This window comes from Spodoptera frugiperda, chromosome 27 (genome assembly GCF_023101765.2).
Source record: "Spodoptera frugiperda isolate SF20-4 chromosome 27, AGI-APGP_CSIRO_Sfru_2.0, whole genome shotgun sequence".
Lineage (NCBI taxonomy): Eukaryota > Metazoa > Arthropoda > Insecta > Lepidoptera > Noctuidae > Spodoptera > Spodoptera frugiperda.
The window spans coordinates 1,312,923-1,889,638 of NC_064238.1; the positions used below are offsets into that span (position 1 = coordinate 1,312,923).

Consider the following 576,716-nt stretch of genomic DNA (forward strand, 5'->3'; position numbering starts at 1 on the left):
GATCATTTCATCAAACTATTGAAAGGATTTGATAGTTTATGATAGCAGGAATCGTAAACGCTTCACATTCAGTATTAGCGAGTCGATTTGCGAAAAATAAAGTAAACACACGAGTATATTATTATAAGAACAATTTTACCATAAAATCACTGCCACACAATTTTCCTCAATATTGTATTAGAAACTCGTGGTAAGGGATGCAAAGGAAGTCAGACAGTCTTTTAGGATATGTTGAAACGCGACATGAGAAGACTCTTTGATTTTATTGAGTGTGAGGGAAAAGATTGGAATCCGCCGTCTCGAACCGCTTCGGTTGGCATTTGACGTGTACTGACGTCACACGGAAGGAATATTCGCTGATATGCTTTTATGAAATTGTAATAGAGTTTCAATTTTACGATAAAGATATTAAAGTTAAAAATTCAAATTATAGATTAAAGTAGCTTATGTTGCTGGAATCTGTATGGTAGTTGCATTTAAATTTGAACTTAATTTAATATGTGGTAAAAGTGATAGTTGCTTGTTTACAATTTTGGTGACTGACTTTAGCAAGTCAGTGGCGACCGGACGGAGAGCGGTGGGGTATAAGACAAATTATTATGGAAGGCTTCCTGTTTGAAGCACCCGATAGTTCCAAGAATGGCAAAATGGCTGGGTTTGTCTTCCATCAAAATTTGTGCAAATACAATTTTATAACACGAAAGTTAGGTCACTTAGGATAATCGTATTGTATCGTCACACCATTTTATCCCCGAAGGAGTAGGCAGAGGCAGAGGTGCCCATTACGGCACGTAAAACCACTGTAATAAGTAACAACAGTCACGACAGTTACAAGTTACAGTAAAAATATATGCAACTTATATTTTAAAAAAGAATCCAAAGAATAAAATCAATTCATCTTCAAAGAACATGCTGTGACTGACAGGGGTTTAAAACGTCGGAAGGTGCACCGTGCGTGGCTCCCGGTCTATGCTGGGGTAGGGTTGAAGACTACGATTTATTGTTTCGAAAAAACAAAAAACGATAACTGCAGAATGCGTCCCAAAGAGATTTATCTCAGTATTTAGTGGTAGAATCTGTTTATAATACCGTACATAAAAACTTTTGATCAATCATTTCTGAATTGGTTACATATGTTATATATTAAAGGCCATTTAATTATTTTTAAATTGACATTATTTTGTTGTAAAACCGTTGTTTTTTGTACGGTTATAGAAGATGTTTTAAAATGACTAAAAAAAACGGTAGCGTCACGTAGCCACTAGCTTATTTTTTCTTTGCTCCCAACTGTATTTAATAAATTTCTCTTTCATTTTTAAACTTTACCTAATAATAATGCATTCGTATCAATAGAACAATGTACAAAAACGTAACATGAGTTGCACTTGCAGCCCTATTCTCTATATTTCACCGATTTTTCTATTCGCCCGTTCCTGCCATGTATTTCAACCGCGCGGCTCGGTTCTGTCCAAAGTGTTCTGCAGTAAATCTATCGGTGTAAAAAAGGTTCCGAAATCTAACCGTTCTGGACACAGTGGCGTGTACTGTGGAATCTCCGTGGTTTCAGTGATAGTGGTTTTAGTATTTTATTGCTTTAGGTTAATTTGGATACCTACGTGTGAATTTGAAATGTTGGAATAGTGAAAAAAATGTTGAAGTCGTGAAAAAAATTCATAGGGTTGTTAATAATGTTAGCAAGAACAGTAATTTAGCTGCGTAATGTAAATCTAGATCTTTATGTTACACATAATTTGTTCGCACTGCAAGAGGGAAAGTAAAATATTATGGAAATACAACAGTACTAGACTGTAGTCAATAATGAAACCTTTTTAATAGGGTAAATAATCCAATGACTCCTCCAGCGTTTTGTGAGGATCATCATTGTCACATCTCATATGCGTTGCAAGCAGTAGGCAAACCCAATATCACCCTTGCCACCTAAGGAGCGCACTTACGCCCTATAGGTACAAAACTGGTAGAATATAATTAAAACGCCTAAAAAAATTTCCCCAATCTACATTACCCAAGTCCACACGCTATTACACGCCGCTTAGTTTTCCCTATCGTCTTCCATATTACACGAACTGAACACAAACATGTAAATTGTAAACACTCTAATATTCATTTCCTTACCCGTCTAACAGCCACCATTCTTGTCTTAAGGGGCACGAGAGCGTAAACAATTTGAGATTGTGCCTTCTACCTAAACGGAAGCTTCTACTGAGTGGACTTTTCAATTTTGCCGAGTGCCAAGAATTTATGCTGGGAAACATCGTAGTGTTTTCTTTTCATTTCGAAAAGAGCATTCGTTGCCTTGCTCCTGTGTAGACTGGGTGCTGTAGAAGGAGCCTTTTGATACCGTTTGACTTGTGATGCTTGTTAAATTATTGGGACTGTTCTGATTCCAATTATACGCTATTGTGGGAATGGTGTTAATTGTTTCTTATTAATATTTTATTTTATGTTTCATCTATATGATGGTGTGGAATCATGTTGTCAGGTATAGCACTATATTACTAAAACTAGTATATCTGTTTTATCAGAAATTGACATGTAGGTACATACATGTCAATTTCAAATCTAGTTCTTGTTTTTTAAAGTTATTTTTGTAATGTCTTTTTTTGTGTTTTCTATGCTTTTTTCTGTTTGACTTTGTATTATGCTTAAAAACATTGATGTTTACACTGCAACTATGGGAAAATGATGGTATATAATAATGTGAAATTCACGAGAATGGCATTAGTGCTATTTTTGTTAAAAATCCTCTTGTATATGAAATAAAAATATTTATTTTTCATTTTAACTACATAATATAAAATAAATCATGAACCACAATTAATCAAGAACCACAATTAACTCATCTATTCCCGTATTTTTAAAAACAATATTCCATTACAGTATTATTACAAAATTGCCTTTTTATTTATTAACACGGGCTTGTCAACAAAGTACTTACATTTTGCGCTTGCAACCTTTCGATGGAAGTTCATTGTGGTTACATAACCGCAACATTTACTGCAAATGTCGTTCCCGCCTTGCGTCATGTCAACTGCACGTTCGCTGCTGATTTCAAAAAGACTTCCATGAAACATAAATGGTGCAAGAAAATCACTTTGTTTATCAACTTAAAATGTTCGTTTATAACAATAAACGGCCACCATAACAGTGGCTGACAGAAAATAATTTTTACTCATTTAGATCGACCAAGAGAAGATTTTAATAGGTGATCTTAAACCAAAATCTCATTGTTTTCTATAAAGTGTTTGATTTTCATTATTACAAAATTCGAATAATTTCAAACAGTGGTCACTGATCAACAGAGGTTTAGTAATTTTGCCGTTTTTTTATAATAATATCTTTATTTACTTACAATGTAATTACATAGGAATAGGATGGTAAATTACATTATGAAAGATCCATATACATTCGGCCTTGTTGGCATGCAAATATAAAGCTTACAATTAGGTTACTAAAATATTACAAGGTATTGTTTAGGAAATCCTGCACAGTGTAATAATGTGTATCTACTAGTAATTGTGTAAAATATTTTTGAGCCGTTGAGCATCGTAACCAAACAAACTTATTTGATTCGTTACAATTCAGTTTTCTATCATTTCCATCTTCTTAGTGGATGTACATAAAAAAGATGAACGCAAATATTGTCTCACTCCCTTTAAATGTTTGCAAAAATCGGTACAGTCGAGTTGTGCGTTCCATGCGCTGCATACTCCAAGATTGCCTACGATTATGCGAACGATGCAAGAAAGGCGACGTCTAAGTGGAGTGTACAATTTGAATGAGTGCGTCTTGGAATGTTTGAACAACGACGCAATGCACTAGGCACAGTATGCACACTCTATTTCGACTTGATATGAAAACGGTTCGTAGCTCATGAAAAGCGCTTTTCGAGAGATCTCCAAGCCTTCCTTTTTTACTTGAAAGCAACGGGATTGAATAACAAAAAGTACCTTTGATTGGCCTTCCAGAGGCCCGTTTATACTTTTTCCGTGAAACGTATGTTTATTCAAAGTAAATGATGCCAGTTCTTGGAATTAAAAATACGGAGTTCGTTTGAATTGAGTCCCATATGAAGTGGCTCGTGATTAGCGTAAATACGTAATTAAATAAAAAATAAACCTTTTTGTGTTCGATCGGTAAACCTTATTTAATGTGTGTTTTTTTTTTGTTTGTGTATTGAAAGTAAGGGAATTCTGTTTGAGAATGTGAGGTAATTTGCACGTATTGGTTGATTACTTGTGTAAATATTGAAACTGCCGACTTTTTACTAACGTCACGACTGCATATTGCGTATTTTTTTATGGTATAAGCCGGTACATCAGCAGACGGATCACCTGATGGTAAGTAATTGCCGCCGTCGATGGGCACCCGAAACACCAGAGACATTAATACTGCGTTGTCGGTGTTTTGGGGGTTAAGAATTTAGGGTTTTGGAGAATCGGAGATTGGGAAGGGCGTAATTTGACAATTCTCCGGGCGTCGGGGATCGCGTGACGATCTCCGGCCACCGTAAGTGCGGGTCTGCGGACGGCGAGCAAGGGTAGCTCGCCGCCCGACCAGAACCAGACCCGTGCGTACGGCGCGTCGCATTCCGCGCGCGCCTCAAAGTAGCCAGACCACCACAGATGGGGCATTAGTATGGGCTGATGCCTGATCCGGACCTGCGGACAACGTAAAAGGTTACCGGGGCTCCGGCTCAAAGCAGGAGAGGAACAGGGGTGGTTTTTAGTCAGTAAGAGTCTGACACTCCCTCCCGCCTCACCCAAGGCGAGAGAAGTCATTGGATGATTTTCCCCCATCAAAAAAAAAAAAGGGCAGATTGAAAATAACGTATCTTGGAAATATTTAATTCAAGATGCTAAATAGTTAACGAAAGATTAAGAAAGATCTTAGTAAATTGTAGATATGTTAAATTAGTTATATTCATATACAAGTTTTATAATTTTATTTTCACCAACAACAATCTCTTTACCAACACCATATCTACACAGCAAATATAACAAAAAAAAAGAAAACAATAATTATCTGCAAATCCGACGCAAAAAACCAGTTACATGAACGCAAACATTATTTTTATCCGGACCATTTTCAAGCCACCCCATTTTCAATCTGCTCCCGATATCCGTACAACGTGTGAGTATAATAAAATACAATTGGATCTGTTAACGAGGCACGACACCGTATATCCGTAAAGTACACATTCTACATCACCAAGTGGCCTAGTGCGAGTTTGTTTTACATTAACGCGATCGACCCGTTTATGACGTTCCGCACTCTGATTGGCCAGCTCCAATTAACCAACCAATCAAAGGGCTGAACGCGGAAACGTTGTAACGCAAAAATAAACGCACTAGGCCCTTTGTGGATCGAATAAACATTGTTGACATTGGAAGTCTGACGCGTTGGGATCTACCCTCCGGGCACTGAGCTTTAGTCTCCGTCCATGTGTGAAAATATGTTCGATACACTATATTGTGCTCCAAAAATAAATTGCTATATAAGTCAAAAGGCCCAATACGTGTAGTAGACTAGTAGTTAATATCGTGTCAGTTTTTCTATTGAAAGTTACATAGTAGTGTGTAGTTCATATGCCTGCTTTTTACCTGGTGTATTATTTCTACTTGACGTTGGGTAGGTTTCGAACCCGCACTCTCATGCATGAGAAGCGGGCATCTTAAATCTCTGGGCCCATACGACATCCCCTATCCTCAAAAATATCATCAAAAAGATTTCAAGTAAAAAATCACCATTTATTGCACTGACAACGATAACACGGTGAAAATAACATGGCAATGCTTAATTGGCACCAATTTTCAACTTAATTGAAGTATTGAATATCTGCTGCGGTTTTATGAAATTATAGACATGTCAAAAGTATTAAGCTGTGCTACATTTTATTCTGGCTTAAATGAATAATGGATTAAGCTGTTAACCGAACAATTATTTCCATTGTTTTTTTCTATAGTTTTAAGGGTTAAGAGTTGCTATGAGTATGAGATTTAACGATATTTTTTTAATAAAAAGTCAACCAGATGTGGATTTGTCATTTTGTTATTTTTTTTACGATTGCATTATTTTTTACGTTTTTTTTTTATTACACTTTATTTCACTGATCACATTTTCACTGCACCACTTAAAGGTTGATTCGTAAAAATACCTATGGTCTTTAGCCTACACCTGAATATTAAAGATGCAAAAAGGAAAATAAATAAATAATATAATTAACAAAGAAATAATATAATTAATTAATACCATTATTTTAATTATTTTCCAATTTGGAAAAGTAAAGATTCTGGTTCGAACGCATGCCTAACATTATTTTAATAGCACTTCTCCGAATTATGTATTATGTGTTACATGAATGGCGTCACTGATTAAATTTATGTAACTCTTTACGAGTTTCATTACTGTCTAAATCCCAGTCGCTAATTAGGAGCTTACTGCGTAAATTACTTGATGCACGAGACCTTTACATGAGATTGATTGGGATTCTGATAAGCTGTTCTTGGTATACGATATCTATTTTGCTAAATGAAACATAAAACAATGTCTATTTCAACATCAGCCTATTATAATCATTTTAATATGTCTTTGATATTTTTGTCTTTCAGTTTTTTTTTTTTGGTCTTATAATCCATCTGTATCCATTTATCATATCTGTCACAGATGTAAATAAAAATGGCGTATGAAATGAATATCATCTAAAAATAGACGACAACCCCCACAAAATTAATAACAACACAACAGCAGTGAAGCTGCTTTTATTAACTTAACCTACTCATATAAATCCGCGCGAATCTCCGTTGATAACTCCTTGAGATTTCGCCTCGCTGACGTCACATAATGATATTCAGCTGACAACGAACAATTCACACGTTATATCACGGGGGGTATTACAAAATTTACTGAACACATCCCATCTCAACACTCGAGAGAAGACGTTATAATAAATATTTCATACTTTATTGCTACGCTTATTTGACGACAGGGAGGCCTAATGACCAATTTAACGCTTATGAAGTGCAAATTCTCTGTCATACTGTGAAACGAGACATTATAATACCCAATTTCAGCTTCAGAAAGAATATAAATGGGTAACGCACCTGTGAGACGTTTTCTTCGTTTCCATTTTTTTTTTGTCCGATATTTTTTAATTTTATCTCCCCAATTGCTGTACCGAACTTGGCGAGAGTTTATTAAATTTAATAAAAAGTTGACAATGACTTCGGTTTTTCAATTTTTATATTAGAAAGTATTTTTGAATTGTAACTTTTGAAGCGCATCAGCTGGTTGGATTGGAGGATATTTTTATTGGTTCCGTGGGTGGCGATCGTCATTGAATAGGTATGTAAAATGGTAAGGAATCAATCAAATTTTCTCATCCACCAATTCCCCAAAGTAATTACTTTGGCCCTCAATAATTTACTTTCAAAATACTCACTAAGTGCTCGATGAATTTTTAAAATCTTCGATTGGACGAAGGGAATTATGAACGAGTATAGATCCGGAAGGCTGTGTTGTTAGCAGGAAGAGCAGGAATATTTATTTATGTCATTCATTGCTTGTTGTTTTGACATTCAGAACAAAGAAACAGAAAAGAAAGTATCGGTATGGATTTTATTTTAAGATCATCAAGACTGGATTCGAAAAACGAGACCAACATAATGGAGTAGTAACTGGCTAGTGTGTACCTCGTCATAGCTTCGATTCCCGCATAGTTTTTTTGTGTGATACACAAATTGTTGTTTCGTGTCTAGGAGTTATGTACATTGTACAGTTGTGCATGTGAAAATATGAGTTTGTAGCTGAACTGATTTTGATACGGTTTTCACTATAGTATTTTTCAGACTTCGTAGTGTTTTAGATAGATATCATATGACTTAAAAAAATAGATGCGGTAAAAGAAAATTGAATGCGGTTCCTTTAAACGCGTTTTAAGCCTACACAAAAAGTTTTATTACCTTTAAACGCGTCTCCAGGATAGTACCTACACATTAATGAGTTAGTGGAGTCTCACACATCACATTTTTATAATTTCTGAAGTCTGAAGTTTAAAAGAGGCAGTGACATCTGAATTTATTTATTTTTTCTTAATTTTTAGTGTCGATATGTATCCGGAATATCATATTTCTGAAACTCAGTATTAACACAAAAGGTGGATATTACAATTAAGTCATAATACTCGTATATTATTATGTCAATACCGACACACTGTTTTCAGATAATTGGTCAATTTGACACTAAGGTATGATAGATGTGACCCTCAGTCCACGTCAGCTGTTCCAAGGGACACGCTAGTTTGCTCCAGAAGCCAAAGCAATTATTCTTTTGATCGTTATCGTAAGCCAAGAGTAAAGACCCTTTGTTAGTTTAGGCTTCGTTATTTCAGATTTTTGCCCCCAAATCTCATTGTTTGAAAGAGGTTTGGACTTTTATTGTTATCAAGGTTAATAGATTTGTTATTTCTCTTTTTTTGTTTTATGAGATTAATATAAAATTTTGCTGTTTGAATATTATATTTTAAACGGAGTTTTTTTTTTCGTAATTTTTTTAAATTAGACGATCTGTTACCTGTAAATGTTATTTAACATGTTATACTTAGTTCAAGATGTTTTATACTTTTTTTATTTTAATCAGGTCTTTAATACTGGCTGTTGATGAAGTGAAACAGATGTAAGATTCGTAGCAATTAGCTATCCATCGGAGACTACTCCCATTGGAGACAGGCGTGAGACTATGAAACATATATGCCTTCTTTAATACAAAAACTAGCACTTAACACCACAAAAAGAACCCACTCAAAAAACTTTACCATTTTCAAATTATTCCATCTAGCGAACGAAAAAAAAAAACGGAAAACTTTTTATTTTTATAATTCAAGCTGGTAAAAAACGTTTATAAATTCAAGAGAATAAAGTGGGAACGTAACGTCATTTCCTCCGCCGGGTCGGACACGAGTCCTCGCCGACGGAAATGAGATCCCTCCACCCTTTTATCAGGGACTAATCGCGATAGAACATGGTCGTGTACCCCGAATAAGATTTCCTACTGAGCCGCAAAACGTTTGTACTAAAATCTGGGCTGAAGCGCTTTTTTCGCTGTTTTTATTAAGTAAGGATATGAATGAGACAGCTGTTTGCGGTTCTAATTAAATTAAAAAGCGCTTTTTTTCTGAATTTCTCTTTTGCTTTTTTATTTTGAGCGATGCTATTTTGAAGACTTCTTATAATTTGTTTTCTTGGCTTTAAAATCACGAATTGAAACAAGTTTTCTATAAAGATAAACAAGGCCGGCAATGCACCTGTTCTTCCTCCAGTGTTCCGAGTGTCCATGGATGGCGCTGGTCGCTTACCATCAGGTGATCCATCTGCTTGTATGCAAATTGCTCTATCGGTCAATCCATAAAATAAATAGACGAGCCCATTTTCTTCAATCCACTAATGAAAACCATTTTACAACATCAAAACCCAATTTTTCAACAAACAAAACCACAAAACCGCCCGACACTCGACAAGCCACAAAACATCCAACATCGAACATTGAACATCCAACTTAGTAATTTATTATTACCACTAGTTTTCCAATAGCTGTATCCGAAAGTTGGTAACACGCTACTATTTTTAGGTATTAGAACCGACCGGGATCGTAAAACTCGGTGTTTGGCGTATAAGCCGATTACCGCTTGTAATCTGGCTTAAGAGTGACACATGACCCCTCTCCCTGCCTTCAATTAGCTTTTCTGTGTCACTACACTACCTTGGCTACGTTACACTGGTTTTATTTCAAGCTTCATGTAATGGACTTAGCTTCTTAAAAGATACTGAAGTTAATGCTGGCACTGTGGCTGCAATTTATCAAGCGAGTGTTGGATAGATTTTTCTTGCAATGATAGGAAAATTTTAATCTTATTTAATTGTACTGTGTTCAAAGTAGTTTTTGAACTAAAAGAAAGCAATCAATTGACATTCAGTAAGATATCCATAAAGAATAACAACTAAACAGTACACTTAGTACGAGTTTGGTTTACGTTTAAAGAGCGCGTTCGGTGCTCTGATTGGTTGGTTTCTTCGAGCTAACCAATCAGATGGCTGAACGTTACTCTTGCTACGATTATTTTAAACGTAAAGCAAACTCATTCTATGCTTCCAGATAAAGAACTATATTCGTTTATTAGTCGAGTGTAAACTGTAAAAAAAATACTTTGAATTCCTATTATTGTACATTATTTTTCTATCTCGGGACCACATGGTCCCGGACCTTTGGCGTATGAGGAGCCGAAGCAAACTCGCAGAGGCCCGTTGAACAATTTTTATTATACATTAATACTGTCGTAATTTGTAAAAAACACAATATTATAATTATCAAGCTTATAAACTAAACCTCCTACAACGTTTTACTAATTCATGAATCGCTTCGGTCAAGAAAGTATAATATCGCTTCAGCTGTACAGAAATTAATATGATTAATGAAATATGATAATGGTAATTAATCGCGTGGGTGCTGTCAGTTTATCAATATTCATTTACTAATATTAAATGCCTTCTGCCTACGCTAGTTGCTTTTAATAGTGCGCACTATACAGTATTAGGGTATATTTTCACCAGAGATGTGCTAAACTACGTTTGCTATGGATGCGTTTGGCTTCCACCAATCATATTCATTGGTACACAAAACCTAACATTAGTGGAAACTGACTCAGCTAAGATATATTTTATGTGAAAAGATGCGTTCTATGGATGCGTGCTATAGATGTGTGCTATGGATGTATGCTATGGATATGTGCTATGAATGGTTTCCCTACTATCGATACATCGCATACTCGAGCTGCGCATCTTCCTCGTGAGGCGGCACATCTTCATTTAACATCTTACTCGCACAGCTGTATAGCTTAGTAACGGTGGAAACAGTCATATAGTTTCATAGCTAAGCTGTTACGCCATCGCAATATTTTGGACGTGAAATAGTAAAGTTAAATAGACATAGAAATAATGCCATACACACAGTATTGGTAAAATGCAACCAGAAATTTCAACCTAAAATAACCTAATTATTCAATTACCCATAAACTAACAAAATAAAGGCTAAAATGTTCCGACAAAATGTTAGCCTGGGCTTAAATATAGATCGAACTTTTATTAAAGCTGAACTTTAGCGTACTAAATCATAATTCAAGTGTGGGAGAGCCATGCTTCGGCACGAATGGGCTAGTTCGACCGGAGTGATACCACGGCCTCACAGAAAACCGACGTGAAACAACGCTTGCGTGAGGTTACCAGAGGCCTAATTACCGTTCCCAATTTTCCCAATCCCTGATTCCCCAACAACCTTTAAATTTCTAACCGGCAACGTACTTGTAACGCCTCTGGTATTTCGGGTGTCCACGGGCGGTGGAAATTGCTTACCATCAGGTGATCCGTACGCTAGTTTACCGGCTTACACTACAAAAAAGAAATCTGGGTGTAGTTATATCTATTTTATGATAATACGGACTCAATCGTGTTATTACTCAGTGAACTATTAATAGACACTCAGTATTAATGACCATCTCCTCACTTTAGTTGATATGGTCGCCAGGATATTATGGGATACAATAGGCTCTAATCTCTAAAGCAATTGCAAGCCAGTCAATTTGCTCCGGCCCTAATCAACGATGCTAATCAATATATCTGCACGTTTTCGACCATGATGATAATTATCAGTCTATTAATATTTATTATTATTATTATGTATGTTCCTTACATAATCACGGGACCACAGGGTCCCGGACCTTTGGAAGGCGTACGAGGGGCCGAAGCCAACTCGCAGAGGCCCGTTGAACAATTTTAATCTAAATGTATCGGGACATCAGCCGGCGATTATCCCTGTATGCACTATGGAAGTACACCAAAGGACAATCCCCGGTTGATGCAGGACTATTGCGAGATATGGTAAAAGGAAATGATAGGGATATGGGTGTGGGTGGCTGTGGAATAGTTAACCGGTTAACTATGGGGACTATGGCCCCTGCCCCTGACCAATATTGAAAAATACGGATAAACAGGCAGGGAGTGACTCGCAAACTCAATAATGGGCCCCGGAAACGGCCGCTAGCATGTAGCGACAAGGGAAGCAACATCCGTTGAGCTGCTTGAGGAAGGGGGGGCATCCCACGGCTATCAGAGCAATCCCGGAAGTACGGTCAAGACCCCTACCAGCATCTTACTGGGATACGTCCTTCCCCCAAGTGGAGCTGAAGGCAACTCCACTCTTGCGAATCTCCACTCAAACCAGCCGATTAAGGCAAGAGTGAGGTAGGAGAGGCCACTCCGGATAGTCACGAGTACCAACCGGAGTTAAAAAGTAGGGCCTCTCCCGGGAGTCAGGTCCGTGGGGTCGCCACTGCCCAACAGCTCGCCACAAGCTGCCTTGCGGACTTATTATTATTATTATTACGTATAGCAAGGATAAGGGGGAAATGGATTACTTGGTTCGTTTGTGGGTAGGACAATGATAAGCCTTAGTTGACACTGGTCGACTATCTAAACCGACGGCCTAACTTTTAATACTTTGAGGTTGTCAAAGTATTGGTTGGTTTTAATGTGACTAACATAAGTAGCGAAATAGATTGTAATCTGTTGTAAGTCTGATCTGATTGATCTCTCTCTGTTCTGATCTGATTGTAAGGTGTTGCATCAAAGCAACAGTCTCTAGATCAAGACCAGATCCAGTCAGTGTAGCAGTTATTGAACCAATTAAAGAGCAGAACCGACCAGAGCTAGTGTTATTTTTCCTATAGCCTGGAAATAATCACAGTTTATAAATCCTTTCCAAAACTTCCCAATATCTAAAATATTAACATACCGTTTTCATACAAAAACGCAGATTTCGACAATAATAAACAATAAACAATGTAATCGTAAAATTCGCATACGGAGATCACGTGAAACGTGCCAAATGTTCAGTGTGTACGTTTGTACGCAACAAACGAATTGTTTGCTTGTAATCTAAATCCGCACAGGTGTATCGCGCATTTGAATAAAACAACGTTTTTCTAGCCCCCATTTTAGGGTTAGCGGAATGTACAAAATTTTGTCGGAATCCGTCAATGTTTGTTTTTTTGGGATGTCTTTGTACCTATGTACCACCTATTGTTTTTACGTGCTCAGTCGCTAGTGAAACTACAGGTTGACGACAAATGGAATACGATTTGATTCGAATTTTCTGTTGAACAGTTGATTTTTATCGGTCTATTGTTTTGTAGTTTTGTGTTGTTAACTGACGGGTATTGCTATTTAAAATGACAATCCCTCATTGTTTAGTTAGATATGTCTATTTTATTGAATATTTATTTAATGTTTGTAAATTGCAATCAATACTGACATTTCTGTCATTGTTTTGGTGTTCGAAGAGTTTTAAGTGTAACTAATGGACCTGCTCCCAATATTAGTATTATTTTTGAATATTTCTTTCTATATCTTTAACATTAACCAATTGAAGTACTTCAGGGTTATTTTCGTTCTCAATGCTTGCCTTTTGTTTGTTCCTTGCCTCTCTCTTCTCTTTCATAATTTCATCTCAGCTTCTTAGTTGTCGATGTTTTTTCTATGGTGCCTGTAATAAATTAATCGGATAAAAAATATTTCTTTATTGTACACCACAAAAACACAAAGGACAAACATTTAGAAATAAATGTTACAATAGGCGATCTTATTACTAAAAAGCGACCGACCTCTTATAGACAACCTTTGGATGGAAGAACAGTATAGGAGAACATGGAAAAAATAAATGAATTCACTAAACAGTCGAATTCTAAGACGGTGTAATTACAAATACATAGATAACAAAACATAATTCAATATTTACAAGCGCCATCATTGCTATACCTATGCGGTTGCAGCTGCATTAGCCTCAAACTCGCCTGGAATGCTGCTCACCCCACCGTGCCTATACATCGCAATATAATTGCTTTAGCAGTTTGCTAGCTAACAGGCAACACCGCCTATTAAATTCGGTGTATGTGCTGTTTGTCTACGTAGTAGCTAATTGTGTTCAATAACAAGCATTGTAGTAACACTGAGTTGTCGATATAACAATTACACTCAAACATACATCGTGGGGAAACCTAGGTTCATTAGTTCTTATTATAAGTTTAAAATTGCCATACCAGATTGACAAAGTGCATTGAGTAAGGGTGGTGATAAATGCTCAGACATTCTCCGTGTCTGAAAAGGCATTTTCTCAGGCTGTTGGTGTGATATGAAGTGCATTTATTGTTATGCACTCTCTGAATTTTGGTTCTAAGCAACCAAATAGCTATTTAGAAGAATACAAAGAAGCCAAGTGATTTATAATCCACCATAATTTAAATAAGATTGCAACTGACTATTTCGTGACTAACAATTGGTGTTCCATTGTCTCTGCCTACCCCCTATGGGAGAAAAGCGTTAGATTATATATGTATGTATGACTGATCTCGAATCTAAACAACATTAAACTGGAACTCCAAATCCGAGACAAGTATCCAAGATCCATCCCCATAATTTGCCATAGAGGCAATTAATATTTCAACTACAATGGTCTTAAACCGCGCTCCTGGTACTCCAGAAACATCTACCCTGGTGACCGTTTCTCATTCTTTATTCATCATCAGAACGTGTTCAATTAATGTAACATCCCTCAACACTATGCTACCCTTGTCAATCAACGTCTATTTACGTCCTCACATTCCATTTTGAATCTATTTCTTTGTTCCTACCTCCTATAATTCTTTTCTAAACGTTTACAGCTTCCCTGCGGAGTCCTCAAATCAGTTTGGGACCTTAAAGTAATTTTGTTTTGTTAACATTACCAGGAAATGTGTGTTTTATTTACACAAGGAGAATGTTTGTTTATATTTAGTTTGGATATGATTCAGATAGTCATTGAAAGTTTTCAAACTAATCATATCAAGTTTATTTGAATAGATCTTAAAACAAAGACGAGCATAATTCATTAATACGTAAGCAGTTCCAATTCTACGAAGGTTAATTTTATTTTACCATGATTTAGTAGCTGAAAATACACACATACAAAACAGTAGATCACTCGACCAAATGACAATTTGACACAGCTAAAAGGACTTCAATAAAACGAATGTCGAACGAAAAAAGATTTATTATTTACGAATGCAAAATACAAATCAAAGGGTTTTTTATAGAGTGATTTCCTTATAGCATATTGTAGTGGCGACAAGTAAATAGATGGTATATAAGAAGTGGACTCTAAGGGGATGAATCTTCGCGTACAATACCGAAGGTCAGTTAGGGTCACATTTAATATACTCCCCAAAATGTTGTATTACCCTCAGAGGGATGCTACTTGGGCAGCGTCGCAGGTAACTAAACTATATACTTTTGTGTAGTGGAGGACAAAATTATGTTCCAAGACTTGAAATAAATTGAAGCTATAAATATTGCTACTAAAAAGGAAATGGACTATCGTTAAACGCTGGTCGACGTCGAACAAATGAATAAAAAAGTCAGTAGTGGGCTTCGTGCGAGTCGACAAAATTATCATCAGAGCCATGCTTCGGCATAAATGGCCTGGATCGACCGAAGTGATACCACGGCCTCACAGAAAACCGACATGAAACAACGCTTGCGTTGTGTTTCGTTGTGTGAGTGAAGTTACCGGAGGCGGAATTACCACCTTTCCCAATCTTTCCATTCCCTGATTTCCCAACAACCCTTAAATTCCTAAGCCTGTAACGCTTCTGGTGTTTCAGGTGTCCATGGGCAGCTTACGATCAGGTGATTCGTCTGCTCGTTTACCGGCTTATACCATAAAAATACTTATTATAGTTGTAGCTGGTTTATAATACACTACATGTGTCATGGTAATAACTAAAATTGAATAGGATTTTAAGAATAGTATATTAATACTATCCACGATTTGTAGGTAGGTTAGTATTATTGTAGTCATAGTGATGGCGTTCCAAGCTATGTTATTGCATTAAATCCTTGTGTCGGTTTCCGCTTGGAATTCTAATTAGCGATGTGCGCATACATAATAATCTGTTCTCACGATACGAATTTCCATACTAAGCGTTTGAATTACAACGTGCAAAATTCTGCAAAATATTGTCCATTCGACAATTCTGTGCACGTGCACTAAATTGAAGTTTTATTAGGTTTGTGTATAATTTTATAAGTAGTCACTTTTTTTTCTAATGATTATAAAATTGTTTCGTTGATGAAGTGTGAAAGTAGAGAAGGTTAAGAGTAAGGTTAACCAAACATTTACAGGTATGAAATATGATGGTGACAGTTGACACGCTGGGCAACCAGCTGCGATGCTTCGTGTAGCGGGTTCGATTTCCAAACGAAGCAACTCTTTGTGTGATCCACAAATTGTTGTTTTGAGTCTGGGTGCCATGTGTATGCGAACTTGAAAGTTCTAGTCCTAGAAATAAAAAAAAACTTAGAAAATACTGGTGTGGGGCACCGACAACCGTTGATTATATTATACCATTGATACTATATCTACATTAATAGTAAAAAACGAATGCACAAAAATGTAATCAATTATTCATCAACAATTCAAGATTTTACCACATAAAGCGTCCACACACAATGCTAAGTTCATTTCGCGAACAGAAATATTCAACACATTAAAAACAGTTCTCCGCGAAAAATTTCCATAACATTATTTTATGTGGCCTCAAGTGTAAAGAGATGGTGAAATGAATGTCGCCTTTGGGACCATAAATCCTTAAATATTAAAACTGGCGTGCCAGTGACCATAGCTAGGTCCTGGAATAATGAAGACATTCAACATGTTTGTCTCGTGAAAAGGGTGCACTTTGTTTCTGATTTTTTTATGAAAGTAAATCGTCCTTCTGTTGTTGTGTTTTTATTTTTTTATCGTTCCACTTTTTATTTTGCTTTGTACCCTCGGAGTTGAACGTATGAATTTATGAATATTTGTCGTACGTGTTTGTGATCATTTTTATTTGTGAAGTATACGACAAGTTACGATCGAGGAACATGGGAAATGTTTTCAAATGTTTGCTAGTGTTTTGCTACGATTGTTGATTTACATTTGCTAAGCAACAAAACATGGAAACGTAATTCTGTGTGAATTGTTTAGAAATGGTTTTCATGAAAATATACAAGACATAAAGTCACGCAGGGTATTCTCTGAAGGAGTAAAAATAGCTAAATAATACATAGGTAGTAGGCACCTACGTCTATATTTCCAAGGTTTTTAAATAATGTCAAGTTCCTTTTTTATCTTAGATTCCCTTTATTTTTAAATCGTGGCGTGGAAGCCTAACAATGACCTTCACCGTCTAGACACCAAACCCTTAATTTCGTTTAAAAATAATACAAAGTTGTTTACAAATAATTTCATTATTTTTAATATAACGTTTCACTGGTAAAAATATCATTAAATTTTCTTAATATTGCTATAGAAGGTGCTTAAAAACCCAGCCAAATAATGTAGCAAATTTAATATATCAAAGAATTGTCTTAATATTTCTTAAATTAGACAACAATAATATTCTTTCTTTATACAAATACTTACTTCCCAGATTTGGTCGGCACTTGAAAAATAATTTTGTCAGTCGGAAAGTTGAGAATCAAAGAGGGTGCTTAGTGAATTAATTTTATTGCCTCAAAAACTCAACGTAAATGACTTTTCCAGAAAAAAAAGATATAAGATTTCTCTTACTTTTTTTCGTTTGCAAATCCATCACCACGGTTGAAATTAGAAACGAAATTAAATTAGGAGATTTTTTCATTTAATTTCATTGCTTTGAGGTTTTGGTCAAGATTGGACAACATTGAGACCATAGTAGCTACTTTTGCAAAGACACTTAGAAATAATATAGTGGTTATTTTATTAAATTTTTATTTGTTTTGTTTTTCTTGTATACACTGATTTATCTCTTGGATTTTTTTTGCGGACTACCTGGTAAGCAATTGCCGCTGCCAATGGATATCCGAAACACCAGAGGCGTCACAAGTGCGTTGCCAGTCTGTTGGGAGTTAGGAATTTGTTGGGCCTCTGGGCCTCCAGTTATCATCACTCACACAACGCTAGCGTTGTTTCAAGACGGTTTTCTGGGAAGCCATGGCTCCACTCCGATCGAGCCGGTCCATTCATCCCACACTTTGGATTTGAATTCGGGATTATAGCTAGAGGTATAATATCCCACGAGAATAAAACTACAGCTCTTCTTAGAAAGTAAACTTAAAAGTACACCAACTTCAAAGAACAAATAACACAAAAACCCCACAATATTAATAAAACAGCAAAATTTTAAACCCGAAAACATGCTTGAGGCTCGCATCAATCAAATTAAATGTTTACTGTAAAACGCGCAGGTGAAATACTTTCGCGTCGAAATACTTTGTACACAATATTTTTACGTCAAGAGTTACTCCGTGTTGGTTAGAAGGGAACCAATAAGGTTATATTAAAGCTACGCATAATGGGTACGGCATCCGTCATTCTGTCATACAGAAAGTCGGATATTCTCAATCTGCTGACTCCGTTTGTACGTGAATGTGTCATTATTACGTTTTAATAAAGAGCTCTGCTCAAAAAGGCGTGTGACGTGGTGTTGGATTAGGATTTTATTTTATTTTTTTGTTTATTTGCAGTCCCAACAAATGATATACTTACATGCTTAAAATTAAATATGATATACTATACACATGGTGAAAATCTTGTGATCCTTGTTTTAAAAAATCACATCTTGTTAGCAAAATCTAGAACAATTGAATCAAAGTATGTATTGGTCATTTAAATATGCCTATCACACTAATATTATAAACGTAAATGTTTGTTTATCCGAAACTACTAAACGGATTTTGATGATATTTAGTATACAGACTGGGTTTGAGCTACTTTGCGTGATGACTTTTTGCCGACGGAAACATTGCCGAAGTCATTAGCAGAAGTGATAGATATTTTAATTACCATTTCTTTTTGTACCGTACCTGTTTTTGTCCTTGTCCTAATATTATGCATATATTTCTACTCACTAAATAAATAAAAAAATTTTTTCAGTAGGCCTCTTTGAAATATTCAAATACGAATAGGACAATGTAGATGCCTATATGAAACTTGTATACAAAGGGCCTATAAATAAATAAACAAACTATCAAACACAAATTATTACAGAGGCATTTCCTATAAAAATAAATTATTTTGGTAGCAGGTGTACGTACGTTGTAGAGTATTTATTTATTTATGTTGTGTAACAAGTTTCAGGGTGCTTTTCCACCAAGGATATGCTATGCTACGTCGGGATGCGTTTAACTTCCATCAATCTCATTCATTGGTACACATAGCTTAGCACTGGTGGAAACGGACTCATCTAAGCTATGTTTTTATATGGAAAGATGCGTGCTATGAATACGTGCTATGGATGGCTTCCCTACTATCGATACACCGCATACTTGAGCTGCGCATTTTCCTCGTTCAGCTACTTCGCGGTGGCCCATCTTCGTAGCATCAGTATTAACGGTCACAGCTTAGCTATTACATCTTCGCAGCAAAGCTACGTAGCACATGTCTGGTGGAAAAGCACCCTAAAGCTAAAGTACTCAATCAATCATTGTAACAGGTCCCTAAGGTTCTCTCAAGTTTTCCTAAAATTACTTAAATATTTGCTTTTTCTGACAGGAATTTGCCGTGTGTACGGTAGGTAACTACGCACAGATATTAATAGATTTTTGGATTTCAATATTTCGTGCATTTCTGTGTTTTTATTTAATTTCTTTGTATATTTATGTAAAAATGTTTCAAGATGTTTTGAAATTTATTTGTGTGGTGATAAGGTTGCTTTTTATTATGTCGTTGTGATTGTTGTTATTTGGTGCTGTACTGTTAAGTTTTATTGGCAACTGCGTGGTTTTTGAGTTTTAACTAATACTTACGTATCATAATTCTTTGTAATTATAAATGGAGTAATTTTGTACAATATAATTTATACAATACAATACAACCTATCAATTCCTAACCCCTAAAAGGCAACGCACTTGTAACGCCTCTGGTGATTCGGGTGTCCATGGGCGGCATGACTGAAAATTCACCAGTAATTCAGTCAAAACAAAAAAAAAAAAATCCTCATGTAGCTATCAAAAGAATAAAATATTCATTCTAATTTTAAACGTCAATGCAGAATAATCCTGCAGTATTTGGTTAACGACAGCATTCTATAAAGAAGTTTTCATTAGTTTAACCACAAAAAACTTTAAAAGTTGAACCAGTTTATTTCTTTAACTTGAAACGGTTAAGTAACACAAATACTGGCCGCTTATTTAAGTAACAGATAAACTTACTTAAAGTCGGGTGCAAGATACTTTGGCCTCTCTTAGAAGCTTGTATTTTGGGGTACATTTGCATTTTTAGCTTAATTTTAAGTGTAAATTGTCTGCAGTTCCTGCTACGGAATAACAAATTGAAACATTTTGTGAATAGTGTCATATATTTACCTTTTTCCTGGAGTAAAATTCCTGACTTCTTACTTATAGGAGGTATTTAAGGCAAAAAAATAGGAAAATTAATAAAAACTAACTTACAGCGTCGAAGAAATTGTCTTCATTGAAGTCGTGAGGTAAGGTGCCCAAAAGACATGCAGCATTGCCACGTTGAATGGTAATGACCTTTGACCAAGCAAGAAGCCAGCTTTTTGGTCACCTGAAGTGTCAACCTCTTTACAATATCTCTGTAAAGGAGATGTGCAGTAGGTATTTTAATTACAAGTGTGTTGCTGAAATGTTGGTACATATTTGAAATTATAATTCGTGGTTAGTATTAATTTGAGATTATTTTTAATATTTTTAACGTAGCTATATCACCAACTACCTCAATATGCGTCATCACAGAGTAACAAAAGCGTTATCATATCATACAATATTAAAAAGATCCTAAAAATTGGTACATTTTTCAATTTCAAAAGCCAGACAGGACAAAAAGGGTTCATCATCAAGGTACAAGAGTATTATTGTTACATAGTCCAATTTGTGTAAAATTAGGACCAACCCTAATCTAATTAAGGGGGACCTTGGAAAAATGTCTATCATAATTTGTATGACTACCTGTAACATACATTCAGGCTGAGATTTACTGTCGTCCTTAAATAAATGGGTTTTATTTGTCAAATAGGTACGGCCAGCCATTGTTAGCATGTCACGTTCGGGAACGCTGGCGTCGTACCGTCTAACAAAATTATAAGGGTCCTAGTACTTTTGGGCTAGCAACGCTCAATAAGTTATTTTGAGAGCTTTGATTCGGTACGAAGGATTAAAATTAATAATATGATGGTTTGACACGTATGTTCAAAAAATTGGTGTAGCCAAACATCGACAAATAAACTTTCACATTTAATATTAGTGTAATTCCATTACAACATCGGTTCAAAATTACCTAATTAAGGATTCATTGAAATAAATGCTTAGCTTTTGACTTTGAATTAGAACAGGAAAATATATATTGACAAACTCTAGACAGAATAGCAAGATCCGTGTTATTGACATTTGGAAATAAAAAGCAATGAATATGTATTATTTCAACTTGAAAATAATATATTAAATAAAAATAAAATTTTACAAATAAAACAATTTCAAACATGCACAAACCAAACACACCCCATTTCAACTAAAAGCAGAACCAATGAATACCATACCACGGTAAAACATGTTGAATATTATGAAAGAACATAATATTTCGACGTGCGATATTAATATTTGCTAACGTTTCATTTACTATTCCATTTAGTAGTTTGCTAGAGTTTTAATTAAGTTCGGTATTGAACTGAATGAAACTGGAGCTTGTCAACTCGAGCGAAATGAATGGAGCTTATGAGTCTGATGCAGTATTTGTGCGAATGTATAACAGTAGTCACTTGTCTCTTTAATACTGTGTTATTGCGTCTACTAGACTGTAAAGGTAAGTACTTAATGCGATTTATTATTGGATACGTGTAGGATTTATATGTGTGTGTCTAAAAGAACTGTTAGACTGTGCATGTATGCCCGGTGCTAGGCCTTCGTGTGATGCCTCTGGGTTAATTATATCGTTGAGTTTTGGGACATCCTGTCATGACGACCTCGCCTGGTTGGAGGATCCTTCTTTTCTGATCTTTGAGAACTTGACTTTCTGTTTCCTAACGTGTTGACAACAAATTCTATCACATGGTAGAGAATAACGAGTATGTTAAGTATCTGTCATTACCAGTCTTAGTTCACAGTTAGTGGCGCTAGTGTCGAATATGGTCACCTACAAACAGAATTGTTATCTTTATCTTTAGACAGTGATGTTACTGAGTAGATACTACTTAGTGTCCGTAGCAACAAGTGAATCATAAAAATGATAGATCTAATCTAGCTGATATTAGATAGTAAATAATATTCTTGTAAATTGATAGCCTCGTCTATCAACGTCAGTCTTTTAGTTCCTGTAATATGATGGATTAATACCTCAAGTTTTAGCAGAAAACCTGGGTTTACTGGAGCTCCGGAAAACAGGCCTAGGAACGAGGTATAGTCAGTCAGAGTCCGACACTTCCTCTCGCCTCGCCCAAGGTAAAAGAAGTTATTGGATGATATTCTCCTTAAAAAAAAAGTTTTAGCGTATTGGTCTATTTTTAATGTCATTGTGATAGATAGTATTTGATATTTATTGTAGTCATTTGCTTGGTGGCTACCTTATGGTTGATGAATATGATAAATGTGATGATTATATTCCTCGGTTTTATTATCGTTTATCAAAAGTCTTATTTAATGTCACAGGGAGCCGCTGGATGAACGTCAAATACAACCGGCCAATCTGGAAGTCATGGGGCATGACTATGTTTATGTCTGCGTCCAGCAGTTTACATCTTATGGGTGATATATTGCTGCTAGTGTGTGATTGGTATTGTAGGTTTTATTCATATTTCCAATAGTAAACTATATTTCGAATACAAAATATAACGAGTGTTCATATAAAAAATATAAAATTCCCTTGTAACCTAGTTGCCAGGAACAAACTCAGGTGTTTCAAAAGTTTTAATATTCGAAATATAGTGCGCATTCCACCATCCATCACTGCGCCGATATCGGAACGGTCAAATGCACTCACTACAAAACTGATTGATTATTTTCTAGAATATACCGTATAAAGAGAAATGGAAGCACTGACAGATTATTTCTTTGCATTCTTCTTGCAATAAATCATGGAATTCTATACGAGTACTTGGCAATACAGGTTTTGTATGAATAGCTTTATCATTTTTTCGCTTATTTCACCTGTCCTAGGGATAAACTTTGTGTTTGACATGAATTGCAACCATGAAGCAAGTACAAAAAGAAGATGCCATACTGTGATTGTGCACTGTGACACAAAAAAGCGGCCCTACCCAATGATATTATAAGTAAAAAGGTTTAGATTGGTTATAAGCGCTTAGGAAGTGCGACATTAAAATATGGATAATTGGCAATGTTTTTGTGGTATGGGACCGCTAGATGTCTCGCGTTCCCCGTCAATTGTCACACATTATGTTAAACGGAAATCTAGTTAAGAAATCTCTTCTTTGTAACTGCTTCATTATCACAAACACTAAGTATACTAATTAAATATAATTGTTACAGAATGTTGGAATATGTAACATTTACGAAAAGAAAATACAGTTTCTATGGACCACATATTTGTTTCATATAGTGCCGATTTTTTCCAATACAAATCCATACAATAGTTGAGAGCCTATAGCCTGGTTTGTTTATTAATATCTTCTAAGATATTAAACTAATATTTCAAGGTTAGTAATTATTACATTGAAATGTTAGTTAGCCAAAACTTCAGCTCCGTGTTCCAGTAATTAACCGTCTGCTAACTTTAGTTACAAAAATTAATCTGGATCAAATTTCTCTATCTCCTTAAATTGTTATAACTTAAAACTGCCGACGCTGGTAATCTAAAGATAATAGTACCAGATAGTAATTAAATATTTTAGTTTTAGGGTACTTTTCCACCTGGGATGTGCTATGCTACGTTGCTGTGGATGCGTTTGGCTTCCACGAATCAAAATCTTTTGTACACATATGCTCAGCTAGCACTGGTGGAAACGGACTCAGCTAAGCTATTTTTAGCATTTTTTTTGTATATGATGCGTACTATGGATATATGCTAATAAAGATGTGTGCTAAGGATAGTCTCTCTCGCTACTCTCAAGCTACGCATCTTCCTCACACAGCTACATAGCTTAGTATTAATGGAAACATCTTCGTAGTATAGCTACATAGCACATAATTGGTGGAAAAGCACCTTTTTTATTAGGATTAGATTGTTAATTAAAATAATTAATACTTTGTAATATCCTTCTTTATTTTGCTCCATAATAGAATTTTCAAATAATTGTATACTCTGTAATATCCTTGCTTGTTTTGCTCCATAATAATTGTAATTATATACCTTAGTTTTCTTTCTTTTGCCTATTACCACTATTTTCATTATTTATGTTTTTTTTTAATATTTGTTCATTTAATTATATAGTGACATGACAATATTTGTTTGGAAAAATATGAACTATAATCATTACTGTTCATATTATAAAATTTTCCGTAAGGATAAGGATTTCTTAGTTCTTCTTGGAAGTTTAGAGTAATTATCGATAATACTTAATCGATACCTACTACGTAATCGATAATTAGGGAAAGCGTCATGTAATTTTCAATTTAAAATTTCATAATAGTGCTATAGTACCTATACGATTTCAACATTGATTAAATTGATTAATTATTATTTATTAAAACCGTTCGTTATGATCTTGACTTGAATTATACTCTAAATAAAGTAGTAGTGGACACCACCATGTATAAATAAAAAAAAATATAGCCACAAACATGCCATGTGGGGTTACAAAAAGCCCACAAACAACGTTAATAAAGTTATGGCAACCGTCAATCAATTATAGACCTTCCCCACCCCAATTTTAGGGCTCAATTAATTTAGCACGCCATTAAACGAATGTTTTATAAAAAAAACTGTTTCACAAAGATGATTATATTGTTAATGGACGTAGAAGGAACCTTCTTTCACTTAAGAGATTATGGAGCCTTTGTCACTAACAATGGTACTGAAATTGGGGCACGATGGTGTGTTAACAACAAAAACGTGTTTCTTTTTCGTCCTACAAAATACATATGTGGAGATTAAAGCGAATGTTAGCGAGTGTTTTTGGAGGATATTATTATACTTTGGAAGGGGCTTTAGTTAGTTCTTTAGTTCAAATAAAATACATTATTATTATGATACACTAAAAATAAATAACTCACGTAAAATTATTATAAATACAGAGAGACTCGTCATTATGAGCAAAGTGCGATCCGGAAAATCGTCTGGTCCGATTTGAAAAAATCTTTTTGTATCGTATAGTCGATTTATCGAAGAAGTTAATATGGGGAAGAAGGAATAGGAATATAAAATAACACGCTACGATCGAAAGGAGCCGAGCAGAGCAGGTAAAAGCGCGGAAATAGCTAGTATATTTATAATGACTATCGTAAAACAAACTTAATTAGCTAAAAATAACGGTTTACACACGTAAATAACGGGTGTCCCAAAATTAACGCAAGATTTGAATTTGCCCCCATTTGTGCAGTGAAGTGTTGGCAACCCTCAATTTGACAGCTAACAGTATAGGGTTATTAAAAATGGAGCGTTACACAATAAAACAACGTGTCTTCATTATTAAAAAATATTTTAAAGACATTTCCAGGTCGTGTACTCTCTCGTTTCGGTGATCAAAATTGGCCTCATAGATCGTGTGATTTAACACCATTAGACCATTTTTTATGGGGTTATTTGAAATCACAAGTATGTCAACAAGCCCACAACCACCTGTGCATTAAAGGAGGAGATTCAACGCTGCATCAACGAAATTCACATTCACACAATACATTTATGCAGAATGGTCATGGCAAATTTCAACAAAGCCGTGAAGGCCATTTGTCCGATGTGTAATTCCATATATAACCCTATCCTATGTACTTTACGAGTCAATAAAAATATAACTATCAAAAGACTAAAAACGGCGTTTTCTATTTAATTCAAATCTTGCGTTAATTTTGGGACACCCTATATATTGAGAAAAGTTCTACTAGTTTCGATTCACAGAGGGACTCTTCGTGAGTATTATAAACAGCATACGAAACTAGTAGAGTTTTCTCAATATATTTACGTGAGTAAACCGTTATTCATAGTCATTTAGTCCAAAATTGTCTGTAAGCCTTAAAAATACAGGGAGCTAAATATTTTTAGAAACTTACGGAAAAAAATAACTAAACCTTCCGCTCAAAATAAAACAACGTCGTGCTGCTAAAAGCTAAGCATCTTCTATTTGCATCAAATTTTCAGTGACCCATTTCACATTTTCCTGCGGGAATATGGATAAATCTCGTCTCGATAGTTGCCTCTCGATGTTATCAAAGGAAAGGATTTTTTTACAGTTTTTATTACTGAATGTGGCTTTTGTTTTTACATGTTATTGATGTTTTGCTTCTTTAGAAGAAAATTAGTCAACAATTTGATGCAAATTATCTGAGAGTGACATAATAAAACAAATCACGTTATTAGCATTGTGTGCTTTTCGTTGCGATCAGTTTTAGTTGGCAAAGCAATGTCACCAATTTACGTAAACTAGGAATTAAAAATAATGACCTAGTACCAGAAGACTGAAGAATGAAGTGTTACAATACAATTAAATGATCAAAAATTTACAGAGCGGACATGAATGGGACCGTCGGTAGAGAGTGTTCTAGATGGACAAATTGTATCGACCAGATTGGCCATATATTAAATAAGGGCAAAATTAATGCAAATGGCGTTTCATAGTCTGCCTACTGTCTGAAACAGGCTTGAGGTTAGGTTTGTATGCATGACTAAAAATGTCTATATATTTCTACTTCCAACAACAATTCTACGAAGAATTTCCATTTCTGTAGCAACTGTATCTGTAATTAAATGTAAAACTAAACGACAAAACTCTCAGAAACAAGCCAAAAGTATAACAAAATCAAGTACTCCACCTTATAAATCTGTAATCATCCTCTAATCTAAAGGTATCCATAAGGATTTAGCTCATTGAAAGCCAAGTAGGTATCCATTCATAATGTTCCCGAAGTCAATTTATTTATACAAGTTAATTACTTAGACGGCTTGACGTAGTCTTATAAAAGAGCACCTCTTTACATAGCATGTTTAATTAATGGAGTACCGATCAGAGGCGCTGCTTTTTTATTAGATTTTATTAATGAAAATTGCAGCAAAGTTGGTAATAGAATATCGCTTAGTAAATTGATATATTTTATGTTATTTTATCTAGATTTTTTCCTTGATGCTGTTAGCTTTTGCTATTGACTGGCGATGGTAAGTTAATGTTTTTTTTTTCAGGGAAATGCTCGTTTGGTATTTTAGACTTAATAAAGGTAATAGTCGGTTATTCTCAGAATAGTGCATTGGCGTATTGAATGGTCGGATTTTTTAATGTAATTTTGTAGCTAAGCAAAAGATTATAGGTTACATTATAAATATAAGAATTATTAAAACTAGTTGGCATATACCGACAAGCACCGCTTAGGATGTCTATTATAGAGCTACTCTTAAGGTAGACAGACGACCTGAAAAGGGCCCAATAAGGGTTCTTATAATACCTTTATTAATTGAATAAGTCAAAATCATTTACTTCTTTATTTACTTTCACAGTCCAGCACCTAAAACATAGCCATCTACGATTCCAAAAACAAAAACACTGATACAAATCCGTGACGTCATTAACAGCGATACTAAAATCCAATAATTAAACTTCTCAGAGATAAGCCGAAGGGAACGGCTTTGAAGGAAGCATTACTTTAATTTCTAACCGTCTAATCTTATTCAAATAATGTATTATAACGTCATTCAGAATTCGGGTGTAAAGGTACGATAAGCTAAAGTCGATTGTTGGTTTTCGCATTTTGATGCAAAAGTGGGACACAATTATTGCGTCTGTAATGATAATAAGGTTGTTTTTACCATGGCGGTGTTGTTAGTAGTCGGGAATTTGGAAGCATTATAAGTTTTTAAACTGGCACGGTCACTAATACTATTAGAACTTAAGACAGGATATTTACCATGTTTATTTATGTCTATGAGTTTTCGATATTTCGGCACTGTTGCAAGCGTATGTAGGACCTATATCTACCTATGTATAAAGGTGTTAGATGCGCTACGCAATGTTGATTGTGAATGCGTAATAAATACAATGTGCCAGTTCGTTCCCAACAGCCGATTCTCACCTGTCTCATATAAATATACCCTATACAGAAAACCGACTTGAAACAACGCCTGCATTGTCTTTGTTGTGGAGGCAATTGCTTACCATCAGGTGAATCGTACGCTCGTATACCGGGTTATTCCATAAAAAAAATAAAGTAAGATTTATACTTTCCCAAATTATCGACAATATAATTAGACATGGAGTCAGTAGGTCATAATATGATATATGGCAATAGAACCATTACTTTGTAAAATAATTTGAAACTCAAGAAAAATCCAAGTAGGTACTAAATCTTTGTTCTTTTCTTTTAGCTAAAACCAAAAAATCCTGGCCATAAACACTATTTTTTACGAACAAAAGCTATCTTAATGGCAATAAATAACAGCCGAAGTTTCATTTTATACGCCGACACTATTTCAGTAAAGTAATATTAACTCAAGATCTTTACGATCTACTTAATAGGTACTTATGAAATTATGAATTTCATGATCTTATCTCGTACAAAGTAACTTGCTAATGAAGTAATTCCCGTAGCTTTGGAAATTTCCGAGAACGATGTATATTATAAGTGTATATTATATATATTGTTTTTTGTCGAAGAATTTCTGGACTCCTATTTGTGTTTCATACATGACATCATACTCATACCTAGATAATTGTAGTCGTTTTATGACTAGTATACATATATACGCATTCAATTGTAAGTTTTTCTTTTTAATATATAGCGCGCGATCACATACACACATGTAACTCTAACTTTTCCCTGATGGAGTTATTCTAAGCAAAATTCAGTAGCAACTGACAATTGGAAAAAAATCTGCAATTCTCGGTAATAGTGTACGCTTATCAGTTCAAATGTACAGATTTAACTGAATGCAATCAAGAACAGATAAAACTGTAAAGTTAAAAGTGCACAGTTAAATCGTAAAGTATGTAACGTGCATAAGTCTGTGACACACACGACTCGAAGTCTATTTTTAGATTCTATTACAAAAGTCACACTTATAAATGCCATCATCAAAACAAACATCTCAACAAAACTTCCAAACTCTATAATATTATATAACTAAGAATAATCTAATAACTATTATCCTCAAAACAAATTAACACTATCTCACCTAAATATTAGCATTGTTCATCTTTCTCATACAACTTCAGCACAAAGTTAGGCACTAGTTAGCGTAACCTGCGTACCTCAACATGATTTGTGAACTTTGTCTAGTTTGTGACAAGAGAATTTGAGGCTTATTTAGTAGCGTGTTATGTAGGGAACTTGTTTACATGCTAGGGGTATTCTTATTCAAGCCATCTTCAATTTCTTTTTTTGTTTTAATACTTTGTTACTTTCTCTATAAATTGGTGATAACTATCATGTGTATATGATATTTTTATAGTATAAGCCGGTATATGAGCAGACGTATCACCTGATGGTAAGCAATTGCCGTCACCCATGGACATCTGAAACACCAGAGAGCTAGGTAACAGGACCAACGTTAGGAATTTCACGGTTGTTGAGGGATCAGTGATTGTGAAGATTGGAAAGGGGGTAATTGGGCAGTTTTCTGTTAGGTAAGTAAAAATATTGTAATTATATGGAAGGTAGATAATAACACGTACTCAGATAGATCATGGAAGTTATTTAACCTTCCTATACTCGCGTGATTTTTTGTTACAGCTATACTCGCGCGCGGTCTCACAGACCGATAGTTTGAACTGCTGTCATTTATTTTTTTTCTATGAAAACCTATAAAGATTATATTTTGTTTTCAAAATAGAGGATATAATGAAACAATCATATCATGTTATAACTTGTTAATTATATATTTAACTTGACTATCAGTCTCATACAAAACAGCCTTCAAAATTGACATATTTTTCTTATGTACTAAGTAAACAGAACTAAAACATATTTCTTCAAAAAAAAAACTCAAATAAACTTTATTATTTTAAAAAACAATAACTATAAGATATGTAAATCACAGATTCACTTGGTTATCAGCTTCACAGTAACAATCTTATACTACTTTTATACTAACGATAAAAGTTACGCCTATACTCGCGTCGGTCTGACGGACCGATTGGCGTCAAACACACCAACATGTGCGTTTCGCACAAACGCACTGCGTGCATTAAAATGAAGTTGGCAACGAATCCGGCAGCTACTAAAAAAATGGAGTCGCTGGGGTTACCAAAAACAAAAAAAAATTGAAAAAATGTTTCGTCGGTCTCACAGACCAATGCGCGAGTATAGGAAGGTTAAGAGTAACAGCGAAAAGAAACAGCTAGTAGAAAATTAATTTATAATCTCAGTACCTATTAACAAAAATAAAAGTTTGTGAGATTTGTTTATTTTCAAATACAAACAGCACATTAATCTTGTAACTAGCCGCCAATTAATCCATTCACCTCCAGCCGCAAGTACAATAAGTTACATAATATTTTAACATAATACGCATGAAATAAATACACAAAAATGTTTGGTTCGCGTGACATTTTTAATCAGTATCTACATTTAATTACCTACGTCTACTATTGTTGTTGAATGTACCGTAATCAATCATGTTTTATGGGCGTGCCTCCTCATACAAATTGTTAAAAATGGTTTTATCATAATGTTGAGCCTTTCGGGAATTACATGGGGTATCGTGTTATGGGGTGAATTGGGAAAAGGGAAAAGGAACCCATTTGTTAGGGGTAAAATTAAGATGATTGGTCCATAATAAGATTAAAAGCTTGGGATGACCGATTGCCGTCTTTTTTATAATTTTTACCTTTTGTTAATCAAAAGGTTTAACGGAATTAGGAGCTGTTTTAATCTTTAAGTTAATTACCTGTCTTTAGATCACAGATTAATGTTTTGATGTTTTTAATAAAACTTTCGTGAGATAAACTAAATTAACTTTTGTTTTAGTAGCTACTAGTTTAGTTAGTAATTAGTTTCAAGCCATGCTAGAATAGCAATGCATTCTGCAACATACTATGCAGCGACAGTCGCGTTGCTATTAGTCGCTTTCCTCGTCAAATAACTACGTGTTTGAAGTCGAAAAAACAGAATAATTAAGTTTGATTTTTTATTAATTAATTGTAACATATATGAAGAAAGAAAAAAAAAGAAAGAAAAGTATATCTCAAAGGCTTTACTCTCTCTCTCTCTCTCTCTTTTGCAAATCGTTCTTTTCATACATAATTCCCATACATGACACGTACTGTACTTTAAATACATATCACACAAATAGACACATCTGTAGACAATACAATTAGATTTTTCAGTCAAACTTTCTAATAATACCGATTACATTAAAAATAACCTCTTACCCTGGTGCCGTACAGCTAACAACATAAAAATATGGTTAATATTTCCTCTTACCCAAGGTGTCCAAACAACACATCGACGGTACCCAAAATGCTTTGTGTTTCCCCCATCGCGAATCAGGGACCGTATTCTTGAAAAATGGGATTTTCTCTCCATTTTATCACGAGCACAATGATAAGGAAAAACAAAACAAACGTGGACAACCCCTTTCTTTTCTTTGCCGACCTTTCAATTATTTCGAAACGATTTAAAAGACATTTACAAAGTGTTCCATTCATAAATCATAGTTCTGTTGTTTTTGTAAATAGTCCTTAGTGGACGGTTTTGTTTTTATTTGTTTTTAATGAGTATTTTATTTTTACTGGAAAGAAGTTTACTATTTTTAATATTTTAGTTGAATAGTATTTTAATGTTTTGTAATGGTAACAAATGTTTTACAAAATCTATATTTGGGCTTTTGGAACATTTCTCAATAGTAGCACGGAGTCTGGAATTGTGCCCGTTATATGGCAATAAGGTCACTCCCTATTACATGGGACTTATAACACAAATAATGAAAAGTGGGTGTACATTGTACAGTGGTATTACGTGCCGTAATGTGCACCTTTGCCTACCCCATAAGGGAAAAGAGGAGTGACGTTGCATATTTTATATATTGAATAGAAACAAATTTTCAATAATACTTAGTTTCAATTCATTCTCCTCAGCAGGTAGGATAGGTAGATAGTCAGTGACTTTACCAAACTTACCCCACACTTACCTTGACCAGACATTAAGTCCATTATCAACAAAAACTTCGCAAAAGTCCACTAATCTAGCAGGTAAGTCCATAAATCTTCCTTAACGTAATTTAAATCCACTTATATCAGTAACATTACTTGCAATATAACTTCAGAAGTGCACGCCCATTCCGTGTCCGCGAACCTGTAACGACTCACAAACCTAACGTGACCCAATAAAACCACCAACACAAATTGATATCCTAACTATAACCAATTTTAAACTTTATCACTAACCCATAAGACATAAATTTTGTTAAACCTCACCATGCAATTTCAATCGTCAAATTTTATTATTGTGAATGTGTAAAGTACTTTATTATGAATGAAGGATTTAAATGTTGAAACTGAATATTTTATGGGTTAATAAAAATATGTCATTACTTTTAAATTACAAATTGTGGATTAATTGCAAAGTTTGTGTTTTCATTTTGTAATTAAAATAAATTCAAAATGATTTAATTTTGTTTCGCTTGATCATATTTTATTTCACAACAAAAATAGTTTCTATCAGAAAACATAAGGGTGATTTTTCACCAAAGATGTGCTATGCTACGTCGCTGTGGATGCGTTTGGCTTCCACCAATCATATTCATTGGTACACATAGCTTAGTAGTGGTGAAGCTTAGTACTGGTGGACTCAGCTTAGCTATTTTTTTTATACAGATAGATGCGTCCGGGCTTCCCTACTGTCGATACATGGCATACTCAAGCTTGGCATCTTCATCTCCCAGCTACTTTGCGGCAGTGTGTCTCTATAGCAGATCTTATTCGCACAGCTACTGTCACATAGTGTCACAGCTTAGCTATTATATCTTCGTAGCATAGCTATATATCTCCGGTGGAAAAGCACCGTAATAAGTATTTGATATTTTCTATGTCTGAAAGATCAATTAAAAAAAACTACAACCTTCTTACCTATGTGAAGATCGAAGTCGCAAGATCCTTAAAGAAGGATCCTTAAGAAGATTTAATGTTGAGTAAAATTGAAATACCCCCAATAACATTTTCATAGTAGCACAAGATAATCTGGACCCAATTATTATTTTAAATTTTCCATTATGCAAAGCCTCTTTTCAATTCGCATATTCTTCCAAATTCAAAAGGACTACAGATGATGATAATTTTCCCAACTTCATTGAAACACGTTGCGTTCAGTGATGAGTTTCAAAAACCTGACAACTTCATGTATTTTTTATTCAACAAAGCAAAAGTCTACTAAAAAGTTGAAAACTTAAACATCAACTTTTCTCGTTAAAAGTTCCTAAGTGAATAATAAAATAGACCTTTTTATTGGTGACGCGTCAAATTTTCGTTTGATTGAGGACTGAGAAGTAGTCGAGTTTTTTTCCATTTGAATTATTTTAGGTCGTTGTGTCCCGATGGCGTTCCGCAGTGGGAATCAATTTGCATAATTATCGAGTTTTAATTAGAGCCAGTGTAAATTTATATGTGCTAATAGTGAGTTTATTTAATTCTGTGAAAATCCTGGCTGGTATGGAGTGGGAATTGTAATGGTTTTATGTTCTTATAGCATCTTTGAAAGGCTGGATGGAAGGCCGTAGCGAAATGAGTTTGTGACTAATGTAAGTTATTTCTACGTGCAATAGTGTTCACTATTAAAGTCCAAGCATGTATTCCAATTGGATCATAAATAAGTAGTTATAAAATGTCAACAAATAAAGAGATAAATAAATTAGTCTGTCTGTCGTCAGTGAAGCTAAGTGCTCGTTCCAGTGTGTAGCTTCGAATTTAGGGGAACTAGTGAGAAACTACATTCGTTACTCATTACGTTCATTTTTGTGAAAATATTAACAAAAGAAAAATATATGAGTATCAAAATTATGAACATAGAATAGAATTCACAATTCCATCATTTTAATTAAATTTTCCACACCATTGCAATATATTACAAAAACAAACTGTATTTTCTATCCAATATGTTATAATTATAATGACGTAAAAAATTAATAACAATAACAGTTATAATAAAAACGGTTATAATCAAAAAATATCATAATATTATATTCTTTACTTGCTTAAAACAAAACTATTAGATACACCATCATCAAAAGAAAAAAAAACACCGATTCTTCCTAAAAGGGTGTATTGCATCGTCCGGAAGTTTTAGGGGGAATCGCGTGACACCGAGTTCTTTGACCGATTACGTGGATCGTGTGCTGTCATAGTTTGCGTAATGGCCGTACTTTTTGGGAACTCCGTTTATTGTGTCGGCTAAAAAGGATTATTGTGTTCGTGATGCGAATAATGCACGTTAATTTTTGTGCTATCACCGTTGTTTTTGTGTGTTTGGGTGGGGGGGATGTAGGATGCATTTACTCGTAATGGGTTTGAAAGAGGATATGGCGTTGTATGTTATTTGTAGAATCTATTGAAAATTTCAGTTGTAATCACTATGAAAGTATTGAGTGTTCTAAAATTATCTGCCACGGCTTTAATGGGAGGTAGTGTTATGTTTGAAGATTACAATAGTAAAAATATTATTGATTGATGGGTTTTTTTTTCAAATATAAAAATCTACGAATGAGTCTTTTCTCCTTTCATTATAGCCATGGCAGATACTTTTAAACTCCTTATATGTACGAGTATGTCAAAAAATTCAACTTCCTCGAAAAATATCTCACTGTAATTACAGCAGGCTTGTTTTTAGATTTTCAACCTTAATGCTCTGTAATTAAGTTAAAACATAATATAGAATCCGATTACCTTACCATATTATGCTGTATCTGTACTTGTACTTGGAGTATCTGTTATTATTATTATTAAGCTGGTAGCAATGAATCCCCGTGGGTGTCGTAGGCGAATTAATTAAATGATTTCCACAAGGAAAATTGTTCAATTGTAGCCATTTCTCTGTATCATTTATTATTACTGGTGTAATTATGTATAATATAAGATCTCTTTCGTGGTTTTATTGTTAAAAATAGAACAGTAAATCATTTGAAAAAAAAAGAAATAAAATGTAATAAATAATAATTATAATGTATATCATTTTAAATGAAGTAGCAAATATTACAATGGCCACGATAATATTTCACACAATTTCCTGGATCCAAGAAACAAATGTGAAGATTTAAAATTCGGTAACGACTAGGTACCTTATACGACGGGAAACGAGTCTATTACCCGCGCGCAATTACGGACATAAAACGGCAATCTCAGATAAAATATTCGCGAAATTTTATTGTTTTCTCGAAACACCAGCATTAGAATAAAAGTAGACGCTAGCCTAGATCTTATAGACGATATTATTCAAGCGAAAAATGTCGGAAATCTTGAAAGCTTCCGATCGCTACACGAAAGCCCTGAGAATGCCTCCAATCTGACTGAGTGCTCTGGCGGACTCATATTGCCTCCCAATGACTGGCTCTTTCTATATATAATTTTGAATGTGAATTTCTACGTGGATATTCAAGCCAATTTTACGGGGGGAAGTAAGTACGGAACCTTATTGACTTACGTCGTGTGCGGACGGATTGGCTTTATATTTTGTGATGCTCCTTCAACCGATGTTCTGTCGTAGATCAAAATCTTGTTACATATGTTTTGTCTATTTTTTGTAGAGGAAGGGTAAAGTGCTACAGTATTTAGGCGACCGTGTTATTGGTCGAACGATTGATTCGAAATCTCATGCTCGATAGTGTACAACTATGAAGGTTTAGATAGGCGAAGTTTTAATGAGTATTTTGGTAAATAATAAATTATTTTTATTTTTAAGTTACAAGTACACGTCAATAAATTGGAATTTTTAATTAAAGGAATCAAATCGAAATCTTCGATATCCTAGTTAAAACTACTTAAAAAACTACCTCAAGCAAAAATTCTGACAAGACATTAAAACACCTGCCACTCGTAAACACACAATTCTCCCTCTATTACAACAGAACTCAGAAGCCAGTCAACTGTCAGTTCCCCATACTATATTATATTCCATAATAAGTCATGATTTACCCAATAACAAGTATTCTTCCTACTCCCTACAATCCTTATAAGGAAGTTCTATTTCCTCCACATTCGCCTTTGATCGCCTCTATTGTAATCTTTTCTCATATCATACCGAAATTTGTTCAAAGTGTACGAGTTATTGTTGGAAAATATCTACTGGCTTTTACTTTTGGTCAAAGGATATGATATAATAAGTTGACAACACGCCTGTTATCTTCCAAAGGGGTGAGTGGAAATTGTTCTGTACTATCTCTTCGTCAAATGTGTTTTGTGCATCCTTTGCTGTAATGCGTATGTTTTTTCTTCACTTGTTTGCTATTGAGAAAGTTGAAATTGGGACACTTCATTGCGCTTAGTCTGACGTAAAAGTGAAGAAAAAAGAAATAAATAGCAGTGTGGCAATAAGACAGACGTTCGTTTACTTGTATGACGATAACAATAATTACTATCATCATTATCAGCAGGAAGACGTCCACTGTTGATCAAAGGCCTCACCCTTATTCCTCTACGTAGAATGACAAGCCGCCATCTACATCCTCTAGTTCCTCGTGATTCTGACGATGCCTTCAGTCCACTTAGTGGGCATACCATCAATTTTTTTATGGAACACGCCGGTAGACGGACAGACAAATCACGTAATGGTAAGCAATCGCCGCCGCCCATGGACACTTGAAACACCAGAGGCGTTACAAGTGCGTTGCCGGCCTTTTGAGGGTTAGGAATTTATGGGTTGTTGGGGAATCGGATATATAAGAAGATAAGATTCTTCTTAGAGTTGATTTAACTTATCCACGGCAAAAGGTGGATTTTAAGTAAGTCACTAAATATATAGGATGTTTTACATATAACATGTAAGACATTAACAATAATAATAACACATATAACGAAGGATAGTTGGACAATAGTCATATTTTGGGATTCAAATTAAATACCCCTCCAATATATCATGCCCTTCGGGCGGGATTTACGATTTCATTTTGTCGGCTTATTGACTGCGTTGGGTTATTAAATAAGGTCACTGGGCCTTAATCCGACTCTGAACTACTACGCGGGATATTTGCTAATAGAAGCTGAAAGACTTTTGTACCAGTTACTGGGATTCGTTTGTGGGAAATGAATTGGTTCGTGTGAAAGTCTGATAAGGTTTGTGATCAAAGAATTCTATGGTACTTATGTGTATTTAATTATTTCTTGGTATTACTGTTTCACGCCAAACTAGCATGAGATAATGTGGCATAAGGTTGTATTTGGTACTTCGCGGTACCAAGATTATCCTTTGGTCGTGAGTGTATTTACAAGCTGTTTTTTTCGGAACCAAACTGCGTCACATTCTGCAAGAACTTGAAACCAAGCTATTGTACCTGTAACTGTACAATTAATCTGTTATCTATTTTGATAATTAAATTTTGTAACAGAAACAGAGTCAAGATTCCTCTACCTCTTCATCATGTCGCGCAGCCTAAGTAGGCTGAACTTTTCTCCATGAATATACGTAAGTAAACCGTGGTTTTTAGTCAATTTAGTATGTCTCACAACAGTTATTATAGAAAAAGAAAATCCATGTAATTCAAAGTAAAAAAAAAAAACAGCGAAACGAGACAACAAGCTAATCTCACAAAACAATCAGAACACGTACACAATTACCAATCATTACCAAAGACGTTTGAAGGAGAAATCGTCAAATAAATACCTACTTGACAACGTTTATACAAGCGATATGAAAAAAATAAGCGGTTTCTAAAACCGATGCTTTTGGCCGCATGTTATTGAGAATATCTATCGTTAGTTTCGTCACGAACCCATTACTGATTCCGTTGAGGTCTCGACTTAAGTACCTCTGCGAAAGACTTTACTACTTGATCCCGCGTTTAAGTTTCACCATCCCGTGTCTTCGACTACTCTTTTATTATTAACCTTTCATACATTTAGAGATGTGTATAATTTTGAAGATTTTTTTAGTATTATTAAAGATATTTTTTGTGAATTAAGGATAAGCCAGATCAATGGGATGTAGGCAAAAAATCACCAATTTAGATAGAATTATCAACTGACTCCTCTAGTGTCCATTGGCGGCGCTGATCACTTACCATCAGGTGACCCGTCTGCTCGTTTGCTCTCTATTCCATAAAAAAACACAGCTATCGTGCGTGTCATATTGTTTTGGAATCCTCAATTTTTCGACTCACAAATAAATAAACACGGAAACCACAGCCATATAACGGGATAAACAAAACAAAATTTACATAGACTCATTTGTTTGTAACTCAAAACTCAAACTCCATTATTATGAAAAGAGGATCCTATCAAAATAATTTCCACCGCATTTCAAACATAACTCCTGATTCCGAACCCCCGAATTGCAACACCATACATATTTATAAACATATTTAGTCCAGTATTACGGAAACTTTTACAAACTTCGGCGTCGCAACGACTTAGCCGAAAATGCGGACGTTTGGCGGAGATAAAAAAAAACTTCTGCCCGTATTAAAATAATAAATACGGCAAGTAACAAAACTCGACAAAAGTTATAAGATTTATTCGCTCCATTAATTATTTGCTCGCCCGGAGACACGGCGTAATTATATTGTGAGCCAAAGTGAAATCCTACGCCCGAAGCAACTAGCCAGTTGTAAAACCTCACTGGCTTTTGTTTTTATCGGATCCGATATGATGGCAATAAAAATCTTTGTTGCTGATGTATCGAGAAACTATGTTGCAAAATACTACGCTCGAAGCTGTGATTGTACGTTTGAAATCGTCGCTTAAGTCTGAAATGGTGTATTTATGCTGGGATAATAACAGTTTTAATGTAGCTCGATGGAATAGCTGTATTGTTTTTCGTAAACAGTCTATAAACATGTTATTTACAGTGTATGAAAGCACAACCAGTAGATAAGAATACAAAGTACAGATTTACATAATATAATTCTTATATGGACGGTTTAAAAAAAACTGTAAGTACAAACAAACCCTTGCCAAACGCAACCAAAAATGTATTCAATCCACATAAAAATCCGAATGTAACTACATAAATCGAACAAATCAAATTCATCTGAATAGAATAACTCAACTGTTTTTGTTAGCATGTAACACGAAAAGCTAGGAACAGATGAATTGAATACAAAAACATCACAGCAAACAAGTTAGGCGAGCTTATGTAGCAAAACAGAGAGAATATGTGGTCCAAGTTTACCAATTTCACATGGACAATCCTGCAGGGGTTAACGAACCATACCCATAGGACAAAAACACAATGCAGTTTGTCAAAACAATATGATATATCGGTTAGTGCACCAACAGATTCGTAGAAACTCAAGCGTGGTATTCGTTTGGTAGAATTTTAAAATACAATTTTACGGTGAACGATTTTGTTTGAGTCTCGTATCGTACAATAGACTTATGAGTACCTAGTGTTAGATTGGGTGCTTCGGGTATTTTTATGCCAATATCAGATATGGTTACTTTTATTTGGTGTTCGAGGGAGATAGTTTGTTTATTGAGGTAAAGTTTTATTATTGTTGGTTTTAGAAATGAAAATGTTTCATTGAATGTAAAAGAAGTATATTAATTTCATGCATTTCTATGAAACGAATGTACTGCTAACACGGTGGGTTCTTAGCGTCATTGCTTACAGGAACATTTCCTAAAAAAGATTTCTTCTTAAAATGTTTATTTTGTACGAAAATACGAACCCATATATTTCAATGAGACACGGCATTAGTAAACTCGGGCCAATCAATCACTGCGAAAATGTTCGCCATCAATGACAACTTGTTAACATTCAGCCGCTTCAATGCGATCTTTTTGCCAAGCCCAAATCACGGGCCCGCGTCCAGGGAACCGCCATTTTAAGATTTACGACCGACACAGCGGCATCCATTTTGTTAAAACCTACTCACGTGCAACATGCAAAAGCACTCGACCCGAAAACTCTTGAATGTACCGAAACTACTCAACGCGACACACGAAACGCGGGCCGCTTGGGGCCTCAGTAATTAAACAATTTTCATTATATCACCACACGTTGCCCAGCCCTGTGTAATGGCGATGTGTTATAGAAATTTCGTGAAATATATTTTAATGGAACCCGGGATAATCCCTCGATTAATTAACCTCATTTGTTTTTAAAGTACGTAACGTCCGAAGTGTCGCTGTCATTCTGAATGTTTTATAATGACGTTTTATTTGAATTGCGGTTCATCTCGAGGGCTAAAGGCTCAATTTCGAGCGTCGAATTCGACAGTAAAGAGAATTCAATATTGTATTTTAATATTTGTGATATTTCAATACAATTTGGATGGCGATAATGAACCGTTTTAAATAACATTTTGTTGTGTTCTCCCAATGGGTCAAGCAGAATTGTTTATTGAACTTTCTTTGTTGCAAAAGGTGATTTTGATAAACTATAAATAACTAAGATAGTTTTGCTCAACTCCTAAAATGACCCTGTATTTTTGTTTACCCAAACAACATAAGGATTTCGTGCGGTCTAATTTTGAACAACATCAAATCTCCCGATGTCGCATCTAGCAATTTATTCCGATTGGGCACATTGGCCACACGAATAGACAGCTCCGTCCCAAGAGGATGCCCTGCAGTCAACACTTCGCAGTGGCACATCTAGTTTGTAACCAATGTAGATCTTCGTTGTTACTATGTTGGCAGCGTAGTAGGCTACTGATTCCAGGCAAACTATGCAATTACTGAAATGATCATAGTAATACTACCTATAGTAATCAATTTGCGTATTCAAGGAATAATAATACGAGTATTGTATACTTCTAATGCCATGCATCGTTAACGCATTTCCATAACCAACAATATGAATTTTATTAATTATAGCTTTTGCCCGCGACTTCGTTCGCGTGGAATAGTGTCTTCCGGCAAATTTTTGGTTTTAACCACATAGTTCCCGATCTCGCGGGATCTCTTCAAAAATGAGATGTGGAAGATATTCCAGGGAACTCTTCAAAAATCAACATAATGAGCTCTGTGTTTGAATTTAATAGATGTATACTCACTTAGGGCATTGAAAAAATAGTTTAAAAACGGACTTAAACTAACTTAAAACTAAAGAAAGCTACGAATTACGAATTTATAACAATTAAAAAAGAAACTATATTACAACCTATCCTCTATGCTATAATAACCAAGGTTAAACTAAATAATTTAAAAGAAACGACTTAAATCTAATCTAATTAATTTATAAATTAGACTTACAATTTTATTAAACAAACTAACTACAGTAACTACTAATAATCGATATCAAACTAAACCTACGTTAAATAGTTTAACCAAAAAACCAGGAAAACCCAACAAATAAACTTATTTATTGACAAATACAACGAAACCAATTTAGAATATACGAAACAGCAGGACCACTACAGACAAATAATCATACGACTGATAATACACTTTTTCTACGATAGTACCGAAGCGCTCGGCCGATACCCAACCAAATGAATGTAACGAAACCATAGCGCGATCTATTTCGATCCCAACGCCATCTATCGAGGATAAAGACAACTTGGATTATTTATTTATACTCCGTTCGGGCATCTTCTTTGTATTAAATGTTTTATTATATTGATATTATTTTTTTCATACCTTTTTACTATTTATTTACTTTTTTCGATGAATTAAAACAATAACATGAACCGAAGTCGTGTAACGATCGACATAGAATTATCTATACTCCGTTAGAGCATTTTCTTTGTACTAAATGTTTTATTATATTGATATTATTTTTTTCATACCTTTTTACTATTTATTTACTTTTTTCGATGAATTAAAACAATAACATGAACCGAAGTCGTGTAACGATCGACATAGAATTATTTATAAATAATTTATTTCTTATTTTTAATTTTTGAAATAAAAATATATCTAGAATTTAAAGAATGAATTCAATGGAAGACCGTGATTCTTTAATTTGACATAACTTTTTTATTTATGAATGAATGATGTTGAATATTTTAATTTGCCTACAAAAGAGTTGATTTTATTTTTCTGCTTATTTCACTTACGGTGCAATTTGTTTTCTTACAAGCGTACAAGCCTTTATTATTTTTATTTAGTTTAAAGTTTTTTCATTTACTAGGTATATTCTTGTGTTTGCATTTTGTAAAGAGGTATATTATATTTTATTTTTTTGTAAAATAGTTTAAAGTGTATTTTGTTTGTTATTTAAAGTGTGTATCATTTTATGATATTCATTTAGTGTGTAGTCAACCACATGGTATAAAATAATGGTATTAATATTCTGTCAAAGCACATACAATTTGCTTTTTATAAATCCATTACTTACATGTAAACAGACCTGCTTATAATAGACTTGAAACCAAACTGAAAATAATATCAAAAACAAAAAAAAATACACAAGAAAAACCGACAGAATTTACCGGGACCATCATACTGTTAACTTCATTAAAGAAAAGAGCAGTCCATAAACAAACAAAGCAAATAATTCCTTAAAAACTATAGCGAGAAATCCCCTTCAAGTCCGATGGACACATTAATTGCTTTTAGACAAGGAACGAAAAACGTAAAAACGTTCGTCTCTTTAACTTCAAAAAGCTCTTTGACGTGAAACCCTTTGACGTTCAGCTAAACAGCGCCAAGGCCCCAACTCCCGTACTAAAAGCAGATTACCATCAGTAATTAAAACGTGGTTTCGATCAGGGCTTGAAGAATTACCAGATTTTTCCACTAATATCATTGAACTTACAAACTATGCCGATAATGTTCGAATATTTCATTTTTATGACATTTTTTTCTGAAGATTGGGACGTGTAGCTCTTGTTACTTCTTTTGTTTTCGTAGTTTGGCTTTTAATGGCTTTGGTTTTTAATGTCTAGATGTGCTATAAGTATTACTTTCGAACAAGATTTTAAGTTCAATTCTTGAGTTATATGTAGCACGTGATTTTTTTAAATTCGTAATTTTATTTGTAATTCTCCTACGGCCTTTGAGACTATTCAAGATCACTATATGTTTCAAATTGGAGTACTTAGAAAATTTATGATTGAAAATACATGCTATTTGGTACCCTTTTCTAAAACATTTTCCGAAATGCCTTGTTCAGCTGTAGTTTACGAACTCTGTAGTTAGATTTCAATACGGCAGGACAACTTGAAATGGTAGTGGAGTTTGTGTTCAATATCACGTACGGCATGACTCATACCCGAGCATCTATTCTAAACAAACGCACTACATTTTGGAAGCAAAGCCTCTGGTGACGGTTTTAGTGGGAACGATAAAATTCGATATATTTTCGAACCGACTGAACTTTTTGTGTCTGCAGGCCGTTTGCTGAAGTTTCGTTTTATTTTATTCGAGGTACTGTTAGAAATTGCAGTTTTGCTTCGTTGACCGTGTTAGCTATTTGATAAAATCTTGATGGTAAGAAGTAAGTCTAGGGCTATTATGATAAATCAACCTATGTACTAAAACATGTCAATGTAAAACTACGTTCGTTGAAAAACTATAAAATTTCTTTAATGATGAATTGATGTCGGTTAAGAAATCTTTTCTTCTTTTGAGTTTTTCACAACTTCGTTTGGCTTAATATTGAGTTTTAACCAGATTTTTATGAAAGTCAGCGTTTTGTTGTGACTCAGCGTTTAACCTCTAGATTTTAGTTGAGACTTCTATGTTTTGGACATCAATCATAAACTAGCACTAACTACCCTAGTTTAAAATATTCCAGTCAATATAAACCAAAACTTCCTTGCTATCAACGTCACGTCTTTTAAATCCCCGAAAAGGTAGGCTGCACATTATGATACATAATGCACCCACATTTTCACAATTTATGTTGTAAGTCCCATGTAATAGGTGGTGAGTCTATTGCCACATACGGGGCAATTTCCGGACTCCGTTATACCACCGAAAAACGAAAAAAGCCCAGTAATACTTCGCCCGACCCGGAAATCGAACCCGAGACCCCATGTCCGGCAGTTGCAATTATAAACCACTCGGCCAACGAGGCACTGTTAATAATTATTTACTAAAAACACTACACACACTTTGTTTATGTTATTAATAAACTCCAGTATCATACACCTATTCCTCAAACACATCAACTTTTATACCTACATAGTTAGAGCTAATTAAATTAAAACTTTAACAGTTTGTATCATATTTCTGGTTGAGCTTGGTATTCGGTGGCCAAACTTCACGGAGCCAGTCTATCTTTTATAAGCTTAGTTGGAGAGGTAATGTTTCATAGTACGTAATAACAAAGTATTAACATAACAACTTTGAGCCTGTTTTGGCCTGAAGCGCTAGATGGTAATGTACAGAGCGTAGATGTATTATAAGTATACAGTTTTCGACAAATTATGCTATGAAAGTTGTTAAATTGGGAGTGAATTTATTGATGAGCTTCGAATATTATTCTTGATTTCATGTTTTTACGTGGTAAAATTTAAAGCAAAGTTCCAAAATTAAAGTCAAAGTATTTATTTCGATTAATCTTTAACTCGTCTACCATTGGGTACTTTTGACAGTGTCCTTAATAATACTATGTTACAGGTGCAATCTAAGTATGCACGCGAAACTTCTTCGAGCTCAATATACATCCAATCATAAAATTATCTAACTCATTGTTGTTTTTAGTGATCCTTCTTCAGGTGATTTGACTAATAATCATATCATCACATGAACAGCGTATAAAAGGGCCACTACTGACCAAAGGCCTCTTCTTACATGTAGAAGGTTTGAGCATTAATCAACACGTTTGCCCAATGGGGGTTGAAGATTTCAAACTTATAATTAATATAAAATTATAAGCCTAGGTTTCCTCACAATGTTTTACTTCACGTTCATTTGTCAGTTGTGTCTAAATAATCTTAGAAAGTAGATATAACCCGGAAAATCTCATACAGGGGCATTCCGTTGGTAGGTTTCGAACCTCATGCATTTAAAGCGAGCGTCTTAAACCTCCATGACACCCCATTTTAATTAACTAGCAAACCATACTTCCAAAGATTTTTTAATTTATTTAAATAGCACAGCGACTGAAATAGCCCAGTACAACACTTTGAAACTTAAGTTAGTTTCAAAGTTAAGATCAGGTGATCTTCAGATGACATTGAGCAGACCTGAATTATTTAACTACCCAAGAGGTAGTGACCTAAATACCTTTTGATTTTTCTTCTTACAATATTCACAGACAGAGATTAGCGTGACCACTGAGTCGAAAGGACCAGTTATATACCGATTATGGGCAGTCACCAGGGATCGAGTATTAGGAAAAAAGATTCCTTTTCGATCTCTGCCAAATGGGTATTAATTTAGGTAGTTTTTGTATGTCATCTGGTAAGGTTATGTATTTGATATATTTTAATACGCAATAACATTTTTCTGATTATTTGATTTTTAAAAGCTTTTTTTGGTAAATCATCAAATGACTCCTTCCACTAAGAAATGGAGTGCCAGATTCTTACTGATTGAAAACTATTCCGTCCTTACTCCTGATCTATGATAGATACCATGTCCATGGGTGGCGCTGATCGCTTACCATCAGGACACCCGAAACACCAGAGGCGTTACAAGTGCGTTGCCGACCTTTTGGGGGTAAGGAATTCAATTTAACACTATAAAACTTCCTATTCTACATTACAGTGATTGTAAGAGGTTGCATGTGAGTATTACTAAAGTATTATTATAAAATTGCGTTAACTTCAAAGTCTCGTGTAAGCAATTGTCTTGCACTTTACCAGATTGCTGTACAATCAACTAACAGCTATTGTTAGTAGTTTGTGTTTATTTAATCTCTATTTACTATTGTTATTTTTACACTTTGAGATGTAAAAAAGACAGTAGAAGATATTTTTTTCAAATTAGTGAGACATACTAAATTAACAGTGTCCTTAAAAAAAAAAAATACGGTTTATTATATTAATGGACAAAATCGTCATGAGCAGCGTGCACGATTTGTAGATTGACTGAAATGTCGTGAAAAGGGGATCAAAAAACTACCACAAACAAGGAAGCTTAATAAAACAACGACACGAAAAGTTTTAGAAGACAATATCACCCAAATTAAAATGATTCAAATCAAAATATTTACTCCTAAATGTATTTTGTCATGTATGTATATTTGTATAAGTCTTAATGACGATTCACAGTTTACTTCAATTCAAAGCCGCACTAATTCTAATGAGATCTTGAATTCTACACATAATTTAGTATGTAAAGTCAGCACTTAGAATGCGGAATGAATCTAGATTTTCCAAAAGACTTCAAATATCTCACCGTATACACACATCGAGTACACATCGACCTATACAAAACCAGTTTATCCTGGTCTCGCTTTGTTTAAACTTTCCGCTCAATTGACGGTCAGCTTATACTGGTTATTATAGCTTGATGTGCTCGTGTGTACGAAGCAGTCACAACAAATACTCCTTAGGTACTCGAGTTTAGAGCTCCCACATTAGTATCTTGGAATATTCTAGAAAATACTCGAAGAAAAGGTGGAAAGAAGATTAGCCTTAAATATGCAAATCTATAGCTTTTATCCACGAGTATTGGAGCGTCTTTTATTATATTATTTTTGTAGTATGGAAAACGAATTTCTTTGCATTTGTTTGTCTCATTTCGTTTTATTTTCACAGTGACATCTAGACCAGACCAGAACAACAAATCAAGATTCAAGAGTTGTAGAGTGAGGGAATGGTACCTGTGACACGTTGCACGATAGCCAGTTGCCCTAACCGTGCAGTCTTATTTGCTGTGTGATTATCAAGTATGGCGAATATTTTGAATTTGATTTGTTGATCCAAAATGTTTTGGGTCTTTAAATAGTTAATGTTTTTAAGTCGTTTTTTAAGTATTGGCGCGACAGAGAACATGCGAGATTTTTTCGATATATTCACATGGTTGCTCCTCCTTATTTAATACGCGAACTTTGAGCACTCCTGTGCTAGGTGCTTAAAGAATTAATGAGATTAACTGTGACTGTTATATTCCACTATCGCCACTTATGTCATGTCAACTTCGTATAACAAGATTTTACTGCAACATCTACACAGTAAAACGTACTTTATGTAACCAATAATAAAGTTTACAACAGTTTTACTCTTCCAAACAGTTGCACTGCTAATAAAAATAAAATAAATCAATAAAAGTTGATTCAATATCAATAAACATGGATTATGTCGTACAAAACCATTTCAGTAAAATTCAATTGAGTTTTTGAAATAAAATAAACTTTGCTATTTGAATTACTCAGTGCATTGTCGTTTTAATTTAATAACCGTATAAATTACACTGGTTTTGGAACAATATCATTACTAGCTGATGAAGTTATCAATTAGATTATATGGCACGTTGATTATATTGGGAACCACGTTAAAATTGCAATTAGAATTTGTAGTTTATGTTTTAATTTACACTTTGAAGCCTTTTTCAGTTTCGTTTTTTGATCTTTAAGGTTTTTATAAATCATATAGTATGTTTTGAATGTTTGTCCGTCAATCACATTAAATCTACTGAACGAATTTAAATGAAATTTCGTATACAGACAGGGTATGAGCTGACTTGAGTTATAAGAACCCACAGGAACGCGAGCGAAGATGCTGGCAGAGGCTGATATACAGATAAGAACAAAGGACTCGTTGAATTTTTGCAGTCATTGTCAGAGTGTAAAAATGTAGAAAGAAGAAGACAACATACATACTATCCCTACTTCAAATAACTGGAGGGAGGACCAGGAAGTAGGAAAGAACCGAACTTCATCAATCTGTGAAAGTTACGACTCGTCACATCTCTTAGTAAAACATAGGCATAAGTACAAATCCATTTTTACCAAACCTTTTGCCTATCCATTTTTCCAAGTACCATCAAACACATAAACAATTTCATAATTCACTAATCTTGCCAAAAAATGTCGAGTAAAATATCAAATCGGTATCGGACGTGTAAAGCGTGTAGGTACAATGTCCGGGTAATCTCGTTAGCGGGCGCGACGAGATACGGATTGAGAGCACCCACTGAATTATTGATGATCGACAACTGCGCTCCCTACCTCTGATATAGTAATGACTTTGGAATTTTTATGTTCACCTACACAGGTTATTTCATTTTCATCTAAGCTGTTTTCATTTATCTCTTTTGGGGGTGTGTCAAAGGTGTCTCGATATGTTTATAGCTTGGAATAAAAAAAATATAATTGAAAGGCGTAAGACTTCTTTCTTTTTGAGGTTAAGAACTTTGGTTAGGTAGAAAAAAATAACGAAAAACGTAAGTCAAAGCCAAAATCATTTATTTTAATTAGACGAGCATTTGCAATGCATTTTTGAACGTCAAAGCAAAGAAGGTAATAAGATCCACACTATAAAGAAGGTTTGTATTATTACTATTACTTCTTTATCTGATTAAATCTGAATTGTAACTCTGACAGTTTCTTTAACTCTATTAATAATCAGATAACTCCTGGCTTGGAATAAAGTAATTTTTATTCTGATATTAATAACATCATTTTGTTAAGCATTTTGTGTTAATTTTATGTTAAAGTGGATCTAGAGTAATAAATGTCGTATTTGAAATAATTTGGTGGCCCGCAGGTTTAAAGCTTCTCATAAGGTTGTATGAGTCCCAATCTTGTATGAGGGTGCGGGTTCGAAATCTACCAACGGCAAAGTACCAATGTGACTTTTTCCGGTTTATACGTACTTTCTAAGATTATTTAGACACCAATGACTAACAGAGAAGGATAACATCTTGAGGAAACCTGGGTTTATAATTTCTTATCCTTAAACAAAATAATAAAATGATACAGTGATCTGACCTCAGATGATAATGCTGACGCATCTAACCAGTAAATGTAAGAGAATAATGGTTTAAATGTGCGTCCACATTTAGTAAATACGTCAGGCTCGATAGATTTGGACGCACCTTAACATGGTATGTTATCTGAAACAAAATAAATTCTAATCCCCACAATCTGAAATACGATCAGGTTCCAAAATCCAAAACTTTATTTACGAGGACTAATTCAGTATTCCATCAGGAATGCGTACATTGAATGTGTTCGCGTATAAATCAGAGATCGGACGAGATCGCGGCCGGCTGTTTGAATTATTGATGCCAAATGTCCGACGAATTGTGACTGGCGCACCTTCATTCACTCGCTTAATTTTATTCATGGCTACATTTTTGGGGACATGTCGTAATTTGGCTGTGTTTTCATTTAAACTCTGAGTAGTATTCCATAGTTTCTAGTAATAGTATTTTTAAACAACGAATTTTTTTAATTATTATGTTATCGGCTTACTCACGTAACTGTTTGAGTAGTTTCAAGCCACACTAGAGGCTCATATTCATAAGCAGCATTCCGCGACACATGACGTGGCGATTGTCGCGCTGCTACGTCAAACAGTTACGTGAGTAAGCCGATAACATAATAATAATTAATTTAGTATGTCTCACGAAAGTTATAATATAGGTTTTTTTACTAACAATTTGTTTGTTTTACACATACTTCGAGATTTTACCCAAGCTATTAAAACAAGATCCCTCTCGATTTCCCGAAACAAAAACTTAAAACACCAAATCCAACTATTGGATCACGAAAAACCCTCGGAACGGATCCGTTGTAAAGGAAAATAGAATGTGGATTGTACGATACACTGATACAATAACAATCATGGAAACAGATACACCGAATGGAATGGGTCCGTCCGTACATGCAAAGGTATCAACCTTCCGAAAGCAGCCTATATTGAATTGTTCCAACGTTTGTTTTGTTAAAACTCAACAGAACGTGAAACGTTTTTTAAGTGTAGCTCGTCAACTTCATATTGAAGATTTTTTTACGTTCTTCAATCAAATGATAACAGGACTATATAAATGTGACGTGGAAAATTGATAATGAGTTTCCCGAATTGATTATTATACATCCCATATTTCATTTGTATTTTAAATTTAACGGATTTTATATAAAGTGCGATATTTTACGTGTTTAATAAATAATGTATTAATATAAATTCGTCCTTACGAATGTAAAACCGAAATGCCTCGATTTTATGACTTCGCTTTCATCCCAAAAATAATAAAGCGAGTTAAGCACTATAGCATAATCTCTTCTAACGGGTTAGTAAAAGTATATTTTCAGCAAGAACCTTTCAAATTTTATCACGACACTTCTCATACTAGTCACAAAAATTTAATATTTTTCCAAAACCGAAGATGAACAACGAAAACCCCTGACTATCAGAATCTCGAGCTTCTAGTGAGAAACTTGAAACTCTCAAATAAATCAAAATATTCCTTCAAAGCCCAAGGAATATGCAAAGCCCTATAATTACATAATCCAAGTACGTACCTTACATTAACCAAAATAGTTCGGTATGTAAGCAGTTTATCAATATTTATGTCCTCGTTGCGGTACACCACAACATAATTGCTGTACGTACATTACCCTAAGCTACGCACTAGTAATTTATTAGGTACACCGACGCACTTATGTTACAGTTACCGACTAAAATTATCGTATTGGAGTCAAGAATTTGTAAGGGAGTGATTAATATTGTTTATTTAATTTATAGTTCCTTTTGGTATTCGATTTTTGTTTGATTATTAGACTATTGTGAGTCGTTTAGGATTAAAATCAGAACAGTACATGGTAAAGTGAATGAAAATGCAAAAAAAGGTAATCAAAAATGCGTTCTTGCCTTGTATGATACTTATAATAAACTTACGGTGCTTTTCCACCAGACATGTGCTATGCTGCGATGCTGTGAATGCGTTTGACATTCACCAATCATTCATTGATACACATAGTGTAGCACTGGTGGAAACGGTATTTATATGGAAAGATGCGTGCTATAAATGACTTCCCTATTATCGATACATTGCTCACTCAAACTGCGCATCTTTTTCGCATAACTGCATACACATCTATGTGGTGGAAAAGCACTCCTAATCTAGAAAATAAAAGGAAAATATATAACACTCTATAGAGTTACTAAGTAGCGAAAATATCTGGCTAAATATATTTAAATTATAATAAGATTAGAGCATATCCACTTCATTATTGTTAAAAAGGATGAAAATGCAAGGAAATTGAATGCAGACACAAAAGCTAAAACAAGAACCGATAATGGGAACGAATGGGGAGTGAATGATCTGACGACGCTTAGGGAAGATCGAAATAGAAAAACGAATGCCAACATCGAACAACTTGAGGAAAAGAAAACATTTCCTATAAGGGAAGAGAAATTAGAGAAACAATTCCACATAACACGAATGCTTCCTTAAATAACACGGAGGATAATGAAGTTGATTAAAAAACAATTAATAAGGACCTTCTTGATCGAACGGAATTAAGAATCAAATGGAACGAGTAACAAATTGAACGGGATCTACGGGAAGTTAAGAGGCAATTAGGCAAACTTTCGCCTAATCGATCCGGAGTAGCGAGTCGAGGTTATTAATTAATTATTTTGGGAGCTCAACTCCGGTTATGACGACGTAATATTCCGATGTAGAATTATGGAGTCGATCTGATGAGATTATTTTCTTTCATGTTGAAGTTTTGGGAAGTTGGGAATTAATTTTAATGTTCAAATTTTTCGATGGGAATCAAAAGACCGTAGCGATGTAGTGTTTTAATCTACCAAATTTATTGTAAAAGTACTACGCGACGATGTTGCTGATATATTAAAGAATGGCAAAATTAAAAGTACCCTTAACCGACGTGTGTGCAAGAAAAGACTGATGACAGTTGATGAAGCGAATGAGGTATGTAATTTCTAGCAATTGGACTTCCAATGTCTTTGCCTACCACCATGGGAGACAGGCGTAAGGTTATGTATGTGTGTAATTGTACGTCTTTAATCTGTAATTGAGTTCTTCAAATACAATTGTTCATATAAAAACATTAACAAAGTATCACGTTTACACAGAACTTATAACATTCAAATTCTCGAAAAGGAATGTGACATCCGTATTTTCAATGTACCTAAAATCTACTTTTCACAGGATACTTTTCACAAAATAACTTGTAATAATTGACTGCCTCGGAAAGACAGCTATTCTTTTAAACACTCTTTACCCAGAAAAACTTCACTAAAATAAAACCTCACACATGCAACTCCTAGGTAAAATCGTAAAAATATCCAGCCACTCTATCTTCTTACGTGTGCCGGTGCTCACTCGACTAATTAAGTCCTTTAGCTCATTTGATACCCCTCAGTTTTAATTGAGAAGCTTAATCAGAGGCTTAAAATGATTAACAAGGTCTAAATTCTGATTTATTATCCTGTCTTCACTGTATTTTGTAAGGGAAGTCCACGGCCTGTCACCTTGGAAATCTTTGGTAGGTACTTCAAAGAGAGGGGCCAAAGAAGTGTTAATGATTGAGGAAAGATTTGTTCATCGATGTGTGTTCATTAGGATTTTTACAGTGATATCGTTATATTTTAATCCTATACTTGGGAGCAAAGAAACGGAGCTATTAACGTTTATTTTTTTTTTCATTTTTAACAACTCTCTATAACTTAAAAAATAAATATTAGTTTTTCAATAAAATACTTTCATTTTAAAGGTAATTGAATTGCCTTGTATACAACATACGTTACCAATTAATAAAATATTTATATGAAAAAATATTTGTCAAGATAGGAAAAAGAAAAAACGTTAGTGGATCCGTTTCTTTGCTCCCAAGTGTATACGAATGGTAATGCCCTAAGTTTTGTTGATAATTATCAGATTGGTCACTCTTGTATAATAAGAAGTTATATTTTTGTGGCGAAAAAAATAAACAATCTGGTGCTATTTTATAAGACCTTAAAACTATAATTTAAAGGAAATCATACTACACTCTAGCTAACCTCATTACTAAAAACATTTGTTTAAATCTTGATAATATCTCTACTCACTACGTTTCTGCATCTTCCCCAAACGAAGAAACACTCCAAGTTCCCATCTAAGCCAAATGGCGTACGCTTTTATCTTATTTACTCTAAATAAGTCATTTGGACATCTTTCGAGTCATAACAAGATCACGAAAATACGCTTCAACTTGTTCAGGGTTCTGTGAGTCAACATGAAAAACGGACTACGCGGAACCCGAGTCCCTTCAATTAAAGTTAATACTCTTGTGGTAGGGGGCGGGTTCATCAAATATATCAGCCAGTACAAGATGTACCACTGCCCCTATACAAGGAAAATTTGATACCAAGTTTTTGGGGAAACAGCTTTTTCATTGTGGTTTGGAGGTTTTTTTTTTGGAAAGATGAGGGATGTCATTTATATGACAGAATATTTAGAAAAAAAAGGAAGAATTGATGACGCTTTTTTCGGTTTTTGAAGATAAGAGACAAACTCTCTATAAAGACCGTTTATGATTTATTTTTATTTGAAATCCTATAAATAAACGGTATAAAGATATTTGCTGTTAAACAAAGATTTCCCTTAGTCTGATACGTTGAACCACAAAAATTTTAGCAACTTTTTTTAAGCAGGAAAAATTGTTCAAAATTTTACTTTTCAATTCCAAACTCTAGTTTGAGGTTACATTCAAAGAGATCAGTCAAAAAACCCTTACCATCGAATAGCAAAACCAAATCTAAAAACAAAAATTCATATCTAGTCAGAGAGAAAAAATGTATCTCGTTAAAAACGGAAAAATATCGATACCTACGGATAAAAACTCCACAAATTTCTATATGAGAATCGAATCGGTAAAAAATTCTGAACCACTGATCCATTAAGGTCGCCGAATCGATCAATCAGTATCAATCCGACGATTGTTACAAGGTTCGAGGGTGCATCCGACAATCATCGATGGATGACTGCAAATAATTTTAACAGGGGTTTTTAAACTGCCCTTTTGACAGCAGTATTGTTCAATTGACTCTTGAACTTGTTGTCATATTTTGGGCATTTTTCGGCAAAAAAGTGCCATGTTTTTCATTCTGCGAGCTTCCTAGCGGATTTACCGAGGCTGCGGCTTGAAAAGCAATAGTAGGCACGAAGTGATAATTATTTAGTCAGCAAGGTGGAAAAACTTATTGAATATTTTTCGCCATTAAAAAAAAGTACTTCTACCTAACATTTTCATTGAAAACTATAATAGAAAGATTGTATTTGTGGAACATAAAAATATGATTGATTTTTTTTTTATGTTAACTATAGGTTCACGGGTGTAGTATCAGCTCGCCCCCTTGATCTTGCCCCTTCCGATTAAAATGTTCCACTCGCCCCGTTTTTATTACACATGCAGTTTTATTTCAATTTTCACTATTAAATCCCAAGGCATTATAGAAGTTTTAAGAAAAAATATTCATTTAAATATTTTATAAACTTAGAGTGCTGACAGTACTTTTAACTAACCAACAATCGGGGGCGAGTTGGAGTATCTAATAATTTAAGGGGCGAGTTGATGCACTTAGGCAATCAGGGGCGAGATCCAAGGGGCGAGCTGAGCCTACACCGGTTCACGCTTGACCACTATCTCACCTGATGGGAAGCGACGATGCGGTCGACGATGGAGCGCGCTTACCTAGAAGTAACCTATTCACTCTCGACTTAAAGATTCCAGGGTTGTAGCCTTCAGGAAACACAGACTCCGGCAGGGAATTCCATTCCTTAGCTGTACGTATGATGAATGTATTCCCGAAACGTTTTGTGCGTGTAGATTGAAATTGTGAAGTATGGATTTAATGTACGCTCTTACACTTAATAACTTTTACTTACACCAAAAGTCATTTTCATATATATAGATACATAGTTCATAAAAGTTAAAAATAAAACTAAACTGAGCTGGTAAAAAATATGCTATTTTAAACCAATTACTATAAGAACATGTAAACATTAGTTTGAAAAATATTCTTCAGAACGTTATGACGTGAACCATTAGTCGTCCCCCAAATAGTAATTAGAAAATGTGTAGGAAGTCCATTTCGTATATTGATTGCTCAAATGCTCGTACTATCATGGTTAAGGCGGGGAACCCCACTAGCTTGATTATCTATTTTATGTTTTATCGTCTGTACTGTTTAAGTTGCTTTTTTCATGTTTCTTTTTTGGAAATTATTTACGTGTTATTGTATTATGTATCCACTACAACTTTATTCTCTATTGGGGAATTGAGGATTGGGAAGGGGGGTAATTGGGCCTCCGGCAACCTTACTCATACAAAGAAACACAACGCAAGTATTGTTTCACGCCGGTTTTCTGTGGTGCCGTGGTATTACTCCGTAGAGCCGACCCATTCGTGCTGAACCATGGGTTTCCCACACTTTTATATAACGTAATTTTTTTAATGCTGCAATTAGAATGACGTTTATGAGGGCCTATACTATTGTTTTTTTTCACTTGTTACTAAAAACAATGTCGTTAATACAGTAAAACGATATTACATACTTTTTGTCACTTGAGCCTAAATAAAGTATGTAGGAGTTTAGTATTGAGAGAAATTTATAAAAAACATTACACTTCTTTTGAAGGATTTGGATAAAAAGATTCTTTGATTTACTGTATACGAACCTTAATACTATCGATCTGGTAATAACTATTGGCCGTAACGACAAACTGGCTTAAACACCACATTTGTAATTTACTTAATTGAATTGAACAATTTTGTGTCGACAGACAAGGTGATGACAGACAGACGTACCTATTCAGTGCGTGCCTTCCAAATAACAGGTCTATGCCGAATATGTTAATCGGAACTAGATTACGTTTCTTAGTCCTCAAAACTAGGTCATGCTAGATTGCAAAGCTATATCCTAAGGCTCTTTATTTTTAAGTCTATGTATGTCAATATTCATATAGAAGCATTTTGAAAACGTTGATGTTGTGGTCAATCAACAGCCTATAAGTGGCTACTGCTGACCAAATACCTCTTACCCCGTGCACGGGGAATGTCCGAGTAATCACTCTTGCTCAATCCGCGTAGGTGATTTGAGACCCTCCTCCTCACGATGATTCCTTTTCTGTTTGTCAGTGGTGTCTAAATAATCTTAGAAAGTACTTACGTATAGCATATAGAAAAAGTTAGAAGTAGAATGGTAGAATTCCAGACTCCGTGCTACTATTGAGAAATTTTTCAAAAAACAAACAAATCCAGTAATACTTTGCCTGACCCGGGAATCGAAGCCGAGACCCCTTGTTCGGCAGTCGCACTTGCGATCACTCGACCAACAAGGCAGTATACGTATATCTAAGTATAGTTCTATGTATACAACGTGTAACAAAATACCCATATACATCAAGAAGCCCTGAAGAATACAGGTTGAATAGAGTCTCTAAACGAAGTTTCAGCTTAAAATAAGTTTAAAAAAAAAATTGTACCAAATTCTTGGTATCGCATGGTTCTTGATTTTAAATCATACAAACGTGTCACAACACTACAGGGATCACTCGCTAATATTACGAAACATTTATTCTGTCAATCTGATCGCCTAGTACCTGTCTACCTAATTTTGAACCACGCGGCGGCGCGATTTGAAAAATTCATAACTTGATACCATGAAAAAATTAGTTTAAAAAACCCTTACCTAGAAGACGTGTACTTGATATGTATACCCCCTTTTTGTTACACGTTGTATACTAGGTATAGATAATATTGACTTACCTGGCAAACAGAACCGACTATTCTTATAACCCTCAACATAATGGCTTCTTCGAACCGAAGCTCTAAGTCCTAAAATAACATTTTTACACTTCAGCAGACTTCGAATCCCAAGTTATACAGTACCATTTTTTTCAATATCTCTAGTTTTTTTTTAACTTTCAACTGCACAAATATCGAATGGTGGTAGATGTACACAGTGACACACAAAGCTATGCATAACCAGTATAAACTGACCGTCTGATGTGCGAAAAGTTGATACAAAGCGAGACCATGACAAATTGGTTTTGTAGAGCTCGTTGTGCAATCGTTTGTACTACCGCTTCACTAGTTCCGAGATTCCATTTCGGATTGTCTTTTTAGACTTTTTACATTTTAACCGCCATGTGCCGTGTCAAAAAACGATACTGAATGGTCAGGATCGCAAGTTGTAGGCAATATTTTTTGTGAACTTTCCATGCCTATTGAAACGGTGTAGTGACTCGTGTGATTCAGGAATGGTTTATTTAGTCTGACTAAACTTGTGTTGGAACGGCTTGCATAAAGAATTCAAATGTGATTTTTAAGTCTTTTGAACGAGTTCACTTTCATTTTTGTTCGGTTTTTGTCTAACATGTAAAATCAAAAACTTTTTAAAACAGAACAAATATCGTTCAACTGTGACAATACTTTTCATCACTTAGACGGCTTCTCCCGTCTTGGTTGAGGCAAGAGGGAGTGTCAGACTCTTACTGACTAAAAACCACTCCGTCCCTACTCCTGTTTTTCGAGCTGGAGCCCCGGTAAACCTGCTAGGTAGTTCGAGGCTCCAGATCAAGCATTAGCCCTACTGGGCCCCATCTGTGGTGGTCTGATGGCTCTTTGAGGCATGCGCAGAATGTGACCTGCCGTACGGGTTTGGTTCTGATTGGGCGACGACCAACCCTTGCTCGCTGTCCACAGACCCCCAATGGTAACCCACTTAGTGTACGCAGTAGTTAGCCATACAATATCATAAAAAAGACAGAAACATCTGGGTATCAACGAACAAAAAGAATGTAATGCCAAATTCTCTTTTAAAATGTTAACCAGCAGATAAGTTCAACAACCACATACAGTTTGCAGTTACGAGGCAAATGTAATAAAACTTCAATAAACTATAGTTGTTATTTTAACTGTTATAAATATTTTATTAATGTTACTGCTACATATTTTATGCTGCACTTTTATAACAGGGCCAATAATGAAAATGGTCCAATCACAACTCTATTACGGAGTCATAAAAGTAATTACACTTTTGATTGATATTGTTTATTTTTTAAAGTCTTTAAACTGCATGTGCAATATGCGCAAATACCAACCTAGTTTATGTTTTTATTTAACGAAACTTCGTTTTTATATCGGTTGTTAAAGTAACTACATAAAAAGGAACAATCACACGAATAGACGTAATATCATAAAAATAAAATTGAAAACAAAACAAATGCATATTTTGCTGTGGTAGGTAATAGTATGATTTTTTTTATATGGAGTTTCTTGCTCGTTCTTCTTCATTCGGAGCTACACTTTAGAACAAGCACCTAACTTCCCTGACAGACAGAGACTGACGGACAATTTAGTTTTACGTCTCAAAAGTGCCTAATAAAGTATTAATTGATATAAATGCTTTGACTTTGACTTTATGAGATAAGCCGGTAAACCTGCGGACGGATCACTTGGCAGCTTAGTACGGTAGCAGTTTGTTTTACGTTTAATGAGATCGAAACATTACCGCGTTCAGCGCTCTGATTGGCCGGGTCCAATGAACAAACCAATCAGTGCGCCAAACATGGTAACATTTCGATCTCGTTAAACATAAACGTCAAAGGTAAAACAAACTCGCACTAAACTCTCTGGTGGTAGGCGATCGGCACCGCCCATAGACACTCGAAACACTAGAGCCGTTACAAGTGCGTTGCCGACCCTATGGGTGAGTTAGGAGTTTGATGACTGCTAGGAATTTGGGGGGTGGCGGATATTGGGGAAGGGGGTAATTGAGCCTCCTTACTCACACGACGAAATCGCAAGCGTTGTTTCACGTCGATTTTTTTGTGAGGCCGTGAGTGATTATAAACATATTAATTTTATTATCACCATCATCAACTGCAGCATTCCTGAAAATATTTTCGCATGGAGAAAGATTATAAGCGTTAATTACCACGCTTGGTCAAAGCATTATCAAGGCCCAAAAAAACCAAAATCTAGTATTTGAATTTCTATATTGTATCCAGGCGTTGAAATATTATACTTCGTGCAATGTTTTTGACAAAACAAACATTGTAAATCAAAGTCAAAATTACAAACTAGTTTTGAAAGCTAGAATATCCATTTCGAGGGGTAACGAGACAAGCGACGTACGTGATGGGCATTGTTTACTGTGCGTACAATACAGACAACCTGTGTTTTGAAATATATCTAGGCTGGCTAAAGGATAAATATATAAATCTATGAAACTTTTATGTATGTACGTTAAGTTGTAAATTGAACTTTAAAATGCCTTCATGTCACAAGAACGCACGGGTAGCTAAATATATCATTATAATAGTAATAACGATTATATTCAAAACTAGCTTCCGCCCGCGACTCCGTCCGCGTGGATGTCGGTCTTCGCGTGGATGTTTTATTTCTCCATTTTGAGTAACTCTAACAATGACATCTTATAAATATCTATTGGAGCCAAATACGGCTAGGCCCATAATAATTAAGGATATCCCTCTACTGCTGTTAAGCTTGCGTTCTGTAGTATAAAAGTGAAAAATTAAGATTTTTTTTCTACATATTTTTCCAGGATAAAAAGTATCTTATTTTATGCCCAGGATAATAAGGTATAATTATACCAAGTTTCATCGAAATCGAACCATTTCACGTGATGCCTGAACATAGAGATAGACAGAAAGACAAAAAAATTAATCACATATTCTGGTTTAGCATCGATCTATAATTAATAAAGTCATTAGGTACCTACGCCTTTACCTACTTAATAGAAACTAAGCGTAATTCATGTATATATTTGGTGTTTCTGTACCGATTTCTATGATTTTTTTTTATTTTATGGGTAATTATGTTAACATTTTTTAATTAGGGATGAATGAGTGTCATAAACGTAAGAATAGGTAGACAAATATAATCAGAAAGCTTCGAACTGCTAAGCTATCGGGAGTTATACGTGTTATTGTGAGTCAACCATAAAAGATAGACATTTGCTCGTGGAATATTTTTTAAGCAATTTTAAGGAGAACATTTCGGTCATACATCATTTCTGTGTAGCTTTAACCATTAAGGCTGCACACGCGACGGAAGCTTCAAAAATGGAATAAGTTCTCCGGTTTTCCCAATATTTCCCTTCACTGCTCTGCTCCTATTGATCGTAGCGTGATGAAAAGTATACTATAACCTGCCCAGGAGTATGAAGAACAATTGTACCAAGTTTCGTTGAAATCTGTCGAGTAGTTTTTGTTTCTATAAAGAACATACAGACAGACAGACAGACAAAAATTTTTCTGATTGCATTTTTGGCGTCAGTATCGATTACTAATCACCCACTGATAGTTATTTTGGAAATATATTTCATGTACAGAATTGACCTCTCTACAGATTTATTATAAGTATAGATTAAATCACTTCAATAAGTTGTCGTCGAATCAACGAAAGGTCAGTATTTGAACATTAGATTTTCAGAGTTATTTTATCTCCGGAGCTGCCGTTTACTGGGGCTCCGACTCGAAAAGCAGGAGTAGGAACAGTGAGGTTTTTAGTCATTAAGAGTCTGACACTCCCTCTTGCCTTGTGATTGGTTGAATTTCTCCCATTAAAAAAGGGTTAATATTCTCAAAATACAAATCCCTAAGACCAAAGTTAATCACCAACCATAACATAGCTACCAAAAACATACTCTAACTAAATAAAGACAAGGGTGAATTTTCTTCAACGCACACCAAAGCTGCAAAACGTGCAGTAAATATAGCTACAGGGAGTCACGTCATGTTAGAGACCCAATATACTATAATAATTTTCCATTGCTCCGATTGATAGCACACCACAAGACAGAACAGTAGATATATAGCTATAACACGATTGTTCAGAGACATGTATTCTCCAATAATTGGGTTTCCGAAGATAATTGGAAGTTGCACCATGTAAAGTACCAAATACTCTATCGGTTTCTGCTAGGATCCATCCTATACATAATTGGCATCTAGAGTTACTCTGATGACAGTCACTATTGAATGCCTTGTGTCTTGAATTGATACATGTCGCTTACTCCATATCTATGGTCTCCAATTTCCTCGGTATAGCTTTCTCAATATGCCTATAGATACAAGAACAGAAGACCGATGTATTAAGATTGGTCGAACATTTGAGACAGGTGTATAAACAATTCATTCGAAAGTCGTGAATTGAATACCGAGCGGTGGCAAGATTCAATTGCCAAGTCTATTTATAATAAACATATTTAGATGTTGATTTAACCTTATTATTAATGGGAGAAAATCATGTAATGATTTCTCCCGTCTTAAGTGAGGCGAGACAGAGAGAGTCAGATATTTACCACTCCGTTCCTACTCCTGTTTTATAATAGGAGCCACAGTAACCCGCTAGGCCATACGCAGATTTATAATATCTGACATAATTTTATTACAATTAAGTTTAAATGCTTTATTCATACAATTAGGATTCAATTCTCAAAATAATGAAACCATTGCACACAAGATAGCAAAATGAATGCATTCACTTTAACTAAACAACAACGCATGTAAAACCAAAATGGTTCTATATAGGTTTGGTAAAACGTTTGGAGCGTTTTCATTAATCGTTCGCCCACATTCGGAAGCACTTGTACTACATAACGACCGCTTAAACTCAATGTAAATGAGCCGTAAAGAGGTTCCTATGTTTTGAATACCGAAGTTCTTTGATACTGGTCGGGAAGTAATGGCTGATCGAACGTACTTTATTGTTATTGCCAACTTTGATCTTTGTGATCGATTTTTAAAAGGGTCGAGGGTTTTTAATTGCATTGCATTTTGTGAATTGGCGGTTGAGTTTGAAGTGAAGTATGGCGTTTTGTTTGTTGTTGTAAAATGTTGGTTATTTAGTGGTAATTAGGTCAAATCATTGAATAAGGTAATTTTTCGAGTTAAAATAATAGTTGGAGCGATCTAGTTATTTTTTTACAGCGATAGATTATATTCCAAGTAAACTTATGATCTTTATGCCATTTATCATATACTGAAGTGTTATATTTTAAAGTATTTAAGTCGGGACTCGAGCAGACGGATCACCTGATGGTAAGCAGTCGCCACGGCCGATAGACACCCGAAACACTAAAGGTGTTAAAGTGTCTTCTGGGAGTAAAGAATTTTAGGGTGGTTGGTGTCTCTTTTTTTTTTTTATGGAACAAGCCGGCAATCGAGCAGACGTATTACCTGATGGTAAGCAATCGCCGCCGCCCATGGACACTTGAAACACCAGAGGCGTTACAAGTGCGTTGCCGGCTTTTTGGGAGTTAGGAATTTAAGGGTTGTTGTTCGGGAATCGGGGATGGGGAAGATTGGGAAGGGGGAATTGGGCCTCCGGTAACCTCACTCACACAACGAAACACAACGCAAGCGTTGTTTCACGTCGGTTTTCTGTGAGGCCGTGGTATCACTCCGGTCGAGCCGGCCCATTCGTGCCGAAGCATGGCTCTCCCACACAGGAAAAGTCTCTTCCAAACTTTGAGAACATCTAACAAAAAATCCAAGAAATATCACTTACTATATCAGGCCCCCCACATATCAACGAAATTAAGTTTGTTATAGTTTTCACAGTAATGTCAGGTGGGATCGTATCTCGCGGGGCGGTTCACCGAGGCTATACGAAGCTATATTAAACGATAAATCGTTCCCAAGACGACGGTAAGTTGAAAATTTTCGTCGGAGAAACACGTTGGTGTGTTAATAAATGGTTTGTGTATCTAAAATTTATAAGTTGTGAAATATTATTATTATTTGTAGAAGATATTTTTCTTGTAAAGCGTTGCGCATGTTGTATGATTGTGACAAGCGATTTTTTACTCTATTGACTGTTGGATTAAGCGTTATATACTGATCTATTTTTTCTACTTTTTACTGAATATGTATTTGGTTCAAAATTAAATGTTTTTTTTTTTCAAAAGTATATTATTAAGAACTATACCTATTTTTTTCGACGACTAAAATGTTTGTACAGTATAATTTCTACTAATCGAGTCCAAACCACGTGACATTAAATTATACTCAGAAATAAAATAAGTCGTATCACGTTTTGCCATATAACTTCTTCCTGGTAAACTTTATACAAATTGCCACGTTCATTTTACTCCCCGGAGACATGACACGTGCAAGCTTATACATTAAGTAACCACACTCATATAAATCCATTAGTAAATCAGCTATATGCAAATAATGCTGCTTTATTTTGTCTGGTAAGTTCGACTTAGAATGCAATGTAATAACTATCGTGAGACGTACTAAATTAACTAAAAATTTCGGTTTACATGAGAAAATTAATGAGAGAGGAGAGAGTCCCTCTGTGACTCAAAACTAGTAGAGCTTTTCTCCATTAATATACATGAGTAAACCGTGATTTTTAGTTAATTTGCAATGTAATATGTTGAAAGAAAAACCTTTTTTTTAAGATTTTATAACAACGAAATATACACACTATTTTATAATTCCTACAACCGACTAAATTGGAATGTACATTTTTCCATGAATACACAAAATCAAAATCTAGATTTCAACGCAATACAATACACAAAAAAGAAACAGATTGAAAACTGGTATGATAAAAATGAAACAAAAATCAATGTTCTATTTTTATAATAATATTTTGAAAATAATATAAGCAAAGTTTTGTTACTTTAACTGCATCATGATAGCTGTAATCACAAGCAATCATAGCTTGCTACTGCAAACTTTGAAAATCTAGGCTCACATTCGATTTCAACCTTTTAATTAAAATCGATTTTTGAAGTTATTCATATACTTAGTTTCAGTCAAAAATGCCTAAATGCCCAAAGTACCCTTTGTCCGAGTTTGCTTTACCTCAAACGAAAACGAAACGAGATCACATTCGGCGCCGTGATTGTCCGGCGCGAATGAACCAACCAATCAGATCGCCGAACGCGTTCTCGTTTCTATTTAAATTCGTTCTCGTTAAACGTAAAGCAAACTCATACTAAGACCTGTAATCAATCCAAACATTTTAAATTAAGATCAGTTATTGAAATTCACAGGAAAGCAGCAATCAACATCATTTTGCCACTACAAACTACATTAATCCAAGCCAACACCTAAACAATTGAACGTGTGAACAAGAAAACATAGTTTTTATAGTTAGCTCACACACTTACTTAGTACTTCTGCGACTAGACGACAGCTCGGCGTACATATTGTAGAAACTTGCGCTGCGAGTCCACACGAGTCATTTAATTACGTTCTGTGACATACAGTCGACATTGTCGAAGATTTAAATGAAATGGAAGCGTACGGAATGAGTTTAGGATTAATTGTATTACACTTTTATAATAATTTAAAAACATATATTTTACTAGCGACCCGCCCCAGCTTCGCATGGGTGCAATGGTGAAATATTATGCATGTAAACTTTCCTCTTGAAACACTCTGTCTATAAAAATAAAAAAACCGCATTAAAACTCGTTGCGTAGTTTTAAAGGTTTAAGCATACAAAAGGACATAGGGACAGAGAAAGCGACTTTGTTTTATGTTTACTATGTAGAAAAGATAATGAACTGATAAGATCTTCAAACCTTCATGATAAGAACGTATTCCTTTTTAAAACGCAACTGTTACTCGTCTGGTTTTGCGGGTGTCTGTTAATCGTATTTGCTGTATATTTTAAAAACCTTTTCTATATCAGAACTAAACAACAATCCTCAAAGATTAAATGAGTTTTCATTAGACGTAAAATAAAATAAAAAACTGCATCTCACATTTTCACTAGTTTAAACAAACTCTTCCAGTCCCCGTCTAATTCTGTTCGCGCAACAGTTAAGGGTCTTTGTTCATTGTGGACGCGGTGTCACCGGCAACTTTCAACCTCATTTGCACACTCATTTTCATAGCAAAATGTAGCACCAGGTGGAATGAATGTAATAAACCTTTCCCAATTTCATTTAAACCCGAAAGTTAGACGTAAATTTACACTAAACAAAAGCTTTTGCTGAGATTTTTTTTATTTCTACTATTTACTGCAGACAGTTTTGAATTTTAATGATAAACAATTTAGGTGATTAATAATAATAACACAGGTCTGCACCGGTTTTCCCCTTTTAATTTTGATGATTGATTTAGATAGATTTTAGGGCGCTGATTACAGGAAAAATATTCAAAAAATTCCATCACGTCAGAATTTTTAGTTATTTAACATTGTTTTTTTTTGTAAAAATTGCATAGGCCTTCCCAGTTATTAATTGATATTTTATTCCAATCGTTTCTTACTGACCAAAAAACACACTAAATGGTTGCAGTAGACAATAATGAATATGTTCTCACAAATAAAATTAGTTAAATATAACTTAATTAACTAAGTGGCATGCCCTTATTATCAAAAAATGGTCGATTTTTAACTCATTTGCTAATGACCTCATTTCTTGTACAATTAACGTTTGTTTTAATTGAAATTAACATAAATCGTTAGAAGAGAGTTAATGACGTTACATTAATATTTTTGTATAAATAGTATCATCATTGTTTTTATAAAATCAGTAGGTACTTCCGTGCAATTCGAAACGCTCTCTTGAAAAATGTCATCGCGAAAGTGTTTAAACTCTCCGGACACCTTTTGCTACATTTGTGGGCAGTTTATGCTGAAAAAACAGCAGCATAACATTAGCGAATTTATAAGTAACGTTTATAATATGTATTTCGGCCTACCAATCGCCAATCAAGATAAACAGTGGGTCCCGCATAAAGTTTGTACGACATGTGTTCGTGAACTTCGAAAGTGGTCAAAAGGGAAGAGTAATAGCTTTGATCTCCTATCGCCTGTGCTTTGGCGAGAACCTCAGAACCAAATTGTGAAGAAAATGATTGAGAATTTTGGTGGAATGTTCGATGAGCATTAAACTTCACTTCCTTAATTCGCATTGATAACTTGGGAGCTGTAAGTGAAGAGCAAGGCGAAAGATTTCACCAGGATTTGAAGGAGATAGAACGTCGCTATCAAGGGAAGTGGAATAAAAGAATGATGGCAGACTATTGTTGGCTATTAAAGCGAGATGATCCTAGTCGCAATTTTAAACGAAAATCTCACAATAGGAGCTTCACTGAAAAGAAAGCAAGATACCACAACAATATTTAATATTATTTATTGATTTATTGCTCTCCCTTAAGTGTATTTTTATATTTTGAAGTTATGTAAGTGTTTCCTTATTGTAATAAAAAAAAAATACTTGGTAAAGTCGTCTTTTTTTTGCGAATTCACATAAAGGGATTTTTCAAAAAAACTGAGGGTGATAGGAAAAATCTAAGTACATATTCGTAATCAGCGCACCTGATTACCCCAAGATCAGCAATCACACTAAGCTTAGCTTAATCCAAAGTGATCCATCCACGTGGCTGTCACCATATACGTATTTCTTCAGAATTCGTATCTCTCTCACAACATCAACATAGCCCAAAGAAACACATCACCATTCCCTAATGAAAACTGACAATTACTTCACCTCATTTAAGAAAATGGCATATTACATTACGCCACAATCATAGACGTTTCCGAATAGCATACCGCTCTTGTATGCACAGTCTATTAGCATTCCCCGCGTCAGGCGGCAATGTAATCAAAATCGTCGCGCGTCGCAATGTTGCATTATGGTAATTAGGCCCGCCAGCTAAATAGAGATGTGAAACGTTAGATGTGCTCATTCGAGCTCGAAATTTGGTGAATTTTTGGCGAACAGCTGTTTGCTGGGTCTTGAAATTGCAATGGAAAACCAATACATTGATTTCTTGAAGATGCGATTAGAGATGAAAGCGATGATTGCTATTTGATGAGACGAAGCGTTTTGTTTATTTTTACAGCATCCATATTTTTCTAGATCAATGCTTTTGAATCAAGACGGTCTGGTTCTCATGAAAGCTAAATATATTCTTTATAGATTTGCAAAACCACATATTATGTAACTCGAAGTGATAAGAAATGCTATTATTGCTTTTGTTATTTTGTTAACGTTGATAAGTCTGCGTTTGGCCACCAACCTGCTCACTGCCAGGACGGCGAAGCGAAGATGTGGCCGAAGATGGAGCTCACAGATTATATTCTCGCTCATTGCTGTAGAAACTACAGCTAAAGCTAAAAGTAAAGCCAAAATCAAAGCCAAAGCAAAAACAGTTAACACTATTTACAGAAAGCAAAGACGCCATCAAGAAGAACCGAAATGAAGAAACTTTAAATCAATCTACACAACAAAACACAAGGACAAAAATCGAAGGGAAGCAGCTGGATAAAACCAGATCAAACCAGTATATCATCCACATGAAATTAACATCGAAAACACGTGTTGCAGAAGGTCAAATCAGGCTGAACTAGACTCGTTAACGTCAGAACGGATAAAACTTTCATACGAGTATGTAACTTATGGTATCAGGATATGAATTAATCCCGTAAGAGCCGATATTGCGAAAGTTGGAGGAGGATTATTTACCCCCTCCTGCTATTGGTTTTTCATATGGCTTCGCTCGTATGATGAGTTCGTTGTATCTGGTGTTAAGATGTTTGTTTTTTCAATATTTTTTGTGAGATTTAGCTCGTTTTATATCATAGTAGCTACTTCCCGCGGTTTCACTCGTTCTACTTGGCTCCTATTGGTCATAGCGTAATATTTTACGTATAACCTTCCTTGACAAATGCACTATCCAACACAAAAATAATTATTCAATTTAGACCAGAAGTTCCAGAGTTGAAACAAACTCTTCAGCTTTATTGTATTCGTATAGATCTTGTTTGGTAAACACATCATCATCACATCGACAACCTATTAGTGGCTACTGCTGATTAAAGGATTCTTATCATACTGTTATGGTTTGAGCAGAAATCACCAGTCTTGTTAAATGCGGTTTGGAGATTTTAAAATGATCTAAACTTCACTTGTTGAGGGAATTGATCATGGAATCATAGTGTAGGGAGATTAACCGCAAATTCAACAAGTTGCATTCAAATGTGAAGCTAAATCGTCATTTTCACAATGATTAGATTATTGTCAGCATTAATGTTATTATAGCCACTATGAATTAATGCTGAATCTACTTCATTAGTTGTTTATTTGTATAGTTAGGTAGCACGATGTCTAGAATTGGATTTCCAAATCAGTCAGTTACTAGGAACTCACTGTATTATTAGTAGGGACTATTAAACTGATTCCCAGTGATTGATAATAAACAAGAAACAATCTTTCGAAAAAAAATTGCTGTTGTATGTTTGGTGGCAATGTATTTAATAAAAAAACAATTAATCATGATTTCTAATAAAAAAAAATATATATTGAAACTGAATCGGACTGCATAGTTGGTGCAGTTGTTGGGCAACCGGCTGCCGCGCAACGTGTAGCGGGTTCGATTTCTGCAAGGCGCAATTCTTTGTGTGATCTACAAATTCTTGTTTCTTGTCTGGCTGTGATGTGTATGTGAAATTGTATGGCTGTAAACGCACCCACGACACAGAAGAAAATCGTAGCATACACGAGTCTTATACTAACTCCAAATGCAACTAAAACATCACTATTTCACATAAGTCTTTAACAATTCACTAAAGGTGCTTCCACATTCTTGGTCGGACCCGTTGACACAATTTCGTACTACGAGTTTCGACTGTCGCAGATATTAGTACACACGGCAGCACACCGAGCTATTCAAACCAGTTTACCATAGTCTCGCTTTGTACGATCTTTCCGCACGTTCACCGGTCAGATTATACTGGTTTGTTTAGCTGTGTGAATGACAACAGCGCTTTACGTGCTCTTCGTGGAACCAAGGAGTCTTGGAATGTTAAGAATGGTCACCCACAGACCAGGATTGTAATTCCGGATCTACACTCCAGCGAAAACCCGTGAGGACGATGTTCATTGCTCTCTATATTCTGTGAGAACATGAAGTGTTCTGTTTATAAGCTCAATGTATAATAATGTTTGGGTAAAGTAATAAGCGAATTTGTGTGTTAAGTTTTTGTAATTAGGATTATTTTATTGTAAATTGTTTTTGTTTGCATTTCAGATATGATTCTTTCTGAATTATTAGTTTCGTTGAATATTTAATATTTTTTAAAAGCTGAAAACTGTAAAATTATGTTTTTCAATAAAATTTTTACAATAAAAATAGAACCGATATATACGTGTTAAAAAGTGACTTTTGAAACCACAAGACAAAAAAAAATACCATTAAAATCACCATTACTCTCAAGCAGACAAAATAATTCAACAAAAAGCAATATCGAAGCCCACTGCCACGTTCATTAGCAAATTAACATTTTGAATAATTCTCGTTACTCAATATCGCACCAACATGCAACTGGCGAACGTTAATTACAGAAAATTAACGTCGATATTTTTACCGTATAAAATCTGGATAATTGCACACGGAACAATGTAGAGAAATGTCCGTGCGAGGGACGCTGCGGGTACGGTAATGCAGTATTATGCTAATAGCGTCTGCCTAAATAAACCCGTGCGGGAAATATGAGAGCTGGCTTCCGGACAAATTACACAGAGTCTCGACTAATAAAGATGGTAATGTTGGGCCAAACAATTTGTAGTTACAGACCGTTGTTGCGTCGTGCGTTCATGCATAGTTATTCCACAGAAGAGCATTACACGGTAGGGAAGCCGGTGCGTCCCTCGTGGCCGTTGAAAGTTTTCTTGCGATATTGTATGCACCGTTGCATCTATATGCGGGGAATGTATGCATTTTGTAGTGAGATCAGTACTCGTATACAGTGGATTACATGTGTTTTTTACAGCAAATGGGACGTAGACTTAATGTATTGTGTTTTTAAATTGCTGTGCTGTATACTCTGTGTTGTTCTACATCTGGTTTATGATGTCCATTTCGTTTTTTGGTACACAATATTGTACCAAAAATTTCGTAACACACTGTAGTATTTTGTACAAACGTGAAGTGTACACACAACTAGGTTACAATGTTCAGAGTTTGGTTTAGTTATTTTTTTTTTATGTAAGGTAGTCCGATATTGTCATTCAATTAATCTCAAAATCGAAATAGACAGCACGACACAGAAAACTCAAAACTTTAACATTACAGAGAACGTGAGAATCGTAGATAACACGTGATAACGGAACTCCAAGCGAGCAAACACACAAGCAACATGTCGTATTATTATAAATATTCATGTAATTATGCTGTTCTCCGAGTAAAGTCCATGTTTATTTCATAATTTACAAGCTACTGTATGCTCGTGACAACTGTATTTGCATGAACGGTACAGAACGACCACTTTACGTGTTCCAGTAAACTCGAAGAGGTTTTGATGCGTAAACTGTTTCGTCCTTCCTTAGTAAATAGATGGTGGTAATTACAAGTTATTGTTGTTTTTGAGTATATTTTATTTTAAATGTTCATTTAGGTAATTACAGACAAGACTCGTTATAATATATGCTAAATATTTTAGCTTTTTCTTATGATTTAAGCCGGTAAACTGATGGTAAGCAATCGCCACCGTACATGGACATCCGAAATATCAGAGGTACAAGTTCGTTACCGACCTTTTGGGTGTTAAGAATTTAAAGGTTTGTTTAGGGAATCGGGGATTGGAAAGGGGATAATAAACCTCCAGTAACCTCACTCACACAACGAAAAACAAACCAAGCGTTGTTTCACATCTGTTTTCAACCGTGGTATCACTCCGGTTGAGCCCAGGCAATTACGATGTTAAGACATTTATCACATATTGAACTAAAGCAAAGTTCAAAACATCACATCGATGATTCTATAAATAGTTCCAAGTTCTAAAGACTTCATACTTGATTTTAATCTTTTAATCCGGCTTTGGGCTTAAAACTAGGTCCTCATTCCAAAGGTCGCATTAACCATTTTACACAAACAATGTAGGCTCTCGGATGCCGTTAATCAGATGAGAGATAGCATAGAGATAGCTAGCAGCACTAGGTCATAACATTGTTCTATAAAAAGGTCTGAATAGACAAGGTCAGTCAGTCAACTCGAATGACATAATCGTGGGCGCCGATGGATGAAGGCTGCCACAGATGTGCACTGGTGGAAATAATCGCAGACGAGCAATTTTTCTGTTTCACTTAATCGAACGTATGCGAAAATTTTCATCGAGTTTTCTGATGTGAAATGAGTTTGAAGAGGCATTGGTTTTTTTAAAGAAAAGTATAATTATGATAATATGTCTTTGGCTATATTTATTAGGTGATGAAATGTAACCAAACATACATTGGGGTCAATTTTTATAATAGTTTCTTGATAACGAATCAGAAATCTTAGTCCGTTTCTAACTAAATAAATGGAAAAACAATAAAAGTTTACTATAGATTTTTTTGAACGTTTCTGTAATACCATTAACACAGAAGAATACGCCTGTTCATCATTCTTAGTTTTTTCTTGGTAATATAGAAAAAAAATACTTGAAACCTCGAACAAAATAAAATACAAAGATAGAAGCAAGTCTATAGAAATTGTGCAATCCGATTGAGTTTGCTCTTCAATGCACCGCAGAATTTTTCACATGACATCACTAGACGTATGCGGTACAAAACTAGAAATAAACAAGCTTGAATAAAAATAAAATTGCCTCTCTGGCCGTGCTGGAGGTGATATGAAGTGGAAGTGTTACGAAATTTGCAGTTATTTATTTATTTAATGGATAACCAACAGCTATACATGGCAGATACGAGTATAAGTGTCAGAATAACGTCAGAAAGCCAATTATAGGTACGGGTAAAAATACAGTATTTCAAGAACTGGTGAACACACATTAAACTAAACATAGATCAACTCTAAAGAAAGAATACTCTATCTAATTCTTAATTAATTAAAATCCAATTTTTCTTTTTCCAATTAGCACATCCCGTGGACAGTACAGGATCATAGGAACAAATCCGGACACAGGGACTCGGTACAATTACTTCGTGCGACTTAGTAATTAGACAGATAATTGCTCGAACAGATGCTATCCCGGATTGCACATACTACGGTAGATGGGACTGTAATTACTGTTTTAGATTAAATTCTGACTCTAAAGGAATGTTTTGGTTTAAAATCTAAAGAATTTGTTCTCGTTTCGTGGCGGGAATTGATGCTGGATGTTTCCGACGTACTCGTTTGTTGTAATAGAATCATGATCGTGTTGGAAAATTCTCTCAGAGTTCCTTTCGATGTTTGCTTGGAGAATTAATAACTAGCTGCAGTGGCGAAACTCATATATTTTTATTTTTCAACAAAGTCTACAATTTACTACGAGCTATTTATATAAATTTATAAAGCTCTCTCGACGTTGACCCGTTCCAAAATCTTAAATAAAATGTTGGTGGAAACCTTGTATCGAAGTCCCATGTTGAAGTTAAAGGATACGATACAAAGTCGTAGGTAACAGTATTTATCATAAAGAAAGATCGAAAATCAAGGGAAAACTACACTAATTTCAACTGAAACTCACGGTCAACTGGTAAAAACTTTAGGGTCTCTACGAACTAAGATAATATCATTACGTTATATCAACTAGAGAATCATTAACTACCAACAAAGTCTTGGGGAAAGTAACACAAATAAAACATAGGTCTAAAGAGCGAATTTCATTAAGAAAGTTTCCGAAGGAGTCAATTGCGTCGCGATACTTATCTCTCTTTGTAACCGGTCCATTTCATTAACCACAAAATGATCTGTCAAAGAAGGGGGCGGCCGAAACCTATTGTGAACATAAATAAACCGACTCCACAAAAGTACGAAACGCAAATGTTTTCCAACCGTAAACTATTTGATTATCCTTTGAATTGAACCGAAGGTCTTTTGTCCCATTTCCACGTCAATACACATTGAGAAAAAAAAAGAAACTCACATGTTTGTAGAGGTCAGAAACTGAGTAAACTAAAATACTGTTCGCCAGTTCGAAAATGAGAATTCATACAATCAAAACTTTTGGTGGGTCAATGGTTTTTGATTGAAATCTATTGGAATTATTGAACGAACTAACTTTGGTTGTACTATTTCCTGAAATGTATCAAAGGTATAGTTTTACCTTTTTGATATTTATAAGAGCAGCAGTTTTCATCTGCTATCATTGCTATTTTTGAGACTTTTGTAGAAAATTGGCATGTAGAAGTGAGAGTTACTATCACACTAATATTATAAACGTGAAAGTTTGTTTCTTTGGATATTTATCCGTCAATCATGCTGAAACTACTGAACGGATTTTGATAAAATTTTGTATACAGACAGGGTATGAGTTCACTTAGGTGATATAATGATTTTTATTTCACGGAAACGCGGACGAAGCCGCTCGCAGAAACTAGTTATTCATATAATAAAATGATTTACTTTCTTTGATAGACATTAAAACAGCTCATTTCTATAGTCGATTCTTTCAATTATATGTATAACCAGGTTTAATTTCATAGTGAGATATAAATTCTAGACTCCATAATCAAAACACGACAATGAATTTTGAACCCAAAACGTCAGAATTACGACTCATATACCAACAAGACACACTATGTACTAACACACCCAACTTTAAAGACAAGTATTGTAACTATTTCATTGTTTATAATTCTAGAGCCGGGTTCGAAACCTTACAGCTTAGTTAATCTCAAAAGTTTGATACTAGAGCGCAGCTAGTAAGCTATTATCCTCTATTGGCGTCAAACCTCTTGCTAGATAGAACTTTACTCGTTCTCCCATCTATTAGTTACAAGCTCCTTGGAGTAATAACTTACTTAGGTATGTGGAAACTCTCGTATGGCCAGCAATATGTAGGTTTCGGAGTTAATAAATAGATACGTGTGTTGTGTTGCTGGGACATAATATTGTATAGGGTACGGGTTGATGACCTTTTTGTGCTTTAATCAATTATTTTTTTGGTTCATGTATACTCCTTATTTTTAATGGTTGTTAAAAGGACTGCCTACGTTAGTTAGTCAAGGGGTGGGTTTGATTTCCGGATCAGGAAAAGTGCCGGATTTTTCGTTTTTTTTTCAAAATTTCTCAGTAGTAGCACGGAGTCTGGAAATGTGCCTGGTATATGGCAATAGGCTCACCACCTATTACATGGGACTTACAACATAAATTGTGAAAAGTGGGTGTACATTGTACAGTGGTATTACGTGCCATAATGTGCACCTCTGCCTACCCCTTCGGGAATTAAAGGCGTGACGATATATATGTATGTATAAATAAAGAAATTCCGCTTACACAATCAAGTACCAAAGGTTTGTCTAGTCTAGATATTAATAAATGACCTTAAAATAACATCACCAGAATTATTGTAGTCACGACCTCTGGCACGGTGAAGGTATTTTTCGTCACCGTAGTATTTCAGGCATTGCGTTCTTAGCCGGTGTCACCTACCTTTAAACTACCACCAGTCAGGCAGCCAGGTCAAATAGTTTCCTAGATTTTGTAACTAGGTATTAAGCAATATTTTGTTACAAAATCTTGATTTTGTTTTATTATTGGACCAGTGAAATATCACTGAGTTAACTAAATAGATATAGTTATTGACAAGTTTTTCGTAATACTTCATAGTACTGTTTGTTGGTGTGACGTGGTAGCCCAGAGGTTAAAGACGCTCCCTATTCATGGGTACGGGTTCGAAATCTACCAGCGGCTAGTACCATGTACCGTGACGTTTTCCAAGTTATATGTACTTCCTAAAATTATTAAGACACCACTGACAAACGAAGAAGGAAAACGCCGTTAGAATTTATTTACACCATTACTACCAAGGAATTACCTACATTGATAAGTTACATTTCTTTACATAATTAAACTGTGGTCGCAAACTAAAAGGAAAACCACTTGTAAACCCTAGTACACGGTACACGCGTCTCTGAGCGAGTAATCAACAATGTGTCAGAGTTACCTAAGCTCATGTCAATTTTGATTGGCTGTTGTTGATAATACAATCAACCAATCAGTGTTGTTCACATGCGTCTGACAGTCCATTAACTATTTTTGCATTGAATAGTGACTCTGGGAATTTATTCATGTGGAAATTTGTATTTTAGTTTGTACGGACATGTTTGAAATTGTTACTATGGAAGAAATTTATGCATACTTAAGAACTATAAAAAAACGTGCCTGATCTTTATCAATTGCCTTGAAATTCCATTGCTGGACTTAACATAATCTCCACCTTTATATTGTTTGAATGAATATTGATGAAGAAGTTCTAATAATGTTAAAGTCAAAATTATTTATCTCAAATAGACCGGAAAGCACTTTTGTCAGTCCTCTAGTGAAGCTATTTGCTCTTTCTTATGGAGAAGAGCGAGAAATTATTTAACACGAACTTATTTGAGGTAAAATCAGACAAAATAACCAAGTAGAAAACCAATATTAAAACTTTTCGTTTAATACCCTTTCAAACAATATTAACAGACATAATACATCACAAATATGAAAAGTCAAATTACATTTTCATTCCCATCGATATACAAAAAGATAAAATCCGAAAGAACTTTTATATCTGGCTCACATAAAGTTATAATCTGTGCCGACTTTGAGCGGAGCTGGTCCCATTAATTCGTATATGAAGTAAAAGGATAATCTTTTAATACCAGAATTTCTGAACTTGGCCTCCATATTGTAGATAAAGTTTCGTAACATCACGTGGTTTATTTTCTGAGGAAGTACACAACAGTTTTATCAAATATTTAAAGCATACCTAATGTAAAGTTTCGTTGTATCAAGAGGTCGGTGCTGTAACAGTACCAATAAGAAGAGCGCGTTCGGCGCTCTGATTGGTTGGTTTATTCGAGCCGGCCAATCAGAGCGACAAACGCATGCTCGTTTCGCTGACTTTAAACGTAAAGCAAACGCGTAATTAGGTTACAATACCGTACAGTAGATTACATTTTTGTGAGCACTTCATCATGTAGTAAAATCCAACTAAGGAACTACATATAGGTATATGTCATAAAGATCAGAAGGCAGTGCTCTATGATAGACATGAATAGTTTTAACTGCGATATTCAACCACCTACTAATCATGAAGATTATGACAAACCTTCTATTTTGAGAAAACCTCTTGGATTATAGTAATTGTATAAACATAAATATTTTTAAGAGTAACTTATGGAGTTTTTTTTAATTTGAGAAGCAATTGAGCCTCACTTTGGTACGAGCACCTAGCTTCATTGACAGACTATTATTTTATTTCTTTGTTGATGTTTCAAAAGTACGGTACTATTTAAGTTAATTTAAGGTTTAATGACTTTGATTTTGGCGATGGACACACATCACTGTCACGGGCAATTGATAACGATGATGATGATTAAATAATCCAATAATACTTTACCCAATTCGCAGAGTGAACCACAGACCATGAAATTAGGTAATTATGAAATTGCGCTTAGATTACATACGATATATTAACGTATGTTCGTAATTATGTTAATTTGACTGAAATATTATTAAAATTAGCATTATAATCAGTATGGATCGCTTACCGTGTACGGGAATGTGTCCAATGTTTAAAAAAGGGGTGTTAATTGTAAGTGGTATTATTGTATCGACTTTGTACAAACTTCTTTGTTAAAAACATCAAAATACTAGAAAAAATACAACATTTATAGTTTAAATTTAATTTTTAGAAATTCATCTACCCCTAAATCCTGTTGCAATTATTTCGATTTCGATTTTAACGAAATGGAAATGCTATATTTTTCGATGTAATGAAAATCAAAATGATATAATGAAAATGCGAGATTTATTACAAAAAAATCAATTTTAAAAATCCTAGTAATGTTATTGCCAAAGTAATTGCCTATATTATTCTAAAATGCTACAGAAAATTAAAAGTTATTGTAACATTCATTTGATGCGATAAAAATATAATCCGAGATTAAACTACGTCAAAACAAGCACTCTAAAACAAGAAGGACCTGCCCTAATTAACAAGATCTATAAATACATTATTATTATTAAAACTGGATTTCAGACTTAATTCCCTAGTTAATTAAATTTAAAATCCCACGCACATCGTGTAATGATCTGGGCACACAAGAAAATGTCTCTTATTATGATAAAACTTATTTTTATCATTAACTACTAGTGGCTTCGCCCGCGTTTTCGTGGGATAAAACAAAAGATAAGTATAAAGTATCGCTCAAGTCAGCTCATACCCTGTCTGTATACCAAATTTCATGTCAATTTTAGTAGTTTCAGCGTGATTAACGGACAAACATCCAAACATACAAACTTTCACATTTTAAATATTTATTAGTGTGATTGGTAAAGAATATTTTCAGCGGTTCATTAAAATTTGTCGTAAATTAGTTTATTAATGAAAATGTATAAACCTGTGTATAAAAACAGCTTGGTTGTTCAATAGTCCCGTCATTTGGTTGAAAAAATGGGCGTTCAGCTAAAAATATATTGTATTGTATTTTTCTACACCTTAACTAGAAAATAGTGAGAATGTTAGTATTGTGATCATTTATATAAAATATTTTATCGTAACAGTTTAACAGAGTAGTCTAGAGATAACAAATTATTCGCGTAAAGAGCTGACGAGGGCGTTCAAGTCAACTTGGGGCAAGGTCGCAAACTTCAGCCAAAGTATTTGCAGTATTTCATTTCAACGAATCAAGTTTAGACACTAGTACTGATTCTTATACAAAATTAAATCGCGCCGAACTGTTTTTAAAGTTAAATTTTTCATCGAGTTTCTTTTTTTCATTCATTCTATGAAACAAAATTCTAATTAATTTTATGTGGAACACAAGTTTGTTGGATATTTTGATTGGATTTTTTCAAGGAATCGAACCTTGAAATCTGTTTTTTTTTTTAATAAATTAGTAGACTGCGTTCCTTAATTAAATTACTTTAGCCGACTAGAAGTTGCTCTCAATTTTGTTGCTAAGAATTTGAGAATTTCTTGTTGTACACATTTTTAGCTGGCACTTTTGTCTGGCATTTCGAACGTATCTCTCCTCCTTGGAATGTATTTCAGTACCTCTACCATGAGTTTGAAGCAATAGTATTTGTCGATAGTCGCTAGCGACAGCGTAAATTTTTTGTATGTCAAATTTTACAACGCCTCTACCGGTCACTTGTGGAACTAAAATTTGCCATACAAAAAAATTACATCGTCGTCGCGAGTGACTGACGTTAGATTTACTTTTAATTGGACGCTTGTACTAATTAGTTATTAATACAATCGTAGTCTAATTCATTACTTTATTGAGTGTCCCAGTATTTCTTACATGTACCTTATTCACAGAATTGGGACGAGCACATTGTTTCGGGTTTGGGTGTCATGTACCTATATGTGAGCCACGACACAGGAGCATAGGTTTAGGATCCTAATCTAATCCTACAACGTTTTCTTTTAAATATATTTCAGACAATAACATACATTAAAACGATCACTTTTTGCGGCTTACTTACGTGGTTGCCCGATTAATAACAAATAAATAGTTCAGTGCTTTCTGCAACACTATTATGGAGATAAAGTCTTACATATTTCCTGGTAAAGCACATATTTTATCAATTTGCAACATTACCCTGTATTATTAAATATTACATCAGAATACATAATAACATTGTTTTGCTCTTCAAGAAATACTAGATATTTTACTACCGAGAATAATGTAGACAAGGAGATGTAAAATATCTTCGATAGATATTCAACTTTATTACGAATCAATAAAGTGAGTATTCCTACTGTGCAGTGTTGTCATTAGTTGTCAATGTTTCCAAAAATTTACCTAAATGACGTCCTGTCACACACATCATAATTGAAACACTCTGTACACTTCATACATCGGTTCAGTCTATTTACACAGCGTCTCATCTTTGGATGTTCAATTCCGACGATTAATTGAAGTAACGAACACGCTCCGTACAAATACAGGGTGTCCGGTGGCAGAATTAGGATTTTAAAATTAAATAATTAAAAAACGGCAGAATATTTTTTTTTTATTTCAATGACTATAACAAAGAAGGGAATTGCGGATTTTATTTGTTAATTTTTTTTTTGTCTAAATGTTGACCATCACGTCGGACACACTCTTGGAATCTGGCTTCAGTATTCCGCGCCACCCGCTGGAGAAGGGCCGTCGGGATGTCATTAACCTCGCGAACGATATTTTCTTTTAATGCTGAGATGGTCGGTGGGGCGGTTTCATAAACTTTACTTTTGAGGTACCCCCACAGAAAAAAGTCCATGGGGGTAAGATCCGGCGACCTGGGTGGCCAGGGGATGTCAGCAAAACGACTTATTAATTTGTTAGGGAACAAATCACGAAGAAGCGCTATGGTCTCTCTAGCAGTGTGAGGCGTGGCGCCATCTTGATGGAACCATGTCTGTGAACTGTAGGCAGGATGTTCTCTTAATTTTGGCAGAAAAAAATCGGTAAGCATTCGCCGATAAGAAACGGCGGTCACAGTAATGACTTGTCCTTGACGATTTTCAAAAAAATAGGGACCGATTATTCCTCTGCTTGACAATGCACACCAAACCGTCACTTTGGGACTGTGAAGTGGCTGTTGATATTTCAATCGTGGGTTCTGTCCTATAGGTGACCAAAAATGACAGTTCCGTCTATTTACACTTCCATTTAAATGAAAATGGGCTTCATTACTTCATAAGATTGTGTTCACCGTACGAAATCGCTGCAACATTGTTTCGCAGAAACTTTTGCGCAAATTGTAATCATTAGGCTTAAGCGCTAGCACAATTTGAATTTTAAAGGGGTGAAGTTTTAAGGTCCTTTTTCAATATTTCGTGCACAATCGTTTTTGGGAGCCCTAGAGCAGCCGCTCTCTTACGCACGGACTGTCGCGGGTTATCACGAAAACTGTTTGCGACAAGTTCGATGTTGTCATCAGTCCTCGACCTTCGACTGGGTCTCGGCCGCGGATTATTTGCTGCTGAACTGGTTGCTCTGAACCTCCGCACCCACAATCGAATCAAATCTTCGCTTAACGCATCACGTAACCGTCGGATATTGTACCGCGAACAAAATCTTCGACGAGCAATAGCACAGAAATCGTTTGCTTTAAAATAAGCTTCGATTGTGAACGCACGTTCTTCACCCGTCCACTGCGACATCGTGGCTAAGGAATCCGCACGAATGACGAATCGAAAGAGACCACCCCGTCCGCCCCTCCGCTAACGGTTCTAAAATAGTTTGAAATTTAAATCCTAATTCTGCCACCGGACACCCTGTATTGTGTTTACTACCTTATACCAACCGTTTTCTATATCAAAAACTTAATAAAATAAATATAAACAAACGTATATACCATACTGTGTAATAATATATAAATTAAAATCCACATTTCTATGTAAAAAAATAGTTTTAAAGTTGTGCCTCTGATTCAGTGACTAACGAGTGCGTGCCAATGCAATTTAAAGTGAGTGAGTGATTTTAAGTCTTATTCAGTTGTGATTGGTGATAGTTTGGTTTGTCGTGACATGTTGTGAGTCATCATTGATGTTAAATTACTGGTTGTCAAAGGATATTCAGCGGGGCCAGAACTGTGAGTTATTTGAATCTATTTTATTGAATGATGTAATGTTTTTAACGCTAATTAAAATGATTTATTTGGATTTCGGTTTGATTAAGTAAAAATGTGTTTTAAATTGTATAAAGTTGGATCTAAATTTGGATGGCAAATAAATTAAAAGTGAACAAGTGCATATCTTCTATAATGTAATAAAAACTGGTCAAGTGAAGTAAAAATATCTCGACTTTTTGTAATTATTAAATTACATACTTATACCAAATTACAACTTTCTACTACTTATAGTCTCTATGTAACACAGCGGATAGACAGACAGACAGACATTGCGAAACTATAAGAATTCCTTCTTTATGACGGAACCCCAAAAAATAGTCACTCTAGAACAGCTTCGAGATTACGAACTATGATAATTATGAACGACTTCGAGAATCATTTTTTGTTTCATATATTTTATTGTTAGGACAAGGGTCTTATGTAAGAACAAATTACCTACAAAAATGTGTCGGAAAATTCCCATAGCGAAACAAAGTTCCCAGAATCCACTAGTAGGTAAATAGGTAGGTAGGTAGTCTTATGAGCCTCATGAAAATAGAATAAGCCAAAAAACTTACTGCTTTTTTGTCTACTTAAATAAATTATAATCTAAGAAGTAAATGAGAAAAGACTAATTACATATAAAGAAAACAGTTTAAAATTTAATTCCGAGGAACACAAGAAAAGTGATCACACTGCTGATTGTATCACAACAACTTTACCGTGATTACCTTTGCAGAGAATGTAGGGTAAACTTCTTAAGTGTTTGTAAAACTAACTTACTGTCCACTGAACGTCTAGAAAGATGTAGAATAGTGGTACAATAACGTTTTAATGGAGTCAGGGTTGAAATAATTATATTTATCTAATGACGAAAAAATTATTTTTGTGTAAGGAATTATTATTTAAGAGATATGAGTGTATTGCGAGTATGAGCTTTATAGCTGTAATAACTTTTAGTGAGAAAAAACAATGGATTTTGGCTTTCAGGTAGGAAACTTAGTGTAAACCAACTTATAAAACGAGTAAATGATGTTTGAAAGATGGTTGGATACGAAGAAAAAGATTTAAGAGGCCTCATAGAGAACGAAAACAAACTGGTGATGATTTGGCTCATAGCTTACTTGGAAAACGTAACTTGGAAAATCCTATGTTTCTTTTTTGGGTTCAGAATCTACCTTTAGCACGCTCAATAACGTCGTGCCAATGACGTAATAAGCACATACTTACCAATAAATTTAAAATTCAGCCGGCCTAAACAAACAAAATAACTAGGTTACTGGTCACAAAAGTTGTCAAGTCTAAAATTACCATCCGTAGTTTATTGGAACCCTAAAAGGACTTAGCCCTCATCACAGATTCCCATTAGCCACACAATATCTAATCGTGCGAAACTGTTAACTTCAGAAGGGCAGACAAAAGGGATATATGCAGCCCTCGAGGGCACTAAATACGAACCAATGACCTCTTCGACCCTTCTATTAATCTTTTTAACAGCCTTTTAAGAGATTGAGTCGGGAATGTGTGGCTCTTGTTGGTGCTAATTAAAATCGGGCCATTTTTGGCGAAACTACAATTCGGGTTAACTGTCTTATGTCCACCTATAACGTCATGGTAGATTTAATGGCAGATATAAGTCGATAGTAATATAATGTTCTGAGACCATGATTCTATTCGATTGATAACTTAACTGTGAAGAATAGGGTAGATGACTAATTTTAATTTATTTGAATGTCCGTCTTGTATTAGACAAGATTTTTTTACTTTCTTAATAACACAAATACTTTCGAAGACATATTGATTTCAAATATCGCGTGACGTCACTACTAGGTACATCTTATACGTAGTAATGACAAATTTGCTCCCAATCCTAAACTTTGATTCATTTTATCTTATATGACAAAGTTAAAAAATACGTGTCTAATATATTTCCTTACCTAACTGACGGACTAAATAGATTTTTAATTTGCATACCCCGTCATCATCCCTATTATGATCCGTGGGTACTATTCTGGCTAACCTCTTTGACCTTGAAAGTCAAAAATGTTGTCCTTTTTTAATCACTCAACTCACAAGACAGCTAAAAAGATTTCACCAGACAGATTATCAAGCTAGATATTTAAAATAGGCAGCCATTTAACAAGTTTTTAGACTTCTATTTTTCAGTGTATGCTAATTCAAGAAAATGAGCTGAAACAAAAAACGTTTTCTGTTTAGCATAAATTACTGTGAACATTAAAAAGTAAGGTAATAAATTGCCTCTTTAATGTATTAATGAGACTTGAGCTTTGTTTGTTGAAATTAACATACTTATCTGTATCGCGGTCTTCGTCAGTTCTGGCCGAATTTTCGAGAACATTATGCAAAGCTGGTGTGTAATTATTTAATTTGGATTTGAATACCGGACGGTACCTTTTGGGGATAATTTGAAATTACCACGTGGAGGAAATATGGAAGGATTTTTTCTGTGGTAACTAGCATTCTGCCTCTTTATTATTATTTTTCTTTAGCTACAAAGATCAAACTATAAAAATACTATATTACGCCGTAAAAGTAAATCAAATAGAATTTAATTTTAATTGTCTTTTTTTTGGAAATTAATTATTAATCATCATCAACAACACACTATAAGTAGCTACTACTGACAAAAGGCCTCTTCTCACACAGAGAAGGTTATAGCATTAATCACCACATTGGTATTTACCGTTAGTAGGTTTCGAGCCTGCCATAAACCTCCAGGCCAACGCGTAATTTTTTGGAAATAGTTATTTAAAATTCAAGGTGATTTTATTTTAAACTTTATCATTCTTATTCCCCAGCTAATACAAAAACTCTAACTTCTAAGAAATGCTATTTAATATAGTATAGATACGCGTTTCAAGAAATAAATGAGCTTTCCCTCAATACATAGGCTTTCCCGTCAAGTTGAGACAAAAATGAGACATAACATAAAGTAGACATAAACCCTAGGGACACATTACTAAGACTGATTACATTTGGCTGGTAAGAATAAATGGAATTTCGTGAGGTGAGGTTACATATATATACATGTGTACCTATTTCCGAATACTCTCCCTATATATCTTTTACTGTTAACGGGTTCTTTTTCCGTGTTACATGTACTTTTTAAGATTATTTAGACACCATTGACGTGTAGTAAAGGAAATACATCGTGAGGAAATCTAGGTTTATAATCGCCGTTTTGTAATACTACCTTCACATGTACATGACACCCAGACCCGAAACAACAATTAGTTGATCACACAAAGAGTTTCTCTGTGCGGGAATCGAATACCGGTTGTTCAGCCACCGTACCAACTATGCACTCAAAAATACTAACACATTTTTGTTCAATATCATCATCTCCGTAGCTTAACCTTTAGAGACAATACCATTATATAATATAAACACAATATACTATAATACAGACAACAAACACAATTTGATACCAACACGCAAATGTTCTACTATAAGTCAAAGTTACCGTAAGTGTCTTTTTATGTAACATTCACTCTTACCAGCTTGTAGGGAACAATGTCTCGAGTACCTATCTACTAACAAAACAAGTTGTATGTCTGCTTTGTTTTACTTTATTTGCCACACAATATCATTGAGTTTGACTTGAAAATAAATTAGCAGTTCGAATTCAATCTGTTGATATCTTATGTTTTTTTAACAAATTACCTGTATTGTATGGTTTTACTCATTCAATACTTTTCGTCGTGGTAACGCGACTAGTTTCAAGCCATGCCAAGAGCCCATAATTACGAGCAAGATGCAGGCTAACGTTGCGTTGAGGGCTGCTAGCTAGCAGTTATTGAAAAAGCTAAGTCACAAGGAAAAAATGACGATCAAGAGAGCCTAGGAACCAACGACTAAACAAAAAAATCATGATTTTTGTTAAACTATTATCTAAAAGATATTCATAGCTACAAGAATAACAAAGAAGTCAAGTTATTTTGATTAACCCTAAGGGTCAAATCGCTGAACTTAAAAGTTTTAATTAATTATGTACCAAAAGATACTCCCAAAAGTTATATTACAAAAAGTATATTTTAAAAGTCAATGCTCTGTGCCGTAGAAATACAAAATCTTTTGCATTATTGTAGGCGCAATATTACTTTTTAATTTTCCACTTACAACATGTCAGAAGTCAATATGTTGTTAGTTTAAATGATATGTATATAAAAATCCAAATATACATGTGGCTGGATGAAAATAATGACCATGTTTTAATGATCCACGTGCAAGCACTTATAGCTCAACAATTCGTTTTGTCCATAAATAAAACGAATATAATTTATAGTGGACAAATAAATAAAGTACCATATAGATGGTTGGCAGGCCACAACTGTGCGCTTCTCGCGCAACTTTCTGCCTCGCACAGCAAAACTGTGGAATGAGCTGTCGTCGGCGGTATTTCCGAACCGATACGACCTTCAAACCTTCAAGAAAAGAGCATACTCCTTTTTAAAAAAAAAGGCCGGCAACGCACCTGTGACTCCTCTGGTGTTGCGGGTGTCCATGGGCGGCGCTGATCGCTTACCATCAGGTGACTCGTTTGCTCGTTTGCCTCCTATTCCATAAAAAAAAAAAAAAAAAAAAAAAAGTTATCCCTCAGTTTAAACCACACGTGGGCGCAGCCGCGGGCGGAAAGCTGTATATAATAAATTTCTTTTTCGCAGATGTTCCTGTGGGCCGTTATTGGATCCCGTACAATATAATATGCGGGATTTTCACATATTGTCTGACTAATATTGGCATATGGTGGTGCTCCTTGGTAATGAGATGAACGTTACGTGCCCATTATTCTAGCATTATCACTCTTAATATATATTTAAAGATCTCATAGAAATATTTAACAATTTTCTTGCGAAATTTTTTATCGCTTACTTTCCTTCTTATCAGCCAGTAAATATAATTAAAACTGACTAAATAGCATCATAATCAGGGTAACTTCTCGTACATTAACTAATTTCGTAAACAAAGATTGTTGCTGAAACAACACTGAAAAAATCGCTGCCCTCTTGCTAAAATATTTATACAACTTTGTATATTTTAATTTTTTTGAAGGGAAAATCTTCAACCCTAATTATCAAATGTTCAGTTTTAAGGAGGCGTTGTATTGCAAACTTATTTGCATAATTAGAAATTAGTGATAATACGGAGAATCTTTTGTTGTACATATTGAACTTGAAAATTGCATTTAAATTATAAACAGTAAAAAGACTGCCTTGTTGGCCAAGTGTCCACATGTGCGACTGCCGGGCTCAAGTCTCCTAGTCGATTCCTGGGTCGAGCATAGTATAATTGGGCATTTTTTGAATATTTCTCAGTAGTAGCATGCAGTCTAGAAATTTGCCTGGTATATGGCAATAGTCTCACAGTATTACATGAAACTTACAACGTAAATTGTAAGAAAAAGAAAACATTGTACAGTGACATCACGTGCCATAATGTGCACCTCCTGTGGTGATAAAAAGCGCGAAGATATAAAAAATAAAATAAAAGAGGCATTATTTTTGACACGTTGCGCCTTGCATTTTTTAGTATAGGATCAAGTTAAAACAGTGTGTTATTGTTTTTTCAATAAAAAAACAGCATTTTTTTTAATATAGAAAAAATCACAGAAAATAAATTAACATTAACTTTATACATAGTTTTCGCAAATAAGCTCTATACTACCTAAAAGCAACAATTCAGAATTGTATTATGATTGGTTCCACTCTATTTTACTTTGTCATTTCTCGTTCAAAGACGAGCTTTATTTAGAATGCAACAATAACGTCGACAAAGAAATACTTTTGGTGCAATTTGTTTCACACTGTTCTCTCTAGTTGAAAATAAATGAAAGACACAAAAGTACTTGTTATAAATTATTATTGTCTTGTTTGTTGGAGAAAAGAGTGAAGAAGTCGGCCATGTTTTGATTTCTTTTTATTATGTATTATTTTTTTTAATAAAAAAGTTTTATTTAAATTGTACTTTATCTTTTTTAATGCAATCGTCATGCGCATTAAATTGTTTCGATATTATTGTCATTAAATTTCGAACATCACAGCAATATTAAAATTTCTGAAAATCTTCAAATTAGATTTAAGAATTTTGTTTTACTATAGCACAATTGTTTTCAGAATAGGGATGATTAGGGGTATAGAAAAGAAAAATCTATTTAGTCCGTCAGTTAGGCAATGAAACAATAATAAACACGTTTTTTTTTATTTTGTCATCTCAAAGTATTGATATTTTATGGAGTGGGAGCAAATACGTCATTTTTACATATAAAACTAATGCTTTTGGGGCTCAGTAGGCTTTACATACAGATTTTGACCACCAAAAATATATCTCAATTCTAACCTCTACTTACTCCTACGTTCTCATTCAAACATTCATTTTAAAAATGATCTCACTAAAACATAACCCACACAATCCCGAAGAAAACGTTTTACCCCGTTGCAGGTGCCTTGAATCTTCATAAAAGCCTCACAATAAATTCACGCCTCATTCCATAGATAACATTTGTAAAAGTTTTAAAATAAGACAATTTTAAATTGTTTTCTGTCCACATCCGAGCGTTGGAACGAAACAAAAGGGATTTTTGTTGTACAATGTTACCGTAATAGAGGTATTTTTCTTTGTTATGTAAAAGGAAACTTAAGTTTGTTGCGCTGAGGTGAGAAATGTGATTATGTTCTTTAAAGTCTCTGATAGGATTTGGTCAAATTGTGATTGAGACTGTTTTTAATCGGATTCGGATGGCATAGAAAATGATCCTTTTATTATTAATTATTAAAACACCATAATCATTATTAATATTATGTCAAACATTTTTGTGTCTTGCTTCAGTGGTTGAATGATCACTGTTGTATAAAGACTATTGGGTTAAATTTCAAGGTCGAAAAAAAAATTGTTGAACTGTAGTTTTTCAAAAGTTTCTAAAGATAAGCACGGCGCATATTTCATATAAATTTTATGACATATTTATGACTAAGTTAAGCATTTTATCTAATGATTCATCAACGTCAAACGACATAAGTTGTATTTTAATATACAGACCACGTCACATTAGATTTAAATACCAACATAGCTTGACCTCACTTTCGCTTACCTTTCTATGCTACGACAGATCAAATTATAGTGGTTTTTGATATGCTCTAGCCATTACATCGAGAAAACCTTTTACTACTGATATTAAAACTTCATGTTTCAAGCATTAGTCATAATACTTATGATCTACTTTAATGTACTTAGTTTTCCATCTGTTGGGATTCTAAAAATGCTCTTCAGTAGCGTTCATAGTGAGTAACTAACGGGCATGTCACTTGCAACTCATTTTGCATTTTCTCTGCCGCAGTTGCAATATGCAGAAGCAATGGCTTAGAATGTTCTAGAAGTGGCATTGTTTTGAGTTTGTGTGATTTTGTAATTGTGTTAGTTTCTGACTACAAACATTTTTTTTTTTTATAGTTTATTGCTTCGTTCATCGAAATGTTTTAGATGTGGATGACAAGCCTAAGATGCCCGGTTCAACGACCGGATTGAATGAGACATTGAATGAATCTGTTCAAATTTGATTTGGGACTGGTGAACCGACCGATGAATCCTTAATGTATCTTATACATATCTCTTTGCATCTAGTGCATAAACAGTATTACGATACTGCTGCAAACATACTAATACACCGCATACAACATACCAAAGACGTCTCATACTACTTAATACACACAGAGACAGTATTAATCCCACAGCATCAACTATTACTACACATGATCGATAATATTGACACCAAACTCGATATAATCGATCATATCCACATATCTATAAAGAAAAAAAACTTCCCTAATGTTATTCTCCATCCTTCTTATTGAAAGAAAACCGGATTCTCGAATTTTCCTTGTTCGTACCTTATACTCGTTCGATTTGTCAAAACAATGTCGAAAGTGAGGGTTGCAAGATATACGAGCCGAAATTGGAATGGAAAGACTACCTTCTTTCCTTTCGAGTGGCAGAATGATAGGATTATGAGATGCATTTTTTTTGGAGATGGAAAATAAACTGTCTCTTTGGTTCAATGGTCTGTGGAGGTAGGGTTTTGTAGGGCAAATATTATTTTATATGGTTTTAAAACATTAGTCTGCTTATAATATGCCAAAATTATAGAGTGTACGCAAGTCAGTAGCGAGTTGTCATTGGGCAGATAAAGGAATTAAAGGAGTCCTTTGTGCAGCAGTCTTTTAGCTGATCGTGATAATAATCTTGAATAACTCCTGATTCTTTCTACAAACCAATTCAAAATTCTTTTCATTTATTCCGCTATTCGTGTATTTTTCCCATCTATTAGTTACACATCTAGGTAATACAGCTACATCGCACATCTCGTTTCTAACTCTTTTCGAATGCAGCTCGCTACAGAACAGCTCTGAATGTGACGTTTGAGCGGAACGCTCGAACGACGATTAAAAGCCCGCTTAGCTATACACATGACGTTTTAGACGGACTTTATGTCGTCAGTGGAAATTGAATCGGATTGAAAAACACACAGGGACCCGTTAATTGCCGTGCGACGTGACATTTTGCTTCGTTTTTTTCTGGTCTTTTGAGCCGCGAAGATTTTTATTTGGTCCTTTGAGGACGGTTTTATCTTATGTGTCGTTTACCTGCTAAATGTTTCGTTACTTGTGTAATCTTGTATGCAAATATTGAAAGTAGTATATAGAGTTCGACTCTCTGTTTATTTTTGAGCATTCGACTATTTTTAGTAGTATATAATCGTAACTCTTAAATTAGCGAAAAGTAAATGTTGTGTATAATATAAGAAAACATCTCCAGATATAAAAGGTATATTGGAAAAGTTCGTTAATCCCTATTTAGTTTACTAATAATCCATTTTGTTTTTCTACAAATTCATATTACCTTTGATTAGTCTAAGTCGAAATTGACTTATAGGAGAAAATAAGACCTTTGTGATCCTTTGATTACTCATAAAATATAAATAGTAAGCTCAAAACGAAATTCCAATTCATAAAGGTAAGAAAGGTCTGTTTGTTAATGAAAAATAAAATGGGGAAAAGTTAATTGACGTGAAATTAAAACAGTCAGAGTTTAATCTAAAAGCCGTGTTTAACGCGAACAAAATCTCGTCTCTTCAACAAATTAGTTGGATTTACTTCTTAACTAACAAAAGTTGAATCTCATAAAGTATTTCTTATTAAATATAATGATGTTTTTCCAAACAACATTTTTCCTGTAATTTTCCAGCATGAAGATTTGTGGGACTGTAATCTCTTTGTGATTTATCTGGTTAAAATTATTCTATTGCGATACCTTTTTACCCGACTGCGCCAGAAGGAGGGTTATGTTTTTCGAGAGTATGTATGTATGTATGTATGTATGTATGTATGTATGTATAATTGTTTGGCACGCTCTGCAGCCTAAACGGCTTGATGGATTTTGGCTTGAGAGGTGTCGTTAGATTCGTATTTACTGTGAGAGTGACACTGGATATATCAAAATAATATAAAAAACAAAATGGCGAATTTTTGGCGCCAAATTCGAATATTGCTCACTCTCTAGTCTGAACGACTCGATGGATTTCAGCTTGATAGGGGTTGTTTGATTCGTATTTACTGTGAGAGTGACACTAGATACCTATAATTATCAAAATATAAAAATAATAAAACTAAAAGAAAATAAAATAAAATAAGGTAATTTAAAAAACTAAAAAACCCGACTGCGTTTCTTCATAATATGAAAATGAAAAATCCCTAAAACAAGAAAGTCATCGTAAAATTAAAGCAGTCGGGACCCATTCTAAATATGAAGACTTAGTGAGGGCACATACGGCTTGCTTTCTAGAATGGGTCCCGACTGCTTTAATTTTACGATGACTTTCTTGTTTTAGGGATTTTTCATTTTGGCAGTCGGGTTTTTTAGTTTTTTAATTGATAAAATGAAAAGTCTATCTATTTAATTAATATTATTGGGTGAATAAATAGTGTGGCTTGATTGTTCTATGTTAAAGTAAAAAGGTAGCTTTTGTGTTAGTTTTGAGCAATTATGCGTTTTGAGCAGGGGTAGTTGAAAAGGTGAAAAACATGGATATTCTAAAATATTAAATAAGTTAATCTTATTTATTTTACTATAATTTCTTTCTCAGCAGTAAATATTTTGTTAAAGTAAAATAGAATAACACTCCAATTCAAAGTACCAAACATTAATATTAACAAAACTGACAAAACTAAAACTACAGTAATCCACAATAAAAGAAACTACACTCAAAGATACACCACGAACATCCACTCAAAACAATCTCAAGATCTGACGTCCAAATATTGCGCCTCAGGGAAATACGAATGGCAACAACAGAATTTAAATACAAGCATTTACATGCCCTCAACATATTTGGCCTTAAAAGATGGCATAGAATGATACGCAAGAAGCAAGGATTCCGTATCGGTTGATTTCCATAAGCGGTGTTTACAGCGTAACTTAGGATCAAGGAGTTGAAATCTCTACCCGGATACCATATCTTAAAGGTCTCGACGTGATCGGATTTACATAATAGGACGCCCAGTCGGCTTTTTTTCTATATAAATGTTGAGTTTTTCGTACGTTCCCCAAACGGTATTAAGTGTAAAGGCTGCGAGATGATTGATACGAAACGGATGTGCCCACATGATTTATGTGTCTTGTGAACATGTGCATAAGCCTCATAATTCCTTGTTGAATGGTGCTTGATAGTTTACCACTGCGTCTGTGGACGTGGTCTTTTTGTACGATTGGTCCTTTTATACGGAATCGAATTGATATGTTAGGTTTTGTTTTCCATGGCAATTTCAGTCTCATAGTGTTGTAGTGCTGATAATATGTTGTATTTATTCAGCATACATAAATACGTAGCACTAAATAATTTCACACTAAAGACGAACTTCAATAAGAAATTAAAATTAAGTCAAAGTCGTAATGAATACCCTTTCATCAAAAGCAATCTACAGACATTAGAAGACTAATTAAATAACTCAATAGATATAAACATAAAATCAACAAATAATGCAAAATTCTAATGAAAATAGACGTCAATTAACTCCACTTCATTCTAAGAAGAGTGTTTATAATTTGTTTAATAGTTCGCCATAAAATAACAGTGAAACACGATCGCATCTCGTAATTATGATGAATTAGACCCCAAGAGACTCCCCTCCACTTACCCCCCAGTACCGATAACGTCAAGTAATTAATCAACTTCATTAAACTTCCATTTTACGTCGAGGTTAAGTTACACTTTATTTGTGGTATTAAAATACATTTATTTCTGATGTTTTGTAGTGTGCTAACCTATACTTAGAAATAAAACATGATAATTTTTCTACCCCTACATGGTATTTGTTTGCTAGGATTACAATGGAATTAGTTCAAAATTCAGTCCTATTCTACTAATTCTTCTTTCAAATAAAAATCAGCAGCCAATATTAGAGTAAGATTAAAAGTTATAAGAAATTTTGCCATCTCAGTTAAATTTTACTCGTTTAGTAATAAAACACTATCTACCTTACTCAAAGACATTTAATGATTTCTTAAACTACTCTTTAGTAACGATTTTATTCCGAAACAATTGCTGAGGACTGAGTTTAAGTAGCCTTTAAATTACTCTGAGTACGGCGGTAAGTTTGGTCATGGTATATATAAGTAAGTAAAATAATAAAAGTAATTAATTTCACCACCAAATAGATTCGTTTACATGGACTTGAACACAAGTCGTAACAAGAGAAAAAACACGTAACGCTCAAACAATTTAGGAGCATAATTTTTATAATTTCAGACGTGTTGTGACATGTCTGAACAACAATATCCCGCTTAGTCCGCGGATTTTATACTCAGCTAAATTTATGCCGCGTCACAGTATATACTCCTGAATATTCATATTATTCATATCATGCTGTTGTACTCACTGCGTAGGCGAGAATCATACCTATGTACGTGTACATAAACATAGGTATTTGTTTATGAAGTCGTGTACAAGTTAGACAAAGATTTAACGGATGGAAATGGAATCGAAACAAGGAGGCGAGTTTTAATCATTTAAATTACTTCGTTAATTCTTGTTTGAATGGAGTCGTGGATGATTTTGAGGTGTCGGGAATTAGAATGTCAATATTGCTAATATTACTCTGTGCAAATGCAATGTATACAATGCAATGTATACTAAGCATGATGTGACTTGAAAAAAGTGTTGTACCCTTTATAAAGTAGTTCATCATCCTTAAAAAAGTTATTAAATACACAAATTTAAACTATATAGCTACATGTGTTCATACCGCATTAATATATTCAATGTTACTTTTTCAAATAAAAGTGTACATACGATTGCATTGAAATATAAACATTTATGAACAATATGAATAGGAAGCTAAATTAACGCAGTTTTTTATATAAAACCAGTGACGAGTAATACAATATTGTGGTCACAAAAATATCTATCACATTTTTGTTCTATTTTTGATACGTTTCTATTTAGTCGCTACATATGTTCTACTTGTCAATACAAATGTGTTTCGTATTATTATAACACAAAGGCAAATGATATTTCATATTTTTTTTGGTATTGTTACATGAGTGATGATGTTGTTTATCTTTGATCCAATTAGTAACGAATATGTATTTTTATGGATGATATAAAACCTAACGGTTTAGTATTTTTATGGTTCCTTCAACAGTTTTAACTTTAACATTTATGTTATCGGCTTATTCACGTAACTGTTTGACGAGGAACTCGACTAGTTTCAAGCCATGCTAGAGGCTTATATTTATGAAGAGCATTCCACGATAGCATCACGACAATCGCCTATACAGGTCCTCGTCAAATAGTTACGTGTGTAAGCCGATAACATAATAATTAATTTAGTATGTGTCACGAAAGTTATAATAAATTTAGTTTTAACTTTTATTTAGCTTGCTTGGACCATGGCTAATCATATACATATAATGTAGGTAGAAGACTTAACATTGAAGATGAAAATGTCTTATGCATTTCCTTCTAATACGGAATCAAAGTGACTATGATTATGATTGTATTGAACGTCTGAGCAAGCTACTATAGATTCTGACTACCTAGACAAATTGTGTACACAACGCAGCCATATGAGTACTTTGATGTAATTTCACTAAGTATTGACAGACAGGTAAATTTTGAAGGTGTTTCAATTATTACGTTAAAAACATACACAATAGCCAATATATAAATCCAATCTAAAATATATATGAACTTTACATCATTCTCACAAAGTGTGGGAGAACTATGTTTTTGTTTATAAAATACTATATACGTCAGTAGATTTAATAACCAGAGATAGATGCCACATCATGTGTGGAATTTATGTCAAAATTCTATCTATTGAATATAATCTATAGACAGGTAGGTCAGACGAGCCGTCAGTCATTTGTTTGAGTGTATATCAGTTACCACAACCGTATCGATGCAAGCTATCTTCGCCACATTCCTATAAGTATAAAGACCATTTTTGAATGAAACTACGTGGCCATAGTAACAAATAAAAATACATAAAATAAATTTTCTGTTTATTACGTCATCAAAGTAGTTTATTGATTAAAATAATTAGGTCAGTATTGATGCCCTCATATAACTGGCCCTCATAAAATTAATAAATTATTAAATACAGTACCGATATTTTTAGGGTTTTTATGTATCATAAAGGAATATAAAATAGACAACATTATGTCACTCATAAGGTTGATAATAATTTTTAATTAATTACCATGTTGTATACAACAACAGGCTATGTTTACGTTCGTATGTCGTTGAAAAAAGGATTCAATCTACTTACAAGCAATTATTTCGACAAAATAAATGTAATCAAAGTTCATTTTCCAATCACAAAGGCAAAAGAAAAGACGCTCAAACATTAACCATACAAAAGAATCCCAGAATCAATATCTTGACTACAGCTGAGACGTTAAAAAGCAAAAATGGACTGTAAGCGCAGTGGTTTTTAATCAAAACTTAAACAATACAAAAAGTGGGCCTGGTCCAGTTCTAGCTGACACTTCGCGTAAGTAGGCCGTGTGGTGCACATGCTGCCAAATTAATATGCACAACAGCTCTTGTAAACTGGATATTAGTTTAAGAAAGGGAATGGAGACTAGTTTATCACCATGCCTTAACTTACATACATAGATAGGTATCGGTGTTTAGGGCTAACCTATCCTACTGAACAAATTTCCAAGCACACGTCACATTTTTAAGGGTGCCAAAAATAGCAGCCGCGCCCCTCTACTGTGCAAATCCTGAACAAATAACGTCCGTTTTTAACAGAAACGCCGAACCTATGCCTACAGAACCAAAAGCACGTATCCCATTGTCGGAATGGAAATAACATTATAATACATTCACAAAAGCTTTCAAAGCGTATCCTAGTACTGATTCAATGCGTAAACCGATATCTATATCATACGTTACTTTACTCGTACTATTGTTCTCTTCTTGGAATTTTCCTAGGGCCAATATTGACGGGTACAACATTTCTGACAGAAAGTGTACAAAGCCCAGTCCGTTGCATCGGACGCATTATGTACAATACAGAATAGCACGTCTCGCTACAAATGAAAAACAAAAGAAAATCCACTCGGCTTTGCTTTCATCGTGTATTGTGGCAATAGAATGCGATTAATATTGCTTTGAGCCGCATTCATTCGCTGGGGAATATTAGACGATTTGTTGAACAAAGTATTAGTGGATTAGATGAGTTTCTCATTTTGTGTTTCAGACATTGGCCAATTTAGGCAATAAGAATATAAAAAAGAAACAAACCAAAAACCGACGTGAAACAACGCTTGCGTTGTGTTTCGTTGTGTGAGTGGTTACCGGAGGCCCAATTACCACCCCTCCCAAACTTTCCAATCCCCAATTCCCCAACAACCCTTAAATTCCTAACCCCCAAAAGGCTGGTAACGCACTTATAACGCCTCTGGTGTTTCAAATGTCCATGGGCGGCGGTGATTGTTTACCATCAGGTGATACGTCTGCTCGTTTACCGGCGTGATCCATAAAAAAAACAAACATAATTTGAATTCGTATTAACATTGCATCCAATTAAGTTTTGAGAAAGTTCGCCCTTGTTAACACAAAATAAATGTTAATTAAAACATTTACTGACGACTCATAGTCGAAAAGTGAACAAGAGTAAATTTCCCAACAAATTCTTGTAGGGAGGTTGATTCGTGGCCCAATTAAATTACAAAAGTTGATACGCAAGTATGTTGTGTATATGTGTGTGTGTACCTATGTATGTATAAAGTTTACATACAGTTTGTGGTTCAACACTGAATCATGAACAGCCAAATAATCACAAAGGAGTGTTATGGTATTAGGACTCTGATGAGGATAATTTTTTCGACGCTTTAAGTTATATATTATTTCTTTTTAATATTTTAAGTTGTAAATATTTTAGTTACAGTATGTTTGTATAAGAAACAATGTTTTATCCATTACTCAATATGGTAATATATTTATGCTCACTTACAGATATCATCAAATCGATATCGATTTGATGCATATCCTTTTAAGAGGATAATGATATCATTATCCTCATAAAAATATGCATGGTATATGGTAATATACGCACTACACTAAAATGAGACTCTTACCATAATTGGTGATAGGTATTTGTGCAATTTTTCTGAGACGTCATCTATGAACAGTTGGGCACCTACAACTTTTTATATAATCTCACAGAGATTACAAAGTGTAATGCTATGTTTATTTATTATGTATAATTTACACGGTAAAATAAAAAAAATGTAACCAAATATTCGCGTATCGGCAGTCATTTTCTCAAGTGACTATTAAAGTAAAGATACACCGTTCATACGATGTACGTCAAAAATATTTATGAAATTACCCCCTGCCGTTAAAACGGTTGGGGTTAAAATTAGATAGGCGAGGAGGTAAAATATTTTTACGTGAAACGTGAATTTGCGTAATGTGTATGTAATATTACGCGCGTAATCGTATTCGATGTTTAATGTTTAATTTTGTTTTTGTTTAGAACAATATTTCGTTGATAGATATTGTAATGGGTGAAAAAATTATTGATATGGAGTTAATTATTGACTTCTTTGATGGACTTTTTTTAATCTTTTATTTTAGGGGCTTTTATATTTAGAACATGACAGCCCTTTGAGAGACTTGATATCATGTTTTATTTTTAAATGACTTTGTGGCTCCACCTAAACCAACCTATTGTAGAAAAGCACAGGTATGTACAATTGTAAAGTAATTTACAAATTTGACCACTTCCTTCTAGTTATGGACAAGTTTATTGCCATGTTATTATTAAACAAACCATACATTCTACGTCTGCTAAAAAAACTTAAATCTTTTTCAAAACAGACATCAAATCTAAAGCGCCTTACTTTTATATGCGCAAACTACGTGATATTAAAAAATACATATAGAAATCTGTCATAAAATATATGATGCAGTCGTCAAAACATATTATTTCATTTCTTAACATACTAGCTTCGAAGCACATAATATAAAAACGAGCAAAAAATACGAGTAGGTAATCAATGGTGAGAACTGGACATAACAAGGCGAATAACTAAGTCGTTCCGTGGACATCTGCTGATATTTGAGGTTATATTGCTTTTTGTTCGAATAAGAGCCTACAAAACCACGTTACTGCCTTTTTATTGGTACACTTCATAACATGGTATCTAACTGTTAGTAGAGTATTTTTTTGTATTAATATATTCTAAGTTATCGTTAAGTCGGATAAAGAAGTATATATAATTATTATGTAAGTTTAAATGGAATAACAACAATCTAAATGATAACGTATTGTAACTTATCGATTTTAATCCTACTTATCACTCAATAAGATTTGCACACAATTAAATTCACCAAAACTCAACTTTCAATAAATTCATTTAAACAGCAAAATCTATTTTTAGACCACAACAGAAACTACGCGATACATCCAATTCATTTTCACAGTTCATCTGTTTCATAGAGAAATGAAATCCCAGAGCGTCGAAAACTTCATTATTCGATTTTTCGTCACTGACCAGTGACCACTAACTAGACAGAAGTCGGGATGTCGACATCAGTCCCGAATGCCCCGTGCAATTACGTTTACAAATATCCGGCAAAACGTGGACACTCTATCCCAATTTGGGTTCCTCAAACACTATCTTTCAATAACCTTATACACACACACAGAATTCTGCGATTCACCTTTACGTCCAATATGCGAATGCAGATACCACGTTCGGTAGCACAGCACAAATGTTTATACGAAAACTTTTGATTACGAAGTCGGCTGTTATGAAAACGGACTGGACCGATATTTTGTCATCTAACACGCTGAGGCGAACCCTAATAATATATAGCGGACCCCTTTTTATTGGAAATCAAAAGTTTCTGCTTCGACGCATTTTGATGAGAAAAATTTTCGATGATTTTTTTTTTATATTCTAAAATCGTAAACGATATTTATTTGGTGTTACTGCTGTATGGGGTGTTGTTTTTATTATGGCTGTTGTTGTTTGTTTGTGTATTAAAATTCATGGTATTGTGTTTGGTTAATGGTTTAGAACGTACACATAATATAATGTATTTATAGGTATCAATGAAAGTAATTATTATAATTTCAGTTTAACTAAATAATCATTCCGCTATTATTCAGTAACCATTTAGCAGTTAGTAATATTATATAAATTAACATTCATATTTGTGTAAATAAACGTATAAAATAAACTAACTACACCATTTAATATGTGCTCGATTTAAATTTTTATATTATTTTTGAATAGACCTAAAATGTTAACATGAGTATTTAGGTGACACTGTAATAATTTTACAATCTCTTAACATTGCAAGAGCTTCCTCTCTCTCCCTTTTCTCCCTCTCTCTCTCTCTCTCTCTAAATCTCCTTTCACGACTTCACCCCGTTCTGAATTCTTTGGCAAAGGGACATAAGAAGAACAATTATTTAACCGAACAGTTTAACACCGTACGTAGAACATAGTTGTACGCAGTTGAGTTTGTGTTTAATGGATGGAAAATGGATATCGCGAGTAGCTCTGGCTTCATCACGCGACCTCAAAAGTATCGTTAAGCTTTTCTTCGAGTAGATATAAGGAATAGAGCGCATGTCTTAAGAAAATCTGTATTCACACCGTGTAAGATAACTTGGAAAAGGGACAAATATTTTCTTATGACATGGTTCCTTGTATAAAACTGTATTATTATTCAAAAACTATAATTATGCTTTTCTTGAAACATACTTATACGTATATTAAATGTTTGTTAGATGTTGTTGTTAGTGCAATATATTGCAATTAACACAATATAATGTTATTTGAGCTTGGTATGATCAAATGCAGATGCAAAATATTCATCTTATCAGAATAAAGATAAATTTTAATCGATCCCTTATTGTAATTAAAAAATATTGTTGCCTACTCTAAACTCAACTACTCATAGTCCTCTTACAGCGCTCTACAACTAACCAATACCCTCAGACCACGTAACTTCGCAGCGCAAAATGTTCGTTTACACCACATTCGTGATTCCACCACTCGGGGTAGGTAGCAAGTAGGCTGTAACCCATTTAAATTAAAATTACTAACTTCGCACACCCAACGAAGAGTCGTGTTTATCCAGAAAACTTTCGTCACAGATTTCGTTTCGCGCTATTACGAGCAAAGGCGAGAATTCAACGTTTAATCCTCATGATGTTTGTGGTGATGTTATTGTGTTACAGTGAAATGTAGTTTGGACTTTATTTTATTTGTTAGATGGTGTAAAATTGTTTGCAAGATTATTTTGGTTGGATAGAAGCAGAACGTTGCAGCTGAGCTATCGTAAAGTCTCGTTTGAATTGAGGTCGTATGTTAACCATCACAAGATTTAAAATGTGATCGATCTATTTCAAAATTTAGTAATATCAAAAATACCCGTCACAAATCCATCCTCCGACAGAATAGTAAAAACAACATAATACAATAGTTACTTTAAAATTTAACATCAAAATTCACAAATAAAATCATCAAATTCAATATACGAAAAAAAAAGCATAAAAATCTAAATCCATAAGCAAACCGCTCATCACGACGTAAAAACACAAAATTCATTTAGAAAAAGCGGATCCCTTTTCAAACATTATTAGAAATGTCTTCATATGCAGGCAATACGAGATTTCCGACGAAAAAGGGGTTTTATTTCAGACAGCTACCCACTGGGGAGCTCTTCGTCACGTAAGGGTGTCGTACGAAGCGCGTACGTGCCAAGAACGCTACCGCCCTTAATGCGTCTACTCGACCGAACATCCTAGTTACAGAATTTGACTGATAACGCATCACGTGTTGGGGGACTAAGAGAATGATTTATTGTCTACAACAGGCTTTTGTTTCGGGCTAAGTACTTGAATTTTGAGTAGTGTGGTAATTTTCTACCCAATATAATACTTATAGTCTTACTTTTGTATCTGTCTGGTTTTTTTAAACGTTGCCCCAAACTAGGATTTTCTCCTGTATAGTGGGTGTGTTTACAAACATACAATTTTACATGCATATGATATCATACCTGAAACAACAATATGTAGGTCACCCAAAGAATTTCTCCGTGCAGGAATCGAACCTGCTTTATGTTGCCAGTTGTTTCATTCATCTAGTATTTTATTATTTTTAAAAATATATATACATTTGCTGCTGATTAATGCTTCTTCCTTCTCCTTGAGAAGATGCCAGAACTAATCAGTGGACTCTTATAGACTGAAGATGAATATCCATTTAGTCTAGTAAGCAACCAGTGTATACCAGTTTATTCTCTATAAACCTCTCAGATTTGAAATATCAGTAAAATCAATTCCAAATAAGTTGTAGTAGAACACGGCTTTCAAGTGACACCACTGTCTTATAAAACGTAGATAGACGTTCAAAAAGTTTTGTTCAAAAATATACTTGAAAAATATTTCTAAATATTTTCCAAAGATAAAGTCATATTTCTATTTTTAAAAGCAAGATACAGCACTTGTTAACTATAAAAGTGTCAAGAGAAAAATAAAAATTTAACGTCGTCGTCTGTTTTTTATCAAAAAAATTGTACCGTACCTATATAAAAATATCTCTCTGTATTCCAAGTTAAAAGTAGGAATATAAACCGAGAAACGTATGTGGTATTCGCTGGCATCGGCTTGCAATAATTCACGCGGTGCCATTAAAGGCGATATCTTATTGCAATAGGTAGGATTCGATACCAAAATGGCCCGAGTTCGTAGTGTTTTAAATTCTATTTATTGGAAAATATTGGGATATACTGAATATCAATTACTTACTGGTGCATTTGGAAAATAAATGCAAAATGTTACTTGATCGATGGTAATGGTTATGCTAGTGTCACGGTAGTTTGTTGCGTAGTTTGAAATATACTCGTTATAATATGTTGGCATTGATTGATAACATAACTGACTTATAAATCTCTCGATTGATTTCGATCATGATGGTCAGTCAGTGTAACTAGACTAATCCATTACATAGGCCATAATGTGTATGTGTATGCACAAACGTAGGTGCACACTTTGTTCACTCAGTCTCTGATCCCAATGGGATGGCAGATCGACACGATCGCAGAAAGGTCATATTTCCTGTTCAGAGGTCTACATCTACTTTTACCGAATGATGAATTACTTATTTGACAAAACTGGGCAGCACTGTTTAAAAAGCAATTTTAAATTCGTCAGTCAAACGTAGATATTATACCTAACCTTCATAGAGACGACCTATATACTGGAATAGTGGATGGTCATGACCTTGAATTTAGTAACTTACCATTTTTTCGTTTTGAGAGGAGAAAATCATACGATGCCTTTCCCAGGTGGGTACCTTGGGCAAGGCGGGAGGTTAGAGTCAAACTCTTACCGACTAAAAACCATCCAAGCTGGAGCCTCAGTAACTCGGTAGTCTGCACTTACTTATTCTTTGCTCACAGTTAAAAGTCTGAAGGTTCAACAAAATCTCACGCTACCTGTACAAGTCTCCATAACTTGTGCCCAGCTAAAGTAAATAGGGTACTATTGTAAATTACCATAAAGGTTCATTTCCTTTGCTATAGTGTTGCGATCTTTAAACTGGAAATTTATGTTTTCTTTATATCGCTCCGCCTTAAGCTGCACTCGCGTGCATATTTGGCGAAGAGGCCACGACGGGAATGTACTCTCATAGAAAGGCGGAATGATTATTTAATAATTGTTGGTATTATTTTATCATTCAGTTTTGTTTATTGGTGAAATGAGCATGTAATTGGTCGGAAATCAATTTGTTATTTTTTGTGATTTTAGTATTTTGTCAAGCTTGATTTTAATTAACTCTTGATGATGATCCCAAAAGCTCAAGATCAATGATTTGGCTTTCGTATATAGTTCATTATAGTTCTAAATAATTTCTTGATGTCAACTTCTAACTCGAAATGTTCAAAAACATATTGGGTACTATTTTTATTCATTCCCCGATTTTAGGATTACTAAAAAACATATCTTACAAGAAACTACGACATCAAAATACTTGCAAACAGAAATAAATGCCAAAAAATGCTCATATCCTACCCAAAACAAAATTAAAGTTCCTAAATAAAACATTTGTATTAATAATGCGACATGAAAACACGTAATTTTTTAACGCCAATACACACCGGGCACCCCTTGTGTCACCATCAAAATTATCTTTTCAGTTGCGTCACGTAATTGTTTTTGGGTCATGACATGTGTCCACCTGCGTTTGAACACAATGTACAAGCGATAACAGAAGGTCAGTTTAATATAACAACAGCCGTTGTAAAGATTTTTAATGTAGCACCGTTTTAAGAAATGTATTAGGTAAAGTAGGTTTTTTTCCAAAACCAGATCATTTTGCTTCTTTTTCTTTTCATATTATCTGAATAGTTACTTTATTACAGTAATATATTAGGATAACCAAACACACCCCCTGTTACATGGGATTTTAACATAAATGGTGAAAAGTGGGTGTACATTGTATAGCGGCATTACGTGTCGTAATGAGCACCTCTGCCTACCCATTCGGGGATAAAAGGCGTGACGTTGCATGAACCAAACTCCACAAAACAATTCAATCACACTGTACTCAAACCTTCAACAATACATTAACACGATTAAACCACAAAGGAAAACATCACATACATGACTTTGGCTTTAAACAAAAAACTCAGCCTGATTCTTCTGCCCATTAATCTGTCACATGATAGTGACAAACTGGCAGTTCCAGTTACTTGCCTCTAGGGACTGGAATGGTCACGTGACGATCGCACACGACTGTTTACGATCCCTTCGTTCGGTTCCCATTCTATTTTTCGGTATTTTTGGTGTGTACGTTTATTTTAATTAAAAGTTTCGGTCGATATTTTTGTACTATTTTATTAGGAACTACAATTTTTAAGTATGATTTCCTTAAACGGTCGAGAGAGGTTATTGTTAACTTTAGGATAGCCTGTTTATTTAGAGTAATCGATTTGCCCTAAAAGCACAATGTTTAAAGTAACTGTATTCAGCTTTAGACAATCAAAATAATATATTTGACCTTCTTTTAAACTATGAGACTGAATTTATAAACAAAAATACTGTAAGAAAATTAATTAAACTATTACACAAAATCATCTCTAATTTGATTCAAAATTTGATGCAAAACTGTTTTTCAAGAATCAGACCAAAATGGTGCGAAATTTAAAAACACCACTTCTAAACATAGTTGGCAGTTGAGTAAAGAAACCATATTGCTAAGAAAACCTCGTAGTTACCTGTATCAAAAGCCTTTTCGTACTCTATGACTGTTTATGAGCAATGCAGTTACGTTCCAAGCGGCTTTTACAAGGCGGGGAAACATTTCGAAGGCTGTGTACTATTTCTTTTTGATGTTCACGTTGCCTGTCTACCAGTCTACGTCATCTTTCTACTGAACATTTTTGCTTCTTTGTGCCTTTTGTATCTACTATTTCTTTGTTGAGACTTTTTGATGTTTCGTAAATTAATTATTATTTTATAATTTATTTGGGAATTAATTTTTGGTTAGCGGTACAGTTTAGCCAACTTGATAAATGTCTTTACTTAGATGTTTTGATTTGCAACTATTTTAGTTAAACATCCAAACACTAAAATTTTTATTCTACGTATAGTTGTATCTCAAACGATAAACATCCATATTTGGGTATCCCAGCCAAAAATGGCGAAAAACTAATTTACAATTTCAATTGTGCATCATTTACATGCTGATGCAAAACTTGCAAGTTGAAAACAAAAACCGATCACAAAGTCACCGACACCATGTATCAAATAAAAACAAAGTAAAAAGAATACAAATAAAATAAAACGCAATAAATGCCATATCGATACAAAACGAACAGTTCGCGATCTTACGAGCGGTAACAGTTGCATTTTACAAGGAAAGTATTCCTTTGACCTCTTGCGTGGAGGGAAACTCGATTCAAACTTCACCTCAAGATATCTGATGAAGCAAAGCGTTGGATTTTCTTTCCTATCTGTTGCAATATTGTGGGTAACTTTTGATATCTTTGTTTTTGCTGCTTTCGCCTGCCTTTTTTAACTTTGTAAGCTGAGTCACGGTCATTTGAGAAGGATTCAGATTTGTTGAGTTTTCGAAAATGTATACAATGCTGTTTCAGTACGCTAGGTTAAGTATTATTTATTAATGATTTTGTTATGATAATCATGATATAGAACAGTTATATGATGATTATCATAACAAAATCATTATTTTTTTAAGGTCAATCAATATGGATCTGTGTAACTCCATATAGGTATTTTAGTCCCGAATGTCATAACACAACATAATACATTTGGTCTTCAAGAAATTAATTAACAGGTAAAATTAGAGTTACAGTATTTCTACCTTACATTTTTGCTTATCCTGTTGAACAGATGTTGATGATTTTTGTAAAAGCGATAGATTACTATATATACTGCTACCCATAGTTAGTTTTAACATGACTTTCTGTTGGCTTCATCTTATTTGACGCAGTAGTTTCTACGAGTAGAATAAAAGTGACCTTGACAAAGAAAAACCTTAATAACTCCAAGATGTCACCACAAACAAACCGTGACTTTTACATAACATCTATTAGCTTTATGCTCTACTCATGAGGGACTCTATAAATTAGAATTTACGGTAATGGACGAGCAAGGCCGTAAACTTCACTCGAATAAAACTAGACAGTTGAGTGCAACGAGATTAACTTTATTTTTGTTCCAAGTTTAGAGTACTTACTTATGTTCTGTGGAACCTTTTGGGGCTACTACATATAAATCACTAAGCTACTTAGGCTTGTGTAAACAGGGCTTGAATTAGCTTCTCCATATTTCTGCCGTTGCTACCTTCTTTATTTCGTTCCATTACTACAGCAGAGAGTGCTAAGTTTAAAAGCAAAAATGAATTGTAATTATGTTGACATACGTATCAGAATACAATAACCTAGGTAGGTAAGCCAATGTTTGTTAGTTATTGAGGTCCAAATGCCAAATATTCTCATTTTAATTTACCAAAAAATATTTAAAGTATTAAATATTTAAGAATCAGTTACATTTTTTACAGTACTTCAACTCAAAATATTTTAGTAACATTGATTGTATAAACTATGTGTTAGATGACGACTCGACTAATTTCGAGCCACACCGGGTCTCATAAAATTATGAACTGCATGCGCAGTGAATGACGCAATGTTGAGCTGATAACCCCTGCCTGCATAACTGCACCTATCCATTTAACTTCAGTCATAAAATACGCTCGGAGGAATAGTGCATAACCCTTAAAGAGCAGAGTGTGTGATTAAAGCTACGAACATACTTCGGGAAGGTAATCAAGTTTATAGTGAAATAGTGTTAAAATATGTACGTCTTTTCATTACTACAGTTTAATCGTTCCTTTAGCCAGGAGCAGTTTATTAAGTGAACTGAATTGTTAAACGGTTTTCATATTCAAGTACGTAGTATACTTTTTTTATATCGTCACGCCCTTTATCCCTGAAGGGGTAGGCAGAGATGTACATTATGGCACGTAATGCCACTGTACAACGTACACCCACTTTTCATAATTTATATTGTAAGTCCCATAGCTCCGTGTTACTACTGAAGTTTTTTAGAAAAACCCAGCAACCAGAAGGGCAAAAAGATAAAAGCCCAGCTACACTTTGCTCGACTCGGGAATCGAAACCGAGACCCATTGCTTGGCAGTCGCAAATACGTAGTATAATAAGTCTGATAAAATCTCTTCAAAGATGACCTTGCGACAAGTCTCATATAAATCCATTCATCCAGTCATTAAAACGACAACCCTCTAACTTTCATTATTAAAGCCAAAACCATTATACATTTGATAGTCAAACAAATAATATAAATAACATACACTTTAGAATATTAAACCATTAGAAACTAATACGAAACAATTTGGAATTATTCTCAGTTTTGTAGTCAGGTCAAATGTTTGTTCTCGTCGCTCGTAGGTCGACAGTACGTGTTGCCCTCAAGCCCTTGAACAAAAAAGTTGTAAACTGTAACTATTATAATACGTAGATGTATTCGTTCACTGCTTATTATTGTAGCTACCTACAATCCTACACATTATTTAGACTAACTTTTTTTATGAAAGCGGTCTTGTATTGAAATGTGACTTTTGATGGAATAATATGATCAGGTGTCGTGGTGTCTGAGCCACCGTGGTGGTTTAAGACACCCACTTTCCATGCACTAGGATGCTAGTTCAAAACCTTCAAACGGCTAATACCATATTGACTTTTTGCGAGATATATGTACTTTCTAAGACTATTTAGAGTGAGACGAACTGAGGATCAAGATGTAGATTACTTCAAGCATCGGATAAATACGAACTAATGGTGATTGCGGAACTGTGCAAGAGAACAATTCTTCAATTTTCAAATTGTGTTATGATATTTGTTTGACTTTAATTTCTTTTCCAAATCTTCTCTTTACACAAAATACCAAGAAATCACTCCTCTTACAACAACATACGAGTAGCAACATCAAACCAGCTGACGTACAACTGTTTTAATTACACGATTCTGCTTACGCTTCGAAACACGAACGTGATAATGTACATAAAATATATTTTGCGTATATCGGCATAAAATATTAAAAGGCTCATTAAATTTTACACACCGCAATTTTACGAACGAACCATTATTAAACGGAACAAACTTGAGAGTACAGTATGCCGACTACATTGAGCTCATATGAAATTAATAACGATACTTTCAGGTTAATGAACTGACCCGTCCACTATTGTAGTGGCTATATACATAATTATGTGTTTATTGAAAGAGAGAATTAAGAGAATTAAAGAATATTCAATAAGAGGATTTTATTAACCGATTTCAGAAAAAGAGATTCTCTTTTTGAGCTGTATGTATATTTGTGGTCGATTATCTCACGATTGGCCGAATCGATTTTGATGCGGTTTTCAGAAAAGTGTTTGTTACACTTAGGAGCATTGAAGGGGAAAAAGAGGAGGTTGAAGTCGGTTTTTTAAACGTAATTTACTGAAATGTAATTACTGAATTTAATATGATTTCTAGATTGTCATTGTTTTGTATGATGTGGTTATTATTATGTGATGATGTCTTACTCTAAACGTATTTTACGACACAGTAAAGCTATCTCATACTAAGGGTAGCTACAGAACACTAAGAAGGACATTATTGTTCGATTGGGGAAGAGAGATTGAGTTTTTGGAATCATTTCAAAAATAATGAATTACTTAATTACCTGAAAGTATCTACATACTGATAGACGAGGTGTATTAAATAAGAATGAAAGATGATTTAATTCAGCATTAAAATGCCTGATTGAAGTCTTTGTTAATAATATAAAGGTGCCCTCGATACGTGCTCTATGCATATGTTTTATACTCATGTATATATCAAGCTAGCTTCTATTATGCGTATCAATTATATTCATATTATTTTTCACAATAAAAACTTTCTATTCTATTAAAGTTATTCCAAAATATTTTTAATTATAGTCTAGCCGTATTGTTACAGAATTCTCGTAAATGGTGCCATCAACTTGAGTGGTTTCATACGTTTCAAACATTAAAATGATGTTCAGTGTTACTAGTTCGCTAATGTAAACTGCTATATTAAACTCTTAATTTTCTAGGGAGTCGTACCTTTTATTGTGAATAGGTTTGAGTAGAAATGAAACGAAATTAAATTGGTTACGGTAGGGTTACACAATGTGTTGTTCGATATTTTTTAACAAAAAGGTTTTTTACGTATGCTATGAAAAAATATTGTTGTTTCATAATTCAAAACTCACTTTTTAATATTATAAGTATAATAGGAAATAGGTATTAAAATTGTCGTAATAGGGCCCTATAACATGGGACTTATAAGTTGTGAAAAGTGGGTGTACCTACAATGACAATGACAATACGTGCCCTAATGTGCAACTCTGCCTAAACGGCTCGAAGATAAAAGGCGATATTTAATAACTATTATACATATTTAACCAAAGATACTTTGACTCTTGACACTCAGAGTTTAAGATGTTACTCATAGAGAGTTGAACAATACTTCTGAATAATATTCTTACAGCAGAAAATTTCTTCAGTAGTATGACTTGATTGTTTTCTTTATTTCATCAAACATTTTTAGAGCCTAAAATATCGATCAGTGTTGCTACACAACACCAAAAAATCCAACGGTTTTATTATGACAGTGACCCTTGTTCTAAATTTAAATGCCGCATACAATAATGGCTATCCACACTCAAAAGTCAACGTTGGTTAAAACATATTGTCATGATATATGACCTTAAATTAATATGGTGGAACGTACCTTTGTTCCTTTAACCATATATCGTCGTGAACAAATGTATAGCGTTTAGTACAACGAAATTAATATTGGTGGGGTTTATTTTTTTCTGTTTTTAGGGTTTCGTGTGTCAAAAATGTCGAGATAAACTTATGTACGTAACGTCACGCCTATCAACCTGCCAACAAAACATGGGCGTGGGCAGAAACTATAGGACGCCAATTGTTACGAAACTTAACTTGTAAAGGTGTGGATCGAAAGACGATGTATGTACGTAACAAGGATTGAAAAGGAATGTTACGATGGTTTGGATATTAAGAAAGGATAGATGATTAGCAGATTTATTAAATAAGTACAGAGAACGAATATGAATGGGACTGTCAGAATCAGAATCGGTCAGATTAGCGATTTATTAAAGAAGGACCAAATCAAAAGCATCGTTAACCGACGAGCATGCATAAAAAGACTGATGACTGTTGATGAAGCGAAAGAGGTATGTAAGATTCGTAGCAATTAGCATTCCATTGTCTCTGCCTACCCCCATGGGAGACAGGCGTGACATTATGTATTATTTGAACCACCGATGAGTATACCAACTCGCTCTTGTCCAATATTTTTACCCTGTTGTGTCTACTGCCTTGTTTGCTAGGAGCTGGTATAATTGATGAATGTTGGCGAACTTCAAATAGGTTTTTGATTTGATGCATACTGTTTACTCTTGTGATACGTGTTGGGACGTCCATGGGTGTAGTAAAAAATTACCGCTGTTGATTTAATTGATGGGTGTTTCCATTGCGTTCGATTACATGCATGTTTTGTTGAGTGAAATTTTGTTTTAGTGTTTACTATTGGTTATTTTAATCTCAGTCTGTTTTGAGTTATAAATTTTTTGTGTAACACAAGTATCATACGAAGCTTATAAATATACAACCTTATAGGTACCTCCCATGGAAGTAGGCAAAAACTATGAAACTCTAATTGCTATAAATTCGATTCTTACAAACATAAATACTTCTTTCACATCATCAACAGTCATGTGTCTTTTCTTGAATGCTCGTCGCATAAGGGTACTTTTAACTCGGCCCTTCTTTAATATATCGCCAATTTGTTCAATATTATGTCCGTCTAGGGCGCTTTCTACTGACGGTTTCGTTTATATCCGCTCTTTATACTTATAAATTTTGGTAAAAAGAAAAAACTCCTTGCTAATAAAACTAAATTAGCAAAAAGCATTCACAAGACCAATGCAATTCGTAATCACTTTACCTTCTAAATAAAGTACCTAAATTAATCTCATACTCTTTCTCAAACGTTGCATTCATTACAAAACCTTAAAATTCATGATTACACGACAGATTTCAAATCTAAAACGCTAGTCAAGTGGCGACACGTTAGCGTGTCGTCGCTGTCGTCTAAAATACGTATAATATTTTGCACTCCGCTCGCTACAGCTATCTGAACTATGAAATCAATCTGGTTTGCTGTTAAATGCGCACAGGAATGGAATATTCTAGAAACGGCACGTTTCTGTTCTAGGTTTGCTGGTTGAGTGTCTTTGTAAATTAATGCTTATATTGTACTATGCTTAGTAGTGGCAGGTATGAAGCCTTTTGATCCACGGAAGCGTGGACCCACATAGAATCTTCACTTGCCATGGATATCTGTAATATTGACGATTGACTTGTCGTCTATTACATAGAAATCGTCATATTTTACACACTTTTTTGAAAAATAATAGTTATAATCAACAAATATTTTACGTTCACAAACTTTAACGTTTCTGCAACATCACGCCTTTTATCCCCGAAGAGGTAGGCAGAGGTACACATTACGGCACATAATGGCGCTATACAATATATACCTTTCACCATTTGTATTATAAGTCCCATGTAATTGGGGGTGAGACGTTTAACGTTTCTGTGACAAAATAACCGATAAATTTCGTGCCCAACCCAGGTCTCTAAGCCCCATAACTCTGCACGCTCCCACTGAGCCAACAAAACAGTCGTTTGTACAATACATAAAACATCGACGTACTTTATTAAGCACTCATAATCTATTATCACCCATGAATACATTACCCAACTCATGTACGGAACAACAATTAACAGCTCCATTATTTAACATACCAATTTCGTGTTTGTTACGCAAGTAATATGGCGTATAATTGATTGCACACCACTCCCGTTATCAGAAGATTCGGTAACAAATGAAAATGAAGGAAATTGTTCGTTGTATGGTATTTAATTTGTATGGGGCGAGATGTGTGTCATTTGTATCTTTTCAATAGGGAATTTGTTCAATGAAAGGCTTCTTTAGTCGAAAGCTTATTTATTGTAAAGAAAAATTAAGAGTATCACAATCAATCAATCTCTTCAAGATTTTTTTTCGTTGCTATTTTTTTTTCGTTGCTGGATCCAAGGCAGTCATTCATGTTCCTGAGACGCGCCGGACTTCAGTAATGTGCCGGACTTGTATCTACTAAAGATCCTGGCTTACAAGAGTTGCAGCGGGTTTACGAAGGTTGTGGTGGGCTTGTCTATTACCTTAACAAACATTTTACAATCAGTATCAGTTTATGAAGAAAGAAAATTTATGTTATTTTATATAAGAAATTGAATAACAATTATCATATAAGGCGAGTATTTATCCTCCACATAAACGTCACTAAACCTATGCTAAAATTATACAACCAAAACTATCGACTCTTCAAAAATCTATCCTAAAAGGAAATCCATAACTACATACTTCCCTGCGTAAGCTGGTTTCAACGAAGGGATTCTTCGCAATACTTAATGTGGGTAAAAAGGGGTTTGGAATTTGTTTTCCACGGACATCGCTTGGGGTAAAGCTAGTCCAGTAATGGTGCTTCGTTGCAATTTGTAAGACCCTTTGAATCATTACATTTTCGACATGGTTTGGCTATATAGATAGAAACAGGTAATAAATAAGAACGTATTAGGAACACTTTGACTTTAGCTTCGTATGGTTGGCACGCACGCGAGATTTTTTCGTGTTTACTTATAATATTTTGGCTTCTTTTCGATATTCTCGGAATCTCTGATGTAAGTTCATATTATTATTATCTACTAGCTGACCCAGCAAACATTATATCGGCTTAATAACTATTTTTCTTATCTTTTAAACTATCCCTGGTCTTCCACAAATTATTCAGGACCAAAATTAGTCAAACCGAACCATTTTCGAGTTTTAGCAAGACTAGAGAACAGCAATTCATTTTTATTTATATAAGAAGAATAATATTTGATGAATTTACCAAGTCAAAGCATGTAATAGTGTTTATCGTAGTTTGAATAACAGACTGTCAATGTGTAATTGACATTAATTGATGTACTTTATAAAAGAAAAACATGAATTTGCCCTAAGAAAAAGAATCAATAGACTCCGAAAAAAATTCCAAAGCACTCATTTATAAAAACAAAGATTAAATGAATTAACTCCAAATCGCTACGTGACTGGCAGCCCTACGCACAAATATATTTTCACGTTAGCAGGTGAAACGGATTCGGTAGCAAAATGAAGTGAGGTTTTGTGTTTCTAGCATTTTATTACTCCAGTTTAGAGATGGAAACGAATTGCTATGGTTGTTCATATTAATTTCGTTTTCGAGGACGATAAATAGTTTTTGGTTCAGTAGAAGATAAAATAAGTTTTCATTTACTAAAAGGACTAGAACATCGTTTTATAGTAAATCGTATTTAATTTATCTTTTCTTAGAAGAAATATAAGCAGTTATTATTTTAGTAGAATAGGCGATATGTTATTTTGAGTTTGCTGTCATTGCAGCGGTAAGTCCCCTCTTTGTGGAATGGTTTGAGAGCCTACAGTGTCCTCACTTACTGCCTGACATACGTATTTACCGGTCATAGTAGGTTTCATTGGGCGGAAGAAATTATTGGATGATTTTCTCCCCTCAACAAATCGTAGATTACCTTAGCTTATCTCTTTCTTAGGTTAAGAAAGAAATTATGTAAATCTATAGAACTGTATACTGTTTGCTTCTTTACTTTACTTGGTCATTAATTATCAATGAATAATGAGATAACAAGATAAGTCCTCCGGCGTGGACCAACAAATCACCATCTATTAAAAAATACGAGTACACGTCCATAAAGTTTTAAGGGCGTTAACTTATTACGTCACGTCCGTACTTAAAACGAGCCATTACTCCAAGTGAGAAGTCTTTAAAATTTAATTTTCAAAATGTTTACTGTGAAATAATTTTATTACCACAGACGGCAGCTTTGGGTGATTATAATGACAAATGTTTTACAAAAGCGGCCTGCTTTTCTCCGAGTAACAATTTTTGAATGAATAACTCCTGAAATGCTTCGTTTGCACGACAAAATTATTTATATTCTCTTTAACAATGGCCGGACTATTTCTTAAAGCCTCTATTTAATTTTGTACCGATTTCTACAAACATTTTGTTGTTAATGTCATATTCAAGAACGCTGTGTCATGTGTCTTGTTTGAACTGTAATCTGCGCTAGCAATTGATATGAAGAAAGAGAATCAAAAATATTTCTATGGCAGTAAATGATTTGAAATTAACCACTTGTAATTACATTGCTGATATTAAATTATGTAACTAAACTAGTTAAAATTAACATAAGCAATATTTGTATTCATGGAAGTTTATTATGCACGTCTTGTTGTGAAAGAGCGGAGTCTCCTAACACAGGCATATCTTGTCCAAAAGGAGGTTCCAATCGCACATTTTAAAAGTACCATAATCTGTTTTTGCAAAAAAATACACCACAACCTAGATAGAACCTTACTAATGAGATAAGAGACCAATTTTATAAAATTGATCAAGTCTTAAACCAAATGCAGATATCGGTATGTTGGTGTTAGATAGATAGAGAGATAAATCCTTTATTGTACATAAAACAGAGCATTCATTAGAAAAATTAAAACATTTAAGCGAATGTTCAATGGGCGAACTTATCGCTCAGGTCGATCTCTTCCAGACAACCTTTGGGTGAATATAGTTACGGTATACTTTCAACTACTACATCAAACTAATCCCCACGCTGGCCTATCAGGGATAGTCTCTTATTTTTTCAATGAAACAATTTTCTTTTTAAAAGTAAACAATTTATTACTTAACAGTTGCTTTTCTATTTTGACTTTTTTGTTTGCGCAGGTTGCTACTTCGAGAGTTCTTTTTACTCGGCGCTTTGCTCTCTATAGCAAACTAAAAACTTTTTCTTCACTCCATGTGCCTTTTTTCTTTGGAACCGACCCGTTTGTTGTGACTTTCCGGACTATCTGAATCTCAAAATACGTCGTCGGTTGTTGGCCTTTCTTTTTCCTTTTTAGTGCGGTATTATTTTTGTTTGCTTTTTATTTTTTTCAATTGTTGTTTTAAAGAAATAGATAAGGATTTTAATTATTGTATTGCTATAATTATATTAAGACTATTCTCTGTAGGTACTGTGGAACACTTCCTTTTCATTCGAACTAGATCTAGTATACTCGTATCTTGTCAACCATTTAGTTCAATTACGACTACATCGACCATCATCACAGCCGCACCTATCAATACAATTCAAAAGCTGGTGCTGCAACATCAATGATTCTTAGATTTACACAGCAATAGAATCAGCATAACCATTGAAAAATCATCATCGTCATGTCAGCTACAAGAAGTCGACGGGTCAACATAGGCCTCGTCCTGTGACCTTAGGGATGTGCCGTAACAGGCGTTGCATCATGAAATCTCCGGAACAGATCTACAATAGGACTTGTGTCCCTTATAGTACTACTGAGCTTACTGAGTGTGGCTCCCAGGGTGCTTTTAGTGAGGTAAAAATCCCGCATTCCGTAGTCTTGCTCCCCAAAAAGCTTATATACCTTATAAAGGTTTCTCCCCGTCATCAAAAAAACTTTAAAACTTTTTCCAAGTGAAAAGCGAATTCATCAAATTATTTTAATCAGAATTATGCCACAATTCACCTCTACATGGACAAGCAAACAAACTTAACCTAATACATCTAATAATAACAAACTTGCGTGTCGCGTACTAAACATAAAGCCACGTTCACACGGATGGTTGTTCGTACAACTTAGGCCAAAGTTACAGTCTCACTACCTGTTGTACAGTGATCTTTAACTTTGTAATAGTATTTACAATTAGTTAAGCTTTGTCCGTTTGACGCCGACTTTAGGTTTATTCAGAGGCTGAAGCGGTAAACGTTGAACGTTCTAGTTTCTCTGAGTTTCTAAGTCCTGTTAGTGGTGCTTGTTCTAGTATTTTTGTTGTAAACATTTTGCAAATGATGTTCAATCACAATAATAATATATTTCTTTATTCTTTGATGTTGAGTGTATTGTACAGGCTATTTTATGCCATATGTTAGAGCTATATAATAAGAGTTAATATAGTCATTGACTGCGTGTCATTACTGACAATTCCAAACATTGAAAGCCCATTTATATTTCTCTTGGTTCGAGAATCAAACTGGTTGAATATTTGTATACTGTTGGTATGACGATTTCTGATTTAATGAAAATATACTAGTATAGATGAATGCAGGTCGCTTCCAACCGGCAATCTGGAAGTTATTGGGAAAGGCCTATGTTCAGCAGTGGACGTCTTGTCACTGATATGATGATGATGATGATACTATTCTAAGCAAAAATAAAGGCTAAAACAATAAGCAAAATTAACATGTCTAAATCTTATATACAACAAGAAACAGCGCTGACGGTTTCCAAGTAATCATTTACAGGTTCACCTATTTACATGATATTATGTGAACTATTTTATGTGTTTTTGGTATAAATGAATATTTTGTTTGTGACTAACAAATGTTTTAATGGGTATTAAAAACAAACGTGGCTTAATATTGTTTGACTGTTATGAATGATTTTATACCACGTAAAGTTCATTGTTTGATCGTTTACTGTTTAAATATACGCTTGATTATGTAGTAAATGCTGTAATGTTTAAAACTGGATATAATTATGAGCATATTTGCACACTGCCATTTTATAATTTTTGCCGGAAACTGCAGGTGAGATAACTATCAAACAATATAATTACAAAAGTTTCAAATAACGTTACTAGGCAGATTTATATTAAGAATAACAGTACTTGTATTAGTATGTTTTTTTATTAGTATTATAATAAATGTATTATAATCTTACCACCTATTACATATGACAAATAGTAAAAACTGGATGTAGTACATTGTGTAGCGGCCTTACGTGCCGTAATGTGCACCTCTACCTATTACCCTTCGGGGATAAAAAACGTGACGTTTTTGTTATAATAAATCGGTATGATAAATTATAACACTAATCATATTACACCCAGAGCATTACATTATTGGTTTATAACAGTAACTAATCAGAATATAAAGATCATTAATCGCAGCCATCAAAATTATAATTGAAGGAGATAAAAACGTAATAAATTTTACGACTGCCAATTATTACTTAATTCAAATTTCATATTGCAGCTGAAACTGCCGAAAGGAGGTTTGGCGAAATTGAACTCTATATTCTATAGATTGAATTGTATAATATCTTGGTTGTGTTTAATAAAGACCTACTAGGATTGTAGATAAAATTTTATGTTTTTACTTTTTCAACTACCTAGTTTATTTTATTTATTTATTGAAATAAATAGAACGGTACCAAAACCAATTCCACTACACAATAAGACATATGCATACACAATTAAATTAATATAAGTTACTATAATTCATCCATCTCTTTTGCAATCCTACAAGCATCGTGACAAAAATAAATTTCATTCACTCGAAAACACGTCACACTTTGGCTTTGAAAATGTGCGCGGTAATGAAGAGACAGTTGTAGCAATAAAAATCTGTGTTTCTTAATTTTGATTAAAATGGGCAATAATAATAATGCATGTAAGTTCCTGACTTGCTGTTAAAACTTAAAATTTTAAAACTATGTCACACAGACAGACGAGGATTACGCATTAATCTACTTTATTACCTTCACAAGAGGACTGACCGACAGATTGAAATTTTAATTATAACATTTGCTTTAACGTTCAGAAGTGCCTTACCGAAGTCTTCGAAATAAACAATTTGACCTTGAAGTTGACCTTGACTTGACTTTGTGAAGAAACACCAAAACAGGATCAGAAAAATATTGTAATGCACAATAAAACCTTATGCAAAGCCGCCGTCCATCCTTTTCATACAACACTTAGTCGTATTAAATGTGTCTACAAAATTCAATTTGGATGAATTTTACAGTCGTCTTAAATTCTGGGGGATGATAAAAGATCCCCTTACAATTATTTTTAAAGAGGCTTTTTGCCGTAATTACGGTCGTTCTCCTACTGTTTTCCGGCGAATATCTTTTTCGTGTTCTTAATCTTTTCTACCCCGTTTTATCTTTTCAAGTAATCTATCCCATTTATTTTTTTGTTAAAGATATAAACGTAGATATAGTTGGCTTAATGTTGATGTTGCTAATTAATCGCCGATGTGATCGTGTTTGCTTTGGAAATTATTGTTATTTTGGGATTTAGGTATCTGATAAAATGTCATAATTATCTGTGTTTATATTTTAACTTTCGTGAGACTTACTAAATTAATTATTATGTTTTTCGGCTTACTTACGTAATTATTTGACGAGGAACTCGACTGCTACTGTAAGTAGCAGCGTGACAGTCGCCACGTCGCGTCGCGTCTCGACACACGACGCGTTGTGTACCGCAGAATGCTGTTCATGAATATGAGCGTCTAGCATGGCTTGAAACTTGTTAAGTTTCTCGTCAAATAATTACGTTAGTAAGCCGAAAAACATAATGATTAATTTAGTATGTCTCACGAAAGATAAAATATAAAATTATCTCGTAAAATAAATAAGCATTTTAAACACCATACACCAGCCACAATTCGCTACTCCTCGCTTATAATGCCAGTTTTGGATCCGGAAACTCATAATAGCCACTTCGTACAATCCGGAGATCGATTTTGAAATCGGCAAACCCAATAATAACTTGAGTGATTTGCAGATAAACAGTACAGTTAAAGTAGTAAGAATATGGCCATAGAAGAGAGAGGAAAAAGTGATATTCGGTAATCATATCAAGTAATGGAATTTGGAATCGGATACCAGGCTTAATTTTTTTAAGGGGGAAAATCATCCAATGACTTCTCCTGTCTTGGGTGAGGCGAGAGGGAGTGTCAGACTCTTATTGACCTAAAACCACCGCGTTGCTACTTCTGCTTTTCGAACTAGAGCCCTGGTAAACCCAATAGGTAGTTCGCAGCTCCGGATCAGGCATCAGCCCTACTGAGCCCATCCAATCCCAGATTAGGATCGGGGTTTAAACTTTTAGTTATAGGCCTAGTGTGTGTATCACTCTTTAAACAACCAAAAAGTGAATTCCATCGCTTGATACATATATTTTCTGCACCATTTTTGCCAAAACCTTCGAAGAGAAAATGCTTATTCCATGATAGAATTATTTATTTAAAGAACAACTCAAAACATAGGAACAGCCGTACTAGGGCACGCAAATATTTGTACTGTTAGCTAAACAAGCGTTCGAGCTACCAGCCAATTACTCGACCGCGGAACCAAACTTTTACCGAAAATCGTTCAAATATTTCCCCTACAACCTTTACCTAACTCAGCTAATCACACTTTATTTATGAGATGCAAATAGCAGACGGATCATCTGATGGGTGTCTGTAGTGTTTTCTTTTTGAGGAGGAAACTTCATCCAATGTCCAATAACCTATCTAGGACCTAAAAACTATCCCGTTCCTAGTACTTTTCTTCGAGCCTAAGCTCCAGTAGCGTTTTAGGAGTAATCCGCAGTTTCAAAAAACGTACTTACGGTATTACAAAAAGAAAAAAATGCAAGAGATCGGCAAATAGTTCTAAGTTCATTGTCGACCTTTTGAGCGTAAGGATAGGCCGGCAAACGAGCAGACGGATCCCTTGATCCCTTGATGATAAAAGCAATCGGCCCTGCCCATGGGCACCCATAACACCAGAGGAGTTACAAGTGCATTGTCGGACTTTTGATGGTTTCACAATTAGGAGTTCGGGTTTTAAGTAATTGGGTAGAAACCCAATGAGTAAAGTATGCATACGGAGAAATAAAAAGAAAGCATTGTTTCATTTTTAAGTCAAAACAACCTACTCCATGACATTATTCATCTAAGTTACAAATAAGCAATCTTTTGTTTGGAACGCCAAAACGTAATTGCTTTAACTTGCTTGTAGATTAAAATAAGATAAGGCTGTCATGAAAAAAACAAGTTTATTTTCAATGTCAGAAAAAGGTTAGATATTTTCCCTTTTTAAATTTTTCGTTTATTTGTGGCTGAACGTAACGTGAAATCTTTGAGGTAATAATAATATGGTTAAGCGAATTAGATTGGCGTGGTTGTCGTTCGACGTAGAAAACTAAGAGGAGGCATTTCTTCAGCAATGGACGTCTTTCAACTGATAAATGTGATGATGATGGTTGGCGTGGTTAAAATGCTTTAGTTTTTTTATGGTATTAGCCGGTATGTGAGTCGTCGGATCACCTGATGGTAAGCAATCGCCGCCGCCCATGGATACCCGAAATACCAGAGGCGTTACAAGTGTGTTGCCGGCCTTTTGGGGTTAGGAATTTAAGGGTTGTCGGAGAATCAGGGTTTGGGATCATGGGTAAGAGGGGTAATTAGGTCTCCGGTAACCTTACTCACACTACGAAACGCAAGCGTTGTTTTATGTCGGTTTCTGTGAGGCCGTGGTATCACTCCGGTTAAGTTACCAAGGCATGGCCCTTCCACACTTAAAATCACTGATCGTCAACATACGAATAGAAATAGGAACATCATAAAGTTTCAAAAGCGTGTGTGGTAACAAAAGCTAAATCTGCTGCTAAATCTCATCACTATACTAAACAACATACAAAATTCGCATCTAATATGAAAACTTGGTCTTCAATCCGCGAAGATCTACTTTGCATCAAAACCACAGCGGTATTCTTAGAACGGAAACTAATAAAATGCTTGCGAGCAAGCTTCGAATAACTGACGGCATTATGCAAGAAGCATTCATTTCGTGCAGTGCAAATACATGCAGAGCATACAAGTTCTTGAAACTAGGACATTAAGAGACAATACTGCTATTACGTGAGTTTACGAAATACTTGGCGCGGTACCTCATAATGCCATTCATTGCATATTGCGATTTGAAACAATTGAAAATGACTGTGAGTTGCGGGAGTAATTTTGTAGTTAGTGCCGAAGGAATTTATAATGAAACTAATGCTTTTCTATTTAGGAAATCGATTTTGGTGCAGTTGATTTTTTTCCGCAAAAAATAGTAGTATTTGTTTTTAATACATTTAACATGTTGACTAGTGTCTTTTTGATTGATTTACGTTTATATAAATCATAATAACAACCATGTACTTAACATCTTAAATCATCCCGTCTACTCAGCTGTTTTTGGTCATAGCATAATGTTTTGTAACAAAAAGAACGATTGAAAACAGACCAGTAATTACGGAAATTAGCACGTTCAAACATACAAACAAACTTTTCAGCTTTGTATAATATTATATAGTACAGAGTATAAATAAAACATCCCACTTCAACACAACCGTTTATAATAGTATTACTAGTAGATATATCAAAGAGAAGATAATCCCTAACATTTTCTACAGTAACTTGAAAATAAAAACCAAAAAATAAAAAAGGTAATTTAAAAAACTAAAAAACCCGACTGCGTTACTTTATAACATGAAAATGAAAAAACCCTAAAACAAGAATACAAGAAAAATTTAAGCAGTCGGGACCCATTCTAGAAAGCCATAATTCATAATATTTAGAATGGGTCCCGACTGCTTAAATTTTTCTTGTATTCTTGTTTTAGGGTTTTTTCATTTTCATGTTATAAAGAAACGCAGTCGGGTTTTTTAGTTTTTTAAATTACCTTTTTTATTTTATTTTCTTTTAGTTTTATTATTGACAAAATATGAGAGTGATCTCACAGTAAATACGAATCAAACGACCCCTATCAACCTGAAATCCATCGAGTCGTTCAAGCTAGAGAGTGGGCAATATTCGAATTTGGCGCCAAAAATCCGCCATTTTGATGTTTTAAACATTTTGATATATCCAGTGTCACTCTCACAGTAAATACGAATCTAACGACACCTCTCAAGTCAAAATCCATCAAGCCGTTTAGGCTGCAGAGCGTGCCAAACAATTATACATACATACATACATACATACTCTCGAAAAACATAACCCTCCTTCTGGCGCAGTCGGGTAAAAAATATCCAAAACTATTTAATCAGCATACAAAACTTCCACAGCCAATATGATAATATTACAGTGCGGTTCTAATATTTCTCGAAGCTTTAAACATGCCCATATGCCGCGCTAATGGTAGCGAGGGGATCCTTTCTTTTAAGAATATTCCAGCATATGGTGAAGATACCATTTACGTGTAGTGAGGCCGTAATATATAAGCCAACCCTCCCGTTAGACTGGCTATGAAGTTTTTTATTGCAACATGCATTAGCTGATATTGGTTTTAGGATATATTGTCATTCGCTTCGTAGCATTTTTGGACGATTAATCCTTTGGTTGCCAAGAATTATGGATTTGTTTTGCGATCTCTGCTTCTTAATCAAATTTTTCTTACTACCTTTCGACTGTGACTAGAGTGGACGTTTTTTAGAGTGGAGGCCGAGACTAGGCGAACGTAAGGCGCCCTCCAGCTAGGGACTAGCACCACAGCTAGCACTAGCTAGCTACGGACTGTTCCGATGCTGCGGTAACTCCTTAGAGTTACCGAGGCTTGAAAAGTAAGAGTAGGAAAGTAGTGGTTTAACATTAAGTATCTGACACTCTCACTTCTCCCGAGGCGGGAGAAATTATGGGAGGGATTTTTCCCCTGAAAAAGCCGGCTGGCAGCGGTTGGATGAGAAGACCTGAAGATCGAGTTCAGTGGGGTGCTTTTGGAGAAGCAGTGGAGGAACATGGGCTGATGATTATGATAATGATAATCTTGAGACATAGTTAAAGAAAATATTACTATATCAACTAAGCCCAGAACTCTACAAAGAATTTCAAAATTCAATATATGTGAAACAAATTATTTGTTTCATCGTTTTATCAAATGTAGGCAAAGATTATATCTTGTCATGTAATGTCATGTTCATGTTTTTGTAAAGGGTGATTGAACTTTAGAACATCGACCTCTTCAGAACCGATCATACCCATCTGTGACATTTTGTTTAAGCCCTAAGGTAGGAAGATAAAGTATGATTGAGGAGTTGTACTTGATAATAGTTCAGTTACTTGTCCGCCTACAATAAACTTGATATAGAATTGTCTGCGTCAAATGTCAGTACCAAGTTAGATCAAATTTTTACATATCTAAATACTTATATGATAAAATAGACAAAAATGTAGTCAATTTATAAGTAAGTTAAAGGTCACCGAGTCTTAAATACGATTGAGAGGATATACTTTTTAATATTATTATTTTATCAGTCATCAGGTAATAATTGTCTGCTTCGTTGTTCTAGTGGTTTTAAGTGCGACTGCTGGGCTAGGGTTCGATTCCTGAATCGGGCAAAGTAAGTTTTTTTCGGGCTCGGGTCGGGAACGGGTAAAGTATATTATGGCAATAGGTTCAGGTCCCCATTATATGGGACTGTGGTGCAAAGTTGTAGATGACAAAAAAACCATCTCTAGAGGAAGACAGTAATACTTATATTAGAAAAAGAAAAAAGTTTGAAAACGACTAAACAATGGTGAAAAGTTTTCCCAATGAGTAAATTAATTTACATCAGTACATAAACATTGGTCTGCAGCATTGTAAACAAAACTATAAACATTAACTGTACCACGAGGGCAAACAGACCATATTTCATAACAATACGTGTCTAATTCCCTATATAGAAAGCTGACTACAAAGCTAAGTAACAGAAGGATCACAGTTCCATTAGAACAGTGTAGACTTCTCTTTATCTCGACATGAAGTTTCATTATATTGTTTATTGAATCATCATCATCATTTTAAGACTACTGCTCAAAATAAGCTTTCCACAATCCCGGAGTTGCGGACTGTTGCGGTTACGGGGGCTCCGGCTCGAAAAGCAGAAGAAGGATCGGGATGGTTTTTAGTCAGGAAGAATCTGACACTCCCTCTCGCCTCGCACATGGTAGGAAAAGACATTGGATGATTATCCCCATCAAAAAAACAATGGCCTCCCCAATAACTTACAGACAAGCCGGTTGGAAGCGACCTGCATCCAGCGGCTCATTGCAATCTTCATCAGGTCGTCTGTACACCTTGTATTGAAGTTATGTCATGAATTATAACGTTCAAGGTCAATATATCACTAAAATCGGTTCAGCCAAAGTCAAAGCTAGAAGAATCGCAAACTCCACCCTACTACCTGAGGTAATGATCAGACTGAAATATTGTGTTCAGACATTCAAGGTTTCCTACAACTATGCTAACGTGAGATGAATCAACCAACTATTATTTGTCTAGCAACTTTACTCAACTTATCTTCTAGAATCAGTTTCTAACTTTAACATGTTCAGTTAAACTTCTGTTCTACTAGAGTTAGTGTAAATAGTATCTCTCATAGTTGTTCAATGTATTTATAAGGTTGGTTTATTTTGCTGGCGTGGTAAACATTACGTGGTGTTTTCGTGGGTATATTAGAGGGTGCATGTCTTAACAACGGCTCATTGTTTAGCTCAGCAATTTAAGTGACTATGAATATATACTCAAAGTTCAAAATTGAGTACGTATACAAAACTGAGGTACTGGAATATAAGCCCAAAGAATTCGTTTCGCTTGCGTCAAAATTTTCTTAAGAGAATTACTAGCAAATATTCTTGAAGGCACTGGAATTGTTGTTGAACTCCGTTGAATATACTAGAAATGTTAGTAATAGCAAGGGCTTCAAGCTATTCTTACTAAGAATAGACAAGACAAATAGAAATACTGACGGGAATATAATAAAATTTTTGCTACACAATATTCCTTAAAAGAACACAAAGCCGAGATCAAAAACACAATCGAGGAATCTCGACTATGATTTCGAGGAAAACAAATAAAAAATATGTACAGTCAACTCTCGTCGATTCAAACCTTCGATAATTCGAACCTCTCGATAATTCAAAGTTATCACGAGATCCCTAGAAAATCTCTTTATATTTCGAACTAAATCAATACATTTTTATACACTTGGTAATTCGAATGAAAAAATCATTGATATGTAACAAAATTACTCGTTGATTCTAACATATTAGCGTCAAACTTTTGAGAATTGGAAGTTGAAAGAAAGAGAAGAAAATATTGCAGAACTTACTTGTATTTACATTAGAGGTTTGTTGACATTTCGGACCATTTGATATTTTGTACATACGCTAATTTAAAATATTTTAAGAGTCTCCTCAGTTTTAAATTAACGAGAGTTGGCTATACAAAAAAAGTAAGATACCGGACAACTTCACTTCCCAACCCTTTAACACAGGAAAACAGTACAAAAGAAACACCTTTTCACCTAAAAACCATAAAGATCCATCTTCATACTGCATTCACAAAACAGACAGAGTAATGATAATGAATTATACACGGAGTTTCTGGCACCCCCTAAAATAGCTTCATAAGACAAAACTAAACAACGTGCCACGTACTAGGGAATGAAGATAAATTAATTTAACGTCAGCCCTTATTTACATAACGGCACCAAGTAAGGGAAGGTTGGAGTGTAGTACACAGTTATATAAGAAAAGACGACTTTATTTTCATAAAGTAAAACTCGTGGCTAAGTTACTATGGACCGCTCTTAAGGTGAAGTTTATTTCTAGAGATGATGGAACGGTCTCAATGTCTTGTGTGTTGAGATCCCTTCGTGGCTTGAGGAGCACGTAAAGCCGTGAACATCTATAACTATTTGATGTTCCTTGTATGCTGTAGCTGAATTACTGCAGGTGTTCGGTACTATACAAACATGGAAATGTGTATATCAGTGTTCCAGCCGTCCCATACCAAAATATTATTTTTAGTATGGTAACGACTGTCCATACATTTTGCCTTATATTTTGTACTGTATAACTTTTAAGGAACAGAGAGAAAAAATCCTAAGAGGAGTTTAGTAGTAACGAGTTGATCGTGCTTGGCGGGCTTTCTGCCCAATTGTTGTTCGTTGGGATTTTCTTTCTATATTTATTTGCAGGTTAACCACATATGGTGCAATGTAGGATTTACGACGTCATCCGTTGATTTACTCATCGATTGTCTATGTGTGACTTTTATCGTCTGTCATATGTCATGTGTTGCCACCACCTCAAGGAAATATAAGTGTGTTTCTTACTAATAAAAACCTATGTAATTATATTTACTCTAATCATAATAATTTGTGGTTTAATGTTGTTTACAAAATAGACACGAAAGTCTATTTTTGTAAGACAGGTGTAACCCAGTCTTCCAAAGCACCTGTTGATGAATTAAAATGTCAACGAAATTGTAACATGATGATCAAATCAGGTAACTCCAAACAAATCAGGAAATCTATTGTCAACTCGGTGGTCGGACAAAATTCTCGAGTTGGCCCACCTCGACAATTAAGGTCAAATTAATTGATTCAAAATTTGTTAAGTGGTTTTGGTGGCGGAACGAACAGTCACGGGCAAAAATTTTTGTGCTAAAATGATTTTATTTGAAGCAAAATTTTCTGTAACAAATATTATAAGAATTCTATATTACAGCATTTAAAGTCTTATCGTGTAGTTTAGTTTCTACAGGGTGACAAGTAATTCGATGTACTGATCTTAAAATGTGATAAAACTACTAATTTCCGAAAAAAACTGCCCTAAAGGCCTTTAAGTTCGAAAGTGGCTAGTTATCTCTATAACTTGATATCAGTATTATTGGTTTTGGTACAAAAAATCCCAAATTAACGACAAAAAATTTTCAACTATTCAGTAAAAATAAAGCTAAACTGATTTTGTTTGATAATTATCATTATAATGAGACCCGGTGACCCAGTACTCGTACGTACTTGAATCATAAAGACCTCTTCTGGAAAATCAGTAGAAAAGTTACGAACAGTAATTCATTAAAGGAATTAATATTTTGATCCCGACTGTTCTTATTTGGGTAAATTAATTTAAATAATTACAAACTCTTCTTCGTGAGGGGTTTACCTTTTCTGGTTGTCGCTTCCGAATCGAGTTGAACTTTGTACGACACGTGTGAATACTTATATGAGCCATGTGGTCCCCATTAAATAACGATTACCAAAAATATTTGGAAATTCTTTCCATAACTGTAGGCTTTTGGGTTATTGATAGCTCTGATTTATTAGCTTTTATTTTAGAATAAAAAATTAAGAATGATTAAATCAATTACTGTGATATCGGCTTACTCACTTAACTGTTTGACGAGTAACTAGCAGCACGACAGTCAATCGCGAAATGCTGCTCATAAATATGAGTCTCTAGCATAGCTTGAAATTAGTCGAGCTTGCTCATAGACCTTTCACCTTTGACCTTTGACCTTTCACCTTTCACCTTTTTGGTGATACCGATAACATAATAATTTAGTATGTCTGACGGAAGTTATTAAAAAAATATGATTAAATTAAAAGTATTTGTTACAATTGATCGGAAGTGGTACTTGGAATGGTATATAGAAATAGGCTTAGCCCTTGTTACATAGAATTTATAAGAGAATTCGTGATTTTGGATATAATCTTCAGTAAATACAGCTACCCTTTTTCAGTCAGAATTAAATCAATGAATTCCGGGAACAAGTAAACATCCAAACAGTACGTTCAGTAATCATAATTAATTCATATATGTATCTTAATGAGAACATTAAATATTTAATTAAAATACATATGATTAACGTATTAAATTTTAAAATGAAATGAAACACTTCTCAGATATCAGTTTTTCAGGATGAAATTTTTGCAAAATACAGTCCTTTACAAATACAATATTAAATGATGGTATAAAATATGTTTCAAGACGTAACACAACATTGCAAAGTCAAATCATCAAACTATAAATTTTCAACAAATAAAGAATTAAATAACAGTCTGTCAGTCAGTTCTTCAGTGAAGCTAGCTCGTTTCAAAGTGAAGCGTCGAATGCAGAATAACGAGCAAGAAACTCCATTCATTACTCTTTTATTTAAACAATATTCTCAAATAGCATTAAAATCAAATATGGCGTCAAACAATAAACCCAACCACATCTTTAAAACCAAAACAAAAATAAACAGAAACCAACACAATAACGTTCCTTTCCCACAAACAATAAAGCGTTCACGAAACTTTTTTTCAATGAACCGAAAAACTTTTTACGTATTTTTCGTAAAGCAATTTAGAGTTCCCTTAGCTAATCTATTAAATCACACCAAACTACTGCTTTCAACACTCAATTCTTATCATTCAGGTCATCTATGATACGTGAGGTGGTCTTTACGTTGCGTTCAGGTCAAGGCCGGCTACGGAACTCAAATGTGATTTTTAACCTTTTTTTTTTTTTTGTAGTGGAGAGCGATCAACTTAATTGTAGTGTCGATTAAATTGAAATAGCTGTGATAAGTTTATCATTGATATGGGACTGAAAGATTGATCGGTAGTGATTATGATGATATTTTTTTTATGTTATTAATTCAGAGACAATATACAGCTACAATATACACGTTATTTTTTACGTTTGATGGGTCGACGTTTGGCCGCTATCTCGCCTGATGGTAAGTGATGATGCGGCCAACGATGGAGCACGTCTGCCCCTAAGCAACCTATTCAATCGGGCTTTGAAGACACCCAGGTTATACCTATCAGGAAATACTACGTGAGGAAGCTTGTAAACAATATCGCAAACATTCGTCATCTATTTATTAAGAGGAAAAATGCTAATGAGAATGGCTCGAGTAAAATATACAATAAGATAATGAATAATTATAATTAAAATACACAAACAAATGGAAATGCTCGTAATGATACCAATAAAAACACGTAAACAAATTCAAATAATGAAAACTACACATAAACAAATGAAAACAATAAAACTACACAAACAATAATATTATATTCTAGTCATAGAAAAAATCAGACCTGTGCGTATGATGCGTCGCGTTCCGCGCGCGACTCTAAAAGCCATAAGACCACCACAGATGGGGCCCAGTATGGCTGATGCCTGATCCGGAGCTGCGGACTACCTAGCGGGCTTACCGGGGCTCTGGCTCGAAAAGCAGGAGTAGGAACGGGGTGGTTTTTAGTCAGTAAGAGTCTGCCTTGACCCATGCGGGAGAATTCATTGGATGATTTTTGCACCTTAAAAAAAAGTCAGATAATATAGTCATGTTTTAACCTCAAACACTTAGGCAATAGAGTTCATAATTATGTAAAGCACACATTTAATTGGTATTTAGATTACACTTAGTTATAATTCATGTAATGTGATATATTATGTATTTATCTAGGATAGAATCTTCGCGACTAAGTTAGCAAATATTTAAATGTAATTTTATTGTACCACCTACGTCGAAAGGTGTCTCATGTCTATTAAATTTATCAAAATATATTATAACCTATGTTATTACTGTAATATTATTAACAAATTTACGTCACGCCTATTATTCCCGAAGAGATAGGCAGAGGTGCATATATACAATACAGCTACTTATCACGATTTTTGTTATAAGTTCCATTTAATAAGGGGTGAGCCTATTGACCTATACTTATTGGGTACAATTCTAGACCCCGTGCTACAACTTAGATTTTTTTGAAAAGCTGTACTTACCATATATTCAGTAGTAGAAACACAAATTGCAATGAATCGATGATATACGAATAAAGCAAATGGTCAAACCCACATTCATACTTCGAATACTTCATACATTAAACATCAATAAACTAATGAAAATTCTAGGAAACTTATGTGCTTTGTTTTGTTGTTTGTTGTTAACTAACAAAACATAGTTATTTGGAAAACTAATTCATTAGAAATATATATTTATTTATTATTCGTTTTAATTAAGGTATACGTTTTTGGAAGCAACAAACAAAATATAGCTGTTGTATAAATAACCATCTATTTATATATTCCGATTAAATGTTTTACTATGTATTCTTTTTTTAGATACTACCGCGTCTTAACCTATTTCAAAGGACACTATTTGTGACTCTGCCGCTCTGTCTTTTTATTATTTTTAAACGTTCCCTGAATTCTCTACCACTGTTCTTTTTTTTATTTGTCACAATCAAGCAATCAAAAATCCCATGTATTCCAATTACCATAAAGTTTAAAACCTTTTAAAGCTTCACTCTGTTTACAATACTAGTTCAACAGGTAGGGCTTAAAGTCAAACTTTCAATCGCTGTCAAGCCCTAGGCAATGTCACTTGCACGTCTCTACTGCTATTCAGAGCACATACCATCATCAATAGATTTTCGACTTTAACACAAGTGCATAAAGAAAAAAATCGATTAAAATTTGCCAATTTAGGCTTGTGTGATGTGTTCTATAGATTTCTTCGCAATAAATATTGGCCTTTGAAAACTATTTCTTTATAAAAACTAAGTTTTCGTTACATGAAAGATGATACAGTGATTTTTTGACATTGATTTTGTGTCGTACCTTATAATGTTAGTGACTTTTTTAATGCAATTTTTTGTAGAACTGGGGGAATATCACTCTCTGTTATGGTACGAGAATATCGAAAATCGAAAAACCTAGTAATATTTTAACTTACCTGGAAATTCACCTGAGAGTTCAAATTTTGCTGAAAAAACTACCTCAAACATAAAACCCTAGACATTTACTCAGTGTCTGAATTCTTTACCTTTTTCAGACAAGTTCTAAAAACGTCTGAAATTACAGGAAAAACGTTTTTAAGCAACATTTTAAAGGCTTTCTATTTTAGCCATGTTTCCTAGAATAGAATTAATGCTTCTACGTGTAATGTCGACTAGTAAAACTGTTTACTTTACTTTTTTTAGTCTAAATGCGGTAATTCACAAGTAGACGTGTATGTGTAATTGTTAGCAGGTACTTATTAGAAACAATCATACTAATGAAGACTTAAAAAAAAAACAATATATAGCAAGGTACATACTGAAATCATAAATAAATTAGGGTGCTAGTCTTTTTAATAAGTTTAGTTTCAAGATACATATTAAAAAGTTTTACAATAAAAAAAAATCAGGAACCAATTCAGCAAACATTAACAACTTCCCCGCAAAACTTCCATAGATCTGCAACCCCATAATTCACCCACAACCACCTAACTAAATAAATAAAGATCATTAATAAAATTATTAATTGAATCCTCAACTTGTTGCTAACAACTGCTGTTTATCGTTGAGTGGAAATTAAAACAGTTTTAAAGGGTTCCCACAATTTGTGGGTTTGCGTGATGCCAACAAATGTAACCAAGTGTCTATTAAAGTTGGCGTCGAGGGGTCATTAAGTGTTCTAGTTGCTTCCTACCTTCGCTTTACGCATGGTAATGTTTATGTACACTTGACACGATTGTTGAATGTTGATGTGCAATGCGATTGTGTTACTGCATCATTTTATAGCGCATTTTATGAGGTTGGCGGTCTAGTCTGCTGTGAGATGCTTTAAAATGTAGTGTTTTTATATTGAAGTTAATTGTAACGGTAATTATCATATCTTATGCGTAAAGTTAAAGCAGAGTTTGATATATTTGTCAACCCCTATTTTCAAGCGGACTAAAATACTGTACATTTTATTAGACCTTAGTACGAGTTTGTTTTACGTGAAATTTGAAACGAGGCCACGTTAAGCTTTATGATTGGTCAACTCCAATTGAACAACCAATCAGAGCGCCGAAGGCGGTCTCATTGCGATTTCGTAAATCTTAAAACAAAACATACTAAGCCCTCTGATAAATTATCCAGTAAATATGTTTGATCACTATACTCGCTTTTGATGTAGAAAAATAGATTTTCTTCAGAAAATCTCTTCACTGCATAAGGAACAAAATTTGAGTCTTAGTAGATCAATCATACATAATCGTCTAACTTTGTGTACTTTATTGCCTTACAAAATAAAATACACCATATAGTACTTCCATCTTCAATCCTACAACTATTCAACCCTTTATTGTTTACACAGAAGTACTGTTCGTAGCCCACGCACGTTTTGGCTTCGAAAAATAACTTCGGAGATAGACGGAATCATTTGCGTGGGAAGTTCGATATGAAGTGAGAACGAATGTATGTATTCGTAGGTGTTCCAATGTTCATCCCACGCTTATTTACAGCTAACAGTATTGCTTTAGTAATTGACTAGATAGTGCGGATCGTGATAAACCTATTTTTGAGGCTACGTTTCAAGTTTTTCGCTTATCATTGTGATATTTTAATAGAGATGACTGGTAATATTTATTTGTGTTCTATTTTTGATTACTTGCTGTTTGTTCATTTAGGTTTATAGCATTCTTCGTCTTTTTTTATTCATTATGTTGTTGTATTTATGATTCAATCTAAGTATTGCATAATTATATAAAGTACATCATTTTTGTTTACAGCAAATTAGTAACACAGTATATTTTTTTCCATGAAAGTTAACACAACATTACCTTACGTTTGCAAAGCCAATTTTCGCAAATCCAAAGCAAGTTTGCAGTTCAAATTACTTCGACAACATAATTACACCGTACTGTCGATGCCGATCTACCATTATCAAATCCACTTACCACTTTGTTAGTGATTGTACTCGTAGAACAAAGCTTCGGGAAGCGCTAGTTTTTTCTTCTAATTCATTAGCACGTTCAAACGACAAAGATTAACGACACGACTGTACAATGCAGAGGAAGCAAATTAAACAATTCCAATTTATCTGGCTCGAATACCAGCTAGTTGGGTGAGGTAGCAAAACAGCTAATTGTTCAACTTTTCTAATTAAAATAAAGTTTGAAGCTGGATATCTTTCAGCGTTCGATATTTTGCATTGCTATTTCAAGAGATACCTGTAAAGTTTTACAGAGGAATTGTATTCAGGTGTTCAGTTGCTCAAGTGAAGCGGTATAATGTAATGTTTTTCGAGTTTAAACTGATAATATTACAATATTTAATTGGTTCTGTAAATATTAAGAGAGGAATATTTAAATGCTTTATGATACTGTAAAGAAAATCCATACAGTAAAATGAGTTTTTTATATAAGCCGGTAAACGAGCAAACGAGTCACCTGATGGTATGCAATCGCCGTCGCCCATGGATACACTAGAGACGTTAGAAGTGCATTACCGGCCTTTTAGGGTTAGGAATTTAAAGGTTGATGGCGAATCGGGGATTGGGAAGAGGGGTAATTGGACATCATTTGGGCTATTTAAAAATGTGATGGGTGAGGTTAGGTGAAGGCCGATAAAGCGCTCGTCATTCCTCTGATGTAACGTTGTGTATGGGTAGTGTTGATTACATTTATTACCATCGATTGACATGTTTGCTACATACATTATTAAGAATATTTCAGGTAGGTGCGTTTCATTTCAGGTAAGTGCAAGTATAATTGTCCGAAACTCTGCTACATAATGGACAGAAAAACCATTAATGTTCCACCATAACCCTTAGCACGACACTCAAGGGGCCAAACCGGCCTCTATAACCACGACTACACTAAACTTTACTCCCGGATTCGCCCATAAACGCGAAGTAAACAGTTATTAGAATTAACGTAGGTGCGAGGAAATGAAAAGGTTGTAACACAATTCTATTATACACGTGGAAGACTGTGTTTTAAACAAAGTTGTTAGGCAAACTATTATGGAAGTTTTACAAGCGCGTTCATTAATGGAAGTTCGAAAGTTGTAAATAGCGGGTTAGCAATGATATGATCATTATGTTTGCCTGTTTTAACGTAATAAAGTGAAGGTTGCATGCGAAAGTACTTTGTTTTTTGCAGTTGTAATTTTTTTTTGGAGGAAATCGTGTGGAGGGAATGCGATGTGCGTTGAATTTTCATTTATTTGTCTTGTGTTTGATACGAAAGGGCTCTGTTTCGATTTCCTGGTTAGGCCTAGCATTATTAGATCTTTTTTAGTTATCAGATGCTTAGGTTATATACAAGAGCTTGAAAATCTTCCTGATGTATATTTACCATAAATAGGCCTCAAAATATAAATGGTGGATTAAAATAATATTCCTAATCCTAGAAAACATCAATTTATTTCAACTTTCAGAAAAACTTTCGAATTATTTTAGTATCAGTAAATTTGTAGTATCAACATTTTCATTCTAAACATTTACAAACGTTCAACTAGAGGTCACCTTATACAACGATATTTCTTCGGCGCCGCACCGATTCACAATTTTATGCGACGCGCAAACATAAATAGAATCGCGTACTATTCCGTAGGCACTATTGAACCGATAACCCGATTGATAAGCATACAAACCTTTTTTTTTATTCACGAATTTTTTATGTTCAACGAATCCAATCTGATATTTTATTTATTTTTGTATCAGAATATTTAAGTTTTATTATTTTGATAGCTTCTGTTGACTGTTTTGCTTGTGGGTGTAAAGGTTTTTGAATATAATAACAGGCACTAAAAATAAGTGCCTGTACTCAAATACCGATTTTAATATAGCATTTATATTTAATGCTATATTAAAATTCAGTTTCAGCAGTCAGGTTCAGCAGTTTTGGCGTTTAAACAAACTAACTAACTAAGAAGATTTGCATAAGTATATATATTTTTTCTTATTGATATGATACATAATGGTATGTTGCTTACTATTAGTCATTTAAATCTTTAATGTTAGATTCACTAAATGGCCGACAGATGACCATCCCAACTTATAGGTACAGTTGACTCTCGTCTATTCAAACTTTTGTTCATTCTAAACCCAATTGCAATTCGAAGTTCGCGGAATCCGAAGTATGAGATCTTCAGAAAAACTCTTTATATTTCCGTAATGTGCCCCTCTGCCTACACTTTTGGGGATATAAGGAGTGACGTTACGTTACATCTTTACATTTCGAAATAAATCAATACACCAGTTTCAAAATAATGAGAGTCGAATGTAGCATGGCTAGGATGCAAAACTAAAAATGCTATGGACCTTAACAAAAAATATTCAACTCGAAGGTATTTCTTAAAGCCTACCATTATAAACAGTGTAGTTACTATTCACAGCATATTATCATAAAGCAATCCCCTTCTTACTATTAAATATATAAATCTCACCTAATCTTCTCACAAACCAGCCACTACATACATAAATGCACGAGATAACCAAAAATTGTTTTGAATATTTTAAATGTCATTAAAAGTGTCCGTCACTGTCGCAGTAAGCGTTGAATAAACTAGTTAATTATTGAACATGTGGGCTTGACGAATGTATTGCTTTCATTCGGTACACTGACGTATGAACGCACATCAACATACACCATTCATCTACAACCGACTTTCAACTCTAACACTTTGTGACAAAGTTAAAAATCCCTTGAAAAATGTGTCAGATATGTAATAGCATTATATGCTGGTTCTTTCTATAGTATGTAGTGTTATGTACTAGTAATACATACGAATGGTATTTACATGCATAGGTACAATGCTGACAATGTATTACGAATTCCGTTCTCTATACATTTTGATAGACAAAGTACATTTTCGGGGAACAATGGCTTGTTTTAGAATTTGTTGTACTACCTAATTATAATTAGGCAATTAATATTTATTTGAGTATCACTGGTTGAGCTAAACGATCAGCTACTGAGTTGATATTCCTGGAATCTACTCGTATTTGCAAAATGTTTAAAATAGATTTGTTCGGATTTCAGTTTTCAAGTGGCGAAATGTTTGAATCTGATATTATTTTAGTAATATGCTTACAATACCTACTAATAAAATGAGTAAACAAAAATGACAATGGTAATCGCTATTTTGGCGTGTACGACCCCAAAGTCTAGCATAGTATTTGTACCCGGAGCTGTGAACTGCCTAGCGGGTTTACCGGGGCTCCGGTTCGAAAAGCAGGAATAGGAACGGGGTGGTTTTTAGTCAGTAAGAGTCTGACACTCCCTCTCGCCTCGCCCAAGGCGAGAGAAGTCATTGGATGACTATCCCCTCTCAAAAAAAAGCGGGTTACCAGACGTCCGGCTCTAAAAGTATACAGAGAGGTGATTTTTATAGAGTAGGAGTCTAACACTTCCTCTCACCTCACGCAAGGCGGGGGAGAAGTCATTGAATGATTTCCTCCCTCAATAATTATCAGTCAGAATACATACACTATTGAACAAAAGCCTTCTGCTTCAGAGAGGATTTGCTTTATCCCCTCGCTTCATAGCCTATTCAGAGATTGTAACTGACATCACCAACAGACTATATTATAAGTAGTATCATCTGAACCCACTGAATCATCACAATTAACAGATCAGATGGTGATGAATAATTATGTAACATACAGAAACAAGCTATCATCATCAAATTTCAAAATAATCAATACACTAGAGATAGCTGACGTGTCTCGCATACGTAAGCATTAATTTAGCTAAAGACAATAGCAACAATATGTTGACATAATATCATGTATAGTTGCAAGCTGGTGCGTGGTTTTATGACGTCGTAACTCCAGACATTAGTGTCAATTATTTACTAAGCACACCCTTCTGTGTGGTAAATTAATTTCATATTATATTGCCAAGTAATAAGGGGTTTGGAAGTATGGTGTGTTATATTTTTATAGTTCTCTGTAGTACTATGAGGAAATGTTTTTAACCGACTTCAAAAAATGGAGGTTCTCAGTTTTACCTGTTTTACGCGTTTAGTTAAACTGATTCTGATGTGGTTTTCTGCATAATATTTCTCAAATTACCTGACTTAAAAAATGGAAACGGTAAATAAAATTGAAAGCAGCTCCGTTTTTAAAAAAAATAAAATTTATCAGGTTTAGTTAGGTATTAAGGTTAATCTTTATCAAGAAATCTGAAACAAGTGAAATTACTTTACTAGTTCTGCTTATCCGTTCATAAGAAGAGAGAAAATAAAAAGCTCAGACTTTATCCTTTCCAATAATGCTCTAAATCTATTACTTATTCAACTCTACATTCGAATTACATAAAGTCCTAATACATCTTCAAAACATCAATTAAAACGTTTATAACGCCCATAAAAAACTATTCATCGACCATAAATCCTTTAAACTACATGTAAATTGAACCTTAATGGCTACTAAATATGAAGATCCTTTTCACTGCAAGGTGCCTTTAATTACGTAAGATTAGCTAACTGTTAGACTTTTATTGCTTCGACCTATGTCTTTACGAATTAACACCAATTGAAGTGTCAAATGCTTTTAACCGAGCAATTTGTGGAATTGCCGCGAAGACTAGTCAGAACAGACAAGACTGGCCGGCTTTAAATACCGATCGCATTTATGCGAAGTGTAATGTCCTTTTTGTAGAACGAGGCGGTACAATCATAGTTTTTATTAGACTTCGTTCTTGCAATTTTTATTCGATTAAATGGCAGTTAGTTTTTATAATGTGGTGCTGGTAACGTAGGCGTATTCCTTGGACTGCTCGCCGTATCAACGTCTCTATTCTCAAGGAGATCGGAATTACCACGAGGTTGTCCACCATATGCCTACAACGAATACTGACCTATTTTGGCCACATTGCGCGTAGAAACCCCGACAATCTGGAGAAGCTGGTGGTTGTTGGTCAGGTTAACGGGAAAAGACCTTGTAGTCGTTCACCAACCCGTTGGCTAGATGCTGTAAAAAACCTCATCGGCCTGACAGTTCCACAAGCTATAAAGACCGCAGAAGACAGGTGTGCTTGGAGGAGGGTCGTACATCAAGTGACGCGTTCACCAGACTAGACACGACCTTCAGTAATGAAAAGAACGACAAAGAAGAGTAGTTTTTATAAAAAAAATATCAGTCGAGAATATTCTTTTGCTGATTGGGTTTAGTTGTAGTTAACTCCGATGATCCAAAGGTCAAACAAATCTTTTATTCCGATCCGATAATTAGATTGTGGACAGTCCTTTAAACAGCTAAATGCCAAAGATCAACACACTACAATAAATCGACCGTTCGTTAGCTACAGTTTTGTACAGGAATCTTCGCAAAAACTTTGCAAGAGCCTAAAACATTCAGCAACCAATTACTTCAAAAGCTATTAGACATTGGAGCAAGTTTTACTCACAAGTGTAAATAAAGGTAACTTTTGGAACAAGCATTGGAACTGAATGTAACTCAGAAGTAACTTTTGACATCCGAACGAATTGCCGCCTTTTCATATACTTCGCGATAAATGTGTGGCTACAAATAGTTTTAGGAGATTTCATTTTTATCAGCGAGAAATTACTTATACTTTTCCCACACTTTTACCATTGAGAAGCAGAAACAAACTGGTTCGTTTCTGAAGAGTCTGTATTACTGATTACTTTGCTGCTGAAAAAATAGTCAGTCAATTCTTCTAAAATCGAATTCAAAATATTATGTCTACTGCTAAATGCATGTTTTTTTTTGAATGAACCGATAAATCATCTTATGTCTTCTCTTGCCTTGGGCGAGGCGAGATCGCCGACGTCCATGGACACTTGAAATACCAGAGGCAAAACCACCCCGTTCCTACACATGCTTTTGGAGGTTAAGACCTGGTAAACCCGCTAGGTAGTCCGCAGCTCCGGATCAAGCATCAGCCCTACTGGACCCCATCTGTGGTGACTGCTAAACACTCTTATGTTAAAGCCGCTTTGGCAGCCAAGCCGCTTGATTGTCAAATATTACGCATCTATTTTCTTAATTTTTTATCTATTTATTTTCCTAGAGGTTAGCCACAGAAGGATATTTCTAAATCCAATATTTATACAAAATACACGTTTCCGCCGTAAAAATACATTTAGATTTTAACATTTCATTTCGGAATTAGATTTAGCCGTAGTAACGAAAATGCTGTTTTGATCCTTAAAGTCTCTTGATAAATTTTCTATTTCTGTTGGAAGATTTCATTACATTGAGTGACAGTTGTTTTCTTAGTCCCGTTTCTCTAACTGAAATCAGTCGAAGGTTGTCCTTCCAACTTTCAGTTTTGACTTTGAACAATTTTGTAAGAACTTCGTAGCAGTTCGAAAGTGTTTTGATTTTATGTTTTTTGAAATGAAGTTGTTTTTAACGTTTTATTTATAGTTTTATAAACTTCAATTCTATTGAACAAGCCTACTAATTACAAGGTTCAATTCTGCAATATTTTTTATACATAATGATGTGAGTTTCGAATATTGTTAGAAAACCTATACTAATGTTATTCATTAAACAAACGATACAGTTAAACTATGTCATTATAGATTTTTGATGATTATTCCAAAATAACGTGCCGATAATGGTAAACCAGACTCAAAGAACCCAGGGCAAAAAGAAATCAATCCCAATCAAGATAAGGTTCAAAATTCAAATACCAAAAGAACAGCAGAATATACAATAATCAAAACACCTACTATAACTAGGGTTTATTCTAAACCCTTTTATATAGCCATTAAAGTGGAGAATTCAGTAAAGTGTCAGGATTTATAGGTGCTCTAGAGCTGAAGGCACAAAGAACGAAAGATTATCTAGTTAACAGGAGAACGCACTCCTGGCTTATTACGTAGGCTTATGGAACCTAGGTACAGCACTTCGCTTTAATAAATTCAATTTCCGTAACACGTAGCCACACAGTTCTATTTCATTGTGGATTACGCTAAACAACTACTGAATGGAGTTGCGACTTAGCCCTGAAACCTTCATAGAATTACAGACATTAATACCTCTGAAATACAGCCGCTATTCCCTTGAATGTTTTGGATAGGTTTAGCAAACCGCGTGGTGGACTGTGAAAGTAAATTCCGACAAATTTAGGGAATGCGTATAATGAATCTGTGAGATTGTCTTGATAACAATATGCATGAATATTTCTACTTCCGTGGACATGAAATTGTTCTGGAAACTAACCAGTGTGTATGACAAAATAAGATGCAAGTAATATTTCGCATATTATGAGTATAAAGTAATTAATTTTATTTAATGAGAACAAAGAGGTCGGTTAGCTAACTACAGTTTTAGGTCAATGCTCTCAGCATTAAAATGACTTGTAATGTAATTTGGACATAATTTAAATTAATGTTTTCTCTTGCATAAAATACGTACCTACTTGAATCTGTTTCGAGAGTTGAGACGTACGTTCATTCACCTTTCATTTGTTTTATCTAAATTTTGGATAAATTACTTGGACTGCTAAAAAAGTTGTGTTCTTCTAATTCTCTACATTGATATCGTAAAAAATCTACTGAGATACTGCAAATTTTACAAAAACCGGTGGTTGCTGATAAACCTGGACGTTTTTAACAGCGATTTTAAATCTAGTGTTCAAATAGGTGCTTATGATAATGATGATGGTGATTTGAAGTATTTTCATTAGACAATCAAGTCAATCAAGTCAAGTCATTACTACTAGCTTTTACCCGCGTTCTAGCCTATGTGTTTTTTTAGGCCACAATCTACCCCTGTTCCAAATTTCATCCCGATCCACTCAGCCATTTTAACGAGAAAGAGTATCAAACATACATACTCACCAACTTTCGCATTTATAATATTAGTACGATCTATATTAAAGCAATCACCTAAGCATAAAAGCTGTATAAATATGGCAACTACTCGTAACACTATATTAAAATACTCTACAACCAAGAAATTTCTTCCGACACCCCATCTCAAAAGCCGGTAATAAATTGTGTCGTGCCTGGTTTAAATACCTGTTTCAAGCAGACGAAACCACGGGCAGGTTGATGTATGGATTGATCTTGTGTAGTGGAGTGAGAGGCTACGGTACGTGCTTTGCGGTGGCTAAGTAATTATTAAGCCAAGCAACTAGCACTGGAGTCATAGAGTAGGAGAATGCAGTAGGACAGTTTATATTAAGGGTGTTTATGTATTGGTCTTTTGAGAGGAATTGGTGTCCTGTATTGGTGCTAATGGAGACCATCGCAAAGGTTTTAGTGAGGTAAGAAGTCTGTCACTTCATAGTTTTTCTCCCCAAATAGCTAGACATAGTTTGATTGCTCTTACCTTTATAATAAAGGTGTATATACTGGAATCACACGTTAGAAAATATGTTTTGTAATATCTTTAAGTCTTTGACTGCCAATAGAAAACTGTTGAAGGCAAATCCTCCGCTAGCGTCGGTTACCAGTGACCCCCGTGGGGGTTGAACTTGAAGTGTTAAGTAGAGCACAAGTGCTACAGCCAAGCAAGAAGTTTCCTCTAGATAGATAGCCGAATTGAAAAAGTTTAATTTATTAAATTTTTCAGTTAAGTAAACGAATGCTAGTTATGCTTACGTATTTATGACAAAACAATAATTCACAAAAAAAAGATACATACTAATGATTTAAAAAAGTTAATTTTGATCTTAAATAGTAATTACATCACTTTAACGTATTTATCGAGGACACAAATATGAATTAATAACAACGTTAGGCTAAAAGCTTTTGTTATCAAATTATGATTAAACATTGCTTCTAATGACGCTCTTAATGTTGATCTACGTTAAGGCTTGACTTTGAAAGCTGTACTGAACTCTACAGTCAAACTAAATTTTAGTTCCATTATAATAAATAACGCATTTTTAATAATAATTTGTTGTTATTTGTATATTTCTATTTGCTCAGTTTTCTACTGAAAAATAGTGTAATAATAATTTTGTGTTAATGATCATGCTTGTGACTTAATTTTGACTTATGGCATTTAATGATTACTTGAACTATTCCTTAGTAACGATTTTTTATCATAAACAATTGTCAAGGTCTGGATTAAGTAACCATTAAATGATTCTGAGTACCAAGGTTGGACTCATATATCAAAATCGGTTTATAATGTAACAATAGCAAATAAGTACAGACTTTTAGTATGGCTATTGTAATAGATAAATAGACACCTTATATATCTAACCTAGGAAATAAACAGTATGATTCAAAGTCCAACTACTGGACTCACAGTCATTTAATTGTTACTTAACCCAGCCCTTACCATTTTTTGGAACAAAATCGTTACTAAGTAATAGTTTAAGTAATCATCAAATATTTCTGAGTATGGTAGTTATACTTCACAGTACACTGCAAATCCATTTTAATCCTGGACATACTGCGAATATCTACTCTGTGGCAACAAGGTTAGCGCACACCAAATTATTTATAACGAAACACCAATTTATTATTTACGTTGGACAGGTTTATCCGTAAATAACTTTCGATTGAGACTCAAGTTTGCAACTCAAACAGTAACAACATAATATCAGGCTTCATTTCTAGAAGGCGTAAGCAGAGCATTAGCATTTTGATGCATGTACAATTTCATTAGTCTTGTTTTATTAGTCTTATCGTTTGCATGCATATACAATTACATCAGTCTTGTTCGCCATTCATCACACTTGTAACGCCTCTGGTCTTTCGGGTGTCCATGGGTGGTGGCGATTGCTTACCATCAGATGTAACAGCTCGTTTACCAGCTTATACCATAAAAAAATATTGATCCAAAAGTATCTCAGACAGCTTGAATAGTAAAAATGTTAGCATAATTTTAAATAATAAATATCTCATTTTTCAAAATTTGTAAATTATTCGTAATATTACTAATAAAAAAAAAAATATTAATTGAAACAGAACTAGTGTAAAATAAGGATATAATACAAGACATAATCTACCTATTATTTTCGTGCTTACTAACTACCAATAAACAGCGACGCAAACATATTATTTGAAACACAAGAACAATAAACATTCACATCACAAAGTTGTCTTAAAAAAATACAATATAACTGTAGAATGATCTCAAATCCCGGACGATGTATGCAAATTAGTTAGGCAACTTCTACGTACCCCCGCGGGACTGACCGGTCCACTGAATTCATCCGTGCTTTATTTAAACGTGCCTCGTCAAGGTGAGTTTCAAACGACTAAACTTTATACATTCCAATACGAACTTTAACATCCGTAGAATAAATCTCAATATCAATCGACACAACATTATTTATAGCAATAAAGCTGAACCTAACACAGATTTAAAGCTAACAAGTTAAAGAGTTTTGTTTAGACATTTTCTGATGGCCACCCATTTTACCCTTACGTTGATAGATTCTACCCTTTCATTGAACGATTTACACTCTTAATTAATTAATTGGACCTTTCCCAAGCCACAACAGACCATTTATTTTTCCGTTGTTTATTTTAAAAACCGTGTACGAGTATAGCTCGTCTATAAAAGTTCGAACTCAAAAGGAAATTATTTCCACCGGATGATAAATTACTCAATGTAACGGAAAGTGGATTGGTGAATTTCACTTTGGTTATGTTTCTGGTGGGGAATCTGATACAACCTTTATATAATAAACAAAAGAAAACATGGAAAGTGATGATGCAGTAGTGATCTCAACTTGATTCAAATTGAGTGTGGTTATTTATTTTGGACGAACGTAGTAGTTACAAGGTCATTGACTGCACAAAAGGTCTTATGACCAAAGAAAGAAATAAGTCGAAGGATGATATTATTATAATTCGTAATCTTTACATTAACAAACAAATTATAGTAAATAATTATGTGTATAATAACCAAGACCTAACCACCACTATGAGTAAAACTCATAAATAAAGATCCTTATTCGAGCCCACTAATGGACGATGGTAAGACGTAGCCTTTTATAATATTTAAAGATAACTAAAGCTGTGTAAACGAACGCTAAAGTAAATAGCAAAAGGAGATTTTCTCTTAATTTTTAGACCCTTAGCGAACACGATATGATCTTCTTTATAGCAAGATAAGGGTAAATTGAGTCAGCACAATGCATCAAACGGCACAAAAGCAATTGTTTTTCGACAGTAAATAGGTTACCTAATTATCACTTAATGAGAATTGTGCCCAGATCTTAGTCTCAGAAGATAAAGGCTGAATGTCAAGAAGATTAGGATTTACTTTAAGATTGCGCCTTAATGAAAGTAATTTTAGATAATGTGTACCTATTAAGGGTATTTTATTGTGAATAAGTTTTGTTTTCGTTGATAGGATTCTGGGCCTTTTTTGTAGCTGTATTTCCATTGGATGAAGTTGGATATTTCTGATGATAATAAGGTTCAGCCAATATCAGTTCAAAGATTGAATTAGTTCCACAACTTGAACAGTAAAGCAAAAATGTTACATTATATAAAAATTTGAGAAATTTTCTTCAAAAGAAAAAGTAATGCTCATTTTTTTAAAGTCACATGGATCAAAAAGATCACCCGCTGCTTATACAGGTTTGTTTAAAAGTGTGTAGAGAATGTTTTTCTTCGTAAAAGCCGGTCTCTTCTCATGTGCAGAAAGCTTTGCAAACATCATACTCAAACAAAACATTGTACATAGTGAGAATTCCCAGACGACGCTAAAGTAGCTAACTGTGACGTGTTCTCCAATTGCGGGGATTTATACTCTGTTACCTCTCATAGTTACGGTTTGGAAGAAAATTAAATTCCACGGTCATTTAGTTTGGGGGAGATATGTGCTGCAAACTCATGTAGTACTGCACAAGGTCATATTTTGTTTGTGAATCATATCTGTACCTTTTTGAATTTGATACTCACGTCGGAATAAAGAAATGGAGCCACTAACGTTTCTGCTTTTTAATTTCTTAGTAAATATTTTCTGATATAAGTATTTTATTAATTGTTAATAATTACCGTGTGAAAGGTAATTTAATTACCTATAAAACATCTTAATGGAGGAATTTTATTTTTTGTTTTAAATTATAGTAAGTTGTACATATTTATTTATTACTTATTTAAGTTTTTATTTGTAGATTTATATAGTAAGTACTCGTATTATGTTTCATTTAAAATAAAAACCGTTATTTTTAATTTAACCCGCACTCTCTTTCTTAAACCTCCTGACCGCGGTCCTAAACCTCCTGACCACCTAAACTATAATAAACATTTGCGTTCGGACATTAAAACATATTTGAGCATCTTTCACAAATTCTAATCACTTTGAACCTATTGGAGTTCCACAGTCGTAAAGCATAATTTTCTAAGAACCAAATCTGCCTCATGCTTTCCATGAATGAGATAGCTCATACAATATGGAATTCCGTGTTTGTATACCATATCAATGTGTGATACTAACACAACGTAGGTTTCCTTGTTAGAAATCGCATTGTTTGCAACAGAACTAGCTGCGTCGTCCTGAATTGGAATATAGAACGAAATACATACACCATTCGTTATATCTGTACCGATATTGCACATAGAGATATATTTTTAGCTTATTTGTTTGAAAACCTTTACCTTTGGATAACTATGTTGATTCTGATCTTTGTAATGATGCCAATAAATAGTATGAACAGTATAAATATAGTAGAGCTAAGCTTTGGTACAAATGGGACGGCTCGAGCAAAGTGATACCATGACATCACAGAAAGCCTACTAGAAACAACGTTTCCCAAACCCTGATTCCCTAATAACCCTTAAATGTCTAACCTCCAAATGGTCGGTGACGCACTTGTAATAACTTTTGTGTTTCGGGTGGACACCTGACAACATGGATATGTGTGGCAGAGATTGTTTAACATCAGGTAATCTGTCTGCTCGTTTACTAACTGCTGCATACCAACAAATTGAAAGTACCTAAGAAAAAATGCCTTATAAAGTATTAACATTAGAAACAACGGTGTGCTTGCGTAAATATTCTCAGAAAAGCGTTGTAAAGTATTTCACGATAGTTATTGTAGACATATTAACCCGTAAGATGATAAGATTCTATTGAATAGCATGCTCATTGCATACATACAATGTTACGGCTAACACTCCAGTAATTTCTCTTTCTTTAGTCTAACATCAAGTCTAGAGAAATACATACGTATTTACCTAGTACTAGTGGTCGCCTAGTGGCCGAAATTCGACATATACGATATTAATTCTACAATACCATAACGATACGTTCAAGGATAATTTTTATTTAACTCAAACTCAAACAAACTCTTTTATAAAACTCTATTGCATAATCATAAGACGTGAGAATATCATCGCAATGTCGGTCGATTTTGACGTTTTGTCAAATACGATCAGATACTATGCATGTGTGTGTAATGTTTTATTTATTGATTTAATGTACTTTATAAGCATTATTATTGAAAAATATTAGCGTTCTGCACTTCGCCTAAGCATAAACTATAAGTGTGCCAAATTTTATGCTCCTACGTCCGCGCAATTTTCGTAAAAAGTGATATAAAGTTTTTATCACGTATTAATATATAGATGTAGTTATCTATATACATATACAAAGTGACAACTATACCATAATACACAAGCAACTCGAAATTGGGTGTTACAGTATACGAGCATATATGAGAGTTTCTAGCGAATAGCTCATCACGAAACGTCTCAACTCCTGTTATAATTCCACCATAAAGCAACGTTGTTGCAGCAGTTTAGACGTTAGTGCCAGGTGTAATTCCTTAATCATGAAACATGTCTATTTCGTCTTAGAACCTGTTTTAGTTGCTGTTTAGTTTAAGCTCAAAATGTGCTAGGAACTATCTTGGAATGAGTGAACTGCTACTACTGATACTAGGAACAAACTAGGCGTTGAGTGAAGACTCAAATAAGTAATAGTTTTTGGACTGGTATGCTTTGATCGGGAGCTACGGACAATACCTAGCAGGTTTACCGGAGCTCCGGCTTGAAAAGCAGGAGTAGGAACGGGGTGGTTTTTAGTCAGTAAGAGTCTGACACTCCCTCTCGCCTCGCCTATGGCGAGAGAAGTCATTGGATGATTTCCCCCCCTGAAAAAAAAAAAAAAAAAAAAAAAAGAGTGGTACCTTTGTCCTGATGATAATCACAGGCAACCTCAGCATCCTGCATTCGGGTGCTTTTCCACCAGAGATGTGATGTGCTGCGTTGCTGCAGATACGTTTGGGTTCACATAGCTAAGCACTGGTGGAAACGGGTTCAACTGAGATATGTTTTTTATAAGGAGAGATGCGTGCTGTGGATGCGTGTACAATATTATATTTATAGTGTTTATAAGAAAAAGGTCGGCCATGATAGCCTCATCTTAAACAATAAAACATTAACTATACGATTCCCTGGAACTTCCATAATTATTCTACAAACAAGTAAATACTGATAGTATACTTAAATAATTAATGGAATTCAAAATTCATGAAACGATAATGAATATTTCGAGAATACTTTTGCATTAATTATAAAATATTACATTAGTTTGCATTCTTCTTTTATTTAATTTTATAATTATTTTAAACTAAATTCCTTTTATATAGTTATTAAGTATACTTGTTGACTTGTTTTATCGATCTACACTTCTAATTTCCTTAAAATAATTACGTTATTTTTCAGAAATCTGGCATTTTAAAACAGAATTATTGCATTTGTTAATTGTTTTTAAAATTTTCAAGATAACTATTAAATCTGAAATCAAATCTTACGTTTTATGAAAAATTAAGTACCTATTTATTTGAAAGGACGGATTCGGAAATTTGTACGAAGGAACGTGGGTAGTAATTACTTGGTATTTCATAATTATGTGCTACTTGACACAAAAAAAAATCTAGTAACATTTTCGAATTTTTTCAACGTATAAACCCGGTGCTACTTGACAGTTTCAAGTCGTCCTCGATTTAAAAAAAGTCCAAAGAAGATGAATTCACAAAATGGAATACACTTAGAACTTTGTTCTCGGTAACAAAGTTTTAGTTAGTGTAACAGAGTTTGCCGCTGTGAAACGGGTCCTTGGAGTTCGTTTACACAGTCAAGCTTCTCATAATTTCGAAATAAACCAATCATTTTGAAAGACCGACGTGACTTAATTGAGTTATCTGAAGGCCTTGGGGTAACAATAGATTTGTTACTGCCTTTTAGTGTTTATTTAAAGACATTTTGAGGTCCCTTAGGAAACTTTGGAGAGAACATTTTCTATGTAACGTCCTTTATACATAAATAAGTGAGTGGTTCGTGGTTACAGACATGCTTATCGATCGTTGACTTATTCTTGGGTTTTGGTTCGAGTCATTGTTTTGTTTGTAGATGATTGTCTTTTACTTGATTTGTCGAATAAGGAAGAGGCAAGAGAATTACCAGCAGTGCGGTGCGATCGATAATTTAAAAATTAACTGATTTTTTATATTTTAAATCAAAGTAATAGAGATACTCTCATCTAATTTCACTACCTATTACATGGGACTTAAGACACAAATGGTGAAAAGTGTATGTACATTGTATAACGGCATTAAGTGCCGTAATGTACACTTCTGCATACCTCTTTGGGGTTAAAAGGCGCGACGTTGACGTTGACGTTTAGAGATAAATGAAAACAAAAGAATGATAGGACAACCGGCCAACTTTACTATGAAATGCATTTTTTTTCTGCCTTTGATTTCGAAAAGACGTCTTTATCTTCTGCAACATTGATGACACTATTGCTTGTTCATTCTTATCTCGTTCTATCCTAACTTATTTAATCTGAAGTCTGGAAATTTTCTCGAAAGATCGTAGCGTGGGTCATTGGAATCTATATTGAAAGTACAATGCAACCGTCCAATACATAAAACGGAGAGTGTAAGGAGCTTATGTGATACATTGTTGGAATTCTTGAGTTGTTGAGATGATACTAGTTTGTGTTGTTAAAAGCAAGAGTTAAAGCAATGAATAAAAGAGATTATGGCAATAACGCAGAAATAATTGTGACATTGAGCCTGGAGTTTCTGCTTTAGGTTTTTCTTCGAGAGGGGAAACCAGATAGAGTGCTTTATCTTTTTTTTTTATAAAACAATGTTTCAATGATGACATTGAAACCACTAAACTAATTAACGAATTTTGTTTTCAAACAAACTAACGTGCACACGTATAATAATAATATTAATGTAATTATCTACATAAATAAGACTACAACCCGTATCTTAAGTATTAGTTTAATTTAGTAACTGAGTAGACCACCCAACAACTTAAGCTCTAAATAAACTACCGACTACTTACCAAATAATTAAATCAAACAGATACACGCTTCATTACACGAGATTACACCATGAAATAATCAATTCATAGATTAGTATAATCCGTTACAGACATAAGGCCCTGCATGCATCATGCGACCGAATTAGATCGGCCGGGTTAGCTTAGGTCAATACAATTATAATGTAATTGGTCGCAGGGGCGGGTGTCATTAAGCTCATTCTTAACCATGTGTCATCATTAAACGTATTCCGTGGTCAGTCTTAGTGCGTGGATTTTAAAAAGTGACCGTGCGTGGCAAGCTTTGGATTTTGTATTTTTGTCGATATTTTTTGTGGTGAGTATTTTTCTTTTATTTAATTTTAAGAGATTAAAGTCGTTATAATCGTGATAGTTGTTTTAAATTGTGAACGTTTCGAATATTAAAGAAAGTACTTTTTATTATAACATGTAATAATATGAATGAAGGAAAGAATTTTTTACACCTTAGTACCATAAAACTTATTGTGAAAATCAAAATTACCAGTTAATAATTTTTATCTGACTAAGTTTGTTAACGGTACTAATAACAAAATACGTATTGCCATTAATATCCAAAATTAAAAAAAAAAACCATTTGAATGTAAAAAAACCTCTCCACTAATCACCGAGATTCTGCTCTCTACACCTTCAATCGTAATAAATAAATGATTATTTATTGAAACGCTAAAACATTAAAATAACAGTACCAGGAGACTTCAAAAGGCGTGTTGATGTTATTTACTTTGACTTACGAGAACGCGTTAAGTAACTTAACGTCAAAATATTCACACACGTTGAAATAATTGGATGTATTCGCGAGCTACCATTCGATTACACTTCCTACGTGTTTTTTCTTGGAATTTATTAATGAGGCATAAATTTTATGTATAAGAGAAATTATTAATTAAGAACTTTGTGTTATATTATCATCATAGTATAATGTGTAACATCTGGAATCACCCAATTTTAGGTTTGTTTACCATAATTGGATAAAAACATCATACAGATAATGTAACTAGTGAAAACTAAGTGTCGCCAATTAGGTTGCTGAAGACCTGACGGGTTGCCTGGGCTCCGGCTCGAAGAGCAGAACTAGGAACAGTGTAGTTATTAGTCAGTAAGAGTTTGATATCTCTTCTCGCTCACTATAGGTGGGAGAAGTCATTGAATGATTTCCCCCCCCCTCAAAAATAGAAGCTATTAGAATTGATCACTTTTTATACAAAGCATTGTAAAAAATCCTAGTACATGAGTAAGCATGACGTCAACAATTGTGCCTGATAATATACATATGTTAGTAGTATGGACCTTATAGTAATTGTTATTTTGCAAATGTAATTATATGTACCTTAACCAACACCATCCTCCATCGTTCAGCATGATCCTATCCTCCATATATAGCACATAGGATGACTTATTTCAACTCAAACGCAACAAACACACGACAAAGGTCACACGAACCCTCAAATAGAATCACCAAGAAGGTTCGCAAATGTTCTGTTAAAGAAAAGTCCACAAAGGGATTACAAAGTACCGCAGCATCAATCAATGTAAGTAATTGCAAAAATTAAATTCCCTTAAGTAAGTAAACTTAGTTCGTATGCGTTTACTCTGAGACTTTTCAATCTTGAGATGGAGATGTTTGTTCTCTAACCTCTCAGGTTTCTTGGTCGTTGTTAGTTTTTGTGGATCTTTGTATCGGGTAAAAGTTTTGGTTTAAAAGGTGAGTAAACTGTAGACACTCGGTTTTGTCTCTTGAGACCTTTTTTACGTTTTTGTTGGACTGTTTCGGTGGGCGTGTGGTTGGTAGTTCTACTTCCTAGTTCGATTTAAGGAAGTGGTCATTGGTGGTATTGAGAGATTTAATTTTTTTTAGAGTTCTCAAAAAGATATTCCTGGGCTTGTACTCTGTATACATCAATGTGTACGCAGGAGCATGTAAATGAGGATTAATAATAACATCTGAGTTTACCCTTTCTAGTGATTTTGTATTGAAAACAAAAAAAAAATCAATTCAATGAACTTTTTAAAATCCTATACCGCTAAAAATCACACTTATTAAACCAACAAGATAGTAACCACTGACCGAGAACCCGCAGTATAAAAAGTAATTGATGTTTTTTTCTACACCATAATCTAATCCCTATTCCTCTTCCCGATCCTTTCAGCCGTTTTGAAAAGAAGGAATAACAAAACAAACAACTATACAAACTTTCACATTTATTTTAGTAGAATTATCATGTTTTACATTTAAGTAATTTAATCAAGCTAGTTTTCCTACATCTAATTCTAGTATTACCTTATAAAGAAAGGAAGAGAGCTCCAACATAAAACACTTCTCATGAAGGGATGTCTTTCTAACTTTGTTAGTAGCATTCACCATTTAACTTTTGCTCTGGACTCCTGAATATTTTACTAAAGAAACGGTTATTTTCAACTTTACTTGGTGTAATCACCATGGCGGGCAGTCGTTAGAATTTACTCGTCTTGTTAAGATGTTTGTCTTGAGTGAGAAGAGAGTTTTCATCGAGTGTTTGTTGTTAAAAAGAATATCGAACTAAATAAAAAAAATGTTAATTCCGGGATGAATATTAAATTATTTTAGACATATATTCTTTGATCAGAACACGACGTTATTGTTAACGTCACTGTTATTCTCCAGTGACAAGTTTTTGGAAAACCAATAATTATGTGAAACTTTTAGCTTTTTATGGTATAAGCCGGTATACGAGCAGACGGATCAATCACCTGATGGTAAGCAATCGCCGCCGCCCATAGACACTTGAAATACCAAAGACGTTACAAGTGTGTTGCCGGCCTTTTGGAGGTTAGAAATTTAAGGCTTGTTGAGAAATCGATTGGGAAGAGGGGTAATTGGGCCTCCAGTGAAGTATTCCCGTGATTTGAAATTCTGTTTCATGTTGAATTATGTCAACGTCAATAGTTATATTTGAACATAGAAGTCAAATGAAATCTGTTAAATCTACAAAGATTAAAACGTAATGAGTAGAAGCCATGCTGGTTTTACAAATGGCGAATGGCTAGACGTCTAACTGAAGCCATTAAGAATAAAAATAAAAATAAAATATAATTTTATTAAATAGGCCTTGTCATATGGGACAAATGACGTCACTCATTCGCAATTTTTCGATAAGATCTTTAAGATTTCTTTACTGCGTATGTATTTTATTTTGAGACTGCAATATATTTTTCGACATTTAAGCACAACCCGTCTAATGTTCATACGACGTTATTGTATTAAAAATATACGTTTTGAAAAATTTTCTCCCTCGAATCAGTGGAACTGTAAGAATACTTTTCGAACCACATTGATTGGTTGCATGTTTTTTTTAAACGTTGCCCTACTCTATGATTTTCTCCTTTGTCGTGGGCGCGTTTACAAACATTCAAGTTCACATATACATGACACAAAGAGTTGCACCGTGAGGAAATCTAATCCGCTACACGTTGAACGTATAAATTATATTAAAAATAAATCCAAAAACCATTTTTTATTCTGACTTTTTAAACTTTACATTTTACAATTAGTCGCAGGAGAGGCTTAACCTTTTCTGTCTACGCAGAACTGTCTAAGAAATATTTAATCACAATTTGATATTTAGGAACCCAAATTAGATTCCTTTAGGATTAGCTTTGTCAACGCCATTACAATGTAGTTTAATGGTATCTATACCATTAATGGAAGCAAGCAGTAAGTTAGGCAGGGGAAATAATTGTGGCTACCAGCATGACAGTGCTTCCCTCGTGCCTTCCTGCTAAACAGCTTCTAGTACTTGAATATTGAATCTCCCATCCTGCAGCCATTACAGCACTATTCAATAATGCTACCTTCTAATACCTCCTAACATAAATTAGTATCAAATTATTTCTGGCTTACGGTAATAGATTCGTTTCGATCCCTGACTACCCAAAATAACTTCGGATTAAACTTTAAGTTAGGAAGGTAAAACTTATTTAATTTTGTATAACCAAGTTTTGTTTATTTCCAATTTATTTTTGGACCTTTCCTTGTTTGCATGTTTACGGAAACTAGACATTTTCCATTATTAAGTGACCTTCAGTGTTTAACAGTCAAAGTCAGAGTAATAACCTCTCTGTGAACGTTAACAAAACTTCATTAAATTCTACCCAATAGTTTTTGCATGATAAGGATAAGGAACACATAACACTCATACATCTTCACAACGAACTTATAACAATAAGGATGATGACTGGAAATTAAAAATCTATTTAGACTGTCAGTTAGGTAACGAAAAAATTAGGTATTCCACATTGGCCACCCGTTTAAGTGGCACCCAAGCTAAGGGCACCGATGATGTTCCACATTCGGCCTATGGGTATAGGTATTTTTCGTGGGTTTCATTTGTTATTAGGCACGTATTTTGTCATATTAGATAAGATAACAATACTTAGATAAAAGAAATCAAAGTTTAGGAGTGGTAGCAAATACGTCATTTCTATATAAAAAATGTACCTAGAATAGACGACACGTGATAATTTCAAATCGATATATCGTCGAAGGTATTTGCTTCCGCAAGAAAATAAAAAATACGTGTCAAATATTTTTCAAATAATCTATAAGACGGACATCAAAATAAAAATTAGTACATCTAACCTAATATGAAGAAGCCTTTCAAGAAACATTCTCCCTACCTAATATCATCATCTAGTTAGACTAAGATGGCAGACAAACATTAATCGATTCCATCCACAATTGATGTGAAACAGTCAAGAAACTAATTGTAAGTTTTAGTTCACTTCACCTTAAACTCAATACAATATCAGATGGATGTTAAATATCGTAACAATACTAACTGTGGTTTGGTGGAATGATAGTTCGCCACAAACCTTAATACCTTGAATTCCGACAAAACAATTACACGCCCTAAATTGGTTTGTATTACAACACCAGTAGATATTTTACTATTTTGAGTGTAGTAGATAAGATAGATTAATATCGGTCTAATGTATTATACCGAGTTCCTTAGTGATATGGTCCTTGAATACGGTCAGATGGTCCATTTTTTCATGGCATATGGTGCAAGTTAAGCCATTCATTGCCTCCACTAGTGTCGGACAACGTTGTCCGACATAGCGACTATTGTGTTAATTGGAAACTGAAAATTTTGTTTGTTTCTTTGAACGTGTTTATCTCCGGTACTATGTTAATCAATAGGAGACGAATAGAGCCAGAAAAACCGCGCGGCAGTAGTTAGTAAAATACAAAATACACACTACTGGTTGGTCGGTCCACATAATATTGCTCTTTCAATAGAAATGTAATTCAATGATTCCATATACATAATAGTACTCTCCGAAGAATTTGATAAATGTGTATTTTCAATACAAACAATTTATATCATTTAGTTACATAATTACTGCTTCTATTGAAATTGAGGCTAGTTTATAAATAAACACAGCACAATTCAATTTCAATATCACAATTGAAAATAAAAAAATAGAAAACTAAATGCACTGGTGGATTTGTTAACAAAACCAAAGCGTTTCTTCGAGTGGCTTTATAATCTAAGAAATGAATTTATAATACAAAAGTACATTTTAAATAGTTTTCAATAGATTAGTTTAAATTCTATTCCATAAATTCTAAACTTAAAGAAACAAAAATCCAACTATTCAAAACTCAAACCTCGTACGAATTCATTAAGAGACACTAATATTTTAATTTTCATCCAAAGTTTCCACAGCTTAGCAATTAGACAATTCGTATTATTAAAATTTCAGTAGCGATTCAAGTTAGAGGCAAGCGGAATACATCTTTGGCTAACTTTCTTAAGGATAGAAGGTAATGTATGTAAATTAATGTAACTTTATTCATTCCTCTGAGATATTAGGGCGACTTTGACCATTTGATAAGTGGACTGAACCCAAGTTTCCATTGGGTTAGGTCTTCAAAGAATATTCAGATACTTCTAATGTGATTAGGTTTACGTTTTAAAAGTTCCCTTTTACTTACAAAGGAAGTTTGCGGCGAGTTCTCGATGAGAGGACTGATACAGTTTTCTAATTGAGTTCAGTTTGCAGCTCTGGGTGAATATTTTGTAAGCTACTGTTAGTAGGCGTTATGTCTTGGGTGTTAAGGGATAGTTTTACAAAATGTTGAGGATTTTGCTTTCAAATCCTTGATCGGATAATGTGTTATCAGATTTTTGGTTTTATAGTTTACAAGTTACAAGTTTTGGGATGTGGCAATAAGGTCCTCACTTATTACTAAAAGTTTTTTTTGTATATTATTTGATATCCTGCTTTAATATCAATTGTAAATAATGTTATATGTATAGACTTCTTCCTTTGTGTTAACAGTTTACATACGATCCTCTTTACTATTTTTACTTTGTAAATAAAATACAAACACAATATAATTTCGTCCATTAGGTGGACAAAGGCCTTTTATGACAGGTGTTATTGTTAATTGTGATAATTACAATACGGTAATTCCCTTAGGACTGATAACGTAAATTAAAAAACGTTGTTTATAGTTATTTTATGTATGCACAATTAAAGTTTTAATGAATTATGTGTACGCCTACCATTCCCTTGAGTTGTATATGTATACGTACCTATTCTGCATCTACTATGTAGCTTATTATACTTTATTTATATTAGTAAATTCATGGTGATAGTAATTTGAATCATAGTTTCAAACTCAGAAGAGTAAAAATTGAATGTCTTTATTTTACAACCGAGGATGTTGCACAATTATACTTTCCGCCTAGCCTGCATGCTTATTCGCTAAAGCCAGACTCGCGCATATGGCGCATCGCTTTCTGCGCGCGCCTTAAATGGTCTTCTGACCACCACAAATGGAGCTCAGTAGGGCTGATGCCCGACCCGGAGTTGCAAACTACCTAGTGGGTTATCAGGGCTCCAGCTTCAAAAGTAGTAATAGGAACGAGTTGGTTTTTATTCCATTTAGTCTAGTCTAGTCTACACAAGGCAAAAAAAGTCATCAGATCTTAAAAAAAGCCTGCATGCTCATCTATTGGACTGTTAATGATTGTTCCTTGTTGTCATATTTCCTACAACAGTTTAATCAAAATGTAATGCATATAAAACAGTAGTACTAGGGACCTATTTCAACAAAATCGAACATGATGAACTAGTAGAACGACTCATTACTTGAAAATCGATTTCCAATGAATTCACAACAATACGACTCGTAGTGCATTCGAAATGAAATGAAATACTAAATGTATTTTAATTACTGACGTGAAATTTATTCAAGTGCAATTTATCAACGAATGGGTAGGCAGAGGTGCACATATGAGTGTTGCGTGAAATACTTACTTTTCGCCAGTTCATATTTTGGTATAATTAGTAACATATCGACTGCGTCTAATATTATACAGAGGCTTTGAGAAAACAACATCACTACTGTATGGGAGAGGTATGCTTCGGTACGAATAGGCAGTGATACCACGGTATCACTGCGGTCGAGCCGGTTTTGTGTAAGGCCGTGGCCTCACAGAAAACCGATGTGAAACAATGCTTGCGTTTTGTTTATTCGTGTAAGTGAGGTTACCAGAGGCCCAATTATCCCCTTCCCAATCCCCGATTCCCCAACAACCCTTAAATTCCTAACCCCCAAAAGGCCGGCAACGCACTTGTGGTGTTTCGGGATTTCTTGGACGGTGGCGATTGCTTACCATTAGGTAATTCGTCTGCTCGTTTACCGGCTTATACCATAAAAAAGAAAAAATAAAGAGGATTATGACAAAAGAAATGCCCAAAAGCACCAAAATGTCAAATCTGAGACCCTTTGAGAGTCGTACTTGTAACTACGAATAAACACAAATAGATATTTATGTAAATGTAATATTAATTAAATGCCGTCATTCAAATTGAAAACAAATGTTTTATTAATTTTATTAACGAGTAGACTGTACTGAAGGACTATGGATTTTCCATTAGCTCTAGCTTTATAGTTTTAGATTAGCATTTCTATAATTGTTTTACCTATACCAGTCTAGTAAATGGTTGGCGTCGGGGATCGCGGGACGATCTCCGGCCACCGTAAGTGCGGGCCTGCGGGCGGCGAGTAAGGGTAGCTCACCGCCCGAACAGAACCAGACCCGTGCGTGCGGCGCGTAGCGTTCCGCGCGCGCCTCAAAGAGCCATCAGACCACCACAGATGGGGCCCAGTAGGGCTGATGCCTGATCCGGAGCTGCGGACTACCTAGCGGGTTTACCGGGGCTCCGGCTCGAAAAGCAGGAGAAGGAACGGGGTGGTTTTTAGTCAGTAAGAGTCTGACACTCCCTCTCGCCTCGCCCAAGGTGACAGGAGAAGTCATTGGATGATTTTCCCCCTGATTTATTATAAGTATAGAAAAAAAAAAAAAAAAAAAAAAAAAAAAAAATGGTTTCAAACTTCAATAATATTAACTGCCTATCTTTTTGATACAAAATCGCTTTTGGTCCGAAAATATCCAAATTATTTTCATCTTAAAATAGTCACCAAGGGACAGAACGCGCTCGTTCGGAAAAAGATGGGTCAATGACATAGTTTAAATTGAGCTCCGAACTTCGAGTCAAAAGGTATAAATATGATTAAAATAGTGTTTTGATATGAAATCATAAAAATAGAATATAAATATAAATATATTAGATGTCACCCAATAGTTGAGATTCAACACTATCCCTATTGGTAGATTCGGTTTATCGAAAAATTCTCAGTAGTAGCATGGAGTCTGGAATTGTGTCCGGTATATAGCAATAGGTTCACCCCCTATTACATGGTACTTATAAACATAAATTGTGAAAAGTGGGTGTACATTATATAAGGGCATTATGTGTCGACGTGTCGTTATGAGCACCTCTGCCTACCCCTTCGGGGATAAAAGGCGTTGCTTTTGTTGCTATATTGGTATACATGTAATGTATCTGGTGTTATGGGTGTCCATAGGCGCTATTCTCTTAACATCTGGTGATCCGTCTGCTTGTTGCGTCCTATACTATAAATAAATTATGTGTTTATAATCTACGACCTAGGACAAAGTCCTAATATGAAGCAATATTCTGTACAAAAAAAGGGAAGGAAGAATGTCCAAATGACACTCCGAACTACATTGCAAATACTAAACCAGCTGGGTGGGCCAAACTACACCACTAAACAAAAATATTCACTAAAAAGGATATTAACAATTTGGTGTATTTTAAAAGAACGCTCACTGCTCCTACCCATTTGTAAGCAAAGTAACATGAGTCAAATTAATGTACTAATAATTTATTAGTCATGCGGGTGTGTTCTGTCAAAACCGTCTCCCTTGAGCTTTGTTACTTCTTCGTTTAATACGTACTTTGGAACGTTACTTCGCTGGCGTTGTGACTTTGTTTATAATAACAAAAATATTGCGGATATGTTTAGATTTTGTGCGAAAGTTTTCAAGGTACGTTGTAAAGATTTTATAGTAATTAGTTTGTAGTAATTATGAGGTGGCTTGTATATTAAAATGGAGTGATTATTTACTCCTAACTTTTATCACTGGGTTAAGCAAAATTTTACTCACCGATTACATAATTTTAAGTGTCATAGTTTGGTGGCACGATATTGATAATACTTTTCGATGGCTATGTAAAGGGTAAGTAAATACATAGTTTAAAAACGTATTTTTTTCGTTATGTCTTTGTCTTAACTAGTATTTGTGGGATGACAATATTATACATCTTAATAATACACAATCAACCTAAAGGTATTATAACATCTTACAAAGTCACTATCAAATTGTCACCTCAATCAAAACCCGAATGGAATGAAGGCATTATAAAGATTTGTACCAGCAATATTGTATCACGACTACAAACAAGGTACTGGCTATTCCATGACGTGTCCAAGCTTCCATAATCCATATCTATTATCCATTCTAAGGGAACCATAATTAATTGAATTAAGCCCTGCCTCTGTCGGTATCAGCATATAATGAAATTAGCATTTAATATTCATTCGACAAAGACCGCTAGATATATCAAATATTTGTTAATAATAATTATAATTTTGTTGAGCCAGTAAATATCATTATTAACGGTCGCTATTGTGTGCAAAGTTAATTGTTATTTTTGATTTGCGTTTCATTTTAGTGAAGTGTTTTGCTAAAATAGTTTGGATTTTAGTGGTAAATTGCTGTTTTAGTGTATTTAGAAGTAATGGGTGTTTAATTCACTGTAGCAACTTTTAACTAAATATTATTATAATTTCATATGATAGACCGAATAGAGTAAAAGACTGAAAGAGGTTGAGTGCAAGCATGATTAAGATTACTTACATTTATAAATTATTGCAACAATTCATTTGACGCGTATAATTCTAAAATTTATGATACACAAACAAAAACATACCTTAAGCAAACGCGTTTAAAACACACATTAAAATTATATAAAAATATTGCAGACTTAAGACCGTAACTTTTTATATATTTACCCTGATAAAAATATGTTAAAATATGAATTTAATGCGACAATTACCTCGAATGGCTTGTAAGTATTAATTACATCAAGCTGCTTAGCTTGCAGACTGAGATAATGACCCTCTTACACCGGTTTATTGCAGGTACAATTGACTAAGAACGTTGTAAGCTGACTTAATCCCGAAAATGATTAGGTTTGTATGTCTTAGTAGCAGTATTAGTATTATGTTATTATGAGAAATTATATTAAAAACCTAGCTATTCTAGCGTGCTTTCACCCATTCTACTCGGCTTCTATTGGTCATAGCGTGATGTTTCATAGCTTATAATAACCTTTCTTGATAAATGGCCTATCCAACACGAAAATTATTTTTCAAATAGTACCTTTAGTTCCAGAGATGCATTCAAACAAACAAACTGCTTTATATCATAATAGTAATTATTGCACAGTGAACAAAAATTAACGGTATAATTTAGTTAAATAGATGGATTTTTTGGATGGACCACGTCCAAACTTCTGGATTAATATGTGTGCGTTAAACAGAAAGTGCGAAAATTGAACCCGCAACACGCTGCACGGCATTTAGTAACCCAACCACGCCGCCAACAGGGCAATCATACCTACTTATAACTGATACTCTAACACGCAATAACCTATAAAAACCCACCAAACACACGACAATCTTTAAAAATAAATACCCCATCTAAAACACCCCAGTCATTAAATAGAAGACCGCAGTAATGAAACATCAAGTACCTACATTCAATTTATTTTTAGTAACTAAGCCTACAAAGTCAGGTAGTAGGAAGGTAGATTTAGGAAGCTTTCGCGTTCCAAAAAAGATTAAAAGATATTCCATTTAGGATTTCGGTTACAATAGTATTAGGGTCGACGTCACGAGCACGTTATTACGTGAAACGAGTCTTTATACAAAAACTGTGAATAGATACATGACCCGTCGAAATTTTATGTTATACAACTCTATATATGGGGTTGTGTATTGTGTATATGTATATGTGTATAATATGTTTTAGGATTGAAGCTTTGAATTCTCTTTATTTTTGGTTGGTAAACTTTTTTAATGACTCTTACACATTGATGTGTAGACTATAACTATTATAAGACCGATAAGTAGATATACAGTTTTTTTATAAGTTTAACGACACTGGCTGATGTTGTGTCTAAGAGACAAAACTTTAAAATAAATTAAATAAATAGGATTGTTCTGTTGTTCGAGTGTGCAAAAGCCTATGCTCAGAATCTTTTATTTTTAACCTCAAATCGGAAAAAAGGTTTAGTTGAAAATTGTAATCTTGACTTTCCTAGAATCTCAGCTCAGCTAGTTTTAATCCTTTGGAATAGAGAGAAAGCATCATTTCACATTTTGTTTCAAGACCTTGCTCTTTTGCAAAATTCGTCGCTAATGACTTTAAGACCACATACGCCCGAATACTGAAATGTTACTCAATGTTAAGTTGTACTTAAATATAGTGCTATCTCTGTCATTTTATAAAGAATTGATAGCGACAGAACTAGTTTTAAGAGCGTCTTAAAATTGAGTAGCGTTTGAGTTTTCGGACAAAAGAAACACAAAATAATTTTATGTGAATTTATGCGACTATGTTTACTAGTGTTTGCTGAAATCGCATTAAAAAAACAATAAAAACAATTCAACAATAAAACAGTTCTATCTGACTTAGACAAAGCGTCAGACACCGTGTTCACGAAACAGGCATAATTCGTACAGTTACAAAATTTTAAAATGTACTAGGTTATGTAATGTACGACTGGGTGTTGTTTCATAAAATTTACATGCAAACATGCACAGCAGCCGAACAATAAACCGTCCTGTCGTATTGTATGGAACTGAATGAAATGCTTTATCTAGTAGAGTCAAATAAAATATTATCTGTAGTTGGTCAAATGCAGTGTAGACATTCCTTGAACTTTGGTCTATCTACTGCGCGAGATACAATTCTTTATCATTTATAACCAAATTAAATAGATATTATGTAGGTATGGCACGGTTGACGAAGTGGCTGGGCAATCGTGTCGCGTGTCGTGTGTCTACACGGAACAACTCTTTGTAGAACAGATTGTTGTTCCAGGTCTAGGTATAATATGTATGTAAAATTGTATGTTTGAACCTACGACGGAGGAGAAGACCCTAGTGGAGAGCAACTTCAAAAAAAAGAAAACAATCAATCACTCTGTTCATAAAGTTAATTTTGCACTTCACTATCTTAAAATTTACAACCACTTAATTTAAAAGCAGTAAAAAAAAACACCCCATGAATGAACAAAAAAAAAAATAACGACTCACACTCGCATTTCGAAGTCGCGAAAGACGCTAAAAGAGAAGCGTAACATTTTGATGCATCAAAGAGCACGAATGACAATGAAACGGAAGGAAAGCCTGAGAAACAAACAAATGTTGCTGTCAGTCTGCGTAAAACCGAAAAAAAAGTAACAAGAAAGAAAAGAAAAGGTCATAATGTAGGTGTTGACGGCACCGTAGGCGTTTAAAAATCAAAAGCTGCGGTCGAAGTGTACCTTAAAATGTTTTACTTACAAAGTTAGAAGTAAATAAAATAGAAAGGGAATTCTAGAATATTTTAGGTATTACAAAAATAGGTGCGTGTTTTTATTAAGCGATTCTAAAAGCGGGTTCTCTATTGTTTTACTTCAATAAATTTTAAGTATGCTTCCTTGAATTAGGGTCAAATAGGGACGGTGAAGTACGTATGCCATTATCATCATTACTATTTTACATCATGTAGTAGCTGACTAATCGGCTATACATTTTAACACAGACCGGGCAGCAGTCAGTTAGATTTTTTTATAGAATAGGACGCAAACGAGCTTAAGTTTTACATGATGGTAAGGAATGAGCGCCGCTCATAGACACCAGCAACACCAGATAAATTACAATAGCGTTGCAGACCTTTTAAAAAGGAATAAGGTTTTTTCTTTAAGATTTCAAGGTCATATCGGTTCGGAAATACCGCCGACGACCGCTCAACGATAAACCTAAACCTTTTAAACTCCCATATCTTACTCACCTGCCAAGCGAGGAAATTATGGAATCCCTCTTATGTAGAAAAGGTCCATAATTCAATAGTAGACTGTCACCGCCAATATTGTTTGTATGTTTAGTTCCGTGTCTAAGGTATAAAGTATAACAACGATTTTTAATTCTTAAACTGTGGCTGTAAGTTCTCTTTTACATAGAAATAAATGGCAGTATTCACGATAAAATGTGTAATTTCATATTTAACTATGTTCAGAAAGGAATAACATTCATTAATGTAAACTGAAATATATTTAAAGATCCTTATTTATAACGTAAAAGCTTCATAGAAACTTTACTTACCCTTAAAATTATTATTTTAGTATTTTTTCGAAACATAATGGACAAATGAAACAACTTGTGATCCTTTTAGGAAATAAGAACTTTCTGTAAACTTTAAGGAAACAAAAAGAAGGAAACATTTGGAGCGAGGCCATCGAGAAGCACGGGGAGGCAATAGCGGTCTCTCTCGATATATCGAAGGCCTTTGACAGGGTTTGGCACGACAGCCTTATCGGCAAGCTTCCTGCATATGGACTTCCCGCTGATCTGTGCAGATGGATTGCAGACTTCCTGACGGCTCGGTCAATTCGAGTAGTCATCGACCTATGTTCAGAAAGGAATAACATTCATTAATGTAAACTGAAATTTATTTTAAGATCCTTATTTATAACGTTAAAGCTTCATAGAAACTTTACTTACTCCTAAAATTATTATTTTAGCATTTTTCTTTTCATCATCGAACCACAAGAAACATAATGGATAACTGAAACCACTTGTGATACTTTTAGGAGATAAGAACTTTCTGTAAACTTTAAGGAAAAAAAATAGTCAGTTTGTATATCTTATTCAATCAAGGTCTTAAGTGCTTCCAAAATAAATATCAAATTACGTTTCCCCTATTTAACAAACGCCTGATGAAAGTCCGCAGAACGCAGGTGCACTATTACACCCCTGTGATCATCAGAAAAAATGGGACCATATTGAAAGAAAATTCATTTTTCTTTTTCAATTGTCGATTCTTTGTTCAGCACTAATCGTCTGAAGTAAGATGCTGAGCATATATTGCGTTGAGGACACAAAACCACCACCATACGCCTTTAATGGTTGCACCGGAGCGCAAAATGGCGTGTCCTATCTATAAAACAACCGGTCAATTGACTTTAACGACTATTGCTGGACAATAAGCAATGCTATTGACAATTTTCATTTACTGTTCTTTTTATACGGTAACGCGAACGTTAGTACTGTATGCTATAAAGTTGATTCTTGCATGTCAGCGCTACGTTCAGCTAAGTTTGGTCAAGGTCAAAATTTTATAATGGACGATGTAATTGAAATTCTTTTTCGTGTTGAATTTAAATATTTTTTGTTACACTGTTGTCCTAATATGTAGAAACATGTATGTGTGGTATTTTATTTCTATTTTAATTGGAACCCATTTCCTATTCCTGGAATAATCAAGCTAGGCTAGCTATCGTAACATATTATTAGTTTTTTAAATTCAGTTATTCTGTTGGCTGTCAAACACAATCACAGAGTATATTGCATTTATTCATTTTGAAGTTCCCTGTATTTGAACGCAGTAAGTTGACATCAGTAGTCCATGAACTGAATAAAATATCGATTGTTCATTGTTTAAATTCTGAGAAGACATAAAACACAATTTTGTTTTGACAACACAATGTAGGCGAAATCCAATCCACATATTTTTTTACATCTTAAGCAAATCCTGAATATAATTATTATTCATTAGTATTTCCAAAGCATGGAATAGATTCGTAGACACACTAGAAAGCGTATTATTATTGCCACAGTCTGCTATCAAAACGTTCGTGATATTAATATTAATTTTCAGTCACAGCCCTATTATTCAATCATTTTAGCCAACGTTTATTTTTCTAATATATTTTATTCGCAGTTTAGAACTTGGCGTACACGAGTTATGTAAGATAAATATTATTCCTAAGTCGGTAGCCGAGAAAACGTGTGGCAAAAAATCTAGTTACTAAACGAATACTGCCTTACCGAGGACCAAGAACCGTTATCGTTTCCAGTCACGTTCAGCCCAGGATACGCACAGAAAACAGCTTCTAGACTTTAATTTGTTTATACCCATGTAATCGATCATACTCCCTCCCAAATAAAACTTTATTAAAATAAACGAACAGATTAACAAAATACCTAAGAAACAGTAATTAGCGAGGAAGCCTGAAGTGTCCTGTCAAGGCAACGGACACAGCAGATTAATTTATTAGCCCTTTAATTGGTTACTGCAGAGTGGCAGTGCTAATTTTATTTCAAAATTTCAACGGTTAAAGTTCGTCCCAGCAGAGGGAAAAGACACTAAGCCAAAATATTTTATTAAAGGTGACAGTTAATATAGGGGGACGAAGAAAAGTTGATATATTAATTAACTCGTGAATAAGTCCGTCAGGGAGAAGAGTCACTCTATTTCACGCAAGCGCAGTGAGGATCCGTCAAGTTACGCCCTTACGTAGTGCGAACGCGGCATTCGTAGAGTGCACACGAATATCATCTAAGCCCCTAGCGGACGGCGCGACGTTTCATTAACCTACAAACGAAATAAAATGTAGTCATTGACGTAAATGTTGATGAGTAGAAAAGTTTTTGTGAACTTGTATTAATGATGAGCGAGGGTTTCCGAGTCGGTAGTAACTTTGTGAGTGTACTGCAAACTATTAGGGAATATCAAGAGTTTTTTTCTTTTAAAGGTTGTGTTTATATTTGTGGTTGTGAGCGATGTGTCCGATTGTAAAAGTGGGATGTTTCTTCCGCATTACGGTGAGTAAAGTTACTTTACTACACGTGATCGTTTTATTAAGGAAATGTTGGTATGTTTTATTTTCTTTATACTGAACATTTTGGTGGGGAAGTTTGTGTTTTATAACTCAGTAAGTAGCCGGTTTGTGTGATTGGAAATTACTGTTTTTTTAATACAGGGTGACATGAACGTATTAGATAAATATAAATTTAAAAATTAAATCTTTTTACGTGTTGTATACAATTGTAGAATAATAAAAAATAAAATAGCTAGTGCTAATATTGAATGTATGATTTACACGGAATTAGGAAAATAATTGAAATATAAATAATATTGACATACAAAAAATGTAATCCATTAATGAATTCTGAGTAATCTATTTCGTGGTGACATGGATTATTTATTTTATGTACGTGATGCATAAAACAAAAACAGACAGCTTTTTAATTTAAAACATAAATACGAGTAGTTACATTTTGATCACACATTTGCAAACTAAAAAATAAATAATCACAATTCCGCGAATATAAACTACAGAGGATTAATTATTGAAATACTGAATTCTGTATTTTATTAATATAGACAAGGATTTATATGAAAGTGGATAGAGAATCATTATTCTTCGCCATTGACGAGAACATTTTTTTCAATTTCCTGATTAAATTTTAGACAAAAGAGGGCCGATTTAATCAAACATTGAAAAAAGAATTCTCGTAACGATTCTCAGTTTGAAACTAGATACTTTGTAATTGATTCCCTTGACGTTCGATGTTTAAGAAATAAACGTTGTTTTTTTTTTAATAAATGGATAATTTTAGAGTCATATTAAACCGTTTGTGTTTTAATGTATGTTTTTTTATGTTGACTATGTTGTCTTAAGGCTTAGCTATTCGGTTATTTTATATACATATTTACTATAGACGATTATATGTAGTAGGATTTCCTCGATTATATGCAACGTCACTCCTTTTATTTCCGAAGGGGTAGGCAGAGGTGCACATTACGGTATGCCGCTATACTTTTCACCATTTGTGTTATTAGTCCCATGTAATAGGGGGTGATTTCCTCGATTCTATTTAGTTGTTATGTACATATACGTGATCAAAAAATGGTTTATAAAAAAATATGTTCATAGGGATATATCGATTTATTTATACTAAAATAATGTTTTATTTATCTGCCGTGTAGCATTTTTACTTTTCATTACACATTCTTATACGAACACCTCAATAAATGTTAGATCGAACAAAATTTTCTTTCTTTCTTTGCGTAATATACTCGGAGGAATTCCCTGCGGTAAAAACAAGGAAGAGCTGCTAATGCTTACAATGTCCGCATTTTAGCACATTTTGTTTTTTTAGAAACATTTTCTATTGGGCTTTATGAAAGTAGACGAGATAATTATTGCAGTTATATAGGTATAGAAGTAGTCAATGTCGAGTCAAAGTCAAAAGCATTTGTTTTATAATTGAACCATAATCGGGTACTTTTAAGACGTAAACAAATAAATAGTCTGTCCGTCCGTGAAGCTAGATGCGCTTTCCAAATTGTAGCTTCGAAAGGAGAAGAATGAGCATCATTACTTTTTTTAAATCTTACCTATTATAAATGTGAATGTTTGTGAGTTTGTATGTATATGTTAGTTACTCAACCAAATTGAAATGGCTGAATGAATCGGGATTACATTTATTTTGGTACAGGGGAAGATTATGATCTGGAAATCTGAATATCTACATAGGATATTTTAACCCACGGGATCGCGGGCAAAGTCTCTGACGGATCCTAGTACATTATTTGTATTCAATATTTATTTTACATATATGGCTAATTATTTAATCACGATAGTCGTTATTATAATTATTGTCGACTTTGTAATATATAATTTTGGATCTGATAGGAATAATGCTTTTAAATCCGAGGTTAGATACGGCTACAACGTTGCACACGTTATACATCATAGTCATCATCGTTCATTACATTTACTGTAGCATATTTATTGATATACCTACATTGTACAATTCTGTTTGGACCTGTATATATATACAGTTAGTTTTGAAACCTCCTAACAGAATTTCAGTCAAACTCCCAAAGAGTCAAAGTGATAACAGTACACATAGTACGTGTGTAAACATTATTATACATTATTGTGTGTATAATAAATACCTTAAAATTTTGCTTTAACTTTTGACTGCCTCGTTGGTCCTGGAGCCGCTTGGTCTCGGGTTCAAATCTCGGGTCGGGCAAAGTATTACTGTACTTTTTTCGGTTTATCGAAAATTTCTCAAATGTAAGCACGGAGTCTGGAATTGTGCCTGGCATATGGCAATAGGGTTACCTCCTGTTATATTGGACTTATAACACATGGTGTAAAGTGGGTGTGCTTTATACAGTCGCAGAGCACCTCTGCCCTTCGAGGATAAAAGGCGTGACGATATAATTTTTTAAATGCTTTAATTTTTGACTTGAACTATAATTCACTTTGTTTGACAGTCTTATCTGATATCTATATCTAGCTATATCTAGTCTTCAATTATATATTGTGTTGTCATTTGTATTAGAAGATGGGTCTAGGTACTAGTCTCGATTCCTAGATTACTTCAATTAATTTATTTTGCTCGTTACGCTAAATGTCAAGGATACATCGGAGACATAAGCGCTGGATCTCTAATTGTTAGATATATTTTTATTTTATTTTATTTCTTCTAGAAACTCTACGCAACTCAAGGCCATCTTGACGAAAGTGTATTTTTTTGTCGAATTGAGTGTTGAGTATCTTTTAAACATTTTACTCAACTAGTCATTGTATATTTTTTTGAGGGGGAATAATCATATGTTTTCAAATGTAAAGGTGTACAATAACGATTATTTATTATTAAATGCTTACTTAACCCAGTCCTTAGCAATTGTTTTCTGAACAAAATCGTTACCAAGGAATAGTTTTAGTAATCATTAAATGTCCCTGAGTATGGCAGTAAGACTTTAGAAGACTCTTTAAGATAATAAAATAGTATAGTATGTTATCATATAAATGACATGAAACCTGGTTTCAGTTACTATATTTTGAGCCTGTTCCAGAAACATACAACTGTGAGCATGTTCATGTATTTACCCTTGACAGGAAAAAATGAAAAACGATTGTTACACAAGTTACCAAAGTTACACAACTAAAAAACATGAAGACTTATACAGCATGTTATTACGTACGGTAGGTTTCTATTCATATTACGAAATGTATTCACGTTAAATTCAATTTAAAAACTTCCCCTTTCACCACCGGCATCTAATTTTGGTACAATACAAAGTTCTCAATAGGGATTCATGGAATTTCGCATACAGATACGCATTTTTATTTATATCATCCAATTATGTAGAACAGACAATATTGAAGGTCAAATATATAAAACTTTAACTGAACACGACATACCTTAAGGAATCTGTCAGTAGTTACCAATGAGAATTAATTATTAGTTCGTCAGTCAATTGGCTTGCAAATACGTCAACTCGATGGAACGGGTTCAATATTGAATTGGGCATAGTACAAAACTGTGTACCCAAATTTAAATACGCAGAGATAGTACGCAGTGTAAATTGCACTATATCATCGACGTACAAATTTATACCTAATGCTCTTAATGACGAAATCCAAAGTTGAAAAACCCAATAATGGGTACTATGATGAAATTTAAAATTGAATTGAATCTTATCTGTGGCACTTATGATCGTTCGTGTAACAACACGATCCTAGGACCTAAGTAAAGTAAAAACCGCTCTAAAATGTAAATGAAATATTTCATGTAAAACGTAGATCCCAACATCTTGTTTGATATTCTGGTCGTACCCGTGACGTATGAAGTGAGATTTATCGGGATCTCATCTTGCCATTATCAAAGATTCAGGTTTGAGAGCGTTACCCTTCCAAATAAATGGGTCGTGTCTATTTACTTTCATTATCTCCAACTCATATTTCATTGAAACGTTCCCTATTACATCAGAATGTTTGTACGCCGAACACATAACTGAGACGCGTTTTTACTGAATTTCATATAAACACATAATATACAAATAACATCTATAAAGGTGAGATTACACTAACTACATGCGTGCCTACTATGAACGTCATAATCTTTGTTTTATTTCATCCACCTTAATAATAATGTTCATGGATTAATACATATACATAATTATTATTACCTAATTTAGATATAAATTTTATTACAATTTCTCCTCAAACGGCTTACTAACATAACTGTTTCACAGAGAACTCTATGAGTTTCCAAACACGCTGAGACTCATATTCATAGGATACTCATAGGATTCTGCGATGCAGTAAACTTAGTAATTAATTTAGTTTATCACACAAAAAAATATAATTTAAAATTGATGAATGATGAATGATGATGATGACAGAATGTGATAAAAGCTAAACACTATACTATCTGACTTCCTATAGAACAAAGATATACATAAGTTTGTGTTTGTGTAAATATCATTATTACCCAGAACTAACCCTTTAATAACAAACACTGATAAAATCAGCAAGATTTTTAATTGTTCTATAAGAATACAATTGCGAAAATCTACAGTCAGGGACCTGAAATAAAATACCATGATGTGATGATATCACGAACTAGTACGTTATAATAGATGATATCATATCTTTAATGAATAAAGACATGTTATGTCATCTCTCGTCGTCTTGTTTATTTCCTATACTATTGTTTGTTTTGTTTAATAATGTAAATCTAGGTGTACTATCCAATGTTGTTTTTTTATGGTATAAGCCGGTAAACAAGCAGACGGATCACCTGATGGTAAGCAATCACCACCACCCATGGATACCCAAAACACAAGAGTTACAAGTGCGTTGCAGGCCTTTTGGAGGTTAGGAATGAAAGGGTTTTGAGAATTGCGGTTTGTGAAGGAGGAGGTAATTGGACCTCCAGTAACCTCATTCACACGACGCAAGAGTTGTTTCACGTTCTGTGAGGCTGTGATATCACGCCGGTCAAGTATGGCTCGCCCACACTTAAAATAATGATTGATAATGATTTCCATGCAATGATTGTCATTTACCACGAGACAAGAGTGTACTGAAACATTCTTCATTAACTGACAATTAAATACTAATTATAGGTATATATCTCCTTACATACGATACATAGGTAAAAGTTTATAAAGTTACTATATACTCTCGTTGTGAAAGAACTACATAGACTTACATAGATAGTGAACTGACATCTTGATGTCTTAATTAATTCAACTCCGAGACAGACTGCATGTTACCTGTCCTTAATTAAATTACACCTTAAGGCATATTCACATCAGAGTTCAATTTTGTATAACTGAAATATTAGCTTAAAATAAGTGGCAAAAACTGCATGATACCTGTTTTAATAAAATTGCACCTTAAGGCACATTCACATTAGAGTTCAATTTTGTGTAAATGATCTATATCTATAGATTGCAAAAACGTATTTAAGGCCCGATATAACTAGCTTGGAACGAGTTAAACGAAGTGTCGGGTACACTAGGCCTGTCAGATAGCCGTTTAGTTGGTCCATTAATAATAATCCTTAACACTGTCAGCCCCAGGTCTTAAGAAGACTTCGGGGTTTAATCCGTTAATCTTAATCAAGTCCCTGTTGACTTCGGACTTTGTTGAAATTATCTTAGCATTTCATAAACATTTCATCTCCCTATTAATTTTGTTTGATAAATAATAAAATTTTCATATATTATTATGTTCGTCGAATTTTCCTTTGAATTTTCAATGGATTCTTACAATGAATTCCGTTTGACATTCTTATCTAAATATTTGACAAATGGCACGGCGACGGTGACCGCTTTCTGAGCAAGGTCGCGGGTTCGGCCCCGTTGGGAAAACAATTTGTAAGGACTGTGTTATATTGAGTATTGGAATTTCCGTATTATGACAATGTTTGAAAGGGTTTTGTGTGGACAGTCGAGAATTTTATGTCGCTTCAAAGGGAATCGTGAAAGTTTTGTTTTTGGAATGTTTATGTTATAATCAAATAAAAAACGTACTTTTCTTTTAAAGGACAATTTTGCTGTTATTTGTTCAGATATATACGTGAATTGAAATATGCACCGTATTGTTTGAGTTGATGTTTTGAAGTGAAACGCAGAATTTAATAAAAATATTAATATTTTATTTGACCTGTAAAGTTATTATCTTGTAACCTATTTGCAAAAATATATATCAGTTATAACATATCTTTTATAAACGGTAAATACTGGTAAAAATTATATGAAGAAACTACATTTACCAGAATTGATTGATAATCAGTTTTTTCTATTATAATCAAGATCTCAAAACTTCAACTACACAGATTATTTTTTATGTATATATTATTTTCAACCATGGTCGTCCCACTGAAGGGCAAAAGCTTCCCTACCCTCCTTCCATTCGTCTCTTCGTAGAGCTCTCTGTTGCCAATCCTTTTCATAGGCATCAAGTGCATCCCGTCATCTTCTTCTTCACACAGATTATACCATATATTAATCAGAATCTCAAAACTTCAAACACAGCAATCGAACTCACAACCACTAAACTAATAACGCAGTCGTTGACCCTAAAGGATGAAACTTAACACCAAAATATAATAATAGGTTTAAAACTTTAATCCGACATTAATAAGGATCAAAAATCAAAAGCCACCGCATACCGATAATAAAATCGATTGTAATTGTAAACTATGTAATACGAAACTGAAGGAAACCTTAAATCAATTATAATGTATAATAAATTAAGTGTGGGACAGTCATGCTTCAGCACGAATGGGTCGGCTCGATCGGAGTGATACCACGGCCTCACAGAAAACCGACGTGAAACAACGCTTGCGTTGTGTTTCGTTGCATAAGTGAGTTTACCGGTGGTCCAATTATCCCTCTTCCCAATCTTCCCAATCCCCGATTTCTCAACAACCCTTAAATTCTTAACCCCCAAAAGGTCGGCAACGCACTTGTAACCTCGAAGTAGCCTCTGGTGTTTCGGGTGTCCATGGGTGGCGGCGATTGCTTACTATTAGGTGATCTGTCTAAACTTGTTTACCGCCTTTACGCAAAAAAAAAGATTGAAATTGATATAAAGATCTATTCCAGATTATTTATCGATGAAAGCGAAATTGTGAGTAAATGGTGGTTATATTATTTGTTTTGGAACGATAGATTTTTTATTCACAAATATTTTCTGTGTATGAACTATTCAAAGCATAATTTATTACCGTTTAATTGCCTATAAAAAAAAAATATAGGTTTACGAATATTTCTAGAAGTATTCCTTGAGAACTGTTTAAAGTTTTTTGTGGTAATTATATTAAGTTATGACCTTCTCTCAAGGGCGGTTTTGATTCTATGTAGTTTGAAGTAATAAATAGTACTTGGGCAGCGGTCAATAAATTACTGTTGTAAATAATGATTCTAGTAATTTAACTAAACAGCTTGGTTCAAAGCTAATCATTTCATTAATGATAGCCCAGACCTGATTATTTGAGTAATTGTGTAATGAGTATGACAGTTTGGTATGAGGTCTCGTGTTTGATATAATAGATTTTTACAATTTTCGGATCATCCAATGACTTAAATCTTGCCTTGGGCGAGGCAAAGGGGAGTGTCAGATTCTTACTGACTAAAAACCACCCCGTTTCTACTACTACATATTAAGCTGGAGCCCGGTAACTCGCTAGGCAGTCCGCATTGTGAATTTGCAATCGAATTGTGAATTTGAAAGTTGACGCAATAAAATGACTCGCAGGCTAAGACTTACATGAAATTTAAGATGTACCCAGTAAGTATACATAGGTCTATGGCTTCCCAACTTTTATATGAAACTCAAACCCATCATAACTGGTGACAAATACCTATACATATGCAGTTCTCAAAGTCCACTATATTTTTCAAAGAATAAAAGGCGTGATATTATACACGTAATATTTACCTTTATTTAAAGCGAACTGCGCTATTGGTGCAAGCGTCAAAGCGTTCTTGCTTATAAACATATTTGAACTAGCCCGAAACGTTATTGCACACGTGAACTTTAAAAAACACTGCAATAAAGCTTTGAAATATTTTTTACACAGGTATAAACATTTTTTGTAGCTTGGCAACCGAAAATATGTGTCAGGAATTTTTGTTATTAAATCGTACCTAGATTTATTTAGCCTTATGGCTATCGTATTTTGACTAAACGATTTGTGTAGTTAAAAATATTGGATGGAAAATAAATTGATAGCTGCCAATCGGCTGATGTTCGTTCAAAACCTATTAAACGAACAGTATTTATATATATTTTATGTACCGCATATGTAATGAAAGTTGTGAAAAATTGTTAGTAACACGAATTTTATTTCCTAAAACATAGGCAGTGCTGGTATCAATACAGGTTGTATAACAACCAACCTCCAAAACGCCGCAAAAAAAAACGAGTTGTTTAAAAAAAACAATGTTTATTCTATTTAATAATAATTTTAATCAACTACAAAAGGGCGTTTTTCGGGAACGTTTTGTTTACATCCTGTATATAAGTGAGGAAACTTTTTATATATTTTTCAATTACGATTATTATCTGTTTATAGTAATAATTATTTACTCTAATTTAATTTTTATTAGCCATTAAATTACAATGTTTTATTCGCATGTATAAACCGTATGTCGCTACCAAACTGCTTATTCTAATAAATATATGTACATTTAAACTACTTACCTATATATTTATTATGAGTCGTGATCATACAATCATACATTTCCAAAACTAACCACAATGAAACCGCAACGTTATAGTTTATGACGGACAGACAGAAATAGCAATATGATGAGTTTAATTACACTCGAGTATTTCGCACGGGAAATAGTGCATTTGCATACTTTAGTACTAAGTGCTTATAAAATGCACTATATTGTAGAATACATGAAAGATCAAATTGTTATGACTTAAAATTTCTCATGCTACTTATATTAATGGAAGTCAAAACGTATTTAAATAAGTTATACAAAATCAACCAATAGGAACTTTTGTGACCTCAAAAATGAATATGTTTGACTGATGTCTAGAGAAGCTATGCTTCTTCCAAATCATTGTTGAAACACGACTAAAGTGATTATTTTGTTTTTCGGCTTACGCACGTAACAATTTGATGAGAAACTTGAATAGTTTCAAGCCATGCTAGGGACACACATATTTTATGAGCATCATTCCGCGACACACGTCGCGGCGACTATCGCGCTGCTACTCTATTCTCATGGCTTGAAACTAGTTGAGTTTGTAGTTACGTCACTAAGCCGAAAAACATAATAATTAATTTAGCATGTCTCACGAAAGTTATAATATTTAAATGAATAAACAATAGAAGTGACGGCATACCTTTTTATTTTTAGTAGCGTTCCATACTGAACTGTCTGCATAAGAAAACACGCTTCCAAAACCAACCCAAAACCCCACTTTAACTCCTACTAAAAAACCCTTAAAAGAAAAACCCTTCCGAACATCGCACACTGAAGAAAAGGGTTACAATCCACGTGGTATATTTTTATGCGGTCGCCGTGACATATCGTGGAAAAACGGGACAACGGGACAACGGGACTACATCTAGTATCACCGTGACGGGCGGTCACGTTAAGCACGCTGTGATACGTGACGTGTTTATATCAGGAGAGGATTATCCTCTGCCATCTCCGACAGACTTAACTCAATCAGCTGTAATTGGAAGAACAAAGTGGGAGTTCATTAAAAGAAATTTTAATCTTAGTAGAGTTTTTTAGTTAATGTTTGTTTTTTTCTTTATATTTAGAAGGTTTTAATTGTAGCTTATTTTTAATTGGGCGTGTAGATAGTTATGTGGTATGGTTTACTGCTATAAAACACTAATACCAACTTTATATTTTATTATTTTAAATGTATGACCGATTGTTACCTGGCTTGGCAATAAGTGGTCTAGTAGTTAAAGTGGTCTAGGTCATAGTTATGTTAACTATAACTGAGAATTGCAAACATAACCTATATGAATGAGCTCATTCACATATTATTATTCATAGCTTTTGCCCGCGACTTCGTTCGCGTGGAATAGTGACTTCCGGCAAATTTTTGGTTTTAACCACATAGTTCCCGATCTCGCGGGATCTCTTCAAAAATGAGATGTGGAAGATATTCCAGGGAACTCTTCAAAAATCAACATAATGAACTCTGCGTTTGAATTTAATAGATGTATACTCACTTAGGGCATTGAAAAAATAGTTTAAAAACGGACTTAAACTAACATAAAACTAAAGAAAGCTACGAATTGACGAATTTATAACAATTAAAAAAGAAACTATATTACAACCTATCCTCTATGCTATAATAACCAAGCTTAAACTAAATAATTTAAAAGAAACGACTTAAATCTAATCTAATTCAAATCAAATTAGACTTACAATTTTATTAAAAAAACTAACTACAGTAACTACTAATAATCGATATCAAACTAAACCTACGTTAGTATAGTTTAACCAAAAAACCAGGAAAACCCAACAAATAAACTTATTAATTGACAAATACAACGAAACCAGTTTAGAATATACGAAACAGCAGGACCACTACAGACAAATAATCATACGACTGATAATACACTTTTTCTACGATAGTACCGAAGCGCTCGGCCGATACCCAACCAATTGAATGTAACGAAACCATAGCGCGATCTATTTCGATCCCAACGCCATCTATCGAGGATAAAGACAACTTGGATTACAGTAGAACTCCAATTATCCGAACTCCGACTATCCGAATCACAAAAATTGTCAAAAAAAGTCTAAGTGCGCTATTATTCTCCCCCCCCCCCACGAAAGTGTTTGTCAAGTCTTGACTTGACTTGTCTTAACTTGCCGTTGTGCCTACGCTGACTTCCCCGCAATTTAATTCAATAAAAAAATAGTGCAATATCAAAACGTAGCTTTTATTCTCTTCAATGGTAAGTTTTTTAAAAAATCCGATTATCCGAATATTTGATTATCCGAATGGGTCCCGGTCCCCATTAATTCGGATAATTGGAGTTCTACTGTATTTATTTATACTCCGTTCGGGCATTTTCTTTGTACTAAAAGTTTAATTATATTGATATTATTTTTTTCATACCTTTTTACTATTTATTTAATTTTTTTCGATGAATTAAAACAATAACATGAACCGAAGTCGTGTAACGATCGACATAGAATTATCTATACTCCGTTAGAGCATTTTCTTTGTACTAAATGTTTTATTATATTGATATTATTTTTTTCATACCTTTTTACTATTTATTTACTTTTTTTCGATAAATTAAAACAATAACATGAACCGAAGTCGTGTAACGATTGACATAGAATTATTTATAAATAATTTATTTCTTATTTTTATTTTTTGATTTTTGAAATAAAAATATATCTATGTCCTTTCTAAGGTTCTAAACTATATCTGTACCAAATTTCAACCAAATCCGTCAAATAGTTGCGGAGATTAATGGTATAAGCATAGAATGTTCGACGTGATTCTTTAATTTGACATAACTTTTTTATTTATGAACCGATTGACATGAAACAAACAATAAATGTAAATTTAAGCATCCCACAATATATTCGTGAAAACCGCATCCAACTCGGATCAGCCGTTTCTGAGATTAGCGCGCACAGACGAACAGACAAACAGACAAACAGACAAACAGACAAACAGACAAAAAAAAGTTAATTACATTTTTTGGTTCGACATCGACATAACAATAACCCCTGCTATTTTTTTTATTTTTATTTTCAATGTACAGACAGCACTTTTCTACGATTTTATTATATGTATAGATAATGTAAATGAATTCATGCGTATGGGTTCATTAAAGAAATTTTAAAATATTAGACTTGAAAAATCAAGAAGAATTTTCTTCGTAAATAACTAGCTAGTTACGAATACTTCAAATTTTACCTTTCAAAAGTCTCTATTTGAAATAAATGCTTTGACTTTGAATGTATAGATAGGATGGGAATAAACACAATACATTTCCATAGACATTTACATAATAGTAATCGGTCTTTGACCCTAAGAGTAACAATAGTACAAGGGCTACTATTGAAACTATGTTGTTTGAATAGGTGGATCATCAAAGGCTGGCTAATCTGTCTATTTTCAGTAATCATATACAGAAGAAGATTTTTTTATGTATTATTAACTGCTGTTAGCGGCTTCGCCCGCTTTCCCGTGGGATATAAAGTATACTATCACCCAAGTCAGGTAAAGCCAAGTCACGCAACTTTTTGACGAAGAACTCGACTAGTTTTAAGCTATACTAGTGGCTCATATTTATGAAGATCAGCATTCCGCGACACAAGACGTGACACGGCGACTGTCGCGTTGCTATTGGAAAAGTATGGATGAATATGACCCTCTGGCATGGCTTGAAACTAGACAAATTCCCCATCAAACGGTTACGTGAGTAAGCCGAAAAATATAATTAAGTTACTATACATATTTTGTATATCCCAAAAGTTATACAAACGTGTTGTTTGTATAACTTTTATTTAATTTTCATCTAGCTCTATGCATTAATTAAGAAAATTCAATCATTACATCATGTTAATTACTCAATCGTTGTATACTAAGAATTGGTTCTCTTAACATCTGGACCTTTAAGTAGAATTATACGTGATGTGTTTAAATGAGGACCAGATTATCCTTCGCCAACATGAATGGACTTAGCGATGGGCCATTGCTCTAATTATGTACGGATCGAAGGTCCGGTATTTACTTTATTAATTGCAAAGCTGGTAGAACGGATTAGTTGAATGGATCAGGAAATGCGATGTTGATGTTACCTACGTTGTGTACGTTTATTTTTATGTAGAGGTTTATTCTGATTTATTTTTGATAAATTATAAAAAAAGAACGTGAAATACACATTGCACAAAATTTTTAATATAAACTGTATGTTACGTACAAAATTTCTTGTTATATTAAAATAAACAGCTTCGTATAGTACAAAAAATATCTTTAAAATTCGAACAATAAACAACAATCCTTTCACTTTTTAAATCACGAAAATGTCAATAATCCTCTCGCAAAATGTCCGCCAAAACATTCCATTTAAAAGAAAAGAACTCAAGACACGACATTCAATTTTTAATTTCAAAATTAATTAATTACGTACAATTATTAGAGATTTCAATTATAGTCAATTAACGTAGTACTTCGGACGTTTGAGAGTCGAAGGAACCAATAAATCAATTAGGGAATCGGAAAGAAGCCTTACTCTTACAAAATAAGTACTCATTTGAAATCAAGAAACGAACGGAGTTTGGTTCAAGGAACCATGTTTTACAAGGAACCGGTACAATCAACGATAAAAATGTTTTATTTATTTTTGTTTAAATACTTTTTGTGAAGAAATTAATTTTATTTAGTTATATCTAATTATGACTGACCGATGAAAATTTATATTTGAAAAAATAAAACAGAGGGATAGTGCAATGATAACTTCGTAAAATAAATACGATTTGACCTTGTGTTTATATTTTATTTTAAATTTACATTAGCATTAGAATGTTGTCGTTGGTAAAACTTTTGAATAATATTTTGTATGCCACTGTACCAATCAAAATAAGTGCAGGCTAGATCGATCACGTATGGATGTAGTTGGTTTCAAGTGATCGTAAAATCTACGGTAAAGTTTCACCTAAATAATAAACATGACTGGCTTGTCGTTTGAGTTCTCCCAAGCCTTGCCTAACTTTCTATTGATTTCAAGATTTCAGATTTGTGGTAGTATAGAGAATGAAATAGAAATAAAGTTTTATTATATAAGTTCTATTTTAATGACACTATCACACAAATCAATCACGCTGAAACTACTGATTTTAAAAAATCACTGACTGACTGAGCTGACTTGGGTAATCGAAGTTTTTAACCCCAGGAAACACGGGAAAAGCTGCTGACAGAAGCTAGTAATAAATTAAGTAAGAAACAATTTCAAAAGCACCAGGGGTGCCTAGTGTTTTTGAAACAGCGATTTAAGACATCTTTTTGTTAAGAAAAAGATTGAACACGAAGAATAAAGCCCACAACTGAAGATCTAACCACTGAACCAACCGAGAACTTTATAAAACAATTCAAAATATCCATACAGACTCGACGAACATAAAAATACAGCAAAAAATATCTTCACGTCAACTCCATTGCGCCTTGTTTCCATTTGAGAAGGGCACGGAATTGTTGAGAGTCATATAATTTGGATGTGGGTTCCGCAAATCCTGTCGTCAAACCCTTGAAACTTTGAGGATACAGCCGTAGAAAATAACATGTCATGGGCAAGACTTAGTCGACCGTATGATTTGGATATTCAATTTGTTTTTTTTTTTTTTTGAATAGGTTATTGCTTCATATTTTGTTGATAATAATTTAGTTAAAAAACAGTTAAGTGAGTAAAAAATTAATACCCGTGTAATTTATTTTTGTTATTCTAGTTTTTAGTTATACTTGCGTAGTGCAAAACTTTTAGTAATCGCCGCTGCCCATGGACACCAGAGGCGTTACAAGTGCATTGACGGCCTTTTGGGGGTTAGGAATTTAAGGGTTGTTGGGGAATCGCGGATTGGGAAGGGGATAATTGGGCCTTCGGTAACACAATGAAACACAACGCAAGAGTTGTTTCACGTCGGTTTTCTGTGATTCGTGCCGAAGCATGGCTCTTCCACACATAAATCCCCTGTTGATTGTTTGTTTAAAATATTTACAAATGAATCAGTAGTACCTGCGCATCTTGTTTCATCATCGTTGTAAGAGGTGTAATATCTATGACAGCTGTGTTGTAGTCATACATTGTCTCTTGCAACTATTATACAATGTAATTATTTGTTGTTACATAATATCTATAACCATAAACACATTACGAGCGAGTAGCCAGTAGTAGCGTGACAGTGCCGTGTCGTGTGTCGCGTAAAGCTGCTCATGAACATGAGCCTCTAGCATGGTTTGAAACTAGTCGAGTTCCTTATCAAACTGCTACGTGAGTAAGCTGAAAACATTTTTTTTTTATCGAATCGGGATCGGGGAATCGGGGATTGGGAAGATTGGGAAGGGGGAATTGGGCCTCCGGTAGCCTCACTCACACAACGAAAGCGTTGTTTCACGTCGGTTTTCGGTGAGGCTGTGGTTACACTCCGGTCGAGCAGGCACATTCGTAATTTAGTATGTCTCACAAATGTTATAATAAAATTAAATTATTATAAGCGACGTAAATAATATTCTATTGCTGCTAATCGTTATGATAGCTGTTGATATTGCTAGAACAATCTCGACTTTGTGTCTCTGAAAATAAGAATGATTGTGGAAGTAACTAAAAATTAACCTTTAAATGATGAACTTTATACATAGTTACAATTTAACCAAAAGATCCTGTAGAAGAATGCGTAAGGTGGATATGTAAGTCGCTATTTTTTATACTTACTCGCTCCGTTTGAATCATTCCGTCAACATCAAAATGTATTTATGGAAAGCATTCATCAACGTCTAACGTTGGTATTATTTATTGAAAATCGAGTCAGAATCCATTTTTATAGGAAAAACGGAAATTCGTCTTCAATGCTTTTGTTTGCAACATCTTGACCCATGACAAGGTAACTATGTAGAATATAATTACGTTTTATTAGGTTTTATTGAACCTTTGTTTATTATGCAGAAAAAAAACAGATAAACTAGCTGATCATGAAAATAAATATTTCCAAAATTGTTCGATGCTTTTGTATGTGTTTTCTGATTATTTCGATAATCATTTATAATCGTGCTTAACTACTGAACTCAATTCTGTAGAAACTACAAAATTATTTACATCCAGTTGTTTATTGCTTTCATTGAATTCAATGTAGAGGATTTCAATAATAGAAAATTCTCGGAACAAATAACGTATTGTAAAGCCACCTGTAGCATGCTAATCCATATTTCGACCATTTTTCCAAGTACGTACTCAATCTTTTTTTGTTTTTTGAGGGGTTTAATCATCCAGTAATTTCGCCTGCCTTGGGTGAAGCGAGAGAGAGTATCACTATTGACTAAAAACCACCCCGTTCCTTCTCCCGCTTCGAGCCGAAGCCACGGTAGCTCGATAAGTCTTCCGCGTCTACGGGACGAATCAAGTTTGAGGCTCATTTTTTAGAGTATTCCTGTTTGAGCACCTATAAATATCATAGAATATAGATGGTACCAATCTGAGAAATAGGTGTTCAAGGTGCTCAAACGAGAATACTTCCGAATTTAAACTCAAGTGCTATCAATAAAAAGTTGAAAATCAAAAACCAAGTGTGAATGTTGCTTTGACCATCGAATCAAAATATTGTCGTGACTACAAAACATAACAAAACCAGTAAATATTTAAGAATAGAAGGCACAATCATAAACAATATACTTTACACATAGTAAACAAAATCCCATAAAAGAAATCGTTTCGAATTTTCTTAGCTTCCAGCTCGCGTGACAGAAAAACCGAACGAAGCCTAATTTGTTCAAATCGTTCGAGTTATTCAGGATTTAAAAAGCAATTTACAAGCTAGGCAGGCGCAAAAAATATACCGTTAACATCACAAGTTGTTTGGATTTCTTAGAAATGAGTCGTTCAAGGATATTTTCTTATAGACATTTTATGTTAAATACTCACGTTATTTTGTGGATTATTATACTTATATTTAGGTTTGTCCATGTATGAGGTGTCAGTACTGAGCATGGAGGTTTTTTTTTTTTTTAAGGGGGATGATCATCTAATAGCTTCTCTGTTGGGCTCGATTCTTAAGTCTGGTAAACATTAGTTTTTGCTGTGTTATTTGGCTGTTATTGCTGTTATCTATCTCTTTTAGAACTAAAAGATGTGGTATTATTTGATGTCGATTTCAGTGCAGACTTGAAAATAAAGAAATAGCATTAGCAATCAGCACTATTGCATAATGTCTCGAAGAAAGCGTTGTTATAAGTTACAATAACATTTTTGCTTATTATTTCAGTTAAAAATAAACGTAAAATTAGCTTATGTAATATTAAAGGTATCTTGAAACCTTCAAAATGTACGCCTACAATCAGCGCAGATTATGTCATTCCGATATTTTGATAAAAAAAGAAGTGTAGCTTCATTCAAAGGAATTATTTACAAAATTTGCAGAAAATAACATTGTCCTTAATATTAGGTAGACAAAAATAACTTTGAGATGTTTTAAATATATTTACTTTTCTAATCCACTTATAGGTTTGGAATTTGGCAGGTTCCGTCCAATATCAAATATCTGGTCCTTAAAACAGTATTTGGTGTTAATAACCTCTAACGAGAACTAAGAATAAATAAAAGAATATTATGAGCTTGAAGCCCACAAATCCTCAATGAAAAAACAAAATAATGATTCAAAATAAAAATATATTTTCACACGTTTATAAAATACGTTGTTGTTTTGTAAGAAAATCTAATATTATAACACAAGAGCACAGTTGGTGATATAAACGAAATTGTAATGGAAGAATTTCCCCGTGGTGCACTTAACTTGTAAGTCGACCTTATTCGCGCTGAATTTTTACAACAAACATTTTGAGACAAATATTGTTTACGTTCTAACGTTTTCTTTATAAAACGAGGAAGGTGAGAATTTTTGTTACGTCTATTATAATAATTATTTGTGGGTTTAGAATTTGATCTAGACTCATAAACAAAAATCGTAGTGAGATACTTTTTTTAGTGAGGAAAATCATCCAATGAATTCTTGCGCCGTGAATGAGGCAAAAGGGAGTGTCAGACTCCTATTGAGTAAAAACCACCCCGTTCCTCCCGGGAGCCACGGTAACCCGCTAGGCAGTAGGTATACTCTATACGGTAGGTTACACTAAAGTTGTTGACAGTACCTAATTTGTTAATGCGCTCTATTTTGACGTGACGTTAGTGACTATTTTGTTTTGCGTGTTATTTAAAACCCAATGCCATTAAATTTAGGATGTTTATTGCTAAAAATAAGCATCCTAAATTTAGAAACTTATACCACAGAATACACTCTAAATACACACACTAAATAGAATTCATACTTAGCAAACACAAATGTAAATTTCTAATGAAAATTTGCCATCGTCGGTTATTTTATTTATAACATAGCATCACTCCTTTCCGCGAAGCCATATGCAAGCGTAAACCAATAGGATATTTGCCTACATATCACCATTAAAATTATTAGTTCCACAGAACAGGACCGAACCTCATTCAACACTACATACCATAATAATCGCAATTCCAATAATGAAGTGCCCAACGTAATAGCAGTCTCATTTGTGACGACTTAACGAGCCAATCACCTTGGTCCCTCCTAATCAATATAACAATGAAAATTGAAAACTACGACAAAAAATCTATCCCCACATTTGTCTGGAAAACGTCGGCCTTTCGGTTTTCATCGTGGCTACATAAAACGGGATATTGCCTAACTTTTTCATCCCGAAACGGTCACCGGTCCGGCCTATTTAATTTTCGAGCCAGAAGCTTTTGGCAAACTTTTTAATATTTCATAATAACGTAGTCCACTACAACATTATTATTATATGCTTGACCTTGGGACGTCCGAAGGGTTTTTGCGATGTCATTATTTTTTTGCTGAAACTGTATGTCATGGTTACTCGTGTATTGGCGTAAAAACTCTTTTTGGTGAAGTTGTAAAGTGATACCGGGAAGTCTATTTTTGTTTTGCTGTATATAAATAAACATCAAGAGAAATTCCAGATATGCTGTTTAAAAGAAGAATGTTTCTCTTTGGTCAAATAAAAAACGATGAATTTTATTAAAATCCATCAGGATAATATATTCACACATAATACTTCATGTTTGAAAAACGAGTCACTGGTACGAAGTTATGACTTCGAAACAACCAAAATCCATACAACAACTATACACTAAATAGTTATAAACTACCGTTAAACTAAAACGGTTACTATTCAGCTCACGAAATCCTTGCTCAGCTTCAAACTTCACTGTATCTAACAAACGAAATAAATCAAAAGCATTTAAATTCACTTCGATATATCGACAGTACATTCATCCATATTGTTCTCCTCTTTGCAGCTGCCTCGTGTTGGCTTTCGAACGTGCGTTTAGAATATGTAATTACTTTAACTGCTGAGTTACAATACATTTTGCACCTACGGTAACCGAATAATGTTAGAGGAGTACGTTTTCAGGAATAATGGTATGTTGTAAGTTTGTTACGTTAACTATGATAAAATTTTGACTTTGTTTTTGTATATTTTATAGCAAAATTCTCTGTATCCATCTGATAAATATTGGTTGCTTCTAACCTGACCTAGCTTTTTAGGGTAGGGTGTGGGGGAAGGGGAAATCATCCAATGACTTTTCGCGCCTTGGGTGAGTCGAAAGGGAGTACCAGACTCTTTCTGACCCGTTCCTACGCCTGCTCTTCTGTTCAATTCGTCGCGGAATGCCGTTCATGAATATGAGCTTCTAACATGGCTTGAAACACTTCCGACGTTTGGCTCCTAAGTTGGAACGGACGGGGGCTGCGCTTAAGCGGCTCCTGCCCAACCTCGGGGGCCAAATGCCTCCTGCCGGAGGTTGTATGCGGGGATCGTGCGGTCCATGGCCCTCTACGGCGCCCCAGTGTGGGCGCCGAACTTGATGCGGCGGCCAACTCGGACGCTGCTCACGTCCCAGAGGGTCATGGCCATCCGGGTGATCCGTGGATATCGCACGATCTCCGGGGAGGCGGCGAACCTCCTTGCCGGATTACCGCCGTGGGATTTGGAGGCGAAAGTGCTCGCGCGCGTCTATAGTCTGCGCGCCGACGCACGTCGCCGGGGCGAAACTCCGCTGCCGCGCCAGATTAGTGCGTGGCGGGACGAGCTCCGGCGCGATCTCATGGCGGATTGGCAGCAACGACTGTCGCAACCGAGGGCTGGGCTCGCTGTCATTGCAGCGATAAGTCCCCTCTTTGAGGAGTGGCTAGAGAGGCGCCATGGCGTCCTCACCTACCGCCTGACGCAGGTGCTTACCGGACATGGGAGTTTCGGTAGGTTCCTGTTTTTGATTGGGCGGGAGGAAACGCCCGGGTGTCATCACTGCGAAGACCGCCCAGAGGACACGGTGGAACACACGGTTGCGGTCTGCCCTGCGTGGGCTGAACACCGCCGTGCCCTCAGGGAAGTGATCGGCGACGGCGACCTCTCGCGTCCGGCTTTGGTTCAGGCCATGGTGCGGAGCGAGGGGGACTGGGATGCCGTCTCCTCCTTCTGCGAAGCAGTCATGCTAGTTAAGGAGGAGGCGGGACGCGTGAGGGAACGAACTTCCTCACGCCCCAGCCGACGCGAAAGACACTCCGGGCGTCGGGGATCGCGTGACGATCTCCGGCCACCGTAAGTGCGGGTCTGCGGACGGCGAGCAAGGGTAGCTCGCCGCCCGACCAGAACCAGACCCGTGCGTGCGGCGCGTTGCGTTCCGCGCGCGCCTCAAAGAGCCATCAGACCACCACAGATGGGGCCCAGTAGGGCTGATGCTTAATCCGGAGCTGCGGACAACCTAGCGGGTTTACCGGGGCTCCGGCTCGACAAGCAGGAGTAGGAACGGGGTGGTTTTTAGTCAGTAAGAGTCTGACACTCCCTCTCGCTTTGCCCTGGCGAGAGAAGTCATTGGATGATTTTCCCCCTGAAAAAAAAAAAAAAAAAAAACATGGCTTGAAACTAGTCGAGTTCCCCGTTAGTTACGCAAGTAAGCCGATAAAAATAAAAAATAATTTAATATGTCTCATAAAAGTTATAACACAATTAATGTCAATTACGGTAAAAATGTGTTTTTTTTTTATTTATAAAATTATAATTTTATGATTTCAAATAAACCCTAATTAATATAAATGTCCTAATGAAAGCCAACGCTCTTGTTATCCCTATTATAACGTGTATCGTTTGGCTTCAAATTTCCTTTGTTAGTTACTTAGGTCTCTATATAAGCCATTGAAACCGAAATCTACCATTTGGCCTAGATAATAAAATTTTATCATCAAATATCGTGCGTAAAAGAGCTAAAGTTTAGACACAAATTTTGTGAACTACACTTCTGTGATTTATCTAATGGTCTGGTACCTATAATTTGTGTTAGACTGCTTAGTATCAAAGAATTTAGGTATAGGAATATAGCAAAAATATCGATGTTTGTTACTAAAAACCAAAGTAATGAATGTGAAAATAAAAAGTATTTTTGATTTAATGTAATTTCATTTAATGTATAGGTATATCTGTTTTAATTATCCTATGACATTTAATAAATGTTAAATTATTTTTTTTAATTTCCAAGGTAAATTAGTACAAAGACGCAAATAGTAAGCTTACGTGATAGCCCAAATTCAGTCTCTAAAATTCCTTTTCCTGATTACAATATATTTCCAAGTAAAAATCACCAGAATAAGATATATATTATGTATCTACTTTTTACTACATGTTGTTATTTACGAATGCAGTCCCCAAATCGCCGATGGCCAATTCTAAAAGTAGCCAGTCTGATTGTGATCTTACTAAAGTGTCGCCCGAACTAGGTCACTGCTTCATCGATACTTAGGTTCGGACCAAGTTTTTAGATCGGAATTAAACTAAGATTTTAGTTGAAATCGAGGAACCATGTAGTACAAGTATTGGACATAGTTGGATATGTGAGAGTTATATTTTTTCGTAGATTCTGTGGAACAAAATAATATGCAGGAAACTAAAAATGTCATTAAGCGTGGTGAAACGGGTTGAATAGAATTCAAAGGGTGGATAGATATAAGAACATTTTTCCAAAATTTATTTAACGCTCTTCTGTATCTATTCACCCCTCAAATTCTTTTAACCTCGTTTTTCTATGTAACCTAAAAATATTACTTGGTTTTAAATATAGGCATGTTGCCTCTAATAGAGATGATGACGGGATATGAAAATTAAAAATCTAAGTTTAGAAGCAAATACGTAATTACTAGGTATAAAATGTACCTAGAAGTGACGTCACGCGACATTTCAAATCAAGTATTTGTTACTGTAAGAAAATAAAAAATACGACGACAATTAAAATAAAAATTAGTCATCTACCCTATTACATAAAACGAAAAATAAATCTCCGATTAGACAATACCAATTCCTTACAAGAAAAAATAAAAAAGATTTAAGTAAAATACAGAGCCAAAAACGAAAACACAATTATCAGCAAAGTCTATATTCGATCTTTGAAGCCAGAACAATGGCAACAGAATTTGTTTACTCCAGCCACGAAGGACGAGAGTCAATATTTTTGTACTAAAATGTTTGGAATATCCACTTTGAAGTCCCTCTAATGCTTATTGCTGAGGCAAGGGTATTTAGTCGTGGGCGGAATTATTAATTTTATCCAGTTTCGCATGACGACACGAAAGTTCCAGTTTTCGTCGAAAATTATCCAGATACGTGATAACCAGGATAGATAATGTTACATAGAAGACGAAGTTAGCTAGAAAGGTTTTTTTGGACTTATTCGGGACGTGGGAATACAGTTTTTTGATGAAACTTCGTCGTGTTATGTAGGTTAGAGTTTTTTTTAGTGGACATCATGTATCACTTAAGCTGAAACTGAAATGTTAATCTATATTGTCGTCACATTTTTATTTATTACACTAGATTTCATTCTACCGTTTTCCGATCCTTTGTACAATTGTTATAACTATTCACATTTGATACTTGTTTTAAACATACTAGCTTTTACCAACGACTTCTTACGTATAAATAAGTGAATCTGTTTTTTCCTGTTCCCGTGAGATTTTAAGGAAATCCATTCTTAGTGCTCGCCTACACTCCTTAAGGAATAAAAAAAAGTTTCAGCTCCCTAGATCCCAGTAGTTTTGGCTCCATTGTCTGTCTCTTCATTGTCCATTATCTGTCAGTCAGTCACTCGATAATGGAAGCGTTTTATATATACAGATTGCTATATTCACAATTATATACCAAAAAACATTCATACGTTTCCGTATCCACAAAAACAACATCTCTTAAAAGGTCAATACAAAAACAATTATCCGCATTTAAAAACAAAGCTATGTTCTATGAAAGTGAGCGACGCAAATAAACCGAATAGACACGTACACAGCCGAACATTAGCATCGAATTTCCTATTAAAACACCAACAAAACGTACGGACGAAAATAGAAAGTCATAGTGAATTCGCTGCGTACGCTACCGCTGTTTATTTCATCAAAATGTCAAATCACAATGCAAAATTATTCAAATTTCATACAACATAATCCTGCTGCGGAATGGAGATGACAGTCTAATTGCCTATTCCGGGGAAATATTCGATTATTGTGGTAGGTAGCGATTCGTAAAATCATATTGTCGTTAACCCAAATCTATTGAGAGGGGGATAGTCTTTGGCATGTTGCAAATCGTTCGGTTTGTAATCTCTTTGCTTTATGTATTGTATTTCTTAAGATCGATTTTGGTGGCCTATTTAAGTTAGACTTGGAACTGTATTGGAAAAGTACCTATCTAGTCACTTTCATGTACTACACTATTATATAGATACCTAAAACTGTAGAATTTGTTGGTTTGAAGGTGCTAATCTGTGAAATTACTAGTTCGATTTCAAAATTATTTTTGTGTTGGATAGTCCATTTATCCAGAAAGGCTATAAAATATCACGCTATGACCAATAGGAGCCCACCAGAGCGGGTGAAATGGCGCCGGAATAGCTAGTCTGATCTAAACGACTAAGAAACATTAAAAGCTTGGTGCCTATGAGGTGCAATTACGTACATATGGGCTAAATACTTCTGAAATTATAATTTTCAAAAAAGTTTATGTAGTATCTTTCTTGTTTTTGAAAAACAAACCTTATATTATCGATATTAATAGTATTTTTGAATGAATGAGTCATAAAATCCAACGAAGTAAAAAAAACGATTTTGTTTTTCTCTTTAAGTTTTTCACTTTTTTGTATTAGTAAAGTCGTTAACAGTGTTTAACTTGTCGGTTTAGCATATTTATAAATATTCAAGTTGTTTAATTTTAAGACAATTTGCCTGAAGTTTTGATAACAAAAAAAAACTTATCATGCTAATTTAATTGAATTGCTAATAATATTAAAAGAAAGAAAATTGTTTACGTTTGAGTGAAAATATTTTCATTAAACAAAAATCTTTTTAACTCTCAAACACGAAAATAATAGAATATTCTTTTATTCGTGATGCCCCAGAGATAAGACGTCCTGCGCAGGTTTGAAACTACCAAAGTCAAGTACTAATGTGACTCTTTCTGAATTATATGTTACTTTCTGGCGGTGAAGAACAACTTAATTGTTAAGTTCATTAATTTTATTGTAAGTTTTGAATCACTAACCCACATTGTACAACAGTTGTTATCTACTGTGGATTATTGCAGACTCTTGATTATGATATGATATATTTAAAATTAAATAATTCTTAAAATTGTAACAATTTCAAAATGAAACAAGTAACCGTGACAACATCGTCGCTTCCTATAACCCTTATAAACATAATACATAGTCTCTTTTAATATCGTTCCAATATTCCTGAAGCACCTTCGCATGGCTGTAGCTATACATTATATCGTCACTTGAAGCTCCCAGTACACTCAAGTGCTCGTATACATGGATAATAATAAACAGCGGCACATTGTCAGCTCATTTACGAACACGAAATGTTCTTACATTTTTACGACACACGCGAGTATAAGCATGCTAGTCTCTACCTATCTATAGTCACGCACAACTCCTTTGAGGAGTGCCATATTCATAGTGAAAATTTTATTCCTTCATCGTTATAAAAGGTCATGTTTTAAATAAAAGTACTGCATTGATCTGTCCACAGATAATGAAACTTTTATCCCTAATGGCTAGAAAGTTAGTCCGCTTTGAATAAAAGACGAAGTTAGTGGTATTTATTCACGCTTGTGGAAGTATCGTTGGAGTTTTTTATTCAAAAGATCTTCCTCAACGAGACAGATTTGTTAGGACTTATTTACATAATTATACACGGACGGGCAGCAGCTTATCATGACGTAGTGCTTCCGTCACCAAGGTAACAACTTCCCTAGGTTGATTAGTAGCTCAAATGTTAGTACTATGAATATTTTCATATGCGTACATAATTCAGAGGTACGCCTGTACCCTCGTTCTACAGAAGACACCCGGAATTCCTCGCAGGCTCACGTCTTTCGTATGATGACACCGAAATTGCGTAACAGACGAAATTTCCTTTCGTGCGTTCCGACATTTTTGTCATGAATATTTTTGAAATCAAAATAAACAACTTATGAGTCTGGTCGCCATAAATTTACATATGGCGGAGGATCGTCTACCCGGTCCTATCTAAAAAAATAGATTAAAACATTCAATTTTAAGGTTTTTCGGAGAATTGAGCTAGAGTTTGTCTTCAAAGTAAGTTTACAACAGTCCAATTTAGAGGAGGCACTAAAAGCCTTTTAAAAGTTTAAAGTGCAGCAAAAAATGTAGTGAGATAACCCTTCTTAATGTTTTTCCAATGCCAGAATATATTGAACCTTATATACCCGTACATTTTAAGATTAGATTAGATTAAGTGTGTGAAATGTAGAAAGAGTACTTTTCTATTTTCAAAAGTAATCAGTTCAGTAATAGTATGGAGTCGACATTTTTACTCGGCTTAGACCTCTATTGGGAAAAGCTATTTGCAGGTCTTGGAATCTCGGATCTCTGAGTATTTAAGGTATTATAACAATTTTCAATATTGAATAGAACTCAGACCTTACATAACTCAGCAGAACTTTTAAACAATAGCATAAGCGATAGCCGAATCGATGATATTAAGTAGGTTACGTACCATTGTACTTCTCTCACTTTTTATATTATAGATTGTTGTGTAAGATTTCCATATATCGTCTGCATGTGTACTTACGGAATGAGATAAATAAAAATAAAAGATTTTAAAATTACAATACGTTTTTATAAAAAAAATCATAAATAAAAACATAATATTTTTTAAACGGACATGGTCACTCGTATATTTAGATCAGTTCATCCGTGATCATAGTGCTTGCAACTAATAAACATGGTAAATATCCCGTTTTAAGCACTAATTATATTATAAACATAATATTGCCTTCTTATGTATTCATTCGCTATTTATTTTTTACTTCAATAAATACCAAGTAACTAAATGAAGCTTAAGAAATATAATTTACGTGGTATTGAGCGCGCAAACTAAGCTGCTGTTTACTTTATTTGAGACCACGGAGACATTAGGCCACATAAACGTCTTGGTCTGGAAATACTAGATTTCTACTTTAGACCTCTTCATTTCCCTAAATGAAATAAATGTTTATTCCTATTTTCTCTCTTGGTTTAATTTTGGGCTCTAAGAAAATTTAGATGTTAGAGACAAAATTTCAGAAATTGTGTAACATATTTGTTGTGATGTGTACTAAAATAATGGACTGAATATTAAAACATATATTACCACGGATAAGGGATAATCATCCCTTCTAAATAAGCACTCACACAACCATAGCTACATAAATTCTCATTTTTAAATGCAGTAACGATAAAATGTCACTTACAAAAATCCTTTAATACTTCCCCAAATTCAATCACATTATATACACATGGTCATACAAGCAGTGCATTAAAACGTACTCATCACCAGATATTTTTAAGAAATTATTTAACTATTTACAAATGTAGCTTTATAAGTAGCAACGTAATACAACGGATATTATTGTAATAACCTTTATTAACAATCTTACACGTCTTACACAAAAACTTAACCTAACATTTATTTATTTAAATTTATTGTTTGCAATCTAATCATTTGATACCGGTTACAGATTATCATGCGTTCCCACAAAGGCCTCCCCTAAAACTTGCTTTCCTGTCCTGAGCCCTCCACCAAACTCCAAATATACTTATAACAACAGACATACTTATCACATAATATTATCTATACACAAAAACAATTCGTCAGGGCAAAAATGTTTGACAAAACGCTTACTCGGCTTTTTGCGTACACATTGTATGTGACACGTCATTTGTATCGAGTGCCACAACTCTGACAACTAATGGCACAAACTTTACGAGTCAGTAAAAAACTGACTGACTACTTCCTGGGTTTATCTTTGTTTGTATTTATGTATTGAATAAAAAACTGGTTAGTAATATAATAGAACCGGTTAATAATATGATTTAACATATTAATTTCTAGAGCCGCGGACTGCCTAGCGGGTTACCGAGGCCCCGGTTAAAAAAACTAATTTAACTATTGATACAGAATCGCAGAAAGAGGAGACGGCATATATTATCTAAATTAATATTACGTACCTTATTAATATAATGGTGTGTCTTTTGTAAGGTCGAATCTTATGCTTAGCAGTCGTATTAAGGACCAGATTCAATATTTTATTCTACAATATAAATCATTCGAGTCAAATATTCTACGGATATTGAGCATTCAATAACTTGAAAAGCTCAAAAACTCGTAGCAAAAAACAATATAACGTTTGGTCGTTTCGCCAACTGAATTCAATTCAACGCTACGAACTGCTACACAATCGCTACGTTTTTTCGTAGCAAGTCGTCGTAGCGCACTGAATGTTAAAATTTCGTAGTCTGTGTATCCACGAAGCTTTATTCAATAAAAGACCCATGCATTAATAACCTGGATAATGTATCATTAATAACAATTAAATTTAATAGTCTGAAATTATTATGATGATTAATTATTATGTGAAGCAGGCATCAATAACAGTAAATTGTCATTATTACGTCATTTGCTTGTTGTCAACTTACTTGAGTATGGGAAATAAATACTGGTTTTAAAGATGGCGTTTTTTGGTTCTACTGAGGAAGAATTTTTGGTTTTACATCATATATATTTAGTTTTAACAAGACATTCCAATACGATTTAAGACGCAATTCTTATAAAACCTTTTTGTGGTTATGTTAACCACAAAAAACTTCGATATCTTTATAATCAAAACAAAAAAGATAAGATAGGACATCATAAAGTAATCAAAGATCTATCGACCTTAATATATTCCGCAGGAGTTTATTAAACTAATTTGGAAGTCGGTAAGTAAATAACAATTTGGAAACTTTGAGAAAGTCAAGAAGCATCTGCTTTAACTGAATTCTATCGAGTAACGAGACTTAAATTGACATTTTGACTATTAAACATGTATAATTAAGGCTAAAATAGTGCTCCCGAACGGAATTGGCCCTAAGGGTCTCACGGCTTTAATGAGTCAATATCCGAACTCGAAACTTTACCACATTAACTATATTGTGAAAGTTTATAGAACCTAAGGCTGTGATATCGACAGGGTATCGGCTGTAAAATAATTTATGTGCCATATGTTAGTGTATTTAGAGTTAATTTGTGACATGTGATAGTTGATAGTGTAGGTCGTTGTGATCTAATCTGATTTCGAATGGAACTATTCTAAATAATTTTTCTAATCGTTCCTCGTTTATTGTTAGATTTTATTCAAATATTTCAATATCTGTCGATGTGTGGCACAGGACCCCTTTTATAAAATGTTACTCATTATTACAATTAGAAAAAGTACAAGAATTAACAGGTACCTAGTAGGTACGTACGTTATAGTACTACGTGATTAGAATTTTATAAACATTCTAACTAATATCAACCAACACTAACACCAATACGACCAACCAAGCAACACCAATACACATCTCTATAGTTATCATTTTATTACAATTACAGTTATGGGATGGGTGACAGTTTTGTACATATTTTTCTTAACTTTCCGTCAGTCCGTAATATCAAAATGAACAGTGACCTACTTTTTGTAAGTTGCGCAAGTCCGTTCAATATTGTTATCGTAATAGTTCGTTCGCAATTCGAGGTGTTGCAAGCATTCGTTTGAGTCAAAGTTGGCAATTTCTTGTTTATCCTACTTTTTTAGTCGTTTCTGTATTTTGTCGGTCAGTGAATTTAATAAGTGAAATATTTTTGCATTTCTTTAAGACTTCGTGTGTATTTCATCTTGTCCTTATTATCTATAATGATAGTTTCGTGATTATCACTATCTATGCGACTAACTAGTTCATTCATTATTATAGATTTAAATATAGATGTGTATAGACTTTACGATGTTTTCACGGCAAATGGAAATAAATCGGGAGTACCGCAGTATTTATACGTTTTTGGTATTGCCAATCTTGATTGGGAACTATGAATGCTTTTTATACGTTTCCAGACACGATAGGGGCTTTCAATGACGCTCAGTGCGTTATCATTACTATCTCCAAAGACGTTTTTTATTCTATTCCAATAACGCCACGATTTATCCGAAGTAGTATTGTTGAGTCTGAGTCCCAGTTTTCTAGAAAATATCTTGTAAAAGTTTTTAAGAAGAAATAATATTATAAAGTACCTATTTACTTCGAAGACACAATGAATTAAACAGAAAATTCATTATTAAACAAATTAAAACTAAATTCCAAATAATAATCTAAAAGCAATTCTAACTGGAACTAAAACGTATATTCCCCAGCATTACTCCATTCCCCGAAATATCCATTTTCATTTTACTATCTCTAATGTTTTTGATGCGGTCCTAAAAGCTTCACCAAGTTCTTGAACCAGTTTTATTGCTTCGCGTAACGTTTGAGGAACACGCGAGAACTATTCAAAGGGATTTCGGTATTAGCTTAGCTAGCTTAGAACTTATGATCGTGATTGCATATACTGTTACTAGCTTGCTGTGATTGGCTAGTAGTAAATTTTGTTCTAAAGTACCTACAATGTAATGTGCGTCGTGTTTCTTTGAGATGAAATTGAAAGTATGAGTGTGTTAGTAGAATTTTTGTGGTTTGTTTAAGGAATGAATTAGTGTGTTGGTGTTTTCAACTAACTTTTAAAAATTATGTGCGCGATTGACTCGCGTATTGTTGATTTCAGCATAGTATTTGTCAGACTTAGGATAAGGTTTTAAGTAAATTACCCGACTTAAAAAATATGGAGATTCTCACTTTTACACGTATGTTGAAGTCGATTTCTTAGATGTAGGTTATATTGCCTATTGTTAGATGATTTTAGTTTAAGAAAGGAACTATAATATAAAAATAACGATTAAATGTAAGTACGTAATAAATTGTGACCACGCGAAAATATATCTCTAATCATTGCTAGATAAATATTATTTAAAAGTCATATCTTCTTCATTGTTTTGAATTGCAGACGGTAATCAGATCAAAATCTTTTAAAATACGATACAAATGTTATACGATATAAACAAACTGTTCTGAGTAACTCTAAACAAACAATGTGTATTCAATTGAAAGACACATCCCAATACAAAATAGACACTAATCTCTCGAATTCAAAAGCTAAAATCCGTAAATTACTTTAGCTTTCCCTCAATGTCTTGATTTCGAGAGTAACAAGACATGACGGAATATCAAATTCCGTGTCTCATATAAAATGTACGGGGCAAAACACACGTAGAAATAATTAATCGAGTGCCAGTCTTAGGGGGCATAAGCCACTCGATGTGTCTACAGAGGGTAGATAAATTTCGTAGCACGCCATCTAGCGGACGTCTGTGAACGTTGAACTCGATACTTGATGTTTGTGTTGTCTTTCAAACGTACTTAGGGACGAATAGGTAGCTTCTATATGTATGTATCTTACAGTATGTATAATGTTGTATCCTTTATTTTGAAACTGTATTTTTCAGTCAGAATGAATCTACCTCTAGGTCAAGATTTTCTTATTAGGGAAATCTTTTTTCTTGGATTAACCTCATATTGACACCACATTAACAGGCTATAAGTGACCTCTGAGCTCTTCTCACACGGAAAAGGTTTAAACATTACATCACCTCGCTTGCTCAATGCAGATTGGTGATTTCAAACTTATGAGATTATAAGATCAGTCACATTTCTTTAGAATTAACACAAACATCATTTAGAAAAAGTTACATTGGTACTTGCCATTGGTAGGTTTTGAACCCGTGCCCTCAAGTATGATAAGTCACCACGACAAGTTACTCTAAATCAAGTTTTTTTGCTGTTGAAATAATAGAATAACATTACTAAAAATCATCTCCTTTGTTTCAGATCCCGGCACCGCCGACCGCAGCTGAACGAATTGATAGTTTAATAGCAAATATTACGAACAATAGTCCGAATGTAATTTATTAATGTTAGTGTTATTATTAGCTAGAAAATATAACAAAATGTATAGTGAAGTGTGCATACAAAGGACACTGATCGCGTTCTTCCTGCTAGCCACGACGAATGCGCCGTCGGCGACGCAAAACACAGTTATTTCAGGTAAAATTATATAGTACTCGTAAAGCTACTTTCCATTGTTGTAATTACTTTATTGTTGTGTTTATTTTACTTTGTATGTGTATGAGGACTGATTGCTTTCGATTTTAGGTCTTATTGAGTTGTGTTAAGTTTGACATTTCAGTTTCAACTTTAGTCTAATGGTGTTCAGTGGGAATAGAAAAAATAAAGTGTTTTAGATTGACACTAAAATTCGGGAGTATCATTAAATCAATTATATTGTATACCATTTGCATTGAGGAAAGTCTAGTTTAATTGATTTATTCAATTTTGTTTCATATTTTAAGTTACTTAAGCTCTATTTTTATCTGAACCAACACCATGATAATCTCATATAATATATCTGATCGTATCATAGGATTTCCTCAATAAAATACAAACCAACCAGCCAGTATAAGTAAGATGGTAAACCGATATACACATTGAAAATGGAGGGCTGACAAAAATATACAAAGGGGTGAGAGTATCGGCGGGCGAGTGAATTAGTCATTCAATATTGACTTGCACTCAAATAAATTGAACAAACAAGTTCGGTGATCAATACTAGGTAACGTAAATTCAAAATATGTTTTGTAATATGTATTATATTTATATCCTATCTATGTAAGTGCGGGTGAATAGTATAAATAAATAAAATTATGTTATAATTTTACTAATATTATAAATGGGAATGTTTGTGAGTTTATGTGTGTGTATGTTTGTTAATCAATAAAGTCAAAACGGTTAAAGGGATCGGGATGAAATTTGGAATAGGGGTAGATTATGGTCTGGAATAACACATATATTCCATGGGAACGCGATTAGAGCCACCGGCAGAAGCTAGTAAATTCATATTATTGTAGGATCATCGTGTAAATGATTTGATAACAAATAAATTATTCAGGTCTTATACAGCTACATTTATAACATTTGCCACGTTTTGATTTTTCGTTATGGATTTACGATAAATAATTGAGAATGAATCTAGGTTACGTGCTGATCATTTATCAGTCGGTAGGTTAAACAAAGCAAAATATAATACAATAAAATAACATAGCATTGAAATAAATTTGATTTATAATAATAAGAGTAAATGGCAAACTGTTGTAACATTGAGATAGAAACCGTATATATAATATATGAGCATAAAGACAACATACAAAATCTTTTTCTAATTAACAAACTCACAATTTAATAAACAAAATAGTGTCAGGGCTCAAAGAAAACAATTAACTATGTCACCCTGTACTCATTACTTTTGTTCTTTAATCACAACTCTAAGAAAAAGTCAAACAAAGCTTTTCTCACTAACAAAAGAACGCTTTGAAGATTAGAATGAATTACGTCACCCCAGCGGGATCTAGACTCACAATAGATATAACAATGACTCGTATTAACTCCGATAACCCTTATAAACGTAGTATAAGAGCGAAATAACTTTCAATTACGATGCTCGAGTAGATTTTGGGAGGTTATTTTGTTATTTGATGTCTTTATTAACTGACTACTTTTGATATTGTGATAGTTTTGTATATATAGTGTAGTAAAGTCAAAACACACATAACAAGCACGGCTCCGGCACGATGTGTATTCGAATTGTGGCTACACCTAGCTGCCAGCGTGCTTACGGCGCGCCGACTGTGAGGTACAAGCGCGGGATGCGACGATGTTTTAGTTTCGACTGTGGGCGGCTGTCGGCGAGCAGTAAGCACATGGCCTGCGCGCTAGCCACCCATCCACCGCTTTTTTGTATTGATGTTATGATATAAATATATTACGTCAAAACTGATGCGGGAGCGATATAAACATTTGGAATTAGATTTGGGTCTGGAATAACACATAGACTACTTTGTATCCCATAGGAATACGAGTAAAGCCCCTGGCAGAAGCTAATACTAAATAATGCTTAGTACTGTGATGATACCAAAACGAACTTACTATAGTTACGTTTGGCCTAAATCTCTCTTCAACTAACAAGGTAAAGCTACTAACAGGAAAAAACTAACGCAAACATACTTATCTATCCTAATTACATATGTTTTTGACGCGTCTCCATTAATAATGTAAGTTACAAGAGATTTATGAAGTAACTTCATATCTGGAGATTTTGTCTCATTATAGTCGTGGGCAGGACATGTCGCAACATGTTTGGAATCGTAATGAAGTTTATTCCACACATATGTACAGTACATGCCCATATTTTAGTGGTGTAAAGAGGATTGGGAGAAGGTCCACTTTTTATAAACAGTCTAGTATTTAATATTATAAATGGAATAATGTCGCGAGTGTGTATGTTTTAATGTTAGTAATGCAAAATAATTGAACTAATTTAGATGAAATTTGATTCATAAAATTATGATTTTCGTATACTAATCAAGTTTCGTATCAATTTAAAATGAACAGTTTCTTCATGAGTATGAAAATCGCCATAATCACAATGACAAGTTACAGTCATGTATGTATTTGAACCATTTATTCAAAGATACATTTGTACCGTAAAACAACCATAAGCCCCATGGATATATAATCCACATATAAAATAACAACGCGTGTGATATTTCTGTATTACATTTCTCTATGATATGGAAAAACGCGCACTGGAGAAACTTTAGTCGGTCTTGTCAATCTTTTTATGCCAGTAAATGTATTCGCTGACCTATTTTTATTGCAAGTATGTGTACTCGTATACATTTCCCCTTGGCTTGTCAGCAGAAGCATTAGATAAATATTATTCGTTACTCTGCCGTTCTATTTCTGTGATATAAGCTTTATATCTTTTTACTTTATATGACATCATTATGTACTGGAGATTATGGATATGCGATAGTGGATCATGAGATTAGGATTTTGATTCTTATGTCAGGAAAATGTGATATGGGTTTTTTTCTGTTATACTATTTGCGTATATTTTGGTTTACTAAATTTTGTGATCGAGTTATCGCACTTACAATCGTAATGTGATTAGAATATTGTAATATTCCAAATGTAATTCACTCTCTGAACCGATAGTTAATTCATTCTGAGTGTATGATATGACATTTCTACTTATATTCTCTGAAAGGTAGAGCTGCTGTTCACGTTTTATAAAACTTTTTCGGCCATGGAAAAATAACTACCTATGAACAATTCTTTATATCATAGCAAATAAACACACGTTCCTCAACACCAATTACTACGAAAACAAAACTTATCCTAGCCCTCATAGGTAAACCGATACTTTTTACTTCCTCGTCTAAACGTTTTCTCGTCTTAATTGCCGGTGTCCGTTCTGCTTAATAGAAAATGGTCGGACGCTCATTAGCAGGCGCGGCGAGGCCGTGGGGTTCGTTAATCCATAATATGACTATAGTATTACAGTATACTCGTATATTTAAGACCCTTATTCTCAGAAAATCTGTGGAACTGATCCGTTTTTCATCAGATTTTGGGATAAATCTTTTAAGACCTTTGTATTGACATGAAATTGGATAGCTGTTAAACTTCTATACGTGGTATTAAACCAAGTATGTTCGTTATGGTAGGAAAATTCCAAGCTCAGATGTCTTAAAATTGCCTTCAAATTAATATATGATAATACTCCTACCTCTTCTATATCAGACAATTAAACTGTGGCTCTTTAGCAAATAAGAACTAAATTAGACTTTGAATTTACAGTTCGTAAGAGTGATTTTTCTGTGTGCAGGTGTGTGTCTGAGGTATAGGTAACTAAGTTTTAGCTAAAGGGTAGCTCTGAATTTAGTTGTGCAACGTTCGTAGAAGTCAAAATTTATTTGGAATTACTGTTTTAGCAATCAATTCCTTTATATTGTATTAGGGAATTATTAGAAATCTAGATTCCTACTACATTTTTGGTCCAAGAAGATCAAGTAGACTAGTAGTAACAGTATCTAGAGTAATAGCTCACTTTAATTTACATACGTTTTAAGTTGAATTATTTATATAGGTCAAAGAAAAAAGCATTTGCTGGGACGAACGACATCTGTCTCTTATCCCAAGATGGGGCTAAAACTCTTTAATGTATAAAAAGAGTTGACAACTTCCCAAGAGTCTTTGAAAATGGATCGATACAACCTAAAATAGTCGACAAAAATGTTCAGCAAAAAGTTTTTTGAGATAGGAATTGACAGAAAATCATACATACATTGTGTGAGTGAGGTTTCCAGCCCAATTACCCCCCTTCTCAATTTTCCCAACTCTCGATTCCCCAGCATCCCTCAAATTCCTAACCCCCAAAAGGCCGGCGACGTACTTATAACGTCTCTGATGTTTCGGGTGCCTATGGGCGACAGCGATGGCTTAACATCAGGTGATCCATCAGCTCATTTCTGGGCGTATATCATGAAAAATATATAACGTAACACCTCTTGTTCGGTACTCATATTTATTACTACTAAACTGCTACTACTGCCCAGAAGCATTAGTCGTGAAAATTCAATAATATTTAGTCAAACCTGGAAGTACAATCTGGTACATTCTGCTGAAGTTAGCAATATAGCGTTTTACGCTATAGAATACATTGTTGGATAAAGGTTACGTTCTGGAATATTTTATCCTCAAAAGAATTCTATTCTAAGACACATTCTATAACGCTTTTCTTAATTTTTCACATTCATGCACACGTCAGTTACGATAACGTGAGAAAAAAACACGTAAACTTCTTGAAGGACAATCCAAGGTCATCGCATGTCCTTCGAAACGACACAGCGGTCCTTTTATATGGCAAGATTTTAGTACGTCTTTAAAACACCCGAAAGAGATTCACTTATTTATGTTATCACGCAAAATGTGTTCGTAGTACAACAGTTTAATTTCAAGATCAGTGTAAAAATAAACCGAAAATAAATATCTCCGCCGAATCCCTTTAGCTTCAAAGCAAATTATTTTGGACAGAAGACAGCTAAGATTAACTTTTAAAAATCCCGCTCTCAACAGTAATTTTCTTTTCTCGCAAAAAGCCTGTAAAATTGGAGGGGGTGTTTCCTAAATAAATCTCTAGCAGACAGATAAGGGCCAAACTCGATGTACGACCCTTAATGTCCAATAAAACGAAAGAGATAGATATAAAAGGAACAAAGTCGTTTTCATTACCGACTTTTCGATTTTATGTGTTCGCTGTTTACATTCTCTGGTAATTAGGCGTGGGGGGTTGTGGCTTGGTCTACCTGGAACTTTGTGGAGACGCTTCGCCTCATACAAGACTTATTATTTGTCACCTGGTACTTTCACATACATTTACGATTGTTACCAACTTCTAATTAGTTTGCGTTTCTATGAATTCGAAATCCGATTCAATGTGTTTGCCTTTAACATTATTTGACCGAGTAATTTGAATTTAAGCGTATTTTTTCTTGATGTATTAATTCAGAAAAAAACTTCAAGAATTACAAAGGAATGACCTTATCTTATTGAATTAGTTGGAAGTAGATTTGCGAGATCTTTTGGTTCTGATTTTTGATTTTTAGTTTTTGGATTGTGATAGATATTTAGTTACAGCTCTATCTAAACAAACAAGGCAATGTGTAATGGTATCTCGGATTAACTTACTTTGATTATGCAACTATAATAATATCTTGATAAATAAGCAAAAATAGACTTTACGTCTCTAGATCATAAAGTTAAACTTCTTAAAAGATCTTATCATCACCATAAACCTCGATAATGCACGATTTCCACTCGCAGAGTCTTAAAAAACTATCACTAATTAGCTAAAACTCCAGTTAAACGGCTTTCAAATTGGAGCTTTAAGTGGAAGACATAAAACTGAAAGTCACAAACATGCGCCAATTAACCAAACCAGATAGCATTTTTTGCTTCACTATTCTCGGGTTAAACGGCTGAGTTTTGGAGGCATTGCATACTCGTAGTACCCTTATATAAATAGCCCCTTTTGAACCGACTAACTTGAAAGACAAACTTACTGGCCAAGGTTTTAGTTATTGCAAAGTTTTCGGTTTTTACATTGAAAAATTGTATGCGTCTGGATAATTTTAGTATCGCACTAAAGTTTGAGATAAAATTCAGAGTAACATGTGCCAATCAAAACGACTCGCGTTCATATTTTAAACTCATTTAGCATAATACTCTGACGTGGGAGAACTTTTTGAAATATGAACTGGATTGTCTGCAGTCTGTATTTTTTTATTTATCGTCTAGCAGAGCGTTGGGTATAGAAATACTTGTACAGTGATTTATTGAAACCTTTCAAGACTGTCTATCTGTATTCTTTGAAGTTGGCTTTTCTTTGAGTTTATTTTTTACCAGTTACATGGGTACTTGTATCTGCACCTTAAGTTTATTACCCCACTCCCCTGCCCTATCTTCCCAATCCCCGATTCCCTAACAACCCTTAAATTATAATAATAATAATAAGCCTTTATTTAACAATATTTCTTACAATTGTAGTAAAAATTATCTTATTTAATTATTTGACACCGGTACATGAAGATTGTCTTGCTGTCCAGCATAGGCCTCCCCTAGAGCTCGCCATCGGATGCGATTCTGCGCTTGTCTCGTCCAAGTATGTCCCGCTATTGTTTTGAAATCGTTTTCCCATCTACGACGCTGTCCCCTTTCCTTCGTTTGTATTGTCTCGGGCACCACTCTGTTACGTCCCTACACGCATTTATCCTTATTACTCCTAATCATATGGCCTGCCCACCTCCATTTTAGTTTTTTAACACAGTAAGTAACATCCGTGATTTTAGTTTTCTTTCTTATAGTATTAAGTTTTATTTTATCTTTTAATTTAATGCTAAGGCTCCGTTCCATACTGTGTTGACACCCTTAAATTACTTATCCACAAAAGGCGGACAAAGCACTTGTAACGCCTCTGGTGTTTCGGGTGTCCATTAGCGGCAGCGATTGCTTAACATCAGGCCGTCTACTTGATTATTCGTTTACCGGCTTATCTGTCTTTATGACAAAGACAAAATAATCAGTCAGTTTTAGCTTTATTGTTTATTAGACGCAAAAACTCAATCAATGGAACAAGATATTTACTCCACTACAAACAACCTAAATTAGAAAAAAATCACGAAGAAAATTTATCGACCTACAACTCCTTTAGCACGATACAACAAAACCCCGTTAATGTCGTTGAATTAATTCGTCGAAAAAAGGCGAATGTTGACAGCAATGACCCTCTCGCTTTATTCTTAAATAATAAATCTTTTAACAGATAACAGCGACCTCGAGCCATCATTTACATATTTACAAAGAACAAAAAACGTGGGTAATTTAGATATCTTTTAGCTTTGCTTATGGTGGCGTCTGGTTTGTGCCAAGGTTTTGTTTTATAGCTTTTTTTAACACGTAGATTGTAGGGTTATTGAATAGAACAGAAAAGGTGCGTTTTTGTATATTATGTAAATGTCAAATTAACAAGTTAGATGTTATGGGGGTATGACGACTATTTTCCGCCATCTAGGCTTAGTAGCAATATTCTAAACTCAAAATGATCACAGCACGTCAAAATACAAATAGGATAGAGCATTTAATGGTTTAAAGAAAAGCATTATGAATAGATGGATGTTCTTTCGTAACTATTCGATAAGAAACTCAACAGTCGCCGCGTTGTATCGCGAAATGCTACTCATAAAAAAGTATGAGTCTCTAGCAAAGGCGAGGTCCTCGACAAACAGTTACGTGAGTAAGCCAAAAAAATAATAATTAGTTTAGTATGACTCACGGAAGTTATACTATTACAAACATAATACATTTCATATCAATAGACACTTTCTTTCTATAAAATACAATATTATACAAGAGCTTACTCATAGGCTAAACAATTTTCCGGAGCTGCGGACTACCTCCGGAGCTGCGGACTACCTAGCGGGTTTACCGGGGCTTCGGGTCGAAAAGCAGGAGAAGGAACGGGGTGGTTTTTAGTCAGTAAGAGTCTGACACTCCCTTTCGCCTTGCCCAAGGCGGGAGAAGTCATTGGATGATTTTCCCCCCTCAAAAAAAAAAAAAAAAAAGGCTAAACAATTTGTATTCCCTATACTATATAAAATATTACATTATCCACTTTGTAAGAATTTAGTACAGTACGTAGTACAGTGTCTTGTTTAATCTTTTATGGAAATTAATATTTCTATACAAGCTTCTAGATGTTTATGTAATCGCTTTGTCAATGGTGACCTGAAAAACTGTTTGTGTCTTACGTTACCGTACTATTTTGTTTCTGTATTTATGTGAACAGTACCTTGTTAGTTAGGAACAAGGTAACAAGTTCTATTACTATTTTTGGCAAAGTATTATTAGTTATCTTGAGTAATTTAGAAGTCCTTTTTTTACTCCAGATTTTTTTGACTATCTTAGTACCTATAAATAGGCCTAGTTCACCTAGTATTGTTTCAGTATTGAGCTACTGTACTCTAGATTGAAATTACACACTTTTAGAAAAACAAGCAACCATTGCACTATAACCAAAACGTTAAATAAAATGGAAATAAAACAAAAATTGTATTCATCCAGTATATTAGGTAACCCAATAGACTCACTATCTATTTCAGTTAGACTATATTGGGCAATGAAAAAATCACTGTCCGTCGCTCCAAGGAATAAGTAATGGCCATGTCAATGATTGACCTGAAAAAACCTGCGTGTCTTAAGTTATTATTTTGAATGAGTATTAATATAAACGGTGGGGTATAACTATGGGGTATCAAGTACCAGGCTATGGGCTATGTATCGTTAAACGAACACAGATTATTTTCACATTAAACGCAGTTAACGTGTGACTAGTTAATATTCCAATGATTTACTGATCGTTTAAGTTTGTATTGAAGTTTCATTGACTTTCTTCATTGGTGTGGCTTAGGTTGAATTGTAGGAACTTAGAGTATTATTGTTATCGTTGTTTCAGCGTGATTTACAGTCAAACCTCCAAACAAACAAACAAACATTCACATTTATAATATTAGTGTGATGAAAAAACAGTTCTATAATTTTGCTACAATCGCAATGCTTTGCAATGGTAGTAAGTATTATTTACCTAGCTCCATTGCTTAAAAAAACGCTGCACGGTTAGAGTGGAGGGCAACGCTTTTTAAAAAACAAAAACCTAGAAAAACATCAAAAAATATAGACACGTGCCGTACAAGCAATTCAATTAATTATTATCTTGTTTGACTAAACAACTTCCAACATTATTATTTGTCTGATGTAAACATAAAAATACTACAAGCCAACAATATTATGATGTAACTACAAAAATTACTGTCGTTTGACATAATCTCATTAAGTGTCTGTGTCGTCGTAATTATGTCGTAATTGGGTCTCTTTGTAATACTAGGTAGTTACAAAATATCCCAGAAAATGTTAGGGAATATCATAAATCTCAACCTTTCCATTTCTAAGTAATTTTAGATCATTTGTAATGGTAATACACTAGGTAATTGGGTAGATTTCCGAGTAAAAAAAACAAATTATTTCGACATCAAAACACAAAATCTTGTATAAAATTTCCAAAAAAAAATATGAGTATACCATATACCTAACACATTTATACATACATATTATATGTAAACGTGAGTTTATACATACGGAAACAAAATTTCACAAATCTTATTGCAGAAAGACTTATTAAAGTAGGTATAAATTATTCAATTGGTTCACTGTCACACCTGACTCCCCTAACGGTCTGTCTTCACTTCCAATTTTCCATATTCCTCCCATTTCTATAATTGACAACTGACATTAGTGACAGTTAGCTGTCTTGACATTCGAGTGCATGAAACATGTCAAAAGATATCTTTTGCATAAAATCTGCTGAATGGGGATTGGACTTCTAACGAAGAATTATGATATTCACATTAAATTACTCGCAGATTTTTATTCTCTATGGGTTTTATAGCATTCATAAATTATTTTTAGGAAGCAATATTCTACTTGTTTAGTGCAATATAATGAAAGTGGTCAGATGTGAATATATTGCTCAATTCGTTCCTCTATTTCATAACCTTTCGTCATTATCGTACATTAGGTACCTAAACTAAATAACATCAGTCCTCATCATGAAACTTATCTTATACCGACTCTCAACTTAAAACATTAGCTAATTCGATTCCAAAAAGGAACATCAAAGTAAAATCAAAAAGAAACGAGACGCGCCAACTATCTAACTTATCTATGTACTCAAGCCGTATTAAAGGTCACTGAACTGGTCCAAGTGTACTTTCTTAGTCTACCATTTATTATCATAGTTCAGTTGCCAGTGAAGTAACAAGACATTGCTAAGGGAGCTCGTCTGCAACTTACATTCAGTTTAAACAGGACACGTAGTTTGTGAGCATACTTTGCTACCAACATCTTGTTTGCTAGTTTGAGCACTTGTTTGCGCTTTTGGCTGGTTTTGTAAATACTTGGGAGTGATAGTTCTGGTGGTTGGGGATTATAGAAATCTTTTACGTTGAGCTCAAATAAACCGGAGCTCGAAATTTGCCATTTTGCGAAATGAAAGTAGTTTATTTACACTTATTACTAACTCAGACTGTCTGTGCAGGGCAACTGCCTCCTTATTAATTATATTAAAATATATGTTTAGTGAGATTTGCAGTATTATCAACGATCCCAAAGGTCTATGCACTTATAAACGGCACGGACACGGACATGATACGGCTGTCAGCGCATGGACCACGCGGTTACAACCTTTATGTATTGACGTTATGAAATATATCATAACATTTAATGTTCAAAGTTAAATGACAAGTTTATTATTGAGTTAGAGCGGTGTCGTTAAAGTGTAATATGTATTTAAATATGCACCAAGGAATGAAAGTTTAAAATCCATTTGAAACAGAAAATTACAATATTTTTTGAGAATAAACCAGTATATTCCAAAGTACATCTATCCCAGACATATTTCTCATTACCCTTAAACATTTACTCCACCAACTTCCTTAAAAGAGCTGACGAAAGAAAACATAAACCATTAAGTCCACGAGTCCCCAACATTAATTCTCAGCTTAACACGGATCACATTTGTAATTCTATGTACATATGCATGTACAAACTATTAACCCCGTTCCACTAAATAAACTCTTAACACAATTTATCTGCAGCATTTATTTACGCTTTTATTCTGGTGTTTTAGTAGTCTGCTCTTCAGTTTAATTGGGGTGTAATTCTAAGAGTGTCGACTTGCGTTTTTAGCTCGCCTTTAGACACTGCCTAGCTAGGTTTTATTGTTGACTGCATAGAAATAATTAATTCTAGTTGGTTTATGTTTGATATAAAAGTATCGTTTAACAACTTTTTCGTGTTGATTGATAGACAATTAATACTTAAAATCATCACTTAAGGTCATCAAGAACAAGAGTGTGTACCACCAATGGGATTGATCGGTTATCATAAAAGGAAAGAAATTCCAATCTCTGAATTAAACCCAAATAAACAAACAGGTCAAAATAAAACAGTTTAAAAATAGCTCGATATTTGCGAACTCTATACTATATACTATCTACAATAAGCAAGCTGAAGACCATTGAATGAACGACTCAGATTGATAGTAGGTAACTTAAATAATCATAGTTTTTTTTTATGTCTTTTTTTTAAAAAAAACGTAGCCCCACACTAGGATTTTCTCCTGTGTCGTGGGTGCATTTACAAACATACAAGTTTACATACACATGACAACCAGACCCGAAACAACAATTTGTGGATCACACAAAGAGTTGCTCCGTGCGGGAATCGAACCCGCTACCCGTTGCGCGGCAGCCAGTTGCCCAGCCACCGCACCAACCGTGCAGTCAAGTTATTTTTAATGATAGAAAAAATATAGCTAGTAGATAAGTTTTAAAACTCAAATTTACAATTTAGTACTACTAAAATTTTAATACTTACTACATATTTTTCATTAAGAAACGAGGTTTTTGGCATAAATTCTTTTGTTTTATAAACGATGCCGTGACAGGACTTAGCGTGTGAACATTGCGTGGCGAGGAATGTACAATTATATCATGATATGCCTCCTAGATTTTGATCGTAATTTCGTACATTCAGTAACTAGGGGATTACCTTACTGACCTCGAATTTGTTACACTTGAGTAATGTTCAAATTATACTACATCGTCTGTCTTGTTGGTAGAATAGTTATGATGGGTCTATTTCTGGAATGGCTATGTTTGTAACTATTTTTAACTGAGTTCACTTAAAGGACAAGGCTACTACTTTCCCTGTTTCGCTGTGATTTATATATTCTTTATTAGAAATATTTAAGCTCAATTCAAATATTTTAAATGTGCAGGTGGCGTAATATTTTATGATATACCTTAAGTTAAAACAAACATTTCAATTTCAATCAATATGTCAGGTAAAAAACTCCATTGTATGGTACATTATATGTACGTCACAAATGCGTCCCATTATTGCATTTCTTACTTCATCTACTTCAATCTTGCAATTACTTTCAAACAAATGCACATTCAGGTTGCTTTACTACCAGAGATGTACTATGTAGCTATGCTACGAAGATGTAATAGCTAAGCTGTGAAACTACATGACCGTTTCCTCGGATACAAAGCTACGTAGCTATGCGAAGAAGATGCGCAGCTCGAGTATGATGTGATGTATCAATAGCAGAGGAGCCATCCACAGCACGAATTTTTCCATATAAAAAACAGGTTAGCTGAGTCCATTTTCACCAATGCTATACTATGTGCACAAATGAATATGATCGGTGGAAGCCAAATGCATATACAACAACGTAGCATAGCACGTCGCTGGTGAAAAAGCACCCTTAATACCATCTAAACAATAATTTATTTTAACAAAAATCTTGTATTATCGTAAGACTGTACATGAGCAGCAATTTCTCTAAAATACTATGAAATAAACATCCTCAGTGTCTCACCAGATTTACAATGGAACTTGCCCACGGCGCTGTGAGATACTATTTTTCTTTTTGTTCAAAATCCTTTGTCGTGGCTTGAAAATATCCAGCGTAGTTGCTTGGCGTCGAGTGTTCGTGAATCAAATATTTCGATCGAAATATTGCTCTTGTATTTCTTAAGGGTTCCGTTCGAAGCAGTGGTATTATTTTTTCTTCTATAATAAATTGTTTAGTTGAATTTGTAACGTGGTTCTCCTACAAAGGTAATATCGTAAAAGCATTACAAGAATGAATGAGTTTACTAAACACATTTTAAATATTACTTGCATGTGTTGTGTCACTGCCTCGTCAGTCGTCTGTTGCAATGTGACTGGACAAGGACTTTGGTTCGATTGTCAGGTCTGGCAAAGTATAACTGGCCTTTTTTTGGTTTATAGAAATTTTCTCAGTAGTAGCACGGGTCTGGAATTGTGCATAGTATATGGCAATACGTATAATATAATATGGTAAAAAATACATTGCACTGTACGGTGGCATTACGTGTACCCATTTGGGGATAAAAGGCGTGATAATAGGATGTTTTTTTGTCTTTGATTTGCACACAGAATTGGAATTGATGATAGTTTCACAAAATAGAATCAAATTATGAAAAAAGTGTTTGAAATAAAGGATTTTTTTAAATACACAAAACCTCGGAAAATTCGGACATAGTCAAAAGCTAGTATTTAATCTGTTACACTATCAATCAATAGACATATTCTACAACAGAACGTAGTATAATTGAAACAGTATATTATAATGTCAACTCAAGGTGAAATACTGTAATGTCCTTGACCTCAAATAAGAAATAATGAACGGAATATGAAGGCAGTGTTAATGACTTTCTTTGTAACAAGTGATACAATATTATTTCCTACAATTAAGTCGTTATTGATTTATGACAAGCGACTGAAATTTTCGATGTTAGAACTCTGTTATTAATATTGGTGTATGGTAATTTTCTATGGCACGTGTGTTATGATCGCCTGTTTTATCCGAAAATGTGAACCAGGAATTGTCATGTCCGCATTTATGTTTTGCTTATGAAAGAAAACAAATCGTAACCTTATATACTTTTTATCTTATACTTATATATTATTTATACTAATATATAAAACTGAAGAGTTTGTTTGTTGGATGCGCTAATCTCTGCAACTGCTAGTCGAATTTCAATAATTTATTTTTGTGTTGGATTATATTATGCATTTATTGAGAAAGGTTATAGGCTAAAACTTTACGGTACGAACAATAGAAGCCAAGCAGAAGAGGTGAGACCACGCAGAATTAGCTATATATGTAGTAATTGTATGTGAGTGAATTTACTCCAATCTGTCGAAAGGTGCTCTAAAATACTACTGGACTTGAAATTCAAAGCCTAGTTAATAAATAATCAGGCTTATAAAAATTCGACCAATGAAATAATAATAAACTAGAACTCACAAGAAATAAAACCTAAACAAAACTCATTGCCATTAACCGTTCACTAACATTCAATAAACATACCAACTAAAGTATTTCGACAAATGGTGGACAATATAAAATAGGGGCGTAGAAGTATTTTATAGCAACAACCAGTACAATAAACATTTGAGAATATTAAAGTATCGCTCGTTTATTTATACTAGTTACCAGCTTTATAAATTACAACTGAGTCCATATAATACTTTAATATTAAGAGCGTTTTGGTTGTACGAGTTTCCATACAAACTTTCAAATCCATGTTCATATACAATGACTCGGAGCTGCGGACTGCCTAGCGGGTTACCGGGGCTTTGGCTCAAAAAGCAAGAGTAGGAACAGGGTGGTTTTTAGTCAGTAAGAGTGTGACACTCGCTCTCGCCTCGCCCAAGGCGGGAGAAGTCATTGGATGATTTTCCCCCCTTAAAACAGAAAGACCAAGACCAAGTTCTTTGACTTTGGTATTCTATAATAGGTTCGTTCTCAACTTGATAAATCTCTTAATTAAAAGTGACTACACTATTCTTATTTTTACTTAGTTATTGATACTAGGTTTAAAAAGTTACTTAATCACATTTTCGAAAATAAATAAGTCACAGTGCGGAATTTCGTGAGACGGAGAGATAGAGAGAAAGAGAGAGAGATATGTATACATTTTGGTATACAAACTTAAAATAACTTATACTGGTTGTTTAAGAAATATTTTTTAATACTTATAACAAACTTTTTAAACTTTGATATATTGCGTAGGAATACCAAGTTTTATTGAAATTGGTTTAGAGTTTCTTTTTACTTGAAACTTTGTATGAAGACCCGCGCCGCGTAAACACTCTTAATATTAATGTCCCACTCAATATCAGTTGACCTTCCCGCATGAACTTGAATCGAGTAGAACTGTTATTTCAAGGGATATTGTGCTGTAATAATTCTTGTATAAAGTCCATAATATATTGTTATTTGTATAGAGATTTGTAAAGGGTAAATGTTTAGTTTATGTGACTGCAGCTAATGATGGCGGTTGGGTATTTTGTAATGTATTCTTTGTCTATTAGTACTTCAATTGGATTTGATTTATTTAACAAGTGTTCGTTTGTCTAGGCATGGTGGCTCAGATTTTATACTTTGATTAAAAATATTAGTCAGACTCATCTTTATAATGGAAGCATCTAATTAAAAAGTACTCTTATTGGTTTACATAAAATATAGTGCTTCTGTTTCCATATACATACCAATTACAAGGACGAAAATTATTGTGATTTGAACGTTTAATTATAATTTTATTTTATTTAAAAATTCTATAAATAGGTACGTTCTTATCGTATCCAATAAAGTTTTTTTATAACAAGATGGTGGCACAAAAGCATACGGCCCACCTGATGGTAAGTGGTTACCGTGGCCTATGCAGGTTTGCGAAAAAAAAATGCAATAATAATAACATTCAATAAACGAAATTCATAATCAATTTTAATGAACACATTTGAAATTCGAATTCATGGGCAATTCCATTTAACAACCCTATACAATTTTTATTATTTAATTCAGTAGTTATACGAACTATAAAACTGGAACGTAAACAAAGCAATTTAGAGTTTAATTCCCCGTAACAAGCTGATACTCGTATTCGCTAGAATAGCCAGCCACGATTCCCGTGGCACATCAAAACTTCAAGACAAATCGCTTAGGCTTTGTCATTAGAATAGATCCGAGACTACGAAAATCAACGTAGAATGTAATTGTCTAGCAGTAGATTGTAAATATTATCAGTCATGGTCGTAGCCCAGTGGCTATTGGTGACCCTGTGGCTGTGGCCAGAAAAAGACCACCTAGCCACTTCTTCCACTCGTCTTTTCGTAGAGCTTTTTGTAGCCAATCCTTTTCGTTGGCGTCAAGTTCATTCCGCCATCTTCTTCTGGGTCTACTGCGATGTCAATAGACTTTGACTGAGTTCAACTCAGTAGTGAGTTTTGCCCACCACTTGTTCGATATGCTTCAGCCATGTCCAGCCCATTTCCACTTCAAGCCGGTGTGTGTATACTTTTTAATGGAATTGAAAACTGACTCATTTTCGGTTAATGAACTCGCGTACGTCTATTATGACATATGAGAGACTCTAGGCATCATTTCAAACTTTATACTAGTATTAGAGGTATTCTATGGGACTAATATTAAATTCTTACTTTAAAATGGGAGTAAATTAAAAGTCAACTACTGCATATTACTTCGAAAATGAAGAATGTGCTGCTATAACTATGAAGTACCGAAGTTAATACGAACTTTATGTGTAAGCAATGTGTTTGAATAAATCATCAATTCACTTAGCAAATTGATACTTATTTCAAATTTAATTATGACGAAAATCGCAGGTTCTACGGCACGCAACAACTAACTCAAAAATATGATAACAAAAAGAATTATGGTATTCCCCCAAAATTAAATTAATGTAACGAAAAAATACCGCAGTTTTAATTAAAAATAGAAGGATTCGACTCCTCGATGGTTTTGGGTAGTTAATTATATTTTTTTTCACTGTTGCTGATATTAACAGCGGTGGAAGCTCCCCGAATTTCCTCATTATACCAAAAGAGTTTTGCATCCAAAAAGGCTACATTGGAATGATGAAAATTTATAATTTCGGAAATCTGATAAACGAATGACGGACTAGAATCGTTATTTCGCCTGAGATTTCATTTGAAGCCTTCGTAAAGTTATTCCGAACTGTCATGACTTAGTAAAGTGTCATTGGATCTTGGTTTTGACACGAATTAATTGGAAAGATAACGGGGGTCGACGATTGGATCGTGAAATAATACGTAGAACCTATATAAAGGAATATGAAATTTCAACTATGGGTACAGAAGCGGAATAAAATGAGACTGAGATACCATACGTACATTAATACTAATTTCCAAGAAGTGAAACTGTAACTGACAAATAAACTGTAAATAATTAAATGCTTGCTTCTGAGAAATTTTGAAGATAACAGTAAAATGAAACGTAGGTAAAGTTTTTGAAAAAAAGAACATGTTCCTTGCGTAAAAAGATATATTTTGAATTGTAAAAGAAATAGCCAGAAATTTTTCAAAGTCTAATTATTTTGTTTTTGTACTACGTACCTAACCATGTCTTCGTTTATAGGAAAAACTTGGTGAGATACTAGTTGGAGATTTCCCTCGAGCAACAGAATACCTTCTAAGAAAAATATCATAAGTTTTATAATTTTAGAAAGTGTTTTCAACATTTTTTTCGAGAATTCTTTTCGCTTGCCTTATAACTATCTATCGTCTATGAGCAAAAGCGACCTTTTCCCAAAACCTTAAACAGATTTTAAAAGAAAATCTAACATCTAGCCTTTTTTATCGTAACCTTTTTAGGAAAAGTTCGCTGAGTTTTAAATCTTTGTAAAATATGTACCGTATTTAATATTATTTACACTGTGTATGTGTGTGTGTGTGTGAGTGTGTTTCCATTCATATGATATTATGTCTAGTCATTACTGAACGGTGCTATGTAAATGTTGATTTAAGTCTAACTTCTCTTTTAATATAAAGCTATCTCAGTTTTATAATTGTTCTGTTATAAAACTCAAATATGTATCTACGAGTGTATTCAACATTATTTTCTACGACTATACTAAGTAGATTTTTTTTAGCTATTTTATGTTGCTTATACCACGATATAAATGCTGCTACAATTTGATTTATTTACTTTATTTTTACAACACACTAATATTAAAAATGTGAAAGTTTGTTTGTTTGGATTTTTCTTCGTCAATCACGCTGAAACTATTGAACGGATTTAATGAAATTTGGTATACAGACAGGATATAAGCTGACTTAGATGATAGGATCCTTTTTATCCCCCAATTATCCCACAGGAACGTGAGCAAACCCGCTGGTAGAAGCTAGTCGTTCAATAAATTTATTAATGAAGTTACAATTTCAGTATACTATAATTTCCAGTTATCAACCTCTGTATATCAACCCTGCAGCCCGTTCATAACTAACGCAATTAAAGATCCAACGATCCCCGTGGCTACCATAAACCCCTTTAAATTTTATATCCAACAAGACTTTTTAATGAGTCCATTATTATATTCTTCACTCATTTTTCCTCATTAATTGCATATAAAATCCGCGCCATTATTATCGCAAATGATTAAATCCCTCTATAACATGTTTTTGTTGCAAACTTTACGGAGTTCATTAAATTCACCGCAAATACAAAATTCCCTTGAATAAAGTCTTCCAAAGACGTCTTAAGATCTTTACGAGACTTTCAATGGACGTACTTCCATTGGGAATTCAAAAGACTGTCTCGAACAATATATAGCTGCCTTGTTATAGATATTTTTAAGGCCATCATGCTTATAAACGTCAAAGTCTATTAAATTATTATATATACAGTATCTACATAATATTTTGTCGATTTGATTTTGTTACGAACAAGTAACATTTCTCAATTATTTCGTCCATTTAATTATATATTTAGAAAATTGTAAGCTTGACCGAGTAATAATAGCGTACTTTTTGTATAGTGGCGTTTAAGATAATTATCGTCGATTTAAAGAGGGAGATTTAGATATTTATAGGCTGTGTGAAGTCTACAACCCAAATACGATAGGGAAGAGGTAGTTTTCATGCCCCAATTCCGAAACATTTCAATATACAGGTTATTTCATCCCTCTGCTTAATTGTTGGCTAACCACAACACCAATATAGCGACCGCATCATGATGATGCCTTGATAAGCACGTTCAACACAACAAAATGAAATCAGGATGAAAGATTTTTCGTGGAAATTTTCTATTTTCTCAAGCGAACGCCAAGTAGTTCTAGTTATTTTTATTACGAACGGCGGGTCCAGTAATAAAGCAATAAATAAACTGAGAAACTTCAACGATAAAGACGTACTTAACTTTGGCCGTAGTAAAATTTACCACTACACTCCTAATCTACTTCTATGAATCATGTTTTAACTTTTTATAAAGCTGAGTTCAGCTGTAGCGTTTCAGTAGCGTTATTAATATTCTATTACAAGCAGACGCGGCCACGTTTAACTCGTATTACTCCGTTGCTATACCTAAATGAAACTCTACTACTCGTACTCAGAATATGCAAGAACATATTTTGCTTCGTTGGCTTTAATTAAGTTGATCTTATGTAAGAATATTTTGTTGGGAATATTTGCCTTCGTGATAAAGGTAGCTGTCATATTTTGAACAGCACCATATATTGTAAGGTTAAAATCTCGACCCTTTGGTGTGATATTGTATCATTAAATTGTCTCGACTAACATTTAATTAGGTGCTCAGATAATTGCAGCGTTTCTTACAAGGCAATGCAGCGAAAATTAAGAAGTTACTTTATAGCATCCTTAGGAAACTTGCAAGCAGTTCTTTTTTGTGAGAGAACTAGATTATCAAGAGTCTGTAGAACTAAAATTATCATCGGAAGGTGAATTATATTCCGGAGAGGGCAATTTTGGTGCTGTGCGATACAAACGAGAAACGCTTCAATACCGTGCGTGAATCAATAGACGTCTCATATGCATTCCTGTTTTATTCATTCTCTCTGCCAGTAGACGTATTTCATGCAAATTGAGGTGTGCGCGGAAGCGTTGACGAACCGCTTCGTGCGAACCCGGCTTTATTTTCTTTATACTGATGTAAATTACCTATTCGTGATTTTTTTTTCTTTTGTGATTCAAATAATTGAGGACAATGAATGAAATGTAAAAGCCCAAGGAAAATAAAATGTGAATTTGGGGTAATTGTATAAATCGGATCGTGACCTCAGTATTCCTTTTTTTTTCTTGCCAAAGTATTTTCGCGAAGAGGTTTTGTTTCGGTTTCGGTATGACAGTAATGTATACGGGATAATATGTAAGGTAAGGTTTTTAACGGTCAGAAGACCTTTACATTTTTTCTACATCATTATATTCAGTACCTACTGTTTTTCTTTTATATAATATATTGGCAAGATTTAGAATAAAAAGACCTTTATCAAGCCCGTTTTGTGTAAGAAAGACAAAAAAAATGACTACCTATTTATGTTTTCCTTGTCCATTTCTTTCTAAACAATAATGTAATTTGTAAGAAATATTCTGATTCCAAATAAATTGTTCTTGAACTTGATCCTTCAAACTTAAATTGTTTGTTGTTCCCATAGAATAGAATATTTTGACTTAACCTCTTAGATACCTCTTTCATACACGTAATATAAACATACTGTTTATGTCTGTCTATCTTCATTCATAGAATTTAAATGATAATAAACCACTAACATGAATGAACAACAACGTAGTAAAAATATCAGAAACAAAAAGGTCAATAACATTACATAAACGCAACCCTGATTGGATAAAGCAAAATATTATTACTTCATCAAAGCAAAGAAAACATCGAATACACCGCGTTGTCCCCCAACTATTTTTTCACTAAGAACCGAACGAAAAGAAAAACCACGTTATTTTCCGTGGCCAGTAAATTTGTGTTTTTATAAAAGCGTCGAGAGCGCTAAGAAAAATATACTGAACGTATTGTCTAGCAGACATTATGGGAATATAAATCTTTAGCCCACGTCAGATACGGCGGACAGTGGGCTGTGCCAGTTTCCCGGTAGAAAAAAACTACTTATTTGAAAAATACTCGAGCACGAGATAAAATCTTCTGGCAACAACTAGGTCCGGATTTTGAATAATGTGAATGAAGAATATTATGTGCGTTTGGGTTCTCTTTGTGATTCGGAACGTTGGGAGCTTGTGTTGATGTTTATATTTCTACGTTTGATTGATTTCTTTTCGTTTTACGTTTTGTTTAGTTTTTGTGTAAGGAGACTTTTTTTATTTATAATGTTTTGAGGCTAATTATGTGTAAAGAGGTATTTTTGATTATTATTAGGTAATTGTTTATTATTGATATTACTGAATATAATTTGTATAGCTCAGAATAAATATCAATTTTATTTACCTATTTATATCCTAAAAACGATAAACGATCTTTAAAATCTTTCCATTTATTTCCATTGAAATTTATTTCGTTTCTGAAGTAAATAAGGGTAAAACGTCGGGACCCGATATCCTGCTAAATAATCAGAGGCACGCAGTCCACGTGACCGGCCCTTTATCTATCCAGTGAAAGATTTACAACGAAGGCGTTACCACGTTTATCTTAATCTCAGCAGGGACTTTATATCTCTATCAACGAAACTGCTATCTTGCAAAATGTCCGAATGCCAGCAATGATTCGCGTAATATTTTGACCAGATTTTTTTAACATACGGAACAGTGTGCGTGTAATATTTGGAATATTTTCAGACGTGAGAGGTACAGCCGTCCATTTGTGATAAATAAGCTTGTTAGTAGTTTCATCGTTATAGTCCAACCGAGACCCTTAACTTTTTCATTTATATTCCAGTAAAACGATATACGTAAAAAATAAAAGCAAAATGTTTGAGGATAAAAACGTAGCTGGAAATTTTTGTGCGTACGTTAGTGAGATAATTTTAGAGATTGAAATTTTAATTTATCTTGGGGAATGATTGTGCACCTGAGATCGAGTCTGGGTCGAATACATTAACATAAATTAAAACACATTAAAAAGTTACACACAAACTTGGCTGGTTGAGGAAAATCAATAGCCGCTAGTGTAAAAAAAGCTTTAAAAGAAACACATTAGGTGTCCTTTTCACGGACTCCTAACCAATAATTTCTGGTTCAACTAGCCAGATAAATCTGTTGTAGAGTGAAAACAATGGGCGAGCGGCGACTCGAAACCTCCGCTGATTTATTTCTTTAATATAGCTTCTATTAAATTTATAGCAGCCAGTTTATCTATATTTTAAAATCTAATTAGGAATTCAAAGGGGATTGACCAATTTGTATGGGACTTTGGCTATTTTTGAACAAGCACTTCAGCTAATAATATATGTTTGATTTAATAGTTCATATCAGTAAGAATGAAGATACAAACTTAGTTTTGTATCAAGATTTATATTTAGATATTTTTTTACATTTTATTGAAACTGGTTATGCATGAAATAAAACATTTTTTTTCTATTAAAATGCATTATTAATCCGATTCATATGTAATTAAAATATGGTCAAGGAACTCGGCAGGTGGATTCATAATTTTCTGGTACCTTGCCCAGCTTAAAAACCAAATAATAGTTATTATATGTGCACATCAACCTACTGTTCTATGATCTACCATGCAGTTGCAGCAATAATGTTTTATGGCTGTCCTACCTTTAGTGTTATTTTCATATAATATATATACAAAATATGTTTTCCTACTAATGTGTCTACTTTGTATTTTCCCACGCAATAAATTGGAGTTTCAACACTCACAATGCAAAAGAACAAAGCGAATAATATCTGTCATTTTGACGAAAAACACAACAGATTGACAGCAGATTGGCAGCACTAAAGTCAAATTCAAAGCCAACTACTACAAATACTTGGTCTTATCATAACAAATACCAATAAAAATCGATTTTTTTAAAGTACAAATTGATACAAAGTTATTAGCGTCAGACATTTACTAAAATATAAATAAAATTATTGGTAAATTACATTTTTGTTGAGCAGCCTGTTCAAAAATAGCCAGATTTGGACAATCTCCTTTCAACCTTATTGCCTTATTGCTTGATTGACGGAATTGTTTGCTTGCGATTTTATTGTCTACAATTTGACGTTTTCATTTTGATGCCAATTAAATTGGATTAAGCGATCAAAGTTCTGTTGAGCCAGAGCGCTCAAATCAAAATGTTCTAGTTTTTATTTCCATCGCGTCAATAGAGCGAGCCACAGTGCGGTTGTGGATCGTCAATCGCATGTGTACTCTTGTGTATTATAAAGGAAATCTGAAGATTGAATTTGAAGTTGAGAATCTTTTATTTCTCTCTAGAAAATAAAATGGGACATTCTAGAATGGCTTTCATTGTGTTCTGTACACATTTGGTGGGAGTCACTTATCGTGAACCGGATACACTAATACGATTTGGCACAGTTTCAACTATGTAAAAGAGCTTTTAATTGAAAACTACAAATGCCTGTTAACTTGAATGTTTTTAGAAATACTTTTTAGTACCGAAAATAACGCGTCCAGAATAAGTAATGATTTTGTAAATTAAATTTATTTTAATTTATTGTTTGAATTATTTGCTTATTACTGCTCGTTTTGGGAGTAGCAACCGAATATAAAAACTAAACTGTTGTACCTACATTATAAGTATTTTGTTTATTCTTTAATTACTTTTTTTTTCATTCCTATATTTCGTAAGAAATAAAATATTACGATTTTTTTTGATACACATACGATTACGATTTAATCCAAAATAAAGAATGACCCACTTACTAAAGTATGAATGTCCTATGAATATCGCCTTCCAACAATATACTAGAAAGTTTGACGAGGAACTCGACTAGTTTCAAGGCATGCTAGAGGCTCATATTCATGAGCAACAATCCGCAACAAACGACGCGGCGTCGCTTGAAACTAGTCGAGTTCACGAAAGTTATAATAAAAATAATTCCCACGCTATAAACAAAATAAAATCTAAAAAAGTCTCGCTTAATTTTAACTCAACACCTTTACGTAGGCGCCGTCAGCGTCCTTAACCACAAGTGACACTGTCCGGTCGGTGAAGTGGTATTTGAAAGTCATTGAGTTCTCAACAATAACGTATTGAGTTTCCATATAACATTAGTGAACAAGTATGGCCTAAATCCACACGACCCCTATAATGACCCAATTCCTTCCGCTCTTATAACTGGAGGGCGCTGATAAGCTGCTGATAAAAATACACCATTTCTTTGTAATGTTTTGATGGGGTTCTGTTCAAATATCTTTATTAGATTGATTGTTTTTGACATGAATTCTTGAACTTGTCTTTGATGATGGTAGACTGTGATTACGTAAGTGGATCTGCTAATTATTTCAGTATTTTTTTATATAGAGTTGTAAATGTGGTATCGAATCTATGATAGTCTTTTTCTTTCTCTGTAAGACATACTGAATGATTGAATTGAATGAATGAAATGAAAAAATGAATTGACTGAATTGGATTGTGAATTCTGAATATACAACCTTTATCTATTTACGGTTGGTGTGGTGGCTGGGCAACCGGCTGCCGTGCAACGTGTAGTGGGTGGATTCCCGTAAGGTGCAACTCTTTGTTGTATCCACATATTCTTGTTTCGGTGTTAGGGGTCATGTGTACGTGTATGTGTGGGCAAGATTAAAAAAAAAGAAATTTGCAATGTCATTTACACGTAAACAATAAAAACCTAACTTTTCTTCAGTCGTGTGGTATTGTCGTCTCCTTGGATTATAAGATTAACGGAATAGGGTTAGCACTTCAAGATTTTCTATTAGACCTCCAACATGATTGGTTAGAATGACTTGCCCATAACTGGTAGCCTTGATCCTATTAAAGATATTGAGAGATAATTACGTCATTCATTTCAAGAAAAAAGTAGGTAACCTTTACTCAACTGTCTCTATTTATTTTTATTTAAGAAATTACATTTTTCTATCTAGATTTTAGCTCAAAACAACGCTCCAAAACGTAGCCGTATTATTTCAATTTGAAACCTAACTACGTGGCCACAAAGAACACTACGTATTTATTACGGAGACAGTTTAAATTGACACCAAATTTATTGCCACCACATTTTTGCTCAACACAAAGTAGAACAGCGACACTGAATACAGCCATTTAGTACTATCCGCTACCGCACAAAACTCGAACGGTTAGAACTTTCTCGAAATTCAATTATGTCTTAGAATTTAACTCGGGGTTCCTCCCTTAGTTTCTCATAAATAAATAATTCAACATTAGCACAAGTCCCGTCGGGCGGCAACCGACCTATACTGTTACATTTTAACGGTATTTGACACAGAAAAAGTTAGCTGTAAGACAATGTAACAAGGGTGAGAGTCGTTTGTTTGTTGCCAGGAAGAAATAGAACACAACAAAACATCGGGTTAGTTTGGTAACAAAGATGTAGGAGACTGTAGATGGTGCATCTACTTTTTCTTTTGGGTCATAATTTGTAAAGTACCAGATCTCTTTCCTTTGACAAAGGAACTAGTAATATTTTAGTCTGACCTGATATTTAAATCCAAAGTCTCGTGCTTTAGTACTTTTCTTAGTACTAGATTCAATTCTTCATAGTGATATCCATTTTTTTATTAAGCTTGATTGCCTTTTACTACACACACACACAACACATCATCAGCTCATAAGTGGCTACTTCTGAACAAAGGCCTTTTCTAACACGGAGAGCATTAATTACTACGTTTGCTCGATGCGGGTTGGCGATTTCAAAATAATCAGAAATTATAAGCAAAGGTTTTCTCACGATATTTTTCTTTAAGTCGGAAAAAGTCACAATGTGACTTTGCCGTAGGTAGGTTTGGTCCATACACTCATGTTTAAGAAGCGGGTGTCTTAAATCTTCGGGCCACCAAAACGTTATCGACTTTTATGAAATATTAATTAATTCTATAAATAACATCTGTGACTTAATTTTTATATTTTTATTGAAAATATTTTAAATGTCAATTTAATTAAATTTTTATTTAACATTCGAAATTATTTCTTACGAAACCAATTTATCTGAAGCAATTTTAATAAATTGATTTTTCTTTTTATAGGTACTGACGTGGTCTGCAGTTGGTAAGAAGAATAAAGATCCTTTGGCTCTTCCAATGGTTGATGAAAATTTTCAGGAATTATTCTTTCAACGTACTATTTCAAGGAAGTCGATTCAGCTGGAATAAAAGAATTCATTTATTTTATTTTCTAAAAATTCGATCACGGAGTACATACATGACATGACGAAGCAGATAAGTTGACGTTTATCATTATTTTGACCATTGAGTTAAGTATTATAAAACTTTTTGAGGATTGGATTAATTCCAGAACCTTACACTGAAAATTTTACGTTGCTATCAACGAAAGAATATCTGTCTTTGTGAATAAAATATAGATATTACCATTCGAAACCCAAATATTTAGATAAAAGCATGTACCAATGTCTGCTTATCGGTTTTACTGGTAAACCGTTAGGAGCACAAAAACAGTTTTCCAAACATTGTACTAAGCTGCCTAAACCCCGTCCCGATATAATAGGATCGAACCTCACCATGTTTTATATTCAAAAAGAGAATTATAAAAAGCACAGTGGTTAAAATTCGAAAATGCCTGGACAAAATCCCACGGGATTACTAAACTCATAAAACGCTGCGAAAAAAAGTAACAAGTTTAACGTATATACGATAACTTGCCCTGTAATCTACATTAGCCGTAACGATGTATATTAGGCCCGAACTCTCTTAAACGGCTATAAGAAAGTTTTGTATCGCTCTTTCATTATATGTAATGTTTCTTCTTAAGATTTTGGCCACGTAAAATATTTCGGCTCCACTGTGGTTTGGTGAAGCGAATCCAGTTTTCGGTGGATTTATCAGTCTTCAGAATTGGAAATTTGAAATGTTTACTTACTTTTTTCGCAGTAAATTTACGTAAACATTATCAATTAGGGTGATTTTCCACCAGAGATGTGCTAAGTAGCTATGCTACGAATATGTAATAATGAAGCTGTGAAACTATGTGACCATGCGAGGAAGATACTCAAGTCGAGTATGCGATGTATCGATAGTAAGGAAGCTATCAATAGCACATATCCATCCCACGCATCGATAGCACGCATCTTCCCATATAAAAAAACATAACTTAGCTGAGCTCGTTTTCACCAGTGCTAAGCTATGTGTAACATTGATTATGATTGGTGGAAGCCAAACGCATCCACAGCAACGTAGCACAGTATATCTCTGTGTGGAAAAGCACCCTTGTACATAAGTAGGTAAAAAAGAAAAATTACAACCATTTTTTTCTAGTTTCAGTAGCGTTCAATTTTCTTTGATAATCATATTATTATAATATCTATTTTCGTCACATGTACTTAATATCAGCTTATATTACACCTACATACTTACGTCAGTACCTAAATATATTTTTATCACAGTAATGAAAAATCTTATATTATTTTCATACCACACTTTACGAGTAAGAATGATCAAACATCTAAACTCTTTCAATTTTGAAACTCCCAGTTTTACTTTTCATTTCTAAAGTATGATAATGAAATTTACTCCTTGTGACGTTGAGATTTGAATACATTTTACTTTAAATTATTTACAAAGAGGTCATTGCTCTGAGTACAAGAAATTATTTACCCGAATCTACCTTGTAAATTGCCAATATTGTAATGATTTATTATATAACAGCAATATTAAGGTATTGCCTAATGTACCGCGCAAAGGAAACCGAAACTTCTGACTTTCCCCAATTCGAAAGCCTTTGATTTACACAGTTTACTCAATTAAGGCAAAGTTACAAAGTAACTGCTTCTTGTATTATACGATCGAAGTATTTTAGAGCCCATTACTTAAGGTATTTATTATATTGTATGATTGTACGTTTCCTGGATATTGGGTACATTATATTTATGTTAGAATTATTATAAAGTTTAAAATTGGTGTGTTCATAAATGGTTCATTTTGGGGTATTAGAGAGGACCACCATTCATTCACGCATTAAAATAAAATTGTAGGATTTTCGTTTTTTTTTACATCAACCACTAAATCAATTGAAGTGATTACTTTCACTGACTTCTATTTTAAAGATCTTTAACTAATGAACGATGACATAAAAAACCCGCACATCAAAAGATTTCCTTATTACATCCCCGAAAAACATTTGTATCATAAATCCTTTCTTCTTTTACAACATCTCATTGCTATACAATAGGTTTGTATCCAGCCAAAAAGTAATAAAAAGATAACATACCACATGGCCGTTTTTACGACTAGAAATAGGCGCAATTTTTATTCATTCTTTCTGTTCTCGGATAAGTGCCTCTATACAGCCAGAATATAACTTTCTTTTGCCATAAAACATTGAGGGTCCGAATAATGTCGGTACATATGTATGTAAACATAAATGGAACGTATACAGGGGAATGTGAAAGAAATAAAATGCCTGAATAGACGACGTTTGAATAGTTTCATATTTTCCTTTATTTTCTACAGAATGCTACTTCGAAGCTTGTTAACGTATTTTTGTCATGGATACTGTAATTGGCAATGGTTTAGAATATTCTACTTTAAAATATACTCAAGAAATGAACCTAAATTCCAGTGTTTACCTACACTTTGTAGGCTACCGAGGATGTCATTACTTTAAGCAAAGAATCTCAAAATCTAAACACACAAATCCGAGCCTCCAAAGCTCTTAAGAAAGTTAATAAAGCAATTCGAGGCATGTTCAACATTCTCATTACTAAAAGGACATAAGTACGTGTAAATTATACACACCCTTATTAACTAGAGAATATATCGTCAAGATATTTACTCTATGTTCCCACAACAAATGCCTCACATTATCTTCCTTGAAAGCGTAACTAAATTTCCACTTCGTAAGGCGCCATAGACCAAACGTAATAAAGTCATTCACCACACTTAACAGGTAATGAATTTTGACGCTACCGTGAAAACCAAGAGGTGTTTGCATGGCCAACGTTTCACACACAGCCCTGCAATCTAAAAGCAACTTTGTACACGTTTGTCAAAGTCGAAAATTCTTTGGCGTTATGTTAGGCAGCTTTTCTCGTTTGAAACTATGGCAAATAGAATTTTGCCAATATATTAGCTCATCTCTCGCTTATATTAATGAATGAAGAAAGAAAAATATGGAGTATCAACATTTTGGTATTCAGTGTCAGTCTCCTGAATGTATTATGTGATGGATCAGAAATACGAACATCGTGACCTAACTCAAAATGAGTGTCGACTAAAGGTCAAATTCAATGAAATCTATTTGTATATACAAGACGTATATTCTTATGTAAAAATGAAACAAATAAGTCTGGTTTTCATATACCTATTATGTAATTCAATGACTTTTTTATTGACACGTACCTAATGTATAATGTATATATCTTCTTTTCATTATATCATTTTTAAAACAATGTGATCGTAAAAACAGCCCTCACTCTTTTATTCTCTATAATCCTATGTAGTTCATCGAAACGTATTAAATTTTTCAATTTCAGAATACTCAGTAACGACTCAGAATCCGGATTTCTGTCTTATACATATTAGATACAAAAAGCAGATTGACTATTTTTACACGAGACTAATAAATAACTGGAAAAGTGGATATGGCATCTCTGAGTTGTCCTTCGCAGAAATATTGGATCCGGAATCCTGGAGTTTCGGAAACCTTTTTGTTCATGCTCTTCATTCCGAAGTTGTTTACTTATAGACATAAGATGTTATAACAAGTTCCGTGTATTTTATTATTTCAGTACCGGTATTTATCTCGCTCTATTCAAAATAAAACAATTGTTACATTTTACTCAGTATTATTGTCTTTAGCAACAGATGTATTATATTATCACAGTCGGTCCCAATAATACTTTTTGTCGTCAACTGATACATTTAGAGCATGTGCAGACTAGAAACTTTTATCCTGATCGACTCAACTCACTGAGATTTTTGTCTATATACGTAGATCCCTCATAAAATGTATCGAATAGCTCACGAAGTATTTAAAGTACAGTCGAGTCAGTTCGATAAAAATCTCTCGTCTACACAGCTCCTTAGTTTACGACACACACATACATAACGTTTATTGCCGACGATTATCGCGGCAACTACAATTTGTTTTAGTAAATACGTACGTACATATACGGTTGATTGCGCTCCGTATTAGCGAACCGCTAAAACATAAAAGTCTGCACAGTTTTGTGCGAACGGTTGCTTTATTACATATGAAGGTCATTGGGGATTTTTATAGGCAGCTATAAATTGCTATTTAAATTAAGCTTTCATTTGGTGAAAATAATGGCCGTGTAGGCAAGTTTTTGTATGGTATAATGTTTTAAATAATGTAAGTAAATGTGTTATTTAGTAAAAGGTTACTATAAAGAAAAGACATTCATGGTCGTTTTTTTTACACAGACACAAAGTCACCTGTTAGTTTATTAATATTCTTAATTAAATAAGTTAACCTCTAAACTTCATACAAGTAAGAATGTTATTTGTTGTACTATTTTCGCTCATTCTCATAATTATCATGGCGCGTAGCAGCCTACTACACTTTCGTAGCAAATGTGCTACGACGTAGCCAAAATATCTCCAGAGTTTATTTTTAGTGCCAGACATAACAATATCTAATTTTCTGTGTAATGTTAATAATAAGATCTTTATGTTTGTAGATTACGCCTACAAAATGTTTAGGTTATGTAGTTCGTTATTCCTGTAAGTAGCTGCTTTCGTAGAAACCGATTACCTGTGTCCGCCCTCCATTTCACATAAGGACGTATGACTTTTATAGCAGTTAGTCTTTTAAGTGCCTGTAATGACTATAATTATTGTATTTTACGAGGTTTTTTTCGTTTTATTATTTAAACGAAATTGATCGCCGCAGTTAACTATAAGTACAGTAGAATGATTTATATATCGTGTGTTTAACATTTACCCTAAATTGACGTCACGTCTTTCTAATTTTTAACACAGATTAATTTATATTTTAAAACAAACACAAAACACCGAACGCGCTAATCTACTTTTAAAAGAAAAAATAAACATCTTCGGCAACATTGAAATATTAAAGCAAAAACAATGTACTCGCGCGTTTAAAAACCTTTTTCTTTTTAATTTTTCTTAAGAGCTTGCTCCGTACCATTTCGACCAGCATCTTTATTACGCTTAGCGTATTCCGCAACAACTTCTTTACGAGTTGTCCGTTTATGTCACGAAATTACGAGAAGACCCGCCAAGTAAGCTCGAGCGATGATGATGTCACACTTTTATGACGTCACTACACTGTTGTAAACCTTCGTAACGTGTTAGCTTTAATTTGTTACTCTTTTATTAGTGGAAAAAGTAACGCTGTTTATATTTTAAACTAAATGGACGTGAAAAATGTTGTGGTGAGGCTACGGGTGCGGTCCCTACTGTGTAAGGTTAAAGTATTTTTACTGATCCTATGTCCAGCAGTTACGACTAACGTAAATATGTGCTGGTACACTTCAGCGAGCTCGCAAGGTTTTACGCGAACATCTATTTATATTTATTTGTCTGAATTGTAAAAGGTGTACAATAAAGTTTATATTATTATTATGTTTGCCCGAGCTACAAACAGCGTAGCGGGTTGGCATACCGGGGCCTAGCTCGGGGCCAATAAGAGGTAACACTCCATCGGCATTACCCAAGGCAATAAGTCATTGGATAATTTTTTCCCCTCAAAAAAAGAGCAATGGATCCTGGTTAGTAGCTAACATGAACCAGATACCATATCTCTTTTGTTCTTAAAATCTTTGTATTTTATTACTAACGCTTCCTTTTTACAACAACATTTTTAAGTCCTCATCTAATTATTTTCTAAACAATGTCATTAAAATTAATTAGCCGGTCGCTCATTCTGTAAACCAAATTTCATCATAAACTCAGTAGTTTCAGCGTGATTACGGAAGTCATCCAAACAAACACGCATTCACATTTATAACATTAGTGTAATTTAAACCATTGCTTTTTACCCAACAACAAACCCGTTTGTATACAAACAATAGACATGTGTACGTCGTATATGGTTAACTGGTTGAGGCATGTGTAGGTAAACTTAGTCGTCGTGCGGTTGCTAACGAGCGATGACCCACTACAAAGTTTCATCGGCCTTGTTACGGAATCTAGTGCACTCTGTGTTGGAACCCCGTGGTCAACGTGAATAGGTAATTAATATTGTTAGGCTCTATTCAAGTGTGTTTTTGTTTGGCTGTGGTAGGATACAGATTGTAAGGGGAGAACATGAATTATCTTTGGAATTCAATATTATTATGAGAGTGGTAATTAGTCAGTTCTATCTGAAAGAAAATCTTGTTCAAGATTTTTTTTAGTAATCGTAAGACATTGACGATGATTTGTAGTCAGTTAACATTTACACCATCGCATATGCTTCACTATCTTAAGTTTATCCATCAGAACACTGCTGCGGATAGCCTACCGGGTTAACGAGGCAGCGACTCAAAAAACAGGAGTAGGAATGGCTTAATTTTTAGTTACTAAGAGTCTGCAACTTCCTCTCGCCTTGCCCAAGGCGGGAAAAGTCAGGGAATGATTTCCCTCCTCAAAAAAACTTCCACCAGAACACTAAAAGTAGCGCCCTATTTATAGTGTACCAGCTTTTAAATATAACATAGTTTATTTAAAATTACATCAGACATGATCAATAAGCAGTATCCGACAAATTTTGTATGATGCACAAACCAGGTTCCGTAGCCAACCATACACGAGTAGTTAAATAAGGAATGATTGGAGTAATCATTGATGGATTTGGTGATCAGCACGTCATTGTGTACTTCCGATTGTCCATTGTTGCGGCTAATACGTAATCAGTTGTTACGGGCTCAGCTTATGTTAATCTCCTTCCTATGATATCAGCTTAAATTCATGTTTGTTCGATTCTACGATATATCGTAGTGTAATTATAGTTACAACTAAAACTCTTAGTAATTATGGAGAATTTCGGAGATATTTGTATAGTATAGTTAATGTAGTTATTATTGTGAAACTGTACTTTGTATAAAGAATAGGTAATATTTAGCCTAATAATGTTTTAATCAGTGTCTTAAAAAATCTTAAACAGTTTGGTTTATCATCAATGAGTTCTGGATAGGCCTGTTGAAATCGACATGCATCCAGCGGCTCTTAGAACCCTCATCAGGTCGTCTGGCCATTTTGTGGGTGGACGTTATACGCTGCGCTTGCCGGTACGTGGTCTTACCGACCCTTATGCTACAGCGCCCGTCGGTTCTCCGCGCTATATGACTTACTTTTTGGTTAATCCCTTATAATTTACATAAATACTTCATCGACATCATAATCACACAGCTTATAAATATCCCACACAAAAAAAAACCTTTTTTTACAAGAAAAAATAATCGGTATTAATCACTACGATTGCTCATGGTGGATTGATCATTATCTATTATATACAATACATACTGCCACACTCAGAGTCAGTTAATGGCTACTTAAGTCGTTCCTTAGTAAAACTTTAAAAAAATTCACTCTCAGAGACAGTTAATGGTCCTTTATCTTGCTTAAATGACATTTAAAGTTAAGTATGGCAAAACCTTTACTTAAGGTAGTTAATGGTCGATTATGACGTCCGCCATCTTTGTCGAACATATGTTTACACAAAATTGGTCATATTTTAATTTCTAGTTTCATTGTTTTAAGCGAAGATGTTTGATTTGGTAGACTTTATTGATTTTGTGGAATTTGCCAGAAGGAACAGAGAAGTCGGATCGTGGCGGTTTTCGAGAATTCCATGAGCGTTATAGATTCACCCCAGTATCCGTATAGTGTTATAAAATTGCCTTTACCGGCTCCTAATCTAAAGAAACCAACGAAATCAGTGTTATTGTGTTAATATAACACCAATTTTAAACAGAAGCCAAATGAAAACCAGAAGTACTGTGGATAAATGTTTTTGTATTTGGAAAAGAAGATTTTCTTGTCTTTAAAAAGGACTGGGAATGGGTATGAAGGTGGAAACAATTGTGGCTATCGTATTTGCATGTGCAACATTGCATAATATAGCATTATTGGTAGACGGTTTGGTGCCAATGAACTGTGTTGGTATTCACATCCAAAATGATGTTGCCATTGCACTAATTAAAGAAAACACCAACAACAATGTGTTTTATGGTACAACATTCTTTGGTTGATAGGTTTCTATGTTAATATCAATTATTGAATAAATAAAAATCCATAAAATAATCAATTGTAAACATTTATTTCAATCCTTTTTAGATTTTTTCATTTCTTCTAATTCTAATTTAGCTTCATAAATAATATAATATATAATAAATAAATATGTTTATTGAATTACAAAGCACTCAAATTAATACATGGAGATCTACAAAAATATAACTTCTGAAATATTCTAATAACTCCAAAATGTAAAGTCACAAATACAAACATTTGTATGAACTCTGGTACCCAAGCGAAAGATTACATTATACACTATAGTAAATTTTATTCAGAAAGTACATAGTCAAATTCAATATCATCTACAAAATTGAGCAATTAATGTAACAATTTTATATAAGAAGACCGAGCTTGCCTATTTTGTGTGTGTTGAAATTAGTCAAGTCATTAATAGCACTTCAGTGTCCTCGTAACTCTGAGTTTTTATTCAGCTGACAACCCTTTCCTTACACTCACGGATGATAGTAGAATGTATGAAACAGATTTTGTTGATCTTATTATAAATTTGGCTGCCAATCCCATAGAAGTGTTGTTTAGCCAGTGCCGTTTTACAGCGCTGCACTGGGCACACCCTATGAAGCTGTCTCTTTCCCTGGGAGCAAGTGATGTATGATAGGGTCCTGTGCATATGCAACACTGTGTGAACCTTTTTGTAGATAAAATTTGTTTTCCTCTTTCTGTAGCCCGAGCTATAAGTGTGACTGCTTTCTTATCATCAAGCTGAAAAAACAGAAAGTTTATAGATACTTAGGTATGACAATTATCAAAACAAATAATTCTGTATCAATAATAATAATTCCTTCTTACCATGTGTATATTAGCATTACAATTAAACTCCCATGCCACTTGTTTCTTGGGGACCGACTTGCCATCTTTTATTTTGGATTTTACAACATTAGTCTCTTCTTAATCACTGTTGTGCCAGTAAAGCTTTTCATCGGCGGAGAAATTGACCACTCTGTCGCGTGATTTTATATGCAGACACTCCTAAAATAATACAAAACATGAACAGAAGTTTTAAACATAACCATCTTTTATTTGTTGTTATTGTATTGTTAGATGTACAGAATGTACTTAATGAAACTTACCAGGGTGTGATAACGGATAGCACATAGGTTTATTATTATTGGTTTAAGCGCAAGAACCAAAGAAAATAATTTATTAATTTTAAGTAAACAACACAAACTACTGTCATAATAAAACATGACAGACTTTGATACTGACAAGTGCCAAAGAGATTCCAGTTACCAGGAAAAAAAGAGTCCGATTGCTTTATCTTCTTTGATCGAAAATAGCCGTTTTGGTTTGTATTTTATTAAAAACTATCGATAAATGTACGAAATTTAACTTGTATTACTGTTTTATATGCATTCAATGTGTTTAAATAAACGTTTTTAATCATTTGATTGACGTTTATCGATATGCAATCTATACAATGATTTGGCGATACCCCACCCTACGAATACTTAAAGATGACATTAACTAATGAACCCTTAAAAAATGTCTCTAAGATGAATCGTTCATTAACGGATTTAATGAAAATTAGTTGTGTATTCGTTAGGACTAATTTAATGTGCCACTCTGAGTGTGGCAGATAGCTGTACATTATATCTAATTTGGCCATAGTATCCAGTACCTATTGTAGCAGCTCACAACATTACGGTCACAAGATACAAGATAGACTTAAACAACAAACAAAAAAATCCAATCACTTTTAGACCTCACAAAAAGTTAACGACCAAATGATCTTAGAGCTTTTTTAGTTCAAATAATAGACATAGAATTTCGGATAAAATCTCCACGGAACAAAATCTTCTATTATCATTTCATAGAAAGTACTTTGGCATTCGTAAATTCGTTTGATAAAAATTTGACAGACGGAATTAAAGAAAATTACTGATTTGTTATTAACTAGCGTTCCCCGTGACTTTTCTTGTATTGTATTATTTCGTCTAAATATTTAGTTCAATATTTTATTATTTTGACTTTTATATTTTTACGACAAACTCGACGAATTTAAAGTCATACTAGAGGCTTATATTCATGAGCAGCATTCCGCGACACACGACGCGGCGACTGTCGCTCATCAAACAGTTACGTGAGTAAACCGCAAAATATAATAATTAATTTAGTAGTGTGTCTCACAAAAGATATGATATGAATATAGAAAATCGATATTTATTGTTTGGGACAGGGCCTTCAAATAATCGAAGTTTTCTCACCATTATAATTATTTGTCATCGTTATAATTATCACCCAAGGCAGAATATTTATAAACAAAGATGGATTTTCCAGTCACTTGAATGCCCATAATAGACGCTAATAGTCAAGAAATGGTTGCCGTAGCCAAAACTGGCATGGAAAGATTATTGTTATTACCAAACCACGTTAATTACTGAACATAGGCCTTGTTCAATACAAATACAATTAAGTATACTTTTATGTATGTAGTCAAATGTGATTTTTTTATATATATCAACTAGTAAATATCAATATAGTATCTACAGATTTCTACCTCCCGCATAAAACCCGCGCAATTCTATGAACTTTTCGAATAAAAATCTGAAATTTCTCCATTGTTAACAGTCAGATTTCTCTTGTTACCCTTAGGGCTTGTAAAATGGCGCCTGATTTTTTATTTTTTAAGCTGACTCGTACAGTCCAGGGCTCAGGTGTTAAGTTTTCGCTTCAACGGCCTTGGGTAAACTAAAAGGTACCCAGGTTTTATTGTTTTCATTAATTTTGTGACAAGGCAGTTTCATTTCTTTAACGTAACCAGCTCTAAGATCGATACTAAGGTGTTATTCGAGAAATGTGAAATGAATACATACTCGTACATACATACACAACCTCACGACTGTCTCCCATGGGGAGACAATGGAACGCCAATTGCAACGGTTATTATTATTATTATTTAATACCTCTTTCGGTTCATGAACAATCATCAGTCTTTTCATGCATGCTCGTTATTAAGGTAACTCGTAATTTAACGTCATTTAATTTGAAAATGAAATCACACAATATTAACCTTTAAAGTCAATAAGACAGAATTTTTACTTATTAACTAACCAACTCTAAATAAACACCGAGCAAGGCAGCATAAGATGGGATATTAAAGATTCTGTAGTATTTGGGTAAGGCCAAACATGTGATTCTGAGTCTAACAAAATTTATATGAAAGTGTTATAATATAACTATCAATAAGTCATATGTACATATATTATATAGTACTCTCAAGGGAAAACAGCTATTCTTCAATGCTATCTGTATTATGTAGAACTTTCATTTACACTCAAAAGGCTGTAGAAAACAATATAAAGTAGGGGTCAAGGACTTTACGGTTGGTTTACTATTTCTTGCAAGGGACTTTGTCGTACTAATCTTTAGCTTAAGTGAAACGGGATTTTTCTCATCTTCATTTATTTCTCATTTTAACGTTTGTAAGATAAAAAGGATGATAGAAAGATGTCTGTTTAATTTTATTCCTTGTTTCATGATTGTCGCTAATGTTAACTATACTTATATAGAATAATAAATAAATACTTAAATAAATACTTATATAGAATTATATAGAATTAAATATAATAATTCTAATTAAATACTTATATAATAATTCTAAATAAATACTTATATAGAATTATATAGAATAGATAATAATAACTTTGTATAACAATGCGGCGCAACACCCACAGTCAAACCGCTAAACCGGTTTTGTGGGAAATTGTCATAAATATAATGCTGTATTTCTTTTATATAAATAAATAAATAAATAATAATAAATAAAAAAAAAAAAAAGGTTTGATATTTTGAGCTGTGTACAGTTTAAGTTTGTTTTTTCCTTATGTAAGACACTACTATAGTATTATATATGTAACTTAAAGGTCAATTATTTTTATTAAGAGCATTTAGTAATAAAGGTGCTAGTAGTAGAGGTTAGTTTCTTACTATTTAAACCGAACCAGTCACAGAAAACCGGCGTGAAATAACGCTTAAGTTATGTTTCGTTATGTAAGTGAGGTTACCGGAGGCCCAATCACTCCACTTCCTAAATCTTCCCAATCCCCGATTCTCCAACAACCCTTAAATTCCTAACCCCCAAAAGGCCGGCAATGCACTCGTAATGCCTCTGGTATTTCAGGTGTCCATGGGTGGTGGTGATTGCTCACCATCAGGCGATCCATCTAATTGTTTACCGGCTTATACCATAAAAAAACGCTAGACGGAAATTTATTTACCTGACACTGACTTTAATCTAAAAATCAAACATACAGTATCTCAAAATTAATCAACTTAATATTCCAGTAAATAAGCTGAAATCTAAACATGACTACAAAATATTTAACTCGATGACTATGAAATAACTGGTTCAATGTGACCGCATTTGATTGCGTTTCCGAGTTAGAATATTACGTACAATATTTTGAAATGACATTCCAATTTAACGCGTGCTGTCGGATCGGTACATAGTGTATTATCTATCTATTATGATTGGCATTATGATTGAGTGATTTGTGATTCTGTCACCTTTGGTTTATTTGGTTTGTGTTTTACTAGTGAGTGTGACTGGTTGATATTATTATTTTTACCTAAGAAAATAGAGTATTAGAACAATAAAAAAGGAGCTGACTTCAATGTTCTCTACCCCCTAATTTTTTTAAACCGACTTAAAAATGAGGTATTCAATTTGATGCGGTCTTCAACATAGCATTTTTCAGACTTAGAAGAAGATAACCGCTATCAGTTTTGTTTTACCCTGAATTTTTTTTTAAGTCAGATAAAATTTCTAAGACCTTCTCGTTCTCCTTAAAGACTTTGTAAAGATATTTAACAATACGTGGTTCTCGCACTCCTTCGTTTAAGAGTAAACTTATTTTTTTCAACAAATCTGTACAAAGTTTAGTCTAAATTCATCGCACTGTGTCATGTGTGTGTTTTGTACTGTGTTCAAAACATTCCTTCTAAAAATTTCCTTATCAATATATCAGTCCAGGTTAACACGCTGCTGGTTATGAATCAGCCCCGTTCCTTCATAAATATATTCACATGTAGAAAAATTCAAAAGATTTGTTTTCAGTAAAATAAAGTAAAACGTTTCAAACACACATCAAAGCTATGTAATTATCGTCAAGAGTAGAAAGGGTTCTTTACATAAATACAACTGACATAACTATAATTAAGTTACACGTTGTAATTATGGCATTTTTGTGTCAAGGTTTTTTTATAATTTCACTGTAAAACATGCAATGTTGAGATGTTACAAACACATACCACTTAACTATAGGATTTGTAACACAATGTCATACTTAGTTTACTTTTCAAAAGAATCTGTGATTTCTTTATTAATATTTTTTTTTCTACTATTATAGACTATGCTTCTGTGTCACGGGTGCCACAACTCTTTGTCTGGGTGTGATGTGTGGGGTAACGTTTCAAAAACAAAATAAAGTATCTCTATTATTAGTCTCTGACTGTGATAAACTGCTGATACGATACTACATTCTAAATCTAAAAAAAATTTAAAAATGTGTTTATTATAACAGGTGTTTCGAAAAAAGAAATGGAATTGATTCGAAACATTTCGTTCCACAAGAAAGGTGTTCATTCAATTCGTTTTCAAAAAATGTTCAATATTTGCAAACTCTCGGTTGCAAATAAATATAAAACAGAAATATGATAACTGAGATTCCTAGTATTTTCTAACAGTATTAGAATTGAATTTCCGTACTTTTGTTACAGTTTTAAAACTAAAACTTCTATACTCTACTAACCACAATAGAAAACTGTACACCTTCCATTCTACACCTTTTTTCAAATACATTTTTCTATCATTCTATTATCATTGATGTTTACTCACACAACCCCACCAGCCAGGATATATAAACGATACCAGCATTTAGTGTGCTTTTCCACCAGAGATGTGCTATGTAGCTATACTGCGAAAATGTAATAGCTAAGCTGTGAAACTATGTGACCGATTCCACGGACACTAAGCTATGTAGCAGTGTGACGAAGATGCGCAGCTTAAGTATATGATGTATCGATAGTAGGAAATAGCACACATCCATAGCACGCATCTCTTTATTTAAGAAACATAGCTTAGCTGAGTTTATTTCTAATTTCAAACCCAAAAAATATTGATAAGCGAAAACGTTCTAAACAAAACTTAAAGAAAAATATATTTACCTTAGAAATCTCTTTGTGTTTAATGTGAATGATTTGTGTCAATAAAATGTAATGAATCCGTAGGCGGCAGTATAATGTTCAGCTTTCAATTCTTTATCTAAGAAATGTTTTTTTTTTTACATTTTACTAAATTGTTTGCGAAATTAACAATCATTGTCTACGTTCAAAAACAATATTGAAGTAGAATTTTAAAAGCTATTGCTAATAATATTACGTTTCAAATTTTAACATTCCGATTAGTCTGTTGTAGCTCTTAAGTATTAGTTAATAATAAAATTAGGACGCCTACTTGAATTATTATTATTTCTTAGTTATTTTGTTGTTTAATCTTAAAATTAAAATCATGGTTAAACACAGGTATAAAAATAAAAGTCTTTTTATCCGGAGCAGAAGTAGGAATGGGGTAAATTTTAGTCAGTAAAAGTCTGACACTCTCTCTCGCCTCACCCAGGGCGGGAAAAGACTTTGGATTTTTCCCCCTCAAAAAAAAGGCACCCCTAAGGCTACCCACTGACCAGGTATATTAATTACTGCGCCATGTCGTGTCTGGCAACGTACAAATATGTCGCAGGGGCATCTAGCTCCCAGATACTAAAAACAGAGAATTAAGATCAAGCTTATTACCAAATACACGTTATTACTGCAAGTTTTCAAATCTTCAGCCAAAAAATATTACTCTTACTTCACCCAATATTGCATCCACCCCTATATTACCTCAGAACAAAACATAAAAAAGTAACAATCTAACAAAGAACTGGCCATCTGTCTCACACAAGTATCCTTCCCTTTACCAGAGTATTTTCTTTCTTTATTAGGGACAAAATTTACTTTAGCCCCGCCCAATATCATCAATAATACTTGTAAATGGACTACAGGGTGTGTTTTGACTACGTATAAAGTAAAACTCATTAATTTGTGTGCGGCATGCGATATAAGATTTTATGTGAATAGGGTAAGGTTGGATTATGATTTGAATTGTGTTCTACTTTTTTTATTTGGTTAATGTCGTTCTTTGGAATTTGTTTTTGTTTTGTTGGATGCAAATGGGGTGCTATTTTTTTATGAATTACAAGGCAAATGAGCAGATGAATCACCTGATGGTAAGCGATCAGTGCCGCCCGTGGTCCCCCGTAACACTAGACGAGTCACAGGTGCGTTGCCTGCCTTTTAAAAAGAAATACGTCTTTTATTTTAATTATTAATTCTATGTAGTTATTGTGCTGTCCTTTTCATTACACACAGCTAACAAAAAATCTACATACATTAAAGTTTTGTACACTGTTATTTAATAAAAATTACTTACTTCAAGGACAACATAATTAAATAAATTAATACCTACGTTCTTTTCATTCAAAATTACAATGATACTGTATATGTATTAATCCATCACATACTAGTAGTATCACGATTGCCTCATCGCTTCACTAAATATGACATCACATTTGAGCTATAATTTACTAACAGAATTTCCTAGGAATTAGTACTTAAACACTGAACATAGTGACGCTAAGTTCCCTAATATTATGTTCTAAGCTGTCTCATGTGTTGTCACAAGACGTAGCGATGATATATTGCTGACAGTCCCAAGTTTATTGCATCTGAGGGCCACGCGTGGGCTTTGACATTGCCTTTATCAGTGTGATACACGATACACGTGGAAAGTGTTTCTTTATTTATATGATATTTTTCAAGATGGGTCGTTGGTCGAGTAGCCGTGGTACTGGACTTTATCGATTTTTCGAAAAGTTCTCAGTAGTAGTACAGAGTCGGGAATTGTGCCCAGTATATGGCAATAGGCTCGCCCCCTATTACATGGGACTTGTAACACAAATGGTGAAAAGTTGGTGTACATTGTACAGTGGAATTATGTGCTGTAATGAGCAGGTGCACCTCTGCCTACCCTTTCCGGGATAAAAGACTTGATGTTTTCAAGATGGTTGCTAGTTTGATCTTAACAACTTATTATTTTCTTTCTCGTACTTCAGGAAATATTTATGAGTTTTCTTACACTTTAGAGACTAATTAAATATTCTTAACTTTTACTAAATTCAATATTCATTCAGACATTATTATTGACAGGACATTTCAGTAATAAATACGACAAAATTTAGAAATTTTGACCAATATTGCAATTGGACTAAAATAGAATTAGCTGCTTTGGAATTAAACATTTATCTAACTTTATGTGTTCAACAGCCACGATTATTCATCAGAACATAATCACATGGTAAATACCATGTATATATATTTATATATCCTTATATACTTTGCTACTAAAGCACAGCCCACCGATTATCCCAATATCCAAATTACAGAGACCGCGAATCGATTAGGGCCACATAACTCACAGTGGGGCATTATGAAAACTGTCCTAATTAATTACTTAACCCCTAACATTAGGTTCTCATTAATTATTATATAATTATGAGGGTAATTGTGTTCCCCTACTGTAATATTACGAGCGGGGAATGCGTGGGTGACGTTCAATTATCAAAGTCGTTGTTGTGTGAATGCGTTGGATCATAGAAGTGAGGCAATAATGTCAGACTTACAGCGTTTCCTTGGCAATAAATACATAATTACAGTTGTGATGATTTAAATGTCGTGTTGATTTAGGAGTAGGATGTGCGATTGTTGACTAAGGGTGAAAGGTTTTGATTTTAAGTTCAGTAATTTTTGGTTTTGTAATTTGAATTCAATAATAAAATCTAATAGGCTCACCGCCTATTACTTGTGACTGATAACACAAATGGTGAAAAGTAGGTGTATTGTATAGCGGCATGACGTGCCGTAATATGCACTTCGGCATACTCCTTTGGGGATAAAAGGCGTGACGAATCCAATAATAAATCCTTTGTCTAGATTAGTTAGAACTTTGCTCAGTATTTTATTCAATTGGTTAAGGCCGCAATTTCAAAAGAAGTACGTTCCATATTTTTATTGTGTCTAAATAATAGAAAAATATTACATAGATTTAAATTATAGTTCACCATTCATAATTTTCAACACATAAATCTATCACGAGCTAAAATTAATACATTTTTACGTTACTTTCCGCGTACACACCCCATAAAAACACTATCTTTGTATCGTATTTCGTTGTAATTACTACAATTTGCATTATCAAACTAATTGCAGCATACGTATGCTTTTTAATTCCAGAAAATTGTCGGTTTTGGTAAGCGTTATCGGTTTATATAAACGTTTGTAATTAAAATAATAATTGTACGTAATTTTGATTATAGGACGTGGTAGTAGATAGGGAATGATTGCAGTAATATCTATGTATAGGTTGCATTATAGTAATTTATACCATAGAATATAGAAAAATAACAAATGCCAAAATGTGTTATAAAGGCTTTTCAATAATAAATATCGTGAGACAAACTTAATCAACTGAGAAATCACGGTTTACTCACGCAAATTTACGTTTATGAGGAAGAATCCCACTGTGACTCGAAACTAGCTTTTCTCCATTTATTTACATGAATAAACCGTGTTTTTTTTACTAAGGCTTTTCTATTTTGTAGTATTCTAGATAATACTAAGGAGTCTCTATGTAAGCTCAAAACGTAGGTAGACTAACTTTCTATTACTCTTTCAGTAATATCAACTACACAAAAGTAGGTAAACAATAAATTCACCCCTAAATACCCCTACAGAGAATTCCAGACATGATGTATGTCCACAAAATACTTACAAAATCGTAATATCATAGAATAACAAAATTCAGTGACATATTGTGACATCAAGCAAGCTCTGGGTCGCGCGGTAGATTACGGCTCAGTCCCTTTCTCGGGGAGAAGGCCTAAATCCTAACTGGGAACGTTAAAAGATTGATTATATAATACGGGGTGAACGACCGGAGCGCTAAATGCGGTGGCCTTGCGTGGTGGTATAGGTTTCTAAGCAATTTCGTACGATTTCGCATATTGTAACCTATGTACGTAAGAAAGCTGTTTGTGACCTCAACAAAACCTATTTTGTGTGGGGTTTTTCATGCTATCTGATATTAAATTTTTCTACGATGATATCAAATGATAAGAACTAGTGTAGTTTTCTATGTCATACGGCCTTTTATGGCTTTAGGCTTAGAGTAAGCCCATTGTTCTTGTATCAGTCAAAATGAAATACTAGGAACTATTCCAAAATTTATGCTTTTTCGGAGTTCGAATATTTGAAAAACCACCTGTGAACATAACGTGGGCACCCGAATCAAAATTGTAAAGATTTTTTTGTATCGGTAACTAGAACATTGTTTTGTAAAACTTGAAAGACAGTGGGGTTAATTTCTTCAATGCGTATGGTTGAAATTAAGTTATATTTTGTTCATTACGTATTAGTTTTGGAAAACTTTAGAAACTATGACATTTTATTTTTAGACCATAGTGTTTATATTCGTGTTTATATTACAAATTATAATATATTAAATAATTATGATATTTTCAACTTACATACGTATTATATGACGAGGAACAACAAAGTTTCAAGCCATGCTAGAGGCTAAAAACATAATAATTAACAAAGTTTTCGTATTTTAGTCAATTTAAGATTTTAATTAACAGAAAATATTCTATAGATATCGTAATCCAACTTATCTTACATGTGTCCATGATACCAGTTCCAATTCGATTGTACCCGAATGTCGGCTAAGAAATTACTTTTTTGCGATAAGAAAGCCTATTGTACTAGTTGCCTTAGTTACTTTTCCTGTTTTTGTTCATCCTCGTGGAATACAATAAAAAGTATTGTGTTTCTATTTTTATATATAGCGGGTGTTGCTAGGATAAAAATGTTACATAAAACGTATTAATTCCAGTTACTGGTACCAGTCATATTCGCTTGATTTTTTTCACTGCGAGATTAATTGCTATAAAAATTGCTATTTTTGTCTGTGTTTAAAAATAAAAAAAATAAATTCAAATGGTACTTTTCACCCAGAGATGTATAATGCTTCGTTGCTGTGGATGCGTTTGGCTTGCACCAGTCATGTGCATTGGCGGAAACGAACTATGCATGCTATGGAGGCGAGCTATGGGTGGCTTTCATACTATCGATACATCGCATACTCGAGCTGCGCATCTTTCTCACATAGCTGCATAGTTTAGTATCAGTGAAAACGGTCACATAGTTTCACAGCTTAGCTATTACATCTTCGTAACATAGCTACATAGCACATCTCTGGTAGAAAATCACCCTAAATATGAATTTAGGGTCTTTTTCTGGCTGCCTATCGAAGCAGTCAGTCACCTAACCACTGTTTTAACTATACATTCTAATTTTACACCAAACATTTTCATTTTCAACCGCGAGAATTGAGGTTCTCACTCAGACACTAATCCCCTTATATCTACCTCCTAAAGCAGTTGTTGTTTGATTGCAAACATATTTGATGTAGCTTAATTCGCAGTGATACATTTCTCATTACCCGTTTTGTAAACGCTCCAAGCTACCAATGATAACCGTAAGTTGGTTTAGACAGAACATCAAAGACATCATCAGAGGTAGGGCTGATCGCTTCTCTAATATTCAAAGTACCTGACAGACAGACTGACGGACGATTCAATTTTGATGTTTACAATGTGTCTTATTAACCCGCCATTGGTGACCTATATGTCTATGAGACAGGGTAATTTAAAAAGTAAGAATAACTTTAAACTGTTTATCAGATTAGGTTACGATTTCACGTAGCTAACTACTCGCCCTGTACCATTAGTGTCACAGCAATGCGGGCGTTTTATTTTTATGTCCTTTCTATGCCATTTTATCTCTTTTATTTTCTATTTGTATATTTATGTCATTTTGTGTCCTTCCAATGTCAATGTCCTATTTTATATCGTTTCTAATTCAAAATATCTATCTAAAAATCTAATAAAAAAAATATACATGAACCACAAAATCACGGTGCAGGAGACCAGGGTCACTGACTATGTAAGACAAATACACGTCACCAGTGGCGGGTTAAGTAAGTATTGAAATAGGTACATACTTTGACTTAAAATTATGACAGAGTTGAAATATGTATGTCATAGAATAGTTTGATTTGGAATATTCGTAACATCTTGTAGGCACAGCTGTACATATTAAGGTACTTTTTGTGTCTGTACGTATTGGTACAAGCCTTGAGACCTTCCAACTTTCCTTGAACCACATTATATCTTGAACTCATAAATCGGATGTTACGTGTCACAATAGGTCAGAACATGCTTTCAGTGACATTTTATCGAAAGGCCAGTTTGGTTCCCATATTTTATTTTATGTGCTCGTATAAAAAATGTACGTAATATTTGAGACATTGCTTACTAATACAGTACCGTAAAAGAGAAAGTTTGAAAAGACAAAAATAATTGTTTGTTTTTTTATGGTATAAGCCGGTAAACGAGCAGACGAATCATCTGATGGTAAGCAATCACCGCCGCTCATGGACACCCGAAACACCAGAGGCGTTATTAAGTGCATTGCCGGCCTTTTGGGGATTAGGAATTTAATGGTTATTGGGGAATCGGGGATTAGGAAGATTGGTTCTCCGGTAACCTCTCTAAAACAACGAAACACAACGCAAGCGTTGTTTCACGACGGTTTTCTGCGAGGCCATGGTATCATTCCGGTCAAGGCGACCCATTCGTGCTGAAGCATGGCTCTCCCACACTTACATAAAACTGTGACCTACTACCAGTTTCATACATGAATATGACGTCTAAACCACCTACTTTTCCCCAAACATTCACTTAAATTAATAATCTGAAAATAAATTCGCAAACACGTTACATTTAGACTACGGAAATTAATAATTCCTTCGCAGAATGTTCAGACGGCTTCACATTGAGCTACACAAAACCAGATTATCATGGTCTTGCTTTGTATGAACTTATCGTACATTCGAAGATCATTTTATACTGATTTTATATACCCGTGTGTACATAGGATGTGTGTATATAAGGTAGATACATCCTTTGTGTCAAAGGTTCCCAGTGGCCCAAATATTTAGATTAATCCAACATAAACACTTCGGATGGCAGTTAAGTAGCTGTAGACTTAACCGTCTTGTTATTCTAGTGGTTAATTCTACACGACTGTTTATCATTGTCTTGTGTGATCTCTGATTTGATACTAGGATAAGGTAAATAGTGGGTAATGAAGTTTTCTGTGACTAAATGTAAAGATAATATCTAGAGTAATAAATAAACTAAGGTAAAGAGTTTATTTAAACGAGCTAATATCTGGAACTAATAATTTGTTTTGAAAAAATATTATTTGTGTTGGATTATCAATTTACCGAGAAAGATATAAATAGACTATAAATCACACTACGACCTGTAGGAGCCAAGCAGAGCGGATAAAACCGTGCAGGAGTAGCTAGTATTTTTTATAATGGCAAGTTGCTTCTATGCTAACTTTGACTAGGAACGCCTGTATCCAGCAGTGGAACGTCTGAAGAGTTGATATAATTATGATGACGAAATGTGGACTTAAACTTATGTATTTAACTTTTATGCTATAAAAAACTACATTATAGCTTTCCCAATCGTATTGGATTACCGTTCTATCGGATCATGAGATTAGAGAGAAGAAAAAATTAACGAATGTAATGTCTAAGGTATTGTATCAGCGACATATTACCGATTGGATAGTCGTATTACATAATATCTAATAGGTACCGAAATGTTTTTATGCTTGTAGAGATTAGTTTCAGAAATTAGAATAGAAATAATGCTTTTGTTATTGTGTCCATTTTAAGATACATTAAAGGGATGGACATGTTTGTCAAACACATGTAATAAAGTAATGTAATAATTATTATGTTTCTTATGTGTGTTTGTGTTGACTTTTTCTAATCCTGAAATTGTTAAATAATTAGGAACTTAAACTGTTTATATCTCAACAGTCTCTCACAACTTGTCTAATCTGCCTAAACTACCACTCTCAGCATTTTCACTGGTCAAGACCGACATAAAAAGCACAATTTCGCCACCACTGATCCAAAGAGACCATGAAAAGATCCAATTAACAACTTCCATACAGTTTGCAAAAACATGAAACGCAATTCTTGCTTCTTTCGGCAAACTCATAATCCGTAAAACGGGCTAGTTCAGTCGAATGCAATATTGTGACTGATGAAAGTAGTAGAACAACGAATGGCTTGTTTTCCCAACTGCAAGTCACCTGAGAGGTCTATTGTTCGCTTGAGGATAGGTAATAAACTGCACTGAATTGCACCGTTGATGTTACTCCGGGGTTAATACTAAAAAGCAATTCTATTGTGCTTTTTAAAAAAACGTTTTCTTCCAATTTCGTTTGGTTTTTGAGAGCTTTATTGGTTTATAACGCTGCTATGGAATATATTTTTTTTTGCTTTCTGCCTAAACGGCAAACCGAAGATATGCCTAGATCAAAGATGGAGCACACAGACTTAGATAGTACCTATTTATTCTGACCTTGAAAAGACCGTTAATTTAATTTTGGATCAGGCAAATTTACTGTGTCCCTAATCTATCACCATTGACATCAAACATAGGTACTACGAATTGAATCCAAATAGGTCTTTAAACATCGGCTCTTTAAGAAACTTAGTATAGTATGAATACGATACATACTATACATTAAAGTGTGGGATTATGCACAATATTTTATCCATAGCCATACTACAGTTAAAATTTGATTTATGATCTTTAGAATATTTGACCTTGATAAGTCTACAGACATAACAACATTGACAACTGTTGGAAACTGAAATCTTAAGTTACAAAACACAATTTTGTAGCTAAACAATAGTATACTATTTAATAGTACTTGTTGAAACTTTCACTTAACAGTCTAAGTATACCACAAGAACTTAGAACTTGCCTAAGTTATATTATTAGGCGTTTGAAGTTATATGAAATGACTACATTCATTTCGGTTTAAACTCCAACTAGCTAAGTTATTGACCTGGTGACTGATATTCAAAATTAGACTTTAGTGTAGTATTTATTAAGTTGACTATCCTATTAAATCTTTTTCTAAAAGCTTCATATAAGAGAAAATATGTTGTGGGAGTAACTTAATCTAGAAAATCTTCTTGCAAATGACATAGTAATTAGGGAAAATACAAAGAAGCAAGTATTTTTCGATTACACCAATCTTATGTAGCGACTTTAGGGACCTAATTTAGAAACTCACATTTTTTTCTTAGATTCAACTTTATTGCTATAGCTATTAACTTCAGTATTTATAGAAGAGGTTTAGTTGTCTAATAAAAGAATTAACTTTATACACTTTGGAACGTGCACCTAGCTTCACTGACGGATAGACTGACAGACTATTATTTATTTCTTTATTTGTAGACGTTTCAAAAGTACCTATTTATGATTTAATTTGAATAAATGATTTGACTTTGACTTTATATCAAAATACTTAATTACGTTGAAAAGAAACTACAATCATAAATATTTTTGAAACCATGGCATAAATAGTTTAGAACGTCATAAAACACAAATCTACATTCACATCTCAAGCAAACATCCTTTCTTTTTAAAGATATTACAACAGAACTATATATTACAATCTTATTACGCAGGTAATATTAAAACATGAGGAGGCTAAGGTTTTTTGTTAGCCAACGTACCCTCGTATTTATGCCGTGCCGAATACCAAAAAGGTTTTTAGTTGGCAGGTGTGCGTGTCGTCCACATTGTCCGGTTGAGCTCGGTACATACCCACCACTGAATGTCATTTTCTTGTTTTTCAAACCTTGTGTGTTGGGGTATAAGTTGAAAGAGATGGTGATGAAATTATATTTTTTTCACTGCCAGCACCAGACTTTATGTGCATTGGATAAAATTGCATGAAATGTTCGTGTCATAAATGTGAACACTCATAATATATGAACAAAAAAATGCGCAGGTATCTTAAAAAACGCAAATTCCTAACCTACCTTTAGCTATGTCTATAACTAGATATACATACTTATAGCTTAAAATCATCACAGTGCAGAAATAGTACATAGACGAACAGTGTTTTTTGTTGAGAAACATTTTAGTTTATTTTGACACTTATATGTTATAACAGGGTATTAAACAAGTAATAGGGTATATTTTGGCAACATGAAAATAGATTAGTTTTCTTCAAATAGCATCTCATACGATCGAATTAGGTAATTAAGAGTTTTCCAACAACAAAAAGCAAAGCACTATAAAATAAAACCTATCGACAAAAACACCAATGTCTATCCGCTACCGTTCACACCCTAAACCGAATACTGGTTTCGTGTTAAGGGATTTCACGCGCTTACAACGTAACACTGTTTCATACAAGGCCTTAAGTAGATAAACACGGGGATTGGCTAAGGGGTCCGTTGAAAATGATATTTTTCCAACCAGCGCCTTTGTACAGAACTGACCAGTGAACTGTTCAGTATAATTCGGTACATTTCTGACAAAAACTAAAGTTGCTTTGCTCAGTTTTTGAAGTACTTTTTGCGAAATTATATTTTTGTTCGCCATTTCGTGAAGGGAAAATGTTTTCGTTTGTAATATTATGATTAGACATATAGTAAATAGTAGGTGATGATAAGATTCTATTTTAAAAGAATTTGTTATGATTGCAAGGTTGGCGTGGTGGCTACCGCGCAACGTAGTGCGATTAATTCCCGCACGGAGCAACTCTTTGTGTGATCCACAAAGTGTTGTTTTGGGTCTGGGTGTCATGTGCATGTGAACTTGTATATTTGTAAACGCACCCACGACACAGGAGAAAATCCTAGTCAGGGGCAAAATCTATTTTTTTTTTTCTTTATTTAGGTTTCACAAGAATCGAATTCGAGATCTCAAGCTTAGTTTTATCTTACTAATCACATCCACGACCTCGCCACCAAAGATTGAATTTTAACATTTCATTTTTAACAAAAGAATTTTTCGATGTTTTTCTAGCAAAAAATCAGGTTCTCTAAATTCAGTAATGAAAATAGGTTTTTGTTAAAGGAATATTAAGTGTCTGCATTGTTACAAGTCTTTTGTTGAAGTACTAGGTTTTTTGTGTTGGTGTCTGTCTTAGGAAGGATTCTTTAGTGTTATTATATATTTTTACCTAAGTATGTAATATTAATCGTCAAATTCCTTTGTTACGCTTGAGGGTTGATGACGGTGTAATTTATGTGATGTCAAAAGTGAGGTCACGTAATAGTTGTCTTCTATGTAGTGTTTAAGACTTGTTTGAGGCATGAAACACAAAAGTATTATTTTAAACTTGCCGATGCCAGCGACTTTGCTCGCGTAGATTACGGATTTTGTGACTAATAAAAGTCTAAGTCACTCCTTAGGAACTCGTACCTGCGGAATCCTGCCAAAATTGGTCCAGATAATTCAAAGATTACTCAGAACAAACAGATAGACAAAAATTGGTGTATGTTGTTGATGTTTTACTGAGGTGTAATCTTGAATCTAATCTCGCCGAACTATAAGTTGTCAGATGTTGCTAACTATATTTATTGTACCGTATTGTAAACTTCTGATGTAGAGTTAAAGATACTAGTCGGATGAAAAATGTACGGTAATTGGCTAATGTCCACAATTTTTATCTCACACATTAATTAATATTTTAAATAATGTAAAATGTTACATTAATAAAAACGAATCAATAAACACTATACATTCATTAAAATACGACAATACCCTACACAGTATCATTATCACCATCTTGTGCATCTATACCATCATTCATGTGTAACCGATAGCGCAATGTTTCATCGTCCGACACAATGGTACACGGACTGGTAATCTATCAAGTTTTAGCGATACTACTCGGTTGCATCCGAGATTCTCCAATGCTGTGCACGCTACATACTAAAGTGAACGGGTGATGCAACTTCAAGGAGAATGCGGAGTAAAAATGGAAAAATACTTTTTTTGTGGTATAAGCCAGTAAACGAGCAGATGGATTACCTGATGGTAAGCAATTGCCCCCGCATATGGACGTCCGAAATATCAGAGACGTTATAAGTGCGTTGCCCTTTTGGGGGTAAAGAATTAAAGGGTTGTTGAGGAATCGGGGATTGGGAATATTGGGAAGATGGTAATTGGGCATCCGGTAACCTACAATGCAAGCGTTGTTTCACGTCTGCTTTTTTGTGAGGCCGTGGTATCAGTCCAGTCGAGCTAGTCGAAGCTAGCCAATCCAATGATACCGAAACACACCCACACCCACACGTAAAACGTTTAGTTGTTATTACCTTTTTTCTAGTGTTGTGGGTGTTCACAGAGTTTTGCATAGCCAGTATTTACCATTATGCGATACATCTGCTCATTTAACGACCTATCCCATAAAAAAGTAAGGAATTTACTAGTTGATTGCCCCTCATAACTCTATCTCATTTTTCAAATAATTTTACACCATAGGCCATAGATATTAAAGACTTTTTCTTTTCTTCCACAGGGGTGGTAACATCGCCTGTAGCCGCGACGGTGACGCGAGTACCAGCGATCGTCGGCGGCGAGGCAGACATGCCCTGTGACATCAGACCACCGATGCACAACGACAGTCTACTTCTCGTAGTCTGGTACCGAGATGATAATCCTGTGTACAGGTAAATTCTTTTCTTTTGTTTGTTTATAAAAATGGTAATAATCATGATGACATCATGACATTTTGTTTGAAGCTATGTCAAAAAGCTGAGGTTAATCATTTTGAAAGATTGTTACCCAGTCACCAGTGGGACTTCAGCATTCTGGAATAATAATACAATCTGTAGATTATATTAGATGGATTATCTTATTGGATTTAAAAGTGTAGGCCCAAAAAATGGGGCCACGACTTCTATTCATATAACAACATTCTTCCAATCCTTCTTCGACCTCTATTCAAAAACAAAACACATCTCCAATACCTAGAAAAACAAAGTAAAATACACCTTCCCCTAAGCACTTAGGAAACAAAATACATTGTCATAATTGCGATCGAATCTAAAACATAGAGTGCTAAATTAACAGGATCACATTACAGTCCTCAAATGAAATTACTTCGCTTGGTATCAGTTACTAAGTAAATCGTTAGCAATTTTCTTCGAATAAAAGCTTCGAGCTAATGAATTGCTTCGTAAAGTGTTGTCTACAAGTACCAATAATGTCAACGATACGCTATCAATTGCCTCCGTTCATATTACTCTGTTAAAATTCTTAGGTTAAATAGTTATATGGTGTTGAAAATTGAGATTAGTAGAATTTTGCTCTGGTTTGAGATTGGATTTTAAAACTGAAAAATAACAATTATTTGGAATAAAAATTATAAAAAGAAATACTTATTTTAATTCAAACTCGATTCCAAGTTCTAAGATATAATGCATTGAAATCCTATTTAGTTTCTCAGGATTTAGAATCGTAAAATAAGCAATATACAAACTTACCCAAAGTCGAAAATCTCAGAATGTTTTGACTTCTAACTCCTATGACCTCTAGACCACCGAAACAGATACCAGATAAACATAAATAAGCCTACTCCTACCCGATACGATCACACATCATCCCTTTAACAACACCTCTGGGAACACGAACGAAAATTATCCAAACACTAGACATATTGTAGCTAAAACCATTACCAAAAACATGTCGCTTTAGTCATTTAAGAGATAAATGTTAAAAGTTATTTAGTGTAACTGTAAACTCTTACAAAACACATTACGTTCGCGTTCCATTGAGGATAATAATGATATTAGCTAGCTGCCGAGGGTGTAATTAAAACATCTATGAACATTAAAGCGAGTTTCTGACTACCGAAGTTCTAAGTTTTCGAATAGATACGTAGTAAGAAGCTGTGCTGTTTAAGCTAATCGATGACGTAATTTGATTATTGTGTTTGGTTGGTACTGTTATTGCACACATGCATGTGTATGGTAGGTAAATTGAACTACATAGTATCATGAATTACATTACTACATTACGCCTACCTAATTTGGATTCCGTAGTATATCCAAAATTTTCCAAAATTTGCCTAACTTGATAATCAAAACCGAAAACCATATTTTTTTCTTCCTGTTTTTTCAAAACACATTGCTTTTCTCTAACGCATGAGTGCGTTTACATACAAACAAGTACATATCCACGTAACACCCAGACCCAAAACAATAATTTTTGGATCAAACTAAGAGTTGCATCGTGCGGGAACCGAACGCGCTATACTTTGCACGGCATTCACTGCAACAACGTTTTGACGGTATCATTTGCAACTATTGTACGTTTAAAGTAAAGCAAACTCAGGGCATTGGTCTCATATGTGGGATTGAAACGTTCTATTATATGTTTATAACACCAACAAAAACAAACGCACATTAAACTCAATATATCTAGAACATTTTTTACGACTGAAATGACACTGATATATTGCACCAGTCAACTTTACATGCTGTGAATGAAACAAATCCTCATTTAGTCAACGATTTATAGTGTCAAATACCACGGGAGCTATGTGGTTGGCGTTTTAATAACGGCCCATGAATAATATTTAACGTAAATCACTTATGTTTAGAGTAAAAACTGTTTAAGGTACATAATGTTTCTTACAAGCGCAGTTCAAAATACACATTGGCATTATTAAAAAGATATGAATAAAGGATAAAGTTTAGTATTGTAATGTGACAATTATTTAGGAACAAAAACTTTGTAGTCAATTGGTAAATCATTTTCATCCCATCCATGCATCCATCCATTTGATGGTGTTGTTCCAAGAACCAAAGTTCTTGTAGAATCAACAACACCATCAACAGCCTATAAGGGGTCACAGCTAACCAAATGTTTGAGCATTAATTACGCTTTCTTAATACAGGTTAGCAATTAGAAATTATAAGTTCAGGTTTCTTCACCGTTGGGCTCGCTGTTATAGCAGCGGTAAGACCCCTCTTTGAGGAGTGGCTAGAAAGGCGTCACGGCGCTCTCACCTACCGCCTGACGCAGGTGCTTACCGGACACGGAAGTTTCGGTAGGTACCTGTTTCGGATTCGGCGGGAGGAAACGCCCGGGTGTCGACATTGCGAGGACCACCCGGAGGACACGGTGGAGCATACAGTAGCGGTGTGCCCTGCATGGGCTGAACACCGCCGTGTCCTTAGGGCTGTGATCGGCGACGGTGACCTCTCGCGTCCGGCTCTGGTTCAGGCCATGGTGCGGAGCGAGGGGGATGGGACGCCGTCTCCTCCTTTTGCGAAGCAGTCATGCTAGCTAAGGAGGAGGCGGAGCGCGTGAGGGAACGATCCTCCTCACGTCCTAGCCGCCGCAGTAGACACTCCGGGCGTCGGGGATCGCGTGACGATCTCCGGCCACCGTAAGTGCGGGTCTGCGGACGGCGAGCAAGGGTAGCTCGCCGCCCGACCAGAACCAGACCCGTGCGTGCGGCGCGTCGCGTTCCGCGCGCGCCTCAAAGAGCCATCAGACCACCACAGATGGGGCCCAGTAGGGCTGATGCCCGATCCGGAGCTGCGGACAACGTAAAAGGTTACCGGGGCTCCGGCTCAAAGCAGGAGAAGGAACGGGGTGGTTGTTAGTCAGTAAGAGTCTGACACTCCCTCTCGCCTCACCTAAGGCGGGAGAAGTCATTGGATGATTTTCTACCCTTAAAACAACTTAAAAAAAAAAAAACCGCGCCCTGATGCATGAGAAGCGGGCGTCTTAAACCCCTAGGCCCCCACGACAATCTTGAAGAAACAGATTTTACTTAACCAACAAAGTCTACCAGTTTTACTCTTTAAACAATCTACGATTCCAATGCCTTTCAATATATTAATTGCCACCCAGTCACCCGAAATAATAAACCTTAATATTATTACCAAAGTCAAACTCTATTCATTACACAATTATCACACTTGATTTCACCTACTTAGTACTAATAACTTTACACAAATTCATTAGCTTAATTACTAGGCAACTTAAGCCCTCTTATACCTTCTTACAACTAAAAGGAAAATACGTACCTTTTATAATACGTCTAGAAAATTGGGCCACTTTCCGTATGCTAAAAATAAAAGGTACATTAATATTAAAACCTGTTTAAGGGTATTGGAAAGCCGTACAGGCTGTTATTCCCAAGATCAAATGGTTTAAACCACAATGGGTGCTAGGTAGATGTTTAACTAGTGTGTAATAAAATGTTTTTAAATAAAAGAAGCCTGTGATAATCTCCGTATGCTTGTGATGATCACTATTCTTCTAACTGCCTCTGGTTTGTGATTACACATTTATTTATTTATTTTTAGCTGCAATCGTCCCACTACAGGGCAAAGGCCTCCCTATCCTCCATCCACTCCTCTCTGTGCAGAGCTTTCTGCGGCCAATCCTTATCGTAGGTGTCAAGTTCGTCCCGCCATCTCCTTCTGGGTATGCCGCGACGTCTGTTGACGTTGACTACACATCACATTAGGTATGGCTGTTATAGGAATCAGGTACCCAGTTCTTATAATTTTATATGAATGCTATACAATAAAAAATTACCTTTTTTATAAGAAATAATAAATATCTCAACAATCCTATGGTTTTTAAAAGCTAAAATATGTCTCGTGAAGGTTCCAAACGATCACAAAAATTATATTAGTTATGGCCAGAACTGATTTAATCGTCTTCAAGATTATCAATCCACACATAATTGGTAGTTCTAAACATACAATCATGGCGACACTATTCTTACCCGATAACGAATTATTTTTATCCCGTCCCAGTTCTTAAATTAGGTACGTACCACGCAAAACGGCACCTTCTTACGTACGTGCATTGACTCTTAATTGTTTGGCTAAACAATCGATCTTTACATTTGACATTTTCTCTTTTTCTTTGCCCTTTTGACTTGTTTATTTTCCTTTGAGAGTGTAGGAAGTTGTTTGTGTTACGCCTTTTTTTGTTTATATAGGATTTGAGTTAAATGTCACATTCTGGATAAGTTGTGTGGACTCTTAAATAGGTGTAACTTAATTAATGCTTTCTTATTTTTTTGTCTTTGGAGCAATTCTTACTAATGATTTTTATGTAAGTCTCCTAACGGTCTGTTTCATTAATTTCTGCGTTCTGTTTTTATGCAGAGGTTCTCAAATAGAGGTCTGAAAATGTGAACAAATGGTTCCAGTAATGATGGTACGGCAGTGTTTGTTTTACGCTTGACTTGGCAAGAGCGCTGCCCTGCCCCTTAATTATAATAAAAAATACCAGATTACAGCAGCTAATAGACGTATGTATCACCAAATGACAGGTGGTGACTAACACGTTGCTAACCGCCTTAAAACTATTACATAATCATTGAAATGAAAAACATATTATATGAATTGATATAATCGACTGATAATGAGATTCTAAGCAAATGTCACATAGCATAAAATTACGTAAATATTACAATGTGCCTAATCTCAATTAACCAAAAACAAAATCTACACCTATATAGGTATAGGTATAGGTTTTGTCACAAGACCCACCTCTTTAGAGAGTCACAAACATAGTCAAAGCTGTGTTACTTAGCCTTAAATTAAAATTATAAATAACACCTATTTAACACAACCCAAGTGAAAACAAGCAGCACTGAATACAATTATAACTTTGTCTCTCTCTACACTAAGTAGTGTGACAGAAATAGGACGATTTTAATTATATTTAGCATTAATTCTATTTACAACAAGAATTTTCTTACGAACTGTCTATAGAATTCCCAGGAGTCTGTACAATAAACCCATCCTACAAGTCTGCAAAGTTAAAGAGCTCTTTGAATAATTAATATTATAATTTAATTTATACGAAAACAAGAAACGATTTGTACGTAGGTTTGATATAGAAATGTGATCATAATGAATCTTATACACAACAATAAGATGTATACGAGTCTTGTTGTATACTTCATATTAAACTTTGAGACAAGTTATATTAATTATTTATATTTAATGGCTTTCACGTAACTGTTAGTAGAGTAGCATTGCGTAGCACAATGTTGTAAATATCACGTAGCCAACATAGCAAAATACAAAAGTAAGTAATAGCAAAAACCCTGCTGATGTATGGGTTCTGGACAGTTTATTAGACGCATGATATATAACAATAACAAAACAGCTAGTGAAAAATAAGTTACATACCAAACTGTATAATATAATACTAATTTGTATACAAGGTCTCTGCTTATCCTTCCTTTTATGGAATAAAAACAAGCAAACGAATTACCTGATGGTAAGCGATCAGCGCTCTTAGAAGAACACATACTCAAATAAACAATTCTTAGTTCTAACTCCCTATTCAGACAAATCCAGGGTTCAAACACAAAACAAACATTTTATATACACTACAAACTCGACGAGAGATAATATATTTCGTCACACACGCGCTGCGTAAGTAATAAAAACTTTGTCCTTATTAGATAAATTTTCCAAAACAAAGGAAGTTTGAGCAACTACTGGCAACCCTATCCATTACTTAATCCTGTTATGTCGTGCCTTCGTTACTTAGAATAACAGCTTTCCGCCCTACCTACATATTTTATAGCAAAAGTCTCCTCCCACGCTAATCCACAAGTCTACCGAACGATATCAACTTGTTCAGACCTCAGGTGACGTGTTTTCTATCTTATATACTTATGTATATACAAGATCACGTGTTTAATTTCTATTAGGACGGGTTTGAAATTAAACACGACTTTGTCTGTACAAGGCTAGAGATTTTGGTGAATAATTAATTCTGTCGCAGTCGGTTTAGTTCAGTTCACTTTTGTTGTTTTTGGCATTTGTTGCAATTACATTTTGTACATTTCAAATTTGTCTCCATCACTTTTCAAGTTGATTAAAAACTATGAGACTTAGATTTTATGTTACATTAACTTACCTACAATTCCATTTTTAAAATTCGCAAAAACCTACTCAAATATTGAAGACTTTAAGATCAATTTTGAAGTTACAAACGGTTCCTTCGCAAGATCAATACCTGCAATGGAACGTAACCGTCAAACAAAAGTGAAGTACAATTAGCCGCTGCACAGAGCGAACGGCCAACTTTCCAGTTACAGCCAATTTCAGAGAACGAATTCTGTAAGTCACCGTCAGTACAAAAGTTCTTCACCGACTACAGTCGCGAGCGATTCTGTAATTAAAAATTCTAATTAATCCTGCTCTGGTTTTTGGAACGATTAAACTGCAGGTGCAGTAGATATTTCGGCATAATCGCCTGTTACAATTAAATGCAAATAGATCTGTGGACGTCGGAATTTTGAATCTGTTCGAACTACTTTATGAACCATAAAGAGAATCTTGTTGAACGAGGTCGTTGCGTTTAACTGGTGAATGGATTATTCTTGCTTCAACAGATTTCTTGACTATGGAATGAATTAAAATCGCTCAGTCTCTGTAATGATAGAATTTATGCCATTCGTATAAAGCTAATTTAATTGTTAGAGAGTCATGCTCGACCGGAGTGATACCACGGCCTCACAGAAAACCGACGTGAAGCAACCCTTGCGTTGTGTTTCGTTGTATGAATGAGGTTTCCAGAGACCCAATTAGCCCTTCCCAATCTTCCTAATCTCAAATTCCCCTTAAATTTCTAACCCTCAAAAGCTTGGCAACGCACTTGTAATGCCTCTGGTATTTCGGATGATCATGGGCCGCGGCGATTTCTTACCATCAGGTGATCAGGTAGTTCGTTTACCGGCTCATATCTTAAAAAAAAGTTTTATTTCGTTATATAACAGCCTTTACATAATGTAAAACCAATGCCGCTTATCTATCACAGGTACAGAACACCTCGATCATACAAATATCCTAACAAGCCCAAAATCTATGAATACAAATCAAGCAGATTGCTACTACTCGTAGGTAACAAAAACATCGTACCTCACATTTGACCTTGAACACTTCAAATCTTCAACAAAAGCTTTTTAGGTCTTAAGTGAAGGATAAGTGGGGATTTGCCCAAATTTCTAGCAAGACGAAGATAAAAAACTAAAGTAACTTTTTTATATATACGCCGTAGAGTTGAATCTTTGGGAGTTGTCCTTGAGGAAAATGTACTAGGCTCCCATAATTCTGTGATGGTGAGTCAGAAGTATTTCTAAGTCATAAATCGCTGATGAGTTTTCGAGAATCCACTTTTTACTCATAAAAAAGTTATTGTAAATTAAATTTGAATTACTTAACAGTATATAACCACCAATTTTCTTCAACTGCAATGGCCTTCAGATCTGCTCGTTGTAAATGATCTGCATCAATTAAATCGTTGTGACCCTTTATGCAACACCCACGTTTCGCTAGCAATTTGCTGGGTCTCTTAAATAAGAGGCAAGTGGAATTAAGTAATAACTACCCTTATTACAAACACATAGTACATAAACTCCAATGAGAACTACATTACATTTACGACTCAGTACAATCATTGGGCCTTTTGTTCTGAACGTCAATAAAAGTGCGTGTGGATGATGTGTAGCTTTCTGTTTACACCAGTTTAACGCGTACGGCAAACATGGAGTGAAACGCGATCGTAAAGTTTGCTCAGTTCCTGATACGATCAAATGGAATGCTTTTCGGTCTTGTTCAAGCCTTTGATGGTTTGGGTCATGTTTTTTAAGAGTTAGTGTTGTTTTAATTTAATGATTTTTTATTATATTATTTTAATGTAAACTAGCTTCTACCAGTGGCTTCGCCCACGTTCCTGTGTGATAAAAAGTATCCTATCACCCAAGTCAGCTCATACCCTGTCTGTATATCAAATTTCATCAAAAGTTCAGTAGTTTCAGAGTGACTGACAGACAAACATTCAAACAAACTTTCACATTTATAAGTGTCGTAATATTAATGTGCATCTCTGTCTTCTCCCTCGAAGATATAAAGCATGACGATAAAATAATAATAATTCACAAATATTATTGATGCTGACGCAGTGAGAGTAATTTTATTACGTTTTTATATACTGCAGTAATGTAAGAACGAGGGTGATATTACTCGGCGAATATTCAACTTTTCCGCTGAATAAGAAATACGCAAATGACATGCTGTGGGCGGGGTTTGTATTGATTACTGAATGCCTTTACATCTGAGCTTGTTCTTAGTTTTATGGGGATTAATCAGGAGTTATATGCAATAGTAGACATTATTATGTAAACGGTAAACGAGTAAACGGATCACCTGATGGTAAGCAATCGCCGCCGCATACAGACATCCAAAACATCAGAAGCGTTACAAGTGCGTTGCCAGCCTTTTGGGAGTTAGGAATTTAAGGGTTGTTGTTGAATCGAGGATTGGAAAGATTGAGGATGGGTAATTTGGCCGTCGGTAATCTCACTCACATAATACTACAAGCGTTAATTCACGCGTGGCCACGGATTTCTGTGAGGTCGTGTCAAGACACACTTTCATCAGCTGTTTAGTACATTTAGCGAGATAGACGAAAAAACAACCAAACTTAGTAAAAAAAAACACATTTGTCATATTATTTTGATATTGAAAAACCGAACAAAACTCCAACAATATTTATCAAGATCCCTCGCTCGACAGTCGAATTTGAACCCTATTAACCATTTAACTAACGAGTCGAAATTACTGCAGTAGATGATAAAAACGTAATAACATTACTCCCATTGCGACAGCGTCAATAATTCGAAATAAAATTATAATGACGTGAAAATACCATTACGGTAAAATGATTCGTCTGTTCGTTTGTATGTAGATAGGCGCTGTTGTGTTGTGTAATTAAAATTTAATGTATTTATGTTTTGCTATAATAAATCAAAGTGTGGTGAATAATTTTATTAAAGGCGTAGTCGTAGCGTGATTACGGAGTTTTTTATGATTTAATATTTTATTTTATCGGTATAAAGGTTAAGTAGAAATTTAAATATTATTGTTAGCATTTTACTGCCTCATTGGTCGAGTGGTCGCAAGTGCGACTGTCGGACAAGGGGTTTCAAGTTCGATTCCCGGGTCGGGCTTTTTTCGGTTTTCGAAAAAAAATCTCAGTAGAAGCACGGAGTCTGGAATTGTGCCCAGTATTTGGGAATAGGCTCACCCCCTATTACATGGGACTTACAACACAAATGATCTGCCTACCCCTTGGCAGCTAAAAAGGCGTGACGTTGTGTTGTTACCATATTTCAAATTTTATTATGTAACTTGTAAACCTTACTGGGTGCAATTATTTTGTTTATTTCACTGAAACCTGAAACGAGTCGAACGTTTTCGATGTATTTTGTTTAATTACTCGTATGGCCTAAAGTAGTTGACATGTTATTGTGTTTCGCTAGCTGTTAAAATACATTCCCATAATATTGTAAAAGGTTTTAATTAAAAAAATCATGTTTCACATTCACGCTTACATGTTCATTTCGATTAAAACAAACACAAAAATGTTGTAAATAAAACGGTAACGAATAAACACAAAATAATTCAAAACTCAAAAACAAGCTTTGAAATCCCAAACCCCATTCCAGTTATGAAGTGTGAAATTGAAAACTATAAAAGTCGTCCGATATTGATATCGCGACCAATTACGCGAATGTCTATCAATCAAAACGCACATAAAACGGTCATAAAACGCTTGTCAATCGCTTTTATTCTAAACAGCTGTTCAAGGACATATATAATGAAACGCTGTTTATAGCCAATAATGAAATGTTAACGATTTAGTTTCATTAATTTAATTAAAATTTCTTAAAGTTGTTGCTAGCCTGGATCATGGTTATTGTTTTCGGAATAGGTGGCAGTTAGTAAAGTAAGGGAGAGCCATGCTTGGACACAAATGGGCCGGCTTGAACGGAGTGATACTACGGCCTCACAGAAAACCGACGTGACACAACGCTTGCGTTGTGTTTCGTTGTGTGAGTGAGGTTACTGGAAGCCCAATTATCCCTTTCTCAATCCCCAATATCCCAACAACCTTTAAATTCCTAACCCCCAAAAAGCCGGGAACGCACTTGTAACGCCTCTGCCGATTGCTTACCATCAGGTGATCCGTCGTTTGCCAGCTTACACCATAAAAAAAAAAACCTAGTAAAGACACCAACACTCGCAAAGGTTTTCATTTTGTTGATCAAGGTATTACTTAATCTGGCTCTTGTAACTTTTCTGAGAGGAATAAATAATTTGAATTTGATTACAATAATACTGCAGTTGTGTCACTATAAGACAATGTTCCTGCCATCTTCAGTCCCCCATTTAGGAACAGCGCACATGCCCAAGAAACGGTCAAAGGCGAGGAGGATGCATCTTACACTGCGGAAATTGTTAAAGTTTATACTGCAACTTGGGACGACACGACCGGCATACTAACGCGATATGTTTTATGTTTCATAGTTGCTAGGTTAGTGGCAAGTGAATAGTTGTATTGTATGTTTTGTACGTATGCTTGGTGGTTTGGACTTTATAATATATATGTTATAATGTCCAAAATCGTAGTTACGGTGGGTTAAGTTACTTATCTTGTGTTTATGCGTTTTGTAAAATAACATCAATGTTAACTGTATTTTTTTAAACAAACTCATTTCGTTCCCATATACTGAAACAACCATTTTTATTACATGTATATCAATATACATACGATACATACACCCAAATTACATAATATATTTTACAATTTTTGTCTGTCTGTCTGTTTGTTTCGGCTAAGCTATGAAATGGCTAGACCGATTTAAGTGGGAATTATATTCGCAGATATCTGATGTACTAAGGAGTAACTTAGGCTAACCGGCATTATTTCACGTGATATCGCTGATGTCAAACCCGCCCATTTGTGCCGAAACATTAAGCTCTCCCACACTTATAACACACAAACAAATATAACAAAAATGAAAATAGAAACAAAATATTATAAGAAAGACAAAAATAATAAAAGACAATAACGTTACCCACAATTTTATTTGGCTCCAGTTATCACAATACCCGGGGAGCGCGCGTGAACTTGCCCCATATAACGCCATTGGTTTTAATTTTAATAATTATTACCGTCTATGAACATCAGCGGTTTTTCACGCATGCGTGGATTACCAAATTACTCGTATATATAGCTTTGCGCTCAAATGGCTAGCAGCACTGAACGGTATGGCTGTCTCGTTCCTTTTAATAATATGAATGAGAATGAGACTGGCTCGTTATGACGTTGAGGATACACTTATTAATCTTAAAGTTTTCTGTTTAGGTGTCATAGTTGGGTTTTTATATTCATACTGGAATATATTTGATACACGCACAACAAATGTATATATCTAATGACATCTTATGTTAAATTAATACTTGTACAGTATTGAACGTCAAATTACTATGTGAGCACTATCATTATCGTCACTATTGTTGCCTGTTTCCATCCACTGCTGAACGTACATAAACTCCTCCAATAGTACGCCATTGAACTGTATAAATAATGCCTGCAATCTACCGTATTCATTGATAAAAAATGTATATAGTTTAATTTAAAAATTAAATTGAACAGGCTTCTGCACTAACAAACAAGCATCACTTAATCTAAATTTATTACTACAATCTATATATATAAAACTCTTCCGTTACTGAGTGACTGACTGACAGACAACGCACAGTCGAAACTACTGGTCGTAGACAGCTGAAATTTGGAATGTAGGTTCCTTGGGATATGTAGGGGAGCACTAAGAAAGGATTTTTGGAAATTCAACCCCCAAGGGGGGAAAAGGGGTAAAAACGTTTCTATGAAAAATCTAATTCCTTGGGTTTATAATCTTGAAACTTGGCATGAACACGTACATAGGAAAGTAAATATGTTTGACATTATAAGTTTTTTCAAACTACCCTCCAATCGTGATTTAGGGGTGCGATTGGGTGACTGATTTATTAACGCACAGCCGAAACCGCTCGGTACAGGAGTCTGAGATTTTGAACAGAGGTTCCTTTAGTAACATAAGTGAGCACTAAGAAGGGATTTTTGAAATGTCAACCCCCAAGGGGGAAACGGGATAAACTGAGCCGGTGGCCCCGGAACGCAAAGGGCAACTGAAGGAACGAGGTGGGTTTTAGTCAGTAAAAGTCTGACACTCCCTTCCGTTCCACCCAGAGCGGGAGAGGTCATTTGATGATTTCCCATCCTTAAAAAAAAAGACTTTGTAGTACAACTTTCAGTCGTCTCTTTAACATAATTAATAACATACATAATTATGTACATACATGCATAACATTAATAACATCACGCCTTTAAATCCCTATTTTGTGTTAACACTACCCATACAAACAGCTAAAAGGAAACAAGTGAAGAGACGAAATTTGTCCGCATCCATTTTCACCTAAATTCTTAACGTTAATGAGATTTACTTTTTATTATCAGGTCAACCTAATAGCCTCACATGTACGTATAACTTCGTAAGAATTTTCTTTCAACTCCTAACCGTTGAGGAGTTGTACCTTCCATCATCAGCTCATTCACATGGGAATCATCCCATGTGAATGAGCTTCATAGAATATATATTCATAGATAGAATAGTCATCAGACTATCAGACGCAAATTGCCTGTACCGAATTACACGTGGGCGAAGCCGCGGGCGGAAAGCTAGTTTAATTATAAAACTATTTCAAAAGTCTATTCGTTCATAAATACTAAAATAATATCACTTCATAGACGTACATAAAATTTAAATTTAAGTCGACTTGTTCATAACTCATTCAATTTTCACAAATTCTGTAGAAGCTTAAATGACTTAGTTTGTACCACAGATATATATTAGACTAAATACGCCGTCCATCTCACCGCGCTCACTAAGCACTGCGCAATATTGCTCGCTCTAATTTGAGCCAGCTTCGGAACTCTTTGGGAAAACTTGACAAATTATGCCTCAAGGACAGGATGCTTTAATGCAATTAGTAACTTTAAAAACTCGTCAAGAGTACCTCAGGCTTAAGTTACGTAATATTATTTTAAGTAAGAGGAGATGACACGCCTGTTATCGTCGAAATTTTGGGAATATCCAGTTTCTGTATCCGTGTTATGAGCTGACGTTTAAAATAAAAATTTACAACACACTTTGTGCTTGACGTTTTTATTTTATCCGAACGCGTGCACGACTTGGTCACGTTAGGTCATTTAGACCGGAGCGCTTTGAGGCCTTTGAATATTCTAGACAAAAACAAATCAAAGGGAATGAACGGAGTTCTGAGGTTTTATTTCAAAGTGCAGATTTTTCTGATCGCTTTTTGCTCGAACATAGTTTTATTGGTGAATGATTGATGATAGTTAAGTTTTATTTTAGTTTATTAGACCCGTATGTGCGATTGTAAAGGTTTTGTCACTGTATTCGTTTTTATTTTCGTTTTCTGACAATGAAAAATTTTACGAATAATTTTTGAAATAAGATAAATGACGTTAGCAAAAAGAGTCACAGTAAAATTCATGAAAAAAGTTACATTTCAAAACATGAAAATAAAATAAATTCTGTTGCTGTCTAGAACCAATGGATCGTTTAATGTTTATAAACAGAGAAAAGCAATTATGTGTTTAACTTTTAGGGAATGTCCTGTTTGTTCTGATTACACCACAACGACTGCGGCAAATAAACATACGTCCGGGCCTTGCAAAGCGTACGCCGTCAAAGTTATGCGAGCAACGCGAAAGGGATTCTACCATTCATCATTGCAAACAGACTGAAGTCAACTTTTGTACAACAATGTGCCAGTTTCCACAATCCGCTTTCGAAAAATGTTACACATTCGCCTTTGACCTACTTTGCACATGCGCGGCATATCTAAATTTTACATAAAGCCTCGAAAAATTTCCGTGTGACGCGGCGCATTGCGGCACAAACAGCAAATATTGTGACAACACCGCACCGTCGAGCATTCGAAATTGAGCGAGCACACAAGTTCACATCGCACGAAAGTGCAAACTTGAACAATTCCAAACTTATCTACTACATAGGAATTCCTCAATAAACTTTAGGATTTTCAAGTCATTTCGGTACGTATTTTACTTGGTGTCTGTGAAATAGCTGTCACAGTATTTTAAGAACAAAATGTTCACTAAAACGCGGGAGGGACATTAAAGGGAATTGCGTTTCATGTTTTTGAATACCGCGGTTGTATTTCAATGTAAAAAATGACAGGCAATGGACCTTTTCCGGTCAGTTTACTAGTCCAACGTACATTTTTCTGTCCGCAGACAGATTGCTGCGACCGGGAAAGCTTTGATAATTTATAGCGATGTGCACTACCACGGTTTCCATGTATTTTCTATCACACTTTTTTCTGCGGTGCCTTCGCGAAATATGGTCCACATTCCCGGGTACATTTCACAGTTGAAATACGATTTTAATGTTATTGTATTATTTTAGTTCATTTTGTACAAACAGCTATACCACCAGCTAACCACATATCAGTCGAGTAAATATGTGTATGATGGCTGAGCGAGAAGATTGGGACTAGATCCATAGAAATGTCTACAGTATAAATTGGATGTCTATAGTTTCTTAAATTCTTGAAAATATACAAACAATAAAAGAGAAAACTTTATTTCAATTCACCAAAAAGCAATTTTATCGCTAGCAAGAAACGTAGTATTCTCTGTACTACACTTGCAACTTGAAAGACAATTCAAGAACTAAGAGTAAAGTTTGTAGTTGACCTGCAATAAGTCTGAGAACTTTACACAGTATTAAGAGGCTCTAGAGGTATATAGTAGCGCTGTAGAATCCTGCCTGTCCCCAGCACACTCGTAAAGTAGCTCAATCTACTGTAAAAAGAGTTATGCCCGCAATTTCCTCTCACTCACCATTCACTAAGTGCTTTGAAGGAAAACTAGGCAACTTTAGTAGCGACTGTACGTACATAAATTAGGTATGATCTTACTGGACTTTATCTTGCTTTTTAGTTTATTAAGAACACGTTCTGAATCACGATTTACCTGGAATCGGGGTGCAGGTATACCTGTTTGTAGTTGATTTATTTATAATATTCATAATTCTGAGTAAAGTTATGTGTCAATTATGGATTAAGCATAAACCCAACTGCTGATGAAAATAAATAATAATTGCGATACCACATTTGTGGCCATTAAACTAATAATTCCGACACAGACGGTTTTATTTTATATTCTCAGAATAATTTACTCACTATTCTAGTGGTCCAACAGCCAGTCAAAGCAATCGTTATTGGCTTTCAAGATGCTAACAAGCCAAACTACTAGATCAACAATAACTTTCATAAAACTTTACAGGGTCAAACTTCAGTCCTATTATTTGGCGACCCAGCCTAATTGTCCCTTGAGGATTCGAAATCATGAGACCAAACGCAGAACTCCTAATTTCAAAGTACAAGAACAAATAAACAATTCAGTGAATTTAATTCTATTTCATTATTAGTGTTGATACAGGCTCCAGTGCCTTTGGCTCGGTTAGGAGCCTTGACTGACTAAATAAAAGTGAACTCGAATTAGGTGACTGTTGAACCAAGTTAGTTTGGCAGTGTGCCAGGAATTAGCAGGTTTATTTCATTGATTATAATAAAATTTAATTGTGTGAGGTTTATGAATTTTGTATTTTGTGTGTTGGAGATAAGATGGAATTTAGGTTGCAGTGTTTGTTCGTAACGTGATACTCATCTTTCCAATTTAGTCTCGAATGAAATTACCGTGAACATAAGTAACAAGAGACAGTCTTTAATCTAATGGTTGCGGGTTTTAAGTCACTGTAGTTTTCTGATTTTGAATTTTACTTTCTTTATTTAAAAAAAGATACGTTGTCCCACGCTAGGGGTTCATCCTGTATTGTGGGCGCGTTAAAAATAAAAACACATGTTCATACACATCATACCCAGATCTGAAACAACTATTTTGTGGATCACACAAAGAGTAGCTCTGTTGCATGGCAGCCCGTTGCCCATCCACCGCGCCAACCATGCAGTCTGTTATTTGGCAGTAGCCCTTGTAGCACTGTGTCACTAATGAATATTGTGTATATCCATACGTTTTCATATATTATTATACAAATCACAGAAATATTAAATATCTATGATACATATACCTAATATTCATTCCAGAATATAAAAAAAAAAAACATTTTTAACGAATATTCCAATTCAAATCAAAACTGACTTTTAGCATACAAACATCATTGCGAATGAATACAGAGAGTTTTACTAAAATATGCAAAATGTTTTGTTTTCGAAAACCGTACGGTAGCCTTTCTATTGATGTTTAGAGCATGTCATATGATGTAACTGACACATCCAATATGTATACTCAAATGAACCGAGGTAATATTGTTCGTTAAACTATGGACTGCTATGAATACACGATGCGAGTAAAATTTGTTTTAGTTGTTGCGTTCTCTTTGTTCATTATTAAACCGGCTTTTATTTATTTTTTTATTTAAGGGGGGGGAAATCATCCTATCACTTCTCTCGCCTTAGAATGAAGCGAGTGTTAGTATCAGACTCTTTACTGACTAAAACCCATCCCGTTTCTATACATGGGCTTAGAAACCTATCGATAATGACTCTTTTTTTTAAATTGCGCTGTTACGTTATTTTGACACCAAACCTTAAGTTGATACTTCTGATCTTGTAAACTCCCGTGATTTTGTAATTTCAACATTATTCCTCCGTGACAATAATGACTAAATTCCATTGCATCCACGGTCCACAATGATGTGCAAAACGGATCGTGTTATTATTATTTACTAAGGTAGCCTGTACAACGTGCGGTTACTGCTTCAGTTAGGAAAATTAACGGTAGCGGAAGTTTGGGCCCATATTTAACGTTGTGGGATACCCAGCAAATAATAGTTGAGGGCGGCATCCGATAGCCTGCAACGATACGCCCAATATGTCAGTTTGCTTCCGTAATTAAGTTAGGAAACTATCACTAATGAATTCTCGATATGTTGTCGTGTTGCTATGTTTTGATTAAATGAGTGTTTTGGTAATATTCGAGTTTGTACCTTGTATTGAGTTTTAGATTAATCTGAAGATTTTATGTTTGTATCTGATATTGTCACCAGTGGTACCTAAGAGATGACATTGATGGCTTTATTATCATAGTCTAATTTTGACAAGACTTTGGTTTTTTTATCATTTTGTTCTACAAACTACACCAGATTTTATGCAACGTCCCGCTTTTAGGCAGAGGTGCACATTAAGGCACGTAATGCCGCTATACAATGTACACCCACATATCACCATTTTTGTTATAAGTTCCGTTTAATAAGCAGTGAGCCTATTGCCATATACTGGGCACAACTCCAGACTCAGTGTCTACTACTGAAAAATTTTCGAAATACCGAAAAAAGCTCAGTGGTGCTTCCAACCCAGTAATATTACCAGATTTTACAGATAAACAATAAACAGAACCCACGTTATCGATGGTTGCACGTTATCATATTAATCTAAAGGTTCAAAAGAAAGGGTCATGCCCAAATTTGACCGCCGAAACTTATTTTTAAACATGACTATTCAGTATGCGTGGAATTCACTGTGTTTGACGTGACGTAAAATGATTAATACAAGCTAATCCTCGTGACTACGCCCGCGTGCTTCCTGTATGAATAATAATAGCATTATTAGTACATTGTGTCATGACAAATCTAGCATGACTTTTTTATATTATATTTTATTTTAGTAACAGTTTAATCAGTTAACTGGTTGTAAGTAGTCACTGTTGTATATGAAAACAAATTAGGTTCATCGTAAGTGAATTGATGAGTTTGATTAAGAAACAACACATACAAAACATTTTAATTAAATAAAAGTCTGATTGTCTGGCTTTTATTTAAAAATACTAGAAGATATTTTTTGGTGAATACTAAGCTTCTGCTAGCGAGTTCGCGTTCGAATTTAGTGTATTCCCGTGGGATAAAAGTTCCTGCCTTATCACCCAAGTCAGCTCATACCCTCTCTGTATAACAAATTTCATAAAAATCCATTCAGCGTGATTAACGGCCAAACATCCAAACAATCAAACTTTCACACTTATAATATTAGTGTGATTATCAGTATTTATCATAGTAGCATTTGTAACAAAATTAGCCAAAATCGAACGTCTTAACTTAACCTTTAAAGAACAATATTTATCTTCTGATATCATAGCATATTGACATTTACCTTTAAAACAAACTCAATTACAAATTCAAAACGATTAAGTTTCCTATCAAGATAAGAACTTTAGATTAAATACAAGCTTATAAACGGGCACATCACAATACATCACGAAAATAATGAAAATTGTTTATAGCGAAAACCTGTTTACTGTGCAAATCTTTTGGCAAGACTCCAATTCTCATGCAATGTAGCTATCTTCAATTATTCTTCATAAGATCCTTCCTCGTTTGAATTTAAGCGGTGCTTCTGCAATTAATTTTGAGCTATACCTTCTACAGTATCTACAAATTAACGGGTATTAGACACGGAAGTTTGGTTGATGGATTGGTTCGAGAATTGTGTTTATTTTTGGATTGGTTTGAGAAATACGGATTGTTTTTGTGACAATGTTTATTGCTTTATATTCTTTGGATAGTTGAAATTAAAATTGGGACATTTTGATGGCGCTTTTGGACAAGTTCTTGCTGTTTCGGCGTAAGTGACTATAAGCTAGAGCAAGATATCATATTATATGTTATAATGTCAGTGTCAATGCTTGCGGTAGTGATATTTACCGACTTTTTACTAAAAACTTTTTTTGTGGTTGGAAAATCGTCCAACTACTTCTACCGCCTTGTCAAGGTGAGAGGGACTCTTACAAACTAAAAACCACCCTGTTCCTTCTCCTGCTCTTCGAGCCGACCCGGCATTTCGGAGACATGATATGTGTTGCTCCTTAAGATACGTACATACTCGTATAAACGTTACCTCATCAAATGGTCCATTTATCAAATCAAGGTAGGTACATAGATAGAATATTACATTAAATAAAACCAATACGAAGCTAGTTTAGAATTAATGCTAGATTTTCACAAATCTTCTCAATCTTTTCTACGAATCCATAAAGACTAAAACCATGACATATCACAAAAATGTATCAATAAAACCAACCACAATGGCGTGTTAATAGAATATCATTAAAGCGAACGTATCCCATCTATAAAATGACATTAAACGCTAATGTTTTAAGTGCGTATAACGCCTACGACGTGTTGACACTGTTACGAACTCCAATAAAAGTTCTTATAATTGAGAAGAGGGGGAAAAAGTTCGAATATTATTTTTTATCGCCGACCGTAACCTTGGGTTGGAGTAATTTTTGAAGACAACGACACTTGCCCCCATTTCATACTTCTACACTTATTTTGGCGATAGCGTCTTGAATTTATTTGTTTTTTAAAGTTTGTTTCTGTTGTTGTAGTGAATATATGAAACATAAATTAACTAAAAATCACGGTTAAACTCACGTAGATTAATAGAAAAAAACTTTACTAGTTTCGGGTCACAGAGGGACACTCACATCATAGACTTAAAACTAGTAAACCTTTTTCCATTAATGTACGTGATTAAGCCGTGATTTTTAGTAATTTAGTATACAGCTCACGATACTTATTATAAAAAACATATTTAGGTTGGATAGAACTTAGTGTCGTATCGTCGCGCCTTTTATCCTGGAAGAGATAGGCAGAGGTGCACATTACAGAACGTAATACCACTGCATGTACTTGTACACCCACTTTTCACCATTTGTGTTATATGTATCATTCGTCCCATGTAATAGAGGATGAGCTTATTATATGGCAATAGACTAAGCCCAATTCCAGACACAATGGTACTACTGAAAATTTAGTAATAAGCATTCAAATGAATACGTACCTATCAGATTGCATTTTCTTCACCTTCTTTCAAGTGTAACACGATTAAGAGAAATTTCGTATTCACAACATTCTCAAGAATAAAATTGTAGAATTCTATGAATGTTGTTTTACTTTAGAGGTATACAGTTAAGATGTTATACATTATATAAACTAAGCCCTACTAGAAAAAAAAAGCCCCACAGAACTGTGGCAATGGTTTGACTGTAGGGTCAATATGTGTGTATTTTGTCACATTTAATTTCAATAAAATATTCACCTTACTACATATAGCTAATGTCCCAATGAATAATAATACTCGTACATAGCAATTTATCAAGTGAAATGGAAAGACATTCGGAAAAGGGGACGATTAAGTGGAAGTTCCTCATTTTCTCAACCCTTCATTCAGTTTTGACAAATGAGGTGTTACTCGATCCGTCTTCGCCTTAACCAGTTTGTTATAAAATATAGGATTCAATATTTTATGTGATTAATTTCTTGAATTTATTTTTTTAATAGGCTCATTTTTCAGTGTGCATTTAATTAAATTTTGTTTGTGATTATCGTCTAACTTATTGTCAAAATGAAACACAATAGTTATTGCCTAAAAAAAAAATAAGCTAAAAAGAATAATGTTCTATGAGAATAGAATTTTCATTCTATGAGAATGAAGTTCAAAGAATGTTCAAAGAAGAATGTTCGTTCTATGAGAATAGAATGAAAATTTTCTATGAGAATAGAATTAATATTTTTCTTTTTTTTTGGCCAACTTTCAAAATTGAAAACGCAATGGAATATATTGTTCCGCCCAGTCAGCCAGCCTGGCACTAAGGATCAGTCCTTGATCCTGGCCAGGCTGAATAGTTCGTACTTTCAATTATGATGAAAATATTAGAGGTTGCACAACTGTATCAACAGTTGTGCAACTTATGGTATATTCTGGTATATTGATCACAATATACCAGACTTAGCAATTATAAATATTAATGTAGTCGAGATTTTGTAGATGCAAAACATTAGTTATTACAATTGGAACATAAGATATTTAAGAATAAAATATAACATCAACGAAATTGTATTTACTGTCGATTACATAAAACTAAAGGCATTTTCGGCTACCCCTTTAAAGAAAACATGTGTGATATCAGCAGTACCTCAGTAAAGTGCCCTAGAAAAAATACCGGATGATCCGAAGTAGTGTACGGGCTTTATAGGGTCGTGAGATTTTCCTTCGCACTTCAGATCGAATCCGGTCGGGAAAAAAATGTAACCGGGAAGCCGGTTCGGAAAGATTCCGAAGAAGGCTATCGCCGTTTCTAGGCTGGCTTATTGTGTATATTTGCGTGTTGGAAACTAATGCAGATTTTTTGGCGACTAGTGAGTATCGTAGCATATTTCCTAAGAAAAAAATTTATAAGGTTACTATGATAAAAAATCGCTTTGTTAAAATGTTTGTACATTATAAAGTGTGTGAAGTGCCAGTAGCATACAAGACGGGTATAAATATATACTTAGTTATCTATTGGGTATTTTTCATCAAAACAGTGCCGAAATACCAAACACAACTCTAAAACTAGTACCTGCAACTAAAATTTTAAAATTTTCCCAACATCATAAGAATAATTTTATTTACATTCCTTGTTTTAAAAACCAAGCACTTATCATATACCAGTTAAAAACTTTTTGCCAATTAAAATCAATCACAGTATTAGCTGTGGTATTAGCTAAAACTTTCATAAATAATTTTGACACAAAACTTTTATCGATGGACTGGTTATTATGAAAAGACATCTGCCTAGCACTACATGTTACGTTACAACAAGTCTTGATATTATTGTGTTGTGTACTGAGTGATGTCACGCATTGGACATGATGAGCTCGCAACACAAGAACACGTTGAACGCAAACATCAATCTCATGTCAGTAGTTAATTGATTATTGGCTAATTAGCAGCAACAAACACGATGTTCAATTATGAATTCTAAACATTAACAGGTAAAATTTAATTTAGTTTGATATGGAAACACAATGGGCTTGCTTATCAAATATAATAGTTGTAGTGAATTTTATATGTTTTTATACTTTTGTTAACACCACTGTAAGCTATTTTGATCCGGAGCTGCGGAATACCTAGCGAGTTTACCGGGGCTCCGGCTCAAAAAGCAGGAGTAGGAACGGGGTGGTTTTTAGTCAGTAAGAGTCTGACACTCCCTCTCGCCTCGCCCAAGGCGGGAGAAGTAATTGGATGATTTTCTCCCCTTAAAAAAAACTATTTTGGTGATTAAACTATACATTGAGTTACTTATAAAATTTTTTGCTTGAAACATTATATTCGTTACACATTCCACAAGTCTGTAAAACTAAACCAAAATTACTTCTTCTCGAACTAGAAGTTGTGTTAGTGAAAATTGTTTAAGCGCCAACTCCGAATATTTGAGTGGTCATGACATTCAACCTACAAAGCAAATAATAAGTTTATAGCAAAACTAAAACATGTATGTTGAACGTTAAACGTATTGTTACAAACGTCACATAGTCTCGGAATAAATACAGAAGCATTCTCCATTACTTTATCTATTCTGCGCACTAAAGTGGGAAGGCACGTCCCTTGCTGTTGTTTCGCTTATCTACCGAGCATATAGCGACACGTTTTCGCACTATCAGGACACAGAAATACGTCTTCACTAGAAGCTTACGTCAAAACACTTATGGTAATTTTATGCCCGCCAATCTATTTGGAGACGCGACGCGAAATTGAATAGTTTCATCCCAACGTATTTTCAATTTTCATTTAATTAAATACAATGTAATTGAATAGAGAGCGTTAATTTTGCGCTTAGTAAATGCGCAAATCGTGACAGTCAGTCACAAAGCTAGAACTTCTTGGGGAGTTTGCATAATTGGCACCCCAGTTTTCAGTGTTACGGAGCGACAGAAGTGTCGTAAATTTTATTATCAAATTATGAACTTATTACGCACCGTGTCACCTGAAGTCGTTAGTAGGAATACGAAACATGGCTCGTGTTTTAGTGTTATATGCGTAGTAATTAATTATAATATTCGTGTAAAGTTCCACGGAATATGCTTGTGGGCTGGTGTTTCTGGCAGTGAAATTCATTCGTGTAATTATATCGGCGATTTATTGAGTGTGCTCCGAAGGTAAATGGGAATATACGGCCTTCATTTGCCTTTTAGTTGGTATTTCTTTTTCTATTTTGGCTGTTTCGTTTTAGTGATCCCTGGTGTGATTACTGATAACTAATTCTTTGAATCCATTCCCTGGGACTGTGAATATGATACAGTAATACTGAAAATCTGTGATACAATTCGTAATTCCTAGTAATACTCGTAAGCACGTGCCTGTTAGAATACAAATGTACAAATATTGCCTCGTTAGGCGAGTGGTCGCAAGTGCGACTGACGAAAAAGGAGTCTCGGGTTCGATTCCCAGGGCGGGCAAAGTACTACTGTGCCTTCCGTATTTCGCAAATTTTTCAGTAGTAGCACCGAGTCTGGAATCGTGCCCAATATATGGCAATAGGCTCACCCATATTACACGGGACTTATGACACAAATGGTGAAAAGTGGGTGTACATTGTACAGTCATGTCTGCCTACCTCTTCGGGGATAAAAAGGCGTGACGTTGTGTAAACTGATACTACGCAATCGTTTAGTTTCTATCAACAGTTGCTTCCCCATTAAAATCCAAAGCCATTCAGAGAAAACAGAAAATCAATTAACAATACCATCGTCGAAGGTACCAACTGAAAATCTTCGAGATTAAACTTTCAACTACTCTTCACTCCAACCATTGCACTTCTGCCGCTTCAGATGTAAATCACTTCAAATTAATAGTACCTACCAACGCTGGATGTTACCGCTTTGTGGTACGGTTGTAGCTAACCGGAGCTAAATCGCAGAGCAGTTTAGCTACCCGTATTGATTCAAGCACTAGACAGTTTATATCACTGGACTCCAATAGACTTAGTACAATGCACGAGTTGTGTTCAAATAAAGCGTGTGATTGCGAATTTGAGTGAACTAGTATTGATCGAATTTGTCCCGTCGATTTGAAATATTTATGTGAATGGGGGTTTTGGTAGGGTGATTTATTTTGTGAGTAAATTCGGGTTTGTATGTGTATGTAATCAATTAGTTTACTGCCTCTTTGGGTTGGGGTTGTAAAGGAAATTGTCCAAATCTGGCTATTTTTGAACAGGCTGCTCAACAAAAATGTAATTTACCAATAATTTTATTTATATTTTAGTAAATGTCTGACGCTAATAACTTTGTATCAATTTGTACTTAAAAAAATCGATTTTTATTGGTATTTGTTATGATAAGACCAAGTATTTGTAGTAGTTGGCTTTGAATTTGACTTTAGTGCTGCCAATCTGCTGTCAATCTGTTGTGTTTTTCGTCAAAATGACAGAAATTATTCGCTTTGTTCTTTTGCATTGTGAGTGTTGAAACTCCAATTGATTGCGTGGGAAAATACAAAGTAGATTAATACATTAGTAGAAAAACATATTTTGTATATATATTATATGAAAATAACACTAAAGGCAGGACAGCCATAAAATATTATTGCTGCAACTGCATGGTGGGTCATAGAACAGTAGGTTGATGTGCACATATAATAACTATTATTTGGTTTTTAAGCTGGGCAAGGTACCAGAAAATTATTAATCCACCTGCCGAGTTCCTTGACCATATTTTAATTACATATGAATCGGATTAATAATGCAATTTAATAGAAAAAAATGTTTTATTTCATGCATAATCAGTTTCAATAAAATGTAAAAAAATATCTAAATATAAATCTTGATACAAAACTAAGTTTGTATCTTCATTCTTACTGATATGAACTAATAAATTAAACATATATTATTAGCTGAAGTGCTTGTTCAAAAATAGCCAAAGTCCCATACAAGTTGGTCAATCCCCTTTAGTTCCCGAATTTGAAGTTTTTGAGTCCAATTTCTAGTAGGGAATATATTATTTTGCTATTTACTTTTAGCTACAGTAGATCGTCAGGAGAATATGTCTATCTTCCGAAAAACAAACATAACTGAAAATTGTATTAGGTGGGCTTACAATTCTCATTTAGCAAACCTTTCTATGTCTGGAACAAATTCATATGCAACTTAATTGGAGTGCCTAGGTGGATATATTATAAAACTTAAATCGTAAATATAGATCGTCAGGCCTTTTGTCACGCATAAGGCAGATTTGCACATTATGGCTTGTAATGCCACTGTACAATGTACTCCCAATTTTCACTATTTATGTTATAAGTCCCATGTAATATAACCCCTATTACGAGTACTATATACCGGGTACATTTCCACACCAAAATAATCTACTCATTCACTCTAAGCAATGTTAATTACTACATTGTTCTAAAATATGCCGCAGTAATGACTGTATTATAATAGTTCCTAGAACCATTCTCTAACAATTTTACTAACTGTAACACAGTTACATATCAAATTATACTTAACCAGTATAAATTGACCGTTGAATATGTGGATATGTCATACAATACTAGACCATGATAAACTGGACTTGTGTAGCTCGATGAGTAGACGAGTATACAAGTGAGAGATTCGTATCGCACCATTTATTATTGCTGCAGTAATTCATTAGCCGGAGCTGCGCGAAATATTTTAGGAGCTAATTCAATTTATTGAATGATTTTCGCCATGTTTTATGTTGGACTGTGTTTATGGGTTTAAAGTGATAAGCTTTGGTTGTTTACTGTTGTGGGCTACGAAATCTAGTATGGAATAGGATAGGAGCGATGTTATCAATTAAAAGGTATTACGTTAAAACTTGAGATTTTGAAGGCTCAATGAATTACCATCTTCAGTCCATTCCAGAATGGGAATGTAGTGTAATTTTATACGAAAAATAATAAAAGAATTAATACCTCATAAATAATTTATCATAAAGAAGATATGGGAATGAAAAGCTCATCTAGACTTTTATAATAATGTTGACGTGTAAAAGTCCTCGTTTGTAGCCTATATACAAAACTTAATGCATTGTTTCAACAAAAAAATATAAACCGGTCCACATTAAACAACACTATTCATCAACTAAAATTAAAATCCATCAATCAGCTAAAACACTATCCATTCGAAAAAAAACGTAATAATCAAAAGAGTTTACCAACCACAGCTTTCCACACCCACTTTGACGAAAAACCGACTATGTGTGTATTTTAAAAAGACTCACTATCTTTTAGCAAAAAATATGAAATGGAAATGGCCGAAACGGTTCTGGAATGTTCCCAAAAATAATGAGCCCTGTCTCTCGCTCCGGAGATGACAAGTCCATCATTCGAGTGCGTCATTACTATCGGTTTGAATATCATGAATTTTGCATGTCCACTGTCCACAGTGTCCACTGTCATAGCGACTGAGTGTGGAGGAAATATTGATACGTATGAATTTGGTACTTGATTTATTCAGTATGGTATGCAGTGTAAGAGAGTCTCTTGTTGGTATAATGATTTCAAAGAAGGTAGGGGTAGAAATAGCTTCGCAATGCCTTAGAACGTGCATAATATAACTACCTAGTACTACAAAATTAGCTCCTCCAGGCACCCAACTGTTATTCTAACTGAATCATGGAAGTCTAGTCTCAACGGTGGATGACCATTTTAATCAATTGTTTGTGTGTTTACTTAATTCTATTCGTATTTTAATTGATTCCTGATAACATTTGAAATTAAAGAAGTATAAAAAGAACGTCGAAAATGTTACTCTGTAGTTTTTATTTACTCACATGAGTTTATGTATGTAGGTATTTATACTGCACATTATAATAACCAATTACATACATACCATATAATAACTAGTAAATACAAGTACTTTGACCACATAATCAGCTGTAACAACATCAAAAATTATTAATAAAATAAAATATAAAATTGCATTTAATTTCAAATACAGAATAATACAGACATTCATGTTAATTCGCCGTGTAATTAATAACCGCAACTGCCACGCAGTATAATTAGTTTTATAAAACAATAATTATTATGGCCAGTAATAAACGCTTCGGTCGTTTGCAATAGTATTACCCTGCAACCAAGAAATTCATTAAAAACTGCAATTTTTATATGTATTTAATTACTTTATAGTGCTTTTACCGTGGGCTAAAGAGTCGAGAATTAATGAAAAATACATTAGTTGGTTTAATTTTAAAATGTATATATTTAATAATGAATCAACACGTAAGGAGTTTCGAAGAAATTTTATGTTTAATGCGACGTTGAGATTTTTTCTTAATGTCAGTGATAGACTGTTTAGTTTTTTTTTTTTACATTCCTATTAATATAATCGATCCTCAGTCGAAAATCAACCTTGCTCTTTAAGAACGTGCGTGCACCCTTATTATACATCTTCAAAAAATATTAAAAACTAAAGCAACTTAACTTTTAGTGTGCTTTTCCACCAGAGATGTGCTAGGCTACGTTGCTGTGGATGCGTTTGGTTTCCAGTAATGATATTTATTGGTACATATAGCTCGCACAGCTACATAACTTAGCATCAATGGAAACAGTCACATTGTTTCAAAGCTTAGCTATTACATCCTCGTAGCATAGTTACATAAGAACATCTTTGGTGGAAAATCACCCTTATCCAGATTCACGCAATTCATGCAACTGTCATCTGTCCTTCTCAGGACTAGGATTGACATGACATTCTTAGACATGTCAAACTTTTGGGCTTCTGACTGCCGGCAACGTCTGTCATAGAAGTTTCTATGACAATTGGGACTGATGTCATTTGGAGAGTGCTACTCTTCGCTAAATGTTGGAGACGAATGCTTGTTGCCAGTAAATGGGGTTTTCCTTGAGGAAGTTTATGGTGTTCCATGAAATTCCTGATTATGAATTATTTGAAAATTTAGTGATGTGTGATGTGTGGGGATGATAATGAACTGTATCTAGTCTACATTAATAATTCATTATGAAGTAAAAGTTGCTATAATTTTTTGAACCAGTTTCTAAATTTTTATTTACACAGTTTTATAATCGAGATTAACTGTCATATTAGGGTCCAGCGTATAACATTTAACAGCTTGTTTTACAAGCTTAAACGAGGCTATTACTGCAAACTACAACGAATAAATCCAAAATAATTATTATTTATAATGTAAAAATATGATTCATATTTGCAAACTGAAAATTAAAACCGTTAAAACATTTATTTTACAATGAAATACTTTAAGTCTGAAGAAAATAGCGTACAAAAGTTAACACTACTAAATTTCTAGAAGCGAAATGACGGGAATTTAAGAGCTTAAGCCACGTTATGTAAACTATTTACTTGCTGTAGTAAATCTTAAATTCTTTTGTTACCTAAGGACCTAGTGAAAATTGTTGTAAAATGTATAGTGTACTAACTGAATTATGTAAACGTATTATGACCGCTTACCACGATTCATTCAGGAATTTGTTTGTTTGATAGCCTTATATTATATTCTAAAATAATCTGTACGATTAATTATTATGTTATCGGCTTACTCACGTAAGTGTTTGACGAGGAATTCGACTAGTTTCAAGCCATGCTAGAGGCTCATATTCACGAGCAGTATTCCGCGACACACGACGCGGCGATAACATAATAATTAATTTAGTATGTCTCACGAAAGTTATAATAAAATTACACCTTTACGATTTTAAAAATATTTTTATCTTTATCAATCGAATATGAAACTTATATACCATCACTAAACTCACATTTTTCTTCAACAGTTACGACACTCGAGTACCAGGCCCATCAGCACATTGGGTGGACGAGGCTTACATTGGTCGCGCCCACTGGCACAGCGTACCCAGTGCTGGGCTGAAGATGCTAGAGATCAAAGGAAGAGATCGCGCCATCTACAGGTGTCGTGTGGACTTCCATGTGTCTCCCACCAGAAACTATAAGATCGCACTTGATGTTATAGGTAAGTCGAAATTATTTTTATGGTATAAGCCGGTAAAAGAGCTGATGGATCACCTGATGGTAAGCAATCACCGTCGCGCGTTGACACCCGAAACACAACGCAAGAGTTACGTCGGTTTTCTATAAGGCCGTGATATCACTCCGGTTGAGCCGACCCATTCGTGAAGCATGGCTCTCCCACACAATTATTTTATTTTTATTGACTCGATCCAGTGGCGGTGATTGCAATCGTCATGTTTATGAGTTTCATGAGATATAGGGTGAATCTATTGATATACACACCCAGGAAAATTGTATACTTCGTGCTGACTCTGATTACTGATTACTAGATATGAATTATCTGGCGCAGAAACGGAACCTACAACGTCTTGATCAGTAGGCGAAGGCGTACACTCCATCTTTGAATCAATCAAATTCATAATAATATCTGGCTATTTATTGTATTTTAAAAGTTAACAAAATTCAAAAATCATAAATATTAACAACAAACAGTAACTCCTATCAACGAAACTAGATAGGCTAAAAAGTACAATTAAAAATGTATTTCTAAATTGCGGCTATAAATAATACACTTATAAATTTATTTTGTATGTTAGAATAGTACATTTTCGTCGGTAGCTATTTTTTTAAATTCATTTTCAAACGACATGACGTCATATAGTTGCGGTGCTATCATTCCTCAAGGCCATGTCTGACTTTGAACATAGTATCGCGAATTAACACTGAGTTATCACGCACCATTAAATTAATTAAAATTAGCATGCTTCACATTCCTAAACGCATAGGCTTTTGATTTTATTATGTTTTATTATTTGTTCAGTAGATGTCACATTATATCACGCTTATGCTCTGAACAGGTAAATTAAGATATATTGTTTGTACAGATTTTAGGCAATCTTTGTTGCTATTTTTTTTTATATAAATCTTTAACCTACACTAGGATTTTCTCTTGTATCGTAGGTGCGTTTACAATTATACCTACAAGTTCACATACACATGACACCCAGACCCGAAACAACAATTTGTGGATCATACAAAGAGTAGCTCCGTGCGGGAATCGAACCCGCTAGCTAGCCGGTGGCTCAGCCATCTTACGTACAATTTGCAGTCAAATTGTATGTAAGTGACGAGGCAAAAAACATTTATTAAGCTACTACTAAGAGCTATCACGAAGCAAAAGATCATCTTACTTTTGGAGGAAGACGTTACTCGTATAATTCTAATCTTTTTCGAATATAAATAAAATAATCCCGAGCAAAAGTACATAATAATTTCATATAATCATATTTCAAAGAATATATGATATATAATCTTTTACAAATAACTCTTTCCCTTCAACCAACCAATTTAGTTTTCCTGCAAAAATATGATGTAATTTATATATCAGTACGTTAGTAATACGTATTCATTCCACTCCAGTACATTGAAGCGTTTTCTCGAAGAAAGTGGAATCTAATTAAGTAAGACATGTCCGAAAAGCTCTCAGCTTATGTAAACATGAGCTTTTCGTGGAAATAGCTCAGTATTTTCTGGTACTAAGGAGAGAAATATACGTATTTTTACAGAGAATTACTTCATTTTATGGTGAATGGTAGAAATGGGACTGGGGACATTGACCTTGGGAGCGACAATGTAATTATCAGGTTTTGTGGACGTAATGGAAGTATGAGTGAGTCTGATCTTATTACGTGACTGTATTGTTGGGAATAAGAAGTCGTTGGAAGTTAGGATTCTTGTAACTGTACATGATAAGAATATTTGACATCAACATTACATAGATACTTATTCGATTGGCACTGGAGACGAATAAATTTTCGTCGACGCAAGATGTAGGCAATATCAAACACTGCAAAGTAGAGTAGGACGGTATCTGAAGATTACTTTAGATGGTCTGTCTCGCTCATATTGTCGCATCGCAAGGTCAGATGTCGCATCAGGTCGAGCAAAACAATAATATTAAGGGTGACTTATTACAGAGGTTTTATGATTACTATCATCATAAATACTAAATTAACTAAAAATTAACGTTGCTCATGATGAAGAATCTTTTTGTGGCTCAAAGCTAGTAGAGCCTTTCTCCATTAATTTACGTGAGAAAACCGTGACTTTTAGTTAATCACTACTGAGCTTCTTGCTTGACATGAGTTCAAGTTTTCTTATTTAAATGAGTTTTTTTCTGGTGCATGCCTACTCCTTTAGAATACCTAAATAAAATCGCATAATACCTATAGATATACTTTTCAAAGTCAAGATTATTTCTAAGATTCAACAACATACGCAAAAGCCTTGATTGCTATGTTTTCTTAATGTCCTAATGAACCCGTTTGCCCCGAGTTTCATATGCATTAGCAATGATTAGGACATGCTCCATATATTTAACCCCGACAATACCCTATGTAACAGGTTGTAGGAGGTCGGCTTACGACTTTAGTAATCTAACTCCTGTCTTATAACTTGCCCAAAATTGAGCTCCTTCCAGTTAATTTCAATTTCAAATTAATATGGGAATAGGGTGACGTCGAAATTATACAGTTCGCTGATCACTTTAGTAATTTATTGAAGTTTTGGTAGTGGGTTGTAGGTATGCCTTTGGACAATCTGTGTGAATTTTCCTAATTATGTCGATAAGGTGTTACGAGAAATAGTTGTTTCTTTTCATATTAGTATAAAGTTTTATAATCACCATGTAGTTGTGTATTTATGTGACGTAAAGAAAAAATTGTCAAAGATCTAATGTTTTGATATCTTTTTACCTCTTTTTTTTTTATTGTATCTTTAAAAAAAGCTAATTTTCATCGTCATTGTGGTCTCATTTAAATAAGAAGAAATAATTAGAGGAGAAGAAAAGAAAATGACAGTTTCCACGGAAATTCGAATTAAAAGCAAATAGCATGCACATGCAGACATATTCTATCCATCTACCTATTAATAAACAATTATGTGCTACATTTTAAATAAACACTTCACCAAATCCCACATTATTTAATATAATCCCAAATTGCGTTCGTTAATCCTGAGCTCAAGCATATTGATTACATCAATATCACATCACGATTATTACACCGATTTGTGGCATACGGCCATGTTTAACGACGCATAATAACAATATAACCAGATATAATAACCAATAAGATTATAGCGCGCTATTCTAGATCTGTGTGATGTCGAGGCCAGAAGGTTTAAGACTAAAAGACGCTTCTCATGCATGAGGGTGTGGGTTTGAAACCTATCAACGGCAAGTACCAATGAAACTTTTCTGAGTTGTATGTATGTACTTTCTAAGATTATTTAGATACCACTGACAAACGGTGAAGGAAAATATCTTTAAAAAACCTGGTTCAATAATTTCTAATTACAATTGAGCAAGCGTGGTGGTTAATGCTCAAACCTTCGACTTTCTTACGATTTAAAATATCTAAAGACGTCACTTCAAGGTATGTTTATACTGTCCTACTAAAGAATGACGTAGCTAGTTTCCATTTCTAAATTTCATTTTCATTTAAACATTTAATCTTTACGAAACTATATAAAATAAGCGTGTTTTTTATATTCCGTCTTCACTATACTGCATGTTGGAGTATAATAATTATTTTCGTAGTCAGATGTTTGCATTTGCACTTAGTCGCCATTACGTTTATCGTATTACTTAAAAGTAATGGCGAAGTGTACACGAACACTGTTTTTGCAGTTCGTAAACAGGAAATTTTGTATCAATTAAGCCACGCGCACGAGCAATTTGGAAATGTGAAAATTATAAATTTGTTCAGTGTTCACTTTCTCTCTACTATTCTTACTATACTATTTATACACAAACAAAAAACTTCTATATTTTTAGAAGATGCTAAAATATAAACTTTCCTTTATAAATTAAAATAGTCCGTATTCAGAAACTATTAAGCCTATCTGAATGAGATCGCCATGCAGATGGGTGAAACTCTTAAATTCTCACATAATCTCGCGTCCGTATCTGCTCTCCCCTTTTTGTATTTTAATAAAATAATTCACCTTGAAATGGCTGCCCAACAAAAGCTATGAGCCGTACCGTGAGGCAATCTCGATAAAAACTAGTACGATCGTAAACTTGACCCTCTGTTATCCTGGTCGAATCAACACGAAAAGTTTAAGGGGAGTCCAAACACGCCCTAGGATGATTTACGTTCCAACGCTGACAGTAAAAATACGGGTCAGTAGAAATTAAAATTTTATGAGGACTTACCAGATCCTGGAGTGTATCGGGATGAGCAGACGACGGTAAAATAGATTACCTGCTTATGTTACGAGCTTCTTACATTTTACGATATTTGTTAGGAGCAACATTTTGTTTTATGAATGAAGGATTAAGGCTTAGAATGAGGAGTGAATAATAAAATGGATATGGCGATCTAAAAAAATGCAATTTGGTAAAATGACCTCATCAACTCTGACACGTTAAATAGAGTACTTCTGTTTTATTATTCAGCTCAAAGTGTCACGTCGCTAGTTTCTTTATAGGTAGGATTTTGTGGAGATAGGTAGCCAGAGTTTATTTTAGAACTCAATATCACTTACACTACCCACTGTTTGTCTATTACCATTGTACAATCTCTACTGCTATTAAAAAACCTCAAAGCTTTCAGTCACATACTAATTTCATTATACGAGACAAATTATTACATTAACACTCAATCAATATTACTTTAGATTAGAAAAAGAATTATCCAAAATATCTTGTTCCACAACAACACTCACCAGGATAGCAACAGAATTATTTTTGGCCTGAAATAATTATAAGTCTCCAAAGAAATAACCATATCGTACAGAACCCAAGAATGGGATATGGTCACGACACTAACCATCAAAAAACCAATTTAGCCCCAAGAATGACAATTCCGTGCGATTAATGTCAAGCTCACCACTTCAAGGTCAGAGAGGTGATGAAAACGGTCCACTTTTCACATAAACATTTATCACCTTATAAAAACAAGATCCACGGATTTCCATTATCTTTTATTGTAAATCTAAAGCTGTACCTGTTTTATATTGCATTTATCTCAACGTTTTATCTTTCAAAGGACAAAATAAAGGGGCTTTGGTGGATGTCGAATTATTGTTAGTACTTCAACCTGAGCCGTAAAGAGCCATTTAGATACGATGTTCTTTGAACAAATCTGAGATCCCCATGTCCGTGTCAATACGAAATTTCTGTTACCCTAAAGTATCAGTATTGAAGGAACTTTAGTGTTAGTGCTGGGTGGAGATAAAATCTCGCAAACTGTTCGGAAACGACACTGACTTTCGGTAGTAAGACTGCTCTTTTGCATAAAACTTACATTGAATTTTAGGACGCATGAAGAGAATTAGATATTACGTAAAGCGAACAGGTACGGTTGAGCTTACAAAATTGTTTATATTCTACTTTTTTGAATAAAGGTTTAAATTCAAGTATTGCATGAAGTTTTTGAATAAAGTAATTGCATTTTATTGATTGGAGTGTTTGTAAGTAAAACATTTAAACGTGATAAGTCTCCTTCCTTAATCTATATTTAGCCATTCTTTCTTACTATATCTGATAGTCTTAAATTGAGATCGTTCAAACAATCTCTCTATCCTTACTCTTAAGCAACACTATACAAAACATTGTCATACCATAACAGAAGTCGCATATAGACAATCGACGACTACGGATGACGTCATAACTCCTACATCGCACATGCGAATGGATAGAAAATCTCATCGAACAACAGTTGGGCAGAAAGCATGGTGGGCATCAGGCATCATCACCTCACCTGATCGGAGGATCTTCCTTTCCTTAGAGAAATTGTACTCACTGTTCCCAAAAACATAAAAAAAAACACCTTCACCTTTTACATAATCTTAGACAATCCTCCCTTAATTGCACTCTAGAAAAAGAACAGTACAGAAAAGGTAGGAAAAATACATTATAAAAAATTTCACGCCTAAGACGTAAAGAAATTAATGAGGTCTTTAAAACAGATAACAGCCTGTTAATTAGGGGCCTAGAAGACTAAGAGGGGGTTCCTTAAGTGTTTTATTATACCTTTTGTGTCTTAAAGACGAAACGACGTGTAAAATTTTATACTGCCTACTATTTAGGCTATGATGTAGATGTTATTTAGATTATGATACTGATAATTATTATTTTAGTTTTGGCAGTGAATACTGGTAATGATTTAATAAATAAATAAAAAAATAAATAAGTGACACCGTTAGCCCCGAAGGGCTAGGCAGAAGTGTTTAATATGGCACGCAATGCCACTGTATAAAGCAAAATTGTACACCGACTTTTCAAAATTTATTTTATAAATCCCTTGTAAGAAGGAATGAACCTATAGCTTTTTGCCATATACTAAACCAATAATACTTTGCTTTGCGCGAGAATCGAACCCGAGACTTTAATCCTTACCTGCACTTGCGACCACTCAGCTTACAAGGCAGTTATCATAATAACTACAATCCATTCTTATCATAAAATTAAAGAACGAGAATTCCTAGCACCCATATACAAGTCGTAGTTTAAAATAATAAATCACCTACCACTCACTTTACTCCAAAGAAACCTCCATTGAACCATCCCAAAAATAGACCATTAAAACATTTTCTTCACGAGTTTCGTCGACTCATCTTTGTTTACAAAAGCAATAACGTCTTTATGTGTCACTTCCTCATATCCTCTATCAAAGAGGGTACGAATTCGATTCATTCAATTATCAAATAGATAATTTAATGTTGACTTTATTGTGTTTCGTGAAGCTATTGTTTATGTTGTACTGTGTTTCTTTAACAAAGAAATAATGGGGAAGGAAAAGATGTGATGGTAGTAGTTTTCTTTGTATGTTGGGTGGTTAAAGTGCTCTGTTTTTAACCGACTTAAAGAAGGAAGAGGTTCTTAGTTTGACCAGTATGTGTGTATATGGGCGATTATCTTGCGTTTGGCTGAACCGATTTTGATGCAGGTTTTAGCATAGTATTTTTCAAATTTAGGAGAATTTTGGGATATTACCTGACTTAAAAAAAATGGAGCCGGTGAAGAAAGGTTCCTTATTTCAGTGAGTGTAATAGAAAGCGAGATTATTGTCAAGTAAAAGCCTAGAAAACAATGATAATATACTGAAATCTCGATCATTTAGTATTTGAAAACACTTTTGTAAATTTCGAGGTCTGTGGTAAAATCGAGTAACCACATAATTGTTATACGTTAGCCTTGTTAGATAATAGAATCTTGTATTAACATAGAATTTATATTAACAATCTCTAAACCAACAAGACACCCACTAATCCCAAATTTCAAAATTAATACCATTAACACGATTACACTAAGCATACACGAATATGAAAATGTTTAATTAATTAGCTATGATTACGTTTCTTTGTTCAGCTAATAGATTCTATTAAGGGAAATCTTCGCAGTGTACATAAGTACATCTATGTAATGAAACTCCTCGATATCAGAGGTAAAAGGGGGCTCTGACCCGTTTCCTCGCCTCTATCTGACTCGAAATCAACACGAAAAAGTTAAACGGACGACCGAACTTTTTTCACGGAAACTTTTTTATTGGCAAAGAAAAAGAAACACATTTTGCTGCCTTTTGCTTTAGTGGTTGCGGTTCGTACTTACTTTATGTATGAGATTTCATTTTCGAGAGTGTCGAAGGGAAAATTTTGGGGAAAATGTAACCAGTATTTTTGTTAGTCAATACTCTAATAAAGGTTTTTTCCCTCTGTTATTTTTCAAAAGAGGTAAATAGAGTGGGTATGTTTGGGGCCCTCGTTATACCAACTTTTCACCTGTTATGTTCTATTAGAAAACCTGTCTGCACAGACTGTTTAGATTGCACAGTTGGTGCGGTGGTTGGACAATTGGCTGCAACGTAACGACATCATACATTTGTGTGATCCACAAAATGTTGTTTCGGGTATGGATATCATGTGCATGTGAAATTGTATGTTTGTAAACGCACCTATGATACAGGAGAAAATCCAAGTACGGGACAACCTTTAAAAAACAACAAAGCGATTCGGGATAAAGATACAAAAATTCTAGTCAATTCGAAAATAAGTTCTTCGAACGTTTTCTTAACTTTACTAGCCTTGGAGGGCGAACTTTAGCTATTATGTCACGTTTGTGTTTCATAGATGTTCATACGAGAATTGGAACAAATGCTTTGTGTATTTTCAATGGCCATTAAAAGCCTGGGGAGATGGGCTTACCCTAGAGATCAAGGCTTATGATGCACCATAGCTTATGCATACCCCAGATCAGCGTGACGATAGGTTTAATTGTTTGTATTGATACACAATCTGTTGTAATCCGTTGTTTAGTCTTGAGTTATCTCAAGTTAATCAGATCCTCTTTTTGAGGGGGGATAATTATTCAATTTCCCATCTTAAGTGAGGTGAGAGGGACTCTTGCTGGCTAAAAAAACACTTCAGGCCGGAGCCATGGTGAACCACTAGGTCGTCTGCAGCTTCGAAGTTACTTACGCACCATACGACTTATCTGTATACCAACTATACACAAACTACACAGTTTATATTATAATTAGATAAATTAAACCTGCTTACCCTTTTTTTCTCTCTCAGATGAAATGTGTTAATTTTCGATCCTAACAAATATTTTCTGTATTCAATATATTTGACAAATAATTTCGCCCTAGACTTGAACCGTCTCTGTATCTTTCTATTAAATAGAAAATTCGAGCAAATTATAATAGACAGCTAGTTACCGACGTGATTCCGTTTTCGTTTTGTGACATTTTGTGACATCCTTCAATTTGTCTTGTAAATTATATAACTTCAAAAAGACAAGTTTTATTGCTAGTAATATTAAAAAATAAGATCTAGTAACAGAAATTGGCAGTCGTAATTTAATTTAAATTAAATTAATTAATTACATTAAGGACATTTGATCTTAATACTCATCATTATTTCTACCTACTATACTCAAACAAAAGTGTCTAATTACAAACTATCACCATTTTATCAACGTACAAAAAACATCCGTAGATCAAAATATAAATCCAGCAAAAACAAACACGATTGTTACGTATGTAGCTACTAATAATGGAAACAATCAAATCAATACACTCGACACGAAATACAACGCAAAAACAATAGTGCTTACCCATGTTATCGTTGAAAATTTATTCACAATCAAAATGAAATCAGTACGCGGTGAATCGCAAAAAGGCACTCAACGGGTATCCTCAAATAGGGATACACAAACTAGGTACGCCCGAATGTGGTCGAGGAAATGAAAATATTTTCGTCGAGTCAAAACAAAAGGTTCTGCATTACTAGTATTCAGAGGAGGTTGTCGGCAATCATCCGAAGCTTTCATACCCATACCGTGCAACGGTATCGCTTACTAAAATGAACATCTGCCACCCGTTCATTGTTTCGTACGTTACACATAAGTGTGGGCCGACTGAAATGAGAATTTTCCCGGTATTCGGGCGCAAGAATGGGGGATATCTGCCGATGATGGCATATCCGCATATTTTTCGATCTTGCGAATCGATACCGACTGTATCGAGTGATTTGACGGTAATCGAGTTTTGAATATACTAAGTTATTTCGGTGTGTCTGACTTGTAAATTTATGCGGCTGTTAGTGGAAATGATTGTATGGATGTACCTATTATTGGAGTTATTGATTTCAAAATGTATAGTAGCTTACTGTTTTGTAAGGATTTCAATGACGTAGCATAGTCAGTACTATTCTATTGTTTGTTTGTTAAGAACAATTCATAAATGAACAAACTCAATTTTGTATTCTAACTCTCGTGTGATTAAATTAACTTTATGTTAGTTATTTAGTGTGTAACAGGTATATGATACTTTAATCACTACATAGTATAAAACAAAGTCGCTTTCTCTGTCCCTTTGTCCCTTTGTATGCTTAAATCTTTAAAACTACGCAACGGATTTTTATGCGGATTTTTTTTTGATAGACAGAGTGATTCAAGAAGAAGCTTTATATGTATAATACATGCATCATATGTCACCATTGCCCTAGTGTATATATAAATTAATCCAAAATACCCAACAAGATTCTTTACTGGAAAAAATACACAATTTTCATACAATACAGCTCTTTAAATTATACCATAAAGTACTTAAAATTATATAGAACTTTTCATCGCTATATCGTGCATAAAACAATTCGTTGTGCTAAAACCGGGTTGCAGGTTTAAGTGTAATTTTTTGATTCAATCTAGCTGTTGAGGTAATCACCCTTTTATAAGCAGCCAATAAAATACTCGCGGCTCAACGAGTGGAGTTATTTAAATCGTGACTTCGTTTCACTACCTGGACTTGTTTTTGTTATTATTTTTTTTAAAGTTTCATGCTATATGGCAGATGGCATTGTTTGTGTTCATAGTAGTATTATTAGTTCACAAGACAGTTTTATATATTTTTTTATTTATTATCTGTTTTACTCTTCTCTTCTTTTACAGGTTTTGTTTTAAACCAATGCAATGATTAATTAATTATGACACATAACGTTACTTATAAAAGTAGTCATATGCGGTCAAAATAAATTTTGATGAAAAAAAATGTACTTAACTAAAAATAAAAAACAAATACAATATAGCCTTAGCTGAATATTGTGCTTCAAACTTAAGTTTAATATTCAGAAGTTGATGAACCACTGGATGGAACGTTAGTTGGGACAAAAATACCATACAGACAACACAATAAGGACCTCGTTATAAAAATGAACAAATATAACAACTAAGATCTTAACGTTAAATTTAATAGTTACGAGAAATGAACCATTATATTTCTTTACAGAGCTTCCAAGTAAACCTGTCATCTTCGATGAGTACGGGAAAGAAATATCAGGAACAGCGGGTCCCTACCACGAAGGAGGAGAATTCAAACTGATATGCTCCGTTAAAGGAGGTAAGTGTATCACAAACATACATTCAACGCATTTCAGTGGTGTATTGAATATTACACCTTATATTATAGAAGTAACTAAAATACGATTGTTTTGTAATGTATTAAATAATATTACTCCACCTCGTAAAAGTCAATATCTTATAGGTACATTGTTTTTTTTTAAATCGTCTCAAACTAGGGTTTTCGCCTGTGTCGTGGGTGCGTTTACAAACATACAAGTTCACATACACGTGACACCTAGACCCAAAACCACAATGTTGTGGAACAGACAAAGAGTTGCTCCGTGCGGGAATCGAACCATTGCTACACGTTGCGCAGCAACCGGTTACCCAGTAAACCGCTCAAACTATGCTGTCATGTATTAAATATTAATATTGGAACGCCCTAAAACATTTAGCTACTAGCAAAAGTATAACAAAAGATGTAGAATTTGTCACAGCGCTTAATCTTTCCGTGATTTCGAGCCGACTAAGTGACTGCACATTTGACAAAGACCGAGCAGCAACGCTCTTTGATGAACCTGAGCCTTTTAAACTGCTTTCTCCAACCCACCGGCCAATTGAGGTGTTTGTAGCCTTTTTTTTTTGAGGGGTGAAAATCATCAATAGTTCCTCCATGGGTAGGCGAGAGGGAGTGTCAGACTCTTACCGACTAAAAATCACCCCGTTCCTTCCTACTCCTGCTTTTCATGCCGGAGCCCCGGTAAAGCCGCTAGGTAGTCCGCAGCTCCGGATCATGTTTGTAGCCTTATTTTTTTTTTTTTTTTTTTGAGCGGGGAAAGTCGTCCAATGACTTCTCCCGCCTTGGGCGAGGCGAGAGGGAGTGCCAGACTCTTACTGACTAAAAACTACCCCGTTCCTACTCTTGATTTTCGAACCGGAACCCCAGTAAACCGCTAGGTAGTCCGCAGCTCTGGATCATGTTTGTAGCCCAAGCTTCAAAAACTGACTCAACCACAAATATACCTAATTCGCTAATGCCCGTATTAATTTGTTAGAAAACAATTCCATCTCAGTTTTATCGAGAGTAATTTGTACAAGGGAGCTATAAATGTTTATTTTATAGCAGAAAACTCGACCTACATCTCGACTCACCTGGGAAATGAATTCAAAAGTTGAAATGGTGAAACTACGGATTATAATAACTAAGTTATCTGTGAAGTTAAAAGAAGAGTGATTCAAGTTTTCAAAATTAGCTTTACCCAAATAAAAAGTCGGGTAAAAATATATAATGTAGAAAAAAAATAGACGGCAAAGTTTGCTGTGAATAGGTTTTATGAGTAAAAAAAAATTAATCACATCCAAACATTTTACATCAACTACTTACATAGATTTTGATAACTCCTAAATTAGTGAAAAAAAAAATATAAAATGTTAGTCAAAATTCTCCTCATAATTCATAAACAAACCGAAAACAAAACATACCAATAGATATTGATCTTCACACTTATTACACGTTCTGGTCAATACTATCAAAGACAAACAAAATCCTCGAATCGTTTTGAAGTCTCATTGGTACTTGGTGTCAAGACCCAGTGCTTGAGATGCGGGCTCTCGGCCATCACCAAACGTAATATAAACAGTACAAAATACGAGGAACAAGACACAAACGATCACTTGAACAGACTCATCAGAATTGTATCCACTCAAATAAAATTGATAGAAATGTATCGTTTATTTTCTCCCCTCCTGGACATTCTATCGACAACAGATTCTTTGATGTCAGCCTTTTGATATTTGCCAAACATTTTTTAACTTTACCAAGTTATCCACAATTTTTTTGCTTCTAATTCTTTTTACGTAATATAGAATTGTTTGTATAAAAATTGATATTACATTTGTGGAACAAATAGCACAATCATGTTCTCATTACGTAGGATGTAATGTTGTTTGGGAACAATAGAAGGTTCATTGTGTTGTATCGTTTATTGTAACTTTTGTTTCAGGTTACCCGACGCCCCGGATTCAGTGGCTTCAAGGTGACACCGTGTTGGCTACGTTGAGTGCTGGGGACTACTCGCCACCTATAAGGACCTTGACCTTGGTCGTTAGAAATGCAACGAGAGCGCATTTAGCAGCTCTGTATACTTGCACTGCTGATAACACGTTATTAGCTGCGCCACAGAAGACTACTGTGAAAATTGATTTGTTTTGTAAGTACCTATTATATTATAGATTTTATTAATAAGCAACATTGCGTTTCTGTATTCGACCTTGTACTAAGCAGTACTACTTTTACTATTCCAACGCTTTTATTTTTGTTTTCCTTCCTCTATGTAGCTCTATCGAGTTTAACATATTATAACAATTTCAAGAAAGACAGAGTTTTAAATTAGTCCACATTAAAAAAGCAGGCAAATCAGGTGGTGTAAAAAGAGTTTAATTAATTTTATCATGTAACACACATTTCGTTTTATAACACAAAAGAATAATGAGAGACCCCATTAATTTCCAACCACTTTGGGTACGTAAAACATTCACGCCCATAAAAAAATGTAATTGTAAATAACTCTCTAAGGATTTAACCTACATAATTATGTTTTTGTATCACATTAAACACAATTATAATAAAAGTAAAACATGTGTTTAGATGGTATACGAATAAAACAATGCCAACAGTACTACGTACACACAAAAATATTTCCGAATGGCTCAAATATGAGAAAATATCGAGGAACGAAAACGAATAAGGATTGCAATATTCTTTCGCTCATAACGGACAGTTATTAGGAGCCATTAACACCAATATTCGGGGAATCAACGAACTGAGACTAAACCAATAACCTTTCTAGATTTGACTTTTCCTCCAAATAAGGCACATACACATGAATGGAGAAAACCGTTTATTGTGATGGTGTTCAGTTGGACGGATTTTATCTTCAGAGTACCTAAATAAAAGTTCCAGAATTTTAGTATGCGCTTTATATGAGCGTGGAACTGGATTTCAGAGTGTAGATTCCGCGGCTGTTCATTTTTTGTGATATCAAATTGCAGATGATGAACTAGTAAGTCGTTTATACACGTTGCTTCAACTTATTTCTGCTTCCCTGGTAGTTTAAATAAAATACACAAATACGACAGTTTGGTTTTGAAGGTTGAGTTTAAAAGTCAAAAGATTCTATTGCCGTTTTGGGGCAATAGGTGTAGATATTTTTAAAACAGATCCTTATACTCCAACAGGTCCAATGTTCAAATATATTATGAGTCCAAATATAACCGTATTTCTTCATTACGCACGGTGTCATAACCTTAATACAAATTAATAACTTACGAAAAATATATACATAAGTTCCGTATTTCATTATACTTGTAGATATACCTGCGCCATCTTGCTAACAGGTGTGTTACATATTATTGGTTTACGTGTCGTCTTAGCAGTATTATGTATTTGTCTCCTCAATAGTTTTTATAGTTACTTTGTGACGTAAGCATTTCATGTGAGAAAGATAGTCTAAAATAACGTGACGTAATTAAAATAAAAATCTCACCAACTCTTCTTGCTTTGGTTTTCTACATCTAACATTGACTGTCAAAAACCAAAATGTTATAAAAACAAATATTTACGTATTGTATACAGGTGCATGTTGTATTCGTTACCTAGATCGAAACCCATTAACAAGAAAGAAACATCAGCTTATCTCAAACCCTTAATAAAACAGATACGAACAATAATGACCTCCCAAAACCCCTCATTATTAAAACAAAAGCAAAAGAAAATGTCAAAACAACCTAAATCCCTTGGTGGTCGTCAGAATATTTAATATCGAGGGCTAGTTACAACGTCTGACAGTTTGACAGAGACTCCATCAAAAACTGTCCGTACTCAACTAGTAAGTCTAAGTTAGTCTGTGACAGAATGTCACATACTCATTCATATTCTAGTCTGTATATAGTGTGTATAATACATTATCTATATGTGGAATGTCTATAGGTACCTACCTTTTTTATATAGAAAGATGCGTTCAATAGATGTGTGCTATGGATGGCTTCCCTACTATCAATACATCGCATACTCGAGCTGCGCGTCTTCCTCGCACAGCTACATAGCTTAGTATCAGTGGAAACGGTCACATAGTTTCATAGCTTAGCTATTACATCTTCGTAGCATACCTACATAGCACATCTCTTTTGGAAAAGCACTCTTATACAACCAAAACATGAATTCCTTCAACCATAAAAGTCCTTCAGATAAAAATCACGAACAGAATACATAAACAACGTCTTGATTATATTTTTTACTAAATACTGTAAATCAGATGTATCGCGGACCACTAACTAAAAGGTTAGAATGAACTGTTTGAGGTAAACTTTTGATTGGTAGTTAAAGTTACCTTGTCGTGAAAAGATGTTATCGAAATTACAACACGAACTCATTTGTGAATACAAATGCCTTGTTCTTTGTCCGGACTGTTTTAAATGTTTATTAGTTTGGTACATTATTCTTTGAGGCACGAGCTAGTCATGTTTGTGTTTACCATGACTCTGTTGTTTGTAAAATTATTCAAGCCTTGTAAATATTGTACAAGGAATTCCTTTTCAATTATCTATTTAATAAAAAGCTAACGAAAATCCTGAGGATATATTAAAATTTCAAAGTTACATATTGTAGCCAAATCAACAACTTATTATTAACATTATCAAATGTTTGTTGCAGTAAAACCACTAGGAGTAGAAATACTTTCGAGGGAGCAGCCTCTGTCTGTCGGTAGGAAGTCAGAGCTGTGGTGTAAGACGATGGGGGCGAGACCTCCAGCCACCATCACGTGGTGGCTTGGTGGCAAGAGACTAGAAGCCATCACTAAAGATTCGGTAAGTGTAGCACAGAGACGGTGATTTGTATATTTATGCTACCACAGGCCCAATTACCCTCCTTCCCAATCTTCCTAATCCCCGATTCCCCAACAATGCTTAAATTCCTAACCCTCAAAAGGCCGGCAATGCACTTGTATCGCCTCTGGTATTTTCGGTGTCCATGGGCGGCAGCGATTGCTTACCATCAAGTGATCCGTCTGCTCGTTTACCGGTTTATACTATGAAAAATTTGAATATCTTTGATCACATCATCATTGTATTATCTGCATCCTCAATCCACGCAGATTGCCTCAAATATGGATTTGTAACAAGTTCTCTTTAAACACTATCATTTTTAAAAATTCAACCAGATCCGTACTAAAATATAAAACAACAAGTTTATAAAATATAATATTTACATAATTCTGAAACAGGGTGTTGCGGAAGCGAACGAGACCGAATCGTTACTACAATGGATGCCATCAAAAGACCATAATGGTCAAGTTCTTACGTGCAGAGCGGAACATCCGAACTTCAACCATTCTAGCATTGAAAGCAAACTGCAGTTGAACGTGTATTGTGAGTATGAGTTTATTTTTATTCCTACATTTACGTATTTGTTGGAGCTGAATACTGGAAAATTTTTATCCGTTACTTATAGTGTTGTTGAATAACATTTCGAAATATTCTGTTAGGTTTCTTGTGCTTTTTTGGGAATTGCGTGTGATATTTTCGTGCTTTGTTTAATATTCTGATAACTTACTACTGAGCTCCATCTACTATTACCTTTACATAGTTATTTATGTTTCATGATTACTTAAATGATATCCATATTTAAAACGAGTATTGCCTGCATTGAGAATTGATCCTGTATTTCATATACCCGAACCCAAAACAACAATTTGTCAATCACACAAAGAGTTTCGTGCGGGAATCAAACTCGGGACTCGTTACACGGCAACCGGTTACCCAGGCATTGTGCGTACAGTTAATATTTATAATTATCATGTAATATTAGCTTGAAGAGTTTACCAAAACCTTGTTTTACCAATTGTATATAAAGTAGAGCCTATTGTCAAACTCAGGACACAACTACCAATATTGTGAAAATCGAAATGTCCTATAATTCTTCGCATGGCCTAAATAAATCTCCGAAACGTAGGGTATAATCCGATTTTCCGCTTTGTGCAATTGAGACTGATTGCCTCGTTGATAATAGTATGCTGTCTATCTCAGATGATAAGAGGCGTCATTGTAATGCTATTGGGAAATCAGTTATTAGTTGTGATTAGCATGATAAATTGCAAGCATGTTATTTTTATGAATTTATCCAATCTGGAACGTATGACGTTAAGATAAGATCGCAATTGAATTATTAGTTTATGGTACTCTGATTATTTAGACTTTACTGATAACCTTTGAAGGTAAAAGGTTGAAATTACTGAACGGATTTTAATGAAACTTGGTGTAGAGACAGGATCTTTTCATCCCATGAGAACGTAAGCTGCTAGTAATTTCTATATATAAGTTTGAAATCACCAACAAACCTTAAGCAAGTGTGTTGATGAATGATCATTCCTTCACCATACGAGGACTTTGCTCGGTAGTAGACACTTTTGAACTAGTAGACTGGTGTAGTATACTCCAACTAGCCTCCCAACCCGACAAACAGAACAAATATTTTTAACAGGCTAGTTTTTCAATGAAACTTCACTAATTAGTTTGCTGTAAACAACTGCAATGCAGAATATACCCATCAGTGCATTAAACTGTCCATCAATTTGTTTTGTTTCAATTAGGAAGGTAGAAAAACCAGTATGAATCTAAATATTTGCCTTAATTATAGAATTCGGAAAATGCAAAACGCTATGTTTTTGGTAGTTTTAAAAGTTGCAAAAGAATTTGAAAAAGAGTACGTGAACATTAAATTAGAAATAATCTTGTAGTTTATTATAAGTATCGTAAGTTTTCAAGTGTGGGAGAGCCATGTTTTGGCACGAATGGGCCGGCTCGACCGAAAAAAGAAACAACGCTTGCATCGTGTTTCATTGTATGAGTGAGGTTACCGGAGGATCAATTGGTCTCCTCTCCAAATCTCCAACAATCCTCAAATTCCTAACCCCCCAAAAGGCGAACAACGTGCTTGTAACGCCTCTGGTGTTTCGAGTGTCTATTGGCGGTGGCGATTGCTTACCACCAGGACATCCGTCTGCTCGGTAACCGCCTTATCAAATAAAGAAAAGTTCAGATACGTATGTTTAGTGAAAAACTATAATAATATTAATGCTATATGTAAATGTTTGGTTATTGATACTATATTTCTTCTTAGAGGAATAAAGGCCGCAATATTTTAAAATGTAAAGATAAACACAACGATTTTCAGTACTTTATATAAATTAATATAATATGAAAACATTGAATGCTTTATTAATTAAACAAATACATATTACTTTGTAAACAATTACTTTTACAAACAATAAATAATTCGAGTGAGAGTTCAATGAAATAATTGATCAATTTACTTTGAACGATAAAATAAATGTTTTTTAGTAATGAAATCTGAACGAATATTAAAATTTACATGGACATGGTGTTTTTAATATTAAATTGTATCAATAACTGACGGTTCTGTTCCGGTTTATACTATGTTTGACACAAGTGTAACAACTTACGCACGGTACCTACTTATGTTTTTTTATGGTAAAGCCCAAATCTAACCTTTTGTACTAGATACTACATCTGCTACATCCATATAAATTGATCCTTAGAAATAGTGGCAAAAAAATGGATTCATTGATTTTTTTACTGTAAGAGCTGAAAAGGACTAATAGTGTCTCAACTTTTCTAAAGACTGTTCATCTATGTCGCTTTCTCTGGGAATATCATAAAAGCAAAAAAACTCATTTCATTGAAATTGAATAAGTACTATCAAAATGGTTTTATTTCGTTATTACAGGATTATACATAGTTATACAGTTGGTGGCGTCTCCTTTTAAGCATATGGATGCCTAAGCTAGGCGGCACCGCTCTTTTATATCTTACAAGTGTAATAAATACATTACTAAGAAGGTGTCTTAATTTGTACAAAGCAAATCTTGTGTGTTATACCTAGACAATTTTTGGTATGTATGAGTATGTGTGTGTGTGTGTGTGTGTCTAATAATCGGTATACATATATTCTCATTTAATACACCTCCCAATATCAAAATATAGGCTACATAAACAGCCTACTCTAACCAAAATTCCATACATTTTGTGGGACCCCCCCTACCCCTCTAAAACCAATTAAGCTAGTGGTATTTTGCATAATGTGCCGTGCAGCGCCATAATTCTAATTGTCATAGCTTTGTTGGTAATCATTCTAGAGCAATTAATAAGCGGCATATCGGACGATTACTTCAAGATTACCGAGAAACAGGCCTCGCCCCTTTTTTTGTTTGAGTCATACTGATGTGGAGTTTATTGACATGCCTTTTAGGTATTAATTTCTTTGACACAACACATAGTGTAATAAAATGTGGTTTCTTCAAATTCCTTAATCTAGGTTAGATCCACGTGTAATTATGCATCACCCACTTTTCGCTAATTAATTATGAGTCCTATGAAATAAAAGACCCTATTGCCTATACATAAATTGTTATTATAACTTTTTCCAAAAACAAACATACCAACTTAAATACCTACATACATACATAATCTTACACCTATCTCCCATAGGGGTAGGCAGAGATAACGCCAATCGCTACGAATCTTTCACTTCATCAACAGTCATCAGTCTTTTCAAGCATGCTCGTCGGCGAAAGGTACTTTCAATTTATCACCAATCATAAAAACATACCGACTTAGCATTTTAACATTAACACTAACAAACCTATATGTTTCTATGAACTCGTGTAAGTAATAACTTATTTTTAGCCAAGCTAAAAGCTAATATGTTGCTCCCAGTAATTTGCGTAACACATAGCGTGTGTACTCGTCAATATTTTCCCATATTGTGAGTTTTTACGAGCAGCCGTCGCTAGTTGTTACTTTGAAAATTAAAATGTATGCTAATTGTTATTTACTGCGCTTTTTTATGAAATGGAAAATATAAAATGTACTGTGGAGCTATGTGTGGTTTCATTACATTGGTCATGCATAGTATTACAGTTTGCAAAATAGATAAATCTAAAGGTATAATATACTTCTGGCCTGTATTTACAACCAGTAGACAGGAAGGTTCCAATATGCTTAGTCGTCAGTATTTCCTAGTTGAAAGTACCTAGACTAAAGATATATGCATTTTTTTTCAAAACATCTACTTAAGAATATGAAAAAATGGTAGATATAATTGTGATAAACTGCATTAGTGTAATATTAAAATTTATATTTTAAGTCTCACATTACTTAAACCACGATAACAGCTTTGCCACCGTAAACATAACTAACACAAGTACGTACACTCCCAACAGTTCTTTTAAAGAACACATAAAATATAAAAAAATCTCAGTAAAAAATATAAAATACACATTAATGAACTGATGATAGCCACAACCAGCGATAAGTGGAAGGAAATGGAAAGGGATCGTAAAACCAGTAACTCTTCGTACCTTCGCACAATCGTGGGCTTCCTAATGAGAGGAGAAACAGTTATTTTAACGATAGCACTTACTACGGCCTCGTTTCTATATAAAAACCGAGTTTTGATTACACACCGTAGACGGTAGATGTTCGCAGAAAACTCGCTACTGAAACTATTTTGTTATAACCCTGGAAAGTAGTAAAATAACAAGTTTAAGAGCTTCTAAAATAAACAATTTTCAACTTTAAATTATTATGCCTAAAGTCGTTTTGGTATTAACGTTTATTAGAAGTAACTTTATACTTTATTATTATAAGACTTATTACTAGTTGTCTCGTCCATCAAGAAGTTTAAAATGCGACGACCAGGTACTACAAAATCAGCTTAGGAAAATGGAAACAAGGTGTCTTAGTCTCAAATTTTAATATCTAAAACAGTGTTAAGTAGTTTAAAGAATAACAATGGCTTACTTACGTAAATATACTGAGGAAAGCTCTACTAGTTTCGAGCTACAGAGTTACTCTTTCTCATGAGCTGCGTGCGTGGACGCATGTATGCATGATGTCGCATGTACGCATGATGACGTATGTCCTAACATGTAATATATCATAGTGTACGCATGATGACGTATGTCGTACGTTTGCCTCCTGAAATGAAACTCATAAAATCACTAACAAACAAGTATGTGAAATGTTCAATAACTTTGGATCACCTCTTTAAATAATAGCTATACATGATGTTATGTTATAATTATAAAATATAAACACAAAATATATCGTAGTGTACGCATGATAATGTATGTCGTACGTTTGCTTCCATGCACGAGACTCCCAACATCACTAGCAAAAAATACATACAGCGTAAAGAAACTTTTAGTCATATCAGTCAGTCAGTTAACAAATAACCATATTGGTATTTGTTATTTATTATAAAACTTTAACACGTAGTAAATATATCGATATGTACACATGTGACTCATAACAAGCAAAAGACTACGTGAATAGTAAACAAACTTTGGATGTCTTCTTTTAAGAATTACCATACTGATGTTATGTTAATAATTATAAAATATTAACACATAATATATCGTTGTGTACGCCGAGAGTAATAAACTTCTGTACTGTTATTGCCGCGTGTCGTGTGAGAACATACTAAGTTTTATTGTTATGAACACTAAGAATTACGACTTTCTGTATTTCTTGGGAGATAGGCAAAAGTTCAAACGGGAACCTTTTGAGTGCGACGGTTATTTGAATAACAACTTTATGATTTTAGGTGAAAGGTTCGAATTTAAACAATTGAGTGTTTGACTTTGTTTTTGTGTTGTATAATAAAGTATTGGAGTACCTTTAAATGATTTTCTAACTTAATGTATAGTAACGCCTTGTTCAAAAGGTTTAATAAAAAGTAGTGTTTATTTATTTATTTTGGTTAACTAACATTGTTTTTTTAAACTCATAGAAATCGAAAAACATGGTAAATATCCTGTTTCAAGTTGCAATACTAGTAACTAACAATTGTTTATACAAAAACATTGCTAAAATAAATTTCTATAGAAACATTAAACAAGTGCCATATTTAATAATTAAAAAATAAACGATACATATAATAAAAACAATAAGCAACATAGGAAAATTATTTAATCAATTCATAGGTATTAATTGCTTTAAAGGTTATTAAATCTAAATTAGTGTTGTATTATAACTATACAATTAATGAGTTCAACTAAAATCGATATCAAGTTTCGTACTATTCATTATTTTCAGAAAACGAGATTTATATCTAAAAACGTAATAGTTATAAATAAACAATTCATGTGAAATCTTAAGCGATATGTGAGATTTTCCATTCTTAGAAGTGAAACTAAACATAGAATCACTATTTTGTTCCTCACAAAGATTTAAAATTTACAATGTCTTCTAAAATAACACTGATAAAGATTTTTTTCTTTATCAAATGATTAGTGCTATAAATCCCAATACATTTATATTTATGTTTAATCATAATCATACACATTTTATTCTCATTGGGCAGCAAACACATGAAGTATGTAAGGATTTTTATAGATGGTGCTACGTATTTTCTACCACCCGTTCTACTCAGCTTCTATTTATCATAGCGTGATGTTTTACAGCCCATAGCCATTCTTAATAAATTGTCAATGCAACACAAAAATAATTATTCAAGTGTTACAAACAGGCATAAGTCTTTAGCTTTAATTGGCTACTATTCAATGTGTTACAAATTTCTTAATAGTAGAATACATAGAAATATCAAAATCTTATTCTAATTCACTGAATCAATTCAATTATGTGTCCCAATTTCTGTTTTCTTTTTTAGCTTTATATATTAAGCATAGGTTCCATTAAGTATACATTCACCCTTAAGCTACTAAAAACCTAAATTTACGTATGTATAATGAGTACTAGTACAAAAGCTATTAGCATTCTCGTACACATGTAATTATAAGGTATTGTTCTCCACTTTTTGTTCACCACTTAATTTGTCGTGTATCCCAGATTGTTTGTAAATAAAACCTTTTTGAGCGATTCCAGCTTCCCCGAAAAGCCAAGATTAAGTTATTAAACATCCAATACAAAATGAACAACACTTTATCCGATGTAACAGTTGAACCGCAATTTTGTACCCGTTTTAAGAACTTTATTTCATGTTTACTTTCATCAAAGCGGAAATATTTATTTGAAATTTACATTTATGGATGAGGGTTTAAGGTTGTAATTTGTTTGTGAACAGATATGCCAGAAGCAAAGATTCACCTTGGGGCTAAGATGAACCCGAATGACATTGAGGAGGGTGATGACGTGTACTTCGGCTGTAAGGTGGATGCCAATCCGCCTGCCTACAAAGTTGTTTGGGAACATAATGTGAGTAATAAATTCTTGATTTATATTTCCATTCTATATAAGAAAATGTCGATAAATCCCTTTTCTAGCTTATGTCTACACAATTGTTATTATCGTCACTTGAATTTGTTTATGAAACTTTACATTTTCCTTAATTAAACAAACCGTTGACTCTCGAAATAATTTCGTACCTACCTCACGGAAGGTACAGTTAACTTAAAAAATAAAGTAGAAAACGCAAAAACCTACTGGCTAGTTGAAGCAAAATCTATTTTGATAGCAATCGGAGTTAGGGAATAAGACTTCCGATCCTACGTGATTCCCATGTGACTAGCGCATGACACAATTGGACGAAGCGGACTTTGCCAACAAACGTAGTACTGTTACTACCAAAAGTTATTGGGCAAAGTGCTTTTGCAGAGAATATGTTACTCTAGACACATGTAAAGGCATTTCTGAATAGTCAGAACGAAAATGTATTACGTTACTGTTACCTTCGGCGAAGAAAATAAGGAATCATTTCGAAATTGAATCATTTAGAAAGAGAATGAGTAAATAATATTGCTCTATATGATAACAAAAGAGATTCAAATATTTTACTTAATTGATTTCTTTCATATAATAATCACAAGAATAAATCATTTAAAATTGCTATTACTATTTTAATAATACCTTCCTTTAATGTATAGTCTATAAGAGAAAATAAACCAGTCACATAAACACATTTTTGGTCCTCCCTGCTTAGCAAGTTTCGCCACTGACAGTACCAACTAAAATGTCTGCAGAAAATAGAACCAAAATGCTGCAATGCTTCTATTTCAGTACAAAACTAAAAATACAAGCCTTTGTATACGTACGGGTAATTTCAATTTAAATAATTTCATTATTAATTTACTCAACTTCCCTATTTAATATTCTATTATTATAATAGACATCTAATTTGAATTGTGGTATTATAAGCCATTGTTACGAGTTTTCAATACTTACACGAATTATGCACATAATGAATCAAAATTATTATATTAAACGTGCATTATATTTTTGTTAAATGAATTCACCTATTGTATTTATAAATACATAATTTTCTATGGAAATTGTATTATGTGTAGCTATTGCTATAATTTTGTATAACTTTTTTTAACAAGCTAACAACACCTTTACATTCAACTTCTACGCTTTAGGTTTTATTACACGTGTCTTATCCAAAATCTAGACGGAATGCCATTAAAATATACCAACCAAATTGTGTAGGCTTATAAATATTCATGACAAAGGCGAAATGATACCGACTATTTTTACTCCTGCCTATTTCCCTTATTAATTTTATCATCCATATATTTTTCTCATTACTTCTACAAATAAGACTTCTTATATTAAAACAAATTCCTCGTTCTAATATAAACTTGTCTTTGTAGGTAATTGTAAATACAGGCGGGATTATTTTAAAGGTCAATTTTCTACATGGTGTCTCGAAAACCCACATGTTCGTTGCTCGTGTATTGTGTAGATATTTTTGAACGCTTCTGTACAACGTGTATCAATTTACATCCCGCATGGCAATCGGGATTAATGTCATGATAATGTCATTTTACCAGAGAGGCTTAATGATGGCCGCGTATCGGTATTACATTTGGTTGAACCAATAAAGGTAATCAAATTAGTTGTTTATTTACAGGGATTTGTAAATGGCATGTCAGTTAATTTTGAATAGAAATCTGTGTGGTTGATTATGTTTGTTTTATCGTGGAAATGTTTGAAGTGGGAAGTATTGTTTCATATATTTAAGGAGGACTTACATTATTACATTTTTGGAAAATTTTGCTTAGGTTTTTTATACATACATAAATCAAGAGTCAATTTAATGTATCTGCAAGGAGCAATTTACACATTCAATTATTCTCATTTTGTGTAACATAATTTCATACCATGTCCTATTAAGATTGAATTATTTGATTTTGTTGAATATCCCTTTTAATATATTTCAATAACACTACCATAATATTTGACCAATAATCTGTACGCTGTAGATACAGCTGTCAAAAATACATAAATACATATATGCATAATAAAAACATAAATGTTTAAAAATAATAATAAAGCTTCTTACCTACTTCTAAACTAGAACAAAGTCATAAGTAAATAAAACAAACGATTAATAAGTTTTCTAATGTTTAACCCTAATAATTTCTTAACATAGTTACGTATTTTATGATTCAAGTAATTTCAGTTATGAGTTTGTGATTACCTCAACTTATGTAATTATTGAGTGTTCAATTGAATCATTGAGTTTGATTTGGTAAGATTATTATTGAGACTTTTATTAAGTTGGCCAAGAGTTATAAATATTTGATTCACTTATCTTATTTGTTTAACTTTAATGGGTTACTAAGTTTGTTAATTTGGTCTATTTTAAGCAAACTAGGAATTTTTAGTTTCTTGCAAATTTATCAACAAAAAGACAGAATAATAAGTAGCTTAGTGTATGGTATAGGTGTGTGCCCTGTTAAGAGGACGTATTTTTTACAGAAGTGGACATAAATGCGTACATTTTTGTTTCCGCCTTCGAAGATTTAAAAGCATAATGTTATAATGATGAGGTTTCATTTGATTCTTACGACTAAAACTACGATCAACAAATTCTCAAAAAAAAAATAACACATTAAATATTCTTATTTTTCTCAAATTTCTCAAAGTTCAATACACTCGAAACTCCCTTGGGATATAATGTCCAAGAAATGTCTTTTCTTTTCACCTTCTCAGAATCCATCTTTCAATTTTCAAGTAGTTAGGAGTTCAATGAAAAATACGCCCTTAGGGCTACTACTCTGACATATACAATAGTTATGCCAAAACTAAAAATGTCTTTATTCCACAATGACAATGTCTATCTTAGTTTGTCAATTAATATTATTCTTGTTGAACTGAAAAAGTATGTTCTACATGAAACGAAACATGATGACTAATCTTTTTTTTTGTTTTATATACCTGGGACAAACAAAAATGCTTTAATAACTATACTAAAATACATAAATAATACCTACCTACCCATATACAACACATTTTTTGATGAGGAGGAAAATCATCCAATAGCTTCTCCCGCCTTGGGCGAGGCGAGAGGGAGTATAAAACTCTTACTGACTAAAAACAATGTTGTTCCTACTCCTGCTTTGAACCGGAGCCCCGTTATGTTGTCCGTAGCTATTTTAAGCAACTTACCGTCCCCTTCGACGGCTGTTAAAATGGCAAATGAAAGAATTGTATACTACTTTTTGATTTCTGCATGCAAAGTTAATATTTTGGGAGTACTGCAAAATTAATTATGTAAGGACATCAAAAGGACGTATACAAAAAGAGTTTCTTTTTGAGAATACGATACGGTTTTGACATTTTATATCTCTGTGACAACCGAACAAAAAACTGTGAAGTACGAGTATTAATTAATTAATTAATACAAAAATTGATACAATATTTTTAGTCAAAACCTGGAAACCTGGTATCGATAAATTTTACACACTACGGAAAATCCTTTATTGAGTTTGTCGCTTCGCCTATTTCTCTTATTTTTACTTTAATGAGAACCTCATTGTTGTTAAATACATATACAATACCTATTTATAAAATAATATGAACAGGTATACTTGGTATAAAATCAATATAATTTTTGTAAATACCTACACTCGTACTCTATTATTTAAACAAATTCCAACGAATTTCCAATTAATCAAGTATTAATCCGTAACAATGACTCGCTCTAGTGGCACTCGCATCTCCAAATATTCGAATGTGAATTTATTTGATGACTGTATCAATTACGGGACAGAAAATAATGCATTGAACCGTGACACAATGGCCAAAAAACGTGTATCGTAGTTTCGTAATATCCAGATTTTATACTGATTGGAAATCTGCGAGCTTCACCTTTATTTTGCGGCATTGAGCGTATGTTTTCATGGTTTGTGCTAAAATCAGGAAAGCGATGCATTTCATTACTTGCGGATCCTTTTTATTAGTACTTTTGCTGTCATCTCTTTTATTTGATAAAAATAAAAAAAACTTTTAAGGGTCATTGATGTAACTTATAACTAGTCAAGTAACCTCGACAATTAAATATATTATTCTCATTTCTCATCAATAACCTGACTACCACAAACATTGGATCCAATATTTGCAACCAACATCTACATACTTCTTACATTTGACACCAACACACCAACTTTGAAATATTCAACGAAAATACTCTTCCAAAAATAAAGTGCAATAAATTGTCCACAGGGTGTTCTACTGCAACACAATCCTGCGAACGGTGTTATACTGACGGGAAACACAAACCTGGCACTACGGAACGTGTCCAGACTTCAGGCGGGCCAGTATACGTGTACCGCTTCCAACGTCGAAGGGGACGGCAAGTCGCCATATTTGCATATGCAAGTTGTTTGTAAGTAAATCTAGTATAAACCTCCTGTATAATTAGCTAGATAAGGCGCTTTTTGGAGTTATGTGTTTATATTTTGGAAGTGACAGGTATGTACCTAATTATGTCGTTTATTAAACGATTTATTAAAAAACAAAAGTTCGACTGCACGTTTGGCACACTGACTGGGCAACCGGCTACCACGCAACTTATAGCGGGTTCCGTTACCGCACGGAGCAATTCTTTGTGTGATCCACAAATTGTTGTTTTGGGTCTGGGTGTCATATGCATGTGAATATTTGTAAAAGAGAGTGGTAAGACATACAAAAAGAATTCGATTCAATAATAGGGATAAGAAAACTAGATCAGCTCAAATTGGGACAACAATTTTGTACATACTATTTAAATTTATGTAAGTATAATATAAATAGATAAACAGAAATTTGTTTCATGACATTTAATATTACCCCATTTACATTTCAATAAGAAAGAGGCTGTATAACATTTTATGCTAAGTATTTCTCCTAACCGGGACACAAAACATAAATATCAAAATATCTACCAACATAAAACTATCTCTAAATAATTTAATCGCAAATTTAGATGAGACTAAGTGCCATAGTATTTTTACTGTAAATATTAGTCTACGTGGGGCGTTGAAGAAACTGGGTTAAGTATATTTTATTACAGCTTCGTTAGGGAATACTGGGATGTAAAAACAACCGGGGAAATGGGTAGGCGGTGCTTCAAACTGATGGATAGAAGGTAGTGCTGTACGGTTTTAATTTCCATCGTTTTAGAAATCTTAACCCCACGCTCGCAAGTATGGTTGTATTAGTATTAGTCATTATGTTTGTAAATTAATTCTTTTTTTTATAACACGCTTTTAATCCCCGAAGTGCTAGGCAGAGGTGCACATTATGTACACCCACATTTTACAATGTTGTAAGTCCCATGTAATAGGTATATAGGTGAGCCTATTGCCATATACCGAGCACATTTCCAGACTCCGTGCTACCTGAACCTACCTACTGAGAAATTTTTCGAAAAACCGAAAAAACCCAGTAATACTTTGCCCGTCCAGGGAATCGAACCCGAGACCACTTACCCGGCAGTCGCAGTTGCAATCACTGGGCCAACGAGGCAGTAAATTAATTCTATCGACGGGAAAATGGTTGTGTGGATAGGTTTAATGATATTACCTAAATGTAGTTTAGCTCACCATTTCATTAACTCATCTGTAACAACGTCATAGTTGTCACTATAACGAAAAGTGTTATCGATAAATCCAGTCTAAAGTATATACCCTTAATATGAGTTTGCTTACTTTGCGCTACGCTTTACGCTTTCATTTTGTTTATTATGTATACACTAGCGGACCCGACAGACGTTGTCCTGTCTACACGTCTTTAATTTGAAAATTTTAAACTTTTTTAATAAGCTAAAACATTCTGGACCTTTTTGATGAAAATTGTCATTCAAATGTTATGACAATATCTAACGTCATTAATATTTGACACTGCGATGGTAGCGCCGTCTGTCGGATGCAATGTAAAACATTCCAAAATCAACAACTACAAATAAATTAAAATTTAATTAAAAAACATTGTCAAGCGGACAAAATTGTGAATGTAAACCATTCTCAGATCCCCTTGAACACACACAAAAAAAATCATCAAAATCGATCCAGTCGTTTAAGAGAAGTTCAGTGACATACACACGTACAGAAGAATTATATATATAAAGATTTATTACTTATTTACATTATAATGTAGATATAATAATGACTGACAAAAGGTCTACTCAAAACTTACTACACTACTTACACTAGCTACTTCCGCGCGGTTTCACCCGCTCTGCTGGACTGCTTTTGATCCTAGCGTAATGTTATTTAGCCTATAACCTTCCTTGATAAATGGACTATCCAACACAAAAAGGGTTTTTAAATCGGACCAGTAGTTCCTGGGATTAGTTCGTTCAAACAAACAAGCAAAGACTTTAGTTTTATATAATTATTATAATAAATAATTTAGCGTAAAAGTACACGAGTCTATCTAGCGTATAAGTACAAAAGTCTATGAATACATTAGCTTTGGTCACTAAGTCATATACCGACATAATTAGAAGTGGTAAAGAAACTTACGACCCGCGTGCTAAACAGCAGTTACCCTATTATGCAACACCAGAAGCATTTCTGGCGCGTCGCTTACCGACGAATATCGTGCCGTTATGTGCAGTTTTGCTATTGTGCGGGCACTTGACGGAGGCCCAATAGAGTAGGTGACTAATTTTTATTTTAATATCCGTCTTGTAGATTATTTTAAAATATTAGACACGTATTTTTTATTTTCTTACGGAAAAAATACTTTTGAAGATGTATCGATTTGAAATATCGTGTGACGTCATTTCTAGTACATTTTATACGCAGAAATGACATATTTGCTCCAACTTCTAAGCTTTGATTCATTTTATAAAGTATTTTTATCTTATAGGACCGTATAAAAAATAGGTCTGAAAGATTTTTTCATTAACTGAAGGACTAATTACATTTTTATATTTCATACCCCGTCATCATCCCTATTCCTCCACGCAACGCACTTGTAACTCCACCAATGTTGCGGGTGTCTGTCTGCAGAGCTGATTGCTTCCTTCACGTTCTGGAATAACACATAGGCTACTTTTTATCCCACAGAAATGTGAACGAAGTCACTGGCTGAAGCTTGTACTGTATACATATATATTTTACACTGTGACCACATTCGAGTAAATTCCTCGCGAGTCATTCCCATCACACGCAATATTCATTCCGAGTCTCTTTCGAGCTATTTCAGGAGGTTGTTTACTTTATTTTCATTCCTTTTACTTTTGTTTCTCACTAGGGAAAACGTAAAACCTTTTATCGTTACGACGCCCATCAGTCGATTCTCTATTGTTTAAAAGTATATTGTTATACTCGTACCCATAGGTATGTAGTTCCGCCATTTTGTAAGGAGTATTCGTAAGGGAATGTCTCGTAAAAATGTGTTTGTTTATATCAATAATGTTTTAAAGATGGTTTTATTTGGTTGGTTGTGTTTTATATGATTTGCTGTGGTGTCCTTGTTATTGTTTTGGAATAGCTTCATGGGTTTTCTTAGTTAAACAAAAAGAAACTTATAAATAATTCAACATTTTATTGATTCTCAAGAACCAAACTCATGTTTGATAGTCATGGTTGCTTATTATTCAAGCAAAACAAACCCATATGTTCATAAAAATAAAGCACCAATTTTATTCCATTATCATTGTTTAACAAGTAACCAATAAAATGAAATTCCACAATTGAAAATACGAACGATAAATTATTTCATTGTCCTGTCTTCAACGCTCAATATTCACATAAATTTCATATAGGTAACAATAATACTTAAAGAATAATGAAATTGGTATTAAAGTATCAATAAATTGTAAGCCAACACAAGCCTAGGAAACAGGAATGGATACAAAAAACAAAAGCCTTGTCAATATGGATGAAGTAATAAATTCTCTTCTACGAAAATTCATAGTAATTTTAATTTAAGATTTAAATATGTTTCCAATTTTCCGATAGACTGCACTTTTAGCCGGTAGATGGACAAGGACGGTTATAAATTCATAATAAGGAGAATTCTGAATGCACGACAGAAGATTAATTTGCATTTTCGTCCACATAATTCGGTGATATTCGGATACGATGTTAAAATTTGTTGCGAAGGCAAGGAAATTCGTTTAAAGTGTTACGTTGAATTGACATGCTGATTGATTGATTGATTGAATTTCGTTTTGTTTTTCAACAATCCTCGAGAGTATTATGTGCGTTTGCTATCGCACAGAGGGTCTGCGCAAACTGGATTCGATGAGCAGGCAATTCGGTTCTGTTTTTAGATACTCAGTGCTATTTTGAACTGAATGTAGTATATGAGTATTTAAAATTTCTTCTTAACACATGACTTAAATATAACACTACATCTCTTTAAAACAAACTACTTATCGAATTTTTAAATAGATGTAGTTTGTTGCTCGTTCTTCTTCACAGGGACTTACAATTTAGTACAAGCACAAACAGACCGACGTACTAGGTCACTATTTAGATATTTCAAAAGTGTTAGTGTGTTTTGTTAGTTTTTACATTACGATATTTTAAATATTTCTATCTCTCTCTCACAGATAGACCATTATGCCAAAGAAAAGAGATGAAGATAATAGGAGCAGCTTTACAAGAGCCTACAACAGTCACGTGTGAAGTCGACGCCTTTCCACCACCAGACACCTTCGAATGGACCCTCAATAACTCAGCAGGTTCCATCAAAGTTGACCCTGTAAGTAAACCAATTAATAATTGCATTACTCTTACTGCAATAGCATTAGTCTATTAAGAATCACTAAAATATCTAGAAGTATTAATAATATATACTAACTGCCGTATTCAGAGACATTTAATGTTTATTACTTAAAGTATTCGTTAATAACGATTTTGTACTGAAAACAATTGCTAAAAACTGGTTTAACTTATTCATTAAATGTCTCTGAATGCGGCAGTATATGACTAAAATTAAATGTAGACATTAAAATTAAAATCACCACAATAGAAAAGTGCGAATCTGATTACTTTTTCAACAAATGTTATCCCCAACCGAAAATATGTTCGCCAATCCCACAAACCGCCTACAAGTACCAATATGCTGCATGACACAACCCATCTTCCTTATACATAAATCTCTTGACTGCCTCTTGACACAAACGGAAGGCCAAGAAATAGTGTATTTACAGCCAAAACCACATTCGTAGGAAACATTTAATATGTTATAATAAAAGATAATGATAGCCCCTTTGCTATGATTTATGGTACAATAGATTTGGAAGCACAAGCGATTTGGGGGAGTTACCGGATGGCATTAAAATTGAATGGGGACAACTAACAGGTGCTATTTTGTGTGCTTACGTATGTTTGTTGGTAGAAAACGTACGTAAAAGATTTTGGGGGTCGATAACCTGTGTTCCTAAAAGAAATAGCTAATAGAGCGTTTATGCTTCAGATAATTCCCTTTATCGAACTTGTTAGGTTCGACTATGAGGCATAACCAGATAGTTAGACTTTAGACAGTAAAAATTCACTGTGAATTTGTATACTAATTAAATGCTTCAAAACTTTAGTAATTCTAGCAAGAATCAGGTATATAGGCATAGGATTTAGTTACAATACAATCTCTTAACACTACATTCTTACGAAAAGTACTTAAGACATAGTTTAATGTTACCTCAAATCTATTCCTCAAAGAATGCACTACAAAAAGATCAAGAACTATTCCATTCTGTACCCACGATGGGGTTATCGTATTAATTCGTGACCACGTTTCCTCTTTTGAGTACGTAACCAATTAATACTGCAGGGCTCGCTTTAGTCTGTAATCAAATTCAGTTCGGATGTGAATAGCTTCTGACGTGAGATAGGGGCCAAGTGACGGATGATAGGATAACTATAGGTCCATTGTCCCAGGGCTTTTGATCTTAGTTTATCTTCAAACGTTAGAATTTCTGGTAGGTTTAAAATTTGGCTGGCGTACTCTAAAAATATACTGCAGAATTTGGTTATGACATTAATCGCAATCGCTAAAGAATTTGAGATTATCCTATTGTCAACCACTTAGTGGCATTTTTGAGAATTTTGAAGAACCTAAATACTTTATGATGCAACTTTAATCCTTGAGATTTGACCCAACTAATATCTTATAATAGGGTAGATGACAAATTTTTATTTTAATGTCCGTCGTGTACATTATTTTGGAATATTGGCCACGTATTTTTTATTTTCGTACGGAAACAAATACTTTCGAATATATATCAATTTAAAATATCGCGTGACGTCACTTTTAGGCACGTAGTTCCTCCTCCCACTTCTAATTGTTGACTCGTTTTATCCAAGTATTGTTATCTTAAATGACAAAATAAAAAATACGTGTCTTTCATTGTCTAACAATATTCTTTAACTGTCTAACTGATGGACTAAATATATTTTTATTTTTATACCCCATCATCATCCCTAATCGCCGTGGTTCTTACGACTGACACACCAAAATAGCTTAAACTATTCAGAATCAATGAAACACAAACCTAGCACTTAACCCGAAAATAATACCCAAACACCAATCTGTGTACTAAAACCACCAATTACATCCACAGGACCGTTTCACAGTAGAAGGAAAGGAGGGCAAGTCTCTGCTGACGTATACACCGGTGTCCGATGTCGACTACGGGACGTTATCGTGTCGAGCAACGAACTTAGCTGGGCAGCAAGTGACGCCGTGTGTTTACACACTACTGCCGGCGACGAGGCCAGATCCGCCCACCAATTGTACTGTGTACAACCTGACTGACGATTCGCTGGACCTTATGTGTTTACCAGGTATGTGGAGAGTTTTAATTGAATTTTGTTCTAGTTTTGTAGACTTGTGAACATTATTAGACTTGTAAAAATAAGATAATGATGATGATATTTGATCGTGTCGAAGTAGAACATATTTTTGGGGCTTGGTTTCGGAAAGTTTGTTTTTATGTAGGGTATAAAAATATTTAGAAATAAATTTATTTCAAATCGTATGGACCTAAATAATATAGTTATTCAAATATATGCCTTTAAAGACAAAATGTATCAATGCAATGATTAACTAAAAATCACATTTTACTCACGTAAATTAATTGAGAAAAGCTCTACTAATTTCGAGTCACAGAGATACTTTTCATCATGAGCTGCGAGAGAAGACGTGACACGGTCATAGTCTGTGCGACGTTGCCGCTAATAGAGTTAATTAATTGAGTATGTCTCACAATACTTATTATAAAAACAATGCAATGAATGAGTACCGTACAGTACAAAAAGGCATAAATACTAAAACATTAGTCATACGAAAACAAGTTAACGAACTCTTACGTATTCTCGGCACGGCAATCCCAATAGTTTCCAACATTACGGAATAGAATATTACCAGCTACCTAGTTTCGACTATAATCATGTCTGAATAACTAGGTGACTACTTGCTAATACAGTAACAAACCATGAATCATGCATGACACAGAGCTTGGCATTTGATTACATTATACCTATGTCTGGCTTTGACTGTTTTGTTGGTCGAGTGGTCACAGGGGTAACTGTTGAATAAGCAGTCGTGGGTTGTATTCTTGAGGCAGTCAAAGTCGGCGATTGTGGTATTTTCGATACAGGGTCTGGAAGAAACGGATCTACTTGTATATTATATGTAATTATAATGGGCTAGCTTGACCAGGGAAGTAACATCCTCTCTCCACTACTAGCATGAAATAGTGACATATGCTGCTATGTTTCATATGGTAAGAAAGAAATAAACGCACTAATTGTTGACACACTGACAATGAGATGGCGAACAGAAACCTATAAAAAAAGAAACATGAACCTTGCCCCTCGCTGACATTTTCTCCTGTAGCGTTGATGCGTTTATAATCATACAAGTTCACATATAAATGACTCCCAGACCCAGAAAAAATATTTGTGGATCACACAAAGAGTGGCTCTGTGCAGAAATCGTTCCCGTTAAACGTTACCCAGCCACCGTGCCAACCGTGCAATCAATATGATATCTTAACATGAAATTCATCTATAAATTAAGTTCTTTTAAGGTTAGAATACTAAATATACTAAAAATAAAACATTAAATAATAACTAGGCCCCCAGGTAGCTCATACTAATAATATATGCGTGGGAGCAAGTCTGTTCTCGATCTTTATCTCGATGTAAAACCTCTCGGGGCCGATAGAGATCAGTCGATGAGGGATATGATTTCCGATCGGATTTACGGTATTACTGAAGCAGCTTCCTCGAGTTCACTTACATTTTTATTAAAATAGGCACTGTGAGCGATTGGTTTCGCTTCGTATCGATATTTCAAGAGAGTAATGTGTGTGATATGAATTGCTGTTACATGTTTGCTGGGTGGTATGTAAGAGGGATGTTTTTTCTAAGTGTTTGAGATAAATTTGGTATTATTGTGTACCTAAGTTATCTATGTACTCCATAGTTCTGTTTAGATTCCATTAGATCGTCAAGCTATCTAAAAATATCTTATGTTTTGATCTGTATTTTCGTTCTAAGTTACCTAGTAACTGGAGCTGCGGACTACCTAGCGGGTTTACCGGAGCTCCGCCTCGAAAAGGAGGAGTAGGGACGAGTTGGTTTTTAGTCAATGAGAGTCTGACACTCCCTCTCACCTCGCTTAAAGTGGGAAAAGTCATTGGATGATTTTCTCCACTCAAAAAAAAAGTTACTAGGAGCTAGCATTTTATTATTTTTTTCAAAACGATCTCAATTTTTTTCAATTTTTGAAATAATTAGAACGTAAGCATATTTAGAGCATAAGGTTTACTTATTAGAAAAAACCACATTGCATTTTCTATGATAGAAATGAGAATTATGTAACATCGTCACATTCTTTTGACGTGACAGTTCGAACGTTTGAAATATCTAAGTATAGCACCAGAATTAAATGAAAAATAATAAAAAATGCTACTAAGTTTAAAAAGCGTCTACAAAATAATCCTTCATTCATTCTTTTCTTCTCCCATTACAATTACAAAGAAAAAGTGTAAATAAAGACAAGTAATAAAATTCCACTTTAAGTGCTACTTAGATTTGCAAATAAGAAGAAAATAAAATTCAGTTTTTCATATAAAACAGAAGAAAAAAACGCCAAGATATTTAGCTTCAGATCCAACAAATCCGCCAAGAAGTTTCCAAACAAAAGGGTATGTTTACGTAACTTTTGCCTTCATTCAGGGATCTGAAACGGCTTACTGCAAATAAAACTTTATTTACAGCGTCATTAGATGGATTTTAGAGGAACGATTCATTGCGCGTTAGCGGTAACAAGGTTTTAATAGTCTTATTTGAAAACCTCTTTCCCCTTTTTTCAAGATGTTCTTTTTATTTTTAAGATAAAATATTTTTAATTTAATCTGATTAAAATTGTCATTAAAAATTAATTCTGTGATTAGTTGTAAGATTACTTTTTATTTTATTATGAAAAGCTAATTATTCTTCTTTGATTCGAGATGTTCGAAATGAAAGCGACTATTAATTACAAACGTTTAGTTTTTAGATTCGTATACAGCAGATATATTTTCGAACTCTCATAAATACCAACTCTTATTAGACCAATACAAAAAAAAAATTCAAGATTAAAACTACTATGCACCAAACCCATTGGATGATTTTTTCTCTTAAAAAGCTATTTGTAATCACACACTGCTCATAATGTAGACAAACCTATATTTATTAAATAAAACGACGTCATTTTTTAACATATAAACCCATTGAATTATAAACAAAGTTGAAAAAGACTTACATGGTCCCGTAATTGGACGGTATCTGCACTCTTCAAACTTGTACCCGGTGGTACTTGGCAGCAGTAATAGGTATGGTACAGTCCTACTTTCCGAACCAACTTCTTTCTAAGAAATTTCTCTAACTCCAAAGAATCTTTATATCGGTTAAGGAGCTCAGATGTAGACATTGTACTAAACATTTAAGGTAATCTGTACATATTTCTTTTAAAATATGGTTGATGTGTAGCAAAAGGTTACAAAAAAGCTAAGATTGGCAAAAATTTAGAAATAATTTGAACATTTTTGGCAATGTTTGCTTTTGATTACTGTTTTTGTAATCATGGCGTGTAGTTTATTTTTCTAATGTTCACAATCATGTCCTAAAATCTGCAATGAAACATAATAATTGCTATCAAAAAAATCGGCTCCGTGGATTGTGGAAAAAAATCTTCCAATACATCTTTATTACCACCAATCCATTTTCCATTTTACTCCATATTGAGTTTTATATAAAGTGGAGCAACTACGAAAAAGCACAGTTTGGTTGAAAAGGTTTTTACTTTCTATGACGCCATTTTTAGTCACCCCTTTTGTATGGTCACATAGTTTCTAAACAAGGTTATGTCAGGTATCTGAAATCTAAAACTGGAACGTAGACTTGATGTGATCGTTATAGCTTGACTGACAAGAGAATGCTTTTGATATCATCTAAAGTCGATTGGCAGAAAATGTTTTGACGTTTTAGATCACACAACACTAAAAACTACCTAAATTACTATTAGCAATATGAAACGTTAACGTGCTAGCACAATAATGAGTTTAAATAATACGGTATATTTTTGTTCAATATTAAAACATTAAATTGTATCTGATTTGGGTCAAATTACAACAATTTACTTTTTATAAGTACCTACCTAAAGAACGTTATGTTTTAATAAAAACAATAAGTGCGAATTTGTGCCTATAAAATTGCAATATACTGGTATAATCGCCACTGATTATACATAATAACATAACTAGCAAAATTTTGTGTATTAAAGTCGACCTAAATGGTGGAAATAAAAATTAAATAGGCTATATTTCGTTTTCATTTTATAAAACCTTCAAGAATATTGAAAAACCTATTTCCATTTTTTTTGTCAATATTCAGCTCATTATATTTTTTTAGCTACAACACGGAGTCTGAATTTTGAAGGCGTATGACAATAAAATATCGTAATATATATAGCAAATGAAAAAAAAAATCTATATATTTATTTAAATTCTCTAAAATTACATTTTTAAATACTAAATAAATTAATATAAAAGTAGGAGTCGACCGATAGTGGGAACATGGTCCAAGCTACCGGTGGTAAGGCTCCAGAAACAGAAACCTCCTCACAATACGTGCCGTTTCGAGGAGAACTGCCTTCTGCATCAGGCCACTAATCAATCCTCCTAAGGTCCTGATAATGTTTCTCTTATATTAACTGATGAATAGTAATATAATAGATGTAAGCTTGTATAGAACATTTTAATTTTTAACTATTTGTTTATAAAATATATCAGCTATAAACTTAGATAATGTTAAAAAGAACACCCATTTAAATTCTAATATTTAATGAACATAACCCAGTGGGCAACATTTTACTCTACCTTACGGTCTACACAAATGAGGCGGAGTTAGCCGGTGATAAATGACAAACGGACTATCGTAACTCCATTGTAAATGCTCAAAGGGAATATTTGCATAAATTCCCGTAAAATATTTCTGGTATCCCCGTGCGGTTTTGGCTAAGACAATGCCTTTGAAATTGTGCCCTTTTATATTTTAAGGTTTTCACACGTTTCCTTACTTTTTGACTAAACAATGGGAATGCTTGTTTTTGCCTTTGTACTTAGAAAAAGAGAATGTCTATATGAATTCGTATTATTGTTATGTTTATATCGAGGAAGGTCCACGGCTCGATTTTGGTGTTTGATAAAGCATATTTTTTATGGTATAAGCCAGTAAACCAGCAGAATATAAGAAAAGCAGAAAGCAGGGGTTAGGAATTTAAAGATCGTTGTGGAATTAGGAACTGGTAATGGAAACAGGTAATTGGGCATAAAAAATATATCTAAGTGCCTATGTTTTAATGGTATTTTTTATTGGCATAGAATCTATAATCATATCTCACTCATTAATAATACAACTACAACAGCATTGCATCCTAGAAAAATTACCTTTACAAGTAACAGTATGAAAATTATTTCAAACATATAATATTACACTATCTAAACAGTTCCCGACGGCAGTACCGACCTGAAGTCCTAAGTAATCTCAGAGATCTCAAATATGCCTGTACTTACTTAAGTACACGACTTAAGCTTTAGACTTGAGTACGTCAGTAATGCAGGTTTAATTACAAACTTATATAAGATTTTTTGCGTTAATTAAGAGTCTATGCTTGAAAAAATAAAAATGTATTCGTTGTAAGAGTTGAGTTAATGTAATCATATTTTTATTTTATTTTATAATTAAGTCTAAATGTAATTATGTTTCAAATTGTGGTGTGTAATGTGATGTAATGTTAAATATAAATGAGTTGAATAATGAATATGAGTTTCTAATTACGTATGCATTTTTTTTTTTTTTTTCAGGGGGAAAATCATCCAATGACTTCTCTCGCCAGGGCAAAGCGAGAGGGAGTGTCAGACTCTTACTGACTAAAAACCACCCCGTTCCTACTCCTGCTTGTCGAGCCGGAGCCCCGGTAAACCCGCTAGGTTGTCCGCAGCTCCGGATTAAGCATCAGCCCTACTGGGCCCCATCTGTGGTGGTCTGATGGCTCTTTGAGGCGCGCGCGGAACGCAACGCGCCGCACGCACGGGTCTGGTTCTGGTCGGGCGGCGAGCTACCCTTGCTCGCCGTCCGCAGACCCGCACTTACGGTGGCCGGAGATCGTCACGCGATCCCCGACGCCCGGAGTGTCTTTCGCGTCGGCTGGGGCGTGAGGAAGTTCGTTCCCTCACGCGTCCCGCAATTACGTATGCAATAAGGGTTATAATTGAACTTCAAAGTAAAAAAAAATACATCGTGTGTTATAATTACATACAAAACCACAGATTATTAGAGAAGCTTTTATCTAGATTTTAATTGGCGTTCCATTGTCTCTGCCTACCCCCATGGGAAACAGGCGTGAGGTTATGTATGTATGTATGTAAAAATGGTCTGATAAATAATGATCACTTTAAAACATGATATTATAATGTCTCACATGATGACACGTTAATAGAATACCAATCTTATAAAATATTTATATAATTGTCTCGTTAGAATAACTGCCTGGCAAGGGGTCTCGGGTTCCATTCCCAGTTCAGGCAAAGTAGATATTATTACTGAACATTTTCGGGTTTTCGAAAATTTCTCAATAGTAGAACAGAGTCTGAAATTGTGCCCAGTATATCGGAATAGGCTCACTTCCTATTACATGGAACGTTTAACACATATAGTGAAAAATGGGTGTACAGGGTACCTACAGGGCCATTACGTTAACTAAAATCACGTTTTATTCACGTATGGAATGGAGAAGGAGAAAGATAGTTTTTATAAAAAATAATGACATTACGTGACGTATTTACGTTACACCCATAAACGTAAATATACCATTAAAACATATTTTGATTACTCTAACATATTACTTGTAAGCAAATAAACACAGCACACACACAAACATACACTTTCTTCTGATATACGTAATCATTAAACTAATTCCGTGAGATTACTTCGTAATTTGGTGAAAGCTATTAAACTGATAAATTATAACGTTAAGGTAATTTTAGTAACCGATTTCGTATTAAGCTTGAGTATTTATATTGATATTGACGAAGTAACTTATTGGCAGTTTTGTCAAATACACTTGGGAGCGAAGAAACTGAGACATATTCGCTTTTTTTAGTTTTAAAGAACCCTCTATAACTTTAAAAAAAGATATTCGTTAAACAATAAAATACTCTTATTTCAAAGGTAATTTAAATTACCTTTCATATGACATACGTTACTAATTAAGATAATATAGATATCAGAAAATATTTATCAAGAAATAAAATAAAATAAATCCAATGCCGTGTGATATGCTCTATAACGTCAATAAATACAAAAAAGCCGAGGGCCGGTGGCCAGCTAGACTAGTAGTGGCGATGCCCTCGCGACCACGTGCTTACTGCTTGCGGACAGCGAGCCGCCCACCAGGCGTAAGCGAAACAACGCCGTGCTGGAGCCGCCGTGCTTGTTAAATTAGTATACAAAAGCATGATATACTTTTCAGAAGAAAAACTGAGAGTAGTTATATTATTAAATAACCCTCTATAATAACAAAACAACATTGAATTTCTTACTCCAAAAACAAGAAAGTTATTCGTAAAGATTAAAATCAGATAAAGGTTAAGATAGATTCGGTTCAGTACACTCCTTGAGTATTCATAAAATACGAATAAGTGACGTCGAAATTTAATTAAGCTGTAATCTGGGTTTGTTGTTACTTGTAATTGAATACAAGCTTAAACAATTTACGTGAAATCGAATTAAGTAAACTAGAGTCTACCTTTAAACTGGTTTAGTATTCTTGGTACAATTATATGCGTAGAAAACATTTTAAAAAGGTTTTGCGATGAGACGGAATTTGATTACATTTTGGTATTGTTGGATTCTCGAATTGTATTTGTGGTAGTTGTATTTTAGCTATGTACATTTTATATTCATGTCGTGGTGAGTCGAAGGTTTAAGACCGCTTCTCATGCAAGAGAGTGCGGGTTTGAAGACTACCAACAGCAAGTTATTTATTTCAAATAGAATACTTTTAAACGTCAATGCAAATAAATTAATATTAAAAATTATCGTTGGTCCACACTAGCTTTTTCCCTGTATCATGATCACGTTTGCAAACAAAATTTCATATTTATATACCTTCAGACCAATCACGGTTATTAATTTCTTCATCGCAAACTTTTTAAGGAAGACGTTCATAGTCAAATGATGACGAGTACTTATCATTTTTCGAACACGAGGAAAATTATTTTCAATTACATTTTTCTATTTTTAGCATCTCATTACATATTATAAAATTTTATCAAACATTGTGATATTATTGAAATTGAAATCATATTCTTACACGTGTCAAAAGTATGGCCTCCTTCGTTAATACAAATCGAATTAATTTCAAGATGTTATGAAATAAGTAATTTTATATGGAAATTATCTTTTTGTTAAAATTGAAAACAATAATTTAAGTTAATTTTGTATAGGTACTGTATGTTTTGTTTGATTATCCGGGTTTTTAGTCAGTAACGGTCTAACACCTCCACCACCTTAAAAAAACTGTGTGAAATTAGGAATTAAAGAATTATGAGAACGGCCTAGCTGGAGTTACTGGAGCTACTGGAGTTCCGGCTCAAATCAAGAGTAGGTACCAACGGGGCAGTTTTTCGTTAGTAAGAGTCTGATACTCCGTCTAGTTTGACCCAAGGTGGGAAGGAGTCCTTCGTTGCAAACTCTTGGCTAGTCTGAAAAAAAAAACAAGGAATAAGAAAATATCTTTGTTAACACCGACCATCGCTTTAGCAAAATGTGTTATCTATATAATATACGTTAAATAGGTACACTGTAGTTAGTCCTTTTACCCAACAAGCACTCTGACAGTAGATATGATTTAAAATTATTTAATAAAACGACAGCGTGAAATAGTAATATAAACTTTAAACAGAGTTGCTCAACGTTGTTATAATGCATACTTTGCCTTGACGTAAAATTCAGCTAACAGAAATTGGATACGCGTTGGCGAACGAGCAAGCTGACACCGCCTCATTGTTGCAAACTTTAAACCATACATGTTATGTTATTGCTACATTTTGTCTAGTCAGCGCTTTGTTTTGCCGCTTGCCGAGTTCTGCGGTCCTGGTACTTTATTCCATCAGTCCTTGAATAATTTTGAATAAAAAAATCAAGCGTTTTACCTACCCTTTTAATTCTAATTCTTTTTTTGGTCCTAAGATCCATAAACGAGGCTGGTCAATACAATTAAATTTTATTAAAGCCCTAATTACTACAACTCTGAAAAATATGTTGTAACGTATCAACAAAAGGACGGTTTTTAAATACAGTCTAATAAGATACATACATATTTCTTTTAACAATAAGTCAACCTTTCCACTCACAAAGTATTCTAAACATATCTCTTTTACAGGTTACGAAGGCGGTCTCCAATGCATTTACATAGTGGAAGTGTGGGCTGCAGAAGGTTTGGTAGTCAACGCAAGTAATGCAGGTGCATTATGGAATCTAAGAAGACTTGGAGCCAACAGGCAGTTGCGTCTGATAGTGTACGCAGCTAATGCAAGAGGACGATCTGAACATGTCACCTTTCCTGTGGAAACTGCGGTCAGATTGGCTCCGAGAACTGGTTAGTTACTTATTTTTTAATTGACAATATTTTTTAATGCTTTTTTTGGTAGAATGATTATAAGTGCGATTACCGGGCAAGAGGTTTCTGATTCAAATTATCAGTTTTAAGCACGGAGTTAGGATTTTTTCCCGGTTAGGTTATGTGTCCAGTTTCTCAAATGCCCTTACATAGTAATATGCTAAGAGATAACAAAGGGTTGATGCCTGATCCGGAGCTGTGGACTACCTAGCGGGTTTACCGGGGCTCTGGCTCGACAAGCAGGAGTGGGAACGGGGTGGTTTTTAGTCAGTAAGAGTCTGACACTCCCTCTCGCCTTACCCTGGCGAGAGAAGTCATTGGATGATTTTCCCCCTGAAAAAAAGAGATAACAAATAAATAATTATTTTTATTTCTCTTAGAACCGCAAGAAGCATGGGAAGTAAATTGGGCAGTCGGCGTGTTCCTCGGTGCTGCGTTGACCATCGCTTTTGTTCTATGCCTCGCTCTCATCGCAACGAAGCTACGTCAGAGATCACGAGATTATGAAGGTTAGTACCTACTCTTTAAAAAACTTATATGCATCTGATGTTTAAATAGTCAAATTTATTCTATTATTTGCAATGAGGTGTTCAGATAGTGAGGACTAAAATTTTGGTTGGTTTTAAGGCATTGCCAAATTAAAATTTCGACATCATAATCATATTAAGGCAAGGCCTTTTCCGATGCAAGGAGCTTTTACTACTTCTATGACTCTGACGATGTGATAAATAACAGTAAACTTAGATCCTGTAGATTATTACAACCAAATTATCATGTAACATTTAATTTTATTATAACAAATATCAATTATACAAGGGATTATAATGTCTCTCATTCTATTTTAGTACGAGAAAGATATTATTAGATATTTAATTATCACAAATAATTTTCTCTCGTAATTACATTACATATTATTTAACATTAATACCATTTAACAAAAACCAATGTTGTGTAACAGTATAATTGAGGGAAAAGATCTGAAATATAATCCCTTTATATTTTTTTACAATTTTTATAACTCTTATGAATAATATATACTAAATATACTGATAAAATATTTATCAGGACATAAATCAACCAAAAAGCTACTATTATTAGTGAAGAACGTGCCGTTATTAGCCTTCTGATTGTTCTGATGACGTAGTTGCTATTTATATACTTCAATATATTTTTTTGTGATTTAAACTAGCTTACACAATAAGACTGAAGAGTTTAATTGAAAAATACTAAGTACTGTACCCTTAACACGGATTTGCATTAAGTTTAAAGTAAATGAAACGAGAGTGCGCTCTGATTGGTTGGCTTATTAGAGCCGGCCAATCAGAGCACCGAAGACACTCTCGTTTCGATTACTTTACACGTAAAACAAACTAATACGAAGGATACCGACTAGTTGTAGTACCATTTTGTAAAAAATAATAGATGATGCCAGTCACAAGACGCCCCCTTAATTCACAATTGTTTAAGCAAGTAACAGCTAAGGAAAACGTGTAATAAATGTTTTTTTCCATTGCAGTAACACTACCTTCGATAAAGAATCAGAAAGTGATCGTGCAGAAGAGGAATTCTCCTCAAAATGCTGATGACAAGAACCCTGACCTTATCCCGTTAAGCAAAGGTGAGTCTATACATAGATATCTACGCCTATATACTATAATAATTTAGCTATAAAATATAATGTATTGTTACAATCATCACTCATACATACGACGAAGCAAAACAGCGTTGCTTTACGCTAGTTTTAACGCTGCGCCGCCGTGGTATCATTTCGGTCGATTCATACCGAAGTATGGCTCTCCTACAATTTAATTACTTTATCTAAATAGTTTTTTAGTTATTTATTTTAGTATTTATTTATTAAAAGGTACATATAAGCTAGTGCACAGTCCAACAAAACTATAAATAAAACAACTTACAACTAAACTTATACGAATTATGATGTTACAAGGTCTTTTGATATCTTCAGATAACGCTTAATACTGACGTATGTACAATGAATTCATGATCTTCAAAGTGATGCACAATACATTACACCTGCGTTTTACAATGTACATGACCTTTACATTCGAATTTCCCTTTAAAGTATGATTTACATAGGTGTGACAGACAGACAGACAGAATGTGAGATTCAAAGGGTTCCTTGTTGTCATTGAAATCCTTAAGATCATTGAAATTTACTTTAAGTGGTGTGATGATACAATGTATCGTGCATGTCATGCATCCTTGTCTAAGAGTAAAGGGAATGTTGGGAGATGTAGTTCTATATCACACTAATATTATAAATGTGAAAGTTTGTTTGTTTGGATGTTTAGATATTTGTCCGTCAATCACGCTGAAACTACTGAACGGATTTGGATGAAATTTGGTATACAGTATACAGGCAGGGTATGAGCTGACTTGGGTGATAGGATACTTTTATCCCACGGAAACGCGGGCGAAGCCGCTGGCAGAAACTAGTTTCTTAATATGTACTTCCTTACGATAATCTATTAAACAATAATCTCAATCATCTCATATTGAACCATAAAAATAAGTGACGAATCATTCAATAGAATAAAATAAATGTACAAAAAGTACTAAAACGAATAAATTGAACAGAAAACACTAATTAAAATAAACGTTGAACACTTAGTCCAGCATTAGTCGGAGACCAACATCGATATCGCGAGCGATTCAAAATAGCACTTAAATTAAAATAATGATCGGACACTTTCGAGTTGTAGAAAAAACTGTTGTTAGCTCCTTTCTGCAAATTGCTAGAGGAAAATGGAACAATTTGTAGTGAAAGGTGTTATTTTAAATTGTAGTGTTTATATTTGTTCTGGATTCTGAATAATAGAATTAATGACTGATTGCACGGTTCGCACGATAGTTGGGCAACTGGCTGTCGCGGAATGTGTAGCGGGTTTGATTCCCATACGGAGCAACTTTCTTTAAAGAAAAACATATAGAAAATACTTATATAACCTTCCATACCGGTTTTGGTTACGATGTTTATTATGTAGTTGGAAAATCCACATTTGTTCATAAATATTTTATTTGTCCACCGAGTGGATATGTGGAAGCACTATTGCCCACACCACCACCAGCATAATTTATGTGGAATTAATTAAATCAACAATTATAATAAGATGGTAATTTCTCAAAATCCCTCTTTGACAATATGATTAAGAACATAACAAGAGAATAAAGAGTAGATGCTACTACTCCTGGCTATATCCTAAGTCAAACAATATTACTTGCAATATTGAAACTATACCAATCTACATAGAGCCTTAGATGAGAACATTCGAAGTTTAACACATCCAATCTCCACATTGATACTTCACATCCCGATTTTGGGTCAACGACCAAACGTAACCGCGCCATATTATTTTATTCCAGCAATACTCTAACTGTGCCCAGAAAAGCCTCGAAAGGGTAATGATTTGTTCAGTAATTCTACTGTAATAATGACTGACATAAACCCATTACTCGTCGTGTTATTGAATTTTTAGCTGCGTCGAAAAAATAACGTACCTAACGTAATATGAAAACACAAATATGTGAGACATAAAAACAGAATGAATGGTATTTAATAAGTGAAGGATTCAAGCAAAAAATGTTTGTGAATTTAATTTTGCATGTACCTGGATTTCTTTGTGTATGTCCTATTTCGGTCGGCAATTGAAAAACACGACGTTTCGGTTTATTTTTGTACGTAACGTTTGTTATGAAAATAATAACATTGACTGAAATCTTTAGGCGGTTTTGTGTTTAATGTTTGATATTTAATACAGACTTAAATAATTATTTTGAAGCAATGTAAACAGTATTCTTGATAGCGCTATAAGTAAATGAGCAGTCTTTTAAATAACATTGCTATGTAGCTATGCTACGAAGATGTCAATAGCTTAGCCGGGGAACTATGTCACCGTTTACAAAGATACTTAGCTATGTATCTGTGAGATTAAGATGTGCTATAAAGATGCGCTGCCGCAAAATATCTGTGCGAGGAAGATGCGCAGCTCAATACGCAATGTATTGATCGATGTTTGGAAGCCACCCATATCTTTCCATATAAAAAACATAGCTTAGCTGCTTCAATTTTCACCAGTACTAAGCTATATGTACCAATGAATATGATTGGTGGAAACCAAACACATCCACAGCAACGTAGCATAGCACATCTCTGGTGGAAGTCCACTCTAAGACAAATTTGTCGATCTACTCAACTCTCTTGATCAACAAAAGTGTTAAAAATCCTACTAAAATACCCGATAAACTTTAAACAAAGCTGTATTAACAACTCCAATAGCAACTCCTTTACAAAGAGCTTACTATACTAGAGTTCAAATAAATAGCTTTATAACGAACAAAGACTTATTAACTAACACATAGCGACACAAACTAATGAATAACGTGCTAACGTTTAAATAGAAAGTCCAGACAATAAATATTGTACAAATTAATTGCACTCTTTACGGAAAGAATAAATTTACTCCAGTGCACATGAGTGCATACTTGTAGATTTACGACGGACCAGTGCAAATATATGACCCAGATTATGTATTTTGGGTGTGTTTTTAATTGTTTAGTGTTGATATCCCATTTTTACTTGGTCATCTTCTTAGTTTTGTCTATTCATAGTAAAGTTGTTGTACGGAGGCTTTCGGAAAGAACAAAGCCAAATTCAAAGATTCAAATTCAAAATCAAAGTGTCATAGTCAAAGTCAAAGCCAAAGTCCAAGTTAAAGAGTTGAAGCCAAAGCATTTATTTCAATTAATCCTTAATCAGGCACTTTTGAAATGAACTGTTGTAATATTCAAAGAATAATTTATTTATAAAAAAAATCACATCACATTTACGAAGATGTTTTCGAAATACTAGGCTAGTAATTGTACTAAACTTGACTTAAACTTAAAAAAAAAAAACACATAACAACATTCGACTATAATCTTCTATCTCTTCTCTTACACTGTAAACCTTGGAAATCATGCTCAAACTTATAATATGACATTTAGATACATGGCAAAGGAACATAGTTCGCTCCCTATCACATAGCCTGCAAAACTTAGCGTGTATAAAGTCCAAACTTAAACGCGACCAGCAGTTTAGTTACCATCAGCAGCACTTTCTAACTTTACTTATTAGCTGAGCAAACTATCTGCTCTAGGTTTTTATTCCCCAACTAAGAGTATTAGCAACTTCCAGCTTATGTTTTGTACATTTTATTTATTTAAAAGAACGTTACTTCGACACTGAGTTCCTAAATAAATTAGTTGGGGAGTTCCACCCCGATTTATGGAGTCCCCAAGTTTTATATGGTTTCACTGCATCGCTTGGAGTCGAGTTTTAGCTTCGATTTTATTGGATTCAGTGTCTAGGATAAAAGTCCTAGAGAATCGCTTGCAATTATTTCATTTCTGATATTTTGGTCAAGTTACGTCCTGTCTTTGAGTATTTTATATTTGTTATGGGAGTTTTAGGAAGTATGAAGATTTTATTTGATAATAACAAATAGCATTTTTGTTATTGAGTGGTCCAGACTATTATGTTATTTTTTTGTAAATTTAATATAAGGCATTCATTGGATAACTTATTAGCAATCTGTTTTTCCATTGCAAGTTTATTCACAACCACCTACACGTACCACTGAGTGACACAATTGGATATACATTTAAAAACTGTTTCAAGTCAAATGTCAGCTTCGAAACATCCAAAATGACTCTCTGAATCTCTCTCTCTCTCTCTCTCTCTCTCTCTCTCTCTCTCTCTCTCTCTCTCTCTCTCTCTCTCTCTCTCTCCTTCATAAAATTCATCACACTGTATGGCATTAAGCAAACAAAATTCACGAATTCTAGGAAGGGAAAACTGCAGTTTCCATCTACTGACAAGAGCACAATACTGCAACAAACATGTCCACTGTGTAAATTCGTTGTAACGAGAAAATTTAATGACAGTATCTTGTTGGCAATGTGTCTTATAAAATGTTCAGTGCAGGCATGAACCGTTGACAAATTCCTACCGAGAATTCTGCACTATCTCGGTTTCTTTACTCTTACGTAATATTCATGGCTGTAGCATGTCGTTTGTGTTATTTAAAGTCACGGTACTTTTACTTTAGTAATGTAATTTTATGTTGTATGTATAAGTATTTATGTTGATATATTAAACTTATGTCTCATTATTCTCCAAAATGAATTTCAATTTCAATGTTATTTACGTACCATTTTGTTACTAATAAAATCCAAAATTACTTTTTGCCGTCTTGCAAATAATTGAAATAATGAATTGATTTTTGCCGTTGCCCCGCGCTATGATTTTCTCCTGTATTGCGGATACGTTAACAAACATTCAAGATCACATACTTACCAGAGCCGAAACAACAATTTGTAGACCATACAAAGAATTTGTCCCGCGCGGGAATCGAAACCGCTACACGCTGTGCTATATGGTGGCTTCCGTGCCAAATTAATACTATACGATTACTGCTTTGATTCGTATAATTTTATATAAATTTATATTATAGAAGCTGTTCCTATATAGGAACAGCTTCTTAATAGCTAGTATTCGTTGCTCAAAATATAAGTGCATACCAATATGAACTCTATGATTTACTCAATAATAATTAGTAATTTTTCAAGCTAATAAACATCAATTAATATACATTTTACTCCACCATTATATTAATCTCTATTATCTTATAAACTAAACACAAATCCGTCCGTACACAAGGGGCATACCAATCTTGATCAACCGTGACCACAGTCAATCGTGTGAATAATTACTAGAGCCGATAGCCTTAATGACGTACACCATATCAACAAATTACGACTATATCTCGGTAATTTAGCCGCGTATCATAAAATAGCTTGGTTAATGTGGTTCTGGCTGAGATATTATATAACGTATCAAAACATGACGGTCTACTACTTTTTAGAAAGGGGATAGGTAGGTGCATAAGCAAATAAAAAAGGTGATATATATGTATCGTCATGCCTTTTGTCTCCGAAGCGGTCAGCGGAGGTGCACATTACGACACGTAATGCCATTGAACAATGTACACTCACTTTTCACCACTTATGTTATAAGTCCCATGTAATGTAATAGGTGAGCCTATTGTCATATACTGGGTATGGATCCAGAATCCGTGCTGTCAAATTTTCGAAAAACCTAAAATAGCCCAGTAATGCTTCGCCCGACTCGGGAATCAAATCCCATCCCAATTCCCAACCAAAAAAAAGATATCATAACTGGATTTCCCTTTAAAATAATGCTTGACACCTTACAGGGAGCGAGAGACGTTACAAAATATTTATTTTTTATGCAGCGGTCCCATACTATAAAAATGTTACCAATTGTCCACATTTTAATAAACCACTTTCTGAGCGCTTATAACCAATCTACACCATTTTACTTATAAGTGGTACATTAGTACGTAGTGGGGACGTTTTTTTGTGTGACAATGCACAATCACTTTATGGTATCTCCTCTTTGTACTTGCTTCATAGTTATACCCGACGCAACGAACGACGCGGCGCAAAGAAGAATTAATTATTAGTCATGTTAGTACATGGTTATGAGTGATGTGTAATATTCCATTACTTCATGGAAAGTCCATAAACCTATGCATACACTTTTTTAATGCTTTGCTCAGTTTGGAGAACGTAACCGATAATCCCACATTTGAATTAAAGTCATTGTTATTTTTTATTTACTTTTAAGCGAAAACCTTTTCACTTGTAATGATTTTAATATAGATATATTTCTTTTTTTCCGTTTTTTAACAACAACAAAAGTAAATTTGTAAAAAAATATTTTTGTAAATCATTTCAATAAGATATTTGTTAACAATTTAAAAATATCGACATTGTTTGGACCATCTGTATTATACAACGTGTAACAAAATACCCATATACATCAAAAAGGACTGATGAATACAGGTTGAATAGAGTCTCTACACGAAGTTTCAGCTTAAAATACGATTAAAAAAAAAATTATCCAAATATTTGGTATCGCATGGTTCTTGATTTTAAATCATACAAACATGTCACAACACTACAGGGGTCACTCGCTAATATTACGAAACATTTCTTCTGTCAATCTGATCGCCTAGTACCTTTCTACCTAATTTTTAATCACACGGGCGGCGCGATTTGAAAAATTCATAACTTGGTACCATGAAAACATGAGTTTAAAAAACCCTTACCGTATCGTTTGTTATGTTATCTAGAAGCCGTGCAATTGATATGTATACCCCCTATTTGTTACACGTTGTATAAATGGAAAGTAACTCTTTTTCGCAATACATTTTGTTTTATGTTTAAAACAAAATGTATTGCGAGCAAAATATATACGAGAACATTGAGTTTTTTTTATTAAAATTATAATAAAACTGAGCTCAATCTACAGCTCTTTAACTTATCACAGTTAGACACTGCCTTATAATATTTATTTTAATTTCGAACAACGTTTTATTTATTTCTAACAATAGAATGATTTAATGCAATAACTCCTCTATTTTGAGGTATATTGCAGCTAAAACCGCTCGACTGCAGCGCTTAGTGAGACTTGATAACCTGTCACTCATTTGCCGCATTGACACACTCACTACAATCACTTTGCGGTTTACCTCCCAAATTGCTTTAAACAGGACTGGATAATTTGAAGGACGTTTGAAGTGTATTTCTCTGCAGTTTTTGTGTAATACTATAATACGATAGCAACAAAACCAACGGTTTTACGACTAGCCTGATGATTATTTAAGAGATTACTGTAGCCTAAAGGCATTTTAATCTACCTGCGACCGTATAATTATAACACAAGCCATACATTTTCAGAGAAACTCCCTAAAAATGACGACATAGTCAAACAAGGATGCTTTTTTATCAGACACTGCAATGTTACTTTACGATTTCACACTAATATTCTATAAGGGAATGGTGCTTATTTTGACATTTTTAATACATATCATTAAGGATTAGGATCCAATGCTGAACAAAAGTCTCACTTTTTTCCGTCATCGGAGGTGATATACACAGTTTGGGAATCGACCAATCTATATGCTAGCGCAAAACTCAGAAACAGCTGGACTCATTCTCTAATACTTAATTGTCGTCTTTCATTTCGCCAGGAAAAGTTTCACAAGAAAGGAAAAGAATGATATCGTCATTAATGCATCCTGAATATAGATATCAACCCAGGCCACGACGACTCGCTAGGATGCAGTAAACAAAATTCTGTTTCTTCCACACAAGTATTACTAATTTGTATTAATTTAAACTTTATGTGTATTGTAATAGATTTGTGATTTAAACCTGCGTTGCTTTTAGGTCTATATTTGACTAACAACTACCAAACTAGAATGTATGTTTTAGAGACGTACACTTGTCTTTCTATCGTTTTCTTTAAACAAAAATAAATATGTGCATAAAGTCATATACATACTAGGTAGGTACAACGATTGCTAAGCTAGAACAATCATAAAGTCATTGGCATAAATCTCATTTTACGAAACGTTGAACTTAAATACATCATAATTATTATAATCATTTATTTTTATTTACGTGGAAAAATACAGGTTATAAAACTATGACGTCACGTCATTCATGACCAATAATTAAGATCATTTCACTGATTACACGCCGCGGTTGGAATTGAATTCCAATTGCACGTAACGATAATGTTAGCTTTAATCTGATCACTTTTATTGATAACGTACATAAATATATCATTTAGTAGTTTTACATGTTTCAATGTAATTGTTTTTCATTGAATTTTTTGGTCATTTTTCAACGTGTGGGTACATTTTTAAGATTAACTTTAATGTATATGGTATGATTAAGTGTTAAAGTAAAAAAGGTCTCACAATGACTAGCTTTAAAAAAAGGTTTTTGAAAATCCCATTTTCTAACAGTATTACATCTTCTAGCACTTAAGAAAAAAGAATTTAAATCTCTAGAAATATATTAAACTCTTTCTTCAAATTGCTTCGACGAAAATCCAGTCTGATATATTGTTAGCAATGATTAATTTCAGCTGCGCGCCGTTACGACATCTCAGATGTTTCGTCCTCATTAATTTGTTTTAATTTATTAAAGAAATATTTTTCACTAATCCTGTATATCGTTGTCTTCACAGAAATCCTTGGAATTCTTTAGATAAATCTGCTTTAAAGATAATTGTTATTAACTAGCTTAGTTTCTGATAGTAATAATAACAACATAGTTTATAATTGACGGGTATAAGTGCTCTTTTGTATCCTATTTACAAAATCATTTCATTTTATTTCATATCGTTTCATTTCACTTAACTTGATTTCACTTCAATTCATTGGACTTTACTTCACTTCACTTCACTTCACTTCACTTCACTTCACTTCACTTCACTTCACTTCATTTCACTTCACTTCACTTCACTTCACTTCACTTCACTTCACTTCACTTCACTTCACTTCACTTCACTTCACTTCACTTCACTTCACTTCATTTCACTTCACTTCGCTTCACTTGGCTTCAATTCATTTCATTTATTTTCATTTCATCTTATTTCATTTCATCTTATTTCATTTCATCTTATTTCATTTCATTTCATTTCATTTCATCTCATTTCATTTCATCTCATTTCATTTCATTTTGTATCTGGACTATTTTGAGTAAATAACGATCACTGTATTGTATACGTTCTTAAAACGACACATGACTAATATCAACCAAAGAACAAAATGTCCACATGCATGAACTAACAAATTTCTTTTTTTTTATACAGGTGTTGCAGAAGCCCCTCCAGATCCGCCCTTGTATTCTGCAATTGCTCAGCCAAAAAATTCAAACAGCGCGCACAGCTTGCAACGTACACAGACGCCGGTGACGCCCATCTCATCCCACGCACATTATACTGATATGCAGGTTGGCACACCTACTAACGATTTTCTTCTATAAATGGATTGTTTGGCATGCAATTTGGGATCATTAGGTCATGCAACTTAGGATGATGATGATTTCAATCTTATTTTACCCTTAACTAAATTCTAAAATACCCATACGCTTGCATGCTCATTGACGATTTTCAAAACCTACCAACGGCAGACTACTTTTTACGAGTTATACTTTCTAACATTATTTAGACACCACTGGCTTATAACTATAATAGGAAAACATCGTGAGGAAGTGTTGATTAATGTCAAACCTTTTCCATGTGAGAAGAGGCCTTTGGTGTTTGATGGCCAGTTATAGTCTGATGATGTGATCTTACCCAAACTTTACCACCAAGACCTTTGCAATTACGATTTACCTTTAACCTAACCTCTACAATAATCAACTAACAAACACACTCTTAACACATACGCAGAATTTATGTTCAACGACCCCAATTCTAAGGAACCCACACATGTAATAACAACTTAATGGAAAGAATCCTTAGAAATAGAACTCAATATAGAAGATTGACCCAATCAACGAGCATTTCTAATCAATTATGACCTCTATGAACCCATTGCAGCTATACTGTTTGTACTCAATTTGCCATGCAATGGTTTTCACTAAATAATCATACCAATAATTCAGTGTTTATTGGATGAGTTCTACCAAAGAGCTTTGGCTAACTATCGGTTAGCTGTAATTGAGCATTTTGCTTATTTAACAAAACTAATGTTTGTATGAAAGCTAAAATTAGCAAACAGTTTTATTTATACATTCTGTTATGTTTATTTTGAAGTGTATTTATGTAATTATATGAACTGTATTGCGTTATTAATGTATTCAAAGTATTTTTGTTATATGAAAGCATGGAATACAGAAACTAGTATGATAGTATAAGTATGAGTAATTGAGTACTTTATATTTTGTTCACAACTAATTATGTGTCGAGGTTTCAATCTACAATTTCTAGGTAGCTTATAATTATAATAATGGGTCACGGCCTCATCGATTCAATACGAAATGTGTGTGTTTCATGTGTGTGTGTCAATTCAATATCGACTTCAAAAACTATTGACAGTCACAAACTCAGATCAAACAAACATATTTCCTGTGCTCATAGAAATAAGATCTAAAATACAACATTCCATATTTACGTGTACAATATTTCCACAGAATGATTCCGGTCGAGGGATGATCAACGGTGCAATGAGGTCACATCGAGAGATTGTCACCACAAGGACACCGTTGTTAGCGGCGCATCAAGAAAGCTGTGTATAAAAGCCATATCCATTTTCATTTCATACCTACATTCTTGTATATGTGAAAAAAAAGTTGATATTGTTATCTGATTTTAATTCGATTCGCAATAACAATAATGCGTTCTAGCAGTTATAAAATTAAGACATGACTGATGAACAATTATTAAGTAAAGAAGATTATTAGAAAAATTATTGAAATAAATGGTTTTAATGATATAATATTAGTTAGATACTCTTTAAGAGAATGTCGGACGGCTCTAAGCTCCTTTAGGATACATAGACATAAGTACCAAACTGTAAATATAAGTAATAAATACATATAAAAATTGTGTTTCGATATTCACATACGGAATTTCATTTCGCAATGCACTAATAGAAGATTTAAATGTAATTATTACAATTAAATAAAATGTAAAAAGTTAACGTCATACATACATAAGTGTCAATAAATTATTTAATTTTGATTAATAAACAATATTAAGGCCAGTCCATTTTTTTTAATTTTAATTACTTTTATATTGTATATTAATTCGCGTTGCAAATTAAATAGTTGTCAATTAATTAAAATTTTAATTAATTATGCCTGTGATTTATTGAAATGGCGGAATGACAAAAGTTAAGTTCTCATTACGATCAATTTAAGCATTAATTTATTATTATTTATTTAGTACATAATTAAGTTTTAATACATTTGTTTATTATGTTATCAGCTCACTCAGGTAACTGTTTGACGAGGAACTTGACTAGTTTCTAGCCATGCATATGACACAGACATATGATGCGGCGACTATCGCGCTGCTACTGAGTACTCTAGCATGGCTTAAAACTAGTCGAGTTCCTTGTGAAACAGTTACGTGTGTAAGCCGATAACACAATAATTAATTTCGTAAGTCTCATGAAAGTTATACTAAAAACATTGTTTATAGTGCGCACGGAGCTAGTAGTTGGTCGCTCTTTAAGTGGTGACAGGGAGTTGCAACACATAATAATAATATGAGATGTGACAATGATGATCAATCTTGAGATATTGTGAACACTAATTAAAAGAATAAATAAAACACAAATGAACTTTAGAAGTTTGACAGAAGCGGCCAACTAGTTCCGCGCAAACTATAGTGTATTATTTTATTTATATAATTATCATAATAATCATGATTATATTAATTAATAGAAGAAAGTTCTATTTTTTTTTGTAGGCAATTCATAATATCTTATCTTATGTTATACAAGGTGTAAGAATATTACGTTATTACAAATATAATCATTAATTATTTATTGTATTAAAAAAAATCTTCATCCATGACGTCACTATATTAAATATACTTAGGCACAAACTGCCATACACATCATACAAAATGTGTGATAATTAATTAATATTATAATTATTACAAATATATGTAAATAAATGTACAGATATAATGATATGTAAATAATTTAATTGCAGCATTATTTTATGACGGAAATTAATCAATAATTTTATGCCTTGTATGACTGTATGTTGAAATAACATATCAGTTTTTATATATCAACTAGTTTAACTTTATTTCACTCCGGAAAGTCCGTCACATATCAAAATTAATTAAATAAAAATAATAAAATAATGTAGATACATTAATTATTGAAATAATAAAGAATAAATTAATTTATTAATTGTTAATGGAAAGTTTCATAAATTATAATTTTGAATTTGTTACATGTTCGTACCCTCCCGGACTGGTTGTATATATTATATTAAAATGTAAAAATACAATAAAAAATTTGCTCATTCTAAGGGATATAATTGAATTTAATGTAACAGCACGAGGAAATGTTAAGTTGTCGGTTAAAGATACATTGTGGGAAGAGCAGTTTTTTAATACATGTGACTCAATAAAATGTCGAAAATTGATTTTGGTGTTTTATTTTCTAATCACTAACAGTATGCAGTGCTTCATTATAAATTAGCTGAATATGTCGATGTATTAAATTTACATTTCAATAGTTGAAAGACTAATTGATCTAAGCGACAATCTTTTGCGATACTAATAAAATTTATATACATTCACGTTCGGAATCACCGAATTATTCTGGCATGATGTATATAACTATCGCAAAAATTTACTCTTAGATCAATTAGCCTCTCAATTGTCGATGAACCAGACTATACACTAAAAACCTCAAATTAAAAATATGAAACTTGGTTAATATAGTTATGTTATTGTTTCCAAATCGTAATTCTTGTTTTTCTAACTTTTAACATAAACCGTTTGTTTTTTACTCATTTATAATTGACTTGAGAAGTGTTGGCCTTGTGTCTTCATCAACAAGAAATCCTAAAACTATAAGACAATAGAAGTTATGTGACACATATAACAAAAGAACTATTCTTTAGTCTCTTTATCAGAAGCTTCCAAGAAAATGATGGCTCGTATACAGTGGATTACACACACCTTGGTAAATTAATGACTGCACAAACGTACGGGGTCAACTCTCTGCTACCCTTATTAGCAGTGATCTCTTTAGTAATATGTTACACCGTTATACCGTTAAACTAGCTGTTCTATCAAGTAAAAACTATGCTGTATTTTATAGAGTAAATCGTTGCAGCAGTTTTTTTTAAAAGTTTGCACAAACTAACATTTTCTTTTGAGTCGTGGGTGCGTTTACAAACATACAACATTCACATACACATGACACTCAGACCCGAAACAACAATTGAATTGAAGCCGCTACACGTTGCCGGATGCCCAGTCACTGCACCAACCGTGCATTGTAATACACCTAAGGATGTATTATATGTATACGAGCATCTACGGACAAAACTGACTGTGGACAGTCAGAAATCTTAATCTCTTTAAGAACGACGAACCACGTCGACAAAACATATTTTTACGCAGCATACAAATATCACTCTCCTTTTACGATGTTATTGCTTAAGAGCCTTAACTTGCAAAAACACAAAGAATAGATGATCATAAAATTATAAATCCTGATGAAATTCATCAATGAAATAGAGCATTATAATCGCGAAGAAAGGTCGATATCTAAGGCATTGTGTCCGTGATGCAGGTCGGTGGCACAAAACGGTTGTCCCGCATCACGGGAGCCGACGCGATATAACCATTTGTTACGCATTCAATGCTCGCCCTGCCTAGCTATTTATCTTGCAACCATTGACTGGGCGAGTCGTCGATCAATTCTAAGCGTTTCCATCGTCGATTAATCAAATGGTAAGTCGGTGTTTAATCTTAGTGTCAGGATGGTGTTGGAAATATTGTAATAATCGTGAATAGGATATTTCAATGGTTATAATAATATATCATTAATATTTTTCCATCCGAATTTCATATAAATCACAAATTGATAGAAAAATAATAATATATTATGATATGAGTAGCCTTCTGTCTCAAACATTGATGTCAAAATATAATGTGAAGGTTGATTTCAATTTTCACATCAATAGGATTCAACAATGAGCTCATATTTTTCAGACTACGATTTATATTTTAAAGTTCATGAATATCTTATATCTGAAATTGACAAGAAAAGTCAAAAACTTATATCTTTTATAAAACAGTAGGCAACTAGTTTATCTTTATATCGATCGAATCACTTACACAGACATAAATGTCAGAAGGTTATTTAGACAAGACATAAATTCAATTTCTGTATTCAAATTCCAACATGCACGTAGCCAGGCTACGTCTGTAGCAAAATTGCTACGGCGTAGTAAACTTGCTACGGCTACCAATACGGTTACGTAGAGGTGAAGTATGAAATCATTTTTGTGTGGAGTTTTAAATTTTTATTGGCAGGCTTGGACTCAAAATGGTCACTGTGGTTTGTATGCTTTATATATTTATAGTAAGGTGAGTAAGAAGTATAAGATAGTAATCAGGTAAAGTAAAAACTTCATATTTTTCCAGATAATTTTGAAATGTCAAAACGCATACTGACTGCACGGTTGATGCGGTGGCTGGGCAACTGGCTGCCGCGCAACGGGTAGCGGGTTCGATTCCCGCACGGAGCAACTCTTTGTGTGATCCACAAATTGTAGTTTCGGGTCTGGGTGTCATGTGTATGTGAACTTGTATGTTTGTAAACGCACCCACGACACAGGAGAAAATCCTAGTGTGGGGCAACGTTAAAAAAAAAGTAGTAGTAGTAAGTAGTAGTAGCATACGTCGCTCTACGTACTAGGGATTTGAGAAAATTTTATCAATGTATACGCTTTTCGGCATAAAAAAATAATATAGATCATTAGTATTTTGGTAAAAAAAGTCTTTGCTAAAAAGAAAGAAGAAGTTTTATTTTAAATACCTACTAAGGTCTAACTTAATACCTAAAGCTGACGTCATAATAGTGTGTTACGCAATAATCCAAGGCGAACTTTGTTTCAGAATCACCAGTTACATAGTACTTGCAATATTGTGAGTTAACAACTATCCTAGCAGCTGTTCCCTACATATTACTTCGGTAGATACAAATATTTATTCGCCAGGTTTGAATGGATAGGCCGGAGGAACAAATGGACGTGTTATACGGGGTTATGATTTACAAAATGGGTCCGGATTTTCTATAGGCTATTTTTTATAGAAGGATTTTTTGTTTAAAACTTTTTCACTTTTAAATAATGCTGGTGTTACTATGCGATGTATGGATCGCAGGGTGGCCATACATAGTACGCATCTTTCCATATAAAAAACAAAGCTTAACTGAGTCCCTTTTCACCAGTCCTAAGTTATGTGTACAAATGAATATGATGGTGGAAACATCTCTCACCCTACAAAGGCGTTGAAAATAAATATGGTTCCGATATAATCAGATTACATTTAATCATATAATATATCATTACAATATTACGACAAAAATAGATTTATATTTCTATTTCTAATTAATCCCCGTTCATAAATAAACATTCTATAAATAAACATGTAATAAGATTGCTTCAAGTTCCGAAATCACACATCAATCTCCCACACTTACAAAAAGTCCTATCATCCAAAATCTACGGTCAACAATATTGATCTTTATTAATTAAAGATAAGGATAATTATTGTTAAGCTAACACAGATGCGGTATTACTTTGAATTAGTTCGTATGTTTGATCGGTAGTCGGTAACATGCTATGGAGGTGGGAAGGAGCGGGTACTTAAACTGTGAAGTTATTTCTCTTGGTGTTAAAGTATGACGGTATTACAATAAAATATTTTAACACCTTTTAATTCTTAAAGTCGTAGACAGAAGTATAAAATTCATTATCCAGTTTTCAAAAATAGGGTGATGATGAATTTTTATTTTAAAGTCTGTCTTGTAAATTATTTTAAAACATTAGACACGTATTTTTTTATTTTGTTACAAAATCAAATACTTTCAACGATATATTGATTTGAAATATCGCGTGACATCACTTCTAGCCATCGTTGTATACGAAGAAATGACGTATTTGCTTCTAATCCTAAACTTTGATTCGTTTTATCTAAGCATTGTTAACAAAATAAAAAAAAATATGTAGCATATATTTTTTTCATTACATAACTGATGGACTAATTATATTTTTTATTTTTATACCCCGTCATCTTCCCCATTATTTAGTGAGTTTCGTGTATCTAATAGAGGTTAAGCCTTAAAAAATGTCTCAGTAATTGTACGCAGTCATGAGCATTACACAGGACGCATAGCGTATCAAAAATGACTGCTACATTATAAATACGGTACACATCTCTACCGACCCCTGAGGGACAAAAAAATCGGGACTATACGAGTGACTAGTAAGAAAAATGTTTTCGGTAGAAAAATACTACTGCAAAAATATTCCTACATCCAAAGACATCCCAGTCGAACTTCCCAAGTAGCGTGTACCAATTTCACGCGGAGTTTGTCCAATCGTAGCTAGCTGAGGCCGTAATTATGTTCGCAAACACCCAACTTGGATGGCCTATTGCTTACAACTTAGAAGTTTCCCTCGTTGATATAACGAACTAACGCGATGGACGCATCTTCCTTGTTAATCATGTTGACGGTGATATGGCCATGAGAATAGAAAATATAAGCAAAAATTTTTATTAATACATTTTTTAAACTTCTTTACTATATTTCACTTCACTTCCAAATCTATTATTTTCTTAAAATTTTTAAGTTTTCTAGTTTTGTTGTAAATAGTATGTAGCAGTATCCTGAATGTTCAATAAACACTTGAAATTGCAAATATTGCTTTTATCATTTGTAAATTAAAGCATCATCCATCCATCCAGTAAAAAAACCTATTAAGTGAATAGCTAAAACATGACATACCTACTTAAATTAAATGGATAATAATCAAAAACATTTAGTTTCTTTAGAATATGTAAAATAAGGTGCACGATTTTAGAAACGAATACGACGTTCTACCATTATTGCAAACATCGATCTTGAGATCTCATAGATTACAAATAAATTACAGATAGCACTAAAAAATAGCCATACATTTAACATTTCACCGTTTCACATTAACAGCTGTCAGATGTTTAGATTTTATTCAGCTTTGTGGTCAAAACACTAGCAAGTTAATGGGGTTAATAGCTGAGGTAAACACTTGAGTGCACTCCACCGGGTGAGGCCATTCTCACTTAAAATATTACCCTTTTAGGGTTACACGTAAGTCTTGTGGCAACTGCGGTCTACTGATGTTTTAACCGTTAATGAGTCTGATATCTCTTTGCAGTTTTATAATGGTTGTTTTTTGTTATTATTACAAGTCTAATTACTGCCTCGTTGGTCGAGTGGTCACATTTGCGACTGCCGGGCAAGTGGTGTTGGGTTCGATTCCCGTGTCGGACAAAGTATTTTTTTTTTTGTATTTTTGAATATTATCAGTGCTAGCGCGGAGTCTGGAACTGTGACCGTTATATGGCAATAGTCTCAACCTCTATTACACGGGACGTACTAAAAGTAAGTGTACATTGTATAGCGCTATTATATGCCGTAATAAGCACTTCTGCCTTCCCCGTTAAGGATAAAAGGTGTGACGTTGCAAAAAACGGCCGATTATAATATTGTAAATGAGGACTGCAACGTTCTTCTTTTTCTTCGAAATTCTGCTTCACTCAATTCTCAGTACACATAAACATAAATAACTTTTAGGGTTTTCATCTCGATTTATAATATTTATAGAAAAATGGCAGAACTGTTATGTAAGCAACCAATAATGCAGTATCGATAAGTATTCAAAGACAAAAATAACAATGAACAAAAATTCCTACCTAATAATATATTAACCACAAAAAATTACGTAGAAATTACATTAAATTTTATATTTTAATACAGTTGCCATACTCCAAGGTTCTTTATCCTTGCGCACATAGAAATTACTATTAAAAAAACCGTCTAGGTACACACAAGACAGAATAAGAATCCCACGATGGCCTTTAAACTAGATGAGATTTTCTTAAAAAAACTCATCTCTCACAGATTAAACTTAAATATTGAATAACTTAAGTACGAACGATCCTATCATCTGAATTTCCAATATCAGATCTTGGGCGTCTAAGAAAATGATATTATTCAATCTTTGAAAGAAAAAGTTTCGTTTCAAACTTAACGTAAGGCAAAGAAGTCTATTTTCGATTTAAAATGAATTTGATTTTGAAAAATCATTGCGCGATAATAATAAGTATAAAAATCTTTGCAGTTTTCCATACAATAGATTTTGTTTAAGAAATGTAAATATGGTAATTTATTCGGATAGATATCGTCTACTGACAGCTACAAAAGTTGCTTGTGGCTTATACAATGTTAACAGGGTTGAAAATGGAGTGGCATAAATAAAAAAATACTTATTTCTGTGGCCAATTTTCGGCATAAAATTGTTTATTATTTGCACTATCCACAATCTTATTTTTGAGGTCTTGTAGTTTTATTGTATGTTGAATAAACTGTTATTGTTTTTGTTTTTTTTTATATATTTCAAAATAATTCTATATACTCTGTCTAATATAACTCAAGGTTAATTTAAAATTCTGTATATTTAACAAGATAAGACGTTCAATAATACAAATTTATATGTACTTGCATGATTTCTACTAACTCAAGTGGAGACATGGGACATCAACCAAAATCCTTTTTTGCATACCACGACGATGACAAAATAGCAGATGAACACCTGATGGTAAATTGTTACCATGGCCTGTGAACACTTGGTATATTACCTATTTACTCCCTTCTTAAAGAACGGTGATATTATAGCCTCAACTAAATATTTAACTTACCAGGATGCAAATCATTTACTACTATTGACAAACCTCCTCAATCAATCAACGTCTTCAATGAACGTACACAAAAACAATGAACAGTCCACAAAGAGAGGAAATGTGCCATCAAACATGAGCATTGTAACAGATTTCAATACAAACACGCGCCAATGGTTTAGGTCAAGAGATGATGATGCAGCATTATTACGTAATTGCCATTTATAGGCAAGGAGACAGTTCACTTGATTGGATCGTGTTCTGTTGTTTAGGACAACGGACAAACCTATTAGTTATATGTGTGTGGTTGTAAGGCTGTCGAGAAACTTCAGTGATACTCCTTGTAGACTACTACTAGTATAGTAAAATTGTTAGTTGCTGACTTGTTATAAATTGCAATGAAATTCTAGGTAAGAGCCATGGCTGAATTTGTTTCATTTCACCGTGCCTAAATGTAACTACAAATAGGTTGGGTAAAGTGAAATTGATTGAGACAATTTAATTTCGAAAATCCATACCAGCACCTGTATCTCGCAGTAAACCAACCGCAAAACATACATTCAACTAACAGAGTAGCGTGTAGTACACTGCAGTTAACACAACCTAAGTCACAACATCAATCCACCACACGACATAGTCCCTGCAATTTTACAATGGACCGCAATAGGGTGACATTACGTAAACGCACGCGTTTCCCTGTTAAATTCATCAATGCCCAGATTGAATAATCGAGCCGGTCACCTGCCAATTACCCCAACCAGTTCGGACGCAATTTATTGTAAAGGCCCACGGCAGATCTATTATACGCCTCTTTTTCCAATATGAAGAATTTTACGCTTCAAATAAGGCTCGGGTATATTTAATTTCGGTGTTGATTTTTTTCGGTGAAATATATTTTGAGAGGGACTGATGGAAGACCGACTTAGGCAAGAGTGATCGTGTAGATAAATGTAAGTAAGTAACGTTGAAGAAAATGTAATGTTGAAATTGAGGATTAGTTTGTAAACGTTTACGAAACAAATAAAACTAATGTAGTTGTATTGTCAGAGTTTTGTGTAGAGTACGATTTATTACTGTCATTGAGACAGGGTTCATAACTGTTACAATTATTCCCTGAAAGTTATAAGCAGAAATATATAAGTATGCTTTAAATTATTCAATGTCTTCTCCCGCCTAGGGCGAGGCGAGACGGAGTATCATACTCTTACTGACTAAAAACCACCCCGTTCCTACTCCTGCTGTTTAAGCAGGAGCCCCGGTAAACCCGCTAGGTAGTCGCAGCTCCGGGTTGGGCATCAGCCCTACTGGGCCCCATCTGTGGTGGTCTGATGGCTCGGGTCTGGTTCTAGTCTGGCAGCGAGCTACCCTTGCATGCCGTCCGCAGACCCGCATTTACGGTGGCCGGAGATCGTCGTACGAGAAATATAGTATTAACAGTATCTTTTGAAAGCTATTCGTTAGTGCTATTTGTTTCAATATGTAAATTATATCACCAAACAGTCTTTCAAAGTTCAATATCTTTTGTATCAAAACAAAAGCGTATATATTGTTCCTGTGCACGAACCTACTTGTTATACAGTGTAATAAAATGTCTTTTTTAAATCAGCGCAACATTATGACGTCACGTGTAACGGTGCCCACGGGAAGCATAGAATTGACTTGTTCCAGTCTCATACCAAAACCCTCTACCAGCCCCCCAATAATGTCACATCCAATATAAAAATCCCTTTTACGACGTACAAAAATATGATAGATATTTTTTCTAACAGTCAGCTTGTTATGAGATTCTCCTTACATTATTAGTTTCCTACCATTTTTGGCTCTAGGGACCAAAATTGGATCTTGGATAGGAAGTTTGGCAGTCGATTTGGAAGTTTAGAGGGTCAAAACTATGAAATAACTTGGTTATATTCGCTCTAGTTTGCATAAACAATGGTGCGAGGTCACTAGTGGAACGATACGGTAACGAGTGGTAGCGCGTTTGAGCGATCAAAGTAATGTATGGGTGTGTAGGAAATTCGTCGAGTGCTTGGAGTATGCCTCCGCTGCACCGCGTAAAGGTGTATTCGACGCTACGTTTGCGCTTGAGTGCGGTATATTCATTGTATACATGTACAATGCACATGCCGGTTATTTTTTATCTTGGAAGTGTTGAGTAAAGTAATTTATACATCAATGTATATAACATTTAGACTCAGACCTCTAAAGTGAAAAACAATTGCATGAGTCTAATATAGACTACGCTAAATTTAAAAATAGGCGTATATATAACTATTTACTAAATCATTTTTCAATCGTTTACATTATAAACATACAATAGAAATGTGTTTCATTAAATTACCACAATACGAAATGATAAAATAAAGAAAAAAGTATACACAAAATCCAGTCACCTACAAAAATATCCCTTCACATTCATCTTGCGGACTTACTCTTATATTTATCACAGGATTTAACAAAGGAAAATCCCTGGTCGAGCTCACAGCTCACATACTAGCCGTGTTCGTAATGAAGACTAATTATTATGACAAAGAAGTCCCACCATAAATGATAATGTTAGAAAAATTCTGCTAGATTTATCTCGGTTCTAGATAATCACATTTTGTGACTGGACTGGAGTTGCGGACTAAGCTGGTTGCTTTCAATGATAATAGCTAGAATAAAATTTAATGAGTAACATAATCTTTAAATGCTGTATTAAAGACATGGGCATAATATTTTCTCCCCAAATTAGTAGTTTCAAATTAGCCAATCACTTTTTAATTGTAAGCGAGTTATAAGGCGAGATAGGGTCTTAATAAACCGTGATTTTTAGTTAATATAATATAACATATTCAAGTATTGCAATCTCCAAATAAGTATGAGACGTAACTTGAAAATAACATTTACAAAATAATCTTTTGAACTGCCTAATCCCACTAAAAATTAGTACATGTGTTAGTACCTAAGTAAAGTTAAGATGATAATCCAATATTAAACTTCATACTACGTAGGTAGAAAGACACAAAACTACATTAAAGTCGCCCACATATCAAGCATGAAATTATCTATTTATGTCAGTCTATCAAAACTATTTCTAAACTTTAGTATTTACTAGAGTAGACTAAGATATTAATTAAGTAAATATGGGAGAGCCATGCTTCGGCACGAATAGGCCGGCTCGACCGGAGTGATACCACGGCCTCACAGGAAACTGACGTGAAACAACGCTTGCGTTATGTAAGTAAGGTTACTGGAGGCCCGATTACCTTCCTTCCCAATCTTTCCAATTCCCGCTTCCCCAACAACCCTTAAATTCCTAACCCCCAAAAGGGCGGCAACGCACTTGTAATGCCTTTAGTGTTTCGGGTCTTCATGGGCGGCGGCGATTGCTCACCATCAGGTGATCTGCTCGTTTACTGGCTTATACCATACAAAATATATACATAGTGTTTGCTCATGATATGCTTTTTTTTTATGTTGCTGAACTTAATGGCGAATGCAACATAAAATATTGAATTTATAGCCACTCAACCAAAGCTAGGAAAGTAATTAACTTTAGTATCTGATATAAATTTAGTACCTCCCAGCCCAAAATTTTAGTTACAACTAATTAGTGTGAAAACAGACTAACTTTACATTGATTCAACAGCAAAATTCTAAAATATTGCCTTGAAAACTGGAAAATTACGAAAGATTAAGCGGCGTAACTTTTCTTGCTTATAATTACACCGTATTCTCCTGAGAGAAAACCGCGGGTAGCGCAATAGAGCAATAAATTATTCGAGAGGTTGAAATCTGGGCCGGTGCCAATTAGTCCAAGCATTTCGTTGCACTCCTAAAATCCGTCAAAAGTACAAACTAAATCGATGAGAAATTCCTTCTTGGTGTTACTTTGTACCCCATTTTGGGGGTAATTAGGATGGAAAACTGTTTTGTGAATGATGAAACTTGTTTTCTAGGAGTATAGCTTTTGAGTGGTTTGGCATTTTAGCACCTATTCCGTTATAGTTTTGGAAAAAATAATTCTATTGACTTGATCTGTTTTTAAAATTTCACTTAGCTTCCACCATGATTATTTCATACATTTATACGTCGTTAAATATAAATTAAAAGTTTTCATATAATAATTATATTTAAGAAAACTTTAAGACGACATAAAAATTCCACAATTAACATTAGTTTTTACAAGAAAAGACAATAAAAGAAATCTGTAATACGATTTCCTCACGACATTCCTTCCGAATTCTGGGCCTCCTTTATTGGTGTTGTAAAAAGCTGCCTTTCGCTTCAACACATTTATTCCAATCTGTCACGGCTCATAAAAACGTTGAGAATACTCGTTTACATAGTCGAAAATCGTACAATACGTGTTCACCTTGCGCATATTTAAAACCGAAATGTGATACAAAAATGAACTCTATTGCGTTGACGCAAAAAAATCGACTAACTTCAACCCGATCAGATAAAACGTCATTTGGAAGCTGCAATAAAAACTTGTAAAATTGTCAGTCTGGATATCGTCAGAACCAAATGTTCTCGATACATCGAGACACGATTCGATTCGAATAATCGTTCCCCTGGGTAGATCCGTCATCAATATTTCAAGGGGTTTCGAATGCGAGCTCCCGATTTGCTCGTTCATTTCTTTCCTCGTATGTGGAGAGTTGATTGGTTTGATCTTTCACTCATTTAAGTAACGGAAATTTCAATGGTTTCCCATTATTTTTATCGATATGCTTTATCCAATTGGCACACATTGTTTATTTTGACAATGGAAGGAGACAATCAATATGTAGGTCATTGAATTCTGCATAAAAATTAATATTTACTCTCTGCTACTTATGATTCTTCGCTTGGACAGATCAGTCGCACAGGTCAATCGCTCTAACTTTGAAGACTAATGCTCTATTTGGCTATCCGTTTACACTAGTTAAATTAATTGAGCCAATTAATGTTGTAACTACAATTTATAACTATTACAAGGTTTATCATATAGTCTAGTTGAAACTGCAGCAAACCTAACGTATAAGTCATTCTAATGTCGCTAACAAGTTATCAACGTTTATGCTAATCTCCACATCCCGCGATATAATTGTTCTACATAATTTGAGAACTTTAATCCTGGAATTTATTATTGAGGCACCTTCTTAGATACAATAAAATAAGTACTACTGTTTTTAAAAAATACAGGCTACTATTCGAATTTTGTTACCTAAAATTAGATTATTTTACTCCTAATAAGGTGACATGCTAAACAAAATAACTTCAATTATAATTAGTTTGAATTATAAGTACTTTGTACAATTCAAAGCGATGTCATTTTGCAAAATAAAAAATACTTGCAAATTGAACGAAGAGTCTTGAAATACATAAACACTACTCCAATGGGAAACTCTAATAACATAACGCGAGGCATACAAATAGTACAAAAATAAATCTACTTATATTTTAGACCACAGCCAGTCGTACAGATGCAGAGTTCTTTTTAATAAAACTGAAATGGACTTGATTTATACGTGTTTTGTCTGGTTGAAACAAGATGGCGACCGTAATATCTGCATGAAACTGGTTAGATCCGGTTCTCGAGCGCGATTTTTCGCTTTTTCTCACTATCTAGCAGTTCAGAGCAAGCAGTTAGAGAAAGAATCGTTTTTATTAAAGCCTGCTGTGCATTTCTGCATTTTTCCTCTTTTTTTTTAAATATTATTTGCAATCTAGTTTCTCATTTGACGTTCCACTCGTGTGGTTTTGAAAGCAAAAAATTATAGTGCTGAGAAATTAAATAACTACTTGTTTTGTAGTTTTGCAAACAGCTTATTGCCTTTGCTAAAATGTGCTTTTAAAATAAATATCTAATTTAGCTTTGATATTTTTCATAATTATGACGGCCAGTAAAGGATTTGTAGCTCTTCTGGTATGGTGAAAAGAACATCGGGCATTTTTGTATGGGACACTTACCTACGGCGAACAAAAATAAAATTAGGTACGGTGGATAGGCAATTAAATCTAGTTCACAGTGGTATAGTTCCCATATCTGTGGGTCGTGGCAATAAGGAGAAATTGGACATTTAAAAAATATTTATAAATGTTTTTGGGCAATAATTGAAGAGGAAAAAGGGAATCAAAAATAATTAAAACAACATATTTTCTCTTAACTTTTGGCGAAGGACTGCGATGATGATGACGAAGGACTGCGATGTAGTAAGATAAGCTAGCTACCTGCGCGAGCGCAACATATGTATACCAGTTTTAAGACTATGGGCGAAAGTGAGAACGAAACATGCACATCAACTTGACGGATTTAGTCTGATTGGGTTTACAAAAATACCACGGAGTGATATTTTAACTTACTGAGCGGTCGTTTAGTAATTAGGAAAAATAGTCAACTTAAAATATCATTTTCATTTTACTAATTATTTCCATTTTCCCATTATTGTGAATCAAAATAACTACACAATATATGATTGCAAACACTTTCATTTAAAAATGTTTTGTTTTATGTTCGCGACTTTTAAAAAATCGGGTAAAAAACGCCCGATGTCCTTTATCGATGAAATTAATCACTTACGGTGCTATCCATATCGAATGAAAAACTCTAACAACACTATCACAGACGATCATCTAAACATAACACCTTAACTATAAAATTAACCAAACATAATTTTCCCCAACCAATTTATTCAAAGAGCCCACAAAGTTTATCTTGCTATGTGGTATCTAAACAAACCCCCCACTTACTTGACAAGCTCTTAATGAACTATATGAACTAATAATTCGCTAGATAAAAGGGAAGCTGCTCTACAAAGCAGAACTTTTCAATACCGTGTCGCTACATATTTTAGTGGAAGACGGTAACTTGTCGAACTTATCTCGGGAGGAGGTAGGGATGACAACGTGTTTGGCTTGATATCGATGGAAAAGTTAATGACGCTGATTTTTTAAGAAATATTTATTTTCATTAACTATATTGGTTGAGTAGTCTTGATGTGATGCGAGCAAGAGGTTTCGGTTATAATTATGTGGTCAAAAATCTTATTGTTGGGTTTATTCATTCTAGAAATATTAGAAAGTTTTTAGCATTTGACTCGACATTTATTACATTTCTACTTTTTTCGTGGTGCAAAAATAAACATACATTTATAGGACTAGGGGTTTTAAATAAGAACCTGCTCCCATAAATGCAGTTAGATCATTATAATCTACTATTTCTGAAAGACCATCAAATGGTAACATTGACCATAAAACTATTTTTTCCCTCGACATCGACTCTCGCTTCGCACTATTGACCACCTATGTATCTCACCCGTTTAGTACGTACGGAACTTCGGCCCAAATCTTCGGAAATAAACTCTACTTATCCAGAGTGTACTTGAGAACAAAATTTATGTGACAATCTTCGGACCTTTTTCAATCTCTGCTACCAGCCTTTTATATTGAGCCTCATCTATTCATATTGACCCTTGCTGACCCTGTAGATACGGTCTGAAGGTACCCCAGAATCAGTATTGCTTATGAAAGCTATCTATAAAACCAGGGCTACCTTTGGTAATAATCCACTGAATCCCGGAGGCAATGTTAGTGTGGAACCTTACCACAGATTTGCTATTCAATATTCTGCTTTAGATTCTCCTTCATCCAGAGTGGTGAGTCCAGGTGGTTTTGACCAAATGTGATGCAACCATACTTTTGAAGATGATGACAACAAATCTACGACCAACTAAATGATTTTAAACAACAATTCAATATACTAGGATTTACTGTTTTCAAAAATAATCTACTGACTAACTGACATAGTGATCTATCAACGCACAGCCCAAACCTTGGCACGCTTACGCTAAGAAAGGATTTTGATCATTTCTACCCCTAAGACGATAAAATAGGGGATGAAACTTTGACAACATTAAACCCATTGGACTGAGACTGCATGCTTTGCTTTGGATTTTGACAAATTCCATTAATAATAATACTTCTTAACGTGAGCGAAGCCGCGGACAAAAACTAGCTACATTATAAACCTTGCAACCAACTGAAGCAAGCATAATCGTCAGCGGTATCGAGATATCGAATCAAATGTTAGTATCGATCGTTATGCAAGTCCGAGCAAAGTTCTCGAAAGTTCCTCCCAGTTGTTCGGATAATTTGGAGAGACGATAAAAAGTTTGCCAGCTTTAATGTCTTGATTTCATAATTGCTTGAAAATTGGACCTTGAACGGTTGGCATACTTTCCATCTTGTTTTAGGCTTGTTTTTGTTAATAAATGAAATGTAGTTTGGGATTATTTTTCACATTGTTAGTTGTTATTTACACTATAGTGGTGGAACTGTAGACCTCTTTCTTTCCGGAGCTGTAGACTACGTAGCAGGTTTACCGGGGCTCCGGGTCAAAGAGCAACAGTATGAACGCTGTGGTTTTTAATCAGTAAGAGTCTGACACTCCCTCTCAACTCGCTTATAGTGGGAGAAATCAATAGACGATTTGGTCCCCTCAAAAATAAAACACTTTCTTTACTAGAAAACGAACTAAGGAGGAGGACATAATAGTATTTTTAAACTTTTTCTAAATAACTAAGATTTGGTAGACACTGTTTGTTAAAAAAATATAATAGTAAGTCATACGAATAAATCACAAATGTATTACCAAAAAACGATTAATTACATAGCCTGACATGAAATCAACACAAGTTAATGAGAAATTATAAAAACTCATATCCAAATCAGACATGGGAATGTGCTTGTAATGCGCATAATTAAGTAAATTTAATCCAACCACAAATAAATGTTAATTAAGCTGACATTTTCATAATGCTGATTTTGTAATTGGAATAATGATAAATAATTTTGTAAAAAATTGCTGCATAGCGCTGGTTGTTTGGTATAAAACAAGGTTATAGTATAATCAAATAAACTCTTTAATTTTTTGAAATGCCTAAACTGTATGCTGACAACGTAAACATCAAAGTCAACATCAACGTTGCTGTCCGTCGGGATAATGTCCCCATTCCCAATCTTCCCAAACCGTAATTCCCCAACAATCCTTAATATCCTAACCCCCAAAACTAACGCACTTGTCGCCTCTGGTGTTTCGGGTGTCGTGGGTGGCGGCGATTGCTTACTATCAAGTGATACGTTTTCTCGTTTACCGGCTTATTACATAAAAAAATATCTACAACAATTATTTAAAAACAATTTTCAAACAACGTACATTGTACAACAATGTTTCCCACAGAAATAAAGAATTTCTCAACAAAAATACAAGGTACCAATTCAAATTTCGTATACACAAAAAGATCCAATCAAATTATCAGGCACCTTTCCCTAACTTACCTAAAAACACACCGAATCAAAACTCACCTTACCTTTTCGAAGTAAAAGGCTATCAACAGATCTTTCAGATTTCCTTAAAAAGTTAAACACATAATAAAATCCTTTACCTTCACGAATACATTAATTTCTTCACTTTTTTTTCCTGTTAATTTTTTTCGCTCAGAAGGTTCGACGCTAAGTACAAAAGTCACTATTAAAATTTATGATCTTTTAAAATGTACTCTAGATAGCGTGTGTAAAGACCATAAGGTATTAGCTTTCCTTCCGCCACTTAAAGTAAAATATAAAGAATTCTTTTCTTTACAAAGAATGAATATCAAATTAATATGACATTTATAAAGAAAAGGGGTAGTCGGAATATTGTTTTTCACCAGCTCAAAAAAGTGAATTCGAAACCGCTGTTGAATACCAAAACGGAAACAATTTGCAATCAGTGTTCCCTTCGGTGAATAAATTAGAAGTTGCCAGCATTAAATTAGAGGTTTTCGAATAATTGAGATTGTTACCAACAAGGTGGTTGGACGTGCCGTTAAATTGTGGTAATGAAATGTTTCTTTTTTTACGTGCGTTGTTCATGAAAAGTTTCAGGTGAAATGTGTGGTCGAGGTTACGTGGTACATTTTAGGAGTTTTCGCGAACCAAGGAATACTAGGTACATTTCACGTCGTACGATTTAGACTTTATTTAGTAACAATACTAATTGCTTCTTTATAATAAGTAGTAGTATTCTATAAGTAGGTAAGTATTTGGTTAAGCAAATATCAAATACTTTTTGGTGTCTAAAAAGTTAATACGAAAATCCTGGTAGGCTTATTATTATTTTAAAATTTACTGGAGTTGTATGTAATTATTTTTTTGTCAAATATAAAACATGTTGTATAAAATTAAAATGTTTGATTTCGCGCCATCTACCAGCTGTTTTGTGAACTAGAATAAAAAGCAAAATTGGTTCGCACTCAATATTATACTTGCTTGAAAAAAGTATAACCAACACATGCTAGATGTCACTTTATTAACATTAAGGCCCTATATATTTAGCTGTTGATATATTGATATGCAACAAATGTATCATTTAGTTAATTTTTAAAGCATTTTGCAATACAGAACGACTATTAAATTTAAACACTAACAAAATCTTATTTAATAAAGTTCCATCTAGTAGTGATTATAAGAACAACGTAATTCACCACGCTTCTATTTTTTGCTACAATGATGTTGCGAAATTTCACGCCATCTAGCGATATTATTCAAAACGATAGTCATGAAGAGGGTTGTTTGAGGCATTCACCCTCCTTAGTACCCGCTTAAACGAAAGTTCCGTGTCTATCCATAAGATGTCTCTGTAATAAAAATTGATATAAACTGTTGATTTTTATTTGCTATAAATATATTATATATTTTTTAATTGTTGTTGTTACTATTAAAATAAAAAAGAAGATCCGCTAGAAAAATGTGTATTTAGTTTTAAACTTCCTGTAAAAAATGGAACATAATATTAATAGAGTAATGCAGAACAACTTTTACATCGGATTCAATATCTCTTAGAATGATAAAACATGGTAATATTTTTACTAAATAAATCCAATACACTATTTACATTAAATAACACAAATCATATCGGTTATTGATCCAAAGTCTCTTCTCACATGGAAAAGGTTTGAGCATGAATCACCACGCTTGCTCAATGGGGGTTGGCAAAACTGCAATAGATGGTCACAATATTTCTAAGCCACATTTCACGCGAATAACTTGCAACTCAGTTACAAACGACCTATTTCCTTTACTGGACTAACCCTACAAACGCTACTTGGTATGAAGCGTAAAGAACGCGAACACTATAAATGTGGGAGACCCATGCTTCAGCACGAATGGGCCGACTCAACCGTAGTAATAATACAGGCTCACAGAAAACAGGCGTGAAACAACGTTATTGTTATGTGTGAGCTTTATAATCATCAACATCATTATCGGCCGAAAGACGTCCACTGTTGAACAAAAGCCTCCCCTTTAGTCCTCCACGAACGTGAGTAAGCTTACTAGAAGTTAAAGTAAACTCCCCAATCCTCGATTCCCTATGCTCAATTTCCAAACCTCCAAAGACCGGCAATACGATTGTTTGGTGTTTTGGTCGCATAGGCGGCACCGATTACTTACTATATTACGAGATTATTCCATAAAAAAACTAAATTCCAGAAGACACATACGATTTTGGTCTCACCCATTCTGTCCAGCGTTCGATATGTCAACACTTGAACCGTGTCCAAATACACTCAGGTTTGGCACCGAAACACGCGATTTCATTTCCTCCCGACCTCGTTGGGCGCGATCCTGGCAAAGCGGATGATTAGTTGGGTCCCCCGAATTGTTTACACGCATTGTGACTTTCATTTACTGAAAGGCTGCTTATATTAGTTATTATGTTAGCCTCTTTGTTGGGCTACTTATGTAATTTTTGTGGAAGACTAGGTAATCTCCATATGAACATACCTAAAATAAAATAATTAAAATTACTGTTGCACTTAAAATTAACAAATTAAAAACATTACCTAAAGTTAAATCTAAAGAGGTATGAACTAATATAACTAAAATTACGTAAAACATAATCTCAACATTCGGCTTCTCCCCTCTTATAACAGCTTGTCTGTTGACAAAGGTCTCCTTTAAGGTATTCTACTTGTTTCTGCTCTTTGCTATATGTAACCATTCTGACCCTGCTATTTCCTTCAAGTCGTCATCCCATCGCTTAGGCTGTATTCCGCTACCTCTTCTGTGATCTCTATAGTACCATTCCGATATTATTCTCGTCCATTTCTCTCTCTCCTCTCTCAGCATATTATATCCTGTCCATAGATGTACGTGCTTACATAGTTTTAATACTGTAATAGATCATATAATTCTAATCATTTACGATTAACCTTTTTCTACGGATCGGAACCCAGTTACAAAATATTTCTAACAGTTTTCTATCAGCATTGTTTAACCGACTTCAACAAAATGGTTCATGTGGTGCATGAAGTAGCTATCACACAACACTTCTAGTATTGCTCATGTTCAGGTCAACGCTGATCACTTAATATCAGGAGATCTATTCACTCATTTACCCTTTAAAAATCACGCATTATTATACAAGTATGCTAAATAACCACGCAAATCCATAGAAGAATTAACAAATTATTCATCCAAAATCTAGAAGACTAACATAGTATAATCAGGACAATTCTTTAGCAGGAATCTCTGCATCCATACACTGGCTATGATTAACAGTCTCATTCTTCACCCGTAGAAGTTAATGACGTCATTCTTTGTTACACTATAGCCGGCCAATGTGGAAAACGGCCATAATTTACGGCGGTATCGCCTCAGTCCACTCGCGTTGATCCCGCTAACGTATCGGCTGCTATTCACTATTACGAGCTCATTTACAATACTACCCGGCTATTGTGATAAGAGTTTTAAGTAATATGTTTAAAACTTGTACAGAATTTTTATTCATCTTGTGTTGTATTTGCATGTGTTTTTAGGTTGAAGATTGCAAATCTAAACACTGAATATCAGAACTAAAGAGTACATATTATTCGCTTCATGAGAATGGAATGGATAGGATTTGTGCTCATTTGTCTGTTTTAGAAATCTTTAGCTTTTTAGAGTTTTAATGAAAACCATATTGCACTATACTTGTCTTTTCTTAATTCACAATCTATAATCCGATTAGAATTTTATACTGATTTTTATTTACCAAAAATGTTTAGATCAAAATAAATGGAACTTTCCTCAGACATTTGACCAAATCCCAAAAGTTTTCATCTCACTAGCCCGTAAACAACAACATTCAAAACCAATACCACAAAAAAAAAAAACATCTTCCAATACATTAATGTTTGATCCCACTTACAATTCTGCTCATACCTCGAATGAAAACAGGCGTAAAGTTAAAATACGTGCCACATATAGAAGGGGTGACAACTTAACATGCTCTTTGAGATACGACGGACATGCCTTATGCATAATCAGTGATCCATTCAGCCCCTACAACTTTACATACATATAGTAACATATAAGGCACTACTGTATGTATAGAGGAAACTACACTTTGAATCGTGCAAATAACTTCACTAGAGGACTGATCGACAGAGTAACACGTTTGATTTTGTTTGACGTTCAAAAGTATCTTTTGGTCTAGTTTTTTTTTTTTATATAAGATTGTCTCCTGTGTCGTGGGTGCCTTTACAATCATAATAAGTTCACATACACGTGGCACACAGAAACGAAACAACAATTTTTGGATCACACAAAGAGAAGTTCCATGCGAGAATCGAACACAATACCAATTGCGCGACAGTCAGTCGCCAAGTCGAGTCGAAGAACTTATAATCAAATTCTTCAGTTGGATTGTAATAGAAGTTATTTATAAAAATAAATACTTTTAATTTTCTTTGGCAAAACGAATTTAAAAGGTAGTTTAACGTGAAAAATAGTACTGTATTTAAATAAAAATATGAAAAGAACATATTGAAATAAAAAAATGATATTAGCAATTTCATTATGTTACGAGCTAGAACCACTTATTAAGTACTTATAAACAATCAGTGTAGTATAATAAAATAGAATTACTTCACTGTGGTCACCAAGAAAATGATGAAGCAGAAGGTCAATTCCTGAACGTATGTCGAAGTTTGTTGGCCTTTATATTAAGGGGGAATATCATTTCATGACTTGTCCCGCTTTGGGTGAAGCGAGAGGGAGTGTCGGACTTTAACTGACTAAAAATCACCCTGCTTTTACCTCTGTTTTTTGAGGCGGATCCCCGGAAAACCCGCAGCTCGAGAATTTGTTGGCTTGTAATGTACTGTTTTTTTTTTTCAGTTCTAGATTCATGACAATTTATGGAAAATATCAACGAAAATGTACTTAAAGTCCATTTTAAGTTCGTCGTAGTAGGACTTCATTATCAGTAGCTGCATGAGAATTGGGGATGCAGTCATATTTTTTTCCTATCAATATTCTAAGTTACATTAATGCAATATATTGTCTTCTTCTTGTACACCTCTATCTGACATCACCATATTAAATCTCTTCTTTTCTTTAGTCGCTCGACTGTCGCTGCGTCGCGGAATTCTCTTTGGTCATCCTTTTCTATCCATCTACATTCTATCTAAAGAGATTCAACATCCTTTCTGTTACACCATGAATGTAGTCATGGAAGTTGACCATATAAAATATCCTACGAAATAATGAGTCATTACGAAATGGTCCTTCTGTTAATTTTTGTGCATTAACCACATTTGTGATTCAGGTCATAAAACAGAATTAACTAGAAAGAAAGAAGTTGTTCAACGTAAGTATGTATTGTTTACTTATTACGGAATCTAGTCAAGAGTACTTCAGAATATTATATTATGAGAGAGGTTAGTTTTATTAACTACTAACGTTACAAACTAACTTCTAGTATAGTGATCTTACTGAGTGAAAAGTTAAAACTGCTATGCATAAGATGCACTCAAACTTTACATAAAAATTCTTTGATGCTTTTTTTCCAAAACAGATCTGTATTTGGAAATGAATTATTATTTTTTCGGCTTATTCACGTAATTGCTCGACGAGGAACTCGACTAGTTTCTAGCCATGCCTTTTTTAAGGGGGAAATCATCTAATGGTTCATTCCGCCATGGGCGAGGCGAGAGGGAGCGTCCGACTCTCACTGACTAAAAACTACCCCGTTTCTATTCCTCCTTCTCGAGCCGGACACCCGGTAAACCCGCTAGTCCGCAGTGCTAGAAGCTCATATTCATAAGCAGCATTCCGCGATACACGACGCGACGACTGCCACGCTGCTACTAAGTATGCCGAAAAACATAATAATTAATTTACGATGTCTCACGAAAGTTATAATAGAAACATGGATTTGGAAAAGTAAGTAGTAAGTAAGTTGGTTAAGTGAAAACTGTAAAAAAATTATCGATCTAAACAAAATAAAAAATCAATTCCTATTTACATCGGCATATTTAAAATCTAAGTTCCATCTAAATTTCACTTTAATTGTTAACTGTAACTCAGTTTTTATTAACTTGAGAGTCTGTTGGAAACAAATAGGTCTAATTTATTCAGTATCCATGCCTATCTAAACTAATTGATACTGGATGGTGATCCATTAATTTTAAATAATTGAATTGAGCCCAACACTTTAGCGGCTCTGAGGGGTTAACAAACTTTCTAATTTACCTTCCGAATTTAGTTTTTACTTTTATATAATTTAACAAAACTAATTATGTATTGAAGCGATTTTCCGTGTAATTTGTTTATGAGTTTTTGGGTAATATAGATAAAGGGAAGTTTCAGATTGCCGGACAAGGCGTCTCGTGTTCGAATCCCGGAACAGCTAAAGTATTACTTGGTATTTTGCTGATTTTCGAAAATTTCTCAGTATATAGCAATAAGCTCATCCCCTATTACATGGGACTTATAACACAAATGGTGAAAAGTGGTTGAACATTGTATGTACAGTGGCATTAAGTGCTGTAATTTACGAGTGCACTTCTGCCTACCCCTTCGGGGATAAAAGGCCTGACACTGCAAGTAAGTTTCAGAATACTATGGTAAACGCATTATAACAGAGAAAAGGTTAAGTATGTTTCTTTTTATGGAAAATCCTGTTGATATTATAATCTGACCCAGTCTTGAACATCAACCGGTCTCAAGGCCACGGGTAAGCGGATTCTAAAGTCAAAGTAAAGATACAAAAAAACGTCACAACCCATTCAAAACAAACTCCTTCGTGTAACTTCGTTTCCTTTCGTCACTGTCCAAACCCTCAAGAGAGGAGACCGGCCGAAATGACACCATCTCCACTGCGCGCTCGCAAATTGAAACGGAAGGTGTCCAATAAATTCCACATTCCCCCTACGAGGAATTTGGCCGACAAGTCCCTTTCGCTGTATATGTGAATATTTTATCAAGGTTATTTTAGCATTCTGTGTGGGTTCCAGTTTCCTTTTGTTATAGTTCTATAAAAGGTTTGATTAAAGCTATCACTTGTGTGTTACATTGAAATTTCTTATTGAATGCTTTATTCACTATTTTTTCCTTCTTCGTTTTTTTTGCTGCAGTGGGTTCGTGAATAAGTTATTGTACGTAAACTAACCGCTATGCGGGTTGAGCTATAGTTGCGGTGTTCGGTAATTAGCTTTCTGATTAAGTAATTATCATATAATTGGAAATTGTTTAGCAACAGTGTTATACAGTCTGTCTAACTAGACTAGCCCACTATGTAGGAAATATTATAGTGCACAAATGTATGCGCAAATACAGGTGCAATCTCAGAACCCGATGGCACGGCAGACTGACACGCTCAGAGAGACGTCCAGCGTAGGACAAACGGCTTTACGTGCTTTCTGAGACACCGCAGAACTTCCTGACTCCGGGCTAATAATAATAGTAATTTTACTTAGAAAATAATAATCATCTTTTTGCCCGACGCGAGAATCGAACGCGCGATACGTTGCACAGCAGCCATTCACCGGGCCACTGTGCCAACCATGCAGTCCAATGTTATAGTATAGACATGATATGATACTTTTACTAAAATTAGCTTATAGATAGATTTCCGTTGATAAATAGATTTAAAAAAATCTTAGATCTATTAGCATCTAAAATCTATATCTCATGATAACTATGGTCATAATATAGACTATCATTTAACCATCAAGCTTCGATTTATTTCAAGTTGTCACACTGCAACTAGATTCAATGCAAACATTTGGAATAAACACACGATTGAAACTAGTTTAAACTGGTTAGCAAATGATAAAATGTATTTACCGAGTTAATTCGGAATCGTTTGATACATTTCAGTTTAAATGAATTATCTGGGAGTAACTAAAGTGATGGATTGAATGTTCAGTAATTTTATTAAGAAAAAAGAACAAGCAAAATTTTGATCTCATGTTAATATGCGGATTAAATTCAATAAGGAATTGGAGTTTGAGTTGCAGGATTATATATTTTTTTCTATGTGATGGATTGACGTTTAGCCACCATCTCGCCTGATAATGCGACACAGTGAGGATGTGGCCTACAACGATACATTTACTATTCACACACAGCTATTTTTAGTATATACTCCTTTACTTTAAACACCATCTAAAATAAACCAATTTATAAAATTGAAACCCGGCTAAAATTAGTTCAGTATAAAATTAAAATAAGAATCAATTACGTAATGAGTCGCTGATTAAGATAAACAAAAATAGGTTTACAGAATCGATTGAAATTATTAAAACTATCTGTAATCAATCAGACAATTTTAAAACACGAATGGAATTCATGATCAGTTTTATATAGCACTTCACTACTACCAGACACGTGCATACAAGCTACAAACAAAATGTTGAGAAAAAAGCCAGTGTTTAACATCAAACCAGTGTTCATTATCCAATTAATCCACGGATTTGATATTAATATACACACGTCTCGTAAATCACGTATATTTTCAAAAATTTATTCAATCATTCTGTCTCTTTTCATCGCTATTTTATCTGATTATCTAATAAAAATGATTGATTGCTTTTATCTCTACGTAGACCTCATAGAATACTTCTTGACCGCCCTATATTTCCTATTCACAAACGATGGATATCTAAAATACTTTAGTTATATACCAACCATTGATAATTTACCAGGAATAAAGAAACAGTTACGGAAATTAGAAATATTTTCTATATGTTGTTTGGTAGCTACATTTGCCACAAAGATATTGCTTATAACTTCAAGTTGCATCGGTGGATGGACTTGCCTTCAAATTTATATCGGAAATTTTCTATTAAGTGCCCTTGAAGTATGTAAAATAAATATGACCTTATGTTTTGGGTTACTATATTTGCGTACTAGAGCTATAAAGAAAGCGTTTTGTGAAACTGACTTCAATGATTCGCAAGTTAAAAGATCGGCTGTGATCAGTTTCATTCAAATGTATGAGACGCTTGTTGATACACTGGGAAATGTTCAAGGTCCTATTAAATTGTTGGTGAGTTAAAAATACATTATGGTATATATACCTAATTATTTACAGCAACATCAACCTATAAGTGACCAAGGTTTGAGCATTTCACCTCGCTTGCTTAATGCGGGTTGACCATTACAAACTTATAATTAGGAATTATAAGCCCAGATTTCCTCACGATGTTTCCTTCACCGTTTGTCAGTGATGTCTAAATATTCTTAGAAAGTACATGTTACTCGGAAAATGTTATATTGGTACTTGGTCATGCATGAGAAGCGGGTGTCTTAAATCTCCGGGCTACCACGACATTATTATTTAGTACCACATTAACAGTGGGCTCTATTGAAGTCTTCATGTGAGTCTAGGAGGCATGGAATATTTCTTTTTGTGTTTTTTAAAAGTGCTCCTAACTATATTTGGTTTTCAGGCTGCAGTAGGCTTGCTACGCAGCGCCATATCCGTGGTCTATGAAGTTTGGGAAAGACTATTATATATACGAAAATATGTAAGTTTTACTACAACATAGTACACAAAAGGTTTTTATTTTATTTTTTATGATTCTTATTAAACTTACCGCCATACTCAGAGTCATTTAATGTTTACATAACCCAATCTTTAGCAGTCATTTTCGATACAAAATCGTCACTAAGGAATACTTTAAGTAATCATTAAATGTGTTTGGTGGTTAGCCACCAATGTGGCAGTAAGTCATTTACAAAAAGAACCATTTTATAATTGTTTTGTAGTTATTCGAAAACGTTTATTCCTTTTCAGGGCACTATACAGCCAGATATAATTTTGTGGTTTGTAATTTCTGGACAACCCGTTTTATACTTTATTTTGATGGCCATAGCGTTGGATTTAACGGATGACGATTTAAAGGATATGAAAATTGTATGTATGGAGAAGATTATACAGTGTAAAAGTAAGTGTATTTTACTGTCACATAATTTTATTCCTGACTGCCTCTTTGGTCTAGTGGGTCAACAAGTATTACTGGGCTATTTACAGTTTTTGGAAATTTCCTCAATAGTAGCACGGAGTCTAGCATTGTGCCCAGTATATGGCATTAGGCTCACCCCCTATTTCATGGGACTTATAGCACGAATGGTGAAAAGTGGATGTACATTGTATGCCATCATATGCCATTATGTGCACCTCTGCCTACCCCTTCGGGGATAAATTAATTGAACGTGACGTTGCATATTTTAATTGAACAGGCCACCCTGTCAATAAAAACAAAACGCCGGGAACGATAGCGTATCTGAAATTGTCGAAGACTCAACTGCGATTCTTACGTTTTAGTATATTGCTGACAAAGTTACCCTGAATATGATTTCTCTCTCATCCTTAACCATTGTTGCAGACGAACGCGACCGCTGCAGCTTGCAACAGTTGTTGCTACTGTTACAACATCGCCCGCTTCGTTTCACAATATGCCGTATCAATATTTTACGTATTCGCCCAATACTTAGTTTTACATCTTTCTGTATCATTAATATTATTGCGGTTTTACAGATCAAGCGTTTTTACACGTAAAATATTGAAATGCAATAAAATTACTGAGTGTTTTTAGTAAAAATATCTAGATGTTTTCAAAGGATCATTGCACACTAGATTAATAATTGTCAATGTTTTTTCTTAAGCAGGATTTACATTATGGAAGTTTTTATGATACAAGTCGGTAAACCAGCAGACGGATCACCTGATAGTAAACGTGGACACCCGAAACACTAGAGGTGTTTCAATTGCGTTGTCGGCCTTTTGGGCGTTAGGAATTTAAGGGTTGTTGGAAAAGCAGGGATTGGACACATTCTAAGCGTCACTTCGGTTTTTCGTGAGGCCGTGGACTCCGGTCGAGCCGGCCCATTCGTGCTGAAGCATGGCTCTCCTACACTTAAAATGAGTCGTCGTGTTATTTATTTATTTTTCTAAATCGAATGCCATGCTGGCTGGTTTCCTAATATAAATCTGGCTTTACGTTTGCTTTGTCGTGATCTCGCTCATGATTCAAATATTTCGAATGTATGTTAGTCAGTATAGGAAAACAATAACTTTATTTTCCAACCCAAGATTTAATTTCAACCGAAGAAACACTGAGACTAGCATTTATATATGTTTTTCTTGTATAAAACTGTTCGCAACATTATTGTTGATGGTGATCAAGTACGTGAGAGTACAAGTCGTAATAAGTCTTGATTATCCCCTTTCTAGACACCGCTACCATCACGAGTGCCTTTGTGTTACAGTAAAACATGGCTCTTAGATAAAGTGAGTGTAAAGATAAATTGATATTCGTAATGGATTTGGGTTTTTTATTTTGTAATCCAGATACCTACTGTATATTTTTATATCGAAATTAAAATACTTTGTAATTAATTTGGAAGTTAAATTCTAATTTTCGGAAACATTATAATATAAATTATGTTATTATATTTGGGTATTTAAAGTGTAAGTGTGTTACTGTATTACAATTTAAAAGAAATAAAGTTGTTGGTTTTTTTTTTGTAATAGATGTCACATTCATTCAAACAGATTCTTCACCAGCTGTTGAGTGACAGCAGAGTACGATACATTTATAATTCACTAGCTGCTCCAGCGGATTCGTCCGCCTTTCAATGGGATTTTGATGAAATTTGGTGTACAGACAGGATATGAGCTGATTCGGGTCATAAGATAAAAAGTATCTTATGACCCGTTTAGTAGTTTCAGCGTGAGTGACGGACAAATTTCCAAACAAACAAACAAACTTACACATCTATACATATAATAAAATCGTAGAAAAGTGCTGTCTGTACATTGAAAATAAAAATAAAAAAAATAGCAGGGGTTATTGTTATGTCGATGTCGAACCCAAAAATGTAATTAACTTTTTTTTGTCTGTTTGTCTGTTTGTCTGTTTGTCTGTTTGTCTGTTCGTCTGTGCGCGCTAATCTCAGAAACGGCTGATCCGAGTTGGATGCGGTTTTCACGAATATATTGTGGGATGCTTAAATTTACATTTAGTGTTTGTTTCATGTCAATCGGTTCATAAATAAAAAAGTTATGTCAAATTAAAGAATCACGTCGAACATTCTATGCTTATACCATTAATCTCCGCAACTATTTGACGGATTTGGTTGAAATTTGGTACAGATATAGTTTAGAACCTTAGAAAGGACATAGATATATTTTTATTTCAAAAATCAAAAAATAAAAATAAGAAATAAATTATTTATAAATAATTCTATGTCGATCGTTACACGACTTCGGTTCATGTTATTGTTTTAATTTATCAAAAAAAGTAAATAAATAGTAAAAAGGTATGAAAAAAATAATATCAATATAATAAAACATTTAGTACAAAGAAAATGCTCTAACGGAGTATAGATAATTCTATGTCGATCGTTACACGACTTCGGTTCATGTTATTGTTTTAATTCATCGAAAAAAGTAAATAAATAGTAAAAAGGTATGAAAAAAATAATATCAATATAATTAAACTTTTAGTACAAAGAAAATGCCCGAACGGAGTATAAATAAATAATCCAAGTTGTCTTTATCCTCGATAGATGGCGTTGGGATCGAAATAGATCGCGCTATGGTTTCGTTACATTCATTTGGTTGGGTATCGGCCGAGCGCTTCGGTACTATCGTAGAAAAAGTGTATTATCACTCGTATGATTATTTGTCTGTAGTGGTCCTGCTGTTTCGTATATTCTAAATTGGTTTCGTTGTATTTGTCAATTAATAAGTTTATTTGTTGGGTTTTCCTGGTTTTTTTTTTAATTTATAATATTAGTGTGATCACTGCTGACTGTGTAATAGCACTGCTATAATTTATTTAATTTTAGTTTTAGACGCAAAGTCACAGCCAAACACTAGTGTAAATATAAACGTAAGCTTTCAACAAAGTCAAGTCTCTGAAATGAAGTAGCAGGTTACTCCAACGTCCCATGAAGGCTATTGTTTCAAGTTAGTTCATAGTTAAAAGCGCCCCATTGTGTCATAAGGCCCAAATATTTAAGTTCCAGCCAGGCTATTGTCAATTCATATGACTGTTACATTATACAATAGAATTTCGTACGGACCCGCATTTCAGTTAGTTTCAACATCTTGAGGTATAATTTTGATGCTTCGTACTTATGATTTAAATAGTAAATTAAATGTTGTTTGATGAAGCATAAACTTTTTCTCTAACACTTAAAAGTTAGTTGTAACTTTAAAAATGGCATACAAACTGCAGTTGTTGCGGTACCAGGGCTACTGCCACGCAACGTGTAGAATCGTTTTCCGTACATAAAGTCTTTGTAAGATCTACAGATTTGCTTAAAAAATCTTAACAATATTTAACACATTAAGTGCTATGAGGGGCAAAAGTGACCGGCGCTTGTAGAGGATTTGCCTTCAACAAACATGTTGTTTGTTGGTAGTCAAAGTCTTAAACATAAATAATAACATTTTTTCTCAGTAAAAGCACCAATGTGTCCCATCAAGACCCTGCCTGCATATTATTCTTTTTTAATATTGCTACGGTTGCTCAGACTGAACACGTTATTAATAATATTCTTGCCAAAGGATGCAGACAATTCGCTTTGACATCGAACATTTTACAGCGCTTCGGAGAATTACTGAGAATTCAATCGCTACCTATTCATCATTATGTAGACTTTGAAGGTATTAAATTATATATTACATAGTGTACCGGTGCATGATTTGTTCTACAACCTTAACACATCAACAGACTATGAGTGGCCAGTACTGACCCAAGTCCTCTTCTCGTACGGAAATCTTTTGGGCATTAATCACCACGTTTGCTCAATGCGGGTTGGCGATTTCAAACTTACCTATAATTAAAATTTATAAGTCCAGGTTTCCTTACGATTGGGACTCGAGGTGGCGCTCCACAAGTCCGAGGTCCTGCGCTTAAGCGGCTCCTGCCCAACCTCGGGGGAAGGCCTCCTGCCGGAGGTTGTATGCGGGGATCGTGCGGTCCATGGCCCTCTACCGCAGTGTGGGCGCCAAACTTGATGCGGCGGCATGGGATTTGGAGGCAGTGCTCGCGCGAGTCTATAGTCTGCGCGCCGACGCGCGTCGCCGGGGCGAAACTCCGCTGCCGCGCCAGATTAGTGCGTGGCGGGACGAGCTCCGGCGCGATCTCATGGCGGATTGGCAGCAACGACTGTCGCAACCGAGGGCTGGGCTCGCTGTCATTGCAGCGGTAAGTCCCCTCTTTGAGGAGTGGCTAGAGAGGCGCCATGGCGTCCTCACCTACCGCCTGACGCAGGTGCTTACCGGACATGGGAGTTTCGGTAGGTTCCTTTTTAGATTACGCCCGGGTGTCATCACTGCGAAGACCGCCCGGAGGACACGGTGGAACACACGGTTGCGGTCTGCCCTGCGTGGGCTGAACACCGCCGTGCCCTCAGGGAAGTGATCGGCGACGGCGACCTCTCGCGTCCGGCTTTGGTTCAGGCCATGGTGCGGAGCGAGGGGGACTGGGATGCCGTCTCTTTCTTCTGCGAAGCAGTCATGTTAACTAGAAGGCGGGACGCGTAAGGGAACGAACCTCCTCACGCCTCAGCCGTCGCGAAAGACACTCCGGGCGTCGGGGATCGCGTGACGATCTCCGGCCACCGTAAGTCTGCGGACGGCGAGGTTAAACCCGTGCGTGCGGCGCGTTGCGTTGTCAAAGAGCCATCAGACCACCACAGATGGGGCCCAGTAGGGCTGATGCTAATCCGGAGCTGCTGGACAACCTAGCGGGTTTACCGGGGCTCCGGCTCGACAAGCAGGAGTAGGAACGGGGTGGTTTTTAGTCAGTAAGAGTTGACACTCTCTCGACTTTGCCCTGGCGAGAGAAGTCATTGGATGATTTTCCCCCTGAAAAAAAAAAAAAAAAAAAAAGGTTTCCTCACGATGATTCCGATTTTCCTTCACCGTTTGTCGATATGTCTAAATAATCTTAGAAAATATTATATAACTCGGAAAAAAACGTACTTGCCATTGGTAGGTTTTGAACTCGCACTAACATACATGATTAGCGGACATTTGAAATCTCCGAGCTGCTAATACTAATATTTATTTGCAACCTCTAGATTACCATCAATATATTCTAGAGATAGGCAAGTATAAACCCTATCATGTGTGTTATAAAAGAAGTGCAATAATAATTTTAACTACCTATATACTGTGTTGTATACAAACTCCCAAACAACTCTCAAATATAAAATTCAGTTAACAATAAACAGTAGAATTTATCTGAAGTGAAGCAATACAAAGCTGCAGTAGATGAAGCTAGAACAATCCTTGGTTTACATCCCGTGGTGCGTGGGACATACCAGTAGTAGAACGAACGGACTGAGCTGGCTTTGTTACTAAAACATACGACCTGATATTGTGCAGAGCTATTAGAAAAACTCAGAGTTCAATGGATCAGTACCCTTAGTACGAGTTGGCTTTACGTTGAACGAAAACGAAACCAGAGCGCGTTTCAAGCTCTGATTGGCCGGTGCGAAAGAACCAACCAATCAGAGCGCCGTACGCATACTCGTTTCGATCTCGTTATAAGCAAAACAAACTCGTACTAAGCCCTCTGAAGTCTGAGGAAGTTGAATGACGATACGTGATTAGCAATGGTTGGAATTGGCTTGACGATTACGATGATCACACACGGAGAAGGTTTGAGCATTAATCACAACGCTTGCTCAATGCTGGTTGGCGATTTCAAACTTATAATTAGAAATTATAAGCCCAGGTTTCCTCACGATGTTTTCGTTCACCGTTCGCGATGATCACACGTTCAAGACAAAGTTTTAACTCAAATCGTTTAATCATTAATCACAACGCTTGCTCAATGCTGGTTGGCGATTTCAAACTTATAATTAGAAATTATAAGCCCAGGTTTCCTCACGATGATTTCCTTCACTTTTCGCGATGATCACACGTTCAAGACAAAGTTTTAACTCAAATCATTTATTTGGAGCAGATTAGTTTCAACATGTAACCCGGTTAGGGTATGGCAACATACGTAATGACACATTAAGCATCAAGTCAGTTGGTATCAATGCACAGGGTTCAAGTATCAACTATTTAACTACTACATTTTAAACATAAAAAAGGCATTGTAAAAATCCTAGAAACTCATTTCAATTGAACAACAATATATGAATATAGCTTGAAGCAATACATATCTGTATGTTACAAAAAGTTGTATCAAGCGCAGGTGGTCCAAGCTCGAATGATACCGCAATAACACTAAAATAAAAGGAAGCTATTGCATTCTCCTGAACTGACACTGATTCCCTTACACTGCCCTTTATGGCCTTCAGAATAAGAACGTTTATTGTGCACCACCTAGAAAATAATCGTACGCTTTGAGGTCTTTTTATTGTATCCCTAATTTTGTCGATGTCAGTTCTGGTTTTCAATGTAATGTCTAGGAAAATGTACGTGTTGAACTGTAGTTCTGTAGTGCAAATTGTGTAGTGCATTATTTATTACTTTATTTAGTAACGTAATATTGTAACATGCAATCATTTTAAACTTTGACTGTTGATAAGTGGTCTCACACGTCATGCATTCACATCACATCATAAAATTTAAGTGACCACTGCTGACCAAAGGCCTCTTCTCTCACGGAGAAAGTTTGAGAATTTATCACCACGCTAGGTTAAGACGGGATGATGATTTTAAACTTATAACAAGAAATTATAAGTCCAGGTTTCCTCACAACGTTTCTCTTAACCGTTTGTCAGGTTTTGCAATATGAGTCAAAATCCACCCTCTTTCCTACATTTGTTTTGTTTGAATACCTATAGTATTTTTATTAAAAATTTAACTTAATATACACCACTAGTTGACACCAGTTTGCTTCTTAGTCAATAAAAGTTACCTTAAAAATAATTAAGATTATTCGGCAGCTCAAAGACCTGACAACGTCGAAAGTTGTTGTGAAACATACTCAACAACAATACACTTTCATTACACGCTTTCATTACACAAGGAGCACAAACGTAAAACAAACAGTAGAAAAATAATCATCAAAAAAGCCGGCAATACAAAACCACAGCATTCGTAACAAACGCTTCAGATATCAAAGACAATGTCTGTCAACCAAAATTTTCCGTGTACCTGGAGTTTTGTTTTCAAGTGAGCTCATTAAGAACACTCTTTTTGCACGAAAAATCCCATTAAAACCAAAAAAATAAAATGTGAATGCAAAAACGAAAAGCGACAAGTTCTGAATTATTTCGCGTAAAATTTGTGTTGCAAATGTAATGGTTTTACTAAAGCTCTTTATAATTTATTCTTCAAAAAAAAATGAAATGGAAATTGCATTGTGCGCAGTCGTTAAGTAGAATTTTGATCAACTTTGGTGTCATGATTTTCAATAAACCAAAAGATTGGTTTCAGGCGTGATAAATAATTATGTATTTGGCTTAAGTGGCATACAAAACGCAGGAGCCAAATCAAAGAAAGTTATTAAAATGAGTTGTAAAGTGATCAATGTTTCTGCTTACCACCCAAAAATCTCTATTCATATTCATCAAAACTCTTGGCGTCCATTACTCTAGAAGGTCTATCAGTATTAGTATCATTTTGCGAAAAAAAAAAAACAAAAAATCCTTCTTTAAAAAGTCGACGCAACTGACAGTGCTCTGTCATGCATCCTACATATTCTACCAGCACTACAGTCTAGTGTTCAGATGGAGCCTACTCAAAACGAGGGGTGTAATTAGTACCTACTTAGCAGAGGCACCTAGTTGATAATACTGCAGCGAAATAAAAGCCTTCAGACCTTAAATCTGTGCGTAATAAGAGGTAGAATTCCTGCTAATTGTCGAGACATCCCAGGAATGAGTTAATGAATGAAGCGCAGCGGAAATTTTTTGTTTTTGATTTAAGGTGCAGTTTTGAGTTATTTTGCGTTGAGTTTTACATTATATTTGCTAAATATTTTTACTTATTAAGACGAATTTTTTTTACTTTCACTCATGCAATTGTTACAAATGCTTAAATATAACGTCACTCAAATAACGAAACACAAAGCATAAGTTGTGTCACGTCGGTTTTCTGTCAGGCCGTGGTATCACGCCGGTCGAGCCGGCCCTTTCGTGCCGAAGCATGACTCTCTTCCACTCTTAAACTTCTAGAATAAAATGCATAACAAAGACGCAAACCGTTTAAAATACTTTAAAAGGCATCTTGTACTCAGTGGCAGCATATCACGTTTAAAAATATTCCCTCGAATTATTTGTTAAGAATATCCAACCGCTGTACCAGACCAAACACTGGAATGCTTTTTAAGTCACGGGACCACGGAATTTGTGGTGTCCGGGATGATATCGAGTGACTTACATGTGGTCAGATGCTTTTGGCTAAACGTTACAGGAATATTCCTGTGACACAGTTTTTTACTGTAAGAATTCAAGTTGGTGTAGTTTCGAGTACCTTTGAAGGGTATAAAGTTGTGTATGATCGGGTATGTGCACTTTTAGTAAGTTCTTGTTTATGGTATAAACCGGTAAACGAACAGACGGATCACTTGATGGTAAGTAATCGCCGTCGCCCGCGCGCTGCCGGCCTTTTGGGGATTAGGAATTTTTGTAAGGGTTGATAGGGAATCGGGGATTGAGAAGATTGGGAAGGGGGGTAACTGGGTCTTCGGTATCCTCACTTACACACAACAAACGCGTTGTTTTACGCAAGTCAAGCTGGCCCATTCATGCAAAAGCATGACTTCAAGACACATGATTATAATATTAATGAAGCAGATAGATTTGAATGACTTAATCATGAAATTGTAATTGTATAATAAAAGATTTTTATTTTATTTTCTATATACAAACATTTCATCTACAGTGTAGTTTCGTCTAAAATCACTTTCATTCACATAATAGTAACACTTAAAATTAAAACGACTCGGTACACCTATCAGTAGTCAAAAACACTTATTCACAGTATGAATCGATATTACCACACATTGAGCAGAAGCCGGCATTCGACTACCGCAGCCTATTGAAAAAAATGTTTACGTTTCTTTGGCTTTCATTGAAGTCTATAATGATTTCTTAGTGTCCATCATTATGACTTCTGTGTACTCATAATTAACCTTTTGTTCAATTCCCGGATCGAGCAAAAGACCAATTTTCTAATTCTCAGTAGCAAAACAAATTTTGTATCTCATGTCCAGTATAAGTTTACATTTTCCCACGATGTGAGTTATAGTGAAATATTCGTGTAATTCGATTAGTTACTTTAAATTTTCTGCTTTCATCTTTGAGTCTGAATTCATTTTTTGCTTTACTATTACTTTGAAATTGCTAGCCTATGTATGGTGTGATTACAAATTGTTGTTCCATAATATCTGCCTATCTGCCCAAGGGAGATAGGCATGAGGTTATGTATGTATGTATCAACTATTGACTGCACGGTTGGCGCGGTGGCTGGACAACTGGCTGCCACGCGACGTGTAGCAGGTTCGATTCCCGCACAGAGCAACTCTTTGTGTGATCCACAAATTGTTGTTTCGGGTTTGGGTGTGATGTGTATGTGAACTTGTAAGTTTGTAAACGCACCCACGACACAGGAGAAAATACTAGTGTGGGGCAACATATTTAAAAAAGAAAAGAAAGAAAAACTGTTAAAACGGTTATCTATTAATTTAAACACAACTTTTATTAAATTTTATAGCGCTTCTTATCTTATAGGTTTTAAAGGAACACTTCAGAAGCGTCGATGGTTATTAAGGCCAAGCAATTTTGCAGCAAAATCTAACGTGATTTAAAATTCATTCTATGCCTTCCTGTCTCCCCCAGTCTTCCATAACTGCCATCTAATCACGTGGTTTTACAATGTGCACATCAAGTGCCATTTTCCACATCAAAGTCAACGCCTCTACTTATTCCTACCCCAGGCTATGAGGTCCAAATTATTTATTAGTTGCCAAAAAAGGGAAGGTTGGCTTCCAATACACCATTATTTTCGAAAATTCTGTCTTCAGAAATATAATCCCTTTGAAGGTTCTAAAATAAAAATGGCTTCGAGACTCCCTTAATTAAAGGTTTGAGAGTCGCTTTGATGTTCGCGGTAGAAAAAATATGCGAGGTAAAGTTGGTTTGCGTGTGTTCTCTTGTGCTCACTACAAAAGAGACCCTGGTTCTAGATAGGTTTGAAATATGACCTTTAGACTTTAGGGAATAAAGTAAGTACCTTTTTTTAATAACTCTTTGAGTCCGATTGGGGTTTTGTGAGTAAATCTTTTAATTAATAGCCTCATAATGGTCAGACTCAATAACATTTTTCAATAATATTTTTTTTCAATACATTTTAGCAAGGGGTCTCGGGTTCGATTCCCGGGTCGGGCAAAGTATCACTGGGCTTTTTTCGGATTTTTGAAAATTTCTCGGTTGTAGCACGGAGTCTGGAATTGTGTTTAGGATATGGCAATAGGATCAGCCCCTATTACATGGGACTAATGGGAATAATGGTGAAAAGTGGGTGTTTTACATTGTATAGCGGCATTATGCGTCGTAGTGTGCACCTCTGTGTCTTATGTGTGTGTGTCAATAACATTTTCTCCATTATTGGGATAGAATATGAAAATTAGAAATAAAAAGAAATTTTATGTAACATCGTATTCTATTATGTCCATTTAAAAAATAAAATCATACTGTTTTCTTTGCAAGTGCTTTTAGACGCTCAAACTTTTTGTCTGGTTGTGGTCTTAGTTGAATAGTGTGGATTGTTTCATTATCTTCGCTTATAAAATTAATGTCGACTCTGGAAATTATTTGCATTCTGTCTTGAATGTATGGAGGTATAGGCTCCTGTATAGTTCTTTTGGTTGTAATTTCACTTTCATTTTCTGGTTTATGCAATATAAGTTTCAGGTAATGTGGTATAACCCTGTCTGCTGAGCGACCTAGAATAAAAACATGACATGATTATTTGTCATAAATATCCTAACTTAAAATCATAATGCATTTGTATTTGTATCACATCAACGACTTAAAAGTCGTCATTGCTAACCAAAGGCCTCTTCGCACTGAGAAGGTCTGAGCATTATTCACCACGCAGCTCAATGCTGGTTGGCGATTTCAAACTTTAATTATTAATCACGATATTTTTCTTCATCTGTTTCTCAGTGGTGTCTAAATAATCTTAGAAAACTACATAATAACTCGTAAAATGTCACATTGGTAAATATTGACGTATAATAGCATTTAAACCACGTCCTCATAAAACCATAAACACCATGACAAGTCAAGTATTTGCGCCAGGAATTATGGTAAGTAATCTATAGTAAGAACTTAGGTTTTGGTGCAGAATTATGGTGAGTGATCGACCTTCGTAATTACAATGTACAGTAATACTACAAAATAAATAAAACGACTTACCGGGCCTTGCTGCAATCCTTTCAATCGCATCGGACAATCCTCCAAATAAAATGTCTACCATGGTTTTGTTTCCATACCACACGTCCAATGCCTTTTCTGTCAGCCATCTTGAGGGCGACGACCTCTCTTTATCACGAACCTTAAAATTTGTATATGTACGTGTAATGACACCTTCCATTATCAAAAAACAAATAATTATGCTAAAACAAACTCTATTGACAACTGAACGAGTCATTTTAAGGTACTACTCTAGAGTGACCTTTTCTACGTTATTTTATAGACCAGTCAATGTTTTAGTTTTTTTGTTTATACTATCAAATGCGTACTATTCATTGACAAGGAAATATGCTGGTCATGTTTCGATAACAGATAAAGTAACGGAACAATAATTATGGAGGAATTTAGTCCATTGATACAATTACATTGTTACTTGAGTGATGTGACGTTTTCTGTGCAAAAATTGTTTGGATTTTACATCCGCATATAATGAGAGGAAAAGGGTAAATTTTTACTTTGGTGTGTAAAATGGTGTAATTATTTACAACGTCTCTAAATAATGTGAGTAATAAAATATAAGAAAAAAAAATTTTTATTATTAATTTATCTAAATTAAGTAAAAATATCTCCGCTTCTGCGCACGCTGCTCATTATGAAGAGAAACTCGAAACTAGTAGAGCTTTTCTCTTACATTAATATTCGTGAGTAAACCGGGATGTCTCAAATTAGTTATTACAATCATATTGATGTATCTTTTTAAAAGTGTAAAAACAGAAATTTAAAACTATTTCATTTGCCCAAAAATAGATGCGACTAAATAAGATATTTTTAGAATGATTTAATTAGAAATCAAACTACATACAAAAGATTACATAAAAGTATTTTATAATTTTTTAATATCTAAGTAATGACTTATCGTAAAAAAACCATCAAAATCAGCCCAGCCGTTTAGGAGTTCAGTGACATACACACAAAATACAAAAAATATAACACGATTTGATCGATTGGCGATCGAAATTAACATTTTGTGTATTCATCTTATGACCTTTTAAAGTGACCTTGCAGTAAATATTATAAAGTTTTAGTATTGTGAGATTATTTGAGCACGATGGCTGGTTTTGTGGCATTCCTAATCTTAACGCTTGTTGCTCATACATTTGCTGCCCCAGGTTTGTTTTTGTTTTTATTTTAGAGTATATTTTTTAAAGCGAAATTTTGTGATAATATTCTTTGATTTCTAATTTGAATTGAATTTAACTTAATGATTATTATTTTGAGTTTTTAGTACGATTAAAATCAATTATGTATTTTTGCAACGAGATTTTGAGTCGTTGTGTCCCCAGAGGGTTGCTTGGTGATCTGCATCTTAGGTATTACCTATCACAGATACCAGTTTCTATTATTTTTTTATGTGACTCTGTACAAATGGTGATAGGAAAATTATTGGTATGTTTAGTACATTATTAATATTAAGTCGTTATAGAAATAAAAGCATATACCTACACATAAAGTCAAAAATAAATACTGTTTCTCGTTTCGTTGTTGATTATAATGACAGACAGTGTTGCAACAACGTTATATTATAAGTACCATGAGGTCTGTAATTACAAATCGCATTTCTTTTTACTATACAATTCTACTTTCTGTTATCTATAAAAATGGAAAATAAATTAAAACTAATTTAAACCCTCATTCTCATCATTTCACTTAGCTCATCTGAGTCGTTATTATTTTAAATCATGTTAAATAACATTTTTGGGTCCAGTCATGCGGAATAAAATTCTTTATATTTTCCTTGTACATAATACATTTGTATGGATACAATTAAATGATCTGTAGAATACAGGTTTTGAGGTAATTATTATAGACAAGAAAAACCTGTTCATTTTTTGGTAACAATAACACGTCTTGAACATAATATTTAGGTTCCTTTCGAGTGCATTATTTTTAAGACTGCCTGAGTGATATTAAGTGCGGTTGTTGAGTTGATTGCCAATGCTGTCTTATTTGAAGATCTGTATACAGTATGTTAACTAACAGAGGGCGTTCCTGTTAACCTAGAATAGTTTAGCATCCATACATGCTAAAAAAAATTGCCATTAAAAAAACAAAACAATTTATTTTTTTTTAATATTAAAATATTCACCAAAAATTTTACGTAAAAGAAACACTCTGTGCACGCGTAGTTGAAGGAAGGCAACGTTGCAATTAATTGCTTATTTTTCTATGCTGATATTTTTATTTTAATCTATTAATGATATAGATGAACGAGTTTAAAGGAACGCCCTCTGTTAGTTAACATACTGTATTTCATAATTATTATGGACTACAAAAATTATGTAGCGTATAATGTATGTATGTAATGTAAAAACAAAGGCACGGACGTTAGTGCAATTACTTATTGTTAGGTGATCCGTTTTCAATTTACCGGCTTATCCCGTAAAAAATTTACATAATATATTAATTACAAATCATTCGGGACTTCTCTCTCAATATTAGCTTCTGTTTATAATCCAGTGTGATATTAATAATGTTTAGACGAATTACCTGATGGTAAGCATTCGAAACCGTTCATGAACAGCCGCAATACCAATGGAGTTACAAGACTTGGTGGGTTTTCTGCTTTTTTTGGATTGGAAATTGGGGATATTATTATAATTATTGTTTATTGTTTTAGCCAACTATGGAACAGCAACTGCCTCTCACGGCAGTATTAGCGCCGGTGTAGTTGAAGGTGGAACATTTGGAGACGGTGCATTCAGTATCAATGCACGCAAAGAAGAAAAAGAATCGAAGTAAGTGTTTGAGTATTTAAACATCACAAACTAGTACCTGCCAGTAGCTTTAACCGTGTTCCTGGTATAAAGTATTATATGTACTACTCTTTGTACTTTATACAAGTATCATTTGAGCTATTTGAGACTATATAATCAGTCGCAATGGAAAAAAATATTTAAATCTTTACATTATCTAAAGAATATATACATCCGCACTTTAATAATACTAGTAAAATAAGAACAAGAAAAATATACTACTGGATATAATATAAAAGACACACACACACAACTTCACGCCTTTTATCCCCGAAGGGGTAGGCAGAGGTGCACATTACGGCATGTAATGCCGCTATACAATGTACACCCACTTTTCACCATTTTGTGTTAAAGTCCCATGTAATAGGGGGTGAGCCTATTGCCATATTCTGGACACAATTCCAGACTCCGTGCTACTACTGAGAAATTTTCGAAAATCCGAAAAAAGCCCAGTAATACTTTGCCCGACCCGGGAATCGAACCCGAGACCCCTTGTTCGGAAGTCGCACTTGCGACCACTCGACCAACGAGGCAGTCTATATAATATAAAAGAAAATAATATATAAAAAGATTAATAATAAAAACAAGGTGGCAACATGCCCATTGCCAAAGGGTTGCTACCTCAGTATGAGCTGGGCACAGAAAATACCCAGCACTGGTTTGTGCTATACAGATGACTAATAATTTTGTTTTCCATTTGTTTCAGCCCGTTTTGCAAAGTATTGCAGTTATTTATCAAATCACAAGACTGCTGAAAGAAAATATATAAGATAAACCCAATATATGTATAAGTTTTGGATTACTAAAGAAATTAAACGATGACATTTTCAGTTACTTAATTTTATTTTAATAAAATTTTAAAATAATACAATTTACAAAAATAGTTCACTTTCAGTATAAATACAGTAAACAGTTGCAAGCAGTTTGACAATTTATTACATTTCGTATAGATAAAAAACAATAAAGACAAATTAAATGTTTTACAAACAGGGCAAATGCTGTAGTGTAATTTTGAAAAAAAAAATGTTTTATAAAAATAATATTTTTGAAATAAAATTATTTTACACAATAATATAAATCTTACAGACTATAACTTAACTTAGAATTTGGAATGTAATAACACTAACAATAATGGTACGAGAGCTAGCAACGTCGAAAAAACAAGCATTTCAAGAAGGCCAGTTTTTAGATATATTATGTCTCTCAGTCTCCCAGACATCATACGGGCTATCTGGCACCTGGTAGTCGTTGCGTTCATCAGTGCGCATCGCATTTGTACAGGTAAAATTTCAATTTTTCAAACCATTTTAAGAAGTTATTTTTTATTATTATTATTTTTATTGAACTTATAGTAACATGAATCCCTTATTGCCAGACATTTTTCATGTTGTTTAAGGTCTGCCAGGCGCCAATTTTGTTTTTCAGCTAACATATCCGTGATGGGTGTCTATTGATAGGTCTTTAAAAAAGACATGACAAGGTTCCTAAAGCCATTTTTCGTCAAAATCAATCGTTTGAAAGTTAGACGCTTCCAAAGTGGAAGTATACATTTCAATAAAATGTTTCAACTAAAATTGGTTTGAACGAGATATCATTATTAGTTTTTAAGAAATAAAACATTTTCCAAAACCACAAATATAACTTTGTCGTTCATAAAAACACTATGTAAAACCAAGTTATTTTATAACTTTTTTATTTTGTCGTCTACTTGCTGCTACGGAACCCTTCATGGGCGAGTCCGACTCGCACTTGGCCGGTTGTTTAATCCTTTTCTCTGTAATTCGTTCGACAAATATTTCTAGACCAAGCGAAATGATACTACATCATTTTTCAGTTTTAGATCGGTCTGGCTGAAGGTTAACAACCGAATAACTGCTTGGCAAATTAATTTTGGGTCTTTTCTTACTTAAATAACATCATACTAAAATTTCAGCCATACTAAAATGATTTGAAAAAAATTTTTTTTTAATTCAAAATTGGCGCCTGGCAGACCTTAAACAACATGAAATGCCTGGCAATAAGAGAATCATGTTACTATAAGTTCAATAAAAATAATAATAATAAAAAATAACTTCTTAAAATGGTTTGAAAAATTGAAATTTTACCTGTACAAATGCGATGCGCACTGATGAACGCAACGACTACCAGGTGCCAGATAGCCCGTATGATGTCTGGGAGACTGAGAGACATAATATATCTAAAAACTGGCCTTCTTGAAATGCTCTCTCAAAAACGTTGCCAGCGCTTATACTATAAGGTTTGTCGCCGATTGGGTCAATTGACAAATACATGCATTCTTCTAAAACGACTTTTTTCACTTTTTGCTTGTTATTTGTAAGCCACTTAACGTTTGTGAAAGATACATGCATGGCCATCAAAAGACGCAATGTGGACGTTTACCCTAACATTTTTTTTTTCGCCTTAGCATCAAATTTCTAGCCGTATTCAGAATTTTCACTTGCAATGACTACTTCAAATCATAGTTTAGAAACTGGTTCAGTTATTCTAAAGATATGTAACCATCTTTTTCTTTATTAAATTCTTTGGTCTTCTCAAGACATTATCATCCGCACAGAACAGAGAAAAAGAAGTAGAAGTAGTACGTAGGCGGGGCACGCGTAGCCCCTGATAAGTACGGATATGCTTATGTATGTCATGTAGGCGTTTGTGCGCATATCAGTCTTCGCTGGATTGTAATAACGTCAACTCGACATGTAAAAAATCGTCGAAAATCGTAAAAAAATATAAAAATGAAGAAATGTGCTATTTTATAGTGAAAAGATGAAAGCCATAACCAAAATGTGCCTAGTAGTGGTATATCGTATCATCGGTAAGTGCTATTTTATTTTATTTAAATTTATATTTGGCTTGAAACTAGTGACATATATTTTGTTTAATCTACAAACTAAATATAAATTTATGTCTAAGATGATAGAGTCTACTTTCTTTCAAACCCAAACCTGCTGTTCTAGAAGATTTCATTCGTGACATCTAAAATTTTGCTACTCGTTTAGGGATTGACATTATCGATAACAAGCTGTCGATATAATTAAAACTTTTTATTACGAATACAGATAAATACAAAAAAAATGGATAATAAGTAACTATTAATCATTAATTATGTTGTTTTAGATTTCCGAAGGATCCAGAAATAAAAGGAAAATGATCGAGATGACTGGAAGACAAAATTGGTTTCCTGCCACTAACTAGGACAATTTGTTTGGACCATGTTGTACAACAAGATATTATATTATGAGTATAACCGAAAAAAAATGCGCAATTTTTGACTATAAATAATCAGTTACATTTCCAGATTGTGCAGGCAGAAATACCTAATAACGTTATGTAATATTGGCCACCATCTGAAGGGAAGTAACTTTGTTTAATGTTCAGTTTTATTTTCTATTTTTTGTAACATACGACCGTAATAAAAAATACTTTATATATAAAGTGTGATTTTTTATTTTTGCAATACAAATTTTGTTAGAATACTACGAACGGCATGTGACTCTTTCCGAGTTATATGTTCTAGGAAAACATCGTGAGGAAACCTGGGCTTATTATTTTCTAATTACCTATTATAAGTTTGAAATCGACAACCCGCATTTGGCAAGCGTGGTGATCAATGCTCAAACTTTCTCCAGGCCCAAAGGCCTGTGTGGCTATAAGTGGCCACTGCTGACCAAAGGTCAGCAGTGGCCACTTATAGGCTATTGATGATGATAGATAGATAGCTAGATACTACTTCTTTTTCAGTCCATTTTCAGTTTGCTGCGCCCGATGTGACTTGAAACTAGTACACCTTTTCTACATTAGTTCATCAGAGGACGCTGCTTACTTCAAATACATGTATACTTACTTTATTATTCTGTGTAGGTACTAACAAACCTAAAACCTTAAATTATTAGCTCTTTAAAATTATAGTTCAGAAAAGAAAAAAAATATATATATTTACAGTTTTACAAGGAAAGATGTTTATTCCTATAGAAATCTGATAAAATATTATAATGTATACGAGTATTAAAATGTGTTGAACATTTGAATTATATCGATAAGTAAGCTTTCGATATCGGAACATCACTAGAGAAAATACAAGCGATAAAGTAGCTCGTTAAACAAATGTCAACCTTAAAATGATAGCAATACAGCGTAATTGAATGCATTTATGATAGTGACATCTAGCGTCGAGTAGCAGAACTTGTTAGTGAAATTATGTTGCATTGAAAAAGAAGATTCTTTATTTTAAAATTAGTAGACAAGAGTCAACTCTATTAATATGTAATTAATGTGTTTTTTTCAAAGTGGTGACGGCTGATTTAAAGGCTATTTAACACGGACCAGTCACAGAAAGTTTTTGCTAGTGTGACATATTATGATTATCCTGGAGATGTGTTAATTTGGGCGTGGCTTCAGAAAAATTGCCACGCTGGTTCTGATACTAACACATGCGGTATACTATTTCTATCTTTTCTTCTCTATTCTGTGATCATCCGCATCACCGCAAATTTTTATAAGGTCTTCTTTTGGCGCTTTAGGAGATACTAGAGACTACGTATGTTCTGTCACTTATAGTACTGGCGTTAATAATTTAAAAACAGTACTGTTATTCATTGGAACTATGTGAATCATTCGTGTTGTTTTATTATTGTCAGTTTCAATCGTAGAATTAAAGTAAATTCTAGAAATGTTTATATCAGACTCATTTCGTGGTATTGCCGTACCATTAATTGAGGTAGTTGAATTTCCATATTGAGGGGCTGAACGTCCCGGTCGTCCTGAAAAGAAATAACATAAAGGGAGCAATGAGTATGTGTAAATAAATTAATTGCTTCAGAGTGGAATTGTTACACAATACCAAATTTTGTTTATAGGCATCATGATTAAAGGCACCTTACACACCTAATTATGGTAAATGGTTAATTTATTTTAATAATCAAAAATGAAGTACTGCTATAGATACAATTGACACTTTTTATAACCCAGGCTCTGCGAGAATCGAACTAGGGCCACGTTACAGAGTAGTCAGTTACACAAAAAAGGCATTTTAAAAGTAAAAAAGGTAAATATAATTAGATTTTAAATAGCTGAAGAGTTTGTTGGCTAATCTCTGAAACTACTGATTCGAATGGAATAATTATTTTTGTGTTGAAAAGTTTATTTATCGAGGCTATAAAACATGCTTCGATTAGTAGAAGCTTTGCAGCAGAGGAGAGAGCGCTAGAGTAGTTAATAGTAATATCATTTGTATATACCTGTTCGCCCCGTCAGTTTCATCAACATATTTGAAAACTCGCTGCTTAAAACTTCAATCATAGTTCTGTTGCCGTACCAAACGTCCATAGCTCTGTTCGAGAGCCACTTCGATGACTCGAAGTCTCTTCGCGGCGGCAATCCAGCACCTTGGTACACATGAGGATTTATTGATTCACTTTCAAAAATTAAAATAGTAATGAACAAAAAGATTGTCGTTTTCCAAAACGATGTCATTGTTGATGACAATCCGTAGGCGTTACTGATCAGATCTTCTAATTGTTGGCTATTCGGACTATGTTTATAACCTCAATTATGGCAGTTTACTTTCATTGTTCTTTTGTTGATCGATGGCTGGAACCAGAAGTTTGGACAACAATAGCTGTATACGGTAAAAGTATTAATTAGTTCGGTTAATGTATTCTGGTTAAGCCTTTAGGGGTCAACGGCTTGATCCGAGTTGATCGCGAAGAGCAGTGGAACCAGTATATTAAACATTTTCCTCATATTTTGAAGGGGTTTTGTTGTATCGATGTGTTTTAAATCGATTAAAAAACTTGTAAAACTGCATTATGATTTCATTTTTATTATTTGCAACGAAACAAAAAACAAAATACTAAATCTCATAGTATAAAATCTTATTACATTTACACTTAATATTATGATATTTACGTCCTCGACATTAGGAGAAATAGACCTAGCCCAAGGGGGCTCACTCTAGAATTCAATACAATCGATCGACTCTGATAATGCAAAATTTACTTACACTTTAGTTTCAACACTAACACCATAATATTGTATAGTCTACCCAAAATCACCAAGTTTCTTTCATGTGTATGTACTTATAATAAGTGTGGGAGAGCCATGCTTCGGCACGAATTGGCCGGCTCGACCGGAGTGATACCACTGCCTCACAGAAAATGGACGTGAAGCAACGCTTGCGTTGTGTTTCGTTGTGTGAGTGAGGTTACCGGAGGCCCAATTCCCCCTTCCCAATCTTCCCAATCCCCGATTCCCGAACAACAACCCTTAAATTCCTAACCCCCAAAAAGCCGGCAACGCACTTGTAACGCCTCTGGTGTTTCAAGTGTCCATGGGCGGCGGCGATTGCTTACCATCAGGTGACGCGTCTGCTCGTTTACCGGCGTGATTCATAAAAAACCTATATGATAATAATATAGCTGCATCTACAACCAATAGTGGATTATTACAGGCAGTTGTTAAGGAGGTAAGTTTGGCAAGTTTTTTTAAATTATATTACACAATGCATTTTTAATGAATAACATGATGCTATCCACCTAAATTACTGTACGTCCTAAATTTTTTCTTGTTATAATATTCTCTCAAATATTTTTTTTTACTGCGTCACGGATCGCTAATGATTCCTGACCGAGTCTTGATGTCTCGGGTTCGATTCCTGGCTCTTGCAAAATTTTTTTTTTGTCTAGTTTCAAAAAATCTCAGTAATAACTTGGGATTCCGAATTCTACATAGTGTTTTGCAATATTTTTCTAGCTGTTACATGAGACTAATAACATAACTGACGAAAAGTGGGTGTTACATTATTGTGCGATATGTACAATGGGGGTCACATACGACTGACCACCACTAAATTAATGTATGTAGCTGACCAACATCAAACGCACCATTGACTAAGGGATTACACGTGTTGCATTACTAAGCTGCGACGTTATCGCTTTTTATCTAATGAAACATTATTGGGGTGTGGCATAATTTTTAGCTGGGTTCAAGGTTTAATTTTAAAATGATGAGGCGGATCTGTCCTCGATTGTACTTCTGCTAGGTAATTAGCAACAATGACATGATGTTATATTATGTTTTATTTTAAATTCAAGTTTTCCCTTCTCAGATACAGGAATATCTCGTTTAGGAATCAGCGACTCTATTATTTATTAATTTTTTAATTAAAAAGCGTATACCTAATAATCCTTGTTTTTTATTTACCTTTTGTGTCGTGGTAGGAATTTATTTATTTTCTAGCATTAGAGTATCAAGTTTTAGTCTTTAGTGGTGACTCCCACATATCTTATCTTCAGTTACTTCTCTTTTTTTCTGAAAATATTCTATGTTCTACTAATTGATTCGTTGTCTGGGATTTTAGCAACAATGCCAATCTAACATAGCCTAGATTTCCACATCAAAAATCTTTGCCTACCGGTAAACTATGGCAACTTTACCGGACCCTTGGCAACTTTACCATACTATAGGTATTCGGTATAAACTCATTTATCTAAAAATCTACCCACTAGAATTCTGTTTTGTAATAGTAGTATTTTTTAGACATTAAAAGGAAATATTTACTATATTTTGCGTAGACGCAAGACTGCTATTATGCCAGTAATGGCCGTCACAGTGTAGTGCGTGAAAATGTGCTAAAAGTTAGTAGTTCCTAAATTGTGCTCACAGAGCCTTAATTATTTGTCACAGGTGAGTGAAATTTTGATCTTGTATGTATAATATAGTTGGGATTACTGTTGTAATGTCAGCAATTGCTTTTTCTTTAATTTATTGATAAATAATCGCTTCGGTAATGTTGACACAGGTTAGGTAAAGTTGCCACGGCCTGCTTTGTGGCAACTTTACCAACAATTAGGGTTGGCAATAAATGTTTTTTTCTTGTTTGTGTGTATGTAACCATTTTCGAATACCTAAATTTCCCAGCATAATAGTGAATATCCTGGATGATAAGTTATAATGTATTTAATAATACCTTTTGTTTTAGAGCCAAAATGGCTCACATGAAACAAAACCGCAGAAAACTCGGAGCTAGACAATATAAAAAGTATACGAAAGTAATGTTAAAATTAGCTATGGAGATAGTGAAGTCAAAAAATTAAAAAGTCAAAATTTTAGAACTTAATTTAGTTTAAAAGGGAACAATATTTATGTCAGATATTTATGTTTTTTTTACTTTAGGTTTAAGGTTTATTATTTTTTTTTAAATATACATGTCATAAAAAAAATCTCATTTTTTGACAACCCCGAGCGTAACAAATTATTTGTATGTAAATTACGATGAAACCCGTGGCAACTTTACCTACTGTCTGTGTAGCCGTTATCTTTATAGATTTCCTCATATTGTTTGCATTATAATACGAAGAGGTCCTAGATGAAGCCCTCTGTACCTCAACAACTCTTTAATATGCAATACACGATGAATACGGCGCGTAGGTAAAGTTGCCAAAAATTTGGTATCTTTACCCATGCTGTTTTTTCTTTACTACGGCTAAAGTAAGCGTTTGTATATAATGACGATTACGGTAAAGTGAGCTAGATAGACTACAATTCTAAATATATAGTTTTGGTTTCTATGCGTCTTATGGTTAAAAATATATTTCGATTTTTGTTCCAAAATATGGTAAAGTTGCCATGTTTTACGGTACATAATAATAATTATCTGAGCATACATAGGGACAGAGAGCGGAAACCAACTTTGTTTTTACTATGTTTATAGATACGAGTGATGCTACATTCATAAATCATTAATTCATCAATACCGGGACCCCTCATTAATAATGCATTTCGTAATGTGTCTCTAATTTTAGACAAAATCTAAACCTTTTAGTTTGCTACGCTTTGTTAAATTTTGTTTGTGGCTTAACCATCACCCTTAAGTACAGATGCGTGTTGGCAGTATACACGTGACTACATATCAAGCAATACAAACCCAGTCTATCGTAGTCTCGCTTTGTATGGTTTCTCTGCATATTCGAGGGTCAGGTTATACTGGTATTGTGTAGCTTGACGCGTAGATGTACCTACTTATGCAGTAGAATATTCTATGTTTCGTTCAGGTTATTAATTTAAGGGATTATCACAAGGGAGCCACGTTGTAGGTTTCCCTAGGGATGTGATGTGACGGGCCTTGCTCAGTGGGGGCTCTGAATATAGTCAATTCAAGGGTCCTTTTAGGTGTTGATGCATACTACCAGGTTTTAGTGAGGTAAGAATACTAATATTCTCTAGTTTTTTCCCCAAAATCTAGGTGTTTTATAAAGGTTTCCTACAACCGTAAAAACATGGGTTTTTTATCAGAAACAGGTTCAGTGTTATTTTAGATTGAGTATGAATTCTATATTACGAGTACTAATATTAATGTTACACATCTCTTCAACACCTTATTGTTGACTGTTATAGAATGTCACCAGGCTACAGCCTGCTGAAAATAAAACATACATTGGTGGACTTAATCTTTAGAAAAGTCTCGGGCTCGGTGGGGTTTATAGCAAAGAAAATTCAGGAAAATTAAAAAAAAAACATGGAAAATCATTGGTTGCAAAACGGAATTTGCTGGGTTTGCTGGTAGTCTATGAAAATTCAATGACTAACTTAATAGTCCACCAATGTATGTTTGACTGTACGTTTGGCGCGGTTGCTTGTCCATTAGCTGTTGTGCAACGAGTAGATTTGCGAGCAACTCTTTGTGTGATCTACAAATTGTTTCGGGTCTTGGTGTTATGTGCATGTGAACTTGTAGATATGTTTGTAAACGCACCCACGACACATGAAAACATACCTAGTGTGGGTCAACTTCCTTTTAATATATTTTACATTAAAGTGTAAATAAATAAATTGATTCAATCGTCCATATTAAATGAAACAAAGTAATTAGTAAAATAAGATATAATTTTATTAAAATAGGAGGAGGAGGATTTCATTCGATGACCAGTTCCATTATTCTAAGACGTCCTCTTTAGACACGATCTGTAAAGAATAACAATTCAATTAATCTTTTGCTGACATTCAAAAATTATGTCATATTCATACATATTTTTTTCTATTAACTCGTTCAATTGATGATTAAGAGTTATCAGTCTCAAGAAGCTGTTGGATAAATATTTAATTCGGATTATATTTCGTTTTATTTATATTACTAGTTTCTACGAGCGGCTGTGTCCGCGTTACCGTGGGGTAAAAAGTATCACATCCCCAAGTGAGCTTATACTCTGTCTGTATACCAAATGTCAAAAAAAAAACGTTCAGTAGTTTCAGCGTGATTGACGGACAAATATCCAAACATCCAAACAAATACCTTTCATATTAATGATAATATAGGTAGTATGGAATAATAGTTTTTATAACTATTGTAATAAATGCAATTAAAACAACACTCACTACATAGAAAGTACTATATTGGTTAAAGTGTGCTTTTCTACCAGAGATGTGCTATGTAGTTATGCTATGAATGATGTAATAGCTAAGCTGTAACCACTGATACCAAGTTATGTAGCTGTGCAAGAAAGATTCGTAGCCCGAGTATGCGATGTATCAACCATCCATTGGAACACATCCATAGCACTCATCTTTCCATATAAAAACATAGCTTAGCTGAGTCCGTTTCCACTAGTGCTATGCTATGTGTGCCAATGAATAATTAATTGATGGAAATCAAACACAACGTAGCTTAGCACATTTCTGGTAAAAAGTACTGTCAGAAAGGACCTTAGCATTAGTAAAATAAAGTACTTACGTTTCTTTGTTTCCACAATAGTATCGATGGCCTTTGCGCCAACATCCCACAATTCTCTGGCTATTATACTCATTATAGTTTTATTCGAATAAACCAAGTCCATTGCTTTCCCCACCCAGCGGTCTTCACGGTTCATCCCTTCCCGTTTCATTTTATCATAATGGACCTTCAGTTCTTCTGGCGTTTTGAAGGAATTTGTTCTTGTATTCTCTAGAATGATAAAGGTGATAATCGTAAGGCATAACGTGACTTTCACTAACATGTTGTACTTGAGGATTCAGAGTTTCGTCTACTGAATCGAGGCTTAAACTTTACTTAATGTAGGCTGTTTAATGTATGATTACTTAGAATGCTATAAAGGGTAGTTCAGAATGACGGCACATACTTGATCATACTATTAGTGTGGTGACAGATAAAAAAAATCGCAAGACATTTACTTAAGATAAATGGAACATTTTACTTGTTATCTCTTTCAGTGTATCATAGATTTTGAACCGACTCAAAAAAAGGAGGTTCTCAGTTTGATCTGTATGTATATTCGCGATTATCTCACATCTGGCTGAAGTAAATTCGCGAAATCCGAAAGACTCTTACCTACCTTACCTATGGATAGCAACCAAACATAATTATCAACAGCTATCTATAAGACCATTCAATCAAAAAAAAGAAATAGCAAATATCACAGAGGAACTACATAACAATCGATGCAACATGGTGTTCAATGTGCATCGAGCCTTGTTTCATTGTTCGAATAAAGGGATATGCAGTTAATTCCGCCAAACGATACACTCGTTGTCAACGCTACGTACATCATTAGCATGCTATTGTAATCCTCCATTCTGAAGAGAATCGTTCAATACGACGAATGTGTTGAATCAATGTTTTTTAAATATGCTGGTATATCAACATGAAATGTAGTGATTAACTAGTGAGTAATTAGGGCTTCCAGAAACAATCATTGTAACGTCTCGCCTTTTATCCCCGAAGAGGTAGGGAGAGGTGCACATTATGGCGCGTCTATCTTTCGGTTTTTCGAAAATTTCTCGGTAGTAGCACGGAGTCTGGAATTGTGCCCAGTATATAGCAATAGGCTCACCGACTATTATATGGACTTATAACACAAATGGTGAAAAGTGGGTGTACATTGTATAGCGGCTTTCAGAATCGTTATTGTAGCGAAAGGTCATTTGTCAAGTAAACTACTTAATAATAATTAGACAAACTTGTGCACAGACCGCATTGGTGGCATTTCGTGCGTAGAAAAGAGGCTCCCATTTAGTCATACTGGTGTCATACAGTAATCCTCATCTTCGCATATCATTCCAAACTTTGTGATTGGTGAAAATTATACAAATGTTAACATATCCATATTATCCATCCCGATTTGCTAAGTTCGAGTCAACTCAAAAATAATGTCACGCATGCAAGACTAATATCACTAAAAATAAAATACTAAATATTATCTAATAAAATTCCAAACAGTTATCGTTCTTTAAGGCTCCATAAAATATCAAAATACGGACTTAAACCAAAATCTTTGCAGTAATAAAATCCCTTAAAATACGGAAGTGTATATCCATTTGCATTAAATTTTAGCTCATGTTTACGTTGAAGATAAACTTGTTGTATTTGTGAGCAGCTGAAATATTTTATGAGTATATTTACTTTTTATTGTGAACACTTACATTATACTAACGCATCTTCGTGAGTTATAGTCGAAGAATAAGTGCACATTTATGCGACGATTTGTTTATAAAACAGTTTCAATGGGATTATTATGACAATAAAATTGGTTCAAAATGTTAAAAGAAATAATATGCACTATTAACGCACTAAAAATTTAACTAGAAATTTTTAAAACGAGTCATATTTTTGTCAAAACCATCAAAAATGTTATTTAAGTTTCACCTAAAATGTGAAATAAAAATGTGAATCTCATTTTTAAGAAAATAAAGCCATTTCATAGTGGTCGCAACCATATAAGTACCGTACAGAAAATTGCATTCGGTAATTGCATGCGTTTAGAATTTTTTTAAAACTTCTTGGTCTTTGAAAGTTAGGTTCTCCTCTCGTGAATACATATTTTGTCGACTCCATTAGACTAAGTGATTGATATACCGTATGAGGAAACCTCTTATGATTTAATTTAAACCACATATTTATTATCCTTTTGGCTGACAATATACGAAAAATTAGCGAAATAGGCACAGTAGATAAATCAAAAAGTGCATTATTTTGTTTGAGTTAATGTGTACACTCTTTACAAATATCTCATTATGACAGCCGCGTCCCATGTCCGTAATATTCCTAGACAACCTAACAACATTACAGCTCTTCTGTATTCAAGGAACGTAAAACTCTGTTCACACAGAATTTGATACTTCAACAATTTAATTATACTTTTTTTTTGTTTTTTTTTTTTTTAATTTCTGTTTTCTTTGAAATCTTAAGATATACTGTATATACAATTCGCAATCAAAAGTAATAGTCAAAGCATGAGATTAAATGACAGTACCGTGAAAAGTGAAGGAGACACTAACCATTTCCAATATTTTTATGAAAAAATAAAATAGTAAATATTTATCCCACAAAAACATTTCATGTTAAATGTTGCCAAGACGAGACCATATAGCTCGCACTGTCAAAAAGTAATCAGATCCCGTGTAGAGCCAAGTTTCTAACCCTACATGCCCAGACCTAAATCGATAAGCCCTAATTTCACACTCAAGTTACGGGGAAATTCTACAGCCATAGCTCGTACTGCGTAGTTCGTAGCGCGTAGTAGAGTTTTTACGCTATAATCTCGTAGGCGTGCAAACCTTGGACGTAACTGGCGAGTCGGCCGCACGGACTTTTTGCTATTCGTCATATGGGCTTGAGCTTAAAAATCTATTCAATCTTCTAAACTCTTTCCGTGCGGCCAACTCGCCAGTTACGTCCAAGGTTTGCACGCCTACGAGATTATAGCGTAAAAACTCTGCTACGCGCTACGAACTACGCAGTACGAGCTATGGCTGTAGAATTTCCCCGTAACTTGAGTGTGAAATTAGGGCTTATCGATTTAGGTCTGGGCATGTAGGGTTAGAAACTTGGCTCTACACGATCTGATTACTTTTTGACAGTGCGAGCTATATGGTCTCGTCTTGGCAACATTTAACATGAAATGTTTTTGTGGGATTTCATTTCTTTTTGTAGGTTGCTTATGATAGAAAGATAAAATGAGCGACAAATACAAGTATTTTTTTGTCGCTCATTTTTTCTTTCTTTTTTGGGGTATATTTCTTGTGCATCTGAGATGCCCAATATCGTAATTTTCTACCTACTATACAATATTCAAACCGTACGTAATCCTAAACTACTTAAGTTAAACCTATTAACAATGAAAATTAAACAATGACCTACGTATCAAATTATTTTCACTAAGTCGTACCTACATAAACAACTATAAACATATTATACCTACTAACCTATACTACTTAATTGCAAATACCTACTTATTCAATCTTTGAATTTCTTAATTAAATTTGTGAGAAAATTGCAAACGTAATGCTAATACTTTTTATCAATGAAAATTAAAACACTAGTACCTAACTAAACCTTCACCTACTAAACTACTAAATTTATAAGAAAATTGCAAACGTAATCCTAATACTTTTTATCAATGAAAATTAAAACACTAGTATCTAAACCTTTACCTACTAAACTACTAACAATTAAATATTAGGCAAATGGTTTTTTTCTCCGCGATAGCAAACTTTTAAATCACCGAAATATTCCGAAAATTTTTCATTCAACGAGACAACCGTCAACGACGTCTGCCCTCGCGCGTCTGCCCGCGTTCGGGTGCCGCGCTCGCTGACGGGCCGATTATTTTTAGCTACTGCGCGGGGACGAGGGGGCAGGCGACGGGCGTTGGCGCATACTATACTTACGATGCTTATGTTCAAAAGTATAGGTTGATTAATAAACACTTACCGAAGTGAAGTGTAGTAATATTATTCATATCTAAGTACTTATGGGTAGGATAATGTTTTGATTTGATGAAAAGTTTGTGTTCTATGTACTTGTGTATAATTTTCAGATCTCAAGCAGGAAATAGGGAATTAAGTTTCCCTATTTCAGATTTTTACCCCTCCGCGGCCGCATTCAGACCTCTAGCGTCAAAAGTTGCGGAAGTCTCGAACAAACTTTCACCCCCTAGTTTAAGGGGTTGGGGGTAAAAGTTCCAAGTTTTAGGATTTTTTTGTTGTTTGGGTACTAATACTAGCTTACATACCAAATTTCAGTTTTCTAGGACTTCAGGAAGTACCTTAAGAATTTTGTTGATCATCAGTGAGTGAGTGAGTGAGTGAGTGAGTGAGTGAGTGACGAAATCGGGGTATTTTAGATATCAATAAAATCTAAAGTATAAGAGCTATGCAATTGAAACTTTAGAGGTTTATTAAGTCTACCACTGACATTATATCCTGAAAATTTTGTTTATCTGGTATAACCCAAACTCAAGTTATGAAGGTTCAAAAATACGATGAAGCGCTTCGAGAAAAGGTAGGTAGTGCCCTTGCGCTTGCGCTTCGTTTGGAACTTCTTGGCGGGGGCACTACCGTGCCCCCAGATATACGTACACGTATCGAGTCACAGGCAAGAGTATGTTATATTTATGCAAATAAACGATAACACAGGTAACATAACTTTTTATGTTTTATTAAAATTGTTTTGGTTGAATTTTTTAGGGGATACGCAAATGGAATCCCGTCGTCCCTGGTCGAATTTTCCAATGCTATCCCCTGGGTGGTAGGTACGGAGTGACAAGTGTGCCAATACTTATGTTCTGGGTATGCCAAAATTGCCCATCTTACTCTAGGACGGCCAGTAAAATTTCGTTATGAAAAATTTTCATTCAAATGGAATACGTGAGGGCGTTTTGATCTGTTTTACTGAAACGTGAACTGGTTATAGTAAGGGAATTTAAATTTAAGTGAGATATAAAAGTAGTGCGAACTATTTTATTGGATTTTGCTCTCTAATAAATTGATTTTAGAAGCTGTTTTGCAATGACAGTAGGGAACTAAAAAATATGAACGTCTTAAATTGTATTAGGATTTGAACTTAAAATAATACTAACAATATTTGCCTAATTCATTTGGTTAACTGAGCGGTTAGGTACTAATTTAAACTCAGAGTTATTTAATGATTACTTAACAAAATCGTTACTAAATAATAGTTTATTTAATAATCATTCAATGTCTCTGAGTATGGCAATAACTAAAGGTTTTCGGGCTTGATTTATTTTATTTATTTATTTTATAAAAGTTTACAGTAGTGTGGCCTTAAATCTAAACTCGCCAAACTGTTACGTTTGATGGCGAGTGGTTCCTGTGTGTGATCATTGGTTGGCTATGGTTCCCATTATTTGTGAATTACTTCAATTCTATGTTACATAGAAATCAAACCTGACCATTACCATTGTAAGTCACGTAAAAGTTACAACAACGACTAAGTACTAAAGTAATTACGTTCCACAGAATGAAGTCTTAAAGATAAGAAGACAAGATTGTGAACTATCGATTCTTTGCTATTAAGTTTTCTTCAGGCGACTTTAAGTACTTCGACCTGAAGATGGAACCAATTACTTTTCTTTTTAATTTCTTTCTATGCATACTTTGAGATATTTAAAAAGTTCAATTACTTATTTTATTTCTTCTTTTATGATATAAGCCGGTAAACGAGCGGACGATTCACCTGTTGGTAAGCAATCACCGCCTATGGACACCCAAAACACCAGAGGCGTTGCCGGACTTTTGGGTGTAAGGAATTTAAAGGTTGTTGGGGAATCGAGTATTGGAAAGGTAATTGAACCGCCAGTAAACTGACTCTTACAGCGCAAGCATTGTTCCACGTCGATTTTCTCTGAAGCCGTGGTATCACTCCGGTCATGAAGCATGGCTTTCCCACACTTTATATAGGTATATTTTACAGTATTATATTTATTATATTGGAAATCTCAAGAGTTGTAGGTCTTGTCTGATGAACACACATACATAAAATACAAGGTAGTATCGGATTTTATTTCCAGAAATGTATTTTGAGTTCTTTATTAAAAGGAAATAGAATTCAAAACAGATTGTCTTTAACAAAGTTGCTAAAAACAAAAGCACATCTTGTCTACATCTACAAATAACCAGTTATAACATCAATGCCCTTGTAATCAGAGCAAACCTTTAACAAAACCTTTTACTCTTTGCCCGACCCCAGCCTCGAACCTAGACCTCTACTTAAGTTATTCATGAAAATACCTAAGTTATTTATTCATGAACACCAACTGAATAAATAATACAAAAACCATTACTTACTGACTAAGATATTCGTAATTATAAATTCTAAAGAATCGCTAAGTTCGCGGATCGCAGTCTGCTACTCTTAGATAAGGCTTGCTTACCGACCTCGAGTTTATTTTAACACTTTTGTATATTCAGCTCTCTACGGATTTCATTGTTGACAATTTTATCGCGTTTTCATTTTTCTTCTTCATTTTTTTTTTTTCGGCAACGTCGAGTTTCGCGTTTGTGAAGCCGATCCGAAAATTTTGGGTGCTACGTTAAAGTAAAAATAGGCTTTATTTTGTTACTTTTTAAGGGTAAACTTTGCAATGTATTTACTTTGATCTTTAAATGAAAAAAAGGGAAGGAATTGTGCGGGAAAGTACCATGAAGTGAAATTTTAAGATACGGACGGAAATTCTGCTTTTGACTGCCTGACCCTTACCCCTGACCTGTTTCGGTAGGTCTATAAAGATGTATTTAGTTTCTATATATTTTGTTCTATTTCAGTATAAGGTTTAAGGACAGTTTTGTGGTTCTTTTAGTGTGTGATTTTTTATGAAGAATCCTTTTGATGAGTATCTGATTAACGTCTCTGTGAATATTTGTAAGTACTATTGACGAATTTATAATTAGGCTGCTTTTCCACCAAAGTTTTAGTTTTTTTTTTTTTTTTGAGGGGGAAAATCATCCAATGACTTCTCCCGCTTTGGAAATGTTCTATGCTACGTTGCTATAGATGCATTTGACATACACCAGTCATATTTATTGGTACACATAGAATAGCACTGGTAGAAACGAACTCAGCTAAGCTATGTTTTTATATGGAAACTAGCGGACCCGACAGACGTTGTCCTGTCTACACGTTAATTTGAACATTTTAAACTTTTTTAATAAGCTAAAACATTCTGGACCTTTTTGATGAAAATTATTATTCAAATGTTATGACAATATCTAACGTCATTAATATTTGACACTGCGATGGTAGCGCCGTCCGTCGGATCCGATGTAAAACATTCCAAAATCAACAACTACTAATAAATTAAAAATTAATTAAAAAAACATTGTCCAGCGGACAAAATTGTGAATCTAAACCATTCTCAGATCCTCTTGAACACACACAAAAAGTTTCATCAAAATTGATCTAGTCGTTTAAGAGGAGTTCAGTGACATACACACTTACAGAAGAATTATATATATAAAGATTTGCGTGCTATGGATGGTTTCCTTATTATCGATAGATCGCATAATCGAGCTGCATGTCTTCCACGAACAGCTACTTTGCGGCGTATCTTCATAGCACATCTTGCTCGCACAGCTACATAGCTTAGTATCAGTGGAAACGGTCATATAATTTCACAGCTTAGCTATTACATTTTCGTAGCATAGCTACATAGCACACCGCTGGTGGAAAAGCACCGTTAGGGCCACCGCTAATTACCGCTTAGCAAATATTTCATAAATTACACTTTTTTTTTTTTTTTTTTTTTTAGGGTGGAAAATCATCCAATGACTTCTCCCGCCTTGGGCGAGGTGAGAGGGAGTGTCAGACTCTTACTGACTAAAAACCACCCCGTTCCTACTCTGCCCGTCGAGCCGGAGCCCCGGTAAACCCGCTAGGTTGTCCGCAGCTCCGGATTAGGCATCAGCCCTACTGGGCCCCATCTGTGGTGGTCTGATGGCTCTTTGAGGCGCGCGCAGAACGCGACGCGCCGCACGCACGGGTCTGGTTCTGGTCGGGCGGCGAGCTACCCTTGCTCGTCATCCGCAGACCCGCACTTACGGTGGCCGGAGATCGTCGCGCGATCCCCGACGCCCGGAGTGTCTCTCGCGACGGCTGGGGCGTGAAGAGGTTCGTTCTCTCACGCGCCCCGCCTCCTCCTTAGCTAGCATGACTGCTTCGCAGAAGGAGGAGACGGCATCCCAGTCCCCCTCGCTCCGCACCATGGCTTGTATCAGTGCCGGACGCGAGAGGGCGCCGTCGCCGACCACATCCCTGAGGATACGGCGGTGCTCAGCCCACGCAGGGCAGACCGCAAGCGTATGTTCCACCGTGTCCTCCGGGCGGTCTTCGCAGTGATGACACCCGGGCGTTTCCTCCCGCCCAATCAGAAACAGGAACCTACCGAAGCTTCCATGTCCGGTAAGCACCTGCGTCAGGCGGTAGGTGAGGACGCCGTGGCGCCTCTCTAGCCACTCCTCAAAGAAGGGACTTACCGCTGCAATGACAGCGAGCCCAGTCATAAATTACACTGGATTACTTAAATTGGATATGACATCTGATATCATTATACATTGCATTATCATGTTATATCAATAGACCCAGTAACGACTTAAAGTAGGAAATAACAAAATACCGAAAAACTAAATATCTTAAACCATACAACACAACCATTTTATTATAATTCCTATTGATTAAACATTAGCGAATATTTAATCACCAGCAACAGATACTACACATCTGCAATTTAAACTTGGCAAATCCGAAGCCGAATTTAATATTTCTCTTGATCCTCAAACAGAAACAATTGGTCAACTCAATTTCAATCTAATTATTTTAATAGCGAAACAATCTGAGGACTTTAATTACGAAATGGTCCTTTGATACGCAAACATTTTTAAAATAGCGTTTTGACGGTTGAGAGGTTAATTGAAATATTGAGTTATATACATCATTCGATAGAGAAAAATTCGGTGATTCCGAATATGTATATAAATTAATATCGAAAAAATGACTCCTTTTAACCATCGATTTGGCTAATTGGATTGAATTTGAAGGAGACAACTATGTACAATTTTATGATTTGAATGAGTTTTTTTTTACTTTTAAGTCTTCTGAATTATTCAAGATTTATTTTAAAAAGTACCTAACTTGTTTTGTATGGTGTTTCTGGGTACAGGCTTCTTTTCTGAATACTGTTAATCCCCATTTATGTAGAAATAAAAACCGTAAATCTTCCCTTCTATCACCAAAATACTTCCAAAGCAATAATAATGTCAAAAAATCCACCTGTCTATAAAACAACCTAACATTAAAAAGCATCGAATAATACAATCAAATCCACGTCATTGTAATAATTTGCACATGGATTACGATCATAAAAGTCTATTAACGTCTGACGAGCGAAAAAAGCCAATCAATAAAAATAGGGTCACGATTGTCGACATTATCTCCGGAGACCGAATGACTGTTATCGATTCCAATAAATGCCGTTCTTTTATTTCAAGCGGAAAAAAAAGAAATTACACCCGAGCATCTGAAATTCTCATTAAAATTCCATTACGACACCGTCGACTCGAATATGGCTATAGATTTTGACGACGAAATTATTTTTTATAACAAGTTATGTAACGACACTGGCCCTCTGTAATTTCTGGGTGAATTTCTTTGTATTAGTTTTTGGTGAAATGTTAGTTGAATTTAAATAGAAGTTATGTAGGCACCTTCTGTTACTTAATCAAAAGATGTTTTAGCTTTTTGTATTCTCGATTTTAAGGGTCTAGATGATAAAGATAAAGATATTTTTATTTGCAAGCATTAACATGAGTGATATTACACATAAGAGGTACATGCAATGGTGCTAGGATAGCTCTATAAGATTAATGTCGCTATAGGTTCAAATAGATATAAGGTACAAAATACAGGATCACGTACAAGTTCACTTATCAGTTTTATTATCCCTTTCTGATCTAGTGATCAGACTAATGACCTATGCTTAATAGTTTTGGAAATCGCAATTTGATACCATACCTTTCAATCGTGATAATTTTGGATGAGGTAAAACTAAACAATAGGTAGTACATGAAGATAATTATTATCATTATCGACCATGAAAAAGAAATAACAGGAAAATTTTACGAAATATCTCATACAAAGTTATGTTTTTTAAAATGAACTAATAAAAAAGAGGCATTGAATAAATTTGTGTGAATAAAAATAGAGCATGAGCAGTTTGAAACACTATCATATATTTGCAATGTATTCTACAAATGTCGGTGTACCAGAACTAACATCACCGAAATATGATAAAGCACCCAGTAAGTACTTACGTATGTCAGAACAAAGAAATATAATCTGCTTTATCATCCCAATACAGAAAGGGGATCAAACGTCAAAGGAAATCCGAATATAAACCGAAACTAATAAGGCTTATTCTTTACTGCATACACATGGATATATAATTTCAAACAAAGGTTATTCAGATATGGTAAACTTGGGATCCTCTCTGCGGTACCTAATCACGGTTCCGATCGGGCTTTGATTGACCTTTATGCAAATTCTAAATTCGCCCAGGAGTGCGCAGGTTGTTTAATTGAATAATTAACCTGTCCGACGCACTTCGTTATAATTTTAAATTACTTTACAGCTTGGCCATTTGTACCGCCTCCGAAAATTTGCGCAAATCTCGCTGTGGTTTCTTTTTTTCGGAGAATTTTAGTCGAATATTTTATTTATAATTTGTTGAATTGTTGCATTGAAGCGTGATTATTTTGATTTATTGATTATATGTAAATGCCGATTACCTTTAGCTTGTTAATTCTGGGAGGTTTGACTGGAAAATTTATAAATATTTCCTCGAATAATTGGTATAATTTACAATTTATAACAACCGACTTTTTTAACTATAATTAAATAATAAATACAATAAACACCAATAAATACAATAAATAAAAAATTACAAGAAACCAGTTACTATTAAAACATAGCAACAATTTATTTAAGTGTTAATCAAAATCACGACAGCTTTATCGTGATTTGATGAGCAATACCTACATTTTGCATTGAATCCTATTTTCACTCAATAACACTCTATAACGTCACATACAAACTTATTTCCCCGTGAAAAGAAACAAAAATAATACACAATTGATCCCCAATTTGTGAAGCTCATGAATCACAAAAGTTTTAAAGCCCATCCCGTCCTAATTAGTTCTTTATTGATCCGAAAATCTCGGCTCTAGTGGTCTACCCTTTCCATTTTAATGAGACCGTTCTTTAGTTACATGGACATTATTTCCTATAAGCCGAATAAATATTTATGGAAAACCTCTGTTAGTTGGTATATGTGATATCGGAAATACGAGAAGCCCTTACAATTTTGGTAAAAGATATTCGTTAGTTTAATGATTTGAGGAAGAGGTGGTATCTATTTTCGGACCCCTCTAAGAATATAGTTTTGTATTTTCCTGTCAGCTAATTCTAGACCTAAAGAATAACCGTAGATCCACCTAATCATAATAAGCTTATCATAACAGGCTTATTTTCTCCAATCTTTGGGACCACATTGTAACGCGATCGACATTAATTTCCATATTCCGATTATAACAGAGCCTCATTTGCAAAACAATGCCTCATCCATATTATGTATAGCTTTGAACAAACAAAAACATTACCTACTTAATCATAACGATCATTTTTCCGTATCAACTACTCAATTAGTTTAGGTACGCAAGATTTAGGCTGCAATAAAGTGTGTCCACTCAATTTGCTAGGAAAGTTATGGCACTAAAGAGATTTTGTTATAAATAATTTAAGGAATCACATTTGATTTACGTTGCCCATAAAACGCTCGAGCCAAACCACTTCGTTTGTATTAATTTCCTGCCATAACACGCCTCCCAAAATCGCCCGGAATTTTGCTTTGAATTTTTGGTCCATGGTCCTGTTTCGGTTTTAATACCGCTCTGTGTTTAATTACTCACTGCGTTAAACGTGTGTTTTAGAAATTTGGATTTTGTGTTGGAATAAAACAAACGATGTTTGAGGATTTTCTTTTGACAGTTTATCATAAAATTCTAACGAAAATAATTTTTATTTTCTCGGCATCGCGTTTTCTATGCATCAAAGAACTTGTTAGTTTAATTTCTACATCTACTGAAATAATTTGAAGCGCATGATATAATCGAGAATTTAAATTTAATAATTTTCCATGAATTTCAAATTCAAACCTTTCTGCACTGGACCCAAAATCACTCACTCAACCAGACAGTCATCAAGAGACGTCCATCTCAAATGTCGATCATAAACTTCTACGTAAATCTCCCAATCGCTCATGAGTACACACAACATCACATGAAGCTATACATAACCAGCTTATCATGTTCTCGATTTGGATGACCTTTCCCCAAATTCGACGGTCAGTTTAAACTGGTTCTGCACAGCTTGATATGTTGTCATGTGTACGTATCATTGGGCGTCAGGGATCGCTTTGCTCGCACGTATCGCTTTACTAAAGCAAGGGTTTCATCGACGTCAACGTTTTAAGCTCGCCCATTAGGCGCATTGACAATTATCGGTTTGAATGGCATTTGCTTATCACTTGGGAAACAGAGCAGTAAATGCATGGGTCTCTACTGGAATATCCGTGCGAAGAGCATTAAGTATTTCGTAGTTTTGTTAACAGTGAGACCAAAAAGGTTTATGATAATAAAGTATGGAAAAACAATAAATAAAAACATTAAATATCACTTTTCTTAGAATTTATTTACATTAAGCCTTAGAGCATTAAAGAAAAAGTTCAATGTTTTGTAATTTAAAAGTAATTTCAATAATAGTTACATTTTATAATCATACTAGCTTCTGCCAGCGGCTTCGCCCGCTGTCCTGTGGAATAAAAAGTATCCTATCTTTACATTTTATAATCATAACTTATCCTTGTTTCAAAATTTCATCACTATCATTCACACTTATAACATCAGTAAGAACAACATTGTTTATCAACAATGAACAACTTATTTCATACAACGAAAATGGTATACAAAGTCACAATGTCATCTAATTAATCAACGGTATCACGTACACAAAGTCAAGTAAAATTCTATCAACGCGCCACCGTTACAGCGCATATTAGAAACAATTTTTAATTAAAGTAAGTCACTCGCTAACGAGGGAACAACCATATCAGATTCTAAAATGTATGTCAGCGTGTAAAAACCAATTTGGCGCCTGTGAAGCCTCACTTCAGTACAGACAAAAGCACATCAACCTTCTACAACCTGTCAAATTACTTTAATCAACTTTCAACCTAACTCTTTTTGTTATAAAGTCGAAATTGTTTTGTAGAATGTTGACAGATGCGTAGGTGTATGTGCTTTCGGTACATTAGACTTCCCAACATAGCAATTAATTCATAGTAACGCGAAATTTAATTAATCCTCCGATGTTTGGAATGATAATTGGGGATTGCCGCGAAATTCCACACTTGGAGTGGCAGGGTTGTCTTAGTTGAAAATATTCCATTTTCTATATTTAAATGATGATGTTAATTCTCTAAGTTAATATTGGGTTCGAGTGAATTGGGGATAAAATTACTTTTGGCTTTGTAAAGTTATATTAATAGGTTGATAGTTTGTGTGAGAGAGAGCGTAAAAGAGTGGGAAAGTTTTTTCTTGTTTTTAATTAATAGCTTTGGAAAGATGTCTTTTATAATTATGAACTTAATAGTTGCGTAAAATCAGATTTAGTGTTTTTAAGAAACATTACATTTTGCTTGTTAATCATTGGAGTTGGACTTAGATTGTTGTACTAGGATTTTATTTTATTTTTTAGCTGATTGCCTAGCCACCGCAACAATGCAGTCAAATTATTTTCATATCTATTATTATTGTTACTTCCTTGCCATATCGGATCATAACTTCATTCAATTCAACATACGATACATAAATAAACACACACTCAGTAAGTTGAAACAAGCTTACAACTCTTCACCAATTCTTCGACCTTTCCAGGTTCTCGTATTGAGCAATCGTATGCTCTTCCAATACGCCAACAAAGAAATCAGATATTTTAACAAAAACCTCTTTCTTTCTTTCTTTTATATCCGCTCAAACCATCTGATAGGCCTAGTACTTTTTCAATTGGTCCTTTGAGCCCAAGTATTGGTCCTTCTGTTGCAGGGGCCTATCCCTACATTTTTGCAGCACTGTTCACAGGTACACTTTCTTTGATGTCGTTAAGCACCACTTAGTAAGGTGCTTGAGTTCCAAAAAAACTCACGGTAAGCCTAAAGCGATGCTTAAGATGGAAGTTCAAAATATTATTTGCAGTTTTACATGATGTTCTGTAGGTGTGATTGTAAGTTAGTTTTTTTTTTTTTTGTTGGCAAAAAGTACATTGATTTTATAAGGAAATATGACTTTAAGTATAATATGTATAGAAGAACTTTTGTTGTGGAATATTTAATATAAGATATTTTAATATTTTGCCTCAATTTTTAGTCTAACAAAATTTGTTGTGTCACGATGTTTTGTTAGCACTAGATTCTATTGTGTATAAAAAGGACCATTTTCTAAAAAATGTGTGATATTAGCCTTCATTTTATCGCACCCTTTCTTTGAAATTCCAAATATGACACCAGGATCAAAAATTTTATTCAAAATTCAATCTCAAAAAGACCACTTAAGATATTCCTTTGAAGCTTCTCCATTAAGATTGCATTGTAAACATCTCATTTACAAATAGCACTACAATCAAGTTCGGTCGATTGCTCCACGCAAATAGGGACAATAAGCAGATAATATAGACCCTTTGTGCCACTTACGACCCCTCGCTAAGAACCCTTGCATCGTAGAACATAACGTGACATGTGGAACCAGCAATGATTGTTAAACTAGTTGTCGCTCGCGGCGACTACTCTGAGCTTATTTGTTATCCATATTAAGATGTACATTTTGTCTGCGTTTCCTTAAAATATCTCTTTATTAGAAATCATTTTTTTCACTATTTTGTAAGGTCGCAATATTATGAGGTTATTTGTAATGAAAACGACAAAAGAAGACGAAGTTAAAATCGTTACCTTATTTTTAGGTTTTTTTTAGCAAATGCTCTTTGAGATTGGAATTTCTTATTAGCAGTTTTTCTTACGATTTTTTTACCAAGTAAATTAAAAAGAAGCCTTTTCCGCTCGCAATACTTTACCTTTACCGCTAAAACTAGCCTCTTTGGTCAAAAAGTGTGAAACGCCATCATTACACGTCACATAAAAATGTGCCACAGACTATCTTAGCGCGTATGAAATCCTACCTTTGATGTTGTTGAGTGGCCCCCGCTAAGTGCGTCTGGGGGAGTCAACAACCCTCCCCTTGTGACTCTAAGACTTCAAACGCTCTGATTCGCTTTTACACCTTAGAGTAGACCGTTATGTCGAGATCCAGACTCAGATTTCAACGGACAATAGGGAGCCGTCTTTGGATTTTTTAAAGCCCCTAATTAAAATGCTTTGATTATTTCTTTAGGTTTTAGGGGCCAACGGTTGGCGTGGACGTCATCATGTTTTTGTGTCATGTCTTTTGAAATTAATATTTTTTTTTATATTTTGATTGTCTTTCAACTTTTGTTTGCTAATCAAAATGATGAGAAAGAAAATTCAACCTTAAACATTACTTTTTATTACAATGGAAATACGTAAATTTTCATCACTCAAGAAATATCACCGCTGTTAGAAAGCATTAACTTGTTTTTGAAATATTCTATTGGTTTTTAAAATTACGGAACCATGATTGACTTGCCCTAGGTAAATTACATCAAGTTGTTAGTATGTCTAGTTTAGTTTTTGAAGTTAAAAAGTCTACGTCGTTTGAAGTGTTAAAAACTTTGAAGTCTACTTTAATTTGCAGTTTTTTGTATTTAAGAAAAATGAAGAATGTTCAAAGGAAAATTTGCCAGACAAGTCGTGTTATATAAAAATGGTACCTTAATAATAATTTATTAGTTCTAAGATATTTTATGATGAGGAATACGTTTTAAAAGCGCCTAGTTTTTGTAGTTAATGTTATGAATCTATATGAAACCTCACTATAATCACGGTAAGGGTCATTCTCCACCAGAGATGTGCTATGCTACATACTTACGTATATTCATTTGTGCACATAGCTTAGCACAGGTGGAAACTGACTCAGCTAAGCTATGTTTTAGTATGGATAGATGGGTGCAATGGATGCCAGCTATAGATGTTATTGATACATATCGATACATTTCATACTCGAGCTGCGTATCTTCCTCACACAGCTACGGCGACGCTTCCTCACACAGCTACGGCCTACTTTGCGACGGCGCATATTCATAGCACATCTTACTCGCACAACTAGCTTATTATCAGTAGAAACGATCACATATTTTCACATCTTGGTAGCGTAGCTACTTAGTACATCTCTTAGTACTTTCTCTGGTGGAAAAACACTATTATGCTGATTTGTTTTTTTTTACTGGGATCGACATAAATTGTCCCGTATTCTTAAGTAATGTGGCCGTGAAACCTATAATTACTGTAAAAAGTAACGTATGTTTCTCATTGAATTTTTCTTATATTCTGCAATAACAAAATATTTTCAAACACCAGCGTTGATACAGTGGACAATTTGTCACTACTTATTGCACAGTTCCACCACCAAACTCAACACTTATTGAAAACTTTCTATAACGTGTGGCACTATTTGTTACAACTAAAATCATTTACCGACAACAAAGTTTCGCAGTTCGATTCCTTTTTCCGCTAGACTTTGTGGAAAGGTGGTCAAAAATAAATTGCACTGACAATATTTTGGCAGACAACTTAAAATAAGTTGTTTTAAAGTTATTTAAGTATAACTGTTGGACAAAGAATTTGCGGTTCGACGTCGGGGCTATAAATTGCAAGTTATATGAATTCAAAAATTCGGATGACCGTTATAGTTTATGAACTTATAAGATGAAACTAAGATCGTTGTACTAGGCTCTCAGCTCAGCTTCACAGTCATTCTAAATGTATTCATCGTAATGCACTGCTTTTAAAATAATACTGAATGGACACCACCATAATGGCTATCCGCTATACCACCTGGAACAGGGTTGTAATACCTATTTTTAACGTTGCGTTGGTGGAAATCCTCATGGAGGTCTGAATGTTTTTTTCATACTTTTGCCCATTCTATTTTTAGCTTACCTTTAAAAGCCAGTATATTTTGGTAAACAGCTATGAATCTTGCAACTTTTTCCCGTCAACGTAACGTCCACTCCGAACTAAAACATAGCCGTTTGCTACTTAATAAGTTCTAAAAGCAGCCGCGTCCGTTGCGGTCTCAACTTTAGCAATTAGTGTTAAGTGGGTTTTAACCTAAATAAAACAATTGTACCATTGTTTACTTAAATGTTTAGAGAATTCATACATGGTGTGTTTTTGAATGAATTATTTATTTTTTTGCATCATTTTTTATTAAATTTTTTATACAGGCCGATTTACTTTAACGTTTTACAGGCTTTAATAATCTCACTGCGTATAAGTAGATCCAATTCTTTGCATCTTTTTATAAACTTACTAAATAATAGGTCACCATCACCACTCTGCTCTATTTTTGCCTGTCTGAACCAAAATCCAACGTCTTCACGGAGCTGCGGACTACCTAACGGGTTACCGGGGTTCCGGCTCAAAGCAGGAGTAGGAATGGAGTGAGTTTTAGTCAGTAAGAGTCTGACACTTTCTTTCGCCTCTCTTTTAAGGCAGGAGAAGTCATTGGATGATTTTCCCTTCTAAAAAAAGAAGAATTTTAAAGCAATTGATCAGGGTTTAGCAACGAAAAGTAATTTAAATAGATAACTTAATATCGAAGACAACTTACTTAGAAATTTGTATACAACTGTCAATATCACAGAATAAATGACTCATAAAAGTTAGATTCAAGTCATTTATTAAACAAATTAATATAAAAAGCTTTGAATAAATGTAACAAACCCTATGTAAAATAAGTTTGTAATAACATATTTTCACAACCGCGCGACCTATTTTCACACTCACTTAGTATGGAAACTAAATATAAATCATTTCTCTTTAAAGTGTACGTAAGGCCTTAATAGTATCTTAATTAAACAATTAAAATCAAGAACATCTTGTTCTTAATTAATTGTCTTGATACGGTCTTGTACTACAAATAAAAGTTTTTAGAAGTCCAAGATCAGAAACGACACACAGTTGACTAATGTTTTTCGCCACGACACATCATTGCGACTTGTCGCGGTAATCAAGATTTCGAAGTATAAAAACTATAACAGCAGCACTACTGATCTGCGATCGGGTGATCAGTGGTGCTGCTGTGCGGCGCGGCGGCGTCTGCCGCTCGACTACTACAGAGGTAATTTCATACAATCATACATAGACTCCAGTAGTATCGCTGTGTCTCGTCGTCCTCATCCTTTAATTTATAGTGTATAATTTCTTAAAATGATTTAAATGTTACATCTCAATCCAACTACATCTCAGTTCTAATAGTTACAAAAAGTTTAAGAACCTCTTAATTCTATCTTCACTTAACGATAAAATTAACAATAAGTTAATTACTCAACTATTAAGTGAATATACAAACACCATTTATCAAAATACAGCAATAATTATATTAAAGCAAAATTTATTATGATCTAAGTACAAGAAATTGGCCGCAATTCAAAATAAGATACCAGGCGCTCATAACTATAAGCAATTTATCTTATCCTTAGTCTGAGAATGTTATTACATAGAGAGTTATTGTTTGACCCATAAAAAGTCTAAAGTTGTGGAAATGTTTTAGTATTATAAATTTTATCCTAGATATCATGTTTTGCTACATAATCTTAGCTTTAGTTTTGCAGCTGTTTGTGTGCAAAGATGTGAGGTTTAAGCATTTTGTTTACGGAAAATGTATGCAATAAATAGGTCCTTTTTTTTTTTTTTTTTCAGGGGGAAAATCATCCAATGACTTCTCTCGCCAGGGCAAAGCGAGAGGGAGTGTCAGACTCTTACTGACTAAAAACCACCCCGTTCCTACTCCTGCTTGTCGAGCCGGAGCCCCGGTAAACCCGCTAGGTTGTCCGCAGCTCCGGATTAAGCATCAGCCCTACTGGGCCCCATCTGTGGTGGTCTGATGGCTCTTTGAGGCGCGCGCGGAACGCAACGCGCCGCACGCACGGGTCTGGTTCTGGTCGGGCGGCGAGCTACCCTTGCTCGCCGTCCGCAGACCCGCACTTACGGTGGCCGGAGATCGTCACGCGATCCCCGACGCCCGGAGTGTCTTTCGCGTCGGCTGGGGCGTGAGGAAGTTCGTTCCCTCACGCGTCCCGCCTCCTCCTTAACTAGCATAACTGCTTCGCAGAAGGAGGAGACGGCATCCCAGTCCCCCTCGCTCCGCACCATGGCCTGAACCAAAGCCGGACGCGAGAGGTCGCCGTCGCCGATCACTTCCCTGAGGGCACGGCGGTGTTCAGCCCACGCAGGGCAGACCGCAACCGTGTGTTCCACCGTGTCCTCCGGGCGGTCTTCGCAGTGATGACACCCGGGCGTTTCCTCCCGCCCAATCAAAAACAGGAACCTACCGAAACTCCCATGTCCGGTAAGCACCTGCGTCAGGCGGTAGGTGAGGACGCCATGGCGCCTCTCTAGCCACTCCTCAAAGAGGGGACTTACCGCTGCAATGACAGCGAGCCCAGCCCTCGGTTGCGACAGTCGTTGCTGCCAATCCGCCATGAGATCGCGCCGGAGCTCGTCCCGCCACGCACTAATCTGGCGCGGCAGCGGAGTTTCGCCCCGGCGACGCGCGTCGGCGCGCAGACTATAGACGCGCGCGAGCACTTTCGCCTCCAAATCCCACGGCGGTAATCCGGCAAGGAGGTTCGCCGCCTCCCCGGAGATCGTGCGATATCCACGGATCACCCGGATGGCCATGACCCTCTGGGACGTGAGCAGCGTCCGAGTTGGCCGCCGCATCAAGTTCGGCGCCCACACTGGGGCGCCGTAGAGGGCCATGGACCGCACGATCCCCGCATACAAAATAAATAGGTCCTTAGCTGTGTCCAACTATGCTATTTGAACTGTTTGACTGCAGATTAAAGAACTGGGATAACAAAAGAAACATTTTTATTAAAAAAAAAATACATTTAAATAAAAGTAAAACAAATCTGCTATGCATACTTTTTTAAATGATTGTACTAAATATATTTTTTTACAAAAATACAACCACATTGTTTAGCTGTTCAAATTATGATAAATTTCGTTCATCAACAGCATTACTTCTTAAAGAAAAGGAAAAAGTATACTATACCAAAATAGAAGTGAATTGCATTTTCTTTCCCACAAAGACGCTAAAACACAAATTTATACCTTAATAGTAAGAAATAAGGCAGCAAATCACCAAAGCAATTAACACATAAATCAACAGCGGACAAATAAAGACTTGCAACGTTGCAAATTAGAAACAAAATATAAAACACTCCCCACGAATGTAAATTGAATCGCGCCACCAAATTCAATTTGGATTACTTTCACATTCGCAAAAAAGTATATCAGAAAACAAATTCTTGTTTCATCAATACATCACCGAGTGTTAAAACCAAATTACATTTGCTGTTAAATCATTGTAAAATAGCTCTTATGTCTTTGAACAGTGAAGTGTTTGATCTTTTAAAGAGAGAACCAAGTTTGATTTGTATTATAAATTCGAAAAGGATTTGTGTGCTTTACCACGGATCTGCTAAGTGGCAGAATGAGTAATGATGACGTTGACACATTATACAAAGAATAGTCTTTAGTTATTTCTTAGTCAGAAAGAAAAAAATATTTTTTTTTGAAGTGTACGTAAAGTAATGAAGACGAACCACATTTTCGAAGCACTTGGGATTTATCGTTTAATGTTTCATTTCAATTGACTTTTTCCTCCTTTTTATTTTTCTGAAGTTTATTTCTGTGGTTTGCATCTTCGTAAAATCGCAAAATAGACACGTGTACTTTTATATGATTTCTTCCATCTTCCTGCTTATGCGATGTTGACTTCAAACCGATTTCATACGGTTTTCAGCATTGTATTTTTCACACTTAGGAGAAGGTTTAAGAGACATATTACTTAACTTTAAAAAACGTAGGCGAAAATGACAATTGATTTTTTTCTTTATTATACAAGAAATGAAGCATCTACTTACATTGAAGCAAGTTGTGCGTCCGTCCTTACCAACAACGTGACTAAAACAATCTGTATCGTCGACCGTGATAGCTTCTAGTTCGCTCTCAAAAAGATATTTTCTACTCATTTTAAAATCAAATTACGGAGAACTTAGCTCGCTAACTTCTGATGGAAAAGTTTAAACAAACGGTACACTTGCAATTTTTCAAGATGGATTAACGTCTCATCTAGTAAACAAAGTTCTAACTTATTTTTAACGTTTGACAAAATTACTTTTTTTAATGAGGAAAGTGAGATGACGCAGGTTTTTTGTTTGGTAGGAAAATTTAATTATTTATTGTCAAAAACAATCCTAATTTTTCAAAGTACCATTAATACAGATTGAAAATAATGTCACATCGAATTCAATTTACTAACCAAGCAAGAGAAGAAAAGAATTTCTCTAAATATAACGACACGTAAGTGAATAAAGAATACAAAACCACTATCTTCATAAAATTAAGCACAGAAACCACAAAGCCGCATCCATTTCTAACGCTAGCAAAAAAGCTAGATAGTCTCTATTTGTGTCCAACAATACAGAATCTAGCCATTAAAGCCAGAACAATACAAAATATGGAAACAAAAAACTCCCCGTGAGTTGAAAATGGGAACACTTTACCTACTTTGCAATGGCGATGATAGGCAAAGTCGTGTGTCGCTGGCGATATCACATTGTGCGCCACGAGACACCGTTCAAGTGGCTTTTTTAACATCAAAGGGCGTTTTTGCTTTGAGCCGTAGGCGTATCTGTTTCCGGAAAGACACTTCTGGTTTTGATACACTCTGAAGCATGTTGAGTTACGGGATTTTTTTAGAGTACACGGGATTTAGATCTTTAATGCCTGATTTTGTTTAAGTGGTTCGTGCTTTGAGGGTGAGTAGAAGAATAAGATGGTTGTGTGTGACTTCAAACGTTGAAAAGTTAAGACTGAAAATTTATTGTCATCAAAATGAAATTAATACAGCGACCTCATAAAACTAGAATACTCGACAATCCCAAAAAAAAGGAATTTACACTTAATTAAAAATCGATTTGGGCGAAAAGTAGAAAGAAGAAAAAAAAAATACATTCATTAATTCGAATCGGCTTAAGCCATTCCGGAATCTCATCAAAACATCATTAATTTTTTTCGCCGAAGATCTACAAACCAATCTTGGCAATGTCGATCCTCGGAATGGGGAAGCGAACCTGTAATCTTTCAATTACAAATTCAAGTTCCATCCGTTCCAATTAACTTCCATATTGATCTGGGAATACCGTTCGCGATCACTTTTATCGTTGCTGCCAATTTAATAAAAATGTCAAGTGGACCCGATAGCACGACGGGTATTACCTATACCTGTGAATTCAATTATAAAGCAGATGTTATAAGAATTTTTGAGTAAATATTTGCATTTAATATTTTGTGACATACACATCACATGTGACATCTTCAAATTTATAAAACGCTGAAATCGTTAACTTAATTTTTAACTGACTTCAAAACAGTCAAAGATTATCTCTTTGACCTATTTGTATGTTTGTGCGCAATTTTCTCTCGATTGGTCAAACCGATTTTGATGCGGTTTTCGGAAAAGTGTTTGTAGCTGTAGATGATGTAGTGTTTGAGCAGGGTTTAGTATATTCACAAACTACAAATATAGGATGTTGAAGTCGGTTTTTTAATCGAAGTTTATTAAAAATTATTTACTTATTAGTTACAAAAAGTATTTGTTAAACAACAGAAAATTCTATACACTTTATGAGGGAATCTCTGGCTTGATGCTAGCTTTCTTATAATACAAGAGAAAGCCGAGTATCGCCGTCAGTATACGAACACATCCCACTCAGACCTAGAATAACAATATAAATCCATGCGGGAATCGAAATCACAATACGATACACACCAACACAAAAAAAAAAAACAATATTAATCTTAGTTCTTTCACCGATCTCGCATTATAATTTATTATCTTTTAATTTTAATCACACACTGTGGATAGTTTCTTTACAACGATAGATATAACTTAGTATTCTCAAAGAATAATACAAGAGCTTAACTGAATTGAAGTATTCTACTACATTTTTCAATTAATTATACTGCTACAATATTATCTCGTCCTTTGTGGTTTTCTAGAGTTTTTTTCTATTTTCATCTCCCTCTTAGCTGAAATTAATTAAAAAGCCAGCATTACTAGTAACTTCAAAGTCTTTTCTATTTTAATAGCTGAGAGGTCTCCAAAATTTTTGTCTTTTATTACTAAGATATTAAAAGGAATGTTATAAAATATAATATTAAATGGGTGTATTAAAAAACATTTCCGAAAGTGGATATTTTTTAAATTAGTATTATTATGTTATCGGCTTACTCACGTGATGTTTTGACGAGGAACTCGACTAGTTTGATGGGCTAATTTTGCGTAGCTCGAATCGCCAGTAGCAGTGCGACAATCGCCGCGTCGGGTGTCGTGTTAAGCTGCGCATGAATATGAGCCTCTAGCATGGCTTGAAACTAGTCGAGTTCCTCGTCAAAACATTCCGTGAGTAAGCCGATAACATAATAATTAATTTAGTATGTCTCACGAAAGTTACAATATTTTTTAAATGTTGCAAAATTACAGACGATCAATATAAATTTATTTTTAAATACTTTTAAATAAAATGTGTGTGTTACATTTGATGGGTCCACGAAGTAGAAACGGTCCTGTGTTGTATGGACACTATGGTCAAGCCATCCCAATCGTACCGAAGCATGGCTCTATGACCACTAACATTAAAATGTGGATTATATAATTAAAATGTTACCTAGCAGTTGAAATTGTATAATGAACAATGATCGTAGTATTTTACCATCAACACTAAGTAGCAAGACACCAACCACTCTGATTATAGAGCCAAATTTATCACCACAATTAAAACTAGGATTACTCCTAAATACAATACCTAAATTCCTCATCATCGCTGGCTCGTTAGTCCACCATGGCGTTAGTAGTGGACACAATTTGCTAAAAGTGTAATTTGTTGCGACGCAGCACACGGCATCAGTTCAACGTGGCTGCACTGTACATGGATGTAGAAACGCAGCAATGGAAATGACATGTTTATGTGTGTATTTACTGAAAAACATAACTTGGGTGTATTCAGGCCCCAAGTGAACAGGTTGGTCAAAGGTAAGCGTGATCCATCGTCGGCCACATCACCGCTTATCACCAGGTGAGGTGGTGGCCAAACACCATCCTATTATAGCATCTGATATTTAAGTATTACTACTACAGGAAAAAGTGGGCTATAGAACAAATTTCCTAACTATTTCAGGACATTGAAAATCACTCAACACTCCGTTGTGAACTAGAAGAATCAAAAAGATAGTTTGCACCGTTCATGGGATTGATTCAATTTAATTCATATAAGTTTTACAGAGGTGAAGTGCAGATAAATGCTTTACATTGTATTTTTTTTTTTGTTCAAACATTGTGCCAATGATGAAATTCCAATAATATGCAAAAAAATAAGCAATGGATTTTACCCATTGGTACGATTTAAAATGGTTCCTTTTATTAATCGAACGCCATTGTGTGTTAGGACACAGGTTAGGATTAGTTTTTAAGAGTATATGTATAAATTATTTTTCACTCCTTCCTATTTAATTTAAAACTAATTATCGATATGGTGAAAGAGTTACACACAGACTCTCGTGAAACTGCATCTCCAATTAGTAAATTAAATTTTCGCAAACAACACCATGTTTCATGGAGTTGTCAACGAAGTTGGACTGCCGACAGTAAATTTTTTGAGTAACACTCGTTTTACGAACACAAACTATGTTTTTCTGTAATTTTATTCCTAACTACGTAGATCGATTTCATTATCCGAATAACTTTCATTGTGAGTTGTATATTTATACTGTCTAGTTACTGCAATTTATAAAATATAAACTTTTTTTTTAAAAAAGGGAACCGCCTTTTTATATTATTTTTTTTCAAGTCTGTAAATATCGCTAAATCCTTATCCTAAGTCTAAATAATACTATGCTGAAAAATGTATCAACATCGGTGCAGCCAAACGTGAGATAATCGCGCCCCAACATACGTACATACATAAAAACCATATAAATTGGTAGTCTTGAAGTAAAACATCTGTTTTCCCTACATGTAATGTTTTTTCCCAGAGGTGGTCATGGTCATCATGTATAGCTAGTAAACTTATTTCGCATTATGGGATAAGCTTTCATAGTTCTGTTTCCAAGAATTTTCTCTTTGCAAATTCTTCGAATTCCTTATTGACTTTATATTTTATCTTACGTTAATGTTGTTGTTAAATTGTTAAAACATTTTTATATTGAACAGAATCAGGCATTACGTTTTGAAAATTTATGCTACACTATACCTCAGTATTCGAAACTATTGTAGTGGAAGTATATTACCACATTAGGCTCAATTTACGGAACATCCATTCAAACTTTAGATCTCCAACGGCCGGCCAAGAAAAATGAGGCGAAGCAGGTACAACAGGAGTCACTATTTCTAACACCACTGCTTTTACCATAATGGATGTTTGTGGCCATTATTCCACGCTCGTGTTTCACCGTTAAGGTGTACTGGCATTTTTTCAAATTAGTCTTCTTTCCATACGAGATAAGGGCGTTATTTATGAAGTCCCTAATTACGTTTGAGTTATTGTTCTAAGGTGATGTTTGCTCTGATTGCTGAGGTTAACAAGACCTAGTTGGGCTTGTAATTGGGTATGTCAAAGGTATTATTACTATAATATTAGTGGAGATAAAATAAGTATAAGTACCTTATATCTTTAAAGATTTCGTAGCTTAGCAAAGTCAAAGTCAAATTTGAATTAATCATTAATTAGGCACTTTTGAAACGTCAAAATGAATTTTCTGTCAGTCTATCTGTCAGTAAAGTTACGTGTTCATTTCAAGTGTAGCTTCGAATGAAGAAGAACTAGCAAGCAATCACTGTAAGTGAGTAATAAATAATTCATGTTTTAATAATTATCATCTCAAAACAATAAAAACAAAAGCAAAAAGTCAACGCTAACAATAAAAATCATTCCAGCCTTCGAGTTTAAGGATTATTTTATTTTAAAGCCACTCTTAAACCTTTTAACAGTCGTCAATTTTAACGGTAGCCATTTTATTTTAACGAGTAAGCCTGATGTCCGTCAGTAGCTTGTTACTCAACTTTGACAAAATCAACTAGGATATAAAATAAAACGGTTTTTATAGGCTTACAAAGGCGTCACGTTGGAACCTGTCTCATGCAGGTATTACCGGGTTTATGTAATTTTAATGAAGCACGTAGGTTTTATTTTTGACGTTTTCTTCTGGAGTAGGTTTTATTGGTGTTGTGATCGGAATATCAATATCTTTTGTATTGGTTTATAGTTGTGTTATTTTTTTGTTTGCTGTATGGTATGATGAGTTTTCTTTTTCTTACAATCAATACCACGGCCCCACAGGAAACCGTCGTGAAACAACGCTTGCGTTGTGTTTCGTCGCGCGAGTTAGGTTACTGGAGGCCCAATACCCCCCCCTTTTTAAATCTCCCCAATCCACGAATCCAAAACACTCTTTAAATTCCTAACCCTCAAAAAGCTGGCTTGAATAGCGTTTGGTGTTTGGGGTGTCTATGAGCGATGGCGATTGTTAACCATCAGATTATCCGTCTGCTCGTTTACCTGCTTATACTATAAAACAACTACCCATTTAAAAACATTGCTTAAATGACCTACCATGTTAAACAAATTCATAAAACGACATCCCATATCTATTCGGTAAATAATTGGTGACATGATGTACCTATGTGTATGTTATCGTTCGACACATGACAGATACAATAATTAACAAGCGTAACCAAATTAATGCACTGTCATCGGTCAACGATTGGACGTTATGTCTAGATTTACACGTGGGTAGATAGGTCATTGAAAAAAATGTGTTTTGTCACTGTTCGGAGTAGTAACGGAATCATAGCGCGATCAAAATATGTATTAAAAATATTATTTATTATTCGAGTTGTCATGGCGCTCGATAGATGGCAGTAAAATCGAAATAGATCGCGCTATGGTTTCGTTACATCAATTTGGTTAGTGGACGTCGACGGCGGCTGATGATGATGATTCCCAGAAAAATATTAGGCTGGTATTAACACAGAGGTATGTAAGATTCATAGCAATTGGTGTTCCATTGTTTCTGCCTACACCCCTGAGACACAGGTGTAAAGTTATGTATGTATATCGTATTAAAAATCTCGAAAATCATCCATTCAATTCTGCCGCCTTGGGCGAGGCGAGAGGGACTGTCAAAAACCATCCCGTTCGTACTCCTGTTTTTGAGCCGGAGCCCCGATAACCCGCTAGGTAGTCCGTAGCTCCGGGTTGGCATCAGCCCTACTGGGCCCCATCTGTAAGAAAAACACCTCTAAAAGTAGATCAGATAACCAAGATAAGCGAATGTCGCAGAAATCATTTATTGAAATCTAATTAGTAGATAAATAATTCTTAGTTTAGCGTGAATCGCTTTGTTTTACCGTTCTGTGTTTAGTAGCAGTGTAATTCAAAGCCATTCCTTAGCGATTCCAATATATCTGTCCAGGTGGTTCCTACTGAAACCGTTCAACTATACCGCCGCAAACCACCTTTGAGAGTCGTTGCTATTCGGTTTTAATTGAATAATGCGAGATTTTGTAGAAAGAAAATACTAGCTGAAATCCAGTATAAAGTATGTTTTGTAAGGTATTTTAAATTAGAATTTTTATTCGTATTTTTTCTAGGCTATTTTATTAATAAACGCCAGGGTATTTATTTAAGTCTCAAAAATAATAATATTATTTAGAATTTTCCTTCATTTCATACACGTGTGTGTGGTCACATCATAATGTATAAGATGTGGTAAGTACCTAAATCATCATCAACATCTTCAGTTCCTTGCACCATTTTTAAGCTCCTACTTGACTACAAACACTTTACATAAAAATAAATCTCCCGATCGAATTCGATCACGGTGGTCAGTAAACTAAGTAGGTGATATTATAGTGCGTGTGTGCAAATACAGGTGCATTGCTCCCTCACTCTGTAAACCCGATGGGACGACATACCGACACAACTGGAGAGAGGTCAGGCGCAGTACCAACAGCTTTACGTGCTTTCCGAGACCGTGGCATGGGGGTGAAACACCGCCGAACTTCCTGACTCCGGGCTAATAATGATAATTTTACTCAGAAATGACCATTATCACTCTTTGTCCGACTCAAAAATTGAACACGCGACGTTTTATTACACAGCAGTTGGTCACCCAACCAATGCACAATCGTGTAATCGACACTCTACATATCCAACAGATGTAACTTAGCAACAACACTAAATAGTTAATTCAAATGGTAACAGAACTAGAGGTATCGTGTCGTTTACCCTCGGTTTACGAATGTGGGTCATCGATTCGCATTCACTCTTAATCAGTCTGAAAGGCGGAATCTAATTAAACTCTAACACTGAGTAAATAAAATTTGTAGAAGAATTTATTTCGATGAAGGAGTATAACATCATCGGGGTTTTCGTTTTACAACGGTATTGCCTGACAACTAATATTATAAAAGTAGTTGCTACAAAATATTGTATGTCTTGTATCATGAGCGATCCAATTAAATCCAATTCCGAATGATCGACATTGATATTGTGTTTTATATTCTTGAGTTGCAACACTAGCACCCGTTGCATCCGTATTGCGTGGATATTGAATGAACTAAATTGTATTGAGTTTGGTTTTATATTCCGTATTCTGAATGCCATTTTAACACCTAATATTGGGATTGTATAGTTTTGACATTGAATAATGACAATGACAATGACATGACAATGATTTCTCTCGCCTTGTGCGAGGCGAGAGGGAATGTCAGTCTCTTACTGACTAAAGATCACCAAATTTCTACTCCTGCTTTTCGAACCGGAGCTCGGGTAAACCCGCTAGGTAGTCCGCAAAGCCTAAATACATGTCTGCAATACAGGAGTTATATTCTGAAATATCCAAAATCTCAATAATACTTTATCCGACTAGGGAATTAAACCTGATACCCCTTGTTTAACAGTCGCCACTAGGACTACAGGACGAACAACGAAACAAAAGGAAAATATAAACATAAAATATATTTTTATTCTTTTGTAAACGTAGCTACGGTCGTGTGAGGTTATCATACATGGTTGATTTTATTTAATATCAGCTCCTTTTTGCTTTGAGTTGAAAGGAAAATAAATAAAAGCGTTGATGTGTAGCTGTTGTTGTTTCGCGGAAACGGGTTTGGTATGGTTTTCAAATTTTTGGTCTTTTACATTAAAATTAATTAAAATTATATCATAAGCTTTCCAAGAAGATATTTCGGTGTTTTATTAACTGAATTAAAATAAAGAGGATCTCAGTTCAGCAGACAAATAAGTCTATATGTATATGCATGTGTTTTTGAGCGATTATTTTGCGTTTAGCTGAACCGATTTGGTACAATTTATAGCATAGTATTTTTAAGACTTAGGAGTAGGATTTAGAGATAATACTTGACTTCAAAAAATAGAGGTGGTAAAGAAAATTTAATGACGATTCCCTATATAAAATAAAAAATTCTGACCCGAAACAACTTGTGGATCACACAACGCATTGCTCCGTGCGAGAATCGAGCTCACTACACATTGCGCTGTAGCCGGTTGTCCAGGCACCGCAACAATGATTGAGTCAAAGTCGTGTTTGCTATTGTGCCTCACATAATATTCATTAGGTATTTTCATCAATTAATGTTGGCTGTTGATGAAGCGAAAGAAGTATGTAAGAATCATAGCAATTGGCGTTCCAGTGTCTTTGCTTACCCCCATGAGAGACAGGCGTGAGGTTATGTATGTATTTATTGCCATCCTCTATGTTACTGTTTTACGCTATGACCTCGTATTAACTTTAGAAAGGAAACAAAATACTCTACTGCAGTGAGCTTTACCATTATTTGTGTGCACTGGCTTAGTAAATTAAAAAGAAAATACTTGGAGTATTCGAGCCCCGTTTCTGTTTAATTGAAGTTGATTATATGCTGAGCTTTATTTGGCAAAGTCTGGCGTTTGCACACATTAGTGTGGCATAAACCTGTTCACTTTTAGGTATAGTGGTGGATTTTACTTAAGTAATAATTATATTTTGATTAGTTGTTCTGGAAAAGGGTATTGATTTTAGTTTTGATTGCTAATTGATTAACTAAAGTAATTTTGATTTGATTTTCTATGACTTACATGAAAGAATGTTTCTAAAATCACATAATTAAAACCTATACATAGTTTTATAGTTTTGTAAATGATATTTAATGTTAGTTCAGAGCAGGAAAAGTAATTTTGTAAGTGCTAAAATAACTGAAAGCAACAAAAACATTTAGCTAATTTAAAAACTGTAAGTGATATAATTTATATGACATTATCACTTAATGAATAAAACAAATTAGCAACGTATCCAGGCATTCTAAAGGTACAACGTCAAGAAAAAACAACAACAATTATTAAATTAAAAATTCCTTATGCATTTCCTATTTAAACAAACAGTAAAAGCAAGCAGTAGAAGAGAATGCGCAATGTATAACGTCCATTACGGTAACTTTGACAGCGATGTAACATCTGATCGGTCATTAACCGCCCATTGGGCCTTCGCGTGACTTAAACTTCCTCGCTCCAAGTTGCATGCTATTTAACACGGAAAAATTTGCTTTCAGTCCATTTTCGAATAAAACGACTGTCTAAAATGGATTAAATTAGAGTTCAAAAGTTAGGTGGGTAACAATTTTTAATGTATTTTTGTGAGGGAAGAATATTTTCTTTATTAAGTTATTTTTAATGGTATATGGTATAATTGAGCAGACGGATCGCCTGATGATAAGCAATCGCTACCGCCAATGGAAACACAAAACACCAGAGGTGTTACAAGTACGTTGCCGGCCTTTTGGGCGAGGCATTCAGGGGTTCTTGGGGAATTGGGGATCGGGAAGGGGTAATTGGGCCTCCGGTGACCTAACTCACACAACAAAACACAACGCAAGCATTGTTTCATATTGGTTTTCTGTGACGTCGTGGTATCGCTCCGGTCGAGCCGGCCCATTTGTGCCGCAGCATGGCTCTCCCACGCTTTTATAATATGGATATTAATGAATAATTATGACTATTCAAAAATAATCAAATGAAAAACTCGTGTATTCTCTATCTCTCTCTCAAATCTAACTCGAACAGTTATGAAAATATTTAGTTTCTATTTACACAAATGGAATACATTTTTTCATCCATTAAGATACCAAAATATTCAAAAACTATTTTAGCATAATTCTAAAAAGAACTCTTGAAAAGTAGCCAGAACAGTATGCTTTGCATTTGCCAAAATTTAATTAAAAAGATATCTTGTTGTTGGCTCGATCCTACTCTCTGAACTAGTTTATCTAGTTTAGTACAAATTGGTATTCGCAATGTATTGATACATACCCAATGGGGATTTCCATTTATCAAATGTCTTTGTATTTTCCTTAATATTGTAAACTGAGAGAACATTGACAACGAAAACGACTTTTCATTTAAGATCAACCTATAATAAACACCGAAAATATATTTCGGTTTTTCCTTTAAAATATCATAAAAAATACAACAGCAATAAAAACGCTCCTTATCCCTTACACGCGCGACTTAGCCGCCAATATAAATAACTCTTTCACAGAACAAAGAAATAATTTTACATCCAACCAGCTTTCCCAAATTCGACAAGACAAGATAACCATTAAGTAATCCACGAGCAAAATCCTAAAAGATTCCAACATAAGCCGTATAAATAACAGACATTATTCATTCGAAACAAAACAATCGATACATTGCGATTCGAATCGATACATTGCGATTCTATTCGATATTAATGCAAAATTGAAACCGGCTGTTTCGTCCTCTGGATAGCCAATGCTTTCAAAACATTCGCTTTCTGAATTTAAATGGGAAGATCGAACGTAGTCAATTTGGTGTTCAGTCGCGTTATTGTTGATGAGTTAGACGCCCGGGATTTCTATGGCCTGGTTTTGAATGGAACCGTGGTGACGGCTACTAAATGCTTCATTTGAAGTGATTTGCCGCTATTTGTTGGGTTTTGACTGCATCATTTGTGTTCAGAGCGTTGATGCTATTGGACAACTGTTAATGGGAGGAGGTGGAGTTGAATTGTGTAGTTTTAAATGTAGGAATAGCATTCGTAATTAAAAACACATGAAGTCGTTTTCTTACTGCATCATGCGTTAAAATATGTCTTTATAAGTACCTATGTTAAAGTGATGTTATTTTTTATAAAATTGAAGATCTTGAACTGATTAGAATCTGAGAGGCAGAATACTAAACAAACTATAATGTCAAACAAGTAAACGTTGATTGTGAAGTATTTTGTATTCCTTATTTATACATCTAAACACAAATATTCTGATTTTAAATAAAAAGTTAGAATATTATTTCATTAACAGGAACTTAATTCAACTTCACTTAGCAATATTCATTCGTCTGTTTACTATTTCGATTATTCGTTCCATTGCCGTTAGTACAAGACACTGCACTTAAAATTTATTTAAATTGATCCCTTAATTGGGTTCTCTGCCCGAAAACTCATGAATAACGGTCACTTTGTTTTGTTAGTTTTATTATCATCCTTTGTATAATGCAAATGTTATGTCTACATTGTTTTAAGATTAAAGTTTTCTTGTGTTATTATATTTTTTGAAACTTTATAGACTATTATTATTACATTTACAATGAAAGGCCATTTATTTTTATTATAATAGTTATTAATTTTAATATCTAGAGATTCAAGGTACATTTTTCTTCTACGTGTTTCCAACTAACGATATGAAAAAAGACCTAACACATAAACAACGAACGAAACTAAAAGCATTTTCACAGCAAAAGGCAACATCGTTATATTATCCAACCTTCTTAAAACATCACTAGATAACACTTCACCTACAACGTAAGTGAAAAACCATGTTCAATACCCACATTTGAAGGAAATTCCAAAATCTGAACATTCTAGAACACTTGAAATACAAATTTTCTACGGTTGAAAATAAGTGCTTTGAGTAATTGAAGTAAAATTTTATTCAGTGTCCGTAGAAACTGTATGGCAGGATCCTACTGTCTACCTAACAAACCGTTTGGATTCTTAACACGCGTTCAGTAATGTTCAAAGACGGGTTATTTGTACTTTCTATCGATTTGGTTGGTTCTACTATACTTTCTTTAACTTCTTCTTTAGGTAGAATCTTGTAATCGAGTTCTGGGCAGGATTGGTGTGATCTTTTGTTTTAAGCCCTAATACTGTTTTTTGATTGGAACATTGTTAAGGCGTTTTAATTATGTTTTTAAGAGAACAGTGTTTTGTGTCGGTTTGGGATAATAAATAGATATAGTTTTACTTTTGTCTGAAGAATTTATAGATTATGAGGATTTAGTTATTTGTATCCCGAGTAAAATATTTATTAGTAGTTAAGGAAGTTTAATATCATGCAGAGAATGTGCCACTAAAGTCAAAATTATCAATTAATAAATAGATGGTCTCACAGAAAACCGGCGTGAAACAACGCTTGCATTGTGTATTGTTGTGTGGGTGAGGTTAGCAGAGGGCCAATTACCCCCTTCTCGATCTTCCTAATCCCCGATTCCCAAACAACCCTTAAATTCCTAATCCCCAAAATTTCGGCAACGCATTGTAACGTTTCGGGTGTCCATAGGCGATGGCAATTGCTTACTATCAGGTGAACCGTCTGCACATTTACCAGCTTATACCATAAAAAATCTTTAACTAAAAGAATGTCAGTTCATACAAAAAAGAACAACGTACCAAGTAGGTACTCAAGTACTTGGAAGATTTTATTTCACAGTAAGTGGAGCACTTAACACAAACCACGTTTACTCAAACAAACGGTTTTATTGAAACCATTGTCCCTACTTACAACACCCAACTGATTAATTAATGAAAATTTTATAAAAGCATCTTATTTGGGTTAGCAACTGCTTTAAATGTTTCATTAGTTCTGGGACCACAAGAATAAAATGTTCCGTGTGAATTTCTGGGCTTCACTGAGTAGTGAAATCAAATTTATCATTTATTTTCTTTACAAGAATTTTAGATATCAGAACTTACCAATAATAGTTTAAAATAGAATTGAACGCCTATAGTAAGAAAAGAAGCATAATTATTATAATTTTATTATTTTGTAATGATATGGATTGTAAATTGTTTATTACTGTGATATTATATCTTATACCTATACTTATACCTATGACCTTTATGTTCAAACGAAACGAAGTATTTCTTGTAACATTCAGGATTCAATGACCTCGAAAATAATCTTACTAACATAAAGGTAGTCTTAAATCCGTGTCTTGGTAAATCTCTTTATAACCTCAGGGCTATCACAACGTCGCGAAACAGAGCCAAGTTAAAATTGTTAGAGTAAAATTTTCGTTATACTAAAACAGCTATAACTCAAGTAAAATGGACAAGCGGTTTACGCCCCGACAAATTCTGACTACACCAAAGAAACAAGTCTAAGACGATGCAGAACTAAATCTTTATTTTTCCTTGTACATATAAATCTTGAGAATCGGTTCGTTGCACAGATTACACGGAAATCCCTCTTAGTAGATGCAAGACGGATAACTGGTCATGTCGCGAGATCCCCCTGTAAGGTTCCCTGTTTGTATCTCTAAGAACATTGTGATCTGATCCTGTTGGGGTGAATAAGATGTTAATACGTTTACATAATTGATGAAACCTCGGCCTACCTTTTTGGGGATTTATCAAATGTTTCATGATCCTTGCATTTCCTTGTACTTTAAGGGCATGTCCGTTACCTACAAAGATACAAACGTCCTTTATAGCTAGTTAATTTTATTCAATATTTGTAATATAGTTTTGTGTTATTAGAGTTTTTACTCAAGAGTCTTTAGCATTTAGCAGGATTTTTTTTTTAAGTAAAGAATGTCAGAAACGATTGGACCGACTTTCCTTGTTCTTGAATCAATAAAATTCTTACCGTGTCAAACTAAGTACTGGACTCAAAAAGTATTGTAAAAATTCCTTCCTCAAAACTTCAACGTTTCAAAACTTACATAGTACGTATCAAAAATATTCTTCGTGAGGATATAGTATTACACAGACGGTAAAGTCTAGCAGCAACGAGGTTTGATCCCAGTACACTACATTAACTCCGAGCCTCTGATACTCTTGGAGTAGTTCCTACAAGGGGATTACGTTCTTTACCGAGCACACGGATTTTTACTGATGTACTTTTAATTTTAGTTGAATTTTCGCTACGTGTTTCAATACCTTACCTTTGAGAGGTCTGTGAGATAATAGATAAATTCTTGGTATAGATATTATGTGGGTTATGGATTTGTCTCAGTGGAATTCTAAAACTCCCTTGTAAATGCTTAAAATATACTCCTCTAACCTCCTCTTAATACTTTCTTATAATGCTATAAATACTATTAATGAGCATACAAAAAAAGGATGAGTGGTAAATTGTAATGGTTGTATGTGGCTTTTAGATTAATTATAATTTCTACAAATAAAATAGTAAAAATTAATTGAACTTTATTTTGTAATTGACTAAAGAAAAGTAGGTAAAATAGTAAAAATTAATTGAACTGTTTTTTTGTGATTAACTGACGAAAGTAGGTGTTAAATTTAAATTACGCAAATATAATCAATGGTGCAGTATTACATACCATTGTATAACAAAACCAGCTCACTTATAAACCAAAATACATACATAAACATCAATATATTCTGAATAATCGCTTCAATCAATGGCACTATACTTCAATTGAATGCCCGTTCCAGTGAATGGGACTTGACATTATTCCCGAGTGATATAATGCGCCTCCTATGACAATGCAATCGATGTTGCTTCTGTATCGAATGCAATCGATTCAGATTACTATCGTATCGATGATGTATGTGTGTTTAGGGTGCGGTAGTTACTCGGGTGTAGTATGTAGGTGTATATTAATTTGTTATATGTATGTTGTGCTTGAATTTAGTATTACTACGTACATACAAAACTTCATGCCTGTTTTCCATGGTATGCAGAGACTATGAAACGCGAATTGCCACGATTCTTACTCTATTTTTTTTTTCAGTGATCAGTGTTTTTATGTCTGCTTGTCGGTTAAGGCTACTTATAATTCGCCCCTTTTTTTAATATATCACCAATGTGGTCGATATGAGTCCGTTGTAGGACATCCTCTGCCGACGGTCCCATTCGTATTACACTTTCGTAAATCTCTAAACATTTTTATCGTTTTTCTGACATTATTTATGTACCTCTCTTTCTCTTTCTCTTTCTCTTTCTCTTTCTCTTTCTCTTTCTCTTTCTATATGTCAAAGTTTGTACAAATGCAAATGTCACTCAATCTATCTATTGTATAGAAATCTTTCACATTAATTGTCCAAAAGATATCCTATCATACCTTTCTCTTTCTCACAAAAACGATTCTTTGACTTTCTCGATCTTTCTCAAAAATCACATAAAATCTTTCTCATAAAATTTACATACATATAAAATTGTCTTTCCTTTCTCTTGGCTACATCCCTAATGACAAAACTTTCGCTTCAAAGTAAATATCCCTCCATCCTCCCGCAACTCTATTAAGTATTGTTTCCTGCACATTTCCGCAGAATATGTTAAAGTTGGTACAAATGCTCTTTTTATTTTAAATACTGAACTGATTTCCACTCAACCTATCTATTGTATATAAATGCACACATTTGCAAAATCCTATCATACCGAAAACACAAAAACGAATATTTGACAACGATAACAAAAATCCCATAAAATTTACATACATATAAAATTGTCTTTCCACCTTGGCTACATCCCTAATGACAAAACGCCGCTTCAAAATAAATATCCCTCCATCCTCCCGCAACTCTATTAAGTATTGTTTCCTGCACATTTCCGCAGAATATTTTTAAGGAAAACCATAATTCTTCCCCCTCTTATTGTAATGAAACTATAGATATTTCTTCGTAACCAAAGTTTTCAAATACATGAAATATTGCAACATTTATTACTATTTTTATAGTTTTGTGTGCTATAAACAAGGGGGTAGAGGGTGATGCACTGGGGTTAACATGCTTAATTTATTCTATGAATTTGTGTATGTTTTGTTATGGGATGTTATTATAAGGATTTTGATTGTATGAATATTGTCAAATTGGTTTATTGTGATTATTTGTATATTGTTGAGATTTGTAGTAGTGGATGAAATTGCTTAATATGAGGTCCTAGTGTTGATGATTTTCCAGTTTTTAAACAGTCTGAAGTCAATTTGATACTTTAAATTCTTTTTAACAGATTTTCTTCAGTGAAGTCGATTATAATATATTTTATTTTATGAAGTTTTTTATTTATTTAAAAATGGATTGTTTGAATTATACACAACTCTCAATCATAGGCTGGTGATAAAAAATCAGGCAGTACTCTTTGTTTTCTTATAAATTATAGGATTTTTATAGGACAACAGTTTTACAAACACAAACACAGACCCAGTATAACAATTTATAGATCACAGAAAATAATAAAAAAAGCCCCTATTTATACTCGAATTACAATAAAAAAACAACTCAAGAATATTTATATCTCCGGCTGACATAAAACATAGACAGATGAAAAACACAAAGAGTCATTTAAAAAAAGGAACAAATATTTTTGCCTACATTTAGGACAATGTAGGCAACGAGGCAAGAAAATTTTACGGCTTCGGGGGACTTCGGGCAGACAAACGGTCTAATTATTATTGTCTTGTTTTTCTAATAACATTTTTTTTTCTCTTCGAGTAAAAATTTACGCAAGAACCATATTATGCCTGCGGGCGTGGCGTGGCGTGGGTAGGTGGTCATATAAGAAATTTGTTATTCGAATTTTAGAACTGAAGATTCTTTCTTGTCTTTTTTATCAGGTAGATATGGAATTTTCCGTGTTTTGGTAATAAAATAAGGTTAGGTATATATTGTACTAGCTGATACCCATAGTTTGCCCGCCTGAATTATGGACTTTGTGACTTCATTTTCTGAAATAAAAGCCTAAGTCACTCCTTAGATTAGCTTCCTGCCAGACAGACACAAAAATTGTAAAAAAAAAATAGTGTATTTACGGTATGTATATACACCAAAATTTTTTATGTATGCATGTAGTCAAAAGTGGTTATATCAATATTACAAATAGACACTCAAATTTTATTTAATAGTCTAGATAGACTGTAAGCGAAGTCTAAAAGGACTAATACCTTAGACAAATTAAAATATGACAGACCTGTCTAGGTCACCTCGTTTAACTTTTATTAAATGTAAAAAGAACCCTTTTTATTTGTTCGATTTGATTAAGTCTCCCTTAAAATTAATATTAATTTTATAATTTGTAAATACAGTCATCTTGGTCATCAAATATGTATCCAAACCAACAAGTATTCAGTTATTAATTTAAAAGTTCCATTAACAAAAAACTACTGACTAATATGAAGTAACGTTTTCAACTCCATTAATTCTACTATTTAATAAAACATTCTATACCCTAGTACGATTTTGCTTTACGTTTAAAGTAATCGAAACGAGAGCGCATTCGGAAATCTGATTGGCCGGCTCAAATAAACCAACCAATCAGAGAGCAGAACGCGCCTTATTTTGATCACTTGAAACGTAAAGCAAACTCATACTACGGGTACTGTTACAGAAGGAATGCGATGCACGCAACAAAAATACCTACTCTAAAACAGTACAACGTTTATTAACTGTGCCGCTCTTGAACAAAAGTTTTCCTACAGAAGAATTTCACGGAACGCATTCGTTCATAGCAAGCTGTGACGTGGCATTGAATGAAGAATGTAATAAAGAAATATATATGAATACTTGGGAAATGGTGTCTTCATTACTTATGTTTTTGGTACGAATATTCATGATTTTTGGGTGATATTGCAACTTCTTTGTTGGAAAAGTGGTCGCTAATGGAAGTGGAGTTAGACTCCAAATAGGAACTAGCTTATTAGAAAGTATTCTATCACCCAAACTCATACCCTGTCGGTACACCAAATTTTAATAAAATCCGTTTAGCAGTTTCAACTTAATTGACGGACAAACAATCTTTCACATTTTTAATACTAGTGTGGTATATTTTCGGACTTCGAAAGTGTTAGTCAGAGCGTTTTATTTTGTTCTTGTATTTCCATGATTAAATAATTCATTCTACTATTTTATTTGTGTTATACAAATAACGTAGATGTACTACAATAACCTAGACTTTCCTAACAAAAGCGTGGTTGCTTGAAAGATTTGTCTACCTCACAGTTGTTCAAATGTAATGTTGTATTTAAAAAAATAGCAACCAATAAAAAATGGCAACATAAAGTAGACATTGGCTTCCTGGTGAAGAAGCAATGGAGACAATTCTGTGAAGGAAAAAGGTATAAAAAGATAAATTTTTCCTTTTGCATTTTGTTTTCGCAACGCTCCCTGTTTCTTTTGTTCCGAGTGATTTATGTAGTACTGGTAACATTACAAAACATTTAACATACAAAGAAAGTAAATAAAATTTTAAATAGAAAAGCGTCCGATTTTCCTTCGAATGACTAGCTCGGATGAGAATCTTAAAAATATCTTGGTTTGCTTGCTAATTTACTGAATGAAAGAAGTTCCTGGCTTAATTTTAGCACGCCAATTACCATCTATTTACACTTTATTTATAGAAATTTAAAATGGATGTAGTTATTTTTAACTTTAATTACTTTTCGATTTTCCGTAATAATAGCATGTTAATGTTTTTCTTATCCTTTTCAAATAATTGTTGCCCCACATTAGAATTTTCTTCTGTGTTCGTGGGTGCGTTCACAAACATACCACAATTTGTGGGTCACACAAAACGTTGTTCCGTGCAGGAATCGAACAGGCGACACGCTGCACGGCAGACAGTTGCCCAGCCACCGCGCTAACTGTGCAGTCAGACAACTGTAAATTGGTTGACTTAAGACTTATCTAGTTGGATCCATTGTATTCTATATTCTAAACTAATTTTCCCACAACTTTAACAAGTTCTAAAATCGAAGTCTAACAAGAATGACACTAAATACTTTCGAATCATGCTGCGTGTTGGTCACGCAGGCTGCACTAAGTTGGAATTGATGTCACAGTTTCCAGAACTATAATTTAAAACGTAGACAGGCACACGCGACCGACTTGTGATATCGCTAGAGAATTCCTGTAAAAACATAACAATAGGAATGCCTATTTTATACAAAAAATTGTTGACAAACAATCTAAGTAAAAGGGATTTAAATAATAATTTTATTCACTCCACTTTAAAAGTAAAAAGTTATTTGTTTTTTATTTATAACGCAAACATTACGTAACCAATGACATGCAGGTTACATTTAACACGTTAACTGTTATCCTCTTATTCCCATTCCTAGAATCATTTAATCCGAGAGTCAGTTACTTAAGCTAGTCGTTAGCGTTTTTGGGACAAAATCATTACTTAAGAATAGTTTAAGTAATCATTAAATGTCTCTGAGTACAACAGTTCGAGACTCTTTTATTTAGATACACTTTTCATCAGGTGAGGTTAGCCGAGTTCTTTAATGCAAAATAATTATATTATATCCAATCGCTTTACATAGAAAAACACATGTAGAATGTAGGAAAAACGCAGTCGAGTTCGCGTGGCCGCATTAGAGTTATTAATATTCATGAAGTACAAATTGGAACAGTAAGTGTACCAAATCTCAGAGATTTCCCAGTCACTGTTATCGACAAAGACAAAATTTCAGCTTCAATCCAAAAGTGTTATTATAGGTTTATGGCTTTTCGAATTTAAAAAACAGTTTAAGGTTAAGAATGTCAACAAGAAATATATTTTTCATATAATATTTTTATTTAGGATACAAAACAGTCACTTATTAAAATAAAAAAAACTTAGATACATATTTTATGAATAAAACATCAATAGATTACACTTTCTTGCGATTATCAGACGGTAAACAATATGCTGCTACAACAATGCCACCTGAAAAAAAAAGAAAAATATGTGTATGTACAAAAAAATTAATATTAGATCAACATCTAAAGTTTATTACCGATTAAAGCGATTATCCCCCCCTCAACTACCCAATCTTAAACCCCCAATAGTCCCCAAATTCCTAATCCCCACCGGCAACGCACCTGTTACGCATCTGGTGTTTCGGGTATCTATGGGCGGCGCCGATTGCTTGCAATCAGACTGCTCGTTTAGTGGTTTACACCATAAAAAGTACAGATTCAAATACGAATTTCAAATTGTCACTCGAGTTTTAAAGTCGGTAAAAAAATAATATTTTTACAACAATACTTACACAAAAGATAACCGCTGAAAGCGTAAAACGTCATTGAGCAGTTTGTACTCAAGAATACTCCCAGGAAGTTGACACCACCCAAACCACTAATTCGGGCTACCATTACGCCAAGACAGGCTGCCATGCCCCTAGAAAACGGACGAGTTACGTTATGATGTAGATCACATTAATTATTTTTTCGCAATTCATCAAAGAACAATGTAGAAAATTTACTTATTCTACGTACGTCATGTTTCGTAAAGAAGAAAGAAGAGGTAAATTAATAGTACCCTTAACTGACGAGCATTCATGAATAGACTGATAGTTATCAGTGATATAGTCATCAGCAGTTGCTGATGAAGCAAAAGAGGCATGTAAGATTCGCAGCAATTGGGTTCATTTCCCCATGGAAGACAGGCTTAAGGTTATGTATGTATGTTTTGTATATTTTCAATTAGGTACATTTCAATAAATATTCAAACACGACTTACCTATAAGAAGTAGGGAACAGTTCCACATAATACGCAAAAAGAACTCCCATACAAAGATTAGTCATCGTCATGCCAACGTACAGAAGTAAACTAGCAATGTTATTCTGATTGAAGACTGCTGTCAAACTGGACAGCATAGGTATTAGGAGAAATGCGATCATTATAGCTTTCTTTCTAGAAGCAAGTTTTGATACTGCTAGAGTAATCCCGGCGAAGACTACGCCATGAACTACTCCGGAGAGTAAAGTTCGAGATTGAATTGATGATAAGCAGATGGTCTGGAATAAAAAAAAATGTGTTAAATAAAAAAATGTGTGTCATGCATGTGAGATGTGCGGATTCGAAACCTACCTACGGTAACTATAATGTGACTTTTTCAAAGTTATATTATGCTACTAAGATTATTTAGATACCACTGACAAACCTGCATTGAGCAAGCGTAGTGATTCATGCTCAAACCACTCCATGCGAGAAAGACCTCTGGTCAAATGTAGTCACTTAAATAGGCTGTTGATGTGTGATGATAGGTAGGATTTCTTCGTACGTAATAAATATACGTCATCGTGACACTTCTCGTGGCTTATGATATAAATTTCACAAATTGTCAACACCCCAAATAGATACCAGTACTCTTAATTTTTAAAAGAGAACAGAGAAGTACTTACAACATCATGAGAAGAAGCAGTTGCGTTTGATATCATCATAATAATGCTGCATAAGCTTCCCGATAGAGATTCAGAACTGACACCAGCTGTGAAGGCCTCCACAATGTGAGGCATCCACATTATTAAGCTTGCGTTATATTTCGTTGTATGAGTGAGGATACCGAAGACCTAATTACTCCTAAATCCTCCTAATCCCCGATTCCCCAACAACCCGGAAATTCCTAACCACCATAACGCCAGCAACGTACTTGTATTGTCTCTGGTGTTTCGGGTGTCCATAAATTGCTTACCACCAAGTTCTCTGCTCGTTTACCGGCTTATATCATAAACAAATGACACTTAACTTGGCGGTTCCCTAAAATTAGAGGTTAAAGTAACCTTTTAAGTAATCTATACATAGTGTATCCATTATGACAGGTTACTCACATACTATAAATAACAGTAGTCAAAAAGAACAACTGTAAAGTTCTCCAAAGCAATGGCGGTTTGAACAATGGCATAGTTTGTCTCCAAAGCGATACTAAGAGATTTGCCTTATCATTATCCACTAATTTTACTTTTGCTTCTTCTCTCAAGGTCACTCTTTTTACCTGGAAAATAAAAATAAATACTTTTAAAAATAAAATCATCCATTTTTACTGAACCGTGTATAATAAATAATTCACTGTGAGCTAAATTTGGGTAATTGTTAGGTATGGAAGTACTGTTTGACGAAAGTGTTATTTAAAGCCATATAATTTATTATATTCAAAGTGACATTATACTGGACGTTATTTAGTATCATTTTATATTGTAATACGGCCTTACATCAAGCTATGCAAAACCAGTATAAGTTGACCGTCTATTGTGGGAAAAGACAGTGCCGGTGTAAGGGCCACTGATACCCCGGGCGAAAATATTGTGGCGCCCACTTAAGGGAAGCAATATCAAGTGTTAGTAGTAGTTTTTAATTTTATTGGCGCCCCCAAACTTTGTCGCCCTGGGACATTGGCCCATCTCGCCCCCCCTAACGCCGGCACTGGGGAAAGATCATGTAAAGGCAGACCAAGGACCATGTTTTTGTGTAGGTTGAAGTGTGTACAAAGCAACTTATACATACTGGATACTCATTCTCATTTCCCCCATTTCGCAGCCACATTTTCTCAAGGTACTCCAAAGCCTCTCTTTCCCTTCCAGCATTGACAAGGAACTTTGGACTCTCGTAGAAGAGATGAAGAAGTAATGCACTGATTCCTAATGGAGCTGCCATCACAATGGTAAGGAGCCGCCAAGGTGTAAACTCAACGAAGACCAGGTCTGTTGCGAAGGTCAATTGGAGTATGAAGAAGCCAGGGACTGTGAAGGATATGAATATTAAAGGTCATATACGTTAACCGCTACTTGAGTCACTGGTAACCGACGCTTAGCGGAGAATTCGCCTTCAACAGTTTTCTTTTGGCAGTTAATGCTTTAAATAAGAATCTTAGGTTTTATTTATCGGGGTACAGATGCAAAACTTAAAAAAAAAATAAGTATAATAACATGAGTATTATTTTAAAGTTGGTACGTTGGTTAATTCAGAGATCTTACTACGGGCTATGTTTTTTCTGTTTGACTTCAATATTATTTACTAACTTTTCATAATATTGCTACCATTGTTACCAAAAATTAACACAAGATAATAAAAACATTGTCTTGTGAATATAAAGGAAATTGATGGAACCGTTTGTAGGTCAGCGCTTAGCGACATATTTGCAATTCGTTTACATATATTATGCAAGAAAAAGATTTAAAAAACAAAGTTTGTAAAACACTCACCAACATAGCATAACAAAAACAACATAAGAACACTGGTCATTATCAGCATATAAAATCCCCTGACTTTTGTCGAGCAAGATTCACCTAGAAGCGCATAGGCGCCTGATTGGACTGCACTGCAACTGTTAGAAAAGGTAATATAAAATAAATATCATTCAAATTTAATTTGAATGATATTTTGAAGTGACTTTCAATATGATCAGACTATTTTGGTAATTAATATGAAAAAAGGAAGCATTTTCTACATTAGCTGGGTTTATACAAACCCTGAATGTAATTGCACGCTTCTGAACTCAATCTGTTATGAAATATAGTTTTTATCAATAAAAAGTCGTATGTCTCTATACTTACAAACATGAACTAAAAACTTTCATAACAGCCAACATAATCCAGTTGCAAGAAAAGGCTCCAATAAATGACGATAGAAAACTTCCCCACAACGCTATCAGCAAACATTTCCTTCTACCTTTGGTGTCTGATATGTAGCCCCAAGGTATTGACATTACTATTGGTCCTGAAGAAATAATAAATTAAATTATATATAAATACAATACAAATTATAAAGCAAAAAATATTAAAAATGTAATTGGTACAGCAATGATTCCTACTATAGACAACAAGAATGAATAACTATGAGCTCCCAGTGTGGCTTGAAAGAAGTCTAGTTACCCTACCAAACAGTGAGTTTAAGCATAAGACATAATTAATTAAAGAGTGATAAATAATAGAAACGAACGATAAAATAATAATAATACGTCAAAAAGAATATATACACTTACCAACAAAAGGCATAGACAACATAGTGCTCTTCTGCCATAATTCAAGGTTGAAGTCACAACTGCAACCAGTGACAATGACTGAGAAGCCGAAGATATCAATACCCATCCCAAGCAAACCAATACTGAGAGCAGTGAGAAGACCGCGATTGTACCAGCCATTGCCTGTAAAATATTATTTTTCTATGAAGAAGTATAAGATATTGTTGCTATTGATCTCAAAGCTGATTTGTTGTAAATTTTAATATTCTTCCTGTTAGAGCCGTCGATCACTCCAATAGTCAATTAATGGTTGAGTGATCGCTGCAGAAAGTAAAGTCCAAATCACCAAAATAAACATTAATCAATAATAAAAACTTCTAATTATGAGGATCATACTTTTTGATAACTCATTAAAACTCTAAGATTCACATAATGTTTTTGGGTTTATCTAGTTTTCAAATTCAAAGAAAAATGGCTGAGCTATTTATTTATCTATGTTTCAGCTCTTTGGGAATGAGATGATGAGATCATTCTATTATTTATGCCTTCCTTTACTTAAGACTTGTTTTTATTACCCTTTAATACTGAAAATGCCAAACTTTCCATCTTACCTGTCAGATCAATGGCTTCGTCGTATTCATATATTTTTTCTTCAGGATTAACAGCATTAGCTTTTTTACTTATAACACTAATTTCTATTCTATTCACATTATCATTAGCGTTGCACACCATCATTAGATTTATATTGCTATCTTAGTTGCTATCTTATTATTTATTTCATTACCATCATTAAAGCCAAGAAGTACTGTTGAATTATATTTGAAAGTTACTGCGTTACGGGAAGTTTTTTTAGAGGATCACAATTTACGCGGATATAATTTTCATGAACACTTCCTCTGTATACAGCATCACTGAGCAAACTACTTATTTCGTATGGAAAGCATAAAATTATGTATTTAAAGTCATCTGTTTTTCCATATTGCTGTGAATTATCATAATGTTAATGCTAAGGCTATTCACGAGAGCGCTGAGAGAGATATTTACATTAATTGAAATAAGGAAAACTATACCTCATTGTTCATTTTAAGACATTTTACGAAGTCGTTTCGGTAGAAGTCAAAGTTTGATTAGGTAATCTACAAGATACATGATGTAGTTGAATTAAAAGTATATTTTTATTCAATTATACATTTCTGGACTATATTGTAAGACTTGAGAAGTCTTACAACATAAGACTATTACATAAGATATGGCCGAAAATAATTGCCTGGCACTCTCTTATGTACGTACTCTCGAAATCAGAATTCAAAGCCAAAATCTTCGACATATCACTTTAGTAATCATTACCATCTTTATTATCTTTCATTCAACTATGACTAATTTTTGAAAACTAAAATAGTATTCAAAATTTTTAAACAATATCAGTTTTAAAGACTAGGCTATGCTTATTGTTATTTTAATATACAATTGCACATAATTAACATACACGTGCATGTCCACACATCATTGTGTTTAATTTATAAATATTTGAGGAAAATGTGGGTTGCATGTGGTATTTTTCGCTGTGACCAATTATTGTACTATTGTATCATTATTGGAAATGAGTAACATGCCATTTTGCGGCTTCTTAGTATATTTTGTATGAGTGATGTAATAAAGCATAAATACTGTTTTTTAAAGGAGGAAAATCATCCAATGACTTCTCTCACCTTGGGCCAGGCGACAGAGTGTCAAACTCTTGCTGACTAAAAACCACCCCATTCCCAGGAGCAGCAATGGGGAGGTTCGTGGATCGCTTTTTAAGCCGAAACCCCGGTACACTCGCTAGGTAGTTCGCAGATCTGGGACTGCTAAGAACGAAATTCTGAGAAAAGGATTCAATTTTCATTTCTAGTAACCTGTTTGACGGAAAAATCTTTATATACGTCTAATTTACCTCTTTCGAAAATTCTAGTCGAAGATATTAATATACAGATTGATACATGACTACAACCATAGTATGTATTTATAGTAAACGACCGAATCGATTTGAGCCTTGAAGCAGTATTTTTATTCTTACACATAATTAACTAAAGCCAAAAAAAAACAAACCAATCAGGAACAAAGTTAAATGAAGGCACCCCATCAAATCAACCAACTTAATAAATGTTATCGTTAACTTAGCAAAATCTAATCACAGAGTGAAATTAAGGAATTCCGATAACTAATCCCTAGGAAAGTCCGGTCATTTGGTACACAGTTCCAATTTGTGTTTCATGAATATTAATAAGCCTAACGTTCGGGCACGCGGTGTTGTCTGTTCCTTTTACATGATATTTTTCTTTGTTAAACACGTTATGTAATCGGAAAATTTATCTGGAAGTATTTTTCGTAATGTCGGACTACTTTTAGAGAAATATATTTAGGAACTGGAGTTAAACTTAATTGAAATATACTACCATATTATTATCTTTTTTTAACGTTGCCTTACATTTGTATTTTCTTCTGTGTATTGGATGGAGTTAAGAAACAGTCCGCAGAAATATGACACCTAGACCCGAAACAACAATTTATGGATCACGCAAAAAGTTGCGCCGTGTGGGAATTGAACCCGGTACACGTTGCGCGGCAGCCAGTTACCCTGCCAGTCGAGTTCGAATCAACCAGTTAGTTCAACTCTAGTTTAGAGAAGAATAGTCACATAAACCTATCTTCTGGGTCAATTGACTGTCAAACATGAAATCTCTAAAATTATGTAGATCAAAATAGGTTAAATTATGGCTTCTATGTGGCAATGATGATGTATATTTTGTAATTCTATTTTTGTCTAACTTCTTGCGAAACCAAAGAAAACTTGAAACCATATTTATTTAGGACGCATAATCTTGCTTTCTATTTCACATAGCTTTTTACTGACATGCAAAGCATGTATAGGGTGATATGAAAAGCAGACAGCTCGTTATTTATTTCAAATTCTACCATTTCGTGCAACGTATCGAAAACAATTTACTCAACTGCATTTTACTTTATATTTTTACAAAATAGAGGACTTATTACGAGTTTGCTTAACGTTCAACTAAATCGAAACGTTACCGTGTTCGGCACTCTGATTGGCCTGTTTTCATAAACATACCAATAAGAGCGCCAAAGAACGTGGTAGCGATTCCATCTCATTGAACGTAAAAAAACTCGTATTAAGCCCTCTGACCAGTATTTAATCAATTGGTTACATATTTATAAGATTGCTTGTCAAGAATGATAGCTTAAATTATTATTGACAGACATAATATTTTCCTCTATCATTTTGTTTTCATCGTTGATCAATTGATTATAAGAAACGAACAGTAGATCTAGGGTTTTATTTCCCGGTAAGAAACATACCTAGGTATTATTAAAGTTTAATTCTTCAAAGATTTTATTGATAACGAAATCCCTGAAAATGATGTAAGAAAATTAGGAAATAAAAGAGAAGATTTTATGTATGAACATAATTTCTACAAATGTCGACTACAGGTACAAATTGTACAGGAAAGTAATCAAACCTACGCCCACACTACGTCACAGTCAATCATACAGACATTGAGTCGTCTACTCAATTTATATTCATCGACCTTACATCGAATAGTCTATCTTCTGAGATGCTGTAGTTTTCGTATTATTTCCTTGACATGTTCAGATTTCTCTAATCACACATATATTATAAAAATTAAAGTTTGTTTGTTTAGATATTTTGCATTTTTATCAGTCAAATACGCTGAAACTTCTGAACGGATTTTGATGAAACAAAATGGGCTGAATTTATTCTTTTTATGGAAACGCGGGCGGAGCCGCTGACAGAAGTTGGTGTTTAATAAGATATTGAGTAAGTCAGTTGTATGCTAATAACTTTGCTTCTATTACAATAAGATTAGCATTAAGCAGGCATAATGTAAGTTCAACATCGCTACAAGAAATAATCAAGCAACAACTTGCGCCTTGATTTTGGCTAACAACAGAGCAAACAGGGATAAACGCCCTTGCATATCACCTGATGGTTAGGAATCACCACCACCACGTTCTCCGTATTAAAAGAGGCTTTTGGTCAGGAATGGCCACTTATAGGCTGATGATGATGATGATGACCACATATACTTAGACACCCGTCACACCTAAGCAGTTAAAAGTGTGTTAACGATCTATCGAAGGCTCCAGTGAACTGACTCCAGTTTAAAGATAAGGCGGGTCTACCTTTATTGGTAGAATTTTTTTGGTCATAATTTTATTTTGCATAACAACGCATGGCAGAAACTTCATTTCGCAGAAAATCATTTGGTATACCATCATTTGTAATACATTAAAAATAAATTTTTAGTCAGAATATCTTTAGGCATAAATTGATACCAAATAATTGAAAGGTAGAACCATCATTTTCCAGCCTGTTCATGTCAGAATCGTTTCTTTGTGGCATAATTTGAACCATAAGAAAGAAAGTAGAACCATCATATCTCAGAAGAAACAGTTAGGGTCGTTTTTGGCAATTTTAATATCATTAATTGAAAGACTCATGTTTCACGCAAGCATGCAGCATGCAAAAGTGCAAGAGCATTTAGCAAAGCAAGCATGCAGCATGCAAGCATGCATGCAGCATGCAAGCAAATGCAGCATGCAAGCAAGCATGCAGCACGCAAGCAAGCATGCAGCTCGCCCAAGCATGCAGCATGCAAGCAAGCATACAGCATGAGCAAGCATGCACTGCAATTTAAGCTTTGTCAGATTGCACGCATAGCATGCAGCATGCTGAGCATGCAGGCAAGCAAGCATGCAGCATGCAAGCAAGCATGCAAGCAAAAACAGATGAATGCATGCAATGTAAAAGCATGCAAGCATTAGCATATTTCTGTCATTGTCCGGGCTGCGGGGCTCGGTCCCACGCGCGCTAATCGTCGCAGACGGCTTTCGCTACCACCGCAGCTTCGGCTTGTTGGCTGAATTCGCCGGCCAGCCTAGCCGCGGCGGCTTATGTACTGCTATCAGCCCGCGGGCCGCCTCGCCCCTCCGCGCCTACGCGATTTTAATATTGCTACTCTAATTGTAGGGCAGACAAGACTAATTGCAGTCGGTTTTGCAGCGAATGCGGTTCTGTCACTTACTAACTTTAATTCTACCATCTTCTTAATATGCCAAGTAAAATTATGCCAATGACTTTTGTCGCTCTAAATAAACGTTATGGAAACAAAATTATGGGAAATTAACCTTTGCCAAACGTAATTACTGCCAACTAAAATTCTACCAGTTAATAGTCTCCTTTGCCTAAATTCGGACATATAAATATTCGGCAAAACAGTAATTATATTAAATGATTATGCCATATGTATACTAAAGAAGGCCTGCCAAGTCTGTTATGCCAAACTTTCGGAGCTAAAATTCTGAGGATAGAGCGGAACCCAGAAGGCACATTCTCTTTATAAAAATATGTGTCTAATATTTTTTAATTATCGTATTCTTTCAATTACCCGTACGCATGCTCTTGTTTCTAATACAATTTAAAAACGGTAGTACCTAGGTACGTCGCCTAGTAACCAAAAATTGCTCAGTTTTTCCAAGCCTGCCATGTGGTAACACGTTTATTTGTGGCAAATGAACATCACAGAAAGACAGAGCGAGATAAAGAGAAACGAGGGTCGTTTTCACTGACCAATTTTAACTTTGATCTTTCGTTAATTGACTGGTTTCCCCAGGGGTGTCCGTTTCAAAGTGCGAGTATTTACAAACTATAGTTTTTTATTTTGCTTTGCCTTTGAAATTTTGACTTCACGTGTCACTGACTCGCCCTCCATTCTGCTCTAAGTACACAGTGATTTATTTTGACTAATTTAAACTTTGGTCAGATTGACGATACTTTAAAAATGGCTGAATTAGAAGCACCTCAATTAATGAGATTAATGAATGAATGTAAAAGACTACATTATGTTACATTTTACTGTGGTGGTTTCCGACACATATTCTTTATTGACTAGTCTTCATTTACTGCATTTATTTACTTATTACATATAAATTTACTATATTTAATAGTTTAACAATTGTTCACTATCAACCTAATTAAATCAGAAGCCACAATACTTAGTATTAATACTACTGATTTAATATGCCTACAGTTACTAAAAATTAAAAAAGAGTATTAAAATAATTTTACTAACAAATACACAGCTACAATATTCTAAAAGCACCTATACCCATAATATAGGTAACTCCTATCACAGGAATACTTCCTATAAACTATCAACGTACCTATTTCTGTTAACAAGTTATGTTTCAAACGTAGCATGTGCGGTTTGTAGCGTAGGAGTCTCGGTTTAATTACATACACGTGAGAAATCCTAGATTTATTCCCGAGTTAGAAATGTACTTGACATTTGTTAGTGACTTGTGGTGATAAGTTTTCATCGAAGTTAGTATTTATAGTCAATTTGTTTGAGAAGCCGGTAAGTATAAATTGGTACAGCAATTTTCATTTTAAATGTCACAAACACTATTTTGGAACTGAATACGTAGAGACCTAAGTGATTCGTGAAATATTACACTCGATGCTGGCTAGCCATTTCCTTGAAGGGGGAAAATCGTTCTATTGCTTCTCTGAGGCGAGTCAAGAAGGAGCGTCAGACTCTTACTGATTAAAACTACTCCGTTCCTACTCCTGCTTTTCGGGGCAAAAAATGTTGATATTATCCTATTTTATAACTGCCATACTAAGATTCATTAATGCTACAATTACTTAAACTATTATTTAGTAACTATTTTAATTAGAAAACAACTACCAACCACTGGGTTAAATATCTTTTAAATGACTCTTAGTACGGCAGTAAAATATATTATATTACATATTATGCCTTCTGTACTTACATATTTTTCTATTTGTCAAACCCTCAAGGTAAATGCTACCTAATTAACTTAACGTGGAAGTCCATTTTGCCACAGAGACGTAATATTCTCTAGCTAAATATCTTAATTACATCAATTTAGAGCCTATGAAGACGACAAAAGATGCCAATGAGGGACCCGTTCAAAGTACATTAAGTTGCGGTCTATCTAATAAAATTTGAGTAATTTATTTTAAGGCATTGTTGAATAAACTCGTCAACAATTATTCTTTTAATCATTTTAAAATGCAGTAATATTCTGTTTGGTTTTAATATGAAAATATACAGTATTTAAAATAAATACGAATATTTGTCATTGAAAAACTAAATTTATAATAGTTACAAGGCAATAGATCCAGAAATCGTAATTGACATCCTCATAATAATATTATGAACATTCTTCCAAAAAAAGCATGTTTCAAATTTAGATTTTTTACAATTTGCGCACGTATGGTACTTACCATTAAGTCACAGGTACTTTAAATGACATGTATTTTAAAGAAGCAATAGGTCAACAGTAAGGGGCGATCTCTGCAAAGGGTTAAGATAACATTGACTGGCTCACTAAAAAGCCGACCCACAATAAAGCAGTGCAAACTTTGGTATCTCATGCACACAGATTCTCTTTGTAGGTAAGTGTTTATTTTAAATCTCTTTCTGGTTTTGGAAGGTGATGTAAATCACTTACAAAAGGTTTTTAAATCATATTAGATATTAGAATTTAGCATTTGACTGCACAACCGGCTGGGCAACCGGCTGTCGCACTGATCTTCAAATTGTTGTTTCGGATCTGGGTGTAATGTGTATGTGAACTGGTATGTTTGTAAACGCACCCACGACACAGGAGAAAATCCTAATGGCGGGGAACGTTTTTTTTTTAAAACAACCTTAACTGTAGCTTCTATTAAGTATAGAAACAAGTGTGTGTTATTCGATATAGTATGTGTTGAACGAAGACACAGTTGCAATGGATGAGTTTCAAGAGAGATCACATTTTTTTTTATTGTATAATTATATGTGGTTTTCCAATGTTATCTTCTAGCCTTTACTATATGACATACTGCTGACGATTTCTTCACGTACCTCCAACATCGATACCTATTTTCATGTAGGTAAGATTAAAATTAAAATGTCCCTTTCACCTTCATGTTACATTAAACACTATCATACCATTATCAATTGCCATCACGATAAAAAACACTTAAGTAAATTATAGAAACCGACCATCAACCCTAATGTACATAAACACATGAATTTGTTATTGGAACCATTCGTTTTTCACCGATCGATTTCCGACCTACTTTCAAGTGGACTCTGTTTATCTTGAAAGCGGCTATTCTTGAAGCCTAATGAGCGAGAAATATTCTATAAGATATACAACCCGGAGAAGGGTTGAAAGGAGTGACGAGGCAAATGACCCTGAACCCATAGAATGTGTACAAACCTTGATATAAGATTGGTTGGGACGAAAAATTATGTGGATGAGACGTGAATATTTTGTTTGGGGTTCTCTGAAGTACAATATATATGAAATGAAGAAAGTAGGTGTGTCCACAGTGAGGATACTGTTTCCAGGAATCACACTTGATGTGATAAATAAAATATGTGCTTGTTATCTAGACGTCTAGACAGGTGTTAATTAGCTTTGGATAATATTATTTGTTACTATGAGTTACCTAAAACTAAAATATATCCAGCGATCATGTAGTTTTTCTTGCTGCTACTTAAGAACACCTCTCAACTGGAGTTTTTAGGCTCTCACTTCAGAAGCTATCATTTTGAGCAACAGTGCTCCCATCAACTACATTTTTTTTTTGTATTAATTTGTTACAATATTCATAATCTATTTAGTCATCATTGATTTGTTTGTTACTAGTTCTGTATTCTTGTAAACTAATGCAATTCGTTGGAGAAATATAGGTATGTAATACGTAATACTATGTCAACGCCATTCCTTTTGCAATAAGTTCCTCTATTTGATCAACTTAGCTTAAGATTTAATTTGTAAAACTAGGTATTGGAATATTGCAACCGTGAATGAGTTTAGGTTAGTAGGTTTTATATATTTTTTTTTGTTTTCCTGCTCGTATCTACACGTTTTCTATAAATTTTCATAATATATTCTACTGAGACTATGTAATTTCCAACTAATTATTAGTCATCTGTTCCGATTCTGATTATTGAACCTCAAATCATAAAATTTATTTGCACTTTACTTAACATTGAATACACTACTATAAGAATTCAGTTAAAACAACCCAATGCTACATTAATTTTCAACTTAACCAAGAATTGTGTAGTGAACCAGATTGAAAAAAAAAAAAACCTATGGAGTTTCTTGCTCATTCTTCTCCATAGGAAACAACAACACTTTGAAACAAACAATTAGCTTCACTAGAGAACTTACCGACAGTAAGACATTTTTTGTAAATATAAAAATATTTGCTTTGACATTCAAAATTACCTTCCCTCTCTATTTGAAATAAATAATTTTGACTTAAACTTCGAATAAAAAAAAAACTAGCACAAAATATTATTCCCACACGTAATAACTTCGAAGCAACATAAATATCAGCAGTTATTACTCCCAACACCATGGCAGCGACACAGGTGAGTGATGGCCTCAAAGACCAAACTTATGGTGGCGCATAAAATTCTATTTGCCAATTTGTTATTTTCACTTTGGTTGGTGACATGTAAGGGATGGGGAAATGTGTATAGTATGAAAATTTAAGAACGTCTCCAGTCGTTTTACTCCCGAAGGATATGACCGAGCCACGTGACGAATGCTGTGTCGTAAGGAAATGGAGCTAGGGATTCTGGAATAGATAGTATAGTATGTTTTTTTTAAGGTTCAAAATTGATTACTTTAAATATATTTTTCACATTTAAATACAATTGACTTTGTAATAGAAGGTTGAAAATACCAAATGTTATGGTTAATTAGGTATCTATGTGTGCATCGTAAAAGACTAATTTTAAGTCATCATAATATGTGAAGAACTAGTTAGATTAGTTACCAATATATAAGATTTTTGCTTACAAAAATATGAGTAAGATAGCAGTAGGATTCTAATGTAGGTAAAAACAAATGTAGGTGCCCACCATACAACTATTTATTACTATATTTAATGTAGTTTTAGATTACATTTTATATTTTGAGCTGCCTGACTCGATTACACAAACTTTTACTCCCTGAACATTGAATTCTATTATTATGCAAATAAAATTTACATTTGTGTATTTCCACATTGTACAGTGTTAGTCTTATATTTGTATTGTATAATGTAGCGACAACATATATTATTGTAAAGCAATGGCTTTCGTCTCTTTAATTATGCTCAACTATGTAGTTGAATTTTGGACTTTCTGACAATGATGAGCAAGGTTTAATATTGCATAAGTGACGTTTGCTATTGACAAATTTTTTCATTAAATTTTCACACAAGTTGACTTGTCAACTTAGTACGGGTGCTAGTCTCACCATTTACTCTTTTCTGTTCAACTTTATTATACTTGTTTCTAATAGACACTTTATTGCATAAATGTATTTTTTAAACAAACTCATTGTCATTAATAATATTGGCAGCAAGAGAATTCATACTATAAGTAAACTCATAATATTCTTAAAACTCTTCCAGCAAAGAATATCCATGTAAAACAATTTCGATATTCGATACATCGGCATCGCAGTCAATATTTTACGATCATATTTTATTTCATTGTTTATATGTGATTACTTAATTCTCGTAAACTCTTATTTGCTTAAACGTACACAGCTTTCTGATTCTTTACTAATGATTCCTTTTGATCATAGAGAGGATAAAATAATTTTATTTATTTCCCAATTTTGTGCGTGTTTAATTTGTTGTTCATGTTTTAAAAGGTACCTAATTACGGACCTAACGATCAAGATTACGTTGTCCATCTACTTGTCTCTACACACAGTAAGTTGTTTAGTTTCATAACATAATAATAATATTAGATAGCTTTCTTCATGGACGCCATGAATCCGCAAGGATGACAAGCAAAGTAATAATTGTGAAACGTCCATTAGATCATGACATCAAAATTGCCTTTAAAAAAGCAATTAAATATTGATACTAAAAGTACCATGTCCGTTTGGCGCTGCAACGGTAAACAAGTACAAAAGTAAATAAAAAAAAAAACAAATAAACTGACACGAAACAATGCAATTATTGCTACAGCTACAGTATAGCACATTGTACGAAGTGTAAGAGCTAATGCATTTAAAATCACTGCAATAACACTAGCTTAGCATTGATACTATAAATTAAATAACAAAACATGTTATTAACCTCACGTCATACCACTCATCAACAGCCCATAAGTGGCCACTACTAACCAAAGGCCTCATGTTGTACGAAGAAGGTTTAAGCATTAATCACCACGCTTGCTCAATGCAGGTTGGCGATTTCAAACTTATAATTAGAAATTATAAGCTCAGATTTCCTCACGATGTTTTTCTTCACCGTTTGTCAGTGGTGTCTAAATAATTTTAGAAAGTACATATAACTCGGAAAAGTCACATTGGTACTATCCGTAGCTAGTATTGAAACCGCAACCTTACATGAGACGCGTCTTGAATCTCTGGCCCACCACGATATTTTTACATATTAATACCTACTCAAAACAGGGTATAACTTCGCCTACCCTATCACATTCCGCTTCCAAAAATTTTCCTAGTACACCTAAAAATATGGCACAACGCATATTTATAAACTTGAATACATAATGTGAACAGATTGAACAGACCGTTCATATTTTACGATCCTTATATACCGAGTATCAGATGGCATTCACGTAATTGCTTGTTATATCGCTCCCCATTCAAAAGTCTATCAGATATCCATTGAAATTCTATAAAGAAGTGAATAAAAGAAGAGTCCCTTTCCTCATTCAGACCGTCATCTGACAAAGTAAGCCTTTTTCATTACACACCGTTTTACATACGCCAGAATTCCTTTTCACGGCCGAATTCAATGCGGAGTTTTTTCTAAACACATACTGAATCATTTCCATTTCTATATTATCATATGTTAAAAAAGATCTTCATTATTTAGTGGGTAGATTCATGGTCTGTCATGTTTGGAACTGAAGACTAGATACTCCTGTGAAGGTTTTTAACCTTAATGCTATTGATTACACGGTTGGTGCGGTGGCTGAATAACTTTCTGCCACGCAACTGATAACGGTTTCGATTCCCGCACGGAGCAACTCTTGGTGTGCTCCAGACATTGTTGTTTCGGGAATGAGTGTCATGTGTATGTGAACTTGTATGTTTGTAAAGGCACCCACGGCACAGGAGAAAATCCTACAGCAGGGCAACGTTCTCTTTTTTAAAAAACAGAAAGAAACGTTACCGCCTTTTGCAGTTTGATTGGCTGTTTTAAATTAACCAACCAATTACATGGCTAAACGCGGAAATGTTACAACCGCGTTAGCGTAAAAAAAACTCGCACTAGGCTTTCTAATAGAACAGACAATTAGGAAACACAGCTTTTGTTGTTTTGGGTCGAAAAATCTAGAATTGCGTCCTATGTCTTTGTTTTATAAATCTGGAACTGTATATCCATGCTTTTACTTTAACATAGTAAAATAATTCAATTTATTTTATCACTTAAAATATATACTTTTCCTGACCTGGCAACCACCTAATAATATTTTCGATCATTTTATTTAAATTGTGATTGTATTTTCATAAAAAAAATATGCGAAGTTCGAAAAATATTTTTTGAAATTTTAACAGACTGAGTCACAGTTGCGAAAATAAAATGTAATTATCATATTTTTGTATCACTAACTTGATACATTTTTTGTACAAGTAATTCGATCAATACACGTTTTTCGAATATTTTTTGTTCTATAAAATTGTGGGGAATTTATTTCATGCGAGGCTTACAAAAGTACGAATTTAGCTTTTTTAAATATAAAACCAAAATGCTTCGTACAATATGTTCGGTTTATAGTTATTTTATTCATACTGTAAAAATCTTTGTTTTCAGGGTACCGTAGGCATTAGAGTATCTTTTTCCTGTACAAAATAAAGAAGCTCATATAAAGAGCATACTTAAATTAACTTAAAAATAGTTTTCTTTAGAATTTTCAGTCATATCCTCATGTATGTTGGCCTTATAAAAAACAAAAGATGACAAAATATTGTCTACTTGTCTAGTAAGAAAAGAAAAAACAAAATAGATTGTAAAACAACAGTAACTTGCACTAAATCTCATCTTTTAAGATATCGAACTACCAGGAGCTGCGAAAGACCTAGCGGTTATACGGGGCTCAAAGGAAGAGATGGAACCGGGTGTTTAGTCAGTAAGAGTCTAACCGTCGTACTCACAGGATTAATAATTCCTTAGTGACGTTTTGCACTGAAAACATGCTAAGAACTGGGCGTAATCTCTATATGTATCTGAGTGCAGCAGTAACACTCCTTCATGCCTCTCCCAAGGTGGGAGAAGACATTGAATTATTCTCCTTTCTCAAAAAAAAAAGAAATGCAGAACCACCACCCAAACTACAAAATCAAACAACAAAATCTAAATGATATCGCTGAAACACATAAAAGCCTGGAACCAATTTATTGGCATTTATAAAGACAGATTATTTAAACCGAGTAAAATTTATGAAGGCACTCAAATAGGTACCTATTCCTTGACTTTTCTTTGCACCGTCGTAAATTCACTTTTAGACGCAAATAGCACTCGACCCGCTGAAGCAGCCGCGTTAATATAATCTTCCCTGAGTCTACAGTTTTCAGGTCACTACCTTCGCCAGTAAATAAAATCAGAAATGCATTTTCAATTGAGTCAGTGATTTTTAATTAACGGCTCTCTGTCCAATGTTTGTGTTTTAAGGCGATTAATTTTTGTTGGGTCAATTGTTATTTGTTTTTGTTATGGTATTTTTGTAATAATAATTTTTGACGTGTACCTGGTTCCATTTCCGCATAGGACAACTCTTTGTATGATCCACAAATTGTTGTTTCGGGGCTGGGTCTCATGTGCGTGTGAATCTGTATGTTTGTAAACGCACCCACGACACATGTGAATATCATAGCGTGGCGCAAAGTTTAAAAAAACATTTAAGTTTGCAAGTACGACTGCCACAAGTTAACAAATTCTCGCTAAAAATCTCTCGAGTCAATATTCTTAGGTGCTGACTTCTCTCAGATGAACTATCAATTACTTTTTACAGAATTAAGATAAAGTAAGGAATAATTTCATTTGCCGATAGTAAGAAATTTCAACAGAAGTTACATGCTAGTAAAATGACTGGTTCGCAGTTTCTATTCTATATTCTATTATATTATAAGTTTTTAACTAGTTTGAATTAAAACTCACTTCAAAGAAAACGCCTGTGTTTCTAAAAAGTTGTACACGCTTATCAACTTACTCTCCGCTCTCCTCATTCGATTTTAGACTTAATTATTGTAACTGCAAAGAATAAAATGCTTTAATGAACTTCGACATCAGTATAAGTTGACCTGCTATTTATACTTCAAATGATCCCTTTATTATTTACATACGAAGAATTCCTAGAAGTTTCATTATACGAATTGTAGGCTTTCATACTACCCCTGAGGGAATTTGATGATCTTTGACGTTTCATAGGCTGTGGTTGTTTGAAAGCAAAATTTTATGTCAATCGAATAAATTGCTTTATGGATATACCTGTGATGAGCTGAAATAATATAAATTATACAGAAAGATTTCTGTTTGAAGATTATTTGCAGATTACTTGGAACTAATATAACGTACGAGTATGTAGTTAAAAAGGTAATAGGATTATAAATGCGATAGAAATTAAATGGTTGATATTTTTCTGATTAGAATTGATTTCCTAGAAGATTATGAATATTGTCTAACACATTCAATATATATTCTATATTTTCCCTCAATCGTCTAGGGAAGCTATAGTGCCCGCGGAACTATTTGGCCGTATATGTGAAAAGGACTACTTCTAAAAGGTAATTTATTATTTTTTTTCAATAAAAGAACAATTTATTATTCCAATTATCTGGAGATTGGTCATCAATCATTATTGTCTAATCTTATATGCTTTGCAAGCAATAGAAAAACCGCTCTCGCATCACGCATTATAATTTGACTACACGGTTAGCGCGGTGGTGGTTAGGCAACTGGCTGCCGTGCAACATGTCGCGGGTTCGATTTCCACTCTGAACAATTCTTTGTGTGATCCACAAATTGTATGTTCCCTTATAAAGTAGAAATTATGAAGTTACAATATACATAGTACAGTTACATTTTTATTTTATTCAATTATGTATATTTTATATATATTATAAGGGGATTCGACCCCTTCGACCCCCGACTTATGTCGATAAAATTTGTGGTACTCAGCCTTAACGGGTTAGAAGTCCCACCCCTATCACATTGTATAAAAACAATATTTACATATCACTCAAAAAATGTAACACGACACTAAAAAAAAACAAAACAAAAATAAACTTTTTTGTATATAATGTTGATGTAAAAACAAAAACAGTGCATTGTATTTTCGAGTCCCGGTCTTTCGATATATCAAATGCGTAGTATATTTTCATGGGTCCACGGATCGCATTTGTCACGTAAAACCAATATTTCTCTTGGGACGATCCGCCAAATAAAACTACTAAATTTTTTATCAAAGAAAAGAGATACATATAGATACATACACTATTTTTATTGAACAGTTTTAAGATATCGGATATTAAAACTGTACCAGTAAATAGTGGTTTTTATATTATTTTATTTTTGAAGGCTTATTTTCTAATGACTTCCGCCGCCTTAGGTATATAGCTAGAGGCGTAGAACATTTTTAAATGGAGTAAATCAGACTCTCACTGCCGTACTCAAAGACATTTAATGATTAGTTAAACCAATCCTTATAACGATTTTTTCCGGAAAGGTTTGCTAAGGATTGGGATAAGTAATCATTAAATGAAATGTCTCTGAATACGGCAGTTACTGACTAAAACCCACCCGTTCCTACTTTTGTCTGTTTTAGCTGGGTCCACGGTAGCCCACTGAGCAATCTATAGCTCCGGTATTTAGGCTGAAGCTACAATGACCGCTTACCATCAGACAATTATACGCTTTATTGCTGCCAATTTATAGTAATATAAAGAAAGTTATGACTTAACTAATAACGTTGTTGATAACACGTACATTCCTGCTTACCTCTTCAGGGAATTCATGTGTAATGTTATGTTACGTAAAACTAACTATAAGGTAATAAACCGAGAGAACATTACGGTTCGCGTTCGTGCGTAACATGCTTAAACATTACGCCTAGTATTTCCCAAAGGGGTGGGCTGAGATTTACCTATAGTACTCTGATCTTCAATGTGCTAATCTAGTAGTACTTGTTAGTCTAACTTGTTATATGAAAATCTAAGCGAAAAATGATGGATTATTGGTGTGGATATTATTTTCTATTCCAAGTGCGTTAAGAAGAGAAAACTAAATGTCAAATGTAATTGCAAAAATTACAAAACATAGTATTTTGCTATTTAATTGAATTATTAAACGGTTTAATTTAGCTTTTCCCGTTTGTTTAACACATTGGACGAGGTGGTGGTCACTGGTGACCGACGTTAGCGGAGGATTTGCCTTCAACAGTTTTTTATTAGCAGTCAGTTTTTTTTTAATTTCACTCCCTTCCTGATGACAGATTAGGTATTTTTTGGGAGACACTCTCAATATTGGTGATCATTTTAATATAATCAAACAGTTGACCAGATAAAATTACCTTTCCGCTCAAAGCGAATCTATTTCTAAGAGAATATTTTTAAGTCTAAAACTAGACTTGTAACATCGCTGTGCTCTAAACAAAAGAAAGACATAAACTTCACAATCTTTTAGAGCACACAGCACGAGCGACAATAAGTCTACAGTTTACAAGCACCATAATGCATTTCTAGCACGTTGATACTAAAATAACTTAAACATAGCCTGCTGTGAGGATCTGAAAATAGTCCGTTACTTTTAGTTGAAGAAGCGAACTGAAGGATATTTCCGTTAGTTATATAAAGAAATTGGAATAAAATTGGTTAGTAATGATCAAAAATGAGACTTAGGAATTAAGTGACTTTACTATTTTATATTATTATAAAGTAATTCACAAAACAATGAAAAAGTTTCTCAAGTTTTACGGTTTCCCGATTGTCGAGTTTTGGTTGACCAGCCGTCAATGTCGTGTCAAGTATTGAGTATTGAATGTCAAAATTGACAGAAGTAGCAAATTGATTGAAATTGTTCGACCTTTAGAATTTAGAACGTCTCTACATAAATAGTTAAGAGTAAAGGGTGTCCCAACAAGAACGCAAGATTTAAATTTTAAATAAAACGCAGATATTTTTAAAAAAATCGTGAAAGCTTTATAATATCGTAAAGTAGAGAGGATGAGGTTATCTATGTAACAATACATCGGGCAGATGGCCGCCGCGGCTTTGCTGGCACATACGTGATCTTTTAATGAAATTTTCAATGATCGTTTTGCATAAATGATGCGGTATTTCATTAATACAGCGTCCAATTTCCTTTTTAAGGCTTGAGTCGTCGTCGGCTTACTCGCATAAACCATCGACTTTAAGAAACCCCAAAGAAAAAAGTCTAATGTTGATAAATCACATGATCTAGGCGGCCAATTCTGGTCTCCAAAACGTGAAATAACACGCCCGGGACATGACTGATGCAGCAATTTAATTGTTTCTCTGGCTGTATGACATGTGGCGCCATCTTGTTGAAACCACATGCCCTCCAAATCCATTTTTTCAATTCGAGGTACGAAACAACTTGGTTTATAAACCGTTAAACCATGATTAGACAATGTAAATTATCATCATCATTTAAATAATATGTCCACAGTTTTTTCTTAATCCTTAACCACTAATCACAACTTTGAGGCCCATTCTAGGCTCTCCTACTTCAAAATGGAACCAAAGTATTATATGACCAATTAAACTGCTATCAGTCTCCGGGATATTAACTGTAAAGTTTTATCTAAGAGAGCTCCCAACTTCTAAGGCTTTTAGATTTGAATTTCGTCAATGTTACTCCGTAGTAATTTGGCTCCTTTGTGAGAAACGTGTTGAGTCTTTGTAGTAACATTGTAACTAGACAATCTAAATTACTACTGGGTTAATTTCTAGAAGTTGTATTTGACTTAGTTCATCTTCCTTACTTCAAAATGCATTTCTGTCGGATTAAACATGCTGATCCGGAGTCTCAGGAATATTAACTAGTAAAGTTTTATCTAAGAGAGCTCCAACTTCTAAGGCATTTAGATTTGAATGATCAATGTTACGTAGTAATTTGGCTCCTTTAGTGAGTAACGTGTCTGAGTCTTCCTCTCGCGTCGCCCAAAACGGGAGAAGACATTGGATGATTTTTCCCTAGTTAAATATATTTCTAGGTCGGATAAACATAAGTAAAAAAGAGTGAAGTGTTAATCAAACGACATTTTACGAAGGTAAAGTCCATCTAGCGGAGATATGATATAATATTTTATGGTGTCTCATATTATACTGGCAGTCAAGAGGTTCAATATAAAAATTCTATATTATTTGACTCCCATAAACACGATGAAATCGGTATATCTTGCTATCTATATTTGCTGTTATCGTAACGATTGCTATAAGTAATAAAACATAATTATAATTGTTTGTGAAAAATATAATTAGATAAGTCTTAGATAACTTATATTCCTATGAGATTAAATGAAATGAAATGTATTGCAATAAAATGAAACGAAATAAATGACATTATTTTTGCAAAGAGCCTATAAAAGAGTACTTTTACACGTACACACGCATCCTAAAACGGACACAAAGTAGTTTTTACTGTGTATCAACTTGATAAAATTGTTACGAATATTTAAAATTTAATAACAAAATCAATTTAAAATAGAACATAGAACATACACACATAACATTTTACTGCTTCGTCTAGACATGTCTGCATGATGTTCCATTATAAAATAATACTGTTTCAATAGCATTTCAATGTAAACGATAAAATTTCTGAGAACATTTGATGAAATGTACTGTATCTATTATGTTTACTTAGTTTGTTAGACACAGTTTCTATTTCAACTAGCTAGCAACAAAAATAATTATTTTTAAACCGAATTTGAGACTCTTTGTTATGTAATCGCACGCAAGAGATAATCGAAATGTTATACTTACAACGATATTTATTTTTAAACAGTTTTATTTAGCAGGACCTGTTTGTTTATTTGGGTCAAAATTAGTAATTAGAATTTTGCCCCCTTCCTGACGACACGTCGATTTAATTTTTAGTATACACTTTTAATTTTGATGAATATAAAATGTTATAATCATAAGTTTTCACATCAACTGCAATTATTATACATAATTCAAACGAAAAGGTTTGATTGATAGAATAGGTTCACAAAAAAACTAACATACAAAATATATCTTATTTCTTAGTATTACTTGTTATAAATTGAGGCAAGAAAATAAATCCAAAACTGGTTCACCATCCAACAATACAATCCAAGTCTTCATACACTCCACTGCCAAATAGAGCAGACAAACACACTTCCATACAGGCATATATCTTATAAGACTTTAATAGATCCATTAAAACTGTCTTCAAGCTCTTAAAATATGCTCTTAATAGGAGCATAATCTCCTACATTAGAGATAAAAATTCACAACCCTCTTCCCACATTGTCACATGGCCGTGACGTCACAAAACCACGGGCGGGAATCTTCTAGGGGGGTAATGTATGGGCCCCATTAAGGCCTAATCTTAAAGCCTTTCTTATGATAAATTATCAAGGCTGCTGTGAATTTTACACGGTATATTTCAAACGTAAACAGCGGGTGTTCTTTTAATAAGGGGAACTAAATTGTTATTTACTAACCTAGTTGGCTCCCCAAAATTATTTTGTATGAACTTTTTCAAGTTTTTTTTTTTGGTTTAATATTTTGATTTTATTTTTTTCTATTATGCTTTCTAGTTTTCATATTCATAATAATTTAGTTAACATAAATAAGGTCTAGACTAAATTGACTCTAGTAGCTGAGGACTACCTAGCGGATTACCGGGGTTCCAGCTCGAACACGTGGAGTAGGTAAGAACGGGGTGGTTTTTAGTCAGTAAGAGTCTGACATACCTTCTCGCCTCGCTCAAGGCAGGAGAAATTATTGGATGATTTTCCATTTCTCAAAAAAAAAAAATATTTAATCTTTTTTAACAAGACTAAATTGATATCACTTATTTGCACCAAACGAAATCAAATTCCTTTACTACTCATGTTGAAAAAGCAGTTCACTCATATAAACAACCAGCTATTCCTATCAATCGTAGCGTGATATAGTATAACCTTCCTTACCTTCAATAAACGGACCAACCCAAATCAAAAGAACTATTGAATTCGAATAAGCGCGTTCAAACAAGTACCTAACTAAACAAACAAACTCTCCAGCTTGAGGTACACATTAGTATTACACATATATTATTATATGATTTGACCTTTCGCTAAACCAAAAAGCAGTCCTGATTTTAAAGCAATCTAACCTAAAAAGGCCCCTAAATATTCAAGCCACCTACGCCGTGCTCTGTGGTAGACCGCAACGACGTAACGCTCACCCAACGTTTTTCGAACATCTCATATTGTTAATGTTAGGAAACCATGTTTAATTTTGGCACAAGAATTGTTGTTTTCCTCAAAATAATGGAAATAGGTATACACGTCGTAGAAATAACAGACTTGCTTTTTATTTTTGTAGTAGATCGGTAGAGTTGTCTTAATTGAATACAAAGTTTCCACTAGTTATTTTTCGAACCCTATTTAAATATGAAATGACATTTTTATTTTTAAAATTTTGTACAATTTTACCCAACACTTCACGACACTCGCGCACTCGTGCAGATGCACTTGAAAACACTTGAACAACTAGACTTACAAGTAGTATTATTATACAGACTAATGATTCAAGATACATATGAAGTGAAGCAACATTGATCCAACACTGTATAGTTGTCTCTGACTAGTTTCTGCCTGCAGCTTTGCCCGCATTCCCGTGAGACAAAAGTAGTGTGTGTGTTATTCTAGACTACAATCTACCCTGTTCTAAATTTCATCCATGTCCTTTCAGGTGTTGCGGACTACCTAGCGGGTTTAACGAGACTCCGGCTGGAAAAGCAGCTACTCCTGCTTTGAACAGGGTGGTTTTGAGTCAATAAAAGTCTAACACTGCTTCTCGTCTCTTCAGGTGTTATGACGTGATTGTGTAACAAACATACTCACAAACTTAAAAACTCACAAACTCTTGTATTATATAATATTAGTGAGATTAGGCTAACTACGACAAAACAAACTAATGATAACATCATCAAAAATACCCTAGAAGTCTAAACGATTCTTCATACGAATAAAAGTATCGATTTAAAATCGTTCTACTTCTTCATACAAATATTCGATTCGATTATAAATCAATACTCGTATTTGTATGAAGATATCAACTCATGCGTACAAAGGATAATCTCACTTCCGATTCGTTTGCTGTCAAAGTTTTCAGCAATATTGTTAGCAAAATACCCTTGAACTCGTTTCCAAGCTACATAATACGAAAGTGAACGGAATATAGGAACTTAAAGAGTGGGATCTTGCTGATAGCAACGGATTTTGTATTAGATTCCGAATATGCTGTGTAAATAGAAAATTCTTAGGGAAATTCTTGGATTGACTTGGTCATTGGTTTGGATTTGTTACTATAGTAATTTCTAAGTATAAAAAAGGTGTAAGTACTATGTGTAATTAATAGATTTTGTAATGTAGTTTTTACTCATTGGATGTTCCTACTTAATGGATGTAAATACAAACTTACTAATTACCTAGATAACACGTTTAAATACTAGTTGAACGCTTGAATAAATGAAGGGATTAGCAAATAGATAAATAACAATTAAGCAGATACATTTAGTTTTACATCATAAGCATCTACATGCCGTAAAGGAAAATTCAGACTGAAAGCAAAAAAATAATAATAAATACCTACAGAAAATAATTCCAACTGAAATAAAAATATTTTCAATACAACACCTTGTTTTAGAATTACAGATCAATATCACTTTTGAACCATACCTTTACGCTGTTCTCGAAACAGGGTGAAAATATATTGTATTCTAATCCAGAAACTTTTATATTAACAAAACTTAGCAACTATTTGATCAAATTACGTTCATTCATCACTACATAGTTCGCCAACACAGGGTTGCAGTTTATCATCAGAGTTACAAGGCCACACGAGTTTGACATACTAAGGCTGGGTTGAATCAAAAGTTACGTTCGTTTAATTTGACAGTTAATTTATGAAGTTATCGTTATTTCCTGGTGGTTAGCAGTCTCATATTTCAAGTTCGGCTGTCGGTTTTAAACTCATTATTGAAGTTTTATAAAATTTGTACTGTCGCTGTGTATACAATAATGTTAAGTTTTATTATAAAATGAATTGTGTTTGGTTTTGAATGTGAAAAATATATCAAAATACAAATTGATTCTTGAATAGTTTTCATAGTTCTTAATGAGAATTTTAATAGACACAGAAGACAAAGCTGAATTTGTGGCAAAACCTATTCCCATTTTAAGAAGTGTGCCGAAAATCTGTAATAACTAAAATAAAATGTAGTTCATTCAAACATAACTTCACATTTTGACCTGAAACTATCAAAAAATAAAATAAAAAACATAAAACACCATCGGATTTGAAGCACAGTTTACTTAACCTGTCCGTTAACTTTGCATGGTACAACCGGCCTTTCGTTCACGATATACATAAAACAATGCCAAACTTAGTTGCGTGTATAAAATTATGTATCAGAATGAAGTATACAGTGTAATTATTTATACAGTTTGTTTTGAAAACTGTGACAAGGTAAAAATTGTACAGATGAGTGGGAAAAATAATACTTTTATACATAGTAGCTTACGTAAATGATGATAAAATAAAATTGAGATATTTCATCATGGCATTCTAAATATATTTTTTCAAAGCAACTGAAAATACAGCAGTGATTTATTAATCATCACTGCAAGTCATCAATGATGACTTATATCATCATGTTGTTCGTATAAGTACTAACTAACTTTATCATTATCATCAGCCATAGAACATATTCTGTCTTCTGTCTTCAATAATAAGATAAAATTACACTCATATTTTAACATCAATAAGAAGATCAAAATCTGTCCGTATAGGTGTTTTGTTTGATCTCCTAATTTTGTGAATTTTGTTCAAAGATCGTTGTTTAATTAGCCTGGTTAGAACACTACAATACCAACTCCATCTGATATTACTTGAACCCAGAATTTAATCAGAGACTTTTAAAGTACCACCAAAACAATCTACATAAACAAAATACAGCCGACGAAAATAACTCGATGAAAAATAACCTGTGTTCAATTTAAAGCACGTTAATAGGCAGTATCAGTGTACTTGCAAATATTTTCATTGGCACGATTGATTGCAATCCGTATCAGTTCAGTTTAAAAGGCAGGCTTTTTCAGTTAAATCGCGTTTAATGGGCCGCTCAAATAAATCAACGGTGTTATCGATACTCGATATGTGTTGTATGGGAAACAGAAATCAATTTTGCTAATTGCTATTGATATTATTGGTATGATATTACTAGTACTTAGTTGTTATTAGTAACTGAACTGCAAGTTAGACGTCATTCTCTTCTGAATAAGCTATGCTCTAACACAAACGGGCCAGTTCAACCAGAGTGATACCACGGCCTCACAGGAAACCGACGTGAAACAACGCTTGCGTTGTGTTTCGTCATGTGTGTGAGGTTACTGGACGTACAATTAACACATTAGGTAGGGATACCTAAAAAGCCGCCAATGCTCTTGTAACTCCTCTGGTGTTTGAAGTGTTCATAGGCGGCACGTTGCTCGTTCACCGGATTATCTTATACAAAATGTTCAATAGCAGTGCAAAATTTCCAATTTAATCCAATGATATTGTAACGATATTGTTTTCTGTGATGTACTATTTCTTGGAAGTAATTAGGTTTTACATACTGCAACACATTTTCCTCGTTCACAACCGAAAGATAAAAGTTTATTCCATTAAGAACACTTCTACGTCATTCTTCGGATGATTAAAAATATTTAATATTTTGTAAGTATTATTTTGATATTATATCCCCCCAATACATTGACCCTCCAAAGAGCGGTAACTTGCAAAGTATCTATTTACTTGGGCAAAGCAAACATCTTCAGTAGCAACGTTAATCACAGCGCGCTATTAAGTTTTCCACAAGGAAATAATGCTTCATTAAAATTTTAACGCAGCCGGTTTAATTTTCTATACGAGACGGGATTTTAATGAACCGTGCTACCAGACAAGAGTTTTAATCTCTCGGTTTTCGCTTCACGGGTAAAATATGGCTTGGTAACAGGTAGTGGTGTAAAGTTTTTCTTTTTTTTTTAGTTTCATAATGTATGTAAATTGTATGCAATATTATGAGTTTGGCTTAAACTCAGTTATTATAGATATATAACATAGCGTCACGCCTTTTATCCTCAAAAGGGTAGGCAGAGTTCCATATTACGGCACGTAATACCGCTATACATTGTACACCCACTTTCACCATTTGTGTTAAAGTCTCATGTAATACTGGGCGAGCTTATTGCCATATTATACTGGACACAATTCCAGTTCCAACAAATTTTCGAAAAACGAGTAATATTTTTCCCGACCCGGGAATCGAACTGGAGACCCCTTGTCCGGCAATCGCATTTGCGACCACTCGACCAACGAGGTATCCGGACTATCTTAGCAACACAAACTACAAATAGTTCATTTAAAATTCAAATAATAACCTTTTCAAATAGTTAAGTAGCTGCTGGCTATTAAAAAGTAGGTTATTCAATTATTCATTACCGTTTCTATTCTGACCTTTCAAGTTAATTATTAAGATGCTTCGAAACCTTTCTATTTTCTAAGGTAAGGAAATTAGGTATACATTCTACGTGTTTGATTGACCTTTATAAGAATACCCATGGTCACCTGAAACACCAGAGGCGTTACAAATGCATTGCTGGCCTTTTGGGGGTTAGGAATTTAAGGGTTGTTGAGGAATTGGGGATAGGCAAGATTAGGAAGGGGGGTAATTGGGCTTCCGGTAACCTCACATAACGAAACACAGTGCAAGTGTTGTTGCACGTCAGTTTTTTGTGAGGTATTTACTCATGTCGAGCCGGCCCATTCGTGCCGAAACCATGCTGCACTCCCACACTTGAAATATTTTAGGTTTAGACAGTTACAAAAACTATAAGTATTTAACACAATAATATCCTATGAATTTACCATTACTTACGAAGATAAAGTATCTACAGCTAAAAAAAGCTATCTAAAAATTAAACAAAAAAAAAACCAACAAAACTGAACAACGAACCAAGATTGAGATTAACCAACTACTATAAGATTACTCAAGGGAATTTATTTGCTCGCTATAAAGCTGAAAGAGCTGTAGCATATTAACCTTATCTCCTGAGGACTCTTTATCATTAAACCAGGGATTAACCCAGCAACGTTGTTGTAAACAACGGATTAAGATAAAGTTATACTCAATTTTATCAGCATTCTAAGCAATGTTTAATGTCGGTTTTGGTGTATGCAAAAGGGTACGTTCTTAGAATTTTATGGGGTTTAGAAAACAGAATATTTATTTATTTACTTGTGTAAAGGTAAATCAATAGCTAAATGGTGATATATTATACATGTAAACCCTTCCTCTTAAATCACTATCTATTAAAAAAACTGCATCAAAATCCGTCGCGTAGTTTTAACAATTTAAGCATACAAAGGAACATACAGACAGAGAAAGTGACTTTGTTTTATAAGTACTATGTAATGATGATACATAGACTATAAAATAATATTATCACACAATTCCTAAACAAACTAATAATAATCATATAACCAAAATTAGATTTGTGCTGGTTGCTCTAAATGCATTGTGTAATATGCAGGTTTTCCAACCCGGATTCTCATGTATACTTGAATAGTAATCACGCTAGCGGACACTTTGTCAATGATAGAAATGAAAACATTAAGCAATTTATGCTAGCCATCATTTTCAAAAAATAGGTCGCATGTAACTAAAGCCGAAAGCCCCAAGATACACAGGTACGTTTAAATCGGAATATCCTATTTCACACTCAGGTGGACGTACGTCCCACATATATCGAACTTCGTCTAGGATATATTCTAAAAATATGTTACTTTTACATCCCAATAGACACAGCTACCGTGCAAAAACCCCTATCCGTTTTCTCAGGTACACTACATAAAAAACGGGTATAAATTTTGCGTTCGTTCAGACTCGCCCGTTCTCAGATGGATTCTGAATATGGGATATTTTGAGACGGTACCCTGATAGATTCTGAGGTTTACGCAAATCCTATCTCTTTGTGACAGTAATTTGTCTCTTTGGGACCCTTTGTTTTGTCCCTTTTGCTACAATATGAATTGAATATATTCCGTTTTATTTTTATGCATTTGACAGTTGGAATTGATGAGGAGAACAACAGGTTTTGTGAAGTAAATAAGACAAAGTGATAGATGTATTCTAATTTGATTTTGAGAATATGATTTGATGAGCATTAGGTTGCTTCCTTGTTATGGACGTCATATTTGAGATGAAAATAAGGAAAATAGATAAAAGACTCCTGTTTTGGTGCAGGTAGGTTTAACGACATCAGGTTACATTCAAATTAACTATTAAGATCAACATGCAATATTTGTCAAACAGTTTATTGTTACAAAATTACTCCAAAAATAAAACCCTCTTCTCATCTCTTCACAACAAGCGTAATATTATATAAAAATAATCCAATAAAAATCCCTTCCAAAAGTTACATAACGAACTTACAAAAAAGCAGTTATAATATTTTTACAAAACTTAATAAAAAAGAAGCAAGCGAAAATTGTATCTAGCGAAATCTTTTCACGATACCAAAATATATGACAGCCTTGAGGAGTAGATATAATTCAATTTTGCTTATATAATGCCCAAAGTGAAAATTGAATCTTATTATATACTGGTCACGGGTTGACGTCGACTTTTGAATAAGAATATTTTCTTACGTCGCGCGGTGCCTCGACGCTGCATCTGTTACGTGCCGTAAGTTAAAAGAGAATTCAGATGCAGTCTAATGCCCAAACACTCAAGGGTCATTTAAATTTGAAAGGGGTCTCTTTGGTATCGTATGATATGAGAAATGATAGAAAAGAAAATGGTTTCTGAAAATAATAACATTCAATACAGTGGAATAAAAAGTGGACAATATAATAAATTATTTGTCAATATTTAAGCAGAAAATACCCATAATAACCGCAAGTAGAATGCAGTAGTCGTACAAGAGTTTGTCTACATGGAATCTCGATCACAAAGGTATACCATATTTTACAAAAAATATGCTTTAAAAACATTCTACTGATTTTGAATGGAATTAAAAGTAACATAATATGTATGTATGCCACCACAACAATGAAATTGACCAAAAACTTTTGGAAGACAGTTAACGAATAAGCAATATTTAGACATACGATATAGCTGTCCCAAAAACCGATACACCAGTCAAAAACTTTCCGATCGTATACCATACAAAAATGGACAGTCATAGAACTTTTAATCTGAACCATTGGCACACAGCCAGAGAACAGTGGAGGAAACCTTGTCACCACATTCCCTTCCAGTCACTAACTTCGGAACCCTGAATGGAATACTTTCTTGTCTTTCACCGCTGCAGTTCCCCACATGCATCACAACATTAGCATAACGTGAACAGGTGCGGGCGAATAACTGAGTCGTCGCAATGCGGTATAGGGGATCTTATATTCATATTATTGTAGCGACTGAGCCGTTGGCCGGGCGGTGACGATTTTAAATTCAGAAATCAAAAATGTTTCGATGCTGTCGCCTGCTCCTTTGTGGACTGCGCGCCTGGTACATGTCATGTGTTGCGTGTTTTTAGCCGTGTCATGGATACTGATTTTGTTTTTGTTATGAATTTTCAAAATGGACTGGTAAAGTTTATAAGCGATAGGTATAACTTGTTTTACTATCAAAGTAAGATAAAGTTAAGAAGGTGTTTTTAATTCTTAACTTAGGAAAACATCTTAAATTAGCTGCTATTTACTAAACCTTTATAAACTAAAATCTTACAGCTAAATCAAATGAAAGTTAATTTGAATCTATTTCTTAGCTGGCTTATTTATCCACCAATTTCAACTATCAACGCAAACATTTCACATCAAACAATTCACTAACCTCACCTACGTCTCCCAAGTAAATTAAAATCATTCACAGCGCTTATCAGATCTCTTGTATGTCGGAAAATGTCTCTCTGCTGACAAGGTTCGGTCCTTACACGGTTCCCGATTCAGTGAAACTAATTTATAGGGTCGGGAACACGGCCCATTGCTCCAGAACTCAAATTACGGTTGCAGCCGCTAAACTGAGGTAGGTTTCGTCAGTTCAATTCTGTTATAAAGCCTGGCAATTGAGTTACGTTTTAAATCTTTTTAAGGTGTTTTTTTGACGTAATCTATCATTACGTTACGACATTAGGCATGTTATATAGTGCAGCAATATCTAAAATCTTCTTATGACATAAGTATTTGGGCTAAATTAGTTACAAATTTGATTTGTTATGCTATGTGTGTCTATTTTCCTAAGGCACGCAAAAGTATCTATGTCATAAAAAGTGTCTGTGCAGAACCAAAGCTAAAACGAACATGATAAATTTTGATGTAGTATAGAATTCAAGGTCATTCATTTTAAAGAGTCATCCTTGCAGTCAAACACTGAAACCTAACACTTAACCTCTTATATGCCGTATACATATAAGACAACAATAACAAACGTTTCAAACATACGAAGGGTTAACTAACTTCTTTAGGTTCCTTTCTACTACCTATGCACTTTTTACCAGTCATGCTATAAGTCCCGTATAACAAGGAAGTAGAATACATATAAACATATAAATAACACAACACAAAGACCAGGATCTCATTCCAAATACGAAATGAGAGTGTAAACAGTACACAAACGTCCTCAATATCAATACTCGGTAGTACATTTAAAATATGAATACAACGTAAACGTCAGCTCGCCTAACAAGTACTGGGTACAGGAATAAAATATGACCTTCTGGCGTAGAACCACTGAAACTGTTACTCCGACCTGGTCTCTGAATATTTATGGCTTCAGAAGCGTCGCGGTTTTCAGTGTGTGTGGATGATTTCATCACTTTTCGTATTGCGATTATTTGTTTGTAATATTTTTTTGTGTTGTTTTTGTTTTTTGTTTAGTTGTTTCTTTGTTTCCTTATTGGTTAGACGATCCTTAGATTCGGTTCGGTTGTTTAGTTCGAAAAATAAGTAGTCTTTGTGTTTTATTGTAACTTTCTTGAGACGTACTCACGTAACTGTTTGACGAGGAACTCGACTAGTTTCAAAACATGATAGAGGGTCATATTCATGAACAGCATTCCGCGACACGACGCGGTGATTGTCGCGCTGCTACTATAGCACTTAATAATTAATTAAATATTTGTGTATTCAAATATGTAAATACTTTTTTTACATTTATGGGTCGACATTTGGCTGCTATTTCACCTGATGGTAAGTGATGATGCGGCCTACGTCTGCCCATAAGCAATCTATTCACTCGGGTCTTGAAGATACCCACATTTTTCTGAGTATGAAATGTATAACTTTAACTATTAAAATAATACTTTGAAGTAAACCAACAGAAATGCGATGCAAAAAGAACTATGTGAACAATCTAGGAATTACGAATGGTTATAATAAATAACGTTGAACATTGCCCTCGCCGTAGTTCGCGCATTAATTAAACAACAGTTTGTAATTATCATAGTATCAAATGAATTTTAATTTATTTACCGTTTCCAGTAACAAAACTATTTGCGGCTTTCGAAAATAGATTTCTGCTGTAGAACTATATTATAGTATTATAAAGAGAAAACGTTGATTTACTAAGCTCTGCCAACAGCTTCGCTCGTGTTTCTGTGAGATTAAAGGTATCCTGCCATAAAGACAGCTAATACCATGCCTGTATACAAAATATCATCAAAATCCGTTTAGTAGTTTCAGCGTTATTGACGGACAAACATCCAAACAAACAAACTCTCACATTTGCAATATACATAAGTGTGATAGTGTGAATATACACTATGAAAGTTATATCGTTGAAAACCTCAAAAGCGCATACAAACTAATATTATACTATCAAATATCAGGGATAGTAATTCTCGAAGAGGTATCCCTCATTGGGTGGAACATGCGATGCAATTAGTGCCTAGAAAATATATATCTAATGACTCATGTGCGTAAATCAATGAATATTTTTTGAAACTTAACAGAAAACGTTTCTTCAATTTTTGTTGTTTTGCCGCGAGACGAAAACGACACAAGTTTCACGATGTAAGTATTATGCAAACTACAAAACCATTGATTTTAATTTTTTTTACTATTTTATATTATGACAGGCTTGTTTGGAATAATAATTCTATTTCCTCTAAAACTTTAAGTAAAACCAATGGCAAAAGCTAGTATGATAGTAAATAAGGGTGACAGACCAACAACTCACTGCATTGCCAGAATAGTTTTCTTCGTCCATCAGTTTTCAGTGTCCAATGTCGGGACATAAACCTTCGGCACCTGGTTTTACGTTCCAGCGTTGATTTTAAATTCTATTTTCTAGTATTGGTTGGTTTATATGGTACCTATACGAATTTCTTCAACGTAGTTAAGTAGAAATGTGGAATAAAAAAATATTACGAATGTTAAATTAAATTAAGAGGCAGCATTCTTCACTTTATTTTAAACAGATTTCAATTAAGTAAAACCAATTCTAATTGCTAAAAATTGAGTATATCGTGTTATTTCTTCAAATGAAAAACTTAATATTTAGAGACTATGGATTATGAGATCAATTTCTTTTTTATTTTAAACGTTGCCCCACACTAAGATATTCTTCTATATCGTGGGTGCATTTACAAACTTACAATTTCATATGCACTTGACACCCAGACCCCAAATAACAATTTGTGGATCACATAAAGAGTTGCTCCGTGCGAGAATCAGCCTGTTGCCCAGCCACCGCGCCAACCACACAGTCAATTTGATCTAATTTGTGTTATCACAAATCGTGAGTTATCTAAAACTTAGAATTTAAATTTTCTGAATAAATATTGCTATAGGTGTAAAGTGCACTTAGTCGCTTCTCCAATAACCCGGCTCATCTATCGTCACTGACAACAGATGACTGGCCAACTGCCACTTGACTTGGGAATAGTTTTAATATTTTCAACTTGAAAGCAAAGGAAATGCGGCATTCCGCGCTTGAACAATACTACCTAAACTTCAAGTGGTACTGTGCGGAATTTTTACCGTGCCAAAAAACTTTTATGCTTTACTGCGTACATTGCCATCGGTTCGTTAGTCGAATTGAGCTGGGTATTTAAGTAATTGAGTCAGATTGCGGGCTCCGAAGTGCTCTTTTAAAGTAACTCTTTTTGTTTGGCTTGAAGATTATCTGTCGGCATTCGATTCAATGTAATATTACGTAAGCGAATTTTTCTTTGTTTACTCCTAGGTACGGTTTGGAGGGGTTTAGTCTAGATCTGGATTTAAATCTTTTGTTTGCATAAAATCGTTTACGTTGAATTTTATCTAACCGTCATCTACTCAGACTCTTTTAATGGTTACTAAACCCAATCCATAGCATCTTTTTTATGTAATAATTTACTGTCTCTTAGTACGGCGGTAAGTATGTGACCAGATATTAATCACAAATAAATGTTTGTACAGGCAAGGTCGAATGTGAACAATAGCAATGAATAAAAAAATCTTAATAATTCAAACCGTAATCTTTTTAGCCACGAATAAATTGAATGAAACTGTGAATTTGTTAAAATTCTCATTTTAGGGTCCGAACAAACAACGGGTATTCGCGAAAAAATTACTTAAGATCGAATTCGATAATTGTTTTTCTTTGGTAACATTTTCAAAAGTTTTTTTCCAAAAAGTTTGTTAACTCTTTTCTTACAGTTCCAAGTTCCTTCAGCTTTGGTACCAAACGCCATTCGCAGAGAATTAATGGCAATTTTTTTCCGCCTTTTACATCCATTTTTCAAACGTTGAGTTCTCATTATTTTAGTTCAACGTCGGCTATTTGGAACAATTCTTTTTTTATATAAGTTTTAAAGAAGTTCTATTGCGTCTTTCGTTGGTTTATGATTAATTTATACTTCAGAGAATTGCTATTTAAATAGTTTGAAATTTTGGGGCTTTTGAAAACTACTTTTTGGAGTAATGAGAACTGGCTTTTATTATGAGGCTGGAGTTTAATATTAATATATTTTTGTAGTCTGATAAAAATTAACTGTCTCGACGGATAGGAATTCGTAAGTACTGTTTAACATCAGTCGTACATTAGTATTTCAAGAAAAATATTAAAATAGTCTGTCTTTAGATGTAATATTTAATATTTCATTATAATGTATCTTTTGAATAATTTTAAACTTAAACTTTGGAATGCTGAATTGTTTATGACGAAACGTAGGCTTCTCTGATAGATATAGTATTTGTAGTGTGATAAATGATGTCGTTCATATCCTGATGGAATGTGTCCGGAATGAAAGTGTTAGATTTTGTGTCTTTGAGTAGAATCGGCTCTATAATATTCGAGCTGTAAACACCATTCTTGCCTTCCCAATTTGTGATAGGGCGAAAGTTTTGAACAAATTTATGTATAGACTATAAGTTTGTCGACACAATTTAGAACCATTTACTTTTTTTTTATAAGTATATTTATTTATTAAACGAATGAAACTCAACAGCTTTGTTCTATGTTACATGTATTGTATCAGTTCTATATAAGTGTAAGTTTATTAAACTTACATTTATATTATATATTATACATTTTAATAAACTAAGAGAAAGAAAGACATGGTCATTTATTTACACCTAAATAAAGACAAGATAATATATTTTCTTCAGATACATACCCTAGCTTTTTTTACAAAGAAGTGACAAACAAACAAACAAAATAAATGAAATGTAACATAATAAAAGGAGCGGAAAACACATAAAGCACAGTAATATTATTAAAACATTGTATTACAAACACATTCAGTCTCATTCTGTCTACAATGATCTTAGTACTCGATATATCAGGGGTTAATGACCTGGAAGCACTCGTAGTACACATCAAGATACACATATAATAACCAGTATAACCTGACCGTTGAATGTGCAGAAAGATCATACAAAGCGAGTTCATGATAAACTGGTTTTGTGTAGCTGGATTTGCAGTTCTGTGTACATGTTATATAACGTCTGTCTGTCCTTGTGATTTTACTTTATTTGCTGATACATTTTGGCTGATACGTGGAGATCTCGGATTTATCTTTATTACTCTTGGGAGACGGCGTTTTATTAATTTATTGCTCTTATTTTTAATGTCGGAGAATAGAATATGTAATAGATTTGCAGTTAGATTGTTTTGTTATTGGTTTTCGTGATTTAATATTGAATATTACTAGCTATGGTGTGTTCAAAAAGATATATCATAATATTAGAGTACCGTATCTAAAAGACTACGGTACTCGTTTACATATAAGTTGATGTACATAAGTTATATTATTTTGATATGAACTTATAGCACCGACTTTTAACCGATTAGTAAGTAGATAATAAACAGTAGTGTAGATAACCTATCAGAACTTATAATAGTAATTTTTGGCTTTTTAGTGTTTATTTATTGTTTTTTTAAACGCTTCTTAAACGTTTTTTGTTTTAGTTTTATTTCTCGGAAGGATAACGTCTCCAACAAAAAAAAATGGACAATCGGCGCAAAATTGGCGATGAACAAATAAAAAAAAAAAACATCTGAACGTAGTACCTCCTTTTTAAAGTTGGTAAAAATGATAGTATAATCTGATAGTAGTATCTTACTTACGTATTGAGATTTCTTGCAACACCATTGGCTTTCCCACTTGCATTGCGTCTCCTCAACTTGGCAGTCATTAATGTATGTAAACTTGATTCAGCTGGACGTCTATACAAAGTTAGTAACGTCACCTCCTCAATCAGACTATGACATCATTCTTGCTACTACTACTAATTAAACTATAGGGGGGAAAATCATCAATGACCTTGAGCGAGACGAGATCCTACTCTTGTTTTTCGAGCCGGAGCCCCGGTAATCCATTAGACAGTAGTATTTTTCAGACTTAGGATAAGGTTTCAGATATATTTATTGACAACATAGTCTGTAAACTACCATGTTGAAAACTACATCAAAATCGGTTCACCCAAACGCAAAATAATCGCGCACAAACATATATCCATACAAACAGCAAACTGGGAACCTCCTTCTTTTAGGTCGGTTAAAAACTACTTACGATGTGTAATGCAGCTTATATTATCACTTGTACATTTCTATATCTATGATCCAAATATTCAACACCACATATTTTCTTTAAAATTTTACTATTTAACTACTTTCAATTCCGACGCAGCTATCAGCAACTCAATACGTACCGCATTAGCTTAACAATGATAGCGGCACTATGTGTCGTAAAAGCGAATAATATCGTTCCAGTTACAGCCATCAGGTGGGGCATTGCATCCTATACGTTTAATGGGAATCGATTTACCATAGGCCAGGTCGCTCCCGTATCTCCACAGGGATCTGTGAAAACCATGTTGTATGTATGTATATTTTTGATAAAATATTCAAGTACTTGTATCTTAATGTTTTTCGATATAATAAGTCAAAGATAACAGACTACTTTTTAGTTTTGATCGTAAATAGTACCATAAAACCTTTTGGATCATTAAAACCACCAAAACTCACCAACAAACGTACCTGATACAATAAAATAAAACTTGCAGTGACTGTGATGAATCAAACACACAAAAAAAACATACAAATAGCCGAACATAGTACCTCCTCCGTTTTGTGAAGTCGGTAAAAATACGACGTTATTTCTGAAAAATCATTTCAACAGCTCGTTGATTTACGTCGTCATAAAAAATAATAATCATCTTTTTATCTCGCTTCTATTGTGTAAATAAAATAATAATAATTCTTCCCAATTCTTCTCTTGTCACAATCGCAAGATGAAATCATTCGATCAACGCAACGTGAACACAAGATTCTAATATCTCGATTGGGAATCGGGACAAAATCGATACAGGCATTTAAATATACAACAAAGAGGTTTTTGTGTTCGATATTTAAAAGGAAAGCATTGTAAGCAAACCTACCTATTGATGAATATATCAGATAATATAATAATTATAATGTCAATCATTGCTTAAAGGAGTTGGTCAGCTACCTACTCCTTCAAGAATGCTCTTACATTTTAGAATAATCTCTGAACAAGTTTAAACTTCGGTTCACACAATTCTGGACTATATGCTGTTGTTGAGAAGAACAATGTTCTACCATAATCCAGATTGGCAGGCAGGATGCAGATCGCAGTATAAAGGTTTAAAATAGAACGCTGTGCTGCCTGGTATTTTTCAAATAATAGTTTTTTAGTGCCCTAGTTGGCTCTTAAAAGTCCGACGAGAAATTATCTTAATACCTTTTAATTTGAAATTAGGTAGAAGAGCATTTCATTTATGGGAAAGCCATGCTAGGAATGACCAGGCTCGATCGGAGCGAAACCATGTCCTAACAGAAAACCGACGTGAAACAACGTGTTTCGTAGTATGAATGAGGTTACCGGAGGCCCAATTACCCCCCTCCCCGATTGCCAAAATCTTCGCATCCCCAATAATTATTAAACTCCTAACCCCTAAAAGGCTGGCAACGCATTTATAACGCCTTTGGTGTTTTAGGACTCCATAGGCGGTACCGATTGCTTACCATCAGGTAATCCGTCTGCTAGTTTACCAGATTTACCTCTAAAAAAGGATTTTTGGTCTGCCAATATTTAAAAGCATTGTTCTGAGTACTGGCCATTGAGAGAGGTAAATCGAAAGGTATGTATGTGGTTAGTGGCACTTGGTTCATCCAACACAGTGATGGCCACTTTTAGCGGATTTGGTCAGCTTTGTGTTCTTCTAAAATATGTATGGATAGAATTCGCTTTGCTACTAGTGCTAGTAGTGTTTACTTGTGTATTTTTTGAATTGCTACAATTATTTCCAAATATATACATATTTTGGCTCTCTTTGAAGGCACAACTAAACAAATAAAATAATAATATGATGTTCTCTGCGATAGGTAATGCAGTTCTATTATTTTTCTTCATAATTTAATTAAAACAGTTTCTTTTAACACACAGTTCTATATCTTATTAAAACATTTTAAACCTTACAAACTGCAGAGTCAGGTGCACATTCATACCTAATTTAAAATACTATATATGCTCGTACTGTTTATGAAAAACCCTTAACCACACTATATACCTTAACAGAAAATAACCAAACCGCTCTAGAACTACAAACTAAACCTATATTAAACGCACCTAACGGGACTTAGGTAGGCATATGACACGATAACCGGGTATTAACACAAAAGACATTTAAACCGGGCTGCTGTGTAAAATTGGAGTGCAATTGTGCGAACAATCGCATCAGAGGAAACCGGGATTCATTCTGTTAAGCGCATCGACCTGGGCTCAGCAATGGCGTAAATATGCATTGGTTTGGCACTTTCGTGTGACTGTCGATTTTTGAAAAGCATTCTTGTGTGATGAAGATAAAGTTTTGTTTTGTATAAATGTGTGGGTTAATTTGTTTAAAATAAGGTCAATATACGCACGAAAAATATGTCAAAAATAGAGCGATTGTTTTAATACTTGCAGATTAATCTCACCGTCAAAATTTAATTATAAAAAAAAAACAAACTTAAACCCATAAATACTTAGGTATCCAAAGTATACATTTCACTTGGATATCTCTTTAAATAATTAATTGTACATAATTACATAATATCCTTAAAGTATTACCATTTTCACATCTTTCATTGGCTTACTAATAAACACCTATTACGAATATTTACTTATTAACACTTTCATACATGCAATTGAGACAGACAGAACTAACAAAACCAATTACATTGATTACAAAAACAGACAGAACCAGTTACGTTGATTACAACGTAATGCTCAATCACCATTTTATTTCACAAACAAAGCCTTTCTGCGTATTCCCTATACCTGTCCCAAATACCATGGTAATAGTTACCTATCTCCACCAATGAGAATCTCTTTCGTAAATTGAATTTGTGAATAGATATCATCTGATTGAATTAGTCGGTCTATCGACGCTCTCCCGTTCTCCTGAGATAGTTGTTATGTAGCTACCTGTAATATTGTGTAGGGCTGAGATTGGTTTGTCTGGTCTGTATGTTCGTCTTAAATAGTTTTGTTTTGTGAATTAAGAAGTTTCTGTTTTGTTTTATAACCGACTTCAAAAAATAGGTCTATGCTCGATAATCTCACCAGTGGCCGAACCGATTCTGATGATTTTCAGAAAAGTGTTTGTTACACTTAGGAGCAGGTTTCAGAATATTAACCAATATCAAAAAGAGAACGAAACTGTTAATATTTGCTTATGTTCTCACTTTTATTTTGAAAGTTTGCAATAATTCTCTCTTAATTGAGCCAAGGATTTTTCATCCAGTACATGCATTACCCATATACCATACATTTTCATAAAAATCCTACCTATACCTACCCATCAGAATAACATATTAATGTAATTATTGATATTTCAGGTACCTATATTGAGGACTATACAAGGTGGTCTAAATTATAGATTGGACTATTGTGACGTCTACTCAGGTGTCTCGTCGGAATGCGTAAATGGAGATCCCATCCTGTATTAGACAGGTTAAATCCTTCATTCACATGATTGGTGCTATGCAAGGATAGTGATGTCTTCGTCAATCAACTATAGGCTTCCTCTTTGATTGAGATGATAGATATAGAGAGATGATGACAGAGTGTGAAAATTATAAATTTATTTTGTCCGTCAGTTAGGTAATGAAAAATATTAGATACGTTATTTTTTTATTAGATACTTTACTAGATTACGGATTTTTTTTGACTGATAAATGTAGCTCACGTTACTCTTTAGTATGTTATATCAGCAAAAGTCCCGTGGAAATTTTGTCTAACCCTTTCAGAGATTATCCAGAACAAACAGAAAGACAGAAGATTAAAAAAAAATATATATCATTTTGTCTATGTATTGTAAGTATATCCAATTTAGTAATACGAATAGATGTATAGATATAAATTTATAGATGTAACTTGTAAATTATAAACAGTTACGATACTTCCTTTAGTCCATCTGATTATTTTGATCTGGAGTGAAGTTATTTACACACATGTAGTTACAGGATGAACAAAATTAAAATACGTAAATTTAATTCAATAAAAAGTCCGAGAAACACGTACATAGGTACCCCTCATAATTCTTGTTGAGTAGATACTTAAAGTTACTTCAAAAAGTACTTGTACTGTACGTTGTACTTAATTTTATTGCGGACGCGGACTTTCACGAACTTTTTTTTTTGTTCTCAAGTTTCTAAGTTATAATTATGTTTTGTACTGGCGTTGTTGAATGGAATACTGGCTGGTGGTTGTGCGTTAATTGTATGTGTGAAGTAAAGAAGCAAATTTTCTCACGTACGTTTTGGGTTTCTCTTGTCTTTACACACATCTTTGTAATAGTAGTTGATAAAATTGAAATCGCTTTTGATACATGCTTCTTTGGTAATTTTTTTTATTTAAAAAGAATAATTTATGTATATTGTATGTATTATATGTATCTACTTCTTTTAGTTTCTTGAGATTACGTAATGAATTGATACTTCGTCGATTTAGAAAAATATTCATAATTTCCTTGTTTATCACAATAAATAGACCATACACCAATGTTTAGCTTTCTATCTTTAAAATTGCGTAATATTCCATGCAAACCCCTTCTCGCCTTTTACGAAAATGAAAGACTAGAAACTATGTCACTCTCCAGCCAACCAAACTAACTTTACACAAAAATAGTGTCATAAACAAAATTCCATTCAATCATGTACTAACTCTACTATTAGAAACACAATCCACTACTAATGTTATAACATTAAATTACACAACAAAATACGTCAGTGTCATGGCTGCCGACGACGCTGAGCCCCCATAAAATATTACGACGTACGGGCCTAAACTAAAGGACGTATACCTAATCTTCCAGCCTAGTGATACAAGATGGTAACGAGAATGAATGCTCTGCCGTACACCTACGTTGACCGCAGCAGTATAAAGCTTAGTGTTCGAAAACAATGTATCGATGTAAGATCTCTCTAAGATCGATTTTTATTAGGAGCTGTTGCTGCTTTGATACTACATGTTGATGTGAAAGTCAAAATTATTTATTTCAATTACATCAAGAAAGGGTTTTTGAACATCAAACCAAAAAATCTAACTGAAGTTATTTTCTCGTTTCAAGGAATAGATTCCTATAGAGAAGAACGAGCAAGAAACTCCATGCGATATTTTTTCAATTAAGTTTACAATACAATTCATAGTTGCATAGTGTCAGAACAATGTATGATGTAACTCGTTATATTATAAACATCATGAAAATGTGTGTTGGTAAATATTTGAAATAAAATATAGACACTTTCCGTACGACAATTTTTTGTTGAAATATTAAAGAAAATGATTTTTCAGGCATTGAATACTTCTTGTAGTAATTATTTTGTAGCAAAATTCACTCGTACATACATTAGTTTGTATAGCAGTGTGAACACATATTCAAATTCACGTGTCTCCCAACACGCATAGTCACCCTTGTCCCGGGTGAAACATTGGTGAATTTTCCGGCACGTAACTCTCAGATTTAATGTAATTTATCTGCACTCATGAAGCACTCATTTGAAACGATTTACGCGCCTGTACTCAACACTCATTTCGCCTTTGTATTATTTGAAACATTTGTATGAGTTCGTCAAGATTAAGAACTCATAATTTCTGTCTGCTGTCGTGGCGGCCCGGGGGTTAAGGCACCTGCCAGACCAACCCCTCAAACTAGAGAATCCGGGTTCAAAACCTGGCAAGTATCAATGTGACTTTTTGTAAGCATTATTTACTTCCTAATATTATTTAGACACTACTGACACACGATGAAGGAAAATATTGATGGTTCCTCTTCCTGGACTAATAATTTTAAATTATTAGTTTGAAATCGTCAATCGTTAAGCCAAACCAAACCTTAAGGCGGAATGACGATTTCAAACTTGATTCATTTGGGTGGAGATTAGTGCTCATATTTTCTCCGTGTGAGAAGAGGCCTTTGGTTAGTAGTGGGCACTTATCTTAAAGGCTGATGATAATGATGAATTTCTGTCACCGGTCCCTTTTCTTTAGCTAGAATAGGGTTGCGACTATTTATAATCAGATTCGGTCTTTACTATGCAGGGATCGAATACCGAATTGGGTCAGCCTTCTGGGCTTTTGGCTATTTGTCTGTGACAGATGCTTGTATGACAATGATTATCGGGACGAAGGGAACGGTTGGATTTGTACGTCCGTCTTTCACATGAAAACCTTATTACGAGTCGTTTTTAAGTTGGCTACATTCGTCTTATTTATATATCTATACATTTCTTGATTTTATTTTTTTTTTCATTTAGTAAGTTTTTGTGTGTGTGACAAAGAGTACATCTAATATCTATGTAATAAACTAACGGAACCAGAATGTTATAATTTACTGGAAATAATATTATGTTCTATACGTTTAAACATATATATTTCAGCATTTAACTCTTTCTAGCTACATACATACATAACCTCACGCCTATCTCCCATGAGAGTAGGCAGAGATAATCGACAACATATCTTCACGATATATTATTGAATTCAATTGCGACAATTACTAGAGAACATTTCAATTTGAACCGAACATAAAATAGATAACAATTTAGTGCAATATTGTATTTTATGTGAATTGCTTATTTTATTGCTTCGGCTAACGACTGTGGTACACCTGGAGATTCACAGTCGTATTATTGTGTAATTGGTTTATGTTATAGTTTGAGATAAATACCTAATGAAATGATAGAGGTATTAAGAGTAAGTAATATTATATATCTTATAATCTTAATAGTACAATACACATTCATTTAAACAATGTGTAAGTAGATTACTACGTTTCATTTAAATGTCCATCTTATACAATGTGATAGGGGTGAGACTTCTAAAAAAATACATATGGAGGGTTCCCCCTCGTAAAAATTATAGCTATTTTAATATTTTTTTACTTTATGTGATATCAAAGGTTGTATGCGTCGTAGAAACAAAATTAAAACGACAAACGGTAGCTAATAACCTTGGCTTACTAATTCATTATTTTTCATATGTTTGATAATGTTTTGGTGAACAAACAATCATTTCTGAATTATTTTTACCGACAAAATCGCTATTTTTCAATATTTTCAATTGGGAGTTCAACCCCCATATTATTAGTTTTGTCGATAAAATAAGATGTAGTACTCAGCCTGAACGGGTTAGACGTCCCACCTCTATCACATTGTAGATCATTTTAGATCACATCGTTTTATATTTTGTTTTTTTATGGAAACTAATTCTTAAAATATACGTGTCTGTTATTTAAAAATAAATTATGTTTCTATTTCATTCTTGGTATAAAATCGAGAGATACAGTCGAACCGCCAATTTTCTTAGGTCTCTAGTGCTTTTTAAATATTAATTTGGAAAGTACAGAAAATAAACAAATAAATTATAGAAATAATGTAGCTTTCACCAATAATTGTGATTTATTTAGCCAAACTAACATATATAACAATAATAATTACCCATAGCTTGCCGGTTACTATTATTTTAATAATGTTTACAATACATTCTCATTTACGGCTGAATAGAGTTAAATTCATACTGTTTAATTTATAGTTCAATTGTTGACTAACTGGTTTGTAGTTATTTAACAGCTAGTTTTATAGCAACGTCACGCCTTTTATCCCCGAAAGGGTAGGCAGAGGTGCTCATTACCGCACGAGTCAGTAACAGTCTGACACTCCCTCTCGCCTCGCCCAAGGCGGGAAAAGTTATTGGATAATTTTCTCCCTTTAAAAAGGGTACAGGCTACATTAATACTACCGCCTTAATAACATTTATTTATAAATACCTATCTTCTATAATATGTCCACAGTCCAACTATTTAATTTGCTAGGTAAATCATTCGTCGGTGACAGTGAGTGCTGCTAACTGTGTCGTAGGAGCAATTACTCTGGAGCTCTGTATCTGTGTCACTTGTTAGCATTGTAGCACACTTAGCGGTTGTCTCGATGTAACCTTGGTTTTGTTGTATATATTATATTGTTCGTCTCACCATAGAATAATGAAGGTAATGCTTAAAAAGGTGAGGCAAACACTTCTTTTTCCATTTTTAAATGAATATAATATTTTATGGTAAGTATTAATGATGGTAAAAAATATCTGTTAGTTTCTGTCAGTGGCTTTGCCTGCATTTTTGTGGAATCAATGCAATCTATCACTGAGGTCAGCTCATAATCGGTCTGCATCCCAAATGTCATCAAAATCCTTTCAATAGTTTCAGCGTGATTTGACGGACAAGCATCCAAACAAACTTTCACATTTATAAGAGTAGTCTGATTTTGCCTCCTCCGAACTGTTTTAAGAAATGAGAATATTAAAGTTTTTTATTAAGATACAATTGAAATTGAATAGCCTAATGATACCATACAATATATAATAAATAAAGCTCTAAAAACCCAATAAATACTTCCATGAAACAACCAACACATACACATGACTATAAACGTTATTTTATTTCGGCACTATATCAAAATAAAATTACTCACACGTTTACCCAACAAATTCCAAGAAGCCTAAAAAAGGTACAGGTTCATACATAAAAACGTATACTAACAATAAGATACAGTCCCGACTCGACAATTTTCTAGAACACACAAATATGAGACAGCGCAGGACAGGACTGTCGCACACAGACGATAACAATTTTATTTGAAGCACTACCATTTTTGTTCTGAAAGTATATTATAAAGTTTTATTTAGTGTATGGTTAGGTCATGAAATACTGCACGGTTACCGCGGTAGCTGAGCAACCGACTGCCGCGCAATGTGTAGCGGGTTCAATGATTCCCGTTCGGAGCAACTCTGACTGATCCACAAATTGTTGTTTCAAGGTTGAGTGTCATGGTGTATGTGAACTTGTATGTTTACGACACAGGAGAAAATTCTACTATCTATAGAGCAACGTATTCTAGTAAAAATAAAAATATGGGTGTTTAAATGAAATAGTTTTTGAAAGCACGAATCATAATGATAATGAGGTAAATTCTAAATTAATATGAATGATCGTGAAACTTGTTATTGAATATTCCGGGGTGAATAGATCAGAAGAATGGTGAATAAATGTTGGGAAAATGTTCTTACATCTATGTATCCCATTCCTGTATCTATTCGCCTGTTAATTTCTAGTCACAACAGTTTTATGTTAGGCACCTATTATTTAAACTTCCATCAGAAATAGGACAAAAAAGGTTAGTTAATAGTTCCTTGATAGTATAAATTAAGATCTGAAACTATATCCTCTGTTTTGTAAATATCATTTCATTGCATTTGAAAACAGCGAATTCATTAACCAAACCAAACAAAAACCTAAAAGTCAAACATCGATATTTAGCAAACCCATTTGCAATTAATTTTAATATATTCGATAGCAACAATAAACATGTAAAGGGTCATAAAATATTAGCTGTTTACGCAAATAACTATGGTCATTTGAAACACACAAATATTGCCACAAAATTCATTGACTCGAATCACCAAGCAAATATTTGTTGCACGCACTAATCTAAATTCACTGGTTCGATATCAAACTGTTATGGTATTATAACTTCATGTTTCACATAGGTAAATATAATTTTTGTTTTTTTTTATTTGCCTGTAAAAGAGTTAAAAATCACTATATGTACGTATGGTGTAAGATCTTTTGTATTCAATTGAACATACTTCTACTATGAAAACATTCACTAATTCATAGTAAAGTTCCCGCATCGCAGAAAATTTGTGAAAAATCCGTTCGGTAGTTTTAACGTGATTGACAGACAAACAACCAAACAAACACACTTCCACATTTATAATATTAGTATGAAGTGTGATTTTAAGAACACAGCTACTTTGTCTCTCAAAAATAATTCAAAAAATCCCCTCTCAAGAAAAAGCAACATCCACATTTCCAAACATAGACCCGTTTAAAACACGCAGGCAGTGTGAGCAAGGCTTCAGTAAGCATACAATTATAATTTCGTATTCGGGACGCCGTAACGTAATAATTTAAGCTTACGAATACAATTTGTACGTCAAGGGAAACGAATGAAGTGTGTGAAGTGAATAATTTTGTATACAAGTGTTGCGTTGACGGGGTTTTGTTGCCTACTGTCACCTGCGCCAAGCCAAATTACATTTTTACAACGTAAATTAATTATTTAGTGACATTTATGATAATGCTGCGTGTGCTTTAGATAAATTTCTGCGCTGTTTTTGCTAAGTTCCCAGTAAAATCTCATTAAGGAAACTAGTCTGTCTAATAAATATGGACTTTATTGTGACTGCTTTAGTTCTTTATGTTGTAATGGCGTAAAGAAAGGCTTTTGTGCTGTTATTTAGGTTGAATTTACGTCGCAATTATTTTATGTAGCTGCTGTAGTTTACTACAGTATTATCAGTCTTTGTGTTGTTTGTTGGTTTCCTTTCACCTTTTCTTGAGTCAGTTTTGGGGTCGGTGGTTTAGCTCTAAGTATAACCTGATTACAACTTAATTTTAATATTTAACGTAGAGTAATCTTCAAAATTTAAATTGAATTGTTTTTATGTTAAGTTACTTTATTTTTTTAACATCTGAATTTAAATTTCTAAATTCAAAGTACATACAAACCCAAAGTGAAGTCATCCAGTAAGTTCTCATCACCAGGGTCACCTTTCAACAAACAACTTGTAATTGATAAGACAGTTTGGTTTCTCACTCTCTCAAGGTCTAATTTAGCCCTCTAAGGTCTAAAAAGCAAACTTGGTACCATATTTCAAACTTACCCTCTAGATACCCAAGTGGTGTTGAATAATTGGAAATGTCCAATAAATATTACAAAAACAATGGTACCCTAAAAGAGACAACAAAAATATGAAAACACACAAAACTTACGAACTATAGCATCGTGGATCAAAGAAATTGACACACTTCGTTGAATTCAGGCATTTCGTCGCTTTGAACGTACGAAGACAAGTCATCGATTCAGCCTCCACGTTTTTGTCTGAGTAAGTCGGTAATGCAAGCGGAATACTCTTTATTGGGACCTTTTTAATATCTTAGCTTACTTGTCCGTCTAGATTTTCGCTTTTTTGCCTTTTTATTTGTAACTAATGTTAGACATTATTGGTCTACAAACAGAATTTATTGGGTTGTGTCTTTGTTCAGTTTTGGGGTTGTATTTGTATTGGCTGGCTAGTAATCTTATAATGGACCTATTGTATTGGTTCAGTACTCATCATACGATCAGCTTTCTAGCTTCTAGCTACGATTTTAAACTTACCTCAAACCTTCTCCGTGTGTGCGTGCCTTTGGTAAGCAGTGGCCACTATTTAAGCCGTTGATATGATCACAGTATAAACGTCATCACAGTTGCCGCAAGACCTTCACTATAAGCATCTCCCAAACTTTTCCAGATTATTCTAAACTTCTATATCTATACACAAATAATATAATTATACTCAAACAGGATTTGCAGATGAAGCTTTAAACATCTGAATAGTTCTCAATATCCTCGTGAATAAGAAGCGCCATAATAAATACGTTCCCTATCAACGGCGACCTTTTGAAAGGGGTTACTGATGCCACGGTGCTAATCCAACTGTGTCACTCTAAATGTCAATAGCATCCACCTTTTATGTACTGTTTTGGTTCCGTATAACCTTGGTCTGTTTAATGTTTGTCCGTTTTCTTCTATAGATGTTATAAATAATTTTGATTTTTAATATTTCACCATTAATCATATCTGTTTCTCATGTATGACAGTGTGAATTCAAAACCTACCAACGGCAAGTACCAATGTTGCTTTTCTGAGTTATATGTACTTTCTAAGATTATTTAGACACCACTGACAAACGATGAAGGAAAACATCGTGAGGAAACCTGGGCTTATAATTTCCAAATTATAACTTTGAAATCGCCAACCCGCATTGAGCAAGCGTCGAGATTAATTATTATCTAACCTTCTCCGTGTGAGAAGAGGCCTTTGGTCAGCAGTGGCCACTTATAGGCTGTTGATAATGATGAACTATCAACAAGGTAGAATTAATTTCTCTAATCAATTCTATCCTTTTTGTAAACCTAAGTAAAAAGGCAGATCAAAATTGGTTTATCCGTTTAGTTGCTACGAAATCAATGACAGGCGTCAATGTCTAGTAATTTTCCGTAAGTAAATCACTTCTACCTACTCATTTCTGAAGATACATTTTATAGCCTCTTTATCTATTTTTCTAAATAAAACGAAGCAACCGCTGTCAAAAATCTCTGACCAAACCAGTGACAGCCTCAACAAGCGTTAAATATTAAATTATCATTATTTTCGTAGTCACAATTCGTACTTGTGAAAATTAGTATTCTGCTAACATTCTTCAGAGATATGAAAAGTCTCTGACATAGGTATAAATTTTAGATTTCAAGCGCCCTCTGTCTAAATTCATTTGAATATGGTACTACAGTGGCCCGGAGCTGCGGACAACCCAGCGGGTTTACCGGGGCTCCAGCTCAAAGGGCAGGAGTAGGAACGGGGTGGTTTTTAGTCAGTAAGAGTTTGACACTCCCTCTCGCCTCATCCAAAGCGGGATAAGTCAATGGATGGAGTCCCCCCCCCTTAAAAAGTGGCCACAGTCATATAAGTTTATTCTAAACATTTAGTACTAACCAATTATTGAGTCAAAAAGGAATAAAACCATGTTTGTACACAAGTGATATACTAATACGACTACATAAGTGACTGTGTTGAGCTGCTAATTTTTCTTTATTAATTGTTCCTAAAGAACGACAATATGGTCGATTTTTGTCTGTACCATATTCAACTCAAAAAATAAATAGCTTTGACATTTATAACTACTCTTCGGTCTGATAAACTTATACAACAGCATAACATTAATAATTACTAATTTACATAGGTACGCGGTCAATACTATTAAGTTCCATTAATAAAGGACATGATCATGTTTCAATATATCAGGAATCAGGAACAAATAGATACTAATCTTCCGAGAATTCCCAAACGATGAATCTAATAATACAACCTGACCAGCTGATAGGATTAATTGCAAACAATAATTAGGCGAGCAAGATGAATAAGGGTAGTCATGTATGCATGAATATTTGTATCAGATCATACCTTCTTACCTTTAAATTAGTTCTAAACGGGATCATGTTTACGGTTATATTTAAGTACAGATAAAAATCTAAATTCCATACTACTCAAAATTCAGCTGTCAATATTCACTATAGTACTCGGAATGATTACTTAAACTATTACTTAGTAACCATTTTATTCTGAAAACAATTGTTTAGGTGTACCTAGCTGGTTTACCGGGGCTCCGACACCAAAAGCAGGAGTAGGAACCGGGTGGATTTTAGTCAGTAAGAGTCTGACACTTCCTCTCCTCTCGACCAAGGCAAGAGAAGCCATTAGATGATTATCCCCTATTAAAAAAAAACGTCACATCTGTAAAACAAATAAACAAAATTTTTTTGGTATTCCTTAAATACCCTATAAAAAGCACCCTAATATCAATTCCGATTACCTACACCATACAAAAATAATACCCCACTTCCTTCAATAACTGTGTAATACGACACCTCAAGGTCAAATGTTCTTCAAACATCTAAAAGAGACCGACTGACGATTCACTCCACCAAATAATAATTCTCCCTTACATTTTAAGCTTTCACATCACGCGTCCCTGTCAAAATTCTCATACGTTTTGATCGCGTTATTACGTGCGTCGTGCAAAACAAATGAGACGGCTGACATGGAGTTCTTTTTTGTCTAGATAAGGCATTTTCCTTTTTCAATCAACGTAAGCAAACTGTTGGCAGAAAATAGTTGTATCAATGAAATGTGTCGAACAAATTTTTGCTTGATAATCGTCGTACTCAGAGTCGTGTAATGGTTACTTAACCCAGTCCTTAACAATTGTTTTCGGAACAAAATCGTAACTGAAGACTAGTTTAAGTAATCATTAAATGTTTTTGAGTACGACAATAAAGTAACGAACCGTTTTTGTGATGCAAAAAAATTAAGATAATTTTCATTAAAAGACCGACTTCAACTTCTTTCTTTCTCAGTTGACTAAAAATATTATAATAATAAATCTTATCAACAAATAACTAAAGCTGTATTTAATCCTGTCGTTTCACGAGAACAGCATTGAAAGTTACACGAATGAAGTCTCAGGGAAGAACTAATATTTATTATCCAAGTTTATAATGTAGAGATGATGTAGGAGTTATGCTGTAAGTAGTTATTTCCTGAAGTTATTAGGTATTTAACTTTTACTTCTAAGAATCAAATAGATAACAGCAGCAGAGCAGATAGCAAAAGTGTTTTTCCAAGTTTTCCACTTACTTTTAATATTCTAAATCATATTAACAAGATGTATGGAAATGTGTAGCATAATTATAATATCTATCTATTGTTTTAAAAGCTATCATATAATCGCAGTCGTCGTCAGTTTGAGTCTGCCTTTGATGAAAAGGGAATGATTATTCCACTTACCTGCTTTTCTGGTCTAAACTAGCTTTTTGTTCAAAATACATTTTAACTAATTTAGTATGTTTCACGTATGATTTTATGTATGACACAATTTTACAAACAAATACTGTTGCATTTATGGGAAAGTAGTACAAAATGATCCTTCGAGTAAAAAACTATTATTTCCATTCAAGCCACCTAGCTAGTAAATATCAGAACTTGTCACATATGCGGTGTCATAGCTGGTTTCCTATACAGGGATTTTGCGCCACTTTCCCCTAATACACCTAAAAACTAACATAACCTAACCAATTAGCACACACCCTAACCTACCTAACGTCTGCATAAAATCATTACCAATGAACACACAACCCGAACATTCAATCCCGTTTAATTTAGGTCAATAGCCATCTGCACGCTTCAAAGTTCAGCCGTTCCATGTTCCCTAGATCTGTGGCGCAGGTGAGTGCGTAAGCTCCGCTCACGTACTACTGACTACCTTTGAATCACAAGTGCGCAAAGTATAGCACTTACATATGAAATATTTTTCATTCATAAACTACTTTGTTATCGGATATGGAAAAGATGTGATACGAGATACGTAAAGGGGATTGTCGGAACTTCGTGTTGGAATTAGATTTCGGCATGTGGGAGGAATATTCGCACCTTTTGTGTGTGTTTTTGTTTGATACACCTGCTTGTGTTACTTGGCTTTTTCGCTTGTTCGGCTGTTTTCCTTTGTGAGTTCCGTTTTAGGAATTTTATTAAGCTCACTGCATATCAAACTATCACACAGCTGTATATTTTTGGAAATAAACTTAATAAACTTCACTTTTTTATTGTGTAATTTCTCAATTCTTAAATACCAGAAGTCACAAAATAAATGTCGTCGTGGGCAAATATTAGAACAAAATCTTCTGTTTTCTTTAAACAATCATCGCAATAATTTTATTAATATCCTCGAAATAATGATTGGAACATAAGAAAATATCCTCGAAAAATAAAGAACAACTACTTAACCCAGTATTCAATGAAATCTGTTAAAATATCATAAAACAATGAAACGAAACTGCATTATTATGCTGACATAGATTGAATCAGAGTTCGGAACATCCAAACGATTTATGAACCCAATGTATTTTAGTTGATCCCCGTACATCACGCACAAATGATTCATTGTTATGCCCCAAAGCATTGGTTGTTGGCTGATGAAATACGTCCATTACTGCATTTGTAATTAGAAAATTCATTCGTCTATTAAGTAAACCTGCTGGGGATATTGCATAATTTCCAATGTAGAGGTTCGGCCAATGTTTGATCAAATAAGTTGTTTAATTGAATAATGTTGGGGGATGGAAAATCACCAACTGTGGAACTATTTCCTTTGTTGTAACTAATTTAATATTTAGGCTTATTATAGTTTCCATTTCCCCTATTATATTGTTAATGGTGCTCTTCTACCAAAGATGTGCCATGCTTCACGGTGCTGTGAATGCGTTTGGCTTCCACCAATCGTATTCATTGGTACACATAGCTTAGCACTTTTGGAAACGAACTCAGCTAAGCTATGTTTTTTATATGGAAAGATGCGTGCTATGGATGCGTGCTATAGATATGTGCTATGGATGGCTTCCCTATTATTGATACATCGCATATTCGAGGTACGCATCTCCTTAGTAATGTAGTAATAAATATGTCATCCGTACTTTTTGACTCGTCTGTCTAGTCTAAACGCCATAGATATTTTTGAATTCTTGGAGCGAACAAAATACTATAGCGCATTATTTGTGGCGAATATAAACTTATGAATCACCAATTTTTTTTTATTATACTCTTATTATAACTAAATTCTCATACAAGATAGATTTCGATCGATACTCTATAAAGCATACTATCAGTTATATGCGAAACTAGCGCAGTAGATGTCTACGGCAGATAATCTCTCAGACTCTGCTAACGAGCAGATTACTGTGCTCTAGTTTTAGAATAATCTACCCTATATATCCTCTATATAATGTCCAAATTTGCTTGCTTATATAATCGCCATTTGAGTATTATAACGCTGTTTTTAGGTGCTGAACTAGTAGAATGATTTATTTCTGGAACTGCTGAAGACATAGAGCTGCTAATTAAGATTCTAAGATGCAGTATTTTATTTCAATTTGTACATAAATATACCTCTCATACGCCAAAACGCCCACAATTGTCCATAACCAGGCTGAGGATATCCGGATTATAAGTCTTCAAGAAAAACAGATTCCAATTGTCTACCAATTTATACGACAGTAACTGTACTCATACTAAAACGTCTATAACTAACAAAATCTTCATAAATCTAAACTACGCAAACTTAACCAGCTCAAATATCAAAACAAATACCCACCAAAACAGTAAAACACGAAAAATACTGGTATATTGTCAGTACAATATAAGTTTAGTTGCTATTTAATTCAGTGGAACATAAAAGACTATCTGTTTACCCTCGCGTTGACTGCACGATCAATCATTCAAGCCGAAATTACTTCTAGGCGTCAAACAGGACTCAAGCAGCCATTTTGACTCCACATAAGCTATAGCCGAAATAGGTAACGAAGTCGATTTATACCTACGGCTTCGGTCAGAGGTGGCGTGCTCCATAATTTAGTCGGATAATTCGTTCGGAGAGGCGAACGTATCTATTATTCAATGAGAAGTCCGAAACTCGCGGGAATGGTCTAATGCATCCGAAAATGTTTTCTATTCCTGACCCGGTTACCATTTGATGGATCGCTCATACGAATTTTGTTATGATTTAATTTTGTATGAAAAATCACGCATTGTATCGTTGTTTGTGAGTGTTGATAGATTGATGTGACGTTTGTATTCTGCTGAGACAAGCTTTTGAAATTATGAGCAAAATTTTTCTTAGAAATTAGATTAGTAAAGAATGAAATGTTAAATGTCACCATTAGTTCCCTGAAAGAACAAAATAAATACTTTTTTTTTTATTCATTTTTCAACAGATCCTCTATTATGACTTTGTCGAAAGGGTTATTACCCGACTACAAAATAATTGTGCGTATAAAAAATTTGTACTTTAACTACTCATTATAAGGAAAAATGTAGATCTCCCTCTCTCCTCCGACCAATTTGTAACTTACCATTGTCAACACTATGACACCTCACCAAATAATGAACCCTTCCTCTCATTACATAGCACTAAAACCCTTTTCTTTGACGAAAATCTTCGCATTGAGATCACCAGCACCGCATCAAATTATCCCCATTTTATTTGACTTTGTCATCTCACCCCATTTTCGGAGGGATGAAAAAATAAAAATTCCTTGGAAAAAATTCAGAAAAAGCGAGTACTTACCGGGGTATTCTAAACCCCTTTAAGTTCAAATTTCCCAAAGACAAAGGTATTAATGATAATGAGGTTGGGTTCTGAGCTGGTAAAATATTAAAGAGGCAACGACTTTGTCTTGCTTGATGATTATTATGTAAAAAAAGTAGGGAAAGATTTTTTTACAAGACTTTTATTTAGTAAAAAAATTCAATTACTTTAAAATTAATGTCTTCATATATTTGGGGGACTTAATCTCTGCTTCATACAAATACAATTTACAAAATGAATTAATTGCACTTACCTGTTTTTTTATATGAATCCGTACACGTATCTTTACTGCAGCTCCAAAGCAGATCAACGCTAATTTATAGACTCTATCTGGTGTTGAGTTTTACTCGTATATCAATAATTCATTCACTATAAAAATGATTAAAAATATATCAAAGACACATTTAATTTTTGATTAAGACTCGAATTGAAGTCTAAATTTATTCTAAAACAGATTGATATACTCGTATATTATGTATATTATACATACCTATCTACGAAGGAACACAAATACATAGTATCTCATTTAACTTATGTATGTATTTGGGCCAATAACTTATTAGTTCCGTCAAGGTAAACCCAAAAGGATTAAAAGGGACCATGTGAGGTTTAAGCTTCAATAAATAATATTGTATAACTGAGATCGTCATTAACACGGTATCACTTTAGGATGTAGATGGAGACTCTAATGACTATCTATTAGATATAGGGGTCATAGTCGCATGTACCGTAGTATATTCTTTACATACACCTGTATTCTTCTTAGGCGTGTGTTGGACTGTAGAGTAGGCGTATAAGGGTATTAGGCTATTCAGAAACAATAATTCTTGAATTTTTTGAAATCAAAGCTCTTTGTTTGTGTTTGTGTTAGGAGATTTTTTAATATTTATTGGAACGGCATTTAGGTACCAACTCATCTGGTAGTAAGCTTCGATAGAGCGCATTACCTATAAGCAACCTATTCACTTGGGATAGAAGATTATTAGGCTGTACTCTAAAAATGATGGAAAAATAAAACCAAAAGAATACACAACGATCCTTTTTATTTTAGGAAATTTCACAATAAAAGTCTTGATTGGATCTTATCCATAAACGGCAATATGCACAGCAAATATTATAACTAGACCTTAACCTAATTGAACAGAACGAACTTATTATATTAAATCCATACAAATATTTACAAGTACCCTTATTCATGAACGCATTTTTATTGAAGCTTTAACTTAACCTATTGAGTACTTTGCGCGGTAACTATTTAACAATTTTATTTTAAAAAACCATTGCAATGTGCTTCTTAAGGTTGTCGACGAACAGATAGAAATTGAAGCCAAAAAAATAAGTTAACGAATAAGGGCTTATCGTTTTCTTTTTACAATATTGTCCAAAATTCATACCGAACAGTGGCTGAAATTGAAAATTAAGAATCAACTAAATTCAATACCCTGTTTACGAAAGGACATTCTTATCCCTTCTAGAAACACGAAGTAAGCATAAGATGAAACATATTTTTTTTAAATGACACTCATTTTTACATCGGTATAATTTTCCTATGAATTTTGGGTATTCGATTTATTTTTATTTGATACTGAAATTCATTTTAATGTAAAATGTTGCAAGTGATCGTAGCACACAAAAAATAAAAATAAAATGTACACGGATAATCGGATTAAATGTATTATTTTTTATTCTGCTCTTTTCGTTGTATAATAAAATGTACTGTAGTAAATAAAAATGAAAAATATACTGCGATTTTATTATTTCATAATGGATCTTTATACTAACGAATTGAGTGTCGTGATTTCAATATTTTAGACATTAACGATTCATTTTCCACTTTGTACAGATTATACGTATATCGTCTTTGGAAATATTTCATCTAAATAAATATAGCGTTTGGAATAAAATTATTATAATGATTATCATATTGATTAATAAAAAATAATGTAAATAACATCGTGTGTTAATATTTATATTCGTTTATGAATGACTGTTTTAGTAGAAGCAAATGACAACAATTCAAAATAATATTATTTTCTAAAAACATCCATAATTCATTAAAAATTGCCTAATTTTTGGGTCTAAATACAGTGAATAAATTGTCATTTCCTTCTATAAGCTGTTAATAATTTTATTTCATAATGATGAGATTAATTATTATGTAACTTATTATAATGATTATGCTATATAATAAAAATATTGCGGCATGCTTATTAATTATTATTTGCAAATAACCTGTAACTAAAAATATCTATACAGTACCACGACGCAAGTACAGAGACTTGCCTCATGATGCAGACTTAGCAATACATTCCACATTAACCACTCACGATTTTTCAAAATGTCCTTCCTTAGGCCCATGACCATACATCTATCTACCAACTCTGTACATATTCTTTCAAAGAAACTCTTATATACACATTTAAAACTTTGGTTTTCATAATGAAAAATATTTTCGAAATACGAAATTCATACACCGATTTTTTTATTCCCTATTTTTTTTTATTTAATACTTTTCTTTATTTATTTATTTGCTTTCATCAAAAACATCGACGTAACTTATTAACACGTAAAGCTATTTTTTTCTGCTTGATAATTACAAAGGGTGTTTTTATTTTAAGCTGTTTCTTTTAACCTATTCTTTTGGTTGTGGTTACTTTGGGTTTGACTAGAACTATACGGAATGTGTCAGTAATAATAAGCCTTAATGCTATTCCAGAAAATTATGCTGAGAAATGTGAGTTTTCATTGATATCGAAAAAAGTGTATGACTATCAAACGTCACATTAGGGTTGTCAATTATACTGACTCCTTTTCACGACATATTTTGTATGATAAAGTAAAAAAGTGTAACTTAAATATATATTTTTTTGGAACGAAAATATTCTTCCTGGCGTATTTATGAGACAAGAAGTCGAACAAGTACTGTCAAAAAAGCCATTGTGAATGCCATAAAGGAGTTTGCCTCTGTAAGAGAAAAATGAAAAACATATTTATTATGGTTATTGGTTATTTATGAAAATACAAGTATAATTATTATAATGAAATAAAATGAAGCAGTGAAATATGAAGCTCACTAATAATATTCGATGAAGTAAATGTAATTAAAATAATAAGTTTGATTAATAAAATTATAATTATTATAAGCAAATTAATTTGTTAGTGTTGGATGAAATTTCGTTGTTATTGTAATAATATAATAATAATTACTCATTATTTGGCAGAATAGAGCACGTATATTTATTTTTAATTTTATATTAAAAGTAAACAACAAAAGTATAATTTTCATCCAATAACAAATAGTAAAAAGAATTATAATACGTTTTCTTTAGAACTAGTAAGTACTAATGCCCTAAAAACTAAACTTAATCAGAATCGTTGCAGCTTTTTTTTTTCATTTTCAAATTTTTTTGTGTTTTTTTTTCATATGCAAATTAAAAATAAAAGAAGAGAAGAAGAACAGAAGTCATGCGAAAAACGTCGAAGAGTGTAGAAAGTAAAAGAAATAGTGTTTAGGTACAAGTATTAGGTGGGGTTTTACCTCTCGAACTGACTGCGGCTGCTAATTGCATATCTGCTGCTGTGGGCATCTCAGGAGTCGTGCTTATTGGACCTGAAGACAAACATAGTACATTAATAAAAATAAAATATATATCATATTAATGTCGTGGTGGCACGGAGATTTAAGACGCTCGATTCTCATGCATGAGAGTGCGAGTTCAAAACCTACCAACGTGAAAGTACGTCAAGTGACTTTTTTCGACTTATGTGTATTTCCTAAGATTATTTAGACATCACTGACTTTGGCGAAAGTTATAGTTTTATCATAAATCATTATCTCAAATTAAATAAGGTTTCATTAACTATGTCGCGCTACTAATTGACTCAAATGTAGATAATAATATAACATCATCATCATCATCATCAGCCGAGAGACGTCCACTGCTGAACAAAGGCCTCCCCCTTGGTCCTCCACGTAGAACGACAAGCCGCCACCTGCATCCACTGGCTCCCCGCCACTCTGACGATGTCGTCGGTCCACCTAGTGGGAGGTCTGCCCACGCTGCGTCTTCCGGTCCGCGGTCGCCACTCAGTCACCTTCCTGGCCCAGCGGCCATCAGTCCTCCGAGCGACGTGGCCTGCCCATTGCCACTTCAGCCTGCATATTTTGAGAGCTATGTCTGTAACTCTTGTTCTTTGGCGAATTTCCATATTTCGGATTTTGTCGCGCAAAGATACTCCGAGCATAGCTCTCTCCATCGCGCGCTGGGCGACTCTGAGCCTTTCTAAAAGGCCAGCAGTTAGGGACCATGTCTCGGTACCGTACGTCATCACTGGCAACACACACTGGTTGTACATCCTGGTCTTCAGACACTGCGGGATTTTTGACGAGAAGACTTCATGTAACTTCCCAAATGCTGCCCATCCGAGTTGGATTCTTCGAGCGACCTCTTTCTCGAAGTTGGACCTACCTAGCTGGATGATCTGACCCAGGTATGTGTAGTGGTCTACAACTTCGAGTATATCGTTCCCAACGACAACCGGTATAGGTGCAACATGGACATTTGACATGATTTTCGTCTTGTCCATGTTCATTTTAAGGCCCACCTGTTGGGAAACGGTATTGAGGTCGCTGAGCATGGTGTTCAGCTCTTCCAGCGACTCTGCCATTACGACTATGTCATCGGCGAAACGGAGATGAGTGATGTATTCGCCATTAATGTTGATGCCGCGTCCGCTCCAGTCCAAGAGCTTAAAAACGTCCTCCAGTGCGTTCGTGAACAGTTTCGGAGATATAACGTCTCCCTGTCTCACGCCCTTCCGCAACTGGATTGGCCTCGTAGTCTCTTCCTGGAGTCGGATGCGCATGGTGGCGTTGTTATACAAACACTTCAAAACCTCGATGTATCTATAGTCGATGTGGCACCGCTGGAGAGACTGCAGCACCGCCCAGGTTTCGATTGAATCGAAGGCTTTCTCATAGTCCACAAACGCCAAGCATAGTGGCAAGTTATACTCCTCGGTCTTCTGTATAACCTGCCGCAGCGTATGAATGTGGTCTATGGTACTGAAACCTTTTCGGAATCCGGCTTGTTCGGGAGGCTGGAAGTCATCAAGCCTGCGTTCGAGACGGTTCGTGATGACCCTCGAAAACAGCTTATACACATGGCTCAGAAGTGAGATAGGTCTGTAGTTCTTTAGCAGACAGTTGTCGCCTTTTTTAAAGAACAGAACCACCACACTCCGTTGCCATGCTGCCGGCGTGGTTCCCTCGAGTATAACGGAATTGAATAGCTTCTGGAGGACTAAAAGTATCGGTTTTCCACCCGCTCGCAGAAGTTCCGACGTGATTCCGTCATCGCCCGGCGCCTTGTTGTTTTTAAGCTGTTTGAGAGCCATCCTAATCTCGTACAGGCTGATGTCTGGGATATCCTCAGTGTGCAATAATAAAACACAAGTTTAAAATTCCCAGCAAATGATTACTGTAGGTACTGAAATTACAGATATAATACAAAGGAACTTTGACACAAATATCATTCATCTGGGAAGAGACCCTGGATATGTCCTAACTTTTTCATTGCACACATTAGACAAAACTGCTCATGAATACGTCTCTGGCGTGCCTTGAAACTAGTTCGTCAGATATGTACGGGATTTAGCCGAAAAACATAATAATTAATTTAGTATGTATGTCTTACGGAAGTTTTATCATACCAATATAATAAAACGACTTAATATTAGGCGTGAGAATATCACCAAAAGTCGACGCATTAATATTTTAAACCAATTCAATATTAAACATACTTAAAACTTCTAAACAAAGTAAGTAAATACACTTTTCAAATACTGTCTTACTTCAAACTCGTAAACAAAGCAACACAACAATAAAACACATCCTTTATAATTTACGAATCACAAAGCAACATGACAAAGTTTCGATTCCAACCACGTTACTAAAGGTAAAATAAAATAAAAGTACGGATACTCGGTACATAGTGAAAAACCGAAAACCGAATGACATCGAATAGTTTGTCAACAGTAAATTGGGCTCGTACCCTTGGGACATCACTATTGATGTAACTAAAAAACTCTATCTATCATAATATCCATCTTTCAATGTCCAATCTAAGGAAGATTTCTTGGAACTACGTGAACTAAGGTTTGTTTACTTTTCATTAGGAATATGAGAAACAAATATTGAAGAAAATTGAGGTTTGAGAATCTTGCTATTTGCCTCGAAGCGGTAGCTAGAAGTATACTACTATAAGTATAGCTACAAGTATTAGTTATGCAAATCTATTGCCAAGCATCATTGCAAATTTTCAAGATGACATTTAGTTCAAATACTTTCAGAAAATCAAATAATTATTTTTCCGACCATCGCAAACTCACACAGAAATCTCTTTGTCATCAGTCAAATTCCTAACCACTTGATCAACAAGGCGGTCTATCTATCATAATACCCATCTTTCAATGTCCAATCTAAAAAAGATTTTTCGGAGAAACTCCACAGACTAGGGTTTGTTGACTTTTCATTAGGATCATAAGGAACAAACGTTAGGAAAAAACGTTTGGGTGCCCACCGATATTCTATTAAGCGCATTTACCCTCCACAATAGACTTAACGAAGCATAAAATTATTCAAGAGGACTGTAGGAAACGTTCGTCGCATGTACTTTAGATAGCTGTGTACACAAACTTTTCACTGATAAAAAGCTTAAATGGCCCTCTAGAAAATTATACCGCGAAATTGTTATTTTCATGGTTCTCGTTAAAAAATATAGGTACCATTCCTTATTCTTTGCTTTTACTTGAGGCACAATGATGTCGTTCGTTGCCTTATAAAGCGGTTTAGTTGCTTTTTTAATGCATAAGCAGGCTAAAAGCCTGGTAAAAAGTTTTTGTGCTGTAGATTATTTTGGGTATTTTCATATTTAAACTGAGCAATTTCGGCTGAAAACATGATTCTTTATTATTACGTTCGTGATCTAATTACTAAAATAAACAATCATAATTCCAGAAATGAAGCGACTTTGTGACCCTGACTTTAATTCTACAACTTAGAATACTCAAATATTGAACCACGTGAGAGTCGAAACTAAGATTTCCTGCTCAAGGTTTGCGCTAATTCGTATAACAAGGCACTCTCATTTACCGTAAAAAGTTTATTCAAAGATAAATCAAAGAAAACAGCTATTCTGAAGAGTAACATTTTCTAGGAGATTTTTTTTATTTGAATCTTGATTATTCCATTGAGGCACTATTATGTAAATTAAAAACATTTTGAATTCACTCGTTCACTGCTGGGAGCTAAAACATTTTTCGCGTTTATTTCAACATCGAGGGCTGTTAGGCTTCAAGAGAATACAACATTCTTATTCACAGTATGAATATTTTATATCTGAACATAAAAAATAACAAAATAATGGGTAGGGAAGTATTGTATACCTTTTTGTTTGTATACTGTTTTGTTTTCATCTTGAAACTCTTGTGTTTTATGGCAGTTTTATTGAAGCACATTCTCTTTCGATTACTAACTAGCAGAATCAATGTATGAAGAAATTTTCAAGTTTTGATAAATATAAAGATTAGTATTGTCGAAAGACAGACTAATCTTGGACCTAGGAATAGCGATAACCGGTCTCATGTAGTTATTTTGAGATTGACGAGTAAAAGTGTTATCTCGTAACCAATCTGCAAAAATAAAATATCTTTTATTAAAGTATTTGAACCTACAAACGTACTACTTATATTGTTACTTTACTTTGTAATCGATTCTATACCGATATGTTTTGTAATAAAGTAGTATTTACAGTAAAACAACTGAACACAGAAGTAAAACCCTGCAACTGTTTCTTGAGATGAATTCAAGACTCAGAAAAATCTTACCTGGATAATAAATAGCTTCTTTTCTAACGGCATACTTTGCCTGTGGTATTCTTAGCGTACAAATGAATTCTGCCGGAGACGGCAGGTCTGCATCATTGAGTGTGACGGACGATACTGCTGAGTACCTCCCGTTGACAAGCTGCACTTTGTGGTCCACTCCTTGTAGATGTCTGGAAGAAAATACAAATGTTTAGTTGAAGAATTTAACATAATTCGTTGTTCTAAGGATAGCTGTTCCTTAATCTAAGAAATTAATAGATTATGTATCCAAATTTTCAGGTATGGGTGGATGACACCACTACTAAGGGGTTAATAGGGCATACGGTGTGCCGCATTTCGCACGCGTCTCGTAGAGCCATCAGACCACCACAGATGTGGCTCATTAGGACTGATGCCTGACCCGGAGCTGCAGACTACTTAGCGGGTTTATCGAAAAGCAGGAGTAGGAACGGGGTTGTTTTTAGTCAGTAAGAGTCTGACACTCGCTCTCGTCTCGCCCAAGGCGGGAGAAAACAAAAAAGGGGGCTTTGACCTTAATATTTGAGACATATTTTATTTAATCAACTCAAACAATTACAATATACCTAAACATTCTATCTGTAGAAATTAAACAGTCAAACAGCTATTTCTTATTACTCAAGTATTTTTTCACGCAAACACCAACCAATACCAACGTACAGAAAAGCGCTATAACATTATAATAACGGTCCTTTTATATTTAATCCTGATATATTATTATCCATACTTTAGCTGGCCGCGACTATAAATTTCGGGTTAATGCGGCCCAACTCAACTGGGACTAATATTTAAGTGTATCAGCGCTATTTCAAGCTATTCCGATCTTACGTTATAGACCACTATTTTATGAGTCAATAGGCATCCATCTTGTTTTGGAGAACCATTTGCGAAAAGTTTATTTTTCGATTTTTTTTTCCAAAAGAATCTGTCTGAGTTATTTGTATTGTACTTAGAAAGGCTTCAAAAACCCATGGCATGGCTTGAAACTATGCGTCCTACCTATTTAAACCATGCATTATAAGTTATCTAAAACGCTTCATGAAGAGCTTTAAAACAATTGTTTCTTTTTATAAAGAACACTCTGGATTTCTTAAGGCCAGTTTTAGATTAGGTAAATAGTGATTTGTCCGTGATTGTTCCCACTAACGATTAGCTAACTATAATAACATTTGAACTCATGTGAAATTAACCACAAAATACGTACGTGTTTCTATTATCTTTTGCTTTTATGATCCAGTAGAGATGTCACGACATTCAAAACCGTTGTCAGAGTTTAAAACTTCTGACTATTCATAACGACTGACATAAATCTCACGATAACCTAGAAAGCTGGTTTACGTGCTTCCTGCAAAACGTGCGCGAAAGAATTACCTTCAGAAACATGTACTGCTGATAATTTTGGAGGAAAAATTATGTTATAAAAGCATTATTTTTTTTTATACACCAAATTATCTTTTCTATATTTAGGTACGGTATTGGAAAAGATAATTTTCTGTGATAGTGCCGTATTTCTATACTGTAAAATATACATTAATTTAAGGATTTAAACAAAACACATAAGTACAGAATTTCCTACAAAGCCTAAAAATATAGTATTTTATACATACCAATTAAAATTATGACATTTTGTTAGAATGATAGATCTCTGAAAATTCAACATAATTTCGAGTAGAGAAAATGTTAAGCTGTGTTTGTTCTCAAACATATTACCAGTCTAGGTATTGTATTTTTAGATACCCTATGTTTACAAATTTATGTTTAAACCTATCCTTTGTCACCCCTTCAGGCTTATTTTAGAGCAAGGGCGTATTTTCTAATTATACAAAACCAGTCTTATGAAGTAAATTGGGTCTATTTTTGCTTGGCCTACAAACGCCTGAATAGATTTCTTGCTAAATTAATGAACATTGCAAATCTTTTGCTGCCAATTTCAATAACCGATGTCAATCCAAAATATTTAGATTATGATGGATTTTTGACATTCGTTCTATAGATTTTCTGTTAAAAATAAAGATCAATCCAAAGATTTTGTATTAAAACCGGGTATTAATATCGGTAGTAAGTACCTAAACAGAATAAAATTATTATATAATATGCATTTACGCTTAAAACCAATTACCCCTTCTTTCTAATCTTCCTAAAATCTTAACGCTGATTTTTCAGGTGTCCACGGGCGGCTGCAATTGCTTACCATCAGGTGATGTTCGTTTACCAGCTGATGCCGTAAAAAAACATTGTTCCATAATGACGAATTCAAAATTTTTATCCGTTAAGTCGGTAGAAAATTGTTAGGATACAAACACGCTGTTATATTATACTGAATATTTACACTTTATACCGGAATACAAATCTATGTATTTTGCGCCAATCTTATTTCAAAAGAACAAAAGTAATTTGGAAAATATAGTTTTGTCAAAGACAATGGGGATCCAATTTACAGCAAATGTAACCAGTTGGATTCTGGACAATCTCGCTTCGAAATATACACGGACCTTTTATCTATTATTTAGAGCACAACACTAGTTCAATATTTATGTAGAAATCTGTATTTTGCATACTTTGTTTACCTACATTACATCCTATAAGTGGCCACTGCTGACGCCACGCTTGGTCAATGCGGGTTGGCTTTACCTACATTGTTTACCTACAGGAATCTATCTAATAATTTTATTTTTCGAATAATTAATTAAGATCCTACACTAAGTCGAACATCGAACAACAAGTTTTAAGGAGATTTAGAAACATTTATTTCATTAACATCCAATTAAAATCCTTTCAACAATTATTTAAGAAATTTTCAGACAGAAAAACAACACGAAACGTTAATGTTTATTTTCGCCAAGATCCACAAAAGCATGAAAATGAGAAAACACAAGAATGGGCCAATATTAACAGACGTTTCACATAATTTAATTTCCAAATTTAGCATCGCTCAAGGCCTTAAATGCAGATAGCCGTAATTAAATTTCCCTGCACAAATATTTTTCCCAACCTCCCCATTCATAGCCTGAAAGTATAACAAAAGCGAATGCATTTTCCGACCTTTTAACTTAAAGAATGCCCTGTTTTGTCTCAAAAGATAGGAAGTAAGAAGTAAAAAATCACCGCAAATAATTCAAAGCCCCACCAAGTCTATGTTCGTAGTTTTTAAAACATTCTCTTTTGATTAAATTTTGTTGTTAGTTTCAAGACATATTTCCCTTAGGAGGGAAAACTTCATTGTTCCCGGCAAATATGTGGTCGCCGCTTGTAATGTTGGTTACACAAAGTTAAATTAGAAAGTTGAGATCGTTTTAGTTTGTACATTCATTATAAAAATATTTGTTTCTCTAAGATTGTTTCGGTGTTAGTTTCTGTGACTTTCCACTTGTCTGCTTTTGGAATATTTGGGTGTTATATTTTATATTTTCCACTGAAACAAGCACTTTTGTTTTCTTGCTAAACTCAACCTTGACAGTATAAACCATAGAGCTATATATACAACCATTAATACATTTTTACGCCAAAATACGCACTCAAACATCTTATACATAAGTAAGTGACCCAACGCCAATGTCCCGTGAGGATGACCCAAGATCCAAACATTCCTTTACCGTCAGTGATTTCCTACACGCTCCTAAATTATTTATTGCCATGTTAATTACCTTCACCCTACTAGGTACGCGAAAATGGTATAACCTAGTATGCTAATAAGAAAACTAGCTGGCCAAAATGAAAATTTTTAGCAAAGCATATTTTATAACCTGGAGCTTGGCAGGTGAACCACCTGGTAGCTCAGCCGACCAAGTTTAATCTTAGCCTCAAAACGTTGCCAAGTTCTTTTATTCTTCTACAATCAATTGTTCGAAATGTGATAATATTTTAAGGTTAAATCACTTGAATTCTTTTTAATTTTATAAGACTTCATAGTTTAATTTCACATTTTGAATTTTATGCAAGATAAGTTCTGAGAAAAGTTATCTTATTGTATTGAATTTATACCATAAATGTATAGTTGCGCTCTAATTTCAGTATCGTCGTAGATCTAAAAATACTCGTAGAAAGACCAACATTTAGTTCCTACTTCCGAAAACAATACATCGAGGTCAACTGATGAAATAAATATCGGCGACATTAACGCAACAACAGCATTACTATAGTTCTACGAAACAGACAATTACCACGAATTCATTAAACAATAGAACTAGGAAACAATACAGAACTAAATACCATGAAACGGCTCAAATCCCATCCAACGTTTCGGAACATTCCATATCAAATTGCGCCCAGCACATTACATGGACACTTCCCGCAATGCGGTGTCCATGTTCTACAGTTAGTAGCTTCATACATCAGCGTCCACCACCTAACATTGACACCTTGTAGACACAGCACACACACTTACGACGTACGTATTATGATCAATAATTGTAGGTAAGCGAGGTCTATCTAAAATTGTCGTCTCGTTTCCTAATCAAGAAATTGGAAATGCTGAGAAATTGGACTGTGTATTGTTTGGTGTTGCATAATTTCTATTGTTGCGATGTTAAATAAGTTTGGAAAAGGACAATCATGACCTAAAATAAGTAGTATCATTAGTACTGAAGTTCTAAATTTAGGACAACCAAAAAAATAAAATATTTTACCGAAGTGCACCAGTTTAGCATCAATTTTTTTCGTGAAACGAAACGTTGTAATTTTTAGTTAATAATTATAATTTTAATTTTAATTATAATTTATGTTTTTCTTGTGTCTGTATAATGGAAAGATATCATGTTGTAAAAATCAAATCAATAAACGAAAATATCATACCCTCGGACTCAGGAGGGTAGCATTACTTATAAACACTGCCTAATTTATTCGACAACTCGACCAACGAAGCAGTCAGGCTAAAATAAGTAGATAGATTATAAATCGCTTTGGATAGAACCTCAGCACTGCCAAAATTCTTGACGAGATTTCCTATGAAGAGATCGTTTCTAACTAATGAAGTGTTATCGAGTGGGACTACCCTAAACTCCTAACCAAGTAGCACCTCACAGTATTAGATGCCTGTGCGAATATTGAAATGAACGTGGAATAAAAAATATTACTAAGTAAAGTATATACAATTACTTTAATTTTATCACTTCTTAGGAATAACTCAATTCAGTTCTTTAAATAATAATTTTCATTTGGAAACAATATATTATGCATGTAGTTTTATTTATCCAAACCAAATTAAAAATGCTTGCACAATTTACTTTTTAATTCATAAAAAATATCATCATTTAATTTTATTTCTTCTTTTCCAATGAATGCATTTTATTTTACTGAATTGAAGGGAACGGATAGTACCTATTTTAAATTTTACGTTGCATTCCGCAGTTCATTTAAATTATTTCAGAGAATTTACTTAAAAAGGCACGAGTTGTGTTTTTAATAATTTATTATCAAGACTTTTAATATTAAATTGAATTCAGGTTTCGATAAATTTAAGATTGCCCGCTATAAAATAAAATTGAAGATATTCCTTGGAAATGTTTGCGTCCATACATTTTGTACATAATTTTGCGCGCACACTCAATAATATATGATCTATGACTACTCGTTGGGCGAGTGGTGGTAAGTACGACTACTACGCAAGGGGTATCGGGTTCGATTCCCGGATCCGGCAAAGTATTACTGGGATATTTTCGGTTTTTCGTATTTCTCTGCAGTAGCACGGAGTCTAGAATCTTATTACTAGGAATTATATCTAACACAAATAGTGTAAATTGTAGTAGCATTATGTGCAGCGTGAGCATTACGTATTGTAGTAGAATAAAACGCTTGACGATACTTTTAACTTTCGACGATACGTAATAATAATATATTATGTTCAGTATACAGTATGAAACAATGGCTTATTAGATAACACAACTAACAACATCCCAAGAGGATTTCAAGGAGAACTTAAGTAGAACCATTCGAAAAACTTTTATACTCGTAAGACTCAGGTCCATTCATCAAAATAACTACTTTGTTTTTGACCTTCATATATCGTGTTGAGTTCCATCAACAGCATGTGACACTACACTGCTGGAGTATGTGCCTTCTCTACATAAGGGGGATAGACGTGTCTAGTAATACAAGGAACTTGTGTATTAGGAACGAGCACCTAGCTTCTTTGACAGACAATTCAATTTGCCGTTTCAAAAGGTGCCTAATTAAGAATTAATTTAAATAAATACTTTGATTTTGATTTTGACGTTTCAAAATGCCTTCTCCCATTGGTTGAAATAAATGACTCTCGACTCTTAATTAATATAGCATAACGTCTGTCTACAATATGATTGTTATGATATCTCTTAATTAAAAATATTGCAGAAAGCATGCATGCACACCGCATGCTAAAAAATACATCTTAAGCGGAATAAAAACTAAAAATCTTTACTACTATAGATTCTAATATATAACAAAATTCTATAAAACTATATATTTAGTTTTTGTAATATTATAAAATTTTAACAATATTATTAGTAGCATGGATTTTCGCAAAGTAATGCCTGATTCTATACACTTCAATTCTATACAACTTTAAAATGATCTTTTAATTTCAGCCACTTATACATAACAATGTCCTTACTAATATAAAATTTAATTAAAAACGGGATATATTACTCACTTCTCTGGCGTCGCTATAGTAAGGTTTGGCGCAGGGAAGGCTCCGTCCGCTGCACAGATGACGTTGACCGTGTCGTCATCTGTCTTGTTCTGGATTAATCGAAAACTCGTCTCCGGCACTGAAATTTGATATTTCGTATTATACATTTAGAATTCAGTTTTGTTTGTGTTATGTTGTGATGCTTGTGTTGTGTATTATGTGAATGTGTGTCGCGTTTCTGCATGTTAATGTTCTGAATGTTTTCAGAAACATACACATACATGAGTATCTAACCAGGATTACACAACTTTGTGATCATTTCTTTTAAACTGTGTCTATACAATTTCTTTTAAACTTTAGACTACAATTTTCTCCTGTGTAGTGAGCGTGTTTACAAACATACAAATTTACACACGGGCATTCCTCTATACGGGAATCGAACCCGCTGCACGTTGCACGGTAGCCGGTTGCCTAGCCACCGCACCAACCGTGCAGTAAAAATTGTATCACATTGTCTTAAAACGTTCAGATTTTTCTTAACCATTCTTTATTAAAATTCATCAAAATCGATTCAACAGTTTCATTACAAAAGCACATCGATATACGAAATCACAATAAAAAACGAAAACGAAAAGCAGTTTGTGTATAGTAACAGGTTGTTAACTAACGGTTAACGATCCCTGTTAAGTTATACTACCCTCAGTTAACTTTTATATAACTTTCGTCGAACACGCAGCTGATACCTTTCCTTCTTTCTCGTAAATGAATTGGCCAAGTGCATGTCAATTGGAAATTAGGTTTGGGAATTGGGCCAAGTCCCACAATTGTGGTTTGTAAATGTCACTGTTTTAGTTGCTAAAGCTTGTATTAATGTGTTGAGTGACCTTTATTTTTATTTAAATATTGTTTTGTATAAGACTAGTGACAAAATAGAGAAAAAACGATTGGGTGTAATACATAGTTTGAGCACGTAATTCATTCATTGATTTCATAGTTCGAACTCAAAGTATTAATAAAAATTTCTCAGTGGTAGCACGGAGTCTACCAGGATATGGCAATAGGCTATATTTGTTCTAAATGGTAAGTGGGTGTACATACTATAGCGGCATTACGTGCCGTAATGTGGTCTTTTTAGGCGGACGTTGTGTGTGCGGAGAAAGCGGACATCCAAGGAACTTTAACAATTACAACGTTCTAGGGGTGAACGTTTCCACCATAGATGTGCTATATAGCTATGCTACGAAGATGTAATAGCTAAGCTGTGAAACTATGTGACCGTTTTCACTGATACTAAGTTATGTAGCTAATCTATAAGAAGTTTTCACCTTGAGGTGCAAGAAAAATAACCCACGCACCATGAGAAAAACAACATACCTTCCCTAACTCAAGAGCATAACATCTATTGTGCCTTTAATAGAGCACCATTACATACACCAACATAACATGTGTGTTAAAATCCAGGGTAATCTCAAGTGGTAACAGAATTGAATCCTCGTAAAACAGACATAAGGTTGACAATGCCACATCGATTAAAACGGATCGATAGCAATTGTTTACACAATTCATTAATGAAGAAAGTAATTTCATTCGATCAAAAGAACCATCGGAATGGAAATGTACGAACAAGGCCAACTAAATAATCGTGTAAGGCATTTTGGGCTTTAGGTCAAAGGAAATAGATCCCTTGAGATTGTTTTGAAATGGAAGACTAAAGGGAATTCGTTTTAGATTCACGATATCTAGAACTAGGGTTGGTACATACACCGACATATGTATCTACAATTTATCGAACATCAACAATAATTCGAATAGATATTAACCTATTTTAATCGTACACAGATTTTTTGAAATAAAAAAAAAGTCTCAAGTTTGCATCCAGTACATGCAACAAGCAATTTTTTTGAATCAACCTATTTTTTGTTTTTTTTTCTTCTACATAATAACGTAATAAACATGACCTCTACAATGAATACCGTCCTTTTTTATACAGCGTAGATAAGTATTAGTGAATACACAAATGAAATAGAAGACAACAGAAAACGCAGAATGAAGAAAGCAAAAAGTTGACTACGACTACAAAATAATCATACCTTGCAAGAAGGCTGACTAAGCAACACAGCCAGACTAAGTTCCACCCAGTTATTTATTGGGTTAATCAGTTTATCCTCATCAAACGACAGTATACAGTCACACCCACTTCAAGCTCTACATAAGACCAGTATAAACTGACCTTCGAACGTGCAGAAAGATCATACAAAGCGAGACCATGATAAAATGGTTAGTATAGCTTGATGTTAAGCCGTGTATACACACACTACGATATAACCACATTAAGGTAAAAGGGTTTAGATATAATGAACTTTCCGATAGCCAGTGACCACTTTAGACTAGTAGTTATTATACTAGTACATACTGTATACGTCAATAAGTTAATTGAACTATAAACTGTTCATAATTATTGTACGCTAGGGGCCTATTATATCGTTTAAGGGAACTTGACATTTTGAAATTATTTTGCTGAACTACTTAGTTACTATTAAGACATGATATTTGACACTTTTCGTGAGACATATTATTATTAAATTAATTTTAACTTAGATTGTTTTTTTAGTTTGCCTCCATTTAGACTTAATTAGGATATATCCATAGGTATTTTAAAACGAAGATTGGGCTTCTATTTACCGTATCGTATTAGATAAAATGATCGCAAGGAAAACAGTCCAGCTGCGAACTACTTTTAGCGGGTTTACCGGGGCTCCGGCTCAAGAACTAGAAGTAAAACGGGGTGGTTTTTCGAGTTACTATCTAGAAACCACAAGACTGACACTCCGTCTCGTCTTGTCCAAGGCGAAAGAAGTCAATAGATGATTTTCCCTTCAAAATAAAAGGGAAACAGTCCCGAAGTCAAATCATTCATACAACGGAGAAAAATCCAGTTTGTTTAAAATTTTAATTAAAACACAAAAAGGAATGTAGAGAAAATTTTACAACGTAGGCTACACAGCAATCTAAACTTTGCTACTGATATTGTTAAAGTTCAAGTTTCACACATCAGTTAACACGCTAAACCTCAACAATGCGGTGTCAACGGAATCTAGCGGTTCCATTATAGAGAAACACTTGACAGTTTTGATAAATACATATACTTGAAATTAGTTCATTTGAACTCTGTTACGTATAAACTATTTCTTGGTGTTTCATGGCTAATCAATGGTGAATAATTACATTTTAGAGAGTATTTAATGTGTGGTTCTAAAAAGTAAATAATTATATTTTTTTCAACTGTTCAGTTTGGATACAAGTGAGTTCTGTCTATAAAAGACTACTTTTACCAGTTTCCCTGGGATAAAAAGTATCTTATCACCCAAGTCAGCTCATATTCTACCTGTATACCAAATTTCATTAAAATCCGTTTAGTAGTTTCAGCGTGATTGACGGAAAAACATCCAAACAAGCAAACTTTCACATTTTTATAATATTATAATTTTAGTTGCGGTGTATGTTTATACTTTTAGTATTTTTTAAAATTTCACTGATCATATTCAAATATTCTTTCGAGGAAAAAGAATCTAAAATTAATTAACGAACTGTGGCTTCAACACATACAGACTACAACAAGCAAAAAAACAAAATAATCTAATGAAAAATGTGGACTCTTTCAGAAACTTGCTGTCAAAGCACTAATTTTAATATACATACCATGGAAAAATGGAACAGAAAATATAAAAAAAAAATAGCAACACTACTATATTTTCTAGCACTCACAATTTTATACTCGACTTTCATGTAAGTAAATGTACAAGAGAAAGAGAAATAAAACGGTTTTACTACAAAAAGGTCGACGATACATGAAATCGAATGTTTTCTTAGCATGACTTACGTTCAAACTTTATGTAAGTTTAACACCAACATTTGAGTGTACAGTCTCGGCACGTGTGTTTGTAAGTGGAACGTATAGGGATGGAAATAGAAGCGTGAACCCTTATAAAGGATACAAGTTACAAGTGTGTCTTGTTTGTGTATGAATGTTGAATATGATTTAAGAAATGGAAATGGTGTTAGACAGATCGTATTGGATCATATTGTATGTTTTGATTTCTGAAAATGTTGCCAAATATGTTGATGGCGTAATCACAAGTCAGTAGACTCAATTAATTATTATGTTATTGGCTTACTCACGTAACAGTTTGACGAGGAACTCGACTAGTTTCAAGCCATGCTAGAAGCTCATGTTCATGAGCAGTACCGCGACACACAGCTGATAACATAATAATTAATTTAGTTTGTCCCACGAAAGTTATAATAATATTGGAGTAAACTCAGCTTCATTAAAACATGAACGTAGATAACTTTCATGTATTGTAGAAGTAACAACATAACTGGTAATAATACAATTAGGAAGTTCATATCTCTTTAGCTATAAAAAAAAAACTTTATATAAAAATCATCAACTCACCAAAGACCGTCATGTGTTTACTCTTAACATCTTCATCTAAAAACGTAGACACTACACAAATATATTCACCAGATATGTCCGTATCTAATTTAACTATTCGAAGGGCTCTATACATTTTTAATGGGTCATCTGAAGCTCTGTAATTAAGGTCCACACGGCCCCTCAAAATGCCTATGTCCTGTGGCTTTTGTGACACTATCCACTGATACACTGGTCTCGTTTTGCTTCTGAAGAACCACTTCACCATAAGACCTGGAGTCCTGTTCCCATACGTGTAATCACAGTCTAATATTACCGAATCTTGAACACCATACTGAATTATCTCTGGCACTACGAACTTCACTATTTTTATTGCATGTAAACCTGGAACAAAAAAAAGAAACATGTTAGAAAATGTTTTCATAACAAGGAAGGCTAATTTCAATAATTTAATGGTAATGCGATGTTCAAACATTAATAAGGTAGCTATTAATATTCAGGAATCTGCCAACATTCTCACGCTAGACCCAAGTTTAATGTAAATGAATGTAACGCAAACGGCTTCTCATTAATGGCGGACTTTGCTACAACTCCTGTTTACAGATTTATTTATTAGTACTAAAACAGTAAACACGAAAGATTGCTCGAAAGATAATAAACTTAAGTTTAACAGCGAATTCAGTGACTGACAACGTCGCATTAGCGTCGACAGCAACAATAATAAATCGGAACGCAATATTGACGGAAAGAGGGCATTGAAGCATTTTCTTGGTAATGTAAATGATTAATATTCATTGGACAGCAACAAACAATTTGCTGTAGACACGTTGTCCCCTCAAGTTGTTTAAAGAAAACTCACTCCAGCTAATCCATATCCATCAGTCTTGTAGTCCGCGAACCATTAATATTTATGCAATTCCAAGTCAACGCTGTTGAAAGCTCATTTAAATTCATCCTTGGTCCTACTTAAAAGCGGGAGTAGGCACGACCTAAAAATTTGATTCGGTAGCACTTAAAATTTTATTAGTAGATGCTTCCGGAGTAAATACAGTCGAGTCAGTATTAAATGACAAATTCATAAAAAGAGGGCGCTGAGTGGGAGAGGTGGCAATTTGATATTTTACTGTTTTATTGTGTACAGGTATTGTTGTGGTGTAAACGACGAATGGGTCCACAAGTTTGTTGAAGACAGGGCTGACAGAGAGTATAACATAATAGCCACTTAAATGTCAACCAATCCTTCTACAGCTTTCAACAAAATCGAATCTCTTGACGTACTAAATAGTCGGCTTATTTATGTCCCGGTTCAAAGATTTCTGATACTAAAGCGGTATAATTTAAACACATTTCTGTTTGATATTCCTCCCTTTCAGATGGTAAGTTATAACATTAATATTAAATTCAGAGTAGAAACGAATTTATTCAGCTGTGATTGTTTGTAATGGCAATAATTATTATCATAACTTGGAATTCACATACGGTTTCTAAGTTAACCTAATATTTGTTATGCTGAGAAAAATCAGTTTCGTTAAAAATGGTCTGCTCCAATTTTGGTTTCTCTCTTTGTTTAACTTCTAAGAACCCGGAGAAATTCAAAACACAACTGTTTCTTGAGATAGTGACGTCGTTACTTGCATTCTTCTGGTGGCAGGAGAGCACTTTCGTTTGCCACAGGACTTCAAAATTCACTAACGAGGCGACTATCCGAGTTGTCACATTTGAATGAAAGCAATGTGAGGTCAGCTGTACGTAGTTTGGGAGTAGTGTTGCGGTCGCCAGGCTTTCTAGTGACCATTGTTGCGAAGCGATAACGTCACCAGCCCGCACGACAACTCGCCAGTTTAGCCAAAAATATAAAATGAAAATGTTTTTCAACCATTTCGGTTTCAATAAAACGCAGATGTTTGTTCGACAATCTTGATTGTGGCAAGTTTAGGATTGTGTTGTTAATGGAGCGTTAATTTCAAGATAAAGTTTTTGTGTTTAAATTTATTTTACTAACTCGAAACGTGCTTTTCCACCTCATATATTCTATGTAGCTATGCTACGAAGATGCTAAGATAGCTAAGCTGAAAAACTATATGACCGTTTCCACTGATACTAAACTACGTAGTTGTGCGAGAAAGATACGCAGCTCGAGTACACATTGTATCGATAGTAGAAAAGCTATCCATAGCACGCATCTTTGCATATTATAAAAATATATCCTAACTGAGTTCGTTTCCACCAGTGCTTATCTATGTGTAATATGATTGGTGGAAGCCAAACACATCTACAGCAACGTAGCATAGCACATCCCTGGCGGAAAAGGCATCCTAATTTAGGTTTCTTGAAGCTAAGTTCTGTGACCTTCATGGAAATTTCCTTGACAATTTCAGATTCCGTTTGGGTACTTTTATAAATATTGTACACAGAAATTCTTATGTTCATTTTTTTGTTACTTGATCTAAAAAGTGTCAGGAACAAGTTCGGGTCAACATTATTATACAGCTATTCGTATCTTTAACTTCTTCAACGTTTTTGTGGCAAAGTTCGCTCTGTCATGACGTAAAGCCCCCGTTATCGTGTGACAACAGCCGGGACCAGCGTTTTTTCTTTGTCATATTCATTATATATACTGAGTGTAAAAGAATTATAAAAAGTTGTATTTTATCAGAGTTTGTTTTTGAATAAGGGACTCAAGTTTATTGTGACGTTTTTATTTTTTTTCTTTCGAGAGATATTTAGTCTTTTTATTTGCTCCGAAGTTTATATCTTCGTGAATTTTTATTCAGAACATATTTCCTTTTAAGTTTTTGTTTGGTTTTTTTTTGAAGTGTTTTTTAATAGAAATTGTTCGTTATTTCGTGACAAGTTTTGTAAATTGAGTGTTAGCTTACATAGATCAACCAATCTGATTCTTTTCACATAACACTTGCGTTCATAGATTTTATACAAACGTTTTAACTAAAACAAACATTAAACGCAACCACTGCAGCTCATAAGCCAAAAACGACATCAGCGACATCTACATCTTGCAGCAAATATTTTCATTTCATTTAGCTTCTAATAACGTTGCAAGCTTGTCATACACTGTAGGAAATTATAACAGCAAACCTACGATGTTACAAGTCACATAGATACACAAATCTTGAACAACAGGGACAGAGTATACCGAACTGTTTCTTGTATCTAACATTGGATTGTCTAATTAAACTTTGTTAACTCATTTGCCAGGGTTTTGCCTTTGTGCAAAACACGTCCTCGAAAATTAATGTTAACTATTGAAGGTTTCATTGTATTGGCAAAGTTTGACGACAATATTGCTGTTATATGAATTTGTGTTATTGGTTGTTAATGCCTTTGGTTTTGTTTGATGTTGTGTTTGGGTGTTGTTGTATTTTAAATATAATTATTTGCTTAATTAGGTCATTGATGGGCGTTTTCACCTAGCGTGACCTAGCTCTAAACTAACCCCTTACTTGTACTGGCCACTTTTAGGTTGATAAAAACAAAAATCACTTTAGACACAGAGTAATTTAATAATTACTTAAACTATTCATTGTTAACGATTTCATTCAAAAACCAACCACTAAGGACTGGGTTAAATAACCATTAATAAATCACTCTAAGTACGGCGGTAAGTGTAATCTAACTCAGCTTAAATTTCTTTTTTAATTTAGGAGAGATGAAAGCAGCTATGATGTCTATGACATATTGTAAAAGTGATCTTTGGAGTCTGCTTATTTTAATAGTTTTAAGAAATAATAAAAGGTTTAATTCGCCTAAGATAAAGGGCAAAGTACTATATAAAATTAGTCAGAGATTCAATAAAAACGATATTAATATCCTTTTATGAAAAGAAAGAACTATTCATACACAAAATGAGCTCAATCACATACGAATCTCAACGACCAACAAAACAAAAGTAAAAGAAAAGGATCCTTTACCTTATTACTTATATTGTCTCGGACAATAGAAGAACGAATATCCCTATCACAAATACTTACTCCGTATAACTTACTAAATCGACTTCTTTACTTCAAATAACACATTGAGACAGTCGAGTGACTCTTCCCTAACTTACATGAACAAACTTTACTTATCGATAGAATAACATCACTATTCGAAACGCGTTATTATTTTTTAATTCGATTCTGAACCCTCCGATCTTATTTATATTTAATTTCATCCGGTGAACACCGTAGGCATCGCATTTGTAACTGAAATTGAATTGGGGGCTTCGAATGCCATAAGGACCGATCAACTTTATCAATTTTCAACACTATAGCAGAAAATTAATTGGACTTGTATTTGCTGGGCGTTCAATAGAATTGTTCACCGTTAAAAATTTCAATTTCAAGATGTTTATTGAGTTGAATTTGATACATTCATTTATTGAGTGTCATTTTCATTTATATTTATTTATACGTCTGTCTATTTCTTTAGGTCTTTTGAGGCTTAGAAGGCTTTGAGAGATCTAGACTTGAAATATAATTAAAACAAGATACATACAATAGCAAAAATAACTCGCAGAAAATGAAAGATGTTGTGAACAAATAAGCAACGTCTCTAAGATACCTACGCAACGAAACTAAATTAAACAGAAAAGCAAAGTATCGTATCTATAAAGTTTATTATAAGACATTGCCTTTAATCACCTCAAATTAATGTTTTCCAAGAAAATCAAAATAGGGAAACTGAACTAACAAGAGTTTTTCAAGAAAAATGTTCCAACATGGAACCTTCACTAAATATTAACGTTAATACATTTAGAATCAACTGAACTTAACATGGGGACATTAGGACAATATTTTCGAGTTGGAAACGGCATCAAAAGGTCGCGATATATTTCCCAGAGGCAACCTTTGGGCAACTGGGCGGCTATTAATAATGACTCTTGCTTGTGTAGTACACATGGCTACTTATACGTACGCGAAACCAGTTTATCATGATCTCGCGTTCTATGATCTTTCCGTATATACGCCGGTCAGTTTATACAGCTTTTGTATAGCTTCATGTGTAGTTTTGTGTACATGTATGTGACAGTAACGACAATGCTACTCCTGAGTCATTTATCCTGTCGAGTTTTTTTTTTGTTTGTTTATTTACAAGTGCTTTTACTCCGACTCTCTGTGTACGTGAATGGTTTGAATAGAATTTTTGGAAATTTTCGTCCCTATAGGTTTCTGGGAAAGGTTTCAAGTGCTCGGTTATTTGATTCAGTAGGCTTTGTGGGAATTTTCACGATTCTAGACAAAGTGTTTTTGTTGTTTAGGTTTATTTTTCATTGTTGTGAATTTGTAAATATTGAAATAAATGTTAGATTTCATTGTGATAAAGTTAGTGCTTATTTTAGATTTATACTCAGTTATTTACAACATTCTAAATATTTGTTTCTTTAATTTTAACCATGGCCACATTGACGTAATACAGCATTTTTCAATACAAAAATCCCAAATTCTTCTATCAAATTCCAAAACAAACTCCGAGAATGCGGAAAAAATCTTGCAGATGTAGTTTTATAATAAGTCAGAACCACTTAATGAAATTGAACGGAGAACCCAAGACCGTTATCGATTTTCTTTGGTACGGCCGTTTCGGGAATGTTTCCTTTATAGGCTGAAGTAGATACAATTAGTGCCTACTTACTGAGAAAATGACCCTACTTAAACGGTATTTTGTAGGGTAATAATAAAATCAACACTTCTAATGGTACATTGTGGGTGGCTATTATATTTACCAGTGTTATATTACATAGCATTTGATGTGAAGCCTTATTCCGTTGTGTTAGGAGCTATTTTTGAGGTTTTAAATTATTAAGTATCTTACAAATTATGCTAATCTTGAAAGATTAACACTTAGTAAAATTATATTAAGTAATTCTATGCAGCACCTATTTGGTTGAGTACCAAATATGATGAGATAAACAGAACGTTTCGTAACATAGTTTAAAATGGCACACATTTGTCTTCCTTTCTAAGAATGAAGAAGTTTTGTATAACGTAATCTAATTTATAGTGCTTTTCCACCAGAGATGTGCTATGATACGTTACTGTAGATGCGTTTGGCTTCCATCAATCATATTTATTGGTACACATAGCTTAGCACTGGTGAAAACGGACTCAGCTAAGCAATGTTTTTTATATGGAAAGATGCGTGCTATGGATGGCTTCCCTACTATCGATACATCATTTACTCGAGCTGCGCATCTTACTCGCACAGCTACATAGCTTAGTATCAGTGAAAACAGTCACATAGTTTCCCAGCTTAGCTATTACATCTTCGTAGCATAGCTACATAGCACATCACTGGTGGAAAATCTCCCTAACTCCCGACCTTATTATTAAAACATCTATCAAGGCCAGTATTATCATCTTACCGTTAACACATAAACTGACTTAAACCAGTATCCATATAAGATAAGGGTCTCATCTCTCATTCCATACCCTTATAATCTCCATACATCTATTAATGAATCCAATAAGATATCTATTTCAGATCTAAACCTAAATAATCCCATTGAGTATCGTAGTGCGGAGTATTAATTGAAAGATTTCATTACCTCTCCATTATCAATACTTTATAGACGTGCTATCGGAAAATGAACCTAATTGATACTGGCAGATAGTATGTTGGTTGGAGTAATGGGGTACTAGGAGTAATGCGATATTGAAACACTAAGTCAGTAGTTTTAAACCGTTGGTCTATCGACCACTAGTAGTCCGCAAGACAAAATAGGAATGAAAAATATATCAGTTTTCCAATAAATACCACGGTTAATGCTCGAATTACACTTAATGTCAAAAGAGACAATTCACTAGATGTAGGAACTGATTTCAATAATCCGTAAGTCACTATTTTTGTTAGTAAAATAAGAAAATGTTAGTAGTAAGGACCATTATTCTAACAATAATGATATGGTGTTCCTTGACCAGGAAAAGGTTGGGAATCACTGATCCAAAGTTAACCTTTCCCTATATACTTGAGTAAGCTTTCTCCGGCAACAAGATTTAGTTCTATGAGGTAAATTACGAGTTCCCTTCTCTATTACACGGTGAGATATCGACTATTCGATTAATTTACATATTTAGGGCTACAAGGTTTCCGAGAATCGATTTAAATTAGGACTGCGATCGTATCGGTGAGTTGTTTAAATTGGAGTACACCATTTTGTGTGTTTATTTAACAGAAATGTGTGCTTTATTTCGAGTTCTTTAGAGATATATAACGAATTATATCTTCATAGATTGTACCTTTTAAATAGGAAATAGATTGGAGTATCATTTATTTTAAGTTTGGGAGAGCCATGCTTGGTCACAAATGGGCCGGCTCGACGGAAGTGATACCACGGCCTTACAGAAAACTGACGTGAAACAACGCTTGCATTGTGTTAACTTGTGTAAGTGAGATTACTGGAGGTCCCATACCCTCTCCTCAATCATCCCAATCCCTGATTCTCAACAACCCATAAATTCTAACTACCAAGGTTGGCAACGCACTTCTAACGCCTCTGGTGTTTGATGTCTATAGGCGGTACGATGATCCATCAGCTCGTATACCGGCTTATACTATAAAAAATATCTATCAAGTTTTGTAGAGAAGTCTTAACCCCAAATTGCTACAGAAATAGACTTTAAAAGGTACTTGCCGTTAACTAAAATAGTATTATCGGTACCGTCAAGTTTACTTATTAACTCCATTTACACAGAACAAATTCTGACTAACTTACAAAAAATATGCTTCTAAGTTCACAATTTCACAAATACCCTAACATTATCTTGAACATTTAGTTCATGTAAATAGTCCCTTAGGTAGCAACATCCTTGAATCTACTAAGAGCGTTGATTACTTTACAAAGGTACTCCGTATTATATAAGTGGGTCTCTCAAATGCGATTAACTACAATTTGCTCAACCATTCAGTCTTGACAATAGTTCGTAGTGAATGAATATTATGAATGAAGAAATTTTGATAAAGATTAAGAATGAAATGAAAAATGGAATGGAGAATGGAGTCATAGACGGCTTTGTGTTAATCTATTTTGATCCAAAATTGATGTAAATTAACGTAATTTTTAAGTAGAAGTTTCTATAGTATTCTTTAATTATTTCTATATAATGAATTCTACAGAATTCTGTAGTATTTTACAGAAATGTCTCCTCTCTCTTGTCTAAATCTCTCTTTCTGGATGTATCATAAGAGTTGACTGAGAGGTTACTTTTGCTAAAGACTAACCGTAACCGTTTTTCATAAAAGACCTAAAATTTCCTCACTAATAAAGCCAACAAAACCAGAATATCAACCACCCTCATAGGCATCTAGGACCGATCTAATGAACAATCAAAATACTAACATGTGTCAAAGAGCAACCAGCATAGTCGACCATTAGGAGCTATACAAAGGCCATTCAACCAATTACAGAACGCGACACTCCTTGTGTAACCGCACTAGTGTCTAACGATCTACGTTGACTGAACTCGACTTGTGACTTGAATTTATATTATATGGACATATTTGAAGTAAATGTTAGTAACGGTTTTTTGAAAAGCAAAATAGATATAGATAAATAAATATATCATACTGTATACATACATAACCTCACGGTCTCTCATGATGGTTGGCAGAAACAATGAAATGCCAAATTACTACGAATCTTACATACTTCTTTCGCTTCATCAATGTTTAATATATCGTGTATATTAATATCCATGAAAGTTATTGAAATTGCATTAAATCCTAGTTTTCTTTTCTTAATTACTTAATCCTATACGAGACTGTCGATGTCTGCAAAAGGCATTAATAACATTCTCATAACACCAAAATAGCTGAATATTAATTAATTTGATCAGAAATCTGATCTATAACCTCGTTTTGTTATGATTAAATATCATAACAAAACGAGTAACTCACTTAAACTTAAAAACCACATCAAACATCAAAATAAATATAAAACAAAAACGAGAATTCAAATTAAATAGAACTTCTCCTTAACAAAATTAGAAATTCGAACAATGTCGTTTGACTACCTCACTGAAACGATATTATTCAAGTAATCCCCTAACTTGTCGGATAGGTTTCAAGATAGTTCAGTTTAATTTGTTACTTAACTTACTAAATACAATAACTATCACTAGAACACAAGTAGGGCTAACTTTCAGTACAACTGTAGTTGTTGAGGTCTAGATTCACACTTTAGATACCTAATTAGTGAACTTTGAAAAAGTTTCTTACGTCTAATCTAGATTGTTGTTTATTTTTAGTTGAATAAGATAGTCTTGTTAGATTTATATGTGTACTCAAAGTTAGCCAATGAATTAATAAGCCCTGACATAGTTACTTTACTAATAGAAATTATTCAATAATTATAGGTCATTTTACCATCTTGCGTCCTGTTTAGGCTAGGATTGCGAGTGTGTATTTCAAAACCTTTTTACGTTAGTAATGAAGAATCCTGATTACAAAGAATTCAACTTCAATGACGATACCACAATGTCTTAAAACAATACTTCAAAACAGGATATTATATCCAAAAGGTGTAATAACAAAAGATTTACAAAAGAACGACGTTGTCATCATTTTTTTCAAACGGCACAAAAAGTCATTAAGTTCTAAGGGAAGAAAATAAGAATATCTCAAATTACCACGTCAAAAATTGTACACACAAAGATGGAAACGCTAGAGTTTTAATTAATTAAGGCCCAAACGGGCGGATGCAGAACAAAGTAGCTCTTGCCACACAAAAATATCGTTGTTTCTGTGAGATGGAAACGAGCACAAAATGTAGGTCAGACCGTCGTGAAGTAACTTACAAAGATGTAAAACTGCGCTGCAAGTTATGAGCGGTTGGAGAGCAATTAGAATATTACTTACTAATGATTAGGTATAATATAAACTTTTAAAATTAAAGAAGTAAATTTTTCCTTTACAGTTGGTTTGGAGATCTTTGTCAAGGCCGGTAAATCTCATGTAAATACTCAGAAGACATTCCGCGCGCTTCTCAAAGACCACATGATTACCACAGATGGGGATCAGAAAAAGGAAATGCAGACCCGGAGCTGCGGAATACCTAGCGGGTTAACAGGGCTCTGGCTCGAAGAGCAGAAGTAAGAACGGGGTGGTTTTTATTTAGTAAGAGTCTGACACGCTCTCTCGCCCAAGGCAGGGAAGCCATTGGACGATATTCCACCCTTCAAAAAAAAGTACTATGAAGACTTGTGACTTTTGAAGAGTGATTGTGTTTGTTTTATTTTGGAAAGTCTAACTATGAATCGCAGCAAAATTTTTCATTGTAAATACCATGTAGAAGTCCAAAAACAAATGTGCAACAAGTACAACGTTTTTGTGCGTTAGACAATCAATGAAATCAAAGAAAATATCTAAATTATTGAAATGGAAATGAAGATACTCGCTGTCTTAAGACTTGCGCCAAACTTAAAAGCTGCAAGGCGTGTAATTTTACGTGATCTCAAAACGTGGGGCGGTCCGCGCCATTCCGTTTGTCTCTTATTTTGTTAATATTATGTGTTCTCGTTTTTCATGTAGCATCCAGCATTTATACATAAAAAACTTGAGTGTATTAGACTAAACTTAGTGAACTTAGTGTCTCAAACTAGAACATTAACTTATAATTTGTAGAAGTTTTGGTTGTTAGTGATACTTATAGTTTTTTTAGAGAGTTGAGTATAGTACTTATTTATTGTGGACGTCGATGAAGAAAATGTTTAGTTCCATTAGTCAGCGTGAGATAAAATTGGACTCTTCAACAGATTTTTATCTTATATATAAAAATGAATCGCTAAAAGTGTTGGTAAGCGCATAACTCGAGAACGCCTGGACCAATTTGGCCAATTCTTTTTTTGTAATATTCGTCGAAGTTCAAGGATGGTTTTTACGGCGAGAAAATATCAAATAATTGACGGAAAAGCCCTAAAAACAGCCCTTTTCTTTATCCCATACAAACGTTTTCTAACTAATACGTAGAGTTAATTTGAGCTTTATTGCTATTGGATAAAGTTCATATTGGATAAATGCTATTGGATACTAAAAAAACAAATGCTATTGAATACACAGAATCCCTACTAATATTATAAATGCGAAAGTAACTCTGTCTGTCTGTAATTACGCTTTCACGCCTAAACCAGTGAACCGATTTTGATGAAATTTGGTACTGAGATAGAATAGACCTTACTTGATACTTTTTATTGCAAAAAAATAGGAGAGAATGGGTAAAAAGAGGGGATGACTGTTCATATGTAAATTCGTCATTTTAAAAGCTGTAACAGTGAAACTTTGTATTTAGACACTTAAAGATAAACGAAAGAACATAGGCTACTTTTTATTGCAAAAAATAGGGGAGAGTGGGTAAAAATAGGGGATGAATGGTCATATGCTGTAACAGTGAAATTTTGTATTTAGACACTTAATGAGGAGCGAAAGAACATAGGCTACTTTTTAATAAAAAGGGTAGAAGACGTAGAATGTTTCATAGAGGAGATTAATGTTTGCTTGAAAATTTGTCATTTTCGTTAATACGTTGCCTGTGGCTTCACTCGCGTTCTATTCTTATTTAAATACACATATACTTATTTAAATCGCCAATATCCCTACTACCATACTAATGTTATGAACGCGAAAGTAACCCTGTTTGTGTTGAGGTTACGCTTGCACGAATGTTTTTAATGGAATATAACAACGAAACAATGTATTTTTTTATTGATAGGCAATATATAGGAAATTAAAGGATAATAATATAGATAACCTTGGCTACTTTTCATCATGATTATAAAATGATGAATCGGCGGTCGTGGTTTCTATGGAATACATATCTTTAAAAATGCTGACAGTAACATATTCTCAAGTAATTCACATTTTAGATGACATACGGCAGCATTTTGACCACTGACACCGCTACGCGGACGAAGTCGCGGGCAAAAGCTAGATGTTTTCAATAAACGTTCATGTCAAATATTTGTTGTCCATCCTGTCAAATACTGGAAATAATGATTGACATTTATGCATAAACTATTTGAAAAGGGCGAATAAACAATTGTCTGTTTTTAAAAAAAAAAAAACGATTGAAAATGTTGAAAAGTGCATTAAGCATTAATAGAAATTCCTCAAATATTTATGCGCGCGTTCAAAAATAATTACAAATTATCAACAGTTACGCGTGTGTTCAGAAATTTATTTTGTGTAAATTAAAGTTTCTAATCACGTTTTCGAACAAACGATGCTCTTTCAATATAGTCTATTGGTGTGAATGACATTGACATTCGTATTGCGCGTTTTTTAAAATATGCAAAATTAAATGTATATTTTTCAATATTTCTGAGAGATTATCTTAATATTTTTTCGAGTTTTAAAGACTAAGAAGATTTTTATTTGCTAATAAGTGTTTGTTAATCAAGGTAAGTTCACATCTTCATATTGATTTTTAGTAACTTTTGGTGACTACACAATACTACAATTTGGTATAAATGATTATGCAGAAAATGTATGAGAGCTTTTTATTTTCAGTTGGAATTTCGTTTTTAACCATGCCACCAACCAGACGTACAAGCTTAGGCCGCAGAACTCGAAATACGGCAAGTCAAAGAAATATAAGAGCAAATCAAACTGATGAGCAACGCGAAGCGCGAAATGAACTTGAACTGAATCGATATCAAGATAGAAATGTTGTGTTTAATCTCCACAAAGCTGCATTCAGTTATAATGTGGCAATTGATTACAGTTCAGAGCAAATTGTTACTATTGGACTAATGAACATTGTGTGTCCACATTGGGATTGAAATTAAAAAATGAAGACTCTGGATTGTGTTGCGCCAGCGACCAAGTCAAATTGACGCCATTGGTACCGCCACCATAGCCACTACATTCATTGGTAAATTTTTTAACATCATTTGGGGCAACAAAAGTTATACGAGACAATTTTATGCCTACTTTTAGTAAGTAAGTATAATGGCAAACGTTTTTTTTTTTTAGTTTTAAAACCATGTAGCTGGTGCAAAATATGTCGAGTCAGTGATGTGTTTATTTTGTAAACAATAAGTCAAATACATAATAATAGTCTATAATCCGAAGACTTAATCAGCAACATTTTATAACATGTTGTATTTTATAGTGGCATGAGCAAGATGTTCTTGGTAAAGCCTACTACCTAAACCTGCCGTGGAAGGCTGTTTAATGTCGAGGTTAAAAGTAGTTTTAATTTGAAATGATGTAAAGTATTGTGGCAGTATTTTGCGAGCCACATGGTGGTACAATTTGCTATACAATTACCTGTATATATATTTATATTCTTGCAGATTCAGGGATTCAAATATATCATCAAACAGGTTCCTTATTGCCAGTGCCTATTGAAGACTGTACATTTTTGCAAATATATTTTATGGACAATTCAGCAAGAGAAGTCGATCAGCGTTGCGCACACAACAACTCAGTAAAAAGATCCATTGTGATGAACAACTTCAAACATGTTTCCATCAACACAATGAATTAGTTGCATTATTCACAAATGCATTAGACCGCATGCCATCAGATAATCACAAATTTGTCATCAGAGCCGATAAGGCGCCTGCAGGACAAAATGCTGGACATTTTAATATGCCAACAATTGATAAAAAGCGCGCGTGGTATTTAGCTCAATGTTTACTATAAAATGCCAAGTTCTTCAATAGCGATTTGTAAAAATATTAGCGAAATTATTGAATCTAAATTACCTTTTCAGGTATAGTGAGATCAGGAAATTATGGATTCATTTTTATATGGAGGATATTATAGATTCCAGTTCAAATTGAATAGGGACTCATACCTACATAGCTCAGCTATACAAAATAAAGTAGAGCATCATTGCTACGCGAAAGCGGTACGAAGTTCGCTGGGTCAGCTAGTTGTTAATATAATGAATGTATTTTTAAGGAATTAGATTTTAGGGTATACGTAAACGATTGAGTATCATATAGACATAGCTGCGGCAGAAAAACTTGCTAAGAATTAAGTCCGTTTATTATGTAAAAATGACGTTGTTTGCTCCTAAACTTTGATTCGTGTTATTTAAGTATTGTTTTCTTATACTACAAAATAAAAAATAAGTGTTTAATATTTTTTAAATAGATTTCTAATTTTCGTACACCGTCATCATCCTTATTATCTGTAACATATAATATGTTACACGGACTAAACACATGAAAATGTCTATAAAATATCAACAGAAATGTGTCAAAATTTATGGTTTTATTTACGGCTTTACGCCATGTCAGAGGCGACTCTTTATAGATTGATTATTACCAGGTTTTAGGGGCGCTAAAATCCTTTTACAAAATGTGTGTATAAAATATTTCGGATAAAAATATACTGAGTTATTTTATTTATTACTAATAATAGTATCATTTTGGGTCATCACATGTTATAATATTAAATGCTATTATGCAGTAACTTCATACTTCTGGCTAAACAATTAAAACCATCGCGTGTTTGATCTTTGAGCAAATGTACTGTCATACAGTCCTTTGATTATTGAGATTAAGATTAGTTTTTTAATTACTTATAAAATATATTTATTTATTCATTTATATACTGAAAATCCAACAACTCTACACAACAAACACATTGTGGCAAAATAATAATTAAGGGTTTATAAAAAAAAAGTGTTAAGTTTACCCAAAATTGTAAACTGTCACAAGTCGTGTTACAAGCGCCACGGTTCGCAATCTTGTACTGGATTAAGTTAAAAGAGAACAGAGAATGGTACGACACATTAAAACACAAATAAATACAGAACAACAAAATATGTTGTGTTCACGTATCCATAAAAATTATCAAGAATTATTGTGATATTTATAAAGATAGAAAAGCAAAATGTGTTCACGTAATTGTAAAAACAATCAAGAATTATTGTGAAATAATTAAATCTAATTTTGGATGATATGTGTAATCTTCATGACCTTTTAACATTTAGATAAGTAGGTGCCATTATTGGCGTGGGAGGAACAACAACTTCACATACTGTTTTGACGGAAACGATTCCAAAAATATCTAATTATATTTTATTAGGTACAAAATTAGCTTGAGCTAATTTAGTATTATCGTATTAACATGGTATGGAGATTTATCTAAATCCTGGATGTATGGTTATTTGAACCATAATTAAGTATAATATTAATCCATATCCTGCTTGTTTTCGACAGAATCAATTATTCTGACTGCCCCGTTGGCGTTGGGTCGCAAGTGCGATTGCCAGGCGTTGGGTTTGACCTTCGCGTCACGTAAAGTATTGCCCTAATAATATTGTAGATCTGCGGGGATAAAAGGCGTATTTATTTATTCGAATATTTTCTCTTATTAATTTTTAAATTTGCGTAAAAAGTTACCATAATCAGAGTTTCTATTTTAAAGGCTTAATAAACATATTCAATTTTGTATAACATACGCATTTACGTTACCGTTGTATTGTATTTTAAGGCTTAGGTATTTAAGTTCTAAATTGTTTCAATATGTTTGCTAGAACATAAAAGCAAACTAACCACTTACTAGAAAAAATATTCAGCAATTTATTACCAAATATCTATTGAACCTTAAATAATATCAAAACAAATACATTTAAACTCTACCAACCTATCGCTAACATATTATTAACTCTCAAAAAACATACCCATATAGAGTTTCGAACAAAAACACAACACACCGAAGTTCGAACAAACAGCGCCCTCTTAGATACACACTGCTGACCTTCGGAACTAAAGTGTCAGATGTCAACGGCCACTAAAAACCGGCCAAGTACGAGTCGGACTGGCGTATGAGGAGTTTCATATCTTTCGTTCATTTATTCATTCGAGCAATGGACGGTATTAAAGTCAATTTTGTTGTATGGAAGTACCTTTAAATTTTGTTTTGTTTTGTTTTAAGTGGAAATAGAAATGATACTTACATGAGCTATCTAAATTTCGAGTATCTAGCTATCATTTTCATAAAATACAGCTTAGTACTAGCTATCACGGTACATGAACAAACAGACGGACGTACATCAGAGTTCTAGTTGTAGATTTTCCGTTTTACTCATTAGACACGGAACCATTATTTTTGAGGGGGAAATTCATCAATGCCTTCTTTCACTTAGGGTGAAGTTCCAGGGAGTTTTAAACTCTGACTAAAAACCACCCCATTCTTACTCCTACTTCGAGTCGGAGTACCAGTAACCAGCTAGGTGGTCCGTAGCTCCGGGACGCACGGAACCCCAAAAATGGAACCAAGCCCCACTTCATACATATTGTATCTCGTCACATCTAGAGATACATCATTTCATATTACAAACGCGTCGGCCGTATAAAAATAGCGTTCGTACACTGCCTCGCCAATTTTCTTGAAAGCACAACGTATCTAGTGTGACATTTGATACAAACGAGGTCATTTTACGACAGCCAGATAAGTATTGACCGAGATACACTGGTTTTTTTATGGGTCACTCTTTGAATGGCTAAGAAAAGGTTGTGAAAATAACTACTGAAGGTTTTCTGTCGAACCACACAATGTAAAAGTTTGTTTGTTATACAAACACAAACAAACTTTCACATTTATAATGTTAGTTGTTTTGATGTTTGTTCGCCAATCACGGTGAAACTACTGAGCGGGTATTAATGAAATTAGGTATACAGACAGGGTATGAGGAGACTTGGGTGATAGGATACCTTTTATCACACGGACGAAGCCGCTGATAGAAGCTAGTGTTTACTATATTATATAAAACCAAGCATAAAATATTGGATGATGCCTTAGACACACTATGGGACGATTATTGCTGAAAAAAAGTAATACAGGGTAAATAAACTACCCAAATATTTTCAAATGTTCATACTAATGATCAATCCTTCCTAATTATTCTAATTTAAAAATCCTTCAACAATCTTTATGCCACCAATCATTATAAGTCAATACCAAATAACACAGTATCTTTAAACCATGACATAACAAAGCACTACATCTGCAAATGACATTTGTGCCATTAACACAAAGTGTTCACTCGATCGACTCAGAACCTAAGATTCAACCGAGAGAAATGGGTCGTTATAGTACACAAGTGGGATGGAAATCGATTTTTAGACGCAAATGTAAGACTTGGAAGAGGAAGACCTACTTTAGTAAAAGACATTTTAGAATATTTCGATTTTAAGTTTTATCTGAAAATGATTAGAGGTTATTTTTGTATATTGTTGTGTTTGACTAAGTTCCAGGTAGTTATTTAGGTTCAGTCTAGGTTAAAACTTCATTTAATCTACCTTTATTTTATAATCCACCCAATATTATTTACAAATGGATAGTGGTTATATTTTATACAATTACTTAAAGTTATACATGAATAAATTAAAATACTTAACCCTATTTATATTTATTTATTTTTTATTGGGAGAGAATTATCTAATGTCTCCTCACGCCTTAAGCGAGACGAGAAGGAGTGTCAGACTCTTACTGACTAAAAACCACTCATTCCTACACCCGATAAAATCGCTAGGTAGTCCGCAGCTCTAAAATTACTTGACCTAATAATATAAAATCGGCATTTCAATTTAATCTTTTAACAAAACAGTTTTAATTGCTACAGCTTTAAATAACTGAAATCGAAACTCGAAATCGTATAATTATAGCCAATCATACAAATTAGGTTCTAAAAATAACTTTGTAATTGGCTCAAGTGATAACTTAAATACTTCACTTCACTTTCTAGGGAGTGCGTGGGTTGGTAAGTTTGGGTTTTATATAGATACGGTGTAGATCAACCTATATTCAATTCTTGTTAAATTCCCTTTATTACCGACTGTAAAAACTAGTAAAAAATATGTTTTTATGTTAATCGATTTTTTTCAGCTAATATTGTTGTCATTAAGATTAAGAGTGGGTACCAAATATAAGGAACGTCAGGACGTCAGGAAACGGATTAAATTGTAATGATTCTAATTTGACCCAAACAAGTAAACAGGTCAAGTTAAATAAAACCGTTTATAATAATTATTAAAGTAAAACTATACGTGACAAACCTACGTATTTTTATGTTCTATTCAAATGGCAATTTTAAGAATAAGTTCACCGGCTGCTACCAATAACAAAGATGGCTGAAAATAACTTTAAAACGAGAAATCACCGTTAATAGTAACTCCGATCCTTACCCTTGCTTAAATTATTAACATCAGATAGCCGACGTTAGGGAACTAAACTTCCCTTAGGAAATGAGAAGTACATTCATTTTTCACGTCCTCATTTGAAAGTTTTAATGGGTTTCTGAATTAAAGGTTTTACGTACTTCGATTACAAGTAATTTAGTTTATTAAGGTAATCTGTGAGTTAGTTCTATTGGGTGATTTATTGATTCGCTGAACGTTATAGGTGATTTAAAAGGTATTTTCTGTATTGCGTGCTTAGAAGAGTATTTATTTTAAAATGTAAACATTGAATTCGTATAAAGATCCTTCTTATCAGGTATTTAGTTACCTACTTTAATCGTTTTAGGGTAAATTCGTAAATCATTTTCAACCTTTTGCAACCCCCATAAGAGATCTATAGAAGTAACAAGTGAATTTGTTACTGTTTGCCTGCATGGTAAGCGTGGTGACTGGGCAACATACCTCGCAACGTGTAGCGGGTTCGAATCCCGCACGGAACAACTCTTTGTATGATCCACAAATTATTGTTTCGGGTCTGGATGTCAGGTGTATGTGGACTTGTATGTTTGTCCCACGACACAGGAGAAAATCTTAGTATGAAGCAAGGTTTAAAAAATATCCAACGAAAAATTGTTGTAAATACTTATTTGCTATACTTTAAGCAAAAATACCGCCATGACATTCTATTCTACATTTGTCAAGCTTGCACAAAACTGTCGTAGAAAGAAAATAACATGTAACCTAAAAATAAATTCACCTTTGGTTCGTATACCGTAGCTGTTTGCTTTTCCGTGACCAGTTATAACATAAACATTTCTATTCCTCGTATTGTGTAAGCATTTCAAGTTATATTGAGCTTGAAAACATTACCAATCGTACACACATCTACCAGTTTATAATGATCTCACTGTCTGTTATCTTTCCGTTCTTTTCACGGTCAGTTTATACTGGTTTTGTAGAACTTGATGTGTAGTCGTGTATACCTATAGTTGAATGTTAAATGTTCTGTGTAATCGTTTCTTAAAAATGTAGCATAATATTATTTCAGTATTTGAACGGATTCAGAGTGTAGTCAGCCATGTTATTTAGTATGCAGGTAAGAAAATAAAGATTATTTGTTACAGAGACAGTAATAATTTCAAAAATATTACTTCAGCTTTTATATACTGTGTTATGACAGGTGCAAGAGACTTGTTTCTCGCATTTAGATAGAAAAAAAGAAAAAGCATTTATTCGACAAAAGACAAACTCAAAGTTACACAAATACAAAGATTATAAAAACATCACTCCATGTTACCTATAAGACTCTCAATTTTAGTAAGGTGACAAAATATAGAACTTTTCATTTCAACTCATCATCAATCGAAATTGGAGGACCAGGAAAGCTTTGTTCAGCAGTGGACGTCTCTCGGTTGATGATGACGATGACGATGATTCATCGAAATTGCACATCACAACCACAATATGTGATCAATCTCTCTTAACAGAATGACTTCTTGACCAACAAACCTCATAGAACAAGAACACACATAGCATCTAAACAATTTCATTTCAAACTATAATAATTTAGATCGTGTACAGAAACTCTCAAGCAATAGTACACCGTGTCAACTTGTATAAAAGATGTTACGCTTGCTCGCCTCAGGGCAGTTCCGTAAAGCTTAGCCTTCCCTTGCTCAAAGGCTAAAAGGCTGAGTATTTTATACTATCGGATGACCGAGGCTTGTTCAGGTAAACCCTCAAAAGATAAAATAAAAACATGCCACTACAGCAAGCGAGGAATCCATTCTACATATCGGAATATTATTTTTATTTATAGTTCGGTTTTCGTTTTTCTCCGATACGTACGATGTTCTGTTATTTCGTTGTTAGTTTAAATATTGGTTGCTTTACGATTGAGTAGCAGTTATTTTTGGAATGTTTTTGATTGGTATCTTGTATTTGTTTAGTGGTGTTTGCGTGATTGTCTCTTTGTAAACTTTCTTCTGTTTATTTTGTCAACTTTAATAATTTCTGACTTAGGATATCATAACTGTGAGTTATAAATGTAACATTAAACTATGTGTGTCCCATTTTGATTATTGATAATATATTTTTATGGGAAATATTTCATCTATACTATTCAGTTTGAACCGAAATATAAATATAGCACTGTTTGTAAAAAAACCTTGTTATTAATAAGACTTTGGTTACATAGACTCATAAGTACATCATTAGGTCAAAAGGCAAATGCAATACAATTAAAAAAACTTGACCCAAATCACTACAAACCAAATAACAAAAACCCTTAACCAAACACTATTAAATCGACTACAATACCACACACAATTTAAGGACATAAAATTAAATAGCACAAAGACCACTTTAGCGTATCTGTATTCAACACTCATAGTACAAACGACTCCACTTTTCCCCGGCATAGCGGAGCGAGCTTAAATGACAAGGCATGACTCTGCTACGACTCACTAAGTAATTACATACACGTCATATGTTAGGAGCGAAGCATATTCAGCGTTATGGTAGGGTCGCAATGTTCGAGCGCTCGAGGAGACTGATTGGGATTAATATTACTGCTGTTAGCTACCGTGTTAGCTGTTATTTATTTACTGGCTTCTGCTACCAGCTTTGTCTACGTTCCCGTGGGATAAAAAGTATCCTATCATTCAAGTCAGTTCATAAGCCATATGTGTATCATTTACCACCAATTTCATCAAAATTCGTTCAGTAGTTTTAGCGTGATTGACGGACAAATTCACATTTGTAATATTATAATTATAATGTATACGTATGATAGTGAGAATAGCTATAAAATAAAAATAATAATTAATTTTGTATGTCTGACGAAAGTTATAACCTGCCGAGTGTTTAAGAAAATGCCCCCGAATTTTGGTCTTAATAGATAAGCGACTGAACGCCGTCTTAAAATCCGTGTGTAGTGCATTCCACAGCATTACACATTGTATGAAAAAAGAACTTAGATACACACGACAAATTTCATCACCTATATAAACTAGATATAGGTACCTAATTTACGTTTTTGCGAGTGAGAAACGCCGTAGGCTTTATTCGTCTTTTATTCACCAATAAACTTTTCGCAAATTGAATTCTCTCCACTTTATGACAGCCTAAAATGTAAAAATAAACGTAAACATGGAACTACTAGCAATCTAAGCCTGGATTAGGTATAAAGGTTTAGTAGGTACACGATTGTGTGAAATTTTGTGCCTATTTTTTTCATGTTTTACGTTTAACGTTCAAGCGACGATTTCTTTTTATAGGTTTGACCTATTCAAATTGTGTTGGCGTACACTTAAAAACCACATAAGGGATAAATATAATTTCCTCCTACACAATCAGCCAGTTTTATTTATTATTATTTACACGATAAATAAAAAATAAAGTCACATCAAAGTGTTTTTAACCCACGTACATTAATGGAGAAAAGCTCGACTAATTTCGAGTCACAGACGGACTCTTCATTATAAGCAGCGTGTTTAGAAGCGGCTATATTGCGCAGCCTACTGCGAACTGAAAATAGTAAGCCGTGATTTTTAGTTATTTGACTATGTCTTACGATAGTTATTATAAAAATGTTTTATTTTTAAAGTACAAAATTTATACCCCAGCAAAATTATTCTACGTTAATTGGCTCTTATAAATATATTCGAATACATACAAACAAAAAATACCTTGACATACATTTTATAACACAAAAAACCATTATAAATATGAAATCATGGCCACCATAGTTCACACATTATTCACTGCTTGTGAAAGCAAGAAGCTGACTTGTAAATAAATAATGTAATGAAAAGCGCTCACTTCTTAACGTACTGATTAAATAAATAGGTAATTTGATGTTACTGAAATAAGACTTTTATCTTTTGAACAATTTTCGTGTTTCATCTAAATAAAATTATAGCTTAGCGAATTAAAGAACGCGAGGGGAATGTGTGTGATGTATTTACTCTTTTATTTTGTTAAATTATATGCTGTTTATTTTTAAAACGACGTTTACTTAAATAGAACGTTTACGTTCTGTTTATGTTTGGAATATTTAAAAGACTGCATTGCTTGAAAGAACATAAAACTAGTAATGACTTTAAACTTTAACTTCTGAATTGCTCTTTCTAATACTAAGAAAAAAACTTCTGCAAAAAGATGTAATATCACATGTGTGTCATTAATTTATTGCTCATGCAGTTCATGTATCATTTTTTTAAATAAGTAGGAATTCTAAAACGTTGAATAGAAAAATACCAGTCTCCATTAAAGCAACAGAAGTCAAGAAACTATTTAATTTCCATACATGAATTCTATCTACATTAGCTTAAAGTGTAAAATTTAATTAAAATATCCTTTACATTTACTTCTCTATTACTATTAATCCTGTAGCCGGACTGACTCATGTAATGTTCGGTGCATTTTACCCAATTCCACTCGCTCTGCCATTATAATTCATTTTTTGCGTGATGAACATTTTTAATTAAGTTGCCCGAGTTTCCTCTGGTCAGTTAGGGACATGCAGGCAGACTAAAAATGTGTATACATAAATACTTTACCTTTTCGGTATATCAAGAAAATCTAAGCAAAATCTATGAACAATTTTCTACAATACTTATTCACTAAAAAAATTAAAAGATCTGACCACTTATCACGGAGACAGTTATGTAAAAAAAAGTTTTTACAAATACATAGTTTTAGTCTTAAATCATTTTAAGTGAAGTGAAGCGATAGAGGTGTGTGAGAATCCTAGTAGTAAGAATCATGGCAATTGGCTATCTATAATAGCCAATCGCTCTTATTACTCTCTGCCTACCCCTATGGGAGACAGACGTAAGGTTATATGTATATGTATGTACAAAATCTGAGTACATCATCTTTATCCTCTTCAGTTCACTAGAAGCTTAAGAAGATAAGGCAATACTTGTTGCCAACTGAAAAAAAAAATCTATGTACCGTATATAAAAAATATACCTAACATTTTGTATCTACTCCAACATCTGCTCTAACTAAAACGTATCTAACAACTTGAGACGTCACTACACTTCCATTAATCACGTCAAAAATTATGAGGACATTCGCCTAATCGACGTCGACAAAATAATAAAGAAGAAATTTGCGACAAATTAGGTAACAGCCTCTGTCCCTGTCATTTCCAATAGTACACGACAAGGATGGAACGAGACAGCGAACCACTTTGATAAATAATATAATACGTATTTAACGTACGAAATAAGTCTTGATAGACAGGCAATAAATAGGGGATGAGGTAAATATAAACAATGACGAATCAATTTCTGTGTTGAACAGCGAACAAGTTTTCTTCAGTATAGTAACAGTTCTTGTTAGTATGGGTAAAGTTTTGGCTTTAATAGACCATAACATATTGAATTCTGCCCTTAAAACATGGATATGTTTCATCATTTATGTTATTAAGTTCAATAACATAAGTTAGTTTTTTAGTTTTAGGTACTTACTATAAGTATGAACTTCAAATGCAAAATCTTTATCTCGATTAAAGTAAACAGTCGGAATATTGCACCACTTGATTAAAAAGGCAATATGGATTCTAATATCGACCGCTCAACATACATTTTCCAAAAACAGCTAAAAATTACCATGCACCCTCTATCAACTCTAACAAAAACAAAGAATTTCGAACTCTATCTGAAGCTGCATTAGCTTCTAAATCAGAATAATAGACTAAACGCGGAAGCAAAACTAAGTTTATACCTTCAATCTTGATACTAACATGTTCCATTTAGCTCGGAGCACTCCCCAAGCATCTGTTCCTTACGGTGAGACTTCCAACTCTTGGGACTTAAGGAACATTCATTGCATTCCTGTTCATTATTAATATCTATGTTACTTCCTAAACTTCACGAGAACATCTGATATTCGAACTTGATTCGATTCTTTGAGAATTTCAAAACCTTTTTTTTTTATTATCGTCCTCCAATGTTACGTTTTATTAGTTCAAGGTTAAGCCACTCCTAATCTTTCCGCGGGTCAGTCAAAGTCAAATCATTTATTCCAATTAAAGCAGAAATACTTATCCAAAGTGTAGCTTTGAATGGAGAAGAACTAGCAAGAAATTCCATTCGTTGCTCTTTTAAAAAATATATGTGTATAATATCATATATTTGATACATTTTTCCAATAGTGTCGCAAGAGTTGACTAAAGAACTACAGAGATCTTGCAGCACAGTATTATCGAGGGGCATTAAATTTCACGAAACGTAACCATAAGAATATCTGGTGTATAACATTTGAAAATTCCATAAATGTTCCATAAGTCTTCCAATTGTTATGTTTAATTTTCATAGATTACTCTTTCTGCAGGTGATGTAAGAGTCGACTAACTACCGATCTCAATCCAAAATCTTAAGATTAAAATCAGTTTTTGATATTATTTCTATAGAGATTCCGTCAAAAATGACGACCAATCGAAAGACTTTGGTTTAAGATCGATTATTGAGGCGGCAAAGAAGTCAGAGTATGTAGCACAGCGTTTTTTGATAAATCTAATAATTTAAAGTTTAATATAGTCGTTTTTAGTCACGGAAGCCCACATGGACCCTGGGCCATCACTAACTGTTGTTGATGAAAATTACAATTAATATCTAACCTATGAAACTTCACGGAACCTGGCCGCAACAATATCAGAAATTCGTGAATTCCAGAAGCGTTCTATTGTCCTCCAATTGTTTTGTTTCATCAGTCCGTGGTACCGCGCAGTATTGTAGGTCAATTGCTAAACTGAATATTGGTTTTGATACAGATTGCAAAATAGTTTGCAGGGTTGGACTACTATGGAACTGTATTTGTAACATTGATTGGAAATTTATAGGATTTTTCTGGGTATTTGTTCAACCATATCAATGTAGTAAATACGCAGATATATAGATATAATAATATATAGATAAGAGACTCTTATTTCCTACATCATTATCTGACTCACAAAAACTTGTACTATACCGTGTTTAATCTAGACACACGGCAGTGTGTCCGCCAAGTTCGAGCAAAAAAACCGACACACCGGCCGTGGGTTATATTACACGAACCATTTCGGGCCAAGTTCGACCCACCTATAACTCAAAATCTATTTTATGTACGCATATGAAATTTCTAGTATCTGTCGAGATCTACTTACTTATCTAAAATACTAAATTTCATTAATGTACCTATTGTAGGTCTTGAGATATTGACGTCAGAAAATAGCTATTTTTACTATACACTCACTGACTGACTCACTCATCAAAAACCTAAACCACTTCCAATGGTCGTATTGACTTGAAATTTGGCATGGAGGTAGGTCTTTAGGTCAAGGTAAAAGAAAAAATCTGAAAATGGCCAAGTGTGAGTCGGTTTTAAAAATAATGAAGGTGTAAATTCATACCCCTAAGGAACTAAAACAAAAAAAATATCTATATCTTCCAATGGTCGTACCGACCTAAAATTCGTTACGAAGGTTTGTATTTAGTCATAGTAAAGTAAAATAAGAAATAAAGAAAATAAACCTTACAAAAATAAATGAAATCCCACCCAAAACATAAATGTGAAAGGCTGCCAAGTTCGATAATATTGGAATGCTTCGCCTATAAAAGAAGTGAGATCTAAATAAGTACCAAGTTCCATACACAGACCTCAGTTAAAAATGATATAACTTGGCAAGTTTTAATAGAAAATTATATACTTGACTCATTGCGTTTAGTAGGTTTATAACAAAGTGTGTGAAAACTTGTACATAGAAAGTAAAACAAACTTGCCAAGTTATATTATTTTTAACTGAGGTCTGTGTATGGAACTTGGTACTTATTTAGATCTCACTTCTTTTATAGGCGAAGCATTCCAATATTATCGAACTTGGCAGCCTTTCACATTTATGTTTTGGGTGGGATAAAAGATTAACCTGCCTTATACTAATCTTTTCTTATCATACTTTTGAAATGTGAAAGCACCATTATATAAAAAAAAATGTTATGCTATTTAAAAAAGCAGTGGAATTTTTTATCATGTTTAAATCTAATGGAACCAGTTAATTTTGAGCGATACACACGAACCGTCCATCCCCTGAGAATACAAAATAGGTCTATAAAAATGTCATAAAAGTAATTTTTCATATTCACACAACAAAAAAAGTGTATTACGTTTGCATACCAATGTCGTAAAAGGTTAAACAAATTGTAACGAACAGGAGTTACAAATCATTACGCCATGTGACGTCATCCGTTCGCGTCAGCTCGTACATTGCGGTGCAAAAAAGAGGGCCCGACAAATAAATGATACTGAGGGAACAATGAAAAACAAACATCAATAACTCGAAGCCACTTTGCTACTCTGTTTAAACTCTAATAGCTTTGGATACTCAATTATTTTGGGATTATTTGTACATGAAAATGTATATTTGTTGTGGGTTTTCCATGAGTAGGTGTTTAGTTGTTAATCCCTTTATTGAGAGGCAGTCCGGGTTTTACGACAAAATGTGTATTATTTATTTTTGTTAAAATCATTTTGTTTTATGGCGGTTAGATTTACGTGGGATATAAAACCTTCGTATTTAAGAGTTATTTTTTATTTATTTAACAAGCTTTGTTTGATTGAGATTTTTATTACAAAATTGTGGAACGATGAACATTTTTATTTTTAGTATCAAATCTAACACCGACTTTAATATAATTATGTCAATACGGCTGACCTTGGAGGATAGATCCTCTGCTTATATGGGTATTCAGATGTCTTATTCTCGCTCTAAACCGGTACCAGTCTTAAAAAAATAGTAATAAATACATTTAAGACATCCTGTAAATATTATCGACTAGCTTCTCCTAGCGGCTTCGCCCCCGTTCTCGTGAGGTAAAAAGTCCTATCACCCACGTCAGCTTCTACCCTGTCTGTATACCAAAATTCATCAAAATCTGTTCAATAGTTTCAACGTGGTTGATGGACAAATATCCAAACAAACAAACTTTCACATCTATTATTATTAGTGAGATATAGGTACTTCGGCCCTTTTCTCAAACAAAATACGAAATTAGTAAAATAGAAAGTTCATCAAAGGAAATAAATAAATTTATAATAACACCCAAAGATTAGAATTAAATACTATGACCTTTATCAAATAACTTTTAATTGATCGAATAAAGTTAACCTACTTAAATGTTGTACTCAAACAAGAGTTATTAAAAATTAATCTCACAAATTCTGTTTACAACTTATCAAATGGAAATTAGATTTTTAATTGCTGCTATAAATGTAACTTTGGGGAAAAGTAATAAGAATTTCTTGATCCTGAAGTTTTCCGAACGTTTTCGATGTTGATATGACAACAAAGGGATTGGTAACCGTACGTGCTCACACACAGCACATTTTCCTTTAGTAAAAAGTCGTACTGGAATCTCGCGTTGTGTTGAAACTCTATACATAATCTTCCTCAAGGACAAGATAGTACTATAATCTTTCAATTTAGACTGGCAGTTTTACATTGAAATGCCCCAAAAAACATCTATTTATGGTTCAGTTTTATTCCATAAGAATAGATTTCATATTAGCACAGTCTTGACAATAGGCTCACCCCTATTACATGGGACTTATAACACAAATGGTGAAAAGTGGGTGTACATTGTATAGCGGCATTACGTGCCGTAATGTGCACCTCTGCCTACCCCTTCGGGGATAAAAGGCGTGACGTTGTTGTCAAGTACTTGAGCCAACAACCCCATAGTGAGGAAATAACACTTACTCGATTAACTACCAGTGGGCGTACACGCTTTGACGCTATAATCGTCTTTATTAGCGTGGAAAACCACACAACTTCTCTAAGAAAGGATGTTTACACTCCCACACTTGTTTAACAGTGTAAGAGGTGTCATTTTGGCTTGACAATTTGTCACTATTTGTACCAATTTAATATCTGAACTGTGTACCCGGAGTAAGTGATGCTATGCCTACACGTTCGTCTGCGGTCGGTCAAGGTTTCGATTTCCGCTCGAGAGAAATGTTTGGAGGAATTATTAATATCAATTTGGAGCACAAATTTTGGGACTTACCAAAGTTTGGAATGTAGGAAGTATTCTAAAATTAGACCTGTACTCGTATTGACCTTTAGCAACAATTGATACACTTGAGTATTTCCGAACATGTCATATTGTAATCGATTAATAATCGAATAACACTCGTTAGAGAATAAGGTAAATACAGGAAGCATTTTAGACTCGATACTTCAAGAAAATAGTTTTGAAGAAAAAATTAAGATAAATGATCGTAGCTTGTACATTGTCAAATATTTAAAAACAGACAACACGCGAGTCGCAATAATCGTGTCACTTTGTAATCGATAATCGATAAACACCAGTTACATTTTGTGTAATTTATCACTGTGTGACGTGTTGGCCCATGTTTGGGTGATTAGCACCCCTAATGGCAGGGAATACGTGTGTACACTTTATTGTTCACCGATGTGTATTTTTCATAGTACTTTTTCGTTATCAAGTCGCTTGTCAAATAGACGCGTGCTTGTAATTTGTCTTAAATGGTTTGTTAGGTCTCGAATGATAAATGGTGTTTATAGATTAATTGAGAATTAGAATTGTGGTATTTATAGCTCCTATAAACGTCGAAGGGTTGTTTGCCTAAAGAAGTAAACAACGTTTATATAAGACATTTGTGAGTAAATTGTTTTAACTGTTTGTGATATAAAATATATTTAAACTAAATAGATTATATTTATTTAATGGACTGCCTCGTTAGCTGAGTGGCCGCAATTACTGTCGAGTATGAGGTCGCAGTTTATAGTTTTAAAATTCATTACAAATTCATATTGCTATGTGCTAGTAGATTATATCCAAGTATAATATACTTTGCAAATAAGAATTAGACAAGAATTAGTGCCACATTTGATTTCGTTTGTTTTGCTAACAAAGTCGGATTGCAACTTACGTTTTGTTCTAAACTTTTCTAGATAAATACATTTACAGCACTTAATTTATGTGAGCTCAGTTCGACGTCATCCAAAAAACATCCCGCAACACTACAAGAGCCAGAGCATCCGATCACACAAGCCAACCATTCGATAGTAAAAAAGTACTTTCGGCGCGAAATAAAATGAAAAAAAAAAGGAAACAAAGCGAGCACATAAAACTTTTACCGGGCAACAGCCGGAACAGAGTCGGACCCGGGTCCATCGAGGCGTTAACGCCGGCACAACATGCCGGATGCCAGTGTCCGGTACGACATTAAAAACGGCGGTCACGTTATCTCTGGCGATTTTTTTCGGACAGATATAGTAACCCCTTTTTATGTTTTGTTATCTGCGAGGTTACGTAACGAAAGTATGGTGAAAGGATAGTTTTTGTGTGACCTAGATCGCATAGCTTACAATGCATTCAATAATATTGTACAAATTTATAGTTTTCTTCTTCTTTTTCTTCTCCTCTAATAACATCTTCTGATTTGTTTCGTTGCGGGATTAAAGAAAGTCATTCAGTTCCCTGAGACGCGCCGGAACACTGAATGTTCCGGTGTTTTCATGGTTGTATCTACTATAGATCCTGGCTTACAGGAGTTGCAGCGGGATGGGAGGTGGTGGCGGGCTTGTCCCAAAAATAGTTTATACTTATGACCTAACGTACTTATTTGAATACCCGAAGTATGCCTGGGGCTATAGTCAACAGGCAAACTTCCAAAAAGATCCCTTTGTTTCTGACCTATGTCCTACAATCTACTTAAAATTTTGATTAATTTAAAGGACGTCACCCACGCTTAGTACAATTTTGGTCTAAATTTATTTGAATGAGCCGGACAAGATGAAAAAATATAGTAGTCTGTTAGTACTTGACCTCTTAAGCATTTTTCATAAAGGTACTAAAACTGTGGAACTAATAACCAATAACCAACCAAAAACAGTCATTTTGTCATAAATTCTTTTAATGTCAAGATTAGACAAACCTGCCCACAGTCTTTATTTCCTTTTTTCAACACTGCACGATGTGGGTCACAACTGATGTATTGTCATTAAAACTAAGTTACCACTTTTAGGTCACATTTGAAAGCCTAATTAATATTTTTGGCCAACCTATACCCACGCTAGTTAGAACTAGAAGCCATTATAACTCCTACCATTTTCTAGGTTACATTAAATCATATCAGACATCAGCTGTTAATCTTAGTTCTTTTGCTCCCAATGCCAATAACCTCGTATAACAGACGGCAGTATTTTCTTGCAATGAATCGGGTTTTATTACTTGCACAAGATGATACGCAGATGGTGCATACACAGCGGTTTTGCTAGCACACCAATTTACATGGAAACTACCCGTGTTGGCCTGTAAACGGTGCATAACCCTTTGAGCGTTTGTGCTGCAGTGGATATTTCGCGTGATTTTGTCATATTGCTGCCATGAAAGCTTGTGTTGTGTTGAGAATTTAGAACTGCCATAGAGTACTGGGTTGTTTCCAAAATATTTCCAATATTTTCCCTCAACACAGGCTCAGTTACAAGTAACTTGGCAAAAAATCGTACCTATCAATTAGCATGGATTTAGTATGATTCTAGACTTCATACACTTATTAAAAAAATACTGCACTTTAAATAGAACCTAAGATTTATATGTATAAAAATGAGCTATTCCCTATAAGGTAAAATGGGACTACAACATGTCGCCTAAAAACTAAATGTATTAATAGAATACTTATCTTTTCTAAATAATAAGTTCTCACACACCCAAAAACAATCAATATACCATCACATTCTATTATTCAAAAACTGATATCCCTCACAGAAGTTAGGTAAGAATAAAAATTCGCGTGTCACAGCAGTATGCGCTATATCAAATGCGACAGTTGGATTATTCTAGAAATCTGGATGAAGTATGCATCTGCAGTTATTCGTAAACGGATCGGAGTTATTCGTGCATCGCCCTCTCCATACGATGTCAAAGTTACGTAAATACCGCAGTGTCTTAATGCGAAAATGATTAATTGAGTCGTGAGAAAGCTTAATGTCATGGTAATGAGATGATTAATTAGTGTGCTTCATAAAGAAACTCCATGTTGGAAGGGCAATAGGCTTGTTTTAAGTTTCTCGTGGCACAAGGTCAATGAGTTGATTCCGTATAATAAAATTATGATTATATGTATTATAGAATAGAACAACTCTTAGAACTGTTAGATTCACTTTAGTTCTATAGATAGTAAGTGACTTCGGAAAGATTCGCTAATATTAACGGTATTAGTTTATTAAAATATTGATAAGATTGCATTTTTGTAATCAACGATTTATGAAAGGACGTTTAATATTTCACCATCATCATCATTAGAGTGTTTTTCCACTAGAGATGTGCTATGTAGGTAGGTATGCTACGAAAATGTAATAGCTGCGAAACTATGTGGCATTTTCCACTGATACTACACTATGTAGCTGTGCGAGGAATACGCGCAATTTGAGTATGCGATGTATCGATTGTAGGGAAGCAATCCATAGCACACAGTCATAGCACGCATCCATATCACGCATCTTTTCACATAAAAACATAGCTTAGCTGAGTTGCAGTATGTGTATCAATGAATATGACTGGTAAGACCCCAATGCATCCACAGCAACGTGACACAGCACATCTCTGGTGGAAAAGCACTCTTTTCATTATCATTCCATTTCCACGCATTACTTGGCAAAGACTCTGTTCGTAAAAACTAACAAAATAATTTCCAAAAGAAAAAGCTTTAATAACAGCCTCGTTAACTACTACAAAATACGATCGACATAACCGTCTCATTTGGTTGAACTAAACTTAAAATAGCCGACGATATGTAAAGTGACCGTACTTGGCATAAGTGGGTCCTATACGGCATTATAATAACATATTTTATGAGTCAGCCATCTTGGATCTGACATTAATGACTGCTACCCTAAAATATGAGGCTTTTTCAAACCTGACACAGATTTTTTTGAGTGTTGAATTTGTTTGTTAAAGTTTCAAAGTTTAAAAGAAGAGAAAGAGATATGATATTTAAAAGAAGGTCAATATTGTACTTAGATGGGTGATTATAAGACTAACTAGGCGTTTAACTATATACCTAACCCTGATAATTTCTTAAAATTCTTGATAAAGGTGGAAGGACTCATTTAGGTAGGTACTAGGTACACCCACTGTTTACTGTAAACTAGCTTTTGCGCACGACTTTGTAAGCACCATCAAGTTTTTGCCGTAAGATTTCCACGATATCTTTGGATAAAAAATCCGACTTTGTTTAAGCGTATAAATGTCAGTAAACATTGTGATGAACCTAGCATTTGATCTGAAATGCGTGATATTGCTATGAATTTTGACAAACCATATTTTTTTGCTTATCTAACTGTAAATACCTAATAGCAACCGTACTCTACATTGGTCACGTTACTACCTTCGTACAAGCAATTGGGGCAAAATTATTGCCACACACAGGGCACGAATCCCAATTCTATAATGGTTCCTACTGAGAATTTTCGAATCGATGAACCAACATAAGCTCAATTTGGAAATAATACTCAGAACTTAAGTTCAGGTCAGGTCAGGTGTTCACACTAAAGTATTTTTTCATTTAACACCTAAATAGTACTTTGAAGTATTTATTTAACTAGTGAAGTAAATTAAAGTGCATTGAACTCCGGTTTTAGTGTTTATTGGCCTTGTGACTAAAGCATCTTGTTTGACCAAAATCAAATAAAAACATTTGTCGTGAATAACAGAATGTCGAGATGGTCCGGAGGTTTGAGACCATCACTTCTCATGCATGAAGGTGCGGTTCGAAACCTACCAACAGTATACCAATGTGACTTTTTCCAATTTATATTTATTTTCTAGGATTTTAAACACCACTGACAAACAGTGAATAAAAAACTCGTGAGTAAACTTGGGCTTACAATTTCTAATCTTTATACAATGTGATAGGGGTGAGACTTCTAACCCGTTAAGGCTGAATACTACATCTAATTTTATCGACAAAAGTCAGGGGTCGAAGGGGTCGAATCCTCTCCCCCTAAAAATTATGGCCATTTTAATATTTTTTTTACTTTTTTTGATATCAAAGGTTGTATGCGTCGTAGAAACAAAAAAAAGACGACAAACGGTAGCTAATAACCTTGGCTAACTAATTCATTACTTTTTTCATATGTTTGATAATGTTTTGGTGAGAAAAAAAATCATTTGTGAATTATTCTTACCGAAAAAATCACTATTTTTCAATATTTTCAATTAGGGGTTCAACCCCCCATATTATTTTTTTTGTCAATAAAATTAGATGTAGTACTCAGCCTTAACGGGTTAGAAGTCCCAACCCTATCACATTATATATATAATTCTTCTGTAAGTGTGTATGTCACTGAACTTCTCTTAAACGACTGGACCGATTTTGATGAATTTTTTGTGTGTGTTCAAGGGGATCTGAGAATGGTTTAGATTCACAATTTTGTCCGCTGGACAATGTTTTTTTAATTAATTTTTAATTTATTAGTAGTTGTTGATTTTGGAATGTTTTACATTGGATCCGACAAATTTTCAAATTAAAGACGTGTAGACAGGACAACGTCTGTCGGGTCCGCTAGTTATAAATAAAATTATAAACTCAAATTTTCAACCGTTGGAAAAGAGGCTTTTGGTCAGTGGCTACTTATAGGCTGTTGATGTGATATGATGTTAACCAAAATCAAATAAAAACATACCTAAACTAGGTAGATGTATGTGTATCTATCTAACTATACTCTAAAACTCGTAAAGAAAGTTCAATCAACTACGTATCTATCAAACTACGCCATTGAAAAGATACTTCATCGGAATTTCTATCTAACAAATGAACCTTTCCCTTACAAGCAACATTTTAAGTTAAAAGCTTAAACATTCTTTACATCGAAGAAACCAATACCATTTGTACAAATCGTTCCACCTAGTATTCTGTTCACTATACAATGATACATAACAATCGAGTTCTAATTCAACAAAGAAGGTTCAGAAGGTTCATGACGTAATAAAATATACATATGTCTTAATAATATTCCCATACTAATTCTTGTAAAGTCCTTTTTATTAAGGGGGACAATCATCCAATGAATTCTACCGCCTTGGACGAGGTGACTATTACTGACTAAAAACCACCTCATTCCTACTTCTGCCTTTCGAGCCGGAGCCCCGATAAAACCAGTTACGTAGTCCGTAGTCCCTAAACTTTGATTGAGAATATAAAAAAACACGTTATTTTTGTGATGCAAATAGCATCAACAATCAACAACAAACAAACGGTTTTCTGGACTTAGACCTTTGAAGATATCTTACTATTCAATTCTGATAATACATAAAGTAATTAATCAAACATTACATACTACCAAAAGAAATATTTCTTAACCAAATATTACTTCTACATCAAGCGTTATGAAACTTCTTTAACTTATACCTACAGTAATATTTCAGAAACGTAACACACGAGCGCTATTTCTAGCATAAAAATGGGGTTATGTTTTTAACGAAAATGATTCGTATCGAATATCTATACCTCTTATTTTATTTCTAGTAGTAAAACTTCATGAGTATCTTTTTTAATAAATCTTCTGTGTAACTTTCTTTTTTATGGCCCTCCTTTAGATAGCTCGCGTGGTATTCAGGGTCAATTGAGAAGGGACGACAGGGCTATTGACCTTGGAAAACGGTTGCTATCTTTATAATACCTACTTTTTGTACCTAGAAATTGAAGCAGCCAATTTTGTGAATTAAAGAAAAACATATTTAACAAGTTCGAGTTTATTTTTTGTAATTGGTTTCGGTCTAGACTGGGTAAATGGTGTTTTCAATTAAACTGATGGATTAAACGGACTTATAGATAAAATGAATGTTAGATTGATACTGTTTTTATGTATGTTATGAATTTTTTTCGCATAAATTTCGGGATTAAATCTCTACACCACGTCTGCTTTTTTAATGCCGTTCATCATTTTAATATTTAAACTAATCCTTAAAACTTTTTTTAAGAGATCATGATAATGTCCCATGTTTTGATAGAGTACCTTTACGTGGTGCTCGTTAATTAATCTTAAAAAATAAAACCTCTTTTTATGTTTTATGGACTTGAAAATGGTTTTCACTTAAAAATGAAATATGTTCTTGTTGAAAATGAAAATACCTACGTGAATTAAGTTTTTTGCGTTATTATTAACGGTAAAGTTTGAGTTAGTACTAGCTTAATGGATCTAAGAACTAAAGTACAACTTGATATTGTCGAAAAAATAGTATGAAGTTTTATAATTTCGTAATTTTCAGTAGTTTTAGAGGAGTGAAAGGGGGGTAGATAGGCTTTTCCCCTGCAGTGGAACGAACATGGCTGAAATTTAAATCTAATTTAGTAGTAGGTACAACTTACAAATTCTGACATAATGTACTCGTCAAAATAATTTTATTTACTTTCTGATAGGTACTCGTACTTATGAATTAATCACCAATACGTGCGTACATAACCTCACACCTGTTTTCCATGGGGTTAGGCAGAGACAATGGAACGCAACTTGCTTCGAATTTTACGGTTACTCACTAGTACACTTCTAAAAGAATACTGATTACAATTACATTACTACCTACTTCTCTTCTTGACAAACGAATGTGTCATTTTACCCTACCATCAGGCTTAACTATTAAGTACCTTTATAAAACATCAAAACAATAAACGAAAGAAAAAAGTTTTTATATCGTCATAAAACCTTTGAATAACCAAGTGTTTGTGTGTCAGTCACCCTCGTAACCTATCAATTTGTCGCAACACTATTCATTAGCAGAGGTGCCGATTACTGTTATTTTATTTTATGTGAAATTTATTATTGAGTACTTCGAAGGTTTTTCCTTAAAACAGACTGGTAATTTGAAATTATAAGGCCTCTAAATTTATTTCTGGATTTGGGCGTAATGTGTTAGTGAAATTGTTTTTAAACGCACCCACGGTGAATGAAATCCTGTATAGCTAAACCATATTTCCTAAAAAAAGCATTTCTTGGAAAGTACATTTTGTGGGTTGTGATAAAATCAAAAACAGCAGTTTACTGGTGCAAAAAAACAACTGAGATATTATTTTAAAATTTATCAATCATTACCTAACTAAGTAAGAATGTGACAAATAAGAAAACATATAAAATAATACCTAAAGTTAAAGCCGGTTCGTTTGACGTTAGTACACAAAAAAACATGATAGGCCTGATTTTATTGTATATCGACTACTTTCTTATTTCTTCTAAACAGTTATTTCGAAAAGTTGCTGGATAACTAGCGCCCATATGTATATTTGTTCCCTATATCCAACATGTGCACCTCTGCTTAAGTTCAATGAGTAAACATGTGTTTAAGTTACATAAGAACCTTTCAAGTTCCCAATAACAACCCTTACAATCAATTCCAAAAATCTTAGAATATAAACATACAATTTGGGGGTCTGACCTGAAAAGAGAGGTCATCTGTTAGCAGTTAGTGCCACGTCATGACGCCGCTACTGTTACAAATAATTGTATGTGGTGAAGTAGAAAAGTTCTGCAGAGGTACACAGGGCTCCACATCAAACTACACATAACCAGTATAAGCTGACCTTCGAAAGTATAGAAGGGTCCTACAAAGCGAGACCACGATAAACTGGTATTGTATATCTCAATTTGTACCTAGAAGTTTTTACTCTAGCTTTTAGTTTAGGATAAAATAATGTTTCTAGGTGAGTCATTCTTTGGGTGTGAATTTAAAAAGTTTTATATTGTAGGTACTGAAATTGGATGTAAGGTATTATTTGTGTTAAGTTAAGGTTATAGTGCTTACAATTTTTGCCTGTTGTGTTTTCTAATGCCATCGTGATTTAGGTTACGTCTGTTGCCTATTAGCACAATAGGGAAATTGACGGAGTATGAAAATTAAAAATCTATTTAGTCCGTCACACGACCCGCATTTTTTTTATTATTTTGAGATATAAAATAACAATACTTAGATAGAACGAATCAAAGTTTAGGAATGGGAGCAAATACGTCCTTTCTACGTAGAAAACTACGTACTACGTACGGACCTAGAAGTGAAATCACGTGGTATTTCAAATTTTATATATCTTCGAAAGTATTTTTTAAGCAAAGAAAATATATAATACGTGTTTAATGTTTTAAAACCATTTACAAGACGGCTATTGAAATAAAAATTAGTCATCTTCCCTATTCTATTAAATGACCTACTCTCATTTCTTAACAAAGCCGATAGTTATTTTTTTGGACCCCGAAGAAAAAGCCTAGTAAAATAGGCCGCTTAACCCTTTTGCTAGATTTTGGCAAGTTAAAATCTTCTCCTTTGATCCTCTTTTTAGACTAGACCAAATAACACATTGAATTGTGTATTAATATCTCTATATAAGGATGGAGGTGTTATTACACAATTCGGTGTATAAACATCTCTATATTATAAAGATAGAGATATCAACAACCTAAGAAAAAAAAAGATTTTCTGCTATGTAATGTTATTTACGATGAACAAAATATTCTCAACTCTCAGTAAAAGCACGTCTGTGTGTGATAAATCATAATTAAAATGGATTACAGAGTTTATCTCACAAAGACCGCTTCAAATTAATATTTTCATAATCCTGAATTTGTAATTACCTACCGATATGGTCGTGATGTACATTCCACAGAATAATGTAAAGAATTTATAATATTTCTTTTTCAATAGAATCAGCCCCTATACGTAGGACTGTAGCGAAAAATGGGTGTCACATGTAATATGCGCACTTCTGCCTATACCTTTTGTATAAAAAGGCTTGTTTTTATGTCACATCACATCAACAGCCTATAACTGGCCACTGCTGACCAAAGGCCTCTTCTCACTCGGAGAAGGTTTGAGCATCAGTCACCACGCTTACTCAAGGTGGATTGGCAATTTCAAATTTATAATATAAAAAACAAAAACTTCACGTTGTACAGTCCAACTTACAACCACAAATCCTACACAACAGCTACTAAAGAATACACTTAATCAAAAACCACTTTTCATAAATGCAAATTACGTGGCAATGTTAATTTGGGACATATTTAACGCGACCATTACACTGATTATAAAGTTGTTATGTATGCTACGAGGTTTGCGTGCGAACAACACATAAAAATATAATATATAGTGGGTATTGAATTTATTACTATAAACAAAGTGTCATTTACCCAAAATACTGGAGCGTCAGAAAAAGTGGAAACATACGGAGAGCGTGGATAGGAACGGACGCGTTTTTTGTTTACACTTATAGGGATTTGGTTTGAGATGTTCCTGTAGCCGTATGTAAGATGATTTCGTTATAGCATTAATTACTCATGCGTGTTATATAACAGGTAACGTGTTATCTATGTATAATTGAATGTAGGTATATTAATTTGATCGTGTCTTTGTATGTATATTTCAAATGATTTCCTCAAACGTTCGCTATTAACTGTTTCACTATAATCTATAGCCAAAATAACGTTTTACCTAAAAAATTACCATTTATGGTTTAAATAAATGTTTTAGTTGGTTTTACTTTGAAATAAATGCTTTTTGACGTAAATGCCTTTTTTTGCAATTGAATTTGCTTATATTTTGCTTAAGGAATTATAATATTTTTTAATCCTTATGCAATAGGTTTCTATCAGACACTAAAACAACATGCAATGCTTTCACAATTCGCAACCCTATTCGAGCAGTGTGTTTCCACAATGATTTAACTGTTACGCGGTACTCTGCGGTACATTATAGATGAGATGTGATTTCTTTGATCGATGGGACCCGATTTGGACGACGCTCGTTTAGAACCCTGGCCGACTAATATTTTATTCACAAAATGCCGCTCTATACCTACCAACTGATAGATACTTAACCTTCCAATTTTATAGGATTTTCGATTATTCATGTTACGAATTTTCGTCGGGTATTGTCATTTTTTAGGGTTGAATTACGATTTTCGGTCAAATTTTCCGAATGATGCGAGACGAAACGATATATCGGAATACGATAGTCGATAAATGAGGTTCGTTCGTGTTATATATGGACAATGTTTATGATTTTTTGAGAATGTATGAAGTGATACATCATACCGTATATATATGTACATTATAATGTCTACTGGCTCTGTCCTTCAAGTTTACTAGTTGTAATAAGTTCTGTAATAGGTTCACTGTCTATGACACGGGATTCATAGTAATATTATGTACCAGTATATGTTACATACTGGTTACATTGTATACCTTAGTTACTCTGTTCGGGCATAAAAAGCGTAAAATTAGAACAAGTCAAATCCTCATGAAAAGTTGATTAAGCTAAAAGGCTGACCATTAATTTAACTACAACAAATAAAAATTACTATCATTCATAAAAGCTGCAATATTTAAAACAATTGTTTTTTTTTTTTTAAATTTATAGTCGCCAGGATTTTTATATCACGTTTTATGAAAAAAAAGAAACTGAATAAAACCCGCAAAATGACGATAATTTATATTTAATTGAATGAAAAAAATATGTGACGAAAAAGACTGTCAGTTAAAATAACAGTTTTATTGAATTGCGTTAAACGTAGACATATTATGCAAAATGAAATGGAATATTTAAATGAAATATATAATAATATTATATTTCTTGTAATTTTAAGCTATCATATTTTTACTTAGGATTTCAATTATAGTCGTGTCAGTAGACTATTATTAAGTTTTATTAATTTTCTTTAAATGAAATATGCATTATACGTATACATATTTCATTTAAAGAAAATTAATAAATAATTAATATGCAAATAATGAATCGATCCTATAACAAGCTACTTTTATTTCAAAAAAGAAAATTTAAGTATTACTAAATGGTATTGAGTTGTGCATAATATTCCGTACTCTGTATATTTTTTGGTTGCTTTTTTATAAACTTTATTCCACCCTAGGATTTTTTCCTGTGTCGTGGGTGCGTTTAGCAACATACAATTACACATAAATACATCACACCCAGACCCGGACCACAATTTGTGGACCACACAGAGAATTTCTCCGTGCGGGAATCGAACCCGCGACATGTTGCGCGGCACTCAGCCACCGCCAGGTAAGTATTTGTTACGTATTATGTAAGAAGACACTTTCTCAATAATCCAACATTACCTGAACCAAGTAAAACAAACAGAAGAGTCATTATGGGGCAAAAATAAAAAGTAAGTACCGATAGCAAATAAAACTTCAAACATTAATATAATAAAAAGTTATATCAAGAAGCAGCAAAGTTATTTTATTAGCCGTAAATCTCGGTGAAGTAGTGAGATACCTACTGAAGGAATTAAGTGTAGATTCCTTTTTTTTACAACCCCTACTCAAGTGATTTACGAGATCGGATAAGTAAAAGACGAGACGAAAATTATAGGTACGAGATTTTCGTGAATTTGTTTCAATGACTTCTGACATTGTACAACATTCGTCTTTAAATGAATCGAGTAAGTTTCAATTTTGTTCAATTTGCTACTTCGTTTGTATTTTGAAATGATTCTCAGTGTCTCTTTGTAGGACATTATAAAGTTGATTGATCTACATCTTTGAAGCAAATCATAGAGTTGAGTAATCTTAGAAGGAGTTCGTACAAATGTATTTATAATTGAATCCTTATCATAGCAACTCGTTTTTAATTCTCTAATAGAGTGTGATTCTCTAGTAGGATATTATAATAAGAAAATCCTTATAATTATCTCATTTTCCATTGGAAAAGAAATTGGTTACATTTTCATAAATCTATTATTTATATTTTATCATTATCATAAAATCCGCTTTAAAGTACTGCAATACAAGAACTTCTGAATTAGTATTAATCCTCAAATTACTATCCTAGTTTCGACTAAACTCGAAAAAAGGAGGTTTTCTGAAGAAGGTTTTGAAGGCGGCTTTTTTAGGTTTTAAACTTAGTTATCAAATAATCTAGAAAGTTTGATTATCCAATATACTAATCTAAATACATATTTCTTTACATTTCATCGCATCAAATCAGATTTTTCATCTAATTTTCTTGTAGGATAGATACTAAATCAATTTAGAGTAACGAGACGTCATTTGATTTATCTTAATCTGGAACGCTACCAGTTTGATAAAACGCTCTCTAAAATCTCTAAATTAAATTCATCCAATCTGTTTCACCGAAAATGATGTTGAGTAATTTACGTCACTTGAAAATAGGCACCTTTAATACTTGGCAGTTGAAATGAAAAATACTTAGCGTGTCGTAGACAGCGGCTATTTATGGAAAACGGTAAATATGACTTTATTTTTGCGACTTCATTTAGATTTTGATATGTTTTATTTCAACTTTTTGTTTATTTTATTTGTCTGTTATATAACTTTTTTTAAATATCCATAAACTATTAGCTTCTACCGTGATATTATTGTTTTTTAAAGATAGAGGTTCTTCTTAATAAATCGATGTTATACTCAGATACATTTAATGGTTACTTAAGGAATAGTTTAAGTAATCATTAAACTACTCGGAGTGCGGCAAACAGTATTTAAAATTATAAATATAGACTTATATTATACAAAGGTTTTATAACAAAAATACTTTTATGACTCCGAAGAACAAAATACCGTGATATGTTTGAGGCAAGTGTACTTATACTAATTAAAACAAAACAAAAAAATAGTGAGATTTTAATGATAAAAAATCAGACACAGGGAACATGAAATCGGAAGTAATTTAAAAAACCAAAAGCTATCAAGTTACAACTTAACCAATAATCCTATTATCACACGATCTACTGTCAAACTACTTACTGATATAAAAAAATAAGAAGATCAAATATCAGCTACGGACTTGATGGGAACTCAGTATAAAGGGGACTCATCAATTTGACGTAAAGTCAATGAAGCTGACTTAATATGTGGTCTTTGAATCTTCCTAGGGTATTTACAATGTAAATAAGAAATAGGAAATAAATAAATAAATAGGAAATAATAAAAAAATATAATAAATAAATAATAATAATATAATAAATAAATAATAACCCCTGCCTGTTTATCCGTATTTTTCAATATTGGTCAGGGGCAGGGGCCATAGTCCCCATATTTAACCGGTTAACTATTCCACAGCCACCCACACCCATATCCCTATCATTTCCTTTTTACCATATCTCGCAATAGTCCTGCATCAACCGGGGATTGTCCTTTGGTGTACTTCCATAGTGCATACAGGGATAATCGCCGGCTGATGTCCCATTACATTTAGATCAAAATTGTTCAACGGGCCTCTGCGAGTTGGCTTCGGCCCCTCGTACGCCTTCCAAAGGTCCGGGACCCTGTGGTCCCGAGATTATGTACAGAACAGACATATAATAAATAAATAATAATAATAAGTAAATAGGAAATCAATTTCTTGAAGTTGTCATATATTTTGCACGGTGGTGTTTGCTTTAAATAAAGTTATTTTGTTTCCAGTAAGCAAATTCGACAAATAGGTACAATATTGAGAGCTACGCACTACCTCATGGTTTTACCGAGGTTCTGGCTCGAAAAGTAAGAGTAGGAACAGTGTGGTTTTTAGTCAGTAAGACTCTGAACTCCCGCTCGTGTTGCCCAAAGCGGGAGGAGTCATTGGATGAATTATTTCCCCTCAAAAAAGGTACAATATTGAAACTTGGCGTTACTAGTAGCATAAAGTCAAGATATCAACTAGACAGAAAGCCAACAAAGCAATCTTAATTTGTGGTCTTCGGATCTTTATTGGCTCAGACGGATCACCGGTAAGCGATCAGCGCCGCCCATGGACCAAACCGCAACACCAAAAGAGTCACAAGTGCATTGCCGGCCTTTAAAAAAGGAGTACGCTCTTTCCTTGAAGGTTGAAGGTCGTATCGGTTCGGAAATATCACCGACGATAGCTCATTCCACAGTTTAGCTGTGTGAGGCAGAAAGTTACGTGAATAGCACAAGGTTGTGGCCTGCCAACCATCTATATGGTGAGAATGGAATTGCTGTTGAGTTGGTCGATGGCATAATGCACTTGCAAATGCAATGTTGCACGATACATTTTGTTTGTTTGGGCCAAAGACCGACCAAAGAACGTCTGCTGCAGGACAACCTACCCCAATCTGTATTTATTTTTCATTGCATTTTCGATTTTATATCCAAACAATACAGTTGAAAATCTAGTTTGATAGGAAGGAGTAGGTTAACCTGCTGGCCACTATGCTTCTACATATAAATCACATATTCAAACGTTGGAGTTAAAATTTAAGGATTTATTATACCTTTTGTATTTGATAGTTGGTGAACGTATTTCTCCGTTGTTTATGTTGCAGTAAGGATTTATGATATGAATCATAATTCTAGAACAATGGAATCGGTAGTTAGAGGGGTCCTGTGGAACAATAGTGAATTATGGTTGATAGTTTAATTTTAATACGAGATGGGGTGGGTAAATGCGGCTTGTGGTATTAATTGCCAGTTGATATTCAGTTCAACAATCAAGGTATTAATTGTTACAGATGTAGGTTACTCGAGGAAAAAGTCAATGTTTCATTAAAATACAAAAAAGTCTATGAAATAAATTGGTCCGATCTAAAATAATTGTTAAATAAGTAATGTATACAAGAAACACAAAAAAATAACACCGTTATTTTTTTTATAATCAAAATATAAACACTTCCTATAAGTACCTAATTAAAATTACTGAGAAGTAATTATACTTCATATTTATAAAATAGAAATAATAATACATTCGTTCACAAAATAATTAGTTCTAACAACCTCAATAAACTTCTTAGTAAACCATTAAAAGGCTTCTCTTTTATAGACATGAGTACTCGTATAGGGGTTGTGTCATAAATATGAAATAATTTTACTATCATTGAAGTCCTTCTACACTTCAAATTAACTTAGTCCAAGTTTTAAAATACTAAGATATCACACTAATATTATAAATGTGAAGGTTTGTTTGTTTGGATGTTTAGATGTTTGTCCTTCAATCACGCTGAAACTACTAAAGTGATTTTGATGAAACTTGGTATACAACAGACTATGAGCTGACTTGGGTGATAGGATACTTTTTATCACACGGGATCGCGGACAAAGTCGCTGGAAGAAGCTAGTTTTATCATAAAGTAAATTATACATAAAACATTTTAACGACAACCTCTAACCTACATACACAGCTACACGGCTCACAGGTGTAGCTAGTAGGCCTCACCTACTAAATGTCTTATCGCGGGAGTAATCATAAACGGGAAGTTTTTGCTCTAATCTTTAAGGCAAATTTGTATTATCACGCTTTTAGCCCTGAAGGGGTAGACAGAAATGCACTGCACGTATTGCCACTGTACAATGTATAACCACTTTTCACCATTTTGTTATCAGTCCCATGTAATATAATAGGGGGTCAGCTTACTTACACTTACACTAAAATTAAACAAAATGTGATATAGTATAAGACCATGAATGTAACGTTCATATATTTATGACACGCTCTATAAAAACTCGGAAACCATATTGACCGTATTTAGCATTTACAGAAATTAATTCGAGATCGGTTTCTATTCGCCGGAGATCGTATCAATTTCGCAGGAAAAAAGTTGGCAACTAATTTCAAAGCGAATAATGAAAAGAAAAGGTAATGGTCGAGGCTCTTTAGAGTTTTCGAGAGCTCAATTTCAATATCATCAATGTTTACTTCTCTAAAAACATGAATATTTAAAGTGAAAACGAAAAGCAATATCGTGCTAACAATTTTATTTTAATATTGCCTATAGTTCGGGCTACGTTTTAATATCAATTCATCACAGAATACCTAGTATTTCGCCTTTACAAAATTTCACATTTTTCATTATGTTGACGCGATATTTTATAATTATTTCCGTGGTGTATTGGAGAGAGTAATTACTATTTTTTAATTTATGTACTGAATATCCTGTCTACAGGCTTTTGTAATTGCTATGTTCCACAGAATTAAAATAGCTACCAATTTGTTTTTAATTGTATGTATGAATGACGTTTAATTATATTCTTAATTTAAATTTTAATATCGAATGCCAATATTATACGGCATCCATTTTTGTTTGAGTCCAGTGATTTCAATGGAGTTGCTAATTACTTTTGAAGAAGTAGTAAAATAGTACCGTAAAACATGGCAACTTTACCATATTTTAGAACAAAACACGAAATATATTTTTAACCATAAGACGCATAGAAACCAAAACTATATATTTAGAATTGTAGTCTATCTGGCTCACTTTACCGTAATCGTCATTATATACAAACACTTATTTTAGCCGTAGTAAAGAAAAAACAACATGGGTAAAGATACCAAATTTTTGGCAACTTTACCTACGCGCCGTATTCATCGTGTATTGCATATTAAAGAGTTGTTGAGGTACAGAGGGCTTCATCTAGGATCTCTTCGTATTATAATGCAAACAATATGAGGAAATCTATAAAGATAACGGCTACACAGACATTAGGGAAAGTTGCCACGGGTTTCATCGTAATTTACATACAAATAATTTGTTACGCTCGGGGTTGTCAAAAAAGGAGGAACTTTTTTATGACATGTATATTTAAAAAAAAATTAATAAACCTTAAACCTAAAGTAAAAAAACGCACAAATTTCTAACATAAATGTTATTCCCTTTTAAACTAAATTAAGTTCTAAAATTTTAAGTATTTATGTTTAAAATTGTAAAAAAGGCTACAAAATAATGTTTAATCCTTGACTTTTTAATTTTATGACTTCACTATCTCCATAGCTAATTATAACATCACTTCCGTATAATTTTTATAGTGTCTAGCTCCGAGTTTTCTGCGGTTTTGTTTCATGGGAGCCATTTTGGCTGTAAAACAAGAGGTATTATTAAATACATTATATCTTATCATCCAGGATATTCACTATTATGCTGTGAAATTTAGGTATTCGAAAATGGTTACATACACACAAAAAAGAAAAAAACATTTATTGCCAACCCTAACTGTAGGTAAAGTTGCCACAAAGCAGGCCGTGGCAACTTTACCTAACCTGTGTCAACATTACCGAAGCGATTATTTATCAATAAATAAAAGAAAAAGCAATTGCTGACATTACAGTAGTAATCCCAACTATAATATACATACAAGATCAAAATTTCACTCACCTGTGACAAATAGTTAAGGCTCTGTAAGCACAATTTAGGAACAACTAACTTTTAGCTCATTTTCACGCATACATTGTGACGGCCATTACTGGCATAATAGCAGTCTTACGTCTACGCAAAATATAGTAAATATTTCCTTTTAATGTCTAAAAAATACTTCTATTACAAAACAGAATTCTAGTGGGTAGATTTTTAGATAAATGAGTTTATACCGAATACCTATAGTATGGTAAAGTTGCCAAGGGCCCGGTAAAGTTGCCATAGTTTACCGGTATTTAAATTACTACAAGTAATGTATAAAATAATAAATAAAGGTATAAACAGAAAAACCAACATTTCAATTTTTGAAATGACATTTTTCACTTCGAAATAACTAGTTATGAGACTAGTCTCATCGTAAACATAACAAAAAAAATACGTCTCTACATAAAAAGGTAGTCATATTTTTGGCACGCTCTTACCAATATAAAAATAAGTCTAATAAAATAATCTTAACTTCTTAACCTGCCAAATGCTATCGTAAAAGTTCAGAATTCCCTCATTATTTGCAGAAAAAAAGAAGAATCATTTGAGCCTGATGACTTTTAAATGACTTCTTACAAAACTGAACTGAACGAGGCAATAAAAATCAGCCTCATGAAATTTAAACTTAACTTTAACTTACAGATTTTAGGAACTAAGTAATTAATGTTTATTATGTTTAATTTCATTTTTCGGTCTATGTTTTATTTATAAACATAACCGAACCGCACAGTCTACAAAAAGTAAGAAACTGGTTAACGTTTCTATTCGAAGTACTTTGCCAACCATAACTAAGACTATCAATGTCCCTATTAAAAAAATCGTAATATATTATCTTAAAATATAAAGAGATACGATTTTAATTTCGATGAAACAAATTGCCAATAAACGATTCATAAAAGACAGATCAAAATTAAATTCCTGATAAATAACTTTCCAATAACAGATGAAACAAACCTCTCATGTAACAGGCAACAAAATTTAATTTACCATGCTTTGGACGACCATCGAATTCGCATAACTCTGAAAACACGTACGGTCCAACGAATATTCAGAAGGCGCACCATTTTATCGAATTAACTGCCACCCGGTTTAAATTCTCTCACCCGATAAAATTTTAAAAAGTAAATTAAAATTTGAGACGCACACATTTTAAGTGAACGCATTATTTGAACAGCAAAAACTTTATAAAATAAAATAATACGGTTAAAACTTTGTAACGGTTGAAACCAACGAACCGCATCGAATTACCCCGCAACCCCTTTTTGTACAGTTTGACCCTGAGTACGAAACTTACCGTTGAAACAGGTGACCAACCACAGCAAGGTAGTGCAGGCATGCATGATGGTCACTCGCTTAACACCTCGACAACGCACCATCGCACTTTTATCAAATCACCATCCCACAGAACCAATTTATAAACCTCCCTCAGAGGGACACTATTATCTACGATCAGAATTTCACCCTCGAGCTGTACGTGTGACGTAACAGAAAGTTCGTGACGTCTCTGTTCTCGGACGAGGCGGCCACTCTTGTCGGAGCGTCCCGTTCGACTGAACTGAACTCGCCGTTAAAGGCTCCGAGGGTGAGGGGAGGGACGATATCAAATGTTTTGTATCCTCACAGCTATTTCCCTCCAAGAGCGGGAACCACGTGCCGTGTTTAGTCAATTTTTATATGAATGGCCTGACGACTATTTGTACTTTTATTGTTGTCATTAAATGTAACATAATTAGTGTTGCCCGAACTTTGTTGATTGGCTGTTACTGTTCAAACGAGTTTAATTGAACAGTTTCGTTCTTGTTAATTAAAATTTGCTGATGGATTTTTTTGTGAAACATTCGCTATTTTTGCAGTAAATTGTGATTTTAGAGGGATTAAAGCGATGATAAAGGGCGGTTTAAAACATATAAGATGAATGTTCTCATACAATATGTTATAGTGTTGACTTTATAAAAGTACAATAAGGAAAGTAAGACACGTCTTCGATTTTATAACGATAACGTCCGAAATACGAAACTCGTATTAAAGTCGAGGAAGATGGGCGAAGTTTCGTCGGTTTTGTGTTAGGCCGTCTTGATACAAGGAGTTTTAACTTCAAGTCGGCCGGAGACTTATACACGACTTTGGAGGTTGATACTCGATTTGGGAACTTTATGAAGTAGGAAAAAGTGTGAAGGTATTTGTTTTGAAGTGACATGGCTGATTCTCCGTTTTGGGAATTGTTTTACACTGAATTATTTTGTTTGTGTTCCCTTTTCCTTATTTTTTTTTTTGAATAAGCCGGTAAACGAGCACACGAATCACCTGATGGTAAGCAATCGCCGCCGCTCATGGACACTTAAAACACAGTGCGTTGCCGGTCTTTCGGAATTTAAGGATTGTTGGGGAATCGAGGATTGGGAAGATTGGGAAAGTAATTGGGCCTCCGGTAACCTCACTCACACAATGAAACACAGCGTAAGCATTGTTTCACGTCGGTCTATGAGGCGGTGGTATCACTCTAGTCGGCCCATTCGTGCCGAAGCATGGCTCTCCCACACTTGAACCATCAGCATCACCTTATGTATTAGTCTGACTAGCATACTGTTTATTTATAATGTCATTAGTCGTTGTAGTTGATAACCTTATTAGACGTTGTATTTAACTCCTTGATATATTCTTCATATCCGGTCCTATCATGTATTGTATTTTTCGTGACATAAAATACCTTGTACCTTTCATGATATAAAATTCTAGTCCATCGTTTTTACCACCTACATTTTTAGTAAACGGTCACTTTTTCAATCAATCGAAAACCAATTAAGAATGAAACACTAAAGTAGTAAAAGTACTAAATTCTATGTCATTGACTTTAAGTATCCTACATTGTGTAGGATGAACTGTAATTAGGTAACATTAGTGTTTTATATTGAAAAAATAATGTTTTCGAAATACTTAGTGTTTAGGTTTAGTAATTTATCAATATGACAACTGAGAATCTGATAAGTATTTTATTTAATAGACATAAAGTAAACAAAAACCTACGTAGAATATATTTAGGACATGTTTTAGATATTTTCTGACTAGATTTTGATTTATGGATATAAATTGAATATAATATAATATTATTTGTCCTAGTTTTAACCAAACTTGTTTCCTAACCACACCACTGCGTCAAACATGGAATAATATTATATTTAAAAAATTTTTTACTAACTACATTATTGCATACAACACATGTCATGCCTTTCTTTAAACATTATTTGCAAATGTTTGAAGTCTATAGTCCACAATCATTTTCTATTAGCTGTTTCTGTTTAGTTACAAGATCTGTAGCTTTCTTCTTTTGTTCCATGACGTTATAATACATGAGACTTTCAAATTAGATCACAGAAATAAATTATAACTCTATATTTCATAAAATAAAACATAAATTCTATTTCGTACAACACGTGTAAATAAATTGACATTTCCCTCTATTTCTAGTTCTAAATTAAGGTAAAAATATTTCCAATTCCCTCCTTACTCGTAGGTTGCGGTGCAATTTTCGATTCCGACGTGAGACGCGGGCTATACTGGTAGGTAAAGGTGTGTGTAGTACGTTATGCAGATAAAGTAACCAATGCAAAATTCATCTTTTGGTTAAAATATATGATTACACACATGTTTTACACGTGTTTTAGTGGAAAAATTGTGTATAATATAATATTATGAAAAATTAGGCGCCATGGTAGTAGAAAGGTGACATTCTTGAGATGATATTTCTTTGGAAAGATAAAATGAACATTAAGAAAGATTTCCTCCACCACCGAAGGGGCCCAGTCGAGCTAAAGTCAACCCTAAGCTGCGGACAGCCTAGGGTTACCGGGCCTCCGACTCGAAAAGCAGAAGTGGGTACAGGGTGGTTTCTACTCAGTAAGAGTGACACTACCTCTCGCTTCGCCCAACACGAGAGAAGCCATTGGATGATTGTCCCAAAAATTTGGATGATTGTGAAAAAGGGAAGGATTTCTTAGAATTCCTGCAGAAATAAGAAAATCTGAATCCAGTTTAAGTAATTGCCAAACTATTTATATTTATTATTTACACCATAATTATTGATTTATTTTATTTTAATAAAGAATTCTTGTTATGACATTATTGTTTACGACTAAAGCTTCCAATTACGTTGTATTTGTTCACATCTAAACCCACAAATATTAAATTTCATATTTATCTTTTTGACATCAATAATAATTTGTGGTCGGTAACATGTCAAATATTTTTGAACTGACTATCAGTAAATTAATTACGCTTTAGAAATAAATTATTTCGATATGACAAGCCGAATCGTTAGTTAACAATATTAACCGCTAATTAAATTCAAAACTAAATATGGATCGAATTATTTCAATAATAATGTGGTTAGAAAATTTAATTATTTTAATTTTAGCGTGAGAACAAATTGGTGACATAACTCTTTGTTTAAATAAATAATTAAATTAAATTATTTATCCGACTGTATTTTGGTTGAGAATCCTATGTATTTTAATATTGTTTAGACCTGCCGGTCACTTTTACAATGAATTTACAATCTTAAAAGTTGACCCATACAAAAAAGTAGTTATATTGAAATCTTTCAGAGTACAGTTTGACTTAATTCTATAGTCATTAGCTTCGTTTCAATTCATTATCAATTAATTACAATAAAACAATTGCATTTGACTGAACGGTTGACGTGATGGCTGGGCAAACGTGTTGCAGGTTCGATTTTCGCACGAAGCAATTCTTTGTGTGATCCACAAATCGTGGTTTCGGGTCTGGGTGTCATATGAATGTGAACTTGTATTTTGTTAACGCACTCTCGACACATGAGAAAATTATAGGGTGGGGCAATTTAACTACAAAAAAGAACCTCCGCCTACTTTACAGAGAAACAAAAACATGATATTACTCTTGTACTGTATATAATTATTTTATCGTAAAAACAACTATTACGAACATATCAGTACATAAAATATGTAACATGACATTTGTGTTATCGACGCATTGTTTTATGAGTTCAACGCGAGTTTTGTGATTATACGGATGAACATTTGTTTTTATTTTTATATATGGATATTGAGATTTATTGGTGCGTATGTCGGTCAGATGGTTTGTTTGTTTGCTTTTTTTTACTTAATGGTATATATGATTTTGTATTGTGTTTGTAACCTTTATATTATTTTTAAACAACTTCAAAAAAGGAGGTTCTCAGTTAAACCTGTATGTATGTTAGTTTGTGCGCAATTACTACGTGTTTAGCTGAAGAGAATGTTTTAGAATATTACCTGACTTACAAAATAAAATTGAAAGTTCAAATTGTAAAGTGAATTGAAGATGGCTATCATTCTTAAGAAATTATTTTTATTTTATTTTAATATCCACACATCTCAATTAGTTATGAGACTATGTGTTTGTATATTTTATTGAAGATAATTCAAAAGTTCTAGTATGGACATAATTATGTAATCAAGTCTTGTAAAATTTTTAGCCCTGTCACATTCTAATGTGTTCAATGACACCAGGTTTGTACATCATATAGAGAGGATTAGGGGACTACTATGGACGACCAAAACATTTCTTCAGATTATTATAACTTACAGAAACCAGGCGCCTTTTGAAGATACCCTCAGTTTTAAAAACAGAGCACCAAAATATACTATTAAACGTATCCCTACTTCATAAAAATAAAGCACCAACATATTAATAAGAGATTTAAGCACGATTAAACCACAAAAATCAACAAACCAGGCAAAGACACACAATACAACACACACTACAAGCCCTAACTAGCCGCCACCGACATTTATGTATTAGAATAAAATATCGACGAACCCCATTACGTAATGCGTCCATAAAACGTTTCCGCGTAATATCACTGATATATTATCCGAAAAGATATATTTTCGAATAGTGTTGTAAAAGTACTGTATATACTGTTTTCATGGAAATTAAACACAACGGTCTTTTTGGTTTTATGTTATTAGCAGGTAGTATTGTTATTACGTGTAATATTAAAACCGCAGACCGCACCGCTAGGCTTTATTGTCACGGTTTGTTATTGAACATCTATTTGATTTATTTTTATTTGGGTATTTGTGTTTATATTTGTAAAAAAATGTTTCAGTAAACTCCTGGCTCACTATGATTAGCCAAACATGGTAAATATTTAAGTTCTAATTATATTACTAGTGACCATATCAGTTTAAAAACTTATATTATCAGCCTGTATTGTAGGCTCTTACCATTGAACACCATTAAGTTCAGAGTAGCTGCACGTCGTCAGTCGCCGCATCGTGGATCGTGGAATGCTGCTCATGAATATGAGCGTCTAGCATGGCTTGGAACTAGTGACGTTCCGTCATACATAATAATTAAACCATTTAGTTAATTATTTAGATGTGAAAAATGTAACTACTGCGAGTCACTCTGTGGCAAGAAGTTCCAGCCTCGCTATGTATACACCTATTTCACATAAACCTAAATATAGAAATAAACATATGCACATAATATTAATAATATACACAGTTTAATCATTTGGTAATACATAAATAACTTAATAAAGTACAAATCGAAATTGGGTAAAATAATTCTCGTTTTTTTTAAAAAACAGCAACTTCCGCGCGGTTTCATATATCGTATGATATTATATAGCCCATAGCCTTCCTTGATAAATGCACTATCTAACACAAAAATAATTATTATTCAAATCGGACCATTACTTCCGGAGATTAGCGCGTTCAAACAAACTGTTCAACTGCATATATTAAGTATAGAGTATAGATATATTATTATATTGAAGCCAAAACACAATTATATCAAAATAAAAACACAAATAACTACAAACACAAAAACCCAATTCAAAGATTCCTATTCCGGAACACAGGCTTTATTCCGAAGCAGTATTTTGTCGACCCGTTCCGCTTGGCTAGCGAACTCCCTCATATTGGAGCACCCTCAATAACACCACATATGGTGTGTCCTGTCACTAACAAATCCAATAGATTCTTATTAAATAGTCAGCGAACCAAAATACCTTCTTGATAGGGTAAAAGTTTTTGTTGGTCGAGGAGGTTTTGTCGAAAGAATCTCATATTATTGGGTTTAGATTATCTTATTTATTTATTTTGGTTTATATACTCTACTTCTGGTATATTATACAAAACGGATAATGTTTGACAGTCCAAAAGCAAATTATTTGAACAATTCTAATTTTAGTTCTGCCTTTTTTGAAGGTGGAGAAATCCTCATGGAGCCTTTTCCCTTGGGAAGGACGAACTGTCAGACTCTAAGAAATAAAAGAAGTACTAGTAATTATTTATCTTGTTGATAACAAGATTTATGCTTAGGAACTAAATCTGCCACTTACTGATGTATTTCTATACGTCCGTAACAATCCTAACAAAACATTTTTTATTGATGGAGTGAAAGATTTCTCTTAAGTACGTACTCATTATTTAAAAAAACTTCTAGAAGCAACCAACGGTCAATGACCTTTCACAACAAATATCAACCTCACACCAAGGTGACAAAAGCACCCATAATTTAAGGATATAAATACCAGACAATTGCAATAAGCACCTCACTTCCACGAGCAACAACGAGTCATGTTGTAAACACCATCTGTGACCAACGTAATTCGCTCCCAAAAATAGACCATATTTTTAGTCTAACGTTGAAGCCTCTAAGTACTAAACATTAACAGGCTATTAAGTAGCTTTCATGAAGATTAGTTGGGTGTCTTTATATTTTTGGTCTTCTCAAGGGAATTTGGCTTGATTTTTGTGTGAATCAATTGGTTTGTTGCTGTTATATGTATGTATGATGGCTTTAGTTTCATATTTACATATTCATTGGTAAACATAGCTTAGCACTGGTGGAAACGGACTCAGCTAAGCTATGTTTTTTTATGGAACGATGCGTGCTATAGTTAAGTGCTACAGATGGCTTGCCTAGATACACCGCATACTCGAGCTGCGTCGCTTCTTACTCGCAGATCTTACGCACACATCTATATAGCTTAGTATCAGTGGAAATAGAGACATTATAGGTTCACCGCTAAGCTATAACATCTTCGTAGCATAGCTACACAACACATACATATCTGATAGTAAACCACCCTTAGTCCAACTCTTAGTGCTAAGTCCATCTTTTCACAGTTTAGCTATTACATCGTCGTAGTGTAGCTACATATCACATTTCTGGTGGTAAAGCACCCTAAGTCCAACTTAAACAATTCAGTTAGTATCCATTTGTAATAACAACAAAAATACCAGTTCATTCCTCCAAGAAAACCACGTGACTATATTTCGTATTAGTCGTTTACAACGATCTATTATACCAAATTTCAACCCGAGCAAGTACACCCACGGGCAAACGGCAGTAATAACACGACCATCTTTTTTATGAGCCCGCAGAGTTTAATGTTATTAGTTCTGGACCGTCCTGTGATTTACTAGGATAATGTCCTGACCTTAATAGACTGTTCCTAATGTCTAAGTAAATTGTGGTCATGTGAACTTCTGTGGGATGACACTCGTTGTGGGGTGAACGTTTTTTTGTTAGGTTCCACTTGTACCTGTATGTGGTTTTCAATAAAGCTCCATAGAGCACTGTTCAGTTCAGTTTTTTAGTTTGGTTGTAAGTATTATGTTGTAGAATTGATTTATAATTAAAAGAATTTATAAAGCTCCAATATATGGGAGTTGATAAACTTGATTTGACTAATCTAGTGATCGGTAGTTCGACTGCCGGGCAAGGGGTTTCGGGTTCGATTCCCGGGTCGAGCAAAGTATTACTGGGCTTTTTCGGTTTTTCAAAAATTTGTCAGTAATAGACCGGAGTCTGGAAATATGAGCAGTATAATGGCAATAGACTCATTCCCTAATACTATGGACTTATAGCACAAATGTGGAATGTTGAAAAATTGGTGTATTATAGTGTACAGTTACGTGCCGTGGGCACCTCTGCCTACCCCTTCGGGGATAAAAGTATCTACCTGACTTTAGTACTCCACCATCAAAATCCAATTTTAATACTGAAAGTGACAAACTGGCAAAAATGTAACCAAAAATATGGAAAAAAGCTGTAACACCTGGAATAATCAATAACATGAATATTGTAATGGGCACGTTGACACATTTCGCAAGTCATGTGAATAAATGGGCCTCACTAAAGGTAGTCATTACATCGTAATCTAAAAATTATATCGGATCAAGTGTGCTACGGTGACAAATACTTTTAATCTTGCTCTTTTCTTCGAAAAATATCGTAATTTTGTGTTACAGCTGTGTATTTTGTGTGAATAAGAATGTTTACACTATTGCTGGACATTTTTAAGTGGTCAGGATCTAATAATATTAAGGTTTGGTAATAGGAATACACATATTTGAGGGATTTTTCAAGTGTAATAATGTAATTAACTGAGTCTGAATCTCATAAATTTATAATATTTACTAAGCAAAGGGCAAAGGCATTTTTGATACATTATAAATCATTTTAAAAACAGTGATAATAATTCAACAAACCAGACAATTGCCTTAAATAAAAAAAGAACGTAATGTTAATACCAGAAGAAACACCAACAAATCACAATGACAAACCACCAAAATGGAAACATTACAGAAAACAAATTGTCAACCATTACCCCTTTTTGCCTTAAAACCAGGCAAAACGTATACACGTTTCGTCTTAAAAATTACGTGTCCTATAAAAAATGTTGTAATATTTTTATAAGACACTTACTGTTAATAGAGTCTTTTAAATCTAGCGCAGGGACGAAAGAACGATGTAAAAAGTGGTATGCGATTTATACCCGCGCCGCAGCGGGCAGCAAAGAAAGTCGTTTAAAAGATATATTAACTGAGAAAATGCAAGAGAATATGGGACCACGTTATGCATCACGAAAGCGCTTGATTTAGAGAAGCTCTTTATTACCAGAATAATTGAGAGCCTGGTATTCAACGTTCATACAAATACTTTTATATACCGCAATAGATTTAAAGGGTTTTAAAAATTCCAGTAAATTCGACAAGAATAAAATTATTACGCAACGTCATGCCTTTTATCCCCGAAGGGGTAGGCAGAGGTGCACATTACGGCACGTAATGCCAATACAATGTACACCCACTTTTCACTAATTTTGTTTTAAGTCCCATGTAATAAGGGGTGAGCCTATTGCCATATACCGGTCACAATTCCAGACTCCGTGCCACTACTGAGAAATTTTTCGAAAAGCCGAAAAGTGCCCAGCAGTTCTTTGTCCGACTCGGAAATTCAACCCGAGACCCCTTGTCCGGCAAGTCGCACTTGCGACCAATCGACCAAATTTCGTAGTAAAATTACGTATTCGAATTTACGCACTGTATAGCTCTCAAAAAATACATGTATAAAGATTTATCTCAGGATGATGACGTTATCATAAAAACATTGGAAACGAGCCAGGTTAGTAGTATTCCAAATAAGCTGTAACAGCTTCGAAGGTTCGCTTGCTATTTATCCGCATAATTTGCCTCTGGACGACCAAGACAATTCCAAATAACACACTAAGCGTCAGCAGTGCGTTTGTGCTAAGTGTACCGAATGGCGAGAAATGGGTTCGCCATTTCACACTATGTAATGCAGTCTCCATAAATTTCTAATATTGTGTTCTTTCGATAAGAACAAAATAGATTGTAGGATTAAACTAATGGATATTCTTATATACATAAAAAGTGTAACAGTAATGTATTTTGTCTCGCACATAATTAAAAATAGCTTCAGTTAATTCCCCGTATGTACGGGCGTACAAATAATTGAACACCCCACTTTTTCCACTAGCTGATTCACTGTCTAATTTACAGTTGTCAGTCTCGGGGCGAAGACACTAGTATTAAGGTTCTTTCACGGTAGTTCCAGTAAAATAAGTTAATGGTTCCGTGATGACTTTAAAAGAGTTGTTGGAATATTTTAAAAGTTTTATTTTAAATTGCTTCCCAGAAAAGGGAAGTTGCATGGGTATAAACGCTTTTTAAGTGTACTTTTTAAAGTGAACAAAACTGTTGAATGCTAAAAATTCGTTAAGAGTTTCCCTGACGTCACTAATAAAGTTGGCAAAGCCAAATCGTGTTCGTTAAAAGCCTTTTATCGTTTTCCATTTCGACCAATAAATTTATGTAAAAATATGCCGAAACGATTATTTTCTATTGCTCTTAGGTCTGTAAAAAACTTGACTGTTCAGCGGTAAAATAATATACTCGTAGCTATACAGACATTTTGCATGCCAAGTCACGCTCCAACTAAAATTTTGTTGAATTTATTTAAAAATCAGACGATAAAAATGCTATGTTGGTTTTTGCTTTTGAATATTTGCTATGCCGGCGATGTCTGGACAGATTAAAATCACGATTTGCATTTGGTCCATTTTATTCCATACAAACTGAATCTGCAAGTAGACAGAAGGATCTAGGCAAACATATTCTGGATTAAACGAAATAGTGTTAGTATGCCGACAAATGTATATTGTTATGTGCGTGTAAGAGCTAGAGCAATTTCTGCATTCTAGTTTTCCGAGTATAACCGTTACTTTAAATTATGTAGATGTAAGTAGAAATGGCAGCTATTATGTACTTAATACAGTTAGAAGCATCGAAAATTATTTTACGCAAGTGGTTCTATGCCAAAATTCTCATTTGCAACAACAATGTCGATGCTCTGTATAAAGAGCAATAAAGAACTTAAATGAAAATGTAGCCAAATGCGAATCACAATACATAACGAAGTGCAGTCATTACGCAAATTGAAAACTCTGCACCGAACGATGCCAAATGTCCTCGATTCCAGATGACAAGATACATTACGTTACACGGAACATATTCACGAGTTAGAGCAGTTCGCGACCTCAATTCGCTACCAAACAGTTTTTTTTTTTTGAACTGACAAAGCGACCACAAACTCGGATGTCGTATGTTGGGTCACGGCCTTACTAAATCCTGCGGATGTATGCAAAGGCCACGAACGGGAGTGAAATCTGATCAAATCGAATGTGGAGGATTCAAACTTTGAGGTCCGATGCCATTTTGCGGATTTTACGTCGCCAATGTGTTCCTATGTTTGGTCTAATCGAATCAAATAGTTTGGGACACATGCCTGCCTTGATATCTTAGTTTTGGTGTTTTAGCTGTTGGATATAAATTGTCTCTTTGTTTATACAACTTACTTTTTTATAGAATAGCTGGTAAACGAGCAGACGTATCACCTGATGGATAAGCGATCAGCACCGCTTATGAACACCCGCAACACAAAAGGAGTCACAGTTGCGTTACTATGACTTATGATTCCTTGCCTTCAGAAATTCTTCTTCACCGTAGAGTGTTACTAAACTTAACACCAAGTCAATGAATAGACTCATCAATCATAGCTGTGTCAATGTGAAACACAGCGTGTTCACATGTAAAACAAAAGTGAAAAATATAGTTTATAAATAATATAATGGTGACCATCCTGTACGTCTTACGAATCAATTGGAGGAAACAATTTAGTTATTTAATGGGTATCAATCAAAGTCGGTGCTAGGTGGGCCCCGTAATTTGACAACACTTGTGTTAGTACTGCGACCTACATACATTATTGCATTATGTATTATATTAAGTGACTATTTGGTGTTAACATTAAGTAAGTACCTATTAATTTTTGCTTCATCTAAAAACAGTCACATGCTTCTGTGTCAGATATTATTTCCTTTGTTTTTCCAAAATCGTTGGCGCATACTAGAATTTTGTCCTGTACCGTGGGTGCGTTTACAAACATCCAAGTTTACATACACATGACACCCAGACCAGAAACAACAATTTATGGATCACAAAATGAGTTGTTCCCTGCGGGTATCGAACCCACTACACGTTGTTTCGCGATAATCGGTTGCCCAGCCACAGTAGCAACAGTCTTACTTATTTGTATGTGTTAAATATATATATTTTTATTTGTTTGGAAACCATATCGTACTAATTATTCTGTAAAGTAAAATATAAAAAGCGTCAAATGATGAAGTCATTATAAATATGGCTAAATAAGATTTTTAATTGTCCCCGGTATCATCTCTAATTCCTTGTATACTTTTATTAATTCACTATTTTACCAAATCAACTCCATCTCGTTGATTGGCTGTCGAAATCAATTCGATTGTTTCAATTTCTAGTAAATTTTCGATCCTCAACGACGATCGACTAAACTGATTTGTTGTGCGAATAGACTATTTACATTGTTTGTGAGTAAAATACAATGTTAATTCGATTTGGTCGAGCGTTCTAACTAATATCTATTTAGTACTAAATAATAGAACATTATTTTGAATTGATAATATTGCATAAACTAGAATAACTACATAATTTGTTATTATAATAGGATGCGAACATGATGGTAAACAAACGTTTACAATTTCAGATTTTTAATTGATTCAAGAAACTTACATAATATATAGTCAAACCTATTTTGTTTTTATATCCATGGGTAATGTGTATGCTGTTACACAAACTTGTAGTGAATTTCACAGCTACAAGTTTGCACTAACATTTCCCTAATCAGAAATTACGAACAACAGTGTAATTTTACGACTTAAATAAAGCTAAAACTTGTTTGGTATTCGATACTCAGTACAAATTCCACAATACAATCACAATGGCCGCTACCTAACGGGTGTTCCGAACACTCAAAGTTTGCGGGCCAGTTTGTCACTCCGAGTCAAAAGTTCCCTCCACTTGAAGCGATTCGACTCGGACTTTGCGTGATTCGGAACCAAAGTTTCCCGTACTACGCCTTTTTATTTTATGACGGGTGTCAATTACTGGATATCTTTTGTTCTTTTTGTCGAGTTTGAGGAGTTAAAGTTTCCGACGTTGGATGTTTTTATTTCAGCCCGCTAGTGTATTTTGATATCATAATAAGAACGAAGACTTTCGAGTTGTAAGAGAATTACAGTTGGTAAGTATGTTTTTGGGACGACGACAATCTGCTTCGGAGAAGTTGGAGTTTTATTTTGTATCTCTGAAACTGAGAGTATGTAAGAGAGTTTGCAGACATAGTTGCCCTATACTATTGCTACTGTATATGTCAAGTCTTGCAGTTAACCCGTCACATGTTGCAACGTTAAGAGCGCGTCCTAGAAATAGTTGTTACATGAACAGCATAGCACGAGTACATAGCACATGTTTGATATTCACGGATCAACTTGAACAATGTAGCAAACATTCTTTATTAAGATAGCATGGCTTACATTCCCGTATGTTCTGACTTGTGGTTAGTCCTTTGGATATGAATCGATTTGTTTACACATTCATATTAACTCTGCAAGAGGGACTTATACAAATTGTTTTTCAGCCAAGTTTTAAACTAGTAATAGTCTTGAGAATAACTGGTTCACGTTTCACTGTTACGCAAGTCGCAGAAAAATTATTAACAAGCCATTACAATAGCCTTAGATCCATTAAAGCGCTAACGACTCGGACAGAGAGCATAAAGGCGGCACGGCGACGGATAAAAACACGCCGTACTAGGCCGCCTCTGTATAATCCTTGCAAAGCTGTGGCAGCTCCATTTTATTGTACATTTCCCTGCAAAGTGCCTGGAAAGGCTGAAAGCTGAGCGAACATTCATTTGCATAAAATGTTACAATATAATGTTGCTTTTAACTCGCCACCGCGAGGAATGCTTCATTTTGTTTGAACCGACAATACGTTTTTAAGGGAGCTGATTGATGGAGATGAAACGGCGTGGGTCGGGTCAACGGAGGAGCTCCAAGTAAAATACACAATTATTGTGTGAAAAGAAAAATCGGAAACGACACACAAATATTATCCTACTTTTGTTTGCTGTCATCCTCCGCGTTGAGGCCTCAAAGTGACTAAACATTTTTTGACAGTATACATATAAAATAAGAAATGGGTTTTATATTTTCTTACTGTGATTTCTTCGTTTAGTAAAAAACAAAATAATGAAAGCAATCTATTTGTATTCTACATGTTAATTGTGAAATACGAAATATTTGATGCTATTATATTTTTCTTCCACTGATCCTGTTTAGCCGTGCAACCTGTTTAAAGGACTCTGGAGTACCATACACTTTTATTAGTATACCAAGTAAAAACACAACATTACGTTATTAATGTTACAAAATAATATACTCTGTTCGTGCAGTACATTAAGTTACGAGTGTTTTAACCTGTCCAAAAAGGGGTTGTAAAATAATTATCCCGACTTGATTTACCTTTCCATCATAAACCAGGGGACAGAGAACATGATTTTAATAACGAGACCCCTTCACATTTTCCTAGGACCTTCCACCTGAATAGCTAGATATTATCTACCTACGTTGTACAGTAAATTGCGAACACAAATACACGCGCCACTGTTGTGCAAACTGTGTTACTTTGAATTAGGGGCCGGACAAACAAACAGACGGTCGAAGCAAATTGCCGCTGGCCTTATTTATTACGGGACCCTAAAATAATACGGTGCAAATGCCTACTATTGTCTTGCTCTCTAAGATGGTTGCGAATTTTCGTGTGAAGTTTTGTAAAATTGTTGGAGAGTTGGTCATGAAAATGGTCCTTCGGTCCGAAGTATGAGAGTCGTTGTACGTCAAATAAAGGACGGATAAAGAGATTTTAAAGTAAAATGTTAAACATGTGCTAATATAGGAGCTGCGGACTACCTAGCGGGTTTACCAGGGCTGTGGCTCAAAAAGCAGGGCTAGGAACGCGGTGGTTTTTAGTCAGTAAGAGTCTGATACTCCCTCTCGCCTCGCCCAAGGCGAGAGAAATCATTGGATGATTAGTCAATAAAAGTCCTGATATAGTCTTTTGTTACAAGCTTTAAAAGCTGGTTAAAACTGAATACATGAAAATATAATCTACCAACAAAAAAAAAATGAATACGAACCTTTCAATTGTCTTACGCATAATTTATACAAAGTACTATAACAATGACATACTCCATAATATCACGACATTATGTTACATCACAACTTTAGCAGAGACAATAAATTTACATATACAAAAACTATGTCTATCCCAAAATGTTTGCCAAAACAAGAAAAAAAAAGATGTAAGATATTATTTTTTTATTATACCTAGCTACTGTTATTCTATTCCGTTGTCGTCGAATGCCTTTATGCTTCATAAAAATTTAGTAGATACTTATATTTTTGCTTACTAGTTATATCACAATTGTATTCCTGTTTATATAAAATTTTTATTAGCGCAAGCCTTTCTCGAAGTTTCTCGATGGTATTTGCCATTTCGGGCTGACATCGATGTCGTGGTTTGTAATGACCTTGACATTTGTAAAAGAATTATTGCTTTTCAGAACACTATTGTGTAGATATTTTTATCGAAACTTTTTCTGATCAGACGTTATTTATATTCCTTTTTATTATATTTTCTTAAAATATTGAGTGCTTTAAAATAAGTTGGATCAGCTTTTACTGATTTAAGTGTATAATATTAAAATGTGTAATGTTTAACGTAAAAATATCCAGTTCTTAAAAATACTGTTTCCTTGGTTGAGTAGTAGTAAGTGTGACTGCCAGATAAGGGGTCTTGGATTCGATACCCGGGTTGGGCAAATTACTAATGGGCTTTTTGCGGTGTTTCGAAAATTTTTCAGTGGTGACACCGAGTCTAGAATTATTGTGCTCAGTATATGGCAATAGACTCATCTTTATCACTTGGGAATTACAATACTAATAGTGAAAACTGCGGCATTACGAGCCGTAATGTGCACCTCTGCCTACCCCTTCAGCGATATAAGGCATGACGTTGCATTATTAAAAATAGTCACCCATATCCGACACAATACACATTCTATTCACCAAACACACACGACACAAAATTCAATCCAGCCTAACCAGAAAAAATCTCGTCCTAAACAAACAGACGTTTATCAGCAACACCCATATCCCGAACACTATGTACGAAAAAACTCATTAAACGTTCAACATTAAGAGAACTCGGAAAAATCCCATACAAATAGACTATTAGCGTAACTTTTAATGGCTACTAAGGGTTACTTGCGGTTAATGGAGTGCCATATTTGGCACCCTCACTTATATCTTGAGCCGTTCGCGCCGAGGATTATATGTACGTTCGAATCCAGCGAAACTTAATTAAAGTTTTAATGAGCCGCGCAATATATGTATTTCGGAATACTGGCATAGACTATGGCAGGTTCGGAAAGAGATAGGTGGCCATTTTATATATTTTTTCTAAGGTGATAGTTACTAAGGCCTTTAATTGCGGTCTTTGACTCAAGTAAAATGTGCTAAAATCAATTTTATACATGATGATAAAAAGTCCACATTTAAATAAAGACTGCAAATGTGTCTCCAAGCAATAATGATTCATCGTTGAACCAAAAACCATGTTTTACCTCAAAAAGGACAAGAAAGACCTCTATCTTGTAACTTACAAAAAGATAATGTATTTATCATTTCTTATTATCATTTTACTGGCCCATAAGTGTCTGGGCCTTTGCATAAATTGTTAGAACGTACGATCGGGAGGAGATATTGCTGTAGTCATTATTCACAGTAGTTGGCAGGCGGTTAGGATGAATCGTAGAAAAATTTAGCGCATTGTTTTTAGTACTACACCAGTGGAGAGTGCAGTTTTGTAACTGAACTTGTCTGTTAGAATGGCCTGTCGATACTGCGGTGAACCTTTTTGTCAGAGAAACAATCTATGTGGCATATTTCGTAGAAATATCTAGTTTCAATTTCGTTTTTACAAAAGATATAAAAGACTTAGAAATTATAAAAAAAAGCTACCACTAAGAAAATTCAACCCAACTTTCTTCTGTGCACTAACGACCACTTGCTCCAAATTTTCTTAGTACGAAGAAAACATCGTTCGAAAACAATAATATCTTTAACTAATAAATAGCAAAAAACACGACAAAGATACAAAACAAGATTCTTATAAAACACCCTCCTTCTTTGTCCGAATTATCTAAACTACATCGCCTTACTTGGCCGTATTCCAAAGTCCGTTATTAGTACAGGAGATTCGCAGATTCACCTGGCCCAGATCTTAAGCGTACTTAGCAGCTATGTGCCTTTGACATGCCAGAACTAAGAGACTTACTAGCTTTAATCGGGGAAGGTGTTACATTGGCAGTGCACTTAGCCTAATAGATGTGTGTTTGCTGAGAAATGGTAGTAAGACTGTTCTACTACTGCTACTATTATGTATAATCTCAATCAAGACATGCAATGATATTGGTCTATTTAAGATAGGATGAAGTCATTAGGTTAATGTTCTAGAGTTGGTATTTGACATCTCCTGTAATACAATTAAATATCATTGCCATACTCAGAGACATTAATGATTACTTAAGGCTTAAACTGTTCCTTAGTAACGGTTTTGTTCCGAAAGCAATTGCTAAGAAAGCTGCAAAATAGCTGCAGTAATTATTACATATGAACATTTCATTGCATCAATCACAAGCCACTGATATGGTAAAAAAGCGTTTTTAAAACAAAAAGAAAACTCAACAGAATCCGCGCAAAGTATTGTCACATCTCCACAAAACTTCAGAAGCGCCATCTCTACTCTATGACTAAAGTTTAATTCTATGCAATGAGGGATATTCAAGTTAATTTGGATCAAATAATGAAACATTAGCCTGTAGTGGTATTTCGGTTTAAAATTTACATTATTTATTTGGCTGTTCCGATGATTGTGTACAATTTCAATATTGAATTTGTGTAGAGTACGTCCAATAGTTACGATACCAGTTAGTCTGTTTGCTACAATGTACGGGAAATGTTATTAAACGTGTTTTAATTAAAATAATTGATATTAAGTTCCTGTTTGAAGTGGTCGATGTTTGTTTTTGTTTGTATTCGCGCGGATGTGTTAGGTTTGAATTAATTTTATTGTTTTGTCTACAAATTAGGAAGTCAAGCCGCTATGGAGGTTTATTTAACTACTGGCACACATAAAGGTCTGGAGCTGCGGACTACCCAGCGGGTTACCGGGGTTTCGGCTCGAAAAGCAGGAGTAAGAACAAGATAGTTTTTAGTCTGACACTCCCTCAAGCCTCACCCAAGGCGGGAGAAGATATTGGATTATTTTCTTTCCTCAAACAAAAAGAATCCATAAAGGTATTACTTCTTACAAACCAGTTGCTGTATGTAAATAAAATGTTAGGACATTTTATTTTTAAAGCGTTAAATTTACTTAAATTGTGTAAAAAATGACACATACTAAAAATATGTTCTACGGTAGACTGAGGACGATGACATAGACAAACCTAGGAGCAAGAAAAATAATAAAACACTAGACATTATCGTATCACATTTCACCAAAGAACTGAAACTAAATCAGTAGCACATTTACTAACTCACATTCATAGCAATCAAACTAAAATGAAACAGCCATATTTCTAACTGAATACGCAACAATATTATCGACCACTTCAAAACATAAGAGACTCGCACGAAAAAACAACGTACGTACTTAGAGTTGAATGTAATAGTTATCTTTACTCACACGCAAAGCGGTAAAAGCCAGCAAGTTATAAAGAGTTAGTCCAAGGAAGTGAATTATTATGATACTTCTGCACTAAGAACTTGTAACTATTAAAACTTGGTGCTATAATGCTTTGTTTAGACTGCACCTGTTTACCTTAAGCGTTTTTATTTAAAATTATGAGTACTTCTGTTTACTATTCTAGGTGTGAGCTGAATAATCAGCAACTGTATAATCACATTAATACACTTATATTATACCTAAATGTGCAAGTTTGTTTGTTTGGATGTTTGTCCGCCAAACACGCTGAAACTGCTGAACGCATTTTGATGAAATTTGGTATACAGACAGGGCATCAGCTGAATTGGGTGATGGGTTTTTTTATCCCACGAGAACGCGGGAAAAGTAGCACTAGCATAAGCTAGTAAAATACAATTTTTATCTCTTATTTGTAAAAAGATCACGCTTTTTTTTTTTTTTTTGAGGGGGGAAAATCATCCAATGACTTTTCTCGCCTTGGGCGAGGCGAGAGGGAGTGTCAGACTCTTACTGACTAAAAACCACCCCGTTCCTTCTCCTGCCTTTCGAGCCGGAGCCCCGGTAAACCCGCTAGGTTGTCCGCAGCTCCGGATTAGGCATCAGCCCTATTGGGCCCCATCTGTGGTGGTCTGATGGCTCTTTGAGGCGCGCGCGGAACGCGACGCGCCGCACGCACGGGTTTGGTTCTGGTCGGGCGGCGAGCTACCCTTGCTCGCCGTCCGCAGGCCCGCACTTACGGTGGCCGGAGATCGTCACGCGATCCCCGACGCCCGGAGTGTCTCTCGCGACGGCTGGGGCGTGAGGAGGTTCGTTCTCTCACGCGCCCCGCCTCCTCCTTAGCTAGCATGACTGCTTCGCAGAAGGAGGAGACGGCATCCCAGTCCCCCTCGCTCCGCACCAAAAAGATCACGTTAAGTTAGCTAAGTGGTTGAAAGATCCACGGCTGTTCAATTCATTGTAAGTTCAATAACCATTCAGAATGACACAAAACACATTAATAAGATTTGCTCTAAGGTCAGAAGACCTTGCATTATCACACTATAAATAAACTAATGACTTTGATAAAAGAAGCACTGAGAGAGAACTCGAAAAATAATAAAAAAATAATATTATTAGTAAGAAGAATAATAATTATAAGTATTAAGACTGCCTTGTTGGTCGTCGGTCGTCGGGCAAAGTATTACTTGGCATTTTTCGGCTTTACAAAAATATCTCAGTAGTAGCACTGGTCTGGAAGTCTGGAATTGTGTCCAGTATATGGTAATAAGCCCCATATTACATGAGACTTATAACACAAATGATGAAAAGATGGTGTACATTGTATAGCGGCATTACGTGCCGTAATGTAGACCCTAATGTACCCCTTCAGGAATAAAGGGCGTGACATTGTATTAGTAAGAAGAATTAAATAAACTAAAAAATAACAATCAATAGAAAAATCAAATTAAATCGATGAAAATGAGAGGTATGGTTGGCGTCCTTCCAACGTTTCGCCACCGTCTGTTGCCAACAGTTTAGACCGGTAATTACACCAATATTTTATATAATGCTTACCCAAAATCATTTGTATTAAATTGGCTACGTTTTGGTACACAAATTAGGGAACTTTTGAAGATTTGATTAATGTTACCTAGTACAATAAGCTGTCTCATCTCATCTTTAAATGATTACATAAAGGGCTATAATAGCTAAGTTTCGCTTTGTCGTAACAATATTTCTTCTTTGGTGTCGCAGTTCAATTTTACTTTAATATTTTCAAAACACGACTCAAAGGACCAGTTTCAAAATTGTCAAAAGTTCAAGAGTTACACAAAATATTCATTTTATGTTTGCACTCGTAACATAGTATTAGAATGTACTCCATTATAAATGAAGACTATTCCATCCAATACATTGGACCGACAGTTTCAATAATGTGTCGTAGGCGACACATCTCCAAAGGACCATTATGGGCCATCCATTTCCTGACTTTTACAACCTGCAGCAGACAATATACCTCAGCCTTTATGTCCTGGCAACTAAAACCAGCATTATGTTCAGAGCAGAAAATAATGAAAAACAAAATATATTTTACCGAAACCCGCAATGCACCCCAATTTAGATTTTTGTCATACTTTTTGCTTGAAAGGCAGTTACGGGTTTTTGTATACAGAAAGTGACGTCACCTATAACAATATTTTTTCCGTTATAGCCAATTAATTTGTAGTTGCAGGCGCTAACAACACGTGGGCGATTTTGCCGATCGTTTAAGGCTCGCAGACAGAAATATTGGTTGTTCAACGTGAATTAGCTTTTGTTACCTGAGCGTGGTCGTTTTAAATGAGCTAAGTCGTTTAATTAGGTTTGTAATTGTTTGAGTTGCAATGTTTCCATTATTTTTTTCTTTTTAGAAAACCTGCACGTTTCTTTGTTTCTTTTTAAGAAAGGCCCCTTACTTGGCTAGAAATGTTGATCAATTTAAATAACCGCTTGCATATTATAATAATTAACATGCATATTATGAATATACATCGATACATACATAAACTAAACAAATATTTTGTAAAATTTTTGTCTATTTGTCTGTTTGTTCTGGCTAATCTCTGAAATGGCTGGACCGATTTTGAGGGGAATTTTATTGGCAGGTAGCTTATGTACTAAGGAGTAACTTTTATTAGTTATAAAGTCCGTCATCCACGCGAGCGAAGCCGCGGGCATCAGCTAGTAATTAATAAGTATAACTTTAAAAGTCACTGGGACTTACTGGGAGTCATGTTGATTTATCTCTAACAAATTTTATCGACTCTCATCAATAACAATCAATCAATAAACACACAAAACAAACAACACCTCTAACTTGCGCACTCAGAGTCATTTAATGGTTACTTAACCCAGTCCTTAGCAATTGTTTTCCATACAAAATCGTTACTAAAGAATACTTTAAGTAAGCATTAAATGACTCTGAGTGTGGCAGTAAAACACCATCAGTCCATCACCAGTTAAAATTTCACCAAAGTGCGAACCTAATACGAAACGTTTCATTTAAACGCAATAATCTGACGGGCCGGAATCAGAACGGCTGGCTGTACGCCAAACATCCGCACCTCGCGAGGATACGTACGTTTCCGTTTTATGAACGAACATGCCACGACACGTTTTAAATGTAGGTCGGGAGCCTACGTCATTAGGATAGTGAAAATAGACAGGTTTTCCAGAAATAGTGAAGGCTTTTTGAAGGGTGAATGCGGGCTCGTTGGAAAAGGATGTCTTGAAATGTGACCCGTCTTCGTTTTGTATTGCGTTCGTGCTGGAGTTCTCGTTTATTTGATGTTTGCTGAAATAATATCGTTGGTGTGTTTTGAAATTATTATTTTAAAATTATTTTTAAAGTTATGAACCTAATTATTACATATTATGCAATGCTTTGAAAGATATTTTTACAATGGTTTATATGTATTTTAAAATTCTTCACGACAATTTTTACTATTGATGAAGTATAGCATTTATCTGTATTGACATTTTTGGTGAACTTTATTAGAGAGTAGTGTGATTTATTCATTTCAGAAATCGTAAAAAAAATCTTTACAAAATATTTACATTGTTTTCCATCCTTTAGCCTAAAGACCCCAAATATTATCTACGGTTATCACCATACAGACTATACTATGTTTCCAAGCACACAATCTCATTGCTCCCGCCATTAGGACCTGATGGGAAGTGATTATTGAAAATGTTTGCTTTTGGTTATCTCGACCGGTCGCAACTAACAACTATATAAAAGCAAAAACGAGGGCCGATTAGGATACATATTAAATTGCGATAAGGACTTAATGTAGGGTTAATATTCTGGAATTTTCGATAAAAGGAAAATGCTAAATGTCTTAATACCCTAGGATGGACACAGGGCCGATTGTGTCGTTTCAAGGGTTTAAAACAGTGTTTACTTTTTACATTACTTGAGTATTTATTGGTTTGTTGGTAATTAAAGCAAACATAAGTGGATTTTTTATAAAATATTAAGTAGTCTTTATACGGGCTGATAAATTAATAATAAAAAATCTGTGTATGTTTGTTTCAAATTTTAAATTATGTTAAAATTTTCTCCTGTACCCACGACAAAGGATAAAAACCTAGTGCAACGAAACCTTAAAAAAAATATTTAAAAACCAAAAGCCCAAAAGAGTTTTCTGTATCCAGAAATCGATCCTGAAATCTAATACTCGCTACTAACAATCGAGACCAATCGATAAACAACCCAAATCTCACAAATAGGCATCCTATTTTCATAGCGATTTCATGAACTCGAATATTTCCTTTCAAATGTGTAAATATAGAGCAGTAGCCTGAACCGTTGTGAATGCTTTGTAAACAGTGCCTGCTGGGCAAACTTCAACGTCCCAAGTGACGGATCAACCTTTGTACTTTGATGAACCTCTTGCTTTCAAATGGAACAGAAATATTCGTTGCATTAGAGAGGGATTTAGTTTTCAGAGGGGTTTTGGTGTGAGGATTTTGACCGTGTTTGTATGGGCTGCTATATAATTAAGTGTGTTGCATGTAACATTTTATATGCTTAAGCCATATTATAAGTGTAATGACTTACTAATCATCATTATCGTTATTAGGACCTCTTTTACAAGTGGGGGCTCGACATAATCACCGTTTTTGGCAACTTAGGGATCGCAGTATGCTGATCTCTTTCTCTTTCTCTTTCTCTTTCTCTTTCTCTTTCTCTTTCTCTTTTTCTTTCTCTTTCTCTTTCTCTTTCTCTTTCTTTCTCTTTCTTCTCTTTCTCTTTCTCTTTCTCTTTCTCTTTCTCTTTCTCTTTCTCTTTCTCTTTCTCTTTCTCTTTCTCTTTCTCTTTCTCTTTCTCTTTCTCTATCTCATATCTTTGTCTAGATCTAGATGATAGTATGGAGTTCGGAATTATAGCCGATGGCAATGCATATAAATTGAAAAAAGAAATTTAATAATAATAAAATTGACCCTTTTTCCAGTCATCGCGGTGTTGATACTATGATCAAAAGCGTACTAATGCCTGCTAGTGAATGACAAACGCGTCGTTTTAATGATAATTATGTGATATACTCTTTACATAAACTACGCGTTAAATAGGTACTAGCTAACACAACTGACTATTCTGATGTACATTTAAGTATCGTATTCATGGTGGTATTTTAATGCCACCTATGTAGGAAAGCTTTCAGCACGCAAAGGCTTACTATTAAAAGCTTTAGAAGCTGTTCAGTTTTCTGAATAAAATATAAAATTTCTAAATAAACATTGCAATTATGGTTAAATAGCTTTGGCCAGCGGCTTCGTCCGCGTTCCCGTGGGATGTCAGCTTGGGTGACCATGTCACCCAGTCCAGTAGTTTCAGCGTGATTTACGGACAAATCCAAACAAACCACCTTTCACCTTTATGATATTAGTGTGACGGGAAAAGTGAGAGCATAAGAGCTCGTTATTCATATGGTATTAACTAAAGATGATAAAGTCAAAGTCAAAATTATTTATTTCAAATAGACCGGGAAGACAGTTTTGAACGTCAAAAATGTGAATACTAGACATAAACTTAGACTTAACAATTACACTGTGGTATAGTTGATTGTATCAGACAGGCCATGACAGGACTTTATCTAGTTCAGTGTCATATCTGACACATCCAATGCCTCTTACCACCCAAATCGTATCACCATAAACTATACTTAGTCCACGTCATGTCTCTAATAGAACATTTTGGAAAACAGAATTGTTTATCCGATGCCAAATTCTGGCACATAGCCAACGCACGGAACAGCCAACACCTGAGCTCGTAATTGGTCCGCACATTTTGGCCTGATTGTTGGAAATGGATACCAGATGATATTTCATTGGTATGAATTATGATCGGTATTAGCAATGGGTAAGCGTTTAGAATTGAAAGGGATCTTGTTGAATCAATTATTGAATTGGTGTTTGTTTGGTTTTGAATTTGGAATTGAAATAACGTAACTTCTTGTTGGTTATGTCCCGAAGCAAAAAGCAATGGTGTATTTTAAGTGCGATCTATTTTACCAAGCTCTATCAGTAGTGCCATTGTAACGAGTTGAACCAACAACGATAGTAAATGTCAAACACAAATTAGGACATTGTACTATTGATTATTTAATTTAAAAATCCAATTACACTAAATCCAGAAACGAAACTAGGTTCCAAATTATTAATTCAAAATCGGAAACGAAATAAAGCCGATCAAAAAACAATTGACGCGTTCGATTTTCTCTACGTCCAAATGAACATTGAAATCACTAAATTATTTAAATCTCATTGTTACAGGGATCAAATAAAATAGTCTGTTTTAGCTTTAAATGGCTCGATTAATATGTAAGGGCGAAGACAGATTCGACAACATACAGACAACCAATTAAGTGCGATCACTACTAACACGAATTATAAATGATTGTTGAATAAATAATTTGGGTTCACACATTGTACTGCTTTTTGTCTTTCAGAATTATTGATAAATGTACTTCGTATCTGTTTTTGGGTTAGGTGTTTATGGGGGTTGTATTATTTACTAAATTCAATCGAACAATTTTTTATTGATTTCTGTGGTCTTGATTTTAAACCATAGTCGTTAGGACTAATTCTCATATTCCGCGTAAAAAGACTCCTCGCGTGTCATAGTTATTACAATTTTGCACAAAATCTACAAAAGCACTTGGAACAGAGATAAGTAATAGTCTGGAATATTTTAACTTGTTACACCATTAACAGGGCCAAACGTTTAGCAGAAGCTGAACATATTTTACAGCAATCGATTATCCACCACTCAAACTGCCACCAGTTCAAAACAATAGCGATATAGAAAAACAAACCCCATTTATGTTCGAAGTCGATTTTTGCCAACGTTGAGCGAGCTGGCGACTACGTAAGCATTAATTACATGGCTTGACCGGCGCGTGGCGTCGCATAATGTTTGGACAAGCGGTGATCATTTATAACTTGGACGCGCTTGGCTAGGAGATAAGCGAGTTTTGGGTATGTAGACAGAGACTTGTGTGGGAAAATGAGATGGATTATTTTTAGGAATTAATTATTGTTGAATAATAATGAGTTTTTATTTTTAGTAACAGGTTACCGGGGCTCTGGCTCAAAGCAGGAGATGCAACGGGGTGGTTTTTAGTCAGTAAAAGTGTGACACTCGCTCTCGCCTCGCCCAAGGTGAGAGAAGACATTGGATGATTTTAACCCCGTAAAAAAGGTGTATCGCGGGCCCTTTTGATCTTAAGTCAAAATAACTCTTTTTCGTATTTAGTTCAAATTGACAATATGTAGAAATTCATAACAATGCTAAAATTAAAGAAACTGTCTACCTGTATACTGTCTACCTTTTCACAGACAAAACGTAAGTTTATGTCAAAAACAAAACAACCAACTTCTAAAGCGAAAATCTTGTAAGAAAATACAGTCAAAGTGACGAAAATAACAGAGAAACATATCAGTATTCAAGGAAAATTGCAGCGACGTAGTGCCGCGTCTCACACATCCAAGTTTAATGAACTTTCTCTTCAGCCCCAGCTAACTTCGTGGCTCCATACAATAGTAAATTTGTTGGGACTAAATGTTTATTAATGTGTTTGTGTGAGCCGGTTTTGTTTTGGTGAGTTTTATTATTTTGTTGCGAAAAAAAAGGAAGTTTAGTTTTGTGTTGTTTGATCTTGTAGGACTTGGGAATACCTAGTTACGTATCTATGCTACATTACGAGAATCTATGGATACTATTTTTTTTTTTTTCGGAAATCAAGATACAGTAACGTTTATTCATGTCATCATTTCACTTCGTTTCTCAAGTGGAGAGTCAGTCTAGTGTAGAAAATAAATATATTTTTTTAACTTCATAACATATTTTTTTAAATAAAGTTTCACCACGCCTTACGATGTTCTCCTATGTCGTGGGTGCATTTACAAACATACAAGTTCACGTGACACCAAAACCCGAAACAACCATTTGTGGATCACACAAAGAGTTGCTCCGTGCGAGAATCGAACCTGCTACACGTTGCACGGCAACCAGTTGCCCAGTTATCGCGCAGTCTTACGTACAATAAAGTGTATCTACATATTTCTACATAAATCTATAGTAACATATAATTATATTCTACGACTAAAGCATGCATAATAACTATTATTTAATAATTTTCAAAATACAATTACTAACTGGCTAGTTCAAAATTGTATTCAAACCCGCACAGAAAACATAAATAAAGAATCCATACAAAACCAATCCCACTACCAACCAACAATAGTTCCCTGTATTAAACAGTAAATCACATCAACATTCAATTGTAACAAAACACAATGAAAAGTAATTAATCTACGAAAATACTAATGATAGATAAGGCTACTATTGAAATGGATACGGAAGCCTTAGAGTGAGGCCCGAGCCGGTGTGAATCGATAGGATTATCGTACAGCGATGACACCTCAGGAACCTCTACTTTCACACCAAATTGAGGATTAAGCACAGTTGGACGTAATTTTATCCATTTTCGATATGTTGTTTACTGAGGAGGTCGTGTGAGGAGTATTGAAGAGCCGTGGGAATGTTTCTAGAGTAACAGTTGTGTATATGATGTGAGAATTATCCGGAATACTGTATGGGACAGTTTTTTGTGTGATGTTGCTTATATTATACCTATAGATATTATGTTGCTTATCGGTGTATTAATTAAGTGTGTGTGAAAACATTGTAAGGTATTTTGTCGATCATTTTAACGCGTTTTGAGTTTATTTGTTGCGATTTTATTCCTAAACTTATATTGAATATTTTAGACTTGATTTTGTTGAAAGTTGGATGATAAAATACTGAGTTATATGGTATATTAAATATACCATAAAACATGGAAAGTAGATTACAAATACTTGTTTTTTTATTCATCAATTAAATTTTGTTTGCAAAATCAAAGCCTGTATCAAAGCTTGTTGACAGCGTCAACCTCTCTTTTAAAGCATCAAAGCCATGTCAGTTGACACTCCTCTTTAAAAATACCCCAAACATCGATGTACAAAAACACATGTACATATAAATAATACAGATGGTAGAAAATACGGCAAAATTGCGTAGTCACCCATTATGTACAGAACCCAAAGGAAGAAAGGTCGTTTCGAATAGACGATGGTACCAATCACGACAGGAAATATGACAGTTTTATTATTCAGTTAGTGATATCCGAAATTCTGGCATATGTCCAGGGTACTTTGAGGGCAATACCAGTATTCTATGATGGAAATATTCATGAAAAAACGCTAACACAA

The 576,716-nt window shown here is 34.3% G+C and overlaps 4 protein-coding genes and 1 long non-coding RNA gene across 9 annotated transcripts; 1 reads left to right on the plus strand and 4 right to left on the minus strand.

Annotated features, from left to right (window-relative positions):
• Positions 1-80,405: 80,405 nt before the first annotated feature.
• LOC118282043 (nephrin) lies at positions 80,406-333,736 on the plus strand. 5 transcript variants are annotated; one of them, XM_050705443.1, is made up of 17 exons: positions 80,406-80,671; positions 194,999-195,214; positions 247,977-248,127; positions 277,021-277,217; positions 288,010-288,120; positions 290,066-290,272; positions 292,774-292,928; positions 293,345-293,489; positions 300,226-300,356; positions 304,608-304,770; positions 308,932-309,083; positions 310,945-311,167; positions 320,319-320,534; positions 320,936-321,064; positions 322,072-322,173; positions 331,306-331,445; positions 332,631-333,736. In XM_050705443.1, exons 2-17 carry the CDS (start codon positions 195,082-195,084, stop codon positions 332,733-332,735), a joined length of 2,460 nt encoding a protein of 819 aa, XP_050561400.1. In that variant the 5' UTR covers positions 80,406-80,671; positions 194,999-195,081; the 3' UTR covers positions 332,736-333,736. The 5 variants fall into 5 exon arrangements, with proteins under 5 accessions (XP_050561400.1, XP_050561399.1, XP_050561398.1 ...); XM_050705442.1 differs by lacking the exon at positions 80,406-80,671 and adding an exon at positions 147,795-147,916; XM_050705441.1 differs by lacking the exon at positions 80,406-80,671 and adding an exon at positions 163,622-163,915.
• LOC118281509 (uncharacterized) lies at positions 229,444-230,745 on the minus strand. Its single transcript, XR_007707296.1, has 3 exons — positions 230,474-230,745; positions 230,193-230,372; positions 229,444-230,105 (listed from the first exon to the last, which is right to left on the minus strand). It is a non-coding gene; the product is annotated as an uncharacterized LOC118281509 (long non-coding RNA).
• A 37,096-nt stretch (positions 333,737-370,832) lies between the features above and the next one.
• Positions 370,833-371,873, minus strand: LOC118282040 (uncharacterized). Its single transcript, XM_035602924.2, has 2 exons — positions 371,602-371,873; positions 370,833-371,126 (listed from the first exon to the last, which is right to left on the minus strand). Exons 1-2 carry the CDS (start codon positions 371,834-371,836, stop codon positions 370,870-370,872), a joined length of 492 nt encoding a protein of 163 aa, XP_035458817.2. The 5' UTR covers positions 371,837-371,873; the 3' UTR covers positions 370,833-370,869.
• A 54,468-nt stretch (positions 371,874-426,341) lies between these two features.
• LOC118263505 (synaptic vesicle 2-related protein-like) lies at positions 426,342-431,323 on the minus strand. The gene is made up of 10 exons (XM_050705457.1): positions 431,112-431,323; positions 430,522-430,683; positions 430,094-430,256; positions 429,743-429,864; positions 429,045-429,280; positions 428,372-428,535; positions 427,946-428,081; positions 427,281-427,558; positions 426,811-426,938; positions 426,342-426,485 (listed from the first exon to the last, which is right to left on the minus strand). Exons 1-10 carry the CDS (start codon positions 431,233-431,235, stop codon positions 426,430-426,432), a joined length of 1,569 nt encoding a protein of 522 aa, XP_050561414.1. The 5' UTR covers positions 431,236-431,323; the 3' UTR covers positions 426,342-426,429.
• A 52,375-nt stretch (positions 431,324-483,698) lies between these two features.
• On the minus strand, positions 483,699-549,461 carry LOC118263735 (uncharacterized). Its single transcript, XM_035575894.2, has 6 exons — positions 549,191-549,461; positions 501,638-502,000; positions 497,203-497,320; positions 490,560-490,729; positions 486,211-486,282; positions 483,699-485,636 (listed from the first exon to the last, which is right to left on the minus strand). The coding sequence occupies exons 1-6, from the start codon at positions 549,270-549,272 to the stop codon at positions 485,569-485,571; spliced, it is 873 nt and encodes a 290-aa protein (XP_035431787.1). The 5' UTR covers positions 549,273-549,461; the 3' UTR covers positions 483,699-485,568.
• Between the last annotated feature and the right edge of the window lie 27,255 nt (positions 549,462-576,716).

Bases quoted from the DNA above. Each gene is read 5' to 3' on its own strand.
- LOC118282043 (XM_050705443.1), top strand. From the start codon at position 195,082: ATGTTAGTGTTATTATTAGCTAGAAAATATAACAAAATGTATAGTGAA. The intron at 277,218-288,009 runs GTAAGTCGAAAT...ATTTCTTTACAG, and splicing joins GATCGCACTTGATGTTATAG to AGCTTCCAAGTAAACCTGTC. The intron at 322,174-331,305 runs GTGAGTCTATAC...TTTTTTATACAG, and splicing joins CCTTATCCCGTTAAGCAAAG to GTGTTGCAGAAGCCCCTCCA.
- LOC118282040 (XM_035602924.2), bottom strand. From the start codon at position 371,836: ATGACTCGTTCAGTTGTCAATAGAGTTTGTTTTAGCATAATTATTTGT. The intron at 371,127-371,601 runs GTAAGTCGTTTT...TTTTTATTCTAG, and splicing joins AAGGATTGCAGCAAGGCCCG to GTCGCTCAGCAGACAGGGTT.
- LOC118263505 (XM_050705457.1), bottom strand. From the start codon at position 431,235: ATGATGGTGTGCAACGCTAATGATAATGTGAATAGAATAGAAATTAGT. The intron at 430,257-430,521 runs GTAAGTGTATAT...TTATTTCTTCAG, and splicing joins GTTGTCTATGCCTTTTGTTG to GACCAATAGTAATGTCAATA. The intron at 426,939-427,280 runs GTAAGTCGTGTT...TCCGTTTTCTAG, and splicing joins CTGTTCCCTACTTCTTATAG to GGGCATGGCAGCCTGTCTTG.
- LOC118263735 (XM_035575894.2), bottom strand. From the start codon at position 549,272: ATGGTGCGTTGTCGAGGTGTTAAGCGAGTGACCATCATGCATGCCTGC. The intron at 486,283-490,559 runs GTAAGATTTTTC...GTTTGTCTTCAG, and splicing joins AGAAGCTATTTATTATCCAG to GTCCAATAAGCACGACTCCT. The intron at 485,637-486,210 runs GTAAAACCCCAC...TTTCTCTTACAG, and splicing joins AGCCGCAGTCAGTTCGAGAG to AGGCAAACTCCTTTATGGCA.